This window comes from Anolis sagrei, chromosome 5, assembly GCF_037176765.1.
Source record: "Anolis sagrei isolate rAnoSag1 chromosome 5, rAnoSag1.mat, whole genome shotgun sequence".
NCBI lineage: Eukaryota > Metazoa > Chordata > Lepidosauria > Squamata > Dactyloidae > Anolis > Anolis sagrei.
In genome coordinates, this window is record NC_090025.1 from 137,095,057 (window position 1) to 137,526,497 (window position 431,441).

Below are 431,441 nucleotides of genomic sequence, written 5' to 3' on the forward strand. Positions count from 1 at the left end.
GTGTGGCGTTCGGATCCGAGCGAGCCAAATCGAACACGGTTTGTGTCCTTTTTAAGGGCATATGCCGCGGCAATAAAAGCCGCAAAGAAAACTTTCTTTGCGGCCACTATTGCGTCTGCAAAGAACCGTCCGGCTGAACTGTTCCGAGTTGTCAGAGGCCTATTAAAACCCGCCACTCAGGATGGGTGCCCTGATGACTCAGCAGCTCGCTGCGAAGCCTTTGCTCGGTTCTTCGCAGACAAAGTCGCTTTGATCCGCTCTGGACTGGATACCATATTAACGGCAGTATCTGAGGATGTAACACGAGCATCTGCTTGTCCGGTTTTGATGGATTCATTTCAATTGGTTCAATCCGAGGATGTGGACAAGGTGCTTGGAGGAATGAGAGCTACCACATGCATCCTAGACCCCTGCCCATCCTGGCTTCTGAAGGAGGCCAGAGGGGGATTGGCCGAGTGGGTGAAGGTGGTGGTTAATGCCTCTCTTCGGGAGGGCAAAATTCCAGCCAGCTTAAAGCAAGCTGTGATCAAACCGCTGTTGAAGAAACCATCACTGGACCCCACTCAATTCGTCAACTATCGGCCTGTTTCCAATCTCCCCTTTTTGGGCAAAGTCATGGAACGTGTGGTGGCCTCACAACTCCAGGCATTCTTGGTAGACACGGATTATCTGGATCCGGCACAGTCTGGCTTTAGGCCGGGGCATGGTACCAAGACAGCTTTGGTCGCCTTAGTGGATGATCTGCGTCGGGAGCTCAACAGGGGGAGTGTGTCCCTGTTGGTGCTGCTCGACCTCTCAGCGGCCTTCGATACCGTCGACCACGGTATCCTTCTGGGACGCCTCGCGGGGATGGGTCTTGGAGGTACTGTTCTGCAGTGGCTCCACTCATTCCTCGAGGGTTGGTCTCAGAAGGTGTTACTGGGAGACTCCTGTTCAACCCCACAACCTTTGTCTTGTGGGGTTCCTCAGGGCTCAATACTGTCTCCCATGTTGTTTAACATCTACATGAAGCCGCTGGGCGAGATCATCCGGAGTTTCGGAGTGCGATGTCATCTGTACGCAGATGATGTTCAACTCTGTCACTCCTTTCCACCTGCTACTAAGGAGGCTGTCGAGGTCCTGAACCGGTGCTTGGCCGCTGTGACAGTCTGGATGGGGGCGAACAAATTGAAATTGAATCCAGACAAGACAGAGGTACTCCTGGTTAGTCGCAAGGCCGAACAGGGTATAGGGTTACAGCCTGTGTTAGACAGGGTCGCACTCCCCCTGAAGACGCAGGTTCGCAGTTTGGGTGTGATCCTGGACTCATCGCTGAGCCTGGAACCCCAGGTTTCGGCGGTGACCAGGGGAGCATTCGCACAGTTAAAACTTGTGCGCCAACTGCGACCGTACCTTGGGAAGTCTGACTTAGCCACGGTAGTCCACACCCTGGTTACATCCCGCCTTGACTACTGCAACGCTCTCTACGTGGGGTTGCCTTTGAAGACAGCCCGGAAGCTCCAATTAGTCCAACGGGCAGCAGCCATGATACTAACAGGAGCGGGGCGCAGGGAGCACACAACTCCTCTGCTGCACCAGCTCCACTGGCTGCTGATATGCTACCGGGCTCAATTCAAAGTGCTGGCGTTGGCCTTTAAAGCCCTAAACGGTTCTGGCCCAACTTATCTATCCGAACGTATCTCAGCCTATCAGCCCACCAGGACCCTAAGATCTTCTGGAGAGTCCCTGCTCTCTATCCCGCCGGCTTCACAAGTGCGGCTGGCGGGAACGAGAGACAGGGCCTTTTCTGTGGTGGCCCCTCGGCTTTGGAACACCCCCCCTATAGAGGTACGATCAGCCTCCTCGCTGATGGTGTTTCGGAAGAGATTGAAGACATGGATGTTTACACAAGCATTCGGTTAATCCGTTGCAACGAATTTTGATGACTAAAGGACTGGTAATCATAGACGACGAATTTTGGATTGCGATTTCAATTACGAGGTGCATGGATTATTTTTGGTGGCCCAATAATTTGTATTGTATATGTGTTTTAGGTTTTAAACTGAATACTGTTTTTTAAGTGTTGTAAACCGCAATGAGTCGCCGACTTAGGCTGAGATATTAGCGGTATACAAGCGCATAAAATAAATAAATAAATAAATTAAATAAATAAATAAATATTAATCACGGTGCAATTTGAGAAGGCCTTACTCAGCTCAGCTATCCTGAAACAATCTCCCAGATGGCAGAAAGGTTCATTGCTGAAACTAATTCCAGAATTATAAAGATAAAATTAGAACTAACTCGATTTTAGGGATATTTTCCCAAGCTGATTCATTTACATGCCTGGAAAAACATTTTAAATGAAGGGAATCTAATAATATGTGGGGAAATGGCTCGGAGAAGGCGAATTACAAAATCTTACACAACACTGGAAATGTGATTCATTAGCATGGTTTTACCTAAATGGTCTTTAGATAGTTTTTATGCAAATAAAAACATGAAGTCAAGCCAGAATATTATTTAGACTCTGATTACTCTTTTATTAACTCATTAGATTCTGATTAGAGTTACATGAAAATGTGATTAATGTATGCCATATTGTAATATTTCTGTAATTTTAACTCTGGTATATTAATTAATCTGAAATGAGACAGGCTCATGAGAACCTCTTGGGTGGAGGATGGGAAAAATGACTGGCATGCTAGCTGGGGGATTCTGGAAGTTATATCCAAAAGGTAACATTATCAATTTCTACACTTAGTAAATACCTACTAGTGGGACATCTTCCAGCCCAGAGACACATGAGAATCTATGAGAAGTGGTATTGCAGAGATTTAAAGCACCAACTTGTTTCTTGGAAGATAAACCCCCTGCCCCCACCCCCCAAAAAAACCCTCCATATATTCCTTGTTGGGTGAGAACCCAACAAATAAAAACTGGATCATATGGCATAATGGAATATGAATGGTGAATCTATCAATTTTCCTTTCACCCAGTTTCTAATCCTTTTTAACCATACCTTCATTTTTTTGTCCTGATTTGGCATGAATTTGTTGTAATTTTTTTAAAAAGCAGAAATGTCTGTGAATGTTTCTAAAGCATAAGAATTGTTTGCCCTAAATATACTGTTATTTTCACATGGTATGGAGAGCTCTGTACTAGACCTGTGCACAGTACCCGTTTCTCCCATTTAATTTCTTCTTTTATTCCCTTCAGGAGCATGAAACGGGACCCCCCCCCCCCCCCCCGGTACAAATTATAAGCTCGACACAAAAGCAAGCAGTTTTAGGAGAGTTGTCTCAGACAGTTTGGAAACATGGTTTGCATATTGGTTTGGGAAGACTGGGGAAGTTAACATGAAATTGCTAAACTAATTTAAAATGGATGGAGGGACCATCCAGATTAAGATTGAGCAGATATAGTGGGGAAATGATACTCTTTTGCCATGCCATAATCACATAAAATGTTCCAAATCCAATTGCAGACAATTATCCAAGATATTTACACCTCTTAATCCCTTTTCCTGTTGTGTCATATCTTATAGATAGTAAGCCTGAGGGCAGGGACTGTCTCATTATTATTCTTTGTAGGTCACTTAAGGAGACTTTTCCATCGAAAGAATATGATAATTTTTGTTGTATTTTCTGAATTCTTGAATTCTGCTAAATACTGCAGGTAGAATTCACATTTGATTCAAGTTCCAGGTTTAATCCTAAAGAAAATGCAAATACAGTTAATTATTATTATTATTTTTTAGACCGGAAGAATAAGGACTCAAGATTTGAATTCCTCCTGCCATGTCTGAAATGGAGGGTTGGGCCATATGTCATTCCAAATTAAGTTTTCTTAGGCTGCTCTGAATTTCTTAGATATGACCTATGAACTTGAAGTCACAAGTTATTAATGGTTTCTAAAGCAAAAAGAACTTTGGAAAGAGGCCAGAGGGCAACAGCTATTTTCTGTTTAAGAACAAAACATCACTGAATATAAAGAAAATATGAATTCAAGGTAAAGCAGATTTATTCTGAGATAGTATACATGCACTGTTTCTTCAGCCATAGAGAGATGTGTTCACTAGCTGGGAGGAAATATTTGCTATTTGTTTTGTAATAAATATTGGAAATAAATGCTGTCATAGGACAATTTTACTCTACAAATGAATGTGTAATGTGTATATCTATGTTAATCTTAGGGCAACACAAGTCTAAAAATCTTGTGCTTTTTAACAAAAGTGCTGCTCATTCTTCATCAAGATGGTAAGCCAATGAAGAAGGACAATAAGGTCTTGTAAGTTGTGTATAATGGTTCAGTTGATGCAAGCTGAGTGCAAAGCAGCTCTGCTAATTTAAGATCTAGCTGTAAATTATACATATCCTTCACTTCTGAAAAAGTGTAATGCATACCATATGCCATCATCAGGGATATAGGCACGACTGAGAACAACAGAATTCCACTAAATCTGTCAACAAACATTGAAATAATAGGAACTCCAAGGATGAGGTTGCCAAAACACAGAGCTTACATCCACATCAAGGGATTGTCTAGTCATAGGGTATGAAAGCAAAGCTAGGTCAGAAATTAGGAAACAAGTTGAGTTGCAAACTGATTAAGAAGGGCACAAATATGCTTTTAGTTAGGATCAGTCTTTGGAAAATTACTTTTAAAATTAAAAGGGATTCTTTGCCATTAGTCATTCTATGGTTCAGAAAGTAAACTCCGGTTATTTTGCAGAGATGTAAGAAATAACTCATTATGTTGCCTGGTGTGCTGCTTGCTTTTTGTTACTTTTTAAAAGTAAAAAATGGATTCGAGGGTAATGACAGCAGGATACACAGAGGCATATATAGGAGACTCTTAGTTAACTGGCACCCATAGGGATTGTGGATAAATGTAGTTTCTGGTTGCTTGAGAGTTAGTTATAAATAAGCCTACCTAATACCGTAACTCAAACCATACCATAACATACACTTTGTATTGATTTGATATTGATTCTGGGCACCACAATTTAAGGGAGAAGTTGACAAGATGAAATGTGTCCAGAGAAGGGTGACTAAAATGATCAAGGGAGAACAAGCCGCATGAGGAGCTGCTTAAAGAGCTGGGCATGTTTAGCCTGCAGAAGAGAAGGCTGAGAGGAGACATGATAGCAATGTATAAATATGTGAGGGGAAGTCATAAGGAGGATGGAGCAGGATTGTTTTCTGCTGCCCTGGAGACTAAGACATGGAACATTGGCTTCAAACTACAAGAAAGGAGGTTCCAGCTGAACATTAGGAAGAACTTCCTAACTGTGAGAACTGTTCAGCAGTGGAACTCTCTGCATCGAAGTGTGGTGGAAGCTCCTTCCTTGAAAGCTTTTAAACAGAGGCTGGATGGCCAATAGTCAGGGGTGCTTTGAATGTGATTTTCCTTGGCAGGGGGTTGGACTGGATGGCCTACAAGATCTCTTCCAACTATGATTCTTTATATTTCCAACGCTATGATTCTTGGATAGGTGTTGGACTGGATGGCGTACGAGGTCTCTTCCAACTCTATAATTCTTTATATTTCCACCAGCCGAAATGTTTCAAAATATACATAGCTATATTGTGAAAAAATTCAACTGGTGCAAATGCCTAAGTATATACAATCCAATTGCTCAAACATAAACATTAAAAGATACAATACCATAATGTAAACTATATATTGCCACACAGATTAAGGAACACTAACAGTGTAAAAAAATAACTAAATGGGTTTGGAATGTTTATCTCCCCTCGTGATATTTATTTATTTATTTTGCATATTTGTACCCTGTCCTTCTCACACTCACACACACACACACACACACACACGGGGGAGGGGGATCATGACAGTTTTACTATTTATTTATTTATTTCACAGTTTTGTATACCGAGCTTCTCAACCTCGTCGAGGGACTCAGGCCGGTTTACAGCCATAAAAACATACCTTCATTAAAATATCATATATCACAAATTACAAAACAACTTTAAAAACACTAAATATAAAACTACAGTGGTCAGTCGTCCTAATAAGATGGATCTATATCCACTTCCATCCAGAGTCCTATGGTGTTGTCTCATTCCTCGAAGGCCTGACTCCACAGCCACGTCTTCATCCGTTTCCTAAATGTTAGGATGGATGGGGCGTTTCTGGCCTCCAGAGGGAGAGAGTTTTACTACAGTCATTAATTCAAATGATAAATAACTTTTACTGTATTTGGCATTCTTTATAAATTTCAAAGTTTTCCTCATTACGTATTTCCTCAAAGTTTTATTTTGTGTCCTGATAATGGGATAGCCTAAAATAGAAATAAAGGATTTTGGCAAGAAAAATGCTTTAACTGCAGCAAGTCTTAGACCACATTTTGTCAATATGATAAAAATGTTTTTTATGCATGGTGACAGAATGACTGGGGTGCATGAGGTAGGGGGAGAGGTTTGATAAGAGCACAGCTGTATAACTGAATAATTGCTGACAAAATTTATTTATTTATTTATTTGCTACATTTGTATACTGCCTTTCTCAGAACGGAGTCGACTCAAAGTGGTTCACAGTCGGCAGCAATTTGATGCCTTAACAGTTATAAAATACAAGTAAAAACAATTATAAAAACAATTAAAATATTTAGCATATGATATAAAAACCATACAACCTATAAAAACATAATCATTGGCATTTCCTTACTAAAATCATTATCCAGTTGCATCATCAGTCATTCCATAATTTCAAATTTGCCTGATTATGCCACATTAGTGAAAGCTTGCTCAAAGAGCCAGGTTGTAACCTTTTTGCAGAATGTCAGAAGGGAGGGGGCCAATCTTATATCCCCGGGAAGGGCGTTCCACAGCCAAGGGGCCACCACTGAGAAGGTTCTATCTCTCGTTCACACCAGCAGGGGAGTTGTGTCCTCCCTGAGCGCTGCTCCAGTTAGCAACCTGGCTGCCACTCACTGGACCATTTGAACAGTCTTCAAAGGCAACCCCTTTGAAGTAGACTATATGGGTTGTAACCAGAGCATGGACTACCGTGGCCAAGTCAGACTTCCCAAGGTATGGGCGCAGGTGGCACACAAGTTTTAATTGTGCAAATGTTCCCCTGGTCACTGCTGAAACCTGAGGTTCCTGGCTCAGCGATGAATCCAGGATCACACCCAAGCTGCGAACCTGCGCTTTAAGGGGAGTGTAACCCCGTCCACCACACACTTTAACCCTATGCCCTGTTCGGCCTTGTGACTGACCAGAATTTCAATTTCTTAGCCCTCATCCAGATCATCACAGCAGCCAAGCACCAGTTCAGGACCTGAGCAGCCTCCTTAGTAGCAGGTGGGAAGGAGTGACAGAGTTGGACATCATCTGTGTACAGATGGCATGGCACCCTGAAACTTCGGATTATCTTCCACAGCGGCTTCATGTAGATGTTAAACAACATGGAGGACAGTATAAAGCCCTGAGGAACCCCACAAGACAATGGTTGTGGGATTAAACAGGTGTCTCCCAATAACAGCTTCTGGGAACGGCCCTCTAGGAAGGACCGGAGCCACTGCAGAACAGTACCTCCAAGGCCCATTCCCATAAGGTGTCCCAGAAGGATACCATGGTCAACGGTACCGAAGGCCGCTGAGAGGTTCAGAAAAACCAACAGGGACACACTCCCCCTGTCTAGCTCCCGGCATAGATCATCCACTAAGGCGACCAAGGCTGTCTCGGTTCCATGTCCTGGCCTAAAGCCAGACTGTGCCGAATCCAGATAATCCGTGTCTTCCAATAATACCTGGCATTGTGAGGCTACCACATGTTCCAGGACTTTGCCCAAGAAGGGAAGATTGGAAAAAGGCCGATGGTTGATGAATTGAGTGGGGTCCAGTGATGGTTTTTTCAACAGCAGTTTTATTATAACTTGTTTTAAGCTTGCTGGAATATCGCCTGCCCAAAGGGAGGCATTAATCACCACCTTCACCCACTTAGCCAACCCCCCTCTGACTTCCTTTAAAAGCCAGAATGGGCAGGGATCTCGGATGCATGTGGTTAGTCTCATTCCTCCAAGTATCTTGTCCACATCCTTGGGTTTCACCAACTGAAATACATCCATCAAAATCAGACAAGCAGGTGCTAGTGTTACATCCTCAGAGACTGCCGTTAATATGATGTCCAAGCCAGAACAGATCAAAGTTCTTTTGCAAAGAACTGAGCAAAAGCTTCACAGCGAGGTGTCGAGTTGTCAGATCTCCAGACCTGAGAGGTGGGATTTAACAGGCCAGTGACAACTCAGAACAGGATAGTTCCTTGCAGACACAATATTGGCTGCCAGAAAGGATTTCTGTGCAGCTTTCATTGCTGCGGCATATGCCCTTAGAAGGTGTTTAATTTGACTCTCTCAGATCCTAACGCCACATGCTCTCTAGTCTTCTCTTCCTTTGCTTCATTGCTGCCAGTTCCTCACTCAACCAAGAGCTGGTTTAGCTCGGCTACTTGAGAGGGGGTGTTCCAGAGCAATCGTGTCTATTGCCCTAGTCATCTCCCCATTCCAGAGTGACCAGGTCATCAACAGGATCAACTACCGAGGTGGCAGGAAACTCCCCAAGAGCCATCAGGAAGCCATCTGAATCCATAAGCCTCCTGGGGCAGACCATCTTAATAGGTCCTCCATCCCTGCGGAGCTTAGGGGGTGCAGTAAGCCTAAACCTGAACAGGTGATGGTCAGTTCATGGCAAAGGAATGGTCAGCTCCCCTACAACATGCTTTAAAAATAACCTTCAACAGTGACTAAAATATATGTGTTGCACCAACAAAGTAGCATTGTTTGCATTACTTTTGTACTATCACTTAGTTACACATTTGTTAGAAGTCCTGTTATTGTATTTAATTCCATTGTTTGCAATCTGTTATTTTCAACTCTTGTCAGATTGCTTAGTGCCAAGGAATTTAGTTCATCAGGAAATGAAAAAATTCCCTAAAGTAACACACACACATTCATAAAGAAAAAGCAGTATAATATAGTGGCTATATCACTGGATTGGGGTTTTGGAGTTCCAAATTATACACTCGACTAAGTGAAGAAACAGACTTGAGGTTCACCTACATGAGCTATTTATTCAAGAGACTGGTTTGGAGAGCAATACTGGCCCCATTGGGTGGTTACACTGCCAATCTCCATCTAGCAACAGCAGTGAGGCAAACCGTCCAGGCTTTAAACCAGCTTGGCTCTGCTGATCCATCCCATTGCCACTGCCAGAGTACCACAGAGCTCCAGAGTGCTCCTGGTCATCTCCACGGGCCTTTGCTGATCCCCTCTCCTTTTTCCGGGCATCATGGGCATCTTTGCTGATATCAGCAAAGGTTCCTGGAAAGAACCAGATCTTTGGAGCTCCATAGCCTTCTACCACAACAATGGAAGGGTGACATGGACCAGATTCATTGCAGGAAAAAGAGGATTATGGCACTGGCCTATCTGGACAATTAACCAGTTTGGATTAGAGCGGGTCCGGCTGTCCACACTAATCCAAAGTGTGGGGCTACTAATAAGTTTTGATGAAACTCTGGAATTTCCTTAATGCCACCTGAATGTTCAGAAGCAACTTCTGTTCTGATGCAGAGTATAGGGCCAGTGCAGACAATTCCTAAGTGACCTTGGACCAATTACTGTCTTTCAGGCTGACCTAACTTATACAGTTGCTTTGTAGAGGGAATAAATGGCACTGTTCCATTATCCTGGTTGAGGCCACTAGGGGGCGCTAGACAGAGGACATGGAAAGGAGGGAGGGGCATAATCAATGAAAACAGGGGAAATGGTTTTCCTCCTTCAACCCCCCCCCCCCCATAAAATGGGCTGTCCTCTGTCTAGTGTCTCTCCCCCCCCCCCCCCGGGCCAATAAAACTGACTATCCTTCTCTACCTAGTCCCCCTTTTGGAGTCCACCTGGATAATGGAACAGTATTGAATAAATAAATGAACAGCAGCTAAAAATAAGTTACATATTATTTTATTGCAAAAAACACCTTTCCATTAGAAAAATAACACTGTGTAGATATCACCCAAAACCATTATATAAGTTATTGTTTCCATTTGAGCATGTTACCTTCATTTTTGAAGACCTATTACAATATAGTAAGAATCCTTCTGCTATTTGATAGTTGAGATGTTTGTATGCACCAAATGGGAAAAGTTTGTGTTCCCTAGAACTCATTTCTAGTTCACAAGCAACCTTAAGCCATTTAAAAATTAAAACCTTAAGGTGAATCCCTTACCTTCATGGAGCAAAAATATAGGAAGGTGGTGCCAAACATCTACCATTCTACAAAGTTGCACTGCCATCTGCAGGCAAAACCCAATGCATGCAACCAATGCATCTGTATTCTGTACTCATTAGGCCTGGGTAACAACGGAAAAATTTGTTTCTAAAATCGATTTGTATTTGGGGTTTTTTTTTGTTTCGATATTTAAAATAATTACAAAATTTTCCTTTTAAAAAGTTCGATATTTACGAAATTTCGTAAATGGTAAAAAATTAACGAATCGATTTCCGAAACAATAACGAATCGATTCGTTAATGGCGGACGCGACCGCGAAATATGCTAAAAAACCTCCAAAACCTTCTGAAGCTTCCCTCTCCCTCTGTTGTTGACTGTTGGTGTGATATTATAATTTTTTTTTCACTAATTAAACCATAAAACTGGCCCAGACATGCGGAAATAATAACGAAACGACCTCAAAACAATAACGAAACGAATACAATATCGAAATACGAAGCATTTACAAAACGTTTTTGAAAATTCGTTTTTTTTTAATAATTGCTCCAGAATGGTTCGTTATCGTTTTGTAATTGGAAAAATTAACAAATTATTAACGAATTACGAATTAACGAAACGAAACCGCCCAGCCCTAGTACTCATCTTGCAATCTACTTAGGAAGCTGAAAGGTGTTCAAAATACTACTAAAATTATTTGAAATATCTTTCAAGTTGACTTGATAATTCTATGCATTGTGCTTACATTCTATTCAGCAGGAATGCATTAACATTTGACTAACTGTTGTGTTTTTTGATGTGCTATTTGTGCACGCCTTTAAAATCTGCATCGATGACAATAACATAATCTAGATCATTGTAAGGCAGTTGGCAAGAACTCATATTCCATTACTCAATTTTTTAAAAAATTCAATCATTAGCCCATTCATCAAATTACATTTTTCTTCTCTTCCCTGATACCTGCTTTGTGAAATATTTTATTTCCTGAAGCACCTCTTTAGTAACCCAATTACTTTTGTGAAAAGTATTTTCACTGGTGGTTGTTGACTAGAGTTTTATTCTCCCTGCTGAAATTCTTTGTTGACATGTCTTCAATGCACATTTGACTTTTTCCAGTTCTAAACGCTGTATATAAATTTAATTGCTCTTTTATTGTGACTATGTACTCTTTCAGGGGCGACATTTGTTTGCACATTCATTGCCTATATATATTTATATTAAAGAAAGTCAAAATAAATGTGCAGTGGAGGAAACTGAATTTTACTGAGTTTATGCAAACGAATACGGCATGAGCACAGTGCAGTTGAACACATGTCTATCAAAAGTAAACCTCATTACATCCAGTGGAGTTTATTTATTCTTAAACTCAAGTTGAGAAATATGACTGCCTACAAATTTCTGAAGGGCTGTCATATCAAAGTTGAAGCAGGATTGTTTTCAACTGCTACAGAAAGGAGGACATAAAAAACCAATATATTCAAGCTACAACAAAAGACTATTCCAATTAAACCCTAGGAGGAACTCTTTTGTTGGATGCTTATAAACAGAGTTCAGGTGGCTATCAAAGATGCTTTAGCTGTGGATTTCCTGCAGTGGCAGGATTTACATGTTTCAGGGGACCTCTTCCAACTCTTCTACCCTGAGATTCTAAGCAAGTGGATGAAGTTCAGGCGCTTAGACAGTGAACTCCTGCCTACCTTAGGCAGAATAGCCAGCAGTAAGGAATGTTGGCCACTGCAATGGAGCAACATCTGAAAGGCCAATTTGCCTGTTCCTGAGATGTAGATTTGATGTCTAACTGTATGGAAGGTGGTGCTTGCTGCTGTGTGTGCCTTCAGGTTGCTTACAACTTATGGTGACCTTATCACAAGATAGTCTTGGCAAGAAAGATTTGTTCAGAGAGGAAGATGGTGCTCTTAGTCAATAAGGAATGGAACAGGAATGTGGACACTGGATCACACCCATCTTTCTCTATGAAAGTATATATCTAACCATCAGTGTGTACTTACCTGCAGCTCTCCTTGTTTCAGTTTCAGTTTTAACAATACGATATACTTACTACTTCATCACGCAAGAGAATGAATACACTTTAAAATCCGGTTTCTGCCTACTGCAGAATTCTGGGGTTTGTAGTTTTGTGAGGCTGTTAAAGGCTCCTCTCTAACTACAAACCCCAGAATTCTGCAGGAGGCATTATTTAGTTCTGGGTTGTTGTAGGTTTTTCGGGCTGTATGGCCACATTCTAGAAGCATTCTCTCCTGACATTTCGCCTGCATCTATGGCAAGCATCCTCGGAGATTGTGAGGTCTGTTGTGAGGTCAATTTCAACAGACCTCACAACCTCTGAGGATGCTTGCCATAGATGCAGGCGAAACATCAGGAGATAATGCTTCTAGAACATGGCCATACAGCCCAAAAACAAACAACCCAGTGATTCCAGCCATGAAAGCCTTTGACAATACATTATTTAGTTCTATTTCTCTTTTTTCTGACATAAAGCTCAGAGATGGATTTTACATTTCAAGCATGCATTCATGTCCCATCAATTTCAATTGGGCTTACTCCAACATTTCCACATTTCAAGTGTTTCCGTGTGAGGCTTTAATCCGGCAGTTACTCTGCCTCAAATAAGGAATTTTGTGAGAAACCCAAGCATCATCTACCACTTGTAGCCCTTTCATGTACTGCAACTAGTTTTTTAAAATGTGACTTTCTTAGAATAAATATCTGTAAAGGATGAAAAGATGGAACAAGTGCACTATATCTATGAATTAGCAGAACTGGAAAAGATCCTTCTGTAAGAACTCTTAGTCTTTCCCAAGTCTACAAATTCACATTTTACAAATAATTGATGCATAGCATTGCTTTTCCCCAACCTAATCCCCTGGAAATTTATAAATTATACTAATAACATAAATGTCAAAGCATTAATGTCAAAGCACCACTTTTTCGACTTAGAGTCTGTGCTGTATGAGTGCCTTATATACCTGTAAACTGGTGTGAAACATCTTTTTTTTTTTTGCCTTTAAAGATCACATTTCATGATTTCTCCCAAACAAACCGTTGCATAACATGAAGGATCAAGCCAAAATGACACAGAAAGATGAAGTATTAAGTCCCGTAAGTAGTCACCTCCAGGTCTAACATCTTTTCCATTGTTTTCTAAGAAACTATAGGACAGATCATGAGGATATCTCAGAATATGTCGATAGCAGCCAGGTACATTCAGTTGCAGTGCAGGAAGTCGGAAGTGGTCCAACTGAAGTCCATCTCCAGCCAGTCTTTTGTGATACCACTCACCCACTTTATTGGTGGGATACTGGACACTGTAACCAGCCATTGGTATAATGACCTTTGGGATGAAGAAGACAATATGAATGTATCTTTTAAATAATTATTTTATTTATTTGAGGCATTTATATTCTGCCCTTCTCACCCCGAAGGGCACTCAGGGCAGAGCACAACATATAAACAGCAAGCATTCCATGCCAGAATATAAAATAACAATAAATATACACAAATACTAAAAACAGTTACATCTACTTTAAAATCAGTTGTTTAAAAAGCCATCTCAAAACATCATGCTGGCTCCGACCAGTGGAGTGGGTTTCCTATTATTGCCCTACTGCAGTGTCCCAAAGGCTTGGTCCCACAGCCAGGCTTTTACCATATTTCTGAAGGACAGGAGGGAGGGGGCTGATCTAATCTCATCAGGAAGGGAGTTCCATAGCCGGGGGGCAATCACTGAGAAGGCCCTCTCTCACGTCCCCACCAAACACACCTGTTATAGTGATGGGGCTGAGAGAGGGCCTCCCCAGAAAATCTTAGTCTTTGCAGTAGTTCGTAAAGGGAGATGCATTCAGACAGGTATAGGGCCGGGGCCGTATAGGGCTTAATAGGCTAAAGCTAGCACATTGAATTGTGCCCAGTAACAAACAGGCAGCTAGTGGAGCTGACATAACATGGGAGCCTACTTGTGTGAACATAGGAGATTTCAGGACAAAGAGACAAAGGAAAGAAGGAGAATGAGGACAACATATAAAAAAGGAACTTGGACAAATCAGTGTTACATCTGGCCCATATTTTAATTCACATTTTCCAATCATATACCCTTGTGTAGTGCTTTATAGGCTATCTGATGTGGGAAATCAATAAAAACAAAACCCCACATGCATGCATTTCCACTATGCCAGGGATTTGGCCTAAACTGCGATTAGAAATTCCAGCGCGCGGCAGCCATGTTGTTAACGGGAGCAGGACGCAGAGAGCATACAACGCCCCTGCTGTCCCAGCTCCACTGGCTGCCGATTTGCTACCGGGCCCAATTTAAGGTGCTGGTGTTATCCTACAAAGCCCTAAACGGTTCCGGCCCAAAATACCTTGCAGACCGCATCTCGGCCTACGAGCCCACGAGGGCCTTGAGATCATCCGGGGAGGCCCTTCTCTCGGTCCCGCCTGCCTCACAGGCACGTCTGGCGGGGACGAGGGAGCGGGCCTTCTCGGTGGTGGCCCCCCGGCTGTGGAACACCCTCCCTACTGAAGTTAGACAGGCGCCCTCCTTGATGGCCTTTCGTAGGGGCCTGAAAACATGGCTCTTCGAGCAGGCCTTCAACTGAGTGTATCTTGGAATGACACTGGAATGAACTAGGACTACGAATTTCGGCTATGACCCCAGGACTTGACGAAGCGGATTTTTAGTATAGTATATGTTATGTTGTATTTGTCCGGTTTGTATTGTCACGATTTACTGTATACTGTCTTTCTTTGTCGTTGTTCACCGCCCCGAGTCGCCTTCGGGCTGAGAGGGGCGGTCAATAAATGCAAGAAATAAATAATAAATAAATAAATAAATAATAAATAAACTTTGTGGCCATGGAGTTCCTTCCTTCCTTTCCTAGAAACTTGCCAGGGATAAGCAAACAATGATGTGGGGTCTAGAACCACTTTGAGGAACAGTGGCCTTATAAGAAATTATGATTCTTAAACTAAAACATAGGCAACAAACCATAGTATTTCGATATTAATACAACAAAGTAACACATATTATTTCCTCTAAACAAACTTACTTGATTTATTGTATATTTATTGGCCATTTCTTCTTCAGGTGTTATGACATGGACCTGGTATAAAAAAAGCCAACACACTTATTATAAAGTTTGGTACCCTTCAAATAATCTCTGTAGTGGATTGTATTATTAGGGTCATGTTAATCAGGAAGAAATTGGAAACCAACTATTTGAATTGGTTCCTCATTTATTCAATTTCTAATCGCAGAATATACATTAAATGGTAAAGAACATGTTAAATATCCTGAAATAACTTTGATAATTAAGAATATGTTAGCTTCCTGCTAGATTAAGACTGTCAGATACACACACACACACACACAGAGAAATTATACACCCCCTCTCTTTTTCCATAACAAAATAAAAAAATATTCCATCTTTTGGTTGAGATGAAATATAATCATGACAGTCATATATTTATTTGGCTCTCAAACATTAATTGCAACATAAAGGATAAAATTAACACATCTTTTGTAGCAAGGTATCTGAGTAACCAATAATTGTACTTGCATAATGAAAGCAAATCTAATGCAATCCGAAAGTGGAGCTACTCAATCATGATCAATACTGTCCTGTTTACCTTGTCATTTGGTGAACAGCTTTCAATATGTTCTGTAGAAAAGACCAGATCGCCAGTTACAACTCTTGTACCATAGATTTTAATTCGGTAGGACACAGCTTCATTCCAAATTTTGCTACAGTACGCATGAACGTAGAAAATACGCATGGAGTGAGGGATGCTGAGCCAGCCTTGTATACAACCCTCGTGATTTAAACCATAGCGATTCAAAGCACGCAGTAACATCCTCTCTCTTACTTTAAAGTCAGGAAGCATCGCAAGAGTACCTTTAGCGTCCTCTGAAAGACAGCAAAAAATATTAAGGATAGGGTTACACAATTTGCTTGTAACCCACACTTTCAAAGCTCAGCTGCTGATTCTTTTTGGCAGCCCCAAACGCGAATAATTTAACAGAGAACTAGTGGGTTTTCTAAAAGACCTTTTTATCTGTTTTGTCTTCTTCAGGGATGAATTTACCAGCAGAAAGGAAGCGTTTCTTCCTCTGAAGAGGAAGTTCACTGAGAATGCCAAAAACATGGCTTTCGAACTCTCTTTCCAGGGGGTTAAAATTGCCCTTTTGTTGATTTGTAGAACTGATCATGTTTAAGGGAAGTATTTTTTAAAGGGCTGTGTTTTAATTGTACTTTCTGAACAGATTTTTAAAAAATCATTTAAAGTGTGTAGTTTAAACTACCATATTTATATATTGTTGTTAGTTTAATACTGATCACTTGAATATTTTACCTTTATGGTACACATGTTAATTTGCAAGGCATCTTGTGGGCTATAAACAAAGATTGTTTCCATCGTCTTCATCCACTAAATAATATTAGCAATTGGGATTCTCTTGACTTGTACACAACCTACTGTAAATTAAATACCCAGCTTGTCATGTTACTCTGCTTCTGCTTAGGATCTTTCACATTCTGACTCTGGTTATGTGCAGATTTCTAATTTCCAGGCATTGTTCTTACTCTATTTTTGCCATAAACTATTATGCTAACCCCTGAAAGATCTATCTATCTATCTATCTATCTATCTATCTATCTATCTATCTATATCATTTTGGAGAGGAGAAAGGCAACATAGAAGTACTCATATTACACTATGTAACATAATTTTTGTTCCTAGGTTATAAATGTCATTTCCTAATTGGATCTATCCTAAAAACATGGAAACCATTTATTAAACTATAAAAACTTTGTTTTTGCGGGACATCCTGCAGAACATTTTGCTATAGTTTTTCAATGAATATCTCATTGAGTCTCAACCAATTCAATACAATTTGTGGCAGCCACAAAAATAAAGTTTCTGGAGTATAACAACTACTTTCAAAGTAAGTACTGCACAATTAAACAGGAAATAACATTTCCAAACCAGGAACAGATGTTTTTCCCCAAATTTTGTTATAGTGTTACTAGTAAGTTGTCTGTTGTTGATTATCTTTTTCTTGGGTTAAAGAATCCACTGATTCCAATTTATCTTGGAATATTGCACATTGACAACACAATGGCATCAAGGGCAAGTGAAATCAGCAATCATAAGATAGGCATGATTTAACTGTGTGGTGCTGTATAGCAGAAGGCAAACAATATTTTAGTCTGCATTAACAGACCCACAGTTTAAAGACAGGGTAAGCAATATGATCCCACTTGTTTCTGCACTACTGAAGAGTTCTGGAGTACTGTGTTCAATTCTGGACTCCTCATTTTAAGAAGAATATAGATAAGTTGTAGCAGGTTCCGAAAAGAGCAACAAGGATGATATGAGAACAAAACAAATGAAGGAAAGTTGAAGGAGCTAGGCATGTACAGCCTAGAGAAGAGACAACTGAGAAGTGAGATGATGGCATTCTTTAAATACCCCAAGCACTGTCACAAAGGACTCCCAGTGGCACAATGGGTTAAATCCTTGTGCTGGCAGGACTGAAGACAGACAGGTCAGAGGTTCGAATCCGGGGAGAGTGCATTTAACTCCCTCTGTCAGCTTCAACTCCCCATGCGGGGACATGGGAGTTTTACCATCCCACAAGGATGGTAAAACATCAAAACATCTGGGCGTCCCCTGGGCAATGTCCTTGCAGATGGCCAATTCTCTCACACCAGAAGCAACTTACAATTTCTCAAGTCACTCCTGACACGAAAAAAAACTGTCACAAAGAAGATGGAGGTTTGTTTTCTGCTGCCCCGGAGGGTCTACACCCAATCTAATGATTTCGAGTTACAGAAGAGTGGATTTTGACTGAACATGAGAAGGAACCTCTTCATAATAAGAGTGGTTTGGTAAGGAAAGCAATGATGTAGAGAGGTTTGTGTCTCTCTTTCAAAGGAGACAGCTACCTGCTGGACAGCTACCTGCTAGAGTTCTTTCACTGAATCAATGGTTGGAGTCAATGGCCTATATTAGGGTTCCATCCATGTCTAGAGTTCTATAGAAGTCAACAGTTTAATAAGAAACTTACAGAAACTTACGTTTTTCACAAGGAATGCAGACAAATCATCAAGAAATTGACATGTCCTTGTGGCAACAAAAGCAAACGTTCTTCAAAAATGAGAGGTTATAATTCAAGGCTTAGGTAAAATTAACTCATAATGGAAGAATCACACTGGCAGATTGGGAGAAAACATGACATATGCCATATCCATACCATTCCCATTACACTAACATGCCCCATGAAATGGAAAGAATACCTGCCTGCCTTGGAGCTGATAAACACAACTTCCTTCCTGTTCCAAGAAGAAGACAAAAGAATAGAAAACTTTTCAATAATGCTACCTCAAATGAAGAAAATAACAGAAATGCCTGTTCTGCCAACAAAACTGTGGCAGTGCTTTCGTATTTCTCCCACCAAATATCTGCCAGCAGGATTGTTCTGCCTACTCATCTAAACTCTGAAAAAATAATCTATCCAATATACTGCAAGTAAATAATGCTGAACTGAATATACAGGAGGCCAAGGAGAGTGTGGGAAATCCTTGTGTCAATTTCTGCTCCAGTCTGATAGTATTCTCCACAATAAAAACTATATCTTTATAGAAAATATTGAAATGTCATTTTCTGAAAGCCATATTGCAATAAGAAAATTTGCCTCTGCAAATTTCCCCATGAATGTGCCCTTGCCTGAGTAAGCACAGTGCACTCCACTTCTCCCCATCTCCAAAGCTAACATGGGAAAATGAACAACTTATGGGAGAAATCTTTTCTACAAATAGTGCCTCCAAGTGGGAAAAAAAGAATTCTGCAATGCTGTGGAAGATTCCGTAGTTCCTTACTCAGTTGGGAGATTATTGCTTTTCTGTTCTACATTGTTCTTTCTGACATGGAAATGTAATTAAGTTCTGGCAGTCTGAAGAAGTGGTTAGTTACATTTGTCAAGCAGTCATCTCCCTGGAGAGCTCCAGTTTTACTTTGAGCAGCAAAGAAAGATCTGAGAAGAGACAAAGATAGAAGTGAAACCTTATGGTGAAAATTAAGAAATCAAAGTAAAATGTGAAGTGACTGAAATCTTTTTGAGGGAAAGTCTTAGATAGGTCTCATTAAGGTAACATCAAACTAGTTCTATCATAGAAAAAAATCATATAATATTATGGTCTACCAACAAAATAATACTATCAATTCTTATTAATCCTCCACAGTCCACCTTTCTCCCACTAATGAGACTATCAATCTGGGCAGATGCAGGGAACATCATGGATGTAGCGTATCTGGATTCCAGTAAGGCTTTCGACAAGGTCCCCCATTACCTTCTGGCAAACAAACTAGTCAAATGTGGGTTAAGCAAAATGACAATTAGGTGGATCTAGACTTGGTTAACTGAATGAACCCAAAGGGTGCTCACCAAAGCTTCTGCTTAATTCTGGAAAGAAGTGACGAGTGGCGTGCCACAGGATTCCGTCCTGGGCCGTGTTCTGTTCAACATCTCTATTAACGACTTAGATGAAGCGTTAGAAGGCATGATCATCAAGTTTTCAGACTACACCAAATTGGGAGGGATAGCTAATACTCCAGAAGACAGGAGCAGAATTCAAAATGATCTTAACAGATTCGAGAGATGGGCCAAAACTAAGAAAACGAAGTTCAATAGAAACAAATGCAAAATACTCCACTTAGGCAGAAAATAAATAAATGCAAAGATACAGAATGGGGAACGCCTGGCACAACAGCAGTATGTGTGAAAAAGATCTTGGAGTCCTCGTAGACAACAAGTTAAACATGAGCCAACAATGTTATGTGGCGGCTAAAAAAGCCAATGGGAATTTGGCCTGAATAAATAGGAGTGTAGTGTCTAGATCTAGGGAAGTCATACTACCTCTCTATTCTGCCTTGGTCAGACCACACCTGAAATACTGTGTCCAATTTTGGTCACCACAAATGACGTGAAATGTTGAAAAGCTGGAATGTGTACAGGTGGGTGTGACTAAAATGATCAAAGGTCTGGAGAACAAGTCCTATGAAGAGCGGCTTTAAGAGCTGGGCATGTTTAGCCTGAAGAAGGCTGAGAGAAGACATGATAACTATGTATAAACATGTGAGGGGAAGTTATAGGGAGGAGGTAGCAAGCTTGTTTTTTGCTGCCCTGGAGACTAGGATGTGGAACAATGGCTTCAAATTACAGGAAAGGAGATTCCACCTAAACATTAGGAAGAATTTCCTGACAGTGAGAGCTGTTCAGCAGTGGAACTCAGAGTGTGGTGGAAGCTCTTTCTTTGGAGACTGGATGGCCATCTGTCAGGGATGCTTTGAATGCGATTTTTCTGCTTCTTGGCAGGGGTTTGGACTGGATGGCCCACGAGGTCACTTCCAACTCTATGATTCATGATAATTCAAAGCACTAAATAATATGGAATATTTAAGTAAAGGAGTGAGACTGAGCTACAACTCAGTCTTAGAAGATAGTTTTTTTGCAGAAGATTTAGGTAATGCATACACATGAAAAGCTTGAAGATCAGAATAGCCATAAAAGATCAAGGATAACTGCAGTCTTGAAACTCGTATCTAAAAATATGTATAATCTCTCTGCATTTTTGAAGGCTTTGCAAATGACAACTGTAAAGCATCTTTGACAGAATGAGAAACAAGTATCTTCAGTGTTTCCTTCAGACCTCTTATTATTAATCTTCAGTGGATTTCTATTCGGTATTAGTAATTATTTCTAATTCCCTACTGTCCAAGATGACAGAAAATGTGGTTATGTTTACATCTGTTCCAGAAATTTTTAATCATCATTGCTGTTATTTTAATTGCTATACTTCATTGTTTTTTTTAAAAATGTTTTATAATCTTGTTCAAAGCCTGAAAAGACTGAGATCATTTAAATTAATGTCATTTTAAGTTTTTCCTTCTTTATACTTTTTGTGTTTATTTTTAAATTATGAAATACAATCAGTAAATTCATGAGGAAGTAAAACACACACTTTTTGATTGAGTTTAAATAAATTTTGATCAACAGTATAAAAAAGACAAACACTGAAGGTGTTCTCACACACACAAATCTTGATACAGAACACTTGGCTCCTTTCAATATTGTTACGGTTTATGGCCCCAACATTCTGATTTCAGCATTTTCTTCACATTTATTTCCCAAAAATAAGTGACATGATATATTTACCTGTCTCAATAAAGTATTTTTTGGCTTTATTGACAGGATCATCTGAATCTTCAGGGGTGAAAAACAATTTTACAGCTTTGACCTTTAAAGAAAGCAAACATAAACAGTATTTGCTGCTTTGTGTATTCTCAGTGTTGTTTTAAAAAAAAGCAAGCAGCAACTCAGATTCTGAAATACACCCTGAATCCAATCATCTTAAAAACTGGATCTATTTGAAAACAGATTTTTTCTGGGGTACACCTTTTGTTAATCAGGGCCCTAAAATAGAGAAATAAACAACTAGTAAATCAGAAATAAAAGGTGACACTTTATATATGATGAATAAACACAGATGTAGTGTAGGGTCAAAACTGTTTAATATGTGATGTAATTTTATGTGTTATGTCACTTGTATGTGCTTCTGTAAGCTGCCATGAGTCCTTCTGGGAGAAGGTGGAGGGTTACTATTATTATTAAAATAAAAATTGAGTTCAATTCTGTTCCCTGTGCTGTTTAACATTTACATGAAACTGCTGGGAGAGATCATCTGGAGTTTTGGACTTTGGTGTCAAATTTATGTGGACAAAACCCAACTCTATTACTCCTAATGCCAAGGATGCCATTCTGCCTCTAAACCAGTGCCTGTCATCAGTGATGGACTGGATGAAGACTAGTAAGTTGAAATTAAATCTAGACAAGACAGAGACACTCCTGGTCAATCAGAAGGCATATCAGGGTGTGGGATTACAGCCTGTGTTGGATGAGGTCGCACTCCCCCTGAAAACACAGGTCCGCAGTCTGGGGGTGATCCCGGACTCATTGCTGACCCTGGAACCCCAGGTATTGGCGGTGGCCAGGAGCACCTTTGCACAATTAAAATGTGTGTGCTAGATGCCCATACCTTGAGACACCAGATCTGGCCATGGTAGTCTATTCCTTAGTTACATTCGACTTAGACTACTGCAACATTCTCTATGTGGGGCTGCCTTTCAAGATAGTTCAGAAGCTTCAATTGGTTCAGATATTAGTAGCCAGATTACTAACTGGAGCCCTGTACAGGGAGAGATTCACTCCTATGCTATGGCAACTCCACTGGCTGCCAGTCTACTTCTGGGCTAAATACAATGTACTAGTCATGACCTTTAAAGATCTAAATGGCCTGGATTCAGGCTACTTGACTGATCACATCTTCTCTTACAAATCAGCTTGGGCACTGTGGTCAGCAGAGGAGACCCTGCTCTTGGTCCCACTCCCATCTCAAGAACAACTGGTGAAAAGGAGAGGGGGGGGGGGCTTTTCTGGGTCATGCCCCATTTTTGGTTTAATTTATTGATGTTAGTTAGGTTCTAATTTTGTTTTCATATGTGGGGTTTTCCTGGGATTATTATGTTGGTATTTGTTTGTTCTATGGAGTCATTGAATATTTACCGATGTATGTTGGAATCCGCCCTGTATCCATCTGGGGAAATCGTGTGTAATATAAATAAAATATTATTATTATTAACACCTAGGCTCAAATCTCCATCTATCTGAATGATCTAGGGTCAGTCATGCCCTTTTAGATTAGCATACTTCAAAGGACTATTGCAATGATAAGAATGGAGAAGGAATACACGTTGAAAAATTTAAAGTTTTTAGGAAGAAAGGTATTATAAAATATAAAGAATTACCATTTCTCCACTCAACAAAGCCAATCCAATTTGATCTGTATGAATATTCTGTCCTTGTCCAAAACGTTGAGGTCCATAATAATTTATGAAACCATTTTTCTACAAAATTAAAAGTTAAAATGATTATAACCATCATTAACCAAAGATGAGTATTGCATGCCATATAAAATCACTGGGAGCATGAATGCTAGAGACATCTACCTTGACCTTCTCCATTGCTTCACAAACCCTCTCTTTTAAGTTTCCATAACAGTCATCACTGTGAAGTTTTAAATCCCTCACGATGATAGCAAAGTGATTTCCTTGCAGCTGACCAAGTCTCAGTGGTTGGCTCACAGAGTGTACATTAGACAGACCGAGTCCTTTTTTCCCAATTATGCTTCCAAGCTCTTTTAATCTACAAGGGGAAAAAAGGGAGAAATGAGAATTTGTGATCATGATAGATAATATTATGAATCTGCAAAAGCCAAAGGCATGAATGTAGAGAGCCAATTGTATTGCTTCCTAGGAACAAGGAAGGAATACGCCAGAAGAAGACACCTTCTAGATCAGAGCTTTCCCAATACTTCCCTTTTTAAACGCATCATTTCATGACACAGTAATTAAGTTTTACTAGCAAATCAGAGGTTAAACCAACCCTTATAATAGATATGGACACATACAGAAACTGTATGGGGACACAACATATCTCATGAAAACATTTCATTTATATTTTTAAAAATATGCTTTGTAAGATAACATATATCTCCACGATTTTTGTCATTTATGAGTAGCAATATGTTACTAATATTAAGGTTCATGGCTAAGTTCCTATGGGATCACTATCATGTGTGTGTGTTAAAAGAAAAAGACTCGCCCTAGTTGATTACAATTCACAGGCTGAGTAATTGGAGTAATTAAGGTCAACAAGTTTTGGGCCACTCCTGAAGGGGTATAACTGGGAAGAATTTGTTGTATGATTCTGGGCTTTTTGAATGCTTGCCTCTAAGCTTACTCGGTGTAAGCTCCTGGCTTGCAGCCTATTTGACATTGGCATGTTTATCTTCCATGCTTGTCTCCATGAACAAGAAATGAAGATTGGGAGAAGACATATTTTCTGATGGAAAGCACTGTACACATTAAATGCAAGGACCATACATTGGTTTGATACTCCAATCCAGAGGAACTGTGACTGTATTATTACTACTATTGTCTGAACGTATCTCCCTCTATGAGCCAGCTAGGAGGTTAAGGTCATCTGGGGAGGTCCTTCTCTCAGTCCCACCCCCTTCACAAGTGCGACTGGTGGGGACGACAGACAGGGCTTTTCAGTGGTGGCTCCTCGGCTATGGAACTCCCTCCCTAAAGAGGTCAGATCAGCCTCCTCCCTCCTGACTTTCAGAAAAAGGCTAAAGACTTGGATGTGGAATCAAGCGTTCAATTAGTAACACAGAGAGAATTATGGAATCGTGCAATGACAATTTTGGAGCAGCCATGGACTATGATTTTGGATAACGTGATTCTAACAAGTGTTTTAAGGTTTGATATGTTTTAATGATTGTTTTAATATATATGTTTATTTTATTATATACTAGCTTGGGGACCTGGCGCTGCCCGGGTTATTTGAGAAAGGAATTGTGTATCAAGGTTGATCTTTATCAGTTATTTATATGGCTCGCAGTGGTCTCAAGAAGTTAGTGAAGGTACTGCGAGTCCCATCATCTGTGGTCCATCCTCCTCCAAACTGCACCAGGATGGAGTGGGTCATGGGGGAATCTGTGTGCCAAGTTTGGTCTTGATCGGTCATAAGATGAGGGTTGCAGCAGTCTTGGAAAGTGAGTGGAGGTACTTGAAGTCCGATCATCCATAGTCTGTTCTCCCCCATGAGAGGTCTATGTGCCAAGTTTGGTCCTGATCAGTCACTGGATGAAGTTAACAGGGTCTCAGAATGTGAGTGATGGTACTGCAAGTCCCATCATCCATGGTTCATCCTCCTCCAAACTGCAGTAGGATGTAGAGTCGGTCATGGGGGCTCTGTGTGCCAAGTTTGGTCTGTATTGGTAATTTTCTGACACAGCCCCTGGCCTTTTCCTTTCCTCTCTTTGTCATCTCAGAATCTTGGAATTGAGGCTGGCCAATCAAAGACCATTGAGAAAGCTGGCTAGAGATTATAGGAGCTGGAGTTGAACAAAATCTGTAGGGACATATATTGCCCACCCTTGGGCATACCATTTAAAATAGTCAGACAGCTGGAATGTGTCCAGAGGGGGGCGACTAAAATGATCAAGCGTCTGAAGAACAAGCCCTATGAGGAGCGGCTTAAGGAGCTGAGCATGTTTAGCCTGAAGAAGAGAAGGCTGAGAGAAGATATGATAGCCATGTATAAATATGTGAGAGGAAGCCACAGGGAGGAGGGAGCAAGCTTGTTTTCTGCTTCCTTGGAGACTAGGACGCGGAACAATGGCTTCAAACTACAAGAGAGGAGATTCCATCTGAACACAAGGAAGAACTTCCTGACTGTGAGAGCCGTTCAGCAGTGGAACTCTCTGCCCCGGAGTGTGGTGGAGGCTCCTTCTTTGGAAGCTTTTAAACAGAGGCTGGATGGCCATCTGTCAGGGGTGATTTGAACGCAACATTCCTGCTTCTTGGCAGGGGGTTGGACTGGATGGCCCATGAGATCTCTTCCAACTCTTTGATTCTATGATTCTATGATTCTATGATTCTAGGATGTCTCCTGCACATTCTGGAAAAAAAAAAACAACCCTTCATCCATATATTAGTTTTGTTTTTGCCATATGGAAAAACATAAAAGAACACTAAACTGAAACAAAACTGCATTACAAAAAATATAAACTGGGCAAAATCTATATAAATAAAAATGTAATGTTCGTTTGTGGGATTAACAGAACTCAAAAACCTTTGGACTAATTGACACAAAATTTGGACACTATACCCCTAACAAACCAACGAATGACCATCACTCATAAAATCCCCCCCCCCCCCCGAAACAGTGGAAAGGACTTAAAAACCCAAATAAGCTAAATGACAAAAAGCTAAGTGACAATACAGAAATAAAAAAGAAGGAAAGGGAGAAATAAAGAAAGAAGAAAAAGAGGGAGGGAAAGAAAGAAAGAAAGAAAGAAGGAAGGAAGCAAAGAGTGAAAGAAGGAAGGAAAGAGGTAGAGAAGGAAGAAAGGAGAGAAAGAAAGAAAAAAGGGAGTGAAGGGAAGAGGAAAAGAAGGAGAGAAAGAGGGAGGGAAGAAAAGAAGGAAAGAGAAGGAAGGATGGAATCAAAAAGCGAAGGAAGGAAGGAAGGAAGGAAGGAAGGAAAGAGGTAGAGAAGGAAGAAAGGAGAGAAAGAAAGAAAAAAGGGAGGGAAGGAAAGAGGAAAAGAAGGAGAGAAAGAGGGAGGGAAGAAAAGAAGAAAAGAGAGAAGAAAGGATGGAAGCAAAAAGCGAAGGAAGGAAGGAAGGAAGGAAGGAAGGAAGGAAGGAAGGAAGGAGGTAGAGAAGGAAGAAAGTAGAGAGAAAGGAAGGAAAAGAAAAAAGGGGGCAAGAAAAGAAAGAGGTAGAGAAGGAAGGAAGGAGGGAAGGAAGGAGGGAAAGAAGGAGAGAAAGGGGGAGGGGTACAGCTAGCAACTGAAATAATTCTACTGGAATCCAGTGCTACTTACGTAGTCTTAGTGCAACTTTTAAGTAGAATAAACATTTTTCCAGCCTAGACCCTGAACAATTTAAGCAAGACAGGCAGGACAATGCTGCTGGGAGAGACCAGGATTCAATGAAAGTCTACTTAAGAAACAGCTTAACAAAAGGGAAAGCTAACTGACAGCAGACTCTGTGTGGAATACTTTGCAAAAGTAAGCAGCTTTGATGGAAGGGCTTGGCCAACATCAAAATGCCACACTTCTGCAACAGTTCTACTTGAAAAAACATTTCCTCCGCTTGAAAACGGATTGCATATGTGTAACAAGCGAAAGATTAAAAGAAGACTTCAAGGCAGGTTATTTGAACTGCCAGTTATGTTTCCAATTATAAGCATGTACATTATACACCCGAGGAGAGAAACAGTCCTATGAGTTTGTTTTTGTAAGCCCGACAGCGATGGAGTCATTCTGGCTTACAGAGTGGTGGTGGTATAGCATTGGTCTTTGATGAACAACAGATTTGCAGGGATCTGACGCTGGGAGGATGTATAAGTTAAAAGGTTCAACCTGTTAACTGTGAAAATATTTCTAAGATAAGTCTTGTTATGGCATTGTAGGATAAAAACCCAAAGAAAGCACTTTTCTTTAATACCAATTAATCAATACTTTGAAGAGGAGCAAAATTATTTCCATTGTTACAAAACTCCAAAAGGCAGAGGATGAATCGAATAGAATTTGGGCCATTTTTATAATTTTTCCTCCTTCATGGATCTTCAAGAAGGAAAAAGAAAACAACTTGTCAGAACTTGTCAAATCTTCATTTACAACTAAACAACGAAGTGCAAAACGATAGTCTACATGGTGTGAGACAAGTTAAAATAAAAGCAACATATTTGTAGAAATGGGAACAAGAGTGGTATAGCGGGATGACCGTTCGACTTGGGAGCACAGGATTCAAATTCCTGCTCAGTCACGGGAAGCCTCTGGCTAACATTGGGCAAGGCACACTTTCTCAATCTAAGATGAAAAGCAATAAATCCTCTTAGGCTGCATCTACACTGCAAAATAATCCAGATTATCAACTCATATAATCCACATTATCTGATTTGAATTGGATTATATGAGTCTACACCAGGGGTCCTCAAACTAAGGCCCGAGGGCTGGATACGGCCCTATAAGGTCTTTTACCCAGCCCTTGCTCAGAGTCAACCTAAGTCTGAAACAACTTGCAAGCACACCCCAACAACAAAAATCCCATCTCATCAGCCAAAAGCAGGACCACACTTCTCAGTGAAATGCTAATAAGTTTATATTTGTAAAAATTGTTTTTCATTTTAATTACAGTGTGCATAGGAATTCATTCATGTTTTTTTTTTCAAATTATAACTGGCCCTTCAACAGTTTGAGGCACTGTGACCTGGCCCTCTGTTTAAAAAGTTTGAGAACCCCTGGTCCACACTGCCATATAATCCAACTCAAATCAGATAATCTGGATTTTATATAGCAGTGTTGAAGGGCCTTAATAAATCTCTCTAAGATTGGGTCACCATACATCAGAATAGACTTGAAGTCACATAACAATATCAAAATCCTCTTTTGGAATGGAGCTGGCTAACAGAACAACAAAAAAGGAGATCAGATAGCATAGTCTAGCCCACATTCCTTCTTTAAAAGCTAACATATTTATATTATATTTTTATCATAAAATTATCTGTGGAGCCCCCGGTGGCACAGCAGGTTAAACCGCTGAGCTGCTGAACTTGCTGACCAAAAGGTCATGGGTTCGAATATGGGGAGCGGGATGAGCTCCTGCTGTTAGCCCCAGCTTCTGCCAACCTAGCAGTTCGAAAACATGCAAATATAAGTAGATCAATAGATACTGATCCAGGGGGAAGGTAATGGCACTCCATGCAGTCATGCCAGCCACGTGACCTTAGAGGCATCTACAGACAATGCCAGCTCTTCGTTGTAGAAATGGAGATGAGCACCATCCCCGAGTCGGACACGACTAGACTTAATTAGCAATGGGAAACCTTTACCTTTACTATAAAATTATCTTAGATCTTTTTAAAACTGCTTCCCCAAATATATTTTAAAATTCCACTGAAATTGTTTGTGCTGCTCTGTGACACGTGCCTTTCCAATTTTCTATATCAATTTTCCACACCACCGTGTTGCATCAAGAAAGCAAATAAAGCACTGCTTCTACGCAAGCCTCACATGGATGCCAAACTAACCTAAAGCTTCCTAATATTATCATTGCAAAACTTCTACTGGTGTCTGAATATAGGCACACCATAATAGTTTGATAGGACAGGATGGAGTGGGGTAAACATGGACTTGTGAAAAGGCTGTTATTCCCATGTTTCACTATTATAAAACGCCAGAGACTGCATTTCGATCATCACAACTCTTTAATACCTTTACTCCAGAATTCGGAAAATTTGCAAGTTTCCTCCATTGGGATTCCTCTATCACGTAAGCTATTTTCATATAAATTGCCTACAAAATCACCGAGGGGAAAATGAATCACCTACTTACCTGCAGAAAGAAACTTAGTACCACATTTCCATATAAACAACTATATCTATCCTTCTGAAAAATGAGGAAACAGGTTGTAAACTAAATAAATACGCACCTTTTAGGAGTTACTTTCTTCACAACCATAGCTTGGTAGGTAACAGCCTTCTTATCTTTAATGCCTGTGTAACTGAAGTCTGAAGGGAGCACGCCAAGTTCAGAAGACAAATAGCTAATTGCTTCAAGGGTTTCCAGATTCTCTTTTTGGAGAGTAAAGGCTGAAAAAATATTATTACAAATTCAATGCATCTAGTATGATACTTTTTTCTTCTGCATACCTGAATGGAGAAAATGCAGGTTCTGTTTATATGATCAGGTAGGCATTTGATTTTTTTTACTGATTAAACTTTGTTATGCTAATGGAAAAAAAAACATTATGCAGAAATATATTATCTTAGGTGCTTATGAACTGGTACCAACCACAGTAATAAGATTATTGCAGATGCCTATTCATAATCATATCTAAAGGTCAATCTTCTAGTAATAATTTTTAGCATATGTATTTCAGTTTTGGCTAGTTGGCAAGCAGGTAGGCTAATGGAATATTTAAAAAAAAAACCCAGAATATTCTTTGTATAGATGCACGAATCTACAGCGACATACTTTATATTCTTCTGCAGGGAAAGTATATTGCAAGGATATATTCATTTCTAGAATAATGATATAAGGCCATGGGATAAAACAAACCGAAGCTTCTTATCATCTTCTTTCCAGCAACAGGGCCAAATTATTGATGTCTCAGCCCAAATGAAACATTGCATCACTCACAGAATTAGTATTTTTTTTGATAAGTTGCAAATATTGCTTCATAAATATAAACAGACACAGCAGTGAAAATGAGGAACCTGACAGTGCGTTTAGAGGCATGACAACCCTTTCTTCTCCATGAAAGTCTAAATCTGGATATGGTCTCCCATGCTGCCTGTTTGTATGAAAAACACACATATTGACAACAATGGGTGATTTCTTCTTCACATTAATAGTGTGAGTTTGAGAGGTTGGGTGGAAAAGAGGTTTGGAGCAAAGCTTAAAGCCCTACCAATCATCTTAGACCCTGATCCAGGTCAGGTTCCCATGCCTGTAATTTAAACTATTTACACACTTGTGAGTTGTGTGAAAGATGTACCATCAAAGATATAGCATCTATGCAGCCCAAAATGATGGCTGGTGCTGTTCTTAATGCTCACTCTCACTGCAATGTATTTATTTATTTACGATATTTCTACTCTGCCTTTCCCGAACCTGAAGGTGACTCAGGGCAGCTTTATAACACAGGCAGCTATTTGATGCCATTAAAACAATGTAAAAATTACAATAAACATTTAAAATAGAATTATACATTACATACATTAAAATCTTTAAAGACATATAAAACCACTACCATCACTATTAGCCTCATTGTCCAAAAACATCATCTAAGCTGTTATAGTATTCGTTTTCATATAGTTCCGTGTTTATCTGTTGCACTAGCTGTGGTGTTGGAGGAAAGTTCTGAGAGTGCCTTGGACTGCGAGAAGATCCAACCAGTCCATCCTCCAGGAAATAAAGCCCGGCTGCTCACTGGAGGGAAGGATACTAGAGACAAAGTTGAAATACTTTGGCCACATCATGAGGAGACAGGAAAGCTGGCGAAGACAATTATGCTGGGGAAAGTGGAAGGCAAAAGGAAGAGGGGCCGACCAAGGGCAAGATGGATGGATGGCATCCTTGAAGTGACTGGACTGACCTTGAAGGAGCTGGGGGTGGTAACGGCCGACAGGGAGCTCTGGCGTGGGCTGATCCATGAGGTCACGAAGAGTCGGAGACGACTGAACGAATGAACAACAACAACAACTAGGTTTTCACTTTTCTGCAGAAGAGCAGGAGGGAAGGGGCTGATCTAATATCCCTAGGAAGAGAGTTCCACAGTCGAGGGGCCACCACTGAGAAGGCCCTGTCTCTCGTCCCTGCCAGTTGTGCCTGTGGAGAAGGCGGGACCGAGAGCAAGGCCTCCTCAGGTGATCTTAAACTTCTAGATGGTTCATAGGGAGAGATACGTTCGGATAGATAAGCTGGGCCAGAACCATTTCGGGCTTTATGGGCTAAAGCCAATGTTTTGTATTGTGTTCGATAGCAAACCAGCAGCCAGAAGAGCTGGCATAACAACGGAGTTGTATACTCTTTTAATGCCACTCCGGTGAGCAATCTGGCTGCCGCCTGTTGGACCATTTGAAGCTTCCGAACACTCTTCAAAGACAACTCCACATAGAGCGGGTTGCAGTAATCTATATGGGATGTAACCAGAAAGTGGACTACCATGGTCAAGTCAGACTTCCCAAGGTATGGGGAAGTAGACCAAGAGAGACCTGGCTCATTCATATCATACATAGGGTCTATTCCACAAAACTCACACCTGAATCTACTTCCTAACTGTGAGAGCTGTTCAACAGTGGAACTCTCTGCCCCAGAGTGTGGCGGAGGCTCCTTCTTTGGACAGAGGCTGGATGGCTATCTGTCAGGGATGCTTTGAATGCGATTTTCCTGCTTCTTGGCAGGGGGTAGGACTGGAAGGCCCACGAGGTCTCTTCCAACTCTATGATTCTATGATAAACTCTTTTATTCTCACCCCAGCTATGTATCCTTTTCTAAAAAGCATTGAACTAATTGTGGTACATTTTGCTGGGGGGGGGGGGGGTAGCATTTGACATGCCACAATTGTGAGGAACTGATGTTCCTTTGGATGTTGTTGGACTATGGATCACATTATCCCTGAATGCTGACCATGTTGCCTGGACTGATTTATTGAAAGACTGTAACAAACCACTTTCAAAGAGGACAAACCTATTATATATTTACCTGTGTAAATGTCTTCTTTCTCTCTGCTCCCAGCATTAGTCCTTTTCCGGCATCCATTTTTCTCCCGAAACCTTACCATAATTACAACTTTCTGCTCAGAGTCGGTAAAAGACTTTGTCTCCACAAGCTTACCGAACTTTTTACTAAGGAAATGGTGAACCTTTTTACGATGTTCCTTGTTCCCATCAGGTCTAAAAGCAAACTTGGAATTTTCCAATTTGGCATCTAGGAATTTCAGAAAACCAGAAGCTTCCTCTTCAGACACTAACTTACAGAGTTCCTGGTAATCCTGATTTGCTTTTACGACAATTTCCCCTGACTTTGTAATTGTGGCTAAGAAAGGGTATTCCTGCCTAATGGCACCATGCAAACTGGCTCGAACCGTCTTCTCGGGGATTGGACCAAGTGAGAATTCAGTGGAAAAAACCTCTGGCTCAGATTTCAAATTCCACATATCTTTTATGGAGTAAGCAAACTGACGTAGTTGTTCCCTTACAGCCTGATCTAACAAGGAGTCCAATGTCTCAGCTTTGTCATGGTAGCATTCAAGCACCTTCTTAACTGAATGTTCTTTACCTTCTTCAACAACGGAATGAAGAACGTCTGAGGGACAATGAACATCCCCATCGTGTTCTCTGAAATATTCCTCTTCTATGCACAGCTCTGAAGGACTCAGCCTGAGTCTTTTGGAATCCTGCTGACAGCTCCTGCTTTGGTCTGACAAGGTTCCGCCAGATTTAGAAAGACAGTCCGTTGCAATCTCATTAACCAACTGTCCATGCATATTAATTTCTGTCACAACAAAGTCACTTGGAAAGGTTTTGATACAGCCACAGAAGCCAACATGATCATTCACATAAGTGGAAGAGTCATGTGTTACGGGTGTGCCAGAGTCTTCTTCCATTCCAGTATTAGATAGTCTAGAAAAAGTAACAAAAAAGATCAAGTTAATTCTCAGAATATTATCTGGATGTCGGGGATGTGATAGGCTGTGAAAAGCTAAATTTAGAGACAGCCATTACATTTTAAAAACATATTTTAATACCTATTTTACATTAAAAATTTAAAATGTACTCTATGTAATCTGAAGTCATTGCTATTTACTATCATGTCAATTTGGACTTATGGCAAGGTTCCTTAAACATTATATACTATTAATTATTTAAAGTTAAAGTGGTGTTGAACTGCATTAATTCCCAAACCTGGAGAACTAGAGTTTGGGAACTGCTGCTGTCATTTGACTAATCCTGGGCTAATGGTGCTGGACCACAACTCTCATCAACTCCTATTTGCATGGTCAGCATCCCTGACTCAGAGATAATGGAAGCTATTGTTGCAGCTATCAAACTGGGGTTCCAAACATTCAACCCCTTCTGTGGAAGTTGCGCCCTTCGTCCAAGGAGGAAAAAACCCAACAAAAAGAAACTGTCCTTTAGCAAAGAAATATTTATATGAAGGAATTTACAAATGAAGCAGCATCCTTAGAATATTCAGCTGCTTCCACACAATGGCTTGTAAACACAAAGTCCTTATCTCCAAATAAGACGCCACAGTCTTGCTCTTCAGACGTTGTAATGATATTACACCTCTGGCAACTTCAGCCTTGGGCTCCAAACTCTCTCTCCAATCTTCAATCTTTCTCCAACCTATTTCCAGCCTCGAGTAACACAATGTACTTAGTCTCTATTATTAGTACTTCAACTCCCACAGGTGGCTTGATTGTTGCTGACCATACAATGATTGGACATGATTCTTACAATCTCACTTACCCATTTTTCACTTTAGAAATGACCTAAACAATATAAAACTCTGACACCTATAGCCCAAGATTTGAACACTTGATGAGAAAATAAAAACCAGGAGAGGCAAATCTTCCTGCACAAATACCCTGCTTTTTCAGAGCCATACATTGGAAATGATCTTTCCGATCCCTCTCCATTGGAATATGGAAGGTTTAGGTGCTCTTACTGCCTATTACAGGCAAAACCAGCTGATTCCCAATCCATCTAAGACACAGACATGTGCTTTTCACCTTAAGAACAGACAAGCATCTTGATCTCTGAGGACTGCCTGGGAAGGAATTCCACTGGAGGATTGCAGCACACCAAAATACCTGAAATATCAAGCAAAAAGTGGGTGCTAGAAATAATATCATATGAAAGCTGACTGGCACAACCTGGGAATCACAACCAGACACAGTGAAGACATCTGCCCTTGCGCTTTGCTACTCTGCTGATGAATAGTGAACCTTTAGCATTTTGTCTTCTATTAGCACTTTATACTGATTTAGGACTGCTTGTTCGTTTCCACCAACGCCCCACCTCCTCTATCTTGTTCATGCCCAGCATTATTTTTCAACTTAATTACATTTGGCCCAGCCATAGTTTTAAATGTGTTTTGTGCTATTGTTCAATGTTTATGCTATTTGTGTATGAGATTTATTTTAATTGCTTTGTATTAGTAGTTGTATTTTGTTTCATATTGTGGTTGTTATTGCTTGTATTGATGTATTGTGGGCTCGGCCTCATGTAGGCCACACCGAGTCCTTAGGGAGATGGTAGCGGAATATAAATAAAGTTTATCATTAAGATTATTATATTATTATTAATATGCATGGCCAGTGTGGAATACATCTCACCATGCTAAAACAGTGGGTGTGGCTCTTAAGGAGACATACTGTGTTCTGTCGCAGCTGGAGCCGAAATGAAGTGCTTTTAAGAGAGGATGTTAGGCTTGCATCCAGCGGGAAGCCAGGGGGCCCGAAAAGAAGCCTTTAGGAAAAAATCCCCTTATTAAGCAGTCTTTATAAGGCTTGAGCTTAAATATAACAGTTCTTTATTAATGAACAAACAGGAATTGTAAACTTTCTTATCAGTCTATTAGCTCTTGCAATCTTGTTTACAGGAAACAGGCACTATCTTCAAAACTTTGCTCGAAGGAAAATTCCCCCTTTTAGCTCCTCCCAGGCTGTTGTGAACCTAAACCTAACTGACTTGAGTCCACTACCGGCTGAACTGCGTCTCAGAACCTAGCAGGCCCAACAGGCCTGTAATCACTTAGCTGGAGATGAGCAGAGCTGTTATTCCCTCTGGAAGTCCTCAGGGCTGTAAAGCTGTTTCCCTGGAACCCTTTGGGAATCTGTAGAGGCTCTTAAAACTGTTCTCCCCCGGGAAGTCTTAAGAGACGAAGCCTTTGCACAGGACGTTTGTGTACATCCTCTGCATTGACTTCCTTTTTGAGACTAACTGAAAAATGGTCCCTTCCCTACAAAAAACCCAGAGAGGGGCGAGACCAGGGATCCTAACTATTATTGACAGGTGGCTTGCCCTATGAATGCAAATTATAACAGGAAGCCACCCTGCTGCAAAATCCCAAGCCTGGGATTGCAAAGCAACATTTAATCCAAAGAAATAAAATTGGAGCTCCTGGAACAGCTGTTCCAGAACATACTGCATTATGACAGGATGTCTACGCACTACTCTGCTGGATAAATCATACCGTTTAGCTGGTATTGCACTACCTGATATCTGTCAGAAAGTAGCAGGCAGTAATGAAAGGACCAAGACATTGACATCTCCGGCCTTGTTTGGCTATCAGTCAGCAAGCTAAGGCCTTAAATCAAGAAATAGCTTCCTAAGATTTACAGAGATACTCGCAGGAACACCTTAGCATTCTCAAAAGAGGCAAGCTAAAACCAAGAAAATCAAGCCATGGCTGAACTGGATGAGAGATTCCCACCGGGTGCACAGAAGACTGGGTGACTTGGAAGGCGCTGAACAGACTGCGGTCAGACACCACGAGATGCAGAGCCACCCTTAAGAAACGGGGCTACAAAGTGGAGTGTGGAGAAGAGCAAACCACAGACCACCTACTACAATGCAACCTGAGCCCTGCCACATGCAGAATGGAGGACCTTCTCACAGTGACACCAGTGGCCAGCTTCTGGTCAAAAGACATTTAGGATAGTGCCAAGTTTTTAACTTTGCTTGTGTTTTTAAGTATAACTGTATCCTCAATTCGTTTCTGATAAATAAATAAATAAATAAATAAATATGGGAGGACTAGGAATACAAACTGAGCCACCCTGATTCAAAATAGTCCAAACTCGTCCACATGGCTGGCTGAGATAGTGACACCTTTGCTTCCTGATGGTTCAGGACACACAAACTTTATGAACAATACTATGAAAAAAATATTGTGCAGACCATTATGTGCATATATAAAACAGAAATAAATGGTTGTGCTTGGACTTCTGTCTCATTTGCAAGATGTCTGATTATGTACGTTTTTGAAAATGCAGGTATCTGGAGAGAGAAAAATATTCAAAATCCCAAACACAAGCACTTCGGATAAGGGATACTCAACCTGTACAGATTCTGTGATCAAGATCCCCGCAGATTAAAAAAAAAAAATACCCCAACTCCTGCCTTTCTTAAATGTCTTTGGAAGGCTCCTCTGCAAACACAATCCCAGTCTCCAAAGGGATCTTCCATTTGCCACTCGCCGCAGGGGAAGATTAGGAGGCGTGGCCAAGTGAGCAGACTATACCACTGTCATTGATTAGGGGTGGCTCTCATAGTGAGAAACGGAATGGTCTCCCTTTTCCAGTTTGGCCGATACCATTATGGCCCAAACTCAAAAAAATAAACCAAGCAAAGCAGCCAGTCCTCTCTACGAGTCAGAAAGCACAATGTAAGTGAGAAGTGTGGGATAAAATGAAGTGCAGCTCCCCTCATCAGCCTCTCTGTTGGTTTTAAGGAAGCGTCCCCACCCGCTTTCCTCCGCAATGGGCCTGTCCTAAAGGGAAGAGGAGCTAATGCGCATGCGTGGAATTGGAGCGCTCAGGGGCGCGCCAGATTAGAGGGAAGTGACAGCGGGGAAGTTCCCAGGTTGAGTCAAATGGGGAAGCAAGTGGGCGGAGCCAAAGGGGAAAGTAAATGGGGGAGCCCTTTAGCTGGGGAAAGGCTCATTTCGGGGACCTTAAAGGGTGAGCTATGCCATTTATCCTCTCCCTCTTTTTTCTTCTTTGAACAGCAGGGCTGTGCTCAGTATTGTAAAGTCCTGGTTTAGCCAGAACAGGCACACAAACCCTTTAAATGCCTTTATATTTATGGTGTCTCTCCAAAATGTATTCACCCTTCTGTAATGATTTATGGCATAGCATCGTAGGATTTTCTTAGGCAAACAGTATTCAGGATGGTTTTGCCAATCCCAGGCTCAGGTACTCATTATTGGTGGTCTCCCATCCAAGTACTAACCAGGGCTGACCCTGCTTAGCTTCCAAGATCAGACAGCATCTGGTGCCTTGAGCCTAATTAGGGATAAGACTCTTTATTGTTTTATGTACACCTGTGTTTTTATATATGGACGTGATGGGATATTTTGGGATCCAAGTCTAAACATGGAATTCATTAATGTTTCATGTACACCTTATACACTGCCCGAAGTATGATCCCCCAGTGGTGCAATGGGTTAAACCCTTGTGCTGGCGGAACATGCTGACTGACAGGTCAGCAGTTTGAATCTGGGGAGAGCGGGTTGAGCTCCCTCTGTCAGCTCCAGCTCCCCATGCGGGGACACGAGAGAAGCCTCTCTCACACCAGAAGTGACTTGCAGTTTCTCAAATCATTTCTGACATGAAAAAATACTGCCCAAAGTTATTTCTATTTTTCATAATATTGTGCATGAGACATAGGTTGGGTACACTGAACCATCAGAAAGCAAAGGGGCCTCTGTTTTAGCCACCCATGAGATAATCTTGAATCTTGGAGTATTTTTGGATTTTGGAGTTCCATATATGTTCTAGAGAAGTGTTGTGAAATGACAAGAGAAACGTTGTGACTTTGGTTCAACAGTGTGAGCAGTGTGCATGACTGCACAATCATGGCGATTCGAACACCTAACATAAAATGGTAAATTAAGATGGAATTTTTAGCACCGATTACATTATTGTTATAACAACTATTTAAATAAAAGTATTCTGTTTGTTTGTGGGATTAACAACCCAAAAACCACTAGACGAATTGACACCAGATTTGGACACCATACACCTATCAGGCCAACAAGTGACCATTACTCATAAAAATACTGAAAAACACAGCAGAAGAGACTTAAAAAGCTAAAAAAACAAAATTTACATTACAACGCATGTGCAAAACCACACACACACACATATGCAAACACACATATACGCAAATATATATACACACAAAACATATATAAAGACTGGACCACAGCAATGCGTGGCAGGGGACGGCTAGTTCTTTAATATAAATGTCTTTAACTTTTGAGAGGAACTCGCGATGGCACATCAGGTTAAACCACTGAGCTGCTGAACTTGCTGACCGAAAGGTTGGTAATTCGAATCCAAGGAACAGGGTGAGCTCCTGCTGTTAGGCCCAGCTTCTGCCAACCTAGTAGTTTGAAAACATGCAATTGTGAGTAGATCAATAGGTACTGCTTCGACAGGAAGGTAATGGCGCTCCATGCAGTCATACTGGCTAAATGACCTTGGAGGTGTCTATGGACAATGCCGACTCTTCAGCTTAGAAATGGAGATGAGCACCCCCCCCCCCCGAGTTAGACACGACTAGACTTAATGTCAAAGGGATCTTTAACCTTTAAGAAATAATCATAACAACTGTTAGTTATATAAAAGGGTGTGTATGTATGTGTGTGTGTGTGCATCTATCTATCTATCTGTGGACACTGTTGCTTGCTCTGGTTAAGCACTGTGGAGTAAACTGCCACTTGTTTGGCTCCTTTCATTGAGCAGGCTCCCACTATCTGGATCAGAATCCAGCCTCCTTGTTGTTGTGTGCTTTGAAGTCATTTCCAATCTATGGTGACCTTAAGACGGACTTAGCACAGGATTTTCTTGGCAACAGCATTTCAGAAGTGATCTGTGCTTGCCTTCCTCTGAGGTTAAGAAAGAGTGTCACTTGTTCAAAGACACCCAAGTGGGCATCATGACCAAGTGTGGATTTAGATTGTGATCTCCAGAGTCATAGAAACCAGTACACCACACTGGTTTCTATGATATATATATTGTCATTTAAAGATTTTGCCAGGTTTCATTAAAATTAGACTTTCTTTGGGTTGTACTTTTTTCAGGCTATATGGCCATGTTCTAGAGGCATTCTCTCCTGACATTTCGCCTGCATCTATGGCAAGCATCCTTAGAGGACCTCACAACCTATGAGGATGCTTGCCATAGATGCAGGCGAAACATCAGGAGAGAATACCTCTAGAACATGGCCATATAGCCCGAAAAAACCTACAACAACCCAGTGATTCTGACCATGAAAGCCTTCGACAATAGACTTTCTTTCTTAATACAGAAAGGGTTTTCTCCCTCCCCTCTGGATTTTCCCCCAGGAAAAGCTTTATAGTGCCCACCAGTTCATTATATTGTGTATATCAACACTAGAACACAGCCCGAAAACCACACAACACTCCACTGTATATCAGTTGTTCTCTCAACACCTCTCCCTGATAAGCATAATATTACCTTATCTGGGAACTGTGTTAAAATATATTCTAATTGATGGATAATCCTTTAAATGTTATCAGTTTGGGAGCAAATTGCTTGGTTTACATTATGTAATGCAGTTTATATTCCTGAGTTATAAATGTCATTTCCTAATTGGTTCTATCATAGAAATATGGGGAAAGTGTATTGAACTGCAAAAACTGTTTTTGCGGGACATCCTGCAGCACACTTTGCTATAGTTTTTCAATTATCTCTATAGATTTCTAACCAATTCAACATAGTTTGTGGCAACCACAAAAAACGTTTCTGGAGTATAGCAAGTACTTTCAAAGTAATTAGCGTACAATTAAACAACAAATAACTCTTTCAAACCAGAAACAGAATATTTTTTTCAAATTTTGTTACATAGTGTTATTGGTAAATCTTGGGCCTTATCTATATTATCAACGTTTCAGACTGCATTATGTGGTGAATGGATACATATATAATGCAGTTTAACTTCATTGAACTGCATTGTATGACTCTGACCATAAAATGAAGTTTTGCACTGTTATATTTATTTATTTATTTATTTATTTATTTACAGTATTTATATTCCGCCCTTCTCACCCTGCAGGGTACTCAGGGCAGATGACAGTGCACATATACATGGGAAACATTCAATGTCAATTAGACATACAATATATATAGACAGATACAGAAGCAATTTAACATTCCAGCTTTTCCAGCTTCATCAGGGTATGCTCAATTCTGGCCACCGGCCGGGGGGCGGGGGGCTGCTGTGCTGCTTCACTGTCTATTTGTGACACCGAGTCTTTTGATGGAGTACTTTCTCATGCTTCTGCATGCTGCTGGAAGGTTTTATGGCATTGTAAATTAGTTAAATAAGTAAATTAGTTAAATAAGCCTCTCCGCATAAAGCAGTACCTAAATTTTCTATTTGACAGATGCAACTGTCTTTTGGGCTGCAAAGGTCAACAGCAAGCTAAACTAATGGCCTGAAGCTCACTCTGACCCAGGCTGGCTTTGAACTCATGACCTCTCAGTCAGTAGTGATTTACTGCAGCTCGCTACTAACTAGCTGTGCCACAGCCAGGTATGGCAATGTGAATGGGACCTTGGAGGCATCCATATGTTGTATTGTTACTTCATGGTTGTAGAAATTGGTAGTTTAGGATTCTTTGCACATGCATATGCACATGCATATTATACTTTTTTTTTTGTCAGAAACTGGCAATGAACAAGCCTGTAACGCCTTCAACATATGTGCGCTGCCTCGGCTATAGCATGGTGAAGCAACTGGCAGATTTTGTTGATCCGCAAGAAGGATGGAAGAAATTAGCAGTAGACATCAAAAATCCCTCTGGAGATAACAGATACAACCAAATGCATATAAGGTATTGTCCTGAAATCACAGAGAAAATACTGTTTTATCATTAGCATGTATCTCAACTGGAGAATTTGGGATCTAGCATAGTCGTTTATGAAAAGAAATAAAATGAGGTATACGATTCATAATAAGTTTAGTTACCTGTTGCTTTCTTACTGAAAGGTTTGGCTTCCACAGCCTGGATTGACAGATCTCAAAGTGTACTGAGAGCTGCCATATATAATGTGGCTATTATCCTTCGCAACATTTATTATAATTTCTATTGTAGTGGATAACAATTTATTGTGTATATTGTCTTGTGTCTTTGTTTTGGAAATGGGAACAATCCTGAAAGCCAGCAGGAGTTAGTCACCAAAAATGGATGTCAGATCTTTGCCCACTACTATCATCAGTTTTGTTGCAGAAGATAGAGGAAAATACTTTATTATGTTTCAGAAAATATACATAACACATATAGTCTTATTTGACATTTTATTGTATCCAATAAAGGAGTGACTGAGATGGAATGTAGATTGAATGTGAGCCTTTCTTAATCTTAGAATTATAAGTTTCTTCGTTCTTATTATCCATGTCCCTTTTCAAGAATTTGTGCTTATTTGTGCTTCCTTTTCAGGAGATTTGAAGCACTTCAGCAAATAGGAAAGAGCCCTACCTGTGAATTACTTCATGACTGGGGTACATTAAACTGCACAGTTAGTGATTTGGTGGACTTGCTGGTTAAGAATCAGTTTTTGGCACCAGCCAGACTTCTTCTTCCAGGTAATGTTGATTTGCGTGCTGTGTCTTATATGTACTTCTAATGGGATCAATCCCCTCTGTAGTTTTTCAAGATCTGTCTTGAATGAGCTTGCTTAATTTTCTTGCACAACAAGAAATGAAACGTTTTATTTGATTAATAGTTGCTAAATGCTTTCAGTATAATTGTAATGTGTGTGTAAATTATGTGTGACTCGTGGCAATTCTTGAGAAGATTTATTCAAAGGAGAATTTTCATTGTTATCCTTTAAAATAACTCTGAACCTTTTTAAAAATCAGGAAAAGAGAAACTATGCATTGACTAGATATGGGATGTGAAATTTTCCCATCAGGCCCATAAGCCATTTCCTTCTGTTTCCCTCTGATCACAGATTGAAAATAAGAAGGTAGTTAAAATTTAAATGTCCCATATAGAACTCTGGTATTACAGTTATCATGTCAGCAGTGAATTGGGAATACAGTTATAATGTATAGCGAAACCACAAACAAAAGGTAAAAACTTGGCATTATGCTAAATGTCCTTTGACCAGAAGCTGGCCGCTTGGAGTGCCGCTGGTTTTGCTGTAAGGAGGTCCTCCATTGTGCATGTGGCAGGGCTCAAACTGCATTGTAGTAAGTGGTTTGTGGTTTGCTCTTCTTCACACTCGCATGTCGTGGACTCCACTTTGTAGCCCCATTTCTTAATGTTGGCTCTGTATCCTGTGGTGCTAGAGCACAGCCTGTTCAGCGCCTTTCAAGTCGCCCAGTCTTCTGTGTGCCCGGGGTGGGGGGGGGAGTTTCTCTTCCAATCTCGGCCACTGATTGAGGTTCTAGGTTTAAGCCTGCCACTTTTGGACTCTTGCTTGCTGAGGTTTTCCTGCGAGTATCTCTGTAGATCTTAAAAAGCTGTTTCTTGATTTAAGGCAATGGCTTGCTGGCTGATATCTTTGCTGGCAGGCAAGCTTTTGCACTTGTACCTATCCATGAGTAGATATTCACAGAATTGAATTGCATTTTGTGTAGTCGGTGGGAAAATGTCAAATTAATCCGGTTTTTATCCCTGAAACTTTTTCTGGATTGGAATTCCTTGTATTAGTTTATGTGAAAAGAACATACATTTGTTGTGAAGAAGCTTGTGTCTTTTTAAGCAGTGTTTTCTGCACAATGCTGTATCAGCAATCTAAAATATTCTAAACTCTGATTATTATTGTTTTGTGACAGATGCTGTGAAGGTGAAAGAAAATATTTCAGTGCCTTTATCCTTCCAAGAAACAATGTGTCTAAATGAAAAAGAAGCTCCTTTGGGGGAAAAGCAAATAGCATCTCTGCCCCCTCTCTCAGATCCAGTCAGAGAGCTTGTAATGCCAGTTTCTTGTGGTCTGAGTACTGAGGAGAGTGGCTCACTTTTGAACAGCACCAGTGAGTAGTTCTGCTCATATTCTGCTCATTAAGTCTTACCTTTCACTTCATTCCACTCCTTCTTTGAGTCTTATCTTCCTGTTGTGGGAAACTGAGGTAGAAGCAGATACATGGAAGTTTGTAAAGAATAACAACAACAACAACATCTTTATTTATATTCCGCTTTTCTCTCTAATGAGACCCAAAGCAGCTCACAACGTAATATAATACAAATCAAAATACATTTAACATAAAATACAAGACAAAATCATACAAAGCATAGTAACAATAATAGTAAACAACAACAACAGTAGTGAACAATAATAGTTGTTTAATCAGGGATATATTTGATAGAAAAATCTTGGGTTGTGTAATGATAATCTTTTGTGAATCATGGTTCTTATCTTTGAGAAGTCTACATTATTTTACATCAGTGAACTTAAATACATGTCAATGAACTTAAATACAATTATTGCTATCTCTCCATTGATTGTTTTTTCTATATCCTTCAAAATGTCTATACTTGTTGCCAGCTTGAACTAGCTACTTGTGAGCTCATAGAATGTTGTATAAGAATATCTGGATTGCATTGTGCTCCCTTGTTTCCATATTTTGTTAGCATCTCATGGGAAAAGAGATGTTGGCAAATCTTTGTGAGGTAATTTACAGTCAATAGATTTGACTGCTAGGATTGAAAAGCACATTTTGATGCATCAAATGTTAGATCTCTTTCAGGGTCCGTCTGACCTGCTGATTCCAAAAAATGGCACCAGTTTTCTGCTCTAGTTTTTGCTATCTGCTCTAGTTTTTGAGAAACTGAACATATCAGCCTTAATCTGCTTGTCCACAGAAAATCATAAGAACCATATTCTTAGATAGATTCTTAGAGCTGGTGTGGTCTTTCCAATGCAATTATCTGAATTTGTTTATTTGTCGTGTCAGGGCAACCAGTCATTTATATTACATTTCTAACAGAACAAAGAAAACAAACAGACAAATGCAAAATTTGTGAGTTTGGTAGTTGATTAAATGTCCTTTGACCAGTAGCTGGCCACTTGAAGTGCTTCTGGTGTTGCTGCAAGAAGGTCCTCCATTGTGCATGTGGCAGGGCTCAGGTTGCATTGCAGCAGGTGGTCAATGGTTTGCTCCTCTCCACACTCGCATGTCATGGATTCCACTTTGTAGCCCCATTTCTTGAGGTTGGCTCTGCATCTTGTGGTGCCAGAGCGCAGTCTGTTCAGCGCCTTCCAAGTCGCCCAGTTTTTTGTGTGCCCAGGGGGGAGTCTCTCCTTTGGTAACAGCCATTGGTTGAGGTTCTGGGTTTGAATTATCTGAATCATTGCCCCAAATAACCTCAGGAACAGGCCTAAAACCAAGATACCAAGACAAAACTTTTTTGATTGGGCTGTGTTATTGTGTTTGCTCTAACATTCCTGTTTCCTGAGGTTTCCACTTACAATTTTTCCATTAATTCTTTCAGGATTACAGATTTTTCACTTTCATGAGCTGAAAAGCTTTACAAATAACTTTGATAACAGACCAGTGTCAGCTGGTGGCAACAAGATTGGTGAAGGAGGCTTTGGAGTAGTATACAAAGGGTGCACCAATGGCAGAACAGTGGCAGTGAAAAAACTGACGGCTGTAAGTAGCCAGTATGTGTTCTGTATCTGACTATATATGCTGAGCTACTGACTTTGCTTAAACTATAATGGAATTGAAGGCATGTAAAGAATAAAAATGTCACAGTGTACACTGCTAAGTATACAGCCACATATGCTAGGAAACCTATAAGAGAAATTGTATACCAGAATTAGTGCTTTGGATAAACAAAATATCTGTCCTGTAATCATAAAGAAGATCCTTCATTATTCACAATAGACATAAAATTAAAGAAATAATATCAATGTCCTTATCAAATGCAGTACATCCGCATGATGTAGAACTGGAAGTTTCACTTCCATCCTCCTGCATATACATTCTAGTAAAGGTAAAGGTTTCCCCTGACAATAAGTCAAGTCGTATCTGACTCTGGGGGGTGGTGCTCATCTACATTTCTAAGGCGAAGAGCCGGGATTGTCCATAGACACCTACAAGGTCATGTGGCCAGCATGATTGCATGGAGCACTCTTACCTTCCCACAAAAGCAGTACCTATTGTTCTACTCACATTTGCATGATTTCGAACTGCTAGTTTGGCAGAAGCTGGAGCTAACAGCGGGAGCTGATCCCACTCCCCGGATTTGAACCACCACTTTTTGGTCAGCAAGTTCATCTCAGCAGTTTAATCTGTTGCACCACCAGAGAGTTCCCGAGTTTTTAGTTAATTCTATCATATTTTTCCTTGTAGCTCGCCGATGTAAGTATTGATGATCTGAAAAAACAGTTTGAACAAGAAATAGCAATAATGGCAAAGTAAGTGCTGAGCATTTTGGAAACACTATTGCAGTGTGTGATTAGATGGCAACATGTGTCTGCTTTAGAAATACAGCTGGAATGTGGTTTGTTTAGGCTAATTAGCTATAGTATAATGTTTTGGCTGTATTTTTTTCAATCAGATCATACATTTAAAAAAGAAAAAAAATACAGGAGGAATCCTAGTAAAAAATATGGAAATCTGATCTAAACATAGAGGTAACTTAAGTTAAGGCACTGAAGACTCTTCAGATATTGATCACGTGTGATTAGCAGTGCTTTGACCCATCTATCTTTGATTCAAACTTTACATGGTGAAATAATCAAAGATAGCCATGTTAATCTGTGCCAGTGTAAAAAGTTGTAAAAGAATTCTGTAGCACCTTTGAGTCTAACCGAGAAAAAGAAATTTCTAGTTTACATGGACTCTAATCCACAAATTGGACTGGAGCTCACGAAATGAAAGAAATTTCTTCTTTTTTCAGTCTCAAAGGTGCTGCATGGTTGCTGTATACCTTTTTAAGTACAGCACTGTTTATATTTTTAGTCCATGATTTTTTAAAAAATGGGTTTGTGTTATGGCATGAGAGGATTAAACTGAATCAAGACTAGACTTCTTTTTGTTAAATTGTTGAAATAAATACATGCGGGGGCTAAACATGTGCATAAGACTTCATCCAATGTGGTCTTCAGTATTTTTCACATCTGATTAAATCAGTGGTTCTCAACCTGTGGGTCCCCAGATGTTTTGGCCTTCAACTCCCAGAAATCCTAACAGCTGGTAAACTGGCTGGGATTTCGGGGAGTTGTGGGCCAAAATACCTGGGGACCCACAGGTTGAGAACCACTGGATTAAATGAACACAATCCATCAAACCATATGCTATTCTAAAATTAGTTTGGGTCAAAAGTAGTACACATCCAGATGCTGTACTACTAAGTCCTGAATAAAATGCATTTATTCCCATTGGATGAACCTGCACAGTCGATGTCAACAGTGATAGCTAATAAGCAATGATCATATTTTTGACTTGTTTTTAAGAGCCTTCTGGGTCCTTGAATTGTCAGATGAAAGGCATGAAAGTCCAGATTAACGAGCCTGCTTATTTTTTCTCACAGGTGTCAGCATGAGAATCTAGTAGAATTGCTTGGCTTCTCAAATGACTTTGATCAGCCTTGCCTTGTCTCTGACTATATGCCTAATGGCTCATTGCTTGACAGATTAGCTTGTCTGGTAAGTGACACATTTACTCATTGTCAGTATTTGGAAGTTTAATGGTTCAGTGTGGTGAACTGTAGTGGGCAAACAAGAGAAAGAGGGAGATAGAGAAATGTTTTATTCTTTTAGCAGTGATGTCTAAACATGTTGACTTTTTTCTTCTGCAGTGGAAAGGGTACCTCTCTCTATAAAATGATTATATGTACAGAGCTTTCCTTCATTCAAGGCCAGGGAGAAAATCCGAGGACTATCCTATGTTGTAATATATTTCCTTATTCAGATTCCGATAGGTTTTTAGTCATTTTTGCACTCTAAAGTCATGCGAGTGCCTTCAGAGGAGATTGGGATGTAGCTGGAATTTGGTTAGTGGCATGCCTAGTTATACCTACATATCACTTTTTTGGTCATTTCAGTAATAGGAATTTTCTTTTTTTGCTTATGTAATGACCAAAAAGCTCTTACAACCCACGTTCCTCCTCCAATGACTGTGATCATGAAGTAAACAATGGAGAGTAGGGAAATGGCTGAGAAGCATCTGGCTATGGGACTATAGCCAGATGCATAACAATGAAGTCCTTTTCTGGGACTTTCTGGAGGTCTTGGAAGCTGATGGTTGTTATTGTATATCTGGCCATAGTCATAGTCTATCTCATCTTGGCAACAAATTATTTATGCTACTTCAACTGCTTTTGTTCAATGTTGGTTATTATGTATTCAATTTTATAGATATGAATGTTAACTGAAAACATAGCTTGATGTACTTCCTCTTTTGCTCTCATTTTTAAGGATAACACACCACCAATTCCATGGAAAACAAGATGCAATATTGCACAAGGTGCAGCAAATGGAATCTGCTTTTTACATGAAAATAACCACATTCACCGTGATGTTAAAAGGTAACATCTGTAAAACAAAGTTTAAGATGAACAAATAATCTTGCAATTGTTTTTTTCAGCATGCTCTCTGTTTTCCTGAAACATTGCTGGTGACCTAAGGAAAAATTGCTGTTTTGTTGATATTCTGTGTGGTTTACCACAGCTGGTTAGCAGAAGGCAGTTTCTAGGGTTGCTGTGTCCAAGTTGTCCAATTGAACTGCCTGACCAGTGAAGAATATAGTGGTACTTACCTTGATTGGGACACTGTGGTTTTATTAATGATAGCATTTACTTTGCTGCAGCATCACGCTTCTGGCTCATTCTCAGTTTGTGAACAATAATAATCCCAAGGTCCTTTTGACATGTAATCTGCTGTGCCAAGTATCCCCCATTGTATGCCCGTGCATTTGGTTTTTGTGGGCTAAATGTAGAATTTTGCATTTGTATTGATTGTTATTCAGTTCAGCCCAGTTTTCTAATCTATCAAGGTCCCTTTTAGTTTGGTCCCATTTTCCAATGAGTTAGCTACCAAGTTTTATATTATTGCCAGATTTGATAAGGATCTCTTCTATTCCATTAGCTTTAGGACAGAACCCTATGGCACACTTTGGGTGACTTCTTTGTAGTCTGAAGCACAACCACTCTTGACAACAAAGCTTTCCAATCAAATACAAATCCATCTGATGTTTCTATCTGCCCCATATTTAGTCAGTTTCTAATCAAAATGTCATGGGAGATTTTATAAACTGAACAAGTGATCCAATCAGGATTTGTTCTTGACAAACCCTTGCTGGCTCCTACTAATCATGCCATTGTCATCAAGATACTTACAAACAGAGCCCTGCTTAATCTATTCTAATGTTTTCTTGTTAGATTGACACCCCTATATTTTTTTGGATCTTCTTTTTTTGCCTTTTTGCATACAAAAAGGTTGTCATGCAGGTGACAGTCTTTCTGTCCTTTCCCCCCTTCTTTGTTTTACAGAATGCAACTATTCCAAAGTAATCAGTGTTGTCCATTCTAATCCAGGCCAATTACCAAGCCAATTAATAAGCAAACAAAAATGCTGCTCTTTCTGTTTTGAGTTCATTACTGTACTATCATCTCTCTAAGTCTGGATGGAGAAATACCCTATAAAGTTTCGTACAATAGTCCCTCCACATTTGCAAGGGTTAGGGTGCAAGATCCACACAAAAACTGTGACTATAAATACATACTGTGGACGTTTTGTTCACCTGAGAGAACATTTCTCTAAGCATTTCTAGGTCATTTTTACTGAACATTGACCATAAAATAGTGCCCAAGGACCTAGAAATACTTAAAGCATTTTTCAGTTGCATGGACAGTTGCACATAGGCTTGGCCCAAAAATGTGGAGTGACAACTGTAGTTCTATTTGTTTTTCAGTGCAAATATCTTACTAACGGAGAGATTTGTGCCGAAACTTTCTGACTTCGGACTCTCAAGGGCCTCAGTTAAATTAACACACACCATCCTAACAGAGAGAATAGTGGGAACAGCAGCCTATATGGCTCCGGAGGCTTTGCGAGGAGAGATCACTCCTAAATCAGACATCTTCAGCTTTGGAGTGGTGAGTAGCCATATGCCACTTGTTGGCGTTTTCCTTCTGGTGAGTGAATTGAAGGAGAAAAGCTTTTTGATTTCAGAAAGGGTTTTAAGAATATCTCTGTTGAAATATATCTTTTAAAAAGGCTTGGAGGAAACCAGTAAGCCATATGGCAAGAAGACATCCCAGCTTCCTCTAGGCCAGTGTTTCTCAACCTGGGGGGCGGGATCCCTGGGGGGGGGGGGGGTCACAAGGGAGTGTCAGAGGGGTCGCCAAAGGCCATCAGAAAACACAATATTTTCTGTAGGTCATGGGGGTTCTGTGTGGCCCAATTCTACTGTTGGTGGGGTTCAAAATGCTCTCTGATTGTAGGTGAACTATAAATCCCAACAACTACAACACTCAAATATCAAGGTCTGTTTTCCCCAAACTCCACCAGTGTTCACATTTGGGAATATTGAGTATCCCTGCCAAGTTTGGTCCAGATCCATCATTGTTTGAGTCCACAGTGCTCTCTGGATGTAGGTGAACTATGACAACAAAACTCAAGGTCAATGCTCACCAAACCCTTCCAATATTTTCTGTTGGTCATGGGAGTTCTGTGTGCCAAGTTTGGTTCAATTCCATCATTGCTGGAGTTCAAAATGCTCTTTGATTGTAATGAACTATAAATCCCAGCAACTACAACCCCCAAATGACAAAATCAATCGCCCCCAACCCCATCAGTATTCAAATTTGGGAATATCAGGTATGTGTGCCAAATTTGGTCCACTGAATGAAAATACATCTTGCATATCAAATATTTACATTAAGATACATAACAGTAGCAAAATTACAGTTATGAAGTAACAAGGAAAATAATTTTATGGTTGGGGTCACCACAACATAAGGAAGTTCATTAAGGGATCACGGCATTAGGAAGGTTGAGAAACACTGCTCTAGGCCAAGGTAAACACCCATTTAGAAGTGAACATTTTCATTAATCTTCTTTTCATAGGAAAGAAATAAGAATAATTAAATCATGTTTCTCCCTGCTTGCACCAACGGGCCCAGGAGGGCCTCACCACTGCCCTCCTCCCGGGCACCATGGCTCCAGTTGATTTGTTGTTGTTTTGTTTGTTCATTTTGGCAATTAATGTTTGTCACTTCGTTACTTTTGTTTGTAAGCCGCCCTGAATCTGTTTGGAGAGCTAGGGGGGGGGGGGGGTTTATAAATAAAGTATTATTATTGCAAGAATCTTGAAAGACTGCACACTTAAGAGATTTATTCTGTGTGAAAGCCTTTTGCTGATTTTATTTTTGTTTGTTTGTTTTGAAATGGCAAAAGTAAGTAAACTACGTAACTATGACACCAGTAGTATACAACAGACAATGCAGCTTCATGAAGTAATTGTCCACTGCATGTGCATTAGCTGCATTGTTTACTTATTTATTTTGCTTGCTTAGGTTAAGAATTCTCTTTGTGTATAATTATTTTTGTAATATTATTGTATTTACATTCATTTCCTCACCAGGTTATCTTCTTGTATTTTGTTGGTATTTTGTAGCCAAGCAGCATTTAGAAGAAATGATGATTGAATAAGTTCTATGAAGAGCATCATAAAATTGAATATAAATCAGTCACAATATTGTTTCCTTTCAAATCTTTCACCAGCTTTTCATTGAATGGATAGATAAGATCATGACATGCATATTTCTTGTGCTTTTCTTTAGGTGTTACTTGAAATTATAACTGGGCTTACTCCTGTGGATGAAAATCGAGATCCTCAGTTACTGGTAATTTCTTTTTTTCTTAATTGCATAACTCAGAAAACTTGTGTCTATTTTTTATGCCAGATTAAAGAAGAATAACCTATTGTTTCAGATTATTAGAGTGGATTAAAATTCTAGTAGGAGATAGAATTGATTAGAACCATCTTTGTAGCATCAGGTTCTGTAGAATAATTTAGCACCACTTCCCTGTTTGGATTTTATTATAAATCATTAGGAGTGATCTCGTTAAGACAAATATGAGCATTGTTTCAAGATGTTTGTATCCTTATGTAATTACAGCAATTTATGTTCTTTCTGTGAGTGATGTAGAAATATGTATGCTGGATTTAATTCAGCTGTACATTTGGTTAACAATTAGGATGCTGATTCAGTGATGTTTCATGTGGCATTACCTCCAGGCTGTGTATGTAATATCCAACATCTGATTTGTATAAGGGAAGAACAAATTGTGAAATTCTGCCCCATCTTCCTGTTGTAGCTCTTCAAAATTGGGCAATCCTAGCATGGGAAGGAGCCATAGTATGCTGAGATAAGAATATCATAGTTTACATCTTGCTGAATCAGATGGAGGACTTAGAGAGATAATCCTCCTGAAATTATGCTTATGGCAGAGGATAGCTTTAAAGGTAAAGGCAAAGCTTTCCCCTGACATTAAGTCTAGTTGTGGCAGACTCGGGGGGGGGGGGGGGGATCATCTCAATTTCTAAGCTGAAGAGCCGGTGTTGTCTGTAGTCACCTCCAAGGTCATGTGGCCAGCATGACTGCATGGAGCACCGTTACCTTCTCACCAAGGCGGTACCTATTGATCTACTCACGTGTGTATGTTTTCAAACTGCTAGGTTGGCAGAAGCTGGGGCTAACAGCGGGAGCTGACCCCGCTCCCCGGATTCAAACCGCCAACCTTTCAGTCAGCAAGTTCAGCAGCTCAGTAGTTTAACTCACTGCGCCAACAAGGGAGCCCATAGGATAGGTTTATATTTGTTATTATTAGCAGAACTTCCATTTTCTGCCAGTTATGAATATTCCAAACATATTACACCAATTTTCTTAATTCTCATATTGTTTAATTTTAATAGATGTGAGGAAAGGGAGAATTGCCTACCATTGTTTCCTTGTCGTTGCGTTTTGATGGGAATCCTAAATAAGATTAAATGAATAAACAACGTATGTAAAATAAGGAAATCAGACTCCTAACCTTGAGCGTTGTTTTGCAGGAGCAGGAGAATAATGAGGGTTTTTTTTAATGAATATGTCAATCAGTCTGCACTTTTATAGTGCTGATGCATGTAGTACCATACCTGTGGTGGACCGATACCTTTGAATGACTACTCTGTTTCCTGATGCTGTGTAATTTAGAGGTTTTTAAAGTTCTGGCCATGTTGGCTTGGGAAATTCTTCAAGTTGTAGTCCAAAAAGGGTAACTTCTTTAAGCTCAGCTTTATTAACAGAAGCACAACCTTTTGTACTCAAGTTGTCCTTTCCCTCTGTTGTTCCCCTCCAACATTTCCATTTAAGTATTCAATAAATTAGGAGCCCCCGGTGGCATAGCAGGTTTTTAAAAATGTTTTATTTTAGTTGATACATCCCGTCAATTAACAAACTTTTGCCATACAAGTCTTATCTTGGTATACATTATTCCAAAAGTAAATTTACCTTATATGACACTTTATACATTCCTTATATGTGTATCATCCATTACCCATACCCCCCCCCCCCATTTCCCCCCCTCCCTCCTGGAACAGCAATTTTAAATGATGTCATTGCATTAATTTAACCATGTGGGAAGTCTGGTTCAAAATGCTGTATCTTGTATCATCTTCATCTATTTTGTTGGTTAGAATAGACCATTTCCTATACCAGTCTTGTTTTGTATGACTATTCATATACTTGCTTTTCCTTTGATTAATGAAATCATTGATTATATATTCTGATAGAGAAGCCCACCAAGTTTCTAAATCCCATCTTGTATTGTTTCTCCATCCTTGGGCTAGCATAGCCTGTATTGCGGCTTTCATATATTTTAGGATATGTTATTTTCATTTGCCTCTATAGTGAGAGACATGAATCTGGCTGTATCCCACTTTAATTCTTTCCCTATTATTTCTTCCATTACCTTTCTTATTTTGCTATAATATTTCTGAATTTTTCTTCAAGTGCTCCTTTCCTTCTGTTGCTCCCCTTCCAGTATTTCCATTTGAGTATTCAATAAATTCGGAGTCCCCAGTGGTGCGGCAGGTTAAACCACTGGTTGCTGAAGTTGCTGACCAAAAGATTGGTGATACGAATCTGGGGAGCAGGGTGAGTTCCCACTGTTAGCCCCAGCTTCTGCCAACCCAACAGTTCAAAAACACGCAAATGTGAGTAGATCAGTAGGTACCACTCAGCGGGAAGGTAATGGCACTCCATGCAGTCATGCCGGCCACATGACCATGGAAGCTTCTACTGACAACGCAGGCTCTTCGGCTTAGAAATGGAGATGGGCACCACCCCCCAGAGTCAGACACAACTAGACTTAATGTCAAGGGGAAACTTTTACCTTTTTATGCAATAAATTAGATTATTTGGGATCAGTGTAATGCTATGATTCTTTCACACAGCTCACTATCAAAGAGGACATTGAAGATGAAGAGAAGACGCTTGAAGATTATATTGATGAAAAGATGAGTAGTTGGAGTATTGAATCAATTGAACAGATGTATTCAATTGCTTGCCAGTGTCTGAATGAGAAGAAGAACCGGAGGCCAGATATTAAGATGGTATAGGCATTTTGGCCACTTTGTGGCTTGAAAGTGTTTTGTTTTATTTTGTGTGTTTGCCGTTGTGATGATTAATTTGTATTTCTGCTTCTCTTACAGGTCAAGCAGCATTTAGAAGAAATGATGATTGAATAAGTTCTCTTTTTATGGCCTGGCCTTGTTATCTAAAAGAACTATGTTTTTTCATAGATGAACTTGTTTCTCTTTGTCCCTTCAGCATTGAATGTCAACCTGCCATTTTGATGGGTTTTTATATTTGTGACCCTGTTCTTGTTGTCTTCTTTCCTGTACCATAGAATCGGAGTAGACAAATGTGTTTCATGAGTTCCATGCCATCTGAGCAGCACCTTTTTGTGACTTGGTTTTTTCCTCCTCCTTTAAAGTTAAATACCTTAAAGCCTTATTCAAATGTTTGCTGGTAATGTCTATGGACTATTGTTTCATGTCTACTGATGCCCAAGAAGCTACAGAATTAAACTTTATAGATTTGGTGAGCATTGTTAATTACAGAAATGGCATAAGCATGAAAAAATAGGAAGGCATCCTTGTCTTCTCAGGCATCAGTTGTTAAGAACATCTGCACCCGGGGAGATGCTCACAAACAGTTACTAGGCATTGGGAACATGTCCCTCAAAGTCAAGTGTGATGGCTGACCACACATAAGTTATTTAGACTAAATCAGTGGTTCTTAACCTGTGGATCCCCAGATGTTTTGGCCATCAGCTCCCAGAAATTCTAACAGTGGGTAAACTGGCTGGGATTTCTAGGAGTTGTAGTCCAAAACACCTGGGGACCCACAGGTTGAGAACCACTGGACTAAATAGAAATATAAAAACATGCATAAAGAAAGAGACTTTGCATATATACATATATAACACTCCCTGAATCAGTTTCAGCACAAAGTTGTACTTTGGTGCTGCACCAGCACTCTTTGGGTAAGAAGTTAAAACGGTGTCAAACTGCATTAATTATACAGTGTAGATGCAGCCTTAATCTACAGTGGAAATGTAGAAAGAAAATTCTGGTTTTTCCTTTTTCTTTGTTCCACAAACCCACAATTGTTAGATTTTCTACACCTGTGCATCAATAACATTAGCGATAAGAGGGCATGAAAACTATGTAGCAAAATGGCAGGTTGACATTCAATGCCATTATTAAGTATATTTTATCTCAACCCCATTTATTTAATTTTTTTCATGTCAGGAGTGACTTGAGAAACTGCCCCAGGTGGCGCAATGAGTTAAACCCTTGTGCCGGCAGAACTGAAGACCGACAGGTTGGAGGTTCGAATCTGAGGAGAGCGCAGATGAGCTCCCTCTATCAGCTCCAGCACCCCATGCGGGGACATGGGAGAAGCCTCCTACAAGGATGATAAAACATAAAACCATCCAGGCATCCCCTGAGCAGCATCCTTGCAGATGGCCAATTCTCTCACACCAGAAGCTATTTATTTAAATAAGATGTTTTTAATAATGGCAGGATGACAATATGAACTGCAAGAGAATATTTTAGGGTAGAGTGCTTCTGTCTAACATTCCAACCATTCTGTTCCATCCTCCCTATTTTTCATTTTTCATTCAAAAGTCAGTATTCATGCTGATTGAGCCTCCTCAGATCTCACTGGGCTGCTTTTATGGTACAGTGAGCACATTATAATATTTCTTCTTAAAATTCTACTTCTGTTAATTTTTTCCTGAAACTGCTGATACCTCCCTCTTGAATTGTGGTACAAGTTGTACAATTCTGGCTACATAACTATTGAACTCGCAATTTGAACGTCAGATAAGTGATTTAACTTTAAGGGTCTATTCAATCAATTGGTGTAATTAAATAAGAAGGTTGGTGAAGTTGGTGAAATCATTTTAAGTGCAACTGTGTAGCAGTTATCCAGAAAGTTTGTGTTTCCTTTAGCGTTAATTTGAAATAATATGTATTATTCCAATTTGAGTAACATTCAGCTCCCTGTTTTCTTTCATTTCAACTAGTGATGCTGTTTAGAAATGGTATAAGTTTCTATACCAGGCATGGGCAAACTAAGGCCTGGTGGGTGGATGTGGCCCTCTGAGCACTTACCTCAGACCCTGTTCAATTTCCCTGTCCTCTTGTATAAGGACACAATGGCCTGCCGCATCCTTCTGCCAAAAAGATGAGGAAGAGGGCACGCAGCAGCTGAGAGCCCTCTGGAGCTCTCTCAGCCACTGCATGTCTTGCCCTTCTCTCAGCATAATGATGGTGCAAATGGCCCCGTCCTTATGCCAGGAGGACGGCTCAAGGAAGGCATGCAGTGGCTGAAAGCCCTCCAGAGCAATCTCAGCCACCTCCTGTCTCGCCCTTCTCCCGGTATAATGCCAATAGCATAGCTCAAGGATCAGGGATGAAGGATTGGGGCAGTCACCGCATGTCCCGCCTTCCTCCTGGCATAAAGATGTGGTTACCAGCCCTGTCCTTATGCCAGGAGGACAACCTGAGGATGATTCAGGCCCTGCTCTGCCAACTCCTGGCCCTGCCCTCTCCTGGGCCCTCCCCCTCCCAGACCTGCTCTGCCCAGCGCATGCCCAGCTGCCCTTCCTCCAGGTCCAGCTTGGCCCTTCTGGCCAAACCCGCAATGCAGCCCCAAAGTAAAAAAAGTTTGCCTATGCCTGTTCTATACAGTAGCAGTTATATTGGCCAGAGCACAGAAGGAGGAATGATCAGAATCTATTGTCCCTAAAGCATTCCAGTAAAATAGGCTTAACAAAGTTGGTTGCAGGATTCTTTTTGTTATAATTGTCTTTGCTCTTTTGCTGTGCTAAAATTATGTCCAGTTTCTACATTTGCAACTGTGCCAGTCTTTAAAAAGAAATTTAGTTTTGTATACTTAACACAACTTATTTTTGACTAAGTTATTTCAGATCCTGCTAAAAATATCAACAGCTGAAAGCAAGACAGCTGTGATAAACAAAGCTTAATACTGTGGAGGCACCATAGATTTTTTTTCTCCATCCTGTGAACTATACTAATGATGATGATCTAATTAGATTACTTATTCTGTTTTGTATGAAATGCAGAAATTAGGCCATATGATTCTATCAATGGAAACTGGAGTAAATCTCAGTGGAGAAAAACCAACTTGTTAAAATGAATATACGTGGCACCTTGTGAATTGGCGGCAGTTAGATTTATCTACTGTTGTTTTAAAATTGTATTATTTTGATTTTATGCTGCATGTGTTGACAGGGGTTGTTGTTATAATTTCATGTGACTTGTTTTATACTTTTGTACCGTTTTTACCTGTTGTATGTTATATGTGCACCCTGGAGTGCCTTGTAAGCCATCCCAAGTCCCTTTGGGGAGATGGTGGCGGGATATAAATAAAGATTATTAATAATAATAATACAGAATCAGCAAAAGCTGGCTATCATGTTGGCTAGTGAAAAAAGTGTGAGCAGTTTTCTTGTGAAATGATAGCTAATGAGACTCCTTTGGACATAACACATGCTATATAGAAGCCATTTGACACAAATGTCATTAGAACAAATATTTTGATAGCTAGTCTGTATGCACCATGGAGGGGTACAGTGTGGAAAATTGGTACATTATGCAAAAAATGCATCAGTGTTTTAAATGGATAACTTTGTTCCACTTTTGTTAGTGAGAGAAAATAGCAGTTTACTTTTGTGTATCTACCAAAACTGAGACATTTTTCCTTTCCTCCGCTCAGAAATTTTACTAGACTTAGATCCATAAAACCAGAATTTATTTGACAATTTTCGAGGACAGAAACATGCTTCCTGAGCACCAAAAACTAGCATTTTCCAACTGGTCGTTTGATTGCAATTGCTGTGGCTTCCCTATGACCTGCATAGCGTTACTGATTTGCTCCATAAACACTATCTAGCTTACAAGTGTAAATTAAGTTGCTTTGAGGCACATCCAGAAAAAAGTGGGATATAAAATACATGTATATCAATCTGAAAGTCCAAATTCTGTGCCATTTTCCACTGCTCCTCCCCATTTTTCATTACTTCTGTAACCCTCTTTTTAATGCACTTTCCTTTCACATGAAATCCTGTGCTGTTCAATGCTTTTACTGTTATTTTCTAAAGTAGAAAACCCTATATTGAGTAAAAGATGTCTAAATTATCTTTAAAGCAGTAGTGGCACCTATAAAACTTTAACACAGAGATAAAGTGCATAGCTTACAGTGATGTACTTCTGGTTTTTTTTATTTTATTATTATATTCAGAAGAGCCATCTCCCATGATAGTGATGATACAAGTCCTGTCATTGAAAAATGGTGTTTGCCCAAAGAGTTTAGCCATCCAAGGCAATGCTGTAAAACTGCTTTTCACTTGAGAGTATGAGACTACATGGGGGATCCAAGTTCAAATTCTCACTTTATATATTGGATGGGTCTATAGAAGTGGTTCCTAACATTTTTTTGACCAGGGACCACTCTCCAACATTACTACCAAAAGGGTTATGAATCAGTTTTTGGATTTATAACCCTTTTGGTACTAATGATTGGGTTTGGTTTTTTGGGGTGCTGATTCAGAAAATTGCATTGGATAAACCACATAAGCTGAGCCCCCGGTGGCACAGTGGGTTAAACCCCTGTGCCGGCAGGACTGAAGACCGACAGGTCGCAGGTTTTAATCCGGGGAGAGGCAGATGAGCTCCCTCTATCAGCTCCAGCTCCTCATGCGGGGACATGAGAGCCTCCCACAAGGATGATAAAAACATCAAAACTAATCCGGGCTTCCCTGGGCAACGTCCTTGCAGATGGCCAATTCTCTCACACCAGAAGCGACCTGTAGTTTCTCAGGTCGCTCCTGACAAAAAAACCCACATAAGCTCTAGTTTCTGATACAGAACATATGCCATCTAGTAGTTGCCATCTGAAGACACCAAGAAATTTTTTTTTGGTTGGGCTGTGTTATTGTCAGTGGATTTTGTTAACGCTTGTGTAGAAAAAGAAGGGGATTGGGCTGAGGTTGAAAAAAATACAAAAAGTGGAGCCCGAGACCCAAGAAACTGTCCCCAACGGCTTTAACAACAACAACAACAACAACTTTGGGGGACTAAACAGGGTTTTACAAAGGGTTGCTTTCCCATTACAACTAATGTGTGGCAATGGGAGTAATTAATAATAATTACTTTGGGACTAAACAGGGTATTACAAAGGGCTGCTTTCACATTACAACTGATGTTTGACAATGGGAGCTAGTAATAATTACTTTGGGGAACTCTCCTTCTCACACACTTCCTTGCTCATGCTGCCGACTGAGTCTTCTCTGCCCTGGCCTGGCAAGAGCAAGCACTGGCACCTCCTTCCCTTTCTCTCGTGGAGCTTATTTTAGGTCTCGGGGCCCACCAGTGGGCTGGGGCCCACAGGTTGGGAACCACTGGTATATAGGAAAGAATGAGCAACTGTTCATAATGATTGAAGCATTCATAGAGAATTTCAGGAACACCGCAATATTCAGGACCATGTTTTTAGAAAATGCAAAGAAGGCACAGCTCAGGTTTTCTTTCTATTTTATTACAAGCCTTCTCGGGCTATATTCTTATACACATTTATTTGGAAGTAACGCCTGTTGAATAAATGCAGAATATTTCATTGCTTTCTTGGGGACTTTTTATTGCAGAACTAATGGATATAGTGCCTCTGACTCCAACCGATTTGGGAGTATTGGCATAGGAAAAGGGAAGAAAACCCTCCCACCATTCAGTTATTGAAACTGAGAGCAAACAATTACTTTACTACCATAAAATTACTGGCCAAAAAGGAGAATTGCAATGGTAATAAACTGACATCAAAAGAAAACAATTGTATAAATGGTCATGGAGTCGGTATATATTTCTGTGTAAATATTGAAAACAGAGAATGATAAGTATTCTATCACACAAAAATAAAGCTTAAAGCAGAAATATTGTGCCATTGCTCTTGGTATCTGCTGGGGATTAGTTCCAGCATTCCTCCTGTGGATACCAAAATCTTAGGTCCCATCATATGTTATGTCATAGTAAAATAGTGTCCCTTATATAAAATGGTAAACTTCAAGGTTTGCTTTTGGGATTTTTCCCCCAGAATTTTTTCAAGCCATGGATTGTTGAAATTGTGGATGCCAAAACTGTGGATACGAAGGGCCAACTGTATTGGAAACATATTTCTACTCTGGTTCAAATATTTGGAATTCGTGTTTATTAAAGTCCTTTAAAACTTTAAACAGCTTCCTTTTCAATATATATTTTAAATTAAGAACTGATTTACAAAGCAAATCACTAGTTACTACATTTGTTTGAAATATTGCAATTTATATAGCACCCTGGAGGTACATGATTGAGTAGTGGAAGTAAGTGTGCCAATTATTAAGTTCTAAACATGTTAGGAAGTAATTTTTCATAGTCTCCATCCACAACAGAATGTGTGGCCTACAACCTCAGTGGCGCCCTTGTGCTACTGAATTGCTGACTTGAAGGTTGGCAGTTCGAATCTGCAGGATGGGATGAGCTTCCGCTGTCAGCCCTAGCTTCTGCCAACCTAGCAGTTCAAAAATTTGCAAATGTGATAGGTACCACTTCGGCAGGAAAAGGCAAAAAGATGCTCCAAGCAGTCATGCCAGCCACATATTGTTTATGGACACAGGCTCCTCAGCTTGGAAATGGAGAAAGAACATCTCCCCAGAGCCGGAGATGAGCACCGCCTCTGAACCAAGAAAGGAGAAGTCTTTGCCTTTGTCTTGTGTCCCATTATATGTCTTTTGTAACAAGGCGCTGAATGTTTGCCTGTGTCTGTGTATATATTGTAATGGGCTCTGAATCTCCACAGGGAGAAGGGCGGAATAATAATAATAATAATAATAATTATAATAATAATTATTATTATTATTGAAAAGATTATGGCTTTTTATTCAACAGAAGATAACCCTTTACCAATTAACTGATCGATTAGGTTAAACCAGCTGGAAGACTTACTTCTAACTAAAAATAATTATAAAGTAGTTTCGAACCTATGATTGCTTTATATTGTAAGACATTTCAAAAATGTGACATGAGAAGAATTTTATTTAGACCAGAAATGCATTAGGACACAACTGCTTGCTTGTGAACATTGTCAGTACTGAAAGTCAATAACATCACAGCAGCTTTTGTATAATGTAATTAGATAAGAATATTTGGGTAGGAAAACCAGTTCTTACAGCTATTGTGTCCTTTACAGTATCGTTCTAATCGATTTTCTTGATTAAGTAGTGTTTATCTTTATTGTAAGATGCTGTTTGTGAAAAAAGTAGTGTTATTCTTGGAGATCAAAAGTAAGAAGTGTTGTCAGAAGGCTAGAACAGAATCTAATTTAGGGCTCCCTATAGCAAGTGAATTGGATTTCACTCTTCCATGATCTGATTGTTTGGAGAAATAGTTTGCTTGTACATAAATGCATTGAATCATGATATGGAACAATACACATAAACCAGGTATTGTTTTGATGACTACTATAGAGACGGGGAAAATACAGTGAAGATACAAAGCATATCGCTGGCTTTGTTTTCCCAAAGAAGCAATTCTCTAAGAGAGGTAGGCAATGCAGATAATTTCAAGATTTTCAAGAACATAAAGATTTTCCATTTGTCTTGCCATTAAAGTTGGCGGTATATACAGATTCTACAGAAAGTACAAGAGTGGCAAATTGTGTAGGTATAAAATAAATTCAGTTTACAGCTAACAATCTGCAAGTTTATATTTTTAGCTTTTAACTAATACATTTACAACCACAGGCTGTGGACCTTAATAAAAATCTATAGTGGCATAGCCAGATAAGTGTAGTGGAAAGTCATAGGTTTGCTTTTTCTCAATCTGTATCTATCTATCTCTCTCCTGGAAAAGATCAATGTAGAAAGCTGGCATTTCCATTATTAAAGGCTTGGGTGCATTCCTCCCTCACCCCCAATTACAATGCTTCTCTTCCCAGTAGAGATTATAAACTGCATTCAATCTGTAGGTGTTTCTGTTTCAGCTGGTCCTCTGATCAACCTCCGGATTCCCCTTTTTCCCGCAGGCCCTTTTGGCTTTGCAAAGCTCTGTTTGTGTGCATGTTGTTTGGGATGAACTTCCTCATAAAGGAACTCCGGCGTCAGCTCATCTCCATCGCCGATTTCAATCTGAAATTAAAACAGGAGAGAAGGTAATTTGGCATTTAATTGATTTTGGGAAGAGTGAAGGAAGACGGCTATTAACATGGCTAGGCACTGTTTTGGTGCTTGCTTTATAAGGTTTAACAAACCCATCAACCCAAATCGATGAAACACAATCTGAACCAGCTAAAAGCATCCAGGCACATCTTTTATACGACCGTAAAACATAAACTGATGATGCTGCATAAATAAATTACAGGAAATATATAAGTGGACATAATCCTTTATTGCTAGTTCGAGGCAGCTAGAATTATTTAACATTTGTATTATTTGTTTTTTCTGTACTTATTTTATATTCATATTCATATTTAGATACATCTTAGCCTACTGAAGTCAATGGGCGTAGTTAGGCAATTAGGCTTAGGAACAGGATGAACATTTACCAATGTCAATAGAAAAGTAGAACCAACTTGGACTCAGAATATTATTTGAGAACACAGAAATGCTGGGCTACTCTTAATAACTACCATGTCAGACTATGCAGAGAAGTCATTGAAATCCGCAAGCATGTGGACAATTTCAACAGAAAGGGGGGAAAAACATGAAAATGAACAAAATCTGGTAACCAGTATTTAAAAAAAATCTCTAAAATCAGAACAGTAAATAAAGAGCAAAACTCAAAACGGAGGGGAATTCTAGACAAGAATCAGTCAGGGCCACCCAACAAAGGATTCCCCCAAGCAGCAACCAGCTAGGCTTTGAAGCTGCAAGAACATTATATGCTAATCAAGGTAGCCAATTGCAACATTCACACCTGTCTCAAGCTGTCCCACCCTAGACATTTCACAGATATATAAACCTCACTTGTCTAGTTTCCAACCGATCCCTCAACCTCTGAGGATGTCATTGATGTGGGCGAAATGTTTGGAACATGGTCATACAGCCCAGAAAACTCACAGCTACCCAAAAGTTCATCTGTTTGCATTTTGTGTGTGCCTTCAAGTCACTTTCAGTTTATGATGACCCTTTGGTTTTCTGAGGCAATTTTACTTATCAAGAAATGGCCCAGAAGGGGTCATACAGATTAATGCAATTCAACAGAAAAAAATGAAACTACACAATACTGCATTAAAACAGAGAGTTAATCTTTAGCAGCTAAGGCCTCAGTGAGAGGACAAGCCAGTCTGAGAGGACTCTCAGACTGACTTAACTCATATTGTGATGACAAAGGCAAGGGAGATTAGTGAAGGAAAAACTGGATATTAATATTAAAAATAAAAAATGATGATGATGGTGGAGGATCAACTGTTAAATGAGAGGATTAGGAGCCTTTGCCACACCTCATGAGAAATGCTTAGGTTCAAGTTGCAAGCAATATATTACAAGCAGATTGGAAAGCAGTGGCTTGTTCAAAGGTTGACGCCTGTCTTCAGTTCAATTACAGATTGGGGACTGGGCAATTCAGAATTACGGCAGAACTCGCTTGAAACACCAGTGTGAACTGTAATTTAGGAACACAACATTCTCATTCTGTTCACAATTCTTCAAATCTATCCTTAAGCAATAACACTAGGAGAATGATATCAAATGTCTCTACAGTATCTCAATTAACTAGGGTGTAACTACAATGTAGAATTAATGCAGTTTGACACCACTTGAACTGCCATGTTTCAATGCTATGAAGTTGTAGTTTGATGACGCATCAGCACTCTTTGGCAGAGAAATCTACAACCATGTAAAACTACAGCATTAAAAGTGGTGTCAAACTGCACTGATTGTACAGTTTAGAGCTAACCTTAGTCACCCTTTTGGATTACTGGTTCCATAATCCCATTATGGGAGCAGTAATCCAGCCGGCATAGCTATTGTGGTTTACTGGCTATGCTGGCTGGAAGATCTAGGAATTACAGACCTAAAAAGGTTAATTTTTTAAGCTCTGAATGTTTCAAAGGTCTATAAAAATTGGGTGTTAACAGGTTGATGCCTAAAACTCAGGATCACATTGGCACAAGAAGCAAGAGTGAATGAACTACATCCTACCTTTCGGATAATCTGCATCCACAGCTGTCTTTCCACGATTTCTAGGAGAGGACTCTTGCAGCTGGAATACAGCATCCGCTCTCGTATACTACACATGTAGCCAGGCATAGAGTAGATGAACACTGCAGAATGATTTCAAGCAGAAAGAAGTAATTTTGCAGAACCCTGAACTCGATTTCTTCCAAAGTTTGAGAGTAAAGATATTTTGTCATATATTGTAACTAGCAAACTTTTAAGACGGTGCAAAAACTAAGCGCAGCTATTTGAATCCTTGATTACACAGGCCTTAGCAAAGCAACTTATAAACATTTCAGCTATGTATTCAGCTTAGTACACAGAAATATTTGCGTACCTATGGATTCCAAATGGTCTCCTTCGTGGGAATGTTTGTAGAGGAAAAAGTGATACCGTGCAGAGTCCTTTGGAATTCTTTTCGGCAAATCTTTCAGTTCCGTTGGGAGTGTACTAGCCAGGACGATTGTTTCATTTTTGATATCAATTTGCTGTAAACATTAGTTGGGATAAAGTTTGTACACAATATAATTAATTTAAGCAAAAGGAGAAATGCTTAATTTACAGGTGAACTATGATACAAATCCAGAATCTTCAACAGATATTTCCTTCAGTAGAAGAACGGATGGGCATTTTTTCTAATTTTTCATAATCTCCCACACTGTTCTGAATTGTACACCAACCACTGGAGCAGATATGAGAGGCAGAATGTGAAATCTGTGAAAATTATTCCCTTCCTATTCCATTGATGGATGCCTCTCATGGATGAATTAACTTCTAGTTGTGAAAGGACATTTGTGGTTGCAACATGGAGTTCAGGATTGTTGAGTGTCAGTTCATCACTCTATAGGCCATTGTATGAAAAGCTCAGTGATCATGCATAGAGATACTCCAAACCTCAGCCCTCCAGATGTTTTGAACTTCAATTCACACAATTTTAACAGCCAATAGGCTGTTAGGAATTTTAGCAGTCCAAAACATCTGGAGGCTGTAATTTGCCCATGCCTGTAGCAGAAAGCAGTGTAAGCAACCCTAGTTACCTGATAAATGTGTGTATTTAGGCTGGAGGAAGCAAAAGCCACTGGACAGATGAGTATTGTGTACAGAAATATCTCCATTATCAAAGGCAATTTTCCAAGCCATTCATTCCACAATGTCTTGCCTCCAAAGAAAAAGGTGGCTACATAGATGACTCTCTGCAAGGAACGCACTGGGCAATCCCACTTAACTACACAGGTGGGACATTATATTCCACTAGGACTGAACAACCACAATTTTGCACTGTTTGCACTATCCCATGCCCGGCTTTTTTTTTATAGCCTGGTCACACCCATTGTATTCCTGGTTATTGGTTTTTGCTGAGCATTATGTTGATTGAGTTTTAACACTGCTGTTTTATAATATATTTAATTGTGTTTTTATCCGTATTATTATATGTTATTGTGCTCTTATTTAAATTGTGTTTTGCCAAAATTTTATACTTATGTCTTGTGGGCATTCTATCCCATATGTAAGCCATCCCGAGTACCTTCGGGGAGATGGTTACTGGGTATAAGAATAAAGTTGTTATTATTATTATTATTATTATTATTATTATTATTATTATTAATGTTAGTCATATTCTAGAACAGTGCAGTGAGTTTGAGACATCTGCCTTACAGTGGTGGAAATGCTCCATTCATCAAAGGTGTTTCCACTTAATTTCTAATCCATTTGGGGGTATTTTTCTCTCTTCATTGTATCATAGATCACCTGTGCAGCAATGTCTGGAAAAGCTGACTTGGGGAGGGAGGGCTAAAGAAGTCAGCTTCCTCCAGTTGAAGTGCACACACCTGGATCAAACTGAGAGCCACCCATCACTAATATATCAGTTGTCCTTGTGTGTTTAGAACTAGAAATCCATATTATGAAGGTATTTTCTGTTTGCAGAGAGAGAACTGGGAAACTTGACCACTGATTTCTTGGTGTCATGTTAAGAGAGTGAAAGCATATACTGTACCTACCAGTTGCACATAGTTCAGCTGTTTGTTTTTCAGTTTTTCCAGTGCTTGGAGAGCTTCCTTAGCAATAGGAAATGCCACCCCCTGTAGAGTCTGGTGCTTAGTGTCAACACTGACTTCAGTCTGTACCTGGACACAAAAACAGATATGAATATTCTAAAAGCCATGTCTGCAAAATCTTGCTATGTGGAAAGAAGACGTGGACAAGTACAGAGGTCGGAATCCTGCTGGAGACATAACACTGCTTCCTTCCTCAACACTGTGTATTGAGCACCTCCTTCCACAATATCCTAAAATTTATTTTTGGGTGTGACTGGGGCTTGCACCCAAAAATATATCCTTTAGGATGTTGTGGAAGAAGGTACTCAATACCTCTTTCTGCTTTGATAACCTGGATTATATGTTAGTGTAGAAGGGGTCTAGAAACCTAGGGACCTCCCACACAGCCCTATATCCCAGAATATCAAGGCAGAAAATCCAACATTATCTGAGTGTGGACTTAGATAACTCAGCTCAAAGCAGATACTGTGGGATTTTCTGCCTTAATATTCTGGGATATAGGGCTGTGTGGAAGGGTCCCCAGATCACCCAAATTTCAAATCCAAGCATACCAGTTACAATTCTTGTAACTGGCAGTATCTCTCCCCTTCCTTAGAGACAAGATTGGCACACATGGTAATCAGAATACGTTTAAAAATTAATATTGGTTATAATGTGCTTCTGACTTCCTGCCAACATTTTGGATATCAGAAACCGGGGGGCCTGGTACACTGCCATATAATTCAGATTATCAAAGCAGATAATCCACATTATCTGCTTTGAACTGGATTATATGAGTCTACATTGCCATATAATCTAGTTCAAATCAGGCAATCTGAATTTTGTCTGGCAGTGTAGAAGGGGCCTTAGGCAATACCTCATTAATCTTGATCTGTCGAAGTTCTTCTTCTGCTGCAGTCAGAGGGGCAGGTGAGGACTGAGTCACCAAGTATCTTCGATAACCATTCAATGAGACATCATCCTGAGAGAGAAAATGGGTTAGCAGGTGCTGTATTTTCATCTCACTTGCAATATTTTTTTCCCTGAAGTCTCTTCTTCAGGTTCTTATCACCAAAAATCACATTTTTACAAACAAATATGCATTTCCACTTACACATGGAAATGGGATACTTTTAGTTCCAAAAGTATCACAAATTAAGTCTCTCTTTTTCAGATTACACACCTTGTTTGTTCCAAATACTTCATCCTTAATATGCCCGCCTCCAAATTCTTTCTTCAGGGTTGCCCGGGTAGCAGCGTATAACATTTTTTGACGGACCTGGTAAGTTTGAAAAGACGACCTTATTTTAACAAAGCTAAAGAAATAATCACAAAATGTGTGAATCTGTACAAACATTGCTGAACTGCCCCTCCTAAAACTCCTCATCATAATGGCTAAGGATGGGGGGACTGGCAATCCAAAACCATGTAAAGGATTAACATTCCCACCCTTAAACAGAAGCTAAATGTTAAAGCTCTTCCCAAAGAGATTAAAGCATTGGATTGATTTTTCTGACCTGACAACTGAATATAAGGGCGAAAGAATAGCCTCCTATAATCCGTCCTAAAAGACGCATGCACATTTGTAAGCCACGGTAGTTATGCACCAGCATCATTAACAGGCTGCTGCCTAGCTGTGTGCAAATCTTTATGTACGCATGTGACAGATGTAAAAAATGTGTATTGATAAAAAAACAGTTTCTAAAATCATGGCAAACCAGTTAGTCTGACTTATTTTAAATAATAATAATAATTAGTAATAATAATGGCCACGCATGCAATTAATTGTCCCTAGTAGTTTCATCATATTACATACAGGAGAATGGTCTGGAGACCATGCAATAAAAATCCATTCATATCCTTGGGCATTTTGAGAATCTAATCTGTAGAGTATGTAGCATGGCTGCTTGTCTTCAAGGACCGGTAGTACAAAGGAATCATAATCTTCTTCCCAAGATCCATGACACTGTTTTGCAGATCCCACAATAAGCTGCTCTGTGAAAGGACAGAAAGCATGAGTCAGTACACTACTGGAAACAGCAAGCATTTATATTCTGCTTCATTAAACAGTACTGAGTTCCAACTTGGGAAAGAAACAATGTACAGTGTGGATACCAAAATCCATAGGTGCCCAAGTCCCATTATATATGTAAACTAGCGGTCCCCTGCCACGCATTGCTGTGGCCCAGTCTGGTGATCTAATGAGAAACCATTGGTTTCTAATATATGTAATGTCTTTATGCTTGTGGGTCTTGCTGTTTCTTTGTCAGTGCTGATGAGGAGATTGTCTGGTTTGCCTACTCTGGAACATGCAACATATCATTGTTCTTCTTTAGGGGTCCCTTTCAAATCTTTGATGCTGCATCTGTCATATACATATGTGTGTGTGTGAATGGCTGGATGGCCCTTTGTCAGGAGGGCTTTGATTATGTTTTCTTGCCCTGGTGAAGGGAGTTAGACTGGATGGCCTTAAGGCAGCATTTCTCAACCTGGGAAGTCAAAACCCCGAGGGGAGTGTCAACAGGGGGGTGTCAGAAGGGTCACCAAAGATTACCAGAAAACACAGTATTTTCTGTTGGTCATGGGGGTTCTGTGTGTGATGTTTGGTCCAATTCCATCATTGGTGGGGTTCGGAATGCTCTTTGATTGTAGGTGAAGTATACATCCTAGTAACTACAATTCCCAAATGTCAAGGTCTATTTACCCCAAACACATTTGGGCATATTGAGTATTCTTGTCAAGCATATTGAGTATTCTTGTCAAGTGGGTTTGGTTTAACCCACTGCACCACCAGGGGCCCCGGGTTATATATTACCATATTTCAATTGTAATACCCCTTCAATAGTAAGATGCACCCTGATTTCAGTACTAAGAAAAATGCATAAGATACAACTGTGATTTGAAGATTCACCCTACTTTTTAAGATGTTTATATAAGAGGGAAAGTGGGTCTTAGAACTAAAGAAATACAGTTTTTCCAATATGTATAGCCATATTTTTGTAAAGAATATGTGAACATTTTTTAAAATAAAAAGATACATTTGTCTCAAATTTCTGAAAAATTGGAGGGGGGGGGGAAGATTAAGGTAATTGACTGATATATGGGCTAGACGGGTTTTCAGCTTTTACCTAACCTACTTGTTATGAAATTCAAAATACATGCTAACAGCTTGTATGTTTTCAGCTATAATTGCTATTTTGATATACCAAAAAAGAAAAGAAGCTTTCGTAGACAACTGAAACAGTGCAGCCCACAAGCTCTCTGTTGCTCTATGAGAAAGCAAAGGCCAAGAAGTGAAACCTATTAGAATACTAATACAATAATAGTAATTAAAAGAAATTTACACATCAACGAAATTGAAATGTTTAATTCAATGTCTTTTTACTACACTTGCACAGCTTAAAAGGTATGACTTTGGTCCACAAGAAACCCATCATACCTTAATCTAGGTCACAAATAGGCAGATTCCTGGGGTCAGAATCTTGATGGAAATCTCCCACTCTTTTATAGACTCAGAAAATGTGAATTAGACATTACTTTGCTCTGGAGATACCATCCTGAGTTTCACGGAGACAGAGCTATGACTCTCTTTCTCTTTCCATTTCTCTAATAAAAAAGGGACATCGGGAGATGATCCCTTTATCTTAGCCTTTGTTTTTCTTTTCTCTGAAAGGAAGACTCCCTTAGAAAAGGATTCGAACTTCTATATATTATGACAGTACAATCCTTACGCAAAGGGATCTTATAGCACCTTGGAGAGTAACTGAGAGAACAAAGTGGGGAGTATAAGCCTTCACTGAGTACAATAAGTCTACTTCTTCAAGTAGACGTATGTGACAAACTCTGTTCTCTCATTTAATCTCTAAATTGCTACAAGATCCCTTTGCATAGTGGCATTCCATATGGCTCTGTTTTTGAATATTACAATCCTTATATGTATTAACTTTGCATGAGTTCATGGGAAGTGATTAAAGGATTACCCGACAGCAACTCTTCTTGATGACAATGAGGCTTGTACCTAAGCACACATATGCCGCATTATGCCTTTATTTATGTGTATAGATTTATATACCAGTTTGTGTTGATATGTATGCTTGACTTCAACTCAGGGTGACCCTCTCCTAAGGTTACCTTGGCAAAATTTGGTCAAAGGAAGGTTGTTGCCTTCCTCTTAGGCTAACCAAGTGTGACTTGTATCCAATATGGCAAACTACACTGACTTTAATGGCCTACAGGGCTCTCTAAAACAAGGCAGAACAGGAAAGCAGCACATACCATTTTGAATAACTATTTTCAAAAATCTGTATTGTCCATTTCTAGCTCTAGCAAAGGTTTCTTGGACTTCTCCACTAGCTGAAAAAAAAGTAGAAGAGAAAAGGACAGATTATTTCTTAAATCAAAATAAATAACGATAACAACAACACTTTATTTGTGTTCCGCCCTATCTCCCCGAGGGGACTCAGAGCGGATTCCAGCATACAAAGACACAAGACAAACAATGTATTGTCGAAGGTTTTCATGGCCGGAATCACAGGGTTGTTGTATGTTTTTTCGGGCTATATGGCCATGTTCTAGAGGCATTCTCTCCTGATGTTTCGCCTGCATCTATGGCAAGCATCCTCAGAGGTAGTGAGGTCTCACTACCTCTGAGGATGCTTGCCATAGATGCAGGCAAAACGTCAGGAGAGAATGCCTCTAGAACATGGCCATATAGCCTGAAAAAAACTATAACAACACAAGACAAACATTCAATGCCTCAAGACAATGAAACAGATACTCCGATAAAGATAAAGGTCTGTGGAACTCACTCCCCGGGGAGATTAGAACAGCGCCCTCCCTTCTCTCATTCAGGAAACAGCTGAAAACTTGGATGTGGGACCAGGCTTTCGGAAACTCTGGCAGCTAAAAAGAAGGACCATAATGAAGGGCAAATATTGTAGGATCCTATTCTAACCTATTGGACCTATGGAACGCGAAACACTGACCATGAGATTGCTTACTGTTGTGCTATGGTGCTATATATATACTGATGTTTTTAATCTGTTAATTATTAATTATTGTTTTTATATTTGTATGTATTTGTTTAAGGGCATCGAATTGTGCCGTCTGTGTAAGCCGCCCTGAGTCCCCCCTCGGGGGTGAGAAGGGCGGGGTATAAGTAACAGAAATAAATAAATAAATAAATAAATAAATAAAGGCTTCCCCCCTTCATCTCTGGCTCTGGGGGTAGTGCTCATCTCCATTTCTAAGATGAATAGCCTTCTAGGTCATGTGGCTGGCATGATTGCATGGAACGCTGTTTACCTTCCCACTGAAGTGGTACCTATTGATCTATTCACATTTGCATGTTTTTGAACTGCTAGGTTGGCTGGAGCTGGGGCTAACAGTGGGAGCTCACTCGGTCCCACAGATTTGAACTGCCAACCTTCTGACCAGCAAGTTCAGCAGCTCTACGGTTTAAACCATTGCACCACCACAGCCCCATAGATGTGAACAATACACTACAACATGTGAAAATAAAAACACAGCTAAAATAAAGTATATTCTCAGTTAAGTGGAACCCATGAGAATTCTGGTTAACTAAATGTAGTTTCTGCTTGCTTGAGAGTTTCTATTAAATAGGCTTAACTGATCCAATATCCCTCATAATATCAAACCATAAACTCTATTGACATCATATTAATATCAAAATAGAGAAATTAAAGGAAAATTAAGACATTATAATAATTAATAACACTTTATTTGTACCCCACTACCATCTCCCCAAGGGACTCGGTGCGGCTTACATGAGGCCGAGCCCAAACACAACAATACAAGCAATAATAACAACAATACAAGCAATTAAAATTAAAACATAGACAATAAGGATATACAACATTATCAATAAGACAACACACAATTAAAAACAGTGGGAAGGCCAAATGTAGAGTTAAAATAGGAAATAATGCTGGGACATGGACGAGAAGGTGATAGTGGTGTTTGTGGAAGGGCATACGAGCAGACCTAAAGAAATGTAAAGTGCTTTGGAGGACAAAGTGGAGGACATATAAAGACAAACTTAATCTGACACTGTTTAAAAGTCTCCAAAGTAGAATCCCCCCCCCCCCCCCCCACACTCTGTGGCAGAGAGTTCCACTGCTGAGCAGCTCTCACAATCAGGAAGTTCTTCCTAATGTTCAGGTGGAATCTCCTTTCCTGTAGTTTGAAGCCATTGTTTCACGTCGTAGTCTCTAGGGCAGCATAAAACAAGCTTACTCCCTCCTCCCTATGACTTCTCACATCTTTATGCATGGCCATCAAGTCTCCTCTCAGTCTTCTCTTTAAGTTACTCCTCATAGGACTTGTTCTCCAGACCCTTGATCATTTTAGTTACCCTCCACTGGACACATTCCAGCTTGTCATCATATCCCTTCAGCTGTGGTGCCCAGAAGTGGACACAGTATTCCAGGTGTGTTCTGACCAAGGCAGAATAGAGGGGTAGCATGACTTCCCTGGATCTAGACAATATACTCCTACATGATGCTGGCCAAAATCCCATTGGCCTTTTTTGCTGCCACATGACATTGTTGGCTCATGTTTAACTTGTTGCCCACGAGGACTTCAATATCTTTTTCACATGTACTGCTGTCGAGCTAGGCATCCCCCATTCTGTATATTTGCATTTCATTTTTTCTGCCTAAGTGGAGTGTCAGTGGAATTCCTGTTTTACAAGGACATTGATTTGTAAAACTTTATATACAGAAAGTTGGAAATAGAGTTTGCATTCAAGCAACTGAGCTACATGCAGAGAAAATGTGAAATCACAATAGCAAACCAAACCTGCAGCACTGGCCTTGGGTATATATATTGCACCTGTGTAGAAAGGACTAATTATCTCTCAGCATATAAGAGCTTGAGGCTATAAAGCTCAAATTTCACTCAGAAAGACATGGAAAATATAGCAAGTCAAGGTGAAACCATACAGGCATGGGGAAGACTGTACCACCTAAGCCAGTAAGATCACTCAAAATCTGCCAAATATTTTTGTTGCCATGTATTGGAGTATCCAATATTATTTGGTGACTAGTATGCCATCAAATTAGCTAACTCTTTGTGCTGGAATATGTATGTGCTTTCAAACTGCTTACGTCAAATTCCACAAAATTCATGTATTTCTTCAGTCAACAAGCTCCATTCCCTTCCAATAAAATACAGCCGACAGTACCTGGTATTCTTCTGCAGTTACCCATTCAAAAACTATCCAGATCTGATTCTACTTGGCTTACAAGATCAAATAGCAGTTGTCTAGTAAGAGTTGTGGTCTTTTAAGACATGTACATCCTTCTTACATGCACCATTTTAAAGATAGGAGCCACTCATTTGTGTAACATCTAAGTGTATTATTTTAAATTGATTCATGTTTAAGTTCATTTTTTTTTGTTTTGGCTCCAGTTCTCCAATCTATCAAGGTCATTTCAAATTCCAATCCTGTTTATTGGGATCTGAGCTACCTCCCTAATATGGTGCCATCTGCAAATCCGATAAGCATGTCTTCTATTCCATTATTTATGTCATTTATGAATATGTTAAACAACTCTGTGTCCAGGACAGAACCCCAAGATGCCATGATGAAGAGTGAGTATTTTCTGGATTTGGTGAGTATTGAAGAGTGAGTATTTTCTGGATTCAGTCTGTCAACCTATTACAGATCCACATAACTATAACAATCCCACAGTTCACCAGTGAGAATATCACGCTTGCCTTTGCCAAAAGCCTTACTGAAATAAAGATATATTACATCCAAAGCACTCCCCTGATCTACCAAGTTTATAATACTTTTAGAAAGGGATATAAGATTTGTTTGGCATGATTTGTTTTTGAAAACCCTATGCTGGCTCCTAGTAATCACAGCATTCTTCCACAAACAGACTACTTAATTGTCTGTTTTAGAACCTTTCTCAGTATCAACATCAAGCTGATTAGAAGGTAGTTGCTCAGTTCCTCCTTTTGTGCTTTTTGTGAAGATGGGGGCAACAGATTTATTGAAAAATAGAATATAATGCTTGGTTGCTGTGAGTGGGAGAAAGAACTATTGCCTGCTTGAGGCAAGTGTGAATGTTGCAACTGGCCACCCTGATTAGCATTTGTGTGATATTAACTGAATGTTTAATAATTAATGTTTTAATTACTGTTTTAACTGTAATTGTTATTTATGACTTTGTTTGATGGCATCAAATGGTTGCTTGTTGTCAGCCGCCCCCACTCTGTTGAGGATGTTCTCATTCTGTCATGAGTCCCCACTCGGGGGTGAGAAGGGCAGAATACAAACATGCGAAATAAATAAATAAATGATCTTGCAGCTTCAAAGCCTGGCTGATTGCTGCCTGGGGAATTCTTTGATTGGAAGTGTTAGCTGGCTCTGATTGATTCTTGTCTGGAGTTCCCCTGCTTTTCAAGTGTTGCTCTTTATTTATTTACCTCTGAGGATGCCTGCCATAAATATGGGCAAAACGTCAGCAGAGAATGCTTTTGGAACATGGCCATATAGCCTGGAAAACTCACAGCAACCCAGAGATTCCAGCCATGAAAGCCTTCGACAACAGAATATAATGCTTGTTTTTAATAACATCATCTGGATCAAGACAAGCTGCTGGGCATCAGAAACATTGGGACTACAGTGACCATGGCTAGAAATTTAAGTCAAAAAATCAACCCAAAAAATTGGGTCAACTAATCCACAAGTTTTTGTGAGTACTGTACCTTAACTCTTACCAACAAAAGGAAACATCCCTTATCTTACAGTAGCAAAAAGCATGAGCTTTTCCATCCCAGAAAAACCTAAAGGAAACACCAACCCCACCAACCACCACATCTCTGCCATAGCACTGAGTGTGGGTTTTTTGAATGCTGAGAGCAGAAATGGAAAGGAATGACCCTCGACTTATCCACCGGTTATATCAAAATCCATAATTATGCACCCCAAGCCCACCTTCAACTTATACATGAGGTTGACTTATACATGAGCATATATTTGTATTTACAATCACTACTTTAATCATGATTTTGACATTATTGTCACAATAATAACATCACCAGGCATCAACTGCATAGGGAAAATGAAGTCCATGCTGTCAGTGATAAGAACACAGTTGAATCATATTCCCATCAGGTTTGGAGAGGTCAGGTCAGGAGAAGTTCCTTAGTGAAGTACTTAACTAAGTATAAGCTGATACAGGATTTCAGGCCAGGGCTTTTAAGAGATTGCCTTGCTGTTTTAAATGTGCTGTCTTTGTAAAAACAATCTTTTATCACATCTAATTACATGTTTAAAATTGTTTTAGTGTGTCAATAGCTTAATTCTATGTCAATGTTTATCTTTGTTAGACTTTAACTTGATTTTTGAATTGGTATACAACCTTGAGTCTCAATTCTGCAAAATGAGGATGATGATGATGATGATGATAATAATAATAATAATAATAATGACTATATTCAATATGACTGAGAATAATTAAACAAGAATCGTTAATTTTAATTTTGGGGGGAGAAGGTGGTGGGTGTGAGTGGGTGCCAGAGTGCCTAGTATTGACAGCCAGTGCATGAGTCATGCATAGCAACATGAGAAAAGTATTTTTCTAAGGAACTGACAGACAGAGAGTCACATGAATGTTACTGAGCGACAGCCAATGCAAATCCATTGTCCCCTTAGGGTTACAGGAACCACAGTTTGAACTGGAGGGCACAATTTGAATTTTATCAGCTCTACAAAGAAATAAGATGAGATACGAGCATGGATCTCATAAATGAAAAAAATCAATTACCTTTTGTGAGATGAATTCAAAAATGGGAAAATCTTCCCAATCCCTTCGCAGATGGCCTATATAAAAGCCACACCTAATCCTAAAAGGCCTAAGAGGCAATAACTTAATTGGAAGACCCAAGACTTTCAAAAGCTATACTAGAATGTTTTGAAGGCTTTCAATTATAATCACAGTCATTTTAAGTGGGTTGATTTAGGAAATTCGTGGTAATGTATCTATCAGCAATAGCCAGATAGCTAGAAAGTTCACACCATGTTGTTTTGTCTGGGATCCTAAAATTAGTTATTTATATACCCGAGTATAAGCCGGGTTTTCAGGCCTTTTTTTAGTCTGAAAAAGTCCTCCTCGGCTTATACTCGAGTCAAGGTTATTATTATTATTATTATTATTATTATTACATTTATTATTATATTCTAATTATTATTATTATTACATTTATCATTTTACTCTATTATTATTTTACTTTATTACTGTTGTTATTATTACATTTATTATTTTACTCTATTACTAGCCACCCCCTGCCACGCATTGCTGTGGCCCAGTCTGTGTATATGTGCTTTGTGTGTATATTTATGTATATGTATATCTATGTGGTTTTACGCACTAATTGTAATGTAATTTTTTTTGCTTTTTAAGTCTCTTCTGCTGTGTTTTTCAGTGTTTTTATGAGTCATGGTCAGTCATTGGCCTAATAGACATATTGTGTCCAAATTTGGTATCAATTGATCAAGTGATTTTTGAGTTATGTTAATCCCACAAACGAACATTACATTTTTATTTATATAGATTACTGTTATTATTACATTTCCATTATTTTACTCTATTATTATTGGAAGGATATATAAGCACATTTACATTGAAGAAGGTCAGAATAATGGCTTAATCAGAGCTGGGCTGTCTTATAGTTTTATGCAAATATTCAAAAACATTTAACCTAATGATACCTGAATTAGTATAATTGTATTGGTATCTATTTTTATTTGGAAATTTATCAGTAGCTGTGGCATTTCCAATCCTTGGCTTATACTCAAGTCAACCGGTTTTTCCAGTTTTCTGTGGTAAAATTCAGTGCCTTGGCTTATATTCGGGTTGGCTTATACTCAGGTACATATGGTATATGTGAAACAAGCAGGGAATTTGAGCTTTTCTCATTACTGAGTATACATCTGCAGTGTCAAATAATGCAGCTTGACAACACTCTAACAGCAATGGTTTAGTGCTGTGGAATCTGAGAGCTGTAGTTTGATAAGGTACTAGAATTGTTTGGCAGAGAAGGCTAAAGACCTCATAAAACTACAACTCCTGTGCTTCCATAGCTTTAAGCCACGGAAGCTCTAACTGCATCAATTTGACCATGTAGATGCACCCTGGGTTGCCAACTGAATAAACGAATGAGTCATATGAGCTGTTGAGTTTCTTGTTCTGACTCAGCCCACCTGGGTCTATAAAGCTAGGAACAGTCTCAGTGGAAGAAAACCTATTGTACTAATAGGTTTTACACTAGTCTTGGCTCCATTTCAACTATTGATTTGATGGGTCTCCTGTGACTCACTAGAAAAGACAATAATGCTTGGTAAGGCAGAAGACAACAGGAAAATGGGAAGACTGCATTCCAGATGGATAGATTCAATCAAGGAAGCCCTGAGTCTGCAAGACCTGAGCAAGTTTGTCGATGAAAGGGTGACTCGGAGGTCTCTCCTTCAAAGGGTCTCCATAAGTCAAAGTTGACTTGAATGCTGTTGTAACAGAAACAGCTGTAACTGGAGCTAGTGAATGGATTCGGGAAACTGATTTTCCCCTCAACACCTTTTACCAGAGCTTTTTAAAATTGGTACTGGATGTTCCTGCTCTCCTTCAAAGAAGTTCATGAGTGGATGCTGTTTCACTACATACACCCATGATATTCAGACTGTTTTCAAAGAAGTCAGTATAGAGCTGAAAACACATCCACATTCCATAATATCCTAACCATTTATATTATCTTCCTCACTAGGTTATCTGAGTCCACACTGCCATATATTCCAATTTGGAAAATCTGGCATTTTAATCAGCTGTGTGGAAGGGGCTTTAGAACTCTTTATCAAACCTAAACAAATAGTGGCTTTTAAACACAACTGATCTTGGATGCTAAAAGATACATATATTTGGGTATTATTTTTATTCTTTGTCTGTTGTAACTTGCAGAAGGTGCTGAATAAAAGGGCAGGAATAATGAAGCCCCCAGATTGAATTATATGAACCTCTGAGTGACCAAAAGTACAGGTTGTGTATCTATTTGGACACATATTATGTCCCTTCTGCAGAATTTTATATGGTTTTCTTATGCAAGGAATATTCAGAGATGGCTTGGATAGTTTCCTTGTTCAGAAATATAACCTACAGCACCTGGTATTTATTACTGGTCTCCCATCCAAGGACTAACCAAGGCTGGACCTGCTTAGTTTCCAAGATCAGATAGGATCTGGTACCTTTTAGGGTATTTAGGCTCTTTTTATAAAGACCAAAGGTAGATAAATGTTAAAGAACTACCAATAAAGCCTTCTGAACAAAGAGCGACTTATGTCAGGCCAGCATGCACAGAATAGCATGAGTCTTCTGTAATGTTGTATAACTTACAGCACCTGTAGTGGTATTCATTTGCAGTCTCCCATTCAAAAACTAACCAGAGTTGGACCTGCTTAGCTTCCTAGAAGGTGCCTTGAGTGTATTTAGGCCCTTACTTCTCACAAAGATGTAAATCCCATAATGGGCTATCCTTCCCATCCAAACAAAGGAGGAAGAGGAGGTTCCAGTGGCTCAGTCCCCATATAGGGTAAGGAATGCAACAAAAGTAAGGCTTGGGAGGCATCTGTACTGTAGAATGAATGCAGTTTGACACCACAGCTGTGACTCACAGGTGAATCATGGCAGGTGAAGGTTGCATCTTCACTATAGAATTAACGCAGTTTGACCCCACTTGAAGTACCAAGGCTCAGTGCTAAGGAAGCAGTGGAATTGTAGTTTTACAAGACCTTTAACCTTCTCTGTCAAAGAGTGCTGGTGCCTTCTAGGATTTCATTGCATTCAACCATGGTAGTTAAAGTGGTATCATATTGCACTGATTCTAAAGTGCAGATGCAGCTATAGTTTGGTGAGGCACCAGCACTCTTTGGCAGATAAAGCTCAAAGACATAATGAAGCTACGACTCCAATGATTTCACAGTATTGCACAATACTGATCCGTAGCAGTCAAAGTGGGGTTGAGCTGCACTCATTCCACAGTGTCGATCGGGCATGGACAAATTTTGGCCCTCCAGGTGTTTTGGCTGATAGGAATTGTGGGAGCTGAAGTTCAAAACACCCGGAGGGCCGAAGTTTGCCCATGCCTAGTGTACATGCACTCTATTTGTGTACTGTATTTGTTTGTTCTTGTGTGCCATCAAGTCATTCTGACTTATGACCTTTGAAAAAAGGCCAGATTTGGGTGCAAATTCCTACCAGCTGTTAGAAATTGTGGGAGCTGAAGTCCAAAACACCTGGAGGACTGAAGTTTGCCCATGCGTAGTGTAGATACACTCTCTTTGTCTGTACTGTATTTGTTTGTTGTTGTGTATCACCAAGTCATTTCTGACTTATGGCCTTTGAAGGAAAGCCGGGTTTGGGTGCAAATTCCTACCAGCTGTTATGAATTGTGGGAGCTGAAGTCCAAAACACTTGGAGGGCCAAAGTTTGCCCATGCAAACTCTGGGTGTGTACTTTTTTTTTGCTGTTGTGTACCATCAAGTCACTTCTAACGTACGGCCTTTGAAGGAAAGCCGTGTTTGGGTGCAAATTCCACTGCCAGGACTCTGGACCTCAATCAATCCTCAGATCAGCAGGAAGAGACAGTGTTTTGCATAAGCTGTGAATATGGGAGTTGTGTGTGCATTTGTGTCGCACATCAACATGCATGTCATGGTCAATTAATTCTCAACAGTGGCTTAGCCAGCTCTTTCCTCTGAAATACAGCTCACAGCCCCTGCTTTTTCTTGGCGGCTCCCCATCCACATTCTAACCAGAGTTGACACCACTTAGCTTCCAAAACCAGACATGATCCAGTGCCTTCAGAATTCTCAATAACTTTTCCTTAAGAGAGAAAATGTGTGTGTGTGTGTGGGGGGGAGCACTATCTACACCAGGCATGGGCAAACTTGGGCCCTCCAGGGGTTTGGACTACAACTCTCAAAATTCCTAACAGCCTCAGGCCCCTTCCTTCTCCTTCTCAGCTGCTTAAGTCTATACCTTTTTAATATATGTATATATTTGTAAACTTTGAGACAGTTTTGTAAATATTTTGCCATGAATGCTTTGTAAATAAAGGTGCATTTAGGTACAACTTCCCTATGTATGGTGACTTTTTAAGGATGCACTAAAAAGCTGCTGAGGAAAAGGCCTGAGGCTTTTAGGAATGTTGGAAGTTGTAGTTCAAACACCTGGAGGGGCCAAGTTTGCCCATGCCTGGTCTACACTGTAGCATGGATGTATAGTGTATCCTTTAAAAAGTCACCATACACAGGGAAATTGTATCTAAATACACCTTTATTCACAAAGCATTCATGACAAAATATTTACCAAACAGTCTCAAAGTTTAAAAATACATGAATATATTAAAAAGGTATAGACTAAAACATAATAGGACTTAATGTTTCCTATATATATATAGGAACCTTTTGGGACATCATGCTGGGAGGTGCAGTTTTCAAAGAGTCCAAGCACTCTAAACTTCACTTCCCAGGCTTCTATAGCTTTGAGCCTGGAAAGTGTCAAACCGCATTCATTCCCCCATCTGGATGCACCCATAGAGGGCCCCCCACGTTATCTCTCCAGGCTTTAAAAAGTTGTGGCTAACTCTAAGAGCGCCCTATAGTTACTAAACTGCGGAAAGCACTCTGTACATGCTCAGAAGCACCCTCTCAAGGGTTCTATGCGGAGGAAATACAATCGAAAAGAATTAAATATGAGAGAGGGGGCGAGTTTTAGAAGTTCGGTCTAACTAAGCGTTTGTTTTCCCACTCCTCCTACTCCCCCCCCCCCCCCCGCGCCAGACAATGGTTTGGTCCATGTCGGGCCGGCTTCGGAAAGAAAGGGAGAGAGAATGAAAGGGAGGCGGGGGGATCCAATGGGGAAGCGGCCCGGGGGGAGGGAGGGCAGAGAGAAGGAAGAGCCTGGAGCAAATTGCGGAGGGAGGGGGACCCGGAGACCCACCCGAGAGGTACCTTGGATGCCGGTTTGGTGAGACATGACGCTGAAGGGCCGCCGACTCTGGGACTCGCAACTTCGGGGGGAGGAGGGACAAGGTAAGGAACGGCAGAAGGGCGGGGGGGGGGGGTACTCAGAACGGCCCGGGACCATCACGTGACTTGCGGCTGCCAATCATCGCCTCGATTCGCTTGCCTTTTGCTTCTTCCGGCCCGGGCGGCTCTGAGCCGGGATTATACATCCGCACAGGAGAATGAATGGAGCCTGACACCACTTTGGGCCCTTCCACACAGCCCTATATCCCAGAATATCAAGGCTAAATCTAAACTGCCATAAAATCCAGATCCTCAAAACAGATAATCCACATTATCTGTTTTGAAGTGGATTATATGTGTCTAAACCGTCACATAATCCAGTTCAAAGCAGATAATCTGGATTTTATATGGCAGCATAGACTCATATAATCCAGTTCAAAGCAGATAATGCGGATTATCTGTTTTGTTAATCTGAATTATATGGCATCGTAGACTCATATAATCCACTTCAAAACAGATAATGCGGATTGTCTGTTTTGATAATCTGGATTATATGGCATCGTAGACTCATATAATCCACTTCAAAGCAGATAATGTGGATTATCTGTTTTGCTAATCTGAATTATGTGGCATCGTAGACTCATATAATCCACTGCAGATTGTCTGTTTTGATAATCTGGATTATATGGCAGTGTAGAAGGGGTCAAAGGCTGGATCTAAACTGCCATAAAATCCAGATCCTCAAAACAGATAATCTGGATTTTTATATGTCAGTGTAGAAGGGGCCTTAGACACTTTTGGGTGGTTTTTGTTTTGGTTTCTTGAATATCCCTATTGCAGAACAATGGCAGTTTGACACTGCCATGGCTCAATGCTACAGGATGCTGGGATTTGTAGTTTGGTGAGTTATTTATTTGGCCTAGATGACCTTGCAGAAACTACAACTCCCGTCACTCCATCGCAGTGAGCCAGTGCAGTTGACAAAAGCCCCTTCCACACAGCTAAATAAAATCCCACATTTTCTGTTTTCAAGTGGAATATATGGCAGTGTGGACTCAGATAACCCAGGGCCTTCCACACAGCCCTATTTCCCAGAATATCAAGGCAGAAAATCACACAATATCTGCTTTGAACTAGATTATCTGAGTCCACACTTAGATAATGTGGGATTATCTGTTTTGAACTAGATTATATGAGTCTACACTGCCATATAATACATTTCAAAGCAGATAATCTGGGGGCCCTTCCACACAGCCCTATATTGGAGAATATCAAGACAGGAAATCCCACAATATCTGCTTTGAAGTGGATTATGAGTCCACACTCTGATAATGTGGGATTTTTCTGGGATATAGGGCTGTGTGCAAGGGCCCTGGATTTTATATGGCAGTGTAGAAGGGGCCTCATTGAACCTAATGCATCTTATTTTACCCTGAAGACATTATAGGATTACGGTTCCTTGATTTCAATGGGAGTAATTTCTAAATATGACTGGTTTTTTTATAAGCTGGACCAAGTTTTCTGTTCACTTCAAAATAAATCCCACCAAGGAGCCTTCCACGCAGCCCTATATCCCAAAATATCTGCTCTGAATTGGGGTTAGCATAGTCCACAGTGCCATATATTCCAGCGCAAAGCATATAATTTGGGATTTTATTCAGCTGTGTGGAAGTGTTTAAAAAACACCTATACTGGTGTTTTTAAAATGTACTGTTTGGGTTTGTTGAGTCTTCTCCGCTAGTGATAAAAATAAAAGTGTCAGCAACTTTTTAAAGTAGAGGAGTCCCATAAAAGCAACATCACTTTTTATATGTGAGGTGCGAAGATTTTAATTAAATGTATTTTTAAATAAAAAAATATAGAAGGAATCACTTTATCTTGTGCCAAAGAAGCTCATTTCCCGTTTAATCCATAGTGATTAGCAAAATTATGGTCTTGCCAAGGCAGGTCGTAATTTGTTAAAGCTGGTTATGAGCCACATGCGATTGTGAGAATTATGTTGCTCCTCCACAAATTGCATAATGCTTGCAAGATGTGTCTTTGATTGGATATGTGTATCAATCAGCCTACAGTGGTGTTTTAAAAATGTGATATACAATAGTATCCTTGAGAGATACACAGTAATTACTGGTATCAAAGGATGGTTGGGATGTTGCATTGGAGTGCTCAAACAATTCACAGTGGAAACAAATAGGGTTTGAATCAGTCATAGAATCATAGAATAGAATCATAGAATCAAAGATTTGGAAGAGACCTCATGGGCCATCCAGTCCAACCCCCTGCCAAGAAGCAGGAATATTACAATAAGATAAGACTCTCGGGTCCAGTCTACACTGCCATATATAAAATACAGATTTTCTGCTTTGATCTGGAGTATATGGTAGTGTATACTCATATATTCCAGTTCAAAGCAGATGCGGATTATCTACTCTGATAATCTGGATTATATAGCAGTGCAGAAGGGGCCTGTTAACCAGTACCCATGGGGATTGGTAGACAAGTGTCATTTCTGGTTGCTTGAGAGTTACTATTAAAACAGGCTTACCTAATGCTATACCTCATACTAACTATACCATACACTCTGCATTAACTTGATATTAATAATAAAATACAGTAAAAACCTTTTTAGATATTGTTTTTATTTATTTTCAGTATATAGATAGGAAACTTGATGTTCGTGGGTAGAAGCAACTGCACCTTGTGTTCTCATCAATTGTTCAACTAGAGTCCTTTTTTAAAATCCAGTTGCTACCTCATGCAGAATTCTGGGCTTTGTAGTTTAGGAAAGAGCCTTTAACAGCCTCACTGAATCTCGGGCTTGCTGCTATGTAAGGTGGCCCGAGTTCCTTTGGGGAGATGGAGGCGGGGTACAAAAATAAAGTTGTTGTTGTGGCCATTAAAGTGGTGTCAAACTACATTAATTCTGCAATGCAGATGCACTCAGAGCAGAGGTTGGCTTAGTTTCCTGCAGGAAGGAACTCCAAGACCTTGAAACAGCCACCCAGAAAGCCCTCTATATAGCATCAGAGCAACCACAGAGGAAGCCCTTTAAATCCTTACCAAATGCTTATGTGAGAGTGGCAACATTGAAAAAATTGTTCCTCAAAACAAACAGACAAACAAAAAATAACAACAAAACAAACCCATTCTCATCACTATGTGGGAAGAATTCTTCATATAGCCTGGATCCAAGTAATTAATAAATTAAATTCTGTTTAAGTTTTTTTAAAAAAAACACAACAACATTGAATTATGACATAGGTAACAGAAGCTTTTAATTCATACCATGTCTTCTGATTTTTTCTACTACAAGAGAGGCAACTGTACAACTAATACGGAAATTTTAATGGGAAGTTTTCCTTCATTCTGAGAACAAAGGACGTACTATGTATGAGAACAGACAGTCTACATTGTCAGCAGTTTTTCTTGCTGCTTGAATAGAGATCTTAGTTTTGTCAGAACTGGTTGTCAAAGGGTGTGAAATAGTTACATTGGTGGTCCTAATTCCTCAGTTACTTCACTTGGTTTCAGGTCTGCCACAGTACTTCCAGAGTAACAAACAGCACTGAAGATCTCCATAAAACACTAAAGAACTATGGAAAGCAATGCAGAGCATTATAGATTTCTACAGAAGACTGAAGTGTTCCAGAAACGTACAGCCAACCGGAAAAAGTGAGGAAACTTACCAAAACAGAATACTACTCATCTGAGGCTGAGAGATTGTGACTGAACGGGAATTCAAAGCTGGTTCTCAGAGTTTTATTTAGCCTAATATTCAGACCATTACACCATTATGCTATGAAAACTTGGCTCTTCAGGCAGACCTTTGGAAATGGGTAAGACATCTGCCAATCAAAGGACTAAACAATCTAATATTTTCACTGGTTGAATTGGCTGCGACTGGGATGCTGTATTATTCATTTTTATGGCAATTTGTACTGTTTCTTTTTAAATTGGATTTTTTTGTAATAGGTTGTTTTTACTGATGTCATTGTTTAATATGCGTTGTAATTTTATCTTTATTTTTATGCATTATGGCACTTGTATGTGCTTCTGTAATCTGCCCTGAGTACTTCTGGGAGATTGTGGTGGGGTATTATAAAGTTTTTGTTGTTATTGTTGTTGTTATTATTTCTGTTGTGGTTTAGAAGGAGATATACATATATGATAACCAAGAGCCAATGTGCTGTTGTTGTATGAGCATTAGTCTGCAACTCTGGAGACTCAAGTTTGAATCTCTACTCAGCCGCTGGGTAACGTTGGGCATGTCACATTCTCAAACCTCCTCTGAAAAAATCATGCCAAGAAAATGATCTTGTAAGTTGGCCTTAACGCCAGGAAATGACTAGAAGGCACCCAATAACAACTACATAGCAGCACACATGATTCAACCCAAAGTCTGTATAGGCATATCTTTACTGGTGAATGCAGGAGGGGAAAAAAGATGCCAAGCAGATGTCATGGGAGACGTACTACCAAATCAAGGGTGCCACATCTGTTAGCCACTTCTTTGATGTCCAAAGGTGCCAAGAAGATGGTTTCTGGGAGTTGTAATGCAAAAGGTCATCTCTTCCTTCTTTTTGAGCAGTACACCTAATCATAAAAAAACAAACAAACAACTAGAGCATCTCTTCCTTTAATGTCTGGCATTCATTCTTCTTGGACTGAGGATCAGTTTATTAGCTTCTATCTAATTCATTACTGACTCGGAGCACCTGTCAAGGTCATCCCACTCTGTGACTGGATTAGATGAAAAGGAAAAAGAGAGCTGTGTGTCAACAGCATACTGATAGCTTTGCATAATAAAACTTTGAACAAACGTCTCCTGGTAGTTTTATATATTGTACATGTTAAACAGCACAGAGGGATGATGAGAATATTGTTGAACCTTAGGACATAAATTACATGGGCCTTCAGAGAAACTTTTGAAAACACTTTTTTTGGGGGGGGGGGATTTCTTCTCTGGGACAAGTTGCAGGCGATTATGAGATTTCTGCCCCCCTCCCCCCTTTAGTTATCAAAATGATGATTCGGTTGTTCCAGAATTTTTTTGAGAATTCCAGATACTGGGCACAACATATTGTTCCTACTTGGAGTGCCTTCAGTGTCACTATAAGAAGGCTCTCTATTGTGCATGTGGCAGGGCTCAGACTGCATTGTAGTAGGTGGTCTGTGGTTTGCTCTTTCCCACACTCGCATGTCATGGATTCCACTTTGTGCAGCACCTTCCATGTCACCCAATCTTTTGTGTGCCCAGGAGGACACACAAAAGATTCTTGTTCAGTATCAGCCATGAATTGAGGCTCCGGGTTTTAGCCTGCCACTTTTGGACTCTTGCTTGCTGAGTTGTTCCTGTAAGTATCTCTGTAGATCTTAGAAAGCTATTTCTTGATTATTCCCAGATAATGAAATGGGAACCAAGCAAAAGTCTTAACTGCCCTTCCCTCCTGTTTTGCTTAAATCAAAATGGCACTTTTGCACTACAATATTATAGTGCTAGAAAAATACTTTAAAATTATTTTAGAGAGTATGCTTAGTACAGGACCATCTTAGCAAGCCCATCCACATCTTTTTTGAAAACCCTGTGAAATCACTGCAAATAAATAGAATACATAGTAATGGAATAAAAACCAGCAAAACCCTCTGATGTATACAGTATTATTCCAGTATCAATGGGACCTAAGCCTTACATTTCATTTATACACTTCTGACAAAATACGGCCTTTCCCATCCTTTTCTAAGGTCCTCCAGTGCAGCTATGGTATTCTTTGTCTTTGTTTCAATGGGATTTACTGTTAACTATGGTTAATGTATCCCTCCACAAATATGGGGCACACATTGTATTGTGAGAACTCACCTCTTTGCATCAGTGAAGAGTCTAGGTCAATGGTTTTTATAGTTAGCAGATATCTGAAACGATAGCACTCTTCCCTCTGCTTCTTTTCCCCTCCTAAGAAATGCACTAAGGTAGCATCTATGAAAATACACCCCATGATAAGCTTGCCTTAGGATCCCCATAGACTGGAAATGACTTGAAAGTACACAACAACAAAGCTGTCATTTTAAAGTTTAAGCTGAGAAGAAGCCCCATCCATGTTAAAGTGATATGTTTATGTATAAAGAATCTATATATTATTAAAACATACAAAATGCCATACGCTTCCACTGATCTCATACAAAAAAAGAAAACTGCGGGTAAAACCCTTCACTCTTTGTGTTCTCACAATTCAGCAGTTGGTCTGCATATAACCATTTATATACTCAGCATTGTCTAATGGGTTGTTTTGCTGCTCCAGAAAAATATGACTCGCTAAATCCATGCTCAGTACAGATCTTTCCTTTCTATCTGGTCAAAGAGAAAATGCAACTATGACCTAAAGCTTTCCCCCAGCCATTTGCTTTCTTTTTTCCCCATCCTGTAAATTACACCATCGTGGTACAGTTCAATGGACAAATATAAAAGCTAGCCATAATGACAGGATATAGAGATGAACAGAGAAAACTCTGTACAGAGGGTAAAATTACAGGGCTGATGTAGGTGAAGCTTGCCTGCAACATCAACAGCTGTGAACATTTTGGAAGTCAACTAAGGATATATTTTAGGAGATTCCTGTGACCTTTTAATGCTCCAATTGGACAAAGAAATACAATCTCACACAAGCATTTAAATAGATACATTACAGTACTGTTTAATACACTTCGATAGCACCATGGCATTTAATAGTCTTTTGATAAAATCACCTCTTTATTTCAGTGTGATGTAAGAATGAAAACAAGGGAGAGTCTACAGATATATATAGAGAGAGGGAGAGGGATCTGGATTATTTCAGCCCCAACCCCAACAATGTTGATGGCATATAGTACACTTTCCCAACTTGGCACCTCTAGACCTTTTGGATGATAGTTTCCATCACCTACAACCATCACTTTCTTTAAATATGCTCTCCGAAGATTATGGCAATTGTCCAACTCATCTGGAAGACATCAGGTTGGAGAAGACTGGCATATATCAGGCTTGTTTGGTGTAAATGCTGATCGGAGGCACAATGTAAATGGGGCACATTTATATGGAGCTAAACAGCCTGGTGTGGATGAGCCCTCGGCTCTTTTGACCAAATACATTCCCCACATGCTAAATCCTGCTAAAAATTGATAATCAGGTGTGTAATCCCTTGGGAAGGAGAGAGAGGGTTAGATGGATGTGAAGGGTGCAATTGACCTTTGACAACTATGAAAAGCAGGAAAGTAATCTTGTTTACGCTGGTCATGCATATTGTATGCCTGCATTATTCCAGATCCTCATTGACCTCATGGCTTTGACCCCACTGTCCTTTGGAGAGAGCAAAGGAACCTGCCAGATTGAAAACTAAAGTTAGGAAGGTCCAGTTTCAAACATCCGATTTACAAATGACTCATAGTTAAGAACGGGGTGAGACAACAGGAAGTGAGAGAAATCTACCCCCAGGAAGGGAAATTCACTCCTGAGTTATCATGGGGAAAAGTGGTCTCCACTGAAGTTTTATAACCAATCCTTGTTTCCACAAGAAGCCCAATTTTTCAGACTCCAGTTATCACGGGGATGGATGAAATCTTCCAAACGGGCACAGATAGCAAGGCAAACACCACAGCCATTCAAAGCTAAAGATAGATGGATAGATGGATGGACGGACGGACAGACAGACACAGAGAGAGGTTTTAGGATTCTTAACACACACACACACACACTTTTAATTATTATTTATTCAGTTAGATGTGCTTGCAACTTTTTACATTGCAAAATATGAATGAAGATGTGTTGTCAAAGGCTTTCATGGCTGGAATCACTGGGTTGCTGTGAGTTTTCTGGGCTGTATGGCCATGTTCCAGAAGCACTCTCTCCTGACATTTCACCCACATCTATGGCAGGCATCCTCAGAGGTTGTGTCATACAGCCCAGAAAACTCAAAAGCAACTCAGTGATTCCAGTCATGAAAGTCTTCAACAACACATTGAACATCTCTATGGGGAGAAACTGTTCCAAGACACATGGAGATTTGAATAGTTTCCAGCAGACCTGACAACCTCTGAGGATGCCTGCCATAGATATGGGCAAAACATCCGGAGAGAATGCTTCTGGAACATGGCCACACAGCCTGGAAAACTTACAGCAACCCAATGCATGAAGATGTGCCATATATCTGGATCTACACTGCCATATAATCTAGATTATCACAGTAGATAATCCAGATTATCTTCTTTGAACCAGATTATATGAGTCTACACTGATAATCTCTATTGTATAAGGTGGTGCAGCTACACCCTCTGGCCCCTTCCACACATCTGAATAAAATCCCATATTATCTGCTTTGAACTGGATATATATGGCAGTGTGGACTCAGGTACCCCAGTTCAAAGCAGATATTGTGGGATTTTCTGCCTTGATATTCTGGGTTAGATGACTTTTGGCCCTTTCACACAACCCTGTATCCCAGAATATCAAGGCAGGAAATCCCACATTATCTTTTTGTGGACTCAGGGCCCTTCCACACAGCCCTATATCCCAGTTCTGCTTTGAACTGGGTTATCTGAGTCTGGACTCAATCCAGTTCAAAGCAGAACTGGGATATAGGGCTTTGTGCAAGGGCCTTGAGTCCACAATCAGATAATGTGGGATTTTATGCCTTGATATTCTGGGATACAGGGCTGTGTGAAAGGGCCAAAAGTCATCTAACCCAGAATATCAAGGCAGAAAACCCCACAACATCTGCTTTGAACTGGGGTACCTGAGTCCACACTGCCATATATATCCAGTTCAAAGCAGATAATATGGGATTTTATTCAGATGTGTGGAAGGGGCCAGAGGGTGTAGCTGCACCACTTTATACAATAGAGATTATCAATCTGGTTCAAAGAAGATAATCTGAATTACCTACAGTGATAATCTAGAATATATGGTTTATCTAAGTGGGATTTTCTGCCTTGATGTTCTGGGCTATAGGGCTGTGTGAAAGAAGATATTGTGGGATGTTCTGCCTGAAGGGCCCTCATTCTCCCATCTGGGGTGCCTCCTTCCTGTGTTCCCATTCTATTCCCAGCATCCAGGAGGCCATGGCCCTGATGAGCCTGCAAGACCTGAGCGGGGCTGTGGCTGGGAAGGGGACTTGGAGGTCTCCCATGCCTGGAGCCTCCGAAAATCGAAGTCTGTTGACACAAACAAGGCTTGGAGCCGTCCTCCCCTTGCTTCTCCATCGAGGCCTGTTCCAGGGAAGGCTGGCAGGGAAGCAGACGGGCGGGAGACGGAGAGCAGCCACCCTCCTCCGCCGCCGCTGCCGCGTCCGCCTGCGGGAGCCGGGCATTCCAGTCGGAACCGGCCTCCCTGTCGCAGCCCGGTCTACTCGCTTGGAGAAGAGAGACCCCGGTCTACTCGCCGCCGCTTCTGCCACTTTGAGAAGCGAGCGAGGGAAGCCCTTGGGAGGCCGGAGGGAGGCGCGCCGGGGAGGGTATTTATAGCCGGCCGGCGGACAAGCAGCCGCCCCCCTGGACCCGAAGAAGAGCCAGAGCCTGAGCCTGACCACCTTCTCTTTCAAAGCAACGTGGTGAGTACAATAAGACCCTTAGCTCTAATCGTGCCTGGGATTCCCCTCCTCTCGACCCTGGTCAAGCACGGTTTAGCCACCGCCATCAAGTGACTCCCCCTAAGACTTCTTCCCCTTTCTAAATTTGGGAAAGGATGTGTCTGGGAGGATCCTACCTCTAACCGGCGCCCCAGAGCAAAGGAAGCCCTTAAGAAATGTGGGAGGGCCAGAGTCGGGGGGGAAATGCACTCTGCACATGCTCAGTGTCTTGTTTCGTAATGGCTTCCTGATAGGAATGAGCTCTCTTTATAGCTAAGGTAGGGGACAGAGCCCCGTCTTCTGTCTGGGTTGTTATTGGTTTCCAGTATTGAAAACTAATCATAATAATAGTGATCTTGTCTGCTGTGGACTCATCTTGTTATGTTTCTAATAATAATAATAACAACAACAATAATAAGATGAGAGGCTGTCAGTGAAGAATTGGTGCCCTGTGAGCTATATTTCAGAGGAAGGGGCTGGCCAAGCCCCCCTCTTGAGTCTCCCTTGCTGAAGAAGATCCTCTGAAATCGATGAGGTCACCAGAAGTCAACAGGCGACTTGAACATCATTAGGTATTTATAGATTGGAAGGAGGCTTGGGATAAAAATTGCCAGAGCGTTCAAAAGGTATGAACATTGGGCACCAACACATTTCAAAAGGTTAAAGGATTTTTTAAAACTTCCTAAAATGCATGACAGGACAGTGTGGTTTGAAAAAGTTTAAAACAGCCTCTTTACATGCCCCCTACTCACTGAAAATAGTGGAATATAGAGGTTCAGACAGACTACTTAGTGGAGTAGGTTTTTTTTTTCTTTTTCAGCAACACTGTGAGAATAAATAAATGGGTATATTTATTTATATCCTGCTTTATCTCTCCATATGGAGACTCGAAGCTGCTCCTCAACAAAAACATTACGACTCAGAATAGACAATTATACAATAATAAAATAGTATGTCATCCTATATTATCAGTAGTAGGTAAAGGTAAAGGTTTTCCCCTCATGTTAAGTCCAGTCATGTCCGACTCTGGGGGTTGGTGCGCATCTCCATTTCTAATCCAAAGTGCTGGCATTGTCTGTAGACACCTCCAAGGTCATGTGGCCAGCAGTGGTACCTATTGATCTACTCACATTTGCAAGTTTTTGAACTTCTAGGTTGGCAGAAGCGGGGGCTGACAGCAGAAGCTCACACCGCTCCCCGAATTTGAGCCTGTGACCTTTTGGTTAACAGGTTTAACCCACTGCGCCACCGAGGGCTCAATTAATCAGTAGTAATTATATTTATTATATTAGTATTACTATATTACAATATTATTATTCCATATTATATTAAATTACGTTATTTATTTATTTATGACATTTATATGCCGCCCTTCTCACCCCGAAGGGGACTCAGAGTGGCTTACAAGATATATTTACATAAAAGGTAAAGGTTGTCCTCTGACATTAAGTCCAGTCATGTCTGACTCTGGGGTGTGGTGCTCATCTCCATTTCTAAGCCAAAGAGCTGGCGTTGTCCGTAGACACCTCCAAGTTCATGTGGCCGGCATGACTGCATGGAGCGCCGTTACCTTCCCGTTGGAGCGGTACCTATTGATCTACTCACATTTTTTTGAATGTTTTCGAACTGCTAGGTTGGCAGAAGCTAAGGATGACAGCGGAAGCGCACGCTGCTCCCCGGAATCGAAACTGTGACCTTTCGATCAACAAGCTCAGCAGCTTAGTGCTTTAACCCACTGCGCCACCGGGGGCATATTTACATACAATATTACATATTGTATGTAAATTACATATTTACATACAATATATTATATTATTAGCATAGCACAATATCAGTATTATATATTACTATATTGTACTATACCATTATATTGTAATATTATTAGTAATATTACATGTAATATAAAATATATAATTATATCATATTATTATATATTATAATATTATATCATATTGTTATCAATACATGTACATACAATATATTATATTATTAGCATAGCACAATATTAGTATGATATATTACACTTTTGTACTATACCACTATACTGCAATATTATTAGTAATATGTTACATGTAATAGGTAATATACACATATTATATGATTAAATATTATTATACTGTACTATATTATTATACCAGAATATATATAATACATTGCCAGTATATTATACTATTAGTATTACATAACATATTGTACTATATCATAAGTTGTACTTTGGTATTTATTACTTTAATAGTTTTGGAAGAACCAAAGTTTTGCCATTGCTTACAGAATAAAGCAGGTGAAATCTATTTAAAGATTCTCCAGGCTAAATTGAGTTATACTAGGTTCAGATACTTGATGTTTACTTGCTGTACTGTTTATTTATTTATTTTTGTATTTCAAACCATTCCGTTTGTATCTTGAGTGAGCCTTTGGGAAGGAACTGATTTAAAAAACCTCAGATAATTTTAGGCAGGAGTAATTGTATACTATTTCCACTATTACTGGACCCTAAATATTCCCTAAAGGCAGCAGATCTTGTCCCATCTGGGTCAGCCTTAGTAAACACATGGATGGGAGACTGTCAATGAATAACAGGTGCTATAGGCTATATTTCAGGGGAAGGAAGTGGCAAAATCACTTCTAACTATTCCTTCCCTTTAAAAAACCCTATGAAAAGGTGGAATGGCCCTAAATCCACAGGCAAGATGACACACATGCATGCAATATCACCATTAGACAACAAGAACTTTAACTGTTTCAGAACCAGCATTCTAAGATTGCTTTTAGACTGCTTTGGGAACTTTTCAAGAGCGTTTGAATGACTTTTAAAATGTTTTAATTGTGTTTTTGTTTGCTTTCCGCTTGGGGAACCTTTGTAGGCTAAAAGGCAATACAGAAATAATCTAAACAAACAAAGTGAACAAGAGCAGTATTGAAAGTTGCAAAACAAAGGTATCATTTCCATTGCTTGTTTGGTAGCAGTAAGGGAACACATGTTTAAATGCATTCTGTTGTTGTTTTGCATTGATTGAGGACTAAAACTGACAGTGAAGTGAATCTTAGTGAATTTTACATCAGCTTAGCCACTGCTTTTCCTTCCCTTCTTTGAGGGGGATATATATATATATATATATATATATATAGAGAGAGAGAGAGAGAGAGAGAGAGAGAGAGATTGGCAAATGATAGATTTGTGTGAAGCCCAAAGAAGTGGATCAGTGATAAATTGGATAGTATTATTATTATTATTATTATTATGTTTATTATGTTTATTTATATGCCACTTTTTTCTCTTAAAAGAGACTTTGGCCCTTTAAATATCCAATGTGCACTATATCATTCCTCAACTTAAAGTTTTTCCAGATTACAACTTCCACCAGCCTTCATCAGTATAATTATTAGTCATGGATGATGGAAATAACAGTTCAAAAACATATACAGAGTTTCATGCTGGGTGGGAGTGGCAGTTTTTAAATTAAGTCTATTACCAATGCCTCCTTCTTTTCATTGAAAATGTCTTTAATGAGGCATTTGTGGGTTTATCTCTGTGGAGCAGGGGAAATCATATCATTCCAGTGCTAACCTAGGAGCCTGCGGTGGTGCAATGGGTTAAACCCTTGTGCTGGTAGCACTGCTGACCGAAAGGTCGAATCCAGGGAGTGGAGTGAGCTCCCATCTGTCAGCTCCAGCTTCTCATGTGGTGACAGGAGAGAAGCAGCCCACAGGATGGTAAAACATCTGGGCGTCCCCTGGGCAACATCCTTACAGATGGCTAATTCTCTCACACTAGAAGCAACTTGCAGTTTCTCTAGCCACAGAAATGCTAACCTAACCTAACAATGCATTTGGATTAGTCCTGTAGGATTAGTCCTATAAAGGAATAGGACTGAGTTCCTTGATGGAGAAGAGAGCAAATGAAGTAATTTTAAGTTCAAATCTAAAGAAAACAACAAGTTGACTTCAACCTTTGACTCGGTTCTTAATCAAAAAAGGGTATTATTCTGTTCTGCTGTAGTTTTTTTTTAAAAAAAATGTCCTGCTGGGATGCGATGGAAAAAGAAAACATTCTTACATCTTCCTATCTGGATCGTTTAGTTTACCTTTGGAAGAAATGGCCTTAAACCTTATTAATTGACAGACTTTTAAAAGGTTCCAATGATTATGTGTTTTAGGGCCCTTCCACACAGACATATAACCAGAATATCAAGGCAGATCATCCACAATATCTGCTTTGAACTGGAGCCCCTTCCACACAGCTGAATAAAATCCCACATTATCTGCTTTGAACTGGGATATATGGCAGTGTGGACTCAGATAACCCAGTTCAAAGCAGATATTGTGTGGTTTTCTGCCTTGATATTCTGGGTTATATGGCTGAGTCCACATTGCCATATAATCCAATTGAATGTGGATTTTATACAGCTGTGTGTAAGGGGCCTTAAACGCAGTGATTTATAAACAGTGCTATTTCTCAGAGTCATGTTTCTCAGAGAGACAACTCATTCATTCATATCTTAACAATTTTATAAGCTGTTTATTACAGAGTTAGACAATTGATCTATGCAATCCAACATTCTCAGTTCAGGTTGAAAAAAATGTCTTCCTAGTCCTACCAGAAAAATTTTGGTCCTCCATTCAAGTAATAATCTGGCTCAGGCCTATTTAGTTTATGAAATCAAGTAAAATTGGCTGTGGTCATAGCTGCATGGTGGTATAGTCTTAAATCTTGTTTTCTCTAACTTTGACACGGTTCTATTGTTACCCTCTACTTGTTCCACAACATTCTTCCTAAGGATCTATTAGTCTCTTTATTGATGCTCTGTCCTGGAAAAGGCTGTAACAGTAGCTGATCTGTTATCTTTATGAATACAAAAGGAGGTTAAGAATGAACTGACAATGTGTTTTTGGTGAGACAAGCCAATTTGCTTGAAATGTTTTTCTAAAGTTTAGCTTTATTGGAAGACATTTGTCATTAGACTGGGGTCCTAATGATAAATGTGTGAATTTGAAGAATATCTTATACAAATGGGTGGAATGCATGTCCCCCATTTTGGTCAAATTGTAAATTTGGCTTTGTTTATGGATACGATGCTAAAAGATGTTTAAGAGTGGAATAGTACCTTGGAAGGGTGGTGGACTCTCCTTTTTTTGGACATTTCAAAGTACAGGATGAATGGCCATTTCTCAAGAGAGAAAGGGTGTGTTTTCATTCATGGTAGTGGATTAGGGTAGATCGGCTTTGCTTTCACTGAATCATATTGTGCGATTAGTGGTTCCCAAACTGCTCCACTGAACCCCTGGGGCTCCATGAGTGATGCTGCTTCCCATCTGCTTCTTTTCTCCTCCTTCTGAGAAATTCAGGGAAATTAAAGTTTGAAGGTGCCAAAACAGCAGTGTCCTCCCATGATACAGCCCCCCACCCCCCACCCCGTCCCGGCTCCTTTGCTGCCCAGACTCTTTTTATTGCCACCCAGATCCTTCCCACCCTCTTCTTTTCTTCTGAAACCCTATTTCCCTCTCATTGCTCAAGGGGTGCTTTGATTGGGCTTTTTCTACATGGCAGAAGAGAATTGAACTGGACAGCCCCTGAGGTTTCTGTAACTACTATTTATTTATTTATTTATTTATTTTGGGTACTTTTACCCTGCTCTTCTCAACCCCCAAAGGGGGGACTCAGGGCGGCTTACAAAAAAGGCACAATTCGATGCCTATACAAATTACACATAATATACAAAACCATCGTTAAAAGCAGTTATCACAGTTTAAACAATCAACAACCAATACTAGTAATACTGCTACGACTACTATTATTACAAAGTCTGGGTGGCTACCTGTTGGGTGATTGTGCTTTTCCTGCATGGCAGGAAGGGGTTAGACTGAATGACCCCTGGGGTCTTCCCCTGAAATATTGTTACGTTTATGTTGGTTAAATTTTTACTTCATTTTAAATATTGTATTGTTTGCTTTTTTCCTTTCTTTTTTGCACTACAAGTGAGTTATGTGTAGTGTGCTTTGAAATTTGTTTGTGTTTTTTCCAGTTAATTAACACAAACATTCTCTATCTATCTGCCACTGGGCTGCCTGTCTGTCAAATTTTAAGTGAGCTTCCGCTGTCAGCCCCAGCTTCTGCCAACCTAGCAGTTCGAAAACATGCAAATGTGAGTAGATCAATAGGTACCACTCTGGCAGGAAGGTAACGGCGCTCCATGCAATCATGCTGGCCACATGACCTTGGAGGTGTCTACAGACAATGCCGGCTCTTCAGCTTAGAAATGGAGATATGGAGATGAGCACCACACCCCTGAGTCGGACATGACTGGACTTCATGTCAGGGGAAAACCTTTACCTTTACTATGTGTATACACACACACACATATATATACACACACACACACACATACATTCATATATATATACATACATACAGACACACACATACATGCGCACTGCATTTCTTGGGGCTCACTGGAAACTTTTTCTTCAAAAATGGCTCCACAGCTGAAAAAGCTCGAGAACCTCTGGGTTAGAGCATTGGACTATCACTCTGGAGACCAGAGTTAGATTCTTCACTTGATCATGGAAACCCATTGAGTAACATTGTGGGAGTTATACACCCTCCATTCTGGAAAACTCATTATAGGTTTGGCTTAGGGTCACCTTAAGTCAGAAACAACTTGAAGGCACACATGAACCACAAATGCATTCAAGGAAACAGCTTATATGGGTCATTATATCTCCCGACTCTAGGAACAGATAGAACTATGTTGGTCTTATGCCTGAAGAGGGTAGGTTGACATGAGGTGGAGGGCTGTACTTAAGAGCTCTTATTCCATTGACCCTTTTGATGTTCACACTACGCCCTCAGTTCTTTCCACATTGAAGAATGACCTAGACCCTTTCCACACAACAGTATAAAATCCACATTGAACTGGATTATATGGCAGTGTGGACTCAGATAACCCAGTTCAAAGCAGATATTTGTGGATTATCTGTCTTGATATTCTGGGTTATATGGCTGTGTGGAAAGGCCCCATGTTAGAAAAATGGTAACCTTAATGGAACTGTCCAAGGTACTGGGCCTGTCGTCTGGTATAGGGTTCAATGTATTTGAGAATTGCTTTAAAATTGCTTAAACTTGAGCATTTATTACACACTTTCTTATCACTTAACTCCCAGTTTGCATTTGCAATTCCAACTGTCTTGCTGAAGAAGGTGTTCAGTATAGCTACAAGGTAGGGCTAAATAAATTTGCTTCCTGACACAATAAATAGCGATCTCTCTTCAATAGTTACCTTTGCATTTGGAGGGGTGGGGAATGGAGGAATATCATCCATCACATATAAGGGCACCAACTAGTAGGATTGGCTGTGTAGGTTCCATGGAGAATAGAAACCACACAACCTAATTGGAAGAGCTTGGGCCAGCCATTGTTGTCTCTAAGGTTTTTTGCTCAGAGCAGTTTTCTCACTCTTCTGAATGATAGGGCCAGCCAACAGGAAAACTACTTACTGGAGCACACCAAGAATTTTAGGTTCAAGGGGATAACTGTGTGGGGATTGGTAAATGTGAATAAGCAGAATAAGTAGAAGCTTTACCACAGTATTTAAACCAAGATATATCCTGCTGTATAATAAAATGTCACTTAGGTTTATAAAACAAGTAACAGTATCTTTACTTTAAAGGTTCAAACAGGTTCAAACAATCTCTTTGCATACAGGCAGGGAACAGAGGAATAAAATAGCCCCTTTAAATAGTCTTTGAAATAAGTCTCATGTCTTAAAATGATCAGTCTTTAAGATAGTTGGCAGCCAGCACTTTCTCTTCACTGTCCAAAGTGAGAACAAGTGACAGTGAGAACCGTTGGTCTCCACTGCCAGGCAAAGACAGCAGCCCCTGGCACACTAGCCAATCGGCTCCTGACACATCTCTTCTTTTTCAAATCCTAACAAACTGGCGATATGTTTTACTCAAGTAATCTCTTAATTCCTAAGATGGTGGCTTTAAAAAAACTTGATTTGCCCTAAAGGTACATGAGCAAACTTTCACTTGCCTTGCACTTAATCGCACTAGAGAGGAAATCCACTTAAAATCCAGTTTATGCCTCCAGCAGAATTTTGAGGTTTGTAGTTTAGGGTGGAGGCTTAAACAGCCTCACTACACTATAAACCCCAGAAATCTGCAGGAGACAGAAACCGGATTTTAAGTGGATTTTTTCTCTAATGTGATGAAGTAATTAGACTGGGTTCCACCCATTGTTTTAAATCCAAATACCTACCAGAATGAAAAGAGGTAGGACAGAACAGGAAATAATACCTCTAAAATAATGCCTGTTATTGACATAGATCATCTCAAGTCAAAGGAAATATGCTTCCTGTTTCAGGGCTATTGTTATCCATATGCATGTTTGGGCAACCAGAAAAGTAATTAAACAACTCAGCCTCATATGAACCCATTGTGTTCAGTAGCACTCACTCCTGGCTAAGTCTGCATTTGATTCCAATTCACTAGAACTAATTTTTGAGCAGACACACATAAGGCTACACCAACTTTTAACTAGACAAAAACTCTGTTCTCATTCAGTGTCTAGAAGTCTTGTCTTGGTTAGACACTAGACTTGTTATGTACATAAAACTTAAATTTCACTGGAGCTTCTTGTGTGACCCAATCTAGAAAAAAAAGTCACTTCAAGGTCAGTTAGCAGCAGCAGATTTAGACTCCATTAATTCCTCTTCACACTACTTACTTTAGTTTGGATGACTTTAATGCAGAAAAGTGAAAGAGAGGCATTCATAAAATGAAGGAAAATTCCAGCCACTGTAGGTTTTCTAGTCACATTCCTTCTTAACAGGAACACAAGCAGCTTTATTCCTAATAGATGAAAGTATGCTTAGTTGACAGATTCCAATCCATTTGTGTAGGGCAGTGCTTTGCAACCTGTCAGATGTAGTTGGCTTTCTGTCCTTTTTGAAGGAGTTTAGCTAAAAATGTCTCTACCCAGTGACTGAGGTCTGTTTTGTGCTCCCCTCTTTTATTGGAAGGCCCCTTGGTAAAGGGCCTTCACTGTTGTGGCACCTTGGTTATGGGCTTAAACAGAACTCTGGCTATTTATTTATTATTTATTTATTTACCCTATTTATATCCCAACTTTCTCTACCCTGAAGGGGACTGAAGGTAGCTTACAACACAGGCAATTATTCAATGCCTTAAAACACATACAATTCAAAAATATTAAAATAAAAAATAAAAATTAAGTTAAAATTAATGCATATTAGATATTTAAAAACATTCAATTCCATATTAAAATCATGCCATCCATATCCGTAATCCAAATTGTTCCATAGTCATTGTACATATTCCAAATCTGTTATTGCACTGCACTATTCTCTGGCTATGAGATCAATCAGGGCCAGCTAACACATCCCAACAAAGAATCCCCAGGTAGCATCCAGTCAGGCTTTGAAGCTGCAAGGACATTAAATGCTTATCAATGTGGCCAATTGCAACATTCACACTTGCCTCAAACAGACAAGAGTTCTTTCTCGCACTCCAGACATTCCACAGTTATGTAAACACCACTTGCCTAGTTTCCAACAGATCCCTCAACCTCTGAGAATGCCTGTCATAGATGTGGGTGAAATGTCAAGAGAGAATGCTTCTGGAACATGGCCACACAGCTTGGAAAACTCACAACAACTGTATGGGTTTAATTGTTTAGAATTCTTTGATTCTTAAATAATGTCTTTTTAGATTATAAATTATCTATTACCGTTTCACATTTTACATCGTTTAAATGGATTTTACTGTATATTGCCCTGACATCCTTGGAGACAGAGCAGGATAGAAGCATTTTAATAACCCTGACTGATTGAAATGTATTTCTGTTCTTTCTGATTTTTAGACAGGATTCAAATAAACTACTCGGGGAGCTGATATGAAAAGTCTCTGATCATACCAGGATCTGACAGAAAATATTCTGTGATAAACAAAATGTGTCTCAATCTCTGAAATAAAATCAGAAAGAACAGAAACCAAATCTGGGGCTTTTTAATCATTCTGGATGTGTATATGTGCCTTTCAGTTGCCTGTTGACTCACGATGATGCTATGAGTTAAGGTCACCATAAGCCAGAAATGCCTTGAGCATACAGCAGCAACAGCAACATTTAAATGGGAAATGTTTTTGTGTGGCTTGGTTCTGAGTCAGTGATGGGGAGCCATTCGTTTCATAAAAACTTATTCTAGGTGGATAGGCACAACTCTGTAATTGGGAACTCTCCCTGAGTGCTTGGCCATGGGGACTTTTGTGGTGTTCACTGAAAGGTGCCAGTTTCTGCCTGTTCTTGGAAGCTAAGCAAGTTGAGCCCTTGTTTGTACTTAGATGGAAGACTGCTTTTTTGTGTGTGTCAGGAGCGACTTGATAAAGTGCAAGTTGCTCCTGGTGTGAGAGAATTAGCCATCTGCAAGGACGTTGCCCAGGGGATGCCCAGATGTTTGATGTTTTACCATCCTTGTGGGAGGCTTCTCTCATGTCCTCACATGGGGAGCTGGAGCTGACAGAGGGAGATCATCCACACTCTCCCCAGATTTGAATTTCCAACCTGTCAGTCTACAGTCCTGCCGGCACAAGGGTTTAACTCATTGTGCCACCAAGGGCTTCTAATGAATGCCAGATGCTGTGGGCTACATGTCAGTGGATGGAACTGGCAAAACCACCTTTGAGTGCTCAATGCTCAAGAAAACCATATGGAAGTAATAGGGTCACTACAAGTCAACAGATGATTTGAAAGCACAGACCTATGTGCTTCATAATTTATCACCCCACCATTGTGTTATTCTCTGTCAATGTGAAATACTTTGACTTGGGGATATGCTAAGTCTGCTGTACATCACCATTTGAGGAGAAAGCAAGTTTATTCAAGGGATAGTGGGAACTGGAGCTCTTCTAAAAAGAAAAGGAAATGGAGATTTGGGATGTATACGTACAAACCCTAGTAATATGTATAACCCAGCAGCTGTATGTGTTTTGTTTTTTCATGCAGGGGCTGGCGTGTGACAGGATGGGCAAAGACTTCCGCTACTACTTCCAGCACCCCTGGTCTCGCTTGATTGTGGCCTACCTGGTGATCTTCTTTAACTTTTTAATATTTGCCGAAGATCCAGTTTCGCACAGCCAGACGGAAGCAAATGTCATTGTGGTTGGGAACTGCTTTTCCTTTGTATCAAATAAATATCCCGAGGGAGGAGGTTGGAGGTTTGTAAAAGTATTCCTGTGGCTACTTGCCATCCTCACAGGACTGATAGCTGGCAAGTTCCTCTTCCATCAGCGTTTATTTGGTGAGTCCTTCCATGTCGCTAAAAGCTTTTCTCACTCTTTCTCTCTGTGATGTTACCGCTTGATGCTTTCTGAAGGAAAATGCTGCACAGCGAGGCTAATGAGGATGGCAGAATTGGATGTGCTATACAGCAGAGAAGAATCTGCCTTGAAAACAGATGTCTCAGTTAGACCATCAATCTCAATACTTCCCAGCCAAATTTGTTCTTAAAAAACAGCAAAGACAGATCTGTTTAGTCTAATGAGGAGGGCATTAACTTTCCTCACTTAGGATATGCTTCATGACACTTTCTCATTCCAGGTTTGATGTAAGGGTGACAAATTTCTGAAAATCGACAGGTTCTTTTATTATTATTCCCTCTTATGATACAGCATGGTTATTTGCTTCTACATAGCTGGGGCAGGAGTGGGTTGATGAATCCTAGTTTAGATTACAGCTGCCTGAATCCTCTAGCCATGCTGCTGTCGGTTTCTGGAAGTTGTAATCTCCTCTCCCCCCCAAAAGGGGGGGGTGGAATTTCAAGTAATGTATCACAATATTTTTATTGTATGGCTACAAAGAAGAAGGCATAGTGGCCCTCACACATTTGCTATATATGCTTTGCTATATATCAGTGGTTCCCAACCTTTTTTTTTTTTTTTTACCAGGGACCACTTTGATCTGGGACCACTCTCCAACATTGGTACCAAAAGGGTTACAAATCAGTTTTTGGTCAACTTTAGATTCAGTTTTGTTATTTGGGGTGCTGATTCAGCACATTGCATTGGGTAGACCACATCAGAACATATGTCACTAAATAGTTGCCATCAGCTCGCCCACAGAAAACCATATTTAACAAGTCTCGCGAGACCAGTTGCTCTCATTGCAATGGTGTAGTAACAGTGAGGCCACGGATCATATTTTAGTTCTGCGGACCACTGATAGTCCACAGACCACAGGTTGGGAACCACTTCTGTATATGAACTTTGGGCCTTATTCATTGAACTGTTTGATGCTCACTTCATATTATCTAGAGAGCAACAGTTTTAAACAAATTCCTAAATAAAATTACATATGCTGACACAGTTTTCAGTGTTGGACAGGATAGAAATACATATTGGCTTTTATAGGTTGATCTGCTGGCTTGTAGTAAGCTAGCAATGATTTCTGACTTGTAGCTGTTGAGCAAGAGCAAAATGACCTTTCCTGATTCAGTTGCAGTATTTGATTAAACTCAGAGTGACCTATTGTGTACTGGAAAAAAGTTCTATACCCAAGATATGTGGAGAGACATTCTGGACGTATCTGTATTAGACTATTATAGCAGTTTAATTCCCCTTTTAATAGTCCTGGCTCCATCCTATGAAATCTTGGAATTTGTAGTTAGGCAAGGATCTTACTTGTAGGAGATTCCAAATTCCAAATTCTAGCTGGAACCATGACAGTTAAAAGAGAAATTAAACTGCGGTATACAGTATAGGTACTCTATTGCACCCATAGCTGCAAATATTTTTTCACGTATTGATCTTTGGTCTGTAGTGAAAAACAGAGTAGAGCTGGTAAAATTGAAATCTGTCCTGCTTGAAAGCTTATGCCATAATCAATGTATTACTCTTAAAATCACAGTAAAGTTATTCTTTTAAGGTGAATGTACTCAGTTCTAAATATAAATCAGACTAATCCAGTCCACATTGTTTCCCCAAATAACAGAAAGCTGGTGAAGTATAGGAGTTTTAGACTAAGGGTCTAGGATGCAGGATCCCTGAATACTGCTTAGCAATTGAAACCCACGGGGTAATCTTGTGGGTGTCATAATGTGTCAGTCCAAGAAGAAGGCAACAGCAAACCTCCTCGGAAGAAATTGTGCTAAAAAAACTCTGTAATAACTTTGTCTTGGGGTTGCCATAAGTCAGAAATGGCACACTACAACAGCAACCAAGTAACTATTGTTTACCCAATAAATTCATTGGAAAACTGCTTGGACTATATTTGTTTAGAGCACTGTTTCTCAACCTAGGGTCAGGGCTCCTGTGGGGGTTGTTAAAGGATGTCAGAGGGGGTTGCTAAAGACCATCAGAAAACACAGTATTTTCTGTTGATCATGGGGTTTTTGTGTGGGAAATTTGGCCCAATTCTATCATTGGTGGGGTTCAAAATTCTCTTTGATTGTAGGTGAGCTATAAATCCCAGCAACAACAACTCCCAAATATGAAGGTCTATTTTCCCCAAACTCCACCAGTGTTCACATTTGGGCATATTGAATATTCGTGTCAAATTTGGTCCAGATCCTTCATTGTTTGAGTCCACAGTGCTCTCTGGATTTAAGTGAACTACAACTCCAGAACTCAAGGTCAATGCCCATTAAACCCTTCCAGTATTTTCTGTTGGCCATGGGAGTTCTGTGAGCCAAGTTTGGTTCAATTTCGTCATTGGTGGAGTTTGGAATACTCTTTGATTATAGGTGAACTATAAATCCCAGCAACTACAACAACCAAATGACAAAATCAATCCTCCCCAACCCCACCAGTATACAAATTGTGCCAGATTTGGTCCAGTGAATGAAAATACATCCTGCATATCAGATATTTACATTACAATTCATAACAATAGCAAAATTACAGACATGAAGTAGCAACAAAAATAATTTTATTATTGGGGGTCAGTACAACATGAGGAAATGAATTAAGGGGTCGCAGCATTAGGAAGGTTGAGAACCACTGGTTTAGAGATTGCTAAACACTGAGTAATAAATGAAATAACGCCATAGCAAAGAGTATTTGAAATAATCTGTTAAGCGAATAGTTTAGCATCCATCAGTGACTGGTGGTTTCTGTGTCAGTAGATGACAAATCTACTCCAGGTTGTAGTCCAAACATTGCATGCATTTTCCAAACTGCTTGCTCCTTTATACCAAATAGGACCAGCATCCTGGAGAGCTCCTTTAAAATTCAACTGAAAGAGAGGTGGAAGGCAGAGTCTCCACCCCAGTGATACGGCACCCACCATGTGCCGGTGGCAACATCCTGAGCTTCACGCTATATTGCCAGAGCTAAATGTAGAAACAGCAAATGGCATCTCCTCCTCCTCCCTGTCAAGCTGTATAATATCCATGACCAAGTTATAATAGTCTCCAGGGCAGAAAACCTCAGAAGCCTCTTTCTCTCTTCCGGGCTTGAAGAATGCAAAAGTAATAAACCGAACTCACATATCTGCAGTCTTTTCATGATGCCCTAAATGAGATCCTGAGACAGCCACCTCACTCTGCCTAATGGCAGAGATAAATAAATTCATCTTTCTTGGCTTCCTGTTCAGCATGGCAGTTAAACAAGAAGTATGGAGGTGGAGACATATCCCTAAGAGAACATAAGTATCTTTTTGTCTCTGTCACCACTCTTGGTGGGAAGCAGACTGGAACAATCCTCTTCCAAATCACCACTTAGCTAGGAGGCTTGTTGCCTGATTTTGTGCTCACCCATTTCTTCAGCCTGGCCTGGTTATGTGAGGATTAAATCAGAGAAGGGGACTATCAGGGCTTTCCTTCTTGGAATTAGGATGAGATTTTTTCTAAAAAAAATTTAAAGTATGTTGCCTAACTTCACTTATAGTCATAGCAAAAGCAGACTCAATGAATCGTATTTGCACAAATGTTGACTTACATTCAGCACCAGAGCTTTTTATCCAATTGAGACTGGCAATTAGGCTTTGACTTGTACTAGGTTTTACTATCAATTTAGGCTTCTACTAGATGCTGTTGTTGTGTGCCTTTGAGTTGTTTCTGACCCAAGTCAACCCCATAACAACAGTTTCTTGGCAAGATTTGTTCAGAAGAGGTTTGGCATTGCCTTCCTCTGAGGCTGACAGAGTGTGACTTGCCTAAAGTCAAACCATGAGTTTTATGGCCGAGCAGGGATTTGAACCCTGATCATCTCCAGAGTCCAGTGTACAAACCACCACATCATACTGGCTAATAATTCCTGATTATTAGCAGTAAGCCAAACCAGTATGCTTATAATGTGTAATATATTGTTTTTTTCATGTACTAAAATGTGCCAATATATGGTAAAATCCTGTTCATCATAAAACTGATGAATCCTTTAGTCCCAAAAATGTTTTGGGCTAAAACTTCTATAATATCTAACCTTTGGCTATAGCTTAGCTTGGACTAAAGTCTAGGTCATGTAGAGAATCAAATGTTTTTCCAATTTGAGTTATGGAATGGTTACACATATACAATTGTACATTGTTCTTTTATCGTAAATGTTCTGCATTAACTCGGTGATATGACATGATCAGAATTGTTCTAGTTTGCGACACAAAGAAAGATTACTAATGCTGATGAGAATATCTTATGCCCCAAGTATCCCTCATACTAATGTCTGCTTGTTGAGCTGAAAATTTGCATAATTTTCTCTGAACAGGCACTGGCAGACGTGCATTCAGGCTATGTTAATCCTCCCCAAACACTTTGTTGCCTTGTTCTTTTTCAAGTGATATATGAATATCTTCCAGAGAATCCAGAGATAGCTGAGTACACTGGGTGTGTTTATAACCTCTGAGTAGGCAATGCTGAAGTCAAATCTTCTACAATAGACTTGTGAATCAAGCTTTATTTATACTGTTATCTGTTGGGGGAAGGTGTTCTGTACTAGAGCTTGAAAAAACTCATTCTTGGTCTGCACGTGTCAGCTCCTTTAAAATTCAAGGCATAACTCAGAAAAGAATAGATTCACAACTTTCACAATGCTGATTCTTGGCCTGATTGGTCTGAAACAGTGGTTCCCAACCTTTCTTTGACCAGGGACTACTTTGACAGGGACCACTTGAACAGGGACCATTCTGACCAGAGACCACTCTCCAACATTAGTACCAAAAGGGCTACAAATCAGTTTTTGGTCAACTTTAGATTTGGTTTGGCTATTTGGGGTACTGATTCAGAAAATTGCATTGGATAGACCACATCAGCTCTAGTTTCTGATGCAGAACATGTGCCATCCAGTAGTTACCATCAGCTCGCCCACAGAAAACCATATTTAATAAACGTTAGCACTATAAGAGGGTTTCACGAGACCAGACACTCTGGATGCAACAGTGTAGTAATGGTGAGGCCACGGACCATATTTTATTCTTGTGGACCACTGGTCGTCCATGTACCACAGGTTGGGAACCACTGGACTAGAGTTATAGGAGGTGATGGTTTGAAGCCCCATTTAGTCACTGGATGGCTTTGGGAAAGGCACACTCTCTAAACCTTCAAGGAAAGCAATGGAAAACTTCTGAATAAATCTTACAAAGAAAGCCCTATGATTTACCATAAGTTCAGGAAAACAAGAAATGAGGCTTCCGGCTCTTTGATATTAGGAATCATTTTCAGACCACTAACGTCTTGAGTCTAGTCTTTCACTAATTACACATATAAGTAAATATACCAATAAGTAATATGATTGCCAGTAAAATTCTGCTAATGCATGTGTGTACATGAATTAGATCTAGACAAACCTAAGCGATTGTAGATAAGGTCTGAAGTTTTCTCTCTGTGTTATGAAATCAATAAGAAAGATCACAAAGAGGTCTATACAGGAAATGCTATGTCACTGTGGGTCATATGATGCTGGAATAGGAATCTGCTGGAAACCCATCCTATGTTTATTTTATAGATTGCTGTTGGTGCTGTTGTGTGCCTTCAAGTAATTTCAGACGGACAAGATTTGTTCAGAGGCGATTTCCCCTTTTGCTCTTTGAGGTTGAGAGCGTGTGATTTGTGTGAAATTAATAGAGTTGTATTGGCCCTTCTTCTGTACTGTAATTGGGTTCACTTCACTTGCCACAAATAGGAAAACTGCTGTTTGAGCATGTTCTAAGAAAAACTAGTATCTGTGATCTTAAGGATGTTATTACCCCCTTAAGCCTTAGATTTATGTCTTCATGTTTTACTTGAAAGCCATACTCATAAAAAAAAACCCTTTTTTCTGGAGATAATGTTTTTCCTTCTCTACTCTGATCAGATTAAGAACGTTTCTCCCCCAAGAGTCTTTCACTTTTTACAGTAGTTTTATTCTCCCAAACATTAGTTTAGATTGAAAATTTATGCCTAGCCTAAGGTCACTTTGTGAGCTCTGTGAAAATGATGGATTTGAACTGAGTTTGGTTTTGTAAAAGCCTGATTTCCTTATCAATAGACTAAATAGAGCTTCAATCTTGCATTCTTCCCAAAATTTGAAAAAATTACTTTTTTGAACTATAACTCTCAGAGCATGGGCAGTGGCGGCAGTGGCTGGGCTGCTCAGGAAGTTGCAGTCCAAAGAAGTAACTTTTCCAAGATCAATTCTTCTCCTTATCATGCAGTTAGCCTGTAAGTGAGGCAGAACTATTTATTTTGCTTATGCTACCTATCAAACGGTGGCATACAGTAATATTTCTGTACAAATAAAGAGTAAAATTTTCATTTTTGCTTTATCTCTGAGGTAAACAGGAATTTGATGATCAGATTTTGCACAATATTGCAGATTCCTATGCAGAGGTTCATTTTTCTTTCCCATCCTCTTTTTTCCTGAAAGTGTGTATTTTCTAGTTTTTACTAGAATGCTTCCTCTGGTTCAAGATAGTGCTTCTGTGCCAGAATTTTGGAACAAGAAGCTGCAACATTGCAGCATTTTTGCTGAAGTGCTATCTTATCCCCAGGAAGCAAGATTGGAAAAAAAAAATCCAACAAAGGTGAAGAAATGCTTAAACAAGACTTTTCTTCACCCTGACTGACTAATTTGCTATCACATCCTTTTCTTCCAGATACAGGTTGAGTATCCTTTATCTGAAAAACTTGGGACCAGAAGTGTTTTGCTGTTTAAACTTTATCACATTTTGAAGGAATGTAGAGACTTGCTTATCCAACATACATAGGCCGGCAGAATGTTAGATAAGCAAAAATGTTGGATAATAAGGAGGATTATTAAGGAGGGAATGACAACTCTTTCCGGAACAAATTTCCCTTCTAAGGGGTAGATTCTTCACTTCCTTTATCCTTATCCCCCCCCCCCCCCACACACCTGTTCTTAACTGAGTTGTTTGTAAATTTGGATGTTTGTAACTCAGGGACTGCCTGTACTACAGACCTGTAGTTGTTGCTTTTGTATTTCCAGTGAACGTTGGTTTTAATGAATGACTTGTATGGCTGCCTCCTGTTATTTGTGTGCAGCCTCACTTTGGGAGATACACCACTGCTTTTTATACTTTTTAGCCTTGTGCCAGAGGTATCAAAAGTAGCTATAGTAGAGTCTCACTTATCCAACATAAACGGGCTGGTAGAACATTGGATAAACAATAATGTTGGATACTAAGGAGCTATTAAGGAAAAGCATATTAAACATCAAATTACATTATGATTTTACAAATTAAGCACAAAAACATCATGTTTTACAACAAATTGACAGAAAAAACAGTTCAATACATGGTAACGTTATGTAGTAATTACGGTATTTACGAATTTAGCACCAAAATATCACAATGTATTCAAACAGCTATGGATATGGGGGGAGGCTGACTGCATTGGATAATACAGACCGTTGGATGAGCGAATGTTGGATAAGTGAGACTCTACTGTACTTCTATTTGCATATATGTACCTAATGAGATATCTTGGAAATGGGACCCAAGTCTAAACCCAGAATTCATTGACTGTATACACATGGACTGGAGGTAATTTTATATACTACATTTCTGCATGAAACAAAGTTTCTGTGCACTGAACCATTAGAAGGTGAAGTGTCACTATCTTAACAATCCATGCGAGTACTTTTGATTTTGGAATGCTTGATAAGGATTCTTAACCTATATAAGCGCCACCTCCCCAATCATGCCTCTGAGGGACTGTTTCAGTATCAGAAGTGGAGTATTTTTCTTTCATTCCAGTTGTGCTTTCTATTGTGATTTCTCTGGTAAAATTCCATAATTGGGTAACATTTTAGAAGTTAACCAGTCTCAACATAACCATAACACAGCCCAACAAAAAATGTTGTGGTATCTTGGTTTCAGGCCGATTCCTGGGGTTATTTGGGGCACCAATTCAGAAAATTGCATTGGATAGACTGCATCAGCTCTAGTTTCTTAGAAATTGTTATCATGGTTTCTATGGGTGAGCAGATGTCAACTGGTAGATGGCATGCACTCTTTATCTCAAAAACTAGAGCTTATAGAGAAAAACCAGTGCAATTTTTGGAATTGGCAGGTCACATATATCCAGAAATAGGTCTAACACTTGAGGCACCAAAATATGTGTTGGCCAGTGTAATCCCTGCAATATTAGAACATAGCCAGTGTATTAGCAAAAAGCACTGAATCATTTGGGCAGATATGTGTTGAACATCATCCCTTGATGTTTGAAAATAAACAGTCTTTGTTAAAAGTTTTTATGCAAAACCCACAATGATGTGGAAACAGGTGGGACCACTGTCCAGCTTTTCTTGTTCTGTTTGTGAAACAGTACAGTTGGCCACACTGAGACAAAGCAAGTCTTCAACAGTACATGGCATAATTGTTTTGTACAATAGGTACAACTGTTGAATATACAAATACATTTAAGCAGGTAAGGCAGGTTTTCTAAAGTATGGAGTAGGAAGACAGGGGAAGGGGCCGCACAATGACATCTATTTTAGCGAACACCAGGTTTTCTGGGTCATATTTGTTACACTCTAATTCATGACACTGGCATAACTAGGCTGGCATAGGCAGTGGCAGAAGGAGAAAGAAGGTTGTTGGAGCAGTTGCTGTCAAGTAAATGAGGCAATAGAGGAATAGTCTGCTTGGAGCCAACACATTTTTGTCTGCTTTCCCTTGCTATTACTAATAGGGAAGGCAAAAACTGCAGCAGGCAATGGAATAGATGGGCAGACGAAGGAAATGTTAGTGCATTTCATTCTCTTTAGTGAGCTACTCGAGTTGTCTTGCAGTGAATGGCCTTTATATATGGAGTTATATGTTCTTAGAAATTAATCCCCATTCAGATTTCTTGGTCACAAGATGAAATTTAATATGGATATTTTAGAAAAATGAATAAAACAAGGATTCAGGATTCTCATCCTTGTCAAAATGCCAATGCTGAGTGTACCAGGCACATAATAATTGGGATATGTTGAGAGTGAGAAATGTTACCCAAAGATACGTGTGTGTGTGTACTTTGTAATGCAATTTTTGAGAAAGGATAGTCTTACGTCTTTGTCTTAAGATACCAGGCACACTATAGAGCCAAGAAAGGGAGGATTAGAATCCTAAAGAAGGGAGAAATGTAGGACAATGTTTCAATAGTGCTTTGAAAAGGAACTTTTCAGCTTGCAATACCAAGAATACCACAAGCAGCATGGGCAGTTGTGGATTCTGGGAACTGTTATGAACAGTAACTTTCCCTAGAATGGGTTTAGATCAGGTATGGGCAAACTCAGGCCTGGGGATAGATGTGGCCCCTTGGGCTTTTTTCTCAGGCCCTCTTCTCTCATGCCATTCTATCCTTCCTTCTCTCTTTCCTTTCTCTTTTCTTCCCTCTTTCTCCTTCCCTTTCATCCTTCCTTCCTCCTTCCCAGCCTTCCTTACCTCCCTAATTCTCCCTCCCTCCCTCCCTCCCACCTTCCTTCCCTTCCACCTCTCTGTTTTCTTCCTTCTGTCTGCCTTCCATCCATCCTTCCTTTCTTCTCTTCTCTTCTGTTCTCTTCTCTTCTCTTCTCTTCTCTTCTCTTCTCTTCTCTTCTCTTCTCTTCTCTTCCCTTCCCTTCCCTTCCCTTCCCTTCCCTTCCCTTCCCTTCCCTTCCCTTCCCTTCCCTTCCCTTCCCTTCCCTTCCCTTCCCTTCCCTTCCCTCTTTCTCTTCCTTTTATCTTTCCTTCCTCCTTCCCTCCCTTTCCTCCCTTCCTTCCTTCCCTTTTGTCCTTCCTTCCTTCTCTTTTTTCTTCCTCTTTCCTTCCCTTCCATTCTTCCCTTTCACCCTTGCATCATTCCTTCCCTCCCTCTTGCCTCCTTTCCTCTCTCCCTCTTTTTCCTTCCATCCATCTGTTCCTCCTTTTCGTCCTTCCTTCCATCACTGGGCAGCCAGTCCTCCTAGCAGGTAGTGCTAGCATGCAGCCCTCAAGTTAGAAAATTTGCCCATGCCTGGTTTAGATGTATGAGAGTCAATTTGAAATAAAGACTCAATCAGTCTATGATGAAACCGATACAAACAAGTGATGGAACAGCTGGAAATATTCTACTTTGCCATTCAAATGCAGTTTTTTATTGCAGTCTCCAGGAAGGTAAAGACTCTGAAAATGACATCCAGAAGAATTTGCATATGAGCTACTGCAACCTGCTGTCTCTTGAGTGTCCTGGTGTCTCTTGCAGTGTCAGCTGGCATTTTTGAGTACAAGCCAGAGGTTGTGTACTGATTTCACTTTGAGAGGAGTTAAGATGGAATTGCCACTGACAATTGTGATGCACTGTTGATCAAATCGGTTCTCTACTCTAGAACAACTTGCAATGGGAATTTAAGGTCTGCAACCACTTTATTCATACTGCCTTTAAGAAGAAACATTATTCTCATTCTCTGCATGCTGACTCCTATACCCATGGGTCTTCCCGATGGAAGTGAATTAATTTCTCCCCTTGTTGATTCTAAGGTTTTTATCTGATCTTTGTCAGCCTTGTCCCAGGGTAAATACATTGCTTGGTTTTGAAAGACAAGGAAGAGGTAGTCCATGCAGCAAGATGATTTTTTTTCAATGTTTTGCATTTTACAAAAATGTATGAAAGCAAATAATTAAATTTCATATAATTTCCCTAAGACCAACAGTGAGATCTCTCTCCCTCCCTCCCAGCTTGATCAGGGTGGGGAAAGGATGATAAAGGAAAAAAAGAATGTGGCAGAAAAAAGGGAGAAAGAGACAGGTATTGTCTCTTTCTGGGCTTCTCAGGTCAGGACTATCTTAGCCCCTTAGATCTCAGTGCCAGAACCTCAGATTTAGGGTGATTCTACACAGACACTATAATCCATTTTGGAAGTCAGGAGCCCCCGGTGATGCAATGGGTTACAACTTTGTGCCAGCAGGACTGCTGAATGAAAGGTTGGTGGTTCAAATCTGCAAGATGGAATGAGTTCCTATCTCTAAGCTCCAGCTTCTCATGCAGGGACATGAGAGAAGACTCCCAGAAGATGGTAAAACATCCAGGCATCCCCTGGGTAATGTCCTTGCAGACAGCCAATTTTCTCACACCAGAAGCGACTTGCAGTTTCTCAAGTCACTCCTGACATGAAAAAAATTGGGAGTTGATTAAAACAACTGTTTTCACTGTGCACAAATACCCCAGGAACTAGTTAGAGGCTGGGATGGCATCCAAAGCATCCACTGAATGTGGATAGGAAATCAATCCAGGAAAGACAGTATCCAAATCTGGACAGTTGCTGGAAAATGCAGAGTTTGTTCTTAACTAGTCTGAGATATGTTGATGCACATATCCATGTTTGTTTGGAATTGTTTTGAATTGTTTTGAACCCTGTTTGGGATATACTGTGATTGTCTGCAGCACATTATTAGCCTTATTCTGAACTTTGGCAAATTATGTAACACACTGTTTCAGGCTTGATGCGTGCTGCGGTGTTCATTGGGGTATGAGTTTTGTGAACACCTTGCTCTTGAGCTAGCTTCAACTGCATTACAATGTCTGTGCAGAACTGCCTCTAGAGATTACCCCTTATAATGTCATAGAAGGTAGGTCCTAGTGATGTCAGTCAGTGCATCTAGCATCAACCACAACTGAGCATAATGTGCCACTGAAAGAATACCATCTAGTGAGGAAAATAAGTACATATACACTTGGCTTGATCTTGAAGGAGCTGGAGGTGGCAACGACTGACAAGGAGCTCTGGTCCATGAGGTCACAAAGAATCGGAAGTGATTGAACAAATAAATGACAACAACACTTTTATTATTTATTATTTATTTACAGTATTTATATTTCGCCCTTCTCACCCCGCATATATGGCAAACATTCAATGCCAAAGACACACAACAGATATAGACAAACAGTCAGAGGCTATTTAACTTTTTCTGGTCACCAGGGGAGCTGTTGCTTTCATTGTCCATCTGCAACACTGATGAAGTACTTCCTCATTCCCCGCACGCTTTTGCTGGAGTGCTTTGCTGGAGTCTTTTTTATGGCCTCATAAATTTTGTTAAATTAGCCTCCCCACACATAGGTGGTACCCAATTTTCCTTCTTGACAGATGCAACTGTCTTTTGGTTTGCAGAGGTCAATAACAAGCTACACAATTGGTTGGAAGCTCACTCCGACCCAGGCTGGCTTCGAACTCATGACCTTGTGGTCTGAAGTGATCTTAATGCAGCTTACACTCAGACAGCTGCACCACAGTCCTGGTGCTTCAATGCAGTGCTTTTGCCCTGAAATTCCTTTCCCAAGGTTCAGGTCCTGAGAGCTCTTGCTACTTCTCGTGCATCTAACATCACCCATTTTTTACTTCACACTGCCAGCAGGCATCTTGAGTCAGATTAAGTGCACAGCAATGATGCTGTTGAAGGAAAAAAAATAGTTGGCTGCACTTTGCTTTTGTTATGGAGCAGGTTTCTCGGAGCAAAAGGTAGAAATGTTAAGATGCATTTATTTAATGACTTCTGGCATCAACCTGCATATTACAAACTGGCATCGTTAAGTTCAAGCATATTTCAAAAGGAGAGCATGGAAAAGCTTTCACAGCACACCTTTTGGGGTTCAGCCCAGGAAAAGAGGATGAGGGACAGTCAATGATGGGAAGAAGGAACAGGTAGGGATATCACTGTCCATTGTACTGAGCATGAAGAAGGGTGTTCAAGTGCCCGAGCTGGATTCCCTGATCTTTTGAGATGTGCCAGCAAAGAAGCACGAGTCTGGGAAGATATGGATGGTATAAGAGTTAGAGGCAGTCTGGCCAGGGAGGATGCCATTGCTCCTTGGCTGGAATCCACAGAACCTATGGAAGGAAGTGAAGCAAGGCTTAGTACATTTTCAATACCTTTATCATTTTAGAAGCCTGAACAAATTTCAGGAAGAACATAGGATTTCCAACGGCTAGTCTTCTTCAGCAACATCTCCACCATTGACATTTACTTTAGTTCTTAAAAGTTCTTATTTGTCATTTCTCAATTTGCTAGGACTCCTAAGACAATGTGCAATAGATAAAAGCAGTATTTAAAAATAGATCGGAAAACTTCAAGATTTTTTAAAAACAAAGTTAAAATAGTCCCCATAACCAAGAGTGTATGAAATAATGCAGTCATGGTGACTTGCCAGAATCACAGTAGGGATGGCAACAGTTTGATTTCTCTTGGGTGGAGATTCGATAATCCAGAAAGTGTTGTCTTTGTGTGTTTGGGCAGGTGGGACACACAATGATTTCATCTTAGAAGCAAATTAGAACTTGGCATAATTGGAATGAGGATGTTGATACATGAATATTGATCTGGCTACTGTAATCTCCACTACCTGTATTCCTAAATACTGGAACTTAGTCATTTCCATGTTAATGAAGTAGGGAATGCCAATCAGTTCCATGTCACTAGTGTGCTCTGGATCTTGGTTCAAACTTTAAAGAAGTTAATTGAAAGCACTGGACCTATTTTGGGAATGGGATTCAGCACCTAACTTTACTTATTTAGTTACTTAGGCAATCCCTTGTTGTCCGAGTATGATGGCCCTCCAAGTGTAGTGTCTTGGCAGTGGATATATAGATGGCTGTGGAGATCTATTCTTGATCTGCATGTTCTTCCTCAGTGAGGACATCAGTTTCCAGCTGGAAGGTGGTCCTAGTCAGGGTTGGCTTGATGCACCTTCCTCTTGGCATGTTTATCTTCTTGGCCCTCCATTTGTGCCTCTTAGAATACTGCGGCACTGCTGGTCACAGCTGACCTTTAGTTATAGCACTCAACGGCCAAGGCTTCCTAGTTCTCTGTGTCTATGCCACCGTTTTTAAGTTTAGATTTAAGCCCATCTCTACACTTCTTATCCTTTCCACCAACTTTCAATTTTCCATTCTTGATTTGGGAATATATTAACTTCTTTGGGAGAATGGTGATCAAACATTTGGACAAGGTGGCCAGTCCAAAAGGAATTGATGCCGTAGGAGCATCACTACAGTGCTGGTAGTCTTTGCTTCTTCCAGCATGCTGGCATTTGCCCGCCTGTCTTCCCAAGACATTTACAGGAGTTTTTGGAGGCAACACTGATGGAATTGTTCCAGGAATTGAATGTGATGTCTGTAGACAGTCCATGTTTTGCAGGCATATAACAGGGTTGGGAGGACAAAAGCTTTATAAACAACCTAAAAGGGATTCAGCACCATGGACAAGTGAACACATCATACCACTAATATGGAGGCTATCAGCCTCACTGAACATGGTCAAAGATAGAAGCTGAAATACAATATTTCAGGAAGGGCCAGTTTTCTCTGTCTGAGGATCAGAGGGCTTTATTCCATGGTCCATATGGCCTACAGTATTTTTTCCCTCTATTTAGGTTGAAGTCCAATGATTCTCAGCTAGAATGGGTTTAGGGAAAGGGGGATCTATATTGTTCATCTCTTGAATCTGAATAAGTTACTGTTATTACTCTGGCCTCAGTTAGCTTGTTGAAAGTAGGTGCTGCAACTCAGAAACACCTGGAGAGAGCAGCCTCACTCAAGGATTCCTGCCCTTTCACCATATTTGCAGAGCCCAATAAAATGCACAAAGCACTTAAAAGTTGACCTCATTAAAAGGCATAGTATAACTCAAGAATACATTCAAAGCTTTGATCTAATATCCAAGAATAACGAATCAGCTTTTGTACATTACTTTGGGGCATGAAAGGAGGGATGGTACACATGCTTCCATTAAATTGGAACATTATACAGTTTGATTTAGAAGCAAGGTTACTTTTTTAGCTTGCAAACCTACATTGATCTGCTCTTAATTTTTTGTTGAGGTTCCCATCTTGTTTTCTTAGCACCAAGGAGTTTTCTTTCAATTTTGGGTGATTAGCCTAACCATCTATACACATATTGGGTCAAATGGCATTTCTATGAAGGCAGGCAATGTATCTGGGACCATTTGTTTCAGACTAGCTGCTGTCAGTTCTGCAATATGAGCATTAAACTGATAAATGTTGGAGGCAGTGTGGTAGAAGCTCTCAATACAATCTGTACATGATGGCTTATGTGTAAATATGTTTCTAATGACTCAAAACAAATCTGTTGTGAAAAATTCCGTTTAGACATGCAAAGAAATGGGGCAGCAAAGTCCCCAAGGTAATGCAAATACAGCCAATATAAAAGTTTTAGATGTGAATATTTTTCCATGTCGCATTCTCTGCAATACTACAAATTTGGGGACCAAATTCAGGGAAAATTTAAGTGGTGTGCACAGTTCATCTACACCCTTGCCCCAGATTCCTCATTAATTGACAGGGTTGGGAAAGAATACTTTGCTGAGGACAGATCTCTAAATCTCCCAGCCAGCATGGCACCACCTCCTACCTGGTATAATAGCATTAGCACCTAGTATATTCTAAGGCAGATGCCTCAGGCCCTTCACTTTGGGCACTGGGGTCCATGCATTTCCATTTTAATTTCTCACAGTTGCACTCTTGAGCATTGTGGGAAACTTAAATGGTAGATCCCAGTGTCCACAAGGTGCTATGGAAGAATATATTGCTGCCCTTTGGTGAGTTAGGGTCAATATAATTCAGAAATGACTTCAAGGCACACAACAAAAACAGGGGGGGGGGGGGGCGGTGTCACTTTGCCCAAGATTTAAGATAACTTTGGGTACAAGCTACTTTCCCAATAACAACATTTGCTATTTCGAGGAGCATTGGGAGGGGTAAAGTGTATATCTTGGTGAGTTAGCAGCAATGTCAGGTTTTTTTTAAGAAACACACAAAATAAAAACAAAAAGCAGTTTGCAAAAAGAAGATTGGAAAAATGGCCATCCTTGCTTTACCTTGATAATATGCATGCATTTATGATAGGGTTGTTGGACTGAAAACTGGAAAAGGATCTTGTATCTTTAGTTATTTCATAGAAGAGGGAATCTGAGTAGTGGTTGCTTTCTGTGCTACTAGATAGTAAGCAACACCTGTTGAAAGCCCATATTTATTTATTTATTTATTTATTTATTTATTTATTTATTTATCTATCGTGTCTGAAGTGGATTGAGAAAACAGTTATTATGTATAAAAAACACAAACAAAGTTATAAGCTTTGCATTATATTAAACTTCCTTTGACCAGAAGCTGGCCACTTTGAGTGTCTGTAGTGTCGCTGTAAGAAGGTCCCCCATTGTGCATGTGGTAGGGCTCAGACTGCATTGTAGTAAATGGTCTGTGGTTTGCTCTTCTCTACACTCACATGTCATGGACTCCACTTTGTAGCCCCATTTCTTAAGTTTAGCTCTGCATCTCGTGGTGCCAGAGTGCACTCTGTTCAGCACCTTCCAAGTCACCCAGTCTTCTGTGTGCCCAGGAGGGGGTTTCTCATCTGGTATCAGCCACTGATTGAGCTTCTACGTTTTAGCCTGCCACTTTTGGACTTTCACTTGCTGATGTGTTCCTGTAAATATCTCTGTAGATCTTAGAAAGCTGTTTCTTGATTTAAAGCACTGGCATGCTGGCTGATATCCGAACAGAGAATGGGCTGGAGATGTCAATGCCTTGTTCCTTTCCTTACAGGCTGCTACTTCAAATGGTGCAATACTGACTAAACAATATAATTTCTCCAGCAGTGTTGGGCATAGACATCCTGTGATAATGTGGCATGCCTAATTAAGAGCCACATTCACTGTTTTAACATGGTGAAATGTATTCCACACTGGGCATGTGTATTCAGCAGCAGAGTAGCAAAGCACAAGGGTAGATGTCTTCGCTGTGTCTCATTGTGATTTCCAGGTCATGCCAGTCAGCTTTCATATGATGATGTTTCTAGCACCCACTTTTTGCTTTATAGCCAAGCAGTGCTTCTTGTAAGTCAGAGCACAATCCAGAGTGACTCCCACGTATTTTGGTGTGCTGCAATACTCTGGAGAGATTCCTTCCAGGTAATCCTCAGTGCTCAAGATACTTGTCTGTTCTGATGCTTGTCTGAAAAGCACACATTTGCCATTAAAGTTGCAAGAAATCTACATCAGTTTTCATCCTGGGACCCATATTTAACTGTGTGAGAAATGTTTCACTTTCCCAGATATTGGGAAGTGGGTGTCTGATCTCCTTGCTCAGAGATATGTGTGTTTCCTGGAGTAGCTCTTTCTTTGTTTTATATCTGTAACCTTGAAAGAGTGTTTCATGATGATTTTGAACTTATTCGTCAAGAGCAGACAACTATCTGAGAAGGAAAATATCTCTACAATAGCCAGACATCAGATATTGAACTTTGAACCAGACATGGAACTTTGAAAATTCAGAGGCACTTTTAATTGATAATTTGTAATTCTTCCATTGCAATCCAGCTATAACCCTCCAGTATTTCTTGGGTTTCAGCTCTCATCCTCCCTCCACATTGACTAGCTGACTAAGGATGATGAGAGAGGCAAACCAAAAATATCTACATGGCCGCACATGCACACTGAGTTTGCCTTACACCAGCCTTCTATAGACGGGAAGACAGCATCAGAGGCATGCTACAAGTCGCTTCTGGTTGTGAGAGAATCAGCTGTCTACGAAGACGTTGCCTAGGGGATGCCCGGATGTGTAATGGTCCTGCGGGGAGGCATCTCTCATGTCCCCCTTCTTAAAGCAACACCAGAGGCACTCCAAGTGGCCGGCTACTGCTCAAAGGACATTAAGTATAATGCCAAGTTTTTAAACTTTGTTTGTGCTTTTAAATGCATTAAAATGGTTTGCTTCTGACACGATAAATAAATAAATAAGCAGCAGAGGCAAGCAAGTGTATGAATATAAATGCTTGCTCTCATGTGTGTATTACAAGATTGTGATTTTAGTGAGCTTATTTTCAATAGCTGAATGCTCACCTTGCATTTTTATCTATTTCATGAATAGATGGGCATGACCTGCTTTCCAAATACAATGCAAGAGATAGCTAAGAGGGAGAACTCTTAATGGTTCTTTGTCATTTTTTTAAAAAGCCACTTACTCTGATTTAAGAATTTCTTTGAGCAAAATAGATGGCCTAAATACTCTGAAGGCATTAAATTCCATCTAATCTTGGAAGTGAAAGCAAAGTTAGGACCATTGAATTTTAGAATAATAGAGTTGGAAGAGACCACATGGGCCATCTAGTCCAACCCTTTGCCATGCAGGTAAAGCACATTCAAAGCACTCCCAACAGATGGCCATCCAGCCTCTGTTTAAAAGCCTCCAAAGGAGGAGCTTCCACTACACTCCAAGGTAGAGAGTTCCACTGCTGAACAGCTCTTACAGTCAGGAAGTTCTTTCTAATGTTCAGGTTGACTCTCCTTTCCTATAATTTGGGCCCATTGCTCCGAGTCCTAGTCTCGAGGGCAGCAGAAAACAAACCCATTCCCTCTTCCTTATGACATTCTTTCAAATATTTCTATGTGGCTATCATGTCTCCTTTCAACCTTCTCTTCTGTAGGCTACATATCCCCAGCTCTTTAAGATGCTCCTCATAGTGCATGGTCTCCAGACCTTTGATCATTTTCATCACCCTCTTTGTTCGAGCTTGTCAATATTCCCCTTGTGGTGCTCAAATGAATGCCAGGGTTAGATTTGGTTAATATTTGGATTGGAGACATTCAGTGAATACCAAAGGCTGTATTTTAAAGAAAGGAACTGGCAAAATCACATTTGAGAAATTCTTGCCTGAGAAAACCCTATGAATATCATGGGGTCATCATAGTTTGAAAGGTGACCTGATGTTACCCACGAACACCAAAGAGCAAAATGTTTTACCAATTTGCAAGGTTGTAATTTTTTTTCCTTATGTAGTTTTCGAAGTATGTTTCCATCTTGTGAATGGATCTAAACCCCTGGGTCTAAATTGCTCCTCATCTCATCCCATTGCCCACTACTGTTTTGCCCTTTTCATATCTAACCTTTCTGCCTTGGATAGGAATGTCTGAAGAGGGCACCTGGGCAGATTCTGTTTTTTGCAGTTGAGAAGTGCATTTAAGCTGGTTTTATGATTGCAGAGAGCTTTCTGTCAGCATTCAGCTAATCTTTCTGCTCAACATAGGAAGCTTGGAGTTGGAGCAGATGGCATGCTGAGGGGCTACATGGCCCTATGCCCATAGAATCATAGAGTTGGAGGAGACCTCTTGGGCCATCCAGTCCAACCCTATCCAAGAAGCAGGTAAATCAAAGCACCCTGACAGGTGGCCATCCAACCTCTGCTTTAAAGCCTCCAAAAAAGGAGCCTCCACCACAATCTGAACTGCTCTCACAGCCAGGAAGTTTTTCCTAATGAAAGAACTTCCTTTCTTCTCCGTTCTTGTAGTTTGAAGCTATTGTTCCGCGTCCTAGTCTTTAGGGCAGCAGAAAACAAGCCTGCTTCCACCTCCTTATGACTTCCTTTCACATATTTATATATAGCTATCATGTCTCCTCTCAGCCTTCTCTTCTTCAGGCTAAACATGCCCAGCTCTTTAAGTCACTCCTCATAGGGCTTGTTCCCCCTTCTCCCATACCGTTTAAAATTTCACAGATTAAGTCCATGACATATGCAACCAAGTTGAATCTGGTCAAGATTGCAAAATAGGGAGAAAGGAGAAGTTGCAGCAGTTTGCAGCTGCCTGAATTTATCAAGAAGGGCAGGACCTTCTCTCTCCTGTAGAGTTAATTGGGCACAAGCTACTTTTGCACATGAGACTAATTTTGCAGCAATTGAAATAGGCTGAGGGCCAAGGGAGAAAGAAAAAAAGAGAAATGGAAAAAGTGGGATGATGACGGATTAATCAGAGTTGTCTATCAAATTGAGACAACTGGAAGGTATGTATGCCTCATCAATTCATGAGTTTCTTGTTCAGGCTTAATGCTTGAACACAGCATAGTCAACAAGTCTTTCATTTTCCCAATGAAGTGGCACGAGATATTTGGGTCTTTCAGGAGGCAATCTCTAAAATTTCCTAATGCCTTTTGCAGGGTGCCTGTGACCAAATGCTTTAAATGCTGGCACAGTCATAAATACCTGAATTGAAAAGCAGCTGCTGCATGTGAATCATCACTTTCCAGCTGTGGCCTGTAGCCAAGTATCAAAAGTTGGTTTAAAAAACGAAACTTGGCACTGTGTGCCATGGATGCTACAAATATTATTCTAAAAATAAATAGAAGAAACAGCTTCCAGAAGCTTCTTTTATTTTTTATTTCTATTTTTTGCTATTTTAATAAAAACTGGAGGGGAAGAGAGAGAAAAAAAGGAGAGGGGCTTAGTAGTCCTTCTTTTTCCCAGTCTGGAATGTTATAGGCATGCCTATTGCTAGGATCAGGAATGATTGTCTTTGCAGATATTTTAGACTTCAGCTCCCAGGAAATTTCTTAGCCAAAGTGGTCAATGATAAGGGAATGTGGAAGCTGTAGTCCAAAACATGGAGGCCACATGTGTCAAACTCAAGGCTTGTGGCTGAATCCAGCCTGCCATCTCACTTCACAGGACTCTCCAGATACTGGACTCCTGTATTCCTCATTATTAGACATCATGACTAGAGTTGAAGAGAGTTGTGATGCAGTAACATCTGGAAGGCTGAAGTTTGTTCTGTTTAGTCAGGATAGTGTGGGTTCAATGTAGATATAAGTTTGTGTATATGATGTCAGACTTTAAAATGTCCTTTAACCTTTTCCCATTCTCAAAGCCACAAATGTCATTGGGATGTAATTCCCATTATTTCCATGGTGATTAATTACATTTGATGAGAGTTGCTCATTCAGTAACACCTGGGGATACAAATTGGGTAAAAACTAAAGAGCACTGACTATTATGTAAAAAATAATAATTGGATTCTCTCTCCACAGACTCAAGGCTATTTGAAGGCAAACATCAAACTGATGTAGACCTCAATGAAAATGAGTTTGACATTCCTGATGTAGACAGTCTTTCCCCTAATTTTGATTTTCCACATGTTTTGAACTTCTGCTGCCATAATTTCAGACAGTTGTTCAAGCTGGCTGGGGCTTCTGGGAGCTGAAGTCAAAAACAGCTGGAGAATAATAATAATAATAATAATAATAATAATAATAATAATAAAAGTTGACCTGCACTTAAAAACAATTGGCACTGACAAAATTACCATCTGTCAGTTGCAAAAGGCCACCCTACTTGGATCTGCACACATTAAATCACCAATACATCACACAGTTCTAGACACTTGGAAGTGTTTGACATATGATCAAATACAAAAGCCAGCATAGTGATTTGTTTGGTGTGTACTAATCTTGTTATGTATCAAATAATAATAATAATAATAATAATAATAATAATGCTTTAGTTATAGCCCACCCTATCTCCCCAAGGGGACTCAGGGTGGCTTACAACAAAATAGAACAGTGCTGAAGATAACATATAACAAATCAAAAACGCAGTTTAAATAAACAAGATATTATACATTCCACACATTTAACATATTAAATCCTTTAAAACTCCTAAAATTCGACAAAAATTATTGGAGTTCAGATGGTACACAGCAGATTAACAAAGGTAGATGTTCAGCAAGAAAATGGAGGTATATATAAAGTGTAATTAGTCTGCTTTATATAACCAAAACTAGGGAACCACTGATTTAGAGGATCAAAGATTCCTCATGCTATTTACTACATAGTTTAAGAATAACCAAATGGGAAAGCTCTCTGTGTTAGTATTTCTTTCTTAGTTAAATTTGTATTTTACCTTTCTGCCAATTTGCTGAAGATGGCATACAGAATCTTCCCATTTCTTGAGAGTGACATTTTGTGAGTGGACTTTTAAAAAGCAACATAATTAAAATAACATTTTAAAAATTAACCTAGACTCAGGACCCAAATTAATCCCTCCTATGGGGGCTGGTTTAGACCATTCTTTGGTCTCTTTCTGCTGGCTGGCAAAGACTTATTTGTTCACCCAGACTCTTCACTGTTAACTAGCTGCTGCAGAAGTGTAGTGCATTTAAGATGTACAATATGACCTTCACATCTGCATGGCATTTATTACAAAACCTGCTTTGGAAATACCAAACTGTGGATAATAGCAAACCCTATTGGAACAAATAATTTCTATCAGAAGTTGCCATGGAGTTGCCCTGGCTGACCGAGAAAATTCCTAGAGATGTCCTCCAGCATGATTTTATGGTAACTTTTAAAGAAGCATATCATTGAATCACCTGGAGGACCAAGAAAATTCCTAGGGTGGACATATTATTTCACAGATAGGTGAAACCATGGGTAAAGGGGTTGCAGTGTACTGCATTTTTATTATTGTTGTCACATTTTGACAGAGATTTAAATTATTTTAAATAATGTTGTGAAGCATGCTTGATTTTTATACATTTTGTGAGCTATCCCAGGAGAAATGTAAAATATGAATTCAATCAAGAAACAAACAAGCGTAGATTGTTTCTCATTTCCAGACATGGATGAGCTGTATGCATCTCTGCTCTGTGCAGTGAAAATTGCTTGCAGATTGCCAGAGCTTCACCTCAGATTCCTCATAGTGCACCAGCCTTTAAATAAAGCTAAAAGCTGTAAAGATCAGGCATGTGTTGAAATTGCAGCACACATTTAGCTTGGATTGTTGGCAGATTCAGAAGGCAGCATAGAGCTGCTTGACTGGTCTTTATGTAAACCAGCCTGTGGGTTTATAATCTTGTAGTTTCTGAGCGGTTGCATTACTTTTTAGGAACAGGATAAATAATATGCAGAGAAGACTTTTTAGGGGGAAATATTTCTACATTTAAAATGCAGTACCAACTTCTTTTGAAGGTTTCGTATAAATGCACAGAAACTCTAATGTCGAAGGTGTATTATTGATGTAACTGTCTAATGAAAGATCTAGGTCATGGAGGAACATCTTTTGGGCATCACATTCATGTTCTGATTGCAGAAATAGGAAGGTGGAAATGAACTTATCTTTGCCTTCCAAGTCTCCAGAAATAGTTTGTGCCTCACCCAAAAAGATTACAGGGAGAACCTAAACATTTTAAAGAGGAGCTAAATATGAATTGCTGGCTCGGAGATTCTGAGAAAAAGGTAACGTTTCTGAACTCTGCTAAAAGCAGCCTGAATGTGAGGTTCCTGGGATCTAGGAAAAAGATACAAGAAGGAATGTAGAAGAGAAAAAGAAAAGGAACATTGCAGTACTTTAAGACTAATTGGTTTTTATTTTAGCATGAGCCTTTGTGGATATAGCCCCACTTCTTCAGATTCAGTGCAGAGTGACAGCAAAGCCTCAGGCTTTAAAGCATACCTATAGAGTAGTGGGAGTGTGAAAGAATGTAAAAGGATCTAGAAAGATGCTAAACATGACGTTTGTCTTAAAATTTCAAAGAGCTGTCCAAGGTACTATAGGTTTCTTTTTTTAAAAAGATCTTTAGAGTGGTCAGTCGGTGGTGATGTGTGAACACAACAAATCTTACCAAAAGTCCATTTTTCACGGTTCATAACTCGCTTGAAGATTCCTGTTGTTATATGTGGAATGACAAAAACTCTTTTAATAATCTTTGTGGTGTGCCATGAAGCCATTGTCCTTGTTCATACCTTTGCTAATGGATTGGGATTTGTGATTATAATTCAGTTCACCAGTTTTTTTTCTTTTCAGTCTTCCTTTGTAATTTCCTTGGATCACAAGGATCACAACTTACTATGCAAGGATCACAACTTACTATGTTTACAAGAATGTTGAAATGTTCTGCAACTGGTTTTGTGGTATTGTTATTTCTAATGTGAGACTTGTATCCATTAATCTTGCATAGAGACCACCCTGCTTGCCAAATGCAGAATGTAGGTCAGTGTTGGCATTAATCACATTGGAAGAGCAAGTAAAGTATATCTGTTGTTGTGAGTGATGATATACTGGCGTCAGTAATATTGTTCCCAGATTAAATGTGAGGACAGAGTTGTCCTCTGGGTTTGTGGCAGGGACTTGTTCCTGTATTACCATCCATATTATGTACTACTGTTGTAAGTAGTTGCTTAAAATTTGGAGACTGTCTGTAGGTCAATATGTTGATTGTGTGTTTGAATCTTCCCAGCTATGGACCATGGGTGGCCATTAGGAACATTTGTTCATTTTATGTTTTTGGTCTGTCTTGTAGTAAATGGTTCCTGGGCATTATTATTGTAAAAGCAGTTTACTAGTAGGTTTCTCACCTCTTTAGGTGTACCACCTTCCTCCTCCTGCTGCTCCTCCTCCACTTCTTCTTCTTCGTTCTTCTTCTTCTATTTATTTATACCCAGCTTTATCTGCCCAAAGGGGACTTAAAGCGGCTTGGCATAAAAGCATTAGCACAGAATTTAAAATATACAAATATACAAAAAAATTAAACAGAATTAAACACAAACAGGGGATGCAGCCAGCCAAATACCCTGGACCTGAACCATCTAAGGCTTTAAAGGTCATAACCAGCACTTTGCATTGTGCCCGGTAACAGACTGGCAGCTAGTGGAGCTGCTGCAGCAGGGGAGTTGGCCGCTTCCTGTAGCCGGCCCCAGTGAGCAACCTGGCTGCAGCTCTTTGGACCAGCTGAAGTTTGTGCACTCTTCAAAGGCAGCCTGCACCACCGTGGCCAGATCTGGCTTCTCAAGGAACGGACACAATTGGTGCACAAGTTTTAATTGTGCAAAGGCCCTCCTGGTGATCACAGATTCAGTGCTGAATCCAGGAGGATCCCCAAACCATGGACCTGTTTCTTCAGGGGGAGTGTGACCCCATCCAGCACAGGCCGGATCTGTATTACCTGGTCTGCCTTCCAACTGACTTGTTCTGTCTGGATTAAGTTTCAATTTGTTTGCCCTCATCCAGTTCATTACAGGCACTGATTTAGGGTCAGGATATCTTGGCATTAGGTAGAAAGGAGTAGTAGAGTTGGGTGTCATCTGCATATAGGTGGCACCATACTCCAAATCTCCAGATGACCTCTCCAGGAGTTTCATGTATATGTTGAACAGCATGGGGAAGAAAATGGAGCCCTGAGGAACCTTACAGGTCAATAGCCAGGGGTCCAAACAAGAGTCCCCCAGCACCATCTTGTTGGTATGGCCCTTCAGGAAGGACCAGAGCCACTGTAAGACAGTGCCTCCCAGTACCATCCTAGCAAAATGACCCAGAAGGATACCATGGTCAACAGGGACACACTGTTCATGTCTAGTTCTCTGTGTAGGTCATTCACCAAGGTGACCAAAGCTGTCCCTGTTCGATGTCCAGGCCTGAAACTAGATTGAAATGAATCTAGATAATCATAGAATCATAGAATCAAAGAGTTGGAAGAGACCTCATGGGCCATCCAGTCCAACCCCCTGCCAAGAAGCAGGAATATTGCATTCAAATCACCCCTGACAAATGGCCATCCAGCCTCTGCTTAAAAGCTTCCAAAGAAGGAGCCTCCACCACACTCCGGGGCAGAGAGTTCAACTGCTGAACGGCTCTCACAGTCAGGAAGTTCTTCCTAATGTTCAGATGGAATCTCCTCTCTTGTAGTTTGAAGCCATTGTTCCGCGTCCTAGTCTCCAAGGAAGCAGAAAACAAGCTTGCTCCCTCCTCCCTGTGGCTTCCTCTCACATATTTATACATGGCTATCATATCTCCTCTCAGCCTTCTCTTCTTCAGGCTAAACATGCCCAGTTCCCTAAGCCGCTCCTCATAGGGCTTGTTCTCCAGACCCTTGATCATTTTAGTCGCCCTCCTCTGGACACATTCCAGCTTGTCAATATCTCTTTTGAATTGTGGTGCCCAGAATTGGACACAATATTCCAGATGTGGTCTAACCAAAGCAGAATAGAGGGGTAGCATTACTTCCTTAGATCTAGACACTATGCTCCTATTGATGCAGGCCAAAATCCCATTGGCTTTTTTTGCTGCCACATCACATTGTTGGCTCATGTTTAACTTGTTGTCCACGAGGACTCCAAGATCTTTTTCACACGTACTGCTCTCGAGCCAGGCGTCACCCATTCTGTATCTTTGCATTTCATTTTTTTCTGCCAAAGTGGAGTATCTTGCATTTGTCACTGTTGAACTTCATTTTGTTAGTTTTGGCCCATCTCTCTAATCTGTCAAGATCGTTTTGAATTCTGCTCCTGTCCTCTGGACTATTGGCTATCCCTCCCAATTTGGTGTCATCTGCAAACTTGATGATCATGCCTTCTAGCCCTTCATCTAAGTCATTAATAAAGATGTTGAACAGGACCGGGCCCAGGACGGAACCCTGCGGCACTCCACTTGTCACTTCTTTCCAAGATGAAGAGGAAGCATTAGTGAGCACTCTCTGTGTTCGTCCACTTAACCAATTACAGATCCACCTCACCGTAGTTTTGCCTAGCCCACATTGGACTAGTTTCCTTGCCAGAAGGTCATGGGGGACCTTGTCGAAGGCCTTACTGAAATCCAGTTACGCTACATCCACGGCATTCCCCGCATCTACCCAGCTTGTAGCTCTATCGAAGAAAGAGATCAGATTAGTCTGGCATGACTTGTTTTTGATAAATCCATGTTGACTATTAGCGATGACTGCATTTGTTTCTAAGTGTTTGCAGACCGCTTCCTTAACAATCTTTTCCAGAATCTTGCCCGGTATCGACGTGAGGCTGACCGGACGGTAGTTGTTTGGGTCATCCTTTTTTCCCTTCTTGAAGACTGGGACCACATTGGCCCTCCTCCAATCTGCTGGAACTTCTCCCATTCTCCAAGAACTCTCAAAGATGGTTGCCAATGGTTCCGAAATGACTTCCGCTAGTTCCTTCAATACTCTGGGGTGTAGTTGATCTGGCCCTGGGGACTTGAACTCATTAAGAGCGGCCAGGTATTCCTGGACGACTTCTTTCCCAATTTGGGGTTGGATGTTCTCCAATCCCTCATTCACTCCATCTTGCTGAGGTTGAAGACTCTCTTTTTGTGAGAAGACCAAGGCAAAGAAGGCATAAAGTAGTTCTGCCTTTTCCCTATCCCCTGTCAGCATTGCCCCATCTTCTCCTCGAAGAGGTCCTATCGCCTCCTTGTTTTTCCTTTTTCTACTGACATAAGAATAGAAGCCCTTTTTATTGTTTTTAATGTCCCTGGCAAGTCTGAGCTCGTTTTTTGCTTTAGCCTTGCGGACCTTTTCCCTACAGGTGTTGGCTATTTGTTTGAATTCTTCTTTGGTGATTTCTCCCTTTTTCCACTTCTTGTGCATGTCTCTTTTGTGTCTTAGCACAGTTAGAAGTTCTCTGGACATCCATCTCATCCAGAAATCCCTGGAGTTGGGAAGCCACCACATGCTCCAAGACTTTGCTCAGAAAAGTGAGGTTGGACACTGGCTTTTAAAATATCGGTCTCACAACTGCCTCCTTTATGCAAGTTGGAACTTTGCCTTATTCCAAGTAGGCATTGAGAAGGTTGAGAGGAGACATGACAACCATGTTTAAATATTTGAAAGGATGTCATAAAGAAGAGGTATCAGACATGTTTTGTGTGTTCCTGGAGACTAGGACTTGGAGCAATGGGCTCAGATTGCAGGAAAGAAGATTTCCCCTGAATATTAGGAAACACTTCTTGACCATAAGAGTCGTTCAGCAGTAGAACTCTCTGAGTGTGGTGGAAGCTCCTTCCTTGTAGGCTTTTAAGACAGAGGCTGGATATACATCTATCGGAGATTGCGCTTTTTCTGCATGACAGGGGGTTGGACTTGATGGCCCATGTGGTCTCTTCCAATTGTATGATTCTATGGCTATGTTGCAGTTCAAGGACATCCAGAAGGCCATAAAATTCCTACCCTCTCTAAACCATTCTTTTCCAATGTAATGATGCTCTTTACATGATTTGGAATATGTTCAAATACAGATAACATGGCCAGTAGATGGCGACAATAGGAGTTGCATACTAAACCCCGGAGACCACAGGGTCAGAAAAGGTTTTAAAATACCGTAATTGTAATTGCAATTGCAAGGCAATTGCTTTTTAATAATGATTGCTGGGGCTCATCTTCCCATCTTGTTTACCAATATGATTTTTTCCTTCTCTCCCTCTCACTTCCTCATTCCCTGGTAGATTTATACACTTGCAGGCCCTTTTGCAATATTTATTCTGACCAACTGAAATATATTTGTTTGTGTTGCAATTAATACCAATCACTGTATTCATAGTATAGACAGAATAGTAGAAACACAAACTTAGCATTTTCCCTTAGAAATTAATAAATAATAAAAATCACCCACAAAGAAATGTTCTTTACAAAATGTTGTTTGATGTACCCTTTCATGATTTTTCTGCTTTTACAGCTCCTGTTTTGCTTGATGTTGTTCCAAAAAGAAATACAATCTGGATATTTGGGAGGAAAGAGTACAGCGATCTCTGTTACTACATTTTAAAATTTTTAAGGGGGCATTTAAGAAGTTATAACTTTTCCAACAAAGAGACAGAGCAGAATAGTGGTTTGAATGTTGGACTGGGATACAGGAGACCAGGATTTGAATCCTCATTTGACCACGGAAACCCACTGGGTGACGTTGAGTAGGTCATATTCTTTTATATCAGTGTTTCTCAACCCGGGGGGGGGGGGGGGGGGGTTGCAAGGGAGTGTCTGTGTGGTGGCCAAATATCATCAGAAAACATCTGTTGGCCATGGGGATTTTGTGTAGGAAGTTTGGCCCAATTCTATCATTGGTGGGGCTCAAGGGGCTCTTTGATTGTAGGTGAACTATAAATCTCAGCAACTACAACTCCCAAATGATAAGGTCTATTTTCCCCAAACTCCAGTAGTATTCACATTTGGAAATATTGAGTATTTGTGCCAAGTTTAGTCCAGATCCATCATCGAGTACACAGTGCTCTCTAGATGTAGGTAAACTTCAAAACATAAGGTCAATGCTCACCAAACCCTTACAATATTTTCTGTTGGCCATGGAAGTTCTGTGTGCCAAGATTTGTTCAATTCCATTGTTGGTGGAGTTCAGAATGCTATAAATCCCAGCAACTACAACTCTTGGATGACAAAACCAATCCCACATCAACCCAACCAATATTCAACTTTGTGAGTATTGGGTATTTGTGCCAAATTTGGTCCAGTGAGTGAAAATACAGCCTGTATATCAGATATTTACATTACGATTCATAATAGTAGCAAAATTACAGTTGTGAAGCAGCAAAGAAAATAATTTTATGGTTACACGAGGAACTGTATTAAGGGGTCACAGCATGAGGAAGGTTGAGAACCGCTGTCTTAGATCAAGAAAGAGGCAACATTACTTCTCCTCTGAATAAATATTGTCAAGAAAACACCATAAGTTAGAGTTGACCTGAAGGCACACCACACCAAAAACAATTCATTCTATGCCATGTGCTTGTAGCTATAATACATCATTGTTGTTGTTTGCTTTCAAGTTGTTTCTGATAAATGGTGACCCTGTCTCATATATTGTCTAAATAATATCACTGCTAGCAGTGTCTTCTCCTTTCAGTCCTAGAAAATGAAGAACCAGGTTGCGCTGCTCAGACAGTACTAAGAGAAACACAAAATGTGTATTTAAGACTCCCTGGACCTGAAGTGGGGGTGCATGGAGTCTTAGAGTAAGCCTAAATTTTATCCAGATAAAACATATAAAGTTACAATCTTGAAATACAATTACATTAATCACACTATTACAGTGCATTTGAAGTTAAAGGAGTTTTTCCAAGTTGCATTATCTGCCCATTGGAACATTATCTGTTCTGATCACCAGTTGTTTTCCAGGGTTTCATGCAGAAGTTTTTAAGTCACTTGTGACCTAAACCTTTTGAGTAAAATTGCATGTAATTTAACCTTTTGCATACCATCTATCACTGAATTATTGTGTTTGCACACTATTACAAGGATGATAACTATATCAGTAGGATATTGGCAGTCAAGGTTCAAATTGCTTTTTTCTTGAAATAAGCTTGTTGGGTCAATGAGCTTGCTGACTGTCAGCACTTTCAGCATGGAACCCCTGATGGTGCAGTGGGTTAAACCCTTGTGCTGGCAGGACTGCTGACCAACAAGTCAGTGGTTTGAATCCAGGGAGACTGGGTTGAGCTCCCTCTGTCACAGCTCCAGCTCCTCATGTGGGGACATGAGCGAAGCCAAGGATGGCAAAACATCAAACATCCGGACATTATCTGGGCAATGTCCTTGTGAATGACCAATTCTCTCACACCAGAAGCAACTTGCAATTTCTCAAGTTGCTCCTGACACGGGGGGGGGGGTGGTGGTGGTGGGGGGAAGCACTTTCAGTATGAATGAGCTGGGCAATGCTTCATAGGACTTCTCACTTCCTATCATTTATGATGGTCTCTTAAAGAGCTAAACAGTTGGTTGCGTACTTTGATATTCTTGGTCTCAGACAGTGGTTCCCACAGTTAAGACTCAAGAGCTACAGCTTCCACAGGCTTCTGACACTTGTAGTCTAACAAGATCTGGGATCTCAATTTAGGAATCACTTCTAAAGGACAATATGTCTGAGGATTGACAATACCCTTTGCAAGGCTCTTCAGATTGAAGCATCACAGGCACTAAGAGATTAGCACAATAGCCTATACATATACAAAGCTTGAAAAAGTAACTAGTTTTCTCTGTGCCCCAGCCAAAATCATATTGTATAAGGTATTTTTTCTATGTAATGGGAGGGCTCCTTGTCTTTTGGTGGCTGAATGCTTTCTTTGATACAGAAGATATGGGTGGTGCCAAAAGCTTCAAGACTCTCTGCTGAGAACATTTGGGATTAGTGAAGTGATTTATCTGCTTGGAGAGTTGTGATAAAAATTTGTGTTAACTTACAACATTCCTTTTGATTCAGTGCACCTACTCTAATGAGAGCTGGTAGTAACATATATCAAATGCTGAAAAGGGATAATTTCATGAAACTTGTTAAAATGATATTTTAGTGATTAATTCAGAGTTTGGGAAAGTGTTTTGAAAACTGTATCCAGAAAAGTAACTTTTCCAAGCTTTTTATTACCATAAGGGATAGCAAGATGTCTTGCAAACTCCCAATAAAACATTCTGCATCTAACCACACTTTCCTCCTTTGATCTTTCTTGATGTTGTTGTTCATTCATTCAGTCGTTTCCGACTCTTCATGACCTCATGGACTAGCCCACGCCAGAGCTCTCTGTCGGCCGTCACCACCTCCAGCTCCTTCAAGGTCAATCCGGTCACCTCAAGGATTTGTGCCATTCATATAGATAATTTAAACCAAATTTCTTGAATGAAATCAAGAACACAAAGCACGCATGCTTATTTATCACTTAGTTCTATCATGTTCATTTTTTTTCTGCCATGTAAATGGACACAGGATTGTGTGTCATTTTTTGCCCAGTTACATTGACAGTAAGCTGCACCAGACACAGTAGAACTTACTTCCAAGTAAATAGGAATAAGGTAGCATAGTTACTTATTTTTGGTATTTGTTGCAAATAATTGGGATAGCACAGTTAATTAGAACATTTTAACTAGCCAATGCCATCTTGTTAGAATTATTTTGAGGAGTCTTATGGTTGCTATACAAATTCTGTGAATTCATACAAATTCTTCTAAGAATGCAGGCAATCAGTGAGATACATTTTGTAGCATATGTCTTAATCGGAGGCGATGTTGACATTCCCTGTTGACTATAGCAGTTAATTGTTCCCTTATTGCAGGAAAATGGCATGAGCTCCTTCCACACTGTTTGGATGTGTCAAATCAAACAGAAACGAGTGAGATTATAATAGAATGCTTAAAACATATTTACAGAATTAAATATGGCTAGGCAAATAGGAACAGATGTTGGATGCCTTTGAATTGGTAAAAAAAACAAGTTAATCAGAATGACATTAGAATTAGATTGGTGCCACTGAGTAAACATCCATTTTTTTTCTTAAAGCATTGATTTTATCTCTAAAGAAACTTATCTGTGGGGTTGCAACAGAAGTAGGATTTGCCAAGCACCATTGAGCATTAGTGTGTGCAGATGGACAGCTGTTCACTCAAGGGTCCTGTGTTAGCTAGTGCAATGAAACACCTGGCAGATTTAGTATCTGGAAAGCTAACTAAAGAAGGCCCATAGAGGAGGAAAAGAGGACATTCTGATATGGAAGAGCTGCGAATTGAGGGGCCACAGAAAGAATGGGCAACATCCAGCTCTTTTGCTGGAAGCATCCTATAGCCTTTCTTGATCCAACCTGCAAACTTGTTTACTTTTGTCTCCAGTTAGTGATAAAAAATAACAAGTCATTGAAAGCCCAGGAAGCCTTTGCATAAAACAACACTCAACTTGGTGACTTATTTTGCTAGAGCAATGGTTCTTAACCTGTGGGCTGTGGACCACCAGTGGGCTGCAAGGATGAAAATCTGGTTCGTGAGCCTCCTTCCTATTTATTTATTTATAATATTTTATTTATTTTATTTCTGCTCCTTTCATGCCACCTGCCACTTCTTCCCTCTTACTGACCATTGCATATGTTTTGTGTCAGAAACTAGACCTGATACGGTCTATTCAATGTAATTTTCTGAATCAGCACTTCAAACCGAATCTAAAGTTGACCAAAACCTGATTCGTAACCCTTTTGGTACTAATTTTGGAAAGTGTTCCCTGGTCTAAGAGGTCCCTGATCAAGTGGTTCCGGGTCAAAGTGGTCACTGGTCATAAAAAGGCTGGGAATCACTGTGCTAGAGCTTACTTGAGCGTAGATATACAGAGTAGACAGACTTTAAAAGCTGAGCTTGCACTGGGGCTTACTTTTAAATAAATTCACTGAATTAATATACACTTAATATGAATTTTGTCATAAACAAACTGACAAGATTACATCTAGTCCCATGGACTATAGTTCCTATAGTCCTATCCCGTACAGGTATATTATTTGGCTTTCAAGACCTTTCTCATATTGGAAGTCATATTCTGGGCTGTAGGATCAGGTGGAGGACCCACTATGCTGGTGGAATAGCTCATACCTCACTGCTATGACAGAATTACCAATAATGGTGGAGACAAGATAGACATAAGCCAAGTGGCTGAAACAAAATGGACACATGGATAGAATACAGGCAACATGGAGAAGGGTTACACTTATGAAACATCACGTCTCTGTTTCATCTGCAGCCATGGTATAAATCTTTTCTTCAGTGATGAACATTTTCACTAGACTTAGATTGGCGCATGAAGTTTTCTTCTCATGTTCTTCATTGGGGGACAGAATTTGAGGAGTGGGGGGTGGTGGTGGTGGTGGTGGAGGAGAGAATTACAGAAATGTACTTTTGAGTATGGTGTAGCCTCTTACAGCCTAGTTTAGCACCCAGAAAGACTACACTACCACAAATACAAACAATGCAGGAAGAACCCAGCTCAGTTCAGGCAATGGTGGGCAAGAGTGGTGGGTTGACAAGCTTTTCTGCCCCCAAGACCTGCTGGAAAATTCATTGTCTGCCAAAAATATCCCTCTCCCAAACCAACTGGTTTTGACTTTTTAAAACTTATTTTTAATGTGCAGAGTGAGCTCTGTAAACTAACGTGTTTGCCCTTGGACAGATACTGCAGGTGCAATTAACTGTTTTTGCCAGTACGCACGTTATTTTACTACAGTCAACAGGCCATTAAAACAGCATGTTACATACATTTTAAAACACCGTCTTCAGCCATTCAGATCAGCAGTACACAAAAAATATGGTTAAATTAAATTGACAAATTTAAAATATAAGGTATTAATTGCATAAAAATTGCATAGACAAGGATAATCTGACTATAACAGCCAGGTTTTAAAATTTTGCAACTTTGCTGAGTGAGCCATTTGTCAAACCCCTGGAGTTGAGTAACCACAAGAGACTCAGAGGAGTGCCTAAGGAAATGTTGCATGATGGGGTGTAATAGATCTTCCCTTGAAAAAATTACAGTGGAAAAGTACATGTGATATAGTTTCAGTTTCATAGTTCTCACAGAGGCAGTGCATTATAACCTCATCAGACAGGCAAAATTGCCCATCCTATGACACTTCAACACACAGAGCCCACTGGCTTCCATCACATGATGTTAATCTACTTCCAGTGGGGCATCTTGCCTCAAGTAAAGTGGAAGTGTCATAAGAGGCAGTGATGCTTTCCCCTGTGGAATGAGGTGAGGGGCAAGGTGGGCAAAGAGTGGCAATGGGTCCCCCCACCAGGTCCCGTCAGATTTGCCACAATCCATGGTGAATCCCCCCCCCCCATGTGATGAGGTCATTTGTCAATAGAATTTTATGTGAATAGATCAATGGGAAGGACATTAAATCTTGCCAAGGAAAAATCTTTTTGTATTTTGGGATAGTTAAGTATAGGTAAATTCCTTGGCATGGTGAACCCAGTCACTATGGAAAACAAGTTTCCTTTGCAGCACAATGTACCTCTTGATAATCAATATCCACCAACCTCTGGTCCCATCTAGATTAATGGATAAGAGATATGAGGGAGGTAATCCTGTTGCTGTTGTTTATTCGTTCACTCGCTTCTGACTATTTGTGACCTCATGGACCAGCCCACGCCAGAGCTCCCTGTCAGTCATCGCTACCCCCAGCTCCTTCAAAGTCAAGCCAGTCACTTCAAAGATACCATCCATCCATCTTGCCCTTAGTTGGCCCCTCTTTCTTTTTCATTCCATTTTCCCCAGCATCATTGTCCTCTCTAAGCTTCCCTGTCTTCTCATTACATGGAGGTAAGACTGCCAATGTGATTTTATATGCCACTCTCCTTATCTAAGATGATTGGGAGGAGTCTGACAATGTCTTGGGTACCATGGAGTTGGACTTAAGTGTAAGGTAACAGTAGAGCCAGAAATTGATAAAGTCCATACCCTTAGAATCTTAGTAAACAGCAGAACCAGCAATACACCTGTGAACATGAATTGTTAACTTAAGAAAATGATATTGGATTCCTTCAAAAGAGATAACAAACCAAAGTTTGACTCCAGAGTATCTGTGGGACAATTTTAGCTTAAAAACTCAGATAGCTACCGGAAGAAATTTACCACCCCTATTGAAAAAGAAAAGGGCTAATGCAACTTGTTTTGTTTTAGAATTAATATTTTTCTTGGATTCTCCAGCTGATTGTTTCATGAAATGAAATACCCATATATTTAGATGAGTCATCATGTTCAATTATATTACTTATTACAGGCCATAAGAACCGAGATGTCCTCCTGTGATTTTTGTCAGTAATGAGTAGTTCCAAGCACTCTTTGAGTGTTTGTAACATTGAGGGTTTCACAAACAACATGTGACTCCTAGTCTACATTGTACTTAACCTTCTGATAATAGATATAATTGATATAAATAACAAGCAAAACTTGCAGGGTGTGTAGCAGCCTAGGGCAATGCTGACTTGTATGTCAGTGGGACAACCAATCCACCACAAGTTTAGAACCAAGCTCTAAAAGTGCTATCTAAGGAGCTGGACCTATTTTGAATGATAGAACGCAGCGTCTTGGATGCTTTGAAATACAGATTAAAATATGGAGTGGATTTTCTGCTCCACTGACATGGGGGACACCAACTGCCACTTGTCTAAAGTGAACTGGGAATCATGACTGACAAACCAGGTGGCAAGGTCAAGTAGGAAGCCGGACACATGTACATATAGCTCAAGCAAGGCTCTGTTAAAACAATAAGCTTCTTATATACCTTCCTGTGTAGGATAATCCAATGGTTAGTTAGGGCCTTCAGAAATCATCATCATCATCATCGACCTTGGCCTGCACTTAAGCACAATCTGTGCTGACAAAATTATCATCTGTCAGTTGCAAAAGACCACCCTACTCAGATCAGCACACATTATTCGCTGGGAAGTGTCTGACGTGCAGGCCCGTAGCCAGGATTTTGTTTCTGAGTCTGAGTGAAAGAGGATCTACCTTAGCAAACCTTTTGTATCGTTACCCCAATACCCCCATGCATATGGGATATATTGAGCATGGTGATCAGATCATGATATGAATAAACATAACAGTTTAAATAATGTACCAGTAAGGCCTTCTCGCGGACCACCATCAGAATTCCGGGGGGGGGGGGGGGGCTCAAGCCCCCCAAGCCCCCCCCCCCCCCCCGGCTACATGCCTGCTGATGTGTAATCCAATAAAACAGCCAGCATAGTGATCTTGTTTGCTGTGTACTAATCTTATTGTGTTTCAAATAATAATAATCATCATCATCATCATCTTTATTTATATCCCGCTCCCTCTCCCCGAGGGGACTCAGGGCAGCTTACAACAATACAAATAAATACAATAAATAATACAACACAGACAATAATCACATATCAATTAATAAAAACAAAATAGCACAATATAAACATAAATAAATAAACACTGTGTCCACACATAGTTTGATGAATCACCACATGAAGAAAGTGCACAGAGGATCAACTGCTTATGACAAACATCAGAGCAGATTACCTACTGTGATTCAATAATAATAATAATAATAATAATAATAATAATAATAATTTATTACCCGCCTTTCCTTGTGGCTTGAGATAGTATACAACATAGTTAAAACAGTGAAGTAAAACAAAGCACTATTAAATACAGTAGAGTCTCGCTTATCCAACATAATGGGCTGGCAGAACACTGGATAAACAATAATGTTGGATAATAAGGAGGTATTAAGGAAAAGCCTATTAAACGTCAAATTACATTATGATTTTACAAATTAAGCACAAAAACATCATGTTTTACAACGACAGAAAAACCAGTTCAGTACATAGTAATGCTACGTAGCAATTACTGTATTTAGGAATTTAGCACCAAAACATAGCAATGTATTGAAAAAGCTGTGGATCCAGATGGAAGGCAGACTGTGTTGGATAATACAGAATGTTGGATGAATGAAAGTTGGATAAGCGAGACTCTACTGTACATATAAGAAAAACACACAGGTAAAATGCAGCTTAGAGTTTACCAATAAAATTCAGGTTAACATTCACAAGTTAAATTTGACTAGACGGGTCTTTAGACTCTGCCAAAGAGTACTAGTGCCTCAACAAACTACACATCACATGATTTCTTACATTGAGCCATGGCAGTTAAAGGGATGTCAAATTGCATTAATTCTACAGCATAATAATGGGTTTTACCAGTCTACATATTATAGAAGTTCAATTTACCTTTTTAAAAAGTTCTGTGCCAAAAAATGTCTGACCAAAAGAAGAAGTTGTCTTTCCTCAGCTAGGCTTTCAGAAGACTCAGCAAAGCAAAACATTTATTTCTGTAGTTTGAAAGGTTTTTATTTATATATATATATATATATATATATATATATATATATATAGATGTTTGTTTCCCTTTTTGATGTACATATATAGGCTGTGTGGGAGGTGTTTTCAAAGTGAAGTGAATGCAGTAATGCTAAATTATGTTTCTTTTACAGTAAACGAGAGCAAAGCTGTGGAAACTCAGTGAAATCTACAAATAAATATCCAGCTGTTTTTCCACAAGAAGCTTCCTAGTGATTAATTTTAAAAATAGAAACTGATCATAAGTGTGTTAATTATTAACAAAGGCCAAGATCCAAATGGCGATGCAAAGGATTGCCTTGTGTGCAATGATCCAGAATCCTTCTGCAAATTCCGTTTTGTAGCTATTCCTCTCTTCCCAATGTACTAAAGACTGGTTTTGTGTTCATGTACATTGGCTACCATTATTTCTTTTTTCCAGTAAAAAAACAACAGATGCTGTCAGCTGATGGTTTCTGAAGTGACATGAGATAGCATTGAGCATCACTACCTTAGATTATTCTCTCTATGGACTTCATCAGATTGTCTTCAGGATGTGTTTCCATGCACTGTGAAAATGGAGCTACATAGCAGTCCTACAGAGACCATCCAACGACATAGGGGCACTTCTAGTAGGGCTCTGTGGTGCTCCATTTCCCAAGTGCATGCAAATGGACAAAGAGCTCTATCAGGTGTTGGGTGTCAATTGACACCTGATAGAGAAAGACGGGGTAAGAGTTGGAAAGATGGGGAAGACAGTGAAAGAATGTTGGATAGATGGCCATCCCAGGAGATGGGGAAAGATAGGAGGGAGTGGGGTAAGATGTTTCCCTCTGATTCCCCCTCCCCGACCATCTGATGACATCCCATTTCTCTCTCAGTATGAACTGTTCAACTTGCATAATTATTTCCTGGAGCTCTACTATTTTTCTATGCTACTCAAGATTATCTTATAGTTACATCGAGGCAGAAGTTGGAACAGTTATTTACAGGCCACAGAAGCAGAGGGATTCTGGAAAGAATGCTCTTGAGTGTGTTAAAAAGCAGTGGTTCCTAACTTTACGTGTTTAAAGCAGTGGTTCCTAACTTTTTTTTGGCCAGGGACCACTTGACCAAGGGCCATTCTCCAACATTAGTACCAAAAGGGTTATGAATCTGTTTTTGGTAAACTTTTGATTTGATTTGATTATTTGGGGTGGTGATTCAGAAAATTGCATTGGATAGACTACATCAGCTCTAGTTTCTGATGCAGAACATATGCCATCCAGTAGTCGCCATCTGCTCGCTCACAGAAAACCATATTTAATAAGCCTCGGTAATATAAGAGTGTTTCACAAGGCCAGTTGCTCTTGTTGCAATGGTGTAGTAATGGTGAGGCCATGGACCATATTTTAGTTCTTGTAGACCACTGATGGTCCACAGACCACAGGCTGGGAACCACTAGTTTAAAGAATTGGTATAGTTCTACTGGAGCAATTAGGATTTGGTGGGAAGTTACTTTTCTATTACTAAATGACAATAGGTTTAAAATGTATATTAATCTCTTTATATTATGGAGTCAGTTCACAAGCTTTTATCCATGTGTGACTTTACCTATCATAGTTCAGTTGCAATATCACTCACTCGGTGTGATTGACAGCAAAGACACCTCTTTCTAGGTGAGCACCAGAACCTTTTAAACTTTTCCTTGAATTTCTTACTGGCTAACATAAAAATGAATGGGTTCAAGGAACTACTGACACTGCAGATGATTTCTGTGAATTTATATATAGTAAATATTAACCTTACATTGTCAGCATTGAGTTGGTTATTGATTCTGTAGATTAGCACTGCCAGTATCATGCCATGATAAGGAATGAAAGCCACAGCAAAAACAATCATGGCAGCTGAAACCAACAACAAGGGCTTCACAATTCTTTTTCTTCTCTGATGGTGGTTCTTCATGTTCCGTAATGCTTTGAGAGTCAAGGTATAGCATGTGAAAATGATCAGGACAGGAATGAGGAAACCAAATAAAAGTCTGAAAATTGTGAATGGAACCACAAAGTACAGAGTCTCTCCAATGTTGTCAAGGCAAGCTTTAGACCCTATTTCTCTTTGGACCACAAAGGTGTAATAAACATCAGGAATGGACTCTATCAAGATGACAATCCATACAGCCATAGTACAAAATGTAGCCTTGCTTTTATCCCATCTTTTAAAGGATTGGATGGGATGGACAGCACCCACGTACCGGTCAAAACTGATAAGCGTGAGAAAATAGATGCTGCCATAGATATTGATGCCAAAGAATATTCTTTTGAGCTGGCAGAATAGCTGAGTAACGTATGCAGTTCGCTTATGTAGGTAGTAGTAGACGGCAAAGGGAATCAAGAAAATCCAAGTAAAATCACACAGTGCCAAATTGAACAGAAAAATTGTGCTACTAGTCCATGATCTCCAAGTGCATATATAGAAGAGCAGTGTGAATGTATTCCCCAGAAATCCTATGAGCAGAACTAAAAAGAAAATCACAACCACAAAGTAACAAGACCATTCTGGTCCGCTGTAAGTGTTGCAGAAGAAAATGATGAAAGTGGTGTTTGATATTCTTCCAGAGAGTTTGCCTGAAAGTGGAAAAAGAAATCAGGTGGTTGCTTTCAAAAGTTTTCAAAGAGAAACTGCACTGGCCATTTTTACAGATGTATTAAAAATGGCCCTATTCCACTCAGGCAAAATGGGTTTGTTTCATTCACCCCTAGCTTTCTGCAGTTGTGATGCTCAGGAGGAAGAGCTGCAGAAAACCAGGGGTGAATGCCATAAACCCATCTTAGGGCCCTTCTACACAGGTGTATAAAATCCACATTGAACTGGATTATATGGCAGTATGGACTCATATACCAGTTCAAATAAGATATTGTGGATTATCTGCCTTGATAGTCTGGATTATATGGCTGCATTGAAGGTCCCTTAGTTTTCATTAGGAAGTCAGTATAGATGTGCCTTGTGATTTTTTTTTTTTTGGCCAGTCTTATTTAAATCAAACTCTTAATGTGATAGCTGCCATTTAGGTTTTTCAATTGTTTTACATAAATGTGTCTTGTTTTAATTGGATTGATTGTTCAATGCCTTTTAAACGTTTGCGCCATATAGTTGCAGCTGTTCTGTTTTAATTTATATTGCCTTGAATACTATTTGGGAAGAAATTCTGGATAGAAACCAAATTAATCAATTAAAATACTGATGAGTAAAAAACCATGTGAAAATCACATCTGCATTTTTAGAAAAGCACCATTAATATTCTAAATGTGAGATATCCTCCTGTTGAGCTTAGTAATTGCCTGCAATGGGGCAAGTATTTGCTATAGATATAGTTCTTGGAATAGCAATTTTAAATTTTTTTAGATGTTTTAGAGATTTCCAGTATGTTGCTGTGAGTTTTCTGGGCTATATGGCCATGTTCCAGAAGCATTCTCTCCTGACGTTTCGCCTGCATCTTTGGCAGGTACCATCAGAGGTTGTGAGGTCTGTTGGAAAATAGGCAAGTGGGGTTTATATATCTGTTGAAAGTCCAGGGTGGGAGAAATAACTCTTGTCTATTTGAGGGAGATGTGAGTGTTGCAATTGGCCACCTTGATTAGCATTTAATGGCTTTGCAGCTTCAAGTCTGGCTGCTTACTTCCTGGGGTAATCCTTTGTTGGAGGGTGATTAGCTGGCCCTGATTGTTTCTTCTCTGGAATTCCCCAACTGTTTTAGTGTTATTCTTTATTTAGTATTATGATTTTAGAGGTTTTTTTTAATACTCATAGCCAGATTTTGTTCATTTTCATGGTTACTTCTTTTTTGTTGAAATTGTCCACATGCTTGCCTAATTTCCAACAGACCTCACAACCTCTGAGGATGTCTGCCATAGATGCAGGCAAAATGTCAGGAGGGAATGCTTCTGGAACATAACCATACAGCCTGGAAAATTCACAGCAACCCAGTGATTCCGGCCATGAAAGCTTTTGACAATACATTTCTAGTATGTTTTTAAACTAAACCTCCAACAAACCAAATATTGTATCTCATTTTAGATGTCCTAGAATGATCCTGTCCACAAATTTAATAGTATTTTGTCTTTTTGATATACCACAATTGTACATCTTTCATAATTTTGATATACCACAGTTGTACATCTTGCATAATTTCTAAGATTTTGATCCCCCCCCCCCTGCTTTGGATGTTATCTCCCCAAAGTAATGCCAGTTCATCTTTGTGAATTCTGTGTGTTCACTTGGTTGCATTTTAGATCAGTCAATCACGCCACAGTTTCATTTAAATTGATGGAAATGGGTAATTTGTATTTGTGTTCTTTTGTGTCTCATGATTGATGTTATGAGAAAGATTACAAATAATAGTTCACAAATAAGATTAACCTTGTCTGGCACATTGATCACATGCAGTTAATGTCTTTCCAGCATTTTCTCCTTAATATACCTTAATGAAATGGAAAACTGATTTTGCAAGGGGGAGTTGCTCATATGGCTTTCAAGACTGAATTCATGCTTTACCTTTCGATTATTAACAAATCCTACTTTTGTGCATAGTTAACACTTCACCAAAGTATAATGAGCTATGTCATTAGGAATTTAACATTTCATATAGATGCTGAATGTCAAGGTAAAATGAATGGATGAGATTGGCATTTATTCTGAATTCCTGAAAAGCAACTTGAAACCCTTCCTTCACTAAAAACTGAAATTAGGTAACAGAACATAAAATTCATAAAGTGGATAACCACTCTTTGCATTTCACAGCTATGTATGACTTAAAATTCAGATTAGTTTGTAAGTTTTTAATACTCTTATTTATATTCTGTTACAGATATCCACTCAAAATATTTCAAAGCTAGTTTAATTAGAATAATTTTAATTTCTTACCTTGCTTAAACATGGTGGAATTCTCTGTAGCACATGACTGTGAGTTCCAAACCATCTTTTAAACTTTCCATTAATCTCTTTGGTCTTCTTCTGCAGTTTTGTCAAAGCTCTTCATAACCATATGAAAAAGCAATGATGAGAATAGCATGAGTGTAAATCAACACCTACTTTTTTCTACTCTCTGGACTCCTCCCCTTCATACACAGAGGCTAGATTATGCTTCCAAGTTCCCCAGAATTTTACAATTAAGCTGGTGTGCATGTGTGTCCTTTGTGCATGTTTTATCTCATAATCTCAGAAACTATTGCCTATGTTTACTTCTTAGATAAAATGAATCAATAGTTTAGCTTATGTTTGGTATGACAAGACTGAGATTTTTAGAAATCTTAAGAAGCAAATATAACTCTCACGACAACAACATAGCTGTCTTTGCCTGATAAGAATTTTAATTTTTCTTTGACAGAATGAGTCCTGACCTTATTATATTTCTTTGTGGTGTGTTTGACAAGCTTTGGAAGCTTAAAATAGTCCACTGTCAATTTCCATTTGTGAGAGATGCTGCTTATGGTCTTCCTCTGTTAAGGTGTAGATGGCATCACTTGGAGCAGTGGTTCCTACACTTTCTTCTTCCAGGGGTTTTGGACTTCAGCTTATAGAATGTCTGACCATAGGACAAGCTAGGTTGGCCTTCTGCTACTTGAGGTTCAAAATAAATGGAGAGCCAAAGTTTGAGAATTACTGGCAATGAGGGAAAGATCTTGCACAGCAGTTGCTAATTGTCCTTTATTTTTAAAGCAAAGAATCACCAGCCAGCATGATCACTATTTGTGCTATCTGAAGGGTTCAGGAAACTGTAGTACAAACTTCCCAGCAGCCCTAGGCAGCATAGCCACTGGTGAGGAATGCTGGAAGTTGTAGTTCAACGGCAAATGATGGGTTACAGAGTTTCTATCCCTGGATTAATGTAAAAACTTGTTTTCCTGATGTTGAGTGATTTAAGCTACTGCAAACACTGGAGGATCAGAATCCCAGTGTGTCTACCTAATTAGAAGTCCAAATTGGACACAGATGGGTTAGAGCAGTGGTTCTCAACCTGGGGTCCCCAGATGTTTTGGCCTACAATTCCCAGAAATCCTAACAGCTGGTAAACTAGCTGGGATTTCTGGGAGTTGTAGGCCAAAAACATCTGGGGACCCCAGGTTGAGAACCACTGGGTTAGAGGCAAAAGCAGAGGTTAATTACCACTTGCCAGGAAGGATGTCAGCGGAAAAAGCACTCCGAAGTACTGACAACCACAACTGGAAATACATAATTTTGTAGTCACTTTGACAGCTATTAAAGAAACCTGTGGCAACTCCTGATTGGCTGAAGAACTGTCCTGCTAGGATCCATGTCCTGAGTTGCTCAGGACTCTGTCACATGTCTTCATTGATTGGTTCTCTGTGTAGCAGGAAATTCAGTAAACTCTCAGTCCATTTAATGGTCTGCCTCCGAGAGGGGTGGAGTCACAAAGGAATGAGGTGTGGCAATATGCAAAGAGTCAGTGATGGGCTTAATGGGTTAGTGATGGTGTGAACAATTGGGTGAATGCAGTGTACACAATGGATACTTGTGAGTGATAACTATTTCAGTAGGTGAAGCTGAGTTGAGGCATGGGTGATGGATTCTTTATACAGATAGCCTCAGTCTCATCAATGGGAGCAGGAAACATTCTGAAGTACAATCATTGAGTAATTTTCCCTCCTTCTCCCAGTCCATTGTTAAGGGATTATGGAAATGGGGAGAGGAGTCCTTGGTCTGTTGAGGCAGCATTCCAAAGGACATTTAATCACGAAAGGTTATTATTAGGAAAAGGTGTATGCACCTGTTAGGTCTGGTGAAATTGCACCCAAGATGTCATATATTTCATATATTTTATAATTTGGAGGTCTGATTTCTCAATTTGACTGGCTGTTGTATTTCAGCTTATGATATCTGTGAACTATTTCTCAGTAATAAACATAAAAATGAAGCCCTTGCAAGATGAGAAGCAATCAAAGAAGATTTATTTGGATAATTCTGTATTGTGTTGCTACCTGTAATTACTGCAACTTGTGCTAAAGTGCAACAATTACCACACAAAAGACCAAACCTGTGTGGCACATGGATCACGTGCATTTTGCTGTTTTCCCCTCAAGACAAGGGAAGGCTAGTTGGAAAGGGAAACAATGGTTTTGCACATATTTGCTAAGACACATTTTCATCAGAGATAACAAAAAGGAAAACCTTTCTATAATTAAATGGTACTACAACATTTTATTATTTTAAGTTTTTCAGATAATATATCATGCATATTTTATCATGTTATGCCATGGTTTTTATCATGTTGTATTAAGGTAATTATTTTATTCATTCAAACAGTAATTGGGAGATAACCAATATATTGCAAAACCAGAAAATGACTGAAACTTAGATCAGTTTGAAACAATGAATAAATTCAAATTCTGCAATACCAGTCTCCTTTTTTTAGAAGTGTCTGTTAAACAAACAAAACCTAAAATTATAAAATAAAATAAAACAAAACAACATTTTTAGTCTGTTTTTATTTTTGGCCGAGTCTAGCAAGAACTTTAGCTAGCAGTATTAGGAAAAGAGCAACTATTCACAAATCTTTTCACATGAGCTATCTGTAGCAGTTTGCTTTTGATTGAATCTGCAAGGAAAGAAAAAATTAATCCTCTCTCCTTTCTTCTCTGAGAGCAAACTACTTTTGCATTTCAACTCATTTTGCTCTAACTCAGTGATGCTCAATCCTCCTAATACAGTTCCCCATGTTGTGATGACCCCCAACTATAACATTATTTTTGTTGCTACTTCATAACTGTAATTTTGCTACTATTATGAATTGTAATGTAAATATCTGATATGCAGGACATATTTTCATTCACTGGACCTAATTTGGCACAAATACCAAATATGCCCAAATTTGAATACTGGTGGGGTTGGGGGGGGGGGGGGGGGATTGTAGTTGCTGGGATTTAAAGTTCCCCTACAATGAAAGAGCATTCTGAGCTCCACCAATGATGGAATTGAACCAAACTTGGCACACAGAACTCTCATGACCAACAGAAAATACTGGAAGGGTTTGGTGAGCATTGACCTTGCATTTTGGAGTTGTAGTACACCTACATCCCAATAGCACTGTGGACTCAAACGATGATGGATCTGGACCAAACTTGGCAGGGATACTCAATATGCCCAAATGTAAACACTGGTGGAGTTTGGGGAAAATAGACCACATTTGGGAGTTGTAGTTTTCGGATTTATAGTTCACCTGCAATCAAAGAGCATTCTGTAGCCCACCAATGTTAGAATCGGGCCAAACTTCTCACAAAGAACCCCCATGACCAACAGGAAATACTGTGTTTTCTGATGGTCATTGGTGATGCCTCTGATACCCCCTTGTGACACCCCCCATGGGTCCCACCCCCAGGTTGAGAAATGCTGCTCTAACTGACGTAAACCAAAGCAGGGAAAATATTGGGCTATAACTTTTCTTTTTGATCTTCTGGCTTTCATGAAAGGGTTTGGGAGAAGAATTAATTTTTCATCTTTTTTATGGGGAAGTTTTTAAAAAGTGCCCCAGCCATTCTGCTTCCTCTGGTACCTGACTCATTGCACTTCCATATTTTTGGATTTGACCCTAGTCTCTCTAAAATCAACGAGATTCTGTTTAGATTGATGGAAAACAACTGCATCAATCAAATAGCCTGACAGATAGTAGGCATCCCATGGTTTACATAGTCCTCTGCAATAGAAATATATCCAGAAAAGCCATTAGCATCCCTGTTTGTTCACAAAACCCCATCACTGTCATTTAGTTTTGCCCCTTGAACTATCACTTCTTGCACTTAGGGATATTGTACTTACTGTTGCCTCAAGAGGAAGAAAGTGACAAGTTAACATTTACAAGTTTTGTTGACTCTGCTGTAGATCGGACTGCCATATCTGAAATCAAACAGACTAGATTTTACATCTGTATAGTTCCTCTCCTCCCTTTAAGTTGGGAATATAACCATGGCTGTAATTCAGCAACTATCCTTTCTGTCTTATGGAGATAAAAAAGATATTGCCAATATCCTGTTAGAAGACTAATGACGGCTTTGTTATTATACCACTGAGTGAAATTTTCCCTGGCAGATATAATTAGTATTCTGCAGGGTTGAGTAGCCATGATAAAAGTTCTTCTCTTACACTTTGTAGAGAATATAGGTAATTACATTGCAATTCTCCATCAGCTACTAGTAGTTTCTGAATAATCTTATCCTCTATGAATGAGTTTGATTTGGGGCAAAAAATGTGGTAAATAAACTGAATGAATAAATACAGGCACAGTTTGACTCCCACATGTGGGAGGAAGTTTCAGGAAATGTCCTATTTAGAAAAGTAATATACACAAACAGAAAGAAACCCTCAAAACACACAACTAAATCAGGTAAATCTTGGAAAAGAACACCACTTTGAACCTTCGGGAGACTCCTTGGAGGCTTCTTCCAAAATGCATCCAGGGATGACTTTCTTTTCTTTCACAAGCCTGAACTTTTCTTATGATTTCCGTTTTGGTGACCAACCTTATAGAGATTTAGCTTTTAATATGCTGCTGAGGTAGTCTTTCCTATTGTCCCTTTTTATCTCTGTTTTAACATCCATTGTGGAGGCAATTGTGGTTCACCTTTCCAGCTGTTGGTAGATGCACACAACTATGGTAAGATTGGCTAGAGCAGAACCTTGTTCTTTCCCAGCTCATGGTATATTGCATTGTTCTCCACAAACATGCGGCTGCAAATCAACATCTGGAGTCTGTGTTTTTCCAGCTATACTTCACGATCCTATTAATCCTGATGCTGCTCAAATTTTTTGAGCAACATGGAGGATGGAAGGGATCAGAAAAGATTTTTTTAAAAATAGCTTCTTTATGATTTATTAACTGATATATAGGAGCCCTCAGCACAGTGGGTTAAACCCTTGTGCCGTCAGGACCACTGACTGAAAGGTTGGCAATTCGAATCCAGGGAGTGGGTTGAATAAAACATCTGGACATCTCATAGGCAACATCCTTGCAGACAGTCAATTCTCTTTCATGTCTCTCCTGACATGAAAAAAACCCTGAAATATGACTGCAGTATAAAGAAATCTGATCCAATTTCTTTCCAAAACCAAAGCTGACATTACATTTTCTAGTAGCAAATTCCCAGTTAGCCTATGTGTTGTATAAAGAAGTATTTTTATCTGTCTTGACCCTCCCACCATTTAACTTCTATGAATAATAAATAAATACATGTTTATTTGTTGCCTGCCTCTCCTTTTGGTTCAAGGCAGGGTACAACATAGTCAAAGACATCTATAAAAGCACATATTAAAACATAGTTAACATAGAACCGTAACAACACATATTAAAGTATAAGTAAAGGTAAAGGTTTCCCCTAACATTAAATCTAATTGTGTCTGACTCGGGGGGGGGGGGGGTCTTGCTCATCTCCACTTTTAACCCAAAGAGCCAATGTTATCCGTAGACACCTCCAAGCATAACTGCATGGAGTGTCATTACTGTCCTTCAGAAGTGGTACCTATTGATATACTCACATTTGCATGTTTTTGAACTGCTAGGTTGACAAAAGCTGGGCCTGAATCCGTTTCCCGTATTTGAACCACCAAACCTTTCGGTCAGCAAATTCAGCAGCTCAGTGTTTTAACCCGCTGCGCCACCAGGAGGCCTTATATTAAAGTATATACACATATTTATTGTGTTTTAACTTTTGTATTATGTATTTTAATATTAAAGTATACACATATTAAAATACATGACACCAAAGTTAATACACAATAAAAAATAGCATGTGATTTTAAAAATTATAGTTAAAACTGACTGGATTGGCCTGCCATAAGAGATAAGTCTTAAGTTGTGCCTTAAAATCCAATAGCTGGTTTAGCTTTTTATTTATTTATGTATTTACCATACTTTTATCCCGCCCTTTTCAGCCCGAAGGCGACTCAGGGCAGCGTACAGACTGGCAATAATTAGATGCCGAACACACATAAATACATAGTTTAAGAAGAGATTAAATCACATAATAAAATGCATATAAAACAATTTAAAACTATAAAAATCTGTGACTTCCATGTTTAAATCCATGTCCATTTGCATCGTTAAGCCATTCCATATTTGTTCACAATACTGAGTTTATCTGGTTATAATGACATTCCAAAAGCTTGCTCGAAGAGCCAGGTTTTTTACTCTTTTCCTAAAGGTCAGGAGGGAGAGGGCTGATCTAATATCCCCAGGAAGGGAGTTCCACAGTTGAGGGGCCACCACTGAGAAGGCTCTGTCCCTCATTCCCGCCAAGCGCACCTGTGGGGCAGGCGGGATCAAGCGCAGGGCCTCCCCAGATGATCTTAAATTCCTGGACGGTTCATAAGGATAGACACGTTTGGATAGGTAGGTTGGGCCAGAACCATTTAGGGCTTTATAGGCTAAAGCCAGCACTTTGAATTGTGCCCGGTAGCAAATTGGGAGCCAGTGGAGCTGGCACAACAGTGGAGTTGTATGCTCCCAGAGTTTTGCTCCTGTTAGTAGCCTGGCTGCCGCCCGCTGGACCATTTGAAGGTTCCAAACAGTTTTCAAAGGCGTTGGATCTCTTCTGACTGTTCATTCCACAATCTTGGGGTGGCTGATGAATGACTTCAGGTTCAGTAAGACTTAGGGTAAAAAAAAAAAATCCTTATCAGCTTTCTCAGAGTATTTAATCTCATCCATAATGTTATGAAGATCTCACATTGATTTTTTTTTACTTATTCAGACATTTATCTTCATTCCATTGAGTCAGTTGCTAAATGATTAGTCAACACTTATGTAAATCACAACACGACCTAACAGTGTATTTTTATGAGCTGTCGTTTTTATCATTCATGAGTTCTCTTGCAATCAAAAGTATCTTTGACACTTGAGCGGCTTCCCCTAAGAGCTGCTCTTGGTTGGGATTGAAATTATTCGATTTTTTAAAATACAGCTTCCTGTGATTTTGGATTCTCCATGGGGGTGTTGCTCTAGGGACTCTCATGGGAGGGGAAAAACTTTGTCAGAGTCACAATATACCTCTTTGCCATTGCTAGACAGGGGCCCTTTAAGAGACTTCTCTTTTATGTCTTACTCTGTGGGAGTCACCACAGGCGACACTTTAATTAAACAGAATCTATTACATGGAATTGTTCCATGGTTAAATGAGCTGGGGATGAGAGTCACATTTCCCAAGCCACGTGACAGTGGTTGGGAAGGGTGCCTGCCTGTTACAGTGTAAACAGATGTCTTACAATGGAACTGTTGACTGTGTTATTTGCCCGAAATGCTTATTTGCATGTTTATTGGAGTTTGATTCAATTCTAGAACTCCATATGCTCCATCTGTGTTCTCTCGCTATCATATCAAGCAGTAGGTGACCTGTTCGAGGAAAACCTCTCAACACATTTCTAATCTTCTCATTGCAGGTCAATTGCTGCGATTGAAAATGTTTAGAGAGGATCACGGGTCTTGGATGACAATGTTCTTCAGCACCATCCTCTTCCTCTTCTTTTTTTCTCACATATACAATCTGTGCCTCCTTATCGCTGGGAACATGAGGTAGGATACATGATTTCTCTAAACCAATCTTCTGTCTTTCGTACATTGTATCCGGCAGTCCTGTCTCACATCACAAAATGAAACATGTTCATTATACATGTCCCCTGGAGCACAATGACACTAAACGTTTAATAATCAACAATATTACGCAAGTTGTTTGGTTATTCTTTTTTTAAAATTGCATTGATTCCAGGTACTATTTTCATAAGTGTGGAAAGAGGAACTATCAAGCAGATTGTTGTGAGTTTTCCGGGCTCTATGGCCATGTTCCAGATGCATTCTCTCCTATTGTTTTACCTGCATCTATGGCAGGCATCCTCGGAGGTTGTGAGGTCTGTTGGAAACTAGGAAAATTGGGTTTATATATCTGTGGAATGTCCAGGGTGGGAGGAAGAACTCTTGTCTTTTTGAGATAGGTGTGAATATTTCAATTGGCCACCTTGATAAGCAATTAATGGCTGAACAGTTTCAAGGTGTGACTTTTTACTGCCTGGGGCAATCCTTTGTTGGGAGATGATTAGCTGGCCCTGATTGTTTCTTGTCTGGGATGCTCCTGTTTTTGAATATTGTTCTTTATTTATTGTTATGATTTTAGAGTTTTTTAGTCCACACAAGAAACAATCAGAGCCAGCCAGTCACTTCCCCACAAAGGATTCCCCCAGGCAGTAAAAAGCCACACCTTGAAATTGCTAGGCCATTAAATGCTAATCAAGGTGTCCAGTTGCAGCATTCACACTTGCCTCGACAGACGTGAGTTCTTTCTCCCATCCTGGACATTCCACAGATATATAAACCCCACTTTCCTAGTTTCCAACAGACCTCACAACCTCCAAGGATGCCTGCCATAGATGCAGGTGAAACCTCAGGAGATAATGCTTCTGGAACATGGCCATACAGCCCGGAAAACTCACAACAACCCAGTGATTCTGACCATGAAAGCCTTTGACAATAAACTACCAATCCCATCTCATTCTAAATTGTAACTAAAGCACTAACACGCTAATGAACTCTGAACCTCAGTCACAGACTGTAATAAAAGAAAGAAAGGAGAGGATATATTGCTCTTCCATTATAGATCTAGCTAAAAAACCTAATAGCATTACCAATAACCATTACCACAAATTATTACATTCTTTGATTTCTTATTGCTCAGAAAGTCCATAAATGGTTTCCAATCATTCAAATATTCTTCAAATGGTTTTTCCTTTAAAACTCATGTTAATCTGGCTGTTTTGCTAACTCAGCTGGTTTAACAATTCATTTGTTCATCATCAGTGCTTGAGTGTTATTTCCAGGTCTTAGCCTCCATTATCATTTATTAAAGTAGTCCATATTTGCTCCTGTATCTAATGCTCGATAAGAATATTCCTGGTATCATTGCAAGATCAATCTTTATTCTTTTAGTTAGCATATGTGACCAAAAGCTTTTAGTTTTCTTACATACCTGCCATATATGAAAAAGGAACAACTCCAACATTGAAGCATTTTTAGACATTGTTGACAGCATATTTAGATTTAGATACAATCTAAACATCAGCTCACACACATCTTTTAGTGACTGCAGACAGTAAATATTGTTATTCCACAATTTCTCCCATACATCCATTTAAATATTGTGCCCTAATTTTTTGGCCCATCTTATCATACAATCTGTTATAAATTCATGTTCTGTCTCTAATTTTAGTTGATATCTACACACTTTTCATTACACATTCAACCTTTTTCCAAAGCTCTAAAAAAATTCATTTGTTCAGACCTCGATATCTAGATCTGCTTTATCTTGATTAAATCTCTCCTTAAGTTGCAAGTAAGCAAACCAACAGAGACCTTTCCCTTCCTTAAGACACATCTCTTTTGATTTAAGCTCCTTGCTCTTTTGTTCCAAGTACGACAGATTCTCATAAAGCAGCCATCTCCGGTTTCCTTTGAAAGACTTCTTGTGGTGAAGTGGCTAATATTATCTTAGGGGGGAAAAAAAACATTTGTTTGTGTTTGTTCCAAACTCGCATGCTAGCCTGTGTGATATAATGATTTTTAAATCCAGCATGAGCCTTAACTTTAGTTTGATATTCAGTCTTGATTATAACCCAGATTTTTTCTACACCCTAAGCCTAAGGCCAGTTTTGTGCAAGTTATGGATGAACATGACCTCATAGACTTCAAACATGAAGTCTATGTTGATTGAGAGATTTAAGACTCCATATTGAAGGCATACTTTCCTACTGAGGGGTTTTCAGGGGCCTTACTCAGGATGGCCATATGAAAAAGAATCATGGAATATGTTCCAGCTTGTGGCCATAACAGTAGGTACAACTCATCATGCAAGCGCTATACAGGCAGTCCCTGAGTTACAAACATCTGACTTACAAATGACTCGTAGTTACAAACAGGGGTGAGACAACAAGAAGTGAGAGAAATCTACCCCTAGGAAGGGAAATTCACTCGTGAAAAAGTTATTATGGGGGAAAGGTGTCTCAGCTGAAGCTTTCTTACCAATCTTTGTTTCTACAACAAGCCAAATTTTTCAAAATCCAATTATTACAGCGATAGAAAGTGAAGTAAAATCTTTTGGACAGGGGCACAGGCAACAAAACAAACACCACAGGGGTGTCAACCCTTCCCTATGCTATTTAAACCTACACACACACACACACTTATCTCCAGCCATTTAATAGTTGTGTTGAATAAAGAAATTTCAAATACAGGCAGTCCCCATGTTACAAGCAAGACAGGTTCTGTAGGTTTGTTCTTCAGTTGAATTTGTATGTAAGTTGGAACATGTACATTTTTAAGTGCAGCTCCACACACACACACATTCACACACATATATAAGGTATGGATTCTGTGTTCTCTTTGTCCATTTGACTATCTTTATGAAATCACTGAAAGCCACTGCATGAGCAGGATCTCAGTAGGAAGATAGACCCAGAACATGGAAGGTATTACCTGCCAACAAAGGTGGAGAAGTCAGAAAGTATAAAGTCATAATGGGAAATTTGCGCCTATAGAAGATATCCTATCAAAAGCAGTCACAGAGCAAAAAATAAACAAAATACAGTGAAACTAAAGTAGTACGTTCAATAACAACAAACAGCATAATGTGTAAACCAAGATGTATAGAAGCTACAGTAGTATGTTTAATGATAATAAACAACATAATGATGAAAAAGAGCCAGGCGAAGAAGATCAGGCTGAAATGGAGGAACCCTTGAATGCCATGCATTGTTTTGAGATGCCACTCAGGCTCTGATTCAGAAAGGAGGCAGATCTTGAGCAAAATGGCATGATGGAGAACAGAAAGTGGATCATATTGGACACTATCAATTTGAATGAAAGGGTTTGAATAAAAAGACAACATGTCTTTTGAATGCCTTGACTGTTTTCACTAATGCAGGGAGAAATTGTTTGATATGTGTGGTCAGGCCTGTAGCGAGGGGGTGATTTTAGGGGTTGAACCCCCCCCCCCGAAATGTTTCAGATTTTTTTAAAAAACCTGGTTTACTCATGAATTTTAACTGGTTAACCAAACCCCCATGGTAAGTCTATGAGATGCAAAAAATTAAGAGTCCCTCCAGAACTGTAAGCACTATCTCAAGCAAATATTGACAATTTATTCACACTGTCATTACTTGCAGCAATAGCCGATGTAGTGAAGCAACCAAGTTGGGGGGGGGGGGAGGTATTGAATGCTCTCATTAAGGAGGCCAGACTTGGTGGAGGTGGTTGACAGGGGCAGAGCTGCAGGCTACTGAAGGCTGCTCTGCCCCCTGCTGTGCTTTTTGCTTCAGCGTGAGCTAGGAGGCAAGTTTCAACCCCCCCCCCCCCCGAAATTTTGAACCCTCTCCGAAATTTTCAACCCCCCCCCCCCTGAAATTGTCAACCCTCCCCAAAAATTTTTTCTGTGTACGGCCCTGTGTGTGGTGTATAGATAGAATCCCAACCACATTTAAAGATGAAGGTTTTTAAGATCTAATCAGGGGATACTGTGGTTTTTTTAAACTTTGAATATGTTTTAATGGATTTTAAATGATTTTAAAAATACTATTTATAGTGAATTTTGTTTTAATGTTTGCATATTTATATATTTTAAATTGTATGCTAATGCTTTTATGTCAATCCACTTTGAGTCCCTTTCAGGAGAGGTAAAAGGGGGTATAAATGATGATGATGATGATGATGATAAAGAAGTTGTGGATAATGATGGTGAACTGTGAGGAGAGGATATTTATTGAATGCCCTGCAGTTATTTTTGTTTAGTAGCTTAATGTGAACAGTTGGAGAAGAAGAAAGAAAAAAAAATCTTTTTTAGGGTAACTTCATGAACAGATCACTGATTTTAGAAATGATACATCTTAAAGAAATATCTATTATTCCATTATTCTGCACATATTTCTTATAAAGTAATTCAATCCCAAGCATAATGAAGCATTTCAAGGTGACATCCCAAGACAGAAAGCGGGGTCCTCCATCACTTGCCTCCCCAACACAGGCCTAGCATTGTTATGGTAGGAAGAAATGAACATAAACTTGACTGATAGATAAAACAGCATTTTCTAAAATGCTTCCAAGAATTCAAAATAAATATTACAATGAAATGTCCACATATGTGGCCAGTGTTTCATTTTTATGTTCACCGATGTATTTCTACAGAGAACCACCAGAGAGCAGCAAAAGGCTTTCGATATATGAAATGGATAGGTTTTTATTTGTACTACTAGTCTTGCCTTAGGGTCCAGCATTTGGAAGCTGTGAATGGTCTCCGGTTGTGTCTATTGCTCAGTGGTCCATGAATGTAATAGTAAGTGATAAGTGCTTATACAAGCTTCCTTTATAAAGAAACTTCCACCAGAATGTTTTTATAGTCACCTTTAAAACAGAAAATAATTTAGAATGGAATAGGTCTACACATAACTGTTTTGGTTAGGTTCACCTTTAGGGGAGCATAGAATCATAGAGTTATAAGACACCCCAAAGGCCATCCAGTTCAACTCTCCCCATGCACAATTAAAGGAGAGCTAAAGAGCTTCTGTTTTAAAAAAAAAACCCAGAGAAGGAGACTCAATCACACTTCGAGGCAGTGAGCTCCACTGTCAAAAACTCACCAAATGCAGTTCTAGCGCCCTTCCACACAGTCCTATATCCCAGAATATCAAGGCAGAAAATCCCACAATATGGTATCTGCTTTGAACTGGGTTGTCTGAATCCACACTCAGATAATGTGGGGTTTTCTGCCTTGATATTCTGGGATATAGGACTGTGTAGAAAGACACTTCATGAAAAGTTCCATAAACAGTCAGGATCTCGAGGGAAGGTACTTTTTCAATTAATAATGAAGTTGAAAATTGATACCTTGGAAGGTAGGACTCTTGGCCAAAGGGAGTGGTGTCTACTTGCATTGGTGGATGTCTAGACCATATCAAATTTGTATCTTTTTGGTTGACCCAATGTAGGAATTGTTGTTTGGTGGTTTTCAAACATTGTTGCACTAATGGTGCAAGTTCCACATCTTCTGAAGAAGCACTTCAGAAGGGCGTCTGCTCAATCTGGAGGGCACAGACAGCATATTAAAGAAGCATGGCACAACTGTCCATTTCTTCTCTATCATTCAGACAGGGTAGTGAGAAACACCAAGGAGGGGACCCCACCCCTTTCAAAACAAAGGCAAAAATAACAGGAATCTCTAACCCAGGGAGTCTGTCGTCCCAGCATCCTCCATCTTGACTTTCAGTTCCAACATTTCTGGTGGTTGTGATAGAAATTTCAGCAAGTACTGGGAATTATCAGATTGCTACAGAAAGGAGCCCTGCTGATTTTGCTATACCTGTTCTGCCAGTTTAAATCCATATAAATTGAACTGCATTTCTTTTGCTGGAATCCTGAATCCATCTCTGTTTTTCTTGCTCATATCATGCAGCTACAGCTGATTCTTTGAACTTGTTTGTACCAGTGAAGCAAATCATACTCATCCCGTAGCTGCCTTGAACCTGACACATGATGTACAGCCCATTTAGCAGTGAAAGCACTTCTTTTATACTTTAGCACAATATACCAAAACTCAGTTCTTGTTCTTCAGTTTCCAAGGAAATCTGGTCTGTTGCTGTGTTTTGCTACGTGTGTTCAATCTAGATTGGCAAGTCTTCAGAAAGGGTACTAAACAAATAGCTGGATAGTAAGCATCTCCATTTAAAAAGATATCCAGGTCTACTTGCTGAAGTTTATGGTTTGTAACATTATAGATCACTTCTTTGTGGTGTGAATAACCACAGTCCCTGCTCAGAATGGGATATTGATAGTTCACCCATGTGTAAGTGAGTGGAGGGTCCCTGTCCCCCACCCATCTTTGCCTAGGTTTCTCTCCTCTGCAGCCATTGCATCACCCCGTCCTTGCAGGCGCACTCCTTTTCTGTCTCCTTGTCTTGTACTAGTGGCACAGTGGGCCTGCGAGCAAGCATTGGTGGTTCTAGACGTGATCATAGCAGTTCCAGATCAACCCTACAGGCTGTCCTGTTGAATGGAATCTGGAAGATAGGTGAATGCCACTGCCACCACCCCTGGCAACATTGGTCACGGACCTGGAACAGGAGTGTGAGGACAAGGGGATAGTGTCAGTGGCTACAGGAGCAATAGTGAGCAAGCCTAGTGGAGCATGTATGAGAGAGAGGCCTTCCACTGTCTTACCCATGAGTAAACTTCTTGAATAGAATAACTTTATTGCCATTGTACACCAAAATTAAATGCTATTCCCAGCACACATCACAAAAACATCACACACATTCCTCCACACTAACCACCCACCGCACATCCCACAATACCGCATCAATTGTGCTGATTTGAATTTGGGGCATAGGTAACAATTCAATTTCAGTACAGTATATTTCTGGTATATGTGACTCTGATCCCAAGGAGCTCTGGGACTAAAAACCTGAATTACAGCCAAAATATTTTGGTTGTGTAGACCATGGCTTCTTAAACTGTGAGTCCCAACCCCTCATGGCAAGAGTATAAGATTTCTGAATGCCATCTAGTGGCTGTTTTACATTTATACAAATCTGTTAGCAACAATGGCAATATTTAAAGTGGACTCTGCAAAAAATGTTTCAGCTGTACTTCATACAAAGGAAAATCTTACAAATGCTGATTTATTATCAGTAAATGTTTGATTTTATACCTATTTTACATACCTATACACTTTAGGTCATGTAAAAAGGGGTAGCGAGTGGGAAAAGTTTAAGCAATCTTGATGTAGACAAGCCTTTGGATTCCTGACTCTTGACATATTAATAGTAATGTTATCATGATTCCTCCCACTGTGTTTCTCTTCCTACATCTCTCATGCAATTTTAGAAATTTTGGCCTTTTCCATGCTGGCTGGGGATTCTGTGAGTTGTAGCATCAATAACTATATTTTCAAAACTCTTCAACCAGGTTGTTGCTTTCGGATACCTGTTTACCTAATATTTAGCCTAGCCTTACCTAGCGTAGCTGCCTCTAGATGCTTTGGATTGTAACTCCCACAAGTCATAACCGGTATGATCGCTGTGCAAGAATGCTCACAATTATAATCTAACTATATTTGGAAGATGCCAGTGGGAAAGGACAATCTTAGGCAACAATACATGTGCTAGTATTTAAGATATTACAGAATTTTCTTGTTGTTCTTCTGCATGAAGCTAAACAGAAAGGAGCAATTCATAAAATAATTACTCCAGCAGAGGGGTAGGAAGTCTGTCAGTATGAGAGAAGAAGAAAGCAATGCCTATGGCACTTCATGGTCATCCGTCTCAAAGACTTTGAACAAGGTGTTGTCTAGGGTAACCATGACAACATCCAGGGCATCTTTTGGAAAAAGAAATGGGTTGTGTTGAAAGCTATTCCAGCTCTTTGTTCCTTTTTTTAAAAGCAAGGAATAATACAACATTTCCTATTTGTTATGCTTTTGTGAAGGAAATCTACAGCCTTTCAGACCCCATAGCCTATATATTATATACTGCAGAGTCTTGTAAATATCAGGACTCCAATTAAATCAAGGATTTCTATTTCTGTCAATGAAATGTATGCTGTCTCAGAGCGCAGCTGAAGTAAACAAAGAATACCACCAACTCCCATTGCTTCATCCATTGTTATATGCATCAGTCAAGATAAAAGCGCACACATCTAATTATATGTATATATAGACATTTGAGGCACTTTTCCATTTAGACTGAAAAATAATAATCACTTACAACCTTAAGTTGTTTCTCCTCCTCCCAACAATAGTATTCAGGACTGTCAAAAGAAAAAAAATATGGATGACTGTAGCATGCCCAAACTGAACATTCAACAGCTGAAATTGGTATTCTTATTTAAAACTAGGAATAGGAAGTTTAATCCAGATATTAATATCCAATTAACAAACTTCATTGTGTTATGGATATGAGTTATTATGTGTAATATCAAAACACTCTTGTTGCAAAATGAAGTTTTGGGGGTTTTTTTGAAGCTCAACAACTCAGTTCCAGGAAAATCTCCAAAGGGCAGTGACTTTACCATATCACTGGTCTGATTTGCCTGTGAGCCTTCTCTCTCTCTCTCTCTCTGAATCATCTACACTTTAGAATTAATGCAGTTTGACACCACTTTAACTCCATAGCTCAATGTGATGGAATCGTGGGAGTTGCTGTTTTACAACGTCTTTAGCCTTCTCTGCTGTTGCCTCATGAAACTATAAATCTCAAGAGTCCATAGCACTAGGCTATGACAGTTAATTGCATTAATTCTAAAGTATAGAGCTGCCTAATTCCCTGTCTCCTATTTTCCCTCTCTCTTACACATTTTACTTGGCTGTATACAGATCACTACGAGCCACATGTAGCTCTCCAGATATTGTTTGATTGCAACTCATTGCAACATGATTCCTCATTTTATTGTGTTCCTTGAAGTCATTTCTTTCTTCCCAAGGCACACTTACCACAGGGTTTTCTTGGCAGAGTTTATACAAAGGAGGTGTGTCCTTGCCTTGCTCCAAGTCAGAGGGAGTGTGACTTTGCCTAAGGTCACTCAATGGGGACTTGAACCCTCATCTCCAGAGTCCTACATGCATTCTAAATGCCTCTCCATAAACTGGCAACCCCAGGATTTCATCAACCTTGCTTAGGTCACTCAATGGGGACTTGAACCCTCATCTCCAGAGTCCTACATGCATTCTAAATGCCTCTCCATAAACTGGCAACCCCAGGATTTCATCAACCTTGCTTAGGTCACTCAATGGGGACTTGAACCCTCATCTCCAGAGTCCTACATGCATTCTAAATGCCTCTCCATAAACTGGCAACCCCAGGATTTCATCAACCTTGCTTAGGTCACTCAATGGGGACTTGAACCCTCATCTCCAGAGTCCTACATGCATTCTAAATGGCCCTCCATAAACTGGTAACTTCAGGATTTCATCAACCTTTCCATGACAATTAAAGTAGATGAAAGCACTACAGTTGCACAGTGTGAATGGGGCCGTGATCATGAACCTCTTCACACATACATATGGTGTTCCTCAAATGATAGATACCTGGGCCATCCCTGATGCCTTATGAACTTGATAGAAACCTTCCAACACTTGCATTCAACTGCCATCTATTTTTCTCCCCAATGGGAAAATAGATAAAGTTAGTCCTCCACATTTCCTAGTTTGAGGGGGGGGAGGGGGGGCGTTAGGACTTCCATGAAAGTGAAAAATCACAAATAAAGGAAGTGTTGTTTGTTTAACCTGAGAAATCACCTTTCTAGGACTTTCTAGGTCTTCTAACATGGAAGCTGAACAAAGAATTGTATTAAAGGACCTAGACATTCCTAGAGTAGAGTTCTTTTGAAATCCCAGGTGCTGCAGCATGACAGGAGAAATCTGATCATAGAATGACACTGGAAGACCTACAAAAAATCCTAGAGCAGATAATTTTAATCTGTGAATAATAAATTCTGCAAAAGCCAAAGCCAAAGAAAGTGGAAGGATGATTGTAAAAAAAAATAATTTCTGTGATGGCAACTTTATGCTTTTCAGTTCTGTCAGCAACCCAGCCACCAACACAGTATATACCATCAGTTTGCTTTTCATTATAGGCTAGATAGTTTTGTACAATTTTTAGAGTGGTTATTTTTTGTTCATTTTATAGAATGGATACTTTTGAGGTGCTCAGAAAGTAGATTGCAGTGGGTAGGCTGCTGGACAGCACGACATGTCACCTTGACTGCTGTTCTGGCTGATTATTGCTATGGCCCCTGACCTGCTGCAGCTCCAGGAAGCAAAAAATGAGAATCACTGCATCGGAACCTATTAAAATTGAAGCAATATAGGTTTTTTTAAAAAAATGAGTGTTCCATTTAGAAATATTTTTATCAGAATAGATGAAAGGGAGGAAATGAACAATGGCCTTGGCTAAATCATTGTAATGCCCCTTTCACTTCCTTTGTATTACTTAACCGGGAAGAAATTAGCACAGAATTGGCAGCCGTTGGAAATAAAGTTTTAACACCCTGAATAAATGCTATAGTGACTGATAAGTGGAAGGAGGCTCAAATGAAACTTTTAGCAATAAAAAATGTCCCTACCACATTGGTACCTAATTATCTATAGTAATGGAGAAACTACTATGAGTTCAGTGCACAGAAGATGTAATAGTATTCTGGAAGACAAGACAGGAGTTTTAAAAATATATGAAAAAACCAGTGTGTAATTAAGTAATCTATGGAGTTAAATTAATTTAAAGTTTATTAAAAGACAATAAGATAAAAACTCAACATAAGATCACACTGTTAAAAACCTCTCAGTCAATTCATGAAATATGAAAGTGTTCACTTCTTAATCTAAGGAGAGCAAGGAGCCAGCCATTCTCACCTCCGTATAGATTATGGCAACCATACTGATCAATAACTGGCAAATAGAGGGAGAAAACGTGGAGGCGGTGACAGACTTTATATTTCTAGGTGTGAAAATTATTGTAGACGCAGACTACAGCCAGGAAATCAGAAGATGTTGACTTATTGGGAGGAGAGCAATGACCAATCTCGATAAAATAGTTAAGAGTAGAGACATCACACTGGCAACGAAGATCTGCATAGTTAAAGCAATGGGATTCCCCATAGTAACCTATCGATGTGAGAGCTGGACCACAAGGAAGGCTGAGGAAAGAAAGATAGACACTTTTGAACTGTGGTGTTGGAGGCAAATTCTGGACCACCAGGAGATCCAACCAGTCCATACTTCAGGAAATAAAGCCCGATATTAGAAGCAAAGCTAAAGTACTTTGGCCACATAATGAGAAGACAGGAAAGCTTAGAGAAGACAATGATGCTGGGGGAAATGGTAGGGAAAAGGAAGAGGGGCCAACCAAGGGAAAGATGAATGGATGGTATCCTTGAAGTGACTGGCTTGACTCTGAAGGAATTGGGGGTGGTGATGGCTGACAGGGAGCTCTGGCATGGGCTGGTCCATGAGGTCAGAAGTGAGTTGGAAGTGATTGAATGAATAAACAACAAAGAGAGGAGTGGTTCTCAACCTGTGGGCGCCAGGTGTTTTGGCCTACAACTCCCAGAAATCCCAGCCAGTTTACCTGCTGTTAGGATTTCTGGGAGTTGAAGGCCAAAACATCTGGGAACCCACTGCTATAGAGAGAGTTTCAAAGTCTAAGAGCAGCCACAGAGAAGGCTCTATCCTGCTTTCCCATCAAATGATGTTGTGAAGATGATAGGACAATGAGAACGGCCTTTCCTGAAAATCTTTTCATTCAATCAAGCTTATATATGGATGGAGCCATTAGGAATCCACATTAACCATCAACTACAGTTGCCCAGGGTATTCTGTTAAAGTTAAAAACTACCAAATATAACAAATATGGATCATACGCACACTTTTCCAGGGTGACTGAACCCTCGCCACTTGCCATGAGGACTAGAGAAACTCAGAGATCAGAACAACTCTACTGCCATTGTTCTTCCTTCCCACCTCATGTAAAAAAAATATTGTTGTGTCAAAATTTATGTTGAATGCACCTAAAGAAGAGATGTTCTGCTGCAGAGTTTCAACCCAGCAAAACCTGCACATAGTGAATGGTAGCATCTTTTCTGAATACTGGGTTGGAAGTGTTTGTGCGAGTATGTGAGTCCCATTCATGCTGCTGCTTGTCGATTGTCTGGCTGGCTCCCAGAGAAATCTCTTCACCAACTGAACTGCTTAATGAGATAGCAGGAAGACATTGTGACGGGTTGCTTCTCCGTTTAATTGTTTCTAGACCAGAAGGCCTAGCTATTTAGGTGAGGAAATAAAAGGACTCCAACAAAAGATAATCTTGCTTGGTAAAGATGTTTGCTGTTATGCATATCCTCCTTCAGAAAATAAGACCCCACATCCCATCCAAGATTGGACAAAGTAAAACAGCAGCCTCAGGCAGCAAGTTTTGACAGGGCAATAAACGGATTATTTTATTTGTTATGTTATTGTATTTTTACTGCCAGGATTAGGAGAGGTACTTGTGGGATTTTCTTCTTCATTGCCAAAATGATTTAGCTACTTTTTAAGTACTATCCACCTTGGTTATTTTTTTTTTAAAAAAAAATATTTCCTATATTTATAGCCCTACTCAACCCCAAAGTGGACTCAAGGCAGCTCTACACATATTTATTATATTTTATTTATTTCTCGCACTTCTACCCCGCCCTTCTCAACCCCCGAGGGGGGACTCAGGGCGGCTTACAAAAGGCACAATTCAATGCCAGCACAACAATAAGATAAAAAATAAAACATATATACACAGTAATTAAAACTAGGTTCTTGTGGGTTTTTTCGGGCTATAGAGCCATGTTCTAGAGGCATTTCTCCTGACGTTTCGCCTGCATCTATGGCAAGCATCCTCAGAGGTAGAGGTCTGTTGGAATTAGGACAATGGGTTTATATATCTGTGGAATGGCTGGGGTGGGGCAAGGAGCTCTTCCCTGCTGCAGTTAGGTGTGAATGTTTAGCTGATCACCTTCATTAGCATTTGAAGGCCTGCCTGAGCCTGGGAAAATCTGTTGCTGGGAGGTGTTAATCTGTGCCTGGTTTTTTCCTCTCTGTTGTTTAGCTGTTATAATTTTAGAGTTTTTTAATACTGGTAGCCAGATTTTGTTCATTTTCATGGTCTCTTCCTTTCTGTTGAAATTGTCCACATGCTTGTGGATTTCAATGGCTTCTCTGTGTAGTCTGACATGGTGGTTGATGGTGTGGTCCAGCATTTCTGTGTTCTCAAATAATATGCTGTGTCCAGGCTGGTTCATCAGGTGCTCTGCTATGGCTAACTTCTCTGGTTGAAGTAGTCTGCAGTGCCTTTCATGTTCCTTGATGCGTGTCTGGGCGCTGCGTTTGGTGGTCCCTATGTAGACTTGTCCACATCTGCATGGTATACGGTAGACTCCTGCAGAGGTGAGAGGATCCCTCTTGTCCTTTGCTGAACGTAGCATTTGTTGGATTTTCTTGGTGGGTTTGTAGATTGTTTGTATGTTGTGTTTCCTCATCAGCTTTCTTATGCGGTCAGTGGTTCCCTTGATGTATGGCAGGAACACTTTTCTTCTGGGTGGATCTTCATCTTTACTCTCGTGGTTTGTTCTTGGTCTTACAGCTCTTCTGATGTCTGAGGTGGAGTATCCATTGGCCTGGAGAGCCCAGTTGAGGTGGTTCAGTTCATCTTGGAGGAGGTGGGGTTCGCAGATTCTTTTTGCAAGAGCTCCTTGCCCCACCCCAGCCATTCCACAGATATATAAACCCATTGTCCTAATTCCAACAGACCTCTACCTCTGAGGATGCTTGCCATAGATGCAGGTGAAACGTTAGGAGAAATGCCTCTAGAACATGGCTCTATAGCCCAAAAAAACCCACAAGAACCTAGTGATTCCAGCCATGAAAGCCTTCGACAATACAGTAATTAAAACAATTAAAACAATCCATTATACATCAAAATCCATAAAACCAATCTAGTGCTCAACATAGGCAACTATTCAGTGCCTCAAAAACAACATACAATTAAACTTTTAAATTAAGATTAAAATTAATACACATTAAAACAGTTTAAAACATTACAACCATTACTGAAACCATGCCATCCACTGGGATCCATTGGGAAGTTGTGTATGTCATTTGCGTCTGGTAATGAAATGCCCTGATAGCATCCAGATGTAAAGTTTCCATACTTAGAAGTTGCAGATCCACTTTTTAAGGTCATGTCTGGACTAACCACTTAATTTGGACTGGCTCTCTATGCCCTCTCTGCTATGCTCTGCATAGGCTTTGGAACGATCATGATGGCACCCACACACACCTGGCCAAACCCTTAACAGAGCCATGTCTAACTGGGCTGAGATCATATTAGCCTAGCGGAGTCATTCTCTTTTCATCTGGGTTGCCGTTGTTTCTCCTCACCAGCCCAAGAGCTTCCTGTGAGCACCTGGCACTGGCATCTGCACAACCAGTAAGGAGTGGGTAGAGTAATCCCTGCGTCTTATTTTCTCATTCTGACCTTAGCTTATTCAATGGCCAGGTACTTACAGAGCTCCATGACCACAAGAAAGTGCCAGTGAATACAGAGGGACAGCTTCTCCCCTTCCCTGATTAGCACAGGGAAAGGGTGAAACTGACTCAGTTCAATTTTTCCAGATGGTCACAAACCCCTGGAACACTCTAGAGCAGCATTTCTCAACCTGGGTGTCGGGACCCCTGGGGGTTGTGAGGGGTTTTCAGAGAGGTCGCCAAAGACCATCAGAAAACATATATTTCTGATGGCCTTAGGAAGTCCTTTGGCAGAGAAGACTGAAGATCTCTCTGCCTGAACTGGAGTTCTGTGTGCCAAGTTTGGTTCAATTCCACCGTTGATGGAGTTCAGAATGCTGTTTGATTGTAGGTTAACTATAAATCCTAGCAGCTACAACTCCCAAATGACAAAATCAATCCCCTCTCAACCCCACCAGTATTCAAATTTGGGAGTATCAGGTATTTGTGCCAAATTTGGTCTAGTAAATGAAAATGCATCCTGCATTTCAGATATTTACATTACAATTCATAACAGTAGCAAAATTATAGTTATTAATTAGCAATGAAAATAATTTTATGGTTGAGGACACCACAACATGAGGAACTGTTTTAATGGGTCATGGCATTAGAAAAGCTGAGAAACGCTGCTCTAGAGTTTCCTTCAAACGTTGGACTATCCCTCTTCTTTCCTTAAAGCAAGGCAAAGTCATGTTAAGGGCCAAAAACTTGTGATATTTTCTAGAAGCCACCATACGTTCTGCATACTGTCAGTGCTCAATTTGAGGTGAATATAGTTATTTTTCATGTAGTTGAGACCTTAACCAGCATGGTATCTGATGTAACAACTCTACATGTACTGCATGTAACAAGGATGTCTCTGACTGGTATGCCAGTAAGAATTACACACTGCTGTAGTAAAACAGATACCCTGCAGTGTTGGCACAGTAGTACTGCTTGACCTCACATCCCATCAGTCCCTTTGCTGCATCCTGAACCATTACTCACTGCCACAACTAATTTGGCACCCAGCTGCTCCCAGGATCAGGCCATCAGTCCCACTGACATAAATGAGTTTAATTTGGCACTCCCCTACATTTAATTTTGCATTCGTTAATTTTTATTATCCATGCACTTATCCTCTGAATACTTTGGCTGCCATCCAAAAAGCTACTTTAGGTGTGTGGAAGGACTTGGGTATCCCCAGTGGGATATTTGACTTATATCTTTCAAAAAGCGACCATCGTGTCTAATTGTGATCTGTTTCTGGAAAGCTCCACAGCTTATGGTGTAGCAAAAAAGCTACTGGTTGCCACATTTAACCAAATTACAAAATCTTCGAGGTAGGTGGGTTTTGTTGTGTGGGTTCTTTTGTTATTGAAGTTTATGTTATTAATATTTGCATAGGCTTCTTGTAAGTTTTTCAGGCTGTGTGACCATGTTCCAGAAGCATTCTCTCCTGGCATTTTGCCTGCATTTATGGCAGGCATACTCAGAGGTTGTGAGGTCACCTCTGAGGATGCCTGCCATAGATGCAGATGAAATATCAGGAGAGAATGCTTCTGGAACATGGCCATACAGTCCGAAAAACTTACAACAACCCAGTTTTTCAAGCAAAAGAACATATGCAGTATTTGCATATGTTCTTTTGCTGCTGAACTATCAAAATGTATCATTGAGGTGGCTAAATTATCTATCAAAAACAAAAATGCAATATGTAGAATATTCAAAATAATTAAAAATAAGGGTGGGAAGCACTAAAATGGCTCTCTAGATATTTGCTAGGCTGCAAATTCCAGATTTTCTTGCCATTGGCTGGTTAGGACTGCTGGCACTTTCTGTCCAACAACATCTGAAAAACCTCATTATTCCCATCCCCAAATTAAACCGAACAATTCAATTTAAATAAACTGTTTGAAAGATTTATTGAGACGAATAGTTCATGAAGCCTGGGAAACCTGTCAGCCATTTCTTCCCTCATTATTTGCCACCCTATCTATCATAGTAGCAACAGCTTCTCAGGATCTCTAAGACCATATTAATCCTCCTTCCGTTTGCCATGTTCACAGGAAGAGATGTTTTCTTGGTGTATGGAACTGTATGTTAGGTCACTCCAGAGAGTTGCCCATTCCACTGCTACCTTGTTGTGATGTGACGCTCTGAAGTTTCGATGCTGGTCATTGTCCGTAATAAATCTTTGATATTGAAGTTCAAGAGAGTCTTGAAATCATATTTGATACTTGTCCTCCAATGTTGCTTTTTGTGAGAGCCATCAGAAGTGTTTGATAACTTGCTGATGTGTGACTACAGCTGTAGTACAGAGTAGTGAGAGTGGTGGTAGCAGAAATGAGCATAGGGGCTACAATTCATCTGCTTCCTGATATGCCACCTGAACAAGACTTATGGCAGGGCCAGACTTGCCAGTTATTAGCCATTCTTGTCACTATTAGCATTGGGAATTCCCTGTTGTGTACATTGTTATGCAGCTTCAAGTTGACTCTGACTGATGGCAATCCTGTCCTAGGGTTTTCTTGACAAAATGTATTCAGAGGGAGTTTGCCATTCAATGGTGAATGGGGATTTGAACCAGTCTCCAAGGCTGAATGGGGGTTTGAACCATGATATTCTGTTGTTGTGTGCCTTCAAATCATTTTTGACTTATGGTGACACTAAGATGGTCCTTTCATGGGATTTTTCAAGGCTGAGAGTGTGTGACCCACCTGACATCACCCACTGTGTTTCCACAATTGAACCATGGTCTCTACAGGGATTGTCTTATGCTCAAACTACTACACTGTGCTGGTATTCTGTCATCCTAATCAATTGTAAAATGACTATATTATGCCAGCTCTTTCATTTCTTCCTTTAAATTGACTTGTACAACATGCCTCTTATAGATAAGTCAGTTTTTGTTTCCTTTAATGAAGCCTTTAAATAAACAATGATAGTCTATACAGAAACTACAGCAATGCTCACAAACAGTGACTCTTTGGAATCTGAAATGCTTAGTATACTGGTTAAAGAGTGTGGAGTGTTTATTCTGAACTCTAAAAAAGTATTATGCTGCTAGACATCAAAATAAACAAAATCACAGTTTTTAAAATAATTGTATGCATTTCCGAGAAAGGGTAAAATAAAATTGTAGGTTCTGATGATAAGCTTCAGTTGGTTTTGCCCTCAGCTTTAATACTCTTGAAATTTCTGAAAGCGAAAGAAACAATCAATAGGTCTGGCATGTAGGTCTTCAGAAAGATAGACATACTGTCCAACATTTCACAGGGAAAATCAGGATGTTTGTGGCCAAGCAATGTCAGACTATAGTGAAATATGGCAACGGTTCTTGAAGGGGAAGAATACACAAGCTAGGAGAGCCTGGAGCAGTTTACTTTTGACCTAAACTACAGGGAAAGATAAATCTCTGCCTTCCCTCTCCTGAATTGAGTGCAAATTACTTTTAACACTTGAATTTAGTTTGCAGCAACGGAAGTTAACTGAAAACAAAGGGAGAAAGTGGAAGCAAGATAGAGAAACCAGAACATTTAAAGAGCAACAGAAAAAGTGGGATGACAGTCAATAAATCAGAACTGTCCCTGCCAAAATTGGACAGGTAGAAAGTATGTCTAGAAAATGATTTTTCTGCAAACCAGCACTAGGAATTACATTTGGCTTTCCACATTTCCTGAGGTTAGGGGCACAGGACCCACACAAAAATGGAAAAGTCATGAATAAATTTTTTTTGAGAGATCTCCTCTAGGTTGTCCAGCATGATTCTGTGGTCAACCTATATAAGAAGCTGATCATATAGGCCAGAGGTCCTCGGACTTTTTAAGTGGGGGGTCGATTCACAGTTCCTCAGACTTTTGGGGGGGGGCAAACTATAGTTTGGAAAAAGAAAAGAACTGATTCCTATACACACTGCATATATCTTATCTGTAATGCAAAAAAGAAAGAAAGAAAGAAAGAAAGAAAGAAAGAATATTTTAAATGAAGAACAATTTTCACCAACATAAACTTACCCATCTTTCAATGGGAAGTGTGAGTCTACTTTTGGATGATGAAATAGTCAAGTTAATTAGGATTGTTGCTGTGTGTCTTCAAGCAATTTCAGTGTTAGGGCAAACCTAAGTCTAAAGTTTAGGGCAGGGGCCAGGTAAATGACCTTGGAGGGCCGCATCTGGCACACGGACCTTAGTTTGAGGACTCCTGATATAGATCCACATGAGGGGCTTAAAGACTCATAGAGATTAATATTAATCAAATCCATTGATAATCAAATCCAAAGGCTGACTGTACAGTCAAAAACATTGTCCAGTTGTTTTTATCCCATATGAATCCCTAAATATAATTGTCTTTTACTTTTATTCTTAAAAGCCCTGCCATCTGCCATCAACCCTTTCAGAAGGGAAATTCTCATCCAGCTCCGGTTCCAATATTTCTGTTGTTCTCAGTTGGGTATGGTTGATACAACAAAACAAGTTTTATTATATTGTCTGAACTACAAGATGATTGTTATATTACACCAGTTTTAACAAACTTCCTGGGATAGATCTGATAATGGTTACTCTTCCCTTTGTTGTTGTGACTCTGTTAACCAAATTAAAGTGCCAACATTTTGTGTTTCTTCCGAGTTTTTGTGGTTGTGTGTAGCATAAAGCTTTTAAATAGCCCTCTACCTATAATTTGCCCCTACCCTATTTTTTATAATTGCAGAAGCTGGTATTAATGGTAATACAGTCTCCCTTTCCCATATTCCTGACCAGACATCTCTAGATTTAACTGGAAGTGCTTGTTGTCTTGGAAAACTAGTTGCAATAGGTTCCATGAAGGAACTCTAATAAAAATAGAATGGTGAGAAGAAATGCTGGCTTTATTTTTATACTTTACATAACAATAGTACCCATCAGGAATGTCTGCCTACATTGCTTTGAAATAAATCAGTGCTCCAGATGCCATTTTTGGTTCTCTTATCAGCTCCAAATTTGCACTGAATATTGTGAAACTAGAGTGAAGACAGCTAGAGGGCACTGTGGTTAAACATTTTGCCTTTTCTTATTTAACGCACAGCAAGACTGGCCAGAATTTAGCAGCAGCTTAGAAGCAATACTAGCTTGAAACTATATTTGCAGAATCATCTGATCCATTGTTATTCGGGGCGTGCAGAGTGGAATAATGAGAAGGAAGCCAGGAAATTAAGTTTTGCTGTTCTCTTTTGGCAGAGCTTCCCAATGTAGAATTAAAAACTACATATAGGAGCAATATTGTTCTACCTGCCCAAAGAACCCTCTGCAACAAATAAATATTGAGTACTACCATCTGCAAGTGCTGAATGCTCCCATCCATTAATCATATTGGTCTAATTGTTTTTCCATATATAATAAATAATTGATAAGAAACAACGGCACCCATATGGCTTCAGCAGGCATTTTGGAAATGTTAACAGGGAAGCAGATGGGAGTTCTTTATTGCTTCTGCCAAAAAGTTGAAGATAGTTTTTTAGGACAACCAAAGCAAGTGGAAATCTATGTATTTTGAGATGTCTATCACTGTTGCATCCTGTGCATTAAGATTGGTTGCCAGGCTACAGAGAGTGAAAGGTTTTTATTGATGAAATCCCATGCTAGAATGGTTTGTAGCAAGCAAGTCCTTTAAAATAAAAGGGGGTGGATAATCTAATAGGGCTGTAGAACATATAGCTCTCTAAATACTGAGCTACTGTTCCTTAACATTTGGTAAAGGGATAAAGGGTAAAGACTAAAGGGAACTAGGCTTGGGTCCGAATCAGTTTGAATGAAAATCATTTGAAATATTCAGTGGTCCGTTTTATTTATTTATTATTTATTTATTTATTACTGTGCTTATATACCGCCGTTTCTCAGCCTAAATCGGCGACTCAACGCGGTTTACAACACAACGACAAGCAGCAATATTCCATTAAAAAGCATAAAAACACATACACAATACATGATATTATTGGGCCACCAATATGCTTTTTAATGGAATATTGCTGCTTGTCGTTGTGTTGTAAACCGCGTTGAGTCGCCGATTTATATAATATCCGGAAACAGAACAGGGAGGAGGGAGCCCCAAATCCCAGCAAAACGGATTAAGTGAGCCAAATTCTTTTTGGTTCATGGAGAGGAAGGAGTTAAGTTTGCAATATACTTGAGGCAGGGATCTGCTGCGTCTTTTCTCCTTCCCTGTCAGACACAGCGTCCTCCATTTCTTTTTGGAAAGTTTCCTAGGCTCCCCTCCAAAGAGGGCCCTGCTAGAAACTTGCTTTCCCAGAAGCACTTGCACAGGGCAGGCATTGAAAGTTCTTCTCAAAGCATGATGGTAGTTGAATTTTTTCTCTTTCTCTGTTTCTCAGCCAATAAAAAACCTGGTTTTGTCCATGCTCTCATTGGCTGAAAATGAACACAGCCAGCGACTACAATTTCCAGAATCCTCTCTTGTGGTTTGTCTTATTTGGAAAAATGGTATAGTTAAAACTCAAAATAATTCTTAAAAGCCAGTAGATAAATGAACTGTTTTGAAACTTGGCAGGCCTACAGTTATAAATGGGGTGAAAAACTGAGGTAGGTTTCATGTAGTTAGGCTTTAAAATGACTGAGGATAGAGCCTTTAAAGTTTCGCATTGTAGCCAATGGACCAAATCTTTGCCGAATGGGAACTGAAACCTCTAATGGGAAATGAGACTAACAACATTGAAATGGTTATGGATCTCCCAACTGCCAGAACAGCAACATATTCTCAGAATATGTCTTGCCTACTCAGAATTATATTTAAACTACAACCCCAGAAGCCCTCTCTTGAAGCCTATCACACCATATTAGCACCAGGTAATCTCTTGTCACCACATTATTCAGACTTTATAACCAATGGTTAATTTCTCTCCTAAGTTGGGCATGAGCAAAAATCATGTTAAATGAAAAAACAAATTGATAGGAAGTGGAAATTTTGGTTTCCTGTATGTGGAATTTGCTTGTAAAAATGTATATGATCTTGTAGTAATGACATTTTGGTTATGAATCTCCCATGCTTCCTTGAAAACATAATTTAGTATATGTGGGACCCTTTTGAATATGAATGCTATGTTAAGAGGTTCTTGAAATATTATGGCTACAGCACAATAAGGAATATATCTCTTTAATTTGAGGGAATCTACATCTTCAAAAGGATATATTATCCAGAAATTATATGAACATGGATTTGTAAAAAAAGAGAGTACAGCGTAATGGTTTGTCTAATGGTCTAAGACTGGGAGACCAGAGTTTACATTTCTGCTCAGTCCTAGAAACTCACTGAATGACCTTGGGCAAATCATACATTTCCAGCCTCAGAGGAACACAATGGCTAACCTCTCCTGAATAATGCGATTTTTTTAAAAAAAACCCACTGTGGTGAGGTCACCATAAATCAGAGTTGACTTGAAGGTGTACGAAACAAGATTTATAAGCCATATAATCAATAGTAATGGAAGCTTCAAGTGAAACACCTGCTAGTTTCAACAACAGGAAGTTTTGCAACATTTAGAAATAAGCACATTATATAATGGTATAAGCTTTCATGTTTGGCTAATTTTAGATAAAGGGGTAGGGGCATATCCAATGGGCTTGGAGGCAACTCTTCATGCTGGCATAAACCGGAAGCCATCAGAGGTCTAGACCTAAAATAGTTCCTTTATTGTTTTAAGAAAAGGTGTGAGAGAGTGCATCACATTTTGTTTTACAGGAGAATCATATGACCTCTATGAATATAGCACTCTGTTTTTCAATGAAAATAAATCAGGCTAGTGGAAGATTTAGAGGACTTTGGGGCCCACATAAGCATGCAGGGGGCTTTATGTGATATGGTTAATTTATTTCATATTTGTGCTGTAACAGGGTTTAATCTAGTTACTAAGGCTGTGTGATTGATGAAAAAAATGTTCCAAAATCCATTACAAAATTAGGGGGTGATAGCATTTTATTTCTAAAGTGTTTTTAAAGTATAGTTAGTGAAAATTTCATTACTATAACGAGAGTAACAAAATTTTATTACTTTTTCATTATAGTAATTGCACAGGTGGGGAAACTTCAGGGGCTTCTTTCTACCTCATTTTTATAGCTGCTGGGGTGATGTTTGCTATAATGGTAGATCACATTTACCACTATTAGCACATCAAGTTTCAGAATGTTTCACTTATCTATGGGTTTTGAGAAAATTTTCAAAAATGTTATAAACAACATTTTCAAAAATTACGAGAGCTACTCCTTAAGTATTCTATACAATGACACAAGATAATAGGATCACCCCCTCCCCCAACTTTCAGAAATGTTAATTCATCTGATTTTAGGGATTTTTTAAAAAACGTTTTGACAAAATAGCTATCTCATTGATTTTGTCTAATGTTAACCAATAAGACTTCTATTAAGAGATTTCTTCCCACCCCCAGCATAGATTTACTTACTAGAAGTACCAGTAAATCTTCCTCTTTGCAGATTCAACCATTTATTGGAACTCTGGCTGGCTGTTGCTATGGAGGGACAAATCTCTCCCCTATTCTGATTGGGGCTTTCTGATGCTGAGCAGAATTCTGGGAAATGTAGTGTAGGGCAGGGCCTTTTGAATTCTCAGGCATAGAGCTCCTCACCTTCCCAAACTACATTTTCCAGTATTCTGTGCTTTCGCAGTCTCTCCCAGCGAAACTTGCTTTCTCCCTTCTGCTTTCCTCTCCTAATAGCAAGAAGCCATTGATTTAAAGAAGAATGGCAGCCCTTTTTGGCTTTTTCTTTTTTTGCTTGAACTGAAAATTAAACTGACTTCAGGAGGCTTCTGAGGTTTACAAAACTGAAACAAAAAAGTATTGATTAAGTTTTGATTTTTAAGTTTTTGGTGTGAGCCATGCCCACGTGCTGGATATCACTTTGTTAGTATGAATTTAACTAATTTGATCTGACTTACAATGACTAATGAAAAATGTGCATAGCCCTACCAGCTACATCTGTCAATTTCTGGCATTGGTGTTGTTGTGTAAGTGCTATTTCCATGAATATCCTATGTGCTTTTTGTCATATGTGCAGGGACATATGACAGTGCAAGGAAGCTTTTTAATATTGGAGAATTCTTTGGTTTATTGTGTCAGAAGGCTATGCAAATGGATTCCTCCATCTACCTACCTACTTATCTATCTATCATATATTTATCTATCCATCCATCTAGCCAGTACATAATATATGTTTCATAATGGCCAGATTTCCATCTGACATGTCTAAATGCTTTTATCTGTTTGAATCATGTACTCATTACTAATTAGTCATTGTTATTTAATTAGACCATCTATTTGGTGAATCCTTCATTAATCTCATTCAGTTTGGTATTTTGCCAGCTGTTGGTGAAAGCTGTATTACTCAGCTGGATTAGATGCATGCTGTTTGTTACAACTGTGCTATTGGAACAACTGTTCCCTCCCTAAATAATTGTATTAAATGGTTAGCTATTTGGTAATGGACCAAATCCAAAGCAAGAGCATAGTAAAATCCTTCCTGTATGAAGCAGGTAGGGATTTGCCTGTACAGAATGTTTGATAGACATTGCTTTGAACTTATTGTGTAACCATTGGTGTCAATGTGATGTCCTGGCACCACACTAATTGGGAGGGGATGCCACAACTAACTATCTTATCAAGTTGAACCAACTTCCTCTTGTCTGGACCTTAAGTCACCAAAACTGGAGAACTACAGCCTCATCTACTGTCTGGGAATGACTTACAAAGGCCCCATCTACACTGCCATATAATACAGTTTCAGAATGCAGATTAACTGCATTGACCTGAATTATATTACTCCATAGTAAAAGTAAAGGTTTCCCCTAGCATTAAGTCTAGTTGTGTAGGACTCTGGAGGTTGATGCTCATCTCCATTTCTAAGCCAAAGAGCCAGTGTTGTCTGTAGACACTTCCAAATTCATGTGGCCAGCATGACTGCATGGAGCGCTGTTACCTTTCCGCAGAAGCCGTACCTATTGATGTACTCACATTTCCATATTTTTGAACTGCTAGGTTGGTAGAAGCTGGGCCTAACAGCAGGAATTCACCCCACTCCCCAGATTTGAACTGCCGACCTTTCGGTCAGCAAGGTCAGCAGCTCAGCGGTATAACCCGCTGCACCACCAGAGGGCCCTTATATTACTCCATACTGACATACAATTCAGTTCAATTGAGTTATTCTGGAACATCATTATATGGCAGTGTAGATGGTGCCAAAGGCTGGAGATGCAGAATCCATCTCTGAGATCAAGCAACCATAGTAGATAAGGAAGCAATAAATAGAATTCTAATTGACATACTGTACTTATTTTTGTTCCTGTTTATTAGTGTTGCATAAAAGAAAGTTCTAAAAGATTGTTAGTTGAAATCTGCCACAAGCTTTAAAATGGGTGGTCATTTTAAAAGCTTGTTAGCTTTAAAACAAAAAGATTTATTACCCACTCGACCTTCAGCGGGTTTAATTAAAGTGGTTGATTTTTTTATCGGTTACATTGTCCTTCCATTTCAAGGTGCCTTGCTACGCAAGGCACAGCTCATTAAAAAAGGGAGCTAGAAAAATTTGGTAGGCCAATTGCAGCAGGAACATGTTAACCTAACGGATGAGTCTTTTTTAATTTACTCTTGGAATAATTGATTCAGCTCACTTAATCACACTCCACTTCAGCATGGGTACAGAGAGTCCTTTCCATTATGCTAATTCATATTGCACAATTCCAGAAAACATTTGACTCAGCCAAACATAGAACTGAACAGAATGATTATATTTTTGCCCTCGTTTATTCCAAACCAAAGCATTCTGATTCTGGTCGATGTTTCTTCTGCAGGTGGTTGCCACTATACCTGATCTGCCCTGTTCCCAGATTAATCTCCTAATTTAAAAAAAAAAACTGGGGAAAAACATCTTTTTTTCTATACCATGCATCCATTCACTATTTAGATTTATTAGCTGCTGTATAAAACAGAGGGAAGAAAGTATAAAAACAGGCTTTCAGATGTTATTGCACAATGAGTTGAAACCTTGTGCCAGCAGGACTGCTGACCAATAGGTCAGCGATTCAAATCTGGGGAAAGTAGGTTGAGCTTCCTCTGTCAGCTCCAGCTCCCTATGTGGGGACATGAGAGAAGTCTCCCACAAGGATGGTAAAACATCAAACATCCAGGCATCCCCTGGGCAATGTCCTTGCAGATGGCCAATTCTCTCACACCAGAAGTGACTTGCAGTTTCTCAAGTTGCTCCTGACACACACAAAAAGTCAAGAAAACAAAAATAGTGACCACAGAAAACTATAAAGTGGGTGATAAAAATATAAATTTGTGAAAAACGAGATGATAAAGAATAGGATTTGAAAGGAAAACTGTGAAATAACTAAATAAGCTCCTTAAGTGGAAAGATACATAATTGAATAATGAAGTTAGAATTTTCTATATGCCATCTTATTTCCAATTCCTACGTATGCTTTTGAAAAGCTGGAGAAACTAGACAGGAAGAAAATCAACTGATTTAAACCCTAGTGCTAAAGGAAAATTCTATGGATATCCTTCATAGTTGCATTTCCAATTCTTATTTTTCTGAATGCTTGATTGCAGTTTCCATTCTGATTAATGACTAAACCGAGGTATGGAAAATCCTGAACTGCAGGTATTACGCTAATAATCTGTGGAATTATTTTCATTTTCTTAATGTTTTAACTTCAAACCTATCTTTGCACTTTCTTCCTTGACAATTTTCAGCACAGTGGTATCTAGTGATGCTTGGTTCCAAGACCCCTCCATGGATACAAAAATCCATAGATATTCATTTCCGGTTTAGTAAAAGGTTGTTCTTTGCATGCAATGGAAAAATAAAAGATTTGTCTTTTTGTTATTTTTTTCCAAAAAAACTTTGAGTAATTAAATTTTGGAAGCAGAATCAGTGATTACAGGGCAACTGCAATCATTGCAAGTCTTTGTTATTTTCTACTTGCAGCATGATGTCATCTCCATATCTAAAATTATTGATGTTCCTTCCTCTACCTCTAATCCTGCAGAATGTATATATCCAGTGCACAAGTTAAATAAATAGCAAGCTAAATTGCACCATGCCTGACCCACTTGCCAATTGAAATTGTAGGCCTGGCTGGACCTCTCTGCAGGTTTTTATACTATTGACCACTATCTTCTGGATTACCTTGCTAGGATGGGACTCTGAGGCCTGGTTTTACTATTCCTTCCTGGCAGGAAGGAGTGTGATGGAGGCTCCTTCTTTGGAGGCTTTTAAACAGAGGCTGGATGGCCGTCTGTCAGGGGTGCTTTGAATGCAATATTCCTGCTTCTTGGCAGGGGGTTGGACTGGATGGCCCATGAGGTCTCTTCCAACTCTATGATCCTATGATTCTAGGACAAATAGAGAAGAGTGTGCTGGGAACTCCTGTTTGAGTCCTTAGCTGTTGGTCCATTGACCTGTCAGGGTTTACCTCTCTCTCTCTCCCCCCCCCCCCCCCCGATATTTAACACACACACACAAGCTCTCTGTCAGTGGTTGTTTGACATGTTGGGCTGTGGTGCCATCAGTATACAAATAACACCCTACTCTGCTCTTCTTTTCCATCCCAACCCAGAGAGGGAGTCCAAGACAACCTGGAGTCTGTCATCAGTAATGGACTGGATGAGATAAAACAAATTGAAACTTAATCCAGACAAGAAAGAGGGGATTCTGGTCAGCCGGAAGGTAGATCAGAGAATTGGTATTCAGCCTGTGTTAGAGACGTTTGCATTGCCTGGAAGACACAAGCTTGCATTTGGGGTGTACCTATGGACTCAACCATGAACCTGGAAGACCAACTTTCTGAAGTAGCCAAGAGTGCTTTTGCACATTTAAAGCTTGTATGCCAATTGCGCCGATTCCTTGAGACACCAGATCTTGCCATGGGGCTACATGCTTTAGTACCGTACATCCCATCTGGACAACTATAACAACATGGGGCAGCCTTTGAAGAGTGTTCTGAAAACACTGGTCCAAAGAGCTACAATCAGACTATTAACTGGGGCAAATTACAGAGATCATACTATGCTCCAGTTGAAACAGCTCCACTGCTAGTTTGTTTCTGAGTATAATTCCAAGTGCTAGTTATGACTAATAATAATAATAATAATAATAATAATAATAACTTTATTATGCCCTCTCCCTAAGGGAACTCAGGATAGTTTACAGTTTACAAAAAAGGGCAAACATTCAATGCCTAAAGACAAATAACAAATAAACAACAAGCAAAGCAAAGAAAACAAAAATACAATGAACTTGATATAACCTATAAACAATCGAAACCGAGTGCTAAACCAAAGTCCTATATGGCTCAGATCCAGACTATCTGATAAACCATAACACTATGTAACAAAATTTGAAAAAAAAACTGGTCCTGGTTTGAAATTGTTAGTTCCTGTTTAATTGTATGGTACTTATTTTGAAAGTAGTTGTTATACTACAGAAACTTTGTTTTGTGGCTGCAAAAAATTATGTTGAATTGGTTGAGAGTTTATCAGATATTCATTGAAAAACTATAGCAAAATGTGCTGCAGGATATCCCACAAAACAAAGTTTTTGCAGTTTAATAAGCCAGCCCAGGCAAGATCTGAGAACATCAGGAGAGGCCCTTCATCTCAGTATCATCACAAGCACAGTTGGCAGAGACATGAGAGGTGGTCTTCTTGGTGGCTGTCCTTAGGTTCAGGAACTCTCTTCCCAGGGAGGCCAGAATGCCTCTCTCCTTTCTGTCCTTCTGTTGGCAGGCTAGAATCTTTCATTGAGTTAGGGGTGATGTATTGTTCTACCTGAGCTGTTTTTAACCGTTTTTTATTTTCTGAATTTTATTTTATTTTATTCTAGTTGTATTTTATTGTATTTTATTTTATTCTAGTTGTACTAGAAATAATTTCTTTTTTTTTTTTGTAATGATTTTTATTGTGCAAATTTTTTGGTTACATAAGAAAAGAAATAAAAGTAAAACAGAGCAATTAGGCATTGGGAAGTCGTGAGAAGGGAAAGGAGAGGAAGACCAAAAAGGAAAGTTTAGGAAAAACATACAATCAAACAGACAGACATTCAGAACCCGAGGTGTCCCCTACCACCCCCGCCCCCCCAGTGCTGTGACTTCCCATCATCTTCAAAGAGTTCAATATAGTAGTTGGTTATGTATCTTCACTTCTCTCATTACCGGCGTTACTTCGATGTATGAGTTTTCTTCAAATGCTGGATATATCTATCATAAGTGTCATCTTCTTTTTGGTTATAATAAAGTCTTTGAAACCCTCCCAGTTTGTCTTTTTTGACGAGTTGTTCAGGCGTTGAGATAAACTGTCCATTTGTATTATATCAAATATTTTTAAAATCCAATCCTCAATTTTTGGTACTAGAAATAATTTCATTCTGTTTTACTATTTGCTTTTTAATGTTATTGTTTGTTTAAATTGTAAACGTCTTTGAATCCCAATTTTGATACTTTATGTATTGATCAGTGTATGGCTGATCTTCATTGTTAAATATTAAATGAAATCATCCATTTTTTTAAAAAAAAAGTAGATTTATTGTATAAGGAATAAAGCAAACATCTAGCCTTATGAAGTTTCTACAAAGAGTACACTGTAACACCCCAGTTTCAAAGAAAGTGGCATACTATCTCTGAATTCTTTATACATTCTCAGCTCTGTAAGACCAATTAGATTTCCTTCTCTTCCTAATTGACCCTATCTCTATTTTTGTTTTTGCCAGACCTCCCCCTATTTCTAAGTGGCCTTATCTAATCCTTTTACAGACAAGCTCCTGGTTTTTATATTTACCTCCCCATCAGCCCTCTTTCATGAGCTGAGATTGGTTTGCTCTACACAGATTTGTCCAGCTTCTCACTTTATAAGCATTAACTACCTGTTTCGTATGCTTTGCAGAATGAATAAGTATGCTTTACCAAATGAATAAGTAATGGTCAGAATTCCCATTAACTGTAATGAGACACACAGCAAAAATCTGTTGACACTACATCTGTGGCAATGGCTTCTCCCTGCTGTAGGTATATTGCTCATCAGTGAATGGAGCGCTTCCTTGTGCTTGCCTTGTGTTTATCCTGCTGCCTGTCAACCTTGACTCAATCCAGCCAAGTGGAACAAATAAGGTTCTCTGGAATAGCAACAAATATTTTGGGTGTCCTGTCGGAATATATTTCAGGTGTTATGGATCCTTTTATACATACCACATTTTCGTATAGTGTACTTCCATAGCTGAATGTGTCAGTTCCTGCCATTACCAATCCTGCTTGGAGATTTGCATTATTTTGTTATGTGGGCGTGCAGTCTTTTTTATTTTGCTTGCATAGTAGTATAGCACCAGCAGTCAACAGCATGTAACCCAATATCTTATAAAAGACTATGAATCTATTTAAGGACTTGCTAGGTGCTCATTAAAATTACGTATGACAAACAGCTAAAATAAATTGATTCCTAGCACTTACGTCTGGCACGTAAAACATGTTTTGTCATGATGCATCCACAAGAAAGCCACTGTAAATTATCCATAATTATAGAAGCCATACTTTTTCATAGAGATGCAATATATCACTGCTTTCCTACTGTTAGCATAGTAGTGATATTGAGACCATCAATGGGAGTGGCATGTAAATAGCTTGTCCCTCATCTAGTGGAATTTTTTTGTCGCTGTATGGAACTCTGAACCATGCAAGGTTTTCAAGCATCCTTTTTTCTTGAATATTGACAGACTTTATGCTGATGCAACTTTGTTCTGGCATTTGCTTTACCCTCATGTATAAAATATGCAACTTTGTAAACAAGGTCACAGTTTTCTGACATTATCAGGAATGAGAAATGCTTTCATGCCTACCTAGCATCTGTATGAACAAGAAGCTTCTGGAACGTGCCTACGTTCACAGATAACACTGTTCAACGGAAAAAAAGTTGCGGGCCTGAAAATAATTGTTCTTTTATGATTTTGGGGTGCTGAAAATGAAAATGACATTGAAAAATGTATATTGGCTCTAGTTTTTATGATATAAGCAACCACGTGATCATGTATGGTTGAAAAATGCATGTTGCGACTTACACTATGGAAGATTCTAGAATATTCTAGAAAGTTTGATGACGCAGTATTATTGCCGTGTGCAAAAGCCAGAAAGCCCTATATAAGGCCGGACTTTTGAACGGTGAGGGTCAGTCAGTTGAAGACTGAGACAGTATTGTTATACATCGTTTTACATTGTTCTTTTTACTGGTTATGCCTCACACGTGTGTAAATAAAGCACTATGGAAAAAAGATATCAAGGTAAATGGACTCTGTCAATGCTGTCAGACTACTGCTGGAGCATTGTAAGAGAAATCCTTTCCTTGAATACAAAAGAAAAGTCAAGAGAAGCAAACAGGATATAAACTAAAGTCACGATTAAAGCGACATTTAAACTTTAAGACTTTTCAACTGCATTAGGCCTACTAATATAGTTTTTTGCTGCACAAACATAAACAATAGACTAATTAAATATTTCTCATGTATAAACTATTGGCAATATAATTTGACTAAAATTTAGTAAATATTCACGGTTTATATACATGCAGTAAGGTTAGGCGCATTATAATATTAACGAATTACCTATTGTGGAGAAAATTGAAATAGCTGTTGCATAAAAACCAGAGCCAATTAACACATTTAATTATTATATTTGAATTCAGCATGTTAAATTTATTAAGAAACGGCACATTTCATTTCCGAAACTGAGAAAAACTGAAAATTTGTAGAACAGTGTAATTTCTATGTATTGTCGAAGGCTTTCATGGCTGGAATCACTAAGTTCTTGTGGGTCATGACCTCACCTCTGAGGATGCTTGCCATAGATGCAGGCGAAACGTCAGGAGAAATGCCTCTAGAACATGGCCATATAGCCCAAAAAAAACCCTCCACAAGAACTTAGTGTAATTTCTGTTTTAAAAAGTCGTGCAACTTCTCACTTGATGTTTAATGCTGACTGCATAAACATCCAAATTTCTTCTTCTAGTAAGGTATCTTAGACTGAATTCTTCATTGCCTTGGTGGAATAAGTATGTGTGTGTATGCTTCTATGCCTGGGCAGTTTTGTTCAAAATGTTCCAGAACAGAGTTTTGCCCAAAGAACCGTCTTCTTGTTCCATTTTACATGACTCCCTCTATTCTCGTCTAGTTCCTCTTTTACTGCCACAGCAATAGCAGTCGGATGAATCTTCTTGCCATCAAAAGTGAAAATTAACACTTGTTTCATGTTTCCATACTTCTGTTGCTTCCTGACTATATTTTATTTTGTGTTTTTTGTTCATTTGTACTTTTTGTTATGAAGAATTTTGCCACCTATCCTCTCAGAAACATTCTTTTAGAAGTTAGATACATAGGAGAGTTGCATACATGGCAATTGTAGGCCATGCCTTGGGAAGACGTACCTGGTTGAAACCTGTCACCTCTTTTAAAGGAGGCATGACAAAACAAGTCCTTGAGCCACATGGTTCTTTTGTGGGTTGAAATTTTGCAGTTTAGAGATTCTTAGAGAGGTGTTCTTTCAGGTATTTACGGTTTTTGCATTTCTGCAGGGTTTCTGCATCCCTGGCCCTAGTGAATGTGGAGAACCCCCTGTAGAGGTAACAGATAGGTTCTAAACTTGCTTCAGCTGCATTGGCATTGCATTTGTCCTCATTTTTTCTCCTCCCTCATTGGGAACCTTGTGGCAATTGAGTGGGCATGTGCAGTACAGCTGGAAAAATTCCCTAGACACAAATTCTTAGATATAGAGCATTCTGAAAGGAGCCGTGCAGAATCCATATATGTCACTGCTATGGTATCTGTGGTGAAATGGATTATTTTCAAGGTGATTGTCATTCTTGCAAGTCTCCTGGAGTCACTAGCCCACTTCAGCACAATATGCCTACTCCTCACAGACCTCATTTTAAACCAAAATGGCTGCTTTTAAGTGTGTATTTTGTCATCATTTTTGCATGCCAATATTTAGTGGTGGGTTTGCATCTCTGGTAGATTGGGGTGGTGACCTTCTGACCTTTAGAAGTTTCATATTCTTGGATTGCAGAATTATTTCTATGAAGAGAGTCTGTCCAAACTTTAATTGGGTTGGAGGACTGTATAGCTCTCTTCCTCTCAAAATATGGGAGACTCCTTGGCTGATGCCTCCTTGGTCTGTTCCCTAGAGCCTTTAGAAAAGGGATGAGGGAACCACTTTTTCTTTGATTTTGACACACTCTAACATACATCATGCCTGGTCATTGGCCATGCTGACTGGGTTTAATGAAAGTTATTATTATTATTATTATTATTATTATTTATATCCCAATTTTTCTCTCCATATGGAGATTCAAAGCGGCTTACAACTAAAAACATTTCAGTGCAACTTAAAATATACAAATACACAAATATGAAAACAGTATTCTAGGCTAAATCATAAAAATATATAAAATCACATCACAAAAGCACAACAGCCCTTGATAGTCCAAACACCATCATCTTTAAAAACCTGCCTGAAAAGAAATATTTTAGCCTTTTTCTGGAAGGACACCAGGGAGGTAGCCATTCTGCCTTACCTGAGCAGGGAGTTCCAGAGTTGAGGGGCAGCCACTGAGAAGGCCCGTTCTCTCTTTCCCACCAATCAAGCTTGAGATGGAGGTGAGATTAAGAGAAGGGCCTCTCCTGAAGATTTCAGGGCCTGGGCAGGTTTGTACAAGGGGATGCAGTCGGCCAAATAACCTGGACCCGAACCACCTAGGGCTTTAAAGGACATAACCAGCACTTTGAATTGTGCCAGTAACAGACTGGCAGCCAGTGGAACTACTTCAATGGCTGAAGTTTCCAAGCACTCTTCAGAGGCAGCCCCATGTGCAGTGCATTATAGTAACCCAGATGGGATGTAGCTAAGGCATGTACCACCGTGGCCAGATCTGGATTCTCAAGGAAAAGGTGCAGGTGGTACACAAGTTTTGATTGTGCAAAGGCCCTTCCAGCCACAGCCAATACCTGGGTCTCCAGGTTCAATGCCAAGTCCAGAAGGACCCCCACCATAGCTCTAGTCATTTGGAGTCCAACAACATTTCAAAAGTAACCTCTTCTTGTTTTTAAACAACTAAGAGACTGAGCTAGACTTTGTCACACCTGGATCTGAACAGCAGCCATGATCTGAATAAAAATGAAGAAGCTCATTTGATTTTCATGTCATTTGCCTAAGTGTGTGGCATCCTTCCCTTTAGACACATATCTATTTTGACATGAAAATACAAATAATGTGAGATTTGGGATTGATGCTACTAAAAAATAAAAACAAAAACAAAAGAAGCACAAAGTGGGCTTTAGTTAATCAAAGTCCATTACGGTGTTTATATGTAGTTTCCTCTTCACAAAGAGGCATGATGAGAATTTAATTTGTAATCCTTGGATAATGCTGTAGGTGGTTGCTGTCAGTTAATTGAGAGCAATTAGCTTATTTCATAGCATGCAGCCGCAAAGGGGTGAGAGCAGGCATTTTAAGTGTTATCCCGCCAGGGTTTTCTGTTGATAAATTCAGTCAGGTTATGAATATTTCAGGACCATGCATCCACTTCCCAGGAGCTAGAGCTCATGCCAATAGCAGAAGTCACAATGGAAAAGTAATGGAAGAATCCTCAGCACTGACAAGCCACTGAGGCGAACTTGTTGTCATTTTCTTTTGGCTTGCAGCACAAGAACATAATTGTTCTGAAAAAACAGAGCGTTGGATATTATTGAATTAACAAGGATATGATGGCAGAACATGAAGAGCAAGCATTCTGAAATGGTTTGCATGTTGAACTTTTTTTCCATCTCAGAAGCAACTTGAGAAACTGCAAGTCACTTCTGGTGTGAGAGAATTGTCGCCTGCAAGAACATTCCCCAGGGGATGCCCGGATGATTTATGTTTTACCATTCTGTGGGAGGCTTCTTTCATTGTGAAGTCTTGACTCTGCCTTTTCCTCTCCTCTGCTTCAGTTCCCCGTTCATAGACTTTCCTAGTAGTGTAGTTTCTTCCTTTGTATTAGTTTTTGGGTGGAGCATAACACCCCCCAGAGGCCAGCCTTAGTTGGTCTATTCTATTTGTCTGTATAGAGCTCTCTTGCTGGACTCCTCCCTTTTTCTTCAGTCACTAGAGTTTTGGGGCATTGTCTGGTATCCTCAACCCAAGCAATCAAAAAACAGGCATCCCTAGCACCTGTATTCAGCTGTATTTTTATACCATTAGTCCAAAGGACAACAGGAGCTTATGACCAGCTTATGCTTCACAAGAAATAAGATTGAGACAGTTTATGACCATCGCTTTGAACCAGAGACAGAAGTCTCCAGAGAGATGACTGCAGCCAGCAAAGGCTCTTTTTGTAATGTATTGTTTTAAATTACCTTATGATAGACCCAGGTGGAGTTAATCCTTTATTCATCTTGTTTGCAGTAAACTCATTTTGGTTATCTTTTCACCTTGCCTAAAGTGCCTCTGTCTGCTAAGGGTCTTATTCTTAACAGAAGGTATACGGATAGCCCCCGAGTAAAGCCAGACACTATAGTTTTTCCATAGGCTCAGGTGTGCCATTACACTCATGTCCTTGCATGAGAAGCTAGTGCTCGACAAACGGGAGCTTACCCCACTCCCTGGATTCAAACCGCCAACCTGTCAGTCAACCAATCCTGCTGACACAAGGATTTAACCCATTGCACCACTGGCGCCAGCCCAATAATCCTGTTTTTTACTTTGAGTTATTGGTAGCTCTAGTCAGTTGGATGCATGGATATTATGTATGTCTTTTGGACCAAAAGACATTCCATGTTTTTCTACACTACCAGATATCAGTTGAACATACACATAATTGTGCAGGTTTCACTCAGACCCATACAAACATACTTATCTTTATCTTGCATACTTCTTTACTAGTGGGGTGGTTGGGGTTTTAGAGTGTAGGGCCATTGCCAATAAAACAATGGCAGGATGACTTAAAATGAAGACTAGAGGCTATAGCTTTTACTAGAATAGAGCCACTGATTCATTGGGAATTGTCTCTGTGTTGACTCACAATTCAGCAATTATGGCAATGGGTCTACTGTAGCTGAACCAAATAAATAGAAGAGTTCCAATCTGTTGCAATACATCTAAAAATCTCTCATCCCTCCTTTTGATATGTGGAATTTCAGCACATATTCCCACTGCAGTTTTACTCAATGTGAATTTAACTCTGGCATTGACTGAATATTTGCCTTTTTTTGTATGTAAACAGCCCTGAGTCCCCTTGGGGTGAAAGGGCAGTCTATAAATAAAGTATTTATCATTATTTTATTATTATCAAGACTTCCTGTGGTAGATCTATAAACATCCAAGTCTGTTAAATTAGGCCTGTTATACGTCATATGGTTAGTGAGTTGCTGTGAGTTTTCCAGGCTGTATGGCCATGTTCCCGAAGCATTCCCTCTTGATGTTTCACCTACATCTGTGGAGGCATCCTCAAAATGTGAGGTATATTGGAAACTAGATAAGGGATGTTTATATATCTGTTGAAGGTCCAGGGTGGGAGAAGAACTCTTGTCTGTTGGAGGCAAGTGTGAATGTCACAATTAATCACCTTGATTAGCATTGCAAAGCCTTGCAGCTTCAAGGCCTGGCTGATTCTTTTGTGGGGGAATCCTTCGTTGGGAGGTGTTAGCTGGCCCTGATTGTTTCATGTCTGGAATTCCTCTGTTTTTGGAGTTTTGTTCTTTATTTACTCTCCTGATTTTACAGTTTTTTAATACTGGTAGCCAGATTTTGTTCATTTTCATGGTTTCCACCTTTCTGTTGATATTGTCCACATGCTTGTGGATTTCAATGGCTTTCCTGTGTAGTCTGGCATGGTGGATATTAAGAATGGTCCAGCATTTCTGGATATGCTGTATCCAGGTTGGTTCATCAGGTGTATTGCTATGGTTGACTTCTCTGGTTGAATTAGTCTGCAGTGCCTTTCATGTTCCTTGATTCGTGTTTGGGCAATGCTGCGTTTGGTGGTCCCTATGTAGACATGTCCACAGCTGCATGGTATATGGTAGACTCCTGCAAAGGTGAGATTATCACTCTTGTCATTTGCTGAACATAGCATTCATCATATGGTTAATCCTAAAATGCAGAATTTGCCCCACTGTGGTCCTGGTTGGAATCAATAATCAGCTCCATACCTGTTTATTTGCACTGAGCTGAAGGGAAATGGCAAGTCACCCTTCTAATCAGAGCCATTTTGGAGACCCTGGTTTGAACCAGCAGACTGGCCCCTGTTTGAGCCAGCCTGTTTTCCCCATTGCCTTTGCTGTCTTGTAAAAACCAAATCAAATGTGTGACAGATCTCATATTAATTATTTAGCCCTCATTGAACAATAACAAAATTTTGAGTTGGTTGGCGTATGTCACAACAAACCGCATGTTAGAAATTTGTGTCAGGAAGTGGGAATGTCAACTCGCGGTGGCAGGTCTTCCCACATTTCTTACAAATTAGCCTGGTGCACCATGTTCTCATTCCTATTTCCCCAGACTTTACTCTCCAACTTCACTTTTGATTCTTCCCTTTCTCTCATTTATTATATCTGTTTTGCAGCAAGAGGAAAAGACAGTTTATCTCCAAGATAAGTCAGCACAGTTCTGTAAATCAACCTGAAGGAGGAGGGCTCCCTGGTGAATTACAGCAGTTTGGGAGATGCTGTTCTTTTGGTGAGGAGTTGTCGGGTAACATTTGATAAGCGGAAATGAAAGTTTCATTCTGTTACTGTGCCTTGAAGTCAAGGAAAATGAAGAGCATATTGCTTCAGAGACATGAGGCTCGCAGTAATTGCCCTTTTTGTCTGCAAAGGATTCCTCTAACTTACATATTTTAATAACCAATCAATCTTTATTTACTGTCCCCCGTTCATTCCAAAGAAAACAATGAAAGGACATGATTTACTTATGTAACATATGGTGACTGACATAAAACAAGTGAAATTGAATCTCCAGTTAACATAGGAACAATTGGGCAGCAATCGTAGTTGATCTGATCGATAGTGCTGTGTTTAAAATGTTTTGCAATTCATTCTGTAATTAAAATATTGTAACCCTCAAAGCAATAAGGTCAACCAGGACTCAGAGGAATAACTCTGAAATATTCACAAAATGGGGATATTAACATTTCTCCAGCATTCTGAGAAAACACTATTATTAAAAAGAACTGCCTCAATCTCATCATAGATACACGAGCTGCACTTCTGGTTTACAGCAATGGTGTACATCTGTGCCCTTCCCAAATGTTGTTGTACTTTAAATCCCATCAACATCAAGTCAGCATTGTAATTTAGTTCATTGGTGATGGAAACCAAAATACATCTGGAGGAGCATAGGTTTCTCACTTTTGGAGATTTTTCACACTACACAATTATAGCACTATGATCCCATTTCATTTGTCATGGTAACATGCTATGGAATCCTAGAACTTGTAGCTCTTTGGCTAAGAATTCCAAGTATAACTTCCTATAGGCTGCACTTTGACCACCTGCCCTATAGGCTACCAGAAGTGTGGTTTCCTTTTGTAACAAATGTTTCATTGTGTGGAATGTAAAATAGAATGGAGGTAACGTGTAGTCCCCATAGTATTGTCCCCATAGTCCATTCACGTGGGCACATATAGAATTTTTCAGCTGGAAAGATGAAGTGCATTGACACATCAGGAATCTTTTCACTACAAAATCCTGTGTCAGTTCTGATCCAGGGCCCTTCCAGACAAACCCAAAATGCAGAACCTGTCTTGTTACCTGAGGTGTTCAAACGATGCCTTGGGTAAAAGTGAATTAAAGCAGAGGAAGCCAGGTTTTCCAGTTTATTCCACATTAATTAAACATCACAAAGATAAGGTCTGGACCTTTATAGGTCGGGGCCCTGTGTGGACTAACTTCTAGGACTGCAGTCCCAAGGGTCAGTCCCCACAGCCATCCTGCTTCTTTGGGTTCCTTCTTCCCTCCCTCCCACTTTCTCATGGAGGACCTTCTTGCGGCAACACCAGAGGCACTCCAAGTGGCCAGATACTGGTCAAAAGACATTTAATCAGCTACCAAGTTTGCAAAATTTGTGTGTTTTTTTAATCTGTTTGTTTTGTTCTGTTAGAAATGTAATACAATGTTCTGGTTGTGGATGACACGATAAATATACTTTCTCATACATCATTTTCTCTCACATCAGGAGATCTGTACAGAAGGGCTTGTGCTGCCCACAGGCCCCTCTGATAAGTTGCAGGGTGAAATGGAAGCTGGTGGGGGGCTGGATGGCATCGCGAGTTAACCTTTGGGTGATCTGGGATGCCACTTACCAACCCTCCCAGGAAAGCCCAGGGTTTGTGTTGGGGATGTAACCCAAGAGGAAGCGGGTTGTTTTAACTCAGGTTTTAGATAAGTGAAGAAGGGCCCTTTGCCTGTTTTATTATTTGTACTCTTAATTAAAATCTCTTTTAATCTTAAATATTCCTATTGTGATGTGGAACATACACAGGTTTAGTGGGTGCTTTATCATAGGACATGTACTTTAAATAGTGACTTTGCTCATTTTGATATGGATTATTTTTAAATGGTTTTTAATGTAAAGTAAGCACTGGAGTTCCAAGTTTCTGTATGTCTGTATGTCTGATTTACACCACATTAAGACTTTTATCTGATTCATAACCAAGAAAACTGGAACCTAGTTCTTTTGCAGACTGGGGAACATACTTTCCAAAGTTATAGAAAACTACAAGTCCCAGAGCTCTAATGATATGATATGAAGACAGTAGCTATTTAACTGGTTTTAAATAGGCTTAGGTTGCACTCTTAGAAATGATGGTAAGCTCCATTAAATCGCTGAGTCAAGAGTGTTAAAAGCATGGTTCCTGAGTTTCTGACACATTGTACTGCCTATATGGTTTTGTCTTTGTTTTCTGTGACTTCTTGTTTCATGTGAGCTACTCTGGAATAACTGAGACCTTGCCCTTTCCTCCCCTGAGTGTTTACCATAATCCCCCCCTCCCCCCATTTTTGGATAATCTGATGGCACATGTAGGATCTGAACTGATCTGACTCTTCTGTGGACCCAACCTCTCATACCATTTCTGGCTACTAAGCATAGGATAGTGATCAAAAACTATTAATCCCTGTTTCATAGTTGCTGGAGAACAGGCAAAAAAGTTACATATCTACAAATAAAGAGAGTTGTTATTCAAAGGGCATTTTTTTTCCTTTGCTCCAAACTAGAAAATTGTAAAACTTGTGTCAATCCACTGGCTTTATATTCAATACTGTTAAATCTATTATTAAAGGAGCTAGATGGGGGAGTGCATCCCTGTTAGTTCTGCACGGACCTCTCAGTGGCCTTCAATACCATTGACGATGGTATCCTCCTGGGACGCCTCACAGGAATGGGACTTGGAGGTACAGCTTTGCAGTAGCTCCAGTCCTTCCTGGAGGGAAGGTTCCAGAAGGTATTATTTGGTGACATCTGTTCGGCCCCACAACCATTGTCTTGTGGAGTCCCTTAGGGTTCAGTTCTGTCCCTAATGTTGTTCATGAAGCCACTGGGGGAGATCATCCAGAGATTTGGAGTACAATGCTATCTGTACACAGATGACATTCAAATCTGTCACTCCTTTCCACCTGTCACTAAGGAGGCTGTTCAGACTTTGAACCGGTGCTTGGCAGTTGTGTTGGACTGGATGAAATTGAAATTGAAATTGAATCCAGACAAGACAGAGGCCCTCCTGGTCAGTCGAAAGGCTGAACAGGGCATAGGATTACAGCCTGTGTTGGATGGGATTATACTACCCCTGAAGACGCAGGTTCACAGCTTGGGAGTGATCCTGGATTCATAGCTGAGCCTGGAACCCCAGGTTTCGGCGGTGGCCAGGGGAGCTTTTGCACAACTAAGGCTTGTGCACCAGCTGCACCTGTACCTTGGGAAGCTCTGGTCACAGTGGTCCACGCTCTGGTTACATCCCAAATAGATTACTGCAACATACTCTACGTGGGGTTACATTTGAAGACTATTCGGAAACTTCAACTAGTCCAACAGGCAGCAGCCAGACTACTCACTGGAGCGACATACAAGGAGCATACCATCTCCCTGTTGTGTCAGCTCCACCGGCTGCCGGTCCATTCCTGAGCACAATTCAAAGTGCTAGCCTTGGCCTATAAAGCCTTATATGGTTCTGGCCCAGCTTACTTGTCTGAACGTATCTTCCTCTACGTTCTACCTCATAGCCCAAGATCGTCTGGGGAGGCCCTGCTCTCAGTCCTGCCAGCTTCGCAAACACGTTTGGCGGGGATGAGGGACAGGGCCTTCTCGGTTGGGACCCCCCCCCCCCCCCATCTGTGGAGCTCGCTCCCAAGTGTGATTAGGTCGGCTTCATCCCTCCTTTCTTTTAGGAAAAACTGAAATCATGGTTCTGGGGCCTTTGGACAGCAGGCATGATAGCACTTAGGAGGTTGAACTGGACTGGAAATGGTTATATGACTGATACTAATGTTTCAAATGGTTTTATTTACTGTTTTAAATTGTTTTTATATCTGTTATAATTGTTTTATACGTTGTGGCATTGAATTGTTGCCAGTGTAAGCCGTTCTGAGTCTCCCCTCGGGGGTTGAGAAGGGCAGGGTAGAAATGTTGGAAATAAATAAATAAATAAAGGAGATGATAAAACCATTACATTTATTAGCAGGAGAAGGAAGGGACATAAACCAGTTCTTTGTATCTAATGTATTGCTAGTCTAGTTTATAGAGTGGATTAGCATGAGCGCCATGACATTCCATGAAGTGCAGCATCTGGAAACTCTGCTCTTTGCATCTATTGTGCTTTCAGTTAGTGCAGTCAACAGACTGTTAGGTGTGAACATGGGGATTTCAGGCTCAAATTGGTGCTAAGCAGTGAAGCTCTTGAGGGTAGCTTTGGCTGGAATGATTCTTAGGCTGCCTGGAAGTTCTTACAGGCTTTCAGTGAGGATAAATAGCTTAAAGGACAATACACCATATACAGCAAAGTGCAGTAGAAATTATAGCAATGTTTGCCAGATGGACCATCACTTGATACTTCATCACCCTGAGCTCAGAAAGAGACAGGAGGATTATAAATACAGTTAGCTTCTCAAGGCGCTCCAAACCCGATTTATTTCTTCTAAGAACTTTTATGATTCCAACAGATAACAAGCAGGAAAACATTACAATATCTTTCCTTTTTCAAAAGCAAAACAAGAACAAGATTCTGTCAGTTTATGTCTATTATATAAAAGGATGCTTTCAGGGCCAACAGGGTAACGGGTGAACTATAGATTGAGGTTCTCATTGCAGAATCATACGCTAAAAGCTTCTCCCAACTGTGCCTGTCTCCTTGAATGAAAACAGTCTTGTAAATTCTGTCTCTCAACCTGCCCTTCAAAACAGCTGGAGATGGACAGAGATGACCTTGATGGGAAAGTGACCTGTACAGAAGAGTTGCAAATTCTCAGGGCTTCTGAGGAACTCAAGGGCAACCTTTCCACATCCTTTGTTTAGCTCTCCCAGTTCTTATAACCTGGTTGAACATGGAAATAATTCAAAGTGGCATTATGTCAAGGCCGGTGTTTTAAAGTGGCATTATATGAAGTTCCAGGTTATTGGCTTAGGCATTCAAGATCACAACATCACATATGTACGACCTTGGTTAGAATTTTCAGCAACATCATATTAACTATTCATGTTGGATTTGAATGAAACCCAAATGCTGGCCTAGTCTGCTTCAGATTGGTTCTTCTCAAGGTGGTGGGCTCAGTTCCAAAACCCAAACTGAAGCTTTGCAAAGGATTGAGACTTTGAGAAGACAGGGAAAGTATCAGCAATGTTTTAATGTTTGATATGTGTGAAAACACTCAAGAAAAGGGAGTAGGGATGAAAGAAGGAGATAGTGTAGTTGAGTGATGGACAGGCCCACCTTCTACTGCTTCCATACTTTTATGGGTAAGGTAGAATTCTGACAAAACATACCATTTCTGTCTCTGTAAAGCATAGACTGAAAAACTGTGTAATGGCACGGCTGCTATAAACCTTTCTGCATTTTTCTATTTGCCTGTGGCATAGGTCTATCGATCTGTCTGTCTATCTATATAAATATCAATTGTGCAAATTGCATTGTTAAACCATGATAACTGTTGTCTCGTATTAAAATTTACTAACATTTGATGAGTTGTTTGCATTTTTTGATCAATCAGCTAGTCTTTCTGTATTATTTGTGTATATGTGCTTTGACTAACAAAAAGGAAAGGGACTCGTTTGTGTAAGATATTTTATGCAAATGGCTAACACCTCGGTTTTGAAAAAAGTGCTTCTTTACTTATTCTCATCTTGGAGTTGAGAAATTTCATTAGGGTTAATGAACTCTTAACAGCCTGTCTTAAAAGTAAGTGTGGTAATTTGTCTAATTCAGGATAAGTAATTTTAGCAAAGCGTATTCGCATTTTGGTTATTAATTTACTTGCAATTAATATAATCTCTTATCTCCTTGGAAGACTGGTGTTGCTGTATGGAATATAGAGAAAACATGATATTTAATTGGGATGGCAAAATGAGATGCAGTGAAGATGGAACTATGAGATGGCTCTTTCCAGTGCAACTAACTCTTTACTACGAAAAAAGTCTTGTACTGGTTCTTAAAGGTCATAACTTCCTAGTTCCTGCATCTCTCCTTCTGATATTATGCAGCTTTTGTGTTGGGGGTTTCTCTAAGATGTGTGCTATTTTCCTATAACTAGTCAAACCCTGAAAAGAAAGAAAGGGATGTGAATCTCCTTCATTCAAACTTACTACTACTGTACAATATAAATTGCTTTACCTAGCCTTCTAAAAATTGTTGTTCAGCTTCTTCATGTAATTTCTAATTTATGGCAAGCCTATCTTAGGTTTTCACTGCAAGATTTTTTCAGAGTGCGCACGTGTGTGTGTGTGTGTGTGTGGGGGGGGTGTCTTTGCCTTCCTCTGAGGTTGTGAATGTGACTTGCCCAAGGGACCTCTTCACACGGCCCACAGGGGCTGTTCTGTTGTGACATCAATCACCGGCGAAAGGGAAGGTGCATAAAGTGCTTTGTGGTGCTCCATGCACCCTCCCTCCTTATTCCATCACATGCTGGGAACGGGACAAGAAATGTTGGCACCTTGTCCCTGTCCCCATCAGCTGGGAAAAAGGGCAGCAACATGTAAGGGCAGCACCACTGTCCTTTCCCCAATCATACAGGGAAAAGGAGAGGAAAGTGCTGGTAGCTCTATTGGAGCTATCCGAAAAATACCTTTCCTCCCTATGGTGAAGGAAGAAGCGCCTTCTGGTGCTTCCCCTCCATGTTGGGGGAGATGTGAGTGGGGTCTGCCAAGTATCATCCTGTTCAAAAGTGCCAAAATGGGACTATTTTGCCCCATGTGAAAAGGTCCAAGGTCACCAGTAGTCATGTGGGGATTTGAATGATGGTCTCCAAAGTCATGGTCCAACATGCAAACCACTATACTACGCTGACTCCCTTTTGCAATACACATTTCTTATTGTTCTTTATAATGTCAGAACAATAATTCACTAGAAGCTTAGATAAACGTGCCATTTTCCTCCAGATGGAAAGACCATTGCTAACAACATTCTTTGCAGTTGTTCTTCTTTAACATGGCAGCCTTGCTTCCCTGGAAGAAACAACAATGGCCACAAGTGATTTCCAGTTCGGCCAAGAAATAAAAACATTATGATATCAAGTGACAAAATATAAGAATTACCACATAGAAATGAAATATATATAGTCTTTGACGGTTCTTACCCGAGTGTTTTTTCTCTCTTGCCAGAGGAAAGAAATGCAACAGCAGCTTGTACACAACAGGAGACATTACAGGCATATTCCTAGGGAGGTAAAAAATAGAAATTGCTATCAATACTCTGTAGGAGTCCAGACTTTATACTTAATAACCTGTTGAGAGCAGTGTGAACTGTTCATTAAAACAGCTGTTTAACTGGGCCACATCTGTATTATGTGCCTTGTGCTTACCTTTGTTTCTAATCTGAGGAGCAAAGTATTTATGCAGATAAAAGTACGTTAGATGTGGAGGGTTTTTTTTACTTTCCCACCTGTCTCATTACATTGTGGCCTTGCTTCCTATTGGGGCTATGAGAACAACATACTTGTTCTTTCTTAGATTTGAATGCATCTGAACTACAATGATAGCAAGCAACAAAACGCTATAGCATCTCCTCTTTAGATACCTCAGCAGTAGATTTGGAGGAGATGTGAAAATGGAAGTGTCAGGAAGGAAATAGTTGATTATGACTTTGACTCTTGTGATTGAAACAAGACTGCAGTTCACATCCGATATATTTGTGCTGTTGGCAGGTCCTGGTTCTGGCATCCATTTCTGGCCAGGCTATCCAAGCAGTGCCAGGTGCCTAGACCTAATCACCTTTTACATTTCTTCTGATGCTAACTAGCTGGCTAAACAGCTTGGCTTTTGAAAAAGGAGTAGGAAATAAAGGGAATTGTAAAGCAGAAGTGACATGTTGAGGGATGTCTGCAAAAGGGGAAAGAGACATGCCTTGTCTACTTCTCAACCTTCTTTATCCAGCCAGATCATTGGTGGCTAAAACAGGCTCCATTCATCTCTTTATGGATATAGGAGGAGGAGGAGGAGAGAAGGATTTATTGAGCACCTGGTACACATGCATATGCATTTCTTCATTTTTCTCATTTCCACATTAGTGTTTCCTTTTTTCGGCACTGAAGGGGAATTTAATCTGTGATACTTTTCAAATCTTAATGTTTTTGCAAGCATGCTAATGCATGCTTTCCCCAAGTCCTGCCATTTGGCTATGTAAGCCCCTAACTATCACAAAGAAGTATGATTGAGTTCTTTTATGTGGATGTGCACCAAGTACGGATGGAATAGATCCCAAAGGGGATCTTGGAAAGGCTTTGCTCAAATTCTGATGGCTACATAGAAAAGCAATGGGTTACATATTGGTCTAGATTATAGGCTTTGGAAAATGCATGAATACCTTGATATATGAGAAGAAACTTAACACATTTTTTGTAACTCTGCAACTAATTTAGAATGCCTTCTGCTAAACTGGTAGAAATCCAGATATTTGTGAGATATATATAGATATTCTAATGGGTTTCTCTTCTCTAATAGGGATTATGTAGCAGTCCAGTCACTACATTAATTTTTAAATGATATTTATTTTGAAGTATACAAGTAAATCTCACTGTTCAAGTGATATCTTAAAGTGTACCTACGTGGTGGAATTAATAGTTTGACACCACTTTAACTGCCATGGCTTAATGCTTATGGAATCATGGGAGTTGTAGTTTAGTGAGACACCAACACTCTTTGGCAGAGAAGGCTAAAGACCATGTAAAACCACAACTCCAGTAACCTCCAGGTTGGGTTACTGTGATGCACTCTACATAGGGCTGCCCTTGAAGATGGCCCAGTTAGTGACAAGATCAGCGGCCAGGTTAATAACTGGAATGAACTACTGGGAGCGATCAGCCCCCCTGTTCAAACAGCTCCATTGTGCTGATAAGTTTCCGGTTTCAATTCAAGGTGCAGGATATCACCGATAAAGTCATACACGGTTTGGTACCTGCTTATCTTTGTGATGGCATAATCCCCTATGAACCTACATGATCTCTAAGATCTTCTGGGTAGGCCCTCCTCTCGCTCCCACCACTGTCATAAGCATGGTTGGAGGGGATGAGAAACGGGGCCTTCTTGGTGGTGCCCCCTCGCTCTGGAACCCTCTCCCTAAGGAGATTAGACTGGCACCCACCCTGTACATCTTCCAAAAAGAACTGAAAACATGGATTTCCACTGTGCTTTTGACTAGATAGTTCCCAAAATAGTTTTGGCCCCCAGTTTGATCCAAAATCAGATCTCTCACATTACCACTATTCTCTAATTAGAGAGATAGTTCTCTCTTTAATTTTTCTCAAGTTTCTAATTTTGTAATATGCCTTAAACACTTTATCCATCAACCCTGTCCTTTACAAGTGATTTGCACCAGCTGCTCACCCGAGCTCAGAAATGTGCATTACGCAGACCACTGACGGTTGTTAGATGTTCGTTATATATTGCATTATGTGTGGTTGACTTTATACTGGTGAAATGTTTTTATGAATTTTGTTGTGTTATATTTTAACTATGTTGAATCTCAGGCTTGTCCCCATGTATGCTGCCCCGAGTCCCCCTTCGGGGAGGTGGAGGAGGGATACAAAAAAGGTTCTTCTTCTTCCTCTTCCTTTTCCTCTTCTTCCCAGGCATTGAGCTATAGCAGTTAAAGAGGTGCCAAAATGCATTAATTCTACAGTGTAGATGCACCCCAAGTCAACAGAAATCAGTTGCAAGGTTTATTAAATTGCATGGAGTGGTAAATTACTGGGATAATTGCTTCCAAGCTCTTCCATGTCTTCTTATATCTACTGTTGTAGCTTTATTCCTAACAAACGTTTCCTACCAGCAGAAGATTTGGCATAAGATTTCATGCTCATTAGTGGAAAACTCTGCTTGTTTTTAATTGGTTTGAACCAGTCCCTTAAGATTTCCTTGGAGTTACCTATTTTAATCAGTACATGCAAAAGTGCATCCTGAATGAAGTTCAGCTTGACTCCAAAAAGAGCAGCTCCACAGAGATATGCCATTTACTCATATTTTCCTACTAATTTGCCAGCTCTTTGAAATGGTGAAAAAAGAAAATAGCATGTTGCTGAATTAAATCATGGCTTTCCCCCATTATCCTCCCTGCCCCCAGTTGTGCACATACTTAGACGCACACACACACAACACCAGTTTCTTGGAATATTTATTTTACAAAAATGGGAGCTTTGAAGCAGCCTAACAAAATGCTCACAATGTCAAAGAACAATGCCTTCTTAATTTACATCATGTACTGTGAGTAGGCCAGCTTTTGAAGACTGTTTGAAGATGCTGTAAAGACAACTTGCAACCTTCATACCAGCACACCTGACATTTTGTTTACTCTTGAATATAAAATGCAGAGCTTGAAATATATTGATTTTGGAACTTCAGATACCAGAATTTCCTATTTTGAGGCTTGTTGCCTAAAAGGAATGCTGAAAAGAATGGTTCAAAAAAGTAAGATCCCCAAACTCAGCTTAAATGGCTGTGATAAGTACAAGAACTACCCTGCCAGACAAGACTAATTCTCTATATGCATAAATAATAGTTATAATACGAATCCTACTTCTACTTGGGAAATGGCACCAGCTTTTGTGTGATCTTGGAAGCTAATCAAGGATAACCCTGATTAGTACTTAAATGAGAGATAGCCAAAGAATGCCCAGTGCTGCAGGATACATTTGAGAAGAAGGGACTGACAACCTCCTACTATTCAGTGCCCTATGAAATGCATGGGGTCACCATACACTAACAGATGATTTAAAGGTATGTTTGTGCACACAAACACACAAATACAGATGTTGTTAGTTATTTCCTAACCATAATGCAGTGCTAGAAATAATATCATATGAAAGCTGACTGGCTCAACCTGAAGATCACAACCAGATACAGTGAAAAGATCTGCCCTTGCATTTTGCTACTCTGCTGCTGAATATGCATGCCCAATGTGGAACACGTCTCACCACATTGAAACAGTGGATGTGGCTCTTAATGAGACATGCTGCATTATGATAGCTGGATAAATTATACTGTTTAGCTGGTATTGTACTACCTGATATCTGTTGGAAAGTAGCAGCCAGTAATGAAAGGACTAAGGCATTGACATCTCCGGCCCATCATTTGTTTGGATATCAGCCAGCATGCCACCGTCTTGAATCAAAAAATAGCTTTCTAAGATCTATAGAGATACTAGCAGGAAAACCTCAGCAAGTGAGAGTCCAAAAGTGGCAGGTTAAAACCTAGAACCTCAATCAGTGGGTGATACTGAATGATAACCTTCCTCCTGGGCACACAGAAGACTGGGCGACTTGGAAGGTGCTGAACAGATTATACTTTGGTACCATGAGATGCAGAGGTAATCTTAAAATGGGACTACAACATGGAGTCCATAACATGCAAGTGTGGAGAAGAGCAAACCACAGACCACTTAGTACAATGCAGCCTAAGCCCAGCCATATGCACAATGGAGGACCTTCTTACAGTGACAGAAGAGGCACTCAAACTGGCCAGCTTCTGGTCAAAGGAAATTTAGTATCATGACAAGATTTTTACTTTGTTTGTGGTTTTCTTTATACCTTATAACTGTGTTCTCAATTCGCTTCTGACGCAATAAATAAATAAAAACCCAGTTCTTAACTATGAGTTGTTTGTAAGTTGAATGTTTGTAACTATTTGCTTATTTCACATAGACTCATAGGTTTCTCATTATATTCATGTGACACACCTACACACTGCAACCGACACACCATAAATGTGTGAGGGGAAGTCACAGGGAGGAAGGAGCAAGCTTGTTTTCTGCTGCCCTGGAGACTAGGACGCGGAACGATGGCTTCAAACTACAGGAAGGGAGATTCCACCTGAATATTAGGAAGAACTTTCTGACACTGTTCAGCAGTGGAACCCTTTACCCTGAAGTGTGGTCGAGGCTCCTTCTATGGAGACTTTTAAACAGAGGCTGGATGGCCATCTGTTGGGGGTGCTTTGAACGTGATTTTCCTGTTTCTTGGCAGGGGGTTGGGCTGGATGGCCCACAAGGTCTCTTCCAACTCTGATTCTATGATTCTATGAGTCATGAAAGTTTGGAAAGCTCTGCTTGAAAGAAATGGTTCTGTCCCTCTGGAAAGAAGACAAAGTTAAGCTAAAAATGGGAGTGAGAATATTTACTTTTATTTTTCAATGAGATTTACTGAACTCTCCTCTGCTGCTCACAGTCATGTCCCTCACCCTCTTAATCTAGCCATTTTCACCTCCATGTTGCTTCATGATGTTCTGTTCTCTCTTTTTCCTCTTCTGAGTGAGAGGTCAGGTAGATACTCTAAAATCAATGGTTCTCAACCTGTGGGTCCCTAGATGTTTTGGCCTTCAACTCCCAAAAATCGTTACAGCTGGTAAACAGGCTGGAATTTCTGGGAGTTGTAGGCCAAAACACCTAGGGACCTGCAGGTTGAGAGCCACTGCTCTGAATGAAAACACAGAGATAAAAAAATCTGAGAAGTTTCTTCATATGGAGTGAGATCAGTGGTTCCTCTCACTTGCTAATGCTCTGAATTTCAATATAATTATAGAAAGAACTTTCTGCCAACTCATTCACTGAGAGCTCTTCAACTGGGTTTGAAGCTGAGTTCATTCACACATGCAAAGTTCTGTTTCTCTGCACCTCTTCAGGGCATGACATTAACAATGCCTGTCTCATATGGATAAATTAAGGTGCATAGGATATGTGTAACAGTAGCTGAAGAGATGACCTTAGGCATCTTTCAACATCTGCAATTCTTAGCCAAATAATAGCTTTGACTATTAGCTTTACATGTCTGTAACAGTGAACCCACCAACAGTTTCATCTGTGTCCAATCTCTTGCAGTAGTTTTTACTTCTCTTTTATCCGAAGGTGAGAAAATGTTCTCTTTGTTTCTGAGCTGCAGAAGAACTTAATAAAATGGAAAAACTAAAATGGAGTATAACTAGAATCCTACTAATGAGATGAAAATTGCTGATTAACAAAATAGCTGAGTCTATTCAAAGACTCTAGGGAGCCTTGTACGAAGCACTTATGGGATACTTTTTGCCTGAGTGTTTCTGAACATAGAATTATTCACATCGGTAACTGTCATTTAGATTTGCAAAGTTTCCTTACAAAGGCCTTGAGAAATGAGAACTTGGCACACTCTTTCATCTGAGTCTGCAACACTATCATTCTGTGTTTAAAAATCTCTATCGGTACTTGACCTATATGTTAGATTAAGTTGGCCTGAAGGTGCTCAGTTGGGGAAGGGAATTATTGATTATAATTAGTATGAAAGTAAATAACTCCCACCGAGATCTCTCTGGATGCCATAGAAAGCCGAAGATAAAGTCCTCTGATTCTGAACATGCACATAACTCCCAAATCTCATCAAGTAGGCTGTTTAAGGAAGCAAGGTAGATTAGTACCATGAGGCCATCAAGGAAATCCTAGTTGAAATGAATTAATGAATTGCAACAGATGCTTTATGATTTTTAGAGAGTGCATTTCTTTTTTAAAATGTAGCTGTTCAGTAACAATTGTGACAATCCATGCAAGTTGTCTTCATAATTAGAGGCATTTATCCTGTTAATGGGAGTTAAAAATGGGGAGACACAGCTTATAGAGGTAGCTGATGGTTTTCATGTCATAGCATCAAAGGTTGAATAGGTGTTATGCTTTTTGGGAGGGATGGGAAGTCAAAACTTTTTTAAAGTGTCAAAAATGCCAAAAAAATCAGCACTTTGGACAGTTCTTTAAAGTTTGTCACCTTGTTGACATAGGAACCACCTCTGGTAGTTCATCATGTCCCCACTCCCACATTCTCACTTTCCCATATTAAGCAGACAGATCTGGAGAGGGTTTCCGCTTACAATCATGAATAGGAGTAAATGCCTCCATAATTGGGAACTCTAACAAAGACATGTTTCCAACTGTGAGGACCCTTACCAACAGAAGAAGAAGCTGACATCAGATTTGCCTACAAAGCCAATAGGGGAAGAAGCTGCCTTCAGATTTGCCTATAAAGAGGTGAAATGAGGATTGTGGTAATGGAGGTCACATGTACACCCACTTCTCTTCTAAAGGAGTTCTCCAAGGGACCTAGTCCTCAGCTACATGTGGATTTAATGGTAATAATTACTGTAATAGCCTCCAAAACTGGTCATATGATCCCAGTAGTCTGTCCCAGTAAAAACTTTAACAAGAATGTTTTGTATTGTTGAAGTTACACAAGCCAAAAATAGGGGAGAAAATAGCATTTCTGAGTCAGTATGGGATGGTGGTTTAAGCATTAGACTATGATTCTGTGAAACTGGAATTTGAATCCCTGCTTGACCATGGAAATCCATGTGGAGCCTAGAGCAAGTCACACTCCTCAGCCTCAGAGGAAAGCAAGGCAAATTTCATTTGAACAGATCTTACCAGGAAAACTCAGTGATAGATTTGCCTACTTAGGCTTTCCAAAACTTGAAGTAATACAACAGACAGCTGATGCCTGGGTATCCAATTAGATACCTGGGTTCAGGATAAACCTGATCTCCTAAAGTGAATTGCACTCCACCCAGAACAAGTTGGCATAATATCCCTGTATTGGCAAGCTTCCTCACTGATACCAGTTCTGTTTCAACTAGATGTAATATTTATTTGCTTATCCTCATCCACTCCATCACTTACTTCAAAGAATAATTCATAACTCCCACGCCCTTCCTAAAAGGTGATGGATAAGAAATCTCTGTCCATGGAGCATCTATCCTACATGTTTCACAAAAAGCAAAGAGGATAAAATTAAGCCACGTGGAACCTAATAAGCTAAAGGTCAAGGGTTGCCCCAAATATACTAATAGTACTTGCTGAAATCTGCCCTCAAGGAAGGCACTTTAAAATGTTTCCCATACCCCCCATCCCATCTTATCCAAGTTGCCCATAGTATTGGGCAACCTGGATAAGATGGGATGGGGGTATGTTGGAAAAATACCATCAAAGCACCCCAACAGATGTCCATCCAGCCTCCAAAGAAGGAGCATCCAGTGAGTTCCACTGTTAAATAGCACTTATGTTCAGATTACCATCAATAGTGCTGAAAACTGCTGAGAGGTCTAGCAGAACAAACAGGGATTTTTGATACACATTCCCCTAACTAGCTCCTGGAGGCAACCAAAACAGCTTCCATCTCAAAAGCAGGACATAAGCAAGATTGAAAAGAGACCAACCATTTATGTTCCTTCAGAAAAAAAGCAGCTGTGAATGATAGGTGTTGAATTAGAAGTTTTTCTGAACCAAGGAACATGAAAGAGTGACACAAGCTGCTTGGAAGCTAAGGCCCGTCGCAAACTAGGTTTCTGCTGGAGAAACCCTTGCTAGCAAGTCCCTGACGTCATGAGCCTGCGCCTCTCTCCCCGCCCCTTTCTCCACCCCTTTCTCTTTGCGAGCGTGGTTTTTCCTTTGCTAGGGCAGCATTGCCCGCATTTTCTCTCAGTTGAATTCTGCCAACTGAGAGAAAATGCGGGCAATGCTGCCCTAGCAAAGGAAAAACCACGCTCGCATGGAGAAAGGGGCAGAGAAAGGGGCGGGGAGAGAGGCGGAGTCTCGTGACGTCAGGGACATGCTAGCAAGGGTTTCTCTCGCAGGAACAGAGTTTGCGACGGCTCTAAGTTTTTGACACTAAATTTGAAGCTCAGCAATTGCCATGGCCCTTAAGTGGGTGGACTGGCTCAGACAGTGTGGGGGATGATCATATTCTGGAAATCAAAAGAGCCATCTGCCCTTTCAGATCACAGACAGGGATCTTGACTGTTAGGAGAGAGGCTTGCATGGTTCACTTCACTATCTGTGACATCTTCCTGTGAAGTCTCAGAGATGCCAGAAATAAGGCAGTATCCTGTGGGAGGAGATGAAACAACCTTGAGATAGTAAACCTCAAGTCATTTACTGGCAGCAACCCCTGTGTAACGAAGTGGGAGTTATTTCTGAGTTAGTACACATACAATTCCTGATCTTCTTCACTGCAATGTAACCCTCCACCCCCACCCTCACCTCCCCTCATTGCAAGATAATTTTGGGGATTAGATAAATTCTGGATATTTTCTGTTGTATTGATTTTTTTATATTCTTCAACTTCCCAGTACAGCCATCCAGGCCCTGCTATTTGTCCTCTCATCACTACTTGCTAGTATCAATTAAGAATTATTCATTTAAATTAATCTCTCCCAGTTTTCACATGTAAACATGTACAAAGAGAATTGCTAGCAACTGTTTTTTAAAAAAGGTAATACCAAAAGTTTATCATTTATAAAGAGTTTTAAGCAAAGAAACCAAACGGGTGGAGAAGTGAATAAAAAAAATAGTTTAAACTTTTAGGCCTGTACCTGGGATTATTTGGGGTGGTGATTCAGAAAATTGCATTGGATAGACTGTATCAGCTTTAGTTTCTTAGATATGGTTATCATGATTTTCTGTGGGTGAGCAGATGGCAACTGCTAGATGATATGTGTTCTGTATCTTAAAAACTAGAACTGACAGGGGAAAACTGGCGCCATTTATTGCACCAGCAGGTCACATATGCCCAGAAAATGGGCTAACATTTGAGGCACCAAAAATATTTTGGCCAGTGGTCCATATTCCCTTCCATTGATATCATGTTCATGCTCCCTCAAAGCATTAAATGGCAGGTCTTGTCCCAAGGAGCTTGTATTTTAGAAAACAATCCAAGGAAGCAAACAAAAAATAAATAACCTACCCCGATCTCCCCAAATATCCTGTCCATAAACCCAGAGGTGGGACTCAGGATAAATGTAGGCAAAGAACATGTAGGAACACGTAGTACTTACATATATATTGGACAGATGGCAAGCTGTTTAGCCTCAGCAGTCTGAAAGCCAAAAATTAGGTAACAAGTTCTGTTACAGAATTCCTATATGTTGATGGTAATGTAGTTTGTGGTCATTCAGATGAAGACTTACAAGCAACTTTCAATACCTTTGCATATGAAAAGCTTGGCCTTTCATTTAACATCAAAAAAGCCAAAGTACTCTTACCAGCAGGCATCAACCAATCCCTCTGTAATGCCAAAAACAAAGCTTCATAGTGCAACTCTAGAAAAAGTTGATCATTTCCACTACCTAGGCAGCCACCTCTCCACAAAAGCTAACATTAACACAAAATAGAACACTGTCTGCAAGCTCAGCATTTTTTAAACTGAAGCATAGAGTGGTTGAGGATTGGGACATTAGTAGACATACCAAGCAAGATGCTTGCTTATTAAGCTATTGTCTTTCTAACTTGTTTGTAAGCCTGTGACACATGGACCATCTACAAACATCATTGTTGACTTCTGAAAAAAATTCCATCAGTGTTGACTTTGAAAAATCCTACAAATCTCTTTGGGAAGATAGGCAGGCAAATGTTCGCATTTTGGAAGAAGCAAAATCTACCAGCATTGAATTAGTGATTTCCACCATCAACTTTGCTGGGCTGGTGATATTGTCCAAATGACCAATTACTGTTTCCTAAAGCAGTTTTTTTAAGTCACAATTCAAGATCAGAAAATGGAATGTTGGTGGACAACAAAAGATATAAAGATGGGCTTAAAGATAATAACCTTAAAAATGTGGCAGACTTGTCATTCAAGTGTTGTAACTGGAGGTTAGCTGTTAACAATGTCATTCTGGGTTTCAAAGAAGCACAAATAGAGGGTGAAAGGAAGAAATGTGCCAAGAGGAAAACATACCAAGCAAACCCTTCTTGTGACCACTTTCCATCTGGAAATTTTATTGATTGATTTATTTAAAACATTTAACAACAACAACAACAACAACAACAACAACACTTTATTTATATTCCGCCCTTCTCACCCTGAAGGTGATTCAGGGCGGATCACAGTACACATACACGGCAAATATTCAAAGCCGTTTTTTGGATGGGACAAAGACAAACAGAACAGAAAGGAGGTATATTGTTTTGGGTTGACATCCAGTTGAACATTCAGCTTGTCGGCACCTTTGCCAGCCTCAAGGGGGCGCTGTTGCTCCATCTTCTATTATGAAGAGCCATCAGGACTTCCTCCTTCCTTTTGGTCATTCATCAGGTCTTCCTTCTTTGCAAAATTATGGAATCGAATTATTATATTTCTGGGTGTTATTTCATTTCTTCCAGCCGGGAGGCGATGAACTCTCTCTATATCCAATTCTGACCAGTTCAATACCGGCGTAATCTTTTGCAGCCACTTCAGGATTTCAGCTTTCAGGTCTTCTTTTTTATTCCCTTCTGGATAATTTTTAATTATTGCATTATTCCTTCTTTGATTGTCTTGCATATAAACAAACTTTCTTTCCATATCTGAAAGTCTATTTTCATTTTGTTGTGTTTGCCGTTTAAGTACAAGTTGTTCCTGTTTGTTTTTTTCAATTTCTGCTTTATTCATTTGTATTTCTCCATGTATTGTTTTCAAGGTTTCTTGTATTGCCTGGAATTTTTTATCTGAGCTTTTTCGTTCCATATCCAACTCTGATTTCATTTCTTTAGCACTGGTCAGGATATCTTGTTTTAATAGCTGAGTCTCACTTTTGATCAGATCTGCTATTTTATTTAACATTTGACTATTGCTCATTTCTTTCTCCGATTTCCCAGGTTCTTCCCTCTCACTTCTTCCTTCTGATCCAACTGGTTTTGCAGTTAGACATGGCAATGACGTTGAGGTTCCGCTCCCTGATTGGGGAGGGGTCCTTCTTAGCTGATTGCCCTTTTGAAGGGGAGGGCTGCGTCTAACTGCACTCATGTCTTTAGGAAGCTGAGGAGCCTGGGGAGCCTCAAGATTTTCCAACCTGTCCAATCCAGTCCTTGTAAGCCTTGCAAGAGATCTGTCTGAGGGTTTGGTACATTCCCACAGAGGGTTTTTTGGAGTCTCTCTTGGTGTGTCTTTCCCTTGGTGTGTCTTCCTACTCCTACTCATTCAGTCCATTCAATCATTCAGCACAGTCCAAAAATTTCCAACCAAATATGTCTTGTATCACTTGCAACTCTTCCCTTATACCGAGGGATTTGCTTTAACTGATAGTAATAACTCACTCCTTCTTCATAGGAAAGGCATGCCTTTAATCATTGCTTTGATCATTGCTTTTGCCTTCCAAATCATTTAATCCAGTCTCTCCAAAAGTTTTTCTTTAAGTAGGAAAGCTTATGACGCACTTGTAATTAAAAGGTTAGTTTCACTTTCGGCCGAAGTCAGCCAGCCAGCTTTCCAGAGTTCATAAATCAAAAGCAATTAAACGGTAGTAATTTACCTTTAGACTCCTCTTTCTTCAGCTCCTTAAACACACCACACTTTCGCCTCTTTTCCAGTCCATAAAGAGAAATCCTTGATCCATTTATCACTGCATTCTGATCTTTTTGCTCGGGAGCTACCAAGAAGACGTCTTCTACTCGGCCATGGTGGCTCCTCCCCCCTTGATCTTTTTTCTTTATGGTGTCATAAAATACCTCCCCTGCATTAGAGGTACCTAATTTCTCTAATCACAGCTGTAAGCTGTTTTCTAACTGCTTAGGTAAACAGTGAGCACGGTTGACAGTTGGGTGCTCATGCCGAACCAGGGCTTCGAACTTGCAACTTTATGGTTGGTAGATCTTATCATTGCTGGTGATTTACCAGCTAGTAAATCTTTCTCACCCTCAAGGAAACTCAGGCCAGAGCACAACATATATACGGCAAACATTCAGTACTGGAACATAAATAAACTATAAACATACATAAACCCTAAAATCAGTTATCACACATTAATATCAAGAGTTTAAAACCATCTCATGTATGTCCTCAATGTGAAAAATCATGTGGATCCAGAATAGGTCTTCACAGTCATTCTGAGCCACCGCCAAGACCTACCTCTGGAAGACAATCATACTCAGCTATGAGTGATCCCCATGATGACACCTAGTTGCATTTAGTTACAGCAAATAAAGGGGACTAGGAAGTTCTATCCCAAGCATCAGTACACTTGGAATAGTCTTGAAATTTCAGCTGGTTCCCCAAGGAACAGCAACATTGTTGGCAATGTGATCATATCACATCAGTGCATTGATTTATAGTCTAGTACTAATTTAAAAGTGCAATTTACTTTACATCTGTAAATGGCTTGACATTATATGACCTAAAAGATACTTCCTCCTGTATATACCTGCCTGCATTCTGAATTCACAGTCACGGGGTCTCGGCCATGTAACCTCTCCAAATGAAGTTAATTGCAAGGAGAAAGTCTTTTTAGTGGGTGCTTGGGGGGCCATTCACACTCCACAATTACAGCATTATTATTCTGCATTAACTGGCATGGTTCCATCCTATGGAATCCTGGGAGTTGCAATTTATGAATTTAGAATTCTTAGCCAGAATCCTCTAGTGCCTCAATTAATTAGAAACCCAGGATGTTTCCATGGCAGTTAAAGTGGAATAATAGCACCATAACTGTGTAATGTGTATGCTCCCTAAGTGTCTATCCAATGTCATTTTTCACTACAGATGAAGACCATTTATTCTCCCAGGAGTGTTAGACCTTTTATTTCTTTGTAAAATGCTAACACTTTTATGATTTAGGCAATACTGTATGTCTTACTTGGATTGCTTTATGTTTTAAATACTTTGTGTTTAAAAAAACAGTAAAGTGTATTTTATTTTGCTCCTGTTTATGGTTTTAAGATTATTTTTTATTAACAATCAATGTAGCAAATTAGTTTAATAATTTATCCTAAATATTTTAACTTAAATCCAGTTATGAGCCCTGCTTAATTGACTGCTGAATGGTAAATCAACATTTATGTAAGTACCATTGATTCCACGGGGCCTATTTAGGTGGCACTGGGCATTCACCTTAGGCCTTTATTGTTATTCAGAAATTAATTTTGTTCAACACTTTAATAATAGCATTAAAATTTGCAAGATCCAGGCATGCTTTTTTTTTTTTTTACAGAACAATGCATTGCATTCTCCTTCTTCCAGTGCTTTCTCTCAGAAAAAAAATGGTTATTCAAGAGTTCCAAGGAAGATTAACTCGAATGTTTGAGCAGAGGGAGCTATACTTTTCTAACTATGGATCTTTGTACATGGAGAAGTCTGGTGGAAAGACTATGTGTATAAATGGATACACTTTTTAAAAAAAATAACCACTTTACTTGTGGGGAGAGTGAAATAAGGGGAATGGAGGTAAACTCTTCCTTTGCATATGTGTTTGAAGTCCCCTTCATACAACAATCAGACTTTCATAGCTATTATTATTATTATTATTATTATTATTATTATTATTATTATTTGAAACACATCAAGATGGGTCCACAGCAAACAAGATCACTCTGCTGGCTGTTGTATTGGATCACAAGTCGGACACTTCCCAAGTGTCTAGGACTGTGTGATGTATCGGCGAATAATGCATTCAGATCCTAGTCAGGTGGGCTTTTACAGTTGGCAGATGGTAATTTTGTCAGCGCCAATTGTGTTTAACTGCAGGCCAAGGTCTTTAGGCACTGCACCCAGTGTGCCGATCACCACTGGGACCACCTTTACTAGCTTGTGCCAGAGTCTTTGCAGTTCGATCTTTAAATCCTCATATCTTGTAAGCTTTTCCAGTTGTTTTTCTTCAATCCTGCTGTCACCTGGGATTGCAATATCAATTATCCATACTTTGTTTTTTAACATGATCGTGAGTATTGTGCTCCAAAACTCTGAATCCGGAAGTCCAGAGGAGTTTGACATGTTCATTTTCTGTAACTTTTTCAGGCTTGTGATTCCACCAGTTCTTTGTTGCAGGCAGATGGTATTTGTGGCACAAGTTCCAATGAATCATCTGAACAACAGTGTTATGCCGCTGCTTGTAGTCTGTCTGCGTGATTTTCTTGCAGCAGCTGAAGATATGATCTATTGTTTATATGCTTCCTTGCAGAGTCTACACTTGGAATCTGTATTATTACTATTTTATTATGTTTATTTATATCCTGCTTTTTCTCTCCACAAGGAGATTCAAAGAGGTTTACATTAAAATTTATGGATTCGATATATGACGTCAACCATCCCGAGCTCAAAAATATTCCAAAAAAATAATAATCCAGAAAGCAAATCTTGGTCTTGCCATTTTATATAAGGAATACCATTTTGCTACATTACTGGGTATAATAGAACTTGACCATCCATAGATACCTGGAGAATTTGAAATAAAAGTAAAGGTAAAGGTTTCCCCTTGACATTAAGTCTAGTCCAGTCCAATTCTGAGGGTGGTGCTCATCTCCATTTCCAAACCCAAGAGCCAGCATAGTCCGTAGATGCCTCCTAGCTCATGTGGTTTGCATGACTGCATGGTGCACTGTTACCTTCCGGCCAAAGCGATACCTATTGATCTACTCACGTTTGCATGTTTTCGAACTGCTAGGTTGGCAGAAAATCTGCATAGTTAAAGCAATGGTATTCCCCATAGTAACCTATGAATGTGATAGCTGGACCATAAGAAAGGCTGAGCAAAGGAAGATAGATGTTTTTGAACGGTGGTGTTGGAGGAAAATTCTAAGAGTGCCTTGGACCGCAAGAAGATCAAAGCAGTCCATACTTCAGGAAATAATGCCCGACTGCTCACTGAAGGGAAGGATATTAGAGGAAATGATTAAGAACTCTGGCCACATAGTGAGAAAACAGGAAACCCTGGAAAAGATAATTATGCTGGGGAAAATGGAAGGAAAAAGGAAGAGTGGCTGACCAAGGACAAGATGAATGGATGGTATCCTTGAAGTGACGGGCTTGACCTGGAAGGAGCTGGGAATGGCGATGACCAATAGGGAGTTCTGGCATGGGCTGATCCATGAGGTCATGAAGAGTCAGAAGCAAAAGAAAGAATAAACAACAAAAAGATTAGCAGAAGCTGGGGCTAACAATGGGAGCTCATCCTGTCCCGTGGATTTGAACTGCTAACTTTCCTGTCATCAAGTTCTGCAGCTTAGCAGTGCTATGCTGCCGTGGCCCCATAGAATTTGCAATAGCACACCTAAAGTGTAATTCAGATTCCGTATCTTGGAACCATTGCAATTAAAGTAGAACCACTGCACTGTACACTGTGTAGTAGAATCCCTTTGGTTAATCTACTTTGGAACACTGAAATAGGGCATCCATTACAGTTCTGTACCCTCTTAGTATGGTCAATCTTACTGAGCTGCTTTTGGGAGGAAGAGGTGCCCCTATTCCGTTTCATTGTTTGTGCTGAAAGATTTATGGTACTTTTGCAGACTTGGAGGTTCTCGCAAGTGTAATGATCCCTCCTTCTTATATGTTGACACTGCTATTTTGGCAATTCTTTGAAAATGGGATCACCATGAGTAAAAAGGAAATGCAAAGGAGTACTTTGTTCCAAGAGATCCAAAAATACCCTAATGTTAGGGTACAGAAATGTTAAATAAGTGGCTGTACTGCTGTGTTCCTTTACAAGTTTCCCTGCTTCCCTTTATTCCACAGTTCTACTTTCAGATTTTGTCTGAGCTCTTCGAGGCGCAAAGTTATTTGACTGCTGAGTGTATATCTAATTGACTGTTACTTAGTAAAGTGGCTAACCCCCATGTCTAATTAATCTAATTACATAGTTTAACGCTAATGAATATAATTAAGTGTGCTTTCCTTTTCTTTTATTAAATATCCTGGGGCTTTTAAAAAAACCGCAACACACACCCCAGTGACTTGTTTGGTGTACATAATGGCTGTTATCAGTAGGATAATTCTTGTGCAGCCTATCCATTGAGGTTTCTATGGTAGATACAAGATGTGTGCCTTAAATACTTTGGATTCCTGAACTCCCATCCATTCTCTTGCTGAGCTTTGGCTGGTGCATTTTCATTTGCTCTATGAAGAGATGGAATTGATGCTGTTTGTAAAGCCAAAGGGTCTTTAGCTTTCTGCAAGCTGCCCAGAGAACTTTTGTCGCTTGGTGGATAAGAGAGAGAGAGAGAGAGAGAGAGAGAGAGAAATGATCCCAGAGTTTTGATCCACCCTGTGCCCAGGCCACTTGGGTTTGTGTCAAACACGTGCACTGAACCAGTGTTTATTGATCACATGCAGACAGCTAATGGGATGCAGTAATAAAACCCAAGGCAAAATTAATTCACATCCTATAGACTATTAAAGCTTCCTTTTTTCAGAGCAGCTATCTACCAGGGTCCCCAAAATGTTGCCCCCATGGACAAGTTTCTTGTGTGGGAATTTGACTTATAGTAAAGCATGACCTTTTAGAAAACATAAACTTTTAGAGAATGGTATTCATAACCTTTTCGAGTAGAATTTTTTATTGTGGTATACAACCAGATGCTCAAGTTCCATTATACCCAGTAGTGTAGCAAAATGATATTCCTTATATAAAATGTCAAAACCAAGGTTTGCTTTCGGGACTTTTTTGGAATATTTTTGAGCTGGGGATGGTCAAAGCCATATATACGAGGGTTGAATGAAAAGTAATGCCTCCACCTTCTAAACTCCTCAACAGATGGCAGTACTGGTATGCAGCAGATACTGGTTTGTTCAGTAGCCTCTCCTCTACAGTTACATTTTGGCGGGAAGCCTTAGCATTGAACAGTTGTGCAAAGTATGAAACCTTGCACAGACGGTCGGTCAATGTGACTTAAGCAACGTGCAGTCATTGAATTCTTGACAGCATAATGTATCAGAGGATGCAAGCTGTTTGTGGTGATTGTGTTGATGTGAATACTGTGCGTCGTTGGGCGAGTAAGTTTAAAGATGTTGAGGTGGGAACATCTTACTTGCGTGACAAACAAAGAGTTGGACCTCCTATGACAGCAACCACCAAGTTTCACAAGCAAATGGTTGAGAAATTGATTCAGGATAGTTGTCGTATCACTCAGAGAGAAATTTCAAGCATAATCGGCATTTCACAAGGACATGTGTGTTGGGGTTCAGCCTGGGTGTGAACCTGAACCTGAACCTGATTCTCTGATTGTATTTCCTGATGCTACTAAAAATGTATTTCCTGAGGCTAATGAAAATGTATTTCCTGTTGCTAATGAAAATGTTGATTCTGAGGTCAGTGTAGAAGAAACTCCTGCAGGCTTGGAAAGTGAAAGTACACATTCTCATGAGAATGTTTCAGAGCTAAGCAGTGATAGCTTTCCAGAAAAGCTAACACCTGGGATCCTTAATGAGGATAGAAGAGGACAAATTTGGAAAAACAGGGGTGAATTGCAGAGTCTGCGAAGGCCAACCAGATTAAAAGAAAAAGAAACAAGGGCTTCAAAGCCTGGAGGCGGGTCATGAAACAGTTTCCTCAACTTTAAGTGCCTCTCGCTGGGTTGACTCTTTAGATCAGGCATCGTTTAGACTGAGGCATTACCTTGGCAGATCTCCCATTTCCCGTGGCCTTCATCCCAAGAGGCTTCTAGTGCTCCAAGTACGGTTAGTGGATTGCTAACAGGTTCCAGGATTTTACAGTGTTGCTTTTGGTTTTTGATCTAGTTCATGGATATTTCTGATTGCTGATTTTTACTGTGGCTTTTTGCCTTTGCATTATCCTCTATTTTGTAACCATTTTTCATCAATAAAAAGGGATTGTTTTTTCTCACAGTCAAGTGTGGTGGATTGGAGTCTTAGGGTCTCGTTTTCTGCTCCGGGTTGCAACAATGTGGGTCATATTATTGCTTTGCTTGGCTATCGGAAGATCTGTGCACAATGGGTTGCGGAAACAAAGTGTTCGCTTCTTCCATGACAGCTTCAGAAAACTTGTTCATTGTTGGCAGAAATGTATCCAATTGTCTGGTGATTATGTCAAAAAGTGAATAGTGTTGTTAAAGAGCACATTCTAAGGATTATTTCTGCGTTTGATTTATTAAAGGGGCTCCCAAATGCATATGCTAAGGAAGAGTTTACCTCCATCCCCCATTTCACTTTCCCTACAAGTAAAGTGCGGTTGTTAGTTGGTAGACTTTGGTAAAAAATAATGTATTTGGTTTACTCACAACTTTCATGTGTTCAGCATGCACAGGTACACAACTCATCAGTTAATTACAGATATGTTTGAAATAGTTCCTGTGCCATCTGGTCAAAACATCTCTCTTACAACAACAGCAAGACAAGTGTTTGCAAGTCTGCAATCCAAGCAATCCCAAAGTCTAAAGAAGTCTGTGCTTTGTGCTCATCTCAGAGTGGATCTTGTGATCTTCAGCCCCTCCCACAGCTTCTTAAAAAAAACCAAAACAGAGCCATAGAGCTCTGCTCTGAGTCCCCTTCGGGGTGTGAAGGGCGGAATATAAACATGGCAAATAAATAATAAATAAATAATCCTTTTCCCTCACAACTAGCCATTTTTTTTCCAAAATCCATTGTCACAGGGATAGAAAGTGTAGGGAAATCAACAGGCACAAACAGCAAAACAAACACTGTAGGGGCATTATGCTATCCAAAGTGTGTTCTCTCTCTCTCTATTTGGCTGGGGTTACACTTTAAAAATGTACCTGTTCTGACTTACATACAATTTCAGCTTAAGAACAAACCTACAGAACCTATGTTGTTCATAATTTGGGAACTGCCTGTGCTATGTTATGCATTAGGGCTGGGCGGTTTCGTTTCGTTAATTCGTAATTCGTTAAAAATTCGTTATTTTTTTATAACGAAGCGATAATGAACCATTCTGGAGCAACTTAAAAACAAAACGAATTTTTAAATTTTTTTCGTAAATGCTTCGGATTCGTTATGTATTCGTTTCGTTATCGGTTTGAGGTCGTTTTGTTATTATTTCCGCATGTCTGGGGCAAGTTTTATAGTTGTTTTTTGTTTAATTAGTGAAAAAAAATTATAATATCACACCAACAGTCAACAACAGAGGGAGAGGGAAGCTTCAGAAGTTCCCCCTGTCCCATTTGGAGGTTTTTTAGCGTATTGCGCGGTCGTGTCCGCCATTAACGAATCGATTCGTTATTGTTTCGTATTTGTTTCGTTAATGTTTCGTAATTTTTTTAACATTTACGAAATTTCGTAAATATCGAACTTTTTAAAAGAAAAATTTCGGAATTCTTTTAAATATCGAAAAGCAAAAAACCCCAAAAACGAATCGATTTTAGAAACAAATTTTTTTGTGGTTGCCCAGGCCTATTAGGCATCCCTCAAGCATAGCATGGAAGTGAGAGCTGCTTATACTAATTCTTCTGGAAATCTGGATCTCCTATAGGGAAGGAACCCAATGCCACATGCTAGGTTTCTCTCCATATGTGTATTTTATCTAATGCTTCCTTCATTGATTTACTATACATATTTGTTCCATTGGAGATCACAGTGAACAGATTCCTAACCCTTTTAGCAGTACTAAAGAGTGTTGGATTTTCCATGAAAGGAGTGTGTAAGATTTGCAGCCAGTTATTTTAAACTATTTGAAACCTCCAGGGGATGAATGTTTGGCCCCCACACTAAAAATGTTGTTCTGTTCTGTAATTTAATGATAGTGTATATCTGTACTGGAGGTAAGTAACAGCATTTCTTGTAATATGCTGTTTTTCACCATAATTAAGACCTAACAAATCAACATGACAATATTATACAGATGGTGGCTCCAATGCCAATGTTGGACCCTGAACTTTTAACAAGGATCCAAAGTGCTGAAGCCTATCCTGCAATATGTTTGGCATCCTGTACAGCTTCTTTGAAGCTCTGGCTGAAACAACAGTATAGAATTAATACCATTTGACTTTAACTGCCATGGCTCAATGTTGTGGAATCATGGGAGTTGTAGTTTGCTGAGGCCTTAGTAGTATTTAGCAGAGAAGGCTAAAGAGTTTGAAAGGTCACAACTCCCATGACTCCATAGCATTATGATAGTCAAAATGGCACAGAAAACTGCATTAATTCTGGAGTATAGATGTACCATCACAGATTATTCATTACTTTTTGTTTAATGGGCAGACCTACACCCCAGGAAAGCCAATGACAAAATACATTTCACAACATGCAAAGTTAAAGATCTATGCCAAACTAAACTACAGTTTGCTTTCACTGACTCTAGAGACTGGGATTTATAATGTCCTTATATACTCTTTGAAGTCCTTCTGTCTGAACTGGTTCAGAGGGTTGTTTCTGTGTTGTTTTGTGTACCTAGATGAAGAAGTATGTCTGCCTAATTAACACTCCAGGGACTTAATATTCTTGGTAAACATGGTTCAGAACCCATATAACCAAAGGAAAAATATTCTTGGACTGCAACTTATGAGCTTTGCACATCAAACAAACAAGGCAGTGTGTATTTTATATGTGCATACAGGCCTGTGTGTGTGTTTGTGTTTATTTATTGGTATTATCAATCCTACCCTGTCTTGAAAGCTCTTAAAAATAGCTCATATGGATTTGAAGGCAAGACAATCCATGAAAATATGAGTTCTGTTTGTCACTTGTATTTCCTTTTATAAATCACAGTGTATGTTCTTGTAGTTAATGAGATCCCTGTAATAAACTCACGCTACACATGCCACCAGTGTGGCACATCACATAGGCTCACAAGTTTATGATAGGAACAGTTGGGCAGACTGGATTTCAAGAAACTATTCCCTCCAGATCCCTCCAGGCAATTTTTTCAGTTCTCTCCCCATCTCCCAACTTCCTCCTCTTGTTCTTCCTTCTCATAATTTTTGTTTTTAGATATAGAGAGTGGATTATGAACTGATTCAATGTAGGCTGACTTGGTGAAATTACCTAAATTGTACATACTATATTTCATTATCTTTTAATCTTGTGTCTGCTCAGATGGTAATTTTATCAATTGATCGCTGTACAACTCTAGTGCAAAATTGCTTTTTTTGTGGTCTTCAACCCGCAAGGTACTGGCATCTTTCCCAAGTCTTAGCCTTGTGACACAGTCATTTGAATCACCTGACCCTACTTGGTTATGAATGCCTAACTAAGCAACATTTGTGAATCCCATATTAATAACTTAAATAAATAAAATAAACACTCCCATTGTTTGAGCCTCCATACCTACCTCAACAGTCAGCAACTGCACTGAGCACAATAGGATGACATTTCCAGTTGCCTCCTGAAAACAATCTGCAATTTGAGGAGGAATTGTGAAAGGCTTTTGTTTGTTTCAGCCTTACTCACTGGCAGGAAATGTTATTTTGCTGCATCCTAATGACCAGTAGAACAGACCTCTATCGCTCTGTGTGGCTGCTGGCTGGTAAGATACATCTGGGGGCAATAGTGCCACAATCATGTACAGTAGAGTCTCATCCAACATAAATGGGCCGGCAGAATGTTGGATAAGTGAAAATGTTGGATAATAATGAGGGATTAAGGAAAAGCCTATCAAATGTCAAATTACGTTATAATTTTACAACAGAAAAAAATTATCAACAGAAAAAGCAGTTCAATGCACAGTAACCTTATGTAGTAATTACTGTATTTATGAATTTAGCACTAAAAACATTGCAATGCATTGAAACATCTGTGAATCTGGGAAGGAGGCAGACTGTGTTGGATAATACAGAATGTTGGATGAGCAAAGGTTGGATAAGCAAGACTCTACTATATATACAGTCTTGCGAAATATAGAAGACTAACGTATCCACCACACTGGGCTACGAGTCCATCACAGCAATGCAGGATGCCTGCCATCCCCCCACCCCCCAATAAATTAAAATGGATCAGGACCAACAGTATCTAATAGTTAAGATTGTCCAAAGATTAGTAGTTTTTGGAAAGAACTATAAACACAAATTTGTGCAATTACTGGTCTACTTGAAGCCAGTCTGGCACCTCTAAATATCTTTCAATAGAGATATCCAATAAAAGCTTCACAACCTCTGAGGATGCCTGCCATGGATGCTGTCAGGAGAGAATGCTTCTAGAACAAGGCCATACAGCCCGAACAACCTACAACCACCCAGTGATTCCAGCCATGAAAACCTTCGACAATATATCCAATAAAGATCTAATTACTTTATATTACTTGTTGCCAGAGATTGTGTAGGTAAATAGTTTGGTGATGATGATGATAACAACAACAACAACAACAACAACAACAACAACAACAACTTTATTTTTAACCCGCTCTCTCTCCCCGAAGAGGTTTCAGCCCACCACTCAGGGCAGCTTCGAAAGGCAAAAATAGAAATAAAACAGAAACAAACAAAGAAAAACTCACACAATTAAAAATGAGCATTTAAAAATAAGCCAACAGCCTAGGCTAAAACATGTAGTTGATTGACTCTATGAACAGAAAGATGGAGTAGCCATGGAGTAGCCATGGGAAGCTCTCTTAGCCATGTCATAGCAAATTTCTACATGGGACACTTTGAGAAACAAGCCCTGGAAACAGAACCAAAAAGCCCACTATATGGTTCAGACGTGTGGATGATACCTTCACCATTTGGAGCCATGGAGAACTAAACAAGTTTCTGGACCACATCAGCAACATCCTGTCTGTCAGCTCTAACTTCCCATGTGGGGACATGAGAGAACCCTCTCACAGGATGGTAACACATTAAACATCTGGGCATCCCCTGGGCAATGTCCTTGCAGACGGCCAATTCTCTCACACCAGAAGCGGCTTGCAGTTTCTGAAGTCACCCCTGACGCACACACACACACACACACACACACACACACAAAAGCTAGTCAAGCTAGGACTTATCTTTCTAGCTTTGCCTATGCATGCTTTGAGGCTGCCAAGGCGGCAAAATGTATTAATAATGTCTTTAATACTTAGGTGTAAGTTAGGAGAAGTAGCAGTTGTTTTCTTTTTCCTGAACCTCCCAGAAAAGCCAAGACTCACTGCTCAATTAAGTCAGTGCTAATTTTATATGGCAGTTTAGAAGGGGACATAGTTAAACTAGGGCAATAACTACAAGATGCAATGACGTTTCCGGTATCAGCTTGGGATTTGGTTTCAGCTCACCACTCTTCTGTGGATACCAAAATCTGTGAATGCTTAAGTTCCATTATACATGATTCTGTAGTAAAAGTGTATCCCTTTTATAAAATTGTAAGGCTCTGTGACAAGGTGGGACACTTCAGCAGGATATGTTTACATATCCATGTAGAGCTTGGCATGTGGAAAAATCAAAATTGGCGTTTGGATTCCCCCCCCCCCCCCCCTTAAGCCATGTTTGGTTGAATTCACGGATGCAGAACCTGTAGACATGGAGGGCCTGCAGTACTAACTTTAGTAGTGGTTTTATTTGTGGGTGGCCTTTCCTTGATTTTGCCATTATTATCTTCAATTGTTATTTTATTGTTGTACTTCATGTGTTTGTATTGTACACAGCAGAAAAAGTGTGGCAATTGGGCAGCTTGGCTGAAAAAGGTGGCTATTTGGGCAGTTCAATAAAGAAATAAAAATGCCACCAGGAGAAAGTTCAAAGAATAACCTCTTTGTATTCCTTTTTGTGTTGCTAGTCTGGGAGCTGTGGGAAAACCCTGACTTTACTCAGATTCCAATATTCACAATATTCAGAACCTGGGTATTTTTAGGATTCATTCTGCCACTTGTGTACTGACAGCTATCCAAAGTGGCTAGTCTAATAATACTAGCTCCATATAATGGACAGAGAGGGCTTGAAAAGACTCAGGCTTTTGATAAATATAATGAGAAAATAAACCCTTAAGTGTTTGAAGTAGAGTAAAAAATAGGCTGAAATATTTTTTTCTGGTTTCACAGAAGATTATTACAACCAAACAGACTCATTAGGGCAATCTATCAGCACGACACCAAAAACAGAGGTGATAGTATTTTGTGCAAACTCAGTGTTTTCACCTTCATTTTTATGATGATAAACAACATAAAGATTGTATATTCTGAAATTACTTTCTTCCTCAATCATCACTCCATAATATCGTTTAATTTTATTGAATTAAAAGAACAAGGCTGAACATTTATATCTATGCTTACTGGGGGCCCTTCCAGACAATCCATCATCCCAGGAGCTTTCATGTTTAAAAAACATGGATGTTCCTGGGGGGTCCATTTACACATACCCCAGAAAGTGCATGCTTTTTGGGGTGGGTGGCCAGATGTTCTTCTGGGACAATTCATGTGTTTGTATTGTACACAGCAGAAAAAGTGGCTATTTGGGCAGTTCAATAAAAAAATAACCTCCTCCCCAAACTCCCCCCAAAACATTGTAAAAAAAAACAAAAGTACTTACCCAGCCTCCATGAGATGGCTGCCGGAGCTCTCCTGGTACAGACAAATGACGTGCCAGGAGAAGGGGGGGGGAGAAGGAGTAATTTTCCTCCCTCCCCCTTTTCCTGGCATGTCATTTCTACATGCCACAAAAATCCTCAACACAACCAGGGGCCCTTCCACACGGCCATATAACTCAGAAAATCCCACAACTGGGCTTTGAACTGGAATAAAGAGCAGTGTCAACTCAGATATCCCAGTTCAAAGCAGATATTTATTTTATTTATTTATTTTGGGTACTTTTACCCCGCCCTTCTCAACCCCCCCGGGGGGGACGGGACTCAGGGCGGCTTACAAAAAAGGCAGAATTCGATGCCTATACAATTTACACACAATGTATAAAAAACCATAGTTAACAATTAACACAATTAAAACAATCAAAGCATCGATATACAATGCATCCTATAAAACTATTCACATGGTCAGCATTCGTCTTTCAAAGTTCTAAATTCCATTCCATTAGTTATTTCCTGGTCATTGTCCAATTCCTTTCTCTATTTGCCCGATTATCCGATATTGTGGGATTTTCTGCCTTGATATTCTGGATTATATGGCAGTGTGGAAGGGCCCCTAGATGTATTCAGAATCATGTGTATGCATACATGCACACATACAGACATTAAAGAGTGTACAGCTGTTTTTATTTCCCAATGAAAATAAATGGACAATATACCAAGATGTAGATTTCCATATTTTGACTTAGATTTGGTTCTGAACAGGGTTAAATTAGCTCCAGATTTAGGCTTAAATCCAGAGCACTTTATTACGTCCCAAAGCAAACATCTCTGGTATGTTTAATTGCATTCATGCATTTTCATCTGAGTATATATGCACAGGATATTTAAAATCCTCTCCTGTGAGAAAGAATAAAAATTGGTACGACTGCTTGGATTCTGCTTAAATCCTTTCAACCAAATTAGTCACAATGCTCTGGCACAATGTTATGAAAGTTAAAAAAAGCAAATATTCAGCTAGCCTTCAGTTTAACTGAAATGCTATTAGCAAGTTAGAAGTCATTCATTTCAAGGTCCCATTGCAAACAGGTCAGGGGTTTGAATCTGGGGAGAGTGGGTTGAGCTCCCTCTGTCAGTTCCAGCTCCCCACACAGGGATAGGAGAGAAGCCTCCCACAAGGATGGTAAAACATCAAACATCCGGGCGTCCTCTAGGCAATGTCCTTGCAGACATCTAATTCTCTCATGCCAGAAGTGACTTGCCATTTCTCAGGTCGCTCCTGACATGGAAAAAAAAACAACCAAAATCCTCTGGTTCAAAAAATGTGGGTGCATTAACACTGTAGAATGAATGCAGTTTGACACCACTTTAACTGACATACCTCAGTGCTGTGTAATCCTGGGAGTTGCTGTTTGGTGGGTACCACCACCCTTTGCCAACAAAGGCTAAACATCATATAATACTACAGTACCCATGATTTCATAGCATTGAGCCATGGCAGTTAAAGTGATGTCAGACTGCATTCATTCTACAGCCTAGATGCACCCTGATTCAACTTAAGAGGACTGCCTTGTTTTTTTGTTTTCTCTTAATAGCACATCACTGATCTTATGTTCTGATTGGCTACAGTCATCCTAGATTGGCAGCAAAGTTGAAATGGTGTGAAATTGTCCAAATCATAAAGCAAAAAGTGAAAAACTATACAGGCATATAGGCCAAAATATGACTGCTAGTCATAACTATGGTACACACACTGAATCAATGGGATTTGCAAATGCATCCATGTATCATTTAGCAATGAATTCAATGAGTCTGGTTTGGACTAACCATTATTAACGCCAGAGATCTAAACCTCCCCCATTAACTTTGAGCCAAAAGGAAAAAAAAAAGAATATGAAGAACATTCCACTCAGCATTTAAATATAACTGAAAAAGTGAGGAAATAACAGAATTTCACAATGTCAGCATGTTAATATGCCTCCTTAAAAAAAGGATCTATAGAAATAAAGGTTAATCTTTAAAGGCAAATAGACCATATAAAGAGTCATATCTATGCCCTTTGTATTTCTGGAAAAGGAACAAGTGTTACCCAGCGTGCCTTTTTTGTTCTAAATTGTTGGTGGGAAATAACCCATGGCTTACAAATTAGTGCTATTAAAGTTTGGACAAATATAGGTTAAATTAACATACAATCCAGAGGAGTGCTTGGTGTTCATTCGACTACCCACACACTGCTTAGGTAGCTACACAGCGCTTTATTCTATTCAGCATGAATAAAAGAGAAAGCTTTGGAGCGGTTTCCTCCTTTCCCTCCCCAGTGACTAGACTAAGACAAAACATACTATTAATGAAACAGGTTCTACTGCTAGTGGAGATGTACTGAGGAGGCAGAAGACTATGTGATATACATTTAGTTATAGAAAACTGCATGCACATACATGGAAAGGGAATACATTTATTAGCACTACTATTTAATGAGCTGGTTAATGAAACCGAGGCTTGTTGTTTGCTCCAAAGGTATTTTTACATGCACAGCTCTTTTGGTATTAACTAAAACGGGGAGTGTGAACAACAGACAGACTCACGGACATGCATGCACAAAGGCCATTGTTTGTACTGCATGTCTAATAGCCACTTTACATCAAGTCTTCCTCTTGATGCCAGAGGACTGGTTTGAGGGAGTTTAAGATTCCGCAACATCGTCAAGATGAGCTGGATATGAAGAATGAATCTTAAGAGCACAAACTTAAGAATTGGTGAAGAGGGCTTTTGGAGCTAAGCCCTTTTTCACATCCATCTGCTGGGATGTTTGATGGTAGAATGAAAAGAAAGCCCTGCCCTCTTCCCCAGGAAGGGGAGGAGCCAAACAATTAAGCAGGGGAGGTAATTCAACAGATGCAAACATTGATAGAAAGCAGTAGATAGCCAAACAATTCAACTGTAAATTCACATACAAGTGGGGACTGACGCGCTGTCACAGTGCTTTATTTTATGTTCTGTTTTCAGGTACCTTGTGCCGTGTGTGAGATTCCCTGAGTCCCTTTGGGGAGATGGTGGTGGGATACAAGAATAAAGTTGCTTTATTTATTTGTTTGTTTGTTTACAGCATTTTACCCCACCCTTCTCAACCCCCCTGGGGGGACAACGACTCAGAGCGGCTAACATAGGTAGCAATTCGATGCCACAATATCAATAACACCAGTATAAACCATAAAAGCATATAAAACCATAAATACATGAAAAGTTAAAAAACAGTAAAAATTAATTATATCATCATACAATCACATAATCACATATCCGTTTCCAATTATTGTATCAGTCATCAGGTCCAATTCCATGTTCAAAGTGCTGCTGGTACCAGAACCACGATTTTAGTTTTTTCCTGAAGGAAAGGAGGGAGGGCGCCGATCCAATCTCACTGGGGAGCAAATTCCACAAGCGGGGGGTCACCACTGAGAAGGCCCTGTCCCTCGTCCCCACCAGACACGTAGTTGTTATTGTTGTTGTCATTGAGTTCTTGTGAGTTTTCTGGGCTATATGGCCATGTTCCAGAAGCATTCTCTCCTGACGTTTCACCTTCATCTGTGGCAGGCATCCTCAGAGGTTGTGAGGTTTGTTGGAAACTATGAAAATGGGGTTTATATATCTGTGGAATGTCCAGGATAGGTGAAAGAACTCTTGTCCGTTTGAGGTAGGTGTGAATGTTTCCAGACCTCACAACTTCTGATGCAGACGAAAGATCAGGAGAGAATGCTTCTGGAACATAACCATACAGCCCAGTGTTTCTGGCCATGAAATCCTTCGACAATACATCATATTTGTCATAGTCATTATTATTATTTGAAACACAACAAGATGAGCCCACAGCAGACAAGATCACTCTGCTGTTGTATTGGATCACAAGTCGGACACTTCCCAAGTGTCTAGGGCTGTGTGATGTATCGGCAAATAATGCGTTCAGATCCCAATTGGGTGGCCTTTTACAGTTGGCAGATGGTAATTTTGTCAGTGCCAATTGTGTTTAAGTGCAGGCCAAGGTCTTTATGCACTGCACCCAGTGTGCCAATCACCACTGGGACCACCTTTACTGGCTTGTGCCAGAGTCTTTGCAGTTCGATCTAATCCTCATATTGTGTCAGCTTTTCCAGTTGTTTCTCTTCAATCCTGCTGTCACCTGGGATTGCGACATCGACAATTCATAATTTGTTTTTTCACCACGATTGTGAGGTCAGGAGTATTGTGCTACAGGCTACAGAACTCTGTCTGTCTGAATTCAGAAGTCCCAGAGGAGTTTGACGTGTTCATTTTCTGTAATTTTTTCTGGCTTGTGATCCCACCAGTTCTTTGTTGCAGGCAGATGGTTTGCCTCATCAAACTACAAATCTCAGGATTTCGTAGCATTGAGCCATGGCAGTTAAAGTGGTACCAAACTGCATTAATTCTACAGTCTAGATGCACTCACAGAAACCATTATTATTATTATTATTATTATTATTATTATTATTATTATTATTGGTTTCTGTGAGTGCATCTAGACTGTAGAATTAATGCAGTTTGGTACCACTTTAACTGCCATGGCTCAATGCTACGAAATCCTGAGATTTGTAGTTTGATGAGGCAAACTTTTGCAGAAAAGGCTGAAAAACATATACAACTGCAGCTTCCATTATCCCATAATATTGAGCCATGGCAATTAACATAGTGTCAAAATGCTTTAATTCTACAGTCTAGAGATGCACTCCATGTAAAAATCACAGATTGGGAGGGTTTCAGTGGCCTGGTTCTTCTTATTTTATGAGCTGAAAGACTAACGTTTGATTCTTATATCAGTACATACAATTGAGATGGTGGATCATAAAACTTGGATGAAGGTAGAGTCTAAAATCAGGACCTTTCCACCAACAGAAGGTAGACCTTGAATTCAAATCTCCATAATTGAGGTGATGCTCCCGTGTTGCTGTGTTTACCCCACAATATAAAATGTATTAGTTTGGCTGTTGAGTTAAGTTGAAAAAAAGAAAAGTAAGACAAGTGGGAAACTAGTAGTCCATCAGATATTGTTTAATCACACTTGGCCCCTGTCACTACCTTCTCCCTCCTATGTTTGAAATGACCTACAGTTGGTTTTGTGTAATGTTGCATTGTAATGCCTCTGCTTTTCTTTCTGTAGTTCTGTTTCTCATCAGTTCCCGTGGCACTAGCAACCATCTGGATGTGTGAGGGATTGTTACAACATACAGGCTAAGTTCCCATCTCACAGTCTGTATTTTGTAACTACAGATCCATTGCTATATTATACAAATGCAACAAAACCCTGTGGAGTGTTGTGAAGATATGCATCCAGTACTATTAAGATACTTGAATGTACATCAAGCTGTTCTGGTGTACATTGGCTACTAGGAGTACACATCACATACTTCTGATATAAGCTCTGCTGTTGAGCTCTGGTACTTCCCAGCTGGTGTCCAGATGCTCATGGGAGAGCTCCTCAATGCCTTTTGTGCATTGGCCATGTTATATCGATCACTTCACTGGATACCATTGTGCAATGGATGCACTGTCATGACATACCCTAAGTGAAAATGGCCATTCCAAAATGTCTTGATTCAATTTTCCACACATTTAAGACTGCTTTTGTAGACATAATCCCCTCGTGAAGCCAGCCTTTTTCATCCTGAATTTCACTATCAATTTGCTGTATTTCCTTAAACTGGTCTTAAAACTGGTTTCTTTCTCCCCATCTATATATAATATTAGAAAGCAAGGCATTGATTAACATTCTGTCAGGAATCTGAAGGTCATAATAATGCATATTTAATTTTCTACTGTGTCCCCATTTATCCCATCTCGAATCTCCATGGAGACATAGCATTTGTAACAGTGACTGGTTCTTCTATTTTCTGTTCCATTTCCTTGTCAAATTAAAACACTCCAAAAGTAAGCCTCAGACATGATCTTAGAAAAAAAATTGGATGACATCTTCCAACATTTTGTTGGTGTTATTCTTCAATACATTTCCCCTATTACAGGGGAAACCTGCTGATTCCCAATCCATCTAAAATGCAGACATGTGCCTTTCATCTTAAGAGCAGACAAGCATCTTGAGCTCTGAGGATTTCCTGGAAAGGAATCCCACTGGAGAATTGTAACACACCCAAATACCTGGGAGTCACTCTGGATTGTGCTTTGAAGGAAGGAAAGGAGGAAAAGAAGGGGGGAAAGGAAGGAAGGAAAAAAAGGAAGGAAGGAAGGAAGGAAGGAAGGAAGGAAGGAAGGAAGGAAGGAAGGGAAAAGGAAGGAAAAAAAAAGGAAGGAAGGAAGGAAGGGAAAAAGGAAGGACAGAAGGAAGGAAGGAAAGAAGGATGGGGAGCCTTGGACTTTTGCCAGCACTTATTCATTGGAGGACATGTCCCACTTTTGGTGGCGCAGTGGGTTAAAGCACTGAGCTGCTAAACTTGTTGACTGAAAGGTCGCAGGTTCGAATCCAGGGAGCGGTGTAAACTTCCGCTGTCAGCCCCAGCTTCTGCCAGCCTAGCAGTTCGAAAACATGCAAATGTGAGTAGATCAATAGGTACCGCTCTAACGGCGCTCCATGCAGTCATGCTGGCCACATGACCTTGGAGGTGTCTACGGACAATGCTGGCTCTTCGGCTTAGAAATGGAGATGAGCACCACACCCCAGAGTCGGACACGACTGGACTTAATGTCAGGGGAAAACCTTTACCTTTACCTTTACCCTACTGTTAGAGTGTCAAACAAAAAGTGGGTGATAGAAATAATATCGTGCAAAAACTGACTGGCACAACCTGGGGATTACAACCAGACACAGTGAAGACATCTGCCCTTGTGCTTGCTACTCTTCTGCTGAATATGCATGCCCAGTGTGGAAAACATATCCCCACGTTAAAACAGTGGATGTAGCTCTTAATGAGGCATGCCGCATTATCACAGGATATCTATGCCCCACACCACCGGAGAAATAACACTGTTTAGCTGGTATCACACCACCTGCCATCCACCCGGAAGTAACAGCCAGCAATGAAAGGACCAAGGCCTTGACATCTACAGCCCGTCTTATGTTCGGATATCAGCCAGCATGCCAACGCCTTAAATCAGGAAACAGCTTCCTAAGATCATCAGAGATACTTGCAGGAACACCTCAGCAAGTAAGAATCCAAAAGTGACAGGCTAAAACCCAGAATCTTAATCTGACCAGATGAGAAACTCCCTCCTGGGCACACAGAAGAGTGGATGACCTGAAAGGCACTGAACAGGCTGTGCTCTAGCACCACAAGATGCTGAGCTAACCTTAGGAAATGGAGCTACAAAGTGGAGTCCACGACATGCGAGTGTGGAGAAGAGCAAACCACAGATCACCTACTACAATGCAACCTGAGCCCTGCCACATGCACAATGAAGGACCTTCTTACAGCCACACCAGATGCACTGCAAGTGGCCAGCTTCTGGTCAAAGGACATTTAGCATAATGCCAAGTTCTTTTTTTTAACTTTGTGTTTCTAAATGCATTTTAACTGTACCCTCAACTTGCCCAGTGGATTTTCATGGTAGGAATTCAAACCCTGTTCTCCAGAGTCATAATCCAATGCTCAAACCAATACACCATACTGACTATGGCTTGTATATTATGGGAACTACTGCTAAAAAAAAAACACCATTACTCCTCTATGCTCCAACTAAGATTAGGGTGTATTTCCTGGGTGCTGGCAGAACTTTATTGTGTTTAAAGGAGGTTTTTGTTCATATCAGCACCTCGTGCATATTTTCAGCAGCTGAAATCTGACAGTTAGATTTTTGACAGCACCAAATCACCATGGGCAAACACTTTCGTACATTTGCAGACCAAGAGAGTCATAATGGTCTGTTACGTCAATTATCTGCCACTCAGAATACAGCTACAATTTACAGCCTGTGTATTTTCTTTTAAGAGACAGGCTGCAAAACTATGTTTACCATCAAACTAAATGAAATTATTGCTGTTGCAATCCCTTCCATTAGGAGAGAAAAGAAATTGTTCTCTGGGATTGTTTTCCCCTATCATTGATAAGGAAAGGAAAGCTTCATTACTGTGTTCTAAAAATCTAGGTTTCATTTTTCTTAACAGAAAGGGATGTTGTCTATTCTACACCATTGGAATATATTATAGTATAAGTTGGATAAAGCTGCAATAGGGTGCCATTTGACTCCGTTACTCTAATTATTAGAGTAAATGACAACTCTGTTCCATTTTATTGTTTCCCAGACTGCAGAACAGGGCCTATTTGCAAATCTCCAGGCTAACAACAGTATTTTTTCACTTATATGACATAAGAAAGGAAGAAGTTTTCAAGTGGATGGGGAAGTTCTGTGGGGGACATCAAAACCAAAGGAGGAGGTCCCCTATTCCTGCTCTAAGAGGTCCTTAGGTTTGGTAGAACATTGCATATGGTTCTACCAAACCTGAGACTCATTACATTCTAAGGAACTGGGATAAGTGCTTCTTCAGAAATTCTCTATCTAATGAGATTTTCTTTTACTTTCAAGAAAATACAAATATCTAAAACAGCTAATTGAGAATTGATCCTGTTTGTGTGTTTATGATGCAATAATTTGGCTAAATAAATGATGTTCCAAACAATGGAAGTTTCAATGTATTATTCAAATATCTAAAGCAGCGGTTCTTAACCTGTGGGCTGTGGACCATCAGTGGGCTGTGAGGATGGAAATCCAGTCTGGGGAGCCTCCTTCCTCTTTATTTAATTTACTAGCCGCCCCCTGCCATGCATTGCTGTGGCCCACTCTGGTGGTCATGGGGGTTCTGTGTGGGTGGTTTGGCCCTATTCTATCGTTGGTGGGGTTCAAAATGCTCTGTGATTGTAGGTGAACTACAAATCCCAGCAACTACAACTCCCAAATGTCAAGGTCTATTTCCCCTAAACTCCATCTGTGTTCATATTTGGGCATATGGAATATTCGTGCCAAGTTTGGTCCAAATCCATCATTGTTTGAGTCCACAATGCTTTCTGGATGTAGGTGAACTACAACTCCCAAACTCAAGGTCAATGCCCACCAAACCCTTCCAGTATTTTCTGTTGGTTATGGAAGTCCTGTGAGCCATGTTTGGCCCAATTCCATCATTGGTGGAGTTCAGAATGCTCTTTGATTGTAAGTGAACTATAAATCCCAGCAACTACAACTCCCAAATGACAAAATTACTTTTTTTTTTAGTGAAGGACATATATTGTGATGTTAGGTGTCTTGTTTCCAAATTTGGTGTCAATTCGTCCGGTGGTTTTTGAGTTATATTAATCCCACAAATGAACATTACATTTTTATTTATATAGATTTTATTTATTTTATTTTTTCTCCTTTCATGCCAACTGTCACTCCTTCCCTGTCACTGACCATGGCATATGTTCTGTATCAGAAACAAGAGCTGGTGTGGTCTATCCAATACAATTTTCTGAATCAGCACCCCAAAATAACCTAACCGAATCAAAAGTTGATTTGTAACCTCTTTGATACTGATGCTGGAGAGTGGTCCCTGGTCAAAGTGGTCCCTGGTCAAAAAAAGGTTGGGAACCACTGATCTACTACATAACAAATATTCATTATCTATTTGCCATAATATATGTGAATTACCTAAAGCTCTTTTCTGGAATGGTGCCACTGAAGTTAATTCTGACCATTTGGGATTGCTTATCATGAACAGACCATCTGTTAATGAAAATATTTCACTTAAAACTGAGACCACAAGGGAAGAATATGATTCTAGATGGTGGGAAGAGAAGGGAAGGGAAGAGAATGCTGCTGATGCTATGGCAAACAAAGCACTATGAAAATAAAGGAGTACATTTGACAAATTGCATTGTTAGGGTTGTAGAAGATACAAGAGAAGAAGATTTATAAGGGGATTGGGCTCTTAAAAGAGGTAAAGGAAGGTTTGAAATCTTTTCAGAGTCCAAAAATTCAAAGAGACATCTGAATTTCCAGTATGTCATGACCCATCTAACTAAGCAGGATTGACCATGTAGAGATGAGAAGTTATATATTATTAACCCTTGGCACAAATTTGGCAAGTGTGCAGTTTGCAGTAAGCTAGGGGTGGGAGGAAATATCTTCAATCGATTTCTTTGAAATGTGCTGCTTGAGAAGCATACAATAGATACCGTGGACTGCTAAAAAGACAAATCAGTGGGTCCCAGTGCATCAAACTTGAATTCTCCCTAGAAGCCAAGATGAGTAAGCTGAGACTGTCATATTTCCAACATGTCATGAGAAAATGTGATTCACTCGAAAAGACAATAATACTTGGTAAGTTAAAGTAGAAAGCAGTAGGAATAGAGGAAGGCAGGATTCCAGGTGGATAGACTCAATCAAGGAAGCCTCAGCCCGGAGTCTGAAAGACCTGAACAGAGCTATTGATGGTAGGGTGACTTGGAGGTCTTTTATTCATGGGGTTGACATAAATCAAAGTTGACTTGATGACAGTTAACAACAACCAGCGATTAAACTACTAATCACAAGGATTCTACAGGTTCTTGCCGTGTGTGCATGTGACTGCAACTCTTCTGTCAACTTAGGCTGACCCCATTGATTTCATTGGGTTTTATTAGGCAAGGAATAAATTCAGAAGTAGTTTTTCCAATACCTTCCCCTGAAATACAACTTACAGCACCTGATATTTGTTGTTGGCCTCCCATTTAAATATTCACCAGGAATGATCCTATTTAGTATCCGAGAACATACAGGAGCTGATGCCTTTAAAGTGTAGCAAGGACAAATTCTATTGATTTCCATTGAAGGATGTCTATTTCTCAGTTTAAAACTCAGTGTTATTGATTTTATAGAAAATAATATTACAATGGAATGCCAGAAATTGTGCTCTGCCAGGGTAGTATTTATTTCAGGGGTGGACAGCTGCTAAAGATTGAGGGCATTGTATGGGCTTTATACAAGGAAGGGTGAACTCTCCCCCTTGGAATGTTATGTTTTCTATTAAATTCCACTCTAAGTGGGAGAACATTATATTTTCTCTATTCCCCACCAACATGTACAGCAAGTATTTCCCCTTTTGTAAGGTTGGGTTAAGTGGTTGTTGACTTGCATGCTTCATTATTGTAACCCAAGGTTGCTAAATGATTTGTTTTTCTTTTGAGTTGCTTAAAGGTATAAACAAATACAACATGTTTCAAGTACTTCTACATAGGATCCTGTGAAAGATAGCATTTTGTGTAGTGCCTTCCATATGCAAGGTTTTTTTTTTTTATGTGATTGGTCACAGGTCGGATATCTCTGTTTCAAAGCCTGACCTAAGCAGCCTTCATTTTTGGATCAGCTATTCCAATGGCAAAACCATTACATGAAGGTTGAGCCAAAAGAGTTACAGCTTTCCTTCCTTGATGCAAGCCTTCAGTTCAAGGACTGCTATTTGCTGTGTGAAAGATAGACCTCCCTATGACACAGTTCTTTCTTTCCTTCTTTTTAAAAAAATAATCTTTATTGCATATTTTCCATATTAGATAAAATAGACAGCCAAAAATACTTGTGCTAGAAAAAATAGAAGAGATAACAACAACAAGAACCCCGCCTCCATCTCCCCAAAAGGACTCGGGGCAGCTAACATGGGGCTCTATGGCCATGTTTCAGAAGATGTTTTGGCTTGGTAAACAGCTGGTAAACTGACTGGAATTTCTGGGAGTTGTAGGACAAAACACCTGGGGACCCACAGGTTGAGAACCACTGATCTAGGTCAAATGCATCCAACTTTAAGGCCTGCAGGCCAAATCCAGCACACCATGACATTTTATGTGGCCATCCAGATGCTGGACCACAACTCCTGTATTCCTCATTGTTAGACGTCATGACTAGAGCTGATGGGAATGCCATTTGTTATGTTTAGTCAGCATAGTAGGATTTTAATTTGGACACAAGGCTTGTGGATGTGAAGTCTGGCATTAAAATGTTCTTTAGCCTTTTCCCAACCTCAGAGTCACAAGTGCTGTTGGGTTGCAAATCCCATTATCCCCAGTCCACATGGTGGGAGCTGTCATCCAGTAACACCTGGGGACCAAAACTGGGGAAGAACTAAAGAGCGTGTTATGATTCCACTTTAACTGTTATGATTCCTAAGGAAGCCTGAAATGTGATGTTTAGAGAAGATTCTTTAAAGTTCCATAAAGATACCAGGTTGCTGTAAGTTTTTTGGGCTCTATGGCCATGTTTCAGAAGAATTCTCTCTTGACGTTTCACCTGCAGCTATGGCAGGCATCCTCAGAGGTTGTGACCTCATAACCTCTGAGGATGCCTGCCATAGATGCAAGCAAAACATCAGAAGAGAATGCTTCTGGAACATGGCCATACAGTCCAAAAAACTTACAGCAACCCAGTGGTTCTGGCCATGAAAGCCAAAGCAATACATTTTCATAGAGATAGCTGTCTTGCCTCAGCAAACCCCACAATCCTATAGGTAAAGTCGAATCATAGTGCTTATAACTGTATAATGTGAAAGGGTCACAGAGGTGGAAATAATGTGTACCTCCAAATATTTTCAGAGTATCCCTCACCACTTACTAAGGCTAAAGGGATGCAATCTAGCCATATATGGATTTAGAACTTAATCTAGACTGTAAAAGAAAAACAGAGCTAATGCTGAGAGCTGAAATATTCCCTCACCCCCATCTTCCTTGTGTCAGGAAAACCAAATCATCTATAATTCTGCAGTAAATGACAGTCTATAACTCACGGTATATGTGCTTGCATTTACAGGGCATACATTGTAACAGACTTCATGGGCATCAGAAATGAAAGTTTTATGAAGGTAGCAGCAGTGGGGACTTGGATGGGAGACTTTGTCACGGCTTGGATGGTAAGAGGATTTCTTCGTTTTATTTCATTAAAAAAACCCCAAATTGAATGAGAAAAGTCTAATTGGTCGTTGAAATCCAAAATAGCCTGAAAGCCTGGAAAAACACAATTCCGGCCACTTCCAGATAGCACCAAAATGCAGGATTAATACGCAGGATAAACCCGGGACTTCAGAGCAGGTCCCCACTCAGACCTGCTGGTCCTGGGCTTTCTTTCCCTGATGTCTTTCACGGCCCTTCTGTGTCTCAGGATAAAATAGAGGGCAGATAGGGGACATTTGCAGAGAGTTTTTTTAAAAAATGGTGTGCAGTATCAATCGAAAGGCCCCAGGTTTTCTAACTCTGCTTTAGCTCAGATGCAGTAGAAACTTCAAAGTTGTCATCTCAGTTCCATTTTCCTTCTTTGCCTCTATGGCATTTTTCTCTGAATGTATTTTATCAGTTTTTGTTAGGTGTTTTGAGCTGTGAAAAGTCAGCATAAAAATAATGTAAATAAGTAAATATGTAAAATGTGTGCCATGCCTTTATTGCATTCAGCAACCTACTTTTGAAAATATTATCAGATATAGTTTTTTATACCACAGAAGTAATGTTTGTCTCTTACTAAAACTTCTTTCTTCATACAATGTATGCTTCTGACTGACCTTTGAGGTTATCATTCCCCTCATATTAAAATATAAACAGATTTTTATTTTTTTAAAAAACATCTTTGCTGCAAAAATTCTCCCAGAATTCAGTGAGATTTCCCCCTAGTAATATATATTTATGACTGCAGCCATAATTGATTAATGGCGGGAACAACTAAATCTTGTAAGATTAATCAATTAAGATTTCTTTAACTGAATGACAATGCTAAAAGAAAAACCCAATTTGAGTAAATACACATGGTCATTTAATCAGAGCAGAAATTCCTCTGGGAAATTTAGTATGTAATCCAGGGCATAAATGGGAAGAGAGATAATGAGTTGTTGGCCTGCTGCTACAAAAAGTAACATTAATATTTATGAGAAAGTTCCATTTGCTTTAGTAAGTACAGCTTCTAAAGGGGGTGTGGACTGTCTTTTTTTTAAAAAAAATACTTTAGATCAGAATAGACTAAATAATGTGTATTTACTGTATTTCATTGTTCTAAATAGATGTTGTGTATACCGCAGGCATGTAGCCGGGGGGGGGGGGGGTTTGAGGGGCTTAACCCCCCCCTCGAAATTCTCATGGTGGTTCGCGAAAAGGCCTTTCTGGTGCATTATTTAAACTGTTATGTTTAGTCATATCATGATCTGATCACCATACTCAATATATCCCATATGCATGGGGGTATTGGGGTAACGATACAAAAGGTTTGCTAGGCTAGAACATCTTTCACTCAGACTCAGCCCCCCCCCCCAAAATTCATGCCCCCCCAACCCCCCCCCCCCGAAAAAAATTCAGCCCCCCTCGAATCGGAATCCTGGCTACGGGCCTGGTATTCCGTGTTCAAAATGTTCTGGATCCCCCCCCCCCCCAGATTTTGCAATACCTGCATTTTTATAAAGGTAAATGTAAAGGTTTCCCCTTAACATTAAGTCTAATAGTGTCTGACTTTGAGGGTTGGTGCTCATTTCAATTTCTAAGCCGAAGAGCCAGCATTGTCCATAGACACATCCAAGCTCATGTGGCCGGCATGACTGCATGGAGCACAGTTATCTTCCCGCAGAAGGAGTACCTATTGATCTACTCACATTTGCATGTTTTCAAACTGCTAGGTTGGCAGAAGCTGGGCCTAACAGCGGGAGCTCACCACACTCCCCAACTTCGAACTGCCAACCTTTCAATCAGCAAGTTCAGCAACTCAGTGGTTTAACCAGCTGCACTACCAGTAATGAGATATCTTGGAGATGGGATCCAAGTCTAAACTAAAAAAATCACTTACATTTCATACACATCTCATAGACCTAGCCCTGGGGACAATTTATGTAATAATTGTGAGCATGAAACAAAATGTGTATACACTGAACCATCGGAAAGCAAATGTGTCACTATCTCAGCTGCCCATGTGAACAATTTTAGATTTTAGAGGGTTTTGGATTTTGGAATTCCAGATAAGGATAATCAACTTGTGTGTCACCTGTATCCTATTTATTTGACTCAGAATCTGGATAAACATGGCATTTATGCTAATTTTCTTTTTAAGCCATTTGTGGTAGGCAAAGTTCTATAACTACAGCTCTCACGCACCCCTCAGCTAAAATGAGCTTGGACTTTAAAAAATTATGTTTTTCTGATTTGCTTGCAGTAAACTTCCAACATTGGCAAGAAAAACAGAAAAAGAAAAATAGCTGGAATGATATGTTTTCTTTAACTTTGCAGTCTGCAGCTATATGTCAGTGGCATGTCCAGAACAAAATACATTACTTTGATTTGGTGACTCTGAAAAGCAAGTAGCCAGCAAATCATCCATTTGGGCAGATTTAGACTAAGAAATATAGCATTTCTTCATGGAGAGATGTTGGCATCTCGCATAGTTGTTTGCCAAACCATTCATCATCATAGTTGCAGCTGAATCATTTGTATGTGGTCTTTTAATGATTTCTGATCTCTAGACTTTGCATGAAGAAAACTGTTGCATGATTTAATATTTGCTAAAGGAAAACAAGTGTGTTTATCATCCAACCATCACAGATTTTGGACAAATATTTAGTTGTCATTGAAAGTGGATCAGGCAGTGCTGCCTACTGATTAGTAAATAACTAATCAAATGTCAGTGGCAAGCATTTCTGTTTTATTATGCAGTTAATTCAGTCTGAGAAAAGTGGTTCCAAGTACTACTGTTATGGTCCTCCTGATTGAATTTGAAGAATTAGATATCTGTATATACACCTAAGAAATCAAAGCTAGGACTGCCCTCATTGAAGCACATGGGATGAAGCCATCATAGAATCGTAGAAGACTCCAAGAGCCATCTAGAATGAACCTTTGCCAATCCATGCAAAAAACAAAAATCACTTCCTAACCATGCAAAATTACTATGGACTTTTGCAGGTTAGTAACTAGATACTGCTATTAAAACTATATGCAACAATAAAAATGCTTATAGTATATGAATATATTTGCCAAAATAGAATAAATATTTCACCCTGGCAAATTAGAATTCTGGATCAAAATGGCAATGAGCTCAAGTGTACCTTATCATAAGATTGTTTTAATTATTCATAATATAATACTGGCAGGATTATAAGATTGTGTCTGTCTTTAATGCCCTTCAAAGAGATTAAGTGAAGAACCTGGTGCATTTTAAACCATGAAGCCACAAATGCATCCAACTTCTTTTTAATCTGACTGCCAGAGTTATGCCTCAAGTGAATATAAAAGTCTTTTAGTCTACAGATCCATCATTTCTCACTCTTTGAATGTAATGACGAAGTCAGTTTGATAAATTAACCATCATAGCTAAAAACTAAATCACTGCTGACATTAACTCCATTAATATAATTTGGTGTAAATATTGGAGAGATGTAGGCACTTGCAATCTTGATTGAAAAACTCTCTCTGCATAGTATTCAGAAAATAATTCTTACTACTGTATGTATCCCTAGAGCATATCTTGATAATGGTGTACATTCCAGAGTAACATTTACCACATCATCACATTGATCTTCACCTCCATCCTTGGATGCTTGTAGGACGTAGCCCAACAGAGCCCATCACATGACACATGGCTACTTCTGGCAGAGCTCAGTCCTTGCTTTCTCCTGGAAGCATAGTAGGATGGAGCCAAGAGAACACGGGAGGCAGGCCCGTAGCCAGGATTTCGTTTTGGGGGGGGGGGGCTGAATTTTTTTCAGGGGGGGTTTCGGGGGAGGCCTGAGTTTCGGGGGGGCTGAGTCTGAGTGAAAGAGGGTCTAGCCTAGCAAACCTTTTGTATCATTACCCCAATACCCCCATGCATATGGGATATATTGAGTATGGTGATCAGATCATGATATGAATAAACATAACAGCCTAAATAATGCACCAGTAAGGCCTTTTTGCGAACCACCATGAGAATTTCGGGAGGGGGGGGGCTGAAGCCCCTCGAGCCTTCCCCCCCTCCCCCGGCTACATGCCTGACGGGAAGCTTCCCGTGTTTTCATAAGAAAATATATTTCTTTATTTATTGCATTTATATACTACTTTTCTCAACCCTGGGGAGACTCAAAGCAGTTCACAAAATAATCAATGGTAAGATTCAATGGTGCATATGCATAAAAACATAACATACCAATAAGGAGACACTTAATGCAAGGTAATACAAAATTACTGTATTATACAAAAACTCTGGTTTTTAATTGAAAGCATTGTTTCTTCTCTTTCTTTCCCAGTTTCTTTGGCATCTCCTGCGCCTTTGTTCCTCTAGATCAAGCATGGGCCAACTTCGGCCCTCTGAATGTTTTGGACTCCAACTCCCACAACTCTTAACAGCATACTGGCTGTTAGGAATTGTGGGAGCTGAAGTCCAAAACACCCAGAGGGAAGGCCATAGAATTTGGCCCATACTTGTGTTAGAGGCCTTGCGAGGGGTTTCATCTAAGTACTCTTAGGAGTTGTAAGTTCTTTTTTTCATTTTTTATTATTGTTGGTCATACCTTGCGTTGTGAGACGTGTTGTAGCCAAATTTGGGGTCATTTGGCCCTGTAGTTTTTTTGTTTTTAGGGTCCTAACAATGACATGAGGAGTTTTATATATAGAGATTTGCAAGGAAACTTCTTTGGATCCAAAGCATTTTATTTTATATGAAAAAAATGTTTTCTGTGTGAATAATCATTGTTTTCTGTAGAGAACTATGCAGAACTATGACCAAAATGCTTTGTGTTTCCCACAAAGAATAAGTTCCAAAGTCATCCAACAGGGCTATCCATCCCACAAGAAACCATCTTTACTTCTGGGTTTTAAACATTTTCTCAATCCGTATTGATTGTCCCTTGCTCCAGTTTCTGCATGTTCCTATATTATACCTCTATTATTTTGTGATTTATGTGATATGTTACTTCCTGACCATACAAGCTGTTCAGCAGTGGAACTCTGCCTCGGAGTGTAGTTGAAGCTCCTTCCTTGGAGGCTTTTAAACAGAGGTTGGATGGCCATCTGTTGGTGGTGCTTTGATTGTGCTTTTCCTGCATCACAGGAGGTCAAACTAGATAGCCCATGTGGTCTATTCCAACCATGTTATTCTCTTATTCTGTGTATCTGTATCTTCACTTGTCCCATCCTTGTGGATGACAATGAGAAACCACATAATGACTTCCCTTCAGAATGAAGGGAAAATACAGGATTTTATGCAGACATTTTTGCAAAGATGACAGAAACCTCAACAGAAAGCAAAGCTCTCTTGGTTTCATTTATATCCTGGTGGTGAAAACTGTCAATTTTGTGGCAAGGGTGGCAGTTTCTTGGCAGATATTTGGACATGTTGATATTCTCTTTCTTGCCAAGAGCAAGACTTGTTGTGAATATTTTTACATGAGTAGTGTAAGTTCCATGTTCCATTATTGTTTTTGAACAAGAAAAGTCTATATATGAATGTCCTTCCTCTTAGCGACTCAGTATCCAAGGCTCTGAACTTTAGTTATGCAGTAAGACTCTAGGTGGAAATAAAAGGTGACCATATAATGTACTGTTGAAATATGGAGTTGGATGAAAGCCTCATGCCTACTTCAGATGACATATAGGTCATGAAAAAATAGGTATTCATGGACGGTCCCAGGAAATGTTGGTAATTGTTGTGAAGTCAACTTTGACTTTTAATGATCTTACAAATGAGAAATTCCCAAGTCCTACATATATCTTCCTTATATCTTGGTAACTCAGAACTATGACTTCCTTGATTGAGTCTGTCTACATGTAATGTATTATTCCTCTCTTCCTACCATCTTCTATCTTACCAAGCATTATTGGCTTTTCTAATGAGCCATGTCCTCTCATAATATCTGAAGCATGACAGCTCAGCCTTGTCATCTTAGCTTCTAGAGAATGTTCAGGCTTAATTTGGTATTGGATCTATTCATTTGTATTTTGGGCAGTTATTAGTATCTGTAGAACTCTTCTCCAGGTAATTATTTTTCTATTAATCTCTGCAGCTTTAGCTATCTGATCTCTTCACCCTCGTCACCCTCTGACTTACAAGCAAATCATTTCAGCAGCTTACAGATGCAGCATCATACTTTCCACTTGCTTGTCAACAATTTTGTGGGTGGCAACCACAGTAATGAAGATATATCGAAGCAGTACTTTATATTCTGTATTGTCCTCGGATCAAGGTGAAGATATATAGAGGTCAATTTGGAATTGTTCTGGGTGTTGTGATAGGTTTTGTCGAAGTTAAGAAACTTTTGAAGTTAAGTTAACTCTTCAAAAGTCTGTCCTTTTATCTATGGGAAGAACAATGGTTGCAGAATCTTTTAACTGCATTTCTTTTGTAGAACATAGGAAATAAACAAAAAGAGTTTCAAGGAACCAGCCTGGATGTTCCTATTCAAAGTACATCTGCATTCACATAAAACGATCAAGATTTCCATTGTGTTTATAGCAGCTGTCTCTGCATTCAGCTTTCTGTTTAGTTTATTTTCTTGCTGTCACAAAAGGCTCTGATTTTGCAATCTCTAATAAGAAAAGGAAGTCATAGGACTTATTCTGGGTAATTCAGAATTGTTTATTAATTATATATTTAAAATATTTATATATCCCTTTTCAAGTTGAAGGCCCTTCAAGGCTATCTAGAAGTTAAAAATCTAAATAAACCACTAGTACGAATAGTTCTTTAAAAATGGGAGAAGTAAAAACACACCAATTTATGAAATGATATATCATCCAGTCATTTAAAAGACTGCAGTATCGAATAGTTAAAGGTCCTCTTAAAGACATGGAGCAAAATTGTCAGGTCATATCCTGAGTTAGGGTATGGTATGTTCACAGAACAGTAATAATGGCTGCCATTTTTCTGAGGATTTCCTGCATGCTCAGAATGGCAAGTTGGGAAGTCCTGATGTGAACGTATTGCCACTGACTCACTATTTTGTCAAGAAATTGGGCATGACAATTTAGGTTATGATCAAAGTCAGTCTTCCTGATTATTTTTCTTCCTCTGAGATATAATTGAAATTTCAGTGGCATCTGAAGTAGTACCATGTAGCTAACAACTCGGCTGCACTTCAGCGGTGGAAATGAAATTAAACTGTGAAGCGTGAAATGGAAAGAATGAAACGGATAAGATATATAACTAAAGTTGCTTAGTGCAAGCAACACTGCACAGGGATGTAACCAATGACCTCATTAGAGGCAGGGAGATGCTATTCATAGAAGCAGGCAGAGTGTCTAGCAGCCTGTTCTTGGGGGAGTTTTCTTACACATCTTGTCTCACTCTCTTGCTCTCTTTTCTTTCACCTGTCCCCATGGGATTTCTATTTAGCTAACAGTTTAATGTAACTTCCCGGTGTTTCCCAAACTTTGTGAAATCACATAACAAACAATATTAGCAATTTGGGCTTGCTCATGTTTCTATTAATTGAATTTTTTGTAGCCTCAGTTAATTCTTTCCTCAAGAATGGAGGTACAACTATATTACATGATGACTCTAACTTAATGGCTGGGTCACTTTGTTGTCATTAGAAGTAAAACTTTTGGTTGCTTTCATGCAAACAGGGTGTTATGTAGCCCCAGAAAATGGTGTAATAGCAACATTACTCGTTAGAGAGCCAGCTTGTGCTATTCATTATATTGCTGTCTCATTCTCATTTTGGCTACCAATTCCCATGGGTTAACCAGTATCCACGGGGATTGGTAGATGCCAGATAAAATGTAGTTTCTGGTTGTTTGAGAGTTACTATTAAAAATAGGCCTCATACTAGATGCACAAATTCTGTATTGACTTGATGTTAATATTGAAAAACAGTATAGACAGACCTCGGGTTACCAACAAGATAGGTTCTCTAAGTTTGTTTTTAAGCAGAATTTATATGTAAGTCAAAACATACAAATTCCGTGTTGTCACCAATACGGTCCCTCTGCTCTTTCCATCTGCCTGCAGCTGCAGCCAGCCAGTGAAAAGGCCCAGTGTGTATTGCTGGTTAGTGAAGGTGTCCCCAGGCACCACCAACCTTCACCAGTGCCAGCCACAAGTCATAGCCCTGGTGCTTCTTTAGCACCCACAACCAGCACCACTGAATCTTGCCCACCAAAGCCCTGAGGGCCACCATCTTGCCCACATGGAACAAATATCCCACCACAATGATGCTGTGCACCTCCATCTTAAAGGCTGATGTGAAGCATGAATCACACAGTACATAACCTGTAATGGGGTGCTGCAATGATACCCGTGATGTCCCACAGGTGTCACAAGCCCCCAGTACCAACATAAGACTTCACATTTTCCTCTACAGGCTCCCAGTGGCTGTGCATAAAAGTGTGGGGAATTACATTTTTTAGTCTGCCGGCACCAAGTCAGGGTCTTTGGGTACCACCTCACTTTTTCCATACGAAAGCTGACTGGCAGAACCTGGGGATCACAGCCAAATACAGTGAAGACATCTGCCCTTGCATTTTGCCACTCTGTTGCTAAATAATTATTTCCAGTGTGGAATACATCTTGCAACATTAAAAGAATGTATGTGGCTCTTAATGAGACATGCCGTATTATCCAGGATATTTATGCTCTACACTGCTGGAGAAATTATATTATTTATCCAGTATTACACCACCTGCTGTCTGTAAGGAAGAAGCAGCCAGTAATGAAAGGACCTCTCTGTCCCATCCTATGTTTGGATATCAGCCATCACGTCAATGTCTTAAATCAAGAAATGGCTTTCTAAGATCTATAGAGATTCTCGCAGGAACATCTCAGCAAGTGAGAGTTAAAAAGTGGCAGGTTAAAATCTGGAAACTCAATTAGTGGCTGATACCTGGGCACACAGAAGACTGGTTGACTTGGAAGGTGCTGAACAAACTATTTTCTGGTACCACGAGATGCAAAGCTAATCTTAAGAAATGGGGCTACAAAGCGGAGTCCATGACATGCGAGTGTGTAGAAGAGCAAACCACAGACCACTTTCTACAATACAGTCTAAGCCCTGACACATGCACAAAGGAGCACCTTCTTACAACCACACCAGAGGCACCTGAAGTGGCCAGCTACTGCTCAAAGGAAATTTAGTATAATGCCAAGTTTTCAACTTTGTTTGTGGTTTTTTTTTATACATTATAACTGTATTCTCAATTTGCTTCTGACACAATATATATAAATTATGTACTGTCATGAACAAACTATAATTCCTATAAGATAGCAAGAAGCTGACAAGACAAGGTGGGAAATGCAGGCTATTATTTTTAACATTATTATTGCTAACTACTCAATGAGAAACATTTTGAATCTGATAGTATGAGGTAATTGTCACTGCTTTACCTGCAAAGTGTGATTAATCCATTTATTATCATGAGTTAAGAAGCTCTCAGCTGTCCTCAGCCTGTTATTTGTGTACTCACATGAAGAAATAAATGACAGGCTTAAGGCAACTGTGGGCTTCTTACCTTATGATAATTGATGGATTAATCATGCTTTCCAGTATGATAGTGACTATTATCTCCCATTATCAGACTTTGTTTACTTGTGTTTTCATTGGGTATTCCAATGGTGGAATTGTGTGTTCCTCAGAAATAAGATGCTATGCTAATGGTAGCATTCCTACTGGTGAGGTCTCCCAAGTCAGATATGCATTTGTTGAAAAGCCAGAAAAATATGCCAAACACCTTAATGCAGTGAGGAGAAGAGATAGTGATCAGTACAGAATAAAACTAGTAGATGATCTCTCAGAGACAACAGCAATGGCCTTTTAATGTTTGTTAGTAAGACATGAGGAAGTTAGACATTGTAAAGCAAGAAAAGGAAGTACTGTATAAACATTGCAGTTCTTGGGGTAAGCAAGCTAAAGTGGACAGGAACAAGACATTTACGTGGTGTTTTCTTGTGGTGGTGGGAATCTTTCAAGAAATGGGATGGCATTAATAAGGAGGAGAGATGTATCAAAAGCAGTCAGGATGTGTAATTCAAAGTTGAGTTGAATAACATCAGTAATACTTCGTGGAAAATATGTCCATATAACCATGGTCCCCATTTATGTTCCAACTATGTTAGACCAAGAAGAAACTGAAAAATTATGTGGTGAAGTACAGGAAGAAATTGATCACACCCAATACAGGGCATGTTTGATCATAGGCAATTGGACTGCAAAAGTAGGAAACAGAGGACCATTAAAAGATGTTGGAGAATTTGGTTTAGGGTTAAGAAATGAAGGAGAGTGACCCATCACATTTTGGGAGGTCAGCAGTTTCTGGGTTGTTGTAGGTTTTTTGGGCTGTATGTCCACCTAGAACATGGCCATACAGCTCAAAAAACTTACAACAACCCAGTGACTCCAGCCATGAAAGCCTTTGACAATACATCAGCCAACGGTTTATTCATTGCAAACACATTCTTCAGGTAACTGAACTGACAACTATATATGTTTCAAATCCTAGAATCATAGAGTTGGAAGAGACCTCATGGGCCATCCAGTCCATCCCCCTGCCAAGAAGCAGGAATATTCCATTCAAAGCACCTCTGACAGATGGCCATCTAGCTCTGTTTAAAAACCTCCAAAGAAGGAGCCTCCACCACACTCTGGGGCAGAGAGTTCCACTGCTGAACGGCTCTCACAGTCAGGAAGTTCTTCCTCATGTTTAGATGGAATCTCCTTTCTTGTAGTTTGAAGCCATTGTTCCGTGTCCTAGTCTCCAGGGAAGCAGAAAGCAAGCTTGCTCCTTCCTCCCTGTGACTTCCTCTCACATATTTATACATGGCTATCATTTCTCCTCTCATATGACCTATATATAAATAAGATAAACTACGTAATAGTACTATTGTGTGAATTTATAGCTGAATAAATAAATGCAAATGCTTGACTAGAAGTACAATATGAATGTGAAGAGGTTGAAGATGGCTGCTCTAAAGAGAATGAACAAGATAAGTGGATGGCCTCTCACTTCTTTCTCATTGTAGCAGAAGTGCTTGTGCAAAATATGCACGTAGACAAACATATCAGAATAGTTTGAATCCTTGAGGGCTTCACACTCAGTTTGAAAAAAGCATGACCTCTCTGTCTTATAGTAACTAAAATAATTGGGCTATGTTTCCTGGAATTGTCAGCGCCAAACACAGCAGAATTTCTAGATTTCATGCAGATTTTTTCTAAGCCCTCTCTAAAGATGCTAGTTATTGAAACTAGCACTTTTTGCATGCAAAGCTTGAGCTTTTTCTGAGCAACAGTCCTTCTTCCCTGTTGAGCTATGGTTGCTCCCCCAATAGAAGGCAGACAGATTCCTACAAGAAATGCTAGTCGGCTATTTTTTTGTTCCTATATTTGTTTGACTCTCTTTCCATATTATGCCTGCATCCTCCCATCATTGTTTTCCTTGGTTGAAAAAAAAATAAGACTAATATAGAGAAGAAATGTTTGCATGGAGTCTTTACTTGTGTGAGAGAACCTTGGAAAAAGTCGCATGAAAAGGAATCTTAGATGTTTAGATGTTCCCCCTTCTCTTATGATTAAGAAAGTATGGTGTGTAATGCCTGAACAGGGCTTTTGTGACACTTGAATGGGAACTTTGACATCTTCCCACACAGTTAAGACACACAAGTTCTCAATATGAAGACTGCTTAGATATCTCGCTGCAGGAAAAGAAAGTTCAGAATGAAACAGAGAAAAGGATGCATGAGTCATTTGTGTCTTGCCTTATATTTTTAAGAATATTTGGATTATTTCCCTCTCTCTAAGCCCTCCTGACTCATGCTTTCAGTGTTTCCATTTCATAGCTAAGGTTGTTAAAGATTTCCTTGTCTTTTGGAACTGCAAATATTTCCATTGGAATTATGCTTAAAATAATAAAAAATAAAAAGCCACTCAAAACATTGAACACTTAGTATCAAAAGGTACCATCAAGAATCTGATAATTATTAAAACATACCATTTGGTACTCACGTGTTACATGTAACTTGCAGAAGGGGAGGATGTGTGGGTGTCCAGTGTTAATGAGAGGTGACACTTGAAATAGATTTCAGCTTGGAAGGTTTCAGAACAGATGGCTAATTTGTTCTTTGCAGCTTCCCACAGAAAATCTATGGCCATTTTCAAAAGTGATGCTTAAATCAGCATTTGCATTTTCTATATCTGTGATTCAGATGAAAAGTCTACATTGACTAGACTGACTATTCAATTTACAAATGGTTTTCTTCTGCTTGGTGGCTCTCATTAATGACCTTAGCAAGCAATACATTTTAGATTAATAGGTACTCCTGATGTCACTTGTGAAAATGGACTATAACAAGGGCACTGTTTATTTCAATCTGCTCCCTTCACCTTTGTTCCCTAAAATATTACTTAGGAGAATTACTCTCTCCCTCATCCCCCACCCCATCCATATATATATATATATATAGAGAGAGAGAGAGAGAGAGAGAGAGAGAATGGTTTATAAATGTGTGTGTGTATATCTCATAACTCCCAAAACCTAGGTTGACTTTTCCACAGACTCAATGAGCTCTGTGTTCCCTGCCATTTTTTATAATTGAAGTAGAACCGAGTGGCAAATAAGGACTTACTGTATCAGCCACATAATACTTAGCAGACTCACTGCAAGCCTTCAAAAATGTATATAGCAAACCCCTATTAAAATGGATACCACCACCACTCAGCTCCATTTCAAGTGCCCAGAATGAGACAGAGCACACAGCTTATGCAGTGAGTCCCTACTAAAAATGGCTATTGCCACTCTGCCCCACTCCATGTACCTGAAATTATGGGTGTGCCCCATTCTTTGAGGTCACCCACATTACTGCTGATAATAGTTTGAGCTGAGAAATAAGGAGGGAAGGAGAGAGGGCTTCCTTTCTTTTTCTAGTTTGAGCAAGGGGGGGGGGGTAATGGGAGTGCTGCCTCAATGCCCTTCCAAGCCAATAAGCACTTCTCGCCTCCACTTATTGTCACTGCCTTTCCACTAATAGTCCCAAATATAGCCAAATATCTTTTTCTTGTTCTCTTACCCCCAACCACACACACACTTTATTTTCAGGACACATTCTCATTCATTCCCCTCATTTATATTCCTTTTCCTATCCATATTTATATAGATGGAGATGCTTTAAGATCAGAAATGTAAATTAAAATCCCTTTCCATTCTATCCCCACATTTGATCACAGCAGGAGATCCTAACATAGGTGACAGAGGTGGGGAGAAGGGGAAGCCCTCATTCATGATGAGATTTATGGAAGTCTTCACACTTTGTGGCTATGGAGGTTGGCAGAGCTGCACACCAGGTAGAAAGGTGCTGGGTCAAGTCGTAAACCTCTATAATCCAGAGAGTGACCTGAAGCAAAACACACACTCTCAGCCTCAGACGAGGGCAATTACAAGCCCACTCTGAATCTTGCCAAGAACAGGGATCCTCAAACTTTTAAATCCACAGAGCCCGTCTTGAAGGAAAAGTTTCTCATAAGGTCCCAATAAACTTTTGGACACAGGGGGTGCATTGTATTTATAATTTGACAGATGGACTGGGCCAATTGCAGATAGATGGAGAATGTTTGTGTGAACTAATTTGAAAAAAAATGAACAGATTCCTATGCGCACTGCACTTATTTTACTTGTAGTGCAAAAAAGAAAGACAGAAAGAAAGAAAGAAAGAAAGAAAGAATATTTAAATTTTAATTCACATAAATTTAACAGTATTTCAGCGGAAGACCCCAGGAGTCACCTAATCTTTGCAATAACAACGCCAACAACAGAAACAAACCCAGGGGCCACCCAATCCAACCTGTTTTTACCATGCAGGAAAAGCACAGTTGACAGGCCTTGCAGGCCATGGAGACAGCAGGAAGGCCCCGCAGGCCACACCAATAGCAGTGGGGGTCCAAAAGCCGCATGCTTCCTAGGCAGGAAGGAGCAGGGGAGACCCACAGAGCCCCTGACATGGCTTTATAAAGCCTTAAGGGCTCTGCAGAGCACAGTTTGAGAGCCACTGGTCTAAAGTGAAACTCTTCAAAATACTCCTCCACAAAGTATAAATGACCAGGTTCCTAAATTAGCATAATAGAATCATTGATTTGGAAGAGACCTTGTGGGCCATCCAGTCCAACCCCCAGCCAAGAAGCAAGAAAATTGCATTCAAAGCACCCCTGACAGATGGCCATCCAGCCTCCGCTTAAAAGCCTCCAAAAAAAAGGCACTTCCACCACACTCCAGGACAGAGAGTTCAACTGCTGAACAGCTCTCACAAACTTCCTGGCAGTGAGATCATTTTGAATACTCTGCCTCGAAGTGTGGTGGAGACCTTTGGAGGAGAGGTTTTTAAGCAGAGGCTGGGTAATCATCTGTTGAGAGAATTTTGATTGTGTGTTCCTGCATGGCAGGGGGTTGGACTGGATGGTCTTTGTGGTTTCTTCCAACTTTATGATTCTATGATTTTTTTAAAGCAACATGTCAATAGAATGGTATATCTGCCATGGGTACCTGTGGTAGCTGTATCCTCCTTGTCAGTAGAGTTGTACAGTATATCCACTTGGGTATTCAAGCTGCTGAACATATTGGTGGGCTAATGTTCAGAACATTGGACAGCTCTTTTAAAGTTTAGGATAGAAAGTAAAGTAGATTTATTACAGCACTGTCATGGAAACAAGCCACTATTAGTTTAAACTTAGGCTGGTTTGGCTTTAATTTGGTCTTGAGTTTGCTGTTCCAAAGAAACTTCTAAATGTTGGTGGTAGAGAAATTATTTTCATCAGCACTACAGAGAATACTGAGAGGGATGGGAATCCTCTCTACATTACTTAATATGAATGAAATAGAAGATGGCAAGTACAAATGGATTTACGCTGAATTCCCACTTGAATATTGCATTTGATAAAATGGTCTAGGTATAGGGTAATCTAATCTTGTCTTTCCTTAGTTTTTATTGTTGTTTTACATGACTTAGAGTGAGAATTTCTAACTCTTAAACTGATAGAATAGCTGTAGAGTTCCTATGCAACATTTTCAAGTACCTTTTGAAATCTCCATTAAAAAGCCATTTGTGTCTTTTCTTGAAAGCAATCTACCCTTGCAAATCATGAAATATATTGTTACCTTCCTACACTTGTAGAAATAGAAATGGGTTTGCATTTCATCATGGAAGATAAAGAACTGAACTGCACAAGGCCCTGAAATAAATTCAAGCCTTACTGGAATAGTTAGAACATTGAATTCTATCACTACTGTATCCTTTCAGTAGTCACGTAAGTCAGTGTGTGCAATGCCTGTTAGTGTTCCCCCCCAAAAGTTCAGGAGCTTAGTTATTTCTGCAAAGAGCAGAATACAGGCAATCCCTGAGTTACAAACATCTGACCTACAAACAACTCATAGTTAAGAATGAGTATGAGACAACAGGAAATGAGAGGAATCAACCCTTCGGAAGGGAAATTCACTCCTGGCAGAGTTATCATTGGGAAAAGGGATCTCTGCCAAAGCTTTATCAACATTCTTTGTTTCCATAACAAGCCAATGTTTTCAAAATCCAATCACAGGGACAGAAAGTGAGGTGAAATCTTCTGAACAGGGACACAAACAGCAAAACAAACACCATAGGCAGGTAAACCCTTTCCCATGTTATCCAAAGCATGCATGCATGCATGCATATTTGTGTGTGTTCATCTTTGTAGCTTGGGGATTGCGTGTGTATATGTGTGTGTGTGTGTGTGTGTGTGTGTGTGTGTGTATGCACGCATATGCCACCCCCAAGGTACAAAGAAGATAGCTTCTTTAGGCTTGTTCAAAGATGAATTTGTTTGTAAGTAGGAACTGGTACATTTTTAAAAAATGCAACTCTTTCTCCTACAACATGATTTCCTCAGAGATTTATTCATTAACAATCTTACGAAGTTAGGCGTATCATTACTTTCCATTACAAAATATGCTAAATGTAAGATACACAAGTGAGGCAGATAATGTGGTATGACAACAGACATGTTTCACAGTTTGCAGAAGTAGCTCAGCAAAACCCATGCTAAATTTGTCATCTTCTTTGACCCTGAGTCACACCATTCAGGAAATATCTAGTAAAGCATATCAACTAATGACAAAGAAGCTACAAACTCTGACATGCCTTTGGAAGAACATGCTAACCCAAATCATTGGAAATTGGAAAGAAGAAGCGTTAACATATATACAACAGGTTTTACTATACACCCAATTTGAGAAGTGGATAAAAAGGTGATTTCCTCTTTCCCATCTTGTCCAACACTCTGCCAGCATTGAGTATCAGTAACTGATATTGGGTACCCAAGGTAGAACTGGTAGTCTATCAATGTACTCCCTTTATAGGTGCAGTTTTCTGGCAATTTGAAGCTTGAGTGAATGTTGAGAGGCTGAAAACTTTGAATTGAATTAGGTTTGTACAGGGTGAGGCAGCATAACTTCCTTTTTTAAAATGTGCGCCATTCAGTCGGTTGAAGACATAGCAGAGTGCCAGTGGTCTCGTTCGAGAGGCGGGAATATAAAGTTTTGTCCTGACACAGTTCAGTTGCCATCATGCGTTGGAACAGTGAGGAGCGTGCTTTTGCCATTGAGGCCTACTTTTCAAGCGGTTTTGGAGTGGCCGGCCCGCTCTCCAGATTTGGCCCCTTGTGATTTTTTTCCTATGGGGTTTTTTGAAATCCCATGTTTATGTGAACCGTCCAAGGACCCTACAAGATTTGAAGACCAACATCCAGGAATAAATTGCCAACATAATGCCTGCTATGCTGGCAAGGGTCATGACATGGGGAATGGAGACTGGGGGACGTCACTTACCTAATTTGATCTTCAAAACTACATAAAACAAAACTTTTTTTAAAAAAAGGTATGCGTCTACATTTTTTAAAAAAATTCTGATTCATACAATGGGTTTTATCAAGTTTTGAATAAAGGAAGTTATGCTGCCTCACCCTGTATTTCGTTATATATGGTTACACTTTTATAATTATAAGCTGCCTTATAAGAAAAATGTTGTTGGTATAGGACTCTATTGCCCTCTCAATATTTGTAATTGCTTTGCTTAGTCACACTGATTCTTAGAAAGATGAACAACATATTTACCTACCTAAAGCACAACTACAGTGGGATGCTCAAGTGGTTTAGGTTCATTTCACACACACACACACATCCTTGAGTCTGTCAGGGAATATCTGGTACATCACTGTGTTTCTGACATGCTATATATGAATGTGGTATCATCCTGTCTTGGTATGTTTCCTTTTCCGTAACTGTGTTTGTTGGTGAAATATATTGTCTCTGTTCCCCACATGCATCTTGTGTTTTGTCATTCCAAGACAGGCAGCCTGTGAGATTACAGCTCTTGCAACCCCTTGGTGCCTGTGAGTGTCGCTAGCTGTTCAACCCTGTTGGACATGTCTTACAGTCTACTGGGCTCCTAGGCAGCCCAATGAGGTCCATGTATGTGTCAAGGCTGTCAATAAAATTTAAATGGTCAGCTAAATTGTATTGAGCTTTTTCCTCAGAGCCACCCAAAAGAACCGAATGGAGCTTAGGAGAGGCTGAAAGATTGACAGGAAGCACAGCGGGGGCATGACCACACTTGCCAGCTAGTCAGTCATGAAGACTATAATTTCACCAAGCTATTAGAACAAATTACAAGCTCACAGTGGGCCGGAATGGGTGGTTGCTGTGAGTCCATTAACTCTGACTGAAACATGCTGGTGTGTGCGCGTGTGTGCGCACGCACGCACTAGCAAATAAGACTGCCTCAAATATAATAGACTCATGGCCTTATAAAACACAACCATTTCATATTATGGGAAAAGATAGTTTTAGAGTATATTACAGTGAGGTGTACATATAAAGGTTGAACATCCATTATCTGGATTTCCAAAATACTCTGAAAACTGAAATTGCATACATGGGTGGCTGAGATAGGCACACCTTTGTTTTCTAATGATTCAGTGTACACCAGTGGTTCCCAACCTGTAGTCTATGGACCACCAATGGCCTGCAAGAACTAAAATATGGTCCGTGGCTTCACTGTTACTACACTATTGCAATGAGAGCGACTGGTCTCGCAAAGCCCTCTGATAGTGATGAGGTTTCTTAAATATGGTTTTCTGTGGGTGAGCAGATAGCAACTATTGGATGGCATCTGTTCTGTATCAGAAACAAGAGATGCTGTGGTCTATCCAATGCAATTTTCTGAATAAGTGCCCCAAATAACCAAACCAAATCTAAAGTTGATCAAAAACTGATTTGTAACCCTTTTGGTACTAATGTTGGAGAGTGGTCCCTGGTCCAAGTGGTCCCTGATCGAAAAAAAGTTGGGAACCACTAGTGTACACATACTGCCTTGTAATGTGTATACAATTATCTTAAGGAGATTCACATGCACACAGACACAGATACAGACACAAACACACAAATAGAACATAAATTGATTTTGCATTTTTACTTGGGTCCCATCTCAACCTGGACATATGTGCAAATACACGTATACCAAAATCTGAAAATATCCAATATCTAAAACGCTTCTGGTCCCAAGCGTTTTCTATAAGAAATACTCAACCAGTGTTATTTAGCTGAATTCCAATTAATCAAACCTGGTTATTAAAACAACACGAAGTGATAACAGTTCTCATAATTATTTGACACAATTGCCTGAACCATCCAAGAATTTTCCTCTTCTAGTTTGGACAAAGTTGGTATAAACAGAGCTGCCTCTGCTGGAAGACCACACAAAATAATTGCTCACCAGTCTCTGTTCTAAATCCTTCCAGGACTTCTGTATTCAAATGTATTAAGGAATAACGTTCTGTCTATGCAAGTTGGTATGGATTAGCAGCCAATAACAGTTAAAAGTCAGAGAATGGTTGCACAACAATGGGAGGAAAACAATAAAAGACTCTTGAGTCTGGTCTCAAGGATAGAACAAAGAAAAGGAATTGTCTTGTTGAATGGTGAGGTGTTTGCAGGCAGGGTGAGCAACTTAACAGAAGGTGTGTAGACAGAGAGAATTCATTGAATTGAGCTAAGCTTCTGCTCAGCAAATAGAAAAGTACTTTGGGTGGTAAGGGGGAAAACAATTTAAAGGGCAACATTGGAGAAGAAGACATGGGGAGTGTAAGCTTTGAAATGCCAGTGTAAAAATGTAAGAACTGTGGAACTGCGTGATCATAGTCCTGGGAGACACAGTATCTTTTTGGGGAACATATTTGAATCAATTATGGCAGAAAGAAGAGCCAGAAGAGAGAAGACTGGAGGAAGTTAGGATATGCAGGATACTTTGCACAAGTGTTTTAGCATAGAGATGAACAGAAGGTAGATTTTTTCTATAGAATTATGGGAGCTATCTAACTTTCAAGGCAAGGATTCTTTCTAAGGGCCCAGAAGATAAATTTGAATATACAGTGTTCCCTCACCTATCGCAGGGGTTCCGTTCCAGGAACCTCTGCAATAAATGAAAAACCACGATGTAGAGACACTATACTCCACTCTCCCTCTCCCTCTCTCTCTTCCTCTCCTCTTTCCCCCTCCCTCCCTCCCTCCCTCCCTCCCTCCTCCCTCCCTCCTCCCCTTGTTGGAGCCACCCTTCTCCTTCCTTCCCGGCTTCCCCACTGGCATGGGGCTCTCACCCAGTCATTCCCTTGCTACTTGTATTTAATTTTTTTTTAAGCCACAAAACAGCAAGTCTGAGGTTAGCGAACCGCGCAGTGGCAAGCGAACACTGTACTGGTAAGACTTTCAAAACTTCCCAACTCCCAGTGGTTTAACTGCAGAATTCTGAGAAATGTAGTTTATTTATTTATTTATTTACATCACTTATATCCCGCCCATATCAGCCCGCAGGCGACTCTGGGCGGTCTACATCGGCACAATTCGATGCCATCAATACAATACAACAGCAAAAAACAATTAAGTGCATTTAGTGCGTTTAGGGTGGGGCCTTTTGAATTCTCACCTTCCCAAACTATATTTCCCAGAATTCTGCAGGTGGCAGAAATGCAAGGCTGCCTGCTCTAAAACCCTGGTGTGACAGCATGATTACTCAATGCCAGTTAGATGCTGGTTGTCCTGAAAGGGAAGCAAGTGATTTCTGGGTGTTGTATTTTGTAATTTTTTAGCCAGAAATGGGGAAAAATGTTTGTGCCTAAAACACCTTTAACTTGAGAGGAGTGAGATAGAGGATACCATTCTCACTCTTTTGACTTCAAAATAATGTAATTCATTATGGTTATATCTTTCCACATCTTCCAAGCTCACAACTGTGGAGGTCATGCTTGAACACCTCACTTTTCTTCTCTTCCCACATCCAAGCTGTAATTCATTAATGATGTAATGATGCAATGATGATGTTTTTATTCTACTGAGTTGTTCTATTTTAATATGTAATGATTTGTATTTGCTGTTTTTATATGATTGTATTTGATATGCACTGTAAACCGACCTGAGTCCCTCGTCGAGGTTGAGAAGGCCGGTATAGAAATCCTCTAAATAAATAAAATAAATAAAATAAAATATCTTGAGCTGCTCCTGTTGATAACACAAATGCAAAAAGAAAGGAATCTTCCAGCCTATTTCAGCTGCTAAAATAAGATTACTGGGATTTCAAGAGTGTGTTTGATATGAGAGTGAACTTTGAGGTAAAAGAACAAAGAGCTAGTTGTACCATTAGAAAAATATATTTATCCTACACCGAACATGTGCTCAGAGCATGTGCCTCGTTTATTAATTTTAAGTGAAAGCTTCTAAACTACAACTCTACATTTGAATATGGTTGGTGGATTATGAGATTCTGTCCAAAATAAACCAGATTTTGCAAGTCTTAAATCTGCCCACTCACTGTAGCAAAGAGGGTTGCTATTTGGAAAGATAAGGAGAAAGAAATAGAAAAGCTGAAAACAGCTTGGATGTGGGAAGAGAAGAAAAGTGAGGTGTTCAAGCATGACCTCCACAGTTGTGAGCTTGGAAGATGTGGAAAGATATAACCATAACTCTGCCCAAACCATGGGAAGCAGGTGGAGAAGAGTAGAAATCTTGTTCCTTTTGAGATGCTGACAGGCTGCCCAGCATGAAATACCAATGAGTTGGGAGAGATGGGATGAGGAGACAGATGGCGTGCAGTCAGAGCAACGCAGTTCCTGCTCCATTTCTTGCATTCTTCTTCCCTGCAGTGTCCATGTATTGCTTAATCAAGAATGCTGATGGCGGGATGATGTAGTGGGTGGTCACAGGCTGTTGTGGAAGTCATTCAAGTGAATCTGCCCTGAAATAAAACAAAGAGCCCCCTTCTCACCCATCCTATGTAGCAAGAATTTCTCAGCCACTTCACTATTGATCTGATACCAGCATCCTTTCAGCCAGCCTGCCAAAGAGAGCAGCAGAGCATACATTTATTGCATATTTAAAAGTGTCAAATTTTCCAATTTTTGCCAATTGCAGTATCTGAAAAATTAATCATTCTGGGAGAGGAAGAATTGTTTCATTTTTCTTTTTGCATTCTCCTGCTTTTCCATTAAAAGCCTGACCAGTATTTGTACAGTCAAATTATCCGTTTTTATTTATTGCGGGTGAACACCCCTTATAGATCTTGTACATGAGCTGATGCCTTCATTTTGAAAGCCTGGCCAGCTCTATTCTAAAATGCTATACCACAGCCTACAAAAGGGACCAGGCTTTTTAATTTTTGATGGTATAAAGAATGATGAGGAAAGTATTAAGGCTGTAACCTCTTCCATCTATTTCAGACTCATAAATGTTTATGACAAGCCTCATCCCTTCTCCCTTCCATTAATATTTTCTCCCAGGGGTTGCTTACAGATGTATATGATTTTCTAAAATAGAGCCTCTTCTTTCCTTCTCTTCAATTAAACTCCTAAAGACGTGTTGACTAGAATAACAAATATACTGTTGAACAAATAAACCTTTTCATGTCAAAAGAGCTGTTGAAAACTCTACTTGAGCAAAAGCTTTGTTAATATCTATACTTCTTTACAATACCAAAGGATTGTCCTGAGTTCCTTAACAATACAGATAGGAAAATAGAAAGACATATTGGTTACATCCAGGTGGTGCTGCCTTTGAAGACAGCCCAGAAAGTGCAACTGGTGCAAAGGTTGGCAGCCAGGTTGCTAACTGGAGCTAATCATAGGGAGTGGATCACACCCTATTGAAACAGCTCTACTGGTCACTGATAAGTTTCCAGTCCCAAAACAAAGTGCAGGTCTTCACCTACAAAGCCCTGAAAGTTTTGGGCCCTGCCTATCCTCGTGACCGCATTCTCTCCTATGTACTTGCACGAGCGTTAAGGTCTGCCAGGGAGGCCCTCCTCACAGTCCCACCACTGTTGCAGGCATGGTTGGTGGGGGAGGAGGGAGAGGGACTTCTCGTGGTGGTTCCCTGGCTTTGGACCACCCTCCCTAGGGAGTTTAATCAGGCCCCAACACTGTCCTCCTTCTGGAAGGAATTCTGGAAGGACTTGGATATTTGGACAAGCCTTTGAGAATGTCTAGCCCCAATAGTCCACAATTAGTGACCCAGCATTGCACTTTTGTCCCAAGCCCTAGTTTCGTCCCAAGTACCCAAGTTAGGTACAACTTGCACTATCCTATTCCCCTGTCGAGCGTATTTTATGACAGTTGTCACCATAGGTTATTGGGCACTGTTTTTAGTTTAAATTATTGTTTTAAATGCTATTGGTTTTATCTTGTATTGTATTGTGTGTTTATTTTGTGTTGTTTTAGACACATTGTGCCATATGTAAGCCACCCCGAGTCCATTTGGAGAGATGGAGGGGGGTACAAAAATAAAGTTGTTGTTGTTGTTGTTGTTGTTGTTGTTATGGAACATTTCAGTTTCCTAGGAAAGAATTGGACTTTATCTCCCCGATCCCAGCCTGCCCCCCTCATTTCCAGTTGTTGTTTTTAGTGAACGTAGCCAGAATTCATGATTCCAGCTATGAATTCATGATTCCAGTATATTCATGATCTTCCATACTTAGTAATGTGTGTAAAAGTCCCTCAATCCTCACTTTCTGAGCAGCAACTGTTGTGAGCAACAGAGGCTGTTTGTCCTGTTGAATAAAGCAAACTGACATTTCTATCCCTTTCCCAGGTTCTTGCTTATTCTTTTATAAAAACACACATGAAGGAATATCAAATATGCATCTACTAGATAAAAGGAATAATGTGGCTGTTCAATTTCTAGAAGCCCTAGCCTGTGCAGCCAATGGTATAGAGGTACTAGGTCATGTCAGTCCCAGACTCTGAAATTTCAGCGTCAAAACCTAGGAACCAAGATTACAATTATGATAATATTAACAGGGGCAGCCCCAGGTAATGTCACAGTATAATATGTGTGGTGTTCAAGTCAAACAGGGAGTTTAGAGTTTATAAAATAAATGAACAAATTTCAAGGACTGGAAACTTCATTTACTTTTCGACATACTCCCCTAATACATTTATATACTTAGCCCAGTGTTTAACTAATGCCAGAAAAATTTGGCATAGAAAGATTTTCACTCCACCTGAACCATCGTAGACCAGCCTGCTCATTTTGACATCAGTGATAAAATGCCAACTTTCAAGGAACTCTAGAGGTTCAAATAGGTGGAAATCTCTCAGAGCAAGGTCTTCGCTGTAAGGGGAATGTGACAATACTTACTATAATATACACATGTGCAATGAGCAGTGTTAGCTCATGCATTTTCCTACAGAAACAGGATGCCTTTAGTTATCAAGCCACTTCAGGGGTTTTTTTTTTTCGCAGATGCATATGCATATTACTCAGAAAATGACAGCAATATTCACTGTTGACAGGGCATCACAAGATAGAAAATCCACATGAATAATGCCATGTTTGTCCCAGAAAACACTTGCCATCACTTTATCTGCAGACATAATTGCTCAAAATATTTTTGGTGGTGGCGGGTCCACACACTTCCACTGGTTTGATTCTTGTTTTGCTTCTGGAGTGAAATGATTTACCCAGGTATCATCACATGTAATAATGCAATCCAGAAAATCCTGGCCTTCCCTGTTGAAATGCTTCTTCAACTCAGTGCAAATTTCAGCTCTTGTTGAAGTAACACTGTGCTTGTCAAAACTGGAAAGTTTTACACCCTCACTCACAAGAAATTTCATCCCCATATACTGTTCCATGCACGCGCTAACACTGTTGTCTGCCATTTTAGTTAATGGTCTTTGACCTTGCCTGTGATATGCACCGTCTATAAGTAACAGGACACATTAGCAGTGTACTACTGCGTGTAGTACCTCCACGCGAACATCTATTTTTATACCTGTAAAATTAAAAGTCCCGGTTTGGCTTGAATGTTCATTATACATTAAACATAATAACATTCTTCTTCAAAATACAGACACATACACACACAAACAAACGTAAACTTGCTTTTCAAGGCAGCACTCAAGGTATGTTGTTGCTGTTGTTGTTGCTGCTGCTGCTGCTGCTGTTGTACAGTTTATCATATTTGCAACATATGGCAACCCACCACCTTTGCAGTCGCACTTGGTGGGAACGAGAGACAGGGCCTTCTCTGTGGTGGCTCCCCGGCTATGGAACTCTCTCCCGAATCTCTCCCGAGGTCTGCCCCCTCCCTCCTGACCTTCAGAAGCAATTGAAATCCTGGCTGTGGAATCAGACATTTGCAGAGTGACAACTGAGACTAGTAAAGACTAGAATTATTGGACCACAATGTGCGGATTGAGCTGGACAATGTTTTAACTTGGCGAATGGTTTTATATTTATATTATATTTTAACTTATATGTATTTTAATCTATTGTATATTATGCATGTTGTTTTAAAATGTTTTTATTGTTTAGCATTGAATTTTTCCTGTTAGCCTGTTAGCCGTTCTGAGTCCCTCCACAGAGGTAGAGAAGAACGGGATACAAAAGTTCTAAATAATAATAATAATAATAATAATAATAATAATAATAATAATCCTAAGGGGAACCTATCACAAGAGTTTCTTGGATTGAGAGTGATATGCCCAAGATCATCCAGTAGGTTTCAATGGCTAAATGGGTAATCAAACCCTAGTCTCCAGAGTTCAAACCATTACAACACAGTCCAGGTAGCACCCTAAAATCGTTCCTCATGTCATGAGAACAGGAGAACAAGAGCCAGACCCTGAAATCTTGCATTCTACAGAGGAATGCTGGAAGTTTCTCTCCAACAAAATCTGGAGTATGTATACTTCACATCCATGATTTAACTGATTATTAACATTTGAAAGTACTTGGGTAATGCATTCAGGATGAAATGTATTGCTGAGCAGTTAATCCGTTAAATTTTTGTCAATTTTCTCTCTTTCTCATCAAATAACAGGTGTTTTTTCACAATTTCTCCAGCCCACACAAGCACACATAGTCAATTCTCAATATCATATTAGAAACCCATCTGATCACTATGGATAAACTGCTAAGGAGCATATGGAAGTGGGTGTCTTGGCTGGACAGTTTTGGGTGAGTCATATAGAAAGCCTGACAGAGTCCAAGAGTTATGAGAATAATGTTCCATGCTACTTGCTGAGAAAATTAATTTTATGTCTTTTCCCAAGCGAACAGAAAATGGATTGATCAGAAGTAGAAAGGTGTGAGTTGGGAAATTCTGACTTGAACATGTGTTTCTGCTTTTCAAGAATATACTGAACTTAAACATCGCCTTTTATTGTACCATCTTTATAGTTCTGCCATTACATAAGGGAAATACGTTAGATTTCATTTGGTGGGGACTGGTTGAGCAAGTTGGGTGTTCTAACACATCATATACTTCCCTATGTCCTACCATTCTCTAAGTATATGGATATATTGAGTTGGTGCAGCTCAAACCTTTTTGTTGAAGTAACACTTTACTGATATTTACTACTTTTCAAGAAGATAATAATAATAATAATAATAATAATAATAATAATAATAATAACGATGGTGGCACAATGAATTAAACCCTTGTGCTGGCAGGACTGAAGACCAACAGGTCACAGGTTCAAATCTGGGGTGAGCATGGATTAGCTCCCTCTGTCAGCTCCAGCTCCTCATGTGGGGACATGAGAGAAGCCTCCCACAAGGATGGTAAAACATCAAAACACCCAGGCATCCCCTGGGCAATGTCCTTGCAGACAGCCAGTTCTCTTACACCAGAAGCGACTTGCAGTTTCTCAAGTTGCTCCTAACATAATAATAATAATAATAATAATAATAATAATAATAATGAACTTTGTTTCTAGACCACTCTCTCCCCAAAGGGATTGAGGGCAGTTTACACACACAAAAAAGACAAGCATTCAATGCCTCAGGTGAGTAGAAAGTATCAAAATAATACACAATAAAGCTCAGTAATAACAATGAACTTACGACTAAGAATTAAGCATTGTGATGAAAAATAAAACAAAACAATTCCATAAGACATAGTTATTTTATTAATATCATATTAGTAAGACATAATCATATTGCTTTCAAATTTTTTGGACTTAAACATTCTACATGACGCCCAAGAAACAACACCCAAGTGTTTGCATTTTGAGTATGAAACACTTTCCCAAGTCTTGTATGCCTTGGCTCTTTTAAATGATTTTTTTTCATTTTCATTCTAAGATAGCACTGCCAGTTAAGGATTACCCCAGGTCATGAGATCTCCAGGGCAAAATCTGAGACCTAGGAATGGCCCCAGTGATGTTGGCTAGCATTATGAGTTGAGTTGCTCACTGCTTGACACTAAAACACTCACCATTTTCTTTTTATGTAAATTAAGAGAGAAATCTTAGCTAAAAGGTTGTTCCAGATCGAGCGGAAGTGAAGAGATTATTCCTTTTCACTTACTTGTGAAATCATGATAAGGAACATTTGACCTTGTCTACCTGTTTCTGGTAAGAAGGTAGATGTGGAGCATAACAGAAAGTGGGTCTTTGTGCTATAGCAATTAGAAGGAAAGGAGGAAGCTAACTAAGTACAATGTGACCCTAATGGAACCAATATAAAAAATTTCACCTATCCACAGTTTCATTTATTCAGCTTTTCATTTAGGATCTCCTGTCCAAGCCACACCCTTCTCTCAGTAACTGTCGTTTCTCCCAATGAAAAATAATAGGGTTTACGACTGCTTGCAGTTTGGTGTATCCATTTGGAGTCTAGGTGTGTTGCCCTGACAGATGCAGGAGTTAGGGTAAAGATAAAGCTTTCCCCCTGACATTAAGTCCAGTCATGTCTGACTCTGGGGGTTGATGCTCATCTTCATTTCTAAGCCGAAGAGCCGCCGTTGTCTGTAGACACCTCCAAGGTCATGTGTCCGGCATGACTGCATGGAGTACCGTTACATTCCCTTATAAGCAGTACCTATTGATCTACTCACATTTGCATGTTTTGAACAGCTAGGTTGGCAGAAGCTGGGGCAAACAGTGGGAGCTCACCCCGCTTTCCGGATTCGAACAGGTGACCTTTTGGTCAGCAAGTTCAGCAGCTCAGCAGTTTAACCAACTGTGCCACCGGGGTTTCCACGATGCAGGTGTTATATGATAATATATAGCCCCCCTCCCACAGCTTTTGCAAGCTACAGTAAAAAGCAACTATGGCTAACAAATTGCAACAAGATGCTGCTCTGTTAGTTGAGCTGGACATTAGCATACAACATTTCTTCTTGTCTGGAGCAGAGTCCATCAAAATTGAGAGCATTTGCATCCTTGTCTCCTGCCTGCTGAAAGTATATTTTGGTCTCAATATTTTAATGCAAAGGCAATGTCATTAAAGTTTTTATGCAGGTTTGTTTTAGTGTTTTATCATCACTACACTGTTTTAATAATTTTGTGGTCTTTGTTGCTGATGATCTGAGCTTTGCAGCAGGGAAGCAAGATGTCTTAAGTAACTCAATATAAACAGGCAAGAAGTATAAAGAAATGGGCAATGGTAAGAAGTGACTGGCAAGAATCTAAAAGGATATAAGAGTTCAGGGACTGGAAGGCCCTTGTGGTATCTTCCAACTCTGTGTTTCTAGGAAAGTAAAATTGGGGGAGGGGGAGAGAGAAAGTACATTCAGAATTGTGATTTCTATGAGCTTTTAAAACATGGAGGTGTCGGCCAACAAGAGTCACATACAATAAATGTACACACAAGACAGGGTTGCCAGGTGTCCTTATTGTAAGGGATGTCCCCCATTTGAGACTTTCCCTTTCATATGGTCTGAATCAGATGCCTCCCCAATCCCATGATTTTGAGTGGTGGCCCTTTATATGCATATATGCATACATAATGCAATGTATTAATGTGGACAATATGTTGATTTTTAGAGAACACACAGCTAAATGAGCTGAATTATTTTATTTGCTCTATAGGTAGAACACAGACTTCCTAATAATTACTTCCTGCTTGTCAACCCATTATCTTGGGAATTTCAGCTGTAACGTCTTGCTACTTTGAGAACCTGACAACACAAATATTGAATGAAGGAACTCACTGCTTTGGAGCAAGTGAGCAATGCAAAACTTATTGATGAGAAATGAAGCTAAAATTATTTCACACAGAATCCCTCCCTTTGTTTTCTTTCCCTAGCTGTTTGACATCTCTCTGATTTAGAAAGTAACAAAAGAGACCTCTAATTGTGAAGCAATCAGAAATAACTGAAGATTTATTATGGATTTACTAGGAATATCCTGCTCTTCCCCACTCCAATAATCCCACAAAGGGAGCAGGGGGAGAGAAAGCAGGTGGAATCATCTGCTTTGGGTGGCATTCCACGGCATTCTGTCTTTAAAGAAGATGGAGAATTTACTCACCCTATCACAGGATCATCTCCTCCGATTTCTAGCTTAACCATTTGCTTTATTTCTTATCACATGGGTGGGTGATGTCTCCTCGCATTTCAATGAGACCATCACATTTCTAAAACACTTATTTTAATGAGATCAGCCTGTCCTCTTTGAACCTTGACTCTCAAGGAGATCAGCACTCTTTTAAAACACTTCTTTCAGTGGGATCCACCACTAATGATTTTAGAAGGAGCATTTGGGGACATTAGCAGCCCAGCCACATGAACACCCACAATGAAACACCACAGATCAAAGTGTAAACAAACAAGTCCACTACTTCCCATCCCAGGGGAAAATGTCCAATTTTTAAGTGTTTCTACACTGGAGTCAGTTCCTGCCCATCTTTCAAATTCACCCATTTCTACACACTACTGAGAAAGACTTACTTTACTTACTTACTTACTTAGGCAATTCCTCGTAGTCCAAGGATGATGGTCCTCCAAGTTTGGTGTCCTGGGGGTGGGTTCGTAGGTGGCTGTGGAGTCCTATTCTTGACCTGCATCTTCTCCCACAGTGAGGGCATTGGTTTCCAGGTGGGAGGCGGTCTCAGTTGGGGTTGGCTTGACGCGCCTTCCTCTTGGCACATTTCTCTCTTTCACCCTCCATTCGTGCCTCTTCAAATTCTGCTGGTCACAGCTGACCTCCAGCTGGAGCACTCAAGGACCAGGGCTTCCCAGTTCTCAGCGTCTATGCCAGAGTTTTTAAGGTTGGCTTTGAGCCCATCTTTAAATCTCTTTTCCTGTCCACCAACCTTGCCTATGGGATTCTGCTGAGACAGAATCCCACAGGCAATCCACAGAATGGATCATGCATTGTTTGATGGGATCCATGGGAGGATTCCATCTTTGAAATGTGCAGAGATGGAAGAAAACTTCTGTCTGATGAGGTCCTAAGATGTTATGTTTAGTATGTATTTATTTTAATTCAGTTTCTTTTAAAGTTAATATTGTATGTTTTAAGGCACTACATAGGTGCCACTTCTAAGCTGTCTTAAGTCCCCTTGGGGTAGAGAAAGGTATTATATAAATAAGGTAAATAAATCATAAATAAGATAAGAAAAGTAGAAAGCCAGAAAAGGGACTCTCTGTGCTTTGTACATACATACATACATACATACATACATACATACATACTTCTGTGGTGAGGCCTGTGACAATTACATCCTTGGTTTCTCTACAATACCCAATTGTTCCTGGGTATGTATATAGCTGTGTCTTTGACAGTGAGGTTCGCTTTAGCATTTGCTTGATATATAATTATTTATACACAAATGTATATAGTAAGTAGATGTCAAAGTGTTACATTTACTCTTACAAAAGGTTGACAGGTAAGAGCAGGTATTTTTCCAGCCTAATGCACAGAGCTTCCAGGAAGGTATTTATCTTTCTGCACTTCCTTCTAGTCAGAGCTGAGATTCAAAGCCCACAATTTACCTTGTGTTGTTGAGCTCTGGAAAATTTCAAGTAATGACCCTTCAGTAACATGGTTGCTATGCATTCTTTCTAGCTAATGGGCACATTGCTACCAGGTCAGACAATAGATTATTCTTTTTGCTTAGTGTAAAATGTAAATTTACTTGAAAGCACAAAGTGTCATCTCAACTAGACCTTTCCTCATACAAAATCTAATAATTCAGGCATTTTTACTCACATGTAAAAAAAGCAAGATTTTTGTGCTCATTAGATTGACTGACATTTGGTCTGAAAACTCATAAATTTTAGATTGTAGATGTGGGGTTTTTTTCCCCTTTTCTATGACTTGGGTGACAAATCTTTATGAGTAAAAACGAAGTACCAAACCACATAGATGAAGAAATGTTTGGTTTGTAAGGGAAATCCAGGCCTTTGGGCATAGGGGACCTGTGTTCACTGAGATGAACAAACGGTATTGATTAAGGATAAATCTTTGATCAACTTCAAGAAAAATTGGGACTTGTTTATCGTTTTTTCACAACAATGTTGGGGGCAAATGTCAGTTGTAGGATTTATGAATTAGATTAGTGTTACTAAACATAGAAGTGTAGTTATATAGCACTGTCTGAGGGGAGTAGAATAATAAGGGGTAGTATGAGTGTGAGACAGAGATGGAATTGCTCAGTATAGAGTTATTGTTTTTAATCTTACAACCTAACTCTGATTAGTTTTCTATACAATCTTTTTCCTCAGTCCTATGCAATTTGATCAGACAACTTGGGATGGGTTTTTGTTTTTTTTTCATGCCAGGTGACCGAGAGAGCATTTGCACAATTAAAACTTGCGCGCCAGCTGCGTCCGTACCTTGTGAAGTCTGACTTGGCCACAGTAGTCCACACTCTGGTTACATTCTGTATAGACTACTGCAACTATGTGGGGTTGTCTTTGAAGACTCTTTGGAAGCTTCAAATGTTCCAATGGGCAGCAGCCAGGTTGTTAACAGGAGCGGTGTTCAGGGAGCACACAACTCCTCTGTTGCGCCAGCTCCACTGGCTGCCAGTCTGCTACTGAGCACAATCCAAAGTGCAGGCTTTAGCCTATAAAGCCCTAAACGGTTCTGGCCCTGCTTATCTGTCCTAACATATCTCTCCTTATGAACCATCCAGGAATTTAAGATCTTCTGGGGAGGCCCTGTTCTCAGTCCCACCTTCTTCACAGGTTCAGTTGGCGGGGATGAGAGGTAGGGCCTTCTCAGTGGTGGCTCCTCAGCTGTGGAACGCCCTCCCTAAGGACACTAGATCAGCCCCCACCCTCTTAATATTTTGTAAAAAAGTCAAAACCTGGCTTTGTGAGCAAGCTTTCTCAAATGCAGTGTAGCAAATAACTTCTTGACCTCAGAAAGACTGGACAATTGTGATCGGATAATGATTTTCGTATCGAGATGCGGAGGATTTATGCTTCTATTGATTTTACTGTTTATGGAATTTGTTGTATGCTATATGCTTTTAACTGTTTTTATATTATTATGGAATCGAATTGTGCCATTTTGTAAACCACCCTGAGTTGCCTTCGGGCTGAGAAGGGCGGTATAGAAGTATAGTAAATAAATAAATAAATAAATACTTGAGAAACTGCAACTCACTTCTGGCATGAGAGAATTGGCCATCTGCAAGCATGTTGCTCGGGGATGCCCAGATGTTTTGATGTTTTAGTACTACAGTATTTTGCCACTTCAGAGAACTTTAATATTTTGGAGGGGAGGGGTCAGACATACCCAAATCCATCTCTTTCTATATTCCCTTCCATCCCAAAAGTCGTCTGGATAGTGTTTGTTCAACAACCATTGTTATTTACAATGTAGGTAGCTACAATATGAGACATTATATAAATTTGCATTTTTTGAAATAAGGAGAGTCATTTTCCTTAGGATTTTTCCCGTTAGGACAAGAGATGAAAATGGCAGAAATCATTAATTGGTCCTATGGATAACCTTACTGGTAACCTTTTCTTAAAATAGTGGAACAGTTTTCCTTGAAGAGTCAACCAATGATACAGTTCAGATGGTTCAAACTGACCCTCAGTGTATGAAGAATTCAGCTCATTGTCTGATTCCTCTGACAGCAAAAAGTAACAATTCCTAGAGAGTGATGAGAATCCATGTGTTGTTTTTTTTTTTTTTCTATTCACCTCAGTGAACACATGAAAATCATCCTGCTGTGAAAGATTTGTTAGATGACGGGTTCACTTCACTGCCAGATGTGATATTCTTTGAATTGCCTCTTGTTGAGTGTGGATCTTTAGTCTTTTGAATTAACAGACTTAAGTGATTTCTAACCTAATGAATAGCAAAGGATTGAAAGAAAGCATACTCTGTTAAACTCAATGTCTTCTCAGGCTGAACCAATAACCAATAAGGATGTTAGGAAAGCAATGGCAGAATGCATTTGAATTAATAAATCACCACAAGTCAATTTAAAGGCAGATCACTTGGGTTGATTTGTTCAACACTTTAAGACGGGACTTCGGGAACTCTGGTCCTTTGGAAATTGGTGAATTTCAGCACTTTCCAACTTTTGGTCACACATACAACCCCTCTCCTTTGGTGTACATAAGGTAAGTTCAGAAACATTCACATATTTCCCTCTCCTCCTTTCCTCCTATACGAATCTAACAAACTGTAATCAATAAATGGCCAGTAATCTAAATAAGTAAGGTAAGCAGTTAATCTCATTGTGGAAGTGAGAGAAAAGAAAGAGGAACAAAGAAGCTCAGAATTCATTGTGGGCCCTTCCACACAGCCCTATATCCCAGAATATCAAGGCAGAAAATCCCACAAGATCTGCTATGAACTGGGTTCTAACAGAAATAATCAGAAATATAACATGGCTTCAAATGCTAATCAGACCATATGCATTTTGTTAGAGAAGAATAATGCCACAGTTATGCACAGCTGAAACATTAATAACCAGTAAAAATGACATGTTTAACCTGCCTGTTAAGTTATTTCCTGCTTTTTCAAGGACTGGGTTTACTGAAATGTATGGTGCTATTGGGGAAGTTGGTTGTTGCAGATGTAGGTGAATCGGTAGCACATTTTCAGTTGTGGCAAGTTTCACAGTTGTAAACATAAAAACTGTACATTCACAAATGAATAAGTCTAGCTCATGCTTTCATAACTACTTATCAGAATGCCAGCTAATATGCATAAAACTCCATTTGATACAAAAGTGGTTTTTTTTTTTAATTGAGGGTAACAACCTGTTATGGAGTGAACCCTGCCTGGTTTTGCCCATCATATCATAGCTTGTGGGGTGGGGGTGGGATTGTGGCATCATACTTCATTGTCCCACTTGCTACAGCTATGAAATCCCTTTATTGTGAATATGGCTGTCTGGTTTCCCAGGTGAACTTTAGAGGGTCAGAATGGGAGATAGACTATACAAACAACATCTTTCCCTATGCAGTTTTGGAAGATAGGGCATCCCATGCAAGATCTTCACCTAAATCAACATATATGGTGAAAACACTACATTGTAACAACTGAATACACTGAAACATAGTAAAAAGTAAAACAAAAATTCTTGTGTGCTTTCAAGTAGTTTCTGACTTAACACAATAAGGCAAAACAATATTGGAAATACTTGTTCAGTGGGATTTTTGCCTTTGTTCTCCTTTGAGTCTGAGATAATGTGTCTTACCCAACGTCACACAGGCCTCTTCTACACTGACATATAAAATCCAGATTATCTCCTTTGAATTGGATTATATGGCAATGTAGACTCATATAATCCAGTTCAAAGCAGATAATGTGGCAGTGCAGAAGGGCCTCCAATGGGTTTCCTTTCCTTTCCAATAAAGGAAATGCATACGGCACTCTCGGAAAGTAAACAAACACTTTCTCCCTCCCTCCCCAAGAAGAAATTGCTCTCCCTCCTTTTTTTTTAGTTGGAAGATGAGTTCCATTGCTGATTTTCATCTGATGGGCTGCTACAGTTCAGAAAAACATATGTCACTCTGTTGGATAATTTCGACACAATTGGAGTTTCTTGACACAGTAGGAGCTTTTTCATGGTTCCCGGGGTGTGTGAGGGGACTCTCTGGCATGGAACTGGATTTCTTTAATCCATATTCTGATCCAGACTGTAATCAGAGGTAGTTTTGCCAGTTCCTTCCTCTGATGTACAGCCTACACTTCATATTCACTGGTGGTTTTCCATTCAAGTACTAACCAGTGCTGATCCTGTTTAGCTTTCAATATAAGACAGGATCTGGTGTATTTAAAGTATTTCAGCTTATTGATGTACAGTATCCCCTCACTACTTCGCAGCTTGCTTTTTGTGGACTTGCTGTTTCACGGGTTTTTGCCTCCCAGTTTATGAATGGTTGCCGTTGCCCAGAGCGGTGTTCTAATCCCACTTCCTGGCAACGATTGAGTGTGGGGGGTTTCACCCTCCCACTCGGGAGAGAGGCAGCCAATCAAGAGAGATTGCAAAGCGAAGCAGAGATAGCTAGCAAAAAAAGTGTGCAGTGTCTTTAAATAAATAAATAAACCTCTCCTCGCTTCTGCCTTAGCCTCAGAACTTTATATTTATATAGTGTCCCTACTTTGCGGATTTTCACTTTTTGCCGGTGGTCCTGAAATGTAATGCCCGCGATAAGTGAGGGCACACTGTACTCCATTTAAAAAGATCCTTCTGCCACAACAATTTAAAAGCTAAAGACCTGCCTAAATCAAGGTATTTTGCCTGCTAAGTGTAGACCACATGGTATACACATCCTGTAGATTACATTTCCACAATATTTGAAGGTTTGCAGACAAATGTTATGGAACAATACATGAGATGTTCTGCATAAACCTCAGAGTATGTATATTGGTGGTGGGGGGAGGGAGGCAATATTTTAGAGGAAACAGCTGTGTAGCTACAGAGGCTTTGAAGCACAGTGAAAAAAGCTCAGATCCCTGATACTTCAGCCTTGTTCATTTATCAACATAAAGACAGAACAGACTCTTGTGGGCTTAAGCAGATTCCATGGCTAAAAATATAGTCTCAGCACTGTGTGTGTGCATTTGACAGGACTACACAAAGTACATTTTATCAGCTATGAAAATAATTATTTTAAGACAGGATTCTGTTTGAGTTTGAATATAATCTGGATCACAATGTTGCCTTCAAAAAGTTTTAATTAGGTGTTAGTTTCTCTGTTGTTTGGAATGTTTTAGTTTAGTTTTTTTTTGTTTCAATCTTTGTAGGCAGAGGCACAGATGGTGACAAGAAATCTGCTGATGAATATTGCAGAGAAAATAACTCTTTGCAACTTTCCCCCATTTTCTATCAGATAATAACAGAAGAAAAGGGTAAAACTTATTGTTGTAAGTTAATAGCAAATACTATCTTGTATATGCTAGAAATAGTTTTGCAATTTCACACATTTATAGAAATGTTGACCGTGTATGCTTTAAATTATGTTTCACGGGGAAGGGGGGGGGGGATGAGACTGTTGCCCATGAAAATGATAATTCTTTCCCGGAAAGTAAATGTTTATTTAGTTCTCAAATGTTTAGCATTGCAGTGAGTGAGTCATTGAAGACTGTTGTTGCCTTAAAATCTTATATTTGTTGTGTTCACATTCCCTTGGTTCATTTGCTTGTATCTTTTCTTTGGGTTACTTCACTGTTTTTCTACATACTCACTTGAAGCTTTAAGACTACTGCAATACTAGAAATGTTGGGACTGGATAAAATTTTCATTGGGATCCAGAATTCATTGTGTGTGTGTAATGCCCTCATTTTGTCCCACCCACAACTACTTTTCTGTTCCCCAGTTCTTTACCCCAAAGCGAATATAAGAGAAACCATATCTATGGACTAAAATAGTGGTGCACAACCCGTGGTCTCCAGGTTTTTAAGACTCAACTCCTAGAAAGCCTAGCCATCTTGTTCAATGGTCAGGAATTCTGGAAGCTGTAGTCCAAAACACCATTGGCCTGAAACAAGGAGACTTGAGTCTGAACAAAGTTCTACTTTTCTTTCTCCATGGAGTTGTATAAGCCCTAATTGATGAGACTGCTGAAATATTAGTACAGTAAGACCCTGGTATCGATATGGATACATTCCTGGCTAAATGAAGTTACTAGAAACCATGGATACTGTAAAACACTGCTAAGGTAACTATTAGGCTTGGGCGGTTTCGTTCGTTAGTTTCGTAATTCGTTATTAATTCGTATTTAAATTAGCTTACGATCCAATATTGAGCCATGCAGGAATAGTGTGAGGAGTAAATTAGATTCAAAACAATTTTTTCAATTTATTTTGTAATTATTTTGTAATTATTTCGTAATTATTTTGTAATTATTTCGTAATTATTTTCGCATGTCTGGTGCAAGTTTTATAGTTATTGTTTGTTTTATCACACCAACAGTCAACAACAGAGGGAGAGGGAAGCTTCAGAAGTTCCCCCTGTCCCATTTGGAGGTTTTTTTTTAGCATATTGCGCAATCGCGTCCGCCATTAACGAATCGATTCGTAATTATACGAAATTTCGTATATTTCGAAATTTTTAAAAGGAAAATTTCGGAATTATTAAAAAAAAACGAAACGCAAGGGCCCCCTAAAAACAAAACGAGTTTAGAACCAAATTTTTCCGTGGTTACCCAAGCCTAGTAACTATGTTTCAGTCCCAGAATACTGCAAAGTAGTCAATTCTTAGAAAGGATGCCTCTTTAGAAGCCTGTAGGGTCTCCAAATTCTATGGCAGTGTTTCTCAACCTGGTGGTTGGGACCCCTGGGGGGGGGGTTGTGAGGGGGTTGCAGAAGGTCGCCAAAGACCATCAGAAAAAACATATTTCTCATGGTCTTAGGAACCATTTTGGCAGAGAATGCTGAAGATCTCTTCTTTTCCTTTTTGGAAATAGATGGTGAATCCCAAATCCCTCCAGCATTTTCTGTGGCTCATGGGGATTCTCTGTGGGAAGTTTGGCCCAATTCTATTGTTGGTGGGATTCAGGGTCTCTTTGATTGTAAGTGAACTATAAATCCCAAATTTCAAGGTCTATTTTCCCTAAACTCCACCAGTGTTCATATTTTGGCATATTGAGTATTTGAGCCAAGTTTGGTCCAGATCTATCATTGCCATCATCTATCATCCAGTGCTCTCTGGATGTAGGTGAACTACAACTCCAAAACTCAAGATCCTTCCATTATTTTCTGTTGGTCATGGGAGTTCTATGTGCCAAGTTTGATTCAATTCTATCATTGGTGGAGTTCAGAGCACTCTTTGATCGTAGGTTAACTATAAATCCCAGCAACTACAACACCTAAATGACAAAATCAATACCCCCCCCCCCCAACCCCACGAGTATTCAAATTTGGGCCTATTGGGTATTTGTGCCAAATTTGGTCCACTGGATGAAAATACATGCTGCATATCCAATATTTACATTACAATTCGTAGCAGTAGCAAAATTACAGTTATAAAGTAATAATGAAAATAATGTTATGGTTGGGGGTCACCACAACATGAGGAACTGTATTAAGGGGTCGCAGCATTAAGAAGGTTGAGAAACACTGTTCTAGGAGGAGTGTGCCATAAAATTACCTGGAGGAGTAAATTTCCAGGGAGGCATGGGAAGTGAAACCACTGATATGGGTTCTGCAGTTATGGGGGTGTATTAGTATATTCCCAGTTGTTAAAGAATATAAGAACCTAAGTGGATCATATAAAATGTTTCTTTAATTTAATATTCTCCTTCTTTCAAGCTTCTAATACTGCAATGAAAATAGGTTTCCCAGTGCCCTAAGCAGTGTTAATTTTGGACATTAGTCTTCCACAGATGAATTTGATTAGACTGTTTCACCCATATTTGTGGTCAAACATACATTATAATAGCAGGATTCCTGACACAAGCAATCTGACCATCGCAAAAGCGATGAACAGGCAAGGTATTTGAGAGCAAAATCACAATGCATTGAAAGAGTCTGAAGGATTCAGTAGGGCACACCAGCAACATCCTACATTTCCAGTGAATTCTCTAGGCTTTTACTAATTACTCCATGGGCTGCTTGGGACCCCAACATTCAGATGTTTCACTTCAGATTTTTCAGAGACATCCATCTATTCACAGTCATTTCTGGTGCTTCTTGAATTGGGTGAGGTATGTTTATTGTGGCATAAGGGTGGAGAAAGATGAGATGTACCTGCTCAAGAAGGGTAAAGCATGAGTCCAAAGTTTTATGAGTTTGCTTCCCATTCTCTCTAAGAAAAGAGGCCAGAGGATTTTCCTCTGATCCCTACCAGTTGCAGTAGATAGTTGGTTCTGGTTGTCAAGGCAACAGCTAGCCATTTCCCTTCCTCAGTATAAAAAGTGGAATTTTTATAATCTTGTTTAAATGTATGGGAAATTGACTGGCTTAAATACCCATGCTTATGTTCAGGAGAGGGAAGGAGCTCAACATTAATGTCTCTGATCTTACAGGTATGGGTGACTGTGACCAACAGAGAGTGACATAATTGTAACCGTGGGGAGGAGGGATCAGTTTGCTATGTCCATTGTGATTTCATTTTAATATGCTGTTGAGCATATTAAACAGGCGTGGCTACAGGATGCATTTGTTTGTGCAGTTGTTGATTAAATGCATTTATTTATGAAAATGGATTTTATTCCACCCTATAGGAAAAGATCTTAGGATGAGATTCTGACAGGACGGTTTAAGATGATTTAAAACAAATTACCTTAGTTCTAAGAATTGGAAGCTGGGCACAGAGTGTATATTATATCAGAACTCTGCAACTTAAGTCAGGCCAGGATGTGTAGGCCCCAAAACTTTGCAGAACAGCAAAGTTTTAACTGACACCTAAACAAAGTTCGCATTGGCTCCAAGGCACATACAGTGTTCCCTCACTTATCACGGGTGTTATGTTCCAGCAGGACCACCCACAAAAAGTGAAAATCTATGAAGTAGGGATGCTATATATGTATATCAAGTTCTGAGGGTGAGGCAGAAGCAAGGAGAAATTTAAAGGCACCGTGCACTTTTTTTCCTCTGCTTTGCTTTGCAATATCTCTTGATTGGCTGCCTCTGTGTCATATGTTCTGCAGTTGATGGTGGTTGGTGATGGGTTAATGTGAGTATTAGTTCTACAGAGTTTGGTAATCTGTAAGTGGGAGTTCATGAGTGAAAGCAATTAGGGGTGGAGGTGTGCAGGAGATGGGTTGCAGCTGGGTGTTACTGGATTTAAGGAGCTAACCTTGAGCCTGATCTTTGGGAGAAAAGTATTTGTTGTATTTTGGTGGTGGATGCTGCTGGTTTTTCCCCTAGGCAGGCCCGTAGCCAGGATTTTGTTTCGGGGGGGGGGCTAAAAAATTTTCAGGGGGGGTTTCGGGGGGGCTGAGTTTCAGGGGGGGCTGAGTCTGAGTGAAAGAGGGTCTAGCCTAGCAAACCTTTTGTATCATTACCCCAATACCCCCATACATATGGGATATATTGAGAATGGTGATCAAATCATGATATTAATAAACATAACAGTTTAAATAATGCACCAGTAAGGCCTTTTCGTGAACCACCATGAGAATTTCGGGGGGGGGGGGCTGAGGCCCCCTGAGCCCCCCCCCCCCCGGCTACATGCCTGCCCCTAGGTCTGTTGGATTTTCGGTATCCTGACCTGTCTCCTGTAATCTTGGAATCCTTGAACCTTTGGACTGGCTTTTGACTACGGTATAGACTCTTGATCCCTGGATTTTGTTTATTGAACTCTCGGCATTTGACCACTGGACTGGACCCTTTGACTACATTTTAGCTTTTGCTATCAGTTTTTGTTTATTCTGTGGCTGAGTGCTATCTTTGTTTTATATTTTGGTCTATTAAAACAGCCAGCAAGTAAGCGCTGTTTTAATTAAACTGTTTGATGAAACTGGGAGTTTGGTTCATCTCTACCTAAATAAGGCAGAGCCTCTGTCCCAAAGAGGAAGATGAAACCCCCTTCCACACTCCATCATTGCCAGGAGGTGGGATTAGAATGCCGCTCTGGGCAGCAGCAACCATTCATAAACTGGGAGGCAAAAACCTACGAAACAGCGAGTCCGCAAAAAGCGAACTGTGAAGTAGCAAGGGAACACTAGTTGGTATTGAATCTTAATGCATCTCCCTCTACAAACCATCGCAGGGATTAAGATCTTTTGGGGAGGCCCTGCTCTCCATCCTGCCACTTTCTCAGGTAAGATTGGCAGGGACGAGAGAGAGGGCCTTCGCAGTGATTGCTTCTCTGCTATGAAACTCCCTTCCTAATGAGATTAGCTCAGCCCCCTCCCTCCTGTCCTTTAGAAGGATGATAAAAAAACTTGGCTGTGGTACCGAGCCTTTGGGACTGTGCAATGAGGCAGTGATATGAACTCTTATTATGTCAACCAAATCTGATACGAATGTTTGAGACGGTTTTAAACAGAGGATTCTTAACATCAAGATAAGTGATTTTAATGTTTTATATCTGTATAGTCTAGTATGCTTCGGCATTGAATATTTGCCATTTAGATGTTGTGCTCCGTCCTGCATCCCCTTCAGGGTGAGAAGGGTAGAATATACATACTTTAAAATAAATAAATACATAAAGTGAGATTATTTATTTTAATTATTTATTTCTTTACTCTATTTATACCCCACCTTTCCGTACCTCAAGTGGAACTCGAGATGGCTTACATGTGGCAATAATGTGATGCCTTAAACACATACAAACATTTAGCTTAAAATCAATTGAATTAAAATTAACATATATTAAACATTTAAAATTATATTCAGTATTAAAATCACCCCATCCAGAAATCATAGTCTAAAGATGTGAAGGCCCTCCACCATGTCTCCACATAAGATATTGGTCTCACAGGTTGGATAAGTCTCTGGTAGACAAAATGTCAAGATCATAAGAGGTTTGATATTTTAAATGTTACCACCAACACCTTGAATGCGTTCTCCCATATTGGTAGTCAGAACAATCAGTGCATTTACTTTGTGGCTTCTGATGTGTAGTTTCTATATGGTATTCCTGATAAAAATGTCGATTGCACTAATTACAGCATCCATATCATCTTCAAGGATAGCCTTACACAGATCGGGGACACAGGCCATAGTCTAAAGGGGAAGTTACAAGTACATGAATAACTCTGGCTACAGTGGCTACATTGTCCCTTTTCAGGAAAAGTCATAGCTGGTGAACCAGTTGAAACTGCCCCTAGATTCTCCAAGTCTTGGAGCCCACAGAAATTCAAGAGACAGAAGTAGATCCAGAATCACCTCCAGACAGTGCTCCCATTTAAGGAAGGTCACTCATTATGTTCCTTGGCATGGGGAACCAGCAATCCCAGGGATTAGCTTTAATTTAATGGTCTTCATCCAACCCATTACTATACAACTGTGTATATTTTACTTCCCTCTCTTTCCTTGTTTTGAAAGTAACAATATTGCTTTGGAACATGCCCTGAATGTGGCAGTCTGGTATCCTAAAGAAGATGTGGCACCAGTGCAGTGACCATGCAATGCTGCATGCAACTTTGCATTGCCAGTGTTCCCCTCCATCCTAGTTATTTCTATGCCAGTGTGGGAGCTCATCGGATAAGCCTGAAAAACAAGCAAAGAAAGGCAGTCAAATCCTACTATTCTCCAAGGCATTAAGTTAAATGCTAGATGTAAACAGCTTAATGGCATCATCAGGAGCTGCTTACCAACATCATTACTAAGAGATTTAAACATGATTGACAGGTCTATATTAGAGTGGAGTAAATAAGTAAAGTTGATGTTAAAGATTATTGATTCCAAGGAGTAGGATCAGGAAAGGGAGCATTCCTAGATAAAATATCAGTCAATTGGTTTTACTAAATACCAGCCAAGCCTGATTTTCAGCAGAAGGTACACATTCCTATGCAAAACACTGATTAAAATGCTTAATCAAATAAGCTGAGATGACAAACAAGAGCAGCTGTAAAGCAAAGATTGGTCATATCAGCTCAGAACATAAGAAAAGTAATAATTGTCCAAACATTGCAACTCAAGCAGCAAATCTCATAAAAATCGTTCTGTAGCACTCTGAAATGATGGCAAGGAAAGCATGTCTTTCTTTGGGAGACTGGGCTTCTTTCATTTCTTAGAATTTTGGCACACGTATATTTTTAAAATGCATTCTCACTTAGCTGAAGCTATTCTGTGAATATGTATAAGGCATAAGCACTCTTTAATGAGTAATCTGCTGCCGAATTCACATAAGTAGGCAACAAGCAACAACTGCATATAACATTAAAGCTAAGGAATTTGCAGTAGTGATGAATATATAATTCTCACTGGAATAGGGTTCTCACATTTCCCATTGTCATTTCCAACTATCTGTATTTTAGGTCAAGCCAGGCTTCAAGAATTCTAATCCACCCTTGAGGCATCTCGAGATGTTCATGCATCTTCCTTTGTCACCACATTTCGTAGTGCAACACTTCTGTACCAAGTTTTTCCCATCCCAAAAGTCCTCATTTAAGGCTTAGTTACTGTCAGCAAGAACTGCAAGCTGAAATATGCAGATATTTTTTGTCTGACTTCTTGGCCTTTGACTCCGAACCTATCCTTTAAAAACTTTCCAAAAATTGAGCTTGTGCCTTGGGATGAATAGAGAGACCTGATTCGTACTCTAGATCAAATTTTCTGAGTTTCAGGCTAATGTGACACACATGCAGTTAAGGATGGCAACTGTGTGGTTGCATATAGTAAGCTCATATGTAAACTATAGGTGGCATCCTGTTGATGATTTTGAATAGCCTAAACCCAATGTAACCTGTTGTAACCCACCTTTTAAACAAATTTTAATCCAAATTAGAGCCTGGTCTCTATTACCAGGAGATATAGCTATAGAGACATGACTGTGTGAAACACAAGCATATCCTAATGCAAGATTCCAGTCTATTTTTAGGAATGCAGATTATAAACATCTGAAGCAAGAAGCAGCCAGGCTTTGAAGCTGAAGGGCCATTAAATGCTAATAAAGGTGGCCAATTGAAACATTCACACTTGCCTCAAACAAGCAAGAGTTCCTTCTCCCACCCTGGACATTCCACAGATGCTGTATATACCCCACTTGCCTAGTTTCTGACAGACCTCACAACCTCTGAGGATGCCTGCCATACATAGATGTGGGAGAAATGTCAGGAGAGAATGCTTCTGGAACATGACCATACAGCACAGAAAACTCACAGCAACTCGATGATTCTGGCAATGAAAGCCTTCAACAACATATCTGACCACCTATTTCCTACATGAGTACAGGTTATCTGCTTCCAAAATTCCACCCCAAACTATAAGATTTGGGGATATTTATGTGTACATGGAAACAGTTTCAATTATTATAGAAATGGCTTCATAATATCATGTAGGTGTCTATTTTGTTTAAAGTTGGAACATCCTATAAGACATGGATGTGGCCCATCTGTTTTGTTTAATTGCAGCTTCCCTTATCTCTCACTATCATGTAAACTGACTAAAGCTAATATATACTATAGTCCAGCAATATCAAGAGATGTTATCCATCTACAATAAATATAGAAGCATAAGCTTAGAAACTGTTTCCTGCAGTTGATTTCATTGGACCTCCTAGAAATCCTTTTTATAACAGCTTATAACAGCTTTCTACATTTGGAGCTTATTCTAATGAGTAAGAGCAATGCACTGTTGAAGTGTTTTAGATTGTTTTCATGTATAATGGGAAGTCACATTAATATCTGTATTTTGAAAAATGAATACAGTAGTTTTCCAATGAAGGTTAGATGTGTCAATTTTATCTTTCTATCAAGGACAAATTCAACTTGTGCGCTTTGTGCCGTTCATGGAAAACAAAAACAAAGCAACTAATACTATACAATTTTGGAGTGCCTTGTTACCTTTAATAGAACATAGTTCTATCTCTGGAGCTGCAGTATCTCCTTTTTTAAAAAAAATATCTGTCATTGTAAGCAAACGTAGTACACTGACACATCAACTGCTTCCTAGTTTCCAATGCAGCTGATGACTTCTATGTCAGCTGGCGATCGATCTGCTCCAGATTTTAGTCTAAACGTTTAGAGAACCATCTATAGTGCTGAACCCTATCATCAAAATGTCTTTGTATCTTGAATTGCTCCTTAATAATTCAATGGATTGCCTTTCCCAGAGTCATAGAAGCCACAACATGCTACTACTCTTGCCTTTGTCTCTTGTTATTCTGATTTTAATTTCCATGTTTCCTGTTTATGATGGTGTGGTGTGTGTACAGATATTCTTCCTCTCTTCTGCTACTATAGCCATGTCATTTTTTTCTGCTCATTTTCTCAATTATACATTTATATATTCAAATGAATTGAGAAGATGTTTTGCGAAAGTGAGAGAAGGCAGCATGAGATAAGACTGGGAAGAAACCAATATATTCAGGTAGCCATGTGAGCCATGCAACCAAATACAGTAAGAAGAACTAAGTATCTGTGGGGAAACCTTCCCAACCAGACTGCAACTATAGATACGACCAATCACTATTAAATTATCTCACTTCTGCTTCAGGACCTAAAGATTCCTAGAATTGTATCCTCCCTATTAGGTCCTCCAACACAACTACAGTAACTTCTGAGTCAAGTATATAATAGAATCACTTGGAAGATGTAGAAAGTGCCTAGAGAGACCATTTCTTCCCTGGTGCAACTTAGTGAAACTGTGGCTATAAGTTCCTGTACAACAGGAATGTAAACTAAAATCCCAAATACACAAGTGGCTTATTGTCTTCCTAGTTTCACCAGCAAATTTGGCCTCATTCCCACTCAGCCTTAATTCATTTATCTATTAGTTAAAATTTTATTTATTTATTTATTTACTTCATTTATAACCTGCCTTTCTCACCCTGCAGGGGACTAAAAAAACACTGAAATATGCATCACAATATTTATAAATCATATAGGAATGAGTTTGCATCTTCTTAAAATCTTTGCTTGATGAAGAACCCAGTGAACTTTGAGACCTAATACAATGCATTTGACACCATTAGTTGACCTAATAAAGGTATTGCCATAATGTATATAGTTGGTTCCCCACTTTCATGGTTCACACAAATGATTTTGATTACTCTTGAATTTGAAACCTGAAACCTCCCAAAAATAGCAAGCAGGCTGTTCAGGAAGTGTGCATGCCACAAGTTTCTGTTCTGCCCAGTATCTCTCTTCCTTTCTTGGAAGAAACAGAGATTCATGGCACACAAGTAAGAAGAGGACCTGGCCCTGTGCAGCTTGACTTACCTGGCAGATCTGGCTTCTCTTCCTCTTACTGTGTGCCATGAAACTCTATTCTTCCCAGAAAAAAGAAGAGGAATACTGGAAGGAACAGGAATATGTGACACACATATAGAGAAGGAGGAAACAGCTCCACCAGCTAAAGCAGTGGTTCTCAACCTTCCTAATGTTGTGACACCTTAATACACTCTATCATGTTGTGGTGACCCCCAACCATAACATTGTTTTTGTTGCTACTTCACAACAGTCATTTTACTATTGTTATAAATCATAATATAAATAACAGATATGTAGGATGTATTTTCATTCACTGGACCAAAATGGGCACAAATACCCAATGCACCCACATGTAAATGCTAGTGGGGTTGGGGGAGTATTGGTTTTGTAATTTGGGAGTTGTAGTTGCTGGAATTTATAGTTCACCTATAATCAAAGAGTATTCTGAACTCCACCAGTGATGGATTTGAACCTAATTTGCCACACAGAACTCCCATGACCAATGGAAAACACCGGAAGGGTTTGGTGGGCATTGACCTTGAGTTTGGGAGTTGTAGTTCACCTATATCCAGAGAGTGCTGTGGACTCATGCAATGGTGGATCTGGACCAAACTTGGCACAAATACTCAATATGTGCAAATGTAAACACTGGTGGAACATGGGGAAAATAGACATTGACTTTTGGGAGTTGTAGTTGCTGGGATTTATAGTTCACTACAATCAAAGAACATTCTGAACTCCACCAATGATATAATTGGCTCAAACCTCCCACATGGAATCCCCATGACCATCAGAAAATACTGTGTTTTCTGATGGTATTTGGTGACCCCTCTGACACCCCTTCATGACCCCCTCAGGGGTCCTGACCCCCAGGTTGAGAAACACTGAGCTAAAGGAAGGCATGGGTGTAGACAGGGGTGGTTCAGCCTCGTTGTTCTGTTTGCTGTGAGTGTTGCAGCATGCAAGTAGGAGTTGGAGCTGGCTCCATGCCACTTCTCCTGACCCCCAGCAGCCAGCAATAAACTTGCAAAATGATAAAAATGAATGATCAAATGCTTCACTTTGATGGTCTCCTTATAGGAACATACAGAAGTCAGACATCTGTATCTACAAATTATGTATCCATTGATTCAACCAACCATGGCTTGAAAATATTACACCTCACTCAAAAATCCAAAAATCAAACCTTGATTTTATCATTTTATATAAATGACACCATTTTACTTCACAATTTTTTATAATGGGACTTGAACATCTACAGATTTTGAGATCTATAGGGACTCCTGGACCAAACCCAATGAGATACCATGGGGCTATTGTAAATTGTAGGTTGTATCAAAACAAAACAAAAAACCACAGAAAACACAGTTCCAGAGGCCCAATACTGCTAATTAAACAAAACTGCCAACATTGGCAGGAGCCACCAAAAATTGCTGGCTTGACAATGTGAGAACTTTCACTGAAACAAAACTGTTAGGTAAGTTACCACAATGTCAAGTACCTTTTTTGATGTGCCAGAGTCCACAGCAACTGTCCTTGACAAGCATCAGAAAATGAATTTGATTCCTCTAATGCAAAAGGTAATTGGATTTTTTCTTTATTGAATGCATCTCTTTAATGACTACCTCTACTTAGACCAATTTAGCTGCAAGTGACCTGACATTGATCTGATGATAGGACAAAATAACTGCTTGAGCTATGAGATGAAAAAGATGGGCACGTTATATGGGGAGGGGGAGTCCTATCATTTTCCTGCTGTCTTAGAATATCCCCTACTTGAAGATCATTTTTATGAAGCACACAGTTGAAATAATTGATCATTCAGTAACAGAGTGCATCTTTCTAGCATGTATAAGTAATTTCCAGAAAGTGCCTCGAACACACTTTGCAAATTGAATGAAATTCAACCAGCGATGTACTTGCTTCTGGCAAATGCTTATTGCAGTTCAGGGTGTTCTTGGAACAGGGAACACAATCACCCAAGCCCTGGTGCCTTGCAAGCTGCAATGACATCAGAGGAGCTTTCCAAGGGATTAGTAAGCAAACTGTGATCAGTTTTTATAGTAATGTCTTCATTGTAAAATTCTTTCCCCAATATTTATTAACTTTGGATGCCCTGCCAAACTTGAAGAACTTCACTACAGAACAATATTCAATGACAGCATTTTAATGCAGTGATTCACAAATATCCAGACTTTTTTTTCAGGGCCTACCTATTAATTTCAGCCTCTGATCCAAAAATGCATTTGGCACCACATCATTGTTTTGTTTTTAATTTTTCCAACTTATAAAATGTACAGTTTGTCCTACCTTTTGAAGGGAAAGGTCAGAGGCTGGCAAAGTAAGAGAGAGTGATATTTTAAAAAAGGATCTTCAACTAGGGAAAATTTTAGAAGCTGCTGAGTTATTAAAGCTTGTAGGAATCTGAAGGGAAAGCAGGTTAAGCATTTAAAGGGCATTGTGACCTCATCACTGAGTGACTGGCACCTTCTACTAATAGCAGTAATGATCTGAAATGTAAGGGTAAGGTTCAACATAGAATGTTGTGCTTGCTTAGCAATTTTCCATGGTTGCTATTTAATGTTTCATGGTTGCTGTTTAATGCTGATAATATATAAACAGTGCACTATATTTCTATGATTTGTTGTATGTTCTTGGAGATAGACTTTAAAAACCTGCTATAAATGATAACTTATATGTGTGGTTTTGTGCCTGATACTTCAGTTGGAATTCTGACATAAGACCTGACATAGTGTCATTAAACAAACTGCTATCTACAGTTTCGAACATCTGTATCCCGCCCACTCAGATTAATACTTAGATATTAAAATTAATGCTTAATGCAACTCACAGTAAAATTGCATTTATAAAGCATAAGTATGATTAAAATCTTTAAACCCCTCAAATAAAAAATATTATTATAAAAAATTGGAAATCTTCCCACATATCAGAGCATTTGGGGTTCTACAATATGTTGCATTATAGAGTATGAGCCCTTGCAATAAATGTATTACCTATTTGTATGTCTGTTGGTAATCACTTTAGCTGGTAATGAAAATTTGGCCACCTTCCCTGCTATACATTAGAAAGTGGTCAGCTTGTTAGTGAAAGTATTTACTTATCCATCTATAGTCAATGTATTTGCCAGGCAACACAAGTGGTGTGCAGAGGTTCCAGATTCTCCTAGAGAATTTACTTGGAAGGGTTTGCCATTGAAGATGGACCTTTGTATGTCACTTTTAGACAAAAAGATATTTCCACCTCTAATAGAAGGCAAACCGCCTTCTACCAATTTCCAAAGACATCATCCTCGAATCCTAGAATAGCTTTCACCCCTCCAGAAGAGCAGTGGATATGATTTTCACTGCACAACAGCTCCAAGAAAAATGCAAGGAACAAAATCAACCCCTGTACATTGCTTTCATCAACCTTGCAAAGGTCTTTGACACCATGAATCATAGTGCTTTCTGGACCATTCTCCTGAAAATCAGATGCCCTGATAAATTTGTGAACATCCTGTGACTCCTCCATGATGGCTACAGTCTTGGACAGCAATTGCTCCCAAAGTGACCCATTTAAGATGGGATCGGGTATTAAACAGGGATACATTATTGCTCCAACCTTATTTTCCATCTTCATAGCAAGGATTCTACACCTTATTGATGGGAAGCTTTCTACCAGTGTGGTAATCACCTATTGGACAAATGGCAAGCTCTTTAACCTCAGAAGGCTGAAAGTCAAAAGTAAGGCTACAACAACTTCTTTTATAGAATTCCAATATGTCGATGATAATGTAGTGTGTGTTCAGTCAGAGAAGACCTACAAGCCACTTTAAACACTTTTGCAGAAGCAAGCTTGGCCTCTCATTTAATCTTGAGAAAACCAAAGAGCCCTACCAGCAGGCAGCAATGAATCCATCTGCAATGCCAGTAATAAAGCTTAATGGTGTAGCACTAGAAAATGTTGACCATTTCTACTACCTAGGCAGCCATCTCTCCCCAAAAGTTGATGTCTACACTGAAATACAACACTGTGATGACCCTCCACCATCAACTTCACTGAAGTAGCTATGTTGTCCAAATGCCTGATCTCCCAAAGCAGCTACTTTACTCTCAGCTTAAGAATGGAAAATGAAATGTTAATGGACAGCAAAAGAGATGTAAATATGAGCTTAAAGCTAACCTAAAAATGTGGCATAAACACAGAGAAATGGAAATTCCTGGCATTCAAGTATTCTAATTGGAGGGGAGCTGTTTCAATTCTAAAGAGGCATGAATGGAGGGAGAAAGGGAGAAACATGTTAAGAGGAGGGCATGTCAAGCAAACCCTTGTCGGGACTGCCTTCCTTCTGGAAATGTATATCATCATTGCAAAAGACCATGCAGATCCAGAATAGGACTCTGTAGTCACTTACAAACCCACCACCAAGGCTCTACTATCATAGAGAGTGATAGCTTATGATAATGATGAATATAAGATAATCATGCACTCCAGTGTAGAACTAGTTAGTTCTTCCTTCTCTCTGTGAACAGGACTATCATAGCAATAAGCATGCATAAAAACAGCTGCCATGCTGCATAAAAAAACCTAATAAAGAATAAGAGTAGCAATGTCGCTAGGACCATAGGCATCCTTCTACTATTAACCAGTGAGAAACAATGACGGAGATGAGCTGTTGCCTTCATGAGTTTCCCATAGGCAATCAGTTGACGATTATGGACAACAAAACTTGGTACATAGAGAGAGCTACTGATGGGATGATAAAATGTCATTACCTATCCTAAATAAGAATTCTGCTTTCTCAATGAATTTTGCCTTCTTTTCCCAACTTTCTAGCATTGCAGCAACTTAAAACTTCAGTTTAAGATTTAGAAGTGCAATTTAAACACCATTCCAAGAAAGGGGCCAAACAAAGTTGCCAGATGAATGCAAACACAGCAAATATGAGTTCTGAGTGTGGGCAGTTTTCAGTATCTTGTTCTCTCTACAATGCTAGAAATTTGGGGACTGAAGGAAAATTTCTTGATAAGGAGACAGTTTTTTTTTTCAGAGGAAATCCTGTCATCGCCTCCCCATACCTATATCCATAATTAGGTAGGGCTTTGGCTCAATGGTGAATAAGGAACCAGCTCTGCAGTCAAAATAGGGTTGATTTTTTTATCCAATGGTAGTGGACTAAAAGGTGTTTCCCCTCCTCCTGACTATGCACTACAATTGCTTGATCCACCAATGGTCTGCTTATATTCTTATAACTGGAAGTTGAAGTTCAGGAAGTGGAGAAGAAGACATATGCACTTTCCTTCTTCTGATAATTGCTATGTGGGAGCACAGAATGTTTTTTTTTCTAACCATCGCTGGTGGTGAAAACTCTCCAAGGTGGAAAGTACACCATGGGTGCTTTTATACAGTACAATCCGATTGAGGAGGCTATAAATCCAGTGGTATAGTGACAGTTTTATGTGATGAGCCATGTGTTGGCTCCATCCCATCCTCAGTCAATGTGATCATCACCACGAATAGCTGCAAACAAAGCACAATGATGAAAGCATGAAGTTTCTGTCAGAGCTTTAGAAATATCTTTTTTTGCACAATAGGTTCCTAGCCAATATAGTCATAGACTTTGTTGTCAGGGCAGTTGGAGCCCAAAGAAGAGATTATTCAGCCTCTCTGTGACAAGTAGACCCGCTACACAGAGCAGTGTCTTTAGAACAAAGAAATCATCCCTCAGAGAACACCGTAATAATATGCCCATAGAAAATATACATTTTTCCCATGTCAGTCTTTTATCTCCCTTGACTGTGCAAACAGAAGGGGAGAGGGAAATCAGTTTGCCTATAAATAGAAAAATATCAATTCCTGTTTTTGATATTTTGAATGCTTTGTGCTTCTCTATTAAATATATGTACTGTTCTTTTTATTGCTTCATAATGTTATATTATGAGCTGCCTTTTGGAGGCATTATTGGAAAGGTGGTGGTCAAATATTTATAGTAAAAGACCAGAATATGTGTTTCTGTACCTCTTTGTTTTTGTTATACCTCTAAGCCCATGGAACATAGATGCCCAAGACTTTACATTGCTATTAAGGGGTAGAGTCTGCATCTCAGTCTTATTTTGTTTTTAGCATAGGAATGGTCGCATTTAGTTAATTTAAATGTTTGTGGCCTGCAGTACCATCTTCAGCTAGTACATGCCATACCTCCCTTTTATCAGAAATAGTAAAAATTGAAGCACACTTCGAAGATGAATATTTGCACAAATCCTAGGTAACACTTTCCTTTGAAGGACCTGAGATGTTTCAAATAGTTGAACAACCTTCTGTGTGGTAATGGAGGAGGGAAGGGAGCATGAAAATAGGCTTATCAAGCATTAGGATGGAAGGAGACAAAGATTAGTGGTGATTTAAAAAATGTGGAGAGGAACAGAATACAAAGAGAGAGAGATCATTGTGTGGGTGGGCCATTAATGGGTTTTCAAACTCATGCAAAGTTAATATTTCCTTGAATTCAAGGAGTTTATCACACAAAGCTGCTATTCCTCAGCAACTGCATGATTACTGATACCTGATACATAACATCATGAGCTGGTATTGTATCTCTCATTTGGTGCAGTTGCGCTGATCTGCCAGTTCATGGTCCTGCGGTTGTCTCCCCATCTATATTTATTTATTTATTTATTTGCTTTATTTCTATACCGCATTTTTCAGCCAAAATGGGCGACTCAATGCGGTTTACACAGTACAATTTATCATAAAAATAACAAGTGGTTAAAACACATCATATACAACAGACAAACAACAATCAATTATCCTATCAACGCCTCAATAAAATCAGAATCCGTTCTCAAAATCCTTATACCATTCCTATGTTCGATTATACCGTCTTCCTGAATTTAGTTGCACTGTTTAACCAAACGCTTGTTCGTAGAGCCACGTCTTGACCTTCTTCCTGAACGCCAGCAACGAAGGGGCCTGTCTGATGTCTACGGGTAGGGCATTCCATAGCCGAGGGGCCACCACCGAGAAGGCCCTGTCCCTCGTTCCCGCCAGACGCGCTTGTGACGCAGGCGGGACCGAGAGCAGGGCCTCTCTGGACGATCTTAATGTCCTAGTCGATTCATAGGTGGAGATGCGTTCGGAGAGGTAGGTGGGGCCGGAACCGTTTAGGGTTTTATAGGCTAAAGCCAGCACCTTGAATTGTGCCCGGTAGCAGATTGGCAGCCAGTGGAGCTGGCTCAGCAGTGGAGTGGTGTGCTCCATGAGTGCCGCTCCCGTTAGCAACCTGGCTGCCGCGCACTGGACCATCTGAAGCTTCCGGGCAGTCTTCAAGGGCAACCCCACGTAGAGCGTGTTGCAGTAATCTATACGGGATGTAACCAGAGCGTGGACTACCGTGGCCAAGTCAGACTTCCCAAGGTACGGGCGCAGCTGGCGCACAAGTTTTAATTGTGCAAATGCTCCCCTGGAAACCGCCGAAACCTGGGGTTCCAAGCTTAGCGAAGAATCCAGGGTCACACCCAAGCTGCGAACCTGCGTCTTCAGGGGGAGTGTGACCCCGTCTAACACAGGCTGTAACCCTATACCCTGCTCGGCCTTTCAACTGACCAGGAGTACTTCTGTCTTGTCTGGATTGAGTTTCAATTTGTTAGCCCTCATCCAGTCCGATACAGCGGCCAAGCACCGGTTCAGGACCTGAACAGCCTCCTTAGTAGTGGGTGGAAAGGAGTGACAGAGTTGGACGTCATCTGCGTACAGATAACACCGCACCCCGAAACTCCAGATGATCTCTCCCAACGGCTTCATGTAGATGTTAAACAACATGGGGGACAGTATTGAACCCTGCGGGACCCCACAAGACAATGGTTGTGAGGTCGAGCAGTTGTCCCCCAGCAACACCTTCTGGGTATGATCCTCTAGGAAGGACCTGAGCCACTGTAGAACAGTGCCACCAAGGCCCATTCCCGCGAGGCATCCCAGAAGGATACCGTGGTCGATGGTATCGAAGGCTGCTGAGAGGTCCAGCAGAACCAACAGGGACACACTCCCCCTGTCTAGCTCACGCCGGAGATCATACACTAAGGCGACCAAGGCTGTCTCGGTACCATGTCCCGGCCTAAAGCCAGACTGCGCCGGATCCAGATAATCCGTGTCTACCAAGAATACCTGGAGTTGTGAGGCCACCACACGTTCCAGGACTTTGCCCAAGAAGGGGAGATTGGAAACAGGCCGATAGTTGACGAATTGAGTGGGGTCCAGTGATGGGTTTTTCAACAGCGGTTTTATTACAGCTTGTTTTAAGCTGGCTGGAATTTTGCCTTCCCGAAGGGAGGCATTAACCACCACCTTTACCCACTCGGCCAATCCTCCTCTGGCCTCCTTTAGAAGCCAGGATGGGCAGGGGTCTAGGATGCATGTTGTTGCCCTCATTCCTCCAAGTATCTTGTCCACATCCTCGGGTTTCACCAATTGAAACGAATCCAACAAAATCGGACAAGCAGATGCTCCAGCTACATCCTCAGAGACTGCCGTTAACATGGTATCCAGGCCAGAACGGATCAAAGCGACTTTGTCTGCAAAGAACCGAGCAAATGCTTCACAGCGGGCCGTCGAGTTGTCAGGGTTCCCATCCGGGGTGGTGGGATTTAATAGGCCTCTGACAACTCGAAACAACTCAGCCGGACGGTTCTTTGCGGATGCAATATTGGCCGCGAAGAAAGATTTCTTCGCTGCCCTTATTGCCACGGCGTATGCCTTAGATGGGCAACAAACCGTGTTTGATTTAACTCGCTCGGGTCTGAACGCCACACGCGCTCTAGTCTCCTCTTTCTTTGCTTCATCACTGCCAGGTCCTCGTTGAACCAAGGAGCTGGTTTAGCTCGGCTACTCGAGAGGGGGCGTTCCGGAGCAATCATGTCTATTGCCCTGGTCATCTCCCCGTTCCAGAGGGACACCAGGGCATCAACAGGATCACCAACCGAGGTGGCGGGAAAATCCCCAAGAGCCGTCAGGAATCCATTCGGATCCATAAGCCTCCTGGGGCAGACCAACTTAATGGGTCCCCCACCTCTGCAGAGGTTAGGAGGTGCAGTAAGTCTAAAACTGACCAGATAGTGGTCGGTCCATGGCAACGGAGAGATGGACAACTCCTCAACACCACCACCTTGCTCCCATCCCTGGCAGAAAACCAAGTCCAATGTGTGTCCAGCACTGTGAGTGGGGCCAGATACCCATTGGGACAGCCCCATGGTTGCCATGGAAGACATGAAGTCCTGAGCCGCTCCTACTAGGGTAGTCTCGGCGTGTACATTGAAGTCCCCCAGCACAAGAAGCCGTTGGGACTCCAATGCCAGGCCTGAGACCACCCCTGCTAGCTCAGGTAGGGAGACCGTAGTGCAGCGAGGTGGGCGGTACACTAACAGAATCCCTATTCTGTCCCGGTCACCCACCCTCAGGTGGACACATTCAAAGTTAGTTGACTGCGGGATGGGGCCTCTGGTCAGGGGGATAGAATTTTTATAGACTACCGCAACTCTGCCTCCCCGCCCTCCAGGTCTCGATTGGTGCGGTACGGAGAAGCCTGGTGGACAAAGCTGGGACAAATTTACTCCTCCAGCTTTGTCCAACCAGGTCTCCGTAATGCACGCCAGATCTGCCCGTTCCTCCAGAATTATATCTTGGATGAAAGATGTTTTGCCGTTGACAGATCTGCCGTTCAGCAGCACCATCTTCAACCCAGAGGGACCGCCATCCTGGGTACCCCAACTTACCACGTCAGGAGACCGATTACAAGTTCTTAAATTTCTTCTTCTATCCCTAGGCCGAATTTGAGTTGTTAATTTTCCACTGTTTCTAGGCCGAATTGGTGGTCTCCCTTTCCCGCATCTCCCCCTCCCTGTTATGGTTTCTATGGGGACCCCTCGGCTAGTGGAATACCCCTCTTCGTCGATGTTGCACTTCAAAATCGTAGCTTCATCCCATAGTTCTTTCCAGATTATTTGCTCTGTTGATTTCTCCTTGTGCCATACTACCTCCTTCCAGTCCTTTCCTAACCCTGCTATGCTATTTCTAGGATCTACCCACCCACTCCACCCTCTATCCCCTTCCCAGTCCACCAACAATACTGTTAGCAGGTACCAAGGGATGAGAGCCGACATGGATGAGCAGCGTTGGAACAGCGTTGGTACAAGTCACTAGATTTCAAGTATCAGCAGGTATTAAAGTGCAAGATGTAATTAAAGTGCTCTAGCGTATCACGTTGTTAGAGAGTTAAAGTGCTGTAGTGGAGGCTTAATAGCATTAAAGTGCACAGAATTTAAAGTGCAGATTATACTCAATGGTTAAAGTGCTGGCGGATGGAAAATTAGCAGCGTTGGCCAAGACGGTCGTAATAATAATGCAGTAACAGTGCAACAAGATGTAGTTTGTATAGTCAGTCCTCAATTTTGTTGTTATATCTGATTCCCATTTAGCCCCCCTCCCCCTAATACATCAGTCATAGAGTAGAGTCAGAAGGGTAATCTTATGGGAGTCCACAGATTACGGCTGCTGTAGAACTTTGCAAGGAATGTTAGATAAGGAGGCCACAATGGCTTCAGGATCTGATGCTGAGTTGGTAACATGATGTTGAATTAGTAACGTTTCTTCCGGAATGGAGGCGATAATATAAAGGATGGCAATATAAGGATAGCAGCTCAATGGTGGCGGCCGATGGTAGTTCTGTAACAGCAGCTATGTCACAAAAAAAGTGATTCCAGCCAACCAAGCGATGGCCTCGCAACCCTAAGGTGGTGGTATCGCTTAATGATGAATCGCAGCCGGAGTGGGAAACACGGGAGAACCGCTGCGCTCCAGATGGTCAGCTCTGTTGGTCGAGTTCACTCTCACTCCGGCAGGGGGGAGCCCAGCCGGGCCGCTCCTGGAGTTTCCGCAAGGTGGAGGCGCGGCGATGTCACTTAGCGGCGCAGAGGTGTCGTCATCCAGGACGCGCCGATGAGCCCAGCCAAGCTGTCTCTGGGGCCTTCGCCAAGGATGGAACGCGGAGACAGCACCACCCAGGGGTGCGGAGGAGCCACAGCGCAGAGCGCAAGGGGATCCGGCCAGGCCGCCCCCAGAGCCCTCGCCAAGAACAGAACGCCGAGACGCGGAAGCAACTCCCAACAAGGCACGGGAGGATCGCGACCTAGTCAGCGCGGGAGAATTCCACCACCAGGCCGCCAAAGGACCCGCCGGGCAGGAGATGGATGGGCCGAAGACGGGCAGACAAGAGCACCCCCCGGCTTGTAGGCCTCAGCAGTCCAATCGTCCGCAAGCCGGTAGGTCTGTGGAACAGTTATTGATCCTAGCGATCCACTCCGGCAATCCCACGGTCTGCTTTTGGATGGCTCAAGCTTACACTCGGGCAGGGGTTGTTTAGAGAGTCAACAGCTCACCAATCGCCACAGCTCGGTCGTTCTGGTCACCCTTTTGGGGTCGCAGCAGCAGCGGGATAGCAGTTGGTAAATTAGGTGAGCCCTGCAATCCGAAGAGGTCCACGAAGCAGTTTAGGAGGGAGCATTCACAGGCCAGAATGGTGGTAATGGTGGGGCCTTCACTCTACCTCCTTCCTTTCCCCTTTTTCCTTTTTCCTCCCTGGTCTCACCAGTCAGCCCCGCAAGGCCCCCTACGGGATCCTGAGGCGTTGCCGATCAAGGAGCCGGTGGAGGGAGGTTAGGATGGGGGTGGATGGCTTCGTTTTAGCTCGGATTAAGAGTGCTCGTCCTGTCCGAGTGGAAAGGTTGCTGTTAGCATGCTGCCATCTTAACCGGAAGTCTATACTCATAACTCTACTTTCCCAAACTTCAGCTGCTTCATAATTTATTTAGTTTTAAAGCAACTTTGCAGTTTCAGCACTGATGTTTCTTTAAAGGCAAATATTGCTGTAAATTATTAGTGAAATAGTTGGAAATAGCCAAGTGATGGGAAAAGAGTGGGAGAAGGAAAAAAATCCACCCTCTGACATTATTCCCCTAGAAGCAGAATTGATCAGTTGACCAAGGTAGGTGACTGAAATGTTGATGGATAGACAGCTGTTGGTGGATTTTTTCCCGTCAATAGCAGGCAATGGGTTAATCATAGGGAAGAAGCAGACTGGCAGTAGATGCACATGGTGTCATGCTATAAGGGCCATTGGTCCTGCTTCAATGCTGATTTGGCTGCCTTTAAATTAATAATTAACAAATGCTGGCACTACATGCAACAGGGTAGTCCAAGGAAGTGAAGCTTGAGAAACTTGTATCCCGATGACCGTATGATACCAGAGTTCTGTTTTCTACCTCTGATGCCAATGATAATTAATGAGGTAGAATTATGATGAAACCCACACAGTGTTCTCTTATCAAATATTTTAAAAATGTGAATAGTTGTTCTAATTTTTAACACTCACATTTAAATGAGCCACCTGTTAATCTGCATCCAAGTTATGATTATTTACGAGGGTGAAAAGTAGCATCAATATTAGCCAAACTTATTTGATTACCATAATCCTCGGGGTGCTCAAGAACCATATGTTAAGGGAAAACTTGTTCTGAAGTTGTAAGCTAATGAACATTACATTATGGCACAGTTGTGTGGGCCATAATTCTGGATTATAAACATAAGACTTAATTTTTCCCTCACGATAATGAAACAAAAGTCTTTTAAGACACATCAAACCTGCAGATAAATCTTGTCATCTTTTTGCTTTTGAAATTCCAGCTACCAGAAAATTATTTATACCCACTCAGTGTTTTGCTGGAAGGGGAAAACATAATGAAATATCTGTACCATTTAAGCATGTAATGTAATGAATCAAGTACCTGTAGTTCATGAAATATAGACTCTCTCATAGTATTAAAACACTAGATGTGTTACAATAATAGCCATACAGATTGGGGAGTTCTGAAAGAAAGCTGCCTATTCAGACCATTGGCCCTCTTTTGTCCACTGTTGATGATACTGACCTGTGGCAACTCTCTAGAGCAGTGGTTCTTAACCTGGGGATCGGGACCTCTGGGGGCTCGTGAGGGGGTGTCAGAGGGGTCACCAAAGACAATCAGAAAACACAGTATTTTCTGTTGATCATTGAAGTTCTGTATGTGAAGTTGGGCCTAATTCTATTGTTGGTAGGGTTCAGAATGCTCTTTGATTGTAGGTGAACTATAAATTCCAGCAGTCACATCTCTTTTCCCCAAACTCCACCAGTGTTCACATTTGGGCACTGTGAGTATCTGTGCCAAGTTTGGTTCACATCTATCATTGTTTGAATCCACAATGCTCGCTGGATGTAGGTGTACTACAACTCCAAAACTCAAGGTCAATGCCCACCAAACGCTTCCAGTATTTTTTGTTGGTCATGGGAGTTCTGTCTGCCAAGTTTGGTTCAATACCATCATTGGTGGAATTCAGAGTGCTCTTTGATTGTAGGTTAACTATAAATCCCAGCAACTACAAATCCCAAATGACTAAATTAACCCTCTCCCCAACCCCACTAGTATTCGGATTTGGACATATCGGGTATTTGTGCCAAATTTGGTCCAGTGAATGAAAATACATCCTGCATATCAGATAAATTCATAATAGTAGCAAAATTACTATTACAAAGCAGCAACGAAAATAATTTTATGGTTGGGGGTCACCACAACATTAAGGAGTCATGGCATTAGGAAGGTTGAGAAACACTGCTCTTGAGTTTCACAAAATTCTTTGCCAGCTACATCTGAAAATGCAAGGTTTGAACCTGACTCCTTTTAAACACAAAATATCTGCTCTTCCATGAAGATGCATGCATGCATACTCTGAATTAGATAATTATGTCCATTTGCTTTCACGATGTTTAGGGGGCAATTTTTGCAAGGATGAAGCCTGCAAAACTTCACACCAAAGCCATTAGAGCTTACTATGTTGTGTCTTATCTATGTAGCAACTTTCTGTACCCTCTGGGTTTACAGAACTCTCTCTTTCCAAAACTATCCAGATCTTGGAAAAGTTACTTTTTAAACTGCAACTCTTGGATTCCCCAGCAAGCACAGACACTGGATGGAGAACTGGGAGCTATAGTTGAATCCCCCAAACCTTCTATGTCCTATTTGTGCCAAGCTAGCTCTGAAACATAAATGAAATACAAGAGCAGCATTCAATTCTGTTGCATGAGAAGTAGCTCTCAGAAAATATAGAAGTCATGGATTGTTTTCAAAAACTTGGATATTTAAACCTAAAACTTTTATCCAGAATATACTTTTTATCCATCACCTGAAGAAATAACCAATTCATGTTGCTGCCAAAGATAGGCCATGGATACTGCAAATGTAACTTTACAGAAAAATGTCCACATATCTCCCCTTGATCTGATAATTATCCTATCATCAGCTGGATGATTGACTGATCCAAGAAAATCCAGTTCAGATTAAGTCCACTCCTCCTTGCTCACATAGTATTTTTTTACACGCCATTCTTTAGCATTGTATAAGAGTCTGGAAACATGACTTTTTGGACTAAAATTTCCTGCATGTTAGTCAGTGGATTTTGAAAACTGTAATCCCCAAATTTAGCATCTCCAAGCCTTGCCTACAGCTGCATTCCACAATAGCACACTATACTGGGAATCTAAAAACGTTATGCCTAGCTTTCCTTGACAGTTAAATACCTCCTCTTGGCTGATGATAAGCACCCCAAACCACAGAAATAACCCTTCTAATATTTTGCACAGTCTACTGTATAGCCTTCTGTTTCCTGGCAGTACCTGGACTATTCCATATCCCACGCTCTTTTCTCTGTATATAAAGCTGACAGTAAGAATTGCAGAAAGACCCAGATCTCTTTTCTCTCCCTGTGTTATTGAATAAATTTTATTGAATTTAGTATAATGCCAAGTTTTTAACTTTATTTGTGGTTTTTCTATACATTATAACTGAATTCCCAATTCGCTTCTGACATGATAAGTAAATAAAATTGAATACCCAAGAATAGGCTGGATTCAAATCCCAATAAAACCACATTACTCTTTGCAGCACACATTTACACATTTATGATTGACCCAGAGCTCCCAGCCTCAAATTTACCAGGAAGACTGCAAAATTCGAAAGGAATGACTAATACATTCCCAGTGAGGAATAGAAAAGGAGTCGGAGTCCAGGAGAACCATCTCCAAGGGAAAGTGCTCTCCATGGTGCTGAAGCAGTAGCCTGTAGATGGGAAATCTACAGTTATATATGAGTAAAGGTCAAACAGCACATGATGTGATTTGTTTGCTTCCACTCATGGCATCAATGTTTCTATATTCAGTTACACAAGGGCAGGACAGCTTTTATAGGCATTAATTTATGAGGAAAACAGTCTGAACATAACAAAAATTCCCCTTTACACTGGAGCTAGATTTAGAAGAAAGCTGTCATGACAGTAATGACATTTATAATGTTTTGTGGCTGAGCATGAAGTGTGATGATAATTTTATACACTTGTTGGCCATCAGAGGATGAAGAACCATTGCCCTAGAAGATGCATGTTCTGGTATTATTGATGTTTCTAGAAATTAGCCCTATACATTTCTCATTTTAAGAAGGATAGCAGGATTTTAATTTTTCCACAAAGGCAAGTACAGACAGAGCTTTATGGTAATGTGATACAGGTGCAGAGATTATGATCTCAGCTGTAGGAAATTTCAAAAGAGCACATAATAGGAATTTGAAAAGGTCTTCTCTCCACAGAGAGGTGTTCTCAGACAATTACAGCTGTGAGCCCATTTTTGATATCAAATGGAGATTAAAAAAATTAGAACCGATAAGTACAAAATGAAAAGAAACTGTTCTTTCAATAAATTCCCTTTTTTTTTTGCACCTACTGATTTTATTCTTTTTTTAACTGCTGTGTGTGTAGTACCTTTCTGTGGCATTGCTATCATTCAATGACATGTTTAGCCAAATGGTAATCAAGCCTCTTTTGCTCTACTATAGTGATGCTCCAAATAACAATCTTTTTGTTAGTGGCCATTCATGTAAAATGGTACAGTTGCACTAGGTGATGAAAAAAATACTTACCATTGCTGTCTGTGTCCATTTAGATCGTGACCATCTTCTATCTGGAAATCTATTTCCTCATTGTGAAAGACCACGTAGATCCAGAATAGGTCTTCACAGTTACTCTACCCTTGGAATATAATCATATTTGGCTACAAGAGATTACCTATGATATGGCTTAGGCTTGCCACACAATCCTCTTTACTGTGAAACATTATACTTTCTTCATGTACTATTCTAAAAATAGAGGAAAACATTGTGGTGCCATGGGTTGTTGATGTGGCATATAGGGGAACATTGCTTTTTTAAAAAAGTGATATTATTTCTTTTGCATGCATGCCTTGTTCCAAGAAAGGGCTTACAGGTATAGTGGATATAAGCTACCTTTTGTATACTTAGATATGATCCAACCTAATTCAGCTCACCAAAGGAGGTTTCTTACTAAACAAACATATTCAGCTTGAATAACTATTTGTATAATCTTTTCTTGTGTATTGGGACACTTCTCACATGGAGATATCAATTTTGAGCAAAATTTGAGGTAAAATATTATGACAGAATTTTAAAAATCTAGACTGAAAAATCCCAGGTTGAACTTCTTTCTCTGTCTTTTTTGCCTCCTTTATTCCAGGTCACAGATATGATGCTTCAGGACAAGCCCTATCCTGATTGGGGAAAATCTGCTAGAGCTTTCTGGAAAAGGGGGAACACAAGGATCATTTTGTTCTGGTAGGAGTTAGCAATTTATTTACTGAGAATTCCCAAGTTAGCAAGACTCATGCTTTGTACCTATGTTCTTATGAATTCTTTGAAAATGTTGCTTTGGAGAAGTATATTTTTATTGTACTCCTCCAAAACATGAGGTACAAAACTAAAATCAGGAGTCAGGGACAAATACACTTATTTATTTGAATGAATGTACAATCCTGAAAGAAATATATTCATTGTCTGATTTATTAATAATACTCAAATGACTCATCTCTCTACAGCCTGATAATATAAATCTCTTACTCCAGAAATACATTTTGTGTTGTGCAGTCTTTCTCAATGTTTTCATGAGTGACCTTGTACCTCGTACATTAATATTCTGTGAAAAATATTTCTCTTCCAGGCATCTATTGATGGCGGGATTTTTTCCTTTGTCCCAATTCTTGCCCAGAAGTATATATGCAGTATTTTTTTTTCCCTTTGCCCCAATTCTTGCCCACACATATATGAGCAGTAATTAGGGTATTTTTTTACAATCTTATATAACTTAAATCATATTTGCAAGTATGTGCAAGAAAGGAACTCTAAGATCGATTTGCAATTTATATTCAACATTATTTCAATTACTATTTTGCATAATATTAGCATGTTTTAATAACTATTTTTACCTTGAAATAATTTGTCACCGAAAAACTGGAGTACTCTTTTAAATTTAATAATAGATTCGTTTTATCTTCAAAAACTTAGCCTAATTGGGATTTTAAACATGTAAAGGGCAAGATAAATACATTTATTTTTAGCTCTGTGCAATGAAATACAATTGCCCTAGACAACATTGCTTATTAAGTAATGACATTTTTATGGGTTACATGTCAGGCATTTATAACAACCGACTTGACTATTCTAATAAGTAGAGGGGAGAGGAGGAAGGAAGAAATGAAGAATATTAAAAATTATAATTAAGTTTTATGGTGCCTTAAAAATGAGCAAATATATTATGGTGCAGTTTGTCATAGGTTATAATTTATTGTAGTAGAAGTATACCTGTCAAGTATGTACATCTTAATGGCTTAATGTGGGATGTGTTTGTAAGTACAGTGATAAGAGAAACATGTATAAAGCCTTACCAGTGACAATAAACTGAACCCAATATAAAGCCCAGTTAGTGTGGATCTATCGAAACAAATGGGGCTTTTCTGTTAATACTTTCATAAATACTGATCATTTCAGGTCTATTGAAATTGACCACCATGGTCTAGGGCAGGAGTCTCCAAACTTTTTAGTCTGAGGGCCGGTTAACAGTCCCTCAGAATATTGGGGCAGGGGGAGGACTATAGTTTGCAAAAAACATAAACATTCTATGCACACTGTATAGATATCTTATTTGAAGTGCAAAAAGCCATAAAAGAACAATACAGTATTTAAAGGAAGAAAATTTTAACCAATATAAACTTACCAGTATTTCAAATGGGAAGTGTGGGCCTGCTTTTGGCTGGTGAGATAGTCAAGGTAATTAGGATTGTTGTTATATGCCTTCAGATCGTTTCAGACTTAGGGTGACCCTAAGTTTAAAGTTTAGGGTGGGGCTGAGTAAATTACCTTGGAGGGCCACATCTGGCCCACAGGCCTTAGTTTGAGGGGCCTTGGTCTAGGTTTTTGATGTTAGATTAGGAAACCAGGGTTCAAATCCCTATTTATCTATGGAAACTCAATAGGTGACCTTGGGTGTCAAAAACATTCTCAGCCTGAGACAAAGTCAATGTCAAACTTGCCAGGAAAACTGTAAGATAGGATTGCCACAAGCCATAGTTGATTAGAAGGCATATGAACAGCAAACTGAACATTGAATTTACACTAAAGGTAAATTTTATGTTGGACTGCAATCTCTATTCATCCTATCCAACATAATCAGAAGTGAGGATGTCATGTGGATGTCCACATGATTCTCAATTAACCCTGGAATGCATATAAAAACCTTTGCAGTGGCTATTCACAAAACAGTGTTAATGATAACACAAATATGCTTCTGTTCATAAGCTAATGGGAATATGTAGCTGGATCAAAAACTGTTATCAATTAAAAATATGTATGCCATTGTAAAAAGTGAATGTTCTATTGTCAATTTAATGTGTGAATGTTTGCAAATGGTATAAGTATTATTAAAATTATATTGATATGTGGATCCAGTCAAATCTGCTTGCTCAACATTGTTCTAAAAATCCATTGTATTGGGATGAAGGCAGCAATTCCGTCTTATTATTTGATGTGGACCTTCAAGTTGTTGTTGATAAGCAACTTCGTTATATGGCTATCTTGGCAAGATTTGTTCAAGGCCTTCCTTTGAGGCTGATATATGACTTTCCCAAAGTCACCCATTGGGTTTCCATGGCCAAGCAGGGATATGCTCTTGCATTGGAATAAGCACTACTGAACATATTTCCAAATCCTACCCTGCATTAGCCATGTAGATTAACAACACAGAGCTGGTTTTCGTGATGAATTAGAGACTATGACTGAACTGGATTAAGTCCTATATCAGAATGGTTTTTAGTTGCCAGGGAGTCAGACAAGGGTGAATTTTATCATCCTATCTATTTAATTCACAGGCAGAACATGCAATGTGGAAAGTAGGATAAGATTTGGAGGAGAGAAGTATGAAAACTTGAGGAAGAAACATCAATAATTTAATAGATGTTGGGAAGATCATATTCCTAGCAGAAAATAGCAAAGATTTGGATTGACTACTGATGAAAGTTTAGCAATGAAGTGAATAAATACTTTAAAAAGACAAGCACAGGAGATCTGTATAGCATTAAAGTGGGTGAAACTGAAATCATTAGAGATTTTCTATACCTTGGATCAGTCCTGTCAGGAGAAAGCTAACAGGGGAAAAATCAACCCCATTGAGCTGTGGTGCTGGAGAAGCAACCCACAGATTTCACAGACTTCCAAAAACACAAACACACTTGTGAGTGCACTGCCTTTGATAATCACTTTTGCTGGCATAGCAGGTGATGTCCCAGGGCAAGTCTCCTCATGGACAGGCTTTTTCGCTTGATCACTGCTTGGCACTGATCTTCACATATGACTGCAGTGACGATGGTGATGGTGATTGTGTAGTGCAAAATTATAAAAGAAAGAATAATACAATACTTAAAATGAAGAACAATTTTAACCAACATAAACTTAACAATATTTCAGCAGAAGACCCCAGTCAACCCCCTTAATGCCATGCAGGAAAAATACAAAGTGCCTCTGGCAGATGGCAATCCAGCTAGTAGTAGTAGTAGTAGTAGTAGTAGTAGTAGTAAGGAGTAAGTAATAAGAGTAATAAGAGGAACTCTGGGGGCCATCCAGCCCAACCCTCTTCTGCCATGCAGGAAAAGCACAATCAAAGAACCCCCAACAGTTGGCCACCCAGACTTTTTAATAACAACAACAACAACAAATAACAAATAACAACAACAACAACAACAACAACAACAGAAACTCCCTGCAATAAAAGCACAACCAGAGTACCCTCTGAGTGGTGGGAGGTAAACAGGGTTTTGCAAGCAAAGAAGGCATGGGAGGGTCAGGTCTGGGTGGCAAGGAAAAGAGTCTGATCAGTGAGGAAGGTGGAGGATAAAGGGCCTGTGATCCAGGAGGATGTTGCTGCTGTTTTGACACCTTCAAACAATGGTTTCCCTGAATTTCTCAGGAAGAGGAGGTGGAAAGAGGAGGAGGCAGGAAGCAGCATGGCACCCCAGAACCCCTCACTATTACTTGCAGAGCCCCAAGGGCTTCACATTGCATAGTTTGGGGACCTCTGCTTTATGTCATCCCTCCTTTTTCCTGATATAAGGACTCCAAATGACTATAGGGGGGAAATTGTCCAGATTAGCCCAAGCCAAAGTATTAATTTCAACAAGCTTGTTGTCAATAACCAGTTAGGAAGAATTTTGTAAATTTGAGGTCTGCGCAACCCATTATTTCAAATTCCCATACGCCTCATTTTCTAAAGCCACATGTGTTTCTCTATAGATAGCTTTCTGCCTGTGCACTTTGAAGAATAACTTGCTTCTAGCCTCCATTTTGACAAATTTAATTGACTTCAGCAAGTGTTGAATATTGCTCAAAGAAGAAGGGGAAATTGATATGGTTTATTCAAAGGCATTGATCAATGTTACCTCAGGAGACTCTATAATTTACATATTTTATACTTCTACACATTTTTGTCAAACATGTCTTGGTGTGTGATTTCTTATTTAAAAGCATCATTTTGTACACATTATAATGGAGAAGATTTCTCCTAAGATGAATAGCTGTCAGTTTGAAAAATGGAAATTAAACATTGAAACGCAAAACCATTTGTATGTACTTAATTAAGCAATTCCATATGCCTACTGAATGGAAAAAGAGATAAAATGGACGTATGTAAAGACTAGACTGAGAAGGTCTTGAGGAGATGATGGATTAGCCATCACCATCTTTGAGGACTTTCCAGTAGAAACAAAGTGGACCTCTTAAAGAAAGACATATTTATCAACCAGTTTCTTATGTTGGAAGGTAGCTACATCTTCTTTCCTTATTTGTTACATATGTACCTCACCTTTCTAAAAATTGTAAACAATAATATTCTCAATAAAAAAAAGATTCAATTCACTTAAAAATCATGCAAGGGCACCCACTGAAAAACAGTTTTTCAATCATTTAATATGTGAATTAAAACAGAGTCATGGAGAAATAGAAATCAATTTAGTCAGCCAACTGTGTATTTAAATAAAAAGGCTACCACCAGAAAACTACCAAGAGGACAATGAATCGTTTCTCAGTAGGGAGTTCTGAAATCTGGACGCGGTCATTGAGAAGGTCTTTTCATGACTTTCCAAAACACCACAGCAGTTATTAAAAATTAAAAGGGAAATGGAGTAGATGACTTATGACACCTTGAAAAGGCCCAGAACTTTTGTAAATATTGAAGGGTGCCAATCCCTAATAGGAAGGACAAGAGACCTCTTCCAGAAAATTAGAAACATTGGAGGTAAATTTCAGGCAAAAATTGGTATGATAAGAAACAAAGATGGCAGGGACCTAACAGAAGCTGAAGAGATCAAGAGAAGGTGGCGAGACTATACAGAAGATCTGTATAGGAAGGATAACAATATCGAGGATAGCTTTGACGGTGTGGTGAATGAATTAGAACCAGACATCCTGAGGAGTGAGGTTGAATGGGCCTTAAGAAGCATTGCTAACAACAAGGCAGCAGGAGACGACGGGATCCCAGCTGAACTGTTTAAAATCTTAAAAGATGATGCTGTCAAGGTGATGCATGCCATATGCCAGCAAATATGGAAAACACAAGAATGGCCATCAGACTGGAAAAAATCAACTTATATCCCCATACCAAAAAAGGGAAATGCGAAAGACTGCTCAAACTTCCGTACAGTGGCCCTTATTTCTCATGCCAGTAAGGTAATGCTCAAGATCCTGCAAGGAAGACTCCAGCAATACATGGAGCGAGAGTTGCCAGATGTTCAAGCTGGGTTTAGAAAAGGCAGAGGAACGAGAGACCAGATTGCCAATATCCGCTGGATAATGGAGAAAGGCAGGGAGTTTCAGAAAAACATCTACTTCTGCTTCATTGACTACTCTAAAGCCTTTGACTGTGTGGATCATAATAAATTGTGGCAAGTTCTTGGTGGGATGGGCATACCAAGCCACCTTGTCTCTCTCCTGAGGAATCTGTACAAGGACCAAGTAGCAACAGTCAGAACTGACCACGGAACAACAGACTGGTTCAAGATTGGGAAAGGCGTACGGCAAGGCTGCATACTCTCACCCAACCTTTTTAACTTGTATGCAGAACACATCATGCGATGTGCGGGGCTGGATGAATGCAAAGCTGGGGTGAAAATTGCTGGAAGAAACATTAACAACCTCAGATATGCAGATGACACCACTCTGATGGCCGAAAGCGAGGAGGAGCTGAGGAGCCTTCTAATCAAGGTGAAAGAAGAAAGCGCAAAAGCCGGGTTGCAGCTAAACGTCAAAAAAACCAAGATTATGGCAACAAGAATGATTGACAACTGGAAAATAGAGGGAGAAACCGTGGAGGCCGTGACAGACTTTGTATTTCTAGGTGCAAAGATTACTGCAGATGCAGACTGTAGCCAGGAAATCAGAAGACGCTTACTTCTTGGGAGGAGAGCAATGTCCAGTCTCGATAAAATAGTGAAGAGTAGAGACATCACACTGGCAACAAAGATCCGCATAGTCAAAGCCATGGTATTCCCCATAGTCACCTACGGATGTGAGAGCTGGACCTTAGGGAAGGCTGAGCGAAGGAAGATCGATGCTTTTGAGCTGTGGTGCTGGAGGAAAGTGCTGAGAGTGCCTTGGACTGCGAGAAGATCCAACCAGTCCATCCTCCAGGAAATAAACCCCGACTGCTCACTGGAGGGAAAGATACTAGAGACAAAGCTGAAGTACTTTGGCCACATCATGAGGAGACAGGAAAGCCTAGAGAAGACAATTATGCTGGGGAAAGTGGAAGGCAAAAGGAAGAGGGGCCGACCAAGGGCAAGATGGATGGATGGCATCCTTGAAGTGACTGGACTGACCTTGAGGGAGCTGGGGGTGGTAACGGCCAACAGGGAGCTCTGGCGTAGGCTGGTCCATGAGGTCACGAAGAGTCGGAGACGACTGAACGAATGAACAACAACAACAACAATCCCTAATACCAAACTTATTGGATAAGTACTGTTGGATAATATGGAACCTATTTAAAGTGCCTGTTGCTGGGGAACCACATGTGAACCAAATACTCTTTATATGACACTATTTTCACTTAACAGAGAATTTGAACATGGATTTTTCAAGTAGAAAAAGATTTTCATTTACTTTCTCAAGATGAAGCAATTAACTTAAATTAGCACAGCTCTACCAGCTGATATTTAGCAATCATGACAAAAAATAGTATAATAGTTAATATATATATTTCTGATACAAATCAGATACAATTTTAGAATTTTAAGCAGATCATGTGCCGTAATCACAACCACCTCTCTACCATAGTTGATGCTGGCCTTTATATTATTGTCTGTATTGCAGTCTTCATGTAATTAGAGGATCACCAACTACTTAATTAGCAGGGATTCTTTTTCATCATTCTGGTACAGTACTTTTAGTACCCTATCTTTGCTTCCTCTGGAGACAAAAGTCAGCATGACTTCTTTAGCTTTGAAGGAGTGAAAAGCTACCTGCCTTGTTTATAACCAGTGCTTGGAATTTTCAAATTTTTTTAGGCAAGCCTCCAAATACCACAGCATACATGGCCAGTGGCTATGGAATTCTCCTAGTCAAAAAAGTACCTTTTTGAAGCTCTGGAATCCAATAAGTCATTATATTGAGCTATTTATTTCAACAAATATTCCAGTCCTTGATCTGTTGTGGGGACTGTCTTACAGGTGACCCAAGGCATTCTGTTCCCTGAAGTAATCAAGATGTGGTGACTGGTTGATGTACAGAAACTGAGTTGGCTAGCAGATGAATCATACTTCAACACTGGTGAAGTTTTAATAGGATAGCTTTAAGGGCAGAGGAAAGGCTTCATGGCACATACTCTATTTGTTCTTTACCCCCAGTACTTGTTGTCTGAAGCAATTTTCTCACTATGCTGCAAAATGTTCTGGTTGGTGATAGCATGCCTATCAACAAACAGATAAGGGGATACACAATAGATCACTTTATCAATTCGTAATACACCAATTTTAATTATTTCGTCAGTTTCACTTTGTTTATCGCTTTTGGACTTGTTCTGGATAAATGACAGGTGTGAGAAAGGTGTTCATGCAGTTTTCACTGTGGTTGGATCTACACTGGTCTATAATAACATTTCAGAAGGTAGATTAACTGTATTGAGCTGGATTATATCAGTCTACACTGCTTTAGAATCCAAATCAATGCATATAATCCACATTCTGAAACTCAATTATAAGGCAGTGTAAATCCAGCCTCAGAAGTAGAACTTGGAAAAGTTCCTTTTTTGAATGAGAACTCCCAGAATACTCCTGCCTGAATGATCAGTGGGAAGTCTGATAGCCATAGTCCAAAAAAGCAAGTGCCCTCTTTAAAATCTAGTTGTGCATAATAGAACTGAAGGAACAAGACTTGAATTTCTATTTTTCCCTTCTTCTCCATTCCTTCCTTACTCCCCATTCTTCTTCTTTTCACCCATGATCTACAATTATTTGGTTTTGAAAGCTGAGACCAAATAGTCTTTTTCACAGTGCCAGTTCTGCAATACTTCTTTTCTATTCTTGCACATTATGTCAAATTTAACAAACTCAAATGTTGTTGGTTGGCCTGTATAATGTAACAAAAGAAAGCTTTGAGAGTTCTTGGTTTAGCTTCTTTTTTTTTTTTACAAAATATTTCATTATGAATATCAATGTTGCTTTCCCCTTTTTTGGCTCAGAGATAATCTTCTGATAGCTGAGCGATAGGAAGGCGTTACATTTTTCCTTTTAACTGAGATGAAATAATGAGAACACTGTGCTGATGTTTTCACTCTCTGTAATTACATGTTGTCTACCCTCAATTGCAACAATAGGAAAAGCAACAGATAGAACCTCAAATAGATTAAAATGTCAGTAAATCACAGTATGCTAACAGCAGCTGCTGTACAGGTCTCATTGTTGTCCCACCTCCCCCCCCCCCCCCACACACACATAGTTTTTGCTCACTGCTCATTTTGCTTTGCAAATTTATCATACAAAGACAACAACTTTGAATGGATGTCCTGAAATTATTAGAGCCACAAACCTTTGACACGTTTCAAGTCAAGGTACTTTATTAATGCCTTGATGTTATATCCAATCTCTTTATTACAATGCCCCCAAAAGTGTAGCTAAAGACCTTTTAATGTGATACTATTGTCAGTTGCCTGGAAGTCTCGCTTATGCTTTACGCTATGTCCCATTTCTATTCTTTTCTCATGGATTGGATTAACTTGCCTTCTGATGAACCATGACTCTTAATTTATAGTTTGTTTTATATTTAGCACTTCCTGTGGTACAAATATAAACTGCTCCTTATTGCAAATGGGAAAATCCCTGTGAACATCCACAGAATAATGTTGGGCTCTTTAGCAGAAGGAGGGAAGGGAGTGGATTTAACAAATGTATGCTATTACATTTGAACATGGTACATATTTTTGAGCATTCTAGCTTTTCTATAGCCTATAAACATGCATTTTTTCTATTGCCATGTAAGCACACATTTGATGCCATTAACTACACAAAGAGCATGGAAAAGAAACAGAGTTGCCAGAAGTCTGCATTAAAATGGAATTGGCGTACATTTAAATTGCATTAGATGCTCCATAGCATTAGCTGGCTCAAAGACATGTGGCTATGGCTGGGCATTATTACAAAGTCTTCCACTACCTCCCTCCTCTCCCCACTCCTGCTTTTGATTAAACTTTCTCCTTGAAATGGTTCTAACAGTTGACCTCTAGAGCACATCTCTTTTTCAGCCCCAGCTTTTAAGAAACAGACTAAGTTCCTTTTGGCCGTGTGTTTATTTTTGATGTTCCGCAGAATGGCTTTCCCCCTCAAATGGTTTGCAGTGAGCTACTTGCTTTAATTCTGAATCCACCTGCAGTACAAATAATGAGAGATTATTTATTTACTTCTTATTTATTTGCTTCATTTCTATCCCGCTCTTCTCATCCCATGGGAGACTTAGAGCAGTGTACATCATACATCTAGGCAAAAATTCAATGCCTCATTGTTCATAAACAAAGAAAACAATATAAAATCACTAAAATCAATAAACATATCAATACACATTAAAATCCCTTAAACATTTTAAACCATAATAAACTCCCAACACAAATAACGCATTGCACCAATCCCGTAATTATAATTCGGCTGTTTCATTTCTAACTGTGTCATGACAGGATGTTAAAGTGCATTTCCATCACTCACTGAAGGCCTGTTTAAATAGCCAGGTTTTAACTTGTTTCCTAAATACTAGGAGGAAGGAGGCCAATCTAATCTCACTAGGAAGGGAGTTCAACAGCCAAGGGGCCACCACCAAGAAAGCCCTGCCTGTCATACCCACCAATCGTGCTTGCGATGGCAGTGCAATCCAGAGCAAGACTTCTCCAGCAGATCTTAGTGCTTGAACTGATTCATAAAGGGAGATACATTCAGACAAGTGAGCTGGACTGGAACCATTTAGGGATTTATAGGTTGAAGCCAGCACTTTGAATTGCTCTCTGTAGCTGACTGTCAGCCAGTTGAGCTGACGTAACAAGAAAGTTGTATGATCCTTGTACACCACTCCAGTGATCAACCTGGCTGCGGCCTGTTGGACTACTTACAGCTTTCAAACAGTCTTCAAAGGCAACCCCATGTAGAACGCATTGCAGTAGTCTATTTGGGATGTGACGAGAGTGTGGACCACCATGGCCAAGTCTGACTTCTCAAGGTACAGGCGCAGCTGGCACACAAATTTTAATTATGTGAATGCTCACTTGGCTACTGCCGAAACCTGAGGTTCCAGGCTCAGCGATGAGTGCAGGAAAACTCCCAAACTGCAAACCTGTGTCTTCAGGGAGTCTCAGCTTAATTGCCTTTTTAAAGTCCTACCTGTAGGTGATTGTGCTGACTCCCCGGGCCAACATTTTCCAGTCTCAGGAACATTTCTGATGCCATCTTTGAAACAACCGTGAAGAGCCCATGCAGCAGAGAGGGCCAATAATTCCCCCTCCTGTATTCATGAACAAGGAAAATAGTGAGTTTGTGCATCTCAGCCAGGCTCTTCCATGCCATCACATCCCCATTGTGGTACTACACAGAATTATATATGATCCACAGTTAGGGCCTCAAAACTTCTCCATCTGTTGTTAATAGCTTTTAATCCAGCTTCAATTTATGGCAACCATATGAATGAGAAACCTCCAAGTAACCCTTTTATCAACAGCCCTGCTCATTTCTTGCTGGACTTGGGACTGTGGCTTCCTTGCTTTAGTCGATCTGTCTTCCCCTTTTCCTGCTGCTTGTCACCTTACCAAGTATTCTCATCTTTTATATTGAGCCATCTCTTCTCATAATATGGCCAAAGTGGGATAGCCTTGGTGTAGTTATCTTAGCTTCTACAGATGATTAATTAAGATCTTATTTGCTTTAGAACTTATTCTTTTAGCTTTTTAGCAAAATGCCACTCTAGTACATTAATTGATTTTCTTCCTATCAGCTTTCTCCACTGTCCGTACAATGAACATATCAATTTCATGATGCAAGGGAGACTATTGAGACAGTCATGTGGGAATCCTTTGTGTTAATAACTGTATCCTTTCATGCTCGTAGGTTACAGGGCCAACAGTTGAGACCTATGATTTTATTGCATGAGACAGGCAAACTCTCTTCTCCCATTATTAGCCTTAAACTGGCAAAACCCATCAATAGCTCACAATCTCACAACATTCCCTTTACCTGCCATGGTGTGATGGTTCCCTTCTGCTTCTATGCTGGTATGCCAGCAGTGAAGTGATATCAGGGACAGGACTCTCTTTCTATCATTGCTCCTCCTCACTATTCCTAACCTGATCACTTTCTTTTTATGTTTTATGGTCATATTTGTCTTTTGTTTGTTTTTAAAAGCTGGAATTGTGCTAAAAGTAAAAAAGAAATAAACAAACAATGGTAGTGTGGGAAGGCACTGTTATGAAGACATGTGAAAGTCTAATTAGGGAAAACAGTGTGGTTAAAGAGTGATTTGCTATTGAGGGTGCTCAAGTATGTATCCACTATCAATGTCACTGTAACTGCAATGGAATAGCAGTTTTGTATGATAAAGATACTAGGCTAGAATAGCTGGTGAGTAATCAGAGTCATACAGAAAGTCCCTTTACTATTCATTGACCAAGTAAAGTAGGATAATGGTATCCGAACCGGTCCTCTTCCCATGATATTCCTACCTGAGTGATGGAATACATTTTTTTCCATTTGCAAGACCAAGGTGAGTAAATTTGAAGAATAAAGAGTCTGTTTTCAGCCGCCGCCCCCTCCCCTCCCCAGTCACCTACCCATTTCTTCAAACTAGGCACAACCAAAAGGATTTATTATTGTTATTGGAGTCCAACTTATTGCCAGCCTATCATGGGGATTTTCTTAGCAAGAGTTATTCAGATGAGCTTTCCTGTTGCCTTCCTCTGGGGTCGAGAAAAGATGACTTCCCAAAGGCCACCCACTGAGATTCATAGCTAAGTAGTGATTTGAAGCTTGATCTCCTAGGTGCCATCTACAACACTGAAACTACCATGCCATGGGCTAAATGGGTTAAACCCTTCTGCCAGCAGGACTCGTCAACCAACAGGTTGGCAGTTCGAAGACAGGGAGTAGAGTAAGCTCCTGTCTGTCGAACTCTAGCTTCTCATGAAGGGAGATGAGAGAAGCCTTCCACAGGATGGTAAAAGATCAATTATCCAGGTGTTCTTGCAGATGGCCGATTTTCTCACACCAGAAGTGGCTTGCAGTTTCTCAAGTCGCTCCTGACATGAGAAGAAGTGACTTAATTTATCATGTGAAACAATAAAAGATAATGCACAATCTAAAAATAAGCATGTAGCCTCCAATATTTCACAGCAGAAAATGAGAACACATATGGTCAAGCAGCAGTTTGCATTTGTTTGAATTTTCAGGGAAAGCCAAGATTCCTCTCCTTCCTCTTTTTTCTCAACTGCTGAGTTAATTGAATGCACTTTTGTCCTTTTAAAACTTTTGTACTTTCAATTCGGTTTGGAGCAATTGAGGTAACACTGGGAAAAAAGGGGAATGTGGAAGGTGGAAGAGAAACTGGGACATTTTAAAAGCAGCTGAAAAACAAAAAGACAACAGAATGTTAGTTGGGACTGTACTTGCCACATCAAGACAGTTGAAGGCTATGCATATGAAACCAGCAAGTAAAAACAATTTAAACCATGTGCATGTAGAAAGCTGAATAAGATCATTAAACCCACAAAAAACTGTGTTGTAACTTGATGCTGCAATAAAGCCAACTTCAGTGCCAGTGAATGGGGTGGGGGTCATCAAAAGGAGAATGTTATTTAGAGAAAACATTCCACAATAAGGTCAATACAGTGGGAAAACCTTCTTTAACAGGTATCAATCCTTGGGTAGGCATATATTTTGCCAGTGTTGGTTTTATTAAAACAAACATTTAATAGCCAAAACTAAGCAAGCTTATTTTCTTGTGGGAGGTAGAACTCTTTCTTTTAGTGCACCTGTTGTCTTACTAGTGTGTCACTATGTGATTATCCTTGGCTTTTCAATAAAATCTTGGCAATCTTTCATGTCAAGTTTTGGAGATGTGTTTTTCATAGTTCTGAAAGTACAGTACTGTTCTGGCCTTGTGACTCCAAAGGGACTCTTTTTCCAAGCAAGCCATCTGACAACTGGCAAACATACAGTATACTGTTTCTTTTTCCACCAGCCTAATCCCTTTGCTTTTCCTAGAACAAGGCAGATGGTGCTACTGTAACCATCTCTCCTTTGTGTGCACAAACTGGTAGGCAACAGCTTTATGCGTACAAGAAGTCGTGGGAAGCAACTGTGCTCAGAGGCAATTAAAAAGTCAAAGGTACCGTAGGAAAAAAAATCACAGGCAAAGTGTGATGCATAACGAGAGACAAAATATATGGATGTATGTGTGCTGATATTTGAAGCTTCAAAGCCGAAATGGATGAGTAGATTGTCTAGTATGAAAAGAGAAAGTATATACAGGTATAATAGGAATATCTGCAACCTGGTTGAACATTGGCATTTAGTAAAATCGTTTCATTTTTCCTTTAAAAGACTATGAATGGAGAAAGGAGGCCATACTGTTCCTAAGAGTAACAGTTAGTGAACAATATGTGAACTAACAATCAGTGAACAACACGTATTAGAAAAATTGGGATGTCTACTGCAAAATCAGCCTTTTAATTGCTCTGAACAGGCAGGATTATTTTTAATATATATATGTTATTGTGATAATTTTATGCTTGTGTTGTTTTTGTTAATTTTATGCTATGCTGTTTACTCTGTATCCTTTGGTGTTGTTACTTGGAAACCTCCCTGAGTCCCCCTCGGGGAGATCGAGCAGTATATAAAGAAAGTTTATTATCATTAGTATTATTAAATTCAGTCAAAGAGCTACTGTATTAAATATATGAGGCTAAGAGAGGAGGCAGTCCTTGATTAATTAATTAGGATTTCAGTGGAAAAAAAACTCAGAAGTTAAGGAGTTTTGTTGTTGTTTTGAAAATTACAGGCAAAATATCTGCCTGGCTAACAACCTCATCAGACAGGGATAAATTTGGCAGCAAGTGCTAGTTCATCTTCCCTTTTATCACCGAGCCCACTGGCTTCCATGCCATGACGCACTGCTACTTCAGTGGGGCTCCATGGTAAAAGGGAAGGAGAACTAGTGCATGCCACCACAACGACAACACGGGAGGCTTCCTGTGTTAATTGAGATCAACGGAGAAGCTGGGTGGCCAGTGCTTCCCACAGTGGCATGAGGTGATGAGTGAGCTGACCAATGCAGGGTGTGGGGCAACAGATTCCTCATGCCCCCCAATGGACACTGACAGATTCAGCATGGTACATGACAATTCCAGTGGCCCATTCAATGAGGTCACAAGTTTCTCTGAGATCCAGGGACTTACATTATATTCCACCAATGGGATAATATAAGGTGAGAGAACACAAGTGTTGCCTTCCAGCATCAGAGAAACTGCAGTTTATAACATGTGAAGAGTCCTGATGGTCGAAACTGAACATCCTGTTAGTTCATCATCTTGTTTTCCATAGCACTTAAGCTTCTAGAAAATCCACAACACACATAATCAATAGATGTCTTTTTTTGTAGCCCATGCTTTCCCGACAGTTAGTATTTCAAAACTCTACTGGATTAAGATATGAAAAGGCCTTCTGCTATGTAAGAGATCCCAAAGCATTCGCTCCAACAACTATTGGGATTTAAAGAAAATGTTTTTTATCACCTGAAGCTCTAAAATTGAGTTTATTTTAATCTGAGGTTCTAAAATGAATCTTGCTTGTGTATACATCTAGCACTATGCTAAGGCATATGGCTTCTGAATATGAAGGTTGCATATCATGACCAGCAGCTATTGAAAGATGTGTGTGTTTTGAAGCTGCTTCTCAGTTTATGGTAACCTCATACATTTCATAGGGTTTTTTAAAGACAAGAAATACCCTGAAGTGGCTTTACCAGCTCTTTCCTTTGAAATATAGGCCCCATCTACACTGACTATTTAATTAAGTTTCAAACTGGTATTTAAGAAAGTGGTTTCGCTGTGCACATGATTACATAGGAAATATTGGAACCAGTTTGAGGCTCGGATGGTGAGTACACAAACCTGAGCACTGATGCACATTAAGGGCTTTCGTTTATGTACTTTTGTAGATACTTGTCATCTGGCCACTGCATTTTGAAGCTAACTTCAAACTCCATTAAATGGTCTGTATAGATGACTTCAGAATCAGACAGAATCCAGTACCTTTAGAATCTAGTACTTTTCTATTCATAAACCTACTTTGCTCAAATTTCCCTTCCTCTGAAGCTATTTATGATACCAAGCACTACATGCTATAATATTGAATTCTGTATGTGTATTATATTCTCTGTGACAAAAGTGTTTCTTCTTATCTTTCTGCTTCTCTTTTTTCTCAGTTTGGGTAATCCAAAATGCTAATGTACTAAAAGAGGAAGACAAATTATGTCAAATTCCCTGTTTTGCATGGGCCTTTTTTTCAAATCATAGTATTTCCCATTGATAGCCCAATGTGTAAACTACAAATAAACAAACAAACACACAATCACATAATCCTTGTAGCCTTCTTTAGTTCTTGCCATTCAAGGAGCAAAAAGCTTCATTGAGAATATTACTCAGGATCATCCAACATACAACTCCCAGCATGTTCCTTGATGTCTGGCTCTGTTTAGTCTTTTGAGCCAAATCACTATGTCTAGGATAGCTTGGCATATTTCCTTTGTCTTTTCAATAGGAATGTCAACCATTTACAGAATGGCATCTTACATGAGTGGTTGTTCACCCTATAGAATCATTGCCTCCTTTCCTACAAATCATCCAGCTCTGTTATCCTTTTTTGAGAAGCTGTTGTCAGAATTCCAAGTGTAGGCTCACCACAGATGGGTATAACAGCTTTATGATACTGCCAGATTTATTTTCAATCATTGATGATCTCCAGCATGGAATTGTGTTTTTCGCCACTTTCATGCATTATCATACTCTATGTTTCCTGATGCAAAGCTGCCTAGGAGTTGCTCAGAGGTGAGATAATACCTCATATTACCTTACAAGCCCTGTGAGAGACTCTGCAGACCTTTTCATTACCTGAGCTTAATATCAATTAATATATTAAGATCATGTCTTCTTTCCCTTTCACTCTCCCTTATTTGTTTTCACATAATCTGGTCTGGAGATCTAGAGATCTAAAAAGTTTGCACACATTTCTGTATTTGACAGGCAATTTGTGATGCAAACTGAATCCTGGGCTATTTTCCTTCTGTATGAATTCGTGTCATTGTAGTTTTAAGACTATTTGTTATGTGATTGAAAAAACCCATCCTTCTGAATGGTCAAATCAACTTAATAATATTTCAAAAATGGCCGTGGTACAGAGGACACATGCTGACTTCAACAGATGACAGTTTATACTTATTGAATGGGGGGATTTTGAACAACCTTGCTTACATCAGCCCTTCTAACTTCAAAAAGTGGTTCTGGAAGGCCTGCAAAACCTTTGCACACTTTATGATGGCACCAAATGTGAAGGTGGACAAACAAAAGAGAATACTTTGCTTATGATGACAAGTGGAACAAAATTTAGTCCCATCTGTTTTAATTACCACCTTCTGCATGTCATTTCCTTTTCTTTTGTTAGTGGGAGCACAATCTATTAGTACAAGAACAAGCTTTTTTTCATTATAGCATCCGTGTTATGGAATAACTTCCTTCAAAATTGCTACCAAACTTCTGTTTTATGTTTCTCTTTTTCCTGGGGAGAAGAAAGGGTTTTTAATTCTGTTTTGTTAACATTTACATGTAATTTTAATATGGCTTTAATGTTCCTTTTTTGAGTTTTGAATGTGGTCAGCATTGCTTGTCTACTGTGTTTGTTACTTTCTTTGTCTGTTGTGTATTCTGTTTAGAAATGTATGTCACTGTTTTCCTCTTTTTTCCTAATGACATTTATTATTTGGGGAAAAAATAGTACTAGGTTTGCTTCAGAGATGTAAACCTTTGCTGTTTGTTTGTTCATTGCCAAGAACTGGAATAAACAGTTCAGCATATTTCACTTCCTCCAGGAGAAGTATTTCTGGACATATCCGAATGCTATTTGTATTTCGTTGTTTAATTGGATGGAATTCATTATTTTTTAAAAAAATGGTTTTTCTGCACAGAAAACAAATTTGGGAACAACATGTATTTTGTGAAAAATGCACTGTTTCCTGTAACCAAATACTGGATTTTGTGCAGAAAGTACATGTAGGAAAATTATCTATGATCTACGTGTTTACAGAAATAGAATTAATTTTAACATAACCTATGCCCCAAAACCTCATAAATAGTTTTTTCTACTCTAGGAAAACCACTTGTGTTTTATGTGGATGAATCTTCTTCCATGAAATCCTTGAATATAAAGAACACTGCAATTGTTCTCCTTTTTTAAACAGTGGGGTGTACTGAGTACTGAGACATCCTTTATGCATATGTAACTTAATATGGCTGTAAACAAATATTATAAACATCCATAATTTTTGTTGTTGTTGTTGTTGTTGTTGTTGTTGTTGTTGTTGTTATCAGACAATATTTTGAATTGATCTTTTGACTTAAAAATAAAATAATTGTGCACATCACAGCAATCTCTCTATATTAAAACAAGGCCTTCAATAAGGTTTTGCTTCTCCTGAATAAGCCCTACTGGTAAACTTACGTTAGCTTTTTTGAAAAAAAAATCCATAGAATATTCAGCATTGTCCAAAACAAAGTAATTTACAAGATCCAAGCACAGATGAAATAATCTGCAACATGATATCAATGTTTCAAAGAGGTGTGGGTCTATTTCAAAGTGCTTTTCTCTTTCAACTCCTGATTATCAAAGGGTTTTGGTGTTGTTGCTTTGCAAGCCTTCATTTTTATTTTAGTTATGTCTTGAGAAGTTTTTAATGGAACAAAATATATGTGTATGCACTGTAGAAATGCCATTTCTGTTGTGTGTCATGAAAGTTTTTCTCCTGTGTGAGACAGGGACACTTTTGTTCCTCTCACATAATACTAGAATCCTGGGGTAGTGTGCTAAGGTGAACTGACTGATCCGAATGGATTCAGAATAGATAACACAAAATACTTCTTTTACACAGCGGTCAAAGTGAAGCTGTGAAGTCACTGCCACAAAATGTAGTTGCCACTTTGGACAGCTTTGAATAGAGAACTACCCCGTTCATGTCTACCAGTCAGAATAAATACATTCGGTCTGTCCAACCATTGTGAACAAATCCAGGATTCCAGGGGAAAAATTGTCCAATTCTGAACAATTTGGACTAGATCCAAAATAGATTGAATTTAACCCAGTTCAAACCCAGATCCTGGGCCACAGTGATTCAGACTTCTTCAGATTAATGTGGAAGAAAAATATGGGTGTTTTTGTTTAAGTCAATGGGCCTCTAACAGGACCAAATAAATAAAATGCCATGGCTGATTGCAAAGGTAGGAGAGGAACCGGGCCATTCTGTCTTCTAAATTGTAGCTAATAGTTCATCAGCATTCTCCAATCATGATCTGGGGGAGGGATGGCATGAAGTGATGCAACTTTCTTGTAAAGGTTTGTGACTTTCCTATGTGTAACATTTGAGTCTGAACCAATTCAAGCTGAACTGGACACTAATTGGATTGCCCAAATCTGGCTTTAAACTGAATTAGGGAGAGAATAGGCTTGCACAACCCTGGTTGCTGGAAAATGTGTGGTTGACAGTCCTAATGGTGGACTTCCTGTAGTCAAAAGATACTGTGTGAACAGAATGTTGAACTTGATAGTCCTTGGTCTGCTCCAACATGGCTCTTATGTTCTTAAAAGATTTCAGAAATTACCACATATTTTGGCTGTCTCCCGAAAACAATGCACTTTGTTCTAATCTATACACAACTTCAATTAGTGTTCAGGTCAGTAAGTGATAAGACATTCATAGAATCAATCATTTTGGGTTAAGGAATAAGTAGACTGCTGGCTTACTAATAGAATGGAAATAATGCCTGGAACCCTTCCAAAACAGTCAAAGTCTCGATGGAACAATTAAATATGTATGAATAATGTTTGCAGTGAAGTTCAAACACATCAGCCTGAGGCTTATATTTTGGGTTTTAATTTATTCACATTTTTTCTTTCTCTTGAATGATCCAAAAATATTTTTGGAGAACTGTGCCTTCTGCATCGTTTATATAAATTCTGACTGACGTATATAGCAGCAGTTATTATTTTTAATCACTGTTTCAGGAAACAGAAATAGATCATGTTTTAGTATTCAGGCAAAGAGAACATTCATTCATCAGTGCATTCAGAGTTAGTGTTTTTTTCAGGCTGCAGTCCTATATATAGTTACTTCAAAGTAAGTCCCTTTAAATTCTATAGTTTTTACTTGTGTATAAGTCTGCACTATGTAAGTCTGCACTATGAATGTACTGGAATATTTGAATATGCAAAAGAAACAAAATAATAAAAGTCCATAATGATGGCATCATTTGAGGAGATGCCACATGAAATTGAATAATTGAAGCTATTTTTGTTGTATGTCAGCTTTGTGGAAATACTTGACCAACAGAGAAGAAGTCAATTACATGTGTGTGCATGTGTGTCTTTAGAAAAGAAATAAAATAATAATTAAACATAACAGAGAGCATATGGCTCATTTAGAAAACAGAAAGTGGACATTTGCTTCAGTGAGTGTCTTCCAAGTGTGTTTTCTTTGAATTAACCAATTGTTGTGTTAGACAATTGAGTTACAGTGAAAGAGAAGACCACCAGCTGCCGATACTCTAGAGCAGTCTTCACCAATCTGGTACCATCCAGATGTTAAATCCTACAATTCCTGTCAACTTCAGCTAACATGGCAATAGTGACATGCAACTGTTAGTGTATTTCACTTTCTCAGTTTATTCTGCACTGGGAAACAGGAAATTGAAATTCACCAGACACACAGAAGGCAACAGATTTCTAACCTTGCTCTAAAGGTAAAGCACAACATTTTGAATGGTATACATGGACAAAAAAAGCGAACAATATGTTTTGTGTGTTCTGCTACACATTGATGAAAGTTGAGTTGCCTAAATTGGACCAGTAACAGTTTCAGGGTGATGTGACTTCAAGGGAAAGCACACACAAGATGTGTTACAATAATTTAAGCAGGAGTTTACCAACACATGGTTGGGTTGACAAAGGTAAAATCTTCATCAGCTAGCTTCCTAGCCAAATTGAGAAAAGGGGCTATTAGCCATTGATATCACCCAACTATAAAGCCATGAATCTGTAAAAAGTCTCAAATGGGGAATCTGCTTCTTCATTCCCGAAAACTAAAACTCATTAAACAGAACCAATGTAATATTTCCCTCAATGTGAGAGTCTATGAGGTTAGGCCACTGGGCTCAAGATATAGGTTTTGGATGGAGAAGGTCCTTAGATCACTTCCTGGAATGTCCATTCATGTTATACATTAAAAAAACTATGATTCCACTTTTTCTGTCATAGTTCCATCCTATGGAAACCTAGGATTTGCATTTTAGGGAGGACTATTTAGAATTCTCTTCCAGAAAACTTGAGGGACTAACCAAATGCTGCTTAAATTCCATCGGATGTAGAATCAAAGTACAGTCAGCCCTCTGTATCCATAGATTCTGCATCTATCGACAGCTTGATTTTGCCATTTTATGAAGCCATTGCATATGATGAGACTTCAGCGTCCATGAATCTTGAATATCAAGGGCCCACTATATTTTTATTCTATAGTGTGAAAGGACTCAAGGTTGGGCAATATGTTTATCTCTAGCAATTTTACTGCATTTCCTAACCTCCTTCACTGTTGGTCCTGGTGGCTCAGGTTGATGAGAGTTGTAATCCAACAACATTTGGAGGGCCACAATGCCCACTCTTGAGTTATATCAATTGACTAGTAAAGTAATAACTTCTCCCTAAGATCATGAGACTGCGCAAATGATATTGTACAGGGGAGGCTGATAGTTTGTATATTAGTCCTACATTTGTTCTATTCTAATTGGAAATCTAACACAAAAGTTGTTCTCTGGTAATAGCTTTCTAAAGGTCTCCTTCATTTTTGGTTGACTAGATAGCTGGTATGGGTAGATATTCTGGGATATCTATATGGGATTGCACATGATTTTTTGAACTATTTTATGATTCACAAAGACAAGCCTATCCTTCCAACCAGACCAGGGCCTCCAACAGAAACCCACAGAAAGGAAGCGAGTTCTTCAGGACTTTTGTGATCATATTTCCAGATAATTGCTGTTCTTTGCAGAGCATATAATAGGGACAGCAGTTATACTGAAGGTCAGCAGTTCCTTCCTTTTGTATGTATCTTTAATTTCAGATGTTAAAGATACTTTAAATAGATTTTGGTTTGGAACACTATAGTTCTGGCATATGGCCAATGGCAGATAATAGTTCCCAATGTTACTAAGGAAACTCGCCCACAGACTGTTTCCTTTATTAGAAATCACTTGTTGTTCTCCCTACCTTATCACCCTTTCTTGTCCATTGATATCCTCCCAGTTTCAAACATAGCAGACCCCAACCAGTAGGCATCTTAACCACTCCACTCAGAAATCACTTTTTTCAGGCAGCTGGCTCCTTTGTTGTTGATTCATGCACCTCAGGTAATGGGATTTTCCAATAATTAGACTTAGTACTACTGGCATAGTGTCTAAGCAAAACCAATAGTTTAAGAGGATTGCTGGTAATGTAATTACTTGTGGGAGATGTATGGATATCCCCCCATATGAAAACAATATCATCCTAATGTGTTATTTTAGTGATACCATTAGCAGAATGACAGTTTCGGCTCCAGTAATGACATGCACCACTGACTGATAGTGGCTCGGTGAAGCAAAGGCAATTTATCTAAAGTAAACAGTAAAACTAAGCCAAGTGTGTTTGAAAACTCAGTTTCAGGCTATTGTGATTAAAACCTGCATGCTAACAATACTGCAGTAGATGTAAAGATCTTTTTTTTATTGCAAATGGATTTCTTTCTTTCTTTCTTTCTTTCTTGTGCCTGACTCCAGAAAATGTTATGTCTCTCTTAGCTAACATTATATATGTCTTGCATTGCTCTGATGTTCTGAAAACCTCCTATTTGCAAAGCATGCATTCTTATTTTCAAACCTATGCCTTTGATATCATGATAAAGGAATCACATTTAGCCTCTGGAGGGTCTGTCCCTGGGAGCAAACCGCCAATGTAATAGAGGCATTTGAGTATATTTTTGCAAAAGTGGTTGTGCCTTGAAATATTGATCCCATTGATTGTTGATGATGTTTAGGTACCATGTTTAGAAAATGAAAGTCAAACTGTGGTGGTAGAGCAGGTCACTAGGCTTGCAGTCTGTGGCCAGTTGAGAAGATAGTAATACAATCAGCCCTCTGGATCCACAGATTCAACCATATGTATTTTGAAAATATTAAAATAAAATTCCAAAATACAAACTTGATTTTGCCATTTTATATAATGGGACTTGAACATCCACAGATTTTTGTATCCATTGAGATTTTTTGAACCAAACCCACTATAGGGTCCAATAATTTGTATTGTATATGTGTTTTATGCTTTTAAACTGAATATTGTCGTTTTTTAAGTGTTGTAAACCGCAATGAGTCGCCGATTTAGGCTGAGATATTAGCGGTATATAAGCGCATAAATAAATAAATAAATAAATAAATAAATAAATAATATATGGCCCACAATATATGTAATCCTTTGCCACTAAAAAGACTATTTGTTGCTTTCAGCCAAACACATTTGGCTGAAGATGCCCACAATTCCATATATTCAAGGCAACCAGATTACCATCTGTGATGCTTTCAACTATAATTGAGGATAACAGAATAGCTGAAGGGGCACAGGGAAGGCTATAAAACACACATAACCATCTCTGAGGTAGTGAAGTGGAATTGCCTCTCCCATCCACACTAGGAAAGTTCAACAGGCCATGCTGGTGAGTCAAGAATCCAACTTTATTTAGAGAAATAAATGCATTTATCTCCCCTACCCTGAAAAGCCAGTGTTCTAAAAAATGGGAGCCTCAAGTCCTTATATCCTAAAACATTCACCAAAACTGCCAGGCCATGTTGTTGTTGCTGCTGTTGTTGTTGTTGTTATTGATATCCTGCTTTCTCTTTCCCCAAAAGAGACTCAAAGCAGCTTGCAGTAAAACCAAATGAAATACAATTTAAAACCTAAAAATATACAAACATTAAAATATGATTAAATATTAATGGTATTAAAAAGTAAACAGTTAAAATCCTTAAAAACGTATTTAAAATGTATTCAAAGCCAAAATCACAGCACTGCCTAACTTGATTTTTTTTTTTTTAAAAAAAAAAAACCCTTCTTTAAAAGTCTGCCTGAATAAAAGGTTTTCATCTGCTGCCAGAAGACTAGCAAGGAGGGTGCCATTCTGGCTTCCCTGGGCAGGGAGTTCCAGAGTCAATGGACAGCCACCAAGAAAACCCGGGTTCCTCTACAGCAGGCATGGGCAATCTCTGGCCCTCCAGGTGTTTTTAGACTTCAGCTCCCACAATTCCTAAAAGTAAGTAGGCTGTTAGGGATTGTGGGAGTTGAAGTCCAAAATACCTGGAGGGCCAAAGTTTGTCCATGCCAGCTCTACAGTAAGCCTGCAAAATCTATGTCTAGTTAGGGATCAAAATTAGATAAGTTGTCACTTAGGGCCATAAATAGGTCTTTAGCACTTCACTTTCAAAGTAAGGTATAATTAATGATTAAATAGGATTGTTGTTGTTCTTTCAGACTTAGGGCCACCCTAAGGCGAAGCCACCATAGTGTTTTTTTGTCAAGATTTATTCAAAGAGGATTGTCCTTGTCTTCCTCTGAGGCTGAGAGAGTGTGACTTGTTACACTTGTTCAGAGCCATAATCTGAGACTGAAATCATGATACTACACTTTCTGAATTCCCTCCCTTTGTGCTGCCTGCTTCCCTTTTATTCTTCTCTTCCTTCTTTCTGTTTCCTACCTACCTTTCTTCCTTTTCTCCTTCCCTCCTTCTCTTTTTTCAACTTTTTTCTCCCTCTTTTCCACCCTCATTTTCTTTTTTCCTTCTTTCTTTATTATTTATTTCCTTCCTTCTCTTCCTTCCTTCCTTCCCGAGGACAGCTGGGACAATGGGATGAAGGGAAGCAGCTGGGGTGGGCGGTTGGGGCAGTGAGGGTGAGAGATAGTGACTGAGTAGCCTGGGCAAAGGGGGTGAGAGGAGGGGCAAGGGGGCAGTGTTTGCCAGGGGGTACCAATGGCTTGTGTGGCCTGCATGTAGCCCACAGGCCGTATGTGGTGCAGGCCTGCTCTACAATATCTGCTACATTTTGCCTAGTGGTAAATATGATCTTGTTTAACACTCTACTATCCCTGCATGCTCCCTTTCATGCTCAGGAAGAACTACAAACATTTTTTCCTATATTTTCCCATTGGAAAGCCTGTGGATTGTAAATTCAACAATACTGAATTAAATCTGGCTTTTAATATTTATCTATTTTAATTTGGCCTTTCCACTCCCACCCCTGAGAACTCAAGGCTGCCAACAAACATAACTAAAAATAGCTTAAACAGTGCCATCATTGAATTCATTACAGGAGTCAGAAAACATCAAAGTTGATGAGAAAGCCAGATTGAAGAGACCTGTCCTTTGAGCCTTCCAATAACAACATGAGAACTGATTCTGGAAATGGAAGCAACATATGAGAAAGATGCTCATCAAGCAGTTCTCCGCTGATGATGGTTTTCTTCAAGGGGATCTTAACATCGAGACAGATTTGTACTAAGACAAGTGGTTCCTTGAATATCCAGGTCCAAAACCCTACCAGTATCCTGAACTGGACCCAGAAAGCAAGTCAAGAATTACAATTGGAGGTTTGTAGGGAATGTTCCACTTGTGTTTCCTAGCAAGGACATTATACTTTCCTAACAGCTCAGCCTTAGAAAATAAAGTTTCCTTTGATGGTGAAGCCTGTTCTCAGAGAATTGGCTTAGCTGGGAGGCTAAAAGATTGAGTTACAAAATCCCCATTATCTTAATTTATTCAGGATTATTCTATCTCCTTTTGTTCAGAAAAGAAAAGAAGACAGTTCCATCACAAAATGTTCTTGTTCAAGTCTTACAGCAGTGCTTCACACAAAGGAGTGTCCGCTCAAGACCTCTCTTCGGCTTTTTTTCTAACAAATAGGTCTCCTCACAATTACCTTAATGTTTCAACTTATTTTTGCTCATATTGAAAACTCATGAAATCCTACTCATTGTACAGAGAACATGCCTAAAGAAACCCTAATATTTTGGCTGCATCCAACAAGTTATACTACAGTGGATGTAGAAGAAACACCATAATACAGATTTTACATTCAGCTAGCCTTGGAAGCATAATGGAACATCTGTGCCATCAGTTAATTAGAGACAGCTACTGACAGGAGGGGGTGCAACTTTGATAAGACTATCCTGTGTGAGCACATTAGATAAATACCTGTTTCATGGGATGTGTCCCATGTGGGTGGGAGCCATGAAATATAATTGCTGTTTACTTAGCTATGTTTCATGATGTCCATGAAGAAAACTCCAAAAATGATTAGCCAAGTTTCAGGTGGTATACAGAATATCTAAAGGCATTTTTGTTTACACAACTCTGGATTATTCTTTGATGGAGTTATTTATTCACTAGAGTTTGGGACTTGAAAAATGAATGTAGTGAATTATTATTATCTTTGTCAGGGGTGGGGAATATTTGATCTCCTACAATGTTGTACTACTGGTCATGTTGCCTGGGGCTTTTGGTTATAGAAGCCACCAGGAAGATCTCTAATGTACTGAAGTTTCTAAAAGGCATGCATATCCTCCAACTGTCCCAATTTATCAGGGACAGTTCAGATTCATTGGGCTACATTAAGGTACCTTTGTACCAAGTTTGGAAATGCCAATTAGTTCAAAACACAGCAGCCAGTTTGGTCACAGGAATATCCAGGAGTAAGAAGATTAGAAGATTACACCTGAACTGAAGACACTTCACTGGTTACCAATTAGTTTCTGGGCAAAGTACACATGTTGGTTTTGACCTTTAAAGCTCTATATGGTTTGGGTCCAGATTACCTACAGGATCACATTCTCTCATACAATCTGCCCTGAACACTTAGGTCCTCTGGGCGGCAACTATTCAGCCAGCCAGAACCCAATTGGCACCTGTCACTAGAGGACCTTTTCATCAGCTGCCCCAAGACTGTGGAACAACCTGCCAGAAAAGATTTGACAGCTAAATCAGCTTTCAGAAGTTAAGACACAATTGAAGACCCATCTCTTCTGGCAGGCCTACCTGGTCTATTTTAAGTTGTGCGTTTTAGTCTGCATTTTATCAGTGGTTTTAAACTTTTATTTTAACTCATTGTATCTTGTTGTATGTCTTTTAATAGTATTTTATCTCTTTTTAAAATGGTATTGTATACCACCTCAAGCCTCATGGAGAGATGGGGAAATACATTGATAATAATAATCATAATTATTATTAAATGTTATTCCCATTTTTCAGATATTTTTAAACCACCCTGTCCTTTTCTCATCCTCCACTTTCTCCTTTTATTCCCAACTCATTTTAATTGCTAAAAACTGAGTTCCAATTGCAAAATATTTTTTTTTGTTTCATTAACTTAGAAGAGGTTAAAGGAGAGGAGGGGATGGGAGTTTGCCCTTCTCAATAGGGTCAGGCAGGGCAGCTTCTACAGGCCACTCTAGCTTATATTCTTCCTCATGAGTTACTGTTACCTTCTTGATCACATCTTTACCCTATGTGTTGCTTGGCCACATATATTCCAGTTTTCATCTGTGAAATGTTGGAGGGCATGGGCATGTATGGGAGATGAAAAAGCAGGCATGCAACTCAAGAAGAGTGCAGAGAGTAACCTGAAATGGAAAACATGACATTAGAAAGAATGAAAAAAAATTAACTATTTATGATTTTACACTTTCATGGGGGTCCTGTGCTTCTAATCCAGTGGTTTTCAACCTTTTTTGACAAGGGACAACTTGACCAGGGACCACTTGAACAGGGACCACTTTGACAAAGGACCACTTTCCAACATTAGTATCAAAAGGGTTACGAATCAGTTTTTGGTCAACTTTAGATTCAGTTTGATTATTTGGAGTGCTGATTCATAAAACTGCATTGGATAGACCACATCAGCTTTAGTTTCTGATATAGAACATATGCCATCCAGTAGTCACCATCTACTCACCCACAGAAAACCATATTTCGTAATATAGAGCTGATGTAGTAGTAGTAATCTTTCATAGATAGTTAACCTCTTAGGGTTTCACAAGACCAGCCACTCTCATTGCTGTGTGATTTCAAGGCACCGGTGTAGTAGTGGTGAAGCCGTGGACCATATTTTCATTCTTACAGACCACTGGTGGTCCACAGACCACAGGTTGGGAACCACTGCTCTAATCCAAGCAAGTGTAGAGAGCTGATGGCTGACTGCATTCCTTGTGCAAGCCACATATTGCAATGTGTATCCCAGAGAGTTTCCCAAGTCAAGGAAATAGCTATTTTTAGCTTCACCAGTTATAATTAAGAAAAAACAATAGTAGACAGTGTGCCTAGTGAAATTCATTCTTGTCCTTTCTTTCAAGAAAAAGAGAGAAGTGGAGGGAGAAAGAGCAGACAATGTGGATATACAATATGTTCTAAAGAAACCCAGAAAGCTTATCTCTGGGTGCAAATGGCTGTGAAATTTAAAAGTCAGTTCTGTTGACTCTGTGAATTGATGTTCAACAAAAGGAGTGGAACTCTCATCCTTATGTATTACACTGATTAGAAAGATTTTTTTTTTCTTCAAGCAAGACACTCGATACAGGAGGATTCAAAAGAAGCCTTGGGGTAATGCCCTCGCCTACTTATGGTGGTCTGTTTAACATAGTTAGGGTGTCATTCATTTAGGTTGCTAAATGAAAAATCAGAATGGCTCTCATTACTCTCTGAGAGTCATTTTTCAAATTGCTTTAGGCCTGGGTTTGATAATTAAGTTTTATTTTGGCAGGTGAACAGAAGAACGAGTACTCAGCGAGGCTATTATTCAGGTGAAGCCCATACTATTATGCCATGTACGTGATAGGTAATGATTGAAAATGGTTTTTTTTTATAAGCAAGACTGTGAACTTTCATAGGCTGTTTCACTGTGTCATAGATAGGTGATGGTGGTATTTGCAACGTAAAGCTTTAGGCTGGTGAGTTTAATTTAAATGAACTGGTGTTTGTAATAGATAACACTTTTCATTTTGGTATATTACAGGCCTGGCCAATGGAAACTCAAAGACACTTGAACCTATGTGAAATGAGCTGCTCTCTAGAATCTGATACTTCACCATGTAATTTTTTGACCTAGTCTGATTTATTTTTTGTGCATAAAAATCTATGTTTTATATATACTTAAAATGTTTCCCCAGTGAATTAACATAAATATAATTTTAGATTTGTATATGAATATTAATGAAAATAAAATAAAGTTATATTTGGCACTTGAGTAATGACTCGCAGAACACACACAAAATCCTGCTGTACTTTGCTTTGATTGCTTATAATTTTAATCTCAATTGACATACAACTTGGTACTTAATAATACCTGATGATGGAAAATTTGTTGTTTTATGCCTCATTACTTTCCCATTTCATTTTGTAAAAGTCTTGAAGTGGTGAAGTTCTGTCATGGAAATCATTGATAAACTCCTTTTAATTTCAATAAGTCTGGAAAGAGATTTCAATTAATTGGATTGTCATTTAGGGCCAAAATGAGTTTCAATTAACAAAAAACCTAAAATAAGATTACACACACTAGTGTTTATGGAATACAAGTAAGCTATGAGTAAATCATTTTATAAATAAATTCAGTTATCTACAATGAATTAATGTTATGGACCCTGGAAAATGAATACTGTCACACAAATCATGGCCCATTAGTTGGACTGGGGTATTTTCTTTCTTATCTCTTTCCCATGAGACTCTTGGGGATGGAAGGAAAATAAAATAAGTGCACATCAGATGCAAATATTACATATAAACAGTGCATACAGGCTTAAAATTGAAATATGAGGCATCCGTTTGCAATATCCATTACTCAGCTTCATTTCATGGGGGATTTTCTTCATCAACACACCCTGATTTTGTGTGTGCTATTTTGACTGCTATGGCTCTAAAATTTAAGTTGATTTTTTTGCCACCCAGCTGGAATCATATGAGTATCTATCAGTTTATGTTGTATATTGTGTATAGGTGACTTTTATTTATTACAGGTTAGAAGTGACTCATGATGTTCATTTTAGCATGAAGAAAACATCAAGGGAAAGGAAACTAGACATGAAAGAGGGACACTCAGAAGGTTTATGGAGCCCAGGGCTGCCTTAATATAAGGAGCCTTGCTACGTGGAGCCATGGATATATGTGGCTCTGTTGCTAGGGCCAATGAATACACTGGAAGCTCAGAGCAAATTGCTCCCTATTCCCACCTGGTGCCTCCCCTGTGGACAGTCCCCAAGTTATGAACAAGATAGGTTCTGTAGGTTTGTTCTTAAGTTGAATTTGTATGTAAATCAGAATAGGTACATTTCTAAGTGCAACTCCAGCCAAATATACCTATATTTTAGCTTTGGACAGCATAGGGAAGGGTTAACACCTCTGTGGTGTTTTCTTTGCTGTCTATGCCCTTGTTCAGAAGATTTTACCTCCCTTTCTGTCCCTATGATAATTGAATTTTGAAAAAAAAATGATTTTTGTGGAAACAAGGATTGGTGATAAAGCTTCACCTTTTCCCCATGGTAACTCTTTCAGGGGTGAATTGCTCTTCCTAGGGGTGGATTTCTCTCAATTCCTGTTGTCTCACCTCCATTCTTAATTATGAGTCATTTGTAAATCAAATGTTTGTAACTCAGGAACAAACATATAGTTGTTGAGTTTTTTTATACCATATACTTCTGCTAAGTAATTGTTCAAGTTCTGGTGTGGCACAGAAACTAGGGTTTTAGGTGAAGCTTTAGGTTTTTCCTCATTCCCTAGGAAAAGTATTGACAATCTAGAAGTGTTCTGTCTTCTCAAAAAACAGTATTCCTCATGTTCTTAGCACTGGCAGTGTTTAATGTGATAATTAACCTTCTGGATTCAGAGAAAGCTGAGGAGTTGGATTATGTTGGGGTTCTGACTCCAGTGGCTTGTATACCCCAAAGTGGACCAGAAGTTAAATCTGCATGTCCAGATAATGTCCACGGACCATGCTGAGTGATCCCCACTCCTTCTCCCTGGTCACGTGAGTGCCTTTATTGACTTCAGCAAAAGTGTCCAGCAATGGCTAGACGTTCTCCAGAGCTCTCTGGCAAATAGCCATGTCAAATAGTCCACTAGAGCTTACCTAGTTTCTGTAAAACTGGACCATCAGGACTCTAGTCCCATTCGTATTACAAGTCAGGGGCAAAGTGGCTGAACAGCTCCTTTGTTTCCAACTGACCCCAAAGTTTTGTATCAGTGTAGATGAGCCCCAAATGATGGCTCTGTCGCTGAAGCTGATAGTTGAAGTAACACCTGATAGATGTTGAAGAAATGCCCCTATCCCAAGTTCTGCAAAGGAAAAGGAACAATATAGGAGGGCAACTATGAGGACCTGCTTAAAGAGCTGGGAATGTTCAGCCTGCAGAAGAGAAGGCTGAGAGGAAACATAATGACCATGTATAAATATGTGAGGAAAGTCATAGGGATGAGGGAGCAAGCTTTTTTTCTGCTATCCTGGAGATTAGGATGCAGAAGAATGGCTTCAAACTTCAGGAAAGGAGATTCCACCTGAACATTAGAAGAACTTCCTAACTGTGAGAGCTGTTCAGCAGTGGAATTCTCTGCCCCAGAGTGTGGTGGGGGCTCCTTCTTTGGAGGCTTTTAAACAGAGGCTGGATGGCCATCTGTCGGGTGTGCTTTGAATGTAATTTTCCTGCTTCTTGGCAGGGGGTTGGACTGGATGGCCCACAAGATCTCTTCCAACTCTATAATTCTATGATTCTATATTATTGCAGTCATTGTTTGTAAATGCTGAGTAATCAGACATCTGTCATCCAGAATCCACTCCCTATAAATCTCCTTGCAGCTCATGGGGGTCCTCATTACTCTCAAGTAATAAATCTCCCTGACGGCATTATTCTTGGTGCATATGTATTCCCAGGTTTCTTGACCTTCCCTTTGGCTACATTTGATGCCTTTTTGTCTTACCCTTTTGGCTCTCTTGACTGCTGGCTTTGTGTAATGGCTTCTGGACTAGCTGAAACCTTGCACCTACTCCTCTTTCTCCTTTTTGAGTCTGGCTGTGACAGACAGACACATGTATATTCTCTTTTATTATTACAGTTATACAAGGGGAGGGGAGGAAGCAAAGGCAATCCATATTCCCTTTACTACAGGTTAATCTACATTTGGCCCAAAAACCTACTCTGGACCAGAAGTCACTTCTGGATGTTCAAACAATGTGCAGGGACTTTGGTCTATAACACGGGATAAAATGGGCTAATTGGGCTCTAATCCAAACCAGTCCACTATCCACATGGACCAAAATTGCCATCCCCTTTTCCCTGCAGTCAGTGGTGCAGGGGAAAGGGGGATCAGGTCCATGCCCATGTCAGCCTCCTCTCACTGCAACAGGTGGCCACAGAGCTGTGGAGAAGGAAGGGATCTCTGCCATTGTAGGACATAGACAGATTAGCTACCCTGAGACCTTGGAATATTGCTACTCTGGAATAAATTCAGATTTTGGGTATGTGTAGATGCATCCCACTTAAAATATTGATTGTGGCAGGTGCAATAAATGAGACTTTGTGACTGTCTTTAGGACTGACCAAGTGTCATTCTGCACAAGGAGTTTTAGTCAGACAGAAGCAACTGTGTGATTTTGAGTTCAATTCATTGAGTGAGATTGCACAACTGACCAATGAGCATTGATGCAGACACGTAGAACACTCTCTGCTCAAAATACAATATGGCTGCAGTAGACTTAAAGTATTTTTCAGAGATGTGCCCCTGAATCTATATCACCTTAACCTTCAATTATACAATCACTTGGTCGGACCACCAGCCAAACACTCTAATCCAGACATCAATGTGCACTCAGATGCAGCTGTGGATGTTCCTTTTCCTTTCTGTGAAGTGAATGAATCCATGCATTCAAACAAATGTGCACACATCGGCTTCTTTAATTGAAAAAGAAGTCACCCAGAACACGAGACGCTTGTACGCATCTGAGCTAATACAGAAAAAACTTACCACTGAATAGAGGTGAAATAAATGCAAACTTGGGGATACTATTGGCAAAATAAAATATGTTGTTATTTGGCTTGAAGAGTTGCATACCATTTTGTTTGGAGGTTATTGTATGCAGCAGAACTGTTTATCTGAGGCCATTGTATTTCTGTAAAGAAGGTATGGCATTTGAAATTTCCTCTCTAAAGCTTGCAAAACATTTTCAAAAAACCAAAACTGTCAACATCAAACTAGGTCTTACCTACCCTATTTATTCTCAGTACTCTCTGAATGTTTTCAACATATAATGAAAGACAATTGATGATAAACCACTACCCAAAGAAGCAGAAGTCTGTGGTATATTCATTTTGGGATTATAGACTCTTAACCAATTGAATTGGTGGATGAAGCAGCTTTCATTCACTGGCGGGAATGATTCAGTTCAATCCATGTTTGCAATCCATGCATTAATTTATTTGTGCATTTATTATTTAATTAATTTACATTGTTTTTATCCTACTTTTTCCCCAATGAAGCCCAATGAAACAAATGGAAAAAATATATATCAAAAACGGTTTTGTTTCTTTGGACTTCATAGGGTTTTCTTAAGCAAGGAATACCCGGAGTGGTTTTGTCAGTTCCTTTCTTTGAAATATAGCCTTTAGCACCTATTATTAGCATCTAAATAGTAATCAAGGTTGACTCTGCTTAACAGCTAAAATCAGGTGGAATCTGGTGCTTTTAGGGTATTTATTTTAAGATACCGTATATACTCAAGAATAAGCCGACCCAAATATAAGCCGAGGCACCTAATTTTACCACAAAAAAAACTGAGGAAACAGATTGACTCGAGTATAAGCCGAGGGTGGGAAATGCAGCTGCTACGGGTAAATTGCAAAATAAAAACAGATACCATTACATTAACTGAGGAATCAGTAGGTTATATATTGTTGAATATTTACAAAAATGGTAATTTAAGATAAGACTTTCCAACTCTAATTAAATGATTATTTGCCTTTTTCAGTGTAAATGTGCTTACATATCCTCCCAATAATAATAGAGCAACATAGCAAATGTAATAATAACAATAATAAAAAGAGTAAAATAATGAATGTAGTAATAACAATTATACAGTAAAATAATAAATGTATAATAATAGAGTAAAATGATAAATGTAATAATAAATAGAATAAAATAATAAATGAAATAATACTAATAATAACAGAGTAAAATAATAAATAACCTTGACTCGAGGATAAGCCGAGGGGGACTTTTTCAGCCTAAAAAAGGGGCTGAAAAACTAGGCTTATACTCGAGTATGTACAGTATTTAATTTTAGGCTACTTAGGGTATTTTTACTATTTTATGGTATTTATTTTCATGATTTATTTAAATAGTACATCACTATACACTTCACTTTACAAGAAAATAATAATAATAATAATAATAATAATAATAATAATAATAATACACTTAATTGACATTCCTCTTGCAAGGACAGGAAAGATCCACCATAATCAGAGTAAGCCTTTTTATTCTGAAAGCGATCAGGAAAAGAGCACATCTCCTGAAAGAAGAACCAGGAAAATAAGATTCTGACTGTAAATAGAAGGTCAGCTGCTGTCCTCTCCTTTTTGTCTTGTCTTTTACTCATGTTGTATTTTGAATTGCTCATATGACTGGTCAAATAAATAAATTATTATTATTATTAGTAGTAGTAGTAGTAGTAGTAGTAGTACATTTTATTTGTATTCCACTTTATCTCCCCAGAGGAACTCAGAGCAGATTACAATGCACATATGAGATGAATATTCAATGCCTTTTTACACACACAGTGAAGAACAACATACAACACAGACAAAGGTAAAGGGATCCCCCTTTTTCCATCTCCGGCATCCGGAGGCAATGCTCAACTCTGGCCATGGGGAGGTGCTGTTGTTCAATTTTTCCATGCTGAGAAGCCTATTGTCCATGGACATCTCCAATTGTGTTGTCGGCATGTATGCATATCTGCATGGGGCAACCTTTTACCTTCCCACTGACGCGGTACCTATTGATCTACTTGCAATGTATGCTTTTGAACTTCTAGGCTGGCAGGAGCTAGGGCTGACTCATGGCTTTGAACTGCTAACCTTCTGGTCAGCAGCTTTCCTGCAACTAGTGGTTTAACCTGCTGTGCTACCGCGGCCCTAGCTCTCAGCATTGCTATCCAAAGACATAAAAAATGCAATGGCAGGGAAGGGGAAGGGATTAAGTCCAGCAGGTACTTCTTCTTCTTCTCTCCTCCCATGGCTAAAGCAGTGGCAGTGGGGATGTAAGTTATATTAAACCTAAATGTCTATATACTATACATGAAGGTATTGGCTATTAAATGCGTTTTTCCTTTGAAAAAAAGGTGCTTATGTGATTAGCATAGCAAATACTATCATTTCTCCAAACAAACAAATACACATAGCTCATTAAAATTAAATATGTGCTGTCCTTGCTCAATTAATCATAACAACAAGCAAAGCAAAATATTTATGGACAGTGGAATGAGAAAGGGCAATTTCATGACCTCAGGAATTACATCTGAATATGACCCCTTCTGCAACTTTCGATGTTGTTCCCAACATTATGTTGTATAATCAGATTTCTTGGTTAAAATAAACATTTATATTCCCATATTTTCTTTCCTAGAGATAAACATTAGCAATTGTGTTAAGAAAAGAAGCAGTTTTTTTATTTTTTATTTTGTCTATGAAAAAAAACATAGTATGATATACATTTTATTCATGTTGTGAAAAACAAAAGTAAAACAGTATAAAATTGAGAAATCTGATCAAGCTCTGATTTTTATCTTGTTGCTTGATTTGAAGAGATCATCAAAGCTATAGGACAAAGGATGCAGAGTAAAAAATTACTGCTAGTTGGTGATAATGATGCTATCTGTCTCCTACAAAAGTCTTTATACATGTCTGATTAACTTCTTTGTTGTTTCCATTCCTATCTACTTTCAGAGAATTCCACCATTTTGGTTTTTTTCCCCCTTTCACAGTGGAATAAATTAACTTTCCAAGAGTTAATTTTGTTTTTGTAGACCAGACACTTGTTCCAGCCTGCACCTAGATTTGAAAGTGAACACTTACATTCACTCATTTTGCTGTAAACTTCCATTTCTGGAGTTTTAAACACATTAAATCTTTGAGTTGGATTAGACAGTATGTTAAGCCCATACTTAGAAATACGTTGGATGTCTGCAGATGGTAAAAGTTGTCTGTGTCCTCCTACATGAGCTTCCCATGTCTTGCAAATAAGTTTGCTTTGGTTTGTAGTTTGCTATCAGGAGCCATGGTGGCACAATGGGTTAAACCCTTGTGTCGACTGGACTGCTGAGCTGAAGGTCAGCGGTTCGAATCTGTGAGATGGGGTGAACTCCCATCTGTCAGCTCCAGCTTCCCATATGGGGACATAAGAGAAGTCTCTCACAGGATGGTAAAACATCCAGGCATTCCTTGGGCAACGTCCTTGCAGATGGCCAATTCTCTCACACCAGAAATTACTTATATTATCGCAAGAAGTTTCTGAGACACACATACACACATCTGAGTAAAAATTTAGAGCTGTGTGTGTCATGGAAAGCCCACTGCTGGAGTGAAAATATGTTAACTACTGAGAACACATATTTTCCCATAATCACTCCTAATTTGTCACAAACCATAATGATGCCAATTTGTCATTTAACTCTTAATTATGTTCCAGTTAAATTAATCTCGTGCAGTTCATTCCTTTCTCTTCTGACCTCCCCATTGTTCAGTATTGTCCTGTTGTTCAGTATTGTGTTGTGTCACATGGACTCTTTTGTAACTGTACTTCATTTCAAATTTTCCATTACCACATTGTTCATAAATTAACAATGGAGCCATAGTTCAACTGCACACAGAAATTTCCTCAAATACTCAGATCCCAACAATAACACAGTATTTTTATATATGTGTAATATTTCTGCATGATAACAGTATGCATTGTAGTTTAAGGAAATGCTTACTATATTGTTCACTTCATTATTGTAACACTTACTTGCTTATTGTTTCTAGATAATTTAAAAATAACATTGTGGGGAACCACCATTAGTGCTTGCTTTATCCATGTATTTTATAGTTGTATAGTTGGGCCCAGAAAGTGGTTTCCCTTTCTTTGTAAATACCCCATTACTTCCCCATAAAACTAGCAGATTGGGGGGTGCTGCAATTTTATGATGATATCTCCCTTAAGTCACAGCTTTTTACATTACATGTTATGTTGTCTTCTGAATAAAAAAGTTTGAAGAGAAATTTATTGTGTGAATAATTTTGCACGGATAGTTTTTCAGCAACATTGCATGAAGCTTCTTTTGTGTTTTCCATTTGAAGAAATATAGATCTGTGTTGCAGCTGTCCTGTTTTCTGTTTACATAAATTAATATTAGGTATTTGTCCCAGGCATAATCTGATAACCTAGTAGTAACTAGCAAAAGACTCATTTATCACATATCTAATATCAATTTTGAGACCAAAATGCAGTATCTTAGTATAATTTCTGGATCTTTTTGTTTATTCCCTCATCCTCGGTTGTTTTTACCACATAGTGTGATTAAGCGTTGCAGAGAAGTCAAAAGTATGTGAGGTCTGTTGTGACTTTTGACTGATCCTAACAAAGGGTTTTCCTTGCTGGGGATTTCAGATTTAGTGGTACATGGTGTTATATACTGAATATGTTCATTGGTCCATCTCTCTCAAACTCAATATTTCCATCCATGATGTTGGACTGTAGGGTTTAGATTACTTTTCCTTCATTCAGGTACAACCAGCAATTTCACTGTTGTGTGGTGGGTGTTGACTCTCTCTTAGTTTTGATGACAACTGCCACTGCCACTTACAGGTGTTAATGGGAACTATTAACACCAACTTCAAGGTGTTAATAGGGACTATATAGTGTTAACCTACATTGGGAATAGAGTTCAGCATTTGGATTGCTCCTATAACACCCAGAAAAGATTATATAACAATAGCAACCATTTTGGTGTCTTTTTTAGACCTGTTTCTTGGATTATTTGAGGCACTGGTTCAGAAAATTGCATTGGATAGACTGCATCAACCCTAGTTTCTTAGATTTGATTTTCTAAGGGCAACCAGCAGAAGAGTGGTATATGGCATATGTTCTACATTTCAAAAGCTACAGCTGATAGGGGAAAACTGGTGTTATTTTTGGAACCAGATGGTCCAAAATAATATAGAAATATATATAGAAAAAGAGATAACATCTGAAGCACCAAAATATGTGTTGCCCAGTATTATCAGTAAATGTTTGATTTTGTACACTTTTTGTATATTAATATATCCAGGATCATGTAAAAATTTCTCAGGACAAAAGGGATCACAAATGGCAAAGGTTTAAGAAGCTCTAATCTAAAGGATCTATGGAAGGGGGTGCTATTAAAAACCAGGATAGTATAGCTGCCTTCCAATAATGGAACCATTAGTTCAACACACTAGTTCAAGTTTTCCCACAGGAAGTGTCATAGCTGCACCCCCAAGGAGTGTCCAAATATGTGATCTGCTATATGACCTAGAGCATCAAGCTAGTTCTGTCAGTTTTCATCCCAAGCAGGAACAGGTCTTCTGTAAGCAAACAGGTCTTATTGGCCAATTCAGGAACCCCCCCCCCCCAAAAAAACACCTCTTTGCACTACAACAGGGACAGCTTTTAAACTATATAATTGACCTTCCACATTTGCAAGTGGGAGGTCAACTTTTATGGGTCTGATTTTTCATGAATTTGATTACACTGGGATTTTTTTAGGAATCTCTAGATCAGGGGTCCTCAAACTAAGGCCCGGGGGCTGGATGCGGCCCTCCAAGGTCATTTACCCGGCCCTCGCGCAGGGTCAACCTAAGTCTGATACGACTTGAAAGCACATAACAACAACAATCCTATCTCATCAGCCAAAAGCAGGCCCACATTTCCCATTGAAATACTAATAAGTTTATATTTGTTAACGTTGTTCCTCATTTTAATTATTGTATTGTTTTTAAGTGTTTATTACACTACAAATAAGATATGTGCAGCGTGCACAGGAATTCATGTTTTATTTTTCAAATTATAATCCGGCCCTCCAACAGTTTGAGGGACTGTGACCTGGGCCTCTGTTTAAAAAGTTTGTGGACCCCTGCTCTAGATCTTCCAACACAACTCTATGGCCACCTACTAGTGCAGTCGTTCCCAACCTTTTTTTGATCAGGGACAACTTTGACCAGGGACCACTCTCCAACATTAATACCAAAAGAGTTACAAATCTGTTTTTGGTCAATTTTAAATGCAGTTTGGTAATTTGGGGTGCTGATTCAGAAAATTGCATTGGATAGACCACATCAGCTCTAGTTCCTGATACAGAAGATATGCCATCCAGTAGTCACCATCTGCTCACCCACAGAAAAGCATATTTAGTAATATAGAGCTGATGTGGTAGTAGTAATCTTTCATGAATAGTCAGACTCTCCCCTCCTGACATCCTCGTTGCCTTGGCACTATAAGACGGTTTCACAAGACCAGTCACTCTCATTGCCGCATGGTTTTAAGGCACCGGTCTAGTAATGGTGAAGCTGCAGACCATATTTTCATTCTTCGGGACCACTGGTGGTCCACCGACCAAAGGTTGGGAACCATTTTTCTAGTGGAAGGTATCCACATGGTCTCCTTGGAAGATCTAGAGAGATATGCTCTTATATTGCAGTTTTTCCTCTTTGAAAATGGAAGGCCTATTGTACATTTTATAAAATTTATGTCACATCCATCCCTGCTGATTGCAAGTGATTCAAAGAGATTTTAGGGAGATGGATGATTACATTAATTTGCCCTACTAATGAAAGAGTTCAAGAAACTCTAGTCCAACAACTGAGAATCAAAACTTCAGACACTAGCCATCCATGCCTTTACTTCTGTCTGCTTTATTTCTTTGCCAGCAGCTGTGTTTGTATACATTCTTAAGCATGCTGATTGCAAAGTGGATTGGATGCTGGTCATCTTTTCAGACTCTAGAGAACAAATATTTCACATTCTGTCCATTTTCCCCCTGAATGAAGAAAGAAAATGCCTTGGGACAAGTCTGAGAGCTCCAACTGGAAACCAGAACAAATATTGACTGCTTATTTGCTATTTACGCATATGCCCACACATTTATCTTCCTTGTAATAGCACATGTGCACTGACATCCAGAATTATTGTTTTCCCTTCCACTGTCTGAAACATTTCTGAAGTGCATTTGGAAGGGAGATTTGGAGCTAATATGCAAAGACAGCCCAGAGCAGGCAATTTAATGGTTGTGCGGCAAAGTGATATGAATTGGCTAAATTATGCTTTTCAAATAAATGTGGGTTTCATTTGTTAGGAAATGTCTTACTGCAAGTAGGTTTTTCTTAATGAGTATGTTTATCATTCATTAATATTAGAGAAAATACTTTTATAGTAGGATTTTAAAAGACTATACTTTTAGAAGTTTGTTGAATCTTGTCATTAGTTGAGATTACAAAGACATAACATACTTTTTAACTTCTGACTGGTGATTATAAAGAAGTTCAGAGTATTATAACTGTGAAAGAGAACCTGTTTCCTGCTGAGGTCCACATGACCGACTGGCAGAGTTCCTTTGCACAACCTTGCTCCTGAGTTGCTCCAATCCATCATTCATCTCACCATAGATCATGGATGTAGAATTTGAAGCCATCTAGGTATTACTTCATATTACTGAAATTTCCAGTGGTTGTGTTATAGAAGTTATAGCTAGAGACAAGTCATGGTCTAATCAGGAAGACCCCAAAACAGTGAAGTGTTCTGTCCCAAGAACACAAACTATGAGTAACTGAAGCCCAGCAACATGGCTAGGGAGATCTTAAAATCCCCTTCATATCCTCATCATAAAGGTGCTGTTCCTGCTTCTTGTGAAGACACACAACCTCAGGTGAACAAAGGCATTCTCCTGTTTAAGTGCAATTCTGAGCAAAAGCCTTTTGAGAAGGTATCCATATTGCATAATTATAGAAATGTTCCACTTTAACTTTCTTGGCTCGATTCTGTGGAATCCTGGATTTTCCATCCACCTCTATCTATTATTTACCTATATCCCACTTTTCTCCAAACCTGAACTCAAGGCAACCTTTAAAAGAGCACAAAATTACAATAAAAACATATTGTTAAAATATACACAATTAAGATTGAAATAGCATTAAAGGGTACAGCTGTACAAAGGAATTCCACAACCATGGATTCATTCAACTGCTGGCTGAATATATTTTTTAAAAAACTGTTTGGGGCATGTTATCTCTCTCACACCTCACCCAGTGGCTTCACAAAAGGACAGTATTTATTTATTTATTTATTTATTTATATTTTGAACATTTCTGACCCGCTCTTCTCAATCCCCAAAGGGGGACTCAGGGTGACTTACACCGGCAACAGTTCAATGCCACAAGATAAAACACTATAACAAATAAAACATCAATTTAAAACAGTAAATATAACATCAAGGTAAAACAGATTAAAATCCCATTGAAACATTGTCAACAATTCATATAGCCAATCCCAATCCGATCCAAAGTGCTATCATGCTTGCTGTCCAAAGACTGTTCTGGCGAAGGAGCAACTGAGGCAAGATGGGGGATAAACCAAGAGGGAGAGAAAGAATGTTAATAAGAAATCTAGTCCAGCAACAGGATCCCTCCATTTTAGAATAATTTATTTCAGAAATGTTTTGAACGTGTAAAAGTATAAAATGAAAACTGTATTTTTCTCCTAGGCTGGGGCTGAAATATTTTAATGTTTTAACCACTTTAAAGACTATTTTAATTGATATGTATGTGTTTTTGTTTTACAGTTTTATAATATTGTGTTCTATTGATACTGTTATTATCTGGATATGGCAATGAATTATTGCCACAGTTTGTAAACCACTTTGGAGTAAGAAAGGTGGGGTATAAGTACAGTAAAGAAAGAAAGAAAGGGGAAATGCACTCAATCAAACTCTTGAGGTCCACAAATCACCCCTTCCTATTATAGGATGTACAATATAGTAGTTTGAATGTTGGTAGGATTCTGGGAGACCATAAATTGAATATTCTCTAGGCCATGAAACCCACTGGGTGCTTTTAGGGAAGCCATACTTTCTCTGCTTTAGAGGAAAAGAATGACAAACTTCCTCCGAATAAATCATGCAAAAAAAAACACCCAACAACAACTCTGTTATATGTATATTATAAGTCAACATTGACTTGAAGACAGATAATATCTGTTCCAAACATCTATTCTACAAAATCATTATGGTGTTGTAGAATGCATCTACACTGCAAAATTAATGCACTTTGACACCACTTTAATTGCCATGGCTTGATACTATAGGATCATGGGATGAGTGGTGGTGCTTCTCTCAACTACAACTCCCAGGATTCCTTACCATTGAATCATGACAGTTTTAAAGGGGTGTTGAACTGGATTAATTGTACAAAGCAGATGAACCCTAAGACTGTGAGATCAAGGTTTCAATCAGACATAGGAACCCTCTGTGTAGATTTGCACACTCTCCTGTTCACAGAGGAGACAAAGTCAAACTCCTTCAGAATAAATCTTACCAAGAAAACCCTATGAGAGGGTCTTAGGGTCACCATAAATCAGAAATTACGTGAAGGCACAAAACAATAAGAGAGACCTTATAATTCTCTCCTCACCCCCTACCTCCACTGTGTGATTTGATTACCTTTTTTCTGCTTTTCCTTTTCCAGGACTGTTCTGTTTACTTTGACCTCGGTGGTTGTTCTTGTCATCACAACTGACTGGATCAGCTGGGACAAGCTGAATCGTGGATTCCTGCCAAGTGATGAGGTTTCCAGAGCCTTTCTGGCTTCCTTCATCTTAGTGTTTGACCTTCTTATTGTCATGCAGGTACCTTGTCCCAATATTTCTTCCAGAGTGCTGAAGTGGCATTTTCTCGCTAGATTTCCACTCTGGCATGTGCTGCTTAGCCAAGACATTCAAAAGTCAAATTAAATGTTTGTTTGCAGTCACTATTAATAGGCTCACATTACATCACTGTTCTGAGAGTGTTGTTTAAAAAAGCCAGTTGGCCTTTTGAAAAGGAGAGGGAATGAAAAACGTATATTATCAGCTTTCGCTTGCCAGGTTGGTGACTTTATAAATGGAGATTGCTCTCTTCCCAAATGGCATAGAGGTGAAAAAAGGGGAAAGAAAAGTGAAGTAATTTTTGTTATGAAAATCCTTCATTGTGTGGCTGAAAAAAATACAATGAAACATAGATTGCATGTTTTTCTGCCTTCAAGTTAGGTGTCGACTTATGGTGACCCCATGGATTTCATAGAATTTTCTTAGACAAAGAATACTCAGAGGTAGTTTTTCCCATTTCTTTCCTCTGAAATATAGTCTATAGTAGCTACATATAGGGGAGACCACTAGTGAATACCCATGCATGGTCTCCCATCCAAGTGCTAACTGAAGCCTAACTGCAAATGTTTAATATGTTTTTACCATATTACACACAAAAGGAAATTTACAACCAGTTACGGAGGGCACTCTCCCCACCCTTTGTACTAACATTTTTACAACTTTTCTGTTGATAGCTTGTTAGATCAGATGTCTTCTTCCCAAACAGTGTTCCTAAGGAGATTATTTCGTGTAGACTGTCCAGTCTTTCCTCTTTAGTATCTCATGCTAAAATGAGAGTCCCGCACTCAAATCAAGACAAAGCTTTAAAGTTCTTTGTGTAGCAATTAAGCTTTCTACTACAACTGTGACATTTTAGCTTTCTACTACATCTTGAACATAGTTTCATAGCTTTCTACTACAACTTGAACATTTTCTAGCAAGTAAAAGAAGTAAAAGAAGAACGTAATCTATTTTATAGGTGGATTTTTTTCAAACATAACACAACTAGATTTAAAAATTGAATTTTCTCTCTCTTTTATCTTTCCATGGTAATTTCTATTCTTGTTATTTTTCAGGGTGTCAGCAATGTTCATGCCATTTTTCTGAGACACCCAGTATTTCCTTAAATATGATATCCACATAGTGAGTGGTAATTTTGCATGGCAATTGGCCTGGTTTCAGTGGGGTTAATCATAAGTGATTTAATGACTGCAGTTCATTGGCTTGAGCCATATTTGCACACACAAGTCTCAGTCCAAAATTATATATTTTAAAGTCCCATTTATTTAAAAGAATAAGTTCTACATGTTTAAAAATATCTTACTGAAACAAATTGGGTTTAATAGTGCTGAACCATTCTGGATTATGCTGTATCTTGCACAATTGATACAAATATTAGAACACTCTCATGTACTAAGAGTTATAGGAACTGATTTTGTTATGAACTGTTATCAAGTTGATCAACTTATGGTAACCCTCTGGATCAGAGACCTCCAAGTCATCCTGTTATCACCAGGTCCTGCAGACTGAGGACCATGGCTTCTTTGATTGAATCTATCCATCAGAGATAATAATAATAATAATAATAATAATAATAATAATAATAATAAGTCTTCCTCATACCCTACAGCCTTATACCTTACCCAGCATTATTGTCTTTGCTAATGAAACATGTCTTCTCATGAGCTATCCAAAGGACAACTGTGTCCACTTTAATCACCTTGACTTCTAAAGAGATTTTCTCTCGGACTCACTGATTTCTCTTTTTAGCAGTCCAAACTATCTGTGGAATTCTTTGCCAGTCCACATTTCAAATGAGTTGGTTTTCTTCGTATCAGATTTCTTCATTGTCTGTCTTTCATTATAATACAAAGAAATGGGAAATATGATGAAGTGCAGAGATGGTAAAGAATGTGTTTGCTTCACATTGAAGATGTACTATGCGTTTCACCAAAGACAAAATATTAACAACACCACATATACCTGCTGGAGTCTGAATGTATTTAAACAATTGATGTAAATATACATCAGACAATGCATAAAAATAGAAAAATGTATACCAGAAATACATACTAGCCCCATGTAGGAAGTGTGTGTGTGTGTGTGTAATCTTACAACTCAATACAGGACAGAGATAAGAAGGGAAAGCCAGTGGGATTCTGACAAATGCAATGAAAATGAAACTGACAGGTTTTCACAGTCTTAACCAGCTAGCAGATGACATGAAGACTCAGCTGATGAACCTGCATGACAGCCCAGAGAGCCACTATCAGTCAGGGTCAACACTATTGGATGAGATAGCCTTATATAAAATAGCTTCCAGTATTTCTATGGCAGAATAGAAGTTCAAGCACCTGATTCTCCTGTGAAATTTTTTTACATTACAGCAGTAAAGAGTAAAAGCATGATGGCCAACATGTGGATTTCAAAATTGTGTTGGACTCCCTTAGCACTGGCCTTCATAGGCAAAGTGAAGAATAATGGAATTTGTCACCCAATATCAAATATGTCTCCATATGGGGGGGGGGGGGGGGGAAAGGGGGGGGGGTTCCAGAAATATTACTTGGCATCTTTAATATTTTGAAAATCTCTCATCTTAAAATACTGGCTTATGTTTAATTTCATTAAACCTGGGAGATGGTTGGACAATTGCCTCCTACGTATTCCCTGTGTCCCTTTCTGGGATAACCTGCTCAGATTCCATTTCTGCAAACTGCTTACCAATGGTAACACAGTATAATCCAGATTGTGACGACTGATCCACAGTGGCAGATGCACAAACATTTTAAAGCAGGATTGGGCAACTATGTCTCAAGGTATTTTTGGACTCCCACAATCCTCACAATTCACTATACTGGCTAGGGCTAAAGGGAATAGTTGACCAAAATATCAGATGGGCAGTTACCCACTTCTGCTTTAAAAATTTCCAGGCCATTCCATTGCTCCGAATCCCTGTGCCCATATTCCTGTGCCACTCTCCTGAAAAATGCCAGAGCAAGCTGTTGGCACAACAGCTGTGCTACTACTACACTGTGACCTGTCTTGGTCCAACAGAAAGAAAATTGGGCCATTGTGAGTTTTCCAAGTTGTATGGCCATGTTCCAGTAGCATTCTCTCCTGATGTTGCGCCTACATCTATGGTAGGCATCCTCAGAGGTTTCCCCCAGGCAGTAAGAAGCCAGACCTTGAAAACTGCTAGGCCATTAAATGCTAATCAAGGTGGCCAATTGAAATAGTCACACCTTCCTCAAACAGACAAGAGTTCTTTCTCCCACCCTGGACATTCCCCAGGTATATAAACCCCATTTTCCTAGTTTCCAACAGACCTCACAACCTCTGAGGATGCCTGCAATGTGGTACACCAATATTAAGAACCCAGTGATTCCGGCCATGAAAGCCTTCGACAATACACAGAAAGAAAATTAGTCCAACCTTTATACCTTTTTTGACAAAACCCCCAAAACAAATGTGAACACCTCTTTTAAAACTTTATACTTTTCTTTTCCACCTTCACAACACATTTAATGAGATGCAAGAAACTTTCTAATAAATGAATCCACTCTATGTGGCTGCAACAAGGAACATGAATAAGAATAACCCATACATTATCCTACGCAACACTGAATATCATTATACTGAAAGCACCGGATGCTATTGTCCGCTACCACCATTATTACTAAATCATTCTTTTGACTATGAAAAATGAAGTCACCACAGTATGACCTTGAGGGTACCGTGCACAGAGGAAAACTTCATTTGAAAATCCTTGGCTTCGGTGCGCTTTTGTGTTTTTTAAAAAACACCATGCAGAATAAGTCTTATGTTTAATTGCATTTTTGAAGATGTTTGCACAGCAGAGTGGTTATTTAAAGATATTTATCCAGGATGCACAACTAAGATGACTCATCTTATTTACAAGGTGGCTTTGGCACCAGTGAATTGCCATTTGCAATAAAATCAGATTGACTCAGGTTGGCACTAAATTCTAGGTGAAGATATAATTGCAGGAAAGATCTTTGAAGGAAACCCAATAATAGTTGGCCAGTTCACAATTCTTTTTAAGAGGTAGTTAGTTGCAATTACATCTCTGAGCTCTCCAAAGCAAGGTAGATAAAGGTAAAGGTTTTCCCCTGACATTAAGTCCAGTTATGTCCAACTCTGTCTGACTCTGGGGGTTGGTGCTCATCTCCATTTCTAAGCCGAAGAGCCGGCATTGTCCTGGCATTGGCCTAGGTCATGTGGCTGTCATGACTGCATGGAGTGCTGTTACCTTCCCACTGGAGCAGTACCTATTGATCTACTCACATTTACATGTTTTCAAACTGCTAGGTTGGCAGAAGCTGGGACTAACAGCGGGAGCTCACCCCCCTTCTTGGATTTGAGCCTGTGACCTTTCAGTCAGCAAGTTCAACAGCAAGTTAGTTGTCATTATTCTTATAACTTCTCAAAAGTAATTCTACTTTTATTCATTTATTTTTAAAAAATCTAAATAATACAAATTCCGGTCTGTGGTAGAACACATGTTCTTCTCATTCATCTTGTCATCATTTCAGCCCTGACAGCAGGGCATATTTGCATATCAGTCTATTAGTATTCTCACCCTTCCACTTAAAAGAAAATACATTAATTCACATGCATGACAGAAAAAAGCAGAGTGTCCATAGCCATGTGGCCAAAAATAATGTGACCAAAAATAATATGAAGAATTGGAAATGTGAACCGCCTCCTAAGACTGAGGAGAACTCATCAGAAGAATATCTCACAATGATGTGGTATTAATGGGGCTACTGAAGGATCAATGCAGACCAAAACAAATGTGGTGTCAAAAAGAGAACGTTTTTCTGATTGTAGATAAACCCCAAAATTAATCTCTGTGCAATTTTTCCTTATTTGACATTTTAGGACTAGTTATTTAGTGAGTATATGCATTAAGTGCCCCCTCCCTTTCAACTCAAATCAAGGATATTTGGTGTTGTCAAAGTGGTCTAACATGTTTAATGCTACATTATTACAAAAAAAAAAACCCAATACATCAAGATTGGGAGACTCAAGAGGTCGGCAAGGTGGTAACCTATTGTTCTGAGCTGTCTAGCTGTCATAAACTGCCTTAAATTTCAGACTGGAGGTAAGGTAGGAAATAACAATAATGTACAGCACATACACATACAGTCACACAATCTAGATGGATCAGCTCAAACTCATATCTAACTGGTATTCTAATCCCACCCTTGCCAGCTAGGTGTTAATGGGAAATCCACAAGCCTGGCATAACAACTATACAATCTTGTGTATCAAAAATTGTATTCGGGCATATTAGAGATAACTATAGCCATGGTAACTAGAAACCATTAATTTGTCTAAGCCACTTTTAAAGGTACTCTTTACAACATATATTTTATATCCAATTCAAAGAGCTGTTTTAGTGCTATAAAACTTTATATAACACAGTATGGTACACTAATATTAACAGCACTCCTGATATAAACAATCTGAAATCAACATCTAAGGATTTCCTTCAAGAGAAGGTTGGAGAGTGAAGACAGTAAGGGACAACCTTTTCAGTGTATGTCACCCATATCTCATTTATGGAAAACACTTTCCAACTAGCACTACCTAATCCAGTGGTTCTCAGCCTGTGGGTCCCCAGATGCTTTGGCCTTCAATTCCTAGAAATCCTAACCTGGTAAACTGGCTGGGATTTCTGGGAGTTGTAGGCCGAAACAGCTGGGGACTCACAGATTGAAAACCACGGACCTAACCTATGATTATCTTTCCAGTAGGACTCTAGAGCAATGGTTCTCAACCTGTGGGTTCCCAGATGTTTTGGCCTTCAACTCCCAGAAATCCTAACAACTGATAAACTCCACCGCTTTCCCAAGTGAGGCTGGTGGGGACGAGGAGCAGGGCCTTCTCAGTGGTGGCCCCTCACCTATGGAACTCGCTCCAAGTGGATATCAGGGTGTCGACATCACTCCTGTCCTTCAGGAGGAAGGTAAAAACGTGGTTGTGGGACCAGGCCTTTGGGCAATCTGCTAACTAGGTTAGGACAACCAGACAAATAAGACTGGCAGGACTGATAAATGTGGAAGGAAACTCTGAACTAAGAGATAGCGAACATTGACCAGCAATAAGGAGTAATTGGTTTGTATTGGTTTGTATGAAATTTTTATTGGTTTTATTGGTTTTAGCGAATATAGATGCTGCTGATTGTTAATTGCGTTATTTTGTTTTACTGCTGTTGTATGTTACGGGCATCGAATTGTGCCTTGGTTGTGTAAGCCGTCCTGAGTCCCCTTCGGGGTGAGAAGGGCGGGGTAAAAGTAAAGTAAATAAAATAATAATAAATAAATAATAAACTGGCTGGGATTTCTAGGAGTTGTAGACCAAAACACCTGGGGACCCACAGATTGAGAACCACTGCTTTAGAGTCACCTGCATATGTCATATTGGGTCATTGAGGGCACCACCTTATTCAACAATCCCTCTATAAACAGCACACAGCTGCAGCCACTGCTCCCATAGTTATTTAGTAGTCCCAAGAGAGGTTGGAGAATGCCTGGCAAATGTCCAATTGAATTTCCAGCTGGGATGGCAAAGATTTTCTCCACCATACCGTCCTTCCATACCAGGAAATCTAGAACAGTTTTCTCCATGCTGCTGCTCACAGTAGAAATGCAGGCAGTGGAACTATCTCTCTCAAATGACTGTGAGGACATTTGGCAGATAACATTTCTGCTGCTTGCTTGTGGGTGGTAGTGGACAAGGAGGCAGAAGCATCTTTTTTGACTTTTACATTCTCCCAATCCAATGAAAGATGAATGAATTCCTACTGCATCTCAAGCTGTTTTCTAATGACAGAATCCATGGGGTTCATGTGACTATTGCAGATATATAACAAGGTCATTTTGTGTGAGTCTTTCTCAGACAACAGCACGTCCTGTCACATATGGTCATAATGTCCCTATGCTCTTTCCTGTTTCAAAGGATAACCCCAAGCAAAGTATCTCCCATGGTGCTTTGTGTGTACCTTGTAGAAGGATCAGGACACACAATGGTCGCTGTAGTAATATTTTGCTGCCTTCTTCCCATCTCACTTTATAAGAATTATTGGCCTTCAGAGAATGAAACCAATATTAGAAAAATGTATTAGCCGAAGTACTTGAAGTGCAGCTTTACAGATATAAGGGCCATCCTTTTTATTCTCTTCTAGTTCATACAGATTGATGTAGCGACAAATCAAGTTCTGAATTTGTATGTGCAGGGGCAATAGGGAGCCAATGTTGACAATCAGAAAGACAGACAACAGAGCTGAGGGATCTGATTGAATATCTGATAGAGATCTTTTTTCTAACAAAATTTACTTAGAGGAAACTGATGAAACTTTTACTTGAATAACTACATATGGAGCCTTTGGTCATTTTCCAAAATTGAAAACTGTAAAATGGCTAATAGAAAAAGTTGATTGGATTTGAATGAGTGTGTGTGTTTCTCTTTAGTATGTACATTAAATATCAGGATAATGCATGGCAGGACTCCACCATTGTCCCCTCCTCCTAAATCAAATGCTTTATTGTCCTTGTCCCCTGACTTCTGCATCCACAGCTAAAGTCTTGGTTTGAGGCTAATGATACACAAACTGTTTGATGTGTTCTGTTTCCTCTTCCTCACTTTCCACATCTGTAAGGGATCTGTGAAGGGGTCTGAAATAGCCTGTTATTGATTTCAGAACCAACAACACTTGAGGAAAAGATAAATCTGAGAAGGAATCTAATCATATTTAGGAATCTATGATGGCATCCGTGGAGAATTCCCTCTCAATTTAACATGTGTGTGGTGGACAAAGAAAGGGTTGAAGTTTATCTTCCCAGAATAAGGAATTAGGAATCATCCTTCCTACAGTCCTTTCAGTAATCTAAGTATTAAAATCACACAGACCCCAGCCGATGGAACATTTTGTGTATTAAATTGAAACTGAGTAACTGAGAAACATATTGAATCACCATAAAAATTATTTGGAGGCCTTCTGGAAACAGTACTTGTGGAGACAAGAGGTAAACTACATCCGATGTGGCCACAGCCTACATTCTAGGGTCATATCCAAGGTCCCCAGAGAAAGCAGAACAGGTCTCAGTGCTGAACTGGAAATAAATATTTCTTCCTTGCTTGATAGTGTGTTATTTCATGTACCCCCTACATGGTTTGAAGGGATGGCTTCAGGGAAAGAGAGGGCTTGTGAGATCCTGGGCTATGACCTCATATCCACTTCCTGGGCTATGACCTCAGATCCACTAACTCATCCTTGTATGCCATTCATCCCCAGTGGTTCTGCTATTATTGCTGTTAATCAGCGAAAATAATGAAAGGTCCACCATCTAGTTTGGTCCACAGGCAGTACCTGGTTAGAAAGGACTTTATTGGCATGGACCAATTTTCACTTTACACATGGCAGGCCCCATTGCAATGAAATTGGTAATTTTCATAACCAAAAGTGACTTCCAATTGTGAATTCCAAGTTCTACATGTCAATTTATGAGCTGTGGAGTTTGCTAGGAGGAGGAGCAACTAAGCTTTCGGTGTTTGATCTGTGGGGCTTTTTCTAGCTGAAAATTTGACCCACAAAATGTGGTTGGGACTATATGTGGCCTGTTTGTGACACTTCCACTATCCCTGGAATAGACAATTCTGGAATAAGTGGATGAGAAGGTTGACCTTCCTTAAGGTTGTATCTCATGGTCTTGTGATTAAATGAATTGTTCATCTACTAGAATGGGCTATTAACAGATTACAGATCATGTAAACCGAAGTGAAGCTTGACTGGTAAATGTTTGTTTCTCCAATTTAGGAGCAATTGAGCATAATGCCTTCTCCGGGAGATTTTTCTTGATGTCAGGAAAAGTTGACAATAAAAATCTTAACTATGCTGTTGGTGTTTACCAGGTTCTTCAGATATCATAGAATGGATTGAATGGCAATTCTCAGCATTTTTAGCCACAATGGTGAAGGATTACGGCAGCTGGGGTTCAACAACATTTGGAGATCCAAATTACTCAGCCCTGATACACACACACACCAGTCCCCAGCATGTTTATAGAAGTAAAGTGCAATTTACACAAAAACCTATTTCCAGTTTCGAGGGGATAGAGGCAAAATAAATATGAAAGTTATAAAAAAAATAAACAAACCAGAAACTACACCTTTTCCTACTTCTTTCTTGAATTTCCACAGTTTTCTTTTTGGAAATTTCATATCTCTAGGGACACATGATAACATGCAACAGGATGGAGTTCAATGTTCAAAATGACTTCACATGAAGGACTCACGCAGGGAGAAATCCACCACATCTTCCATATGGCAACCATATTATCCACATTAATCCTAGACATTGTAAGCTAAAGTGATTCTCCAGGCTTTGGCAAGCCCAGATGATTGATAGGCAGCATCACATAATGTGGCATGCTACATAAGTCCTTAAGGAAACAATTACAGTGAAGGCAAGTGATTGGTGCCCATAAATGGGCATTGCACAAGTTCATAATGTGAACTCATGTAGATCAAGCCCAAACATAGAAGAAATAAAGAATGTCTTCCTTCTTAAAACACACCCTTTTATGAGACACCTTTGGAACTCTGAGTCTCTCAGATCTTCTGCTAATTCAGTCATACAATTAGAGCATGCTATCTCTTTAAGACGATGACAACAATAGTTTCCTTTACATCCTCTCTTGACTGAATTTTCCTTTCTGTTTAGAGCAGACATGGGCAAACTTTCTAATTTGGGGGCCGCTTGGTGGGCTGAAGCAGGTTGGGCAGCCTGGGAGGAAGGAGGTTCTTCCCAAGTCCCCTCCCTGCCCTTTCCTCTACTTCTACTTTTCTTTCGGAGGCAGAAAGTGAAGGAAAGGTGGAAACTGTTTGTATTCCAAAAGGATTAGCCTTGGCCAGGATGAGAAGGTCATCGAGATAGAAAAAGTGTATCCATTAGACCCCTGTACTACCGATTCCAGATACAGAATCCTAGAATCCTAGAGCTGGAAGAGACCCCAAGGGCCCTCCAATCCAACCCCCTGCCATGCAAGAAAGGCACGATCAAAGCACTTCCAATAGATAGCCCCTGTGGAAAAGCCTCCAGGGAAGGAGACTCCACCACACTCCAAGGCAGACTATGCCACTCTTCAGGAAGTTCTTTGTAATATTTTCAGTTGAATCTCTTTCTTTGGCATTTGAACCCATTGCTCTCTTGTGTCTTAGTCTCAAGAATAGCAGAAAGTCAGTTTTCCCCCTCCTCCTTAATGGGACACCCTTTTAAATCATGAAACATGATTCTCATGTTCCCTCTCTCTAGCTTCTCTTCTCCCAGCTGAACATCCCCCAGGAGGAAATGAAGAAGGGAGGGAGGAAGATAAGGGTGGATGGAAGGAGTTTTGTACGCAGATGATGTCCAACTCTGTCACTCCCTTTCACCTGCTACTAAAGAGGCTGTTCAGGTCCTGAACCGGTGCTTGGCCGCTGTGACGGACTGGATGAGGGACAACAGATTGAAACTAAATCCAGACAAGACAGAGGTACTCCTGGTCAGTCGTAAGACCGAACAAGGTACGGGGTTACAGCCTGTGATGGACGGGGTCACACTCCCACTAAAGGCACAGGTTCGCAGTCTGGGAGTTCTCCTAGACTCATCGCTGAGCCTGGAACCCCATGTCTCGGCGGTGGTCAGGGGAGCTTTTGCACAACTAAAACTTGTGCGCCGTACCTTGGGAAGGCTGACTTGGCCACGGTAGTCCACGCTTTGGTTACATCCCGTTTAGACTACTGCAATGCTCTCTACGTGGGGTTGCCTCTAAAGACTGCCCGGAAGCTGCAGCAAGTACAACGTGTGCCAGCCAGATTACTAACGGGTGCTAGGTACAGCGAACACACCACTCCGCTGTTACACCAGCTCCACTGGCTGCCAATTAGCTTCCGAGCACAATTCAAAGTGCTGGTGTTAACCTATAAAGCCCTAAACGACTCCGGCCGGGTTTACCTCTCCGAATGTATTCTCCCCTACGAACCATCAAGATTACTAAGAAAGTCTGGAGGGGCCCTGCTCTCGGTCCCGCCGGCCTCACAAGCACGGCTGCTGGGGACGAGGGACAGGGCCTTCTCGGTAGTGGCCCCGTGACTCTGGAACTCTCTCCCGCCAGAGGTTAGAACCGCCCCAACAATCCTGACATTCAGGAAACAGGTGAAGTTGTGTTTATGGAGACAGGCTTTCGAAGAATGAGACAATGATCTGGATGGAAGAGGTGTATATTCGATTTTAGTATGACAACTGACCACTGTAGTTTTAAATATATGTGCTCTTTAAATGTTTTATTGTAATGTGTATTTTGATATTTTACTGATTGTATGTGTTTTTATGGTTGGAAACCAGGCTGAGTCCCTCTTATGAGGTGAGAAGCTCGGTATATAAAACTTTGAAATACATAAATAAATAAATAAATAAATAAATAAGGAAGGAAATGGAGGGAGGGAGAAAGACAAAAGGGAAGGAAGGAAGAAGAAAGAGAGGGAAGAGGGGAGGAAAAGGGAAGAAAGGAAGTAAGGAAGGGTGTAAAGGAAGAAAGGAGGGGGAAGAAAGAGGGAGGTGAGGCAGGGAAGGAGGAAGGAAAGAGAGAATGAAGGAAAGATAGGATAGTGAGAGAGAGGAGGGCCTGAGAAAAGAGCCCAAAGGGACCCATCCGGCCCCCAAGCCTAGGTTTGCCCATACCTGGTTTAGAGCCGTTTGTTGTTCATTCGTTCAGTCGTCTCCAACTCTTTGTGACCTCATGGACCAGCCCACGCCAGAGCTCCCTGTCAGCCGTCACCACCCCCAGCTCCTTCAAGGTCAGTCCAGTCACTTCAAGGATGCCATCCATCCATCTTGCCCTTGGTCGGCCCCTCTTCCTTTTGCCTTCCACTTTCCCCAGCATAATTGTCTTCTCTAGGCTTTGCTGTCTCCTCATGATGTGGCCAAAGTACTTCAACTTTGTCTCTAGTATCCTTCCCTCCAATGAGCAGTCGGGCTTTATTTCCTGGAGGATGGACTGGTTGGATCTTCTCGCAGTCCAAGGCACTCTCAGAACTTTCCTCCAACACCACAGCTCAAAAGCATCTATCTTCCTTCACTCAGCCTTCCCTAAGGTCCAGCTCTCACATCCATAGGTTACTACAGGGAATACCATGGCTTTGACTAGGCGGATCTTTGTTGCCAGTCTGATGTCTCTGCTCTTTACTATTTTATCGAGATTGGACATTGCTCTCCTCCCAAGAAGTAAGCGTCTTCTGATTTCCTGGCCACAGTCTGCATCTGCAGTAATCTTTGCACCTAGAAATACAAAGTCTGTCACGGCCTCCACATTTTCTCCCTCTATTTTCCAGTTGCCAATCATTCTTGTTGCCATAATCTTGGGTTTTTTTTCATGTTTAGCTGCAACCCAGCTTTTGCGCTTTCTTCTTTCACCTTGATTAGAAGGCTCCTCAGCTCCTCCTCGCTTTCGGCCATCAGAGTGGTGTCATCTGCATATCTGAGGTTGTTAATGTTTCTTCCAGCAATTTTCACCCCAGCTTTGCATTCATCAAGGCCCGCACATCGCATGATGTGTTCTACATACAAGTTGAAGAGGTTGGGTGAGAGTATGCAGCCTTGCCGTACGCCTTTCCCAATCTTGAACCAGTCAGTTCCGTGATCAGTTCTTACTGTAGCTACTTGGTCCTTGTACAGATTCCTCAGGAGAGAGACAAGGTGGCTTGGGATGCCCATCCCACCAAGAACTTGCCACAATTTATTATGATCCACACAGTCAAAGGCTTTAGAATAGTCGACAAAGCAGAAATAGATGTTTTTCTGAAACTCCCTGCCTTTCTCCATTATCCAGCGGATATTGGCAATTTGGTCTCTCGTTCCTCTGCCTTTTCTAAACCCAGCTTGAACATCTGGCAACTCTCGCTCCATGTATTTCTGGAGTCTTCCTTGCAGGATCTTGAGCATTACCTTACTGGCATGAGAAATAAGGGCCACTGTACGGAGCCTTATGTATGTTTATAATTGTTAAATTTATATCTTTTCTGCAAATGTGGGAGAATTTTCACAGTTCTTTTCAAGCAAAAGCTTTTGGCTTTTGAAGCTTTGGAGGTGTGGAATTCTTGATATAAGATTGCTTCTTCGTGGGAATCTTAGCATCTTTGCAAGTGCTCAGCCAGATTCTATAAACATGGTGAAAGCTATTCTATTGTATCTTACCTAACTCAATCATTCAGTGCCTCAACGCTTACCCCTTGCGGCTACCTCCATGGCCAATGTTCACTTCTTTGACCTATCTTGACATGCATTAGTCTGCCTGACCTACCTTATCAAACTTATCTGACTTTTCCCTTCTGGATTTAATTAATTGGATGAAGGGAAGCAAGGTCAAACGCTGACCTCATATCAATCAGGGTGCATTTTTCTTAGATGTTTAACTTATCCACCAAATTTCATATGCACCTTGACATTTCCTTCAAGACTTCATATGATTAGTGGCATCTGTCAAGTCTGTGTGCCCCTTACCCTACTTCATTCATCATTCAGAGAGCTGCAACACAAATTGTTGATGGCTAAACTCCTTTCCTGTGCTGTATATGTATCATTTATATTTTTAAGGTTGCTATAATGGTTCAAAAATAGGTTGCAGGAAGCTTTCGCAATCGGGAAGTCATCACCATTATATAATTAAACGGCATCATTCTATCAAAGGATAGATTATGGATAGAGATCACATTATTGATAACAAAAGTAACTATGGAAGCACATGGAAAGTGTTATTTGGATGTCAGGACAAATGTTTATGGGCACTACCGAGTTTGATAGTTCCAAGCCAAAATTAATATTATATAGAAGTCTGTATGGCGAGAAATACATGGATTTATGACCCATATTGTAATTGGAACCCTACTCTGAACAGTTTCTGTAAGTCAGTTCCATTAATCAGAGACCGTGACATTTTTGACCTTACTATAATAGCAGATCAGTTAGAGGTCTAACTGAAGTTATCTTCTGAAGAAACAATACATTACTGCTTAAGACCTCAGAACCATTTCATCAAAAAGCATGCAAGGTTTCAGTATATTAGGCTTTAGGACAGTTTGAAATCTGAAACAAAAATGGAAAATGATGGCTTTCTGTTTTTGTCATAGATCAGTACATTGGTGATAGAAGGTTCGTTTTCCAATCTTCTGTGCAAAACAGCAACCATGATCAACAAATGCACATAAAATTTAATAAGAATTAAAATTTTGTGTATATTTTCTCATTGTGTTTTTGTTTGTTATCCTACTAATTTGATAGGAGCTCATTTTATTAAAATAAAAAAATATTTATTGGAAGAGGTTGGGGTAGGGAGAGACAAGTATATATACAAATCTGCAACTCAACATATGTGTTTCATTCTGTCATATAAGCAGGTGGATAACCATATTATGTCAGAAGAGAACTTTAGAAAAATATTCAAAATATATCTCGGCCAATCTTCCAGGTATTCAGATGACACACAGTATAACTTTTAGCTTAAGGGGGAAGAGGAGCAATGGATATTGACTAAGCAGCTTTGGAGTGTATGATAACAAGCAATTTTCCAAGCACCAAAAGATAATTTGAATTAGACTTCAACAGATATTAACAGTTAAATTAAATGTTTGGAGCACAGTAGTGTATATACTCTCTGGGGCAAATCGATTTGGATGCAAGAATGCTTTTGGAAAAAGCCAGACATTTAACAACACATGCATGCAGTTTTGTCTTTTATGACAAGTATATACAACAAGAGGACAATTAGGCAGCTAGAAATTTTATGAGTAGATATCTTGGAGAGAGGCTAGGCTGATTTGCCCCATTCCTGAAAGTGAGTGGTCAGCAGGATTTGTTGACATAATCATCATTACTTTCTTTGCATATTTCTCCAGCCCAACCCCCCTTTTTGGGGGGGGGGGCTGACACAAACAGACAAGATGACACCCGTCCCATCCTAAATACAAAAGCCAACTATTTATTTATTTTTTATTTACTGTATTTACATCCCGCCCTTCTCAACCCCGAAGGGGACTCAAGGCGGCTTACAGCAGAGGCAAAATTGAATGCCTTAGACAATTCAAAAATTAAATAACATTTAATTTAAAATATTTAAAAAATAGTTAAAATTTAAACAAGGTTAAAAGCTATTAAAACATAAACAATGTCACTTACAGCTATAAAATCACGTTATCCAAAATCAAGGTTAGGCCATTCCAATAATCGTTACACATACATCCAAGTCATCTATTGAATTGTATTAATTACCGAAGGCTTGGTCACAAAGCAATGTTTTCACCTTTTTCTGAAAGTCAGGAGGGAAGGGGCGGATCTAATATCACTGGGGAAAGAGTTCCATAGCCGAGGGACCACCACTGAAAAGGCCCTGTCTCTCATCCCCACCAACTGCACCTGCAAAGGAGGTGGGACCGAGAGCAGGCCCTCTCCAGATGATCTCAATCTCCAAGATGGTTCATAGGTGGAGATATGTTTAGACAGGTAAGCTGAGCCACAAACGTTTAGGGCCTTATAGGCTAAAGCCAGCACTTTGAATTATGCTCATTATCAAACTTTTTGGGGACAAACTTTCTTCAACACTTGCCATTGGATAGCATTCCTGTTCATACTAAAAGCAGCAAGCTAGCTTATGTGGACACAATATGTTCGCCAGCATTTTATAGTTTCTTTCCAGCCTCAACTCCTTGAAGCAGGCATGTAGCCGGGGGGGGGGGGGGGGAATCAAACTGAGCACCCCCCCCCCCCCACCAAATCAAAGTCAACACCCCACGAATCAAAATCCTGGCTACGGGCCTGCCTTGAAGCAACCACTTTATTCTGCTTAATAGTAGGACCTCTCTTGTTGTTTGGGTTGATTACTAAGCTGTTATTGGCCAAGAACTTGGTTATTTGGGGGTAGGGAGGAGGCTTCTGGTCCTGCCTGTATGTAAGAAAATCTGAAGCAGATAGAGTAGGGTAGGAGATTAGGCAAACTATTTCTTACTACCCAATTGTTCTCTAATTGTTCTAGTTCAGAATTCTAGAGTTTGTAAGAGGGAGTTAGTCATTTCCAATCTAAGACATCTTAAAATATGCTGGAGAAGGGCATGGCCAGTTGTCACTATGAATCTTTTTCTGTTGCAAATGGGAATAAGTATGTTGCATTATTTTGTTGAAGGACCCCATTGATTTTCACTAGTGAGTTCCTATTTTTCCTGAGATGTTACTGCCTGTATGACCAGGGACCTCATCTTAGGATGCTTCTGCTCCAGTTGAGGGACCAATGGGCATGCAGCCCATCACACAATGTCCCCAACTTCCAGCAGAGGCCCTGTCTGCAATCGGCATGGAAGCCAAGGGAGCCAGCACATTTCTGCCCTAGTTAGGTGATTATTCCCCTGTGTGATGGGGAAGAGTCACTGCACTATCACGGTGCCTGGAGCAATGGAGTCACCCCACACATTTGATGTTTTGCTACACTTGTGGGCAAAATGGATTGGGGGACATATGATAAGGTCACAGGCCTTGCTGTAGCTATCATCAACAATGACATATTGGTAAAGTGACCTCCACATTTTTCAATTATTGGCTAGTCATTGTTGCTATTTAATGACATCTTCACCAAGCAGTGATTGTTCATTATCTATAAGTAGGGTTAGTTAAGAGAAACAAACACTCTGATGTTTAAGATAATAAAACATGTGTAGAGCTTAGGGAAAGCAAAAAAGAAGAAGAAGAAGCTTAATTTCCTGCATTTTCTCAATGCAGTAAAAGCTATTCTGGTAAATGTGATTTCTCTCAGCAGAGAATATCCATCTGCCATAATATTTCTCTAACTGACTTCATTTTTCTAAGTTGTATATATAGCAATGCTTATATTGTTTCATTTGTCCCCCTACTGTTTTGTATATTACAAAGATTCACCCTTAGAAAGTTATTCCCAGTTTTACAGTCCTTAAAAACAAAAGGTGTATGTTAACTGTGGGTATACTTGAATTTTGTTATGGCTAAGCAGCAATATAATTAGCTAAACATCTAACGTTACCTATTTAGGGAGTAAAACGTGAACGCTTATCTAAACTAGATCCCTATAATGCATTTTGTCTGCCTGTAAGACAGCAACACAACTGAAGTGGTGCATGAATATCAATTGTTCTCATATGAATAAATATAATGGGAAAGCATGGTGCACCATACCACAGGACTATCTAATCCAGTATCCCCCTTCCCACAGTGATCATGACCAGCCCAATAATCCACAGAAAATAATATAATAGAATAGAATAACTTTATTGTCATTGTACAATTAAATTACATGGTTTCCCCAGAACACATCACAAAAAGAGTACCTCCATCCCTCCACACTTTTAACCACCACCACACAACCCCCAATGCCATGTCAATGTGAAACCATGGAGTTCAATATAGTTAAAACTCTAGGATAAAAGCTATATCTCAGTCCTTCTTTTTGCACCTTATACCATCTGCCAGATGATAATTAAAAAAAGAATATGCTGAGTGAGATGGATCCTTCAGAATGTTCTGAACTTTCATACGGCTGAGGGACATAAAAGTTCTTCCAAAGAGGGGAAAGGGCAACCTATGATTCTCTGTGCAGTAGTGGTGGCCCTTTGAAGCGCCTTCCTATCTGCCACTTTGCAGCTACCAAACCATGTGCAGATGCAGTAGATTAGGACACTCTGTATAGCACAGTGGTAAAAAGTCATCAGCAGTTTTTCATTCAGTTGTTGGTTCCTTAGAAGTTTCAGATAGTACAATCTTTGCTGGGTCCTCTTAACTAAGTAGTCACAATTCACTGTGAGTTCACGGCTGTCCTTACTTACAGTTGTTTCCCAGCTGTCTGTTTCTTCTTCCCAATTTCTCTTCATTTTGCTCAGTACTTCTGAAGTGCTCATAAATGTTTTTGATACAGAAAATGTCTTAGAATAGCCAAGCTCCTAAACTTCAAGCATTGTTCCTTATAAATGGAAGCGAAAGAGTGAAAGGTTTTCAAACTGTAAAATGATGACATCATAAGTTCATGTTTTTTAAAAAGAAGAGATGAATACAACATGATTATTTATGGCAGTCAAAGAGCAAGAAATATACTACAAAGCAGAAAGCTCAAGGAAAATTGGGCCATATATACAATTGCATGCTCAGTAAAACACTGGGGTCTTTATTGTATTTTTCTATTTCAAATCTGATTTGAAATCACAAGAAACTTTGTGGCAATTTCAGATATGATGGGTGATGAAACTATAAAGCAATAGGAAACTACACCTAGCATCATGAACTGGACTTGCAATTTCATCACTTTCAGGGTTCATATTTAAAGTCATAAATGATCAACGGTAACCACAAAAGGCTACCTTTTCAGCCATGGAGTGCCCCAGCCAAATAGGTTTGGAGGTGTTGCAGATTAAAGTGCATCACAGGGTTCACTGAGAGAAGCAATTGAGAAAGAAGTCCCTCCAGCTGCCTATTCCCAATCCACCACATGACTGGAAGAATACTGCACATGTTATTTCCAGCACTCTGCCTTGCAGTACCTTGTAGATCCTTCAGCATAGCTGCAAGGACGGAGGGTTTTTTTTTTTGGGGGGGGGGGGGGTTATTGGGATGACATCATCAGATGTTGCTACAGCAGCAGACCTGAATCGTCATAGTTACATTTGACCCATATTTGCAGAAGGGTCCCCCCCCCCAAAAAAAAAAATGTTAATAGAGAAGAGCTAAACCACTCTTTGCCACTTTATAGAGAAAAAAGTTCTGGAAAACATGCTCAACTATTTCCAGTGCTTCCACTCCATACAAAAATATTCACTCATTACCTGGGACCTTATTAAATCGACCTTCTAAAATGCTGACAGCAACAATTTGAAGCTGGCAAGAGTAAATGCCTTTCTGTATTTAGCAATAGTTAAAGAGTACCGATATGAAGCTATAAAAAATCCCACTGCCAGAACAGTTACTGTAAAAGGATGAAGAACAGGAGCCCAGCTCATCCGTTGCCAATCTGATCAATTAGTCTTTGAGACTTACAAAGTCAGCTTTCTATAGCTGACAATTGCCCAGAACCTGAACAAAAAAAACCTAGCTGGAAATTTGCCTCTTTCATGTGCAATTAAAAATCAATTGTAGCTAGCATTTATGGTCATTTGTCCAAGCATTACATTCAACTGATTGAATACCAACTTCCAGGTAGGTAATTGCATTGGGAACACATAAAGGTAAACCTGGTAATCTTGTGAGAAAACCTGACCAAATTCTTTCCTCTTGTGAGTTAAGCCCTGTGATCCAGATATGGATCTCATAAGTGAACTGAGTAAAAGAGATAAATAGATATATTGAACTGTTTGTACACTTTAGAAAGGAGACAGGTCAATGCAGAAGTTCCTTTTTTTAAAAAAAAAAAGTGTTTTATTTTACATTTGACTAGAAACAAACAAACTAGCCTGTGTTTAAATACTGTTTCATGCCAACAGAGTAAATCTCTGCTCTGGATAACAACTTTGTGCAAACCATAGAATAAAATAGTTGCACAACAGAAGGCTCAGCCATCTTGCAAGAAGTTGCATAACTGCTAAAGGGGAAAAAAAACACCTCTCACCTTTTACTGAAGACCACCTCAAGCTGATTCTGAAAATGAGTGCAATAACAGAACTGGAAAGAGCAAGTGTCCCCCTGCACCCAAAAGAAATTGAAGACTTCTAGGGTCTGATCAGTGCAATGAAGATAATTGTTCACAGAGCTTCTGTCATGACCATGTTTATTAGTGCAGCCCTGCCAAGACCTGACACATAGAAGCTCTTTAAAATCATATATTTAGATTAGGGACATCTGCTTAATTTAGAAATGAAAATGTGGAACAGTTGTCCAGAAGTACCACTTCAAAACAGATCTCGCATCATGCACGCTGATTGATTTGAGTGCTCTCCTTACTCTCAGAGGATATCTATAGAAAGCTATCCTGTCATGGAAAGTATTCTTGCCTGCTGGTTGCTTTATTTTATGCTGAGGGATGCTTTCAAATAATGCACTTCCCCACCTGCGGTGTGAAATAGTACAGTTTCCAGAGGTCTGAATGACGTTCTCTCACCAAACCGTGTAGGTTGGCTCTGAAATACTGAAATGCCCACTTTGTTCCAAAATGGATTGTGCGTATTAAGCTCCTCTTTGTCGAGCTTAAGTCTTACTGTTACATTCATCTTCAGAACTGCCCTTTCAGGTGGTTCTATTTATTCCTGTTTTCTGAACATTATCTTTTTTAAAAAAAAAAATCAAAATAAATGTGTGTAAACTCTGACTCTAAATGCACCTTAAAGACGTTCATGGGGAGCTTGGGATCTTACAGACACCGGGGACAATAATCCTCTTTGGACATGCCGATAGGTATTAGCAGTAGCTTACTGTACAGTAAAGAAATGGTTTGCTGTTAGCTTTATTGTATACAGAAGCAGCAGGAGAAAATATGAGTAATGTTGTGCGTCTGATTGTTTCTTTCCTACATCGCCAATTAAATGGCAGTTGTTTGTGCTTCCTGGGAAGGCTTGATGGCTACTGGAGAGTATGTTAGTTGAAAGGCATACTTATTTTTATTGCTTTTGAGAGCTTTGCACCATAGTATAAAGCTGCTGCCAGTTTTGCATAACAAAAGGAATGTGCATGCTTAATCACTAGGTGTCTTGCGATAATGAGTATGCTAGCCATATTAGCATCTGTTATAATAATACTTTATTGTGGCCATTAATGGGTAATTTTGTTCCTCCACTCTGTGCAGTGGTAGGAAAATTATTTTCCCCATTTTATTTACATGCAGTAACAATCAGATGTTATCGTTTTCTTCTTTCCAGGGAACACTTAATATTTCTACTTTGTTCCATTGGGGTTATGCCTTTTATTAAAAAAAATAGCTTTAAAACAATGGAAAATAAATGAGACTGGGATCTTAATGCAAGAGCACACTTGGCATCTCATGAGTTAGAATCAAAAACATATTTTAAAGTCTCCACATTGGCTATTAGTTATTGTGCACCCATTGGATGGTGTTATCAAGTTACAGCATTGAATTGAGTTAGTGTGGTGATGGATTAATCCTTGTGAAGCAGCATTTGTCTGTAGTGGGAGATAATTATAACCCATGGATATGGACAGGACCTGACACATGAAGGTAATTATATAGGACTGTCCAACCACAGAAAAAATTGTTTCTAAATTCGATTAGTTTTTAGGGGGTTTTTGCGTTTCGTTATTTAAAAGAATTCCGAAATTTTTCTTTTAAAAAGTTCGATATTTACAAAATTTCGTAAATTACGAAACAATTTTGAAACAATAACGAATCAATTCGTTAATGGCGGACGCGATTGCGCAATATCCTAAAAAACCCTCCAAATGGGACAGGGGGAACTTCTGAAGCTTCCATCTCCCTCTGTTGTTGACTGTTGGTGTGATAATTTTTTTTTATCACTGATAAAACAAACAACGACTATAAAACTTGCACCAGACATACGGAAATAATAACGAAATAATAACGAAACAATTATGAAACAATTACGAAACAATTACGAAACGAATTGGAAAAAATCGTTTCGTTTTTTAGTTGCTCCTGAATGGTTCAATATCGCTTCGTTATCAAAAAAATAACGAATTAATAACGAATTACGAAATTAACGAACGAAACCACCCAGCCCTATAATTATACGCCCCCTCCCTCCCTCCCTTCCCCCCCACCCCTTCCGACCCTGTCTCACTCCTTCCCTCCTCCCACCCTCCGCCAGTAAGACATGCCCCCTCCCTTCGCCGCGGCAGGCCCAATCACACTCACGCTGGTAAGACATGCCCCCTTCCTTCCCCCCCCACCCCTTCCCTCCCTGACTCACTCCTTCCCTCCTCCCACCCTCCGCCGGTAAGACACGCCCCCTCCCTTCACCGCAGCAGGCCCAATCACACTCACGCCGGTAAGACACGCCCCCTTCCTTCCCCCCCACCCCTTCCCTCCCTGACTCAGGAAAGAGGTAAAGAAGGAAGGAGAAAAGGAAATAAAAAATGAAAGAAGGAAGGAAACATGGAGGAAGAAAGGAGGCAAAGGAAGAAAGGGGGAGGGAATGAGGGAAAGAGAGAAGGATGAAACCAAGGAGTGAAAGAAGGAAAGAAAAAAAGAAAGAAAGAAAGAAAGAAAGAAAGAAAGAGGTAGAGAAGGAAGAAAGGGGGAGAAAAACGGGGAAGGAATAGGTAGGTACCTCTCTTTCATAATACTCCAGATATCTACCTCTACTTTGAAAAGATTTCCTATAGGCCACAGCAACGCCTGGCAGGGTACAGCTAGTTATCTATAAAAAAATAAATTGATATGCAGAGGAAAATCAAACTAAATATGCAGGTTTAAATCATTTATTGTTTTGTTTTCTTCAGCAGGTTCCTCTCAGTCACATTGATTTGAACCTTGTGGCCTCAGGTGCTGTCAAATACAAGGCATAAAGCAATAATCAATTGTCAGAAAGCAAAATCAGAAGGCCTGCATATTAAGAACTATACTGTGAAAATGTTATATAATTACATTTAGAGACAGAGCTGCTCCCCTCTATTCAAGCTTAATTGGGTAAAAAGGGTACGTGCAAAGAATAGCTAATGTGTCCCTCCCACAAAATTAGGCTCTTTTCTGATGGCTGATTAAGGCTGCTATAAGCAGGAAATATATTACCTTCAGCAGGAGTAGCTACAAAATCCTTGCTGCTTGTTACTGAAAGTGTATAGCCCTGAATGCTACCAGTTCAAGAAAGTGTGTGTCTCAGGCTTTGCACTGTTTTGCCTCTCCCAGCAGTAAAAGCACTGCCCATTAAAAAAAACCCATTAGAGTATTGAACTGTGCAAAATAGTAGAAGACAAAGGCGGTGGTGAGAAAATATAATAGAAAATGCATTAGCAATTGGACAAGTCCAAGCCTGACATAATCAAAAGGTACAATTCTAACTTTTAGTTGGCCATTTCTAATTTGTTGGTAAGTTACTTGTGGATCAACTTCACCAAATCATTAACATTGAAATACAATACATGTTTATTTAGTCACTCGGTGATGTCAGTGGTATTCAGTCCCAAAGGAAAACTGTCACAGCCTTTAAAAAAAACCCAAAAAAAACCCCAAGATACAAATTTGCATGTGGGTGCAAGAAGGCCATTCTCCTAAGTGTAATCAGATCCTCTAATGCTTCAAGACTTGACAGGACGGGTTTTTTTTTAATGATGGGTAAACTATTGGGAATTATAGGACAATCACATTTCTAGGCCATATAATTTCCACCCCATTAATAGAGGGTGTCTTCAAACAGAGACTGTCATTTAAGACTGGATCTACACTGTCCTATATCCCAGGATCTGATCCCAGATTATCTGATTTGAACTGGATTATATAAATCTTCAATAATCTGAGTTAATCAGATAATCCGGGATCAGATCCTGTGATATAGGGCAGTGTAGAGATTTTCCAGCAGAAAACTGTAGAAGAGATATGGCAGTCAACGTTTATGAAATATAGCAGTGTGGAGGGATCATGGATAGCCAAAAGACATAACTAAGAAGTGATAATTTATTTCCTTAATTTTAATTTTTGTTGTATCAATACTGTGTAGACTGTTCAGTACATTTGAATATTCCCAGTGGTTCTTAACCTGTTTACCAGTTGTTAGGATTTCTGAGAGTTGAAGGCCAAAACATCTGGGGACCCACAGGTTGAGAACCAATGATTTACGCCCTCGTGATATCATAATTTACAATCAGAAGCTATTCAATGTTGACACTATTTGGTTTACAATAATATCCAACAATATAACATATGCATGAAGAGTAAGGAACATCCAGTCCTCCAGAGGTTGGTGTTATTTATTTATTTATTTATTTCAATCATTTATACCCCGTCCTTCTTACCCCCGAAGGGGGACTCAGGGCAGCTTATAACAGGCAACCATTAGATGCCAAACAATACATTAAAACACACAGTAATAAATAAATCAGCAATTAAAAACAATTATAAACATTCAATTTAAAACAGGACTAACTCCTTATCTTCAATACCAGCTAGACTGGCAGAGGTTGATGGGAACTGGTTTTTAAAAATATCTGCACTGCCACAGATTTCCCAGTCCCACTAGATTATTCTGTTGATGTTGTGATTTTGCTTTATCCAAACATAGGCACATTTAGAGCAGACACATTGAAATCAATAACAGCTGAGTTAGCCACAACTAACTTAAATTTCTGTGACTTCAGTGGATTGTCTCGACGATTTATTACAACTGGACCCACCTGATTGATTCTGATTTTAATTAGAAATGGTCATTTTTATCAATTAACATTCTTTAACCAAAATCTAAAAGGTTGAAACAACTCATGTTTTACTGAGTTTTGAAAATGATCATTTCTTGGCACACACAGTGACTTCAGTAATCAAATGCACTCTGAAGTCAAGTGTAGAGGTTGCACCTTAGACCTTTGTGTCAATAAATGAAAAATAGGCAGATGTCAAAATAAACTGTTTATAATCTATGGCCTACATTGTGATTGATTGTTTATAAATTGGTTGCATTGAGTAATCATATCGTTTGCCATAATGCTAGTGACAAACTAATAGTAGGAACAAATGGATACAAGATCCTATTCATTATTCTGACTTGGATAATTGCTCTTCCATTGAGACAATTGATTTATCATTTGCTCAAACATTTCAAAAGGATTGCCCTGCCTTTCCCAGAAATTCAAATGTCTTATTAACTAGAGTACCTGTAAAGTGAGTTGAACCACATTTGTGATACATACACATAGACAGTTGCAGAGACTGATAAATAATGGGATAGATAAATAATTGGATGCTAAATAATTAGACAAATACAGATAGTTGAGATTGAACAGAGCAGGGGTACAGCTATGGGGAAAAATGAAGGCATTGCATCCCTTAATAAGAATGTTGTTCCCCCTCAATGAAATTCCCCCTCTGCCTTAAATTGTGTAATTGCAGAAAGTGAGACAGTGAAAACTATTCAGACTTAGAACTTTTCTATTTGATATGTTCACATTCCCTTGGTAATGTCTCTCCTTTCTTAGGATGCCTTAACTGTATTTATGAGTACTCAAACTGAAGTTTTAAGTTATTGCAATGCTACCCCCAGCAGCTTTACCTTTATGAAAGGAGATAACAATTCTGTTAGGATCAAAAGTTGAATAGGCTCAATACCAAATAAATCCAAAACTTTGTTTGATATCGAAAACCACGAAGTACCAAGAAAGTGCTGAAAGTAGAGCCAGAACCTGGAAAGCTATTGATAAAATGTTTATTTGTCATATTATGTGCTATCCTAGATTGTTTTAATATTTAAGACTGTTTTAATATTTGTATATTTGTATATTTTAATTTGTATTAAAATGCTTTTGGTTGTGAGCCGCTTTGAGAGGAAAAGCAGGATATAAAAAACATAATAATAATTACTACATATTTACTTACTTACTTACTTACTTTACTTACTTAGGCGATCCCACGTTGTCCTAATAGGATGATCCTCCAGGGTCAGTGTGCAGTGTGCGGTGGGTCCGTAGGTGACTGTGAAGCCCTATTCTTGATCTGCATCTTTTCCCACAGTGAGGGCATCGGTTTCCAGATGGAAGGTGGTCCCAGTCGGGGTTGGTTTGATGCGCCTTCTTCTTGGCCCGTTTCTCTCTTTCACCCTCCATTCGTGCCTCTTCAAATTCTGCAGCGCTGTTGGTCACAGCTGACCTCCAGCTGGAGCGCTCAAGGGCCAGGGCTTCCCAGTTCTCAGTGTCTATGCCAGAGTTCTTAAGGTTGGCTTTGAGTCCATCTTTAAATCTCTTTTCCTGTCCACCAACATTCCATTTTCCGTTCTTGAGTTCAGAGTAGAGCAACTGCTTTGGGAGATGGTGCATGGGCATCTGGACAACGTGGCCGGTCCAGCGGAGTTGATGGTGGAGGACCATCGCTTCAATGTTGGTGGTCTTTGCTTCTTCTAGCATGCTGACATTTGTCCACTTGTCTTTCCAAGATATTTTTCGGATTTTCCGGAGGCAGCGCTGATGGAATCGTTCCAGGAGTTGCATGTGATGTCTGTAGATAGTCCAAGTTTGGCAGGCATATAGCAGGGCTGGGAGGACAATAGCTTTATAGACAAGCACCTTGGTATCCCTACAGATGTCCCGGTCCTCAAACACTCTCTGCTTCATTCGGAAAAATGCTGCACTCGCAGAGCTCAGGCCGTGTTGTATTTTTGCGTCAATGTTGACTTTGGTGGAAAGGTGGCTGTCAAGGTAGCAGAAATTGTCAACATTTTCTATTACGCCATTAAGCTGTATCTCTGGCATTGGAGAGGGATTGGCTGGTGATTGCTGGAAGAACACTTTGGTTTTCTTGATGTTCAATGACAGGCCATGCTTCTCATATGCTTCTGCGAAGGTGTTTACTATTGCTGCTGCTGCTGCTACTACTAATACATAACTATTAAAATAATTCATTGAATTGCTTTCATTTTAAACCACTTGCTTTTTTTTTTTTTGGAAAAAAATATCTAAAATTGAATGCATATGGTCTGTAATTTGATAGTCCTGTGAGATCCTTCCTCCATCTTCTAGTAATAATATAAATAAAAGTAGCAGTTATAACAGTTACTTTCTATACTGCTAAAAAAAGCTTCCAATTAACTATTTATTTATTTATTGTGTCAGAAGCAAATTGAAGATACAGTTATAATGTATAGAAAAACCACAAAAATAATTAAAAACTTGGCATTATACTAAATTTCCTTTGACTCGAGGCTGGCCACTTCGAGTGTTTTCTGATTTAAGCTGTTTTTTGATTTAGGGCATTGGCATGCTGGCTGATATCCAAACAGAGGATGGGCAGGAATATCAATGCCTTGGTCTTTTCATTACAGGTTGTTACTTCCCAACAGATGTCAGGTGGTGCAATACTGGCAAAACGGTATGATTTCTTCAGCAGTGTAGGGCGTAGATATCCTGTGATAATGCGGCATGTCTCATTAAGATCCTCATCCACTGTTTTAACATGGTGAGATGTATTCCACACTGGGCATGTGTATTCAGCAGCAGAGTAGCAAAGCGCAAGGGCAGATATCTTTACTGTGTCTGGTTGTGGTCCAGTTAATTATCATCTCTATACTTTAAAAGTTTGGTTGAACATTCAGAAATACTCTATAGTTGGGGGGGACACTAAGGCACGTGGGCCATATGTGGCCCTCCAAGGTCATTTACCCGGCCCCTGCCCTAAACTTTAGACTTAGGGTCAGACTAAATCTGATGTGACTTGAAGGCACACAGCAGCAATACTAATCAACTTCACCAGTGAAAAGCAGGCCCATGCTTCCTATTGAAATACTGGTTTGTTCATGTCAGTTAAAATTATTCTTGATTTTTAATATGTTATTTTTTTCAAATTTTTTGCACTACAAATAAGATATGTGCAACATGCATAAGAATTAGTTCATTTTTTTTTCAAACTATAGTCCGTCCACCCCCAACTGTCAGAGGGCCCTTCCACACAGCCCTATATCCCAGAATATCAAGGCAGAAAATCCCACATTATTTACCTTGAACTGGGTTATCTGAGTGTGGGATTTTCTGCTTTGATATTCTGGGGTATAGGGCTATGTGGAAGGGCCCTGAGGGATCATAAACCAGCACTCTGCTTAAAAAGTTTGAGGATCTTGCACTATAGGCATCCAAAGAAAAGGGACAAGCATAGTTACTAGGCCTGGGCAACAACGGAAAAATTTGTTTCTAAAATCGATTCGTTTTTTGGGGGGTTTTTGCGTTTCGTTATTTAAAATAATTACAAAATTTTCCTTTTAAAAAGTTTGATATTTCCGAAATTTCGTAAATGGTAAAAAATTAACGAATGGATTTCCGAAACAATAACGAATCGATTCGTTAATGGCGGACACGACCACGAAATACACTAAAAAACCTCCAAAAACTTCTGAAGCTTCCCTCTCCCTCTGTTGTTGACTGTTGGTGTGATATTATAATTTTTTTTTCACTAATTAAACCATAAAACTGGCCCAGACATGCGGAAATAATAACGAAACGACCTCAAAACAATAACGAAACGAATACAATAACGAAATACGAAGCATTTACAAAACGTATTTAAAAATTCGTTTTTTTAAATAATTGCTCCAGAATGGTTCGTTATCGTTTTGTAATTGAAAAAATTAACGAATTATTAACGAATTACGAATTAACGAAACGAAACCGCCCAGCCCTAATAGTTACTGAAGTACCATAGTAAGAATAAGGCAGTTATAAGAATTCTAGACTGGTGGGGCAGAATTATTATTTGGGGGAATAATGTCCCCATTTTATCTCCATGTAGCAAATGTATACCTTTGTAGTTTACAGTTGTAATGTAATGTAGTTACACTTGCAGTGCTGAAAATAGAAACCCTCCTTTTATTTGTGATCAGTTACTACCAAACCGTGGAAGGCATAACACACACCCAAAATCTGTGGATACATCAGGAGCACATTTCTATGATGAATCCTTATCTAAATCAAATTAGTGAACGCTCTGAAGATTTGCGTATCATCTCTCTCATGTCATTTTCTGAAATTATACCAGAGCCCCTGCTTTTGAGAATGCAGGAGTGCTATAAATAGCTTCTGATCTGACTGGCGGAGGTCTTTCCTTTAGTCAGGGCTCACCACCAAATTCCAATCTCCATCGCATCACTCTTACTACTTAAGAAGCATTTGATTTGTGCTGTCATTTTCCCATTGTGAGGATTCTGATGGGAAAATATTTTGATATTCACAACCCAACAATTTTGCCTGTCAAAATGCAGGTTGAGTTAGTACAACTGGCTGTTTAGTTTGGCTTCTCCCGCTTTGTCTTTTTCTCTCTTTTTTTTCTGAGCAGCCTTCTGAGGAATCCCTAAAAACAGTGAATGCATTTTTAAGGATGAAATCCATATTTTCTGTGTAGTCTTGGGAAGGTAGATATATTGCTCTAGTATGAGAAAGAGCTGAAACGGCACTTCTCAGCTCATTCATTCAGTAAGGAAGCTTCTGCATTGGGGTCAGAGGGAATAATGTAGACAGATTTATTCTCCCCTCCCTTTTGGTTTTTTAAACTTCCATTTGAAGCTCTATATTTAGTTTTATGATTCTGTTCATTGGTTAAGGAGGTTGATTTATGTGTACAGGATATATCTTGGCTGTGCTGAAGACTGTTTGCTTTGAAGTAAAAGGGGGAGAAGAATGGTCTGTTTGTTTTTATTTGGAAAATAAGCTTTCTATGCTTTTGGTAATAGGAGCTTATTTCATTTTCCCTGAATTGCTATGAATGAGCAATGCAATACCTGTACAGAAGGTACAGTATAATAACCCAGGCAGCATGCTAGTTTTATGAAGCTTCCTGTTACTGTTTAAAACAATAAAACCGGTAGACCTTGAATTAATGGAGGGAGACTATGGCGTCCTTACTGCTCTTGTGACAAAACGTTGAGCAAATGATGCACAATAAATTGAAATGCACTACTAATGGCAGAGATATGGATATATGCCTGTGATAGAGATATGGGAGAATTCCTCTGTAAGTTAAGAAAGCTTGTATTATCAGAATCAGCCAAGCTGTTTCTATCTTGACTCTACATTTCCATATAACAATCGGTCCAGAGGTCATGGGGTTGCAGGCTGCTGGTCTGAGATATAAATTCACATAAATATACATTATATGACTTCTCTTTGACTGAACTGCTTCATCTAATGTGACAGCTTTACATGGTTTCTTAGGATGGGTTGATTCCAATTTCGGTATCCTTTCTGAGCATATCCATGAAAACTAGTGATTCATTATGATACTACAAAAGAATTCATTTGCTGTCAACATGATACAGATTTTTAATATCATTCTAAATTTCAGAGCCTTATGAAATGTTCTAAAAAGTAGGCCTTGTTCATTGCATTTAGCTGACTACTGGACCCTTCCTATACTAGTCATGCTGTTTTCCCCCAAAATATCAGCTGAAAAGTCAGGGAAAACATGAGACAAAAGAGATGTGCCACTTTTCAGTATAGAATACCTTGTGGAGCCCCCAGTGGCACAGTGAGTTAAAACATTGAGCTGCTAAACTAGTTAATCAAAAGGTCGCAGGTTCGAATGTGGGAAGCAGCATGAGCTCCCGTTGTCAGCCCCAGCTTCTGCCAACCTAGCAGTTTGAAAACATGCAAATATGAGTAGATCAATAGGTACTGCTCCAGTGGGAAGGTAACGGTGCTCCATGCAATCATGCCGGCCACATGACCTTGGAGGTGTCTACGGACAACACCAGCTCTTCAGCTTAGAAATGGAGATAAGCACCACACCCCAGAGTCAGACACGACTGGAAATAATGTCACGGGAAGACCTCTACCTTTAACTTTACCTACTGGCTTGCAATAATAAGTGTGCATTTTAGTTGTATTTTGTTGTAATCTGTACTGTAAGAGAGATAGGTTTCCATATTAAGAGAAAAATGAGATCTAAATTAATAAAATAAAATTATGGAAAATAAAATAGAACAACAACAACAACTGTATTCCACCCTATCTCCCCAAGGGGTATCAGGGTGGATATTCAACCTCATGACTTTTCCAAAACTTGAAATCAAGGTGAATTTAATTGGCACTGGATGTTTCCTTAAATATCCACACACACACATATACACATATTAACACTTTCTACAAGCACCTGGGGACCAATTAGATTTGTTGGTAGTATTCCTGGTACCTGTGTTTTTTTAAACTCACTTTTGTGCCAGATATTTTATGCTATTCTTTCTCTTTATATATTTCCACTTTTTCAATTTTCTTCCACCTTCACAGTATGAATGTCTTGTGTCCATCAAAGGATAATAATACCAGTCAAATCCATTTGAGTTTTCAAAATGTTGAAAAGTCAAGAGGGAGGAGAGGATACTGTGTTTTCAGTGCTGTCATGGTAAAAATTGAAATGCAGGCTGTCAACGTGAGCATCCCAATTGTGAGGTTTCCACTGAGGATCCAAAAATGGAATAGCTGTGTTGATACTCTGTAAACCAGTTGTTAGTTTTTATCTCCCTGGGTCTTAACAGCTATCCAAATAGTTTGTATTACAAAGACTCAGAACAGTATATGCCCCCCACCCCCACATTGCGCCCCAGTTATTGTAAAGAGTATAGCCGGTCTTAACACAACTTGAGTGGCAGGTGACATAATTTCTCTGATAGTCTACTAGTCTGCAATAGTGATTCTCAGCTGTTAGACTGATATACCTAGATATCTCTTTGAACTGTTAGGAACAAAGATATGCCAATGCACAAAAAACAGCAGTTTCAGAAGTGTTAATTCAGTTGCCCAAAAACATCTTCTATGCCATAAAATATATTTGTTTTTAAATCATGCTTCCAAGAGACCAAAAAAAAACCCTGATAGCCTTCATTAAAAGTAACATATCTGGTTTACTTAAGAACTTGATGTATTCACGTATTCAGCATACAGGTACATTGCTTATCAATCCAGTTACAGGCAGGATTTGAAGTAGTTTCTCTATGCAGATAACACAGCACATCTTTCTTAGAATCTTAACAGTCCGAAGTCTAAAGCGTCTCTCCAGTCCAAGAGTCTAATTGAGTCTCTACATTCTAAAAATGGAGTCTGAGCTGAATAGTCCCAGATCTGGTCACGTGGTCTGTAGTCTCTCCCACAACATAGAGTTAAGAAAAACTGTATACCAATACATACATATGCAATACAATCTGAATTATATACATAACAAATAACTAGTATAGGAGGCTTGTAGAAGGTTGCTGTTTCCAACATGAAAAGGGATAGAACATGAAACAACATTTTTCATTGTCTTCCACTAAACTGTATAAGACTATAGTCTGGAACGTTGTTGAGGAGAGGTGGATGGGCAGAAAAACTTGAAAGGCTAGGGCAGTGGTTCTCAACCTGTGGGTCCCCAGGTGTTTTGGCCTACAACTCCCAGAAATCCCAGACAGTTTACCAGCTATTAGGATTTCTGGGAGTTGAAGGCCAAAACATCTGGGGACCACTGGGCTAGGGAATGCATGGTCCTCCAAAAGTTGGTGACCATCAACCCAAGCCAGCAAAAACAATGGTGAAGGAGAATGAAGCAACAACATATGCTCTCATTCTAAACACTCCCACCATGCTCAGTATTCAGTATTCAATGCCATCTGCTACAGCCACAACTCTTGCCTTTTGTGATTGTAGGCATTTTCTAGACCACAATTATATTGATGGGTAGTCAAATGCAATGTAACTGAGAAAATGTGTTGTAAATTGTGAACAGACTAATAATTAATAGCATTACATTTTAGAATTAAGTAAAGAAAATCATTAATCTTTAAGAGTATTTTTTTAAAAAACTAATCAACTAGAGTTTTCAAAGAATCTTGCTACAAGGTGCATCTTCTGTAGATTATAATGACAATGAGAATGATCTCTCACCATATCTCAGTGAGAAACTTTCCATTCCATAACCTTTTCCCCCATGCGCCAATTTTTTTCTCTGTTCAGAGAAAAGATTTAATACCTTGATAGGCTTTTGATTTATATGCTTACTGGCAGGATATCTTTAATCATTGATCAGTAATTAGCCTTCAGCCTAGATTTTATGCATAACAATAAGCTATGTTCTATTTTCCTTGGGTTTCTTGCATGAGTGAACAGATATGACATTCAAGGTTTACAACAGGTATTGCAGGACTGTGGCAGGGAATTTTAGCAAAATCAATTTCCCCTGCATTGTAATATCCTAATCTAGTTTTATTAATATATTAAGGCTAACTGTTTAATCCATTTTAGGATTACTGGATTTCTTTAGCATTATTGGATTACATTTATTCTAGATAATTTAACCTGGTAAGGGATTAAGATGTCTTAAAGTGCTCCTTTTATAGAAAGATCATGTGAATATTTACTCAAAGGTAAATGAGGTCTACTCAAAGTCTTGGAACGATCAAATTTTCAGAGTTTCTTTCTAAGATGTTTTCAATTTTTGAGACACATAAGATTCATCCATAATACCATATACTCATGCTTGCTTCTCTAAGCAGATGTACAGGTATTGTGATGGTTCTATACATTCACAGAATGCACAAAGAAAGGAGGAGCATGCTAGCCTGGTCACCTTTTTATCCTCATATGTTTCACTCAATATTCAGGGCATAAACATTGAGAATCCTTATTCGGCCATTACAAATTTCAGCTAATGGAAGACAAGAGGAACTGCACTTTTCTGGCCAATTGCAACATCCCTATGCATTTTGGCTTCCCCCTCCTGTCTGAAATGCTAAGCTGTAGTGTAGTGGAACTGGAACTTGGAAGATCCGTGAGCCAAGACTTTTCAATCTATATGGTCTGTATATCAGCCACCATCACCCTAGATTCCTCTGTTCCCTCTGACTTTAGCTGGAATGGTCATACAGCTGGAATGGAATGGATTTCCCTGCAACATTGTGCTATCCTGGATAAAATCTCAAATATTTTGTGGTGGTTTGGTTTTGTCAGCCAACTTTGCAAAAGAGCTTCTGCCCCAGAAGATGAGACCCACTACATCTATTTTGAGACTCTTCTAGGGTATGTCACAATGGTGACTGTCATGATAAAGGCCTAAACTTTAGAATGTACAACTATACCACTAATAGAAAAGTTTGAGTTGAGATTCTAAGCATATTTGGATGGAGAGAATATTTTATCATAGAAACCTCCAAATGAGCAGAAGATTCTAAGGCCCCTTCCACACAGTTGCATAAAATCCACGTTGAACTGTATTGTATGTCAGTGTGGACTCTGATAATCCAATTCAAAGCAGATATTGAGGATTATCTGCCTTGATATTCCAGGTTATATGGCTGTGTGGAAGGGCCCTAAGACTGTTGTGATAAACTTGTTTAGGATCCCCCTTCTGGCCTTTTCACGCACTCAACATAGGAGCTCTACCTAGATGAGGATTGGGTTAACAGAGTTGCCATATGTGGGCCACTCTTCACTCTATCCATTTTGACAACCTGAATAGGGTATTTGTGGTCATGTGATATAGACCACCCAATAGAGTAAAGGGGACATTTTACTGTGTCTCAACAGTTATGCACAGGAAACAATTCTGAATTGTTGACTAGTATACCAAATGCAGTTCTTCAGATGCCATTTTTCTCCTTTGTCAATTGTCCTTTGTTGCATTGGACTAAGGTAATTTGTCATTATTTAGTGTTCTTTCATTATCTCATACATAATATTTAAATCTGCCACACTCTCCCACCCAAAGACACTCCCCCTTTTCAGTCCTCTTAGTTGCCTTGATGACTCCCTTTCCTCTATGACACTGGAGACATCCTCACATGACCCTCAAAGTAAATCATAATCTAGCTCTCCTTGTCTAGAGAGCTGACTAACCTCAAAGTAAATCATGATCTAGCTCCCCTTGTCTAGAGAGCTGACTAACCATTGAATCCAATTCCCAGGGGAAGGGAGGGGTTCCAGAGGGGAGGGGCACCATTCAGGTTGTGTGGGGGAGGAGAATTGCTGGTCACCAGCACACCAGGGAGAAGTGCAACAGAGTTCTTGCGACCCTGGAGAAGGTAGGATGTGGTAGACTCCATGGCAGACTACCTTGACTTAAGATCCTGCTGGTAAATGCCAGGTCCGTCAGTGGAAAGACAGCTGCCATCCAGGACTTGATCCTGGATGAGGGGGCAGACCTGGCTTGCATCACTGAGACCTGGTTGGACGAGCTAGGTGGGGTAAATCTCACCCAGCTGTACCCACCTGGCTTCGGGGTGCACCAGCAGGCTAGATCTGTGGGGCGGGGAGGAGGGGTCGCAGTAGTCTTTTGGCTGTCCATAGCCTCATGTAAGCCTCTCCAAGTCCCTTGGGGAGATGGTGGCGAAGTGTAAATAAAGATGATGATGATGATGATATTATTATTATTATTATTATTATTATTATTATTATTATTATTATTATTATTTAAAAGAGTATCCATGTTAGCTTGCTGCAGTAAAAGTAAGGACTTTATATATATATACAGTACACGAGAGCCTTGTTCAGTCATCCTTGATAATGATGATGATGATGATGATGATGATGATGATGATGACAACTTAATTTTTATACCCCGCCACCATCTTCCCAAGGGGACTCAGGGTGTCTTACATGGGCACAAGCCCAAAAATCACAGATAAAGCAATAGCATTAAAATCAATCAAATAAAAACACAACACAATCACAACAACAATAACATTAAAACAATATTGAGATACAGCACTGGGTTTAGGCTCAAGTAGTGCAGTGAATCCTTCAGTAGAGCCGAGGGAAAGTGCAAAAATTCAAGTGTGCCACTGTAGAGAAAATTTTAAAAAATGTAACTGCATGATAGCTGGAAAAAGTTCCCAGGTTCCTTAATAATATGATTTGCTAAACTTTAGCAGTTAAAGTAATTACTTTTTTTCTCTCCCCAAAAAAAAACAAAGGAAAAAACAAAACATATGTTACAGTTCTTGGTGACTTATGGGATAACATAATGGACATGACAGGACTGAGCTGTTTTCCAGGAGTAAAATAACACAACATTATATCTCATTGGGCTCTCTAGCTTTAGAATTAAGTACAAATATTTTGTCAATAAAGTAAAGGAATTGCCTGGCAAATGCTCAAATGAGTTGAGGCTGGAGGGAAAAGAAAGAAGCCAAAATGGATTTCAAGGAAAGAAATGATCTGGTCGGTTGAGTTCTTGCATTGTGTGATAGGAGTTAAAACAACAAAATGGCAATAGCTTTCCTTGAGGATTTCCCTCCTTTTGAATAACTGAAAAGACTTTAAAAGCATTCAGGGGGTGGGGGGCAGCATCTTAAATACAAATCTGGATGTGACAGAAAGGGCTATGAGGCAAATACATTGGTTTTGTTTCTTAGATTTGTTTCTTAGATTTGTTTTGGGGACAACTTTGAATTGCAAGAGGCATGACACTTGTGCACAGCTTAGCTTAATGGGTCCCTGTGCTACTATCCAAAATGAAAAATTCTGCATTGTACTTCTCCAAGAAGGAGAATTGGTCATTTTTGTGTGCAACACCAAATGCCAAATCAATGTTTTGTTATATAGGTGTTGAAGCATGCAACATTATGCTCCTATGTTGTTAGAGAAGGGGATCACCACACCCTGGAGAAGTGACAACCATGTCAAACAGCAGATACTGGAATGCTGGTGAGGAAGTGGGGGCTGAGCCCTAAAACAGTGCGGTCTCTTAGGACTGATGAATTTAGGATTCACTACCTGTTTCTTTTTAGATGTTCCTCTCATCACTGTATGGTTATCTGGACTCTCAACTCATGGTCAACATCTCAGTCTGAAGAGGCAGATTTGGCACCCACTTCAGTGCTATTAAGTGTTGGACTTCCAAGATATTTAGCTTGTTGAAGGCTTTCATGGCTGGAATCACTGGGTTACTGAGAGTTTTCCAGGCTGTATGGCCATGTTCCAGAAGCATTCTCTCCTGATGTTTCACCCACATCTGTGGCAGGCATCTTCAGAGGTTGTGAGGTCTGTTGGAAACTAGGCATGTGAGAGTTATAAATCTGTGGAATGTCCAGGGTGGGACAAAGAACTCTTGTCTGTTGGAGGCAAGTGTGAATGTTACAATTGGCCATCTTGATTAGCATTAAATTGCCTTTCAACTTCAAAGCCTGGCTGCTTCCTGTCTGGAGGCATCCTTTGTTGGGAAGTGTTAGCTGCCCCTGGTTGTTTCTTCTCTGGAATTCCCCTGTTTTTGAGTGTTGTTCTTTATTTGCTGTCCTGATTTTGTAGTTATTTTAATACAAGTAGCCAGATTTTGTTTATTTTCATGGTTTCCTCCTTTCTGTTGAAATTGTCCACATGCTTGTGGATTTCAATGACTTCTTTGTGTAGTCACCATGTCAGACTACACAGAAAAGCCAATGAAATCCACAAGCATGTGGACAATTTCAGGAAGTAGTCGGGCTTTGAAGTTGCAAGGCCATTCAATCCTAATCAAGGTGGACAATTGCAAATGCATAATACTTACACCCCAATTTGTTGGGTCCCAAAAGTTTTCCCCCCTTTCCTTGCATAATTGTCACAGGCAGTTTTAAACACAACAGAAACAAACACAGTGCTCTCCGTCTTTTGTTTCCCGCCCACAGACAGTTTAAACAAATGGGGAGCTCTCTCTCCTTCCTCTCCTCATCTCAAGGGTTTGGCTTAAAAAAAAAAGAAGATGAAGAAGAAGCTGGTAAACACAAGGCACCAATTTTATCCAATTTTATCCAACAAAAAATGGGGGGAACATGACTACTATGTGATGAAATATGGTATGCACTCGTCTACTCAAATTATTGTGGCAAAGGCAGGCTTTCCCATAACAGCATGGCCGTAAAAATACAGAAGTGACCCAGTGCATAATGTAAGAGCTTGTACTTTTGTGACACCCAAGACCCGCTGCTTGAGGCATTTTCCCACCCCTTTGCCTAATGGAAGGGCTGCCTCTCCACCTCCCGTTCCTCTTGTCTTTCCAGAATAAATCCACAGGATACATTGATTATTAGTTGATTCAAACAAGGTCTTCCTATGCATAAGAAAGGGAAAATGAGAACTACTAGTGTGGCTGTATGCACTTATATTTACAATTACTGGAGCTTATGCTCAATTTTGTTTTTGTAGTCCATTGTCCAGCAGCTAATATGGTCCTGGGCATATGGCACAGCATGCTCTCAAGAGCTTAGCGAAAGTCTGTGTGATTACTGAGTGACATATTCAAGAATACATGATGGTCACAGTCAGTGATTAACCTTTGCTACATGAGTAGTTATCTCAGAATGGAAACTAAGGGGGGTGGGCACAAATGTGTCAGGGATAAAGGGATGGCTATCAGGCCTCCAAAACTGGCCTGTAATTTGACTGCATTTGCACTCAAACCTGCATTTTGTGAACCTACATTTGTGACAGTTGTAATTTGAAACTCGAGGTGATAATGGGACTGATTTCTGACATTGGTGCGTGTATGAAATCTTAGTTATGCATATATTGAACAGAATAGCAGAAAAGAAAAGGTGTGCTTTAAATTTACCCTCTATTGTTTTGCATCTATCATTGTCTTGTATGATGCATGTTTGTATTAAATTAAGGTTGAATTTTAGATGCCTTTGTGTATTGTGTGCCTTCATTATGATGCATATTTTGATTTTGTCATCTTTATGTTTATTTCTGTGACAGTCAGCTTGCTGGTGGTGGGTGCAATTCTGCTATAAACATGATTGCTTTTCTTTCAAAACAGGGTTGTAATGATGTCGTATTGAATGACATATAAAAAATGAGACTGGCTATAGCTGATGTTTAAATTTCTTTTTGATCTTTTTTTTAAAAAAAATAAGAACTCTTTATTCATCTCTCTACCTTTTTGATCAAGCACATTTAGACTTGTATTTTAAAAACACCTTGGAGAGCACTCCAAAAGCCAGGAATTTCTTCTAATCTCCGTACAGTCTAAAATAGAGTGGGGACAATACTAAATCTTATTGAAACGCATGTAGTTCTCTCACAACAACTATTTCTTTAAAAGAAAAAAATCTATAAGGTAGAGGAATGTGAAGCGGGGAGGTGTTAAGAGACAAAGAGTGTTACTCTTTTCCATAAACTTTGCCCTCTCTTTCCAAAACTGAATTACCTTCCTTATATATGTTTCCACACTCAGTGTTGCAGGGGAACATTGAAAGGGGAAATGAATTCAAGAATGGAAGAAAGGTAGAATGAAAGTATGTACATTATGGGCACATCCAGACAGCCCCTTTAATGTGGGAGTTGCCACAATAAAAAGGGGGCTGTCCAGATGACATACTGGACAAATCTGAATTAATTTGCTACAAACCAGGAAAACCATGATTTGTGGCAAATTAATTTGTTAGTCTTCTTGGACAGTAGTACCACAGTTTTCCGGGCTAAATGAGCCCGGAAAACTGTGAGAACACCAACCCCTCCCCAAAAGCCCCCAAAGCACTGTAAAAAACAGAAGAACTTACCTGACCTTCATTAGAGGGCTGCCGGAGCTCTCCTGGCACATATAAACGACGCACCAGGAGAAAGCCCCCCTCCTTTTCCTGGGGCATCATTTGTATGCCCCAGGAGAGCTCCGCCAGCCCTCTAATGGAGGCCAGGTAAGTTTTTTTACAGTGCTTTTGGGGGCTTTTGGGGAGGGGTTAGAGGGTCCGGGTGTTCTCCCAGAAGGTTCCAGGAGAACATCTGGACATTCATTCCAGAAAGCACACACTTTCTGGGGAGTGTGTGGATAGGGGCCCAGGAATATCTGCATTTTTAAAACATAGATGCTCCTGGGATAAGGGGCTGTGTAGAAGCACCCAAAGTCTGTGTAATCTGAGTAGCATTGCAGTCAATTAAGTAAGTCCTTCCTCCTTTCCATTTTTGTGCTACATGTTGTCCTTTCTGCAGTCTGCTTTTTAATGCAATATTAGCCATTTTGGTTTGTTTGGGTTTTTTGCAAAAACCCGTTTTGATTTAACACTGCATTGATAAAATATTTTATCATGGTATTGTTCAGGGTACTGATCCAGGAAGCTAAGTATGGTTAGCCCTGCTAAATACTTAGGTGGGAATCTGCCGGTGAAGATCAAGTGCTGGAGGCTGTATTTTAGAGAAAGAAACGGGCTAAACTACCTCTGAGAACTTTTTGCCTAAGAAAATCCTATGAAATTCATAGGGTCACCATAAGTCAGCAGTGACATGAAGACATGCACAGACACATGGGAAAGGTCAGCAAATACCAAGTCTCTCCTTACTAATCTTCAGTGATAAAAGAGAAATCTCTTTAACTGTGAGCTTCAGATCCCTCTCATGTTCTGTGCAATAGCTGAACAGACATTGTGGAAGTATCTGCTGGCTGGGAGACTTCTTACCTGCTGCTTGAAACTGACAATCTGAAAATTTTTAAGGCCACTTACAGCCCTGTGTTTCCTAGCTTAAATATCCAAAATGGACAAAGGGCTACATCATATCTATCATTTTGGGAGATTGCTATTTGAAGATGGATGATAAAGGTCCACTAGCCAGAATATCACTTGAAAAGAAGTCATAGGGCCTTTCCACACAACCATATAACCTAGAATATCAAGGCAGATGATCCACAATATCTGCTTTGAACGGGGTTAGCTGATGAGCTGACCATCGCTCCATTGCCATGGACTGACCACCACCTGATCAGGTTTAGACTTATTGCACTTTTCCACCTCCGCAGGGGTGGTGGACCAACTAAAATGGTCCACCCCAGGAGACTTATGAATCCAAATGGATTCCTGATGGCTCTTGGGGATTTTCCCGCCTCCTCAGTAAACGACCCTATCGACAGGGTCGCTTACTGAGACAGGGAGATGACCAGGGCTATCGACATGATCACTCCAGAATGCCACCTCTCGAGTAACTGAGCTAAACCAGCTCCTTGGTTTACTGAGGAGGTGGTAGTGATGAAGTGAAAAAAGAGGAGGCTAGAGTGTGTGTGGCACCGGAAGCATAGCAGGTCAGCCCGAGCATGTCTGGGTTCCTTTTTAGGGACCTATGACGCGACAATAATGACCACACAGAAAACATCTATTACGGCCGATATTGCATCCTCCAAGAACCGTCCAGCTGAACTGTTGTCAGAGGACTATCAAATCCGGCTCAAAGCAAGATCCCTGACAACTCGGCAGATCACTGTGAAGCATTTGCTCGGTTCTTCACAGATAAAGTCGCTCTGATCCATTCCAACTTCGACACCACTTTATCAGCAGTCTCTGAGGATGCGACACAAGCATCTGCTTGTCTGGTTTTAATGGATTCGTTTCAGTTAGTTCAGCTCGAGGACATGGACAAGATCCTTGGAGAGGCAAGGCCTACCACATGCATCCTAGACCCCTGCCCATCCTGGCTGTTAAGAGGGGGTTTGGCAGAGTGGATTAAGGTGGTAGTTAATGCCTCCTTAGAGGAGGGCAAGATTCCAGCCAGCCTAAAACAGGCTGTTATAAAAAAAACCCTGTTGAAAAAACCATCACTGGACCCCACTCAATTAGTCAACTATCTGCCTGTTTCCAATCTTCCCTACTTGGGCAAAGACATGTAACATGTGGTGGCTTCGCAACTCCAGGAGTTCTTGGTAGACATCGATTATCTAGATCTGGCACATTCTGGCTTTAGGCCAGGGCATGGTACACTCCCCCTGAAGATGCAGGTTTGCAGCTTGGGAGTGATCCTGGATTCATCGCTGAGCCTGGAACCCCAGGTTTCAGCAGTGGCCAGGGGAGCTTTTGCAGTTAAATCTTGGGGACCAGCTGCGCCCGTACCTTGGGACGTCTGAGCTGGCTACGATCGTCCACGCTCTGGTCACATCCTGAATAGATTACTGCAATGCACTCTATGTGTGGCTACCTTTTAAGACGGTTCAGAAACTGCAATTAGTCCAACGGGTGGCAGCCAGATTACTAACAGGAGCTACATACAGGAAGCACACCAACCCCCTGCTGTGTAAGTTCCACTGGCTGCCTGTCCACTTCCAAGCTCAATTCAATGTGCTGGTTTTGACCTATAAAGCTCTATACAGTTCTAGCCCAGCTTACTTGTCTGAACGCATCTGCCTCTATGTCCCACCTTGTAACTTAAGATCATCCAGAGTGGCCCTGCTTTTACTCCCACCAACATCGCAAACGCAGCTGGTGGGGACGAGAGACAGGGCCTTCTCGGCAGTGGCCCCCTCCTGTGGAACGCGCTTCCAGATGAGATACGATCAACCCCATCCCTCCTGGCTTTCAGGAAGAATTGAAAATTGTGGTTGTGGGACCAGGCTTTCAGTCAGCAGATATAAATCAGCACTTTAGTGGAAATGGACTGGAAAGGTGATTTACATGAGGATACGATTTTATTGGTAATAAAGGCTTTTACACTGTTTAATTAATGGCTTATGTATTTTATGTATTTCAATGGTTTAATGGTTTTGTTTTAATGGTTATTGTATTTAATTGTTCATATGTAACAGCATCAAATTACTGCCAATGTAAGCTGTCCTGAGTCCCCTTTTGGGGGTGGAGAAGAGACAGGATATAAATTCCAGAAATAAATAAATAATCTGAGACCACATTGCCATATAATCTAGTTCAATGTGGATTTTGTACAGTTGTGTGGAAGGGGCCATACTGCACATGTACTTATTTATTCCCTTGGATACTTTGAAAATTCATGACTCTATACAGTCAGTGAAAAGGAATAGTCCCTTCACATCAGCACAAATTCATCACCTGATGACCAGTTTTCTGGTGATTAACCCTTCTTTACTCGGTTCAGCTAATCTTTGGATGACAAATAGGCAATCCAAATCTTACTGCTTTGGTAGAACCTCACATAATTTGTATTCCATTGCTATTGTTTTTGAGAGTCCAAGGCCATGGAGGCTTGCAAGCTAGGGCTTTGGGGAAAGTTGCTACTGTTGATTACGAAGCTAACTGATAGAATAGAGAAGGGGCCAGGAGGGGTCTGTGTCATCAGTTGGGAGCCCTTCCTCCAGTACCAACTGCTGCTCTGGGTCAGAGTGAAGAGAGAGGGGACCAGGAGGACAGTTCCACCTTGTCTCCAGTGCTATGCTAATAATATAATATAATTTATATTTATATAGTATTTATAATATTATAATGTAATACAATATAATAATAATAATAATACAATATTACAATTATATATTTTATATTACATGTAATATTAGTAATAATGTTACAATATAATGGTATAGGACAATATAGTAATATATAATACTGATATTGTGCTATGCTAATAATATACTATATTGTACGTATATATATCTTGTAAGCCGCTCTGAGCCCCCTTCAGGGTGAGAAGGGTGGCATATAAATGCCGCAAATAAATAAATAAATAAATAACTGGAATGCATATCTTGCCAGTTTTGCTCCTTTCTCTTTGAAGGTTTTGTGTACCATTTGAAAGAATTACAAAAGATTTCCTGCAGGGCTGGGGAACTTTTCTTTGCCAGATAGATGAATTCAAATTTGGGAAAGATCTCAAGGGTTTCATTCCAGCAATGAATGAAGGCAAGGGGCTGTCAAAAGAAAAATGGGAGTGACTAGCTGCTTTACCAACAAAATGTTCGTAAGCATAGAACATTCCTTTGCATATCTATTCAAGAGTAAGCCCTACTACAACATCTTCTGGGGCTACAAATTAGAGCTCAGTTCTATGGAGTTCCCCAGACTGCAAAACAGAGTTCAGCTCTGTTCAGCAGCTTCCAAAAGGCTCAATAAACCCTATTGTTTCTTATTGAAACAATCACTTCTCTCCCTTTGCTGTCTATTTTGGCTGTTTTGTTGAAGAATCTGAACATGCAGATGTCCTTGAACATACAAATGCCCTTGAAATGAAATCTTCAGAATAAATTAAATTACTTCATTGATTTAAAATGTTTTCAGCACATCATAATTTCTCTATAAAACAATCACAATACAATTAAATTGCTGCAGGATATCAATGGATGGATATATTGTTGCCATTCTATTGATAAAGGCTCAACAAGACATTGGGGATGTCTGCGATCAGCTATGATTCACTGGTCATCAGGTAATGCTGACAGACAGGAAGTTGGAACAGATTGAAAACAATGACCGTTTACAGGAAACAATCCATAGAAAAGCAAATGGGTGGAAACCCATATAAATCCCAAGAACATCAGAAGGATCAACATGAAGTACATTCAAATGGTTCACTACTCTTGATGCAAATGGAAATTTATTGTGCCAGAGTCATACTACTCATTATATTAAAGACATGCTAGAAAGCATTGCGGATGTAAATCTTCTTTTTTCATTCTCACATGCAAGACTCTCTCTTCCTATGAGAATACAAGGCTAACTGTGCACTTTTTGTACTCCAGCACTTAGTCTGGTAACATTTATTTGTGCAAAAATACACATAATGTTGTTTAAATCTGTGCCAGAAGTATGTTGCAAAATTAGCAACATTTCCGCACAGAAAATAGTCTTTTTTCCCCTTCAAAATTCACCAATTCATCTACATAAAAACTATATGTGGTTTTTCTGCATGGAAACCAACCTATTTTCATGCTTTACAAAAGTGTATCAATTTACACAGCATCCTGAAGAAACAGATATCTAGGTTCTCCTTGTGCAATTTCCATGTGCACACTAGGTGATGTGCCAGATCTGTTTTATCCATACACATCCCAAAAAGACCAGCCGACAAACCAAAACAAATGACCCATCATCTGAATCTTGTTGGCCAGTTCCAACTAGAATAAACTCACGAATGTGTTAAGAATGAGTCAGCATGTGGGTAAGACTGATATTGACATTATCCAAGTATATTTGTTACATACGTAAGCAAGAGATTAATTATATCATTAACAATATGGAGCATGTATTAGTTTTCCTGTATATCATGGGGAACCTCTGGGCTTCTAGAGTTTCTAATATGGAATCCTCAAGTAGCATAGACATAAGTAAGGGCTAATGGGAGTCGTACCTGGAAAAAAAATAGAGGTCCAGTGTTTCTCATCTATTTTATTTATGTTTGGTTTGAAAAGACATATGTTCTCTTGACATATTGCACATGTTTTCCTTCTCAGCTCAGTAAAATGTCAATAGTCAGTAGCAACAGTAGTTCAGTGACCAAATCTGGGGTATTGGATGAAAGACTGAACTATGACATATCATAGTTCTGATATGTATTGTCATAGAACTATGACCATACATATCAGAGTAACATCATCACCCACTTAACTATGCAACACGTGTACTGTATACATTAATTTATAAGTCAACTTTATGTATTGAGTCAAGGGAAAATTTGGAGACCAAATAATGGATTATGTTATATCCCATGGATAAGTTGAGCATCATTCTGGAACAGGGGAAAGCATCAATGCCATCACAGAGGACCAGCACTACTGGCCATTGTTGCCATTTTCAAACCCATGTATTCAAAAAGGCCAGCAGTGGTTCCATGATATAGAGAGTAAAGGGGATGGTTGCTTTTTAAGGTTGTTTCAGTGTGGACTAAGCTCTTACCTTTTGCCACTCTAGAGAAGGGGATGGGTTTTTTTTTATAACAGTTAAGGTACAATACTCACACTCACCCAGTTTTGGGGCTGGGTTGAATTTTTGGCTAAAATTTCTAGACTTATAAATGAGTATTTAGAATAGATATAGTAACAGCCAAAGCACACTCTTAGTTAGTGTGAAACAGAATAATAAAAACAGAAAGTTAAGAGCCACCAAGAAGTAAAACCAAGGTTAATACAGTGTGTCTGCATTTCTATAGCCCCTAACAGAAAATTCAGCATTTCTGTAGCCTCCAACAGAAAATCTCATAGCAAAGTCAGCTTTGCTTGGGTAAAGTAGTAGAAGTTTCAGACATTAGGTGCCGGGCATCTCTCACACCCTTCTGGTCCTTGCAAGCCCTTTGCCTTTTCTACTTCCTTGTAAGAGTCTGCTTTTCACAACCTGTCTTTTCTCCTCTACTCCCATAGACTAGTTTTTGTATTCAGAATTTGAAACCCTTCTCAGTATGGGAAAATTATTCAGATCAGAGTGAAAAGATAATCGAATCAGCTTCTGTACATGGAATAAGAGGAAGCACCATCTTGTCCTTTGCACAAAAAAAGAAGACATATTGAACAAGCCCCATCGTTTGGCATTATATAATGGCTTGACCAATCTCCCCAAATATTATCTAGGATATCAACAACAAACCTTAATTGCTGTGACATTTGTATATGAATAGAAAAAGACTGGTCAGGTGCAGAGGGGATGTGATTTTAAAAGTGTTTTTTTTTCTTTCCTTTGTGTTGTCAATGAACCTCTTTTACCTCTAGCCACAGTTCTGCTTGCACACCAGTTCTGTGGCCAGGTGCTTGCTTGCTAAATTATCTGTCCATGAACTGACAGTTTAATTATGGTAGCAAGGACTATTACTGGAAATGAAAAGAATCAATTTCTGATTATCGTTTGTAATGAAGCTCAGCAGGGGCCCATTTCTTTCCCTTTCCCTCCTTTTTAGCAATTGTTGAAATCTTGTGCTGTTAATTCTGTGCCATCAGCTGCTACAAAAGGTTTGTACATTAATAATCTGTGATGCACGCAAAGTTGCTCTTGGGTCACTATCAAAGAAGAAGAATGCCCCTGTTTGGCTAGATGGATAACAATAGCTTATACTAGATGAAATTAAAATAAATGCTGTAAGAACTGAATTTGTAATTGCTAAATTTCTCTTGGGTGACCCTGGGATTTGGATCCTTAATGGATCAACATGTGCTTATCATTCCCAACACTATTACTTACAGATTAGGCAGTACAATTCAGAACATGGGAGGGAAAAATGAACAGACTAAATCAAGTTGAAAGTGATGCCTGAAGCAGACATGTTGAATCAATAGAACTCAGCAACTGATTCAGTGGTTGTTGTGACTAGCAACTGGACTTAGAGCTATTGATAAGGTAATTCCTAGGATAAAGACATTCACTGAAGAAAACTTCTACATTTACTGCAGCTAGGTGCAAGCCACTTAAAGCATGCTTGTAAGGTTGGATGACTATATTGTCTGCAGAGGGAAAAAACAATTTGAACTTCCTTAGGTGAATTTTTTTCTAGAATCCAAGGCCTAATTTCAGTGGTTCTGTTTGTATTAATTACCCTACACACATGTACACATATACTACATCTCATATTCTTAGGGAGACCAAAAAGCCCTCCCTAGAGGTCTGTGAGTGCTTCTAGGGGAAGATGGGATAGGATACTTCCTTTCTGTGTACTTCTTTAAATTGAGCCTAAGATCAGTTGAGTCCCTTTAGATCAGTGGATTCCAACCTTTGGCCCTCCCAGTGTTTGGGGCTTCACTTCCCACAAATCCTAACAGCTAGTAAACTGTCTGGGATTTCTGGGAGTTGACGTCCAAAACACCTGGAGGACCAAAAGTTGGGAACCACTGCATAGTGTTGATCCTTATAGTTTGGTGAAGGGTTTTTTTTTGTTTTGGGTTTGTTTGTTTTTTGCAGATAAGAGAAAAAAGCATGGAAGGGACCATATCTCAATGACAGAGTCCATGGTTTGAATACAGAAAGTTCTATGCCCAATATTTAACATCTCCAATGCCTCAAGGCTTCACTACCAAAAACTTCATTAGATCCTTGTGCATCATTACATGATCTAGTACTATGCTTCTGCCGTAACTACAATATTAGTACTAGCAGAATTACTTTGTTGGCTGTTGACCCTGCTGCTACCTCCCCAGGTGTTTTGGGCCACAGATTTTATAAGTCCTAACTAGCAAGTCCAATTGTTAGGGATTATGGTAGTTGTAGTCACTAGATTGCATACCCTTGATGAGATATATCTAGATACTTCTGTGGTTTGGGGAATCTTGACACAGTGATTACTTGACAAAAACTCCTACTACTGGGCATGCAACATGTGTTTGTATTCTGGAAGGTATTTTTGAAGCTGTTTCCATAAAGAGGAAAAGAGCTCTAAATATTTTAACTGCCTATTTTATTTTAAATTGAAAAATACTGCTTATGTGTGGTTTTTTGTTCTTCTTTCCCACCAGGACTGGGAATTTCCACACTTTATGGGTGATGTTGATGTAAATCTTCCTGGCTTGCCAGCTGCGCACTTTCAATTTAGATTGCCCTATTTCAAAAGGATTTTTAAGGAAGAGTATCACATACACATAACAGGTATGTAATATTCCTTGGCATCTCCTTCTTGATTTTAAGTTGGGATGCTGGGTGTGGGGATAATATTGCAACATCTTACAGTTTAGAAGCCAACTACTCAATCTGCATAACATGGGATATCTTCCAAGAATATGGCTTGACAATAGTAAAAATCTATATGGACTGTACTATTTTGTATTGTTGGTAGAAAGCAAGGTAAATCTACATGACATCTAGACAAGAGTCATTCCAGTTTTCTATCCGGTCTAAGGATTTGGTGTATATATCGATGGAGGAGCTTGTGGGAGTTGTTTCATCATACATTTCCACCACTCTGAAATGACACAATATAAATATAAATTGATCCTACCAACCCAATCTGCTTTGCGTAGATCAGGCTATCCAATTTCCACTATAACTTCTGTATGTTTCTAATTGCATTGCCTCTGAAACCTCCCATTTGTAGTCCGTTTGAAAAGGCTTCCTAAAACTTAGCACTGTTCTTCATCTATAGCCAGCATGAAAGACATAGTGGTTCTGACACATATTGCAACCTCTAAATAATGTGTGGTAAGCAGGAGAATATCTGGACACTCTGAAAATAATAAAATGTGAAAACTGATCATCTCAAACACAAATCAGTGGGAAACTTAGGAGACATAACCCACTTTTAATTGCTCATAAGTACCCATGTATTCAACATTATTCACACTTGACTTAGGGATTCCATCTCTCCCTCCTCTCATGTTTTCTCTCCTCCCTCTCTGCCCCCCCCCCACCCAGAATTTTCTGATTTTTAACAGGTAAATATCAAGAAATGTACCCATATTTTTCCATGATCTCTACAATTACAGTACTTCAATTCTACTTTAACTGCTATGATCCCATTCTATGGAATCTTGGGATTTGTAGTTTGGTGTGTTTACTTCGAATTCTCTTCCAGAGAGCTTTGATTCATCATTAGCAAACTACACACATGCAAATCTAAAGAGTAAAGCTAGATCTAAATATTTTAACTGCAATGCTAGGAATATGGTTGGCACAAGCAGAACAGAATGTCTTTTCCATTTGCAGCTGGAAGAATGTTGCCAAAATCCATCCACTCCTTCACTTATGGGTTGAAAAGACTAATTGGTTTAAAAACCAATGAAGTTGAAAACCTGAGCCTGGCAGATACTCCCTTCTCTAAATACATAGCATTCTCCACCTAAAATGGTCTAACCATGATTCATCTTTGTGGAAAGGTATCTTACTGTGGAATGAGCGTATTCTTCCTCAGACCAAATGTGAGGGGTTGTCTGTCTACATACGAGAGTTGAATGAAAAGTAATGCCTTCACTTTCGTTACTTGGGTTTGGATGGGAATATTTTAATAAATTAAACACAGAAATTATCCTTAGAATGTGCTCTTGACATATTTATGTCAACAATGAACAAGTTTTCTGAAGCCTTCATGGAAGAAGTCGACACTCTGTTTGTGCAATCAGCGTCTCACAGTTCTCTCAGTGTCTTCATCAGAAGCATAATGATATCCCTGCAGATCTTCTTTCATTATTAGAAGAGATGGAAGTCAGACGATGCTAAATCTGGACTGTATGGAGGATGTTGTATGGTGGTGAGATCCAGTCTCTGAAGTTCTACTGTGGTGGCATGTGAAGTGTGTGGTCTGACATTGTCATGCTGCAGGAAAACATTTCCCTTTTCCTTTCGGACCCTCATTAGCCATCATTTCAAAGTTGACAGCGTTGTGATGTAACACTCTAAATTTATTGTTGTTCCACATTCATGGAAATCAACATGGATAACACCATCTGCATCCCAGAACACTGTTGCCATGAACCTAGTTCAAAAAATGTGGCCTTCATCCTGCAATTTTCCAGAAAAATCTAGATTTCCGGGTATGTGATTGGCCCTCCAAGGCAGTCAGGCATCACTGTTGTTGGGAGGGAACCTTAGTATTGGATGGAACAGGTTGGTGGGAGTGACCTGGTAATCATTCCTGCCAGGAACTAGAAATTATTTCCTAGTGAAAATTTAAAATTTCACGTTTGCCATTATGGTTGATCATTTTCAACCATGCTGGCAAATGTAGATGGCTATGTAGAAACCTGAATGAAAACTACAGCAGTTGAAACAGTATTATTGAACAAAAAAGCAAAGCGAATTAAGCATTTTGTGGCCAAAGCAGCAGTCAAAAGGAAATAGGAGGGAACTGTGGCAATATTGACTTTTTGGACATTAAGGAAATACTATTGAGAAGAAGATAAATGATTATGGCAGTTGGGTTGTGCTGTTTTTTATTTCCATTCTAGTGCTTGTGTAATTTAATTGGTGAATGAACACATGAATAGGAAATGTAGAATGAATATATATATATATATATATATATATATATATATATATATATCTTCCAGCTCCGAATTAATAAATTCTATTTATTAGATTTGCTAGATAAATCAGTCGATTTGAATGCATGTCACACCGTTAAAGTTGCAACAGCCTGCTGTAGCTCAGCTCTGTGCCATTTGTAAGAGAATCATAAAGGGCATCGAGTCAGCATGAGAAACTCCCTTTGGGTGAGCTTTGCCTGGCCCATCTGTTCTTAAATCAATGCTCGGGTTTTGAGCTCTGTTTATAAACTCTGGAACTTTTTAAACCGCCTGTCTTCTTTGCAAACTCACAGTGATTTGTCCATCCAGGCCTCAAAGTTGAGGGGGGACAAGGGAAGGGAAGTTCCCAAAAATGTTTCAGATGGCAGTGTGTTGGGTTGTTTGAAAAATTAATCTGTATTTCCATGAAGGGCCCATTGATGTTTTTCAGTCCACTTCATGCAAAATTCATTACATAGCTGTACTTTCAGACTATGAATAGATCACAGCATTTGGCAATGAGAAGTAGGCAGCATTTAGTGGATTAAAAGAAAAGGAAGGAAATGTAGTGAAACACTGACAGCAACACAATCCGTCAGTAGCCTCTTTGATGTTGTGTTTCTCCCCCTCTACCACTACCATTTTGACCTTGCTGGCTAAAGGATTCTTGAAGATGTAATCCCAATACATAATTTCTTCATCGATTTGTTTTTTTTGCAAAAACTGAAATGGCCACTCATGGTGCAGATGGATTAGCTTTTGGGCTTTGTACATCACAAAAAGCCATATAAAGGCCCCAAACAATGGATTTTAGAGACCTTTTTGGAGGACAATTTCCACTATCACCTTGGCACTGCCAGTAATTTCTGTTCTCTTGTTTGAAATGGTTTTCAGAGCATTAAATGGAAAATTAGCATGCAGATCAATAACCAGACCACTCTGTTAACTCATTCATCTCCAGCATTAAACTGTGTTAGATAATAATTGCTTGGCCTAGTTTGCCAGACATCTTCCCCTTAGACCAGTGGTTCTCAACCTGTGGGTCCCCAGATGTTTTGGCCTTCAACTCCCAGAAATCCTAACAACTGGTAAACTGACTGGGATTTCTGGGAGTTGTAGGCCAAAACATCTGGAGACCCACAGGTTGAGAACCACTGCCTTAGACTTACCAATGAACTGACACAAACCCATGATATTTCATCTATGTTTTGAAGTATGATGCAGAGTTCATTTCATCCTGGGCACTGCAACTCCTAGGTTCCTGATTCAGGAACAAATCCATTAATCTAATACTTACTTATTTACTTTATGTATATATGTATGTACATATGTTGTTGTTGTTGTTGTTATGTATGTATGTATGGGTATGCACTAGTTGGGTATGCACTAGTTGTTTCTGACTTAGGGTGATCTATCGTAAGGCTTTCTGAGGCTGAGAACATGTGTCACCCAGTGGGTTTACATGACCAAGTGGCTTTACCTTTTTCCTAAACTGAGAAACAAAGCAGTTTACAAAACAGAATTACAGACAGTCCTCAAGTTACAAACAAGATAGGTTATGTAGGTTTGTTCTTAAATTGAATATGTGTGTGTGTGTGTGTGTGTGTGTGTATTCACACACAATTCCATATATGTGCCAGTGTAACAGCTCTTTCTAACCATATACCTCAGTAAAGTCTCAGCATGTCTTGCCCTGTTGCCAGCAGAAAGGAATGCCTTCAAACAGGGTATTTATTCAGCATGATTATAGCTATACCCTTGGAAGCAACTTGGAAGGGGAAGCAAACATGGAAATGCTCCTTGTACAGGTGGACAAGAGTATCACATGCACATCATTTGAAATTTGAGCACATATATATTTAGTGTTAAAGAATATGGGAATAATCCTTTTGTGTAGTCTTCATACCAGTAGTTCTCAACCTGTGGGTCCCCAGGTGTTTTGGCCTACAGAAATCCCAGTTTACCAGCTGTTAGGATTTCTGGTAGTTGAAGGCCAAAATCTCTAGGGACCCACAGGTTGAGAACCACCACTTTACAGCAAGTAAAGCTTGTTGTTGAGGATTCAGTTTGGGTTCAGTCAGCCAGATGTTCTCAATAACGTTTAAGAGACTCATTCATTTCTGGCCAAGATTCCAGAGGACATTTTGAAAATTGATCAAGTTATGCTGGATTTGCTTTTCTGAAGCACATTTAGAAATCTGCTTTTTCATCTAACTGTATTGTCCAGAACAGGAATAGCCAATTTTGCCAGTTCTAAAATCCCATTTTCTGCTCTTGGAACTCTCCAAAAGCTGCATGAAGGATCAATCATGCCCTGAAAGTTGAAAACATTCAAGGAGTGGCCAGATGTCCACTTTGATTTTGAAAAAAAATGGGTTTTTTTTAGTGCTAAACAGTGTGGCAGGCATGGGGCAGGTGGTAACCTATTTAAAAAGTGAGCAAGAGAAGCATGCTCATCTCCCCCCTCCCCCTTTATATGCTGGGGGAAAGTCTGTGGGGAGATCAAGGGCCACAAAAGACTGCAGGAAACTTGGAGGGTATACATGTAAAGTTTTGGATTCACAGGAAGGCCACATCATTTTATTTTTCAATTTCTTATTTTCATTCTTATTATTTTATTTTAAAATGCACATCTTCTAAATTTCAAAATCTCTCAGAATTGTTATGGTCCTTTAGATCAAGAGGTATTCATAATAGTTATGAATCTGGGGTCTCATTTCTCCTTCAGGATTGAATGTGGGTTTCCCCACCCCTTTTTCCCCTTAGCACACAGAGTGTGATCAGTCTATGAAAAGCGCACTGCACTTGCAAATCTTCAGCTATCAGATATTTTGTACAAATTGAGCTAATAAATGTGATACCCAACTGGCCATGAATATTTAACCAGATACACTCATAAAACCAGAAATGTGATTGGAGAGAAACAACAATGCCCTTGTGGCTCTTTCCCCCTCCTATTTAAATTGTTGACCTTTTCAAATAAGCTTCATTAATGGACATCAAATCAATATATTCAGTAAGAAATCTTTCACCTCAGCCATGTGGACTATAAACAAAAAGCTCCCAGAATCCCAAAACACCAAATATGTTAGTAGTGTACTCATAATAGAGTTGATGTTCCACAGGATAAAACATCTGTTTTATTTTATCACTGACATTGTCTCCTGAATTCTATGTTCTATGCTATGTTTGCAAAACAAGGAACAGTAGGGTTGACAAGTAGCTATTTACATGTTCATGTTCTACCTAAATATCAAATGAAAATATTCTGTTGACTTCACCATGAACTTCTCTGCAAAATTAACATTTTGTCCATAATCATATATTACATAATGTATACATTTTTTGATTTATGAAAAGCTATCACACCAAAATATGAGATTTTGTTTGGGGATCTCATTCAGACTATATGAAAAGAAAAGGTTCCCAGCTCTCAAATAAGCAACATTCCTCATAATAAAGGGACGCCTGCCTATCCTATAAGGAACAAACATTCTGTCCCACAAATCAGGGATGTCCTTTTTAATAATGGAAACATGGCAATTACCCCCCACCCCCAGTTTGATATAAGGAGAACTATATTGCCCCTGGTGACGCAGTAGGTTAAATCGCTGAGCTGCTGAACTTGCTGACCAAAAGTAGTTCAAATCTGGGGAGCAGAGTGAGCTCCCACTGTTAGACCCAGCTTCTGTCAACCTAGCAGTTTGAAAACATGCAAATATGACTAGATGAGTATGACTAGATCAGCGGGAAGGTAACAGCACTCAATGTAGTCATGTCGGCCACATGACCTAGGAGGTGTCTACGAACAACCCTGGCTCTTCAGCTTAGAAATGGAGATGAGCACCACCCCCCAGAGTCAGACACAACTAGACTTAATGTCAGAAGAAACCTTTACCTTTACTTTATTATGTTGCTAAAGAATATCAGCACAAATATCTCATGGAATTACATTTCCAGATTTGACATGAATGTGTGAATCTGTAGATAATAGCAAGCCCTGTTGAGATGAGGGACATCTAGCCCAAGAATATCAAAGGCTCACACTAGAAGACCTAAAAATGCCTGAATTAGATATATTTTATGTGGGTAAATGAAAACATAGATATCAGGCCCAGAGATACGGGGAGGGGGACATATTGTAACAGTTCAGTGGGTTTCTGTCAAGACAATATTGATACCACTGCCTTTATATCCCCCATTACTGTTTCAGACTTTGGGAACATCTATCACATTTTAAACAGCATCCTGACTTTTTCAACTTACATTCCTTGGTACTTTTGAGTTCCTAATATGTGTTTTAGTCCATGTTAAATATTTTTTTGGTCTCATTTCCATTCTTTCTTTTATCTGTGTACATAGAAAGCATTTGGCGTTTGTTGCATCTGCTTAACTCATCTGGATGTCCCTTGACAGATGGCTCATTGCAAAGTTTGTGCTTTCTTTCCTAGGCAGCAGTTTATGTAAATACACAGTGTAGCCTAGTTTCCATGGTATCGGGGGAGATTTGGAGGACTTAAAAGTAAGTTTAGTTATTCGCTCTCCAACTGTTTCCTTGTTAAAATACATTTAGAGGCTAGGCTGGTTCTTTATTATCTAACCACACTCGAGGCTCATAGTCCAGATCCACATAGGTCCCTATAGTTAACATTCAGATATATGAACACTGCGAGATAAAATGCAATCACTAAATGGAAAATTAATTTAGTCTCTTTAACAAGCAGTGTGTGATTTCACCTCTTCAAGAACCATACGATTATAGGTTGTGAAGTAGCAGGAAGTCATTTGCAGTCTGATGCTACACAGATTTGCTGAGTTTAATAGCCTTCAGTCAAGCAAGTTACAAAGAACTACATCTGGGTTAGACTGAACGTTCTCAACAAAACATTTTCAGCATTACGGAGACCTGAAAAGCTAGTGTGTTTTACAAAATATTTATCTCTCTTCACTCTACAGTACCCATACTCCTGCCTACCTATTCAAGTCATGGTTTCTTATCCACACTGTGAACTGGCATTATAATGATGCCCCATAGCTGATCAGATTTGGTTATGTGACAATATAATCAAACAAAGCATTACCTCACATCTTGTAGGTGCTCGTAACATTTGTAGTTCTGGTACTCTCATGATACTAGGTGATAATAGTAGAGTAGACAGAATTGTGGCCCAGCATTATTGCTAGCGGGAGAGGAGTGGAGGAAAACAACCTACAGCATATAACAATATATGCACTATCTTTCTCAACACCAACAATTATAGAGACTGTCAAGTACAGGGTAAAGAGTATGGGAGGTATATGGCAGAATTCATTATTACCCTCTTTCCTCGAAAATAAAACCTCCCTGGCATGATTTTTTCAGGATTTTTGTAGTTGCTCGAAATATAAGTCCTACTTAAAAATTAAGCCCTAGTTACAGTTCATGATTTAAAAAAATCATTTTAAATACTGTCCAGACAGCCATACATAAGCCCTAACACATATTTTGGAGAAAAAAGGAATATAAGACCTTGTCTTACTTTTGGGGAAACAGGGTATTCAGCCATATGTTGGATTTGGGGGGGGGGGGGTTCACACAGAAAAGTTACAGGTCTTGCTAATGACACATATTATTTTGATGTCGGGGGTGGTGAATCAATTCTGCATTTTGTTCAAAATTTAAAGGTGCTGTCCAAAGTGCTGAGCCTGTTTTGGAGATAGGGTATGGCACCAGCTGACTGAACTGTACTTAAACTCAATATTTATTTTTGTAACAACTCACTAATACCTGACTAACTTTTAACTCTTTTAGTAATCTGGCATGACCCTCATATCTGCAGGACAAGTATCTGCTGTTTCATTTATCCACATCTAACAAGATATGTCATCTCTGGGCATTTTCTAAGTCCTCAAGTACTATTCTATGATATTGGTAGACTAGATTCCATCATTTCGATAGAATTCACTACAATCGATGATTTCATGTATCCACACAAAGTCCAGGAACATATCCCCTGCAGATTTATTGTTGTGCTGTTCTTTCCCAGTTCTGACTTGTAAAGAAATCTGGGATGTGAGGGTGATCTAGCTGCGACATCTTTCACCCCATTGATCGCCAGGGTTGATTTGGCTGATCTGGCTGGCTAGGTGGGTGTCCCCTTCCTCCCTCAGCGCTCCATGTGCGTCCCTCCTAAAGCTGCGTGTTCGGCAGAAGAAAGCAAAGTCCCAGATATAAAAGGAGTGTACCAAGGTCTCCAGTCTTCAGTCCTGTGTATATGATAGCCACACTCCCCTGCTAGAACCTCCAAACACAGATGATAATGCTATGATAATACTAGATCATCTGATCTAGGCAGCGTCTTTGTTCCCATAACATCTTTTATTTTCTTGTTTTCTTTCCCCATGTGAATGTGAAAGAGATCACTTGGCAGCTTTGCAAATCCTGGTAATATAGTTATGGTCTCCCAGATTAAAATTTACATAATGGAGACCAGCATGTGTGCCACATGCTGGAAATACCTGTCATATGAAACACACAGATTAAGGTTTTGGTTTTTTTGTTATTTAAAAAACAAAACAAAAGCTAGTATAAATAAACCTCTCTGCTCAAATCAGCAAATAATCTCACTAGTGAGGATCATGTGAGCAAGGAGGCTGAAGGCTACAGCTAAGGCAGAGGATGTGTGTCTGAATTCAGTCCAGGCCCTCTAGACACAGAGGTGCCTCCAGGACCCTGCAGGCAAAAATAGAAAGGTCAGAGGTAAAAACAAAGCAATCCAAGCAGAGCAGTTGTAACAGAAGTCTCCAAGGACTTCCTGTTTTGTTCATCTGTGTACAGGCTGTGTGTCTGCAAACAGGCTAGCAAAGCAGTTGACGACAGCAAAGCGCTTTCTGGTGGTACAGAAATGTCTGGTGCTTTTTGCGGTCGGGGTAACTGAGCTGAGAAAGCTGCAGGATAGAATTCTGAATGTTAGCTGTTGAAAAGAGAATATTCTCTGATAAGAAACTCCATCCCACTCTCCTGAACTACAGTGCAAGAGCTTCATAGCAGAGAATTTAGAGTTCTTGGGCAAACTAAAAATTCCAGGATTCTGTAAAACAGAGCTGTGACAACTAAATTATCAAATTGCTGCCAATGGCTTATGTAGGCAGATAAGCTGAGATGGCTTCCCAACTTGGGTCATTGGCTTTATGCCAAGAATAGGAAATGGAAGACCTGAAGGACTTCCTGCAACTTACAAGAGGTAGTAATTCCTTCTAGAATGTGCAGCCTTTGTTCTGAACAGCCCCATGGTCTGTGTACATATTTGGGTAGGGGCTTCATATGCCAGTATATCTCATTTGTGGATATCAACAATTACACTACTGGCCTAGTGTGTATCTCCATCATACAGCTATAGCATTTTGTTATCACTTTAATTTTATGTCTCTATCCTATGGATTCCTGGCATTTCTAATTGGTGAGCTACTTAGGATTAAATAACTTTAGTCCATGAGAGTGACTGTAACAGGGTTGATTCTTTACAAGTCCTAAGTACCAGCTGTAGGAGTATACAATCTAAGAAAATTAATGGTCAATGAAATCAAATCTGAAGTGATTTGACATCCTTGAATACTTCAAGATGGAGCAGGTTTGTGGAAAATAAAGCAAATCTGTTTTTTACTGCTCCAGAGGGTAGAACCTGAAACAAAAGAATAAAATTATAAGAAAGGATATTTGCAACAATAGGCTGATAGAAGGAATAACAAGTATGGACAGCCAAGGCCATGAGGGACAAGAGATACACACACCCTCACACACAAGGCAGGACAGTGGGATGCCACCACTGTATATTAAATATATTAAATGTTCCACACACAGGAATACGAACAGGTTTTTCTGAACCTTTTGAATCCTCTTTCCACATCAGCCCTCTAACACTATAGAGGCCTAACTATATCTCTTACTCCTTCTCCCTGAAGGCTTTAACTATTTTCCTCAAACAGTTATCTTTTAATAACAGTTCCCAAAACTCTTTCTTCCTTCCTTCACTTTCAAAACTCCTAACTAACTCTTTAAACACCAAACTCCCAACTAACAATTATAGCTGCCTTAACTCCTTCCTTTCCCTTTGGCTCCACCCATCTCCAGCTGCTAAGCAACTCCCTCCAATTTCAGCAGCCAATCAGACCCCATTTCCAGCTATGTAGCTGCCTGATTGCTCCATCCCCCTGCTCTCCTCAGCTTTTCCAAGCCAGGGCTGTCTACTGCCTTTACACCAACCTTGTAAAGTAGGCCAATCTGTTACAATATTCTAACTAAATTTTAAGAAGAAATTTTCAGATACTAAAAGTTGCTTGATCGGTGCAGGATCCTCTTTTATTAAAAGTTTGTGAACAGAGGTCAAATGGGCATCTTTTACTGTAGTCTAGGATCCTATAAGTAAAAAAGTATATAGATGAATAAGTTTAAAGATGTCAAAGATATAAGGATCCAACTGGATATGTAGCTAGTGGCAAAGTCAGTAACATTAAATGCCCTAAAGCCAAAAGATCCCATCTGATCTTGGAAGCTAAGTGAGGTCAGCCTTAGAGAGTACTTGGATGGTAGATTGCCAACCAAGTACACCATGTAGGCTTTATTTCAGAGGAAGGAATTGACAAAACCATCTCTGAATATTCGTGGCCTAAGAAAACCCTATGAAACCCATTGAGTCACCATATGTCAGTGACTCAAATGCACATGCACACACATAATACAAGCTGGGTGCTCAACAAAAAAAATACTGTTTGAATGCGAAGGCCCCTTCTATTAATCTGAGTTCCATAAACCTCATCTGCACTTCAGTAGGAATTTAGAACAAGTGATCAGTTAATGAGTCCTAATGAATTGATAACTTGCTATATGGCCTGTCTGACATGGCTATTCATTTTTCATAATTTGTTTTTAAAATCCTAAAAAGGCTGCTCTTTCAGAATATTGATCTGTATGTCATCTCCTAATGGTTTAATCCAGAGGTCACCTACAAATATCTGTATGAATTCAGCTATTGTACTGCCAGGCTGGCATTCTCAAATGATTTATTGCAAAGCTAAACATCATTTCAATATAGTAAAAGTTACTCAGTCACAAATCTGACTCAGAGAATTTAATTAAAGCTTCATTGTGCAAATTAATTGAAAGGGCTTCTCTTTTTATTTTTCTGAGTGACTTTCCCTGTGCTGTTTCATAACCTGTCCTTGTAAATACGACTCATTCATTGATGATATTTTCTTGTTTCCTCCCCCTCCCCTTTTTTCCCTGCTACAGGCAAATGGTTTAACTATGGAATCATATTTCTTGTTTTAATCTTGGATTTAAACATGTGGAAAAATCAAATATTTTATAAGCCACATGAATATGGACAATATATTGGTCCTGGGCAGAAGATCTATACTGTGGAAGATTCGGAAAGTTTAAAGGACCTCAACAGAACCAAACTTTCTTGGGAATGGCGATCCAACAATACTAACCCTTTGACCAACAGGACCTATGCTGAAGGAGACATGTTTCTACATAGTCGATATACTGGTGCAAGTCTAGACGTTAAATGCTTGGCCTTCATTCCATCTTTATTAGCTTTTGCTTTGTTTGGATTCTTCATTTGGTTCTTTGGACGATTCCAGAAAACCGATCAAGGCATGGAGAATCTTGACAAGTCATACACCCGCATGAAAAGGAAGTCACCCTCAGATGTAGGAATGACACGAGAGAACACACAGGTTTTAGCAGAAGAGCCATTAAGCCTAGAAGATCCACATTTGATATCTATCAAGTCAGACTTGAGTGAGATTGTATTTAACTCGTCCCTCCTAACATCGGAAAATCTTCATGCACATTTAAATGAACAACCAAGCCCACTGCAACCAACAAGGGAGAGCTCTGTACCTAAGAATAATCCATTAACCTAATGACACCCCACTTGGAAGGAATGAAAAATGAAATTATTGTGAGATTTCATTGTCGCTTTTGTTTGGTGAGTGACAGTTTACATAGTTATTAGAACAGGAAAGAGACACAACCTATACCCCAACGGTGCTCAACATGCTTTTTTCTAAGACTTTGTTTTGTATTTATATTATAATGACTTGTGCCTATTGTATTATATCAAACATTCCTTTATAGAGTGCTTCTATAAAAACTTGCAATAGTGTACTAGTTGAGTACTGGTAACAGGTATAAAATGTGGCTATGGTTGTGCCTTGGAACATGAGATCACCTAACTATAGAAGCACGTCCCAGAATTTAAAAAGGTGTTTTTATATTTCAGCTCCCAGAATCCCTAAGCCAACATGACTAGAAACCAGTATTAGTTGTGGATTTTGAGAGGTGTAGTCCAATAATAACTTTACCAACTTTGAATAGACCTTCTCTAGGAGATTTTCTTTTCAACAGAATGACTTAGAATGTGGCAAGAGCATGTTTGGTTTACTGGTTGAACAATATAAGTATCATCCTAGATCTTTTTTGTCACCTTTCTGAAAGTCTGGATAATAGAAACTGTGCAGTGGCACAATTGACTCTTTTTTGAGGAGTGAGAAGATGGAAAACAATAGAGCATCAGGTACATCATACATGGATTGATTTAGAAATTCATTAGATGGATGTGGCATCTCCATAAGAATTATGTTAATGGCCAGTATGTCTGTGAAAGGTTTTTGGTAAGCACTGGCTGAGACAGACTGACTTTAATTTACTGATCTACACTTTGACAGCTGGACTTCAAAGAAGCATGTTGATTACTTTTTAATTTTGCTGGCTCATTTCCAGACACAAATCCAAATTCATAATGCAGTAACATCAGAGTGATAATGCAGCATGGGTCACTGGTTAGGAACATGTGACTTTCTCCTCAAGTAATTGCAATTAGGTGATAATGCCTAATTATGTTTTTCATAATTAGAGATAAATTGCTACCAGATTAAAAATCCTGCCCTTCACCTTTTTAGGAGCAAAAGGTTAAAATGCAGTGCTGGTGGAGCAGTCAAACTTTTCAGCTGAAGCCTAGGCAATGCCAAAGAAGCAATAATGGGAATGCACTCCAGATTAAAGTCCACCATCTGCAGTGTTTATGATGTGAATGGTGGATTGAGGTATATCTGTATAAGATTTGTACCATGTAATTGAGAGAATGGACTCTGGGCACAGGTTATAATGAGGGGAGTGAATGCATGAAATAGAATAGCAAATAATGTGCTGTTTTGTTACATTGAGGAATTAACACTGTGTCCACTAATTTAAAAAATAAAAAATGAAAAATGGAACCAAGAAGTGGTTGCATTTGTTTTCTTCTTATCTTGAAATTTAGCTTGGTCAGCTGGTTTTTGAAAATGAGTTGCATCCTGCACTTCCCAAGCAATCAGATGCCTCAAATCACATTCAGAAAATCAAAACAATAAGGAATAATATTAAAATAAAATTTATCTAAATTAGATTTCATATGTGTTGTATAATTATAGTATTGTAAACAAGTCTTCACATATTCCTGCCAATGCGTGCTAGATTTCCTGACAATGTGCGACACACTCACCTGCCAACACTTGCTTGTTAAGACTTGTTGGCAAATTTGGCCACTGTTTTTTTTTCATGTCAGGAGTTAGTCACTTCTGGTGTGAGAGAACTTGCCATCTGCAAGGACGTTGCCCGGGGATCCCCGGATGTTTTGATGTTTCACCATTCTTATGAGAGATTTCTCTCATGTCCCCACATTGGGAGCTGGAGCTGACAGAAGGAGCTCAACCTGCTGTCCTTGGATTTGAACTTCTGCCCTGTTGGTCAGCGGTCCTGCCGGCATATGGGTTTAACCCATCATGCCACCAGGGGCTTGGCCACTGATGAATTATAACTTGCATGTTGTATGTTGATTTAGAAAATAAAGTAATCACTATGACTTTGAGGGAAGACTAAGCGAAGGAAGATAGATGCTTTTGAACTGTGGTGTTGGAGGAAAGTTCTGAGAGTGCCTTGGACAGCGAGAAGATCCAACCAGTCCATACTTCGAGAAATAAAGCCTGACTGCTCATTGGAGGGAAGAATAGTAGAGGCCAAGATGAAGTACTTTGACCACATCATGAGAAGAAAGAAAAGCTTAGAGAAGAGTATGATGCTGGGGAAAATGGAAGGAAAAAGGAAGAGGGGCCGACCAAGGGCAAGATGGATGGATGACATCCTTGAAGTGACTGGATTGACCTTGAAGGAGCTGGGGGTGGTGACGGCCAACAGGGAGCTCTGGCGTGGACTGGTCCATGAAGTCACAAAGAGTCGGAAACGACTGAACGAATGAACAACAATGACTTTGAGGAAACATGTAAAATACAATTTTTCTTCTCTTCTTTCTTCATGTGTCCACCGCATCCTTATTTTTATTCAACGCTTCCCAATTGCACCTCAGGATACTACCTCCACTCTGGGTCATTCCAGTGCCCCCCAGCCAGCTGTATGGCCCACTTTGGGAAGCACTGGTCTAGGAACTTCTGTAACCCTGGTGTTTTCACAGTAATCTCCTGATACTTGCTTATTTTGTATTGACCTGCCTGCTTTTTCAAATGGCATTCCCTTCTAAAATTAGCTTGAATAATTGAACTATATATTTATTACTTCTCTTCCAAGAGTTAAGCTTAATAAACATCCAGTAACTGATAAACCAACAGCAAGAGCCAATTTTAGTTTCTGTAGCTCTGCTGTACTTTGATACCCAAGTTGCACATATTTGCTGCAGTATACGAGCTTGAAGCTCTTCCAGAACATCTTTGCAAATGCTGATGCAATGCCAGGGTTTGTAAATGATGCATTGGTGTTGTGATAGTTATGCTCCATTCTGAGTACTTTTTCTTGGCACAGAAAGTCTGGGCATCAGGCTGTTGGAATCATAAATATTACTGGCTCTTGAAAGAAGAAAAAACATGCAGAGACATCAGGATCACAGTAATACCAAGACTATCACACTTTGCCTACAGAATATTTAATATTTTATCAAGAGAAACTTTTGATCACACTTAATTCTTATCCCTTAGAAACCCTAGCCCTCATTAGTGTTTGGTAAGTGGAAACTTGTTCAAGCTATAGAAACTAGAATGTAAATGTGAAGGAAACTGTTGTAGCCTTATTAGAACATGGAGACGGATATATTTGCCCTGATGTAAGCAATTGTATTGGCTTTTCATCTAGATGCTGTCAGGTGTATAGAATGGGGAAAGGTGCACATGTAGGTGACTGAATTCACTAGCACTCTTTCACTAGCACTCTTTCTTCTTTGCTGATCCCTAAAATGTCAAAATCCTTTGGAAAAATCACTCTCTTTTGTTAATGTGTGGGGGATTTCATTAATTTGATTAAAGTCTAAAGAGAAAATGAAAAGCTGACTTGAGCTTTTTTTGCCCACATGATTACATGACCCCATGGCAATAGTCATTAAACAACATGTCCACATTTAAATATATTCCATGACCTTACATCAAGCTAATGCTTCCAAAGCCAACATAAGATGAGTACATAAAAGTCAAGTAGTAATCAGAACATCTAGTAATCCTGAGATTTTCCAGTTATTTTCCAAAATAACAGTCAGAGACAGTCAGTCTTCTGTATAAATAAGAAGACTTCTACAACTTATCTACAGCATCTCTATACCTGGGCCATTTCTAAACCATTATTCCAAATCATTTTACTGTATTCTAAGATGGGACTTGGATCTTAGTGTATCAAAGTAACAGTTCGGGGCTTTATTTTGGTGAATTTACCCTGTCGTCTAGTCTGAACTTCAAAGTGCCTACCCAAGGTGCTGAGAAAGGTAACATAGCTAACATGATGGCTGGTTTAGTGTTCTTTAGCTTTGTTCTATTTTTATATATTAGTGGTTCATGGTATGTGTCATAATCTCTCCTAATCTTATTTTTGCTGAATGTGCTTCTCCATCTTCTGCTTACAATTATGTAGTCTATTTGAGTTCTATATTGGCTGTCAGGTGATGACCGTATATGCAGTTGTTTATTGGGTTGTTTGTGGGTGTTTGTGATCAACAAACTGTTGGCCTCACAGAATTCAGTCAGTCAGTCCCCTGCTTCATTTCTTGATCCTATGTCACATCATTCTACAGTCTTTGATTCTGCACTGTTTCCTATTTTTGCATCCCAATTGTCTGTGGTTAATAAGAAGTCCTGTTTCGCATGTGATTAATTTCCTCCTGGATTCCAGCATAGAATCTTTCCATTTTCCTTTCTTCTGCTTCTGTAATTGTAGCATAAACTTGGATTAGGGTTATATTGATGGACTTTCTGTGAAGTTTGATCAACATGATTCAGTCTAATGGATTACCATAGACCTGCTTCAAGCCATAGAGACAGAATGTACTCCAGTTTTAATTAAAACCTGCCAACAAACATGGAAAACAAAGTATGCTCTATAGATTGGAAACACTCAATATATATTCCAATCCCCAAGAAAGGGAACACCAAAGATTGCAGTAATCACAGGACCATTGCATTGATTTTCCACAGAATCAATGTGATTCTTAAATTTCCACAATAAAGATTTTTTTTTATCACATACAGAGTAAGAAATACCAGATGTCTAAGCTGGGTTCAATAAAGGAAGAGGCACTAGGGATCATATTGCAAACTTACACTGTATAATTAAGCCGACCAAAGAACTTCAGAATTTCATCCTTTATGAATTACAGCAGTCTTTGATTTCATTTGATGAAAAGACATGGGTTGCTCTTAAAGAAATGGCTGTGCCATTGCTTGTTGTGATGTGTAATCTGTACCCTGGACAAAAAGCTAGTGTTAGGATAGAACATGGGCAAAAAAAGGAATTATTTCCAATTGGCAAGAGGGCCAGGCTGCATATTATCACCCTGTCTCTTTAACTTTTATGCTAACATATTGTATTGTTGTACTTAGACCACATCATTTGAAGACATGGCTCACTGGGAAAGTCAATAATGCCTGATAAGGTTGAAGGCAGCAGGAAAAGAGGAAAACTGCATTGCAGATGGCTAGATGAAATCAAGGAAACCATGGCCCTGAGGTGATGATAGGGCGAATTGAAGTTCTCTCATTTCTGAGATCATCATGAGTGAAAGTTGACTTGACTGCAGTTAGCAACAAATCCAAGGTTCTGAGCCCATTTGGGAAACAGTGTTTAGCATCTTCAACAGTCCCTTAAAGCTCAGGCTAAAATTAGAGCAGAGCACTGTCTTGTCCCATGCTCTCACCACTACCTCACATTGCCCCTGCATTTTTAATATGACCAATGTTGTTATTTGTCTCACCAACAGCTTTCTGTGTCCACTTTGCCTGATGATGCCTTCAAATGACAGCTTGTGTAAGTGCTGGATTAACAGAAGGCTGATCCTGTACAAGATACCACTTACCTATTTTATGTTTGCTGGTTTGTTTTTTTAATCCCTGGGATCAACAGAGCAACAGCCTTCTGTACTCTGCATATTTTCTGTCCTTAGGAAACCCTTGTCTGACTGTCACCAGCTATATACAGAAAGAGCTTTCTTTTTGGAAGGCTTTTTAAGGAGGCACAGACTCCAAGGTCCTGCTCATCTGGTTCTGTTCTTTTGATAATATGCAGTGGTGGGGCAGCGAATAAAAGGTATCTTATCAGATTCCCGCAGGCTTCTCCACAGTTGGCTCCACTTCATGAGGTTGCTTGGCATCGGTATTGCTTCACTGCAGATGACATTCAACCCCCATTTCTTCTTCCCACTGATCTTTTTTTATTATTTTTATGCTTCCCTCTCGAGATCTCTTGTGAACCTGATTTCTTCTCCCCAGAATTGTTTTATCTTCATGTCTTTTACAACCAAACAGCTGCCTCTCAAAGCATAGCAGAAATTGCTCTTGAGTAAATTGGCACTCATCAAGCCAAACACGGATCTTATTGGTTTAGATGATTTTTATTTTTATCTAGGCTGGTAATATAGAAGGGTCTTTTTTTGGAAGCAGAAAATAACCAGCACTGAGAACTCCTGAATGCGTCTGACCCTCTAATTAGGGAGGGTGAGTAGTTGCCTTCGGTGTGGAAGGCCAGGAGGATAGTTTCCTCTGAGTTCACATAGTCAATCATCAAACTGAATCACAGTGATCATCTATCCTCACCAAAGAACATCCTAAAATATCATGTAAAGCATATACTGTAACTGTAAACAGAGGATACATGTTGACAGGGAGAGGAATCAAATAAATGTTTTCTCACATACTTGCCTTTGCATCTCACAGAATCTTAAAAAGAGCCGACTTCAGGCAAAATTGCTAACGTTGAACACTGCCTTATTCAGGAAAAGACTACTGTGATACAATTAGCCAAACAAGTTCTAGGGTGAATATCCCTTATCCCAAAATCCGAAGTACTCCAAAATCTAAAACCGTCAGCATTGGTGGTTGAGATAGTGACCTCTTTGCTTTCTGGTAATTCATTATACACAAGTTTTGTTTGTTCCATGTACACATATATTTTAAATATTGTGTATGGAATTAACTTCAGGCTTCCCAGTGAAATCAGATCAGCTTCCTCCCTCCTGACCTTTAGAAAGAAGGTAAAAACCTGGCTATGGGCCCAAACTTTCAGAGAGCAGTCAGTGCAGTAGGAGGCTATGAAGTACTTGTAACATGATTGGATTGACTCCAGAAATATGACTTTGGATCCGGTATGGTCTTAACAGTTGATTTTAATGAATTGATATGATTTGATTTTTAAGTTTTTACTGATGTTAATGTTTATATATATTGTATTTATATGTTTATGTTTGTATGGCATGAATTTTGCCAGTTTGGAAGCCTCTCTGAGTCTTCTTCAGTGTGAGATAGAGCAGGGTAAAAATATAATTAATGAATACATGAAACATAAATGAATTTCATGTTTAGACTTTGGATCTATCTCTAAGATATCTCTTTGTATATATGCAGGTATTCCAAAACCTGGAGAAAAATACATGATCACATACTTGCTACATTTGCCCAGTCCTGATTCAGGGCCCTATAAATTTACAATTCCACTTTAAATGTCATGGCTCCATTCTCTGAAATCCTCAGAATTGTTGTTTTCTAGAAAAGGAAATTTAGACTTCGCAGTCAGAAAGCGATAGCGTCTCTCGAAAACATACAACCCCAGGTTTCCATAGGATGCAGCTGTGGCAATTGAAATGGAGTATGGCATTACAATTGTGTGGTATGAGAGGCATTAAAGCCAGTTTACATAACCAGCTGGTTATATTAGTGTGTTGCCTGAAACCAATTGACTATTGTTGTCTTCCCAGATGCACAGGAAATATTTGACACAGTCCTTCCTAGAATTTTGCAAGGCGTTCCAGTCTTCCCGCATGCAGAGCAGGGTGAGGCAACAGATGGTCTGCAGACTGTGTCTTTGTGCTGTAAATACTGCACTCCAAAAAGAGCAGGCTCTCATCTGCCCTTAGCTTCTGTTACAGATTGCGAGATAGCGGGAGGAAGAGGCTATTCCATAGATTAGTGTTTTTTATAGTTCTTATTAATCTGTTTTTTTTTAAAAAAATCGCATAATATATTGTTTATTAAGAGTACAGCAGACCCACATATTATGCAAGGGATGCATTCCAGAAACCTTTGTGTAATAGGATTTTTTTGCATACAATCTGGAACCCTATTTTTCTTACTGGAGCTTACTATATAGAATCATGCAGGTAGATCTGGCAATGGCTTAAAACTGTTCTTTCTAGGTCTTCAGTGCAATTCCGGGCTCTTCTCCACAGCACCTAAAATGCGGATGTTACTGGGTTAAAGGGGAGGGGGTTAAATGACACTAGTGAAAAACGTGCTCATTCGCAAGAACAGAGGGAAAACACGTGGTCTTATATCCCGATTTCGGCTGGAAAATGTGCATATTTGCACAACTGTATAACCCTGCATTCATGCAAAATGTGATTTCCTTCCTTTTCCCCTGTGGAGGCTGTACCAGTGCATGCCACTTTTAATAAGCCCGAAACAGCTGATCAGCTGACTGAGCTGTCAAACCGACACACAGCTGGTTTAAAGGAAGCACAAACGGAGAGCAATTAGAAAACTCAAAACTCTTTATTTCACAGTTTATAATATTAAACAGAGCTTGCATTAAGAATTGGGGGAAGAGAGAGAAGAAAATTACTTGTGTGTACATTCAGATATTTGCATATGTGCATATGAGGCCCAGGACATAACTGAATGATTTACAAAAGAAAACCTTCTGCCGAATGTCCCCATCTGGCCTCCATCTTATTCCGATACAGTGGAACCCTGTGAAGATGGTGGGGGACCCAATCCCAGAACTAAGAAGTCTAAGTGGGCCCTACATGATCAACTTCCAATGGAATTCATGGTGGAACATTCAGTGGAAGCCGACCCTCGAATCATACCAGAGGCTTAGAGAGAACACTTTTCTAGGCATGGCTAGGTCCTCCTCCACTATTCTATGCTATTAAAAACTCTTCATATATAACTGAAAGTGCATTCAATGATCTCACATAATAAGTGGGCCCACGATAGCTAAAGTACTTTTTAAAAAAGGTTCAAGGTATCCTTACGATTTTCATTCACAAGTGAATAAACAATGGAACTAGGATGTAATGTATCATTGGGCCACACATTGTTGCTCCTGTTTCTATTCATGTGCCCTATCTAAGAAGTGCAGTTACTGAGTTTGGGGGCTTTTGAAGAAGTCAGTGAGATAGCTCTATTGTTATAAAATTATTCAAGGCAACTGTTGTTCTTATTAAAAACTCTGTACTTAAAGATCTCAGTGCAATGGATCATAAAGTCAATTTTAAAAGGTTTAAAACCAGAAGATAAATGTAAAAAGACAAAAAGGCATGTTCAACCAATTAACTCTTAAAATAAGGCAATTTAAAACTAGTTAAAGCAAATTAAAATAATGAAACCATAATACGTTTGCAAATTGGATATAATCACAAAGGCTTTATTATATTTAAGACCTTAACAAACTTTACTTTTGAAATAGGTGTTTGCTAGAACCCTATTAAGTCTCAGCTCAAGCAGAGCCATTCAATCAGTCAATATAGAGGTAAAATTACTTGATCCAATGGCTCTACTCTAGCTAGGAAACAGTAGGATTAAATCAGGCTCAAGATGCATCTACACTGCCCTATATCCCAGAATCTGATCCCAGATTATTTTCTTATCCCATATTACTTTGCAATGTAATCCAAAGCCCTTCCAGACACGCCCTCTATCCCAGGATATGATCCCAGGTTTTCGGCTTATATCAGTCCACATTGCCATATCATCTAGGATAAACAGAAAACCTGGGATCTGATTCTGGGATATAGGGCCTGTCCGGAAAGGGAACTCGATATCTATAATCCAGTTCAAAGCAGATAGTCTGGGGGTCCTTCCAGACAGGTCCAAAACATGGGGCCTGTCTCGCTTTTTACCTGATGCATCCAAAGGATGCCTTAGGTAAAAATGAATTAATGCAGAGTAAACCTGGTTTTCCTGGTTTACTCTGCATTAATTAAACACCTCTAAAGCTCTGGACCTTAAGATAAGGTACAGGTCTTAAAATGTGAGGGCCCAGTGAAGACTGACTTCTAGGATTGCTTCCAAGAAGCCCGGAGAAGCAGGATGGCACCCACCCACTCCCCCCCCCCCCATTTCATCCCCCAAACTTATCAGAGGGGGCCCTCTCTGCAGTCCTCCTGACATGAGAAAAGGACACATCAAGATGTGAGGGAAGGAGGGATTCCCCCCCCTCCCCAATGCATCATTTTCTAGCATCAGTAGAACTGCCCACAGGCCTCTCCGGTAAGTTTAAGGGGTGAAATGGGGGCCTGGAAGGAGGAATGGCATCCTGAGTCAACCTTTGTTTGACACGGGATGCCATCTACTCACCCCTACCAGAAAAGCCAGAGCTTTGGGTGCAGGTGGGGAGTACAACCCAAGAGGGAAAGGGTTGTTTTAAGCTGCTTCCTTCCAGGTTTTAGTATAGTGTAGAAGGTCCTGGGATCAGATCCTGGGATATAGGGCAGTGTAGATCCAGCCTGAGAGTGAGGGTTTCAAGTGACCAGTAGAAATTTTGGTCACATAAAATTTGCTTGACTCGGACTTATACTTTACAGCCACCAAAACTGGGAAGAAATTAAGTTGTTCCAGATGATCAAGGATGCTAGTCGTGTCCATTACTCCTTGATTGTAGCTACTTTGTCAGTTAGTGGAGCTTTGAATGCGCAATCCTTTTATTGTCTCTGTCAGTTGGAGTTGTTCCTGAAAGTACAGATCACTTCCAATAAACTTTGATTCTGTGTTTTTCCAGAGTTACCAGAAAGAGACAACGCTTTTAAATGCATTTGCTTTTCTCACATGACATATTCTGGAAACGTAGGCAAAGTCTTGTAAAATTTCTACTTGCTCCCTTTATCTCTCCCCTTCTGGTGAATATGGAAGCCCTAGTAGTCGTAAACCACTATATATTTATGCTCTTCAAGGCCCCATCTACACTACCATTATAATGCAGATTGAACTGCAATACATAGTCAGTGTAGACTTATATAATGCAGTATAACTGCATTGAAATGGATTACATGAATCTATACTGACCATATGATGCAGTTCAGTTTGTGTAGAGGGAGCCCAATTGCCTCCAAAATGAATCAGTGTATTGCACCACTTTTTGGGTGCAATACATAATCAGCATGAGTGTGACCTATCTCTTGTATACTCATACTGCAAGAGCTTAGGGTGATGGCAGCTGGATAACTCACATTAATCACTGCTTCTCTGTATATAAAGCACACATATGTGGATAATTACATACCAGGTAAACTAAGGGCACTTCCAGATAGCGTCAAAATGTGCAATAAATATGTGGAGCAAAATATCGCAGGACCTGACAGCAAGTCCAAACACAGACCTGTCAGCCCCAGTAAATGATCCCCTGCCATCCTGACGCCTTCTTTTGTAGCGGATTTTAGAAATCCACAATATGGAAGGGTGGGGGGGGGGCATCTGGTGGAAATTTACTTTTTCAAAAATTGATTATCAAAGATACACTGGACTTCATATGCACTAATGCAGTTATCTAAATGTACACACAAGCAGATTTCTTATTATCTCTTATTATCTCTTGCAGAGAATTCTCATTGTAATTGCTTTCTATTTGTTCTTCCATTTAGCCACTTGTGTGTCTATGGCACCATTTGTTTACAGCCCAGCTCAGCTGTTTCAGGTTTTTAAAATGTGCACATGAGCCTGAGCAGTCTACACACAGGTATACGAATGAAATCATGTGTTTTCCTTGACTGCAGACATATACAGTAAAGCAAATATGCACATTTTTCGACTGAAATTGGGTTTTAAGTACACTTTTTTAACATGTGTTTTTCAGCTGTTAATCCGAATCACCGTGCATTTTTTTTAAAAAAAGTCATTTAGTTACCCCCCCCCCCTTCTTTTATACCGGTTTCTTCCGTGTTTTAGGACATGTGTATAAGGACCCTAAAACAGGGTTTGGATTGGTCTGTAACCTGAGCCACCCTATTTTTAGCTCCTTCAAAGCTTTTTGAAAGCTGCAATGTATCATTGTGGCTTCCATTTTGAGCCAACAGAAAAAAAAAGGGTGTCACTTCTCACCTTTCCAGGAATTCAGAGGGTTGGCATATTTAAGAAGGGAGAGCCAGAAAAAAGCAGCCCCATTAAGGAATTAGGACCAAAACTGATTTTTTTTTCCAGGCAAAGAAATGAGAGGGAGTACATCGATTATTCAGTGGTGAATGCCCTAATGACTACACTGAACCCCCTCCATACTCCCAACTATTACAAAGTGGCAGGGACACTCCCAAATCATCCTGTTTTACCCCACATTACAAGCTGCATTGAAAAACCTTTGTTTTCCCTTTCCTCCTTCCAGTTTCCTTTGGTCCTGTTTTACTTTGGATCAATCTACACTCAACAGTCAATGCAGTACAGGCATGTAGCCGGGGGGGGGGGGGCTTGAGGGGCTTCAGCCCCCCCCCCCCCAATTCTCATGGTGGTTCTCAAAAAGGCCTTACTGGTGCATTATTTAAACTGTTATGTTTATTCATATCATGATCTGATCACCATATTCAATATATCCCATATGCATGGGGGTATTGGGGTAATGATACAAAAGGTTTGCTAGGGTAGACCCTCTTTCACTCAGACTCAGCCCCCCCCCCCGAAACTCACCCCCCCCCCAATCCAACCCTGAAAAAAACTCAGCCCCTCCCGAATCGAAATCTTGGCTATGGGCCTGATGCAGTACAAAGCTAGTTTCAAGTTGTGGCAGCCATAACAGTATATGCAAGAAAGCCCTTAATGCACTTCAATGCTCCGTGGTTCATGTAATCACTATCTGACCCTTAGTCTGGTTCCAGGATTTGCTGTATAATAATCTACACAGCAAAACCGCTTTTTGGCAATACCGTTTTGAAACTGCACTGAATATCCAGTGTAGATGGTGCTTTCAATTGAGCTCAAAGTCCAAAATTAACTTCCATCCAGTCATCTCAGCAGGGTCAACAGGAGAGGACGATCTTGCCCTTCCCAATAGACTGAGGCAAAAGCAAACTACTGTCCCTGGATTGTGTATTCTTTCTCACTAATAATGTGTCCTCTTAATCACACTCTGATGCTGCTTGGTTGCATCTGTCTCAATTCTCATTTATGAAATGAACAATATTTATTTATTTGACTTGTATACTGCCACTCCCAATTTGTCTCGGAGCAGTTTAGAGCAGTAGATTAAAACAATACAACCAACTTTAAAATACAATAAAAACGAGAACTGACATAGTCCCGAGTATCTGGTTTGAACTGGATTATCTGTGTCAACACAGCCATATAATCCCGTTCAATGTGGATTTTATACAGCTGTGTGGAAGGGATCTTTGTGATTGTTGAGGACAAAAGTGTCACACAAAAGAACCAAAACCACCATAGGGTTTAGTTATGGAGCTGCTTACACCAAACATTCTTAAGAAGTTGTCTCTCATCTTTGTTGCAAAGGCTCATTACTGATTTATATTCTCATTCCTATGCTGATGTATTTATTCATATACACAATTTACAAACTACCCAGCAGCAGTGACTCTCTGGATCGTTTACAAGATAAACAGAAAGCCCTGAATACAATAACAACAAAATTGTGATTTTTTTAAAAAAAAAGTAAATTAGATTTCATAAAAATTTAGTAAAGTCAGTGAGTTTTATTTATAAAAACAGCTGATAGACATTATTTATTTATTTAATTTATTTACAGTATTCCTATGCTGCCTTTCCCAACCCAAAGGCAACTGACCTGTACATATTGCAGAAAGGACAGCTGAAAACATTGCAATTCCTATTCCAATCCGATTACATTAATTAATTGAATCCTTCATTTTTTTCCTTAAAACATTTTTGTTAAACTTTGTTAATTTCATATTTTTTATTTCAAATGTCCTCTAGGTCAGATTCTGATTATAATCTACTGGAGTTTTCTTAGTGTTGGAAAATGTGAGAAATCGTACTGGCCATCTCCAGCAGAATAATCATTTTGCAAGGCAGAAGCTAAACAATTACTTGATCTGTGAACCACACACATATATATAGTTTAACTGAGCAATTAAATAAGTTCAGACTTCTTTCTAAAATACATAAAGGTAGCTTTGTTTACAAAAATTACTTGTTCATAATCAGAACTAGTATAATGGAGAAGAGAGGAAGGAAAAGGCTACAGCTAGAATGACGTAAGAGAGCATATGTGGTAAAACAAACAAGAAATTTACATACATGCAAACTAGCAAAGAGTAAAATATTATGAACTTCCTATTTTTCTGGGGCTAAGAATGCTTTCTTGGAGTATTTTGAGCCCCTCCTCATTTTAAAATGTTTCCTTTTCTTTTTTAGAAGGTATTCCCCACACATAAGAAAATACAAATTAATGAAAAAGGAATGACTAATACAATCGCTAACATAATGGGCTTTGTAGTGAATCACATAACAACTTGTTCTCAAAGACTTTCATGGCCAGAATCCCGGGGTTGCTGTGTGTTTTTTGGGTTTGTTTGTTTTGGGTTTTTTTGCTGTGTTCCAGAAGCATTCTCTCCTGACATTTCATGTACATCTATAACATGCATCCTCAGAGGTTGAGACCCTTCAACCTCTGAGGATGCCTGCCATAGATGTGGGCAAAATGTCAGGAGAAAATGCTCTGGAACATGGCCAGAAAGCCCGGAAAATGCACAGCAATCCACATAAGAAATTGCTTTAAAAATAGTTTTCTGTATTCTGCATGACCAGTTCAGAAGATTCATCTCTCAGTTATGATAGCAATATGTCCTCAAATTAAATAGGATATCTTGCTATCATAACTGAGAGGTGAATCTCAGTTATGTGGGAAGGGGAGCAATCTCAAGGGGTTGCTCCTCTCCTTAATGTTTTGTTCCTGGGAGGTTAGAGAAATAAAAGTCTGCCTGAGAACATGGCCCTTTTGACATATGATCTTGGACTTTTAGACATCTTATGTCTTGCTGTTGGAACATCTTCTGTCTAAGGAAAATGAGAAGCTTGATTTTTAATGTTCTATATATTCAAGTCCCATGGAATTTCTTAAAATATTCCATTATTCTGTGCAGAGGTAACGGCTCCATCAAACTCTGTCACTGAACAATTCTGAAACCTAGATTACTTCCGAGAAATGTCAACAGCATTCCCACCATGTTATATATGATCCCTTCTGGAGGATGTTTACTATAGTATCGAGAAAATCTTATATTCCGGCAAGGTGAGATTAGAAAATAAAAACCAACAATCAAATAACTTTCTAGTTGTTCATTATCTCTTTGGAGCTAGATAGAAAAATAGCCCCAAAGAGAACCGAAACTCTAGCATCTACATCAATCAATGTAGGTGGCTATCCATTCAAGGTACTCTCAACTCATAGACAAATGGTCAAAAATATTTTCTTTTTTGAAATCTAAAGATGGCCAGAAGTAATATTTTTGGATTGTTTCAATAGTTAGCATGACTGACCTGAAATGTGTTGTTTAAGATTCCTCTGCTTGTTCTACTTGCTATCTATGGATTTACTTCCAGCTTCCTATTATTACTGAGGAATATCTTGAACACAATTAAAATTCATATGTATAAATACAATAAAACATATTTGGCTGAGATTCTGCACCAAGATATGTAACTCTGGATATGTAATTTTATCTTATAGGTACCTCGCTTCATGGTCTTCCAGAATGGAGGGTAGTCCCCCTAACGGTAGTCACCCCTCTTCTAATATATCTGTATCTACCTCTCTGCTTGCAGCTGGAGTCCCATTTACACAGGCCATATATGTTGGCGCTGACGCAGAATTAAACAGCATTATATGAGTCTACACTGACAATATACTGTAATGCAGTTCCAAAGCGCATTATGTGGCAGTGGCCTTAGATCAGTGGTTCTTAACCTATGGTCTGCAGACCACCAGTGGGCTGTGAGTATGAAAATCTGGTCCGCGAGCCTCCTTCCTCTTCATTTATTTTATTTTATTTCCTCTCCTTTCATGCCGCCTGCCACTCCTTCCCAGTTGCCGACCATGGCATATGTTCTATATCAAAATGTAGAACTGATGTGGTCTATGCAATGCAATTTTCTGAATCAGCACCCCAAACTGAATCTAAAGCTGACCAAAAACTGTAACCCTTTTGGTACTAATGTTGGAGAGTGGTCCCTGGTCAAAGTGGTCCCTGGCCAGGTGGTCCCTAGTCAAAAAAAAAAAAAAGGTTGAGATCCACTGCATTAGATGGACTAACATCCAACAGAGAGATTGTCTAGCACAAAGTTACACCAGTATAGATATACCATGGGGTGTTATACTACATTGGGCAACTTGGTTCTCAAAGTACACCAAGGACATACTTCTGCAATGCTTGAATGGGGATGTTCTAGTGATGCCTTCTGTAATGCTTGAATGGGGATGTTCTAGTTGTGCCTTCTCGTACTGGCAACTGCTTTGCAATACCACATGCTGGTTTATATTTTTCATTCCAGTTTCCATCTTATAGGCACATGCACATGCACACACACATACACAAACACACATGGACAATTGCAGAAACAGAGTTTTGAAATTAAAGCAGGATAAAAGGACTGCGGAGACATAAAAGAATATTGCTTTCCAGAAAACGTGAATGCATCAAAGGCAAAAGAGTGCTTTTGTAGAATCATTCAAATAAGGTAAATTTTTTATCACATCAAAGCTCAGGAAACAGAATTGGTAAATGCTTGCATTTTTTCCTCAGTTTGTTGCCAAACAGAATCATGATTGTTATTGAACTCAGTGTTTGTTGTTCATTTAAATTCAGTTTCTAACATCTGCTGTTTTTCTGTTGTTGTTTAAGGAGGACTGGAAAGCCATGGACGTCTGGGCCTCTTAATAAGAAACATAAGCACTTGCAAATTTACCTGCAGGGATGTGACCTATGGTAAATGTCACAGTTGCATTGTGATATCATTTTTAATAAGGCAAATACATCATTCTAACTGATGAGATAAACCTGAAAGCGAGAACCCTCATCATTACGTCTCCCCTCAAACCACTCGACATAAAAAGAGTGTGCTAGGGGAAAGTGTGTGTAAGACCTTCTTCTCTCTGAGATCTAGTGTTCTGTCTGCAATCCATGGGTTCTTTCACATCACACAATTGTGTTATATTACACTTTAGCTGCCATGGCAACATCTTATGGAATCCAGGGGTATGTAGTTTAATGAGGCATGGGAGCAATCTGAGAATCTTAAACCCCAAAATCCCAGGATTCCACAAAATGGAATCATAGAAATAATAATAATAATAATAATAATAATAATAATAATAATTCTTAACAATTTCTTCTCATTAATAAAATTATAAACATTTGAAAATTATACAATTCCTAAAATGTAGTTGGATTATCTTGTACTTTGCTCAGAAACTCATTGGCAGCCAGTGGAGTGACTTTAGGATAAGTGTGATATGCTCATATCTAGATGTTCCTGTAACCAATCTGGCTGCTGTATTTTGAACCAGCTGGAGTTTCTGAACTTGGTACAAGGGTAGTCCAATGTAAAGTGCATTGCAGAAGTCCAAAGCTTACCAGTGCATACACTTCCATCTTCAGGTCCTCCAAATCTAGGAAGAGGCACAGCATGGATGAAGTCCTGTGGGGCAATTCACCTCTCTCTCTGGCTAATCGATGTGGCAGAGGGGCAATCCTGGCCCACAGCTAATGCTTCCTCAACTCACATGAGGAAGCATTGCTACACAGCTCTCCCCCCCCCCCCCCCACACACACACACTGTGGTTGTCTATGGAACATGGGAAGCCTCCCATGTTCTAAGGGAAGTGTCCTGCCATGATGCCAGTATACTCCCTCCACGAAGCCCTGCCAGAAGTCACTCTACATTGTGTGATGGGTGGCATAGAGCTCCAAGGAGGTGTTGCACTCCAGAGCAGGATCCCCTCTGACTTTAAACACCCAACGGTTGAGTTACAATAACAAGCAGTTTATTGAAGGTAATACAATCTGAAGCAATAAAAAGTAATCCACAGTAAAAGATAAATCCAATTGATTAGGATGAAAAAGGAGCAATTAATCCAAAGAGAAATAGTCCAAAGAAGTCCATGAAACTTTATTTCAAAGGCAAATAATAGCAAAGTCACTTAAACCAGGAATCAAACACAGACAAGAGTTCGGGAGCTTGGCATGAAGAACTTAACGTGAACCTAACATTACTTCGTCTGAAGCTAGATTCTGTACTTGGCACTTATATCCCTCCCCTATTTCCCAAACAGCTAAGAATGGATTTTTCCTTAACTTTGGTTTAACTTCTAACTTCTGTTGTAATCTGGCTGAGCACTGCAATTGCTGGTTTGTTTGTCTTTGCTGGCTAAAAACACTTCTGTTCAAGGCTTCATTAAAATCTGCACCTGGAGATAACTGACCAGGGACTGTGGTGCAGAGCCTCTCCCAGGCTCAAGACCTTGAGAATCCCCTTGCAGCAATACAGGCCTCTCTGACCCATTATCTGAACTGTATTCAGGACCCACATTTCTAAAACCAGGCCCAGGAAACAAACCATTATCCCAATTCCCTTCAGGAACATCTTCATGGACAGCATCCCTGTTCCCATCAGACGAATTAACTTGAACATGAACAACATTTTCATTCCCAACATCCACAGCAACCTGATCATTAGACACAATCACAAGCTGATGCTGAACAAGTTGACATACAACAGGAGGAACCATCCTGACAGTGTGCTAGGACACTAAATTCACCTCATGTGATGAAGTGGACAGTCAGTAGAACAATTTCAGTATTCAGCAGTAGCACAACAACTGCCTAAATATGTGAAAGTTGATTTACACTGCATAAATAGCATCTCTGCGACAGAATTTCCGAGGAAGCTGCAGTGGTGCTAATGTAGTAAGAAATTTGGTGACAGTTTTGTGGAAATATTGTGGCAGGGATAGATGCAAAAGAATTTGAGGGCTGCATATGATGTAAAGGCTCATAGAAGGGGAAACGATTCTTTTCTGCTATCTCACTGTAGTCTCATTGGTAAGGCTTTGACTATTTTGAAGGTCCTAATGTCACAGCTCTTCAAGACACAGGTTAATATCTGCCCACTGTAATGGATGGGATGGTTATCTTGATGCAGTTTAAAAAATTGGAATCTGACAAGCCCATTTCAGTTTCCAAGCAATTTTCTAGCAATGTTCTTCAGCTATTTTAAAGCACTATACCAAATAGGTACATATGAAGATTGGTTTTCTCAGTGCACACACAAAGATGGCATTGCTTAATATTTATGCCACTGAGCACACATTTCTGTGAGGATCAGCAGAATCTGTGCCTTACAACCCCTAGAAGGAGAATTTAGCTTTCCCCAGTTGGGATTTTGTGAAATATGAGATGTGGTTTGGAAATGATTTTGTGCGACAAACATTCTTGGCCTTTGCAGTGACCTGGGGCAATGCTGCAGATTCCTGGTTAGGCTTAGCTATTGATTGAACACATCCAAGGGTATGAACCACTTAGAAAATTTATAATTTTATTTGGCAAGCTGGGTTGAAGAAAACAACACTTTGGCAGTGCATGCACACATATACACACACAATAAAAGAACATGCTTCAAGTTTTTCCATGACAGATTTTACCAGGAGAAAGAATTTCAAAAGTGTCAATAGCTGCTTGTAATGTGTAGAGTTTGAAACAGCAAAAACATGTTCTCTTCCCTGTCAGAATGCACAAGGCTTCATTTGAAAGCTTTGCCTGGTTTACCCATCTGGCTGGGTTGAGAAATGAGATATTGATTTCTTGGAGACCATGCAATCAATGGTGCAGAGAAGCCTCCACACAGGCATGAAAACAACACTGGCTGTTCAGCCTGCCTTGAGATCCTGAGAATTTGTTTAATAATACACACAACTGTCAGTAGGAAATGTATCTTCACAGCTGAAAGAAATATCCGTTATCATATCCTCCTATTGTAAATGTTCAATATGTCTGCAGCATGTATTTTCTCACTCTGTGTAAAGCTAGCTGCATATAATGACTTTGTACATGATACTATTCAATTCCTCCACAAAATCTCACCTGCTGCCCTATTGTGACAGATTCACTGATGCATGGTTACCTTTGATGAGTATCCTTGTTTGTTTGCTTAGTTAAGCCAACTGTGGCACACTATGGGCCTCATCAAATCACCTGTAGTACGGCACATTCACTTCTCTTACAGCATGGAGCTCACTGGCTCCCACCCCATGACATCAATCTACTTCGTCATTGCTCCGTTGCACAAGTGAAGTGAAAGCATGGTGAACTGTTGCAGTGGCAACACAGGAGGCTTCCTGTGTTGCATAGGCAGACACTTCCTTCCGTGGGGTGGGGTGAAGGGCAAGGCAAGCAATGCAGGGCACAGAGCAAAGGGTTCCCCATGCTAGGCCCCACCGGATTCACCATGCTGCATGGAAAATGCCATCCTTAATGTGATGAGGTCCTATGAGAAAAGTGAGAAGACACTCCAGAGTCTGCTGGAAACTCTGGAGTATCCAGCAGTTTTGGCTAAATCTACGCTGCCATGTAATGCAGCTTAACTGCAGTGAACTACATTTTATGAGTCTACACTGACCATATAATTCAGCTCCAACTACATTATATAGCAGTGTATATCCAGCCTTAGAGGCAGTCTGGATAACTAGAACAGGCCCAGTTTGCCCACCACACTTTCCCTGCATAAATCAGTGCAGAGAAATGGGATGGATCATGTCACCATCACAGCCACTTTTAGTTGACCCCAGAGTGATGGTAGAAATATGGAGAAGGGAAGATATGCACTATCTCTGCTGCTCCACTATTCCAAGGTCATCTAGGACCTCATCACATTGGCAAATTTCTCCATCGTAGAATACTTTGCTGACTCAGCCAACATGGAGCCTGCTGAATCTCATCACATGATGTACAGCTACTTCTGGCAGGACTCCAGGCTACGATGTGTTCTACGATGGGGAACTCTATCCATGTTCAGATAGAAAATGCTGGGGACAACAGGGGAGCAAGCCGGAAAGGTATGCTTTCCAGCATTTAATGGGCATACAGGTGGTGCGGGCAATGCGGGGTGCTGGGTGATGGACTTGCCCTGCTGCGCCATGATTTGCCCTGCTGCCCAACAGATTTCCCCACTGTCCCCCACATCAAGACATGTGGTCTTCTGGATGGTGTCATACTACAAATCTCATCATTGGCTGTACTGATATGAGTTGCAATTCAACAGCATCTGAAATAATTTTTGGTCCTTGTACCTCTACATTTTTGGTGATCCTAAATGATGCCTGTGAGCTCTACCCAAAGAAACACCAAATAGTGTTGCCAGAATGAGTACTATTAATGGTTGGCCAGTAGGGATTTCAGCAGGAGTTGCTTGTTTCCTGGTTGAAATGATTTTTTCCATACATCTAATAAATGCATATGTGTTCCTGCCAGTTTTAACTCTGGCAATGCTAATACCAAAGATATTTGTGACTGAGGCCAGAATCTCAAACTAGCTTTTTGATATTATAATTCCCAGGATTCCCCAGCTCGTATGGCCAGGATACATAAAGTCATTATCCAAAAGTGGTTTTATAAGCTCTGCAGGAAACCTCAACTCCTATTATTCTACAGGAGTAAAATCACCAGCACTTTGCTCCACCTATGTAGTATTTATTTCTCTTGAAATTTTTCTCTCAACTATTTTTAAATGATGTTGTTACAGAACATGATTATTATCCAGTGGCTAATTTCATACAGGCAAATTCCCTCAAATCCCTGGAACTGACTTGCTAATATGGCATTGAATTCATATCTTGAAAGGACTGTATTTAATTTTTAAAAGGGTTTTTTGATGCCATGATACATTTTCAACAAATATGATATCTCTGGAGATGAAATGAGTTACTGAATAATCACACATCTCTCCCTCCGTAATCTGATTTACATTAGATCAATGGAGACTGCAGCCACTGAGCACTTCGTAGTGTGCAACACTGACTTTTTAATTTTGGCACATTCTTTCCTCCTCATACAGCATCAAAAAGACTGGTTTGTTAATCTGGCTGGGGAATGATCACTGAAGGTGTTATGTAATCGTTTAGCAGAGCTATAGTTCTGGTTGAAGTATGTAGCCCATGGAGGTCTGTGGTGGAACTTGTGTTTTGCATACTGAAGTTCCCAGGTTCAATTCTAGGCAAAGAAATTCAGATATCCAGGTCACAAAAGCCATCTGTGATCCTGGAGCAGAGCTGGTGAATATCCATTCATCTGCATCAGGGGTGTGCAAAGTGAACTCCATGGATCTCTTAGTGTTTTTGAAATTTTTCCAAAACTGTGTGTGTGTGTGTGTATACAGGCAGTCCCCAAGTTACAAATAAGATAGGTTTTGTTGTTTGTTCTTAAGTTGAATTTGTTTGTAAGTTGGAACAGGTACATTTTTGAAGTATAATTCCGATGGATGAATAGAGAGAGAGAGAGAGAGAGAGAGAGAGAGAGAGAGAGAGAGAGAGATCAATATAAATATTGATATATATAAAGGTAAAGGTTTCCCATGACATTAAGTCTAGTAGTCATGTCTGTCTGGGGGGGGGGGGGGGGTGATGCTTATCTCCATTACAAAGCCGAAGAGCTGTCATTATCCGCAGACACCTCCGAGGTCATATCGCCAGCATGACTACATGGAGCTCTGTTATCTTCCCGCAGAAGTGGTACCTATTTATCTGCTCACATTTTCATGTTTTCGAACTGCTAGATTCGCAGAAGTTGGGGCTAACAGCAGGAACTCACCCCACTCCCCAGAATCAAACTGCCAACCTTTCTGTCATCAGTATAACCTGCTGTGCCACCAGGGGCCCCTATATTTATATGTGCATGCTTTGGGTAGCATAGGGAAGGGTGAACACCCCTGTGGTGTTTGTTTTGCTCAGAAGATTTCACCTCACTTTCTGTTCCTGTAATTGGATTTTGAATAACTGGATTTTGAGAAATTTGGCTTGTTGCAAAAACAAGGATTGGTGAGAAAGTTTCAGTGGAGACAGCTTTTCCCCATGATAACTTTTTCAGGAGAGAATTTCCTTTCCGCAGGGTAGGTATCTCTCACTTGTTGTCTCATCCCTGTTCTTAACTATGAGTCATTTGTAAGTTGGATGTCGGGGATTGCCTGTATATGTGTGTGTGTGTGTGTGTATGAACAATTTTTCCAAAACTCTCTCTCTCCCTCTCCCCCCCCCCCCTCTCTCCAGGCAGTCCCCAACTTGTAATATCCATCTTACAAATCACTTATAGTTAAGATCAGGTGTGAGACAACAGAAAGTATTATGCCCTGTGCTATCCAAAGCTCTCTCTTTCATATTTGTATGCTCTCTCTCTCCCCCCCCCCCCCCCATATGGAGTTACACTTAGAAGGTGTACCTCCTCTGACTTACATGCAAATTAAATTTAAGAACAAATATACAGACCCTAACTTGTTCGTAATTTGGGAGCTGCCTGTATATACATGAATTGATGAACAGCCAAGTCTTTCTTCAGTATGAGGGAAAGCTGGAGGAGAGATCTCCAAGTCCTCATGAGCAAAGTCTATTAAGCAACTATCACAGACCCCAAACACAGAAAAGGCTACATACCCAGAGCTGTGAGATGCACCCTCTAAATATTGTTGGACCTGTGGGCATAGGCTGATCTGGACTTACTTAAAGAAGATTAATGCCTCTCTGGCTAGGATTGAAACCAACTTTTGATGACCAGATCCTGACATTGAACATCTTAGATTTCTGACCCTTGACCTCCTCACTAATTTCTCTACCTGGACTTTGTTCTGACTTCTGACTTCTTGACCCCTAGCTGAATATTATTGCAGGTTTTGTGCTTTGGCTTCCAAACTCTTATAAGAACAGCACAAGTAACTTTCAGCCCCAGCCCAGGCAATGCTTGTCTGCTTTTAACAAGTCTCAGATCAGCCCATTCTCACTTGCCCAGTGGTGTTTAGAAAGTGTGCCTCACAGCTGTGGGCATAGGCATGGTGTTTCATTTCATCTAAAGGTCTGCATGAAACTCTTAATTTGTCTTCACTCACAAGGAATTGCCACTTCCCCACATGGGCAAAATTAACCCATCCTATTACTGTTTCACCTCATTTCTGGGATGGAGCCCAACACATCCCATCAGATGATGTAGATCTACTTCCAGTGGGGTTCCATTCCTGAAGTGAGGTGCAACTGTTGCAAAAGGCAGTGGCAAGAACATGGGAGGTTCCCATATTCTCATTGAAAGAAACTAGGGAGGGGGGAGCCGAACAGCAGTGTTTCCTCCATGGGGTGCGGTAAGGGGTGATGCGGGCAATGCGGGTTGACAGGTTCCCCACACCCCATATCAAATTCACCACGATCCATGGCAAATCCCCCCACTATCACCTGCAAGTTTGATCTGTGTGGTAGAGGCTCCTTCTTTGGAAGCTTTTAAACAGAGGCTGGATGGCCATTTATCAGGGGTGCTTTGAATGCAATATTCCTGCTTCTTGACAGGGGGTTGGACTGGATGGCCCATAAGGTCTCTTCCAACTCTATGATTCTATGACTCTATGACCTTAATGTGATGAGGTCCTTAGAGATTTCTCCTCCAACTCTTCTTACTAAATTGGAGGAGGGTTTTGCTGTTCATGAGGCTGAACTGCTGAAGGAAGCTCTTGAATGTTCTCTTCATCTTTTGAGGAAGATGAACTATCGGGGGGGGGGGGGGTGATAGTCCAGAGGGTCAAGAGAAGGATTGCTAGATCTCAGGCTCTGGCTCTGAATCTCCAATTATCATGAGTAATCTTTAGGTACAAATTCTCCAGTTCCAGTGGGTTGAGCTCCAGGCAAGAGAAAAGGGTTGTGTCCAAATCTATATGTACCTCATCTAAGTCATCAGTAGCTTGTTACAATTTACAATGATTTGTTTCTGCTACTTGCAAAGACTTGGGGCTATGGGGAGAGATCTATGTATTCCTTAGTTAACTTCATCCTTCCCTCCTGTGTTCTGGGCTATTCCGCTCTGTATCAATTTTCTAACTAGAAGCAAGTAGGATACATGTTTCTTATATAATGCCCCTAAATAGATAAGAAGCAATAATCACCCCATTTTACCTTGATCCAGGGACAGTCCATTTTGTTAAGGTTTTTGTCTTTTAATTTGAAACCAAAAATATGATTTTTCTTTCTCTGTGTATGGTTTCTTTTTGTTTAATTAAAAGCTGTGAGAAACTACATGGTAATTAACACATTATATAATTGGGGTCATGGCTAGGATGATCCCGAATAGGAAAGAGTACTGAAAACCAGAGTCATTTCACTGAAAGACTGTTTCTCTTTCTTTTCCTTTTCTTTTGTGTCAGGTCTTTTTCGATTGCAATCCTGCAGACAAGGCCTGTCTTTTATCGATTATATGTAAGCTGCTCCAGGTCCTTGTTTTTATTTGGCCAATAAACAGAAGAAAATAATTTAATTTAAGTCTTTACGGTGGGGGAAGCAAGTGATGAGGTTTAAATAATACAACTTTCTTTGAGACTTGGACTTCAGAAATTATTCTGAAAGGTTGTACAGTCTGCACTCCATATCCACAGATTCAGTTTTCATGGATTCAACCATCCCCAATTTCAAAAAGTCCAAAAAGCAAATCTTGATTTTGCCATTTTATATCTAAGGGATGTAATTTTACTCAACCATTGTATATAATGGGGCTTGAGTCTCCACTGATTTTGATATCTACAGGGAGTCCTGGAAGAAAGCCACACCAGATAAACACTAAAAAGATATTGAAGTAGGAACAGAGGGCTTCACCATATCCACTTGAAGGGTCCCATTTCATCTAGCTGTACCATAGAAATTAGAAATAGCTGGGGCAAATCCATCACCCCACACGCTGCTCCCTTGTAGTGATGCTACCTCCCTCACAAAGGGGGAACGTCACTTGGGCAGCACAGAAATGTACTGGCTCCATTGGAGCCAGCATAACATGGGAAGCTTCCTGTGTTGAATGAGGCATCAAACGACACTTTCATGCGAGTTGGAGGAGGGACTTCTACAAGAAGTTCCTTTGTGTCATTCAATGAAAGGCATACCCATATGACTTCCAGCTGGAGGTAAGTATAATGAAGTAGACAGTACCATCATTGCCCCATTAAAAGCTCCATCTGTAACATGTTAAAATGAAATGCATGCCTAAATAAAGATTTATTGGTTGCCAGCTGAAAGATAGCAGGGATCAGGCTAACCAGACCTCATATGGGAGATAGCCTGAGTCCCTCTATGGAGGTAGAGAAGATCAGGATACCAAAGTTTTAAATAAATAAATAAATAAATAGTTCCACAACTTGGAAGACACTACTAAGAAGGCTCCTTCCCATGTTCTCACCAAACGTGCCTGAAATGGTGGTGGGACCAAGAGAAAGCTTTCTCCCACCGATCTGAGCACTTGTACAGGCTCATATAAGTAATCACAAAATTCAGATTTTGTGTGTGTGTGTTGAAAGCTCATTCATCAATAATATATCAGTTGAGACATTAATTTCATATTTGAACCAACCTTACGATGGGAAGATTTTTGATTTTTCAATTAAACCCATTATGATAAAGTGCAGCCCTTGATGTTTTCAAGTTTTATTGCAATCAGTCTACTCATTGATATAGGACAGTATCCAAGGTCCAGTGATGTAAATGGGTTTATTTTGGCATTGGCCTCTGGTTTGAGGAATGACTCAGAACATCTTTGTAAGTGAAAGGACTCATGGATTTTTTATGATGTTCGTGATTGCATGGAGCAGCCCCTCTGATGCAAGAATAGACATCAAAAGAGAATTATGTTTCAAAGCAGAATGTAAATGGTGAAAAGATATTACCGAGGGATAACCGTTTCAGAACATGGTAATTGTATATGGCCGCTCTTAATGGACAAAGTATAATATGATGGATTATTCTGATGTGTAATAATTAAAATTTTATATTGCTGAAATTAATCATTAAAATGGTCTGGGAGAATATGGTGAGTGCCATCTCTAGCCTTATACTTGCATTACATAGAATGAGAGAAATTCCTGTACCAGGAAAATGTACTAATTAACAGTAACTTTCTATTGAGCTACTGGAATGCTGACATTTAAAAATAATCAGAGAATACTTTTGTAAGCAGGGCTTTAAGGAAGCAGCCAGAAAAGCCAAGGGGCCTTTTGAATGTTGCAGACTATTGTGTTTATGAGTAAAAAGGCCTGCTACAAAAGATTTCCATGGGTAGAAGTGGGAAGCATCAACACTGATATAACCTTGCATGTAGTGGACTGGTGGCACATTAGGGGCCCTAGGAGGACATGTCATTGGAGACATTAAGTTGGTAAGAGACCTTGTAGGAGTTAAGGTGGTTGCTACATCGGGACCTGTGCTGTCACAGCAAATGATGTTATAAGAGGCAATTCCTTATGATGTCATCAAGCATGGTGCCTTAAGCATCAGTTGTGCACAATATGCTATTCAAGTAAAAAGAATCTGGACTGAGTTCAACATCTCATCGGCATAGCATAAATATCCATGTGCAAATCTATGCTACACTGAGACACATAGCACCTTCGATTTATTTCATATGGCCATTTTGCGCTTCATGGTGAGCAGGTAAGATCAGAAAGGTCTGGCTAACCTGTCTCCATAAACAGATTCACAGGGGTTCTCCGAGAGCCTCAGAGCTTCTGTAGTCATTGTATATCTTGCTAGAAGCATTATGCATCTTGCCAGATGTTCCTCCGATCCTGTCAATCCTGCCTACTCCCTTTGAAGCATAGAATGGACATGTGAGTTGGCTTAGGAACTTTATCATAAGATGGAAGGGAGGTTTTAGGCAATGCACAGAAAAGAAGGGAATATCAGTCCCTGCAGTAGCCCAAAAATGAATTCTGACCCATGTCTGACAAATGATAAAAACACCTTTTTAGATATCTTTAAAGACAGGGTTCTTGCCCTGAGATTCCTCCACCTTGCCTTGAGGACTGGACAAAGAAGGTCCAGGCCCTGAGATCAGGAAACATGGTTGTTGAGGTATAGAACCCACTCTCACTTTTATGGTTAATCTTCCTATAGGAGTTCTGAGTTGAATGAGCGCTCTCCCAGTGCTAAACACCTGTTGGGGTTAGGATCCAGCACTTGACTGGCCTCCATACAACTCAGAAAAGTCAACAAGGTATGGCCTCTTCTTCCCCTCTTCCTTGGACATATTTACTTTCTGATCTGACCAGAGGAAGTAATATGAGTTTGAGATTCAATTGTTGGTTTTCCATAAGATTCAATGGTAGGTTTGATATTCAGTAGTAGGTTTTCCATCTCCTCTCCTGCTCTATTGATATTGTTGATAGTATTATTAAATTCACACCTCTCAATCCTGTGCAGAATTAAATTTGTCTAAGCCCATTGATTTTAGCAGGCATTGGCGTAGTTTCAACCAGATGGCATTCCTAATGATGTTAACAAAAAACAGTTTTATTCTTAGCATGACACTAGAAGTGACAGCAATGAAGGTGAGAATCCCTCTTCAGGCATGAGCTGGGTAGAAACAAAGTGGGGGAGCCTTTCTGACAATGTTCAAAACACATATTTAAAGCTCATTTTCACTCTTTACTAGATTACTGAGAGTCTTTTGTGCAGTGAAGGGGTAGCGTGAGGACTCAGAAAAGCATGAGATGTAGCTCCTTATCTGGACCCTACATAGAAAGAGAGCAAGGTGCCGAAAAAGAAAGCTATGTGCCCTTCCAAATTTTACAGTTCTGCCTAGACCATTAACCCAGTGCCAATGATGAATAAAGATTAAGCTGTCAATCCATTGGGCACTGGGGAGGGGTTACGTCTTATTTTTCACTTCGGATACACAAATATTTGACTTACTGTGAAACAGCTCTAGCTTTCAAAAGGTCAGAACTGTTACAAGATAGTTCACATATACTGTAAGAAAAATTAACACATCACTATTCTTTATTTGTTGTAGTTTTGTGGTTTCTTTGTTGTTGAACTGTGACTTCTGTTGTACTCCTTATGTTTGTTCATTATATGAAAATAAAGTCTTATTTTTTTATTTTTAAAAACCCCTCCTCTTAAGGGAATGCTTTCAGCCAATAGGATGCACAAAAGTAAAGGTTTCCCCTGACATTAAGTCCAGTCATGTCCGATTCTGGGGGTTGGTGCTCATCTCCATTTCTAAGCCAAAGAGCCGGCATTGTCTGTAGATACCTCCAAGGTCATGTGGCCAGCATGATTGCATGGCATGCCGTTACCTTCCCACCAGAGCGGTACCTATTGATCTACTCACATTTGCATGTTTTCAAACTGAAGATGCACAAAAGGTTATCAAAAATTGTGCCTTCCGATTTTCACAAGGATTAGAGATTTGAATGCTTTGGGCTTTGCATAGCATTCTCTTTCATAGTCCAGCATTGGTTAAAATGACAGTGAGGACAAATCAACTGTGAAAGGTTTTCCCAGCATTTTGAACAACAAAATTATGTTTGCTGTACAGGATTATTACATATTTTGTGGGACTTCATAATGAAATGTTTATGTATCTCATTGATAAACAGAACCCTGAATGCAGAGCTATGAATAGATGCCACCAGGTCAGCCAATGAACAGCAGCACAAGGGAGAGTATGATATAGTTTCCAAGGCACTGTCAATTGCACTGAATTTATGTTTTCTAGAAATGTATATCAATATGCTACAAACATGGCTTTTGTTTACCACCGCATTTCACAGACAGCAAGCTTCAGTGCATTTTTTCAAACCATAGATTTTTCTGCCAACTTGTTTACCCAGAGCACAAACTCTCCAGAAGGTTTCTGTTTGAAGAGTTGAAATTCATTGCTGAAAGCAAATACTTTGTTTTGAAAGTTTTATTGGAAAATTTAACAAATCATCTTCAAACCATTTATGTACTACTGACAGATTTGGCTGAGGAAAATAAATATTTAATGAAATACAGGGATTGGTACTCTCTCTCAGATGGAGTTCAATTGTGGGTGTTTTTAAAAAGAGAGAGGCCTAGTGCTAAAGAAATAAGCCACATAGTCTTGGCATAAAGGAGTGATTATGAAATGTACCAGGCATTTTAGTAAGAGTTTTCAGTATTGACAGACTGAATAATATTTCATCATTCCATTCACATTTGTAATATTACTGGCATATTCTTTGCTTGAAGCCCAAGGATCCGTGTAAGATGTGGATTTATTGACTCAAGATTTTGCCCTTCTACTTCTACAGCCAAATCCAAATGCTATTTAGGAGATCCTAGAGTTAGTTCCACTGGGATCTATAACTTTCTAAAGCTCTTCCCACCCAGAACCAGCATGCCAGTTCCTTTCTTGTCTTACATTACTAGTTTAACACTTCAGGCAATAAGATTCACAACAATAATCCCCATACAGTATTGCCTTCTGTCAAATTAGACCCTGTGTAGTCACACACAACTGTTATTGTTGGCAAGTGTCATTGCACTGCATATCTAAGGGCAAAGCATGATCCCCTGGCAGTTATTATCAGGCTGGAGGATGCTACTTTAAAAGAGTGGCCCTGCTTTTTTCCCCCAAGGAGCCAGCACTCCTGCTTTAAGAACCCTGACTGCAGCTTGACAGAATCTGGGGATAAAATAGCAAATCCCTTGAGTTTCTATTATTTATAGGCAAGATGCTGCAAGAAATGTGCGTGTGTGTGGAGCGGTGAGGGAGAAAGAAGCCTCCTGAAAAGCCTCACAGCTTTTCATGTTACATTAAAATGTTACATTCCAGACTGTTAGCATTAATTCTTCTGAACACGTAAGATCCCTCTCATTAGTTTCTAATTACCTGCAAATCTGACTTCTATGTTCCAGCCATTACCACAGAGCTGATCCCATCAGAGAGTGGGGAGCATGTCATTCCTCTCCTCTCAGACCATAGGCTGCCTTGTGCCCCATGCCAGGGAAAAGGCAGGATATAAAAGACACGAGTAAATATATACAGTACGGTTAATTATTACACAATGGATCTATTCTAGGGTTCTTTGTGTGATACGGTTTTCACATAATCTGGAACCCTATTTTTTCTTACTTGTAGCCTTCCTGTTGTAGTTGTGGCCCTTTAAGGCATCTGTGTCTCGACACTTCCAGCCAAAACATACCATATAATCCCTCTGGAGTACCTAGAAAATGCCTAGAGAAGTGCTCCAGGGTAATTCTATGATCAACTTTGTGCAGAACTTGTGGAACAGAAATTGGCCATAGAATTGCACTGGAGACCTAGACAGAATACTTCTCTAGGCATTTTCCAGATCCTCCACATATAAATAAAAATGTAATGTTCATTTGTGGGATTAACATAACTCAAAAACCAATGAAAGAATTGACACCAAATTTGGACACAATATACCTATCAGGCCAACGAGTGACCATCACTCATAAAAACCCTGAAAAACACAGTGGAAGGGACTTTAAAAGCCAAAAATAAAAATACATTACAACGCATGCACAAAACCACACATATATACACAAACACACATATATACACACAGAAAACACATACACACAGACTGGGCCACAGCAATGCATGGCAGGGGATGGCTATATAAATTAAGTCACATTCAATGAGCTCCTGTAATATGCAGGACTATTATAAATAAACTAGCTGTATCCTGCCATGTGTTGCTGTGGCCCAGTCTGTGTATATGTTTTGTGTTTATATATATGTGTATATATTTGTGTATATGTGTGTTTACGTATATATGTGTGGTTTTGCGCATGTGCTGTAATGTATTTTGGGGGGGGCATGGCTTTTTAAGTCTCTTCTGCTGTCTTTTTCAGTGTTTTTATGAGTGATGGTCACTTGTTCGCCTGATAGGTGTATTGTGTCTAAATTTGGTGTCAATTCGTCAAGTGGTTTTTGAGTTATGTTAATCCCACAAAGAAACATTACATTTTAATTTATATAGATAAAAGCATATTTGCGCATACATTGACTAATAGCTGTTTACTTGATATGACAACCAATTTATTTATTTATTTATTTATTATTTGCATTTATTGACCGCCCCTCTCAGCCCGAAGGCGACCAAGACATAATATTTTCATGGAAACCCTTTAATCAAAACACAAGTCCATCAACACTACCAAAACTCCACTAAAATTACCTTCTTGGTGGCTATTCCCTGATGGTGGAATTCCCTCCCACAGGACACTCAGTTGACCTCATCCCTACTCCCTTTTCACTGATAGCCAAAAAATCTTTCAGTTTATCCAGGCCTTTCATTGCCAATTGTTCACCAGAGGACTGCTTTTTAAAGAGAGTGTGCTGTATGTATTTTATCATCATCAGCATCATCTTGTTTTAAATGCTTTTTGAAACTGTTTTCAATTAATGTTTATAATATGATGCTTCTTAAACTTTTAACTGTTTTTTTTTGTTTTACTTATACTGTAAGTGCCTTGGAGCCAATATCGACAGAATTTGTTTGATATAAATTAAATATATGAATGAATGAACTTATAAAAGACTTTTTGAGATTCTGGAAGGACAACATTACTAAGCTTATAGTAAAAAGAGTGGGAAGAATTTACTTCATGTCAAAAGCATTGCATTCATAAATTAGCATAAATGCTACTAGACTTAAATGCTACTAGACTTGTAATGTGCTCCTCCCATCCCTAAAGTCCCTCCCCAATGTTTTGACTCCTCCTATCAGTCTCCCCCCCCCCTCAGTTCCATACCTGTTACATTAACCTGTGTTTTTAAACTGTGATTTCTAAGCTGTTTTCTAATCAGTTTTTTAAATAACTGCTTCAATGGGGAGCTT

General features: G+C 39.7%; 5 protein-coding genes and 1 long non-coding RNA gene across 11 annotated transcripts; 3 read left to right on the top strand and 3 right to left on the bottom strand.

Moving 5' to 3' along the window:
• Positions 1-12,805: 12,805 nt before the first annotated feature.
• Positions 12,806-36,659, bottom strand: PUS7L (pseudouridine synthase 7 like). 4 transcript variants are annotated; one of them, XM_067469080.1, is made up of 9 exons: positions 36,578-36,659; positions 32,151-33,070; positions 29,374-29,533; positions 23,312-23,507; positions 23,111-23,209; positions 21,462-21,543; positions 15,875-16,152; positions 15,295-15,348; positions 12,806-13,580 (listed from the first exon to the last, which is right to left on the bottom strand). In XM_067469080.1, exons 2-9 carry the CDS (start codon positions 33,052-33,054, stop codon positions 13,254-13,256), a joined length of 2,100 nt encoding a protein of 699 aa, XP_067325181.1. In that variant the 5' UTR covers positions 33,055-33,070; positions 36,578-36,659; the 3' UTR covers positions 12,806-13,253. The 4 variants fall into 4 exon arrangements, 3 of the variants coding, with proteins under 3 accessions (XP_067325181.1, XP_067325182.1, XP_060633562.2); XM_067469081.1 differs by having other exon boundaries at positions 36,566-36,659; XM_060777579.2 differs by having other exon boundaries at positions 36,516-36,659.
• A 323-nt stretch (positions 36,660-36,982) lies between these two features.
• Positions 36,983-55,440, top strand: IRAK4 (interleukin 1 receptor associated kinase 4). Of its 3 annotated transcripts, XM_067469083.1 has the most exons (13): positions 36,983-37,137; positions 40,590-40,738; positions 40,870-41,039; positions 41,646-41,791; positions 42,989-43,186; positions 44,646-44,806; positions 45,512-45,576; positions 46,695-46,809; positions 47,581-47,690; positions 49,076-49,259; positions 50,949-51,011; positions 53,606-53,764; positions 53,864-55,440. In XM_067469083.1, exons 3-13 carry the CDS (start codon positions 40,879-40,881, stop codon positions 53,897-53,899), a joined length of 1,398 nt encoding a protein of 465 aa, XP_067325184.1. In that variant the 5' UTR covers positions 36,983-37,137; positions 40,590-40,738; positions 40,870-40,878; the 3' UTR covers positions 53,900-55,440. The 3 variants fall into 3 exon arrangements, with proteins under 3 accessions (XP_067325184.1, XP_067325183.1, XP_060633558.2); XM_067469082.1 differs by lacking the exon at positions 40,590-40,738; XM_060777575.2 differs by lacking the exons at positions 36,983-37,137; positions 40,590-40,738 and adding an exon at positions 37,632-38,062.
• A 5,353-nt stretch (positions 55,441-60,793) lies between these two features.
• Positions 60,794-81,084, bottom strand: TWF1 (twinfilin actin binding protein 1). Its single transcript, XM_060777578.2, has 9 exons — positions 81,001-81,084; positions 70,242-70,319; positions 67,783-67,961; positions 67,150-67,245; positions 66,844-66,948; positions 65,931-66,056; positions 64,268-64,418; positions 63,916-64,037; positions 60,794-61,902 (listed from the first exon to the last, which is right to left on the bottom strand). The coding sequence occupies exons 1-9, from the start codon at positions 81,023-81,025 to the stop codon at positions 61,732-61,734; spliced, it is 1,053 nt and encodes a 350-aa protein (XP_060633561.2). The 5' UTR covers positions 81,026-81,084; the 3' UTR covers positions 60,794-61,731.
• LOC132776224 (uncharacterized) lies at positions 80,996-85,841 on the top strand. Its single transcript, XR_009631598.2, has 2 exons — positions 80,996-81,081; positions 84,550-85,841. It is a non-coding gene; the product is annotated as an uncharacterized lncRNA (long non-coding RNA).
• Positions 85,842-90,045: 4,204 nt separating this feature from the next.
• TMEM117 (transmembrane protein 117) lies at positions 90,046-400,364 on the top strand. Its single transcript, XM_060777572.2, is given in 10 exon segments — positions 90,046-90,294; positions 90,296-90,349; positions 90,351-90,593; positions 101,635-101,929; positions 151,660-151,792; positions 233,933-234,032; positions 296,237-296,334; positions 338,715-338,874; positions 386,607-386,736; positions 398,353-400,364. Coding segments are annotated over 10 exon segments (2,043 nt in total). The 5' UTR covers positions 90,046-90,105; the 3' UTR covers positions 398,994-400,364.
• On the bottom strand, positions 139,414-144,242 carry LOC132775387 (P2Y purinoceptor 1-like). The gene is made up of 2 exons (XM_060776138.2): positions 144,139-144,242; positions 139,414-141,842 (listed from the first exon to the last, which is right to left on the bottom strand). The coding sequence occupies exons 1-2, from the start codon at positions 144,191-144,193 to the stop codon at positions 140,833-140,835; spliced, it is 1,065 nt and encodes a 354-aa protein (XP_060632121.2). The 5' UTR covers positions 144,194-144,242; the 3' UTR covers positions 139,414-140,832.
• Positions 400,365-431,441: the final 31,077 nt, after the last annotated feature.

Bases quoted from the DNA above. Each gene is read 5' to 3' on its own strand.
- IRAK4 (XM_060777575.2), top strand. The intron at 41,040-41,645 runs GTATTGTCCTGA...CTTCCTTTTCAG, and splicing joins TACAACCAAATGCATATAAG to GAGATTTGAAGCACTTCAGC. The intron at 46,810-47,580 runs GTAAGTGACACA...CTCATTTTTAAG, and splicing joins TTGACAGATTAGCTTGTCTG to GATAACACACCACCAATTCC.
- TWF1 (XM_060777578.2), bottom strand. From the start codon at position 81,025: ATGTCTCACCAAACCGGCATCCAAG. The intron at 70,320-81,000 runs GTACCTCTCGGG...CTTTTTTTTCAG, and splicing joins TCACCAAACCGGCATCCAAG to CTAGTGGAGAAGTCCAAGAA. The intron at 64,419-65,930 runs GTAGGTACAGTA...TAATGTTTACAG, and splicing joins AGCTGAACTATGTGCAACTG to CAAATTGATATCAAAAATGA.
- PUS7L (XM_067469080.1), bottom strand. From the start codon at position 33,054: ATGGAAGAAGACTCTGGCACACCCGTAACACATGACTCTTCCACTTAT. The intron at 29,534-32,150 runs GTAAATATATAA...ATATTTTTTCAG, and splicing joins GAAAGAAGACATTTACACAG to CCTTTACTCTCCAAAAAGAG. The intron at 13,581-15,294 runs GTAAGTTTGTTT...TTCATCCCAAAG, and splicing joins ATAAATATACAATAAATCAA to GTCATTATACCAATGGCTGG.
- LOC132775387 (XM_060776138.2), bottom strand. From the start codon at position 144,193: ATGGTTTGGAACTCACAGTCATGTGCTACAGAGAATTCCACCATGTTT. The intron at 141,843-144,138 runs GTAAGAAATTAA...TTCCACTTTCAG, and splicing joins TTCCACCATGTTTAAGCAAG to GCAAACTCTCTGGAAGAATA.